This window comes from Marmota monax, unplaced genomic scaffold (assembly GCF_021218885.2).
Source record: "Marmota monax isolate L192 unplaced genomic scaffold, Marmota_monax_Labrador192_F-V1.1 WCK01_AAM20220418_F8-fsc00029, whole genome shotgun sequence".
NCBI classification, from domain to species: domain Eukaryota; kingdom Metazoa; phylum Chordata; class Mammalia; order Rodentia; family Sciuridae; genus Marmota; species Marmota monax.
In genome coordinates this window covers 16107172-16683887 of record NW_026693024.1, presented here as the reverse complement: position 1 = coordinate 16683887, position 576716 = coordinate 16107172, and the positions used below count along the sequence as shown (strand labels likewise).

General features: G+C 44.6%; 2 protein-coding genes, 4 long non-coding RNA genes and 1 other non-coding gene across 21 annotated transcripts; 1 reads left to right on the top strand and 6 right to left on the bottom strand.

The window, feature by feature from the left end:
• Nucleotides 1-111764: 111764 nt before the first annotated feature.
• On the bottom strand, nucleotides 111765-113764 carry LOC124098618 (uncharacterized). The gene is made up of 2 exons (XR_006853633.2): nucleotides 112378-113764; nucleotides 111765-112211 (listed from the first exon to the last, which is right to left on the bottom strand). It is a non-coding gene; the product is annotated as an uncharacterized LOC124098618 (long non-coding RNA).
• Nucleotides 113765-122965: 9201 nt separating this feature from the next.
• LOC131424510 (uncharacterized) lies at nucleotides 122966-123690 on the bottom strand. Its single transcript, XR_009227672.1, has 2 exons — nucleotides 123509-123690; nucleotides 122966-123192 (listed from the first exon to the last, which is right to left on the bottom strand). It is a non-coding gene; the product is annotated as an uncharacterized LOC131424510 (long non-coding RNA).
• Nucleotides 123691-123828: 138 nt separating this feature from the next.
• Nucleotides 123829-132176, bottom strand: LOC124098698 (uncharacterized). Its single transcript, XR_006853667.2, has 3 exons — nucleotides 131889-132176; nucleotides 128246-131424; nucleotides 123829-126725 (listed from the first exon to the last, which is right to left on the bottom strand). It is a non-coding gene; the product is annotated as an uncharacterized LOC124098698 (long non-coding RNA).
• Nucleotides 132177-132257: 81 nt separating this feature from the next.
• Nucleotides 132258-519836, top strand: Atxn1 (ataxin 1). 13 transcript variants are annotated; one of them, XM_058582410.1, is made up of 11 exons: nucleotides 132258-132461; nucleotides 140340-140454; nucleotides 210446-210531; nucleotides 212292-212432; nucleotides 214804-214959; nucleotides 226309-226430; nucleotides 278850-278974; nucleotides 332617-332681; nucleotides 368991-369117; nucleotides 496793-498803; nucleotides 512054-519836. In XM_058582410.1, exons 10-11 carry the CDS (start codon nucleotides 496953-496955, stop codon nucleotides 512582-512584), a joined length of 2382 nt encoding a protein of 793 aa, XP_058438393.1. In that variant the 5' UTR covers nucleotides 132258-132461; nucleotides 140340-140454; nucleotides 210446-210531; nucleotides 212292-212432; nucleotides 214804-214959; nucleotides 226309-226430; nucleotides 278850-278974; nucleotides 332617-332681; nucleotides 368991-369117; nucleotides 496793-496952; the 3' UTR covers nucleotides 512585-519836. The 13 variants fall into 13 exon arrangements, with proteins under 13 accessions (XP_058438393.1, XP_046309336.1, XP_058438389.1 ...); XM_046453380.2 differs by lacking the exon at nucleotides 210446-210531; XM_058582406.1 differs by lacking the exons at nucleotides 210446-210531; nucleotides 212292-212432; nucleotides 214804-214959 and adding an exon at nucleotides 337273-337529.
• Trnav-cac (transfer RNA valine (anticodon CAC)) lies at nucleotides 348268-348340 on the bottom strand. Its single transcript has one exon. It is a non-coding gene; the product is annotated as a tRNA-Val (tRNA).
• LOC124098549 (uncharacterized) lies at nucleotides 400659-406895 on the bottom strand. 2 transcript variants are annotated; one of them, XR_006853600.2, is made up of 4 exons: nucleotides 406387-406895; nucleotides 403497-403620; nucleotides 402960-403105; nucleotides 400659-401814 (listed from the first exon to the last, which is right to left on the bottom strand). It is a non-coding gene; the product is annotated as an uncharacterized LOC124098549 (long non-coding RNA). The 2 variants fall into 2 exon arrangements; XR_006853601.2 differs by lacking the exon at nucleotides 403497-403620 and having other exon boundaries at nucleotides 406387-406881.
• Nucleotides 519837-522398: 2562 nt separating the features above from the next.
• On the bottom strand, nucleotides 522399-562169 carry Gmpr (guanosine monophosphate reductase). 2 transcript variants are annotated; one of them, XM_046453387.2, is made up of 10 exons: nucleotides 561948-562169; nucleotides 555257-555376; nucleotides 551348-551431; nucleotides 548265-548438; nucleotides 539128-539209; nucleotides 536643-536749; nucleotides 528952-528994; nucleotides 525664-525823; nucleotides 525464-525542; nucleotides 522733-522869 (listed from the first exon to the last, which is right to left on the bottom strand). In XM_046453387.2, exons 1-9 carry the CDS (start codon nucleotides 562032-562034, stop codon nucleotides 525491-525493), a joined length of 909 nt encoding a protein of 302 aa, XP_046309343.1. In that variant the 5' UTR covers nucleotides 562035-562169; the 3' UTR covers nucleotides 522733-522869; nucleotides 525464-525490. The 2 variants fall into 2 exon arrangements, with proteins under 2 accessions (XP_046309342.1, XP_046309343.1); XM_046453386.2 differs by lacking the exon at nucleotides 525464-525542 and having other exon boundaries at nucleotides 522399-522869; nucleotides 561948-562165.
• Nucleotides 562170-576716: the final 14547 nt, after the last annotated feature.

Here is a 576716-nt window from a genome sequence, read left to right as displayed (position 1 = left end):
AATTCTGTGGCGAGCTATCCTTTCCCTTTCTGAGGTCTGCCAATATAAGTTTTCAGTTTTCAAATCCTCACCTATGAACACATGAATCAGAGTATACCTTCTTTATTGTTCAAACTTGCAGGTCACAGGGGCATTCGCAGTTACTGTATCGAGAAGAAATTATTTTGGTTCATCTTTTGCCTCACTCAGATTATTTATTATATAACAAATGAATGACTTGGTTACAAATTTAGGAATTTTTAAGCCCCTAAGCAAACTTCCACAGAAATCCTCCCTGTCCCTTGCAATGTAAGATTACCACTGTGGTAATTTTTCTGATGAAAGGGGAAACCAGGGGCAACTTCTTTCTTGAGCTTTGTGTTTTCTCTAAGCAGAAGTATCAGAGCCCGTTAACCCTCACTGGGCTGAGCAAACTATAAATACAGCATCTGCCTCGTCTGTGGTTTATAGAGTCCAGCAGAAGTGGATTTCACGTGTAGCATTAGGTGGAGACAGAGAGTTCTAACAATTCTCTGGATCTGTTCCTTGTTGAAATACTTCCAAGTAGTTATAGCTATTGGCAAATTGTATGGTGGCAGTGACTTCCCTCAATAGGAGAGCTTATTTCTACTTCACTTAACAGTCCAATAAGGATTCTTTTCCTAGAAGTGGGAAGATTTTCTCCAGGGGTGATTCAGGGACACAGGCTCCTTTCATATCCTGCCTCTTCCATCTGGTAGGGTGTCAGAGTCCTCGGGAACCAGCAAGTGATGGGAGAAGAGCAGGCAGAGTGTCACAGGAGAAGTTCTAGTTGACCCGGCCTGCTCAGACGTCATCATGGAGAACGCAGCCACATGGCTGCATCCACATCCAAGGAGGCTGGAAAACGTGGGCCTTGGTTGGGCAGCCACAATTATACACAGAAAAGAACACAAGCGTTTGTGTGAGCAGGTAACTGACTCGGCCACAGGAAGTGTGGGAGGGAGGATGTCATCCCAACTAGAACTCTCCTGTGACATGGAGTGAGAGGAGAGGCAGGAATTAAATCCAAAACTATGAATAGGAGGTAACTTCAGCAACTTGTCCTTCACTGTGGACCAGGTCTGGGTAGTGTTAACTCTCATTGGAAGGGAAAGCCCACGTTTTTCTCCTTCCAAGGTGTAGAAGGTCTATACTGATGGTCACCAACTTACAATGGTTCATCTTAACGAATTTTTTTGCTTTACTGTGGTGCAAAAGTTTTATATATATATATATATATATATATATATATATATATATATATTTTTTTTTTTTTTTTTTTTCCAGTAGAATCTGTACTTCAAAATTTGAACTTGGGTCTTTCCCTGAGCTAGTGATACGCAATCTAATCCTTTCTCTTGATGCTCTGCTGTGGCGGCAAGCTGTAGCTCCTGTCAGTCAGCCATGGGGTCATAAAGAGCAAACACCTGGAATTTGGCCACAGAGGATTTAATTGTATGGTGTGCTGCCTTGCTAAATTGTGATGTTCAGTAAGCCAGGTGCACCGGGTGCATTTTTTTAAACTTAAAATGCTTTAGATTTATAATGTGTTTATTGGGATGTAACCCATCATAAATCAAGGAGTATCTGCACTGTACACTGTTGGGGTTTTACAGCCCCATACTTCCTTCCTAAAGAGCTGTTGATCCCCCCCTCCCATCTGGTATAGTCTGAGGATACAGAGACTTCCAAGTAGTAAGGGACCCCACGTCTTGTTTCTTCCACTCCTGGCCCCACTTGAATGGAACAGGGTTAACCAATCAGATACTCTCTCACAAGAATTAGGAACTGAGATTCAAAGGTACTTAGTTGGTCTACATTTAATGCCTAACCTCCGAGGCAAGACAAAGATGGAACTGTCTATTTGTGCTTCAGCCTGTGTTCAGATGCTCAGAAAGTTGTTCTGGGAATGAGGGTGGAGACTATCTGGGCATAAAGACTCAGACTCAGAGAGAGTCTGTGTCCTGACAGTCTAACTCTGATCTTCCAAGGGGCTCAGCCATTTCATGAGCCACTTTATGCCTTTCTGGGAGACATCATTCTGAGCTGGAGCTGGTTTGGGTGAGTTAGTAATTTGTAACCAACTAGTCCCTAAAATGAGTTTCTACTTGTTGTGGAGTTCTACCTCTCAGAGGACAGCAATGACAATGATGGAATCTACATGTAAAGTGAAGCTCACTTGTGGCACTTATTACTAAAGAAATAGAACCATTTTCTTTCTTTCTTTCTTTCTTTCTTTCATTTTTCTTTCTTTCTTTTTTGTATGTGCAGGCACTTTTATTGTATTTAAATGACATTCTGAGCAAATCAAGGCTTCTTTTAAAAAAATTCATTGAAGTACAATTGATAACGCACAATGACGTATCAAATGTGTACAGTCGGACAGATTTTGACACATACATACAGTCTCAAGAAACCATCACCACAACCAAGACCATGAAATATCCTTCACCTTCAAAAGTGTCATTGGGCCCCATTGTCATTTCTCTCTCCCCTTTCACCCTGGGCAACCATGAATTTGGTTTCATTACACATTAGACTGCATTTGCTAAAATTTTATATACATAATATATACTCCATTTTCTTTGCCTGGCTCATTTCACCCCAATACAATTATTTTATTTTTATATCTATTTATTTATCAGTTCTAATTAGTTATACGCGACAGTAGAGAGCTCTTCAATTCATTGTACACAAATGGAGCAGAATTTTTCACTTTTCTGGTTGTGCATGAAGTAGAGTCACACCATTCGTGCAATCATACCTGTACCTAGGTGAATGATGTCCATCTCATCCCATTGTTTTTACTTAAAATTAATTTCTTGGGTATAACATGTAGTTGGGTCTCACTTTGTGTTCTAGTTTGACAACATCTTCCTTTTAATTAGAGTGTTTAAACCATTTAGATTTGATGAAATTTTTGTATTATTGGTTTAAATCTATTATCTTGCTATGCATTTTCTGTCCCATATGTTTTGGGTTACTTTTTTTCTTTTTCCTGCCTTATTTTGAATCAAATATTTTTCAGGAATCCATCTTATCTCTACAATTGCTACCCTCCTTGCTTTGTTTATAGTGCTTACTCCAAAGTGTATATGTTTTTAACTTATCACACTATATTTTCAAAAAATATACCCCTTCATGTATAATTTCAAAGTCCCACAATAGTGTATTTCATTTCATTTCTCCTGTCCATAATACTAAAATAGTCAGACATTGGACTTGTTCACATATATTAATTTTGCTTTAAAAATCATCTTCTAGAGAGACTTTAAAATGATACAATGTTGTCATTTATACTCACCCACACATTTATTATTTCTGGCTTTTTTCATTCCTTCATTTTTTGTATAAGATCCAAATTTCCATCTTATTTTCCTTTTTTCCTAAATTACTTTCTTTAAAAATCTTACAGTGAAGTTCTCCTGGCAATGAAATCTCTTATCTTTTGTTTTTCTTCAAAAAATCTTTATTTTGCCCTCATTTCTGAAAGCTATTTTGCAGAGTGCAGAATTCTGAGTTGGCAGTTTTTCTTTATTCCTTAAAAGATGGTGCTCCTGTCTCCTCCACCTTGCATTATTATCCACCTTGAATCTGCTGTCATCTTTATTCTTCTCTCTGGATTGGGTCTTTTCTTCTTCTGGCCGCTTTTAGGGTTTTCTTTCTATGACTGGTTTGAAGCTTCGTTCACCTGGGTGCAGTTTGCTTCATCTTTCCTCTACTTGAACTTTTGTGATCCGTGAGTTTAACTTTTCATCTAGTTTGGAAAAATTTTGGCTAACATTTCTTAAAATACAGAGAGTCCCCAGTTTATGGTGGTTTGACTTATGATTTTTCAGCTTACAATGGGGCAAAAGCAATAGGCATTTGGCAGAAACTACAAATTTTAACTTTAGACCTTCTTTCAGGCCAGTGATAGGCAATATGAACCCTTATTGTGATGCTGGACAGCAGGAGCAGAGCTCGCAGTCAGCAGTGAGTCCCCAAGGAGAAGCCCCTGGTGCTCCGTGTGCTGTGCAGAGAAGCTATGGTGTTCAGGAGGTTGGGTGGATTACATGCATTTTTGACTTATGACATTTTCATCTTACAATGGTGTTTATTGTGATGTAACCTCCCCCTAAATCAAGGACGACCTATGTTCTCCTATTCCTTCTTTCATTTCCCTCCTCTGAGACTTAATTACACATATACCAAATTTTCAAAATTTCCTACAGGTTATTGATGCTTTTACTTTTTCAGATTTATATTTAAAAACAAAACAAAACAACAAACAAACAAAACCTTTGAGGTGTTTCCCTTACTGGTGGGTTTCCAGATTTACTGCAATGTCCAATGTGCTAAAAAATCCTGTATATTATATTTTTCAAATGTGTTTTTTTTTTTCCGTTTCTAAACGTTTCATTTAGTTATTTCTAATCCTTCATTTATGTCTCTCCTCATAATGTCCTTAAGCCCCTTGACCTTATTTGTAAGATTTATAGTACCTCCTTGAAAGTCTCTTTCTGCTAATTCCAACATCTCTGTTATTCCTTGGTTTATTTCTATTGTGTATTTTTTTTTCAGTTCATGGGCATGTTTCCCTGCAACATTTCATGTTTCTTGGTATTTTTATTGGGTACTGGGCATGGTGAACTTTACATTGTATTGCACTCATTCACTGCGGGGCTTGGTTCTGGCATGCAGTTAAGTAAGTTCAGCTTGGTTCTACCCTTCCAAAGCTTTGCTTTTCACCTGTGCCAGGACAAAGCCAGAGAAGCCATTCACCTAGGACTAATTGAGCCCCACTACTAGTGGAGCCCTTTCTGAGCTCTCTCCCCGATGCCCATTTATTACATCTCTCTCCTCTGACAGGTGAGCATGTGGCCTCTTTCCAGTCTTAGGTGAGCTACAGAGTTTTGTCATTTCCAGTGATTCTTTCCCCAACTTTTTCTGCCAAAATGTTGAGAGAAACTTTCTGCACCTCTCTCTCTCTCTCCAGCATCTGTCCCATAAACCTTAGCTGCCTTATTCTCTGGGAGCTCCAATCTCTGGCTTTCTTGGCTCAACACGATTGCCGGGTTGTGTTTAGGTTTCCCCTGCCTGGGCTGTTGCTAGGAAACCGCCTCCAGGTAATAAGCTTTAGGAGTCACAGGACTCATTTTTTACCTGTCCTAAAGATCACAGTTTTGCACTCCCTGTTGTCCAATGTCTGAAAACTATCGTTTCATGTGTAGTTGGCTCTCCATGATTGCGGGTTCAGTCACCACCGGTTCAACCAGTCACAGTTCAAAAATGTTTTTTAAAAATTACATTGGTACTGAAAGTATTCAGACTCTTGTCTCAAGCCACATGGAATGTCAACCTCTTAAGGAACATTTTCACTGTATTAGGCATTCTAAGTACATTAGAGATTTAAGTGTATGGGAGGATGTGCATAGGTTCTATGGAAACACTGTGCCATTTTATAAAAGGGACTTCAGCATCCTTGCCTCTGGGTATCTGAAGGGGGACTTGGAACCAATCCCCTGTGAATTCCAGTGGATGACTGTATCTATGTGGTTTTCTATTTGTCAAGAGTGGGAGGACAGATTCTGCACCAGTTACTCTTCATGAGAAGCAGCCGAAGCTCTACTACGTTTTGTGTTGTGCTACTTATTTAATTTTGTGATGATGGTTTTTCATTTGCTTGATATCTCTCACTATATTCATGTGTGTAATGAAAGTGGTCTATAATTGCTCTGATCTCACGGTGCTGAAGAGCCGTGGGAGAAAGGGAGGATCAGAGACTAAATTTTAGCCCAAATTGGATGAATCATTCCAGTGCATTAGTATAAATGTTTCTTAAAGTAGCCCAGTCTCTGCCTGAATGAATAAGTAGTATCTAGTCTTTCAGAGTTCTGCCATTCCCTTACAGGTGACCAACTGACACTGGTTTGTCAAAAATATCCCAGTTTTCATACTAAAAATCCTGAATCCGGAGAAACCATTCAGTTCCGGACTAACTGGGAGAGTTGGTCACTGTGTCCCTTCAATTCCTCTGCAAGATGGTGTCTGAGTTTGTGGGCAGTGGTGTATCTTTCCTGTCCCTGTAGCTGCAAAGGAAAGATTGAGTATGAATTAAATAACCCATGGATTCTTCCTGGTTACTCACCAGAGCGAGTGAATGGACTCCAGTATCCTGTTCCTTATTATTCTGCTGGAGCTGAAGTGGTGTGCTTAGGGAGAAATGGTACTCTTCCTGCTGACTGGGCTTGACCCCAGTTCTCTTGGGCCCAAGGAAACCCTGTGTTCTGTGTTCCTACTCTTTCTCCACCCTCAGCCATCTGCATCAAGTAGAGGCAAGCGCACCAAAGCCTGTGTCGAGAGCGCTCATGGCTACCCTTGGCATCTCTCCACAGACCACGCTGGAAATTCTTCATTCTCTCCATAACCTGGGAACACCTGTGGAGCTACACTAAGACTCTTCATCTGCAACCGAGTTTAGTTTCATGTGCCCCCCAACCTTGGCTTGTTTCAGGCACAGTGACTGGTCACCTTTCACAGTCCCAATAGGGAGGTGGACCAAGGTAGCCTACTTTATTGTTTTCCCTAACCCGTCTGACATAGCATCCCACACTGAAAGCTGGGCGTGGACGTAAGAACACACTTCTGACCTGCTATTTCTCCCACCACTGGCTACCTTATTTTCTCACCACTGTGGGGCAGCTGGAGGAGGTGATTTGGGCTTTCACCTCCTCTGTATTGTGGGTTTCTATCGCAGGCCCCACACATGAAGTAAAACTGATCCATCAGGCTTAGTTCTGTTAGGTTTAGGTGTAGAAGGTTTAAAACAAAATCAGAACCCTTTTTCCTGTCAGTGTAGTCTGCTTTCAAGAGTCACAACTCAGAAAGTTAATATGAACTTTTTCTTGGGTGTCATGGATGACATTTCCATCCTTCCTTTAATAAAAAACTATCCTATAGAAAACCATTGGAAAAATGTTGTATTGATATTTAAATTTTTGCACCTATGTTTATGTAGACATGAATACATGAAAGTACCTATTGTGTCTGTGCTAAATATATTCTTCTTCCTTTTCTAACTTTTTCTGACCTTTTTCTACCTTTCTCTACTTAGCCTGAAGGCCCAGACTGACCTCGCTTCCCTTGTCTTTGGAGCCTCAGTAGGAGGCTCAGGAGATGGAGGTAGGAAATGGAGGGTGTGGGGAAGGAAGCCCAGTGAGTCTGTATCCCTGGGTCTCTTCCTGCAGGGCCTCGGTTGGCAGTGCCGAGTCCTTCTCCTGCAGGGAGAAACCTCTTCTACTGCTTTTGGGGTGGCTCCACCTGAGTATAGGTTCCAGAAACCTCTTCCTTCCCTAACCTCTTCAGCCCTAGGAGAGGTCATAGCTACCTGCTGTCACCAACCCCAGCATTCGTGATAACGCAAAACACTGTGCCCAAGTTTTCCCCACAAAACACTGTGCCAAGGTTGCAAGAAACTGTCTTCATTAAACCAGTTAAAGCCACTGAAGTGAGTTGTCGCTTCTCTGATTCACATCACATCCACCCATTTTTTGCCCTCCAACTCAAATTTATATGAGTCTATAAGCAATTTATATGTAATTTTCCAGCTTTAAATTCTTATTAATATCATGAGTGTTTCTTACCAAGCATTTTCTCTATTAGGAAATGTCAATGACATTTTGCATTCCATTTCTTAAAAAGTAACTTATAAATATTATTTAGAATAACTCTCATTTAACTGATTTTAAGAGTCGCTTTTGGTAATTTTATACCAGCATTTCTAAGTTCTTGACTGCTTTGCTTTGGTTAATCACTCCGTTACCTAGAGTAGTTGTCAAAAAGAATATATGAGTTGTATATTTTCTAAGTCATTGCCTAGCCTAAAATATCTTTCTGTTCCCTTCTCAGAACAATGATTTGGCTTGATATAGAATGCATGAATCACCGTCCTCTCAAAATCCTGTGGAAGTTGCTTCCAATATCTACTATATTTTAAGATTATGAAGCAGCAATCTGGGGCCGACCCAATTTTTCTTCAGGCCCAGTATGGCCATCCCGCTTCTCACTGCCGTCAGCCAACATTCAGGGAAGAGTTTCTGTGTTTCAGAAAACTTTCCTTCACACACACACACACACACACACACACACACACTTTCGAGACCATAAAAAATATGAGATTTAGCATGCTGTATGTGTCTTGCCTGCTTTGATTGTTGCCACGATGCTTACAAAATGACTATTTTCCAATGTTTGCCCGTTGGCCTCTAGCTCTCGACTCTAAGCAAGAGCCCTCTCCTCCCCTTGAATTATTTATGTACATATTTATTGTCAGCGTGGATGCACAATTTCCTGTTTCTTTGGTGGTTTACAACTCATGACTGTGCTTAACTGTTTTCGTGTAGATTTTCCCAGGTCTGGCCAGTGGGAGTCCCTCTAACCTGACACACTTCTTTGGACACTCAGCTGCTCATTTCCCATTGGATGAAGATGCAGGGAATCTGACACCTATGCTTGAGTCACCAGCCTGACCTCTGACCTACACCATTTTCTCGCTATACATTCTTCAGAGCCATAATTGTTATTAGACCTCCACGTGTAGCGTTCTTTCCATGTTTCTTTAAGCCTCTCCTGATGACATATGGCTGCAGGCTTCTGTATACACTCACATGTGTCTAAATTAAAGACATCTATAGATAAACTGAAAAAAAAATTAGGTTACCATAAAGCAAAGTCTGATGTATTGTACGTAAGTTCAAATGTGTTTATGCAAAAATCTACCTTAATTTCTGAACTCCATGGCTGCACAGTGTGTCTATATGTGTGTCCACTACCACTGGAAAACATCCAGGAAAATAGGTGGTCCTTTACTAAAAACTACAGGGAAGGTGGCATTGGGCGCTGGCTACCGAAGCTAGGCGAAGCCTGAGACCTGCAGGTAGTTGGTTCTGGGAGGGAAGGAAGCTGAAGCCCATCCGTGGAAGAAACTTGATGTCTGGTACCAAGTAGAAGATTCTGACCTCCAGTCCAGTAGGAACCTGGGAAGCAGCGACCCAGTGCTCGGGATAGCTCCTGAGTGTACCAGCTTCACTAGGCAAAGTGAGCCTCAGTATCTTCAGAACGCGGATTTGATTTCGTGCTGTCTGCAACTCTGAGTACTAAAAGCTTTCTCTCCCTCATTTCCCCACTCTCCTCTATCCAATCATGGAACCCTTTCCATCCTCTTAAAAGCTTTTGCAACGTTTGCATTGAGTGGGAGGGGTTCTCAAAGAGCATTCGGATCTCTGGAAGGGTCTACCAAGCCCAGGGTAAGGACTCTGGGACAAAACGTCAAACCAGGAGAAAGAAATGAATGCACGTCCCTCCTTGCCTCTGTGTCTGTGGCCTCTTGGAATGCCCGGGGGCTGTGTGTGCCACACCTGAAGGCCTCGGAGGACTCTGTGCAGACACACACGTGTTTAGCCCTCTCCTGCCATTCAGTGACACATGCTCGTCAGAGACAGCATCCAGAGCGCCACGGCTCTGCCTTCCCCACAAGGCTGCCACATGTCACCGAGAGCTGCAGTTCTCTCTCGCACATTTTGCATAATCAGTTTCTATTCTGTCGTGTTCTCTCACACATGGCACTCTGAGACTATTCTGGAAAATAGAGAATATTTTTCAGTTCAGATGAGTAGCATAATTTTACGTTGTGCTCCGCCTGTTTGGTAAATGAAGTCAATTACTCATATATCTGTCAGGGGAAGAGAAAGACACGGGCAGGCATGTAACCTGTTCTTAGATCCAGAGACCACCCCTTTGCTTCCATCATGAGGAGAATAGCAATGATTCACATCACGGCCCTCGGAGCTGATATTTGCATTTAGATTTCTAACTTAAAAAAAAAAAAGCAAAAAAAAAAAAAAAACCACTGCATGGGTTTCTGCAATAGCATCAAAATGTTCCCCTCCTTTGAAGACATTCTATATTCAACCAACCGTTCCTCAAACTTCTAAAAGCATCACTTTCTGGCTACTTAGTTAGAGACCTAGTTTTATCAATGACTGGCTGCCCAGACTAGCAAAATCACACCCTCTCTGAGCTTCAACTACCTAAAAAAGTAGCGATTTTATAGTAACGGTAATGTCCTGTCTTCCTGAGAGGATTGTCAGGAATCTGCTTGGAAAGATTGTCAATTACAAATTTTTTGCAGATGTTTATGATTTCTTACAATCTTTCTATGACCTCTCCCTACTTAAACTCTACCCTGTCTTTAAACAACTGTTAGACCCAAATCCACCCAAACACATTTAGGGGGCGTTTATCTTGCTTTCCTTCTTATTACTCCTCCGTGTGGAGTCTTTTCCAGTCAAATACGGGAATCTGCCTGCTCCCTGGGGGTGACTGATGTGGAATAATAAAATCCAGAAAAGGTCAAGACAATGAGGAAATGGGGCAGGAAAGTGGAAAAAACTTAGATTTCAAGAAATATTTTAGATGTAGGTCTTTCACCCAACTCAATGGTCAGGTGCATCTGCTCAGCACCAATATCTTGGGAAAAAATGACCAGGTTTTGATTTTCCAGATATGTGATCTTCCAAGATGACTAATAATGTCCTCCTTGTCAAAAAGTTTGAACCTGCAAGGTGTTGTAGTGCACGCCTGTAATCCCAGTGACTAGGGAGGCTGAGGCAGGAGGATGGCAAGTTCAAGGCCAGCCTCAGCAACTTAGCAAGGTCCTAAGCAACTGAGCGAGACCCTGTCTCAAAAAAATTTGAAAGTGCTAGGGATGTGGCTGAGTGGTTAAGTGCCCCTGGCTTCAATCCTCAGCCCCCCTCTCCAAAAAAAAAAAAAGAAAAAGAAAAAAGTTTGAAACTTACTAGACAGTTGGGAAAAATTGATGTGGCAAAGTATTTACTGATTTTTTTTTCAAAATGTTAAAGCACTGTTCATCTGAACTAAGCAATGTTAGTTTGCATTATTGGGTCAGGGTGAGGACTAGTGGACTTATACTGCTCAGAAACCCTGCACGCATACATCCCCTGTCCCCAAATTCTTACATGATCAACATGGGAGATGATTCCAGTAGTGCCTCAATTGGTCTCTTCTCAAATTGCATATGCAGTGCCATCCTACGAGTAGAGCAGAAGTCAACAATCTAAAAATACTTCCCATTAATTTTCCCTCACTTTGGAGAAACAGATATTGTCTGTGGAAGCAAAGCACTGGGATGGCTCACACCCCGGGGTGTCTCCAGCCACCTTGGGATCACACAGAGTCTGTTTAGTTGGTCAGGAGCTCCGCTGCCCTTCCCCTTCTCCATCACCCCACGGGCCATTAGCACACCACCCTGTGGGAGGATCAGGAGAGAAGACATTGATCAGCTCAGATCGGTCACTGTGGGCACTGAACAACGCAGACTGGTGAGAAGGCAGGCCAAGTGGAACGTGGCCGGCGAGCACCGCGTCCCTCACCCACAGCCATCCTTCACAGCCACGAATAACTTACCTGAGAGGGGAACTGTGTTGGGTGAACTCAGCTTTCTTGGCAAAGAGCCACAGAGCGGTTTTGATGCACAGGTTTCTTTTTTTCCTTTCAACAACAGTCCTGCCTTATGCCATTTCACCTCCTGTGGTTTCAGTTAACCTTGGTCAATCATGGCCTGAAATTATTAAATGGAAAATTCCACAAAGAAACAGCTCATAGTTGTTACAGTATTTTTTGTTACAGTGTATGCCCTCAATTGTTTCATTTTATTCTCATTGTTATTGATCTCTTACTGTGCCTGACCCACAAACTGAACTTTCCCACGGTATAGGAGAAAACAAGGGGTGCGTAGGGGACAGGGTGTAGGTGGCTTCAGGCATCCCCTAGGGTCTTGGAACATATGCCTGTAGATGGGGGGACTGCTGAGCACATAATGGTCTCATGCTCATCCCATCAGAATTGCTCTTGGGACCTTGAGGACATGCAGGCCAGGGAGCCGCACTGCCAAGGGTGCGGCTGCTCGGGAGCAGTGGCCTTCCTAGCCAAGGCAGCCAGGTGGGGGGAGAAGGGGACCTAGTCCGTGGCTTCCTGATGGAGACGGCCGATCTTCACCTGAGTTGCGTTCAGCAGGCGTATTTCCAGGGCACTTCCGCTCCCCTGAAGACAAGCTGCCCAAACATCTGTGGGGGGACAAAGGGAAACATGGGGAAGGAACCCGGAGATGAATATTTCAGCAGGAACGTGGGAAGAGTACAGTGCAACTCGCAAACAGCCTTCTGCACGGCATGCCATAAATTAACACAATATAAATTTATACATATTTACACCACATAGTCTCCAACTATATAAATCCTCAATACTCAGACTTGTGGAGTAGGTGTAAGAGAAAAGTCCATATGTTTATTCATTTATTCTATGGTGCTCTAGGGAACTGGGAGCTTTTACACACACTCTCTCTCTCTCTCTCTCTCTCTCTCTCTCTCTCTCTCTCTCTATATATATATATATATATATATATATATATATATATATATATAAAGTTAAAGTTGATTCTAAATGTTTAAATCAAATTAATGCCTAAAGGCAAACTCTATTTTAGAAAGTGTTGCCATTTTTTTTCTCCAGGATCTTTACAGCCAAAAAGAATTTTAATTCTGTTCAACTGAGCATTTACCTAGTTGCCTTCTGCATTCCCAAACCTCAGGAGCTATGGATCTATACATAAAGATTGTGTTGAGTAAACTTTTTATCGATGGAAAAGACAATGGAAAGGGCGATTCCCTGGGGTCTCTCGTCCCTGTGAAAGAAAGAATTAAAATGCCAGGTTTCCCCATTGCAGCTTGGAGGCTTCCTTGCTGGGAATGGGCGTCGTGACTTGCTGGGGTGGACGGCTGAGCGTCATAGTAATCAGATTCTGTTCCTGGATCTGCCATTTACTTATTCCCATTGTGAAAGTCCCTTGACCTCTGGGAGCATAGGGAGGGTAGCAATATCTGCTCTGAGTACCTAAAACAATGGCAGGAATCAGTGGCGTAGAGTGGATGTGGAAGTCCTTGGCAACTGTAATGTCTTCATATGCACTTTCAGTCATTGTTATGGTTTCTTTCATAATCTGCTAAGCAAACAGAATGCATTCAGCCTCTTTTACAGCTTTCTTGGGAGAAAGCTACAGCTGGGTTGCTGCTGACACTCTTTGTTTCTGAAGAATGCCGTCCGCGATGGTCGGAGAAGAGTGTCACAGCAGCACTTGCCAATTCGCCTTGGCACACACATGTGTGTGGGCCGCCATCACCAATGGGTCTTGGGCATTGTCCAGCGCTCAGTGGGCATTTATTAAACATGGAATAACAATAAGACTTTTGGGGGGATGCTGTCTTCTGCAATCAAGACAGTAGTTTCTCCCCATGTTGCTACTTAAAGCAGCCCAGGGTGTGAAGTTAGCAGGGACTGTCTTTGTAGGCATCCAAGAGTCACAGTAAAACAAGGTCACACTTATTATGGCCAAGATCACAATACTAAGTGATAAGACTCAAAGCTTCACCTCCACTTCATTTTACATTGACAGCCAAGAGAATCTTCTTCATACAATGACTTGTCTCTAGATCAGTGAGACTTTGTGCATGAGAGGACATTTGTAATAGCTCATTTGAGGGCTAGAGAGGAGACCCTTGTTCTTCTGACCACATTGTGAGAGCCATAGAAAAAGACTACACATCGCAGAGACATCCTTAAACTCCAGGGGTTAAGACACAACTCAGGATCACATGCATGAGTCCATAGGGACGATTCTGTTCACACTACCACCATCACCGGTGCCACCGTGTTCATACAGCAGTGATGGTACAGACAAATCACCAGCCCCAGGCTCAGTAAAATCACAGGTACCATGGCTCCCTTTTAAGGGCTAGGCGTGGCATATACAGCAAACAAGAGCAGCACTAAAGGACACAGGAGCGCCATTTTACAGCAGCCTCCCCCAGCCTCCTCCTTAGGTTTGGGGGAAGGACCACTTATGAAGGACTGAGTACTTTAAACACTCTCCTCGAACTTTTTCTTCTACCCCACCCACAGCTTGGGAATGCCCAATTGAGACTAACAGCTCCAATTTTGAGTCATACATGACTTTGCTGTTCTCATGAAATCTATGGATTCTTGTCCAGAAAAAAAAACTGTATATGATACTAATTGTAAATACAATTTTATAAGACTGGTTTCCATTCTAAACCAATTTAAGAGATTTTCTCTCAAGAATCAAAGACATCAAGGAGCAAGTATTATGCTTGATCTTTCTATAGGGTTGAAATGGGGAAGGAGTATGTTTGAGTTTCCTATTGCTTCTGCAGCAAGTTATGGCAAATACCTTATGGTTTTGAAAGTCAGAAGCCTAAAATGATTCAGTAGGGCTGTCTTGCTACTGGAAGCTCTAGGGGAGGATTGCTTCTTTGCTTATTCTAGCTTCTAGAACCTTTTTAATTTTCTGAAATCACAGACCTACACTATTCCAACCTCTTCTTTCATCATTATGTTTTTTTCTCTCTTATCCCCTCATTTCCCTCTCATAGGGACCCTTGGGATTGTATTTGACCCATCTGGATAATGCAAGATGTAAGGTGTTTAATGCAAGGTGTAAAGGTATAGGATGTAGACATCTTTGGGATCATTATTTAGCCTACCACAGGGTGCTCAAGATTTTAATTTGAGGAATACTATTAGAGAATAGATACGAGTTTAGGGCAGAATAACCAGCCAGAAATTGAAAGTGGGTACTTGATTGGCATGTCTTCCAAGCTTCGATATCCTCAGGAAGGGTACAGAATGCTGGCCCAGTCTGGGCAATGGGAAGAAATTATATCTATAACTCTTTAACCCTCAACTCCAGGGGAAAGTTCTCTGGGCTCACTATAACTTGAATGGAAGTGGGAAAACAGTATAATTGATAACTTTTAATGATAACAGCACAAGAAGAAAAAAAAGAGTACAGGATATGCTTAAGCAAATTGAGGCTGTGTCAAAATAATTGAGACTACTAGTCAAAATAATCTACATCATTCCTCAAGTTTCTGGATACATAAAAGTCATACATTTTTTTTAAATTTTGAAATTACCTAGATAGTCTCTTCATCTATCCTGTTTAAGAAAATGTCCAAGTTACAATATGAATTTATAGAAAAAGAAATGAACATGTTCAGACTTTACAGTTACCTGGTATAACTTGGGCAGATTTCATGTAACCCGAAGAGGTGCTATCCTTAACCAAATTCACACTTGGTACGCTTGGTTTCAATATGAACTCAATATTTGAGGAGAAGGAAAATTAAATCAGCACTCGAGTTTGTTGTTTTCTTTTATGATCCACACCAGACTGGTGTGTCTGGATCCTGCAATCAAGATAGAATGTTATTATCCTGGGTTTTGTCTGTGACCTGTCAGAGCGGACGATTGGGTTTGAACTGAAAGGCAGCCATATGCCTCTGAGATGCTTAATTGTGGCAACACAGAAACATTGAATCAGCTTCATGTTTCAAATGTTGTCAGTTCTCTTCCTCAGCCCTTCAGTGTTTAAACTGGGCAAAAAATAGATGGTCGAGCCAAGGCTGTTGTTTCCCCGATGTTCTGAGAAGCCGGTTCTCGTTCTTGGCTTAGCCTTACTGCTGAGTTTGAACTGAAGCTGGTGAGCAGATGAATACCACACATCTCCCACAAAGAAAATCAATTGTAGGCTTCACATCTTTCTGGAGCATTGCACCAGGGTACTGTTGATCTGCTTTTGCTTTTCTTTTTTCCTTTTCTTTAAATGGAAAACCCTCCAGGGGAGTTTTGTGTACTCTAAACAAGATCTCTGTAGGATCAGATAATAGGGTCTGTGTGAATGTAATACAAAATAGAAAGAGAGAGAGGGGCGAGCATGCTAATGCTGACGAGAAATTATTCAGCTGAGACTTTCATTTACTAAGAAACACAATAAAAAAAAAATGCCACTATCTTGACTGCCATTTTCTTGTGATTTCTCCAAAGATTTGAGGAAGATTATTTTTAAAACAGAACTGGTTTTATTCGCAAGAAGTCAGGTTTAGGAACAAAGTATGTGTTTTCCACAAACACTCATCTCTACTATCTATATTTTTAAAATTTATCATGCTTGAAAGTAACACTTGGAATAAAGAACAGTGAATGATTGTCACTGATTTTATTTGGCTATTGAAGGAAAAGTTGATTTGAAAGAGGTTCTTTTTAGAAAGAATAGAAAACACTTAAATATCCCAATTTAATGAGTCAAAGGACAAATGCCGTACACATAGACGATGCACACAGTCACTGTGCTACTTTGGTGCTGCTGTGTCTTGAAATCCCATTCACGCCTGCATTGTTAATTCTGTGGGTTCCTTCCTATATAGCTCAGGGTTCCCCAGAGAAACAGTGCCATCAGGACATCTTGCTTCTGTTTTGCTGGTAGACACATTTAAAGAAACTTATTATAAGAAATTGACCCAAGCAATTATGGAGGCTAATAAATCCCAAGGTCAACTGTGAGCCAGAGGGACACCAGGGAGAGTGGACCCAAAGGCCTGAGAGGCAGGAGAGCCAGTCGGGCAGCTCCAGTCTGAAGGCTGGAAGGCTCAGGTCCCCAGGAAGAGGTCATGTTTCCATTTGAGTCCAGAATGATGTCTCAGCTTGAAAACTATAGGGCCAGAGGAGCTCCTCTCACTCACAGGAGGGTTGGGCTTTGTGTTCTGTTCGGGCCTTCACGGACTGAATGACGCCTGGCCACAGTAAGAGGGCAATCTGCTCTCCTCAGTCCACTGAAGCCCTCACGACCCATCCAGAATATTTGAGAAAATTTCTGAGCACAGATAGGTTAACACTTGAAATAAACCCCCTCTCATCCACACATCCATTTGTTCATTTACGTTATTAGTGGCTGCTCTGTGCCAAATTCTGGGCTAAGTGTCAAGGACATCAAGGTGAATGAAGTGGGTTCCACCTGTGGCATGAAAGCCTGGGGACCTCTGCAGAACCACTACCCAGTTCAACTGGTTAAACCTAATTTTAGAAACAAATCAACCGTGTAAAGTATCCATGCTAATTCATAAGGCGGGGGGTGGGGAGGGTACCAAGCTAGGAAAGAATAGAAGTACTTTGGATTAGACAAAGGGGAATAAGGGAAGGGAGGGGGATGAAAATTGGAAAGATAGGACAATGAATTGGGCATTACTATCTTATGTGCATAGATGATGACAAGACCAATATAATTCTACATCATGTACAACCAGAAGAATGAGAAGTCATACTCCGTATATGTATAATATGTCAAATTACATTCTACTGTCATGTATAACAAATTAGAACAAATTTTTTTAAAAGAAATAAAAAAGGAAATGTGATTCAGGGGAAAAAATATATGCCCTTAAAAGAAAACTGCTTTATGGTCATTTTAATGGGGTTTCAGAAAATAGTGATAATAAATGTGTGTGTTAAATCTGCAAAATAAATAAACAAACAAATAAATACATAAAGTCTCCAGAGATGCTTCTAAGGGAACAGAGAAAAGAAAGAAGCATTTAGGAAAAGCTACTAAAACTGAATAAGAACCATAAATCTGTGGTATCAAGACAATATCCACTGGCCCCCTTCTCCCATCCAACCTCAGGGACATGGAAACCATGCTCCAAACAAGTACAGTCAGGAACTCAGGGTGCCCTCCCCTCCCAGCTGACATTGCTCACCATGTCTCCACCTACCTGTTGTTGAGGCTGACATGGGTTTAGTGCAGCCAAGAGACCCCCACTTCTACTCAGCCCACACTCGTGGGATGCAGGCTGTCTGTTAGGTCCAGTGCTGCTTGTTAGACGGGGCCCTTGTCACTCTTGCTCCAGCTCACACAGTGATAGGTCTACGACAGGATCGTCAAATGGAAGACCTTAGGCTCAGTCCTCTGTTCACAACACGCTTAGCTCTCTTCTAAGAGATCCCTCAGAAAGAAGAACACCATTGTCCCCACTTCTAGCCCCAGATCTTCATTTCAGATATTTTGGCCAAATAGAGAAGCAGGCTATAAAGTAGAGAGCTCCAAATATCTGCCTAAAGAACTGACTTTATTAACATGAGAATGAAGTCCAAAAGGTAACTGGGGGAGCCCTTGAAGTCTACTCAAAATTTTAGGTGTTTAATAGTGGAGTATAGTTAGGGAAAAAGATAGTCAAAGATAGCCTGGCTACTCTGCCAAAACCACAGTCATCTCAGAGTAACTGCAGGCCTAGACAAAGCTGTCCTCCATGAAAAACATCACCAGAAGCTTGACTTTAGGAGATAAAACTAGAATTCACTAAAATGACACAACCATCACCAAACAAATAAGCAATAACAGGCCTAGGCAGATGGGAGAGCAATATCAAGTCTTGCTACAATGTATTATCTAAAATGTCCAGTTTCCCAATGAAAAATTATGACACATTCAAAGAAACAAGAAAATATGAAGCATGCATCGGGGGGAAAAGAGCAGGTAACAAAATGCCTTTGAGAACAACAGTATGTTGCATTTAACAAAGACTTTAAAGTAGCCATTATAAAATAAGTCAGTAAAGCTATAAAAAAGAACCAAACAGAAATTATGGAGCTGGAAAGAATAACACTGAGATAAAAAATTCACTAGAGAGGCTTCATGGTAGATTTGAACTGTCAGAAGGAAGAATTAATTTCAATCAAAATTGAAAATAGATTGGCAGATCTATAGAAAATAGATTTCAAAAGATTGATGCAATTCAAAGAATAGAGAGGGGGTAAAATGAAGTAAAATGGATAGAACCTTGAAGAAATAAGGGAAATCACAAAATATACCAACATGGGCATAATGGGAAGGATCTGAATAAATAATGGCCTCAAATTTCCAAAATGTAGTGGGAAACATTTTCATACACACTCAGGAAACTCAATGAACTCTTTGCAAACTCTTTGTAAAAATGCAGAAAACCTAAGATGGGGGGAAATCTTGAAAGCTTCAGAGAAAAGTGATTTATCAATTACAAAGAACATCAATCAGTAAGATCAATGACAGACTGAATTTATCATAAACTATAAAAATAGAAAGTGTGAGATAATAGCTTCAAAGAAACCAAAGAAAAAGCTTGTGAACCAAGAATACTACATTCAGGAAAAAAGTTCCCCTTCAAAAATGAATGTGAAATAAAGAAATTGCTGGAAAAACAAACACTGAGAGAATTGTTTGTCAGAAGACAAGAGATTCAAGGAAGTTTCGCATTTAACACAAAAGAAAAATAATAAAGGAGATTCTTCAAGCTAAAAGCCTGTGACCCCAGATGATAATCTGAATCCATACAAAGAGGAAGCACCAGTAAAGTCAATGATGTAATTATAAAAACAGTATAAATGCAAATTTCCTCTCCTCTCTTCTCTGCGCTGATTTTAAAAGCAATTTTATAAAACAGTATGTAGATAATATATTGTTGGTCCTACAACTTATAGAAATGTAATATCTTTGCCAATAACAGAAAAATAAGAAAGAGATGTGAGTGGGAGCAAGGCTACAACTGGGCTGAGGAAGTGACTCCAGATGGCAACTTGAGTCTATAGAACAAAGGGAGAGAATCAGAAATCAGAAATCAGAAGGCTAATATTTAAAAATGCATAACTACATAATTATTAACTTTTATTTTCTTCTTTAAAGTGTATAGAATCATGTAAAGCAATCGTTATAACAAATGCGTTATTGGAATTGTAACATTTATAGAGGCAATACATGCAATTATAATACCACAAGGGTGGGGAAAGGAAATAGAGCTAAATAGGAGTAATATTTCTATATCCCACTGGAATTTAGTTAACATGTATCTGAAGCTTAGTTTGATAAGTGAAGGGGTATATAGTAAGCCTAAGAGCAATCCCAAGGAAATAACTCATGGAGTGAGAAAACCATCAGTGAAGTCAAAATGCTACCCTGGAAAATATTCACTTAAGACAAAAGGAAGCAGTAAAGAGGAGTAGAGAAACAAAAATGATATGAGAAGTAAAGAAAGCAAAAAGTTAAAGGGTACACAATAATAATTAATGTGGGTGAATTAAGGAATTCAATTCAAAGGCAGAGATTGTCACACAGGATTGAATTACAGGATCCAACTTCATGCGGTGTACGGAAAACACATTTTAAGTTAAAAAAATACAAATAGATTGAAAGTGAAGGGTAGGAAAAAACATTCTGTGTAAATAGTAACCAAAAGAGAATTGAGCTGGCTATACTATTATATCAGAAAAAAAAATAGATTCTAAGTCAAAAACTATTATAAGAGATAAAGAAGGGGGATATGTATTGGCAAAGAGTCAATCTATCAACAAGATAAAATACTTATGTACCTCACAACAGATCCCCAAACATAGAGCAAAGATTTAGAGAATTTAAGAAAAATACATACAATTCTACAATATCTGGAAATCCCAATAATGGACTTGCAATATGGATATAATAAAAGCAAAAGATTAATAAGCAAATGCAAGATTTGGTCACGCTATAAACCAACCAGACCTAACACATACACAGAATGTTCCACGCCCCAAACAGCAGAATATATATTTTTCTCAAGTGCATGTGGAACAATGTAAAATATAAACCACATATTAGACCACAAAACATCAGTTCAATCACAAGGAAATGAAATGAGAATTCAGTAACAGAAAGAAAACATTCCCAAATATGTGAAAATTAAGAAACACAGTCCTTCATAATAAATGGGTCAAAGAAAAACTCAAAAGGTGAATTAAAATGTACCTCGAGACAAATGAAAATGAAGCACAAAGTATTAAACTTGAGGTTACAATAATACAACTATAACTATAAATGCTTACAATAATTAGAAACACATCAATACTCCAACCTCCCACCTTAAGACACTAGAAAAACCAAAGAGAAAAATTAAACCTCGAGCAAGCAGAAAGAAGGAAGTAATACAGATTAAAGCAGAAACTGATAAAACAGAAAATAGAAAAACTATAGAGAAAATCAATAAAAACAAAAGCACAGTCTTGGAAAGGGAAATAGGATTGAAGAATCTATAATTAGATTGAATAAGAAGAAAGAGAGAAGACAAATTGCCAGAATCAGAAGTTATCTATTTATCTATCTATCTACACACACACACACACACACACATACACACACACACACACACACACCAATGCTAAAGAATGAAAAGATTATAAAGGATTGCTATGAGCAATTGTGTGATGATAAATTATACAACTTCACCAAATGGACAAATTCCTAGAAAGATTATATAAATTGAATCAAGGAAAAAATAATCTACCCACAAAGAAAAGCCCAGACCCAGATATTTTCACTGATACATTCTACAAATATTTAAAGAAGAATTAATACCAATTCAGCATGAATACTTCCAAAAAAAAGAAGAGGGAATAGGTCTCAACTCATTCTATGAGGATAGCATTACCCAAACCAGACAAAGACATCACAAGAAAAGAAAACTGCAGACCAGTATATCTTAGGAGTATAGGCTCAACCAAATACTGGAAAACCAAATCCAACAGCATATGAAAAGAGTTACGCACCATAGCTAAGCAAGATTCATCCCAGGAATGCAAGGTTGGTTTTTATATCCAAAAACCAACTAAGGTAATGTTCCACATTAAGAAACCAAAAACCACATGATTGTCTGGATAAATTGAAAAAAAGGAAAGAAAAATTTCACAAAATGCAACATCTTTTCATGATAAAAATGCTCAAAAGAACTGCTTTCTAGTCCAGCATTGAAGTCATCTCTGTGTCCTAAAAACAAGCCAAATGTTCAACAAACTGAAAAATCAGCAATCCTCCCCAGACCTGGCAGAAGGGAGGTCACAGGGAGAGGTACTGGAGAGAGAGACAGGTGGATTCAGAGAATCAAAACATACTGGGGCAGAAACCTACAAGTAGAAATTCCACGGGAACCAGTACTGAGTTAGAAAAAACTAAACAATCTTCTAGAGGCTCCGTTTTAAAAGAATTTCCTCCAGGGAGCTCAGTTAAAAGGAAAGCCCCGCATCTGGGTTGTGAATTTTACCTTCAAAAGCTCTACCAGGTTCTTGCAGTGCATGTTGGAGAAAATCCTCTTATGCTTCCAGCAGACAGAGGTGAAAATAATCATTTAATCATTTCGGAACGCGACAGAGAATCTGTTCTTCTTAACAAGGTCTACCTTCAAGACAATCCATTTTACCAGCGCCAACTTGTTTGGATTTTATCAGAACCTAACTGAGCTGCAGGGAGAGAAAACTGAACTCCAGCTGTACATCTTAGGGAAAGGAAATACCCAATTCTAATCACCCAGTGTCATCCGAGGGCATGGGGACAGCTGAGTAGCGCTTCTGAAGTTACAGGCTTGGGGCACAGGCTAGTCAAAACTTTGAGACCTGATCACAGGACTATCATGTGCTTCCCATTCTCTCAGCATCTCACCACACAATTAAAGGCCTACTTACCAGAGTTCCTGTCACCTAGCAGACATGTTTGACTTTCAATAAAAAGTTACAAGGCCATATAAAAAGGGAAAAAATAATGTAAGAAACTGGAGAAAGCATCAGATCCAGATCTTGGTATGGCAGGGATGCTGGATGATCAGTGTGAGAATTAAAAACAACTATGGTTAATATGCTAAAGGCTCCAATGGAAAAACTAAACAACATGCAGGAGCTAAGTGGGTAAGAAGAGAGACGGGTATTACAAGGGAGGATCAAAAACACTAGAGATCAAAGATACTCTAACAGACCTGAAGATGCTATTAGATCTTGCATTATTAGACAGTGCACAGCTGAGGAAAGATTCTCTGAGCTCAAGGATATGTCAATAGAAACTTCCCAAACTGGAAAGCAAAGAGAAAAAAGATGCATGAAAGAACAAAACAGAACATCCAAGAACTGCGGCACTACTACAAAAGGTCCAACCAATGCATAATAGGAATCTTAGAAAGAAAAGGCAGAGAGAGAGGGGAATGGAAAAAAATACTTGAAGCAATCGTAACTGAGAATTTCTTCCAAATTAATGTCAGACACCAAACAGCAGACCCAGAAAGGTCAGGACAGATGCCAAAAATATGATAGCTAGAAATATCACTGTCAGACTATAGAGAGTCAAAGAGAGAAAAAATCTTAAATGAAACCAGAAGAGAAAAAAATATCCATAGTGTAGCAAATATGAGAATTAGATCTTATGGGCCCCAAGAAACCATGCAAGCAAGAAGAAAGTAAAGTGAAATAAAGTATTTGAGAGAAAACTCCTACAAACCTAGAAATATGCATCCTACAAATGATTCTTCAAAAGTGAAGAAGAAATACTTTGACAAACAGATTTGAGGGAGTTATGTCTTGACAGCAATCTTCAAAGACGTTCTCCTTTGGGAGAAGGGAAATTATAAGTCAGAAACTCAGGTCTACACCAAGAAGGAATAATGTTAGAAAAGGAAAAAGAGTAAAATCAAAACTTTGCTTTTTCTCAATTGGTCCAAGAGGTGACAGTTTGTTCAAAATAATAATAGCAGTATTGTATTTAAAGATTATGGCTTATGTATAAATGAAAGGAAGGTCAAGGGATAGGAGGGAGGAAGTATTTTGCTATGACGAGGTACTAGGTCTACCTCTGAGCTGGCAGAGTGTTATTCAAAAGCAGACTTAGGTTGGTTGTAAATATATTGTGAATCCTAGGTCAAGCATTTCAAATTTTTGAAAAGTATAATTGATAATGAAGAAAAACCAAAAAAGATAAAACAGAACCATATAAAATACTCAACTATAGTCACACACACAAAAAAAAAAACAGAAAAAGAGTAGAAGAATACGAAAAGAAAAAAGTACAACAAATAGAAAACTAACACATATGGCAGATATTAATCCAACTAAGTCAATGATCACTTTAAAAAGAGTCATCTAAACGCACCAATTAAAACACAAAAATGATCAGATTGAATGAAAAAACCCAAATGCAAGAAATCCACTCGAAATATGATACAGTTCAATTAGAAGTAAAGAGATAGAAAAAGATACATAATTCTAACACTAATCATAACAAAGTTAGAGTAGCTATATCAACTTCAGACAGATAAGACTTCAAAGGAAAGAAAATTAGCAGGGTTAGAGGAGAGGAATTTGCAATAATAAAGAAGTCAATTTTTCAAAAAGACATAAAATTTCTTAATTTATTTTGTATTTAACAGAGAGTCAAAATATATAAGGCAAAAACTAATAGGATTGTGGGGAAAGTAAGTGAATCCACTATTAGAAGAGAAGACTTCAACACCCATCTATGAGAAATGGACAGATCCATTAGTCAGGCCACAACAGCACCAACAACCAACTGGTTATAATAGAAACACTTATAGATTACTTCATCCAACAAGAGCAGAGGGCACATTCTTCTTAAGCTCATGTGGATCTGAATATCTTGGTCTATCACCAAGCTAGACCAAATTCTGGGTCATAAAACACACCTCAATAAATTTAAAAGAAATCATCCAATGTATATAACAAAGTTGGAAAAATAATCACAAAGTTGGAAAACTCACAGTTCCTGATTTCAAACATACTGCAAAGCAACAGTAATCAAGAGTATGGTGCTGGTGAAAGAGAGGACCAGGTAGCATAGAATTAAAAGTAGAGTCAAATTCTCATGCTTGTGGTCACCTGGTTTTCAACAAGGATATCAGGACAATTCAAGGAGGAAAATATAGTTTTTCAGTAAATGGTGCTGGTACAATTGGATATTCATATAAAAAATAAAATAAAAAAGTCAGACTCCCTACTTCACACCATATATAAAAATTAACTAAAAATAGAAAAAGATACTTAATGTAAGAACTAAAACTAAAACTCTTAGAAGAATACATGGTGGTAAGTGTTGGCATTGGGTTCTTAGATGTGGTACCAACAGCAAAGGAACAAAAGAAAAAAATAGATAAATTGTATTTCAAAAAAATTCAAAACTTTCACACTTCATAAGACAGTATCAAGAAAGTGAAAAGACAACACACACTGTGGGAGAAAATATTTGCAAATCATGTAACTCATAACGAACTGTTATATTGAATTTTTAAAAGAACTCTTACAACTCAATAATAAAAGTCAACTCAATTAAAAGTGGGCAACTTATCTGGACAGATGTTTTCCTAAAGAAGATATACAAAAAGCTCATGAAAAGATGCTTGATATCATTAGTCATGAGAGAAAGGCAAATCAAGATCAGAAAGAGATGCCCCTCCATTATGATGGCTAGCATCCAAAAGTTAGATGGTAAAAAGTGGTAAGAAGAATATGGAGAAACTACTACTCCTGATGGTCCAGCCACTTTGGAAAAGAGTCTGATGGTTCTCCAGTAGTCACACGTAGACTTACTGTAAGATCCAGCAACTCCTCTCCTTTGTATAAACCCAACAGAACTGAAAGTGTACGTCAACACAAAAAACCTATACAAGAATATATATGGCAACATTATATATAACATCCCAAAAGTTAAAACTTTTGAATGGATAAACAGAACATGGTATATCCATACAATGGAATATTATTGAGCAATAAAAAAGAATGAAATACTGATAGATATTATAAGATAGATGAATCTTGGAAAATATTGTTAAGTGAAAGACTGTTCACAACATATTTTACTGTGTTATATGAAATGTTCAGAGCAGGCAAATGTTATAGAGACAGGAAGTAGAGTAGAGCTGGAGGGATGGAATTGGAGTAGAAGGAGAATGATAGTTAAAGGGTAAGTAGCTTCCTTGTAAGGTGATGAAAATGGCCTAAAATTGACAGTGGTGGGGATTGCTCATATCCATAAATATCTTGGATACTTGCTATGTTAAAAATGGGCACAGAATGCTCTGGGAGTTGATGAGGGATTGGGAAAAGCTTTGTAGAAAAGATGATGCTTGAGCTAGATCTTAAAATATCCGTAGAAATTGGCATGTTGCAGAGGAAGAGAAATGATAGGAATGTAAAGGGACAAGAAGGAGAAAGGCTGTCAACCCCAGAGAGGACACATGGGGAATAATTAGGGGGAGAGTAGTAGCAATGAAAGCCTGGTCTTCTGAGTCAGGTGTGAGTCTGAGCCCAAGAGTAGGGAGATTTGAGAGGCCAGTAAGACTGCAATCAGAGCCTCATGTGAATGTGGATTTCACTATAGATTAGCAGCACACTGGGTGCTATGATTTAGATATGAGATGTCTCCCAAAGGCTCATGTGTGAAACAATACAGGAATGCTCAAAGGTGAACTGATGCAATTAGGAGAGTTATAACCTGATCAGCCGACTAATCTCCCTGACTGGATTAACTGGGTGGTAACTGTGGGCAGGGAGGCTGTAACTGGGGGCCTGCCATCTATCAGAAATGGACAGATCCATTGTCCCTGTGTCCTCTCTATCTCTATCTGCTTCCTGGCTGCGGTAAGCCCAGAACACTCTTGGGCCATGCCCTTCTGCCATGATGTGCTGCCTCTCCTTGGGCCCAGAGCAATGGAGTCATTCAGCTATGGACTGAACCTCTCAAACCATGAGACAAGTCGCTCTTGTCTCATCTGCTGGTCACTGTGAAGCAAAGCCGACTAACACACTAGAATGTCACAAACAGTGCCACGTGCGGGATCCTTATTTAAACTAAAAAATACAGCTTTGTAGGGATGCCTGCTAGAGAAATGCAGAACTGGGCAGGTCATGCGATTGGCTAGAACCTTTACAGAATTAGCTACAATTTTTTTTTTTAATTACATGTTTCCTAAATCATACAAAACTTTCCCCAGAATTCTCTAGAAGGTTCTGACCAGTCAGAAAACGATCCTTTTCAAATAAGAATTATAGTGGAGCAACATTCAAAGAGAAGTGGAATAACTGGATAAGTTTTTAGATGTTGCAAGACATAATTATTCTGCTGCTGTGGCTGCGTAGCGATGATTGATGGCTGGTTTTAAGTTTTTCAAGTTCTTTAAATGTGCTTCCAAAAAGTAGTATTTTAAATTGAGCTTTGAAAGACATAAAAGCTGAGAATACTGCTTCCGCTTATGGGGTTTATTAGGGTAATTAATGTTAACTGCAGCAACACACAAATCCCCCTATCTCAGAGACTGAATATCATAAAGGCTCATTGCTTACAGAAAATATGATGCAATTTCCTCTTGAAGCTCCATCATCTGGAGCACAGATCTTCCAGTGAAAGCATGTGGTAGAAGACCCCCCGAGCCCCCAGCAACCTTCTTCCACAAGTTCCACCTCCCACTTTCATTTCCAGGCCTTTGCTCAGAACAAGCTGTGTGGCCCCGATCTGGGTAACACAGGAGAAGCACCTGGAATATTCACCGTCTCACTGTCTCTCTACGTGTGTACAGTGAGGGCCACGAGTGTTGGCCACGAATTGAGTTAGTGAGACTCGGCCGAGATAGAAGACCCAGGGCTGATAAAAGGAGAAGGCTAAGCTAAATAAATTGATAAGTTCACAAATAAATACCAAGACAGATGGTTGACAATGTCAGCGCTAAATCCCCAACTCAGGGATTACATAAGCCCTTGCATTTCTCTCTTTTCACCTCTAGTCACCTCTTTGAGTCTACCCATGAGTGGGTTTAGTAAGGTAAGGAGGTAAAAATAATGCCAGGGTGGAGACATCTTCGGTTTGCCAAAGGCCCCATAGAGGAGATGAAATATCTTACAAAATGAAGGTGGAATCCACTTACCCAGACATCTCCTGGCTCTTGCTCTTGCAAAGAAACTGAAGGAACAAACATCCTATATTCGGCTGCATGCGCCTCCCTTTGCCCCCGTGGCCCACTGGGGTTGTCCAGCTGCTTGTCCTTCAAGGAGAGAATGTAAGCCAGAGAGAGAGGCCTCTATATAGACTGAGTATAAAGGAGTGTGGGATACCCACTGAGACATTGAGTGCAGGTTCAAGATGCCTCTACAGAGGGACCAGAACTTCCCAGCCCCTTAGGGCTCCCCAGGGTTCTCTTCCCATCTGAGCTCCCTCCTCTCTCCTTCAGAAAGCACAATACATCAAAACTGGCAATGATCACAGCGCTGCAGAGCCAGGCTGGGAAAGGAGAAGTGAAAGGCTGCCATCGCCAATTCTGCCTCCCTTCAGAGCCCAGGCCCCTCGCATAATTCAGCAGGACCAGAAACGTCCTTAGCCATCCCCTCTGCCCAGCCAGAGGCTGAGGCCTCCTAGCAGCCAACAGCCTGTTTCCTGTGACTTCAAACCCACGTCGGGAGTTTCTCTTCCTGGCTAGAAACCAATAGAGATCACATTCAGTGGCAATGCCCTCTTCCACCAACTTAACTGAAATTTTAGAGTTTGGGGCTTTTTTTGTTTTGTCTTGTTTTCTTGAAAGCTTTAAAACAATACTTCTGTGATGTGAGATCATTACCTAGAATTCACAGCAATTCCCTTCAGGACTAGGTGAGAGTCATCAGGAGCCGCCAGTGGATGCCTGGCGCCCACTGGTGGCTCTTAACCACTGGAGGCTCTTAACCACTGGAGGCTCTTATCCACTGGCACATATTCTACTTCTGGAGCTGTCCCTTCCACAGTCACCTGTCTCTGCCACGGGGCTGCATGTCTCAAGAATGACTCTCGTATTCACTTTGCATCTGCAGCATGTGTCCCTGGTGGCAGTACCGCGGGGCGTGGGGCAGAGCAGACTGCGCCTCTGGTCCTGTGCCATCAGGGACACAGCACATTTTGCTAAATGGATGAATGAATGATGTCGGATCAGAAGGCTAAGACGCCTAAGTCCCCGTGCAACAGGGGGTAAGATACTGTCAGTGAGGCAGACTGCCGTGCAAATAATAAAACCAACAAAGGAGGGTATGATTATGTGCCTCATCATTCATTAAACATTCAAAGATATAAGAGAAATTCAGAAGAGGGAGCAATCGCTGTGGGCTGCAGTGATTGGAGAGAGTTGTACAGAAGCCATGAAATTTAACTAGAGCCCGTGAAGCACCTGGTGAAAAAGAAGGGCACACACCAGGTGAAGGGATGGAGAAACGGAGCGATGGAGAGGGAGTTGGTCATTCACAGGAGCAAGGGAGGGAGGAAGATTGAGGGAGTAAAGTTGCTGCGTCAAGGCACGGAAGTCGCTCCGTGGAGTCTGCTACAGGAAAGAGGAACCTCTTGAAAGATGGCTGGGCGTGCAGCTCAGTGCTGGATGCCTCGCCCAGCAAGAGTGCTTGCCCTCAGCACCGGAAAAAAAAAAAAAAAAGAAAGAAAAGAAAAGTGAGAGATAACAGAGACCAGAGACCGCCATGGGAAGGGACGAGAAGGGCCACCTGCAAGGCAAGGAGGGATCCCTGGAAAGACTCTTCCTGTTGATGCTTGGAGAAGAAACCACCCGCCATGCTTTGATCTTGAACTTTCAACCTCTGATATGAAGCAAATAAACTTCCATGTGTGAAAAAAGAAAAAGGAAAGAGAGGAGGAACTTCCCAAGCCTTATAAAATATGGAAATTATGAAACTGAAAAGTTCTTGAGGAATGAAGGAGCAAAGTTTGGCTCCTTCCTTTACCTCTGGACCACTATTAACGACCACCCCACACTCCACCCTTGCTATCCAGGTTGGTAATTCTCTGCCCATGTGGTGCTGTCTCCCATCTCCATGTCATCACTAAGTTCCCCTCTACACACACGTGAGCCCACAATTCCCCATTTTCCTCTCTACATATCCGTTAAGACCTTGCTCATTCATCCTATCAACAATTTCATTCAATCAATAATTGTTTACTGACTGTCTGCAGGGCATGAGATACTCTATTAGGAACAGGGATGCAGCGTTGAACTAAGTGGGCAAGGCCTCCATCTAAATATCACTGACTTTCTGGTGGAGAAAGCCAATGCAACAAGAAAGGAAGTCAACAGACAAGGTGATGGCAGCTCTGGGACCAGTGTCATGAAAGCACTCAGTAGGAAGAAGTGATGTCGATGAGCAGGGCAGGGTGGGTGGAAGAGCTCAAACAAATCCACTAGCAGGTCCTCAAAGGTCCCCTTCCTCTTCTTCCACATGGCTAGACCACATCTCCCGGTGTCCTTTTGCATCCCCGTATGTCCACCCCAGCCATTGGACTGTGAGTGGGAGGGGTGGCTTAGGGGTCTTCACACATGGCCGTGGTCCCTCCTTTCTGCTGCTGGGTGTAGGCAGCAGTGAAACCCAAGGGGTTGGCAAAGCCATAGATGGGGACTTGAACCCTGGTGTCAAGACAGCCATTCACCATACAGGAACAGCCACCCCAGACTGCCCCATGAGTGACAAACAGGCCTCATTGCACTTAAGCCATGGTGCACTATGGCTTCACGTGCCCTAACAGTCACAGGGTGAGGGCGGGAAAGACTGTCCAGGCAGGCTAACTGAGCAGGGTCAGGGTGAGACGAAGCCAGGGGAGCCCCAGCAAGGCCCTCCCGGCAGAGGGGACCAGAGTAGGGCCCTGAGCCAGGCAAGAACACGCCATGAGAAAGAGCAAGGTGCCTGAGCCCAGTGACCAAGGCACTAGTGAAAGGAGATGGCCCTGAAGAAATGGCCAGGAGTCAGATCGTTCTCAGCCACCATCTCCTCTGGGAAGCCACATCTCAGTGCACCTGCCGTGATGACTGCCAGCTCGGCCTGCAGCCGTCTCTGGAGTTCCACAATAACCTGGGTCTCCATCCGTTACTACCCTTTCTATTATCTAGTTACGCTTGGGTTACCCTCGACCCAACGCACTTTCTGAAAAGAAAAATTCACCCAGAGTCTTTAGTGTACGTGCCAATGTATAAATGTCTCTGGTGTAAATGAAGGAAATAAATAGTGGCTTTGCTGCTCTCCATGTGACAGTGACCAGGACTGGCAGGATGACACTTGTCAGGTAGCAAAGAAGGATTCTAAGAGACAACTCATCTCCATGAACACTGGGATTTTGTTTTTTGCCAGTGAGATGTGACCTCCTTTCACGTGGTCCTCCCTCCACACCCCACCCACCTTCAGGTTCTTTCTGAGGATGGCCCATTTCTAACTGAGACATCTTCCAGACAGCAGGTTGTGGGGAGCCCTCAAAAAGGAGGTAAGTTATTTCTTCAATGAAAATGATGGGAAACTGAAAAGACAGTTTGGAGCTGAAGGCCCCCTGCCAATACAGTGACCCAGTTAAGGACCAAAACAAAGAACAGATAAATCAGGGGAATCCGAGTCTCCCCATCACCCCTCCTCTGTCTTCTACTCACTGCAGTGTTTTCTATGAAGTTTTAAATATGACAAGATAATTCCATCAACCAGAATTGGAAAATGTCAGCCTCCACCTGAAAGGATCTTCCCGGAGAAATGAACATGTAATTTTATTCCTTCTAATGATGTGAATTCTGATTCTTAGCATTCACCATCCTTTCATTGTCTCTTATGTCTCTTTTCCATTCTTCTTGGGGTCAAAAATTGAAACAACTTAGCAATGATTCTCTCCTTGTTAATTTGGGGATGAGTTAGGTCTTGGAAGCTATAACAGAGTGGCCAAATAGTTGAGAAAAGGAAATTACATTTTTTAGGGAAGTGGCTTTAAAAATATTTCTTCTGAATTATCCTATAATGACAAAGAGGAATGAAATATTACTTTGTTAGTTTTCTGTTACTAGGACAAAATACCTGAGGTGATGATTAGTTTAAAAGGTGTAAAGAATTTTTGGGCTCGTGGTTTCAGAGATTTCAGTCTTGGTTGCTTGACCCCATTGCCTTGGGCCTGTGGCAGCACAGTACATCATGGTAAAGTGCCTGCAGAAGAGGCCTGATCACCTCGTAGCAGCTGAGAAGGAGCAAAGTCCCAATATCCTCCTCTCTAAAGGCACAGCCTCAATGACCTATCTTCCTTCCACTAGGCTCACCTCCTAAGGGTTTCCCCCTCTTCCAATAGAGACACATGCTGGCGACAAAACCCACAGGACTTTCAACCCTTAGGCCTTTGGGGGACATTTAAGATCCTAACTCTAGCAAATACCTCTTGAGGTCTGAGGTCAGAGCTTGAGGCAAGCATGAAATTTTTTGAAGTTTCTTAAAAACTGTTGCAAAACTTTTATCACAGACACACACACACGCACGCATGCACACGCACTCATGCACGCACTCATGCACACACTCTCACATGTTTTGTGTTTGTATTAGAATAAAAATATTCTGTCTGCCAAATGTTTGAGTACCATTGACAAGAAAAACACCATCAGGTTTATCCTAGGCCTCCAGGTACAATAGCTCCTAAAGACCATCAGTACCCTCTGAGAGCATGAGCACCCCTATTTCAGAGGTTTGTTCCCTGAAAATTCTAAGCAGGCATGTTTGGGGCCGAGGGGACCTGCCTTGAGTTTGGATGAGTCAGCAGAAGAGCAGATTCCCAAACACCTGTGTTTCAATGTGACCTTGACTGAGCATCTTTAGAAGGCTGTCAGAGACACTGGAGAGAGGTGAGGAAGGAGGCCACCATAATGCCATGTGTATGGCCGTCGAGGCTGAAGCAAACATTTGCAGAAATGCTGTGATTGATTTCCTTATGACCAGTAGGTGGGTAAGAGATGGAGGCAGAGCGTCTGAGGTTGTCCACAGTGGCGCCCACATCACTGAGCTCCAGTTTCCTGGGGCCCCGTTCATTTCCTCCACCCAACTGCCTTACTCATTTCCTCCTCCTTGCCCTCAGCACTCCTGAGTTGGAGCTGACTAGTCACCCTTACCTCTTTTGAAATTTCTGGGTTTGATAGACCATAAGTAATTGTAGCTTTGTATAATATTTTTTTTCCATCTAAAACATGGTTTTGTTTTACTATTGCACTAGCAAATTGTCGTTTTATTGCAAAAAAAATTATGTGTGTGTGTGTGTGTATATATATATATATATATATACATATATATATAAATAAAATATTCTGCTGTCTTTCTGGTGCATTTAGCAAATGAAAACCTGGTGGCACAGTAGTCTGGACAGCACACTACAGAAAGCAATGGAGGCAGGGCAAATAGAGCCCATCATTTCGTTCCCTCTGTTTTGGACATAATGAGGCAGAGGAAGGGAGAGGGGCATAATGATAAGAGAACAGAAGAGGAGATACTTTAAGGGGGAGGATGGGAAATCTGAGTCAGGGAGCATGTGCACTGAGAGGGTAGGGTGCTGGAATCGACTGGCATCCATGCCCTGTGGGGCATGAAATCCTTAACAGATTACAGAACTGAGGATGGCTGACCTCCATGTGGGAAGAGTGAAATTGACTCAAAGACCTTCCTCACTCCCTCTAAATCTCTTTTCCTAGTGGTGAAGTCAAGGGTTGGGATAGTTTCTGTCCTCCATCCGGGACCTTTACAGCCAGTGGACAGTTCTCACGGTGCTTTCCATCTATTAAAGCAATATCTCTCCACGGGTAAATCCAGTATTTTAATATTTCCTTTTTTCTTTTGACTTGGTTTTCCTTCCAGAATTTCTACCTTAAGTTCTGCCAGCCTGTCCACTCTCAGTCCTGAGTTACAGGATCTTTCTTTTCCAGAAAGCACCAGGAAGGGTTTCTCCATTCCACGTGGTCACAAGTGCTGAGGATAATGCTCCTGCAGAAGAAATACATTCTTTTGGGTCATTAAAGAACAGCAGAAGTGCTTTTTCTTTCTCAGTAGGATCACGTCAATTTTATGCTGAGATCTCCACTCAACAACTCTCTACTCTGTTCCCACTTTAAATATGGAAAGACGGAAGCTCCCACAGGTTATAGACTTTCGGTGAGCCAAATAACACAATGATCAGTCCAATGTCTTATTCACTGGAAAGGTTTCCAGAATGCCTGACGGAACACCAATGCTCCAAGAAAGACTGCTTTATTTTAAAACCTTTTGCTTTGAAACTCCTTAACAATAGTATCCACTTCTGGTTTATCTTTATGTCTTTGTAGCAGAAGGTGGAGAGTCTAACACACTCTGGTCATATAATGTACTTCTGATGAATTAAAAAAAAAAAAACATGAGCTTTGTCATTACTGTCACAAAATGATACTCAATGTCCTCTCTTAATTAAAGAAATTGTGAGAAAAAAAGATGACTCTCTACTTTTAAACTCAAAGGCTCAGATGGTCCTTAAAATATTCTATAGTTTCTTAGTAACATAGTGTAATTTTGTCTTCAATGAATCAAGCTAAGTATTTTAAAACCGTATTTTGTGTTTGAATAAAGCTGTTTCTGTAAACTTGGCCTTCCCCGTGCAATCCTGGCCCCGGTCAAGATGGCTTTCCGTCAGACTGCAGGTAGGGTTTGTCGCTGAGTTATGGCGGATCCTCAGAAGTGATTTCTGCTTTGAGAGAAAGGCTTTATGAAAAATATTTGAAAAAGAGTTTCTCAGTGCACGAGGATCAGAAGAAAAAATAAAGAAAAGGAAGAGGAAGAAGAAAAGGGGCAGAGGGGGGGGGAGGGGAGGCACCAGGAGCCACTTACCAGACTCTCCAAACGCAGCTCTCAGAACCTTGTCCTGCGTTCTACAGAGGACCTAGTTCTTAAAAGTAGCAGGTGATGTCAGCATGGCTACAAAGGCACTCATTAGGGACCTTGCTCTGAGGGAGATGGCCAGTGACTCCGATGGTGGACAGTGATCTCCAGTGAGCCCGTGATAGGGGATTATGGAAAGCAAGAAGGCAGGCTGAGCTTCTCGAGCATTTTCTTAGCCCTGGGCACTTTCTGGATGTTTTATATATGCTACCAAGTGAGCACAGCCATCCCTCAGTATTCAGGAACACTCTGACGAGCACCAAAATCCCAGGGTGCTCCATTTTTATAAAATGGTGTACTGTAGGCATATGGATGGCATGGACCCTCCTGTAGACTTTCAAGCATCTTTGGATTCCTTATGATACCTAATGCAATGTCAAAGCTAGGTAAACAGTTTGTTTTACTGCATTGTTTAGGAAATAATAACATGAAAATAGTCTGTACATGTTCAGTACAAAAGAAAAATTTTTCAAATATTTTCAATGGATGATTGGATCCACAGATGCAGAATTCACGGATGTGGCCCAAGGAGGGCCAACTGTACTCACCATGGCATGAGGTGTCCTTCCCAATTTATTGGTATGGAAATTGGAGCTGAAAGAAGAGAAATAATTTGCCCCAAATCATGGAGTGGGTAAAGAATTCAAATATAAATCTGTTTAATTTCAAAGTTTGCATTCTTCCTCCCAAATCTGGCTTTGTCCCATGGGCAATCTTTGATGTGGCCAGAAGAGGCAAGAACTATGAGCATCTCTCCATCGGGAAGCTGCCCAGGCCTCCTGGTCAGAACCATTACTCATGGGAGAGTCTCTACGCAGTCCTTAGCGACTGTAGAAGCCCTCTGGGAACTGGCTAAGGACACTCTGGCACTCAGAGTCCTCACAGCCCAAGGCATCCTTTGGGGATGCAGGGAGATGAAGCCAGTGTCCACAGTCTCCTTGTCTGCTTATCATCTATAGAGAAGGCACAAAGCAGAGAGGTTAGGAATTTGTCTCCAGAAAGCCCATAGCAAAGATCTAGAAGCCCTCATTTTAAGCTGAAGCCAATTGTAAGGTCACAAAAGTTCCTCAGCCCTCAGATTCTCACGGAGAAAAAAGTTAAAATTCCTTTCTGTTTATCCTGCACTCTCCTATTTTGGGCTTCAAGAGTTGTTTTTAAGGGAAAAAAGGCAAACAACTTGTCTGTGTTTACTTCCTCCATGTCTATCACATTTCTCCCCGGACTTCGTTGATTCAGACCAAGAAATCCGAACGTCTTAGCCAGGTCCCGAGCACATCCATCGGGACTAGTCTACTCAGTCAGCACCACTCTCTTGACCATCCGTCGGGTGAGCTGTGCTGGTCGAGTAGAGCTAACTCAGATTGGAATCCACAGCAGCAGGATCCATATCTCCATGTTCTATTGCTGGTGTCAAGGACAATGGCTCTCCCCAGTACTGTTGAGTTGGATCGTTCATGAGATTGTAGAGCTGGAGAGAACGCACACATGATGTCATTCAAACCCCAAAGAGGCCAGGTGGATTTCCCAGGGACAGTCAGGTAGTAAGTCGCAGAGCTGGAAACCAAGTGTGGTCCACCCCTCTAGGCCACACTGCCTCAAAACTGCAGTGAGTTCAATATTATTAGACTAAGTCTCTCTTAATGACTTGGTCCTGTGTTTAGAATGGTCTGTGATCAGATGTGATGAGTAGACTGGCTTGCTAATGATGATATGGTCCCCACGTGTTGAACTTCACAATCGTTAGGGTACTATAGCAGATAAGCTGCTTTAGATTGCAAGTGACAGAGAATCTAAGTCAACTGGCTTAAACAATAGAGAAGTTTATTGTTCACATAAATGGAAGTCTAGGGCCAGGTCAGGTATTACACATAACTTCCTTTAGCTCCTACTCTGTCTCCTTGTGATCCCCTGGCTCTATTCTCTTCCAAGTACTTCATTCTCCAGCTGACAGAGAAATGCTACAATGTTACCAGTCCTACCATCTGCACTCCACAAGGTCCATAGAGGGGAAGAATGAGCCCCTGTGCTAAGGGCAAGGAAACTTACCTGCATCCTTAACAAGTTCCCTTATTTTAACATTTATTCTTTAGTTATAGGTGGACACAATATCTTTATTTTTATGTGGTGCTGAGGATCGAATCCGGTGCCTCACACCTGCACAGGAGAGCGCTCTATCTCTGAGCCACAACCCCAGCCCCAACAAGTTCCCTTTTATGTTATTGGTTGAACTGGATCATGAAACCATTCCTGATCAATGACCCCATCAGGTAAATAGAATGCATTGATTGACCTAAGTCTGGGTCCACAATCCACACTGGTGATTAGAGTGGATTTACCATGATTAGCTTAGATGGATCAGGGTTCAGCCCTGGAGGTGCAGTTCAGTATGCCAAACAATGGCAGAGGCATCGTATGAATACTGAAGAAACTATCTCAAAAGCCACCGTACATACACAGGGAGAATATTTACCTTATCAGAAGAGTGGCCCTCAGCATGGCATGAATGTTCATGGAGCAAGAATACAGTGCATTCAAACACAGGAGGTCAGAATTGGAAAGAACTTCAGAGATCCAACTCCCACATAATGTAGGGCGCCCTGTTGCCATCCACCCAGGGTGAACGGCCACCCACCGAGAAGAGAGGCTTTGTTATACCTGAGGAAGTCTAGTGCATGAACAGTTGCCTTGACCTGATCACTCTGAATTCCTCCTCCTGTCATAGCCCTGTTCTCCACCCCCTTCCACCTCACCCCCAGGCACTGCCCCATCTTCACTCTCCAAGGACAATCACTGCTTGGGCGGAGAGACTTAAATCTTCTGGCTAACAGCCTGGTGTTTAGCATCACATCACCTTTGCAATTTGTTTCTGTTTTTATAGCCAGTTTTCTCCCTTGATTCTAGCTCCACCTTCTTATTGTGATGGGGGATTGGCTCCAGGATCTCCACTTCATAGCAAACCCCAAGAATGTTCAAGTCTTATATAAAGAGACATAGTGTTTGCATGTAACCTATGTGCACTTTAGTCATCTCTAGATGACTTGTAATATCTAATGCAATGTAGATTCTATGTGAATGGTTGTTAAACCATACCGTTGAGGAATAATTACAAGAAAAAGATGTCAGTACCTCTTCTGTACAGATACATTTTTTCCCCAAAGTTTCTTAATCCACAGTTGGTTGAATCCTCAGATTTGGAACTGGTGGATATGGAGGGTCTACTGCATTTGACCCAGAATTATGGCTCTTTGCTTCTTCCTTTCCTTAAGGCAATAGCCATGGCCATGAACCTCATCCCAGAGTGAGTCTAAAAGCCTATTTATTTTTAATGAGCCCTCTTACGGTTTGAATATGAGGTGTTCCCCCAAAGCTGCTGGGTTTCTGCAGAAATATTCAGAGGTGACATGACAGGATTGTACAAGCTGTAACCTAGTTAGTCCATCCTAGTTTGAATGGACTGGAGGGTCACTGTAGGCAGATGGAGTGTGGCTGGAGGACATGGGTCATTTTCAGGGTGTCCCCTGAAAGAGTTGTACTTCCTGCAGCAGCCCCTTCCCCCTCCTCCCTTTCCTGACACCACCATGAGCAGCGTAGCTTTCCTGCTTAGACCCATCTCCCACGATGTGCTACTTCATCTTGGGCCCAGAGCAATGGAGTCTTCCATCTATGAACTGAGACCTCTGAACCCAGGAGCCTCACATAAATGTTTCCTCTTCAAAGTTGTTCTGGTCAGAAATCTTGGTTACCGCCATGAAAAATCTGGTTAAAACATATTTCCTCCCACATCAACTGTGTCTCCTCTGCTCTATTCATCTGCCTCTCCTGCTCTGAATTCTGCACCCCAAGCTAACCCACACGGGGGTGCTTTGCCATCTTGGACTCCTTGCTCCCAAGGACTTCTCACCTTGATGGTAAGCCACAGTTCCCAGCTCGACTCCCTGACCTACCTTGGAAAACCAGTGCTAGTTCTTCTGAACCTTATTTCTGAAGACACACCCTAGTCAGAAAGAGCAAAAGCACCTTCTTATTGGGACAAGGTGTTTGTAGAATCTCTGAGCTCGGGAAGACCTCACGAGACAGATCAGGTAAGACTTCTAAACTTCCATGGTGGTTAGTTTCTGTTTTCTGTTTTTGAATACCTCTATTCTCCTTCTGATAGTCTAGTGACTCCAAGTTCAAAGAGAATTGGAGCTCTAGGATGTGTATCCTCCATTCAGAACACATCTTGAACATATCAATAAATGTTGAACCAAATGAACCAAATGAACAGCTTCAAGTCCAGGGTCAACTGACATCCAGCTAGTCAAAGACAGGGAAGGAAATGGAATTCCTGTTTTCCTTGAGTTTTCTGCATTATAAAAGAAAAATATATATATATAACATTTATCTGAAAATAGTTATTTTATCTCCTACCATACTTCAAGTAGATCAAAAGATTTTGCAAGTGACTTCGACTTTATCATTCACAATTCAGTGGGGAATAAAGGCACAGCTGGCCCTCCACATCCACAGGTTCTATTCTCACAGACTCAACCACCTGTGGCTGGGAAATATTTGGGGGAAAAAAATTGAACTAAAAGGTACAGACTTTTTTTTCCTTCTTATTATTCCCTAAACAATACAGTAGGGCGACTACTTACATAGTATCTACATGGTATTACATATTATAAGTCATCTGGAGATTTTTTTAAGGTACAGGGAGGGGGCGGGGGATGTGGCTCAAGCGGTAGCGCGCTCGCCTGGCATGCGTGCGGCCCGGGTTCGATCCTCAGCACCACATACAAACAAAGATGTTGTGTCCGCCGAAAACTAAAAAATAAATATTAAGAATTCTCTCTCTCTCTCGACTCTCTCTCTTTAAAAAAAAAAAAAAAAGGTACAGGGAGGGTGGTCATACACCAATTCCACATTATTTTATAAGCCACTGGAACATCCTCAGTGAGTCCTGGAATCCGATATTGAAAGATGACTTTTATTGAAGGATGACTGAGATAAAAATAAAATAACAACAACAACAAAAACCTAGCAAAGTCACTTCATCCACGGCCACACTAGTTTCCTACTCCTCTCCTAAGCTTTCCAGACCCAGCAGGTATATTTCTCAACTCTCACTCCCAGGCTAAGAAAATGCCGCTAGCTTTGTCAATAGCAAAGAAAACATGGGTAACTACTTTGCAGGCAGTTCATGTGTTCATCTCTCAGCATCTATTATGAATCTATTATGAATCAAGCTATACTTGGCATATCTGTGAAAGAGTGTGTGAAGCTTTCTTGCAGAACAAAAAAACAATAACACCCATATTCATGGATGGTGATATTCTGGGATAACCATATGTGACTAGTGTGTCTTCAAAATATTTTATTCTGTTGATACATAGAAGGTTTGAAAATGTTGTTTTCTCGGCCTCTGATGTTCAAGGAGGCTAAAGAGCTGGCAGTCTAGATTGTTTTTCTTTTCTTATTCATATGCAAAAGTTATGTCAGAGACACCCTTCCAACAGAACATGTTAATTGCACCTTCAAGAGCAAAAAAATGTGTGCCCTGATTTTTTTTTAGGGCCACAGAAGGTCTTGTTCTCTAACAAAAAGTGGCTGCTAATAAATTATAAACCTAACAGAGCCTTACTGGTGCCCAGCTAGGGAATGTTTTTAATAGTTCCATGTAACTGATTGGGTTCTTTTGCCTCTGGACTGGGTCCAGCATTCTAACAGAAGGGTGTGGTGCATCCCAGAGGGATAGTGTGCAGTTAATTTGTTAATTAATGTCCCATCCAGTTATAGAAAGGATTTAAGGCAGTTTATGTAGAGACTTACATTGTAAGAAGAAGAAAGGCAAAACAGGTGACATAAAATAAATGAAAGCAGTATCTAAAGTTTACATGGAACTCAAGATGAAAACAACATTTCAAGCCAGTGCTAGGATTTTTCTATGAAATCTGCATGGGTGTATCATACTGTTGGAGAATCAAACATGCACAAATATGATCTTTTAAGTCAGAGAACTTATGAAGCTAATATTGTCATTTCAGAAGTATTTTTTAGTTTACTAAACAGTTCATCACTACATTCCTTTAAATGATTGGACTTTTGCTTTTAACATACATTCACATAAACATGGACAAAATTTCAGATTCTCCACCTATGGCCCTTTAAGTCCTCTGTGCCATCAGACAGGCATAAGTAAATAATTTTTATTGTATAAGATCTGTACTCATGAAGGCAACTAGAAAATGTCAGTGACACGGTCTTCTCCAATTAGCCCAGGATCCATGCGCCTGATTACCTTCAGAGGTGCAGGCTGGCTCAGCAGGGAGCAGTCACACCTGTGCGTCCTCATCCCAGCTCCTTCCTCATTATCCTCGTCCTCTAGAACATTCTCCTTCTGACCGTCACCTCCCCAATGGTAGGCCTCAGTCAGGGGGATCACCTCACGCAGCACCTTGAATACAGTGAGCACCCAAGATGTTTCCCAAATTTTGCTTGGGAAAGGAACAAACCAATTCCTTGTTGACTTCAGAATCCATAGTTTATACAGGTGTGAGCAACATGCAGAATCTTTCCTACCTTTAAACCCAGCAATAAGGTTGTGGCAGAGGCCTGCCCCTACGCTGCCAGACTGAGACCCTGGGCCATTCAGCAGGGACCTAAGATGACAGAAGTCAAGTTGAGAGGTGGGGATTTGGGGCAAGAGGAAGAGGCAGTTACTGAGACACAGAGGGGACACAGCTGTCTCCAAAATCAGAAAGACACGAAGGTCAGTTACACACAGAAAGCCACAGCCATGCCACAGCCGGGGATGGGCTCCAGGCAAACAGGAAGTCTGCCCTTTGACCTTTCCAAATCTATCTCTCAAGCTGCAAAAGTGTGGGCGTTTTTCCCCTCTTGAAGACTTCCTTGACATTCACTTGATCATAAATGTGAGGGTTGTTGCCCAAGAATGATTGATCAACCTCTCGCTCCGAGATCACAGGGTATCTCAAACCTTGACCTTCTAGGGGATCCTGACTGACATTCATCTTTGGCTATTTTTTACCATAGGATTTTTCCAGTTATTCCTTTGACTGTGTGTGTGTGTGTGTGTGTGTGTGTGTGTGTGTGTGTGTAAGAACCTCTTACTTCAACTAGAAGAAAGCTTCCACTTCGCATTTTTAGAAAACCAAAATAAATTCTGAATTTGAGGGTCATAGCTTTAAAACTGCTCTGGCTAGCCTTCAGAGGTAGTTTTTTTATGATAGATTGAAAATAATGTGATCAGGCTAAAAGGAAAGCACTAAAGTTTTGCTTTAAAAATAACCAGCATGGAATCAATATGTTTCTTACTTTTCATATAAAATTTTTAGACAGCTAAATCCAAAGGAATCTGTGCCTTTAAATTTTTTTTTCCTATTTAAAGTTTGTTTTTTTGGTAGTTTATTTTTGCATTTATTGTTGGATAATGATGTACTACGGAAACATATAAAACACAAGCTGTCTCTTATTTTGTTGGGTGATAAATTGCTCAATTAAAAACAGGTTATGTTGCATGCCCTTGGCACCCTAAGCTGATATCGTATTGTTCAGAACAGTACATGTCACCCTAAAAAATTTCACATGCATCTGTTAGATTAGTAGGTGCTAATTAAACATGCACATTGTGAAATGACTTTACATAAGATCATTTTGCAGTTTCCTGAATTATTTATGTAACATTTAGGGATCTGTGGGTCACAAATCCCACTATAAACTTTTCTTCCTAAAATTATTAATGGAAAGTGAAGGTTCTCTCTAACAGTGTTTTTCCCAATATGCTTAGAAAAATATTCTAGTCTAAATTTAAAGACAAAAAAGCAAAAATGTATTAGTAATATACACTGTGTCATGCATTTCCCAGAAGATTGATAAAGCAACAGAAGTGCTCATTATTAACGTTCTTGTTTAACTGGTGGACCACACACTCCCACTGAAAATTTACTCAGTCCATGAGCATGAGTCAATAGGAAGATGGCGGATAGTGCTTCTCTGCGGGCTAAAGGCCTTGGCCTTGCCCAAGAGCTGTGTGTGGCCCAATAGGAGACACGTACCAATCCAGCCTGGTCTGTGTTCACCTCCTTCACATGATCCCCGTGCCTCATTGTCAGACCTCAAATCTGCAGCATCAATTGCTTTAGGCCACCATTCTTTCCTCTATTTTCTAAGCACTACCATGCCACCATGGTGGTCCATCATTCAGTGAAATAATTCTCTCTTTTAGTCTTGTGTTCTTTTCTGGGGAAAAAAAAATCAGCCTTTATCAGAACACTGCATCTAGGAAATGAAAAAAAGAAAAAAAGGTTTTAGTGATATAAGCTGATGACTCTCTTGATTCTTAATGCATAGTAGTGTATTAAAGTCCCTAAGAAGTCCAGCTTAACTTGCTGTCCCCAAATTTTTTGATCTCAGAACTTTTCTCCTGGTAATATGTTATTATCCCTTAGAATTAGTGGGGAAATGTTTTGAGAACTCTACAATAGATAATCTTCAAAAGACCTTTCTCACTCCAATGGACACTGATTCTCTCCTGTTAGTCTTCTCTTCTTACAAAGGTTTTGAACATCTAGGTCTCAGATCAGTTAAATTATTCCATGTAGTCAATAGTTTAAAAAACAAAAACAAAAACTCCTTGAAAAAACTCCTGGGTGATTTATCTGCCCACAGGGTACAGAGTTCATGGCATTTAACACACTCACACACCAGAGTACAGTAAGCTGAAGCTTTTAGACAGTGACTAATACTCACTGCGATAGGACAGACGCTTGGGGTTTCAGCCAAATCTTGTAAATTTAGCAAAGAATATCAGAGCAACTCCTTCTGTTACCCTAAATGTCAGGGATTCTTACATTTTCATGAAGAACATGCAGGTCTTGGTTTTTAAAGGTCTTACATGAGCACTTTCATTGACAGTCATAGGTTTGTCTGCACTGAGAAGTGCGAGGGGTAGCCACGTGGGAAAAGCTGACCTGGAAGTCCCGGCAGGCCCTGGGTTCCTAGGAGTGGGCTGGGTCAAGCCCCAGCACTCCAGGGGAGCTCCAGGTGCCATACCTCAGGACCAAGATGACCACTTCTCCCCAAAATCAATTTTCCAAACACAATATTTCATGTATTTTCTTGCTATACTCTCTGAAGTTGAGCCATGCACACTATGCACTATGCGAGACCCCTGTAAGCATGTTGAGCATGAAGGCTAGCCCTAATTTTTGCCTCATGCACTTTACTGTGTTGTGATCTAGTCACAGTTGTCCCTGGATACACGTGGGAAATTGATCACAGAGCCCTGTCACGATCCACAGATGTTGCAGCCCTAACTACAGCATAGTGTTTGCATCTAACCTAGGCCTCCCTTCCTGCGTCCTTCCAACCATCCAGAGATATAATAACCAACACAAGGTAATGCTGTACAAACAGGCACTATACTGTATTGTTTAGAGAATAAGGACAAGGAAAAATTTCTGTACATGTTCAGTATGGACACAATATTTCTTTCCCAAGCATTTACCGTCGGTGGTTGGTGGAATCCATGGATGCAGAATCCATAGGCACAGGGGGCCCACTGAGATTCCTCTCCATGGTGGTTCATTCACTCCCAGTCTTGCCCATAGAGTTCCTCCTTGGTTCTAGTCTGGTATGAAGTCCATAAATAAGCTGCGGGAGGAGGCGACTCTGTTTTGAAGTGACCCCAGGCCCAGCATGTCGTGTCTATGTGATTGCTGATGTCCTGAGCAAACTACTTCCACTTTACATGCCAAGTTTTATCTCCTCATCTTTGTTCAGATTTCTGACTTTTTGGTGCTCCTGACAGCTCAACTGTTTCCAGTAAAGCTCCTTGTTAACATTCCCATTAAGGGTCCTACCTTGCCAACTAGATCTGACTTCGCATTTGAATCCAACTATAATTCTAGCACAATACTATACAAATGCATCCATTTAGGTCCCCTGAGCACAGATGAGCAACAAAACTGTCGAGGACATACATGGAAACTAAGCAGGTGTCTGAGTCACTCTGCAACTGCACTGTCACATTTGGGTACGACTTGTGTACACGCCACTCAGGCATAGTCTCAGGGCCTTGCCTTCTGTGTTAGTCAGTTTTTCATTGCTGCAACAAAATACCTGACATCAACAACTTAAAAGAAGGAAATATTTATTTTGGCTCCTAGTTTCAGAGGTTCCAGAGCATGGTCCATTGTTGTGGCACTGTAGAAAGGCAGAATATCGTGGAAGGGAGGGCACGGCGGAGCAAGATGCTCACCTCATGGAGGCCAGGAAGGAGGGGGGGGGGGGAGAGAGAAGGAGGAGGAGGAGGAGGAGGAGGAGGAGGAGGAGGAGGAGGAGAGAGATTGGAAGAGGAGGCCAGGAACAAATTATGACCTCTAATAGCCTCATTGAGAGAAGAAAATAAATCCCACTTCCTAAAATTTCCACCACCTTCTAATAATCCATTATGCTATGAAGCCATAAACGGATTAATCCATTCATAAGGCCAGAGCCCTTAGGATCCAATCACCTCCCCAGATCCACCTCTGAACACTGCTGCTTTGGAGACCAATCCTTCAACACAACAGCTTTCAGAAGATTCTGTGGTTCCAAAGAGCAACACCTTCTGTATTACTCTAGCCACCAAGACTTGCTCAACCCACTTCTCGTTTTTGAGCAGGCTTTTCTCACTAAGCCTAAAAGTCTCTTTTTCTGGACGTATGTAGCTCCTGAGGTCTGCACCAAGTGCCAGACATCTACCACATCTGGCATTGCATTGTGTGGCTATCCTGTGGGCTCCATTTTGACACGACCACCATCTTCCTAACGAGATGACAACCACATCTAATAAATTTTTAAATCTCTCACAATGCATAGGATAAAATAACAAGGAGGTACTTTCATAGATTAGATCAACTCAGTGTGATTTGTGACAATTTGGGAACATCTATTTGAGTGAGCCGGGAATTGAGATGGGGCATAACTGTTGAACAAGGATCAATGGGAAGAGAGAAGTTTAGAGGCATGATGAAGAAGATGAACAAGGGAATTCCACCTACTGCCATAAGAACACAGAATTACCACCCTCGCTACATAATTAGCTACACTATTACTTAGGTGATGAATTAAACAAGAGTCTTCCAAGAATTCCCCACTCCCCACAAAACAATCTCAACAAAGGTCCCAGGAATGAAGACTTGACCCTCTCCTTGTGAGTCTCATTGCCCTCTGGCAGCTCATGATAATGTTCAACTAAGGTGAGAAGAAAACTCTGCAAAAAAATTTCTGTCCTCACTCTCCTAAATCAACATTAACCTCAACAGTCTTTGTGAGACTGGGACTCATATTACAGAAAGCACAGTGGCCTGTGAACAGTGATTTTAAATTCAAAGACATAAGTTTTAACTATCACAAAGAGGATTTTGTTTTTTCCTTCAAGTTGTTTACGTGAATATTCAAAGAGTTATCCCTCTTTACATATTCACAACTTTTTATTTAACCTATTATATGTGGCTATATCTTTACTGGTTTAAAAAACAACTTTAAAAGGGTAAGTAGTGGTTTCTTAATAAAACTCGATGAATCCCAATAAATGATTCAGCAAATTGTTTGCTTTTAAAGATATAAACATAGTGAGGGGGAGTTTTCTTCCCAAAATAATAGTGCCCGGGTGACTTGGTAAGCCAGAGCATTCCTAACCATTTGGACCCACCCTCCACTTTGGGCTCTGACTCCAGACAATAGAGAATCCTGTCAGCTTTGTGTAGCTGAGACTTAAATACTTGAGAAGAACAGCTTAAAGGAGGACAAGTTCATTCTGGATCGTGGTTTCAGAGGTTTGGTCCATGGTGGGCTGATTCCATTGCTCCGCGCCCAAGGTAGAACATCATGGAGGAAGGGTATGGTGGAGGGAAGCTGCTCACTCATGGCACAGGAAGTTGAGAGTAAAAGGGGAAAGTACTGTAGAGAAGTTGAACTCTTCCAGGACACACCCCCAGTACCCACCTTCTCCAGCCACACCCCATCTGCCTTCAGTTACCAGCTAGTCCATTCCAACAAGGGTGGACTAGTTAGGTTACAGCTCTCACAATCTGATCATTGCAACTTTGGATATTCCTGCATTGACACAGGAACTTTTTGGGGGGGCACCCCATATTCAAACCATAACAAACTCATCATCTTACTTTTAGACTGACAGCCATGAGTTTTCTAATGAGTAGTTGCAAATGTCCGACCTCTCAGAGCCCTGGACAATATTGTTCAGTGTGTAATTTTAAACAGGGGCAAATGAATGTCCATTTAGTATGATTTTGCAAGTGAGTTAACAATAATTAGTAATATGGGGCTGGGGTTGTGGCTCAGCGGTAGAGCGCTTGCCTAGCATGTGTGAGGCACTGGGTACGATCCTCAGCACCACATAAAAAATAATAAATAAACAAAATAAAGATATTGTGTCCATGTATAACTAAACACATTAAAAAAATAATTAGTAATATGATGAACTCGACCTCAAAAACATAGCAGATAGGTAGTGTTATGGTTTCCATATGAGGTGTGCCCCAAAAGCTCATGGGTGAAACAATGCAAGAAAGTATAGAGGTGAAGTGATTGGATTATGAGAGCCTTAACCTACTCAGTGCATTAACCCACTTCTGGGATCAATTGGGTGGTAACTATAGGCAGGTAGATATGGCTGGAGGAGGTGGGTCATTGGGTACATATTTTGCCTCTGGAGAGTGGATTCTCTCTCTGCTTCCTGGTGTCATGTCCTGAACCACGTTCCTCTACCATACGCTTACCTCAGACCCTGAGGAATGGAGTCAGCCATCTATGGACTAGACTCTCTGGAAGAATCAGACCCCAAATAAACTTTCATTGTTAAAATTGTTCTTTCAGGTCTTTTGGTCTCAGCAGTGAGAAAGAGGTCTAAAACAGGTGGGTATATACGTGAATCAATGGGGAGATCCATGAAGCCTTGCAATTATCTAAATTATAGAAATCAGGGAAAGAAAAAAGGGATTATAGAGTATGCCAGGGTGGTAAACTGCATTGAGCTATGATACCTATCCATCTGCTATCTGTGTACGATTACACAAGTCTTCTGTCTCCTAACGAAAGAAGGAAAATATGAATATCTCTCTGGGTCCCACGTTCCTCTTCTGAAAAAACAAGGACATGAGTTCTTTCCTTGTCCAATCAAAAAGTGGGCTTCTGCCCACTCCTTCATTCCACTAGCTGTGTGTCAACCAGAATCCGCCTCAGACTTTGCTTCTGATGAGGTCTTTGGCTGTTCCTCCACCTCCTCATTCAACAAGATCTTTTCCAGATGACTCTGGAGCTCCCCAACATGGTCTTCATCCAGAAAGCAGTGCTCCGTTCCTTTTGTGATTCCTACCCAGGAGTCCTGTTCCCTGTGCCCAACTCCTTCTAGAACTGTTTCTGAGACTGAGACATAGCCTCAGGCTTAAGCTTGCTTGGAAGGAATTTAGGGCAAGGATGTGAAGATTCTGTAAACTATAAAATTCTGTTCTGCTGTTAAGCGCCCACTGCAAAGGTCATCTTAGTCAATTACCCATCTGGTCCTTACCCTTGATGACTTGTGCAGTAATGAGGCATTCTCTGAACTTCCTGAGGCTACCCGTTGCTTCTCTGGAGAGCTATGATGCTTGAGCTGGAATCCAGGTCTCTGTCAGTCCTGCAATCCAGGTCCTTTTCCCAGTGTGGTTCAAGGGCTACTCGTTGTATTCATTCAGAAGTATAATCACCCTTTTCATAGAATGATTATGTACATATTTATTTAAATAAAACTTTTTTCTGGAAAAAAGAATCTATTTTTATTGTTTCTCATAGATGTAGTATCTAATTAATTCTTCATTTCCCATTTTTTTTCTCTCTAACATCCCTAGTTAATAACTGATAATAAGGCCTATTAAGTTGTCCACTTCTCTACAAGAGTGGTTTTGTGATATTGTTAATGGAGGTCAAAATATAGACTAAAATATGAGGTCCAGGAGTCTGGCTTATTTTCTTGTCTATAAGCTTGGTTACATTGTCACTAAAAAGACACCAATGGCATTTGACATGACTTGTTTTTAGTGAACCACTGCCTTGTATTTTTTATTGTGCATATTAATTACACAGAATGATGGGTAACCCTGTGGTATTTCATACATGCATGTTATAAAGCACATATCTATGAGTCTGACTTATTAACATGATATTTTCTAATTTCATCCATTTTCCAGCAAATGACTTAATTTCATGCTTCTTTATGGCTGAATAAAACTCCATTGTGTGCATGTACCACATTTTCTTTATCCATTCATCTGTTGATGGATACCTAGGCTGGTTCCCTAACTTGGCTATTGTGAATTGTGCTGTGATAAATATGGGAATGCTTGTCTCTCGAAAGTATGCTGACCTTGATTTTTTCAAATAAATACAGAGGAGTGGTATAGCTGGGTCATATGAAATGTTCAACACCTCTAGCCATCAGGAAAATGCAAATCAAAACTACATTGAGATTCTATTTCTCCCCAGTCAGAATGGAAATCATCAAGAATACAAATAATAGTCAATGCTGGCAAGAATAGGGGTGGGGAGGATTCTTATGCACTGTTTTTTGTGAATGTAAATTGGTACATTTTACAATTACACTGTGGAAATCAATATGGAGCATCCTCAAAACACTGCCTCTTCTTTTAAATAATCCTTTTTAACATCATGGCCAGAATTCACTTTTATTCCCTTTCAGAAAATCAGAAAGACACCTATTTTTGAAACTTCCTTGTTCTCGATAACTCTACAGATTAATAACAATGACTCAGCAATCTCCTTAAAAACATTTCTCATTTTTATCTCTTGAGAAGAGATGAAACACTTGGGTCAAAGAACAAATGCATCTCACTGTGTCTGGTGTGAACACTATTCTGTGTGTAAACCTGCCACTGCTGAGGTCCCAAAGTGCTATTTAGAAGAATGCTGGTGGTTGAGACGACAGCCTGTATCGTCTTGAAAAGCCAGAATCCCCAGCCCTCTTGGGGTCCAAAAGATCCAGAATTGTTTCCTGGTAGAGACCAGCTCTCCAGAGCATGTGCAGAAAAGAAAACTCAGAATCTGCACCAGGAGGGACAGACAGATGAATGAGGAAAGAAACCGATGGCCATTGGAACCTGCTTTAATCCTTCACAGGGTACATCGACCCTAGGAAAGAGAGAGAGCTCTATTTACTTTCTCCATGTCGCCTTGGCATAATCAGCAGATCTCTCCTCTGAGGGGGACGACAAGTGTCTGCTGGTCTGGATTAAGACACATTAACAGGGAAGCATATGGTCATTTACACAGCGCCTGCTCCCACACTGAGCCAAGGGTAACAGATTAATGAAGAGGAAACGTGCGGCGAAATGTTGAGCCTTATTAAACATGAGATCATCGCCCGCAGCTATCTTTATTTTACAAGAGTCTAAATGAGAGAAATTCAAACCCCCCTCCCATGTGTACGCGCCGAAAATCATTCTTAGCATAGCTCATCCCATTTTGGAAGACAAACAGCGGCAGGGGTTCGCTGTACGATGATGAGGACAGATTCTGTTCTGGAAGAGTTTTATTGAGATGATATGGGAAGAAACAGCATTATTTATTTAAGGACAGCATTGCATGCTCCTTTGTTCTTTCAACAGGTTAGTAATTACAGGAGTAGTAATTAGCCTTGACAGAGAGTACACAAAACGATAAATGGATACTGTGTGCACGGAAGGGCCTCTGTGATGCCAAGCTTATTATTTGCAGTCGGAGCTAATTATCCTTATTATAGTGTGTGACTCTTTTTTCTTGAATTATGAGTGGAAAAGTGCTGAATAGAATTTTTTTTTTTCAAAGTGCCCTGAACCATGGAGGGAAATGAAAAATCACAAACAATGAAGAGCTTGCTAGACAATGAGAGTGATCATCTATAAAGGGATTCTGAAGGAACTTCCCTTTTCCTGAGCTATAGAAATGTAAAGTGCTTCTCAGAAAAAAAAAATGATCTGGGGTTTTGTTTTGTTTTGGGGGGGGGGGGTTTGCACAGGGATGAGGAGAGCAAGAGAGCTCCTCTGAGCTCAGTCTCCAAGCTGTGTCAAAGCAGCAGGAAGGAAGATACAAAGTCTGGAAGGTTTGCAGAGAGCCAGTGAATACAGGAGGCGGGAGTGCAGACTGCATTTGGACCCAGAGCCCAGGAATTCAGTTACTGATCAAATCCCCCACTGGAAAGACCCTTCAGCGTGAGGATACTTGGGTTCCTGCCTGGTCCCAATGCCACCGGCAAACTGATCTGGGGGTGACTTCAGTTTGAAATCCAGTTACTACGCAAATCTTTTCCTCCTTTCTCCCTTCCCCGTCGCCACCCCCACCCCCCTTATAGTGATGCATCTGAGCAAAATCCACAGATGGTACATGCTTTTATGAGCTCAGTCCTGAAATTTGGTTTGAAATTCCCCCAGTGTCCTCCTCTGTGCTTCTCTCTCTCTGCAACAGATGCACTTAAATGTTAGCAATGTATTTGTGGCCTATGCTCCAACCAGAGCTGAAGAGGGGAGAGACAGGGCTGTCGTACAAAGAGGGGCCAAGCTACCCGCTCAGCAGGACCACCCCCTACCAGGGCTGCAGTGGACAGGCTCCGCGGGCACAGCCAGTCAGCTAAGTATGACTTCACCTCCCCCTCCTGCCCAATCCAGTTCCATCATGCTTCCTTCCTATCCCCACAGAGCAGCCTCTGGGTTTAATCATTACCTTTTAGCAGGTTTCTAGATTTCAGAGGGACAGGATGTAGAAGTTCACAGGAGTTCAAGAAGGGGCAGATTCTTTTTAAGGACACCGGAGCTCTGTAAGGTGACACCATCTAAGAATACAGCATTGGTTCCAGGGTAAGGAGTGAGTCAACCCTTTTATTTAGTATGTCAACAGTCATATTCATTTACTTGGATGGAACTATTCTGGAACACAAAGCTATGAGCTCTCTGTATGGGTTTGGAGATGTCAGCTCAGGTAAGCAGGTAATTAATGACTATGCAATATTAGCTTCCTCTCACCCACCACCAGGCGTGAGATGGGGGGGGGGGCGGGGACATACACTTTTCCAAATGGGGATGTGCACTAGTAAAATATAATTAAGGCAGGAAGCACACACTGGAGAAGCAATTACAGTTGCTCAGCTAGGATAAAGTCCCATACGCTTGTGGGATTGTTAACATGAGTCACATACACCTCTAGCCAAATTATCCAGACCCTGCCACCAATCCAACAGTGTCGGAAAATTCATTATTTTACTCTGTGCTTCACACTCGCCCATCCTCGACGGAAGCTCATCTTGTAAGTCTTGTTAGTAGTTGGATTCACCTTTTCCACAAGTTTCTTTTCATTAAGATGAAGCTATTCCAAAATCGCAAAGTCTTTTATTATCATTACTCCTCAGTTGAATGCGAAATTCCTTAAACTACTGTATCACAAAATGGCAGATACTCATTTGGCTAGGGACTAAACCGACCCACTATTTCCACATACACACAAACAGTCCTGCTGGGCCCCTGACATGCCTTCTCTAACGGCCTGAGTGATGAGGACAAAGTTTTAGGAAAATAAATCAATCATCCTGGTGAAAATTACTTTCCAACTAATTTGATAGATTTTTGATGTGCTCATTGCTTTTTTCCTTTTGGAAGGAATGGAGGGCATGCAGCAGAAGGGGAGTCTAAACAGTGGTCACCAGTGCTGTAATTTCGACCCTGCCCTTTCTTCCCTATATGACCTAAGCAATTACTTATTTTTTAGTCCTCAGTTTCCTCATCCATAAAGTGGGAGCAGGAGTAGGGGTTTAATTATCTGATTTATAAAAGTTATTTAATTAGAGGTTAAATTTAATTAGGGATTTAATTAGATAATTTTTAAAAAGCTTAAGAGGATTTCTGGCACCCAGTAAACTCAAAATGAATGTTAATTTTTAATTTTTTTTTTTGTTGTTGTGGGGGATACCAGGGATTGAGCTCAGGGGCACTCAACCACTGAGCCACGTCCCCAGCCCTATTTTGTATTTTATTTAGAGACAGGATCTCACTGTGTTGCTTAGTGCCTCACTTTTACTGAGGCTGGCTTTAAACTTGCGATCCTCCGGCCTCAGCCTCCTGAGCCACTGGGATTACAGGCTTGCACCATCACATCCAGCCTCGGTGAATGTGATTTTTTAATTATTATTGTTAGTCGTAGTAGCACTGGTTTGTATGCATCATGATGATGATATGCTCTTATGGAAAATATTAATATTATACTTTTACATTGTAGAAAGACAATAACACATCCAGTTACAGTCATCATTTGCAAAAGGGTAGGTAGCATCAACAGGAAATAACCTCCAAGTTGAGAATGATTTAAAAAATGAAAACCAGATGTGATCATATCACCGCTCTGCTTAACCCCTTCAGTGACATCCATTGCTCTTAGGACAATGCCCAAATCTCACAATGTGACTTTGCAAGGCCCTGGTGGCTGTGCCTGGCTTCCCTGAGTTGCACCAACACTGATCTCTAAGCCTGGGCTTTGCTCTACCTGGAATGTTCTTCTCTCCACCAACTTCCCTCCTAACCAACTCTTATATCCCCTGCAGGATCTGACTTCATACATTTCCCCTGGAAGTCTTCCCGGTTTCTGCACACTGGAATCAGGCATCCTTCTGGTCTGATGCTACAGTATCCTGGTTTGCTTTTTTCTGTCAAAGAATGCTTTAGAATCACCTCTTCTTCCTCACTAGTCTGAGCGCTCCTTGAAGACAGGGATGGGAGTCTTCCTTCCTCACAGCTGCGAGCTGCTGGTAGGAATGCACGATTCATTTACATAACAAATTATAACGAGTCTCCTCACAGGCAATGCTCATCCTCTATTCTGCCTGATGTACACCGCACAGTTCAAAAAGATTCAGAATTTAAAATTAGATTGGGACTCATACTAATAACTGGGATATTTCTCTGTCTGGCTTATCCTACTACAATACGTCATTAGGAAATTCTAGGTGGAGGTCAAGTTCTGGGGCATCTGCCAATTACTTTATGCGATCCGTTTTTCTTCACTGTTCAGCACACCATGTCTTTGTGGGTAGAGCTGAGACTAAGCAATCTGGGGGCGATTTCTCCTAAGGCTCCTCCCACAAAGCCACCGTGGTGCACCACCACCCACCCCCCGGTAGCCTAGGCTGCTGCCAGGGTACTCGTAGCCTCCCAGGTAAGGTGGGGAATCAGCTTCCTGGAAATTCCAGAACACAGGGACAAAGGAATGAGACATCTGTACGTATTTAGCAAAGCAATCCTGGCAGATGGATCCGTTCCCCAATAAACTTCAACACCTGAAATTCAGATTTTTCTGATTAAGGGAATAAGACTTTGTGGTATTTGCTGACAGTTATGAGCTGTAATCAAGTTTAAATCTCCGGGCAAACTGTATCTGTTATGCCCAAATAATTCTGCTTAGGTTTATAGCCTGTTCCTGACACCATTAGATTTTTAAACAGCTGAAATGCAGTGCTTAGGGATTTATGTCCAAAGAAATTTATAGATTTTGTTAACTATATTCCTCAACTATAAAAATGAGAGGGACTGATTTTGTGGATGCTCTTAGTGTATTGTTTGCTTGGCTAAGAGTCAGGTTGCCATCAGCGGAGAGGGTAAAACATGAGTCAATGGCTAAGAAAACTTTAAAAGGCTTAGAAACAGCTGCTTTTAGCTTTCTGAATGGCCAGTGCCCAGTTAAAATAACAGATGCATTAATATCTCCCCAGTGTCACACAAATGTTAAGGCAGTAGGAAGCTGACCTTCTGATGCTCCTGAACGGTTTTAGTTCAATCATGACCCTGCTCGGCAAATGCTAAGATCTGCTGGCGGCTTTTTACTATAATTATTTTGCTACCGTGGTTGAAGCTGGCATGAAATCAGAGAATGGGGAAAGCAGGCTTTCCTGTGCTGGGGCCATGAGGAGCCTGCTCATTTCTCCAATGGGACAGGTTAATTATATTAGTCTGTCAACATGCTAAAAATAAGAGTAAGATGAATGGGAAGGGAGAAATTGTATTTGTCCACGGAACTGTAGAATTGTGCCCGAGGAGAAAGAGGGTTGATGTCTGTGCTTTAGAATTCTTCATCTCCCATCTGTCAGCGGCCATGCTCATTGTGCGGCCGTGAAGCTGCTGCTGATCTTCGGACCTAGACAAGCAGAGGAGGCGTGTGTATCCTGGAAAGCCTCCATCTGGGAGCACCCATGCCGGCGAGGAAGGTCAGGGAGACAGTGTTAAGGTACATGAGCAGGGTGGCAAGGCCCTGCGCATCTCTAGATCCTCCCTGTCCTTTTTCTTACTCTTCCTCCAAGTGCCCCATCTGTGCCCCAGCCTGGGGCTGCCACGCAGGACATTAACATGTGGATGGAACGCTGGCTCTTTGCAGGTAGTAACGCAGAAGCCCTTCCTCTTGCCAAGCAGTGCAGACAAAGGCGGGTGAGCATCTGCATGCTGGAGGAATATGCCACTCACCTCGGGGACCTGCTTCAGGTGACTCTGGCCCTGAAAGGAGACCCCAGAGTGCAGGAAAAGCCTCAGAGCTTGCGCTACCTTCCTTGGACCTCCTACTGTACCTCCACAAAGAGCTGCTTCCTATTGGCTCACTTTCTTCTCTTTCTGACATTTTGGTTATTTGTTCTGCTTTTGTCTTCCTTATGACTCAACAGCAATCTTAAAACCACAGACCAAGAGAGAGGGTTACAAACCCTCTCTCAGCAGTGCCAGAGGAACTTGAGGGTTTGGGCTTCGAGTGACAGCAGGGGACCAGGGACGCTTGCAAGCACACAGGTTGTCCCAGGCCCGTGGCTACGCCAGGACTGACCTTGGGCTCCATCCCTGGTACCAAGAAAAAAAAAAAACACGAGGTTGTCCATGGAATGATGAAAGCCAGATGCCCACACAAGGCTGAATCTCTAAACTGCCCTCCTGTGTTGACCACCGGGGAGCCCAGAGACGGATCTGAGGGTGGGTGGAACCCAAGCTTCTTCCAAGCCAAGCAGAACGCTGGTCCTATTCCTTGGGGACTTCATGATTCATTTGCATATTCTGGGAAAATAAAAGGACTTATTTTTGTTTGCTTGTTTTGCTTTGTTTTAATCGAGCAATCGTCTTTTACATGAAGTTCCAGATTTTCATGCAGATTTTGGCATTAAATAAAATAAAACCACATAAGGTTTTAGTGTTCTTAAAAAATTTAAATTTATTTTAACCTATACATGAAAACATTAAAAATTGTATATATTAGCAGGGTACCATGCATGTGATGTTTCAATACATGGGGACATTGTGTAAGGTTTAAGACAAATTAGGCATAGAGATTTTTGTTTTTTCATATATTTCTCCATATATATATATATATATATATATATATATATATATTTCTTTTTTTTTTTGCCATGGTCAACAGCCTCAGTTATTTTTTACTTTTGTCTTATGTGTGTGTAGTATAGCAGGTAGGAGGGTTTTTTTTTTTACTTTTACTCTTTATGGATCTCACTAAAATCACAATGAACAAACTATAAGTTGAGTGATCGACATTTTAACCCATAATACTCTGAAAGCTAAAAAATCATTTATAAAAATAAATGGTACAAAAATCAGCTTACCTTTAAAAAGTGTATTTTTTTCTAGAACCTGGGTAAAATGTTGACCACTACAAGACAGAACCCATTGAAGAAATTGATTAAGTAAATGGAATGCTGCTTTTCTTACAATAAGACCAACATAGAACTTAGGCATATTTTAAAGTGCTGAGTAAAATAGTCGCATCGTCCGTGATCTTCAGAGAATCCGTGGAGTCCTGGGGGGAAAGTTCTTGTGATTTCCTTCCCCACTTGGTGCATTCCTGGACATTAGCCTGGAAGGCATCTGGAAAGGCACTTAGCACTAATTAGCACTTTCTGCAAGATCTTCATCTGTGGAATTAGTTATAAGACAGTTGGGCATCTCTGAAGAGGGTGCTGTGTATCCTTCAGTGGCTCACAGAGAAACTTCAGCTGCCTTTTTCAGAGACATTTCATAAAAAAGAAAACCAGTAGGGATATTTACAAAATTTTCTAAGTGGAATTCCAGAAAACTCATTTTGTAAACTCATTAATAACCAGAGACCTTCGCTCTGGTCTTTTTCCACCAGGAACCCTTTGGGACCCCAGAGGGCCCCATCTCAGCTTTTTTAAGCCTCACTTTCTTTTACCTGGAGAAGAAGATCTTCCTTCCTCACCTGGTCCCTGCAAGGATGAGAAATGAAACAAAGCACTTGGAAAAGCTGAAATCACTAAATAAATGCCACAGAAATAATCCAGATTACTAAATAAATGCCACAGAAATAATCCAGATTCTGAAGTGTGTGAGGTCACTGAGAAATAAATATTTGAATATTTATAAAAATAATTTATCTGAAAAGGTCAGGTAATAGGTTCAGTGGCGGTAATGCTCTTTTTAAAATACAGATTTTTCCCTTTATGACCTCTTGAAGAACAGACTTACAAGTAAGAACTTACAAGAAGAACTTGACTTACAACTGCTATACATTTCAGCAGATTAGTATTCTGGGGTTAACTTTAGTCAATTCCTAAGCTTTCGGGGAGATAATCACATAGGGCTAAACATTGAAATACACCCTCTTTCAACTTCATGGTACACTTTTCATCCTAGAATGGGTTTCTTGTCTTTTTTTTTTCTTTTTTTCCCTCCCTTTGAAATTGCTTCAGCAACATGTGATTATTTTAGAAACTTGAAAAACAGAGGAAAGCAGAGAAAAACAACAAAAAAATTACCCGTCATTCATCTCATTCTTTTTTAAAACGTCAAACCAAGGAGTAAGAGACCCTTCTTCGTGCCACTGGTCCTAATTCCCAGAGGCCATCGCTGTTTTCCGGGGAACATGTATGTATCCCTTCTGACTTATCCAAACTCTGCCAGCTCAACAGAACACCACATAGGAACGATAATTAAATTCAATTGCTTGATAGTCTTCCAACTTTCAATCACATAAAAACCATAGCTTTACACACATTTTTTTTCTATTTTATCCTTCTGAAGCTATAGTTTAGTCAACAACTTATTAACTTGACTTACAACTGCTATCCATTTCAGCAGATGGTAGGTGGCCTGCATTTGTTCTCTGGACCTGGCTCCACTCCATCAGGGGCAGCTCTGGGTCAGGGCCAGGGCGCCTGCCCCAGTGTGTGCAGCCCAGAATCTGTCAGCCCAAATTTTATGGCCCACCCCAGGCCCTCCCTGGAGATACAGGGGTGGGGTAGGGGCAGGGATGGAAGACTCAAGAAGTAGGAGAGAAAGACATGGGACAGACATTTGACCCTTGTCCTCATCTTACTACACTGATCACCAAAACTCTTCTGCTCATCTGCCCCCGCCCTCCAAACCAGGCACTTTCAAAGCATTGCCTGGGCCATGGTCCAGGTCCAGAATGGGCACCCAACAGGCCCCTGTGGAAGGGACATGAAGAGCAAACCAGCAAATGACGGCCAGATGAGTGTGCCGTGGCCCTCAGCTGCAAATACAGAATGCTCAAGGATCTCCTAAACTGACCACCTTGAAAGCAGACCTTACCTTTTCCATAATGAATGAGGCGACATGGCCACCTTATTTCAGATGCAAATCTTCCAGTGTATCAAGGAAAATACCAATGTCCTCAGCAGTCAGTCAAGGAACATTTTTCACCCTAAATATGGCCACCAACATGGACTGCTCGAGTGGACGTCATAACCTACTTTTTAAAAGAAATATACCTTGCATATAGATAAAAAATACTTTTGACACCGTGGACACACAGTAATCCCCTCTTACCCATGTGAGATGCTTTCCAAACCCCCAATGGATGTGTGAAATACACAAATAGTACCAATCCCTATATACACTGTGTTTTTTTGCTATACATACAAACCCATGATAAAGGATTAACAATAACTAGTAATAAAATAGAACAATTACAATAATTTACTACAATAAAAATTATTTGCATGTAGTCTCTCTTCTGTCTTAAAATGTCTTATTGTACTGTACTCACATATGATATTTTTCTTTCCTTATTAAATGAAGAACTCAGTTTTCACATAATGGAAGCACTTTACAGCTTCTGTTTGGCATATCCAAATTGCCAATGTCACCACTGTGGGTTTGGGGGCCATCATTAGGTAAAATAAGGGTTACTTGCATACAAGAACTGTGATACTGTGACAGCTTATCTTGATAATCAAGAAGACTACTGCTTTTCTACCAAGCAGGCAGTATATACAGGGTAGATACACTGGATGTACCATGCAGGATGAAGCAGGATGATACATGGTTTCATCAGGCTACTCAGAACAATGTACAATTTAAAACTTACAAATTCTTTATTTCTGGAATTTTCCATTTAATATTTTAGGACTGCAGATGACCAGGAGTAACTGAAACTATAGAAACAAAACCATAAAATAAGAGGGGAATGCTGCGTTATCAAACTCACTCTTAAGTCTGATCATAGATCAGCACAAATTGAAATGTTGACCCTGAAGTAATAAAATAATAAGGAATTGAAAGGCAACAAATTCAAGGCAAGTAAGGTTCTGTTTGTGTATTTCAAAGACAGGCAGATCTAGTTGTATTAGCCACTTTTGAAGTTTGTCAGGGTTGAAAAAATGGTGGCCAAAATCCAGGAAGACTTTCTACTTCCAGACCCAGAGCAGTTAATATTTTTATCTCTAGGATCAAGGTTCACATAATATAATAGTTTCCCTAAAACAGAAACACAAGCATCACTGACGTAGACAGATGCATTTCTCATCTTGCCTGCTTTGTAACTTCACTATCTGCCATACTGCTGGGCTTGGATATCCATACCTCTCATCTGGCAGTTTCATTTCTAGGAACTCGTCCTAGGGAAATAATCAGCAAGATTCACAAATATTTATCTACAAAGATGCTCATCATGCTTTTTTTTTTGTATTAGTGAAACACTGAAAACAATCCTAATGTCCTACTGTAGGAGACTGAATAAATAAAGTGTGGTGTAGCCATAGGACAATACATTATAAAGCCATTAAAAATCACAGCATAGAAGGACATCCAATTGTGTGGGGAAATAATCACAGCATATTTCACAGCATATTGTTAAATGAAAAGGACCGTTTGCAAAACAGTTCACAATCATTCCTGGTAACCACAGGAGACTGATTCCAAGACCCCTGAAGATACAAAAGCCATGGATGTGCAAGTTCTCTATGTGAAATGGCATAGTACACGCACAGAGGCCATGCACATGTCTCCTGTGCTTTAAACTGTCTCTAGATTGCTCTGCCTAACAGAGTGTAAAGGCTTATGCAAATACTTTTTATACTATATTGTTGAGGGAATAATGACAAGAAAAAAAACCTGAACATGCTCAGTACCAACACAATTTTCCCCCCAACTTTTTTTTGTTTGTTTCTTATTTTTTTGGTAGTGCTGGGATTGAACCCAGGGCCTTGTGGCTGTGAGGTAAGCACTCTAACAACTGAGTTATATCCCCAGCCCCTACCCTCATTTTTGATCTGAGGTTACAGATACAGAAAGATGACTGTGAACTGGTGTTCTGCTGTTGATTTTAAATACCTAGGGATGCATAGAAAATGTTCTGGAATGATACAGAGCAATGTTTTAACAGTGGATATCACTAGTGACATTAGGGATGACTTTTATTTTCATCTCTGAGCCCTTCTCTATTGTATACATTTCCTACAATGAACATGTGGTTTTTTTTTTTTTTTAATTATGCTATTCTAAAAGCAGTTACCTGGTATGGGTACTCTGATCCGGAACATGGTGCACATGGTACACACTCGGTTCCCCCTCTGCAGAGACCCCTCCCCCAGTGTCCTCTAATCCCTGCTGGACCATGTGATGTCTGTTTGCTGTACCCCCTGACACAAACATGCTCCACCGATGGCTGTCTGGGTCTTGTTTATATTCATAGCTCCAACAATAAAAAGTCATGAAGCAACCCTAAACTTTCTCAAAGATCCAGAAAACAGTAACCCAGACAAATCCTGAAGTCTATGCCCACACAAAACACTTCCCTCCCTTCTCTCATCTGGTCTAGTGCACAAAGTAGTCACCGAGGTTCAAACATCATAGCTTACTCAACGTGAAGGCTCCAACTACAGCTGTCTTAATTGACAGTGCATTTAGTATTTTACTATCCGCCCTACAAGCATGCTGCCCAGACTTAAATGAACAGTCGATTAAACGTGGTAACAGTAATTGTTTCAATAAAGCGCTGTCCATTGTGGACCCATTGTTCGGAACATACTTTGGATCATCACACCATCTCAAAGGGAAAAATCAACTCAGTTTTCTATCTTCCTCCAGGAAAGTGTTTCTCTTGATTCATGAAGGAACTGCCCTCATCCCTGGGATTCCCGTTTTCCTTTACAGGGGAGCAGGGGGAAAGAGAGGGTGATGCTGACCTCCACCTGAGCACTTGATAGGCTTGGGATGTGAAGTCGCCATCGACACACACCTTGGGAGATGCGTGTGATCTAACTGGAGTCCTGGCAACCAAGATCTTCCCTGCAACGCCTGCACATAACCCCCTCTGGCACATCACTAGGGACGGTGCAACTTACTCTAGACTTGGGATTTTTCTGGTTCCAGTATGTCCAGCCAATCGATAGGCATTAATCATTCCACGCTTATTGTTAACATGATTCAGCCTCATGAGTCATTGGCATCACACATGGGGAAGTCTGTTGTGACTGGAGATGGGCAAAAGAGTTAAAGGAATCAAGAAACGAGCTTTGCGCGAAGGTGCAGAACGTTCCAGCGATGGGCCCTAAGAACACGGTGGTGAGGCAGAGAACAGACGCCACCTTGCGAGCCACGGGTGGACGGCGCCTTCCCCCATCGTCTGCCTGGCTCATTTAGCATTCAGCACATGTTGCTTTAAATTGCAATTATTTTTCCAGAATAGATGCCTTATCTTTCCCAACTTTGGCATAAACTGCAGAAGGGCAGGGTTGCTTTGGCTTGGGTCTCCGGCACCTGACTCCCAGCGGCAGAGAGTTAGCCAGTCGGGAGTGAGAATGAGTGGGATGATTTATTGTCTTCCTGATGATTGTTTTGGTGCTTCTAGCAACATCTGCCCCGCGGACCAAATCAAGGTAAAACTTTGAGAGGTGCCGTCAAGCTCGACGGCCCAGCGAAACTTCCTTGGCCTGCTCATCACTGCAAAACAGCCTCTCTCACTCTTACGAGGTTCCCCCTCCTTCCTGTTCTCAGCTAGAAATACCATGAGAACAGACTGTCTCACAGTGTTTTCAGATTTCCACTTCTAGTCCCTGCCAAAAGCAGGAAGTGCAGAAGTGGGCGATAATTCTTTTATTTTTTTTTCTTTTTAGAACACTTTATTAAAGAGTTTGGGTTGTTACTTGTTTTTCCCCCTGAACCTCATTAGAATTAATTTGAGCAATACTTTGAATTTACATAATGATTTTCTTACAAGGCACATAAAGAGCTTTATTTATCAACGTCATTTCCCTGTAAGATAAGGGAGGAAAAGGTACGGAGGTACTGAACCTTAGAGACTGGGGGCCCCCCAGGGAGTTTCCACTCTAGCATTTTTTTTTTTAACAGATAAGAAAATTGCTGCAGGAGCTATCTGACAGGCTATTCCTTGCTCTGTACTAGCACTTTCCCTTAGCCCTGGTGCAACAGAGTCTAGCCCTTGTCCTACACCGAGGTGACCCTTCCCTCCTACCAACACCCCTCCCCGATCTATTCTGCCCTCTCTGCTTTCGGTTCCTTGTCCATAAGGAACCTTTCATTCTGCGAAGATCTAAAGCAGTTAAGCGTCATTAAAAGACCAGGACCCACCGCATCTGACTGTACCATTGCAACTGGAGGGAGACAGCAAAACATGAATGAGCAGGAGCAAGAAGCTGAAGGAAGTGAATCTGTCTTGGGCAGAGCGACTCATTTCCCTGCGATGTACCTGCCACTCAGCACCAGGCAGCTCGGGGCTTTTCTGTGGTTCCACTTCCTTGAGGTAATTATTGTGCCCTATCTGGCTCTAAAACGATCCCCGTGTGTTCGTCCATTTTCTGTGATTATAATAAAATACCTGAGACTGGGTAATTTATAAAGAGTAGAAGTTTATTTGCTCATAGGCCTGGAGGCTGTTAAATTCAAGAGCAGGGTGCCAGCATCTGCTCAGCATCTGGTGAGGGCCTTCTGGCTGCTTCTTAACATAAGGGAGGGTGTCATCTGCCGAGACAGAGCAAGTGTGCTTGCTGGGTCTCTCTTTCTCTTATAAATCCAGGAAAGCCATCCTGGGGTCTCACCCACGGAGACCTCAGCTGATCCTAACCACCTCTCACAGCTCCACCTCCAAATATTGTCAACATAAAAGTCTGAAGATTAAAATTCCAAGGCATGAAATTTGGGGAAAACATTCAAACCACAGCACCCTGTATCCTCCAAGAGTGCCTGAGGGGGTGGGGCCCGGATGAACCGGTGCAGAAGTCAATCCTAGGCCTTCTAGTGTCTGTGAACTGAAGTGTGGTGCCCCCCACCCCAAATTCATACACAGAAACCCTGAGCCCAGTGAAGCTGCATTTGGAGACAGGGTTGTTAGGAAGTAGTTAAGGTTAAATGAGGTCATAAGGATAGGTAGGACCCTAATCCAATAGGGCAGGTGGCATTAAAAGAAAAGGGAGAGAGAGATCATGCTCCCTTTGTGCACCCAGAAGAAAGATGGCAAGCTTCCATAGGCCAGGGGACCCCCAGACACCGCATGGGCCAGCATCTTGGCCTTGAACTTGCCTGCTTCAGAAACTCTGAGAAATAAATGATGTTCTTTAAGCTACCCAGACTGTGATATTGAGTGACAGCAGATCTGGCAGACCAATGCACAGACCTCTGATAAAAGCCAGACCTGGGGTCTTCCCTATGGCCTGCTACAGCTTCGTGGCCATCCACGAAGCCCAGATGCACCTTGTGGGTCTAATGGTTTCTTACATCTGTCAGCCTGCACCTCCAGCAGCAGATCTAAGCTGAATTGTCATAGGACTGAAACTGGGTGGCAGCACAGTTCAAGGTCACGGGATAGGCAGATTGCCACTCATTAGGATTCACTCAGGATCATGTTCACTTCCTCTGACAAAGGTAGATTTACTCCAAAGCTTAAGTTTAGGCTTCAGAGGACTACTCATGCAGGGCCTCTTGCTAAGCCCTGCATCTAACTTTGCACTCAATTTGCAGTAAACATTTCAAATAGAGGCCCTGCAGAATTCCTTGTGCCTCTCACCCCTGCATCCAACAAGTATCTATTGTTGCACGTCTTATGCCAGCCACTGAGCAGGCGGCGGGGAGATGGGCATCTCAGCACAGGTAATTGAGGGTCAGAGTAAGCAGATGTGCAGAATTTAAGTAAAAACAACCCAAACATATCGTAGTGGGGGCGAGAGGAGAGGAGTTTGTCATCTCGCAAGGCCTTAGGAGACACAGCATGATCCAGTTTGCCCCTTCATGCCCCCAAAGGCTCTGACAACAGACATTTTCAACTGAGGGAACAACTGCTAGATTTCCGGTAAAGTACTCTGCAGTTTGCACGCGCATCTCTTACAGCATCCAGGTGGCAGGAGCATTATCTCCTTTTAATGAGAATACAGAAGCTCAAAGAAGTTCAATAATGTGCTCAAGGTGGAGCTATGCTGACATCCAAAACCACCAAGTGCAAAGCCCGGGAAGCTTGTAGTTTGCCAGACCTTCTGCCCATGAGCCCTGGCTGAGCTGGGCTGGGAGTGAGGAAGGAGGGGTGGAGAGGGGGTGGGGACAGGGACGCTCAGCCTCCTGAATGATGACACTGCAATGGCTTAAATGGCATTCTTGCCTGGCTGCTACCTAGGACCCAATTTCAAAGGTACCACGGTACATGGTGGCAGAGTGTGTGCAGGGCTGTGGACTCACCCCACTCTGAGTGCTGTGTCCTCTGGCTCTCAAAGGGCTTTGAGTACCTGAATCCCACCCCCGACACCCCCAGCTATCGGTTCCTCTTTGGACTTCTAATGCTATGAGGAAAAGAAATCATTCACATTTTGAAAATTTTGGAACTGAGTTAATTATACTCGGCTACCAAATCTTCACCCTGCATAGCCCTTATGTAAGTTCCTCATGGAGCTTTTCTTATTCAGGGAAAGGAGTAGACGTATTTATGTGTGTGTGTGTACATACACGTATGTGTGTGTACATATATATGTCACAGCGCTCCCTCTCCTTTGGCTACGAGGGTAACAAGGAGCATAGTATGACATACTGTTTTTTCTCCTTTTATCTTCTGAAAAGACCAACCAGAAATCCAATGTTAAAAAAGCTAATGTGATACTAAGTTTGCAAATTTAAACTAGGAGTTCTACAGTCAGACATGCAAAAGTTTCCATAGCAACATTAGCTCTCATCTTTAGGATTTTCAGTCCTATTAAAGCCATTAAAATCGTACTTTTATATATACCAGCGTACATGCCGTGTGGTTGAATTCTGGGTTGAGGCTTACTTTTCACATTTTAATTATAAACGGTGCCTATTATGGGTCCGTCCGTGTGTTTCATGAGAGCACCTTTGCTAAGTGGATGGTATTAGGCAGCAGGTGGATTTCTTTTGTTCTTCCCTCAGTCTTGGCCTCATTTATGTTCCATTTCCTCAGCACTCTGGATGCTAAAGGTGGCAAGAACACTGATGTTGGGCTGACATGAACTACACAAGGATCCCACCTTGCTAGGATTACGGTGCCACCCCCAGGTAGACTACAAACCAGTTTCACCTGAGGGGCGAGCTCAGGAGGGCGGGGCAGAGACGAAGCAAACGTTCTCCCAGAGTCTCCATCCACCAACACATTTACCTGGGGACCACCGCCCCCCACCTCCAGTGGGTATCCTAACACTGTTACACCTCCAAAGGAAACTACTGGCTTTGACAGTGGCCACAGACAGAGGCAGCTACAGGAAGTGTGTGTGTGTGTGTGTGTGTGTGTGTGTTTCCTCAATTAAGTCCTAGTGGAGGACCTAGTAAAATCCTGGGTCAGCTGAAAAGGGTAGCTGTACTCAATATTTTTCGAGTCCTCCGTGCACCCCCCAATCAACAATTCATGGGTGGGGGTGCTAATAACTAGATTCTCGCTAGCTATGTGGATGAAGTCTTTTTTTTTTTTCTTCCCAAAAAAGGGTGAAGCAGATGGGGACAGCAAGAATGCTGGAAGATTTTGGAGAGTCCCCCCCATGTGCCAAGGTGTTGGACATTTGTGGATATCTGGAGCCAGCCCGGGGGGAGGGGAAAGAAATATTTCTTGAACGTGCTGCTCTGCTCGTCTGAAATAGCATCTCGGTGCCCTAGACATGCAGAAACCCTGAATGAAACACACGAGTGGAAGTGGCAGAAGGCTTAAAGTAAAGCCAGCCTGCAGTGATCAGAGCTATTTTTAGGTTTCTAATGAAGAAAGCAGCTGTATTCAGAAAGGCTGTCACCCACTGCCTGTGAGACCAATTTGCTCTGTTCCAGGGTTCCAGCGTTCATCCGCTGTAAACACCTCCTCTGGGACCCTCGGAAAGGGACCCCAAACAGTAATTACTGTGGGTTTGGGGTGATCTATATTATTTATTTATTTTTTAGGAGTTTAGAGAAGGATCTTGGTTAACAGACCTACTAGAATCAGGAAATAATATGCTAAATAATAAGCCATTCGGGAACCAGCCTGGTCCCCTACAAAGCAGCTGTGTGATCCTGGAGGAGCTCACGACCAACTCCAGCCTGCTCTTGCTGTGACCTTCGAGGCTGTCTCGGGGTCTCTTTTATTCTCTTTCAGCCAAACCGCGAAGCAAGAATATAGAAGCCCGAAGACGACATTCCCCGGGAACAGAAAGGCAAGCACAGAAGTGTGACCCACTTTTAGAAACAAGAGCGAGTGAAAGAGGATGATTCACTGTTGTGTGCAGAGGCACCGAAAAGTCTAGGTGTGTGAGCGAGAAAGCTGTCACCCTCTCCTGACAAAAGGAGCTTCGGCGGCCCGGCCCCCTCCCGGGGCTCGCATTCCCTGTCCTCGCATGTCACCACGCGATGACGCTGACACCCCAACCACACACAGGTTTTGTCAAACACAGCGGAACCCGGACACGACCTCCCCGAAGCTGCTCTGACTGTTGAGTCGAGCAGGCCCTCCCATCTCCAAATGTTAACTCGTCGTCCTCCATGTCCCCAGAACTCGTGACAGTGGGAGAGCTCTGCAAATGTGGGTCACCGATCACACCCAGAGCTGTCTCAGAAAAATGCAAAGGAGGATGGCCAACGGGGAATTGAAGAGACGGCGGCAAGTGGCAATCAAGGTGGGGGCCTGCGCACCCAGAGGCACCTCACGGTGCAAAGGCACCTGGGTGGGGCCACGGGGGACCTCAGTGTGGGCTCCCAAGTTCAGCCCACCTAAAAGGAGTTTGGAAATCTCTTCTAGGTTGAAAAAAGAAAGGGGGAGGGGGAAGCTTGAGGAAGTAAACAAGAAGCAACAATATCATCCATCTGTCCCAAGACGTGGCACCCAAGGCTGGCCCTCCCCTCCTGGAAAACTTGCCTTCTTCTTAAACTTGGACTCCAGAGATTAGATAAGACCTTCCTAAAGCTGCCATGTTCCTGAGCAAGCACTCTCGCTTGGAAATTCTTCCCCTGGCCCATGATGGTCCTCAGCCCTGCACTCCAGACTCCGCCGGGAGCTTTGTGATAATACTGATGGCCAGGTCCAAGCTCAGCCCAAGTCAGACGTCTGAGGGGTAAGACTGCAGCTGCACTATTTTTCTCCAGCTGTCTTCAGCAGCCCAACTTGAATTCCTCCTTGTTTCCTCCTCACAGGGGCTCAGAGCAGTCACTTAGGCCCTTCACATCCCAGGGCTCCGCCTCCCTGCCCTTCACAGGGGCTCCCAGCCACAGGTGACGGCTGAGGCCTGGACATGTGTACGTCCAAATGGAAATGCACAGAAGGCAGAACATGTTCACAGGGCACCTAAGATTTAGTACAGACCTAAATAAAAAAAAAAAAAAAAAGAGGAAAAGAAGGTAAAGTAGAGCACCTACAGAATGGGAGCAAAGTTTTACCACATGTACTTCAGATAGAACATTAATCTCTAGGATCTATAAAGAACTCAAAAAACTTAACACCAAGAAAAACCAAATAATGCGATCAATAAATGGGCCAAGGAACTGAACAGACACTTCTCAGAAGGTGATATGCAATCAACCAACAAATATATGAAAAAATGTTCACCATCTCTAGCAATTAGAGAAATGCAAATCAAAACTACTCTAAGATTCCATCTCACTCCAGTCAGAATGGCAGCTATTATGAAGACAAAACAGAAATGTTGGCGAGGATGTGGGGGGAAAGGCACACTCATACATTGCTGGTGGGACTGCAAATTGGTGCAGCCAATATAGAAAGCAGTATGGAGATTCCTTGGAAATCTGAGAATGGAACCACCGTTCGACCCAGCTATCCCGCTCCTTGGTCTATACCCAAAGGACTTAAAACCAGCACACTACAGGGACACAGCCACATCAATGTTTTTAGCAGCACAATTCACAACAGCTAAACTGTGGAACCAACCTAGCTGCCCTTCATTAGATGAAGGGATAGGGAAACCTTGGTATATATACACAATGGAATATTATTCAGCATTAAAGAGAATAAAATCATGGCCTTTGCAAGTAAATGGATGGAGTTGGAGAATATAATGCTAAGTAAACCAATCCCAAAAAACCAAATGCCTAATGTTTTCTTTGATATGAGGATGCTGACTCATAATGGCGAAGGTGGGGGACATGGGAGGAATGGAGGAACTTTAGATAGGGCAAAGGGAAGGGAGGGGGTATGGGGGTAGGAAAGGCAGTGGAATGAGATGGACATCATTACCTTGAGTACATGTAGGAAGATATGAATGCTGTGACTCTATGTTGTGTACGAGGGATATGAAAAAATCGTGCTCTATGTGTATAATATGAATTGAAATCCATTCTGCTGTCATATATAACGAATTAGAATAAATTTAAAAAAATCAGAGATGTTGTACTAAATAAGTTGTATTATTAAAATTAATTTCACCCATTTCTTTCTGCTTTGCTCACTGTGGCTTCTAGAAAACTTAAAGTGCATGCAGCTCACATTTTATTTCTTTAGACAGCTGCTGCACCATACATACTTTAAACCATTATTAATCTTCCCTGACAATCTCTATCCACCCAGAGGAGTTCCATTTAGTTTAACTTTTTCTCCTCAATTATTTTTCCAAGACTGAGGTCTAGTATCATTGCTCTTTTCTGAACCTCTTTCATGGTGCTGCTTAGAGTAGGTGGAACACATGTGGACTTAGAATTTGCTAACCTCGTGCTGAAGTTGGGATCCTAAGTGTCTCTTGGAGGTCATATGCCATGTGCTTAGGCCCCGGGGTGGTGATATTGGAAGGTGGTGGGGCAAAGTGGAAGGTCTTTAGATCTTTGAGGGCATGCCCTGGAAAAGGATGTGGGACTCTGGTCCCCTTTTCTTTTACTTCCTAGCTATAAAGTAAGTGGCTTTGCTCTACCATGTATTCTCTCTGCCTTGTCACAGGCCCAGAGTCGTGGGGACCAGCCAATCATGGACTTCCAAAACTGTGAGGGAAAATAGACCCTTTTGCTTCATAAGTTGATTATCTCTGGTAGTTGTTATAGTCACAGAAAACTGACTAATACATCTCCTATCCAAGTGGTAGTGCTACTAGGTGGGGTATTAGAAATACTAGAAAACCTCCTAAGCTCAGAAGTCCCTCTCTAACTACTTATCAGGACCTTAGAAACATTTTCCTGGAATAAGGTATTTGCTCCAAAAAGCCTTGACATATGTTGCAATCAGTGCTTGATCACTGACATCACATGTGCAAAGAGCAGCGATCTGAGACAGTGGGGTACAGAACAGGAAACGTTTTTTGTTTGTTTGTTTTTGGTCTGTGTGAGTTGTACAGATCACAAAAGGCCTATTGTGAGGAGAGGATGGGCAGGGGAGAGACATGGTTGAGAACCCATGGTTAGGTGTTCATCCAGGAGCTCAGAAGGATTGAGTATTCTTTGAGAAAATAAGAGCAAAGTGAGACATTCAAGAAAGATTCTGGATTTTATGCATGAATAATATTGCTGAAAGATTGAACCCACCAAAATTTTACTTAATAACATCAGCAATGTACAGCGAAGGGCCTCATGCCCCAGAATGGGACTGCGCTGTCAGGACTGCGGGAGGATTGTTTGTAGGTCGCTCCCATCTCTGCACAGGTGTGCACGCCTCTGGGAATTCGACTCTGTTTTCCAGGAGTCAGTGACCCTGGCCCTTGGTGGCCTTGACTCCCAGAAGTGTTTGAGCGGCTGGTTCTTCCCTCCGTCTTGGGTACTTGGAATTCCTTCCAGAGCGATCCCGTAAAGGGCTGGATTTTGTTTCTAACATCCCCTCTAACTGACCAGGCCACTTTTCATGCCAGTGCCCTCTTCTGAGATGCCCAGGGTCACCCTGAGGGTCATCTCAGCTTGGCCAACCTCGGGGTTCCTGGGGCTTCCTCTGTTTTCTCAATCCAGGGGCCTCAGAAAATGGGCAGCACCCAAACAGGCCTAAGGATGGAGCCCCCAGTGGGGATGGGGTGCTCTGCGGAGTCACAGGGAACGCAGCCCTCCACTGCTGGGCTCCCTGGCTAGAGAACCTCCCATGTCACCTGTTGTCCCCTCTCCAGCTCTGTGGATGAGCCACTTGACCTCGGGGTCCCTCCACTCTTCTCACTCACTATCTGAAACCCCTGCACCTACTTGAATCCTGTGTTATTTGAACCCCTTCCAACAAGTGGAGTCTCAGTGCCCTGCCCGGCACCTGCTAGGAGAGAATAACCTTTGCCCTCTTGTATTTTTGATCATCCAATCTATCAATCAGTGTTGTGTGGCCAGGCAGCAATGAATAGAAGAAGCCTGTTCGTCCGAGTCCCAGGGAAACGGGGCTGGAGGAGCTCAGAGTTGAATCCACTCCCATCCTGACACCATTTCCCCACATCTGGCCCCCGATTCTGTTTTTGCATCTGTCTCATGGAACTGGGATTTGCCGCAGTCCGGCTGCAGCAAAATAACCGGGGGGGGGGTGGGTGTGACGAGGAACTTGCGTAGATTGATACAGCAGGAGTGGGAGCCGTTTATTGTAGGACAAGAGCGGTATTTATACATTCCACACAGCTTATCTAATTAACATAAACTAGATACAGCAGTCAACCAATCAGGAATCTCCACACTTAATGGCTCGATGGCATTACTTCACAAACCACTCCCTCTGGCAAAATGCCAGGCGCCATCCTGACTTGTTTACAGACCCTAACAGGGATTTTTATTACAAGCCCTGCTACACCTTGAGGGAAGGACACGGGTGACATTCATCACTTTATCTTTAAACCTCGCATAGCGGTAGTTACATATCAGGTGCTCGGTAGATGTTTGCTGAATGAATGAGGTGTATGAGTCAGCTCTGCTCCTAAATGAAGTGGGAAAAGACGCCTCTCAGGCCAAATCTGAAATCTAGCTAGTGAACCAGAAGGACTGTGGTTATTGGAAGAGAAATAGGTTTCTTAGGCTGGTCCCCCTGGGGACCAAGGGGAAAGGAAGCCAGAACGCCTCACACCTGGCCGGCAAATGATTTCAACAACTGGTGCAGGGGAAGAAGCAGCAATGAAGCCGTGCAGAGGTCGAGACAGGCCTCCCTGCCCCTTGCAGACCCAGCCATGGGGACCCCAGCGAAGGCAGGCGTCGGCTGGATTTGGTCAGAATGGCACACAGCCCAGGGAAAGGTTTTGAGGATCAGACAGACCCCAGCTTGGGATACTCAGTGACTCAGAGGTCATAGCATGGCAGAGCCCAAGGTCAAGAGGGGAAGATGAAGGGTGGTACTAAGACCCAAGGCCAAGAGGAAGAGGCCAAGAAGGACTGAGAACCCTACTTGTCAGCACTCCTCCTTCCTCAACTCATGGGAAAGCGTGAGGTTCTCAACACTGGCCACTGGCCACTAACCAGGGAATGGTGGCAGCACTTTGAAGTGGGCCAGGCTCTCTTGTTGGCTATCTCACCCTTCCAGAAAGGTGTCTCCCACCACCTGGGTTCTCATGGACCACCACATGAGAGCATCAGATCCCCGTGACTGGGACACAGACTCTTTGGCGCCACCCAGGCCTGCTGCATGTGAAACTCTGGGGAGCCCCGAAGTCTGTCTCCCTCACTCCCCCGGGGACGCCATGTGGATGTGTGGCTGGAGCAAGAGGCCTCGGAGGGTTTGCTCCCACGGCTCTGAATGGCTGGTCCCCAGATGGTCCTAGTCTGCAGCCGTGACCCAGGCCACTGGCTCAGGATTTCTTCCAGTTTGTGTGACCTGAAGCCGGTTTCTCCTTGTCTGGACTCTCGTTCCTTCTTCTGCAAAATGGAGATGAAACCAACCACCTCCTTCACTCCACGCAAAGAACTGAGTGAGATGTTTTCTCCAGGGCACCTCAGCTGCAGAGGGAACGATCCCTTGTTGCTTGAAGAGAGAGAGAGAGAGAGAGAGAGAGAGAGAGAGAGAGGAAGCCTAGTGGGAAAAGAGCAGGAGAGACTGGCATGAAGAGCAACCAGAGGCCACTCTGCGAGATGGAGTGGCGTCCAGAGGTGGCCGGGGAATAAACTTAGCGAGTACACGAGACATTGCAGCACTCGGGTCTCTCCCCAGTGACGGGAACACATTTCCCAGGATCCCCTCAGAGGGGATCAAAGGACCAATTCAAACACTTTTGTTTCAAAGAAGACCCCAGCTGTCGGCAGGCTCCAAGAGGAAGCTCGTGAGGAGTCAGGACCAGCGTGGGATGAGGAGGACCAGATGGGACAGGCCCAGGTTTGGGGGGAGTTAACCTCAGTGCTCCCTCTTCTTGCCCCTTGCCCCCTTCTCTACCTTCTAAGTGGGGGGAATTCTAGGCGCTCCCTCCCTGTTTCCACCCAGACCTGGGAAGAGGGGAAACCCTGGCTTCTGCAGGCAGCGGTGGGGTTGGAAGTAAAAGCATAAGAATAAGCCCCTGGGTGGCCCAGGAAGCAGAGTCACAGCTGGGAACTGGGGCGGCACTGAGAAGTCACTAGACACCACCGGGAGCAGAGCAGGTTGCCATGTTCCAACTTTAGAATGGGGCAAGCCTAGTGGAAGAGTGGGATGGGTGGGTGAAATTTCAGAACTGGACTGTGACATAGTTGGATATAGAATGGCTACCAAAAGGCCCAGTGGATAGGGAGGGAAGACACAGATAGAAGGTTCAATGCCAAGGAAAACAATGTCAGTTGTTAGGTCCATAGGCACGCATTATAAGAATGGTGCCCTTGGAGTTGTGCAGTGCTCAAACTGAACAACCTCACATGGGAGCCCTGTATACCAGGTATGATACCAGAAGATATAATGGTGGGGTGGCCCAAATATTTCTTTTAAATAATGTTTTTTTCCTTTGGTTGTTCTGGGACTGATTAAAATGCCTAATAACTTAAAAACACTGCCTACAGGACATAGATTAAATTTACCTTATAATTCTTTTCCCCTCCTCTTCTCTTTTCTTATCTTCCTGTTCCTTTGTTTCTTTTCTTTGCAAAGACTGACAGGATACCTGGGATCAGAAACAGGGCTACACATTTGCAAAAAGCTGTTTGAGATTTAAAGTAGATAACCCTTTCAAAAATATGTTAACTTTGAATCCATTTGGCACAAATTTAAACTAGAAAACTTGAATCTTTTCTACCTGTTAATTCCATTATTTTGAGCCAAAAAAAAAAAAGAGAGAGAGAGAGAGAGAGGAAAAAGGAAAGCAGATGACAAGATTATGATGTTCTGCGAACCGTTGTGCCAAGAGGCTATACATGAGCCTCGAAGTATGTCCCAAATAAATTTCTTGGGGAAATTGAAATCTATACTTTTAACATGAATGCTACTAACGAGCTCAGAGAAAATAAATTCATTTTATGAAGGAGAGAAACAGGAACAAAAGGGTGGTTTGGAATGTGTGTTGGCATGGGATGGCCAAGATGGGAAGAAAAGAAAAAATATACCTGGCACAGTCCCTCCCTAGAGCAGAACTTCGTTTTACGGGAGACATAATTATCTCCTAGCTGCTCCAGCGCGGGCTGTCTAGCTAATTCTATAGAGACAGGCTATTTAAATGCTCCCGAATCCACGGGGAGCGCTGCACATGAAGACGGAGGCCTCCCCAGCTCTCGCAGAGCCGTGAGCGCCGCTGTGCAGAACTGTACGGAGTGAAGAGCTTGTCAGGCCTGAAGCTGCTCCCTGGGCTTCCTGTCACCCGTGTGTGGCTTAGGGACTGTGTGCTCTTCTGATGGTTCTGTCAAGGTGACACCAGGAACATCGGCTGAAAGGAGGAAAAGTTCCTAGGAACCTCGCTGTGGGCATTTGCAGTCCAGGGCCTCGGGTCAAGGGGTGGTGGGTGCAGATACCCACGTGTAGAGATGGCACTGGGAGCTTTGGCAGGGTAAACCCCCAGGACAGGCAAAGGCCCTGTGGGTGCTTCTCGTTTCCTCATCTACCAGCGGAACGTCTCATTTTCCAATTGCTCCTGCTCAGGGGAGGCCCAGGAAAGATCCTCAGGCATAAGCAACTCTGCCCAGAGTGTGGTCAGCTAAGGGGACGTTCACTGGAAAGATCGAGTGACCTGGAGTTTGTCTCTGGGAAGAGGCGTACCTTCTCTGCATGCTTCCCCTTCCCTTCTGGGATGCAGGAGCTACCCGGGTATGATTCTTGCGGTCCTAGTGTTAGGACCACGTTCTTAGAACTCATTGGGGTGATGGGGGATGGATATTCGGGGGTGGGAGGGAGGAACTTGGGTGTCAGAAGCAAAGGAAGAGTGCACTGTGAGGGGCTTGAGAATCCCCAGTGAAGTCACTCAGGAGTCACTATAAAGAGGGGCATCTACTTCCTCGTTATTTCCTCTTTTTGATGAAATCAATAGATGATTTTTTTTTTCGTCCATTGAGTTTCAAAGCATCTTGCGCTGATTGACATCAGCAGAGCTGTTAGACACATTCACATCTGAGAAGCACTTTAATTACAGGGAGGCTTGGGGTGAGGGCTGCCTCTCCACCCCTCTCAGTCAGCAGTCTGAGAACGCAGGAGGGAGATTCGTCCTCCGAGGCTTTCTCAGGGTTAGATGTAGACCCAGCAGGCACGAGGCCATCTCTGCCTGGCATGGACTTTCCTCCGGTTTTCTCATCTGCTGGGGCACAGCCCCACCCCCCTGCCACCTATTCAAATCTAGAGGAGTGGAGAGGAGGATGTGCAGGTGGCCAGGGCTGCCAGCCGGGCACCTGGCTGGGTCCGTTACCAGGCCTCAGCTGCAGAATGGGGCTAACAGGAGCTGGGGTCGGAGCTCAGTGGTAGAGCATGTGCTTAGCATGTGACAGGCCCTGGGTTCGATCCCCAGTACCCAGAGTAAATGAATTAATTAAATAATGTGGTACAATGGGGTTATTGTTATAATAACACTCACTGCACATGCTATTGTGAGAAGTACCAGAATTAATGCACGGGCAGTGGTTGCTAACACTGGGTAAATGTTGCTATTACTTCATTAAAGAACCATCGTGGTTGACCCGTTTGGGAATGAATAGGTGGTCTATCTGAAAGAAAGATTTCCACATTTAAAAACATCAGTTGGATCCCAGGACAGGGGCTGTCCAACTTTTTCTGTGAAGGGACCAGATATTTTAGACTTTGGAGACCGTATGATCTCTGGAGCGATTACCCAGCTCCGCTGCCAGAGGTAATAAGGAAATGGATGAGTGTGGCCGTGCTCCAATTAAACTTTATTGACAAAAACAGGGAGCAGCTAGATTTGGCAGCAGCTAGATTTGGTCCATGGCTACAGACTGCTATCCCCTGTCCTAGATCCCTGGGGATGTAGCTCCGTGAAAGAGAGACCAAACCCGTCATCTCGCGTAAAGCACCAGGTTGGTCCCCACATTATAATTATTTTTATAATTATTTTTAAATAAATGAAAAAAAAAAACTCAAGAGGGACAGGTCTCTTAACATTGGCCTTGGCATGCCTGTTCAGACACAGTCCCAAGCCCTGTCCACAAAAGAGGTCCTGGGAATGAGAAACCATGTCCATCCAAGACTCCAGGCAGCCTGGGCAAACACGTGTCACGTCCCAAACAAAACAAAGATTAAAAACTAAAAGCAGTGACAGAGACTCCAAGAGTCCACAGAGATGACATTTGTACAGCTTTATCTGATTGCCCGTCATGAACTCAGTTGTGTAAAAAAGTGATAGGGCAGCTGGGCTTGGTGGTGTCCACTTGTGATCCCAGCAACTTGGAAAACTGAGGCAGGAGGATTGCAATTTGGGGACTAGCCTGGGCAGCTTAGCAAGACCCTCTCTCAAAATTTGAAAAAAAATTATAAAGGTTGGGATGTAGATCAGTAGTAGAGCACCCCTGGGTTCCACCCCCAGTACCACAAAAAGGAGAAAGAGAGAGAGAGATGGGAGAAGGAGGGAAGGAAGACTAGCTGGGGACCTCAGGTACCTGACTGAGGAATGAGACTCTTGGATCCTTGGCCACATTGCTCCGGGCCCTTGGAGAGATAATTCATGCACTGGCCGTGAGCTGGGAGAGGAACATGGGCCATGTGAGCTGCAGCGGGGGATTTTTCCCTCTTTCTGCTTTGTGTTCTTTCTCTACCAGTTGTGCAGAGTGACATCAGGGACCCCAGGGTGGACGTGAGGAGGAGCTGTTGCCCGTTTCACAAGCACCCGGCAAGGCTTGGCTGCGTTCCTTCTAGACCAGTAGTAGCTCCCGTTGAAATGGTGCTGCTGAGCAGCTGTGGTGAAGCAGTGAAGCAGGATGCCATGCTGTGGGAATGGAAGGTTCCAGAAGGAGGTGCTTCCTGCTTCCTCCCACCTCCATCTCCCTTTCTTCTCTTGCTCCTCTCCTACCTGGTGGATTCCATGTCTGCAGCAGGTGGCAGGTTCTGAATACTTTGGAAGCAGGGCATCTTCTGGAGGCTGGCGATTAAACCCTCTGGGCACACAGGAGCCGGCAGTTACCACCAGGAGGAGAGCGGCCCTGTCAGAATTCCCTTCCCAGCTGACCACAAGTAGCTGCAGAGGCACAAGCCAACCAGGTCCTCCCTGGGCCCCGCTCTCCTCATTTGAGAGCAGGCAATAATCACGTTAGGGCTGTGGAGGGTGTAATTCAAATGAGGGCTCAAGTGCTTGGCAGAAATAAAACATAATTGATGTAGGGTGGCATCGCTTAATAGGTATGATTATACAGATAGCAGAATGACTGGATCTGCCACCAGAGGTCTAAAATAGCTGTAGGAACAGCTCTGCCCAGAGGCTAAATGACCTCAAAACACCTTCTAACTCTCCGACTCTCCACCACTACAGCACAGTCTCATCAATTTCAGAATGATGGCCTCAGAGCCGGGGGTAGGACCCATCTGAATTAGTAAAGAGCCAGACTTTGTTACATCAGTCCACCAGATCCAGCCCTTTAAGATGCAAAGAGTAGACCTAAAATGGCCCAATGCTTCTGTGACATATTGGCTTGGAAACAGATAAAAATGATCTGCAGTTGCATCTACCTGAGTAGATGTGGGTGGAGTCCCGGGGTCCTCGTGAAAACGCTGTGTTCTCCTAATTAATGCACACATCCATCTATAATCTCTGGTTCCCAGTCTTGGGGGTATTGTTTTGTTTTGAGCTGGATACACAAAGAAGACAGAAATTCCTTTAATTGGCTCAGCAAACCCGATCTCCATAGATATTGCAAATATAAACTTCAGTCCTGTCTAAATCACCACCATTTTTATTTCAGCTTATGCAACCTGCACTGCTAAGGGCTGTGGGACCCTGAACGGCAAAGTTCACGGGCACGCTCTGGGCTGTGGCCTCTGGAGGCACCAGGGTTGGTGAGCACTCAGTGACCTCTCACAGCTACCCTCCACCCTGTCCATGGGGCAGTTGGCATCTCAGCCATGAGGGAGGACCCATGATCAAACTGGCCGGGAGGAAAAACAAATAAAGTAGAATGACCTACTGGCCTGTCTATGGATCCAGCCTCTGGGAACTTTAGTCGAGGTCCAGACCTTTCGTTCCTGGGGTTCCTGGGTTGACAGCCAGTGGGCTGTGAGCATGTGTACATAGCTTGTTGATTAGAGTTGCCCTTAGATAACCCGTGTGCTGACATCACTGGAGATTGTAGGGTGCAAGCTCAGGGCAGAGGTTCAAACTCCACCCTGCCCAGGGGTGTGCGGTGGAGAAGAAAGGACACAGCTCCATGACTCAGGCCCCACCAACACCTCACTCACCGTCTTCATTCTGTGTCTTTAGTGCCAAACTCAGGACCTGGCACATAGTAGACCCTCAATAAAACGAGTGAATGACTGAATGAGTATTTGTTTCTGGGTTTAATGAATGGAAGTTTCCAGGCCACACAAAGGCAGGTGTTGAAAAGTCTGGGGCCAAGGACATTTACAAGGGTACAGCAACTAGGAAGTGTGTGTTCTGTCTGAAACAGCTTGTTTAGGAGCCAAGCCCAAGTGCCAAACATCCAGGGTCTATCCTCTGTTCAAAGGAGAGCCCACCACATTGTGCCTCCAGGGAGTCTGTGACATTGATTAGGTCACTCATCTCGTAAGTGGAAATAATCATTTTTTTTTAAGTTAAACGGGGAGCAGCTGAGGTTTGCTGAGAGCCTTCCACTTCACAGGATCAGCCACATCCAAAGGAGCCTGTATCCAGCAGGTGGCACTTGGAGAGCAAAGGCTCCTGGATTCCTTGTGGAGCTTGATGGTGCCTTTCAGTTCATCCAAACTTCTAAAAGCAGCAGCTAGCAGCCAGCTCAGGCGGGCACACGGTGGTGGATGATCAGTATTTGGCTATAAATAACAGCATCTCTCCCAAGGCCCCCGATTGCAGTCGGAGAGGAGTGAGGGTGTCCTCTTCAGGGAGAGGACGATTTTCCTGTGAAAATCGACGGCACACCAGAGCATCCTGTGTCCTCGAGAGTCCTGGAAGAAATAAGGTCACAGGGCCTCCCCCAGCACCAGGATGCCTGCCTCCCCTGGTTCCTTTCCCTCCTATTAAGCTGCCATCTGGAAGGGAACGTACCATCTGGAAGGACTCTAACTGGGTTCCAGATGGATCTCCCTTTGGTCCAACCGATATGGACAGGAGAACACCAAGAACAAACTCCCTCCCAGATTCCAAATCGGCTGCTAGAACAGGGATATTTCAGAACTCGGGCTCCCACCAAGCGCTGCACGAGTAGGTTAGGAGCAGCTTTTCCAGAAAGCGCAAACCACAAGGAAGAGAAAGACGCACAGAGAAGGCCCGGCAGACGCGGAGGGCACCCCACGTGCTGACAACCTGACAGCTGGCTGCCTTGGACGACCGCGTCATCACTTTACCTTTTACTTTGTTTTAACAGAAAAGGTCACAGTCTGCTTTTATTGTCTGGCACGTTCGAGAAGAGTAGGGGAAAAAAGTTAAGTTAAAGATTAGCTCGACTTTTTCACCCCGTGGCTGTACCAAGCGCCAGGCGCACAGAGCCACAGGGTAGAGGAGACCGAGGCGGGTGCAAAGGTGCCTGATGTTTCTTCACAGCAGCCTCCGCAGCCCAGGAGCCGAGATCGTGGGCTGGGGTGGGATCCCCAGGCTTCAGGAAGGCAGGAAAGACCTGAAATGGCTGAGCCAGAGCACCATCTTTACATGTGAATAACAGTACAAAATCCAAGGGGGGTTGGATCCACCAGGGATCCCCAACCCATCAATGCCCAAGTCCCTTATGAAGATGGTGTGATATTTCAGGTGATCTATGCACAGCCACCTGGATTCCATAGGTCGTTCCTGGATCACAACACCTAATACTACGCAGGGGCTATGGACACAGTACTTACTGTTTGGAGATTAATAGCAAGAAAGAGCATCCATCTGGACCTGTTCACTATAGATACAATATTTTTAAGAATTTTTAATCTGCGATTAGGGGAATCTGCTGCCACAGACATGGACAGCCTAGTGTGCTAGCAGGTACTGTGAGGAGGCAGGAGTCGAGTCATCAAAGCCCTTAGTGCAGTGGCTGGCACTTAACAGGTGTTCGATAAAGTGAGCCTTGTTTGTTTTAGTTTTAGAAGTACTTTCCCTGTCATGGTGTACAGAGTGCCTTTGTAACATGCATGCTCATGGAATTGAAATAACCCAACATCAGTCATTGGAAAATGAAGGAATCCCTTTGATGCAACTTCGTTTTCTTCTGTTTTTGGGGGTGGGGGGTTTGTTTGTTTGTTTGTTTGTTTGTTTTTGGTACTGGGGATTGAACCCAGGTGTGCTTAACCACTGCACCTTATCCACAGCCCTTCTAAGTTTTTATTTTGATACAGGGTCTCACTAAATTGCTGAGGCTGGCCTTGAACTTGAGATCCTCCTGCCTCAGTCTCCCAAGCTGCTGGGATTAAAGGTGTGTACCACCACGCCCTGTGACACAAGTTTCTGCTTCGAAGGGTCCCTCCTCTGCCAACTGCACACCCTTTTATACAACTTGAGAGCTTTCCCTTCCTTACTTTTTCCCCTTGGATTTTCTGCAATCCTGCATCTTTGTGCCTAGAACAGTGGTAAAAATATTGATGAAAAAGATTGGTAGTCTTTCCAGGATGCCTCACTTATGAATATAACATATATTTTTATATAAGTTATATGTAATTATTGATTATAAATTATATTATATATAAATTGATTATATATAATGTGTTATATATATAATTACTGAGTATGCCCTTTGGATTATTTGAAGATAAGGTTATCCATGTGCAAACAGAAGGTTTCTACTGAGCTAAAATAGTGATGGTTGAAGAGACATTTAGCCTTGATGTTATTTATATTCGTATTCATCGCTGTGATTCTGTGCTACACATAACATACCACACATTTGTAAAACTGCATATAAAATAAAAATACTTACAATGCTTATCGTAGATAGATAATGGTGACCTCTAATCCAAACCAGAAGTAACGAAAGAAAACCCCCTAAAGAGCAAAGGGACCCCTTCATTTTCCAATGACTGATGTTGGGTTACATGGTTCTAACTTCACTACAGGCTTCTGGAAATCCACCTCATTGAGCTATGTTTAGGAAGGGCTAAAAAAATTTTTTTTAAAAGTGAACCCTGTTTGGAGGAGAATTTTCTGCAGTCTGACTTTTGGTGGCCATCCTCCCGTCAAATGTCACTGTTGGAACAAACCTGAATACTTCATCCCCAGATATTTATTCTGTCTAATAAAAACACGGTGGAATTTGCAGGGCATTTTAATACCCGGGAGGTTCCCATTTATTTATTCATTCGTTCATTCGCTCGCTCATTCATTCATTGACTCTATTTTGGAAAAAACAACATAAAAGAAAAAAACCACAGAAAATGGCACCAGAGAATCGTGCGTTAAATGATTTTTATCTAGTGGTCTTTAGTCCATGTGCTGAGATTCAAACCTGCCCAGTCTCTCTTGGCATGAGACATACCACAAGCTCTTTTTCAAAGTTGCGAGACTCCCAGATCTGTGTTTCCTGGTAGGAAAAATATGACTTGGCTACTATAGCTTTTCCTTCCCTGGGAGTAGTGGTTTAATTAATGATGCTGGAAAACTAAGTTTAACACAGATACTACAGCCACAGGGGGGGCAGAAGGGCCCAGCCTGGGGTTTCAGGCCTCTGGCCAATGGGAATTCTGGAGAAAATTGTATCATCTGCCCAGTTCCCTCTGGGAATGCTACGGCCAGGTGACTCACTGTGGGCTGCTTGTGTTCCTCCTTCTCTTGAGAGTCAAAATTGGTGACCTGTGCTTCTCAGCCTGTCACAGCACAGTAGAGGGGACACCCGTACAAGGACTGTGGGAAGCCTGGAGGCCGAGCTGAGAGACTGGTTCAAAGCACCCAGTTTTCTCCTGCTCCATTCACAGCCAGGGAGACTTGTATTCTTGGGACACCTGCAACCCATTCCTAATATGCTAGAAAGCCACTTCAAATGTGGGTCCGTGGAAGGGAAAAGAAGCAGCAGAATGTATAAATTTCTCATTAAAATTCATTAATTAGAAGCAAATCCTTTTATTATCATTTTGAATAATTCCTTTTAACTTGGAGTACTAACCTAGAGCTGAAGTTTAGGAAAAGAGACCAAAGCTAACTACCGCCTACTCGGTTGGTGGCAGTGTCCTGCAGCCATCAAGACTTTGCAAGGTCTGGTCTTCAAGTTTGTAGGTCCAGACATTTGCTTTCTTCCAGTGTATTCAGAATTAGAAGATCTGGGGCTGGGGATGTGGCTCAAGAGGTAGCGCGCTCGCCTGGCATGCGTGCGGCCCGGGTTCGATCCTCAGCACCACATACAAACAAAGATGTTGTGTCCGCCAAAAACTAAAAAATAAATATTAAAAAAAATTCTCTCTGTCTCTCTCTCAAAAAAAAAAGAAATAAAGAAAAAGAATTAGAAGATCTGCTTGACATTAACCAACCTCAAAAGAAACTGATGCCCATGAGCATAATGTCAAGGTCATAGCTGGTATTTGGAGCCGTTTCTTTTTTTGTAGCAGAAAACTTAAATCTTATCATCGATGCACCCCCTTCTTAATATCAGAAAAGCCCATCTGGAACCAAAAGGTTGTCTGGGAAGCAAAGAATCAGAACAGGAAGGCGTAGCTGGATGGCCTTTTGACATCTTTTCTACTTCAAGAGCCAATCCTGCACTACCACAAAGTGCAATGTTCTAGTGACCGTGCCACACATGAATCTCAGATCAAGTGTCCCCACCCTTGAATAATACAAGGATAGACACAAACACTCTCAAATTTCCACTTTTAATGACATCCCTTTTGGTATAATACAATCTATCCACTTGGTGAAATTGTGTTCCGGTCACATGCCGGTGACATGATAGCCATGGTCTTCATGGTTTTCCCGATTTCCTGAGGTGCTTATGCGTGAGTGGACTTCAACCCAGCCTCATGCAGTTGGCCTACTGTTGGCCTCATCAATCTGTGTGGCTTCTCATGGCGATTGAGCGGATAGTTCCAAGCTCAGGAGACACCTTCCTCCAACCTCCTGGGTTACCAGAACGAGATCCATTTTCATCTGAATATCTACGGGCCAGAGTATTCCAGCAGAAGTTAGCAACAGCAGCCACAAATTCACGAGGGATAGAGCTCCTGAGTGCAGCTACCTGGGAGAAGGACTGAACGGGCCGAGGTTGTAATCACAGCTTTTATTTTCTGAAGCTCGGATTTAATGAAAAGTGTTCTTAATTGGAAGATCTTCATTCTGTTTTCTTCTTCCGCTCTTTTTGGCCAAGACCATTAACCTCTATAGGTCTCAGTTTCCTCATCTGTAAAATGAGAGAACGGAGCCAGCGGCCCCTAGAGGCCCTTCAACTCAGCGTTTACTTTCTTTAATGGGTCTATCTATAGCCTCCCTGGAAAGAATTGCCATTTATAGGCCATAAGAGCACCTTGTGGCAGCTAGATGGCTTCGCCCTGACAAAACACGATTTCCAATCCCCCAAACTGCCAGAAGTATATAACATGACGACAGCAAGAACAACAAACATTAAATTCCAAAATTAGTTCAGCGATTACCTTCAAGAAGACACAGCATCTCCAACCCGGCTCCTGTTTTCAAAGCACTAGTCGAGTTCACACTCTTTACGTGGGTTTGGAGGAGGATGAAGGGGAGTCAGGAAGATGAGGGTGGTGTCCCTGGTCCTCAGGGCCCAGACCCTGCAGGAGACACAGACACAAACTGCTGCTTTGTAACCTGATGATGAAGGGTTACCTGACATGAATCCCACCAAGAAAGGGAAGAAGATGGTGCCTAGAATGGACCAGTGGAAGTAGGCTTCCCAGGGGAAGTGACGTCAGGACGGGCCTCGGAGGAGGAAGTAGTCATGATGGAGGGCCTGGAGATGGGCAGCGTGGTCTGGGAAGGCAATGCCCCAAGATGAGACTGGAAATGTGAACGGGGAAGCGAATGGGTCTTGGATGATGCTGTGAAGCAAAACTCGAAATAAACCATAACTTGAAATTTGGGATTCATCTTTGATCCTGTGACTTCCATGATAAGATTCGTATTCCCACAAGGCCAAAGTATTGTGGGGAGAGTTTTGATTAGGGAAATCCTCAAGGCCAGTGGGGACTTTCACAGCAGACCAGCAGCAAATGACCATGGCCTGTGTCAGGCAGCAGGAGGGATGGGTTGAGGAAATTTCCCAGAGGCAGAAAACCCCACAGGTTTTGGCAACTAATTAGACGTGGGATCCATGAAAACAGACTGGGATGTTTTTAGTGAGAACCAGTAAGACCCAGTGGATGGGAGGCTTCTCAATGTTTCTGACCACTGATGACCAAAAAGCAGTGCTTATGAGTGAGTGGACTTCAACCGAGCCTCCTGCAGTACAGCGGCCCGATAAATAAAAACTACCAACAAAAGGAATTTTAGAATCTATAGACTTTACACAGCAGTGAGAAGTTGATGACATAAGAAAGTTAAAGTCACCCAAAGAAACCATGAACCGTTGAGAAGTGGCTTTAAGAATTTAAAGTTATCGCTTATATTGAGATTTGTTTGATTTGTACGTGTGTTTTTTGTTTGGGGTTTTGCGGTGTTTTTTTTTTTTGTTTTTTTTTTGAGTTTAGCTTAATTTTTTTCATGTTTATTAGTCACATGAGAGTGGAATGATTGAACAGTAGCACAGGGTGAGTTTGATCTCTGGGTTAGCCTCTCAACTGCCAAAGTCTGGGAAGCTTTTCCCACCCCACTATTTATGAGTCCCAGCAGAAAGCAGGAACCCTCAGGTCTCTGACATCTTCTGCTTAGCAAACCTTCAGGACTGAGTTTTTCCAAAGACAGAATATATGGCCCAATTACTACTGCAGTTAGTGTCGCTATTATCCTTATATCGTAAAATGAGAAGTAACCAATGCTGACAAGTCAGCTTTGTACACAAATTTCATCCCCCTGTCCCCAAGAAAATCACCACAGAACAGATGCACAGCTGTAGAATTCAAGAGTTTGTGATTTTATACCCAAGCACAATTCACAATGACATTATTTTAAAATTAATTTTGCCAACTTAATGTAATAAATGAGTGAATAAGTGTTTGCCCTGTGTGCTTTCTTAATTTTTAATTTCCTTCTTAATCCTTAAAACAATGAAACATTGAGTGTCCTTACTTAACAGACAAGGAAACTGAGCCATAGAGAAGTTAAAGGAGAAGCCCTAGTTCAGATAGCTGGTAAGTAAAAGAGCAGGGTTGAGTCAGAGAGTCCACTTCCAGACTCCCTGCCTTAATTACTACCTACAATTAAATGAGCAAAATAAATAACTACATGTGCACATGACCAAATATTTTACACTATTTTCAATTAATAAATGATTATTGTAAGAACTTTTGCTGGCATGGAGAAGTATATGACACTTTTTGTGGATGAATAAGATAGGTCTCAGTTAGCACAATTCTATTAGATTAAAATGATTTCATACATAGTGTACATGCATATACATTCAGACATAGAAAAAATATGGACCCACAGTTTAACAGGGATTATTTCTTGGTAGAGGAATGTCTGGTGGTTTCTATTTCTCACCTTAATAATTTAATGAAATTTTCAGATTTTCTAAGATAGATTTTAAAAGCTATATTTGGACTCCCAATCTCAGTGCAACCTGTGAAGGATTTGAAAGTCTTCATTCCTGTCCTCAGGAGAGAGAAAAGCTGAATATGCTAAAAACAAAACAAAACCACAACAAAAAAGAAACACCTCAGGCCTCACACACACTATTTAAGGAGATTCTAGAAAAAAAAATGATGACAATGGAGGAGTCAAAAACAAAGAAACCAGAAGACACTGTAGCTTCTCATGCTGCAGGTGCAGCAAAGAGCAGATGCAGCCTCATCCCAGCCAGATGAACAGAGACCCTTGCACCAAAGGCTTCACTGTCTTGATTCCTTTTATTCATCATGCTTCTCTTTCAGCCAAGACAAGGCAAGCATTAGAACCAGACTCTGATATGACACAGATTTATAAGGATCAGACTAGAAGTTGAAGAATAACCCTGATTAATATGCTAAGTGTCCATATGGAAAAAGTAGACCAGGGAAGAAGATCATGCAAACAGAGAAATGGAAACTTTAAAAGTGAAGCAAAAGGAAAGGCTAGAAATCAAAAACACCCTAACAGAAATGAAGAATGCCTTTGACAGACACACTGGCCAAGGGGACATGGCTGTGGGAAGATAGTCAGCTTGGAGATACATCAGTAAATATCTCCAAAGCTGAAAGGCAAAGAGAAGGGGAAAAAATGAAGCAGAACAGAATACTCAAGAACTGCAGAACGGTATAATATATGTACATGTGAAGGGAACGCTGGACAGAAGAAAGGCACACATGAAATGCCTGTAGTCAGCAATAATGGCTGAGAATTTGCCAAAATCCATAACAGACAACACACCACAGGCCCAGGAGTTACAGAAAACACCAAGCAAGACACACACTGACAAATCTACACATGGACACATCCCGTTGAAACTTCAGAACACCAAAGACAAAGAGAAGACCTTGAAAGAAGCCAAAGGAAAAGCTATTATCTACAGAGGAACAAGGACAAGAATGACTTGTTCTTTTCTTTAGAAGCCAGGGAAGCACAAAGTGACATTAACTGCCGAGTGTATGTCCCGCCAACCCAGAGTGCTTCATGCAGTGAAGTGATCCTTCAAAAATGAGGAGGAAATCAGACTTTCACAGATGAACAAAAATTGAGGAAATCTGTCCTAAGTAGACCTGCCTTGAAAGAAATGTTGAAAGAAATTTTTCAGAAAGAAGACAAAATGATAAAGATGAGAAACTCAGATTGACATTAAAAAGAAGAAGAAGAAGAAGAAGAAGAAGAAGAAGAAGAAGAAGAAGAAGTATTAGAGAAGAATAAATGAAGTGAGCCAAGGACATAGTCACTCTGAAGATGCAGGAGACCAGGAGCCCAACGTCACCACCCTCACCACGGCCAGTACTGCAGGCAGAGCTCTGTGGGGGAGGGCACACTGAGGGACCACAGTTATTGGATCTTCCTGGCTGAGAAAGAACCCAGACCTTCTGGAAGTGCATCAGAAGCAGGACCAAACATGGCTTGTGCCTTCAGTCCCTCATCAGTCTCCCCCACACAGCCAGAAGAGTCGGCTCTCTCAGCATCACGGCACCATCCTACCCGACTAAAGCGTCCATGAAGCAGAATTGGTGACAGCATGCACCTGCCCCAGAGCACTCAGCTATTCCAGTCCAGCTGAAGGGGGACATCCCCTGACCTTCTTCCTCAAAGAAAAAGTACGAAATCCCACCTGTCACCATTTCACACCTGGGAGGGGTTCATTCTGCTTCCTACCCAGCCACAACCCCACCTGGAGCACACGACTGTAATCCCAGTGGCTCAGGAGGCTGAGGCAGGAGGATCACAAGTTCAAAGCCAGACTCAGAAACTTAGCAAGATCCTAAGCAACGCAGCGAGACCCTATCTCAAAATAAAAATTAAAAAAGAAAAAAAAAGGGGGGGGGTGGGTGGGCTGGGGTTGCGGCTCAGAAGGAATTACTTCTTCCTGGGGCTTCTGAGGGAGTATGACCCCGCCAAGGCCTTGGTTTCTGATTCCTTACTCCAGAACTGTGAAAGAATCGATTTCTGGTGTTTGAAGCCAAAAGAGAGTTTATCTGTTTTGTTCTTTTTTTTCTTGTGAACTAATATTACTATTTTATTTATTTATTTATTTTTCACATACATGACAATAGTGTATAATTATTATCCATTTACAGCACAATTTTCGTAACTCTGTATATAAAGTATGTTCACGCCAAATTATGCCATTATACATGTGCTCTCTTTTTTTTTTTTTTGCATTACAATTCTTACTACACATTTATACCACAATTTATCATATCTCTGTTTGTACATAAGGCATGTTGACACCAAATTCACATCTTCATACATGTATCTTGTATCATGATGACCGTCCACCATCCTTGCTATTCCCCTTCCTTCTCCCTTTCCCTCCCACCCCTCTTCCAGTCTGTATAGGGGAGCAGCTGGGTTTCTGTCTGCTGAGAAACACAAGGTGCTGCTAAAAGTCAGAAGACGTTGTCCACGGCTGACCATCTCCTCCGGCATCTGCAGCAGTATCTCAGCTGTACCAATGGTGACATCCCCATTTGACCTCACAGTAGGAGCTGGGATGTGGTAGGGCCACCTAATGTGATAGAACAGGACTTGGTATCAATTTGTTCTTCAAATATGCTTTTAATTTCCAGCTGAATGCCTAGAAATTTGGATGGAAATATTCCAGGGGAGTTTGGGATTATTTCATTCTCTTTGTGTTTGTCTGGAAAACTTTTCTCTCCCTTTTGAGCCCATCGAATTCTAATGGGGATCTGCCAGGGTCCCACAAACGACCAAAGGACAGATGACGTTTAAATGGAGAAAACAGACTTCAGGAAGGTGCATGTGACAGGTGGGAGCCGCGCACAGGGAGAACCCCACCCCTACCTGGACTTCGGAAGCAATGGGGACTCCAAAGGAGGCCCAGTGAGGCCCACACTCAGCCCCTGGAGGAGACAGAGGAGGCACTTGGACTGGGAGGGGCCAAATCCTGCCCAGCTTGTCAGGGTTGGGGTATTTGGTACTCCAAGGAAAACTCCCAGCAGGGTTTTAATGGAATGCCAAGATCTGCCTGCGTCTCAAGGAAAAAGACTCTTAGACAAAGGCTGGTTTTGCTCATTTTCTGATCCTGTGTGGTGCCTTACACAGAACTGATGACTGACATATTTGTTGTTCTGGACTCTGAGAGAAGTATGTAGGAAGTTGTGTTTAGTAGTGGAAACTGCGGGAGGGGGCGTGGAATCGAACTTGAAATGGAGCGAAGGTTGTTTGTCCCTCTGGAAGTCTGTTTTCTCCAATTACCATATGTCAGGGTCACATGAAATAAAAAAGATGCAATTGCTTCAAACAGCACAGCATCAACATTGAGAACAGATTATTTCTTATGTGTACTGGTTAAAACCGTGAACTATGAATTCACCCTGTCTAAAATTTGCACCTATTTCTACTTTCTAGCTGTGTGTCCCCAGGCAAGTTCTTTAGCCCCTCTGTGTCTCCCTTTTCTTATCTGTAAAAGGAGAGTACAATAATAACACCTAATTCATCTCTGTGTTGTGAAGATTAAATGTGAGTACACGAAAAGCGTGTCAAAGACTGCCTGGTACAGAGTTAAATGCTTGGTAAATGTCACCTATTATTTAATTGCGTACAAATTTCATGGTGCATATAAAAAATTTTCCCTAAGTTTAAAATAATTTGCTCTTGAAAGCATTCCCATTCCTGACTCCTAACAGGGGCTGCTGTTTATGTGCTCATAATAATTATGTAATGGCAACATGACTTTTACAGAAATGTTTAATGCATCAGTTTTTGGTTGGGCTTATTACACAAAGCAATCAGAGTCTGCCTGCCTAATATTAAATTGTTTTCTGATACATTCTGGATAATGCACTTTGGAGAACATTTAAAGCTACCAACACATAAGCCGTGGCATGTAATTTTCCTTGATTTTTCAGGTCATTAGAGGCGTGACTAAATGTGTGCTGCTCATACACAGGCTTGTTTTTTTTTTTTCCCCTCTTCTTGCCCATTCCTCAGAATTTACAAAGAGCCTGTCTTTTTATAGTTTTCTCCCCTACCCTCCCTCATGTGCCCATAAATGAAATTGCCCATTAGCTCATGAACATTCCCACCAATATATCACTGAAGCTCATGGCCGCTCAGAGTCAGGTCTCAGCTCAGTAGGCAAAATATCTATTCTGTTTTGTGGTTTTTTTTTTTTCCCCAGCAGCAAAACAAGATCCTGATCTGCTCCTTTCATCCATCATTCTCCAAGTAGCCCATGACACAGACAAAAATCAAAGCACAAGTTAGCACTGAACCCGCTGCAGATTAGAGATCAGCGACAGCAGGTCCCATTGTTTCTTCCTATAAAGTGTCCCCGGAACGGGCAGGCAGGCTGCTGTGCATGGCAGCACTCCCCTGCTTGTTGACAGAATTATTTTTAGAAAGTAATGCTTTCCCATTTATGAAACCCAGAGAGAGGCGGCAGGGTGTGTGGGCGGTAGTTCCCAGGCCTGGCTGCCGATCAAAATCACCTGTGGAGCTTTTAACAATCTGCAGATGCTGTGACCTCACTCTGGACCAATGGTTTGGAGCCTGGGATGCACGTGTGAATTGCCTGGGGTTGGGGTCGGAGGGCAGGTGAAAACTGGAAGCCTGGGAAGCAGCCCCACCCGAGCTGGCAGGAGGCAGGGCTGGGGCAGAGGCCTGGCTTCACGGCCTGCAAAGGGGATTCCAACACCCAGCCCGGCCAAGAAGCTGCTCCCGGTCAACCCAATTCATTTATTCATTTAGGGAAATATTTACGGACAGCTATACAGGAAGGCATTGCTGGCACAACTGCACTGGATGTAATAAGCGCATCCTCATGTCTGGGAGCTTAGAAATCGGAACCCAAATCTTCAGGGGCAAGGCCCAGCCAGGCTTTTGCAAATGTAAAAAGCTGAACAGCCGAGATTGGGAGTCAGGGGTTAGTAGAAAGAGCGGGGATCAGAGAGCCGTTCTTCAATCTTGTTTCCTCTGCTATTGGCTGTTTGGTTTGGGGTGAATTATGTAACTGTTCTAAGCCTCTGTTTCTTTATCTCTAAAATGGTGGAAAGCAAATCTTCCTCTGTAGAGCTGTTATGAGTTTTAAATGAAAAAAGGAAAAATCAATAGAAGGCTTGGTGCAGTAGCTCATACCTACCTGCTAGGCACTCAATAAATGTTCACTTTTCTTCCTTCCCCCCTCCCCTTCGTTTCCCCCCATCATCCTTAAAGCAATAGGTCGGGCTAAGTACTTGGGCTGTACTCTTGAAGTACCAGCTTTCCAGGATTTATGGTGCAGCAAACAATTAGAGACTGGCCACATCGTACAGAAGCTATTCCTAGGTGTGTGATATCTCGGTTACTTTTATTGCTGCAGGGGTTCTGGCTGGAGAGAGATAATCCCTGAGAATCAGGAGCCAGGGAAGGTTTCCTGAAGAGGAAGAATTTAAGAGGAGTCAGCCAAGGTGAGTAGGTTCTGCCAGAAGAGGAGAGAGAGGGCCTCAGAGGCTGAAAGGAACCGTAACCCAAACGTGACTTCCAAGTGATACCTGAAGGTACTAATGTTGAAAGACAATCTGTACTTTGCAAGCACTTATGTGACATGTGTCTTTGCATGTCCTTGATCAAGAGAGTGTGGAGTTTCCTTTTTTATTGGAATATGTGTGAGTCATGTGAGTTTAGGAGATGTGTTTTTAGAGATCCCTGCCATTCGTTTTACATGCACATTCCCCACTGTATTATTTGGGACAAATCTGCATGCAGCTCTGTGTTTGGACTTGCGTTCTCCTGGGGAGAGGGTACCAGCATGGCTTCTTAGAGAAACACCGCACGCCTCATAAATCACAATGAATTCTCTGAACACAGAGACCAAAAAGCTGAATAAAGATGACATCATCCTTCTGAGAGGCGAATTTTTCATTCATCGTTTGAGTCCTGTGGGAGTCTTGTCCAGGACAGCACGCCCCCTGGCCAATTGTCAGTAGCAGAGGATCTGCTTAGGTGGGTCTGAGGAGGGCAGGGGCAGGTAGCCAGGCAGCCCCTGCACTACGGTTCTTCCCCTGCAAGTTCTGGGCGCCTCCCAGGCTCAGTTAACTGGTGCTGACAGCCTGTCTGTCCTCTGCTGAGATGACTTAGAATGACCTACTTTGAAAATGGCATGAACGTGGCGGAGTGCCAAGGAGTTGGGGTACAGACAGGCCCGCCCAGAGGGCTCCCGGCAGAAGGGAGCAGGCTCTCTCAGGGGTCCCTGCCAAAGCTGTGTGCGTGGTCTTGTTTGGGTGTTGGTTGCTCATTTTTTTTTCTTCACGTCCCCCCCATACACACACACACCCAGGGCCCTGGCTGTTACAATTCATCTTTATGCTCTCGGAGTAAAGGCTATTGATTTGCTGGGCCGGCTGTTAAGTCAGAGGAAGGCAGCCAATCTGAGAGCACTCGGCCAGCTCCCGGCTGCATCCGGCTGAGGTAGTAATGAGCAGAGGTTGCAGGCTGAGTCTCAGCTGCAGGTCAGGGCAAAGAAGAGCGGGAAGACTTTGAGCTGACCCCCAGAGCCGCCGCCTCCTCCTCCTGAGGCCTGTCCCCTGGCTTCCAGTGCCACCTCATCTAAGCCTGGCCCCCATCCGTGCCTTGGCTTTAAAAGCCCAAGAGGGAAGAGAGGAGGAGGGGAGGGGCAGAAATTATGGGAATGACATGATCCCGCTCTGTTAGCCATGAACCTAGGTAATTTCTTCCTCCTTCCTTCAGGACTGTGCATTTAAAAAGTGTGCCATCTTCAAATGCAGGGACAGTATCTGAATGTAAACGTGATATCTTCCCAAACCAGCAGCTCTGAATCTAGAATAAGCAAATTTCCAGCATTTACCATCTTGGTAAGACTCTTCCTAAGGGGAAGAAGGATCTGTTTGTCCAGGCAGGTAAAGAGTAGGAGATGATTTATCAGCTTTTATTTCAGGATATTTGCAGTGCGGTAATTTGCTGATTGGTTTGGGTGATTATCAAGTGGGAAAGAAGAGGGAGACTTGAATTCATATTTGAACGTAAAATGGAATATTCAATATTTATTGGAAAGATCCATTTAGATGATAGACATATAACATCTTGAGCTACTGCTCTACGTGCCTCTCTTCTTGTTAATTTGGATTTTTCAAAGCTGTAAGGATGTTTTGTTCCCATGCATTTTCCCAACCTGAGGAGTTCTCTGCATTGCTCAAGGTTTCTGTGCAATCCGCCACTGGCATAACTACCCCAGCCTTCTGGCCTCCTTCGGGCCTTGGCCTGTAGAGTATCATCCATCCACTGAGGGCTAGAGACACTTTCCTGAAAGACCTAACAAGATGTTAAATGTGGAATCACCGTCCTGAAATGCTGTGCATGATTTTTCACACAAATTCAGTTGGTAGCACATCGGTAAACGTCGGCAGAAATGTGCTTTAAGATCCGGGAATACGAGCAAATTTTTTTCACTTTCTGGGAAGGGTATAGCATCTCCTGTGTGCCATACGCAGTGTTGCTGGCTGCTGACCCTCTCCCGCTGCTGGCTTGGTGGAAGGATTGCCTGGGGGAAATGAGAAGAGCGCTGGATGCGGTAGAATTAGATCATGAGTTCAACACACAGCGGTTCCAGGACGCTCCACATGGGCCAGCCCGGATCCTCACGTCATCTTTGGCAAACCACCCTCCCTTTCTTCAGTCCAGCTCCTTGCAGATGCCTGGCTCGCAGATGTAAGAACAGAGGCCGCAGAGGAGCCGGTCATTTGCATCCGCAGATCATTCACGGGAGCCTCCCCCTGGCAGCAGGTTTTCATTTAAAAAGCTGAATGAAGGCTTTTGTGTCCAAGACTTAAAGCCACCAGGCAAAAAAGACCCAGCCTCCTCCGGGGGCCAAGAGATGAGGGAGAAGACCAAGTTCTAGGATGAGAAGGGGCTTTTGGAGGAAGGAGTAAAGTTCTGAGAAACCAGCTAACTTATTCAAGAGACAAGAGCCCCCCATGGAGGACAGAGAGGGGCCACAGACAGGGCTCCTCAGGAAGCTGAGCCAGAGAGGACGGAGAAGGTAGTATGGTTGGGTAGAAGTGCTCATGTTTTTTCCCCACAAGAATCAAGGTGCCTTCTCTTTTAATTTTACAAGCCAAGGGAACTGTGGCTGGCTTTGGGAAGTTGCCTCTCATCATTCATGAACTTCCTGAACATCAGGAGAATGTCATGCTGTGCAGTGTGTCACTCAAAAAGAGTGGGGGATGCTCTTCAACAGATGAATGGACAATGAAAATGTGGTGCATATGCACAGTGGAATATTACTCAGACATAAAGAAGAATTAAATTATGGCATTTATGGATAAATGGATGGAACTGGAGACCATCGTTGCTAAGTGAAATAAGCCAATCCTCAAAAAACCAAAGATCAAATGTTCTCTCTGATATGTGGATGCTGACTCACAATAAGGGAGGTGGAGAGAAGAATAGACGTTCATTGGATTAGACAAAGGGGAATGAAGGGAAGGGATCAGGGATGGGAATAAGGAAGACAGTGGAATGAATCAGACATAACTTTCCTACGTTCTTATGAATACCCGACCTGTGTAACTCCACATCACGTACAACCACAAGAGGGGAAAGTTACACTCCATGCAGGTATACTGTGTCAAAATACCTTCTACTGTCATGTATAACCAAAAAGAGCAAATAAAGTTTTTTTAAAAAATAACAAAAAGAGTGGGGCAGCCCTAAAGGAGGACATCAAAGCAAAGAGGAAGAAGCCTCTTTCCGCCATTCACGGGGCGCCATGTCTTCCCTCTCCCTTCCACCCTGAAGCTTGGGTTTCTGTTGAGCAGAGCTGGGCTGAGCTTTCCCTAGCTTAACCACAAGAGGGATGAATGCAAAGAGAAAGGGAAGAAGGGGGGAGCTGAAAGTTTGGACCCCTGCACAAGCGAGAGCCTGTGAGCATGTGTCACATCATGCACTTGCGCGCTCCCTGATGAAGACGCCACCCGCTGCTGCTGCTAAAACTCTACCTTCCCTCGGTCTGGAAGTTTTTCAAAATGTTGAGCAACAGGCTGGAGGTTTGCAAGGGACCTGCTGTAGCCTTCTGTTGCCCAGGTAAGGTGACACGTTCAGTTACCCCAGGTCCCCAGTCCCCATCCCTCTCTGTCCTCCACTCCCTCTATTTAAAGAACCGCACTGAATGAGGTGGTAGCAAGAGCAATAGAATAAAGACAGATGTGGGGTCTCAGTGGGAGAGCACTTGCCTAGCACCTGTGAGGCACTGGGTTCCATCCTCAGCACCACATAAAATAAATAAATAAAATAAAGACAGACATGGAACAAAAATAATGATAATAATTGCCATCAGAGATTGAAGTGATTGGACAAGAACAGGATCCAGAAAGGAACGTGACATCAACTCTATTGGTATACTTCCATTCAAATAGAAGTCTGTGATCAGGACGAAAATGATTCTAGTCTAATATCTGGTGTGCACATTTCATGAAACCTTCTGAAGAAATAGAACACACTTGGAACATATTTGGGGACAAGGTTGTGCTTGGATTTGGCTTTCTGGTCTCCTACACAGGGAAGTTTGTGAGGAAGCAGATCATATAGTTTTATCAACTATTTACGGATGCAAATAAGAATAACATCTCAGAACACCTCACTCTGGGGCATTTGCATTTAATGAAAAACATGTCAACATTTTAGGTCTCATTCACCAAGAGAGGCTGGGAACAGGGCAGAAATATCAATTAATGTGCAGTATGAACTTCATATTTGCTGGGAATACAGCATGATTTTGCAGAGAATTATCTCTTTTTACTTTCATGATTGCTATGTGCTGAGATCTACTCTGCATCTTTGTGGGCAGGGATGCTCATTTCATCTGGAGAGAATTCAAATCAGCTGGAGCTTGGTCACCAGATAGCAGAGCTGCAGGATGGTGATTTCCTCCTTTAGATTCTGTGCCGGGTTCTGCTGGCGCCCGGCATTAACATGAAATTAACAACACGCTACTCACATGGAACTTTGCATCTAAAAAAAGCCCACATTATGCTTTAAGCCTTTTATTCCAAAATAATAGAAGTCATGAGGTTAAAGTTTGCTCATACAGTTTTCTCTGGAACAGCTGTACAATTTTATATGGGGGATGAAAGTGGATTCCATGTGGATCTTTGTCAATTGAAATGCGGTGAAAGAACCAGTGCCTAAGCCTCACTCCCCTGCCCCACCCCAAGCACATATTTATGATTTCCTCCTTGCAAGCACTCCAGAAATTTCTTTGGAAATAAGAAATGCTCCTGATGTTCACATTCATTGTCCTTATTATTTGCTGTGTATCAACAGTATGACTCATCTCAGCTACAAGGAGAATAGAGGAGAATTTATTAAACGTCATTTAATAAATTACCATTGTACATTTACAATGTTTGGCAGGACAAGACCGGAGTTTCTAAAGAGTGTGTGACTTGGTATGCTATGTAAGGCAGAAATGCAAAGAAGTACAAATTGGGGCCAAGTAGGGTAAGTGTCTTAGAAAAGTGGGTAAGAATGTGGTGCAGTGGGTGGATCCCCATTTGAGAAACTCTGCAGAGGTCTCACAGAGAAGATGGTAAAAGGAACACAGGTGTGGTGGCTGGGCTGCCCCCCCCCCCCATGAGACCCAGGTAAACCTGGCCTGAACTCCTACACTTGGAAAAGACAATGCCCTCCTGCTATGGTCTGGATACAATGTGAGTGTCCCTAGAGATGATGTGTTGGGAGCTCTGTCCGTAGAATGGCTGCGCAGAGAGGTGTCCGTAGAATGGCTGCGCACCTTTAAGAGGTGGGGCCTAATGGGAGGAAAATAGGTCATTAGGGAAACTGCTCTTGGAAGAGATTAAAGAGGCCCCTGGGTGTTACCTGAGCGCATTTGATGTGCCTGACCCCTGAGTTATCCTTTGGCTTCCTATTGGCAGATGTGATCTCTCGGTCTCACATGCAGTCCCACCATGATGCCATCTACTGTTAGGCCTTCACCAGAGGCCAAATCAATGGGGCCACCCAGTCTGAAACTTGCGGCCTGCAAAACCATGAGCAAAATAAATCTCTTTTCTTTATAAAGTTAACCTGTCTCTGATACTTTGCTACAGTAATGAGAAGTTGACAAATACGTCTCCTCTACTCCCCCCTGCATCTTTCACTTTTTGTTTATTCCTTTCACTGAGACCTCACCTCTTTTCTTAATTTTCACTAAAAACCACACAGACTGAGATGCAGTTATGAGTGAAGGTGGTGGAGAGAGAGGTTACAGCTAGTGATGTGCATGTCCTAAAATTGAACTTGAGCCATTGCTGTTTTAAAAAATCCTCTGAGCATCCCACCATGTTACTTAGTCGATCCCCTGGGGATTGAATCCAGGGGTGCTTAAGCACTAAGCCACATCCCCAGCCCTTTTTTTATATCTTATTTAGAGACAGGGTCTCGCTGAGTTGCTTAAGGCCTTGCTAAGTTGCTAAGGCTGGCTTTGAACTCATAATCTTCCTGCCTCAGTCTCCCCAGCTGCTGGGATTACAGGCATGTGCCACCACACCTGGCTTAGATCTCCATTTCTAATGCTGTGCCTCTTCTGCTTCTCTTCTTGGGGAGAGGACCAAAATGAGGGTTGATATCTAATCCTCCTCATTTTCTTAAACACATATATTCCTCTAATTTTTTATGCTGCATTCTTCCTTTATTCTGTAGATCAGAGCCTATTTTCCCACCAAAATGATTCAAATATTATTTTCTTAAATGAAGAGTTTTGGGCCCCTTTCAGGATGAATTATGATCAATAACCTTTTATTTTATTTTTTAAATATTTATTTATTTATTTTTAGGTGGACACAATATCTTTACATTTATGTGATGCTGAGAATCGAACCCAGTGCCTCACACATGCTAGGCGAGCGCGCTACCACTTGAGCCACATCCCCAGCCCAATAACCTTTTATTCTTAACTTGCTACAGTTACGGTTTTGCGAGGCCACACTGGAAGATAAGCTCTTTCCATAACGTCACAAATTATAAGACCTGGAAGAAATCCAGATTCTTATGTTATTTGGCAAATAATAAAACTGGGGCTCGACCTACTCAAGCGTTCGTATCTGAGGTGGTGGAGACGCCAGTTGAGGGTGTCTTCCTTCTGATGGTAGCACTGCAGGGAGGGCAATTGGACACCAAGATGGACGGCAGCAGGTGTAGTTAGGAGGGGCAGCGACTGTCCACTCCCTTCACCAAGGTGTGCAAAGTGAAGGAAGCTCTTTATTGTTTGTAAGTGACCTCTCAGTCACCTTTGCCATCCACTGGGCCAGAGGGACAGCCTAGACTTCTCAGCTCACAAGGCCCCTCCTTCTGGTGATGTCCCTGGGTGTCCAAACACTGTGGGTTCAAGGTTCAACTCCCTTCCCGCGTGGACTGCCTCAGCCTACGGGTGAGCAGTCGGTCGTGTGGAGGGTGTAGGGGTCTCATGGCGAAGAGAAAAGTCTCTCAGGACGTGGATGGACCTCTTCTGGGACTGAACCGGTAAAACTGGGCCACTCCAGAATCCACACAATAGCCACACTATGGAACCAGAGCAGGCATCATCAACAGATGAATGGATCCAGAAAATGTGGTGCATCCACACATTGGAGTCTCGCTCGGCCTAAGGAAGAATGAGATTATGGCATTTGCTGGTGAATGGGTGGAGCTAGAGACCACCATGCAGAGTGAAATAAAACTCAGAAAATCAAAGGTCGGATATTTTCTCTCCTGTGGAAGCTAGAGCAAAAAAAAGGTGGGGGGAGGGGAAGGTGAGGGATCAGATATCCTAGAGCTACAGGGGCGATCAGTGAAGGAGAAGGAGATGGAGAAAGGGAGGAAGAGCAGGAAAGGGGAGGAAATGCAGGGTGAAACTAACAAAATCATGCTCTGTGCAGTGAATTCCGCCTTTATGTATATGTATCTATTATCAATCAAAAATAGATAAACAAGTACAAAGGAGATCAGTAGAGGAAGGAGGATGGGGTGAGGGAGGAGAGGAGGAAAAGGGGTAACCAGGGACTGAAATGAAGGAAATCAACCCCATGCAGGTAGGATTTTGTCCATGTGTCCACCTACTGTGTGTAAGTCTAACACTTGAATAACAATGACTGGGCTGCCCTGCACATCTGTGCTCTGTGAGGCTGCAGGGCGTCCCATCGGGCCATTTGGAGTATATTTGGGCTTGGAGTATATTTGTCCTCAGTCTTGAAAGCTCTCGCCAGGAGGGCCTCTTCCTCCCACACCTGGGGCACTTAGAGACATCAGATAGCATCGGGACTACAGACAGTCTTTAAAAGAACCTGGTCCTTGGGCTCCGTGGTCATCCTCTTTGGACAGCTTGGAATTGGTGGAGAAACCATAATGGATAAACCCCAAGTCTGCAGGCATCTTAGCATATGCTGGGCTTATCTACCTACCACCTAAGCTTTGCTTTTAAATTGAACTTTTTTTGACTCTGAGGAAATTGTAGATTCACAGGCAAGAGTGAGAAACACCACCGAGAGCCCCATGTGCCCCTTTCCTGCTCTTCCTCCCTTTCTCCATCTCCTTCTCCTTCACTGATCATCCCTGTATCTTTAGGATATCTGATCCCTCACTATTCAAAACAATAGTACACTAACTGTCACACCTAGGAGATCGACCTTGTTACCCTCAGGATAGACAATATCTTCATCACTGCAAGGATCCCTTGTGGTGGGCTTTGCTGGCCACATCGACTTCTTGCCCACCTCCAACCCCCACTTTCTGTAGCAAACGCCAATCTGTTCTCATTTCTATGATTTTAAATATGCTTTATGAATGAAATCTTATACGGTGTCACCTTTTGAGTGTAGCTTTTTAACTTCAGCGTAGCTCTCCAAACTCCTGTCTGAAGTGGTGCCTCTTCAGGACAAGCATCCCTATCTGCAATGCCTGGGTCCAGATGTGTCTCAGATTTTGGATTTGAGAATATTTGCACAACCATAATAAGATATCTTGGGGATGGGACCCAAGTCTAAACATGAAATTCATTTGTGTTTTATGCACAACGTATAAATGTAGACTAAAAGGTAATGTTACACACTATTTTAAATAACTTTCTTCAAGAAATAAGGTTTCATGGTGTGGAATTTGCTCCATGTGGTGTCATGTCGACACTCGACAAGTTTTGGATTTTGGAGCATGTCAGATTTTAGTTTTTTGGAGCAGGAATGCTCAACCTGTAGGTTTTTTGTTATTATTGCTGATAGTATTCCATGGTAAGAATGTGCCACAGTTCATTTAAACTCATTTGTTAAAAGACAACTAGGCTATGTCACTGTAGGATGCTGATTTTAAGTCCTTTGGGTATAAAACGAGGAGTGGAGTGGGATGGCTGTGTCAAATGGTGGTTCCATTCCAAGTTCTCTGAGGAATCTCCATACTGCTTTCCATAGTGGTTGCACCAATTTGCAGTCCCACCAGCAGTGTATGAGTGTGCCTTTTCCCCACATCCTCGTGAACACGTATTATTGCTTATATTCTTGATAATTGCCCTTCTGATTGGAGTGAGATGAAATCTTGGAGTAGTTTCAATTTGCATTTCTCTAATTGCTTGAGATGCTGAACATTTTTTCATATGTTTGTTGATCAGTTGTATTTCTTCTTTTGTGAAGTGTCTGTTCAGTTCTTTAGCCCATTTATTAATTGGGTTATTTTTTGGGGGGGGTTAAGTTTCTTTGAATTCCTTATATACCCTGGAGATTTCTGCTCTATCTAAGGAATATATTGTTAGAGTCTGTAAACAAGTCAGGATGGTGCCTGGCATTTTGCCAGAGGGAGTGGTTTGTGAAGTAACCCCAATGAGCCATTAAGTGTGGAGATTCCTTATTGGTTGACTGCTGTATTGAGTTTATGTTAATTAGATAAGCTGTGTGGAATGTTTAAATACCTCTGTTGTCCTACAATAAACGGCTCCCACTCCTGCTGTATCAATCTACACAAGTTGCTCGTCACCGCCCCCCCCCCACCCCCCCACCCCCCCGGTTATTTTGCCCAGCCAGCCGGGCTGCAGCAATATATGGTAAAGATTTTCTCCCATTCTGTAGGCTCTCTCTTCACATTATTGTTTCCTTTGCTGAGAAGAAGCGTTTTTAGTTTAAATACATCCCATTTATTGATTCTTGATTTTATTTCTTGTGCTTTAGGAGTCTTGTTAAAAGTCAGGCCTTAGCTGACATGATGAAGATTTGGGCCTAAGTTTTACTTATATTAGGTGCAGGGTCTCTGTTCTAGTGCCTAACTCTTTGACCCACTTTGAGTTAATTTTTTCTGCAAGGTGAGACATAGAGGTTTAATTTCATTTTGCTACATATGGATTTCCAGTTTTCCCAGCACCATTTGTTGAATAGGCTATCTTTTCTCCAATGTGTATTTTTGGTGCCTCTGTCAAGTATGAGATAACCACATTTACGTGGATTTGTCTCTTTGTCTTCTATTCTGTACCATTGGTCTACATGTTACAGCAGCTCAACTCACAATAGCTAAACTATGGAACCAACCTAGATGCCCTTCAATACACGAATGGATAAAGAAAATGTGGTACCTAGACACAATGGAATATTACTCAGCCCTAAAGAAGAATGAAATTGTGGCATTTGCAGGTAAATGGATGGAGCTGGAGAATATCATGGTAAGCAAAATAAGCCAAACCCCAAAACCAAAGGCCAAATATTTTCTCTGATAAGCAGATGCTTATAATACGGGGAAGGTAGGGAAGAATGAAGGAACTTTGGATTGTGCAGAACGGCGTGAGGAGAGGGGATGGGGAGCAGGGATGGGAAGGACAGTGGAAAGAGATGAACATTATTACCCTATGTACACTATGGGTGTGACCCAGCACCATGTACAGCCAGAGAAAGGAGAAGTTGTGTTCTATTTATGTACAATGTGTCAAAATGCATTCTACTGTAACCTATACCTAATGGGAACAAATTAAAAATAACAAAGTGAAATATCAGAAAAAGATTTAAAGAGAGGACAACTAGGTTATTTTCAGTTTGGGGATACTACAAAGAAAGTACTATAAACATTCAGGTGCCAATTTTTGTGTGAACACGAATTTCTATTTCTCTGGAATGAATGTTCAAGAGTGTAACATCAGGGTAGCTGTGTAATTTTTTTAAGCGACTACAAACTCTTTTCTAGAGGGGCAGTACCATTTGGGCTTATGTTCTTACCAGCATTTTACGTGATCCAGTTTCTCTATATCCTGGGCAGCATTTGGTGTTACCACTGTCCTTACCTGAGTCTGGTCTTTCTGGTAGGTATGTGTATTGTGCCACTTCGAGATTTTAGTTCGCATCCCCCTGATGGCTAATAATGCTGAACGTATACTTTGCCATCTGTGTATTCTCTATGGTAAAATGTCTCCTCGTGTCTTTTGTCCATTTTCTAAGTGTGTTCAGTTTGCAGAATTCTTTATATGTTCTAGGTCCTTTGCTGGATAGGCGGTTTGCACATATTTTGTCATGCTCTGTAGTTTGTTTTTACATATTCCCAATAGGATCTTTCACAGGCAAAATTTTAAATTTTTGACCAAAGTCCAATTTATCCATTCATCCTCTAATGAATTATGCATTTGGTATCAAGTCCAGGTGTTTTTTTTTAATAAACCTAGCCAGTCTTAGATTCAAAAATCTATTGCTTTCCTAAAAGGCATATATTTATATTTAAGTCTGTGATCCATTTTGAGTTCACGGTTGCAAGATGTTAAGGGTCAAATTTTCTAGCTGTAAATGTCCTGTTCTCCAGCACTATTTGGTGAAAAGCTGTCTTTTCCTCCATCAGGTCACCTTTGCACTGTTGGCAAAAATCAATCAAGCACATTTAGGTGGTTTCTTTAGGCTCTCTGACCTGTTAACAAGGTGGGTCACATTGATTGATTTTCAAATACTGAAGTAGGCTTCCATTCCTGGCCCTAACCTCACTTAGTCGAGCTGCACAATTCATTTTATACAGTGCTGAGTTTGATTGATAGTGTTCTGTTAAATATTTTGCATCTATATTCACACAGAATATTGGTCTCTGATTTTCTTATTTAATGTTGCCTTTGTACTGGTAGGGAGAAAAATGCTAGCTTCATCAAGGAATTGGGAAGTGACTTTTCCTCTTCTGTTTTCTGTAAGAAATCGTGTCGAATTTTTCTTAATTCTTCTTTAAATTTTTGGTGGAATATTCCAGTGAAATCATCTGGGCCAGGAGATTTCTTTGTGGGGATTCTGAAATTAGAAATTCAATTTCCTTAAAGGTAATAGGGCTAAATCATATTATGTGATTTGTATTGAGTCAGTTGTGGTAGCTCCTGTTTTTGAGGAATAGATCCATTTCATCTCCATTGTCTAATTTATGTGGGTACAGTTTTCCATAGTGTTACCATGCTATTTTTTGACGTCAGCAGGGTATATAGTGACATCTTCTATTTCATTTCTGATATTGGTCATCTGTGTCTTCTCTCCTTTTTCCTTTATTAGTAATGCTAAAAGTTTGTCGGTTTCATTGATTTTAATGATCCTTTTGAAGAACTACGTTTGCATATTGATTTTCTCTATTCTGTCCCTGTTTTCAGTTTCACTGAAAAGGTTTTTGTTCTTATTTTCATTATTTCCATCTTCCTGTTTGCTCTGGATTTATTTTGCTCTTCCTTGTCTGCTAAGTCCAGACGGGCTCTTAGGTGATTGATTGAGGACTTTCTCCTTGTCTCAGTGCATTTTATGTGATGAAACACCTCAGTGGAGTAATTTGTGAAGAAATGGAAACTTTTTTGACTTATGGTTCTGGAGGTTCAAAAGCCCAAGAGCTTGGCACCAGCATCTGCTCAGCATCTGGCAAGGGACCTCTTTCTGCCTCATCTCATGCCATATCCCACAGCAAGTCAGAGCCAGCTGCTTGCTTGCTTCTTTCTTCTCTTCTCATACAGACAGTATGCCATCATGGGGATCCTACCCTCATAACCCCATTCACTCCTAACTACTACCTCTACAAGGCTCCACTTCCAAATACACCATCATCCAAATTTGGGAAATAAGGTTCCAAAACAGGAATTCTGTAGGGATACATTGCAACCATAGCATCACCTTTTCTAATTGTGCATTTAGTACTATAACTGTACCTCTGGGTACTGCTTTATCTTCATCCCATCATTTTGCTGTTGTATTTCTAACTTTCATTCAGTTCAATGTATTAATTTCTTTTGAGATCTCCTCTCTGATCCCAGAATTACTTAGGACTGAGGTTTTAAGAACTGGGGTTTAAGTCAGTCCATCTTTTTTGTTTTGCTTACCCCCATCATTTTCTTTATTTCTTGTTTTCTGTTTCCTGCCTTCCTAATAGTCACTGAACACTCTTTTAGAATTCCATTTTCATTCACTGATAGTGGTCTGGAAAATATCACTATGCATAGCTTTTATAGTGTATGCTCTAAGTTCTACTATCTTATCACAAGCTATTTTTGCACTGGTTTTACCAGTTCAGTTACAATAGATGGTAAATCTCCCTTTATATCTCCTTAATTTCCCACTGAAAAAATATCATTGTTATTTCCTCTATGTATATTTAGATCCATATCAGACAGTGTTCATTTTTTGCTTTTGTGGTGAAATGTAGTCTAGAAAACACAAGAGGAGAAGGAATCTCCTCTATACTTAAATCCATATTTTTGCTTACCAGGCTCTGTCTTCCTTCTGATGTTCAGAGAACTCCCTTTAGCTAATTTTTAGGGTTTGTCTGATGGTGAGAATTTCTTTTCATTTTCTTTCATCTGAGAACATCTTGATTTTGCCCTCATGCCTGAGAGATACTTCCCTTAGATACAAAATTCTCATTTTTTCCAACACTTTAACAAATATTGTGCTACAGCGTTCCTCATTAGAAATCCACCGTCGTACAAATTGTTTTTCCCCTATAGGTTAGGTGTCATTTCTCTTTCATTGCCTTCAAGAATTTTTTTTCTATCTTGAGTTATCAACTTTTGACTGTCACACGCCTTGAGTGAAATCTCTTTGAGTTTATCTGCTTGAGTTTGCTCAGCTTCCTTAGACTATGGGCTTATATTTTTTTTGCCAAATTTGGGAAGTTTTCAGCCATTAATTTTTCAAGAATTTTTTTTAGCCTTGCCCCCTTTCTCCTCCAGAGACATTCTGACAACATGAATGTTAGATCTTCGGTTACAGTCCCTCACGTCCCTAAGACTCTGTCTTGATTTGTTTTCCGGTGTATTTTCTGTCTGTTGTTTAGATGGGTAAGCTGATTTCCAGTTTACAAAGGTTCTTCCCTCGGTACCCTCTACTCTACTCTTTAGCTCATCCATGGAGCTTTTTACTTTGGTTATGGTGTCTTTATATTTTATTCTCTCTGTATCTTCTTATTCTCTGCTGAGATTTTCTATTTTTCAAGCATTTTTAAAAATAAGTTTGAAGTGGGTTTTTTTTTCATGCTTTAAAATCTTTGCCAAGTAATTCCAACATCTCTGTCATCCACCTACTGCCATTTCTTAAGATTGTCTTCCTTTATTCAGATATTCTTAGATCATGATAGTCTATGGGTTGCATAGTGTCACTGAATAATTCAACTGGACACTCGCGCGAACCTTAGCTCCTCAATCGCCTATTCTTCCCGGGATCAAATAGATCTCTGTATCCTTTATTCTGGTTTCATTGGGTCTTGGTCAGCGTGGACTAGCATAGCAAAGTACCATGTACGAGATGTCTGAAACAATGAGAATTTATTCTCTCACAATCTGGACAATAGAAGTGCAAGATCAAGGTGCCAGAAGGTTGGTTTCTGGTAAGGGTTCTCTTCCTGGCGTGTAGATAGCCACCTTCTTGCCATGTCCTTGTATGTCGAGAGGGATGAAGAGGTAAGCTCCCTGGTGTTTCTTCTCCCCTCATGAGGGTCATATCCTTGTGACCTCATCAAAATAAAATATATGTTGATACTTTGCCAGATGATCTCTTTGCCTATTATCCCTATCAAAACATTATCCATACTACGGCTAGATGGAGATAAACGAGGTATGAATCAGGTCTTGTTGTTCTCTTGTGAAAGAGACTTCAGCTATTCCTGATTGATTTCAAGTCAATTGCATATTGCATATTCTGATTGACTATATTAAGTCTGTGTGCCCCAAGACATCATCAAACTCCCTTCACATTTGGACCCCTGCTTGTCTCTCTGGCCCAGTCTCTCTTCCCTCCCCTTGGTACACTCAGTAGTACTTCCATAGTTTAGCACATAGAATTTGGTGAACAGAAATTGCCTGATACTTGTTCTTCATTCTCAGGGCTCCACTGAGACATGGCCTCCTCTGACAAGTCTTCTAGGGCTTTAAGACTGGACCAGGTGTCTTTTCTGAATGTCTCCACGTTCACATCTATCACATCACTTAGTCCACCCTGGTGACATTGGTTTTCCTTGTCTCCCCCACTTAGCCATAAACTCCTCAAAGGCAGCAGCTGGTCCTAGCTCCTCACTCTATTCCACGTAAACAGTGCAGGGCTGAGCACTGATATACACCTCATGTTTGTGTACTAGGTGAAGGTGATCCGCTGCAGCTTCTCCATTATCAGTGAGAAAACTAACAATTGAGAACATGAGCCGTCACTCAAAGGCAAGCCATCAACAAGCCTAGAAACCAGACAGGGCCACCAGCAATGAGATGTGCCTCTGTTTCCAGTTCTATTATTGGCTCTGCTGGGAAAAATAAAAATAAAAAAGGTGATCTTAATAAAATTATTGAGCTGCTCTGGGTCATCATCTATAAAGTCAAAGGATTGGACTGCATCACCTCCAAAGTTTTCTTGTGATGCTAGGGTTGTATAATTCCATGTAAGGAAAGCATAAATGTCTGTTGGGAATTTCTCAGAAGTCACAAAATTTAGTTAGTTCGTAGTCTAACAGAAAAAGAATTGAGTGTAGTGTAGGTTTATAAACAGCCTAGATAATAAGCATTTCTCTTCACTGCCCATTCATTTGTTTATTTATCAAACATTTATTACCTAATGTATACCAAGCATATGATTCTTTTCATTTTAGCTAGTTCATAAGTGCTGATGAACAGTGCATTTAAACAATTCTCTGGAAGGACAATTTGACCCACAATTTCCCAAAGTTCAGTGATTCTGTAGAGGGAAAATATAGAGAAGGCACTAAGAAGGGGACGATTCAGCTACATTTAAGAATGGTTATGTAACTCTTCCATTGAACAAGTGTGACTCAGCGGATGCAATCCATCATAAAGCAACACTTCAAATGTATTCTATGGACTTCACTCTTGCTCTGCTCTTAAATGAAATTTACAGCAAATTTCATCCTTCTGGTCACTTCTAGCTAATAAGATCTCCAAACAAAAATGGCAGAAACTGAAATGGCTAGCTTTCTGTAACAGTAAAGTTTGGTATTGAAGCTCCACCTCCTGCATTGGGTAGAGGGAGCAGCCTGTGGGGTCTTCTCTTTCCCTCCACTTTCTGAAGGTCACATCACATGTCCCTGGGACACTGGAAAATCCAGGATAGGGGAGTAGGACCAATCCTATGCCTGGCACTCCTGTGAAGATCTAGCGTAACTGGCATTCAAACTGGCCTCTCATCATGTTGTATGAGTTCTTTGGAGACTCCTGGGGACAGGACATCTTTCGCCTGCATTTCCCTTTGGAGGGACAAATACACCTTCATGTGGCTGATGCTCCTTCCTCAGCCTCCAAGAATCTGGCATCACCTCCAGCTTCTCTCTGTTAAGTTCCATTCACTCACTTCAGATGGCCCACGTCTGATCCAAAGACACCCCTTACCCTCTCTTTGCTCCAAATACCCTCTAGAAGTGGGTGGAGAAATACCCAACACTTATTGCCCCATACAGTAACCCTCTCCTCTTATCTCCAGTTTCCATGTTTGAATGTGTTTTTTATTTCTGTAAGGGGGTTAAATAATAACAACTTCCCTGTTTCTCACCAATCCCTGTCCTCTGTTTCTTTTAATTCTTTCCTCCACTGATCTCCCTTCAGTTTTCTTGAAGTCCCCACCCCCTTTCTTTTCTTTTTTTCCTCTCTAGTTTCCACATATAGAGAAAACATATGACTCTTGACCTTGTGAGCTTGGTTATGTCACTTAACATAATGGTTTCTAGAACCATCCATTTTCCTGCAAATGCCACAATTTCATTTTTATTTATGACTGAATAAAACTCCATTGTATATATTTATATATTCCACATTTTTCTTTATCCGTTCATCTGTTGATGGACACCCAGGTTGGTCCCCTAGTTTGGCTCTCATGAATTGTGCTGCTGTCAACAGGGGCAGACTTGTATCACTGTAGTATGCTGACTTTCATTTTTCAGGCTAAATACCGACGAGTGGTACAACTGGGTCATAAGGCATTTCCATGACTGGTCTTTTGAGGAACCCCCACATTGACTTCCATAGTGGTTGTACTAACTTTCTGTCCCACCAACAGTGTAAAAGTGTTCCTTTTTCTCCACACCCTCTCCATACTGTTTGTATTCTTGATGGCTGCCATTCTGACTGGAGTCAGATTAAATCTCAGTGTAGTTTTGATTTGCATTTCCCTAATTGTTAATGATGTTGAACATTTTTTAGTATATTTGTTGGCCATTGGTATTTTTTCTTTTGATAAGTGTATGTTTAGTTAATTTGTATGTTTAGTCAATTTATTAATCGGGGTATTCACTTTTTTTGAGTGTTAAGTTTATTGAGTAGTTCATATACTCTAGATCTTCTTCTTCTTTTTAGTTGTAGTTGAACATAGTATCTATTTTATGTGGTGCTGAGGATTTAACCCAGCACCTCACACGTGCTAGGCGAGCGTTTGGTCTCTACTTGCTGAGCCACAGCCCCAGGCCTATATTCTAGATCTTAATCTTTTGTCAGAAGAGTAGCTCTCATTCTGTAGGTTCTCTCTTCACATTCTTATTGCTTCCTTTGCTGTGCAGAAGCCTTTTAAATTGATGCCATCCCATTTATTAACCCTTAGCATTATTTCCTGAGCTTTAGGAAAGCTTTAGAGAAAGTTGTTGCCTGGGCCTAAAAGCTGGAGAGTTGACCCTCATTTTCTTCTAGGAGTTTGCACAGTTTCTGGTTTAATACCAGAGTCTTTGATCTACTTTGAGCTGATTTTTGTGCAGGGTAAGGGTAAGGGTGTTGTTTCATTTTTCAACACGTGGATAACCAGTTGTCCCAGCACAATTGTTTTCTCCAATGTATGTTTTTGTCACCTTATCAAGGATCAAAGACTCTAGATACGTGTGTGTTTGTCCCCGTGTCTTCTGTTCTGTACCATGTGTCTACATGTCTGTTTTTACGCCAGTACCGTGCAGCGTTTGTTACTCTAGATTTGCAGTATAATTTGAAGTCAGGTTTTGTGAGGCCTCCAGCATGGCTTCGTTGACTTATAATTGCTTTTGCTCTCCTGTGTCTTTTATTTTTCCAAATGTATTTCAAGACTGTTTCTTTAAGTTCTGTGAAGAAGTCATTGGTGTTTTGATGGGGATTGCATTGAATCAGTAAATTGCTTTGGTAGTGTGGCCATTTCAACAATATCAACTCTGCCTATCCATGAAGTGTTTACTTTTATGGTGTACCTCTCTGGTGGTGCTAGAATGACCCACTGATCATTACAGCTTTGGTATACACTTTGCCATGTCACTATGACAAGTATGTCACAACTTCTCAAGGTTCAAGATCTCAGGAAAACTAATGTGAAGTCTCTATGCAATTTAAAGTACCTTTTTCCCCCCAAAAATCTGTATATTGGGCAATGTATTAGTTTCCTAGGGCTGCTATAACAAAATACCACAAACTAGAAGGCTTAAGACAACAGATTATTATTCTCTCAAGTTCTGGAGACCAGGGGTCTGAAATCAAGGAGTTGGCAGGACTACACCCACTCCAGAGCTCTGAGGTAGAATCTGTCCCCAGCTGCCTTAGTGAGGTAGCGCTGCTGTAACAACACTATAGACTGGATGGCTTAAACCACACATATTTATTTCTTATATTCTGAAGGTTGGGAAGTCTGAGGTCAAAGCTCTGGAAAATCCAGTATTTGATGAGGGCCCTCTTTCTGTTTTGCAGATAGCCATTATCTTGTATCCTGACATGACCAGCTCTCCTGGGTCTCTCCTTAGAAGGGCACAACTCCTATTCACAAGAGCTCCAGTCTCACAACCAAATCATCTCCAAAGGCCCCTTCTCCTAATGCCATCACTTTGGGGACTGGGCATTAGAATTTCAACAATTAACTTGGGGAGGAGGACACAAAAACTTCAGTCCATGACATGAGGCTCTCTCCTAGCTTTTGGCAGCTGCTGGATATCCTTGAATTCCTTGGCTTGAAGCTATATCACTCTGATTTCTGACCCTGTCTTCTCGTGGCCGGCTTCTCCATGTGCCTTTGTCTCTACATGGCCTTGGAAGGATGTGGGATTTTGGAGTTAGGTCTCACCCTAATCCAGTATGACCTCATCTTGCCTTGATTACATCATCTACAAAGTCCCTATTTCCAAATAAGGTCATATTCACAGGTTTCAATTGGGCATGATTCTTTGGGTGGCAGGGAAAGTAGGAGAGTATTAAATCCTCTACAGATAACAGTAATTTTGGTAGAAAGGTTCACTATCAAGGCAAATATGATGTTGCATGCCCTTCTCCCCAAGAAACAATGTTTTAAAAGATAGAGGGATGACTTTAGTTTTGGAAAGGTCTATGGCAGTGGTTGCATCTGGGTTTCATTGGGGAGCACGGATAGCAATAGTCACTTGTGGAGAACTATGACAAAGGAAAGGTACAAATGGTTGAATAAGCAGCTTGTGAGAGCTACCCTAGCGATGAGGGAGCCAGTTCTTTTCTCAAAGCTGAGTCCTCAGAGGGGTTGTCTCCTACTTGATTTTGCCACATGGCTTGTGAAACAAAAGAGACACAAAAGAGACAGATGACACAATTTTGAGTGGCTAGACTAGAACTACTGCATACATTAATGTTGTACTAGCCTCCATAGGACACAAAATCCTATAGAATTATCCATCTTTAAGCTTCTAAAGTACTTTTGCAAATTCTCCTGGGAGACTCTCATGACTCCCTCCCTGCATTGGGATTATTTTGTTTGTTTGTTTTTCTTCCAAAAGTTGGAGTGGCTGGTTGGAGGCCTGCTCAAATGATGACATAACAGCAGACATAAAACTGAAAGCAACTTAAGGAGAACCTTCATGATATCTCTCAAAAACTGGGCCTTTTACACAAACTTCTAATGCAGCTTCTTCATAATTTATCAACTGAAGTCAATCTTGAGAAAATTTGGACCTGAGGAAAGATGCACTATAAAAGTGAGGCATGAATAGTTAATGATAATACATGTTGTATTTCCTCTCCATTTATTCCTTCTAGTCTTGAGTACTTCTTCCTGGGAATCTTTGATTTTGCTCACCACAGAGTACCTTTTGGAAATATACATATATGTGAATAATAAACATATATATTCATCTCTACTAATCCAATGAGATTATCATGCAATGTTAAATAATAGAGTGACTTCATTAAATAGCATGTATTTCCCATTCAAGTGATTTTACACTTATTTTTGTTATCATCTTTTACCTTCATCGTGCATACGACAGTCCTTCTTCAGTGTCTGCAGGAGATTGATGCCAAGATCTCTACTGATACCAAATCCAAAGATGCTCAAGTGTCTTAAATAAAATGATGTACTATTTGCATATAACCCATGCACATCCTCCCAAACACCTTAAATCATCTCTGGATTACCTGTAACACTTAATACAACATAAATGCTATGCAAATAGTTGTTTTACTGTATTGTTGAAGGAATGATGACAAGAAAATACATCTGTGCCTGTTCAGTACAGATACAATTAAAAAAAATTTAGCTATAGATGAACACAATACTTTTATTTTGTTTTATGCAGTGCTGGGGATCGAACTCGGGGCCTCACTCGTGTTAGGCCAGCACTCTACCACTGAGCTACAACCCCAGCCCCCACAATTGATTTTTTCCTGAATTTTTCCATCCACAGTTGGTTGCATCCATGAATGTGGATCCCACAGATGCAGAGGCCAGCTGTACTTCTTTTCTGAATGTGGCGGATGCTGCCCTGTGCAAATTGAGTCAATGGATATATTTATCCATTCTTTCTAAACGATTTATGCCAGATTTGAATTTTCCTTTAGGTAATTGTTTTCTTCATATCATACTGTGTTACCGCATCTTTATTGCAATTCGCATTGTATGTTCTTTAGTAAGACGTTTGGATTCTTGTGGAAAGTGTTATGTATGTAAATAATGGAAGCAACACCCGCACCATTACTTCACCACTGGGGTGCTGCCACACTACTGTTTTCTTTCTCCTCTTCCCCCCCACCCCAAATCATCATAAGAAAAGTTCTTAGGAATAGAAATGACACAAGTGTCTTAAAGAGTGCTTTATTACTAATTAATGGGGAGTAATAGTCATTTAAAAATTGGCCTCCCTAGCTGACAGCCAACCTGGTTGAACTTCATGACATTTGGTGCTGGCTTAAAACACAGGAGCAGATGTGCCACCCTCCGTATAATTTATGAACTACCATAAATGGAGCATGGCAGGAGGTAAAGTACCAACAGTCTAAGTGAAGTGGTTGTATGTAACCAGAGAAATTATTGAGCTTCTATGCAGAATGGCCTATTATGGCGAAATAAATCAGGCAACAGAAAGTTTTTCTCTTCTTTGGAAAAAGAAACCCAAGAAGTAAGCAGTTATGCAGAACCATTCAGCCTGTTTGTACCATGTAGGATTCTGGACTGTCTTCTTTCTGAAGAGCTCTAAGTCCAGTCTTTGTGATTTCAAGGTCACACAGAAAGAGGCTCTGGAATCCCTGGAGTTGAGAAAGCAGAGGAACAGTGGCCGGCTTTCCCTGGCCTCTGCTGGCCTCTCCCTCTCGGGTAGGAGACATTTTGGGTACAGAGCAGCTGGGACCAGTGCAACTCAGGCTAGTGGGACAGGGGAGGAAGCCAATATGCAGTGGGACAGGAGGGACAAACCTGTCTGCAGAAGCTGGCCGTCCCCCTGAGGCAACCAGGCAGGCCAGTGAGCGGCGGCTGAAAGGCACGACCCACTGGGATCCATCCAGGCGATCGGGATATCTGCATGAGTCCAGTCCACCAGCAGAGCACAGTCCGGGCAGAAGTCCAGGAGAGCCCTCAGAATCAGGCCTCCTTCCAAGCAGTCAGTCCGGTGGCAGCAGGCCCCTTGCCAGGAGCTGCGAAGGAGGAGGAAATCACATCCTGCCTTCCAAGGGAAGGGGGGCAGCTCAAGAGTTTGACAGAGAATCAGGACCCAAGCCAAGGGAGGTGGGGTCTAGGGCAAGGATCCAATCCCTGCAGAGAACTGAAATGCTCCGCAGAGAAACTGAGGCAGCCTGGGAATCACAAGGCTTTGGCTAAAGCATTAAGAGAACACTGAAACTCGGAGTCAATCTGGAGCAATCAGATTTCCAGGTCTCTAGGCAACCAAACCAGTTCTCTCTATTAATAGGGCCAAGGCTGATGACACTGAGCAAGTCTGGCTCAGACTGCTGGGGGCCACTAAGAGCCTGGCCTGCTGCAACATGCTTGTAAAGTGTCTGAGGTCTTGTTCAAATGCAGATTCTGATGGGGAGGACTGAGCTGAGGTCCAGACTCTGAATTCCTAACAGGATCCCTGAGGGTGCAGATGTTTCTGGTTTCTGGAGTAGCTGACTCAAAGAATCACCACTTGCCATGGTTGGCTTGGCCCACCCCATCCCACCTGTCCAACCACACCATTGTCATATTTGACCGTCTTATTTTCTTTTCCTCCTCCTCCATCCCGTTTGTCCTCTTGCACTTATTCTGCAGGATGACCAACAAGAAAGAGCTTATGTTCAGAGAGTAGATGGGGTAAGAAAGCAAAACCCCAAAACATTCCCCCATTGACAGTTGACTTTGCCTGTTTTCTGTTGCCATCACAGAATACCACAGACTGGGTAACTGATAAAGAAGTGAGGTGTGTTTAGCTCACGGTTCTGGAGGCTAGGAAGTCCAAAAGCATGGTGCTGCATCTAGGGAGAGCCTCCCACTGCATCAGAACACGGTGGAAGAAACAGAACAAGTGTACTGGGTGAGATCTTCCTTCTTTTAAAGCCACTGATGCCAACATAGAAACCCTTTTCTCCTGACTTCCCCTAACCCTAATCACTTTCCAAAGATCCCATCTCCAAATACCATGACTGTATGAGTCTGGGAATTAAGTCTTCAAGACATGAATTTTGGGGGACACATTCAAACCATATCATCAACACACAAGAAAATGCTTTTCTGTTTGATAGACACAGTTACTCCAGAGGAGTGTGTCTGTTGTTACCTCATAAAGGGTGTTACAAACGTCTGACTTTTTATCTATCCTTCTTAACAGACTCCAGTGGTTCAGAAATATCTACTGAGGATAAGTCAGAATGGACACACACACACACACACACACACACACATTTGTTCCAGAAATTGAACCCAGGGGCACTTAACTACTGAGCCACATACCCAGCCCTTTTTAACTTATCTTTTGTTTGTTTTGAGACAGTCTCGCAAAGTTGCTTAGGGCCTCACTAAGTTGTTGAGGCTGGTTTTGAACTTGTGGTCCTCTGCCTCCCCTCTGGAGCCCCTGGGATTACAGGTGCGTGCAGTGGCACATATTGATTTAATATCCCTCGTACCTTAAAAGTACGTCTGTGGGTAGAGCTCCCTCTATGCATTTCCCTTTCCAGAATCTAAGGGGCCACAATCCTGGCTAACACTGAAAACTAAGGTAGGACCGGTTACTTAATCTTTCTCGGACAGGTTTGCAATCTACAGAATGACCTGTCCTGGTCCGTTTTGCATTGCCAGGAGAGAATACTGGAAATGGGGTGATTTTTAAGGAAATGTATTTCTTAAAGTTCTAAAGGCTGAGAAGTCCAAGGTCAAGACACAGAGTCTGGTGAAAACCTTCATGAAAGCCGTGTCTTATCATGGGGGAGGGTGTCACATGGGGAGACAGTGGGAGCCTGTCGGCTTAGGTCCCTCTTCCTCTTCTTATAGCACCACCAATACAATGACGGAGACCCTATCACGATGACCTCATCTAGTCTGAATTATTGCCCAAATATTGCCTAAGTATTGCCCCCAGATACCACCAACAAATGAATTTGGGGATTAAGTTTCCAACATGTGAACCTTGGGGGACATATTCAAGCCATGGTGACAGAAACATCCTATCATTATATCCGATGACTTATTGTTAGGAGATATGTGAAGCTGTTTAATGGAATGTCAACTACACTATGAATTCAAACTGCTATTATTTTTTTTTTTAATTTTTATAGGGTGCTAAGGATCAAACCCAGTGTCCCACACATGCTAGCCAGGCGCTCTGCCACCAAACTGCTATTATTAGCCACTGTTGGAAACAGTGCCATTGTGCATTTTTAAATTTTGCACCAAGCCACGTGGGAACATCTGGGCTACCAGAAGCCATTGTGCTCTCCAGATCAAGGGGCTGGGATAATGGTTTCAATCCCCTCCACCAAGCCTCGTCTCACTTTCTAGTCTTCATTCTTCCACCCAATATATGTACTGAGTGGCACATGCCCTGGTGTCTGGAAAGACAGTAGAGACAGGCCCAGGCCTCACGGACCCAGGCCTCCCTGCCCAGAGCTCACAGAGGAGGAGAGCATTTGTGGAAAGGACACTAGTTGGCCTCAGAACAGGGTGACCGTGCTGCGCTGGGTGAAGAAGCAGGTGTCCTGAGCTCTTGTGGGGTCACCATGTAGGCTTGGTTGCTCAGAGAAGGGGACAGGAAGGGTTTTCCAGGCAGAGGGAAGCACCCTGCTGCCAACTCAGAGGCAAGAAAAAGTATTGGAATTACTGTGGGGTTTAAAAAATAATCCCCAGATCAGTGTGAAGATCTGCTTCCTGGTACTGGCTGGGTCAGCTCGGCTTGAGCTTGGCAGGGCATGGGTGCAGTCAGTTTTAGGCTGATCTCCTCCCTGGCCTCAACCCGCCCCCCCCAACCCGGCCACACCCTGCTGACCTTTTGCCCGTCTGTCTGGCCTTTCCTTGTGAAAATAGAGCACTCTGAAGAGATGAAAAGTGTTTTCTTTCTTTCTTTCTCTCTTTTTTCCTTTTGAAGCAGCCGCATTATTAACAGAGAAGGGAAAGTCTCCCATGAGCTACGGCAAAATCCTGTAGATTGGTTTATGAATCAATGTAGCTTAGACTAAAGCAACCTAATTTCCTGAAAGCCACTCCAAGGCTTTAGGCTTCCAGAGAGGCATAAAGCTTGTATGATATTTACTTTTAGTTAAAATTAAATCAAAATGGAAAAAAAAAAACACCAAAGAGGGAGTCTTCTGGGAAGATATATCATTAAGAAAAAATTAAAAAATTAAAGAGGACCACAAAGCAATGTGGACAGAATAAGTAGACGGCATTAAAGAAGGTTGGCAGTTATACACACACCAATGCGTTCAAATCACTCTCTCTCAGGAATTAGGTTTCATGTGATTTTTTTTATATTCTTTTTGTTGTGAAATATACTTTTGGGAAAGTGCATGACATAGAAAGTACAAGTTAACACATCGTAATAAAGTGAACATTCACATAAACAAGAGAGGAAATGCAGCCTGGCCCAGAACCAACACCCCTTCCCACCCACAGCCACACTCGTCTCACGAGGTCACCACTGCCCTCTTATGCTAACCTTTCCTTTGTAGTTTTTCCACCCAAGAATGTATTGATCGGTATTTTATTTTTCTTGCTTTCTAAACTTTCATGGGAGCATGTAGTTTTGGGTCCTTCCTCCTAACTGTGACCATAAGGCTTCTGAGATTGGTCCATGCGGCCGAGAGAACTGTGGCCCTTGCATGCCCAGTGCTGTATGGTGTTCCAAGGCTGGATGCGTGACACTTTATTTATCTACTCTACTTTTGATGGACATTTTGTTATTCTCAGATCGGGGCTATTAGGAACAGAGTGCTATTCTTCGGGTGCTCACAGCATACATTTCTATCGGCGATTGGATGTACATATGTATGTTGGACTTGAGTAGATAGAGCAGTTAACCATGACCAGCAATGGGAGTGCACAGTCCCTGTCACGAACAGGACAGTGTCTGTGGCCCTGCTAGGGGATCTCATGTCATTTTTTTTTTTACTTGAGTTTCTTTGAATTTTGCATTTTTTCTGTACAATAAATATCCATTGGCTTTGATAGGGCAAAATGCTATTTTAACCTTTAAAAAAAAATCATCTCGCCTATTAGGGGCATTGTTTTTAAACTTCCTAATTGAAGTGAATCATTCCTGCAGAAAAGTTGCCCACCACAAGGAGAAGGCGTCCCATATTATCACATAGTGAACACCACTGTGACCACCACCCAGGTCAAGATAGAACTTTCTAGCACCCTAGAAGCCTTTCAATCACAATCCTCTCTCCCTTCCTCAGAGGAAAACTGTTGCACTCATTGGTAGCATGATCATTTGGTATGCTTTTGAATTTCGTACCAATGCAATAATGCAGCATTGTGCTATGGTTGTCTCCTTTGTGCTACCCTACATGGTGGGATTCATCCAAGCTGTTGTGGATACAGTAATGTGTTCATCTCTTTCTCTTGTCACAAGGAAGAAACACTGGCTTCAGGGAACTGAGCCACTCCACACTTCTTTAACTCCTGGAATGCACTGTTCCTCTGTGTAGCCATTTGTATCTTTTCGTCCCCAGCCTAACACGTGGATACTGTGTGCAGAGGTCAGAGTGGCTGTGGAGAGCACATGCGTGCAGCATCCCCAGGCTGCCCTCTGACTTCCTGTATGGTGGCTCCACTTGGAGTCGTCTCCCAGTGATAATGAATTTTCTCTCTCTCCTTGTCTACCTAAAATGCCGAACAGTATCACCCTCAGGTGCCACACAGGTATGTAAAACAGAGTCAACATTGCACTTCACTGGGAAGCTGTTTTGTTTCTGAGCTCATGGGAATCTAAGGGTACAACTGGCATCTGGCCACAGGAAGAGCCCTTGGCTAGAAGCAGGAATGGCTTCAACTGTGTTGGCACAGAATGAAACAGCACATCATGAGCAAGAATCATGGCAGGTCCTTGTGGGAGAGAAGATCCTAAAATCATCCTCCAGAAGGAAAATAAATTCAGTCTTTTGCTTTTTACTCTTCCAGATAAGCAATGTTCAGCCCTTCTACACAAAACAACTGTGTATATCTCACTTTTGTTTCCATTTCAAACAGACTGTCAACTGAATTTGAACTCTTAAAATGGAATCTTGATATCAATCTACATTTTTTTAAAGCAGCCAAACAGGCTCTCAGATGGTCACTCTGAAGGACTGTGTGTGACTATGGGGCAAACATAATTTCTTCCTTTCTTTTTTTTCCCCAAGGCCTTGAGCTGTAATTATTAAAGCTTCAATTGTCCCCAGTGATATTAGCTAGATAATCAAATTTGGATCACAGGAATGAGATAAGCTAAAGTGTGCCTTCATCACTGCTTTGCTGAAAATAACTCACTAAGATCATTCCCCCCAAATCTGCAACAAGACCATGGCAATAGCCAAGACATTTACCAAGAGCATTCAGAATGATCAAATTGATTCTCAAAACAAATAATGTCATGCGGAACCACAGAGGTAAACTTTTCCACTGCAGAAGCAAAAGAAAAATATTGTGGACGTCATGTGCAAAAAATGACACATCACAATTCACAATGCTTAATAGAATTACAAAATTTAGCAGACCTTATTGCTAAACTAGCTATGAGGAGCTTAATGATTAACTTTCTAGAAACCGGGAGAGAAGAACATTTTCAAAATAGCTGGTTGAGAAGAGTTTTATTAATGAGATACATGGGTACCCATTGGGAAAATGGTCTATGAATGTGTAAGTCACTTTGAACAAGAAACATTTCATCTTGTAGAAACTTAAATTTTTTTTTTAGTTGTTGATAGACACAATACCTTTAATCACTTTTTTATATTTATGTGGTGCTGAGAATAGAACCCAGTGCCTCACGTGTACTAAGCGAGTGCTCTACCACTGAGCCACAACCCCAGCCCTCATCTTGTAGACACTTTAACCTTGTGAAATCAAGATTCCATCAATAGAGCAGAATAGAGTGTTTTTGTTATTCTTTTACTAAAAAGACATCATTGCCTTTTCTTCCCACCTACCCTTACTTTCAAAAGAGGCCAGGAGAAGTTTCTAGACCAGGAGGCCCTGGGTGGGAAGAAATGATGTCAGGTTCCTGGTTCTCTTCTGTCAGTGTCTTTCCATTCCAAATGACCAATCTTCAGCTATTTCATGAAATGAGGACCTAACTGTGCCAAATAGCATAGCACCAATATAAATCCCAGACACAACTCACAGGAGTTTAGGACAGACATTAACAAATACAATTTATCTTGCAACCTAACCTATAAAGAATGTCAACCAATTTCCCAGACAGCCCCAGGCCAGCCAGAGACTCCATCATCTGTGTTATATGAGCCCAGGTACAAGGGCGGCCATGACCAAGGTTGCCTCCAATTGGAGTTGGGGTATCACATCAGTGTTCACCACCCATGATGCTGGAGAACAAACACAGAATGGAGAGATGTCTTGGGTTCCAGGAACTGAATTTGCCACTAACTAATTGCTTGATCTTTGCCAATTTCTTGCAACTCTTTATCCCAGATTCTTGTCTAAGAGAAATTGAAATAGACTTTCTAAGGATGCTTCTGGCTCTAATAATACAGGACGGTAAAAGTTGTATTTCCAAACTGTGAGTAAGTAGCAGGCCTCTGTCACTTCGATATTCTGTATCCAATGAGAATTGTCAACGCTTTTCCCCTTTTCTTGATGTAGTGGGAGGTGGCATTGTGAAGGGGAGCCTAACACATTCCTGGTAACAGTCTCCGGTCACCTACCTAATCCAATAGAGTCAATTAGTGCTGCGTGCATCCTACTTCTGAAAGCTCCTTGCTGAGCAGTCTGTGATCATATTTGCTCCTTTTTCTGCTGTTGGAATTCCTACAATATTCTCTGGGAACATTTTTACCCAAACTTAAATTCTGAGGAAGAGTCCATAAGTTTTGGGCTGCCACCTGTGTTTTGTGATGATCCCCAGGGGACTAGGGACTCTGAAATAAATGGACATGAGTCCCTTTGACCTTTAGAGTTCTCATAGAGATAGTGTCGACATTTAATAATTGTCACTGGAGCTTGGAGGACAATTTCCAAAAGTCTGTTTCAAAACATCACCAGTGACACCTGACACGAGAGAATTTCCCTGCACCCAGACTGCTAGCAGCTGGCACCCAGAGTCGCCACAGCCCGGGAGCAGATCCAGTCCATCCTACTATGAACCCTTCCTGTTTTGTCAGCGAGCATGATTTCCTCAATCTCAAATTGCAGCAGAACTGTTCTGCAATTCCATTGCTAGCTATTTCGGGAGCCTCACACAGCAGGACAAATGTGCCCAAGTCCACACAGTATGACAGAAGAATTAAAAATGTATTTACCATCTGTTGGTAGTTTCCTTGCGGGGCTCTTTTCTTTTCCTCTCCTGTAGCCACAAATAGGGTCTTCTCACTTCCTTCCAACTTCAGAGAGCTCGGTTCTCTTCACATCTCTGGGAATGTAGGGCTTGCTTTTTTTTTTCTCTCCCCCACCTACAAATTTCCCAAACTGTTGAACTCTGGAGCTATTTCAGCCCTAGGATCATTTTCCCTTACATATATGGAGGAGTCTGCGAAAAGCTTCTAGGGTTTTGGACTTTGATGTGGCCAGATGACTTTTTAGGTCCTATATTTGGGTTCTAGTACCAGAAGACTCAGGAAGTTTGGGGATGAGACAAGAAGAAGAAAGACAGAAGAAGAGCAAAGCCTAATGAAAAGGAATTAAGTCCTTAAATTAGTCTTTGGAATTCACGTTGGCCCTTTATAATCTGCTAGTCCTTATTACAGGGGGACGTTCCAGAGGAGAGGCCATTTTTCTACTCGGGAAGAGTCTTAGAAAGCCAGGTGTGGTGATGAGCCTGGATTCCCAGGGACTCAGGAGGCTGCAGCAGGAGGATCACAAGTTCAAGGTCAGCCTTGGCATCTGAAGGAGACCCTCAGCAACTTAAAAGACCCTGTCCTGAAATGAAAATAAAAAGATCTGGGATGTAGCTAGCTTGGCTAAAGATCATAACCTGGAACACAGTTTTGTTATTTGGGAAACCACTTAGGTGGATCTGGAGGAATATTTAATCCTCAGTGAGAACTGCTTTAATTTTTGAGATACATGTATTATTCACTTGAAAATGGAACCTAAAATACAGAGATTGATAGACTAAAAATGGTCCTTGGGGTTAGGACCCTCACTGTCCTAGTTCATTCAGGCAATGACTTGTTAAAACTTCTAGGCTGTTAAACTATTTCTGGGTGACTTTGAACCTTGAGCAGGGCTCTTCACTACAAGTCTCGGTTTCATCCACTAAGAAATGGGAATCATGACGTCTACCTCCCTGTATCATTGGGTTACACCACTGCAAAGTGGTGAAATGACAGCTGCAAATATTGTACCACAATGCAGGGCACAGAATCAGGGCTTGGTGAGTAGTAGCTGTTACAAACTATCATTCTTAGAAACTAAAGTTGAGCTACTTTCTGTTTTTCTCAAAACTTACTGTGAGCCTCATATACTGTCTTGGATTCTGGTTTTGAATTTTGCTTTTTAAAAAGGCCCTTATAAATTTGAGCCTTGATGTGAGACCTCACTCATTCTTAGCTTTAAGAGTCATATCCAATATGATTAGGTCAAAGAACAAGTGAATAGGATATGTGTCAAGGCTTGGACAAGGTGGATTTGCTTTGAATCAGCTTCTAGTGAGCTGATCATTGTGTGCAGGCTGATCAGGCTTTGCACATAGTAGGCCCTAGAAAAATCTTACTGACATTCATTGATTCATTTCATAGTCAATGGCTAGTTAGCGAGTGTCTATCATGTGCTAAGAACTTTCCTAGATGATTGATGCTGACAAAAATCCTTCCTGACAAGAAACAACCAACCACAAAAAAGGTACATGGCATTGAATATTACAAGGTAGTACATTTCTGGAATAAATGAGCAGGGCAAGGTGGATCAGCAGAGTCAGAGGGTACAGTTTTAAGTAAGTGGTCACAGCAGGTCTCACTGAGAGTTTACTGCTTAGAAGAAAGACTGGGAACAGTGAAGGAGAGACCCATGTGGATGTCTAAGGGAAAAACATTCCTAGAAGAAGAAACAGGAGAAAGGTCCTGAAGCAAGAGAGCACCTGGCTTGTTTAACACCAGCAAAGGGCACAGTGAGGCCGGAGGTGTGGGAGCCCCAGAGAGTTCCTAAGGCTGAAAGGTGTGCTGGCCATGTGAGGCATGGTGGACCAGAGAAGGGCTTTGACTCAACTGCAAGTACAACCTGGGGGAAGGTTCTGAGCAGGGCTGTCCATCACTTGATGCATACAATAGACAGGTGAGGGTGACCACAGAGAGACAGTTTAAGAGGTCATGGCCACAATCCCTATGGAGGACGGTGGTGAGGAATGGCCAGAACCCAGATGTACTTTAAAGACGGAACCGACTGGATTGTTGGGCAGACTGGATGTGGGGTCTGAGGGAGAGGAGTCGTGATGGCCCCAAGGAGTTTTGGCCTGAACACTTGGAAGGACAGAGTTGACCTTCATGAGATGTGTATGGGAAAGCTCTGGGGAGCGCCTCATGGAGACTCCAACAGAAGGGATCCGTGGGGATTCTGGGCTTGAGTGGAAGGCCGCCTTCTGCCCGCTGGGGAGAACCTCTGAGACAAGCGAGCTTGCAGTTGTTTTTTGAAACACAAGAATCAGACAAGACCCTGGTTTTCCTGAGCACAAAGGTGAAAACCCGCCCTTGGCCAGATCTGGAGAAATCAAAGGGCTGAATGTCTTTTAAATTCCTCTATCCTGAATGCACGAATGAGATCTGCTCAAATGAATACACACACACACACACACACACACACACACACACACACATATATATATATATATATATATATATATATATATTTTTTTTTTTTTTTTTTTTTTAGGCAGACAGTTTCTTGGTTGCACTTGCTGGGCGCCAAACAGCCTCTTCCCCTTGACTCCACACACTGCCACAGGGCTTCTGAGGGGGAGAGCTGCTGTGCGTCCTGGCGCCCAGCAGAGGGAGCTGCAGAGGCCCACCGGAGACCTTTGAGCTGAGGCCTGGCCTGCTGCCCGCCCAGAAGCCTACTTGAGCTCTCTCAGACCTCTTCCAACAGCCTCTGTGTCTGGGGCCAGAGCCAGACGTTGTTTCTGGAATGATGGGGACGCAACTCTAGAACTCTCCACATAGCTCTCCTATTCCAGTGGGTCTTTTGTTTCCTGATATTGTCATGGGGGCAAGACCAAATCCACACTCAGAACAGATGACCTATGCGTATCCAAAGAGCCAAGAGGTAGGGCTCCCTAGGTAAGTAGAGAAGAAAGAAAAATTGCAGCAGATCTACAATCATGGGTCTCATTAGGAGAGTATTTTCATTTTCTAGGGCCATTATAACAAATGTTCACAAGCAGGGTGACTTAAAGAAAAAGAAATTTACTCTCGCCTTGTTCTGGAGGTCAGAAGTCTGAAATTGAGGTGTCATTAGGGTCTCTCTCTCTGAAGGACCCAGGGAAGAAGTCTTCCTTCCTCTCCCAGCTTCTGGTATCTGTTGGCCATGTAACTACAGTAACTTCACGTGGCCCCTTGCCTGTGCCTCCTCTGTTTTGGTGTCTCCTTACAAAGACATACTAGATTTAGGATCCACCTGAAAACAAGAAGATCTCTCTTAATAAAGTTAAATCTACAAAAACCACACTCCCAAATAAAGTCGCGTTCCCAAATACTGGGGATAGGACTTCCATGCACCTACTTGGCAGACTCAATTCAACTCGCCTGCTGGCATTGTAAGCCAAGGTCGAATGGGTTTGGGAGTAACGGGAAGTATTCAGATAAGAGACGCTCACTCAGGAGACTCTCTCCATCTGTGCTTATGGCCCTCAGTTTTTTTTTTTTCAGTGAGAGGTTTTAAAAAAATATTGTATAAATAAAAAGAATAAGAAAATAGCACTTCTCTGACTCACACATTGGGCAGAACCACAGACTCTTGTGATCATCAAGAAAGACTTCACAGAAGTGTTGGTGCCTGAGCCGGATCTAAAGTCTGAGGGTAAAATCTCCATGTAAAGACCGGGTGAGGGAGAGAAGAAAAAGACAGGGCTTTCCAAGTGTAGAGAAAGAAGGACATGCAAAGCTGGGGGGTGGGGCGGCGGGGTGGGGGGGGGGGGACAACCTTTACCTCTTTAAGGAGGGCATCAAGTCTTTAAGGCCCACACTTTCCACTGAATCTGCATGGCTCAGATGTCCTATTAGAAAATGAAGAGGCAAAAATATCTCTGGTTTAATAAGTGCACAAATAAGCGCCCAATCACTCCAGGAGCGTATATCTGGAGGAGTTAATTATTGGACACATTTGCCAAAGCACAAATATGGAAACCCCACCCTCGGCCAGTTCTGGAGAAATCAAAGGGCTGAATGTGGTATAAATTCCTCTGCCCTGATTGCATACGGAGATCTGCCAACATTTTTTTCTCTGATATATTCCTTTCTGCACAAAGGGCCAAACTGGGTTCTTAAAAACCTGATCATGAACTGAGATATGCAATTCTGAATCATCACCATGATCTAGGAAAATTAACTCCTTGCTGATCTGCCCAGAGAAGCACCCAAGCCTGTTGCCTCCGAGCCTGCACCAGGGTCTGGCGAGGCTTCTGTCACAGAACAACTCCCTTTTTTTTTTTGGCATAAGAACCTACAGGATGCCAGCAGAGTTCAGGCTGGGTCATCTCAGTCTCTTTAAAGGCATGGTGATTCATTGCTGGGGTGGGGGAGAGGGTAGCGGAGGAGAAAGGAAGTGCTGAGCAGAGGGGCGGAGCCATGCAGTTATGAAATTGACTGCAGGAAAAGCTGCCCCTGGGAGTCATGGGGTCACATGCTCCTACTATTGGTATTTAAGCTCCAGCTTTTAAGCCAGAGCTGGGGTAGGGGTGGGAAACAGATCGCTTGATCTGATTGCCTGTCAGAGTCCACACATCCATGCCTTGTGTATTTATTACAATGACAGTGTACTAATTTCTCTTAATATCTGACCAATAAGGAAAACTCTCCCGTGACAGTACAGTTTGCAGAATAAAAATTTGGCTGGAGTGGCGTGAGGGAGTGATTTGTCTTCTTCTACTTGATTTACTGGCATTCTAGCTGACAGGGTCCTCCATTCTGTGCATTCATTTTGTACTTAAAAAGGGGTCGTTTGTCATTTACAGTTTAAGTGTGAGTACTATTATTCTGCTCTGGCAGAAGGCATCTGTGGCAGTAGCTAGCGTTTCATGTCTGTGCTGCAAAAGCAAAGCAAAATCAGTATCTTTGGTCCTCAGCCGTGAAGCTTCCCAATCCTCCCTGCAGTTAAACTTTGTGGAGACCTGATGGGAAGGTTCTGCAAATACCAGACTGCCTGTGGCTCCGCCCTGAAATCCTAACATGGGCACTTTCCTGGGAACTCTAGTTATTCATGTCAAAAAGGCAAAGTTTACCCAGGCATTTTTCTCCAACTCTTCCTCTTTGGGGCAAACTTAGTAAATTCCTCGTAAAATGATGTTCTTAAACTCTGACCTTCATTTGGATTAGCTTCTCATGGCTAATATTTACTTAAGAAAAATAAAGTAGCAAAGAGAGCTTACAGCCCTCTATTTCCACGTCATGAAGTTAGAAACATGTAGAATGTTGCTTCCCGCCTTGAATGAAGATTTAGTGTTTATTTCTGTACTCTGTTGTTGCCCATGATTCTCTCTTGGAGGCGCCCAACACTTAGTGCATATACAGCCCATCAACCACCACTACCTTAAGTTCAAACAATGGTGGCTTTTGGCTTTGATTTTAATTTACGAAATGTATTTCTTTTGAGGAAACAAAATGCCAAGTTGTTAATGAAATGCTTTATATAGATTTTCAAATGCTCCCGGCCAGTAGCAAAATTCAACTCTCCCATTCTAAAGCTTAAAGTGTGGTTGGTTTTCGTGTAGGAAGAACTGTATTCTTTAGATGATTAAGGTCATAAATTATGATATTTTATAGGCCACGGCCTGATATTCAGTCTTGGTTAGAGATTCATGATGAAAATTTATCTAGATCTTGCTTGCAAAATAAATAATGGTAAAAAATCAACTCATTTCCTTTCAAAGAATCCCATTGTACTAAATAAATTATACATTTTTTTTTAAAAAAAAAGGGAAAATAAAATAGATTTCCTTTTAATGGCCTGGATGCATTTTCTAGTTAAGCAGCGAATTATATAATTTTCTTTTTTTTTTTTTTAAAGAGAGAGTGAGAGAGATAGAGGTAGAGAGAGAGAGAATTTTTTAATATTTATTTTTTTAGTACTTGGCGGACACAACATCTTTGTTTGTATGTGGTGCTGAGGATCGAACCCGGGCCGCACGCATGCCAGGTGAGCGCGCTACCGCTTGAGCCACATCCCAGCCCCGAATTATATAATTTTCATTATCAATGTCCAAAGCCATCTGTCACTAGAAGGTATCAGCCCCAAACCATTTAGCCACAAGCAGCCAAGCCAGCTATAATGCTAGAATGCTTGGGCTTCCTAAAACAGATAGGTTTTGCATCTGCCTCCCAGGGGTTCAAAGTACCTGAGCCCTCTCATAAAGACTGAGCCACAGATGAGCTTGAAAATTTTTGTTCTATTTTTATGAGCCCATCTCCCATCCCCCAATGGATAGATTGTGCATTTACCCACAGTGAACCTTCAGTGATTGTTATAAGGGGAGATAAGCACCACATTACACAGGTTATTGGTGCACAGAAAAGTAGAAAAAATAACTAAGTTATCTATGCACTACTGCAGAGAGCCATGCTAGGATTCTAAAGTCTTCAACTATGGATATTTAGAGCTAATTCCTGTGTCTCCTCAGACCCATTATCTATACCAGTGCTGTCCGTTAGAATTATACATGAACATACCACAATGAATTCCACTTTTATATATAATTATAAGGCACTGATTAAAAAAATAATAGCAGAAGGGAAATCAGTAGAGCAGAAGAATGGGACGAGATTGATCAAATTATGTACATGTATGAATATGGCACAATGAATCTCATGATTATGCATAATTATAATGCACCAATAAAAACGTAAGAAAAGAAATATATACAGGGACTCATGGTATAGCTCAGTGGTAGAGTATTTGCCTAGAATCCATGAGGCCCTGGGTTTGATCCCCAGCACCTGAAAAGAAAAAAAAAATACACAATTATTCCGTATGCATGGTGTTAAATTTTATAGGAGCCACATTCATAAAGGTTCAAAGAAACAGGTAAGATGAATTTTAACAATATGTTTTATTAATTCTAACATATGCTGAATAGTTTCATTTCAACAATCAATATAAAAATTGAGATATTATGTGTATATATACACGTATGTGTCTCTGTGTCTCTCCAAGTCTTTAAAATTTGAGGCATATTTCATATTTACAGTGCATCTCAATTTGGACTAACCATATTTCAGGTGTTCAAGGGCCACACTGGACCATTGGACAGTGCAGATGTAGATTGAACTACCTGTTTCTGTTTTACATTGCTGACAGGGTGTTGTCTGAAACAGCTGAATGTGTGTACTGTTAAATCAAAATAAGCTGTTGGCAGATGCTGGAATGCAAAGACTTTCTTTCCACTCTTGACTATTGGTGATGTCATTTTTATGACCAGGAAGCCCTTCTTCTACAGTTTGGTCGAGGGTCAAGAAAGATGATTCAGAAACATGCATGAGACAGTATTGGGCCTGGATGTGTGTGGAGCCCAGGGACTTGAGCCTGGGTGTGGCCAGCTGAGCTCAGAGTCTATTGTGTGAATGGTTTTTCACTTTTCTTTTTAGTTTGTTTTACTTTTCTGGTCTCCCTAGGTTTATTGGAAGTGCAGTCTAAGGAAAGAGTATTTGTTTTGCAAGCACACTATGGTTTGCTCAGGTTTTTAAATGACACACATTAGATTACACCCTCCTTCTAATAGAAGAGTGAAAGTTCTGCCAGTCTTTCCACTAAAAATTCAAACTTTCTGGGATTCATTACACTGCCATAACAAATTGCTCCAGGCAGAAACTTGGCAAATGGATCCCAAAGTGTGGGAGGAAATTCGTTTTAACAATTTTTAAATGATAAAAATAAATAAATGTTTGCCACTGTAATTTATGTGATTTGTTTTTTGATAGAGGGGGCATTCAGATAAAAATGCACATTTTTATCTTCACATTTTGTTTGTCTTACAAATTTGAAATATTAGCATTAGCTTGTAAGTCAAGTCTTGCTCAAGAGTTAGACCATTGCCTGCTGCCTCCCAAATTTTTGATGATGCTAGTATTTAATTCTCGTATTTGGAACTCTGTTTGATCCGATCCTGAAAAGCAATACATCAATCAACTTTGATTTTTGTGTTTCACCATGGTAAAAATTAACGTTTTTTTAAAAGATTAGATTTTTTTTTCTTCTTTGTACTCCTTGCAAGTTAAGATATCTTATTTAATGTTGTGATCTCAGGCCTACTTACTGTTGATATGCAATAAGTAACTGATGATAAAGGAATGATAAATACATAAAAAAGCAATTTAAGACATCATTTATATTCTTAATCTCATTGAAATAGTTATTAAATATCTACTATATAGGAACTTTTAAAGCATGTTAGAGGCTAAAGATCCCCTAATATGCTTTGTCAATGGTAAAAAGATGAAACATGTTGGGGAATCTTTACCCTTTATGATTCCCTCCACTTGCAAACACCTTGGGATTATTGGAACAACTCAATGACTCCATGTTAGGAAAGTAGAATCTGAACCCATACTTTTTTTGAGGCCTGGATTGTAATATGTGTCTTCTCCACCTCCATGAAGTTTTAAAGATGCAATAAGGAAGAGCTGTAAAAAGTGTAAAATGCTACATAAATACAATTGAAACATAAATTCTCACTACTGTAAGCATTAAGAACAAATGCCCTAAAGTTTGTAAAAAGTGCACAAACTTTCACCCCCATGTTTGGCTTCTGTTTAATTTATCTAATGCAGTGTTGGGGGGACTGACTCCATTTCCAGATACACTCTTCTTAGAGTTGCCTTATTTTTAATTTTTGACTAGAGAAAAGCCAAGGTATCTTTTCTAAACATGACTTTTGAAGTCCTTTTAAGAATTCAAGCCTAAAACTCTTAATATCTTTATTTTATTTAACTTACAATCTGTTCGATTATTTAGTTGTTATAAACTGGTAAGCTATTTGAATTTGCTTGTTTGTTTTGTTTTATTTTGCTTTGTTTTGAACTATATAACATGCTACCTTCCATGAAAACATACACAACAATTTAAAATCTGTAGCGATTTGAAAAGGGCCTGGTTTCATTGAGAACTCTTGTGCTCCCTCTGCTGCTGTGAAAAAAAATGTTCCTGTTCAAGACCCCAGCAAGCTACTTGGCAGTTTCCTTTGGCAATGATGATGTGTACATGTGCATGAATCAGGGCCCTTTTGGAATACCGTCCTATTTCTACAAAGCATATATAGTCATCCCTTGGCTGGGAGGATGGGTTCCAGGACCCCTCTTCAATTCCTGAATTCTGGGATGTTCAAGTTTCTTATATAAAATCACACAGTATTTATATGCAACCTTAGCATGTCCTTCTATGACTACAGATCATCTCTGGATTATTTATAATATTGGACACAATGTCAATGCAATGTAATAATGGTTACACTGTCTTGTTCAGGGATTAATGACAAGGAAAAAAAAAGTCTGAACCTGTTCAGTACATTTTTTTTTCTTTCACCCCCAGTTGGTTGAGACTGAGGTTGCAATGATTTGACTAATGTGATTTTTTTTAAAAATAAGAAAACTTAATTTTAAAAATTAATTAATAAAAAAGGGGAAAAATAGATGTAGTAAGTTATGCATCTATGGCCAAATTAATCTAGACAGAGCCCTGTAGTATAAGCCAATGTTCTTCTCAGAATTCCCTTGGGAGGCTGGCTGAAAGGTAGATTCTGATTTCACAGGCCTGGTGGGGGGAACCCTTAATTCTGAAAATCTAAAAAATCTTTCAGATATTGGTGCCCCAGCTGCTAATCTGAGTACTGCCTGTTAAAAAGTAAGTGTGTAACATAAAATAATATATTCTAATACATACTTGTTGGCCCCTTTTAAACCTTCAAAAGTAGATATTCACAAAATAGATAAAAGGGATTAAAATTATTTTCCATGTTGTTTAAGCCATCTAAAACACAGGGAGGAGGAAGGCCCCAAAGACCTCATCCCCCAATTTCCTTTCCTTTCAAAGGCTGGTTTATCCTAGTATGTACTTAAGGTCAGGTTTCTGAGAAGACTGTCTTACTACATGGTAAGATAATCTTTCTTCTCACAGTAAGAAATAGTTATAGATTTTAATGACAGTTTATGGCTTTAATCTTAATGGCTAAGAAAGCAAATGTCATAATTCTTATTAATTGTTGTTACTGTTTGGGTAATATACATATTTGGCTTCCTTGAGGGAACATTTAAATTAATTGACTAACTCTAATCTGAATTATGTGTTTTAATATGTTTAAGGTTGTTAAAATAACATAAATTAACTGCGTGTGCCAATGTAATAATTACAATATTAGCTTTTATTCCCCTGAAAATTCTCTAAATGTAAGATGTCTAAAAATAGAGTGGAGGTGGATTGGACAGTTTGCAGATTATGAGTTGGAATAAAAACATCTCAGAGAAGCCAAAAACATGGCAACCAATATTTTCTGTTATAAAAATATTTTAGATGAATTTGAGGGTTTTTTTTTTATGAAAGCTGTCTGAAACTCAAACGAATAGCAGAAGCTCTGTTTATTCACAGGCCGGCAATAATAATAATACCTGCCGCACAACCCATACCTCTTCTATGCTGAGTCAACAAGCTTCTATTCCTTTCAGAAGTGGCAAAGCCCAAGGAGGGGGGTGGTGGTGTATTACCCGGTTTTGTTCTGAACTATTAACCTTCACCTTGATAAAGCAAGTCAACGAAAACAAAACCAGGCAGAGCCTTTACGGGAAACTGATGTTAACCGTCCACTAGAGGCTGTAATGAGACCAACAATGTCATTTTAGCAGAACCCGAGGTTTAAACCTAACAATCACTGATTTTTTTTAAAATTAAAAAAAGAAAGTTGTAGAAACGAGGGAGAGCGAGCAGTAGTAGTTCTATTGAAGTAGCCATGTATATGTGCATGGCGTTCCAAAATGTGAGAAGCAACATTTCCGGGGTTCTACACCTTCCTCATTAGTATGCTTATTTTTATTTCTGAAGCGCATTGGCTCATAACACTACAGAGTTGTTTAAAAGCTGACACATTTCTCTTACTGATTCTGTATCCTGCTTCAGTTGGTGACTAACTGTTAGGTCATAAGCAGACTCAGCCAAAAGGTCTCTCCAATACAGCTTACAGTCAATAGTGGCGGCTTCCCGAGAGAAACGGAGGGATCAGGTTTCTAGACGCTTGGTTCTAAGCACCTGAAGGAGGTCAAATGCTGCCCTGACACCTACTGGCCTTCCAGAACTATCTGCAGCAGAGAGAATGCCACACTGAGCGACCCTAGTAGGGATGTGTCCTCTTTTCCTCCAGGTGCCACACCTGTTGGCAAGGTGCATTCCAAAGAGGATTGCAGCTCACGCCTAGGCGGTTGGACTGACACAGGGGGCGGGGTGGAGGGGGAGTTATGGACCACATTTAGCAATTGAGGCCAGAGAAGTTCTGCGTGGATTCACGAAAACTGCCATTTAATGCTCGGTTTACTTTCTCTATCTCTTACACGGGTTACCTCACTTCCGATTAAATTAATGATCCCGAATTAGCTGCTAGAGGAGCGCGCGAGTCGTCAAGCCCACTAGTTCAATGCCCAAAGCAGATTTTCGGACCTGCAGAAAGAAAGAAGGAGAGTCGGGAGGTCACCAGCTTTCACAGGCAGGAGAGGTGAGGATGCGTGTGCAATCGGGGGTGGGGGACCCTTAAAAGTTTCCCGAGTTGCACTCTAAAGCAATCACCGCGGACCCGAGGTCTGGATTCCCCAAAGCCGAAGCCACGCCGGTTTGAGGGTTAACTTCCAGCTGACGATCAGAGTAAGCCCGCTTAGACGCTTCTGAGAACGCCCGGGAGCGAGGGCGCGTTGGGATTAGAATTAGCCGTCTTCCCCTCCCCCTTGGGTATTTCACTGGCTCGGAGCTGAAGGCTGACACCCATTGGGGGAGTCCCCCAGTTTGCCTGAGTTGCACCCGCTGTCACTTGGTCCCCTCCAACTAGGTGCAGGCACCTGGGAGGCGCGTGAGCACCGGTCACCGCTCAAATTACCTCATCTCCCCAGTTCCCCGCCCCTTTCTCAAACCTGGAAGGAACGTCTCCTCGGGTCGGGTCTCCCCTCCCGCTCCCGGCTCCCCAGCGGCTCTGGAACCGGCGCCGGCCTCCCCGGGGTCCGCCTCCCGGGGCCGCGCGCAGCGAAGGGTTAAGGGCGCGGGCCGGCCGCCGCGCCGTGCGCTCGCCGTGCTCTGTGCGGCTCGCCGGGCCGCCTGCCAGAGGGTGCCCCCACCCCCCCATGAAGTCGGATCCTTGAGCTGCGGCGGCGGCAGCCAACTGCTCCATATTTGGCTTCTATTACACATTTACATACTGGAGCGAGCGAGCAAGCGAGCGCGAGAGAGCGCGAGGGAGGGAGGGCGGGCGCAGGGAGGAGGGAGGGGAGGGGAGCGGGAGGAGGGGGAGGAGGAGGAGGAGAGAGCAGAGTATACCGCAGACATCATTTCTACTACAGTGGCGGAGCCGTACAGGACCTGTTTCACTGCAGGGGGATCCAAAACAAGCCCCGTGGAGCAGCCGCCAGAGCGACAGCAGCCGCAAGACATTGTTTCTCTCCCTCTGTCCCCCCTTCCCCACGCAACCCCAGATCTATTTACACTTTACAGTAAGTGGCTATTTTTTTTTCCTCCTCTGATTCTTTCTCTACCCCTCCCCCTCTCCCCTTATTTAGATTAAAATCACCCCCCACCCCGCTCTCCCGAGAGGGGCAAAAGCAACAACCAGCAAACAAACCCCAAATCCCAATCGGCTGCACGGAAAACAGCTGGAAGAGGAGCGAAGGAAACCGACGCGTCGTGTTGTGTGTGTGTGTGTGTGTGTGTGTGTACATACAACAGTCCCCGGCTTCAGCCTCCCGGGCCGATGCCCCACTCTGGGAGCAGGGACGGCCAGCAGGGGGGCTGCCAAGGCCCGGGTGGGCGCCCGTCGGGCGAGGGGGCGCGCCCGGGCGGGGGGCGCGGACAGGAGAGCAGCGGCGGCGCCCCTCTCCGGCGACTGCCGGTCCGGCCGCGAGCGCGGAGAGCCATGTCCTCCTCCCTCCCGGTGGCGCAGGGGGAGGAGGCGGCGGCCGGGGGTCGCCCTGTCCCCTTCGCGTTCCCCCTCCCCGGTGGGGGCGGTGAGAGCCACTGGGACTCGGGGAGGGCTGGACTTCCCTGCGGGTGGTCACCTGGCCCCGGCGCCCCGGGCCGGGGTCTTTGCGCGGAGGCCGGCCTCCCCGGGTTTTCGGCAGCCGAGGGGACTGAGCCGGCAATCCGACCGGGACTTTGCGCTCGGTGATGCCAGGCTTGGGACACAGAGGGGCAGCCGCGCGGGGGGAAGGGGTGTGCGAGTGCCGGAGCGCGGCAGGAGGGGCAGTGGCGGCCCTGGCTGCCGCCGCCACCGCCGCCCTGTTGGTGCTGCCGCTTCCTGATCATGTGCAGCCGCCGCCGCCGCCCGGAGCTGGGAGCCCGCGAGCGCCCCAGCCCGGGCGGGCGCCCCCGCCAGCGCCCGAGGCAGGAGCAGAGGAGCCGCGGCAGGCGCTGGCCTCACCGGGAGTGAACGGCTGCGCGGCAACTGGAAGGGTGAATGAAGCCAGGAGGAGGGGAAGGAGGAGGCGGCGGCGGAGGAGGAGGCGCTGCGGGGATTGGGATGCGCCCTGGAGCCCCGCTGCTCCTTCTCTCCGGGCCAGCCGGAGACTCCGCCACTCCCGCCGCCGCCGCCGCCTCCTACGTGGTTCCAGCCGAGCGCGCAGGCCGGTCCCGCAGGGGGCAGGGACCCGGGCCGGACGGGCGGAGCGAGAGGTGAGGCGGTGTCTGAGCGCGGCGTGAGTGTGTGAGTGAGTGCGCGTGTGTGTGCTCGCGTGTGTGTGTGTGTGCGCGCGCGCGCGCCGGGGCGGGGGGCGAGGGCCATCGCGACGTGGAGGGGTCCCTCGGTGGCCACTTGGACAGTGCAGCGCCTCGATCTCCTCTTTAGCCCCCCCGCCCTCAGGCCGCCTTCTTAAACTCTGTGGCTTGTGCTTTCATTTTATTGCAGACCACGTAGGGGGCTGACTGGAAGCGATGAAACAATTCAGGTTTTCTAGGGTGGTTGAGCAAGAACCTTAATGGGGGGTGGAAGGAGGGTGGGGATCAAGACTGCCAGAAAAACAACAAAACAAAACAGAAAATCAGTTTCTAAGACCGTGGGGTTCGGTTCGATCCCGTGGCTGCTGTTTTGTTTTGCTTTCTCGGTATATAATCCTACAGATAAGAGGGTAATATAAATACTTGGGAAGATTGGGAAATTACTGAAGAGTAGTAAGGGCGGAGGGGGTAAAAAAAAAAAGCCAGTCGGAAGCCGGTTATATAATGCGCGATGTGGCTAACAAGAACGGCAAGCTATTTTTATTTTGTTTACCGTATGTTGTGCAGTAGGGACTCCTCCAAACTGGTTCTGTCCCCGAAGAGATTCTTAGCTTCCCTGAGAGATCCACAGGATACAATTAGCAAAATTAGAAGACCCTATTACACCCACAGAATAAAAACTAATGCTTTAGAGTGGCATTCTCCGTTCACATCCTGTCGTGCATGCATGGGAATGTGTGTATGCAAATAAGTTCTCCCTTGGCAATCTAGTAGTCACATCTCAATGACATTTGTGTTTTATAATGCAGTCTGTTCTTAATATTTAAACATCATCGTTATATATTGCACACAGCAGTGGGTAGTTACTTGCTGGCTATTTTTAGGCAGAATGGGTTACTTTTTCAACAATGTTAGCTAAGTCACTTGTGTTTGGGTTTCTGAAAGGACTTGCAGTTCTTAGAAGACCCTGTTAAACCCACCCTCTGGTTTATTTGAGGGTAAAGGGAGTTTTATACCTAAGTTTTTTTTTGTTTGTTTGTTTGTTTTTTTTTTGGAATGAAGCTATGGGGAAGCCAAGGGAGAGGTGGAAGAGAAAATCCAACACAGGAACTCTTGGAAAGGGATTGCACATTACTGCTAATGCAGTGGCATTTAATCTCCTCTGACTGTCCTCTAACTGTGCATGCATCAGTCAATATTTTAGCAGCTCTGCAAATAAATGGGCTTGAATGCCACCTTCCACATAAAGCAGAGGTGGAAGGGCTCCCCTGAACCTCCTGCCTGCCTTACTCATCATGCATGTAGGTGTCAGTGGTGTAGGTTTTCCCTGCACTTACTCCAGCCCTGATCACTCATGTAATTAGATCAGGCTGCCATGGCAACAGACAGTGTTCCTCGTCCATTCAGGTGGGTTTGCCTGAACTACTCCAAGTGTTTTATGCACAGCATTTATGCTGCCCAAGCCAGATGAGAGACTTCACTATTTCAATGGCATCTTCTTTCAGTCATTCGGACGGCAGACACTGAATGAGGCTTCTACTCAACTTTTATGAAGGATACCAACAAGCTGTTCTTACTGGGTACAGTATGTAAATGCATCTCCCCAGACAGTGAAAGGAGCCTGACAATCCTGCTGGTGTTTATTGTGAACAGATCAACAAGTATTTGGTACTTGTTAGAAACCTTTCAGAGCTTACTAAAGCAACATTTCTTTTGCAGTCTAGTGCCTTGGGCCTTCCAGGCCCTTAACCCTTTCAAGTGTGAAGAACACCCATCCTTTGGAACCCAGATGCCTATAGTGCTGGCTGGCTTTCTAAAGGTTTTATTTGGGGGATGTAACATATTTGGAATAAGTATATCCCTCTTGTTACATCTTAAAATTTTATAGCCATTATTAAAAAAGTGGTACTGACAGTAAGCAGGCAGGCTGAATGTATTCATTCTTCCTTTGGATTTGTTGGCTGTGAACCTTAATAGTAATTTAAAAATAATTATTTTCTCAGTTGAGAGAAAGACAATAGAAGCCTACAGCCGGTTGACTGACAATGTGTGGTGCTTTTACACATAAACAACTTGCACTCTATTTTTGGATATAATTTAATGAGCAGAATTCTGGTCTTTGCATTAGGTCACCCCCTTTTAAAGACTGCTAAACCAAGAAAAATAATAATATGGAAAAAAAAAGAAAAGTGGCATTAGTTGTTGAAGCTCTGTGCTGTTCAGGCAGCCCAAATAAGGAGGAATATTTTAATAACCGTAATATTTGAAAGAAACAATAATTGAGAATAATAGTGTGATGATTTAATGGTGACTCTGCTAGTCCATTTACAGTTTTATGGCTGCCTAGCTAAAGTGGTAAATCATACCCTCCCGCCCTTCTCCCAGGACTGAGAGCTACTCAACTCTCCTCACAGGGGGTTTATGAGTTTCTACTGGTTAATGAGTTTACGTGGCTGGTAAATTCACTATGACTGGTCAGATGAAGCTCTGCTGTGGTTAAAATGAGCTATTATTTCTGGGAGGTAAATACAGGAGAAGTGAGGATACAAAATAAGGCACAGTTTAAGTGTTACACAATGCCTTAGAGGTCCTGGATTCTATTTCACAGCATGCAGAAAATTGCTCTACTTGCCATAAAACGTGTACTTGTCGTTTTTCAGTACACAAACAAATTCATGCTAAAAAATATGAGAAATGTTTGCTTTCGATTGAGAACTGGGTAAGACCATATGTTTCTCTCTAGATTTCGTTTTAAAGGGGTTTGGTAAACAGAAATAGCAGTTTTTTAGAAATGTTATCACTAGGCATCAGGCCTCTAAATTGCCTTTTAGAGAAAGATTAAAGAAAATCTCTTTAGCTCGTAGGTTATATGTCAAATGTCTGAGGATAGCCATAAGTTTCAACATACCTTAAGTTGTCTGGGAGTCCTGGGAAAGGCCAGCTTTAAGAGATTATTAAAAAATTAGTAAACATTTCTATGGCTCCTGTTTCTGTTGTCATTATAGAGTTCAAGGACTCACATTCTTTCTGAGTAATGTGGTGCCTTTCTTTCTTTTTTTTCCCATTCTGAAATGTCAAGTGGATTTTGCTTCTGCACATACCTTGAATGACAGTTTCTGATGACTAACACATTGTTAACAGCCGGCTCACTTTGTTTCCCATTAGAAGTTAGTCAATAACTGTGTTTTACTAAAACCCTGAAACTCATGGAAGTAGGTGAATGCAGGAGTGGTTGTGAATTCTTTAAGCCATAGTTATCTGAAAGAAAATGTAGTTTAGACTCTGAAAAGCTTAACTGTCTGCTTAGGTAAAGCGACACAGTGCAGCAAGACAGACTATCTTTTTTAGGGAAAAAGAGATTATTTGATGCGCATTGCTTTACATTTTCAAAGTAATGTAATAGTTTGGCTTCTGTGAAACATTTAGATCAGTGTAGCTAAAATACTTTGAAGTATGACCAGAATGAAGATTTCATTCTGGTCATACTTCCAAGGTAAGTCAGAATCAGTCCCTTCTTATTTTTAAAAATGCATTGAAAACAATAAGTTGTAGAAATGCCAAGAGAAGTAGTGATTTCTGTTCCGGGACTTACATGTCACACTTCTTTTGTTTTTAAGATATGACTCTTCGAGTCATCAAGGACCCTGTTCACATTTTAGTTTCACTTAATTTAGTTTAATAGAAAATATTTATTCTTGAATTTTCTTTAAAAAGCTATAATATAATTATGAATATATAGGGTGCTAGTTTTATAATTTTTTAAAATGTTGGCTGAAAGCTGTAATTAGATTGAGGTTTTTAAAAATATCAATGCTTAAAATTTACAGAAGGAAAAGAGTATTGTGTAAGGTAAACCATATGTTTTTGTAGAAACTTTTAATTTTTTTCCTTCTTTAATAATTATATTCATATTATATAATTCTATTTGGTCTTTATCAGTTAGCAACATATTTAATAATCCTCATAAATCTGAATCTTTCAGACTGATGTACTATAAATATTTATACTGCACATTACCACTATCCCACATGTACTAAAACATGTTTCAAACTATTACAAACAAAAAAGCAACAAGCATTATATTTTATTGGATATATTTGATGTTAACAGAAATGTTTCATTGATTTTTCTATCACTTTTAATTCGTCCCATTTGTGAAGTAATAAAAACAACACTAATTGCCATAAAATAAGCAAAAATTGTATCCTACCTAAAAACTCCTCTTCAGAATACTCATTGTAGTGTAATCAGAGTTTGTGACTGCACAGGGCAGGGATCCCCCTGACTGTTTTGGTGTAAGCTAAGATGAACTCCTTTGTCAAAGGTGCTCTTTATGGAGGGAGTTAGGAAGCAGAAGTTTTGAGTGACAACTGCCATATTGGCTAAACCTCTAAGCTCTTATGCTCTGACCTTCAAAGAGAATGTGCATTTCTGTCACTGTGTAAAACAAAGTTACCTTTATTGTGCCCTTAGCTTGGGCCCTGTCTCCCACATTATCTCCTGGTCTGTATAGCCCACCATGTCTGTATTATTGGGGCCACCTTTCTTGGTCATCTTCCACTATGAATAGTGTTGTATTTTATGCTCCACTGTGCTTTTGCAATAGTAAATATTCCACTTTTATTGCGTATCATCATATAAAACATCCTCTAGGTTATTGTTTCTTGTATACTGTTAGTGTGATTTGGCAACGAATTCACCCTGTGTTTATTCCTGTTTCTTCCCTCTGATGGACTATAACAAGTTACATCAGCTCTCTGTGTTACCCCAACTCTTGTAGCAACACAGATCCTTTTGAAATAAGCAGGTGGACCAATGTGAGAGTAAATTAATATTTTACGGCATTTGCATCACATTTGACTGTTCTCTGCATTTCAGCAGAATGGGAGGGGACTGTAATTTGGACTCCATAAAATCTTATCTGCCAGGTGATAGGTAAATAGAATTGTGTGCACACACACGTAGATAGACGAGCAAACACTCTCCCAACTGTGAGCTCACCCAGCACTCCCCACTCCCTGCAAATCCATGGCACCTACAGCTTGTTGCAAAATGATTACCAAAGTCTTGTGAAGCACGTTTTAGATGTTACCAGGTAAAATCAAGACTTCCCTCTCCGCTTTCAGGAAGCACTAAGATTCAAGAGAGTTTTGTGAACTTCTGTTTGACTTGGCCACTGTTTGTAACTCCACAGACTTCTTGGTGGAGGGACTGTGGCTTCCAAGGATTTAAAGGACACTAGAGTCGACATCAACTTTTCCTCCTTCTTTATACACAGATTTCACATGGTGAAGCCACAGGCTACAAAAGTTCTTTTGCATGGCAGTCCCAGGCATACAATAGATGCTTAAATAAATGCTTGGTGAATGGATTAGTTAGAAGGAAGAATACTTTGGCTACTATTCATTGCTTTGAAAAGTGCTGGAAAGAAATAGAAGTTATTTTCCTTTCCAGCTGGGCTGTGCTCTTAAAAATAGCGAGTGTGTAAGGATGAAAATAATCATGACTACTGAGATGTGTTGCCATGTACCCAAGGATAATTGGCTCACTTACCTGTTTACAGATTATTCACATTAGAGATCAAATTCATAGCTCCAGAATAGTTTCTTTCTGACACCCAGTGTAATTCTGGGCCTTCTCCTTCCTACTGTTCCCTGGCGTGAGCTTAGGAAACCCAAACTAAATTTAAAATCAGCCTAAACAAATGTGCGGATCAGCTCCAGCAATCAAAGACTGTAAATCAGCTCAGGGTTTCCTAGTTTGGGGATTATTTTATCAAGCTGGGCTACTGGTTCTTTGTCTCTAATGTGGATAATTGGGTATCACCAGTATTTAAAAATATAATTTTAATGGGTAGGGATAAATTGTTAATAGATCAAGCCCTCAACTTCTTCCATTTTTACGCATAGGTCTTTACTTCCCAAAAACTACTACAGGCACCAAGCTCCCTGAGGGAAAGGTATATGGAACATCCATTTCTTCTCTCATCCACCCATTCACACCATTCACTCTTGCATCATATAGTGGTAATTTTTACCTGACCGTGTGTGAGGTATTGTGGCAAAGTGAAAATGACATAGACATACATTCAATCATTAAGTGATTTGGGGTGGAAAGTCTAGTGGGGAACGTGTGCACATGTTAAAATGCTCTTCTTCATCTTCTACTTTTCTGTAACCCACTGGACTCGTATGCTACCAGCTAAGTTCTTCCATGATCCTTTCTCAAGTTGCCTGTTGACAGATAATATGTGCCACATTAAAATTAGGCTTTGGCTCGATTACTATTTAGTCCATGTTCATTTCCACCTGATAGTCCTCGTGGGTATCAGCATGTGTTTATCAGATGTTTGTCTAGAATCGTTGAAGAAAACAGTGACAGTGGACGGCTCGACTGGGGAGACCATGCTTCTAATTCGACTGAAGTGATGACCTTTCTGTGTGTTGGCTTCCCTCTGAGCCTTGGGGTATGAAACCAGATCTGCTTTTTGAGCCGGCTGGTGTCTGTGTAATGGTCGTAAAACAAATTGCAAAATCCGATGTTCTTAAAATTCATATTTCAGTGCGTAGACCCCTAAGATGGACTTCTTTTTAAAAGCAGTTTATTCTGGTTTTTTTTTTTCATTTTGGATCTTCTCTCCTGTGCTTCCTGGACCCTTGCAGGAGCATCGTGCACCTAGTCACCAGGGTGGTCCATTCAAGCTGCAGATCCGTCTGTCCTCCTTACACAGCAATCTCGTTCCCCACTGCCACCACAGGGAAGTGCATCGCATGTCAGGTGAGAGTTGTGCGAAGCTCCTTGTTTTCCATCGGAGGGTAGAATGTTGAATGTCATTTTCTTTGCAACCTATACTGTGTGGGAAATTGAGAAATCGCTCTGATTTTTTTTTATATATACATTTGGATTAAGGCTTCCGTTTGGTTTAAATTATTTGGTTCCTGAAGAAGTCTGTATTTGACTTTGTGACAATAGATTGCTGCCGTTCGGGACTTGAGCCTGACCGTTTTAATCGTCACTTTTCCTGAAGACAATTAAGCATGTTATGCTATCAGATATCTTCAGTGTCAGTTTTCACATTTTAGGTTTTGCTTGTATTAGAATCCGGACGTAGGGGAGAACCAGAACTGGTTGCTTGATCATTGGCAACTAGTATTTTTTTGCATCTTGAATTTCTTTGTGTCTGTTCGGATTTTACAACTTCCTGCTTTCCTCACATACGGTAAATTCTTTTGGCTTGGAGGTTCATGTAGCACAGGGTGTTATGTGAGGGCTGATGACTCATGGTTCTCGTTAAGGAGAAAACTAGAGGGTATGGCCATGAATGAAATCCAGAGCTAGCTGGGACATGGGGTAACAGGAGATGGCCAACAGAGGTGTACGCAACCCAGAGAGACTGTGAAATAGAAAATAGGAGATCAATTTCTATTTGCCTTGGGAGCAGTCCTGTTGGAATCTGTGGAAATAGGCTAGATCAGAGGTTCCCAAGCCTGGGTAGGCAGCAGAATCACCTAGGGAGAAGTTGAGGCTCCACCCTGGAACTCCCGACTCAAAATGTTCCCTGCTGGTTCCCTGAACTCATTACTCTTCCAGGTGTTGATGCTGCATGGGTTTGGGAACGGTCTGTTTCCTTAGTTGGTGAGAAGCACTGTCTTCTTTTACCAAACCTCACATTTGCCCAGAGGTGGGTATTTGCTTTTCAAGAATGTTCATTTTGAGAACGATTCACCCCATTTCTCCTTCTCTACACTTAAAATCAGTTAAGTTACTTATGAATTCCATGGCCTCTCAGAGCCCAGAGCTCTGAAAGTAGCCCATCTGGGCTTAAAAGTGGGAGGCACTTCTCTGACCTCGACCAGTCCTGCATCCTTCCCATACCTCAGTTTCCTTGTGAGTAAGATGCAGACGGCACACAGGGCTGTCAGGAGGATGGAGGAAATGATGGATGTACTGTGGGTGGAGTGGTGCTTGGCCAGTGGCTCGGGACTGTTAACATCAGCCTCCACTGTGAGCAAGTAACTTGTTTCTGGGCAGGGTGCTTGTACTGGGCTTGTTTTTTCAGGCCATACATGACTAGGAACAGGTAAATATACCTAGACCTTGGTCTTTGGACCAACCCTGTCGACATTTGCAACTCTGCAAAGCCAGTGTGCCTTCTATTTTTTTTCTAAATTGTAAATTCTGGATTTCACCACTCCCTTACTGCGGTAGGATGTATGTGCATGTTTTTGCTTTTTTTTTTAATTACGATTTTTTTTTTTGTTATAAGATGAACTGATGAATTGTGGGCATAAATGGTTATTTGTGGTCTGAGTGAAAACAAAGCCCTGAGTGACATAAGCACTAAGCCTCAAAAAGGGGAGCTGGCAGAGTCCTCTGGGGGACAAGAGGGAGGGGAGAGGGAGCTGTCACCAACATTGTATTCTTGTGAATTATGGAACTAGGTTTATTATGTTTTATGGGCTGTGGATTAGAGAGGTGCTCTTTAAATGGAAAGAGAATAATGTAGAGTAACTGCAAGGATAAGCTTCTTAAGGGCTACAGGTGTCAGCTAATGGGAAGGGTGGGTGCCTTCCTGTTGATTTCTTGCTCCGTGGGGTCCCCATTTAGCAGTTAGATGCCAGGAGGAAAATCCTCACATTGCAGTTTTGGGGGAATCTGGCTCAGTTGCATATAGGGTGTATAAATATGCAATGATTTTTTTAACCTGTGGTATTTATAAAGAGAGTCGCTGGTCATAAAAAAGTATCTCAAGAATTTTATTGTGAAGAAACCAGCAAGAATTCCTACCTTTGGGTCACGTGCAGCTCTTGGAGAAGAGACTCACGTGTTTCTAGTCTAATAAGCAAGTCCGTCTTATGAATACTCATATTGTATTGCTGACAAAATAGTGCAAAGTCACCTTGAATTTTTAGCAGCTGACATTTTCTGTGATTGCATTTAAAGGAAGCTTATACGCATTATCTAAACATTTGGCATAAATAATGGCCTCATTACAGTCCTCGTGACAGATGACTAAATGTGGGCAGGGGAACGGTATCATTCATGTTGTACTCAGTTATGTTCATTAAGTTTTTTCTTTTTTTTAAATGAAAGCCTGGATTACAATTATTTCTGGTTCTAGTCATTTTATAAATATGATATAGCTATAGCAAGTTATGACCTAACTAGTTCACAGTTACTATCTATGTAAAGAAATGATTCATTCATTTATTCATATTGTGTGTGTGTGTGTTTTTTAAATGACTTCACGGTGCTGTAGAAATGGAAATGAGTAAGAGCTGCCGGAAGGAGGTTATCATCTTCATGGTCAGGCAGGGGAAAGAAGGAATGTTCTGAAATATCGAACACAAGGCAGAAGCCGGTGGCTTGCACTTTCTGGGGAGGAATTCAGAAGAGGGACCAGGGAGGGCTGCAGAGGAGGGCCACTGGAGCCGATCTCTGGGGGCTGGATTGCATTGGTGTGGGAGGTGATGGATGGAGCCCAAGGACAGCCATGTAAGTGGCTGGGATGTCATCAGCAAGTGCTCAGTATGTTACTGACCAGGCCACCCTGGTGGAAACACAGGTGCTGGCCTCTATCTATTCTGGAGTCAGGCAGACGGTAGGGAGGGTGGGAATAAAATGGTTGCAGTCAATTTGGAGGAGTCATTGGCATAAAAGTGATCTTGGAAATTGGGCTTTGAGTTCCTGTGTCTGGCAAAGAGCTAGACCCAAGGCGGGAGAGGACTGCATTTCAGGGCTGACAGATGGTGGCCTAGGATTCGTGGAGGGAAGGGTGGCTGGCTGGGAAATTGGAGGGCACAGCCTACCTGAGCCTCCTCTTCAGGACCTGGGGTGAAGAGGGTGAGGTGGAGGAACCCGGATGCTGTGTGGGTGCATAATGGGGATTCCCTCCCTCCCCCCAAAGCTTGGGCACCTTGGAAACCAAGAGCTGAACTGCCACTCAATGAAATCTCAGCAAGACCTTTATTCCTGTAAATTACATCCAGTTCCTATTCAAAAAAATAGGAACTGGATGTAATTTCAGCTGCGTCTAATATGTGAGTGTGTGAAAATGCGCGCAGCTTTTGAAATTCAGCACACGCGGGAGTTTTCATTTAAACAAATGATTCTTCTATTTCCCCCTAAACAATTTCATGAAGAAGATTTTCAGTGGTGCCCTGTACGTAGAGACAACAGTCCCAGGGTTTCCTTTGATCTTCTGCACTGTGGGTTCACTCATCTCCTGTGATGTGCTTAAATGACATTGTGCTGTCTGCTTGACTCCGTAGCAATTGTTCGTTTGTGGCAATTCGTTTACGGTACTTTGATAAATCCCATTAATATGGGTATGTTTTGGAACATTAGAGGGCTTACCAGAGGCTTTCTGCAGACTTTAAAAAAAAGTGTATATATATATATATATATATATATATATATATATACACACACACACACACACACACACACACATATTATAAAGAGGGGAGGGAGGTAGAGACACCAAACTTCTAGACATGGCTCTTTGAACAGTGTGTGGCTTTTAATTTATATTTTGTAGAAGGTAAGGAAATACAGAATGGGTGAGCCTTAGTTCTGGGGAGAAAGCTAGTCTAAGATTTCATGGCTCATAGGGGAGGGGAAGGATCTGGTTCCATGGGTGCTAGGGAGCAGTCTGTGTTCGTGTAGTTAGGGCCAACTTGAGGGTTAGCTAAGATTTTTTTTTTTTGGCCTGAGTTATTAAGGTGGGTTTCTGTACTATCTGCTGATGCTTAGAGTCAAGGCAGTGATTTACCTAACTTTCTTCAGAGAGGAGGATTAGGACAGAAGTGAGAGGGATGGGGAAAACAGTTTTACTGTGTGAGACAGGATACACCAGGAAGGCATGAAAGAGAATGCAGAGATGATCAGTTGTTCACGATTATCACTCTGAATAGTAACCCACAGAATTGTCACTGTGGCCCTTTCTTATAGGCACTCTGGTAATCCTCATTTCATAGATGAGAAAACTAGCACAGAGAGGGTAAGTAACTTGCCCATGTTGGCCCAGGAGTTAAGTGATTATGGTCATGCTCGGATCCCAGTTTCCCTCTTGATTTTGGCTATAGATTATCTCCCAAGCTCTGAGCCTGTCTATAAGAAGCTTACGGGCAGATACACAAGGCAGGGCATGCCAGGAGTAAGATTTAGAGAAGCGTAACCCAGGTCTAGTGTGCTCTCAGAGGTGAGGCTCGGCGAAGGGTTCCTGGGCCAGGAGCTTCCCACTTCTAGGCCTGCCTGCCTGTCCACCCAGAGTCACCCACAGGCTTTCGGATACAGGCTGTCTTGTAGAGTCTCCTCCATTTCTTTCCCTCTGCCTCATTCCTCCCTGAGATTCCTACGCACTTCCAGTAATTATTAATTGGAGAAAACGATGACACAGGCAATATGCTTATCTGTTTCAGAGGATTGGCTTAAGTTGGCTCCAGATGTTGCTTGGCATCCAGAGTCCCAGGGAGACGATGAACTTTTGACTTTTAAAAGAGCTTCTCTGGGTCACCGCTCAGCGCGCAAGATTTGGCAGACACGATCTCTTTCTCTCCCCGTGTGCCGTGCTGGGTGGTGGTGTGGCCCTCACTGCAGGCTCCCAGTGGAGGGAGCTCAGGCTGCAGTGGGGTGGCCGCGGGAAGCTCAGATCGCCCATCCCCCCTGCCTGCCTCGGCGAGTGCCTCATTTTCTCCCCTTCCCTGGACCAGTGAAGGGATCTTAGCCAATTCATGTCCGGAGGAAGAAAGGTCACGTTCCTCAACCAGCTCAAGGAACCCCGGATTGACTTTCTGATGTCAATTTCGCTGTTGTTGTTGCTTTTCGGGTTTTTTCTTTTTCTTTTTTTTTTTCATATTTACCTGCAGAGCCTCTCCCTTCACAGACACTGGGAATTGAAGAGGCCTTGAGATTCGCTCCCGTGCGATTGCCTGGCAGCTCCAGTCGACATCACAGCTGTAATCATATGTGATGAATTTTTATTTACAGATTAGTAGACTCTGACTCTGACATATGACTAGCCGGGAAGCTCCTCCCTACAACAGTTGTGTGTCATCTGCTTCAGAGAACTAATTGCTTGGCAATTCCCCCTTGGTAATTCCCTCTTTATTTTCTGATGAGTTACTTAACAGTGATGGGCTTGTTGAGCCGAGGATGGAGTTTACCGTGGGCTCCAGAAACACCACCGTCGGCCTGGGGGACGAGTTTCTGGAATTCTGTTGAAGCTTTCCCAAAGAAACACTGGGACCATTATGTGGCCTGTTAATATTTCACTCAGTACTGGGTTCAACACAGAGCAGTGTACAGTTTTCCAAGGGGAATCAAAAGCAGGCCTCTTTCCAGACATGTACCCCCGTGCATTGGAAAATTATTAAAAAGGAATTTAATCTTTCGAGAATATTTAATGCTCTTTTAAAAATATGATTCGAAATGGAGTAGCTCTCCACTCTGGTGCCGAGAGAGTGTGGTTGAGAAGAAAGCAGTTGACGACAGTTTACAGCCCAGGTTACTTGGGCTGCCCACTCTGACCTTGCTGAGCCTCAGTTTCCCATCTGCAGAAAATACGGAGGTTGCAAGAAAGAATCTCTCAGGCTCCTTCTGCCTGTGACATTTTACAGTTCCTTGAATAGATTTTTATTGTGATTTTTCCTCTCCGCTCCCCCCAAGACCTTGGCTTCTGTCAAACATCTTTTGCTCTTGTTTGACTTTGTGAGGTTTTGTAGTTAATTAGACTTTATACTTTAGCTCTTATTGTGTCATTATTTAGAGAGTAAGTCGTAAGTGGTGCCTAAAATCGTTTATCAGCTCATCTCTATTAGTTTCATACCTAAATACTTCCTATGCCTCTTCTTACTCTTCTCTCTGCCCTGCCCCAAACAACAGCTATTTTTGGAGGTGGAATGCGTCCTAACTGGAAAGAATCTTTCAGCTAATTGTGGAATTATTTTTTTGCAAGAGCCGTGCAGAAGCTCAGTTCTTCCATGCAGTAGTATCAAGGGCCATATTCTGCTTTTAATTTGTAAGTAGAAATCCTTTCGATGTCATTTGGTTTTACCTGCAGGTGCAGGTTTTTGTCTCTGGGTAATACCTTTTCTCTTCTGCATCAACTTTTCCAATTAGTGTGTGCAGTGTTATCTGTCTTTTTGGTTAATTTATAAGCAGCTTTACTGATGCCTCTTGATTCATTGTAATTATTAATAGTTTCTTCAGGCAGCTAGTGCAAACAGAAGAGGTGACATTTGAGAGTTCTTTTGTCTTGTGTTGTTTGGTCGTCTTACTTTGTTTCATAGGTAGAGAAGGGGCATAGCCAGTATTTAATGGTGAGGAAAAGTGAAGGGTTTGAAATCAGAGGGACTGGGGCTTGAAATCCAGCTCTGGTCATGTTTGGAATTGGCCTTGGTCATGTTTCTGGAATCTGCGGTCCTCAGTTTCCTCATCTGTTAAAGGAGGGTGATGACACCTGTCTTACAGGATGGTTGGAATGATGACATGTGTGCTCAGTGTGGGTGTCACAGAGGGTGGGACCTCTCTAACAATGAAAACAAGTGCACTTACAGGATGCAAGGAGAAGCCGCAGCATTTGAGGGCTGGGAGGAAACCCAGCAAAAACAAAGGATGGAGCCCTGTTGGTAGCATGAGAGTAGCTGCTCATGGCGCCAGGGTTTGGATCCCAGATGCACCTTTCAGCTCTGGAAAGGATCAGGATATGACGGCCTCCGCAAGTCCATCTACTTCACAGAAAAGGGTGCTTCCCACCCTGGGATTGATAGAAATACTAATGTCTAACATTTATTCCCCAAACTTTATAATGACCAAGGGAAGCCAACCAGAACGAAAGTTCCCTTTGAGTCCTCCAATCCGGTCCATAAGTCTTGCTCACCTTACTTGGTTGTCTTATAGTTCTTGACAATTTGAAACATATCTTTTTTTTTCTTTTATCTTTCAGTTTTGCTTTTTTCCCACTTCCCATAAACATTTTCATTTGCCACCTAAACTAATATGTTTGACATTCAAACGATCTCTTCAAAGATTCTATCAAGTTGTTCTGCCTTCAGTTCCATGTTGTTTTGGCATTTGATTTACTGCTTACTGTTCCAAGACTGCGGGTGGGTTTGCCCAGGTGTTATGTAGGGTGAGCTGACAGCAGAATGCTGTATTCCTGAGTTAGAGGAGTTTGCTCTGAATTGCTTTCTGAAAGGACTCCACCAATTTACATTGTTACTAATGATATAGAAACGTGTCTTGCTTCAACCTGATTAATTGTAGGATTTATCTTTTTTTTTTTTTGGTGTGGCTAATTTAATACACTCCTTGGTTTTGACATTTGCATTCCTTTGATCCCTTTCAGAGATAGAATATTTGCATCTCTGTTTATTTACTAATTGTCCTCTTCACAATTAGCAAATGAGAGTCTTGATGTTTTCTAATCTATGTATATTGAGCTCTTTGTGTGTTCTAGATATTAATCTTTTTGTAAAGTTGTATTTGCTGCTGCTATTTTTGTGGTCCGTTTTTCTTTTTTTTTTTTTCTTTTTTAAGTTTCAATAAAACTTTTTGTTGGATGAAAGTTCAGGTTTTTAGGTGAGGGATCTCTCTTTTCTTGTGATTGTATGCTGGGCCAACCTGGAAGGAAGGAGTAGAAGGACATCTCCAGGTTCTTTACCAGGTGGCCTAGCAGGTTGGCTTTGCTGAGAACAGATCTCCTGGGAATCCTTCTGTCTCTATTCCCAAGGGCCCCCTTTTCCTTCTCCTCCCACCTGCTCTTCACTCTTTGACCCTTACCCCCCTGAGCCAGCTCCCTGGCTGTCACATCTCCTCTGTCCAGCGCTGGGGTTCTCTGCCCTCTACTATGGGTCCCTGTATCCTAGGGAGTCCTGCCCAGGGAACAGTGTATGGCAGCCTCCTGCACCTGGGAGAAGTCTGTAATGTTGGGCGTGAATTTCAAAGCCTTGATGTCAGCCTTCACTCCAAGGACCCTGGGTGGGAGACTTCACTTCTTCACACAGTCCCGCTCCCCACAGGGGGGCCCTGCGGAGGGACAAGCTGCTTGGCTTTGATTTCCATCCATGTTGGATCAAAGAGGGTGATGCAGGGTGATACAACCCCACTCCCCACCCTGGTGCAGCTCATCCCTGGAGAGGGCTATTGGGCAGGAGGTTGGGAGCCCTTTCCTGGGCATCAAGTTTGGGGGAAGTCTGGCTTCAAAGTCTTAACTTGGGCTAGTGGCTGAGCCAGGCAGGGTGGCTTGGCATGTGCGGTACCTGCCTCTTCCATGGTCTCTCTGTAGGTAGCCCTGTCCTGGTTCAACCCCTTCCCCTCTCTGAAGCCAGAATGAACATTTCTGAATATCAGAAATACGTTTCCACCTGGGTCCTCCCTACTTCCTGTCCTGGTGTTTTATGGCCCAGACCTTAACCTGGTTCCCTGTTGTGGGGGACTTTGCTAATCACTCCAGCCCTGTCATGTGCATTGCCCTATATCCACTCCACCTCCGTCATTATTTCTTCTGTGAAGTGCCCTATTCTCTTGTGTCCAGCTTTTAGATGTGCCATGTCCCCTTCCTCTTCTTGGTTCTTAAGTCTCAGCTTAGAGTCCCCTCCTTGGGCTCTCTTACTTGCAGTCAGTTCCAGACTCCCATGGTCCCCATTGTCCCCTCCCGTAACTTCTTTATGAAGCCTTTTCCCAGCTCAGTGATAGGAGGGTCTCTTCCCCGTTGCTGCTCTTGTCAGCGTTTGGTTTACAGTCACACTGCAATAAATATGGGCATTTCCCTTGCATGCAAAATCTCGGCTTACAGATTCTATGGGAGCCCCTCTAATGCTATTGCCTATGACTTACGCAGTTGTGGCCTGAGATCCCTGTGGGGTCTAGTGGACCACCATGGAGGAATGAGAAATGACATGTGTGTTGGACTGGCTTCATGCACCATGACAGTGTGTGATAAAAGTGATGGAAATGTTGAAAGAGCTGGGCTCAGGTAAAGAGAGGCCCAGGGATGAATTCTGTGGAACAAAGGGTCTCTGCAATGGAATGCTGCATTTGCTCGGTTTAGAGCTTTATCGTACTACACACATGACCACGGAGACACTGCTGTTGTTGAAATTCAATGCAGGGAAAAAATGCCTTGGTTTTTGATGGTCTAAAACTATCTTCGTATTGAAAAAAATTCCTGTTGAATTTCGGTTGTGTGATGATTCTTAGAAGCCCAGCTTACCATGTTGGATGAGTGCATGAATTTGAGGTTTTCATTTCTAAAATCTGTTCTCTGACCTTGAGCCGTCTCCTGAAGTTCTCCCGAGACCCTACTCTTCCACTCAGGAGAAAGTTCCTGGGGAGATAATTATACCATAAGGTCACGTTGTCTGGAAGAAAGGAAGGGTTCTGAACCAGGCTGCTGAGGTGTGGGTGAAGTACCACATGGGAAAGGGGACCCTAGGAAAGGGGTAGGGGACCCAAACCTCTGCTCTGCATGACACTGCCCATAGGGAATGGGACTGACCAGCCGCCTCTCTGTCTGGTGTGGGTTTGTGTGGGGGTTTTCCCATTGGAGGACACCTTGGGCAGGTAAGGGGTGTCCAGTTGTGGTGGCTCGTGTGAGGGACCATAAGTCGGACCCTGTTGGAGGTTCAGCAGGTGTGGAAACGGGAGTGGGACATGAAGAAACCGAGGCCCTGTTCCCTCCTTGGCTGCAGCATCCAGGGGGAAGTCCCCGACGGTCCTCTCTACCTCCCTGTGCTCTGGAAGGTTCCAAGTGGCAGGATGAAAGGAGGTGGCGTGAATTTTGTTTGGATTTCTCTTCCCCTTTCCCAGGCTCCATCTCTGCCTCACCCCTGTAGTCTCCTGGGTCCCTACAACCCCACCCTGGAACTCCTGGGGAGAAACCCTTTACATGGGACATGGGAACGAGCGTTTCCCTTGGATGCTGCCTCCCGGTGCCTGGTCTGATACTTTCCAGAAGATAGCAGTTTAGTTTGGCTTCTTTTTTCTGTTTCTGAATCGTCATAGGTATATGAGACAAGTCTATGACTATATGACACTGGCAAAGATGTTCTGTTTGTTTATTTAAAATCCTCCTTCCCTAAAACCTGGCTTTCCATTGCGTTTGAAGGACATATGGTGATAGCCTCTAAGCCCAAATTTTGGTGTTTTAATTTGTCTTCCCTGTTCTATTTAAGTCTCTCTAACCCTTTGTACCTTTCTCTACTCTTCAGAAAGAACAAGTTGTATTTTTTTTCCCATCTCGGCATCATCCACGAACAGTACTATTTTAACAGTCTGAATAAACAGATATAAAAGGAGGAAGATTCGGGTTTTTTTTTTTCCCTCCCAGAAACTGTAGATCTATTTCAATCATCCTAGAGATTAGCATAGGCACACATGAGCAATAAGCAATACTGAAAGGAAGAAAAATAGGTTTCTGCACGTAACCTTGAATCAGGGTCTTACCAGTAGTTTCAGGGCCCTCCCTGGACAAGACTCTGGAATTCACACTTCACATGTCTTTGAACCCTGGAGAGAGGGCCATTAATCTATGGAAATGAACAAACACTGGCTGTTTGCTATCCTGCTGGGCAGAGAACATTTGGTGACCTGACTAATCTCAAAGTTTCTTTCTCTAAGTGGTGCACTGAAGTCAACTCTTGGCCCTGAAGTCTCAGGAAATGATTCTGTTAAAAAAAAAAAAAAAAAAGAAAAAGAAAAGAAAAAAAAAATTTTTTTTAACTTTCCCATTTTAAATGTCCAGGGTCTTCAAAGACTCCACTGGGATGAAAGCCCTCTGTTTCCTGTTTCTCTTAGAGGACTAGTCAAAACTACCCTTGTCTCGTGATTGCGTTTTGCAGCCTGAGCCTCTGATTTAGTAACTACAGCCTTAAACACCACAGTCATCTAGACCATGTGCAGCGACTAGTGTGCCATGGGCCCGCCTCTACTGATAATAGCACCTCTCAGAATTCAAGTGCCTGCCAGATCTTTTCAGTGGATAGTCATGGAGACTCTGTGAGTAGGGCGTAGCCCTAAGAGAAAATAGAACCTAGGAGTTCTGAGACTGAGTTACTAGGTCCCAGTGGCTAGATCATCAGTACTGTCACCCTGGCTTTCTGACTGGTCATTTATCGCTCTTTCCCATCTCCTGGACAGTCCACATACTCCAGGAATGTCTCCAGCGGATATCTCTGGATTCATAAAGAGAAAACAAACAAAAACCTTGTCTTTGTTTTTTTTCAAATTGGCTCAAAAGGGCAATTTTCATCTTGGCCTGGAAAGATGAAGAAATACAAGGGGTCCAGCCCCTTGGTGTAAGCCATTCATGGTTACCCTGGACACATTTCATTATAAGTTTGGATGTTAGATGGGTTTGGAGTGCTTACAACTAAATGTGAAGGGTGGGTGGAGAGTGAGTCTCCTTTCGCAGCCACTGTACCTTTAAGGTTGCACTCCTTAGAGCTTTATTTCCTTTAATGCACCCATGTCAGCAAGGTCAGAAATGTCAGGGAACTAAATTGATCTTGCATATGGAATCTTGAAATCAGATGCCATCTTCTCGGAGAAGTCCTTGCCAGTTGAGGGTGGGAAGATAGTCAGGTCAGTTCCCTGTCTGTCCGTCCTCCCTGCCTTCCTGCTGGACGTTAGGGAAGTGGTGGGCAGAGGAAGCTCAAGCTGGGAGCCAGCCTTCCAACCTCTGGGCAGCAGGGGAGCAGCGCAGAGCATTCACATCTGCAGAGAACACGAATGGCTGCCCTGATAGTTAAGTATCTACTGCTCTTCCACATTGAGTGGTTCATCTTGGGAAAACACTGTTCAGCCCTTGATACCAGAGTCTAGAACTGTTGAGAAGCCTCTTCCTTCTTTGCAGAAGTAATCGGCTGCCTGGTGACCATGCTGTTAGTTGCAGAAATAGTTGGCCTCTGATTCACTTTTGGTGTTGACCGAAGAAGCCAGGCTTACCTGAAATCCTCATGAGCAATGTTGCAAAGGAGACCAAGGCAATCTCTCTGTCTCCCTCTCTCTCTCTCTTAGGCATTCCCTCTCCATCTCTTATAGCTTGCTCCCAGCCATCAAGGACAGTCAGCCCAGCGGGGAGTTTTGTTTGGCAATGGAGTAGCTAAGGATGTTTCTCTCTAACAGGTCCCAGACCGAAAGTGCTGGTGGACATCTCTTCTTGCCCCAAGATCTTCGTTGGAAGCCCTTTGGATTTGGTGTCTTTGCTGTTCCAAGTCTTAATGAATTTTCCAGGAGGCAAACTGTATCACCATTTATTCTGGGCTACCCTAGTGGATGACACTCAGCTTCCGAGACCTCCTTTTGGACCTCGTCCCTGAGAGCCAGTGCTTTAGCTGTCTCCTGGTCAGAAGCCTGTTTTGGACCGGTTCTGTGCTGGTGCAGGCTTAGTCATTAATGGCCAGGAAGCTGCTGTTACATGTGCTGCTTGATCAGCTTACAGCCACCCTGCGCTTGCCACCGGCAGAGCATGCTTCCTTCTTGAGCTCTTGGGGAGTCTCTGCACCAGTCCACTAGAAACAAGGCATCCATCCATTCTTTCCATCTTGGGGGTTACCCAGGGCCATATCCTGAGGTGACCTGCAGTAGAGGGAGTGGAGGATAAATTCACCTTGCACAGGCTTGTTCCTGCTAGTTCCAGCCTGTCTCTCCCCACAGATCAAGCTTTTAAATATGCCAGTGATTGGTTTTGTGTAGGAATGTGTGGATTGTTGGATTGGAAGCATTCTCTCCCCGGATTTCTCGTGTTTACATAAGCAGACATTTAAAAAAAAAAAGTGTTCTATTGCTGATTTAAATAGCAGGGCTTATTTTAAAAAGTTATGGGTGCTTAAAGGTGGTACAGAATAAAAAATGCAAAGTTTTGTTTTCCTTCATTGCAAGTTGTAAGACAACCAAAAGGTGTATATATATTCATGTTTTGTCAGGAAAGGGTCAAAACAGAAAATTTGCAACAGAGACAAACTAGAATAGAACAAGTAGAAACAGAAGCTGACAAATCTATGCCCCTTGTTGGGAGTGCAGCCGTGGAATGTTATGTAGGACCAAAAGGAATGGAGGAGATATTTCAGTAACATTTTGTTCTCTGTCAAAAACCTTCTGAAATATAAATCTGCTGTGTATTGGAGAAAGGAGACAGCAATTGATTCAAGTTGAATGGCTTTCATTTAACTAGAGGAGTCCACAGAAAGCAACCCTTGTTCTGACAACCATATTTTTGAATTTTTGGACTTAAAGAAAATTGAATTCCTGTTTACATATCTTCTAGGATTGTTTTATTGACAAAGACACAGGTCAGATCCCATTACGGTGGCAAGTGTTACAGCAAATAGAAACATTTCTAAATGAAATATAAACATTTCTAAGCCATGGCCAGAGCCTGCAGTAATACCAGGTGGGGAATATGAAGCCATTTGCAGCTATAAATACTGGGAGTTGTAGATGTGCTTTTTAAAAAACGAGTTCTTTAAAAAAATATTCTAGTCTTTTGCCAACACACACCCATACACATAATTCACCTATTTGCATAATAGAAGAGGAAAAAATTATATATCCATATATATATCCATATATACATGATATATATTCAACTTTATTTTGGTCTCTCTGGAACAGATTATCTTTTTTCTTCTTCTCACGATGGCTTCTAGAATTTCAATTACTGAAATTTCTTAATTATCCACAAATATGAATGTCCTTCTAAGGGTCTTGCCATGTCAACCAACCCAGCCAAGAGCCAGTGGCCAGTGTTCATGGTTCAAGGAGCTGAACTTCAGAATTAAGGCCCCCTGCAAGGGGTATTGTGATTCGGTTCTCCATTCTGAACCTCTGGAAGAAAAAATAGGTGCTTTTTTTTTTTTTTTGCGTGTTTTAAATCTCCCAAATCATCCTGGCACTGATCCTGGACTCATAGCAAGTGTCATATTTAGCATTGACTATTACTCCTGAAATTTTGGCTCTCGGTGGCCTGTGGTTCTGTAGACTCTGAGTTCCCCAAATGCCATTAAGGACTTAAATGCAGAATATCTTAACATTCTACGGTTGCCAATCAAGAGAAAGCTTCTCTGGGAATAAAGGTCTGCTAGGTTGTATCGCTGTTCTGCCTTCAAGCTTCTGTGTGCCTGTGTTTCATTTCCTTTCTTGTTTATAATAATTCATGACTTGAGTTTATTGTTTTCTTACTTGGAAACTACTTAAAAATAAGGGTTCCCAGCTCATAAAAATGTAGGAAGGTTCCATTCTGCTCATTCTTCTTACCTCTCAGGGCTGGGCCATCGTTTCTCTCTCTGTCCTCCTTCTGGGATTTCATCTTGCTCAGCAATTCCAGCGTGTGACTCTGAAGCTATGGTTTGAGTTTCCTGACCAACTTCTCCTTGCATCCGAGTCCATTTCCTGTGCTGAAGCTGCTGGCATCCATTCACCGTGGCTCCTGCTCAAAACTGAAACTCCTGGTGCTGGGACCAGTCTTGACCACACTATTGATTTCTTCCTCCACCTCTCCTTCCATTGTTATTTCCCGAGGAGGAAAATCTAGTTGTCATGAAGAACTTCATTTCGACCTCGCAGTAATTACTAAACCTCTGTTGGGTTTTTCTGTTCCCCTGCTCCACTGTACAACTTCCAACTGTAACAGTGACCAGTGGGTCTTTGACAAATGAGTTGTTCCTACACATACTCTATAATATTACACTAGCTGTTTAAAAATAATTAAGCTTCTCTCTGTGTTCTTCGCTCTGGGTCAGGAACCTTGCTTGCTTAGCCCTCCAACACAGAAGTTAATCACAAACGGGTCCTCTGAACCAAATCATTAAAAATAGAGGGAATTTTCTGAACCCGGCGGTTGGCAGAGAAGTCCGTACATCCATCTGTGCCTGGTTAGGAAAATATCTCATGATGTTTAAATAGCATCAGGCTTGCTCTCTTGTGTGAGGAGGTCTGTGTGTCTGCGTGTAATTCATGGCTCTGAAGATTTGACTGTTAGCTACTCTTATTTTTAAATAGTCTCTGGCCAGGAAACAGGAAGGCATCTCCAGGTGTTTTGTGTATTCTTTATTTGCCAGTTTCTGTAAGGAGCAACGATTTTGCTCTTGCTGTTGTCATGAGCTGGAAGTTTTCCTCTTGGCCTGTGTTTCATTAGAAAATAAAAGAGACATGATGTGATGTTGAAGTCTTTCTGTCTTTTGATTCTGCACTTACAACTTCCCTTTGCTAATGGCTTTCAGGAGCTGTTCTTAATAGACACGGAATACTGATAAATCTTTCCAACTTGGAATGTGGCAGGTTCGGAGTTTCTGCTCCCTGGAGAGGGGATTTATGCCTAGAATATACATCAGATTCAGATTGTGAGTCACTGGTTGGAGAGGAATTCTATTCTTCAACTTGGATTTTTTTTTTCTTAGCAGTGATCAGTATCTCATAAAATCTATTCACTTTGGCCAGTTTTACAGTTGGGATATGACTTTAAAATATGTTTTTTGTTTTATAAGATTCAAATTGTTATGTGATAGAAAGATTATGCCTTCTGGTATTTTCTCTGTTACAGTGATCTCTTCTTATCCTTGGAAAATGCTTATTTTAGGTTGGTTTCTCTCTCCCAGGAGAACCGTTCTATTAAATAATAACTAATGCCCAATAAATACACTGAAGAGAGATTAGGAATTATTAATGGGGGTGGAGGGGAGGCAGGGAAGGAAAAAGAAATGTCTTACTTTGATTCCTCTGGCTCTGAAATGTATCTGTTTCTCCGGGTTGTCAGTTTCTTTATGTTTCCTGAGATTTAGAGGGTAGGCCTATTCTTAATGCTCTAATAATAGAATTAAGCACTGAAATCAAGAGCTGTAGATTGACCATGCTCACATTCATGGAAATTAAGGAAGGAGGAATGGCTTCAATCAATTTCATTGTTAATGTCTCAGGGAATTCCTGAGTGTAGCTATTACTGTTAGCTTGGTTAGCTAGGCGGTTTGTCATTCATGAAATTTAAAATCAGGAGGGCCCCAAACATCTCTGGGTCCAACTTCCTCCTCTTACACGCAGCCCTATTCATTTCTTGTAAGCCTGCCATGTGGGAGGAGGCTAGTGTGCTAGAGGGAACCAGAGAGTTGAATAACTTGTGGCTCATGGCTTCAAACAAACTCATCTGCGACTTCCTTTCCTGTGTTATTTGAAGGACACATTTTAACAAGAGATAAGTGCTCATTGTTACTCTCTGTCAGTGGATGATGTTAGGAGTTAATGTATATTCTGTGAGCTCTGGATCACATAAGAGTAGATGATACATGTTTTTGTTTAGGTTACTGCTGGATGGTGTTTGCCATCCATCCCAAGACAGAATTCTGCTCTTAGACAAATTCTGTCTTTTCCAAGACAAGCTGACATTACCTGTATCAATGTGATTCCCCAGAAAGGACACTTGAGGGCTCAAGTTCTTCACATTTTCCCGTGGAACTGTTAGATTTCCCAAAGAACATAGTTCTCATGGAACTCTTCTATCCATTCGAGCATCTTCTAGACATTGACTTCTGGTGTTTCCCTTAAAAAAATAAGCAGAATTTAATGGTTGATGTTTTTGTGAATAGATCATTGCCAATAAGTATTTACTTACCCGATTTGTGGTTGAAAACACAAGGTATACAGCATACATGCTTAAGAAAGGTCATAGTGCCTAGAACTGTACTCTCAGTAATGATGGTGGCTGGCTTGCTGAGGATTTAAGATGTGTGGGTCATTGTACTAATCACTTAATCCTCACAGTAAGCTGAGATCGCTGGTCATTATCTCCACTTCACAGATAAGGTAACTGGGTTAGCAGTTTGCCCAAGGTCACGGAGCCAGGAAGGGCTGGGCCTATGACTCATCTTGACATTTTAACCTCAGCCCCCAGGCTCTTTATGAACTGACCGCCTGGTGTCATTGTAAGACTTACCCTATTGTTTTCAAAAACTGTTTTTACTAAATATTGAATTAAAAAACATTGAGTATGTATACAAAAGCAGACTCACAAAATAAATGTGAGTTATGGAGAATAAAGATTCAGTGAACATTTCCTTAATTCTCCACCCAGAGTTTTGAATGACCACAAACTGAATGTCCCTGTGTAGCCCTCCCTTGATCTTTCACTCTTCTTTTCACCTTAGAACCCCAGGGCCACAGGAGGAGGCTGAGGCCGAAGATCACAGGTTCTAGGCCAGCCTGGTCAGCTTATGGACCTTGTCTCAAAATAAAATCAAATAAAAAGGGCTGGGCATGTAGCTTAATGGTAAAGCACCCCTGGGTTCAATTCCCAATACCACGTACATGGGCGTATGTGCGCATAACCACTAGAAAAATTATATATAAGAACATCTTTAACAAAAGTGCATGCTAACCAGATCAATATATACATTCCCTTTCTTTTTCTCCTCTCTTCTCCCTATTTTGTCATCTTTCTGACCTCTTCGCTGTTTTTTGTCACCAAGGGTTGGGGGGGGGCGGGGAGGTGGAGGAGATACAAAGAAGGTATGCTTTTAAAAGATACTGGGTGTGGTGGCACAGGCCTGTAATCCCAGAAGCTTGGGAGGCTGAGACAGGAAGATTGCAAGTTCAAAGCCAGCTTCAGCAACTAAGCAAGGCCCTAAACAACTTAGTGAGACCCTGTCTCTAAATTCAAAATAAAAAGGGCTGGGGATGTGGCTTGGTGGTTAAGGTGCTGTGAGGCTGCTGGTGCAGGGAGTTCTTGGTGAGGCCACAGGGATTTTGCCTCACTCAAGGGGACAGACACATCCTGTTTCAAATAAAATATGATTTTCTGTTATGGTGCTGATAGACCTCTCACAAGCTTGGCAGGTCATGATCCACCAGAATTAGTTCTGTAGACACAGTTTTAAGTAGTGTGACTTAAGGACACAGTGTAGTCTCATAACCAATGCGACAGCATTGGGTAACACAATCGAACGCCACTGAATGGAACCTGTTAAGATGATATAACCTTGTTGTCCTTAATATTTTAATGCAGTCTTTCAGCAAGTAGTAATACCTGGCGGTGTGTGTGAAAATCAAAAAGCATTCTGGCCTGGCAGGAATAATAGCATTCTTTCATGGGTTGGAAAATATATTCAAATAATTCACTGCTTTTTAAATTTTCTAATAAGTAAAGAGGCTTTTTTTTTTTTTTTGGTTTGTTTTGGTTGCAAATTGTACTGTTGTATGAAAGTCTTTCCAAGGACCACATTAGTCTGTAGTAGAAGGAGGCAATTTAATAGTCTTAGCTATTTGGAAGTTAGGACTATTTTATATTACTTCCACATAATTATGAAAATATATATGGATTGTAAAAGATGGAGGAGAGCCGGCTCTATTTAAACATAAAAGCACTTAAAGTCTTATGTGTATGAATATATGTGGAGTCATTTAAACATCCACATTCACACGTGTGTGCCTTGGTTGCTAGTATTTTCTAGTGCTGTATGCATTCCTATGTGCAAATATAGCCCGTGCCCTTCCTAGAGCCGGTGTTGGGGGACCCTTTGGTGAGCTGGCTCTGTGATCTGGAGTTTATCAAATGCAGTGATGTTTTTGTGATTTGGGCCTGTAATAGTAAGTAGTATCACAGAGAGGTTGAAGTGTGAGTATGTGTCTATTTTTATCTTCTGCCTCTTGTCTTTCTGCTTAGAGAGGAATTGATGTGGAAGCAGTGTGCCTATTAAGCTTCCAGCAGGGAATAAAAAGAGCTGCATATGACACTTTGTTGCGGTTTGTCCGTTGTCTCAAAAACATGCCATAAAAATATGGAAACTAGGAAAACCTTGGCAAATGTAGCCCCAAGAGTGTTGCTGATTTAAAACCTGCATTTGAGAATTCTGAGTGCTGTTCTGTGACAGCTATTGCTATAGGAATTGGCGCCAGCTACGAAAATTTACAGTTTAATACTTTAGAGCAAATAATTGCTTAGGATGCTTTAAATAGCACAGGAAATGTGTCGAGTGTTTACTTGACATTTGGTATATTGAACACTAATACCGAAACAGATTCTTTGACCACAGAGAATATGCCAGTGTAGGTGGGGTGGAGGGTAGATGGGAGACAGAGGCAGAGAAGAAAACAGCCAACACGATTTCATGATACGGAGATACCAGAAAAATAAATGTCCCTTGGTTTAACCAGGTAGTCTTTGAGTGTGGGACAGAAAGCAAAGTACAGAGGACGCTGGGATTAGGTTTCTCCTGCTGTCTTCGCCAGGCCCTCAAAGCTCTGCAACACTTGGCTGTTCTGGGTGGTTTTTCAAGGTCCTCCTGAAAGCAAGAGGAATGACCTCTGTTTTTATAAGAAAGAAAGAAAGAAAAAATCCCTCTTGTTATCTGTCTAATCTGCACATGCTTGTGAATTTTTTTTTTTTAAACAATTCTGGCGCCCTCATTTCTCAGTGGAGCTCAGCACTTCTGGTGTTCTTTACCCCGAATGCTTCTTGAACTGGTCCTCTTTTCACCTCCCCTGACACTGTTCATGTGGGTCTTAGAATGGGGTCTAGGGCAGTTCTGTGCAGCTGGGCCACGCAGAACGTTTCTTTTGGCACAAACTGCTTACTATGCATTGTGATTCAGTTGCACTTAATAGGAAAAAAATAAGATGTAGTGTGGGCTACTGAACCCCTTTCCATTCATAGGTGTCTGAGTCAGGCATCCAGTTGCCTTTAAGGGAACTTTAAATGCATATGTTAAAAACTAATTGGCACCTGTGCTACGTCCAGGAATGTGGAATTGTGCAGTGTTAATAAAAATTGGTTAAAAACGTCTTCCCTCTGTCTTGTCCACATGAGTTGTTTTTAAATACCCCAGGAAAAATTTGAAAACAACAATCAAAAGTCAAAACTTGGCCCTGCAGGTTGGCCCGGCATCCAGAACACTGAGAGGAGGCACGGCTGTATTTATGGCTTTTCCAGTGACTCCAGATTTGACCTTGAATAAATCATGTTTAACTTCTCTATGCTTCAATTAGCTTTTGAAAGATATGTGAGGTTGTGTACAGCCAGTGGGAAGGCAGTGACTGAAGTTCACAACAAAGGGAGAACTTGAAGGAAAGTTTTATTAGGAAGGAGCTGTGGCTGAGAATGCCTTTCTCATGTGCTCATGGGAGGAGCTGATGGTGACGGGTCCTGGCACCCATGGCTCCTAAGGCAGGCGTGATCTCACTGCGGTTTGTAGAATTTAAATATATATAAGTATTCATATGTGCATAAATATTATATTATATTACATTTATATAATATAAAAATTTACATTATGTTTATAGTATAAATGTTTATATTATATCTTTTCTATATATTCATTGATTTACTTTTTAACTTTAGACAATGTGTGTTCATACATTTTCTAGAAATTCTACCTGTAAAGGGATTTTTATTTATAATTTCACAATTTAAATTATAATCAAGCACTAACAAATTACATTCCATATGCAGACACTGAATTTCATTTTGCAAAAGGAATTCTAAGTTACTCATTGAAAAAGTATCTTTTTAGCCTTGTTCAGTCTTTGAGATGATCCAAGGGGTTTTTCACTCATTGGGGAGGATGGGAGGAAGTTCAACAATATTTATGCCATTGCTACCGTGTGCCAGATAGATACCCTGTGTGATTTATGTTCAAAGCTCTTTTTCCTTCTCGAATATGTCAGGGCTCAGTTGGGAGGGCCAGAATCCATAGGAGAAGATGAAATGTGCCCATTGCTTCTGATAGTTGAAAGGAGGAACTTTTTGGTTAGTGGTAGTCAAACTCCACACCAACAGTGTGGGGCTGTGAGGTCTTGATAAACCAGTTGCTGGTAGGTCCCCCCACGCTGAGACCTCCCTGAGGGTTAGCTAGGTTGCAACATGGGGCTAAACCACTTCTCTCTGGTTAAGTCATTTCACTTATTGCCTCATTTCAATTGCATTGTTGTCAAAAGGACCTACATAGGTACTGCACATTGATTGCAGTGCTTAAAATTTGAGCAAAAGAATACAGGCTTTGAATGGTATTTGGAGCTTGGCTCCAGAGTCCCAGCTGCAGTAAATACAAAGCCAACAACTCTGAGTTTAGATTAGAAAAAATTTCAAAGAAAGCCAGAGAAAGCTTATATATTTAACGCAATATCTATGACTCACTTTCTCTTTGCTTTCTCAATCCAGCCGTTATTCATTCACTGCTAGGCCCACAGGAGGCTCCTTTGGAAGTTTCCATTTGGCTGCTTTGCAAGACACATAAATATATACCTTGGGAGAATAGGGCACGAGAGAGAAAAGACAGAGGTCACAATTTTGAATCCTGGTGCTGCTGATAACAAACTATGTGACCAGATACTTTGTACAGAAAGGAGGATGTTTTTAATATCCATTCTTAGCTGCCAGAGAGGCTGTTATCACACGGTGGCCGGGTTTGTCCCAGGATTTCTCAGCAGTCCCTGGTATTGGGATCACCCGGTTCTCAAAGAACCCTCCTTGTGGGTCAGCTCTTTTGGAAGCTGCCCTGGGGTTGGGACAGCACCTTAAGAATCCTCAGCAGTTATATGATGAGAAAAGACCTCTGTATTCCATAAATATGTAAAATAACCATGTCAATTAAAAATTTTAAAAAACAAAATTTAAAAAGGATCCTTAACAGCCTTTAGGATTACATAGTCAAAAGAACTGAAAATTGTCAAAACGGGGTAGTGGGAAAGAGGGTGCCATGCTGTTCTGAAGGTGCTGCTGGTGTCTGGGGTTTGCACTGTGTCTGCCCTGGCAGAGTGTACCAGGGCTGTGGTTCAAGGCCCAGCCCCACCACCTGCTGCTTGGCCAAGTCCCCTTGTACCAGGGCTGTGGTTCAAGACCCAGCCCCACCACTTGTGCATGCCAGTGCCTTCCTCCCGGAGGAGATGGCAACCAACATAAGGACTAAATAGGTCAACCTCTATAAGACTCTTAGAAGGGTGCAGGCACACAGTAAGTGCTTTTGACACTCTACCTACTATTATTGTGGTATTAATCTCCATTGGCATTTTCCAGTGTATGGAAAGTATTTAGGGCAAGATTCCAGGCATATGGGTGCTGGCAGTTGTGGGTGGGTAAGAAGGGAGATCTAGGATTGGGGAAGTTATCTCTGTTTGTGGGACTGGGGTGTGGCTCAATAGGAGAGTGTGTGCTTAACATGTACAATGCCCCGGGATTGATGCCTTGCATGCATTATATTATGTATAACATATTGATATAGAATTATCTAATATATAATTATATAAGCTCTCCTAGTCTATCCATTAAGTAATTTATTGATCATTTTCAAAATGTTCTGTAAGTAATTAAGAGATTTAAAACTCAATTTATTAAAATGTGATTTATAATTGCTTCTTATATTAGATTTCTTGTTTGAACCCTGTTTACTGAGTGTGTGTGTGTTTGTGTGTGTGTGTGTAAAATATTAAGAAAATTGAAAGAGATAGTGGATGGTATTTTGAGCATGAAATGCCAATTTGGAATTATTTTGTGTTTATTCCTTTCCCCTAATAACTATATATAAATCCCCCAATAATTGCTCTTTTATCACATTTAATGCATCTCATTGTATTGTATTTACTTATAGTTGAAAATTTTTTTTAAATTATGAAAGGTTTTGAATTTACTGATTTAATTTACTTAATTACCTTAATTTCTTGGGGGACAGAAAATAGATCTGGCCACTTATTTAGGTTTACACCATTTTTGAACATACTATACCCTCAGAGCCGAGAATTCATTGAGAAGGATTTTTTGGTAATAGTCACTATTTTTTTTTCAGTTATTACTTTCTAGAAAAAAAATTGCTTTTATAATACTTGTCTAGTTCAAGGAGGGAGCATGTTCCGTGTCTAATTTCGCTGTATGTGGCTTGAACTCATGGGAGACCCACCTGCGGTAGGACCTGTTAAGAAGTTATTCTGTATCATACATAATCAGGTTCAGGAGGTCTCACTGATTTGCATTTAAAGATGATAATTGGCATCATCCTCAAGGAGGGCTTGGACCTAAGTGTTTTAGCTTACCAGTCCACGAAGGTTTGTATTAGAATCGCCTCACCTTAGTGGGCAGAGCTGGGAACCCCCTAACTATTTAACATTCCCAGATGAAGGAAGCTCTTTCGCAGGGTTTCATCTTAATATGGTGATCGAATTCTGTTTCATTTGAAGGAAAATATATGTGGGTTACTATAGGAAAGGGAACTTCAGCTGCTTCTGTTTAGCAAGTGTTTACCTATCATTCCGGTACATGCAGGTGCTTCTTGTGTCCTTGACTCTGAACCAGTTAAAAAGATCTGTACTTACTGAGAGTCTTCTTTTATAAATGGTTAGACTTACTTAATGCCTCCCCCGTTTTTAAATGATGCAGGAAATGTTGGAATAAATGTAGTCACCCTGTTTGAGGCTGATTCCCTTATCCGAGCATAAATACCATCTGAGAAGAGAATGGAGAAGTAGGTACTGGCCAGATAAGCACATGGGTACCAGTAATGCTTGACCTTGCAGGTTCCAGAAAGGGAGAGTTAAAAACTATTTCAAAGAAGATGATTTTCAAAATTTGGTTTCTGATGTGAAAATTGGATTGACTGTTTTGTTTTTTTTTTTCCGTTCCTCTGAACACATTCACCCTAACTTGAATGGGAGAGTGTTCCTTAAGCCTCCATCTCTTCAGCAGTGAGTCATTTCCATGTTGTTGAGGCATTTTCTAGCCTTTATTGCTGTGTGTAGTTCAAGCTTCTCCCTGGATGTTTTGACTCCTTAGGAAACTCGCAATAACAAATTAACAATCACACTCCCTGGAATGAAAACATGCAGGAGTGGGGTAGTAAATAGCAGCTTGGCAGCCTGAATAAACAGAAAACTCAGCTCTCATACTTAAGAAGGCTCTAGAGGAGTCCCGTGTCCAGCAGATCCAAGGGAGAGGTGCCCTTTAAAGAACAAAGAAATGAATGTTTGTGTCCCCCGCCCCAAGGTAATTTCCCAAGGGATCTTTTTGTCCAAGTGTTCAGCCACCTTCATTCTTCAAAACCTGATTAACAGCTATTGGTAGTCAGCTAACCTGCCTGTCCTTACATGGACCACAATTTCATCAACAGGTTTGACATGAAAATAAGATGTAGTATTTCTTTGGAAGACACACGTTGGTCTGGACTTCTCTGCTTCCTGTCTTTCTCTGGTGAAACTGAGGACAGGGACTGTGACCAGGCCATGGAATGGTCTGGTTAGAATTTTCAGATCAGAGCAAGATTGTATATAGTCGGCACCCTCTTCGTGGGCTGCTTTCTCTGTTTGTGTATTTAGATCCTGGGGTGGATGGTGTAGTGCATCTCCCAGGGACAAACACTGGAATGAATTCCTTCCTTGCTGAACATGCTAGAAAAGAACCCGACGTCTGAAGCCTTGGCTTTGGAATTCCTACTAATCAAAAAGACATCCAGAGTACTGTCTCTGAGATTTCACGAATTTTCTCTGGGTTCCTATTGAGGAATTGGGGCTGGGAATTTCTTCCTCCTCCTCGCCTGTTTTAGTTTCTCATGGGGTTTGTCCATGTTTGACAGACTGCCCCACTGCAGGCGAAGGCCGTGTGCTCTGCCTAGGACAATGGAGGACTCGCTTCACCTGGCTGGAAGACCTGATGGGGCAGAACTTTAGTCTGAGGCTTGTGTGTCAGACAGAGGCAAAGATTTAAGTGTTATTAACATGAGAAAGATCTTTTGAACATGAAGTCATCATGCTTGAGGTTACTTTGAACTTTCCTCCCAGGCTCTTTTATGATTTGTACTAGAATCAACATGCTTTAAGCTTTCTGCTGAAACACAGTGGAGTAAAAATGGACCTGAACGTGAAATTGCAGGAGAGCCAGAAACTTTCAGAATGCAGCAATGTTATACTGTGATAAATATTTAGTGAAGCTACTTGGCTCATGGGTTATATTTCTTTTCCATGGCTATTTTTGAATGGCTTTGGGGTTCAGGAATTTTGAAAAGTCAAATTCTTTGTAATTTAAATTTCCTTCTAAGCAAGGAAGTACACTGTGTTATTAATTTTAAAAATATATATACTTAGAAGTTCAAATTGTGTAATTATCTTAATGCTCCAGAGCCTCTTCTGTGACTAAACATTGGAACTTACTCTGTTGAATGTAGGGAATTTGTCCAGAAAAGCTTAAAGAAATTTAGCCTACGCAGGAAGATTTGCTAGATTCATAAATAAAAGGTTTAACTAAAGGGGTGATGCATAGCACGATTTTATTTTCTCTGTGGAAGATTGTACTTGAGTTTTATCTCTTTGTCCTCTTTTTAGGATTACATTCTAATTATAGCTTATTTTTTGTAGTTGATTTATAGTAAGTTCCATGCAAACTGATGATGGGTAATTGTATTTATTTCAATTGTACAAGGATAGGTTATTTTTAAGAGATCACAAAAATTATTTTTCAAATAAGATATAAATGTCCCCAGAAGTGGTATACCCAGCCTCTTAAAGATAACATAGTATGGCACTGTATCTTGGAAGGAACAATTTCCCCCACTGAAAAATAAAAGAATTCAAACTTTAGAATTTTTAGTTGAGATAATTTGTAAATCGTGATAGTGGCTTTTAATCCTTAGCAGAATTCTCTCTTTTTTCTTTCTTTTTTAATTCTCTCTTCTTTCTAAGAAGTCTGCATAAATGTTTATAAGAACATAGCCTTCAGTATTTTCAGTGTAGCATACCAACAGAAAAGACTGTTTTTTGCAGGATAAGAAAGTTTTTAGGTAAAAATGCCTTGTACCTTTTGGGGGATAAAATTCTTATATAGTTTGTGTGTGTGTGTGTGTATGTGTGTGTGTGTGTGTGAGACACAGATGCATGTCTGTCTGCCTGCCTGTCTTAAAATAACATATTTTGGACCACAGTTGCTAACGCTGTGTGTTCAGGGTGAGAAGAGCAGCCAATCATGTTTCACCTCTACCAAGTTAGATGCATAAACTTACTAAAGAACTGAGTAATAAAAACCTGAGTTTTTATCACAGGAAATATGAGTAGTGTTTGGTAAAGCTGATAGAGAGTCAGGTTTGGTTACTGTCATGACTCGGGTTTTATAGATTGACATATTTTCCTTCTATGCTTTCAAATTCTTCCCATTATTTTAGAGTTTTTAAATAATTTACTATGGGTTCAGCACTACCATACACATAGCCAACAAAAGCAATAGTTAGGTGGTTTCATGTACAGAATCCATTTTATTGAACAAAAAGAGAAAAATTCCTCCTTTGTAATTAGACTATTATCAGTAAGCCCTTTTCATTGACTTTCATCTATTTAAATATATTTTTTCTTTGTAACTACACACACACCAAGCATACCAATGCATTTTGAATTTCAGACAACAGGACATTTTAGTAAAACTATAAACATTTCATTTTCTTGTACAATTTGGAATCATTCCCATTTGCTGAAATTTGGGCTCTTCCTCAGAGTTGGGAGTCAGGCTAATAAACATACCTCCTATTGCTGGTGTTCAGCCACCCCCTGCGAGACAGGGTGGGAGGAGGAAGGCCCAGGGGTGCTGCCCAGTGAGTGAGGAAGCCCAGTGCCCCTCCTCTCCGTGTGGGCTGGGGGAGGAGCCTATGGGGAGTGGGCTCTTGGGCCAATGCTCTTAGAAGGTGGTTGGGAATTCCTTTTGGGTCACTGAACTTTTCCAGAATGTCCCAAGGCTCCCTAGCATGATACTCTATGCATAGACATTTCTTCTGTGGAGAAGGCTGTTGACTAATGTCAGAACCTCAAAGAATTCTGTGTCTCTCAAGCAGTCTAAGAATCACTAACTTAGCATCCAGAGATGGGGACATCTGAGAAAACCCAATCAGAGATGATATTAATGAAAGCTAAGTTACAGAAAATGAGCCATTAGCTCCCCCTCTTAATCAATTAAAATGACCACACTGTGGCCACATTATAAATGATAAGTGGACATTGCAGACATACCTGGTCCATGTTTAAAACACAGTTCCTGTTGGGTGCAGTGGCACATACCTGTAATCCCAGCAGCTCCGGAGGCTGAGAGAGGAGAACCATGAGTTCAGGGACAGCCTGAGCAACTCAGCAAGACCTCCTGTCTAAATAAAATATAAAAAAAAGGGTTGGGGATATGGCTCAGTGGTTCAGCACCCCTGGGTTCAATTCTCAGTACAAAAACAAAACAAAACAATAAGACCCCAACATAGTTTATTTACTTTGGAATAATGAAAAAATAATGTCTGAAGGCTTGTAGCATCCATGTTTTGAGGTAAGTAGTTGCTGTTACCTTGCAGGTAGCAGCTCCTGAGTTTTATCTGTATTAGAAATTGCTCAGCAGGAGAGCAGTGAGGAGCATTTGGGAAAATGTGAATGATTGAGTGAAGGCTAATGGCTTCTTCAGAGAGGTGAGTTCCAGTTTGCATTTAAATGAAGAGACTTGCAGAGCAGGGGTTGTGTAGAAGTGAGGAGGTGTTCATCCTCAAATCTCCCATCCTTATACACCTGCACAACATTCACAGTTTGCAAAATGTGTTTGATAAGGACATCTTGACTGGGCTGTTTGTCATTGTGCTCGCTATATCTCTGTGAAGAACTATTTTGTTGGAAAAGTTACTACCATTTGCATGTATGGAGCTTTGGATCAATGGATGCATGAACTTGAGTGTTGTCAATCTATGATGGTTACAAAGTCACAGGACTGGACACCCTCTTCTATGAGAGAGGGAGAGTGGCCAGAGGATAGTTCTGGGGTTTCCATGGGGTGAAGACCGTGATCAGTCCTCCATTAGGAAGAAGCACACTGAGCGGATGTCCACCAGTTTGAATTGCACTCCTATGTCGTGATATTGACGTCAGGCCCTGAAAAAAGAGAGGACTGGTGGAATGCAGGCCACCAGGAGTGCCTAACTCAGCAATCAGGGGCTGTCATGAGGGCCATTGTGTGGTTCATTTTTATTTCATTATCATTATTGGCTTCTTTTTAATCTTTCATTCTAAACCCGACAGGCCTGATTGGCAGATTCACTGTCTGATTTTTCTAGTTTTAGATTATATGTCTTTTTTCAAGCCGTTTTCATTTATTAACCTACATTCATTTTTAATTTTTATGCACCAATCAATAATTATTTCACTTGACAGTTTTTGACAGTCTGCTGCCACGTTTAGCTGTTTAGCATGAGTTTCAAAGGTGATCTATCAATTTGTACAAATGAAGTAAAGTTGCTCTTTTTTCCCTTGCTTTGAGAGGATAGAAAAACATGTGTGTTGCCAAGCGTGGCAATACATGCCTGTGATCCTAGCTACTTGGAAAACCGAGGCAGGAAGATTGCAAGATTGAGGCCAGCCTGGGAAACCTAGACCTTGTCTCAAAATAAGATAAAAAAAAAAGGTTTGGGATATAGCTCAGTGGTAGAGCAACCCCGGGTTCAAACAAAACAAAACAAAAAAGAGGTGCATACACTCTGCTTTGGAAAATTTTTGGTGTAGAAATAAATAGTTTTCTTTCTATACCAGAAGATAGAGACCTATAGAAGATTAAACTTTGTTATATAGTATTTTGCCTGTTATAAATCACTTGCAAGGCCCGATTTCTTTTAATTGGGATTGATACTGTGAAGATCAGTTGTTTAACAAATGTTTATTGAAATGTTTATTGTATGCACAGTGTTGTGCTAATATTATGAGAAACAAATTCAGAGTCCTCCCAAAAGTCCAGTAGAGATACAAAGACACCCCGAAATTATGGTGGGTAAAAAGCACTTGAAAATGACAATTTTGTCATGTTATATATTTTCACTTAGTGATAATCTTGTGTAGAAATTCCAAATGAAAAAACCTGTAGGAAGTATGTGATCCTCTTTGCTCACATCTGTGAGCATATCACAGTCAAGGATGAACCTAGCTGAGGACTTCACAGCAAGGAAAGATGTTCTCACTAAAATCACAGTGTTAGCATTCTTGGCAGTTCAATGGTCTCCGCTGTAGCTGTTGGTTTACATTTTGATAATTTACCAAAGAGCATATCATATTTAATATCTAGCTGGATTGTGCAACTGAACACAATATTTCCAGTGAAATGCATTGCCATCGTGAAAGTAGGCCTTCTCTCTGGGAACCAGTGGCTCATTTCTCGCCCAGTTCTTCTGTGGGTCTGAGCGTGACCCGTAGGTTAGAAGTTCTGGAAACCAGGGAGAGAGACACATCAGGTCACTGTTAACGGGAAAAGAGGTGCTTCGTATTCTTGTTCCTTTGTGGTCAGTCTTGTTTTCCTTTCTTGGTCTGGGGGTGTTTGGTCTTGCAAATCCTGGCATGGCTTAGAGAAGCAGGCACTGACCTTCGGATGCACTCTTATTTTACCCCAAGCATATTATTAATAGGCACCATTCATTGCCCTGTTTTTGTGGCTAAAAGTTTTCTGACTTCTATACTGAGCCGTTGTGTTTCAGTTCAATAGTGCAAAAGGGCTGGCATTTTTTGGGGGGGAGGCAAGGGGGAACACCATTGACCCTTCACTATGATTCAGTTTTTTTTTTTAATATCAAAACCATTTACTGCAGTTTGTGATGGCAACTCTACCAGTCCCTAATTGGTACTATGGGTATTGGCTCTTATTTACTTTGCTCTGGTTTGGGGATTACTCAATTAAATCTGGTGCCAGTTTCCCTCCCATACATGCACAAGGAGGCAAACAAACATTGTCCTGAAGCCTCGAGCTCCTGGCTTCAATGTCCTAAGGCAATGTGGAAATCAGCCCAGGCTAGAAGAGATAGGTCATGCCATCCGGGAGGATTGGCTGCATGCACACACGTCTGTCACCCGCAGCCCTTGCTTTGGAGACCGGAGATGGCTTCAGGTCTGTGCTCAGGGCTGGCCGTGCTGACTCAGAGAGCTGTGTGAGATAGTTGACACTATCATGCCTGCCTGTTAATTCATAGTGGAAAACATCGCTAACAGAGCCTCAGGACCACGTGATGAGCACATACGTGCTCCCCCTCTGTGCTAAGCTACATGGGAATGGAAATCTTAATTGGAAGCTACTTTATTGATTTGCTTTGAGTAATTGCAGCTCTTTGGCTGAAGGTTTTAATAATAGTGGCAGGGCCCGTGTTCTGTGAGCATACCTATGTGGAGTCAGGTGGTCGCTTGGTGAGTAAAGAATCAAACCCAGGGAGGGGGAGAATCGACTGCTCGGTAGCACCACACTGACGTGGGCTGCTGCTCTGCTCTCAGGAGAGGGATGGTTTTTCCAGCAGGAAGAGGAATAACTATTTCAGTCATTGGTTATAACCCCCTGCAGTCATCTCGCCGGAGTGGTCTTTCCAGGTAAACCACCCTCTTCCCCTCAGTAGCCTGGTTTTAGTGTCTCTTGTGTAGGTCCCTGGCTGAGCCATCCCAGGCCTCCTTTTGAGGATAAAGTCCTTTCTTAAATATAGGAATGTATTTCATCTGCTGCTATAAATAAAGGTTATTTTGTTGTTGTTGTTCTTGTTGTTTTTTGGGGGGTGGTACTAGGGATTGAATTTAGGGGCACTTGACCACTGAGCCACCCAGCCCTATTTCACATTTTATTTAGAGACAGGGTCTCACTGAATTGCTTAGCACCTTCCCGTTGCTAAGGCTGACTTTGAACTTGTGATCCCTTCTGCTTCAGCCTCCCGAGCCACTGGGATTACAGGTATGTGCACCACCGTGCCCAGCTGTAAATAAAGTTTTATTGGAACATAGCCACACTCATCTGTCCAGTGTCCATAGTTGCTCTCACATCACAGTGGTAGAATTGATTTGAGTAGTTGTGAAACAGTCCATAGGCCAACAAAGCCCAGGTTGTTTACCGTGTGGTCCTTTGTCAGCCTCATCTTAACCTTTGCAAGCTGTGGGATTGCAGCAGGGAGCCATCAGAAGTCCTCTACCTGCCCTGACTGAGTCAACAAATGTGACTTGCCCAAAGTCACAGGGCTGGTGAGTGGCAAAGCTAGGACCTAAGCTCAGATCTTGCAATTCCTTAAGTATCTGTCTCCTACTCTTGGCTGAGGAATATGTGGGTGCTCTGGATCACAGATGAGCAGCCGTGATACCATACTGAAACAAAGCTTCTTATAGTGGCAGGAGCTGTTTTCCAAACCGACTTCCCCAGGTCAGATCACTAGCCAGCTTGGCATTGATACGCATTTATTAATCTCACAGACGGCATGTACTGCATATTGGGAATGGGGATAAAGGTCAGGGATGTGACGAACAAGCTCTGCCCTTGCTCTCAGGAAATGAGGATGAGAGGAGTCTGCAGATCTGCACATTCTCTTACTGGCAACATGTTTGATGTCCTCCTAGAGCCACATGTAAGGGGCCGTGATCACGTGAAAGAAGTGGGTGTGGGGAAGAATGTCCCCCACAGAGTTGGAGATGTTGAGCTCTGTCTCTGGGGTAGAGTTTTTCAGGTAGAGCGAGCAGGCAGCAGAGGTAGCTGAGGCCCTCTAGTTGTGAGTGGGCATGGTGCCTCATCGTTTGGGAATATTTGTCTACCCCAACTAGCAGTAGGGCACAGGGTATGTGGTGAGGGGATGACAGGAAGTACAGTTGGAGAAGTGGTTTGGAGCCAGATTGTGAAGTGCGTGCTATTTCCTGTGAAGAAGTATGGACCTTAGCTTACATTCTGTAGATTCCAGAGTTAGTTCTTATGAGAGAAGACCCAAATGTCCACGTGCACACTGAGCTTTGTCTCCAGATCTAGTCATCAATTCCAATAACAGCAATAGGATTTTTCCTATTCAAATGCATTTTTTCATTCAAATGCACGTATGTGGCCAGATACATGTATTTGATGTCATCCATCAACCCCAAATCCATTTAAAGCATTACAAAATTAACAGTATCTTTTTGATCATTTTCTATCTTCCTGATCAACAGATATGAAGGATAAAACATTGAAAGTCTACAACATTTTTCATTTCAAATAAAAATGTTAGGAACTGTTACTGTGGATGGCAGTAGTCATGAGATTTTTTCCCCCCGAGTTAACAAATGTTATAGGTCCCAGAGTCAAGCTGCTTCCAAATTCTACTAGCTGTGTGAATTTGAGCAAGTTATTTAAGGTCTCTAAGCATAAGAGTCTTTATCTCTAATAGTAAAAGAATTGCATTTTCCTCTTAAGATTGTTGCAAAAAGACAACAGTTTATGACGAACATGTAGCACGGGAGCTTAGGGTCTCAGTAATACAAGCCAATTTTACCACGTTTTCTGGGAGTGGTACATGCAGATGCATCTTTGAGCTGGCCCAGTGAGGAAAATGAATTCAAAAGGGAGAGCTGTGCAGCTTGTTGTTGTCCAGATAATGGTGATGGGGTCTGGATGAGGGTGGAGAGAAAGAGAGGGGATTTTAGGTAATGATCTTGTAAACGACAGAATCCACCTTCTGCTCCTGCTCAAAGTATCAGACAAGGCAGCATGTAGGGTTTAGTGGAACCTGCTTCTGTGCTTCTGTGACTTTCTGGCACTGAGTTCATGAATTATCTAACAAATTCCATGGTTTGTAATTCCTCAAATTAATCTAGATAAAATGCACCCAGGGTACATTTTTAAAAAATTAATATAATGAATTAATAATCCCTCTGAAATGGGTGAAGATGAGTTACCACCTAAATATGATATAATTCTTTCATTATGGTATAGCATAGCTCTGAGGTTTAGCTCACACCCGTAATAGAGCTTTCAGAGAATTATATACAAGACAATGTGACATATCCCAAATTTTTAAAAATTATGTAATATGTGCATCTTATTAAATATTCATGTATCTGTGCATTGAAAAAGACAGGATAAATGGTAAGTGTAAGCTAGGATATTTCCGTTTCCTTTTTTATTATTTCTGTATTTTTAAAAATGAATGTATACACACACACACACACACACACACACACACACATATATATACACACACACATTATATATATGTACATATATATATTTTGCAGTCCTGGGGATCAAACCCAGGACCTTGCACTTGCCAGGCAAGCAGTCTACCACTGAGCTACACCCTCAGCTCCTGTCTATTTTTAAACAGTGTTAACACTAAGGAAAACAACTGCAGAAGGGAGTGGGTTGGAAAAGCTTCAGGGGATTCTCCCTCCTCACCTGTTAGGGGAGCTGCTGTGCAAACACTGGTGGTAGTGTTGCTCCCCAGCCCTGTTTTCTTTTGGTCAGCAGGTGCCCTTCTGAATCTGATGACAGGGGGCTGGCTCACCAGGGTGGGTGGAGTGAGGAACGAGAGTAGCCCTCCTTCATGTTGATGGGGGCTGGTCAAGAGCCATTGCATATTATTAAATTTTTCAATGTTAAATTAGAGTCTGGGCTAAAGCTGTGACATATCCCTCCACTGATTTTCACCCAGGTGGGTGTGCGCCTGGGCAGATGATGCAGAAGTGATGGGCTCTCACCTGGAGGCAGCAAGAACATCCTTCCTGAAATCAGGATGTGGGGGTCTGCTCTCAGGCACATTACTGGGTTTGTAGTTGATGCGATGCAGTTCCTTTGGAAATCCATCCTGGACGGGTTATACAACATGGTCCTGGCACAGCTGTTTTTAAGGCTGTCTCCACTCCTGTGCTTATGGTCAAGTGGTACAAGCTCTCTGGACCCCAGTTCTGGGAAACCAAGGCAACTGAATGGTAATTCTTTGTCCACCCCATGCACCTGAGACATACGGTATTCTGAAACATCCTGAGCATGTGGCAGAGTCACTTGGAGGACTTGTCCTTGGCATCTGTGACTTAATAGGTCTGGGTGGGGCCTGAGAATATCCATTTCTAGCAGATTCCTCCAGGATACTGATTTTGCCGGGGCCGGGGACCACCCTGGAAGGATGGGTAGCAGGCAGGTGGAAGAACTCCGTAGGATGAACAAGCATGCAGTTGAACTTTACACACACACACAAACACACCACTGAATAGATGTTCCCTGACATCCTTTCCCTCTCCTGCATGTTTGGTTCCCTCTTCGCACCTGGGCCAGGAGGAACAAGATGTGACTCTCAATTGAGCAGCTCACACAGAAGCAGCCTGTGGATGCTGAAGAGTGGTTATCACACAGCATCAGCGTGTGCACACGCATCTGTGCACCAGAGACCAATGGTGCTCCTCCTTGCCTCTGTTCGCCTTTTTAAAAATGCAGTGAGTAAGCTCATTTTATAGGAATGTCTTGGAGAGCTATTCCTGTAAACCCGACGTTTGTAAATTGAAATAGGGAAGCAGCACTGATGAGTGCAATCCGACCGAAACTCAAGGAGCAGTTGCTCTCCAGACTCGGTTTGGACAGGAACCCTCCTCTTCCCTCGCTGCTCCATTGTGTGGTCAAGTTTAATTTGCTCTCGTGGTATCTGTTCCTCCTAGCTGGGTTAATGCTGCTGTGTGATTTTCTTTCACTGGAGGGGATGATTAAGGGAGGGAGGGTTGGCATTAATTGCTTTATCACTGTACGTGTGAGTCATCTTCTGCCTGTCTCAGTAATTCAGCTGGAGGGAGGAGAGAGTTCTCTGGCTCCTGAGGCCAGATTGGGTTTCAGTGAACTAGGATGCTCCCTCACAGTGACTTGTGACCAGAGACTTTCCTTCACGTACTAAGGGAATGAATAACTGTGCATTCTCCTGGCATGTGTGTATATAAACATATAAATGGCAAATTGCAATTTCTTTCTGATTTTATTGGTGATGTTTATTGGTGATGTTTATTGCCACAGGCAGGACATTAGTTCCAGAAGGGCGCTGGATTGAAGGTGGTTGATTAAAAGCACAAAATCTAAGGGATGTGTTTGGCATCACACCATCACTGAATTCCCCTCTCCTTGTTTACAATTTGATTAACAGGGGTGTTGAGGCAAAGGACATTTTCCAAATAAAACTGCCTTTGAATCTTTTGGGGGTGAAACATGTTAGATTATTTGCAAACATGATTTTAGGTCTGTTGTTTTCTATTTCCTAACGCTCATGTCTTCCTGCATGTCTTGTACCTTTCTGACTCAGTCTTCTCTGTTTCTCTTCTCGCTGTTCCAGGTTACCATTCTCCTCTACCTAGGGCTTTTCTCTCATGCCTTCTCCCTTACCTAGCCTTTTTTCATTCAAGCGTGTTAACTGTTGCTTTGCACAGAGTAGAATTTATTTTCAGGCAGAACCTACAGGTTTCTGTCCATGAATACATTCATTTCTCTCCAGGGAGAAATTGCATACTGTGAATGTATGTAAGGCTTCAGTTCAGTGAGTTTTGATAAGTACATACCTAGTGTACAGCCAGCACCTAATCCAGATATAGTGCATGTCCATCACCCCAAAGGGAATCTTTGGGTCTGATTCCTGTACAGTTCCTGCCTCCCCATGATTAACCACAGCCCTGATTTCTTTCACCATAGATGAGCTTTGTCTTCAAAGATGAATTCTTGAATTTCATGCAAATGGAATTATTTGTTAGGTACTTTTTTTTTTTGGTACTGGGATGCTTTATCACTTAGCTACAACCCCAGCCTGCCTGCCTGCCCTCCCTCCCTTTCTTTTTTAATGTTGAATCAGGGTCTCCATACGTTGCTGAGGCTGACCTCAAACTTGTGATCCTGGAATGATAGGTGCACGGCACTGTACCCAGCATGTTGTGTAAGTGTTTGTACCTGCTTCTTTGGCTTAACACATTTTCAAGATTCATCCCCATTGTTTCATGTATCCACAGTTCATTGCTTTTTAAGAAATATGCTAGCCAGCATTCCATGGGGTGTATAGACTCTAGATGTTTGCACACACTTGGGTTATTTTCCATGTTTTGACTGTTGTGAAGAAAGCAGCTATATGCTCTAGTGTTTTGGGTGGACATTTATTTTTATTTTTACTTTGGAATGGAACTGCTGGGCCACAGGGTAAGTATGTATCTTTGTAAGAAATTGCCAGTTTCTAAAGTGTAGCATTTTGTGTCCTCACTATGTATGTATGCAAGTTTCAGTTATTCCATATCCTCACCCATGTTTGTTGTTATTCTTTTTTTCTTTTGTACCAGGGATTGGATTCAGGGGTGCTAAACCACTGAGTCACATCCCTAGTCTTTTTTATCTATTTCTCTATCTGGGAGGGACAGGGGATTGAACTCAGGGGCACTCGACCACTGAACCACCTCCCCAGCCCTATTTTGTATTTTATTTAGAGACAGAGTCTCACTGAGTTGCTGAGGCTGGCTTTGAACTTTTGATTTTCCTGCCTCGGCCTCCCCAGTTGCTGGGATTACAGGCGGTGTCACCGTGCCTGGCTTTAAATAATTTTATGGCACCTCTTGATATCAGATAGAGTGAGTTTTCTAACTTCTTTTTTTTTTTTTTTCCCTAAGATTGTTTATGTGTTCTAGTTTCTTTGGAATTCCATATAAATTTAGAATTTTTTTTAAAGCCTATTAGAAGTTTGTTGGGATTGCATTGAATTATAAAAAAAGTTGGTGAATTAATGATATTGAGATTTCCAATCCAAAATATGTGCTCTCTCTCTCTTCGTTTCTCTCTTTTAATGCAGAGGACTTACATATCTTTTGTAAAATTTGGTTGTTTTGTGTTTTTTTAATACTGTAATAAATATTTTCTTTTAAGATTCTCATTTTTAGCTTATTTAATGTTTGTATAAAGGAATACAATTGCTTTTAATGTATTGACCTGGTATCTTGTAGGCTGATACATTAACATATCAGCTTGGGTATTTTTGATTAATTCCTTATAGTTTTTTTATAAATAAGAAATCATGTTGTCTATGACATTTTTACTTATTCCAGTCCAAACTTTATGCTATTTTGTTTTCTTTCCTTACCGCACCTTCAGTAAAATGTTGAAGAGAGGTTTTGGGTTTGCTTTCATCAGAAGTGGGTGTAAAATTTTGTGTAGTCTTTTTTACTATGTGATGTCGTATGATTTTTCTCCTTCATGTGGTGAGTTACAGTGATTGATTTTAAATATTAAACCAATCTTGAGTTCCTAGGGTAACCTCACACTGATTAGGATGGCCATTGTTAGAAACCAGAACAGAACAAGTGTTAGCAAAGATGCAGAGAAACTGGAATACTCAAGCACTCTTGGTAGGAATGTAAGTGGTACAGCCGCTGTGGAAATCAGTATGGCAGTTCCTCAAAACCTTAAAAACAGCATGACCCTGTGAGTCAGAAATTCTGCTTCTGAGAATATTCCCTAAAGAAGTGAAAGCAAGGTCTTAAAGAAATATTTCTACACTTGTGTTCCGACAGTGTTGTTTGTAGTAGCTAAAACATTCAACAACACAATTGTCTATCACGGGATGGAAAAACAAGCAGATGTGATATGCACATACAATGGAATTTTAGTCATCTCTAAAAAGGAATGATATTCTAATAGGTTGTAGCATGGATGGACCTTGAGGATGTCATTGCTGAGACAAATGCTTTATGATTCCACTTCTAGGAGGTAGTGAAAATCCCAGATACAGAAGGTAGAATTGGTATTTGCCCTAGGTTGGGGTGAGTGGGGATGGGGAGTTGTGATTTAATGGAGGTACAGAGTTTCAGTTTTGCTCTGGAGATGGATGGTGGTGCTGGCTGCAGAACATTATGAGCATATTTAATCCCACTGAACTGCACCCTAAAAACGGTTACGATGGTAAATTTTGTTGTGTACATTTTACCATAGTAGAAATCATGAATTAAAAAAAGAGAACAGATTATTGATATCTTTTTTTAACCTGTTGATGACATTGATTTGCTAACATTTTGTTAAATATTTCCATGACTATGTCCACTGAGAATATTTGATGAAGTTTTCTTAAATAGTATCTTCTAGGTTTTGGTGTTGGTGTTATACTGGTTTTATAAAATCTGTGGATGGAGTATTTCTGTTTTCACTGTTTCCTGAATAAATTTGTGTAAAATTGGTCTCATTTTTCTTTTAAAAATAATTAGGGATGGGGATGTAGTTCCGTAGTAGAGTGCATGTATACTGTGCCCAAATAACAGAGTTTAATCCCCAGCAGTGCCAAGAAAGAAAAAGGAGGACGGGAGGAAAGAAGAAAGAAAGGAAAGAAATCCAACGGTGAAGCCACTTGGGCCTAGAATTTTCTTTGTGCGAAGATTCTAAGAGTATTTCCAGTTTAATTTTCTAGAACTTATCACATGGTACAGTATCCTTCTGGTGTACAGGTCTGGGTTTAACCCATATCCAGAATTGCATAACTACCACTATAATCAAGATACAAACCATTGTATCACCCCTGGGCCAAGGATTTAGATAATGAATTCAATTACTTAATAGATAGCAGATTATCTACACCTTTTGTTTATTCTCGGTTGTGTTTTAGTCAGTCATAATGTTTTCAAGAAAAATGTCATTTCACCTACATTGTTGAATTTATTGTCATAAGAGTGTGTATAACATTTCCTTAGTATCTGTCAAGTGTCTGTAGGGTCTCTAGTGATGACCCCTTCGCATCTCTGAGGTTGGTAATTTACTCCATGTCTGACGTTTCTGTTTGATCTTGCTAGGTGTGAACCCATTTTCTTGAGATTTTCAGTAGATTGACTGTTGGTTTCTGTTTCATTGATTTCTATTCTTATCTTTATTATTTCCTTCCTTGCTCTTACTTGAAGCTTAGTCTGTTCTCCTTTTTTTAGATTATTAATTTGAAAATTTTCTTCTTTTCTGTTATTAAGTCCGTACACATTTAAGACTGAGGGATCTTCCTGATGAATGCACCCTTTAATGCTTATGAAATGGTCCTTAACCTCTCTTTGTCTGCAAGTTCCCTGATTTTGACATGGCTACAACAGCCTTGCCTTGTTCAAAGTTTAGCTATGGTCTTGCAGCAAACCCTCATGCTTTAGAAGAAGCATGGCACAAATTTTGATTTATAACACTTGTATTGTTTCTTAACTCAGCATTTTGTAATTCTCATTTCATTTCCTTGAGGAGTTGTTTTGTAGTCAATGTTTTAATTCCCAGACATATGGAGAATTTTTTAAGCTTTCCTTTTTTTTCCTTGATTGCTAATTACATTTTTGATTTATCTGATTTTTCTCTGCAATTGCTGCTTTAAATGTTTTTAGGCCATTTGGTTAGGTGCATATATTTATGATTATAAAATCTTCTTTCCTGATTGCTGCTTTTGCCAGTGTGGAATGTCCCTCCCTCATGGTCATTTATAATACGTTTTACCTCACATTTCTTTTTTTCCCTCTTAATTTTCACTGTGCTATCCTGTCTCTTGTTTTTTTTTTAATTTTATTTTCATGTATGTCTTCCTTCTTCGATCTCTTATCTTCAATGTCATTGTATACTTTTTCTACCACATATTGCATATAGCTGTTTTTTTTTTTTTTTTTTTTTTTGAGGGGGGTAACAGGGATTGAACTCAGGGGCACTCAACCACTGAGCCACATCCCCAGCCCTATTTTGTATTTTATTTAGAGACAGGGTCTCACCGAGTTGCTTAGTGCCTCAGTTTTGCTGAGGCTGGTTTTGAACTCATGAATCCTCGTCATGCCTCAGCCTCCTGAGTTGCTGAGATTATAGGCAAGTGCCACCATGCCTGGCTATATAAAGTTTTGATTTATGACTAGTTTGTTATTTAGTCATAACTTGATACCCACTTATACTATTAAAACTATTTTTATTAAAACATTTCAGCCTTATTAATATTTTCTGTTTGCTACTTCTCTTTGCTGTTTTTAATCCTTTCCTTCCTTCCTTTGCATAGACTACATTTTCCTTGGCTGGCCTTAAAAACACTCTTAATTTTTTTCCGTGTATCATCATAACATAAACTTAGATATGAGCCTGGCTTCCTCTTCTGTGTCTAGGACTTATCCATGAGTCTGTGGTTCTCTGCCCTCTCCTGCTGCAGTCTCTTCTCCCCCGGCAGAAGCTTAACCTCCTTCTTCCCTTGGAGCTCCTTCCCAGGAGGCCTGCGGGAGTTCAGGGGCTTTGCTGAGCTGTGGCCACCTCCAGCAGTGAGCCTTCCCCGCCTTGTTTGGGAATTGGATGCGACTTGTACTTTTATAAAGTTCATTCTTCAGGCAGCGTGGAAGCCAGGCTTGGTTGGGGTGACACTGGAGACAGAGAGACCACCTAGGGGTCTGTTGCCAGATTACAGGTGACTTTAGGAAGGTCCAAGTAGAAACAGTGGCAGTAGGAGCCGAGGGACTGATGGGATGATGAGCCAGCTTCAGCGTTTGAATTTGAGGAGTCTGAGAGAAGGACATCGACGGCACTAAGCATGAACAGCAGATATATAACGTATAGGTTTCCCTTTTTTTTTTTTAACTTTCTTTTTTAACCTATTCTCTTTCTGTCCAAATCCCAGTTAAATGACTTCTCTTCAGGGTTTTGTTGGCAAGACTAAATAAAACAAAACATGAAAAAACACATAGCATAGAACCAGTAATTTTGAGAAGTTGGATACTAACTTCCACATTTCTGTTTCAGGTGACCGATTGGGGGTGGGGATGCTACCTGTAGGGGGCCTGGGAGAAAGAATCCCATGTGTGTGACTGGATGGGGTGGGGGTGGGGGTGGGGGTGGAGCAGAAAAGACCTAATTATTTCACTTCTTGTCATCTTGAATTACAGTCACGTAGAACATCTAGATGACAGAGAATTGAATGTAGGAGCCTAGGGCTGGAAGGGGATGGAGACTGGAGAGGTTAGTGAGGCCATAGGCACTCTGCCAGCAGAAGCCATCAGCTGAGAAGAAAGAGGACCTGGAGAGGCATTTACAACCTGGATTAGAGGAAGAGGACCCATTGGAGGAACTTAGGCGGTCTCAGGTCTTGCCTCAGTTCTGGCACTAACAGGTTTATTCAATCTTGAATACAATTCATAATCCTTTTGATCCATTTCTTTGTTCTTCATTAGTTCAACAGAGATCTCTTGAATATCTAGTGTATACCAAATTCTGCTCTCAGGACTGAGGATGAAGTGCTGGCGGGATCTGGTCATCTCTAGCAGTAGGAACAGCAACTGATTCAACTGGTTTCTCTCTTAGGACACAAGCATGTTATGGAACCACAGGGATGGGGCATCTCCATCAGACTGACCGTGGAGAAGGGGCATCAGGAAAACCTTTCAGAATGCATGTCCTTCCAACTAAGCTTTGCAGAAAGAGGAGGAGTTCAGACAAGCATGTGCAAAGTCATCCAGACTGTGTGCAAAAATGACATTAAAAAGCACAGGGTGGCACGTGAACAGGTTGAGGGACCAAGTCTGGTCAGGTACCACTGCAGTGGGGCAGATCCTATGGGCCCTCCTGTGGCAAACCAAGTGACTGGATTTTATCTGACATTCAGTGCGGACCCACGGAAGGATTTTAAACAGACGTGTGAAAATTGAGGTGTGTGTTTCTGAAATCTCATTTTTCTAGTGCTTTGCATTTGGTGGGACAAGGGACCAGGTGTTGGACAGGAGACCAGAGAGGAAATGGCTCTAGAAATCCAGGTGACAGAGGATTGTGTATTCAGCAGCCACGGAGCACCTGCTGCATGCCAGCCTCGTGCTTCAGTGCTGGCAGGGCCCTTGCTCTCAGAGCTTGCAGTGGCACTGGGAGTGACAGAATCAAAAAGACTGGAGAGGTGTCAGCAGGAAGGATCTAGAGGACTCCATAGTAATTACACATTGGAAGTGAAGGAGAGGGAAGGGTTTCTGCCTTGGTCAACTGATTGGACAGCTGGCACTAGCCACTGTGGTGGGGATCCCAGAGAGCACCGAGCAGGCCTCCAGGGGCAGGTGACAGTGTGTACCTCTACCGAGCCATCTGGATCTCAGGAGAGGCCACTGCAGCTTTCTTGTCCAGTGGAAGGATTAGGCCAGCTGTTTCGGTGACTCGATTTTACTCTGCTCTGTGGCTCAGTTTTGGTCTATGCCTGTTGAGTTAGCTCACTGAGGACCTGGCCTCCTTGAATATCTTTCTTTAGAGGATAGTGTGGGAAACCAGGAAGGCTATTATTAATTGCCATAGGTAGATCGGAACCCAGCGCCACTGATTTCAATACTCGACCTCTGGGACCTGCCTCCCCTTGACTCCCTGGTCTCAGCATGGCTCACCGCCTCTGTCTGGGCTGCATCATGGCTTGCAGACAGTCACACCATGATCTATCACAGAACCAAGAATGAGCCAGCTAGAAGGGACCTTAGGACTGCTGTGCCTGGTCTCTATATATCCAGATGACAGAGGTGAGGCCCGGGAGTTTAGGTGGCTTACAAATTGCCAATAGGGCTGAGATGAACTCTCTTGATTTTCTGCACGGTCTCCCTCCCCCTCACCGAGTTCACTGGAGTGCTTCGATTGCAGGGCAGAGAAGTTCTTAGGTATATATTTGTGCAGCAGTTTGGATATGACTAAGCCTCTGTGTGTGTGTGTGTGTGTGTGTGTGTGTGTGTGTGTAGCTTTGAGATTTCTTGTAAAGGTTGTCAAGAAAAATTTGATTACCTTGGCCGTGATGCGGGGATTACAGTACCCTTGGGTGCAGCCTCGCATTCAGGCAGCCCCTGACTGGGGCGTCCTCCGAAGCGTTGCTGTAAGGAATCATTTCACCCCAGGTGTGGAATTGCATTGCGACTTCAAAGGAAAAGTAAAAAGTGCAGAAATTGCCTCACAGAGTGTGGGAAGTACCTCTTGTGGGTAAGAGTTTCAAGTGCTAGAGAGGAGACGTGTTGAAAGGACATTTCCTTTCATCAGCTCAGAGCATCTCCTTTTTATTCTTTAAAAAGAAGCAACACCTCAAATTACTGCAGTCCCTAGGCAGGTAAGCATTTGTGATTTTGATCTGTACCGATTCATAGAGGGAGCACTGCACCGCAGCTCTTAGGAGGGATTTGTAGCACTTGATGACTCTGGAGAATGACAGCCAGTTTTTGTGGGGAAGGGAAGAGAGAGGTAAGGGCTGGTTCAGGAACTGTGGGGTGAAACAGCACGTCGCCACTCCTCCTGGGCCCGGGCGATGTGGAAACTCTAATCAGTGGACTCTGGAGACCAAATTAAAGTAGATCGGAAATGAAAAGTAAATTCCGTGTTTTTTATTTTTAACTCAGTGCCCACCTCCAGAACATTCGTACAGCGTGTTCTCCGTGACAGTTTTTTTCCCCTCTTTTATATAGATTTTTTTTTTTATGGTGGTAAATTGCCATTCGTAACCATTTTTGAGAGTGCATTTCAGTGACGTTAAAAAGGCATTGACAACATTGAACAGCTGCCATTTCCACCCCACAGGTAGACTGGTCATCGTAGGTACAGTTTCCCAAACTGAATAAGAAAAGGGAGTATTACTTTTGACCCCACAGCCCAGCATGGCCAGTGTTACAATTAAGATCTTAGTTTCTATGTCTTTTATCCTGTTTATATGATTTTGTTCAAACCTAGTTAAATACTATTCAAAGAGTCATGCGGACAGTTTTAGAGTTGAAGGGGAATTTATAGATGGGTCATTCCACCCTAACCCTCCTCTCCTTTAGATGAAGGAACCAATGGCCAAAAGGGACCGGGGCCTGCTTGGCTGGACAGTGGCCAATGTCCGGGCGCTCCATCTCCTGAGCCCCACTCCCTGGGCCCCTCTGTAGTGAGTTTCAAAATGCATTATAAAAAATTCATCCATGGTTTATTTTTAGGATAATCTTTTTTTCTTTGTGTGGTTTCTGTGTCTGGATTTTTTTTTTTTTTTTTTTTTTTTAGTGGCCTCTTCAAATAGGAATTTGTTTTCAACAAGAAAATCACAACACACGTGGCCTTCCTGGAGCGCATCCCTTGTGACCCTGAGGCTGACGTTCCCACCAAGCCTTGCCTCTGTTTGGCCATCCCCATAGCCGGGGTGTTGCTGTTTCTGTCCCTCCCCCACCCCACCCGTTGGCTTGGCTGATGGTAGTCAGACCAAAGTTGAAAGGTGGTAGTCGTTTTCCCAAGCTGAGGTTCTGGCCAAGTTCTTTTCCTCCTTAAGATGGGTTTCTACTTGGAAATGAGGTGAAAACTCCCAACCTCAAAAACAGCTTGTCCTCTGCACTGTCCCGGCCGGCTGGCTGGTCTGCCTCTCAGCTCCCCTCCTGTCCTCTGCCAGCTCCTGAATTCCCATCACAGAGCCTTTCCCACTCCTCCTGACCATTGGAGATCTGTGGTGGCTGGGATGCTAGGGCCTGCGGGGGGGTCGGGGGGTGCTGGGGTATGTTGTTTGTGTCGGGGCCGTCAACTGCGGTGGTCAGAGGAGCAGGACTAGGTGGGGGCTGCTCTGGAAGAGGCCAGAATTTAGCTGTGATCCCAGGACTTCTGTGACCTCCTGGTCAGGTTATTAAACTCAATCCTTCCCTCAATGCTGCTGTCACCCACAAGTAGGAATGGACAAAGGGAGGGGGCCAGAGCCCAGCCAGAGGTGCCCTCAGGGGGAACAGGACAACCTTGCGGGACAAGGGGTGCATTCTTGTCTCTCCTGCACCCTGGACCCAGAAAACCACCCCAGTCTCTGCCAGCAGCTTCTTCAAGGGTTTGAGCATCATGCCCCAAAGAACCCCCAAAGTGCCAGTGTGACCAGCAAGGAGCGATAGCGGGGGCAAACCCTGGAAGACCCCAGAATTTGGTGTGAGGGAAGCATTATTTGAGGGTTTTTTTTTTCTTTTTTCTTTCTGCTTTTGAAAAGCATGAACTGCCTACCACATGTGTTTCATAAAAATGTCATTGAAAAGGAGAGTGAGAATACAGAGGAAGCTTCTGTGGCTTAATAATAGTTTATTTTGTGACTCGGAATAGCTTTGCTTTTCATTCAGCAGATCATTCGAGGTGTCATTCCGGTTATTTTAAGTAGTGTGTTTCATCCTGAGCGGATTAAGAATTTTTATTTTTTTTTAAACTCTGTACCGTGTTGTTTCCTGTAGGGAAATGCATATAGTTTTTTGGGGGGGTGAAATCTCTTTGGTTCAGGACAGTGGCCCATCACTAGCACTGAATTTTGAATGTTTTTCTTCTAAGGGACAAAGTGATTCTTATTCCAAATCATGAGTCTTGACATTTCATTTGGGGAAGTCTGAGGAAGCCGGGGCGGTCCTGTGCTGCTAGAAACAAGCGCCTCTTTTTCTTCTTATCACCCTCCTGTATCTGCCCTGCTGTCTCCTGCCCTGTGGTCTGGCTTCCTTCTCTCTGGGAGTCGCATTGTGCTGCTGAGCTCTTTTACTATGACCCACAAACAGTGTTCAGGCCTCCCTGATGAGTCAAAGGTAAAACCAGGAAGGAGCACGTGGGGTACAGCAGCTCCTGACTTTAGCTGTCCCTGAAACTGGCTGGGGATCTGCCTCTGACTTGACACAGCAGTGTGGTTCCTCCTTCCCTACCGCGCCTGCGCTCCCTGTGTGCCCTGCTCCTCTTCTGTTTTTATTTTGGTCATTTCAATAGTAAACGACAGGGAGAGAGTTACTCGATGTGTACAGCACCCAGTGGATGCGGTCACAGATGCTGGGACGCGCCTGAAGTTTTCAACTGTTTCAGAGGAGGACAGCGAGGTTGTGCTGGCTTCTTCCTGAGCTGTTATTTGTTGGTTTTCAAAATGAGGTTTAATCGTAACAGAGAAGCTCATTTCTGCTGTAGAGTGGCTGAACCCTGGAGCACGACACATCAGCAAATACACAAGAACTTCTCCTCCGAGCACAGAAGATCTCTTGTCTAGTGGCAAGTTGAACATCGAACAACAAAAAACAAAAAAACAAAAAAACAAAAAACAGGACTTTTTCTGGAAGTGAAAGAGCAGCTGTTAACTTTGGGACAAAGTTTGTGATCTACATGTTAAATGTTAAAAATTATTTTCTGAATATAAAAATTTAAAACGTGCTTTCTTGTTATATTAAAGATTTTCTTTTTTAAAAATCATCTTGGCTGAAAAAGCAGGCAGTATTGCACACAATTTATTTTTTTTTTTTAATTAGAAGGATGGTCAGGAATTTTATAGCTTAGAGGGCCTTAATCTATCCTAATATTCTAATTTTACAGATGAGAAATCTGGGCACAGGGAAGCCTAGTGACCAACCCTACAACACACAGCTTGTTTGATGGCTGATGTTAAGAGCCAGCTTTCCAGACTCCTGATTTAATGCTTTTTCTTCATTGGATACATTTTTTTTTTTAGTTTCAATTAGCAACCTTTTCACTGTTGAGATTATTTTAAAAATCAGTTTGCCTTGTCAGTTTAGTATTTCAGTTTACTCATTCTGATGCCTCAAGAACAAAAACTTCCTAAATTTTACCATAGGACGTGGAAAGTGTCTCTTTAGCTATATGGATGTGTCTACCCACACACATCAACACATACCTGTGTTGAAGCGTGTTTATTGATTGTGGTGCTCCCATAGCTATCTGGGTGCTTTTTTGTTTTTGTTTTTGTTTTATACCAAGGATTGAGCCCAGGGACATTTTACCACTGAACCACATACCCAGGCCTTTTTATTTATTTATTTTTTATTTTGAAACAGGGTCTCACTGAGTTGCTTAGGGCCTTGCTAAATTGCTGAGGCTGGCTTTGAACTTGCAATCCTCCCGCCTCAGCCTCCTGAGTCGCTGGGATTACGGGCGTGTACCACGGCACCCAACTATTTGGGCATTTTAATCCACTTGGCAAAAAGCCTTATTTGTTGAAGAAAAGTCCACTGTCCTGTTCAGGGTAAGCTTGGAACCAGGAAGAAGTACCTGGCAGGTAGTGGGAGTAAGAGCAGAGGGTTGGGGGTGGCTGATGTGGGCAGCTCAAGGAGAATTCCCTCCACCTCCCCTCCTGCTGGCAAGGTCATGCCAGTGGAGTCCTTCAGCAGCAGTCACCAGTGACAGAGCGATGTGTTTAGACTCCAGGGGGCTTCGGCATACGCAGCACTGCTGATTTGCAATGCAGATGAAAAGTCAGCCACCGAGTGGTGGAACTAGTTGCTACTCTTTTTCTTTTTCTTTCTTTTCTGTCCTGTTTTCTCAGGGGTATGGACTCTTGCTGGGCCTCTGGAAGGGGTGAGTGGAGTGGGCCCATAGTAGCTCCCGGTGCTCCCAGCCCTGGAGAAGCATTGTGAGTGACAGATGTGGAGAAGGGCATCTCAGTGCAGCTCCAGGAAGGGACCTCACTCTGCTCCTTGGTTGAGGCTTCCCTGTGCTTGAGGCAGGCCTTGTGGGGGGGTGGGGGTGAGGGTGGGGGATGGGGGGTGGGGTCTCTTCCTAGGAAGGGACAGAGGGTGGTGTGGCTATTTATGGGTGAGAACAGTATCCATATACATATGGGTTACCCAGACTTGGTTATTTATTTGTATTTAGATGTTGCAAAGAGACTTATTTAACGTTGCTTAATCTGTGTTTGCCTTTGTTGGAAGAAGTGTTTATGCTGTTTGGAAGAAAGGAAATGCTTGGTCCTTTGGGAAGCTGGGTTGGCCCTTTAGCTACAGAGAACAGCGTCAAGTGAGAAGACGTTTGAGGGCGAACCCAGAGAGTGTTTTCCCTTTTCTGTGAGATTTGGGGGGAGGGAATAAACCATGGGGACAATAAACACAGAAAAAAAGAATTTCAGTGAAAGGGAAAAAAATCAGCCTTAGCTCGAAATAGAAATTAAGTAGAAAGATGCTAAGAAAAACTCTGAAGAACTTTTTAGACAAAAGACAAACAAAGTAACAAATAAGAAAGGAATGGAAGAGGGCTGTTTTGAGAAGGGTTCTAAGTGGCAGCCCCATGACCAGGATCTGAAGGGAGGGAAGGCCCCCAGGAGCTTAGACAAGTCCAAGGGCAAAAGAGTGAACAGATATTTTAAAAGTGCAGGCTGCTGAGGATGCACTTCCTTGTACTTAGAATTTTTGAGTCCTTAATACTTGATAGTATGCTCCGTAAGAATGTTGATCATGTGCTCAGGAATGTCACCCATTCACAGCCCAGAGAAGACGTAAGTGATGCCTGGGGTGTCACTGAAAGCCACCAAGCATGCACCGGTGGGTGTCTGGTCCCACCAACACCACGCTGCCTGCTCCACTGTGGTGCCTCCATCTCAGTGTAGTGGTGCTAGGGCTGCTCTAGGGGGAGTGTGTTGTTTTAAGAGAGTGGGCAGGTCTTAGCAGAACTTCCTGAAAACTCTTACCATTCTTCGGGTGCCTGTAGCCAGGACATAGTGAGACAGAGAGAGAGAGAGAGAGAGAAAAAAAAGAGGTAAAACACTGTATGAAACACATCCCAGTCTTTTCTTAGCTTCTAGGGTCAGAAGCGCTTTTCACTCCCCATTCTTGGAAAGGAATCCTCTCAGCCCCCCCCACCCCCCAAAGTTGGGGTCTCTATGACAGCAGGACCCCTGCCCAATGGGTCAGAGAGTCAGGAATGTCTTGCTTTCATCTGTCCCTCTCCACAAAAGGGAATGAAACACCACGGTGCTTGAGAGTTCCTCGTCGCCGGTTCACATTTGGTCTCACTTCCATATTTCTCTAGTAAAGATTTCAATATGTAATTTCGAATTCTCTTGGGGTCAGCTGCTTTCAGATAGCGTCTTTTCTCATATTGAAATGCATCAAGTGCTGACCTGGTTAACAGGGAAAAAAAAATCACTGAACATTTTTGGGGCAGAAACCATTGTACAAAGTGGCATAAAGTTTCCACCTCCCTAATGGAGCCAGCGGAGTGACCTGCTGTCACCAGGAAGTAGTGACTCTGACGTGGAGGAGTCACGGTGCTTCAGAAGCCGGTGATTCTTGGCCTCCTTGTGCCCACTCTTCTTGGTTGCGCATCTTGTAGCCCTTTTTACATTCGCCTGTCTCTGTAAACCGAAGGGGAGCTCGCTCCGTCGTCAAGTAGATGCAGTGGGGAGGCGGAGTTCTGTCCATCAGCTGGGATCCCTGCTCTCCTTACCTGCCCACTTGGCCTGAGGCATCATGGCCCTGTTGTGAGTGGTGGGGGCTGAGGGGAAGATGGGAATAGAGAGGGTGAGGGCCGTCAGTATGCACGACATGTTTAAATTTAGCAGCCCAAATGGGCATTGTTAGGATAATGAAAATAAATACAGTCACTTTTCTGATTAAACCATGCACAACGAATCAGTGTTTACCACAGTAGGAGGGAAGGTCTCCACTTGTTAGGTGGAGCCCAGGTGAGAAGCCATCTCAGTCCCGGGCTGGGCCCAGGGCTCTGGAGTTGATCCCCGTGCCTCGCAGGCTTATGTGGTACTTAAGTGGTGCCTGGGAGATAGAGGCCTGCAACCTAGAGAAATCGGTGGCATTGCTCCTCCTCTCCTGTTATTCCAGGAAGCAGAGGAGAGGTGGTTATCTGGACAGCGTGGGTTTGCTCCACTCCGCCACCTTTGCTTCCTTCCTTGGAGGGAGAAGGAGCTGGGGAATTATCATGCACACACCCAAACACTTGCCTGGCTTATAAGTCTGAGAAAAAGACAGTGACAAATTCTACCTTAATTTTTATGAAAAATACTTTCCCCCCAAAGTAGAGACAGTGGTTTATAATAGGCCTGACCTTTGAAACTCAGAATATATTTCTCACAGAAAGAAGATATATCATAGTAGGTCCCAAGAAAGCCTAGTTTCCGTCGTCTCCACCACGGCCCTGGGACCATGACCACTATAGTCTTCATTCAGCCATCAGCCCCGCCTTCGGCCAGTGGGAGGTGGTTATGAAGATCAGTCGTCGTGTTTTCTAGAAGAACAGTGAAAACTGTGGGTAGAAGCAGGTTGTAATGTAATCAGGTGAATGTGACCAGCCCAGAGCTTAATGGGATATGAAATCCCTTACTGATGTGGGGTCCAGAGAGCCCAACGCAGAGCCAAGAGCAGACGGGAGGCTCATAGGAAGACTTCGCTTGGGGAAGAATGTTCTAGCAATCAGGACCAACTGAAATCAGAAAAGCTGATGGATTTGCTGATGGAACTTCCATCACTCAAGATGGTCAAGCGGGGGCCCAGGACCTCTTGCTGGGAATTCTCCAGGGGGTGGCTGGGAATTGAAGAGAAGATTCTAATTGATGATAGAGATCCTTTTTCTCCTAAATCTAGGACTCAAATTTTTTTTCCTGATTTTTAATTGGAAAAAAGATTATTCAAGAGCACTGAAATAATTTAAACAAAGATAAATAGCCGTACTTTGGCAACCCTAACACAGGATAGCCTTTTATTTTATATAATATGTTCCTCTCTACCATATACATACTGTCTCTAAAACAAGGAGCAGAAATTACTTAATAAACAAAGCCTAACTTTTTCACTCTGAAGGACATAATATGAACTTACTCTTCTGTTTTTATACTTTTAAAGTGTTGATAATAAGAGAGTATGTGATGTGTTTATGTTCATCAAATTTTTAAATTCATTATCAGCAAAAGTGTATTTGAACCGTATATGATTTTACACAGTTTAAATTTTTCAATGTTTCTGACTTTCAGCTTTCTCAATATTTCTGCCTATTAGTGGTCTTTTTTTTAATTGGTTGTTCAAAACATTATAAAGCTCTTGACATATCATATTTCATACATTAGATTCAAGTTGGTTATGAACTCCCAATTTTACCCCAAATACAGATTGCAGAATCACATCGGTTACACATCCACATTTTTACATAATGCCCTATTAGTAACTGTTGTATTCTGCTACCTTTCCTATCCTCTACCATCCCCCCTCCCTCCCCTCCCATCTTCTCTCTCTACCCCATCCACTGTAATTCATATCTCTCCTTGTTTATTTTCCCATTCCCCTCACAACCTCTTATATGTAATTTTGTATAACAATGAGGGTCTCCCTCCATTACCATGCAATTTCCCTTTTCTCTCCCTTTCCATCCCACCTCATGTATCTGTTTAATGTTAATCTTTTCTTCCTGCTCTTCCTCCCTGCTCTGTTCTTAGTTGCTCTCATTATATCAAAGAAGACATTTGGTATTTGTTTTTTAGGGATTGGCTAGCTTCACTAAGCATAATCTGCTCTAGTGCCATCCATTTCCCTGCAAATTCTATGATTTTGTCATTTTTTAGTGCTGCGTAATACTCCATGGTGTATAAATGCCACATTTTTTTTATCCATTCATCTATTGAAGGGCATCTGGGTTGGTTCCACAGTCTAGAAATTGTGAATTGTGCTGCTATGAACATCGATGTAGCAGTATCCCTGTAGTACGCTCTTTTAAGGTCTTCAGGGAAAAGTCCAAGAAGGGCAATAGCTGGGTCAAATGGTGGTTCCATTCCCAGCTATTAGTGGTCTTTAAAGATTATACTGGGCAGAATTCTATGACTTGTATAATTTGCGAGTTGGAGTCCTGGGTCTCCTACCCTAGGGTGGGCTGTATTTTTTACTGTTGACTAACAAAGGTCACCGAGGATGGGACAGTAAGGAAAGACTTCTGGCCTGTCACTCAGTCCCTGCTTTTCCTAGGTCACACTTTTTCAAAGACTGAGTATAATTAAATACTTTCCACCATAAACTAGACTAAACATAATTTAATCTTCCCCTGAAGGCACTGGAGAGTCTTGGAGTGCCGTAGGGTCATGATGAGCATCAATTACCTGCTCACCGCGGGTGTGCAGGAGGAGGTGGTTAATGGAGTTCCATTTGGTAGAGTCCTGGGTGACCAGACATTGGTTCTGTTATTACGGGGAGTTCAGTGAGGGCTCTGGGACTGATGCCCAAGGTTAAAGTCTCAGGTGGGAGAGAGTGAGCCAAGGTCACCTCCGTAGTTTGCAAAGGCTGGGGGTGGGTGATGGTAATTCACATGTTCATGGTGGTACTTGGCACTTTTTAGTCTGGGAAGTACCCCCCACATATCTAGTCTCCTGTTATTTGTTTCTTATGATGGTCCTGGGGAGGGGGAAGGCAGTGGGTGTCCCATTTGTGCAAATGAAGAAAACAGAGCTCAGGAAGCTTGGGTCACTTGTCCTGAAATCATGGTGTATACATGGCAAAGCCACTGGGCTGTGATTTCAGTGTTCTTACAGTGTTCTGAAGGATGCTCAGCACTGAGTCATGTCCACTGTGTTCTCTGTGCCTTATCCATAATGGACTTGTTTAATCCTTGCAGTGGCCCTGTGAATGGGCAGTCACCCCTTCTTTGGGTACTTTCACAATTTTATCTTTAGACCCGAGGACACTGAAGGGAGAAGAGGTGAGTGATGGGGTGTGGCTCTAAGCCCAGGTGCTCAGGATGCAAAGCCAGTGCTCCCCCGCAAGAGGCCCCAGGGCTTAGGGCCACTCAGTGTACACTCTGTGGAAGCTGAGCTGCTAGATAGTGGGCTTTCTAGGAAGCCCTCTGCTTGTCCGAGAGGCCCACAGTCATGCTGACTGAGGTTTCAAGCCCGTATCTGCCACGTTGAGGTGTCAGGGTCATTTCTTATCCCCTGAACTTAAGTGTCCTCGTCTCTAAAATGAAAATATAGAACATCTAATGTTCTCATAAGATGAGCCATATGTGAAGTACCTAACACACTGCTTTTCCATAACCTTCGGCCTTTAAAATAGCTTCTATTATTATTATTATTATTGCTATTCTTACTATGCATTTACAATGGCCAAAACCATAATAAATTTTTTTTTCAACAGCTAGGCATTTGTACCTATTGTATGAGTGTACCTATATTAATAGATGTAATTATTTTTCTTGAATCTTTAAAATAGGAAAATCTCATAATTACATCTGTTAATATTATTATCCCTACCTGTACTCAACTTATAAATTTATTTCATTAGGCAGCTAGCGAATTATCTAAGAACCCAAAGCAGTCGTCCAAAGTATTAGCCATAAAATTAATTTGTGACTGTTACGTAGGTGCTAAAATAGAGGTTTGAATTGAAAAGTGCAAGGAGGAATGCTGATTTCAGTGGATATAAACAGACCAGTCATAAACCACAGTCATAAACTACATAGACCTCATGGAGGCTATACAGTCTCAGTCCGTTAAGCTGCTGGGTAGCTTTAAAAATGCAATTGACTTCTCCCCATTCTGTAGGCTGGCAGTCTAAGATCAAGGCACTGGCTCATCTGGTGTCTGGTGAGGACTCACTCTGCGGTTCATTGATAGTACCTTCTCACTATGTCCTTACATGGGGCGGGGGGGGGGGAGCCGTGCTCCGGGGACATTTACATGGGCACTAATCGCATTTATGAGGGCTTCACCCTTGTGATCTAATTACCTTCCTAAAACCCTACCTTTTGAGTTAGGATTATTATTATTTTTTTCCTTTTTTGCCTTATAGAAAAATGATAACACTGCAAATTTACTTGTAAACTATATGTACTGCTTCTTCATTCCTTGTAGGAGTTGTTATTTAGTCTTTCAGTAAAATCTATTTAGGCCAGGCGTGGTGGTACACACCTGTAATCTCAGTGGCACGGGAGGCTGAGGCAGGAGGATCATGAGTTCAAAGCCAGCCTCAGCAACAGTGAGGCGCTAATCAACTCAGTGAGACCCTGTCTCTAAATAAAATACAAAAATAGGGCTGGGGATGTGGCTCGGTGGTTGAGTGTGCCTGAGTTCAATTTCCAGTACCCCCTCCCTAAAAAAAAAAAAAAAGAAGAAGAAGAAGAAGAAGAAGAAAAAACAACTTAGTTTGTTCCATGTATTCTTTTAGATTTGGGGAATGTAGTAGTGAGTAAAACAAAGTTCCTGATCTTGGGGAGCTTTGCTACTGGCTGCTGAGTGATAGAGGGATAAAGGAATAGGCACTGACCAGGGTCCTGGTCCCAAAGGGACTTTTCCGTGACGCCAGCATGAAATCTGATCAGAAAACCATCCTGTTCATACAGACTGCGTGTGCCACTGCGTTATTCCACTGCACACTGAAGTGCCACGTAGAGGTCCGGGTGGAGCTCAGTGATGCAGCTTTTGCCTGGCACGTGTGGCACCACAAAATAAACCCACATGTAAATAGAAGGAAAGTCCCACGCATGTGCACAGACCCTGCAAGATGTGGCTATTGACGCCCTCCTGACCTCGCTCTTTTCTCCCCCTTTCCCCTGTCTCATGCGCAGTTTTCAGAACTTAGTCACATGTCCCAGGCCTTTCCTGAAATGTGCTCAGGTGGTCCAGGGACAGAGGTGCAGTTGGGTTTGATGGGCACCAGCCCCTTCTGAAGGGGCCGCCCGAGAATGTCCCCCGCTGGGTGGTCAGGGCATGCCCCCGGCGGCACTGGCTGGGTTTATGCCGTCAGGAGCCCCCTGGCTGTCGCTCTCCCCCCTATCTGCAGGTTCTCATTATTAGTAGAAGTTGAAATAGTGTGACTTTCTAAGGTCCCTGCCAACACGACAGCTCTGTGATTCATATGTTCCTGAAAACTTGAGTGTATTTTCACAATAAATGGAAATGATTTTTCCAGTGAGCCTGGGAATAGATTTTCCATTTACCTTTCGCCTTGGTTTGCTACATCAGTGTGTTGGGGTCTGCTGTTGCTCTAAGCCCACCAAGAGGTCAGCCACCTGCCAGGAAGGAGGACCTACACCAGGGGAGCAGTACAGCCTTCGGGAGACCCTTGAGGTCAGACCCTTGGTAATGGGAATTCAGAGCCCACGTGAGCTCAGTTTCTAAGTGGAGAAAGAAGAACATTGGGCCGGAGAGAAAGAGGAAGTCCAGCTGCTGGTGGCTGAGTGCTGAAGGGCCTGTCCGGCTCCTGTCACCCCTCCTGCCTGCTGAAGTCACCCAGAGCACAACAGCACCCAAAGATGCAAACACTGGATTCCTCAGTGTTCCCTTAGGAATTCTGAAAAGTTCCATTTTTTTTGTTTGTTTCTTTATTTCATCTGCTTCTCCTGTGGTGGATAAAAGCTCCCAATAAAGAAACAAATGAGGAATTTATCAAAAAATATTCATTGTCACGCTAGGCCTGTTGACACACGTCTGTAATCATGGCTCAGGAGTCTGAGGCAAGAGGATCTCAAGTTCAAAGTCAGCCTCAGCAAAAGCGAGGCACTAAGCAACTCAGTGAAACCCTGTCTCTAAATAAAATACAAAATAGGGCTGGGGATGTGGCTCAGTGGCCAAGTGTCCCTGAGTTCAATCCCTGGTATACCCTCCCCCCCAAAAAAAAAATTGCCAACAAAATCCATCTTCAACTGTGTTCAAAAGGAACACAGTTACAGTTACAAGGAGTAAGTTTTCAAGATCTATTGCATAGTGTGATTAGCATTGTTATTAACCATGGTTTATAAAAATGTACTTATGTTTCAAAATTACTAAGAAAATAACCTTTAAATGTTCTCACTATAAAAAATAAGTATGTAGGTGATGGATAAGTTAATTAGCTGGTATAATCATTTCATAGTACATACATATATCAAGATGTCACATGAGAGCCCATAAATACACACAGCTGAATCACCAGCTCTGTCCTAAAGAGTAAGTATTGTCTTGCTGTGGGACATGCCAGATAGGAAATTCCAGCTATGTGTAGGAAAGGTGGTATATTGGAGTACACACATGCACACACAGTGCACACGTGGACACATTCAATGTACACATAAACACACGGATAACACACACATAATGCACATACATATACACAATATGCACATGCATACACACACAAAATATGCAGTACACACATACATACACTTACAGACACTTCTCTCCAAGGACATCTGTCTCCCTTCTTCCTTCCTATGGAACCACCTGGACAAAGGACAGGGATGTCTAACCAGCTCTCAGTGGTTGGCAGGGATATCAGACGTGGGACTCTCAAGATATTAAACTTGATTTTGCAAAAGAGTATATTGGTGATTTTTGAATGGCATTGCTTTGTAGATAGACACACTTAAAAAAAAATAAAGGCAGGAAGAAAATAGACTGGATATCATCAGCCTGTTCTGTGGTGAGTGGGACACGTGAAGAGTCCCCTCTATCCGCTGTTACCCTTGTACTCTGGGTTTGCCGTGCTCCTCTGCACCAGGCTGCCCACAGTCCACCCACAGGATGTTACAACTCATGCGAGATCCTCCAGCCTGCAGAGCCAGCAGGCGCCAGCTTAGCCATTCCTGAATGTCGTCGGTGCTCTGTGCAGAGGGCCGAGGTGGGGAGTCGGGCGCCATGGGGACAGAGACCCTCAGCTGGGGAGCCTTGCACTGTTTAATCCAGCTGGGATTGTGGTACAGCTGGGTTCTGGAGTTGAGTTTTAGACCCTCTCTCTATTTTTTTTTTCTTTCTGTGACCTCAGAGCTATTTCAAGAATTCTTTCTTTCTTTACTTTGTGTGTTTTCTCAAATCAGAGGGAGAAATGGACCCCAGACAGACATTGCATTAGTCCTTTTCTGTGTGATTAGCTGGAGGTTTCAAGGAAAGCTGGCAGAGGCCAGGGCCAGCAGTCATGGAGAGCCACCAACGTTGTTGTCATTTCTGCCTGCTGTCTGCTTCGTTTTCACTTCAGGTAACCACTATGACACGGTACACCCCAATGCCTGCAGCTTGAAAATAAACTACAGAGCTCATGTCAGTAGTCACTTCTCAACTCTTGGCTACAGAGGAACTCAGTGGCGAGGTCATCGCGAGGTCTCCTGAAGAACTCAGTTTTCCTGGGTTTGCCCCAGAACCTTTGAGTGCTGCAGAGACTTGATGGTGTTGAGGGGCCCTGGGGAAGCACGGTTCCTCCAGGCCTGATAGTTCATTTGGTGAGGATTTATGGTGGGGAGACACACACACACACATAGAGACAGGAAGAGGGAGAGAGAGTGAGTGTGTGTGTGTGTTTGATCTTGGTTGCTAGGGCAACAGTTATGCTCTTACAGAGCTCTGGGGACCTCTGTAAGTACCAAATGAAGTTAAGTATGATAAAGGCATGATAAGATTTTGGAAGCCATGTGTGGTCTAAAGACAATTATATAGATTCAATTTGTATCACATTTTTGTCTTCATTCCTTGTGGTATTTGTGGTGTGTGTGTGTGTGTGTGTGTGTGTGTTGCTGCTTTTATTTCAGGCTGCTTGTAGAAAAACGCTGATTCATAGTGTCATTGTCTTTTGTTTTCCCAGGGAAATTCTGAGACTGTTTCAGAGTTCATTTTTCTATAACAACCTTGAATTTAATCTCTCTAGATAAATCTTTATTTTTTTCCTCTTATACACACAAGCAAACTTGCTTTGTTTCATGCTATAAATGTCAGACTAGCCCTAAAGAATTAAAAGAAATGCCAGTAATTTCACAGGGCTCTTGAGCATGATTTTTTATCCTAATTTCGAATATACTTTTCAGAGTTAAGTTTTAGATGCGTGTAGGTGGGTATTTGAAGATCTCAAACCTTTACTGGCAGCATACAACTGATCACCTGATCAATATATCAATGAGATAGATCCTTGTGGACATTTTCTCAATCATAAAAGTAGGAGATTTTGGAGAGGAGGAGCTTTTTCAGGTATATTAAGCAAGTTTGCCATGATAAGTTGAGATGGGGTATTTGACTGAACATTTCTCATCTGTTAGCTGGTAGACAGCTGGGCTTCCTGGTTGTAATTACATGCCAGTGGCTTGGTGCTTATTATTCTAGAGGTTAAGTTCATCTTAGAGTCTCCCAGCATAGGGAGTAGTGAGTTCTGATTGTTCACATTAAGACTGTAATTCCACCCAAGGTGTGTAGTGTCATCGTAGAAACTGGATGGAATTACAGCCCCATGTCCATTTTGAAAGACGACATTATTTATTGAAATACTTTACAAAGTTAAATAATTTTGTAAATATGCTGAAAGTTCGTGGGACTTGGAAACATAATCTGGGTCAGATAGGAAGTTTCTCATTTACTTGACTGACTTCAATTGTATCTTTAAATATTGTGTTTTCAAAAAAGATCTGGAGAGGTTGTATTTAAGTTTGGGAGGACTTAACAATAACAACAACAACGAACACCTTGCCTTGAATTGCTCTCATGATTTCCTGTTTACTATTAGTGGAAAAATTGGCTTCTCATATGTATATATTATTTAATCTTTTCTGATTCTAGCCTGGAGTCTAATATTGAGTGGGTATAGCAGCCATAGAGTTTTATTTCAGGGAAGTCTATGTGTCCTAAGTAATTCTTTCTGTATAGATATCTTTTTTTTCCTGTAATCCTAGCAACTCAGGAGGATAAGGCAGGAGGATTGCAAGTTTGGGGCCAGCCTCAGTGACTTAGCCAGACTATGTCTCAAAAGAAATAATAATAATAATAATAATAATAATAATAATGGAGCTGGTAAAACACAACTCGATGATATAGAACCCCTGACTTCAATCCTATTCAATCAATATCTCTTAAAGCCATAATCCTTGTGAAGTCTGTGTATTGCTTGTTTTACCCCACAAGGTAAATAATTACACAACCAGAAATTTTGGTTGTGGGTTGGAATATAACATGGATGCCTTTTTATTGGTCTTAATTAGGAGATCTACTGCTAGGAGAATTCACTAAATCAGTGCATGACCAGATTTGAAATGGCTATCTTTTCAAACTCTGCAGATGTGACCTCAGTATCTTTCTCTATTGGAGTTGAAAGCTCAGAGAGATACATTGTATGTCTCAGAGTCTGATGGTTTCTAAGTTTTAGACTGTACTGTATGGTTTTTGATGATTACAGATAATCAGTGTAACAAAGTATCACTGAAAATGGTATTGCCTGTGCCATCCTGCCCTGTAAGATACAGTATCAAAAACAAAAAATCAATGTCAATTGAGTAGTTGTTTTTCTTAATTTGTATATTTGTGAATTTACATCCATGTATGGAGGAGTGTTTTCAAAAGTTCAGAAATTTCAGTGGAGGAAATTCTGAAGTAAGACATTCTTTTAATTATCAGGAATATGTTTTTAAAATGTATACAGTCACATTAATCACATATTAAAATATTTGGTCCCTGGAAATAGTCCAGTTTTAAGAGTTGGTTTGTACAACAGAGATTTAAAAATAAATATTCTGGTAGAGCTAAAGTCAATACTTCCTGTTTTTTAAAGAATTTATCAAAATATAAAATATCTTTACTTTTTGAAATTGTATTTTAAGAACTTGGAAATACTGAAGAGACTGTTTTTCAGCTTCTACATTTAAAGATTTGAGTAAGGACTGGTTCCTCTATTCCCTATTTACAGTGTAGATTTTTACCTTATTTTATTATTACCTGTAAACATTTTATGTTAGCTGTATATATTAGATTTAATCTACTAGTGCTCCCTGATATGCCATGTTGGTTAGAAAAAATAGTAGATAGTATTCTGTTCAGATTCCAACAGGGAGTCTTGCTGGATTTTTATATAAGAAGCACATTGTGTGTGGTTGTGTGTGTGTGTGTGTGTGTGTGTGTGTGAGAGAGAGAGAGAGAGGGCGGGCGCGTGATGGGTGCTATAGCAATATCGTGTGTTCTTTCAAAATGTGCAAGGTGCCTCCTGTTCTGTGGGTGGGGGAACCCCTTAAGGTGCCCTCACTAGTTAGTCATTCCCTTGTTCCTCACCAGAAAGGGAAAACCCATTGTCCCACCTCCCACTCATTCTGAACAACGGGGGCGGCGGTGGGGGTGGGAGTGGGGTGGAGAGTCAGGGTAATTTTGTTTAGCAAGTTGCAGTTTCCTTACTTTACTATCAGTCTGCATTATAAGCTACTATATACGCTGCATATATATGCATATGTAATATATATGCATTATAAGCTAATTAATATACGAGGCACCAGTGATCAAATGGGGTGCAATTCTTGGAAAAACTTTATAGAGTACAGATTTGCCTAGCATAACAACCAGATGTTTAGGGGTATTTGTGTGTGCACATGTGCACTAGTTGTAGAAATTAACAAATATGTTATATCATTGACCATTTCCTTGGATTTTTGAAGGAAAATGTCATTCAATGAGCTTCTAACTTGAGTCCCATTATGTCTCTTTCACTTTTAGACTCTTAAGGTGAATTAATAAAGAATCACTGATTCTTTAAAAAAAAAAAGCACTCCTAATTTAAGAAAGGAGGCATTTAACTTGCTAATAAGATCCTTAAAATTTACAGGTTACATAATACATTCAAGGAAATTAAGTTATATATTCATTAAGAATATATTATCTCTATTAGCAGAGGCTAAGTGATTAGGGTTTTACCAAATGTTAGATGGTCTAGGTAAAGAGTGTCCCTGGTCTGACGCACTGAGAACTGTCGAAGTTTCAGGCTTGCCATTAACTGTTGGGTAGCCTTTGGTAAACAGCCTAACTTCTTTGGGTCTTAGGAAAATGAGGAATTTGGGTTCTCTTGGTGGTTTTCTAATGTGACTTCAGAAACCCCTGGAGGCTCTTGGTCTCCCAACAGGCTTCTACTGTGTTAGCCAGGGTGGAGATGAGAACTGGCATGTGCACAACTTGAGCATCCCTAAAATCAGAAATCTGAAATGCACCAAAATCTGAAACTTCAGAAGCATTGACATGACACCACTCCACACATGAGTGCACTAAAAATATTGTATAAAATGATCTTAGGGCTATGTGTATAAGGTGTATGTGAAGCATAAATGAATTGTATGTTTAGACTTGGGTCTCCCACACAAGGTATCTCCTTATGTATGTGCAAATATATCAAAATCTCAAAAAAAAAAAATTAAAATCTAAACCACTTCTTCATGTCAAGCATTTTGGATAAAGGATACTCATCCTGCATTGTGATGGCTGTTTGGCAGTTTCATTTCACAGGCCCACGGAATCAGACAGTTTTGAAGATCACTTCTGGCTCTCAAGTTTCAAGAAATCTCTAGAAAATGTAGTCCTTCACCAGCAAGAAGCAATCCAGAGAGAAATGGGTTATCCCATAAGAAACCCAATGAGGAAAAGTTTAAAACGAGAGCAGACTTTTGGGTTTGATCATCTCCTAGGGCTGCTGCTTGCTCCGGGTCAGACAAGTCTAAGGTCTTTCCTGAGGAATAGGGATGAGAGTCGCCAAATGTCATTCCTCTCTCCTAGGTCCCCTTTGAAGAAGCCAGGGAGGTAAGCATGGCAGTCCCTGCGATGTGGGGGATGACAGAGGTTCCTGCACTTTCACGCTGTGGTCCTTGGCTGGATGGGTCAGTCCTGGGGCCTGTCTCTGAACACCAGGGAAAGGATGAAAAAGTGGCCATTTTCTGTTGTCCTGCCAGACCAGAGGAGGGGCTAGGAGGAGAACCCTGAGCCCTGTGCCATGCCACCATGGAGGTGCTGACAGCTCCCTGGCACTCACAGGCACAGCCTCCGTCCCTGCAGCTTGGGCACAGATAGCATCTGGGGAAAGGAGACAGGAGCAGAAGAGGACAGGAAAGTCTCAGGGATCCTGAAGTGGTAATATCCATGGTGGCAGCTGAGCTGTTTGCCAAGAAGAAAACTCTGGTCAGCCCTCTGGCTCCGGTTGCCAAGCATGTTTGCACTAGAATAGGGTTCAGAAATTCAGACAGAACACTGTCTGTCTTTAAGGACTCGTGTGAAAGGTTTGTTTGTGCCCAGCCTAAATCCAAGCATCTGTCAAAAACACCCTGAGATACCTTCAGACCCCTTGAATGTAATCTACACAATGTAGAAGACAAAGGACCCAGGTCTTCAGCTCTCTGATGAGAAACAAGAAACTTTTCTTCTGCACACCTCCGCCTTAGGATGATGAAGGAGGATCCGTGCCAAAGGTTCCCGCAGCGTAGTTAACAGAGGTGGGAAGTTGAGATTACCTGACAGGCACCAGAGCTGAGAAGCTGCCCTCTTTATCCGCACAGCCACAATTAGTTTTGGAAGACTGTCAGTGGAGAAGCTGAGGGCTGTTCATTTAGAAAGCAGATGTGTGGGATGGCTCCGTGTGCAGGTCCACCGGGCACCATCTCTCTCTTCCAAACCTTGTCCTAGCCCCAGGGGAGCAAAGCTGCATCTTGCTTTAAGCCAGTCTGACATGCGGACCACTCGGGTTTGCACTCTGAATACATGAAGGAAGTGGTTGGTTGTATTACAAAAGAAGTCCTCTTTGGCAAAGGATCCTTTCTTTTTCTTTTTTTTTCTCGAAATGGCCAGATGGAAGAAAGCGAAAGCTCCCTTTTCATGAGTATTTGGAAACCTGGATCTCATCAACTTTCTGGTTGGTTTTGGCTGTCAAGGCTTTTTGTGCCAGAGCAACTGTGAGCCAGGTTTCTGAGGTTCCTCTGACCATGTTGGCAGCCTCTTAAAAATAACTGTCATTTCAAGTTCAGCTAAAATATATAACTCCACAAATAAATACATATCAAGCATATGAATAGAAGTAAGGAAGTGAGGATTAACAGACCGAAAAGCGACACTCGTGCCATGAAAAATACTATAAAGCACTTGTAAGGAGGTTTTTGCTTATGTTATTGCTTGGACAGTAACTGTGGAGACTTTGATCCCTTCCTCGTGGTCCCTCATTTCTCATTTCCCTGCCGGGAGGTTTTGAGAAGCTGACTCCTTGCAAAGTTTCTTGGAAAAACCTCCGCTTGGCTGTCATCGGTTTGTCACGGACAGTGTGTGTGAACGGGTCTCTGGGTCTCAGGGTCTCGAAGAAGGAAACCATGCCGCGTTCACACCTTCCTTTCTTTTTTCCTCTATTGATGTTTTTTTACTATTTTGGATAGGAGATCCTCAAATTGTGTGGTTTTTCTGGTCCGGGGAGATGAAAAATGAGAAGAACAGAAAGGAGAAGGGAAATTATTCATGTCAGACTGTGTTCAGATGCAGATGTGGACAGGAATGGGGGCGTTCTGGAAGAGAACAGCTGCTAACCAAGACCGAGTGAGACTTCAGTTCTGACTCTTTACCTTTGATTGCTGCCTCATATCAAGGCTCTTGCAGAAATTACAGTGAAGGCAAGAGGCGACATCTGGAGCATGGGGCGTTATTTGTTGCACAGGGTAACTTTCCTTTACAGGGGCTGTCCTCTATCTGGAGGAGTAGATGCTGGTACTTTCATCGTGCATCTTCCCCCACCAACGTCTGTGTCTGCATATATTTCCCTTGGCATTTAAATGCACGGGTTCTTAAAAATGCTGACAAATAATCTCCATTGCACATTTTGCTGGCACCATGGCCTCACTGTAAATGCTCTCTGTATGTTCTTGGGACGTTGCGTAATTGCAGCTACTCTAGTTTACTGTGCAGTATGCTCGGTGACTAATGGTCTAATCAGGACTTGAAAAATACATAAACAGTTCAACAGAAGCGATTGATTCACTGAGCTCTTTTCATCCAGACAAGGGTGAGCTAATGGGAATAAAAAAGACGGAGGTGTGCAGCAGCGTCTTTGATGTGTCAAAGCTAGTGTTCCCACAAATCCCGAGCGCTCTTGCTCATTGATGGCGAATCCCTTTTTCATATGCATGAGGCAGGAGAGCCAAGCTGTCGTCCTAATTGGCTCCTCCCCGGTATTCCCTAATGTGCATGTTACCACTTGTTACCACTTCTTTCCTTTCCTCTAAATACGGACTGTGACCGTTTGGAGAGGTGGCCCTCACGTGACACTGTGGCGTCACCCTATACTGCAGGCTTCTTCGAGGCTGTGGTCCTGCGTCCTGGTTTCTTGGGGATAGGTTTTCAGTGGAGTCCGAGGCAGACTGCCTGGCTGACTTCAGAGGTATTGTTGATTGACACAGATTCTTGTTTTATCCTCGGTGGCACCAATCCTTCCACAGTGTCCACCTGAGAGGCACAGAGGCCGAATGTGATGAGAGATGAAGCATAACAGAAACGGACCCGTGTGTCTGGGGCACACTGTCCAGTGAGGAGAAACTGGGTCCCCACTGTCATGTCTCCTTTCCTTGGGAATTTGTTAGCTCGCCCCTGAATTCTCCAGCCCTCCCACACAGACTTTGCTTTGACACAATTGTCCATCTCTCAGCTCAGCCATAATTTAATTTTTTTGATGAAACCGCCCAATCTCTGGAAGCTAGCTTCTCGCTCGTGTAATAACTCCAACCATTCCTAAAAATAAGACAAATGATGGAATGTTGTGCTTTCTAAACTAACGACATGGGTTGTTTCTTTAGGCACATGCTGGTTCAGTAGTAAAGGGGGGGAAGTCCTTGGGCACATTCCATGTCCCACATTCATGGTAATACTTAGGCTTCTGTCTGGCTATTTAAGAATTGCATGGCCAACAGGCTTCCTTATGAATAATGGTGAATGGCCTCCATCCATTTCAGCCATTTCACTTTAAGTTTTAAACCACTGGAGTGCAGGATGGTCATCGGCTTTCCGAGTGTTTTGGAACTTGTCCCTCATTCCCTGTCTCTGGTGGCACCTCCCTTCCCCCCTCCAGCCCAACCCCGGAGCTGCCCTGGGTCCTACTTTCCTGGAAGGATCTGATGAATGAACTGCTCATGGTCAAGTCTGTGCTACTTAGTTTCTTATTCCTCCAAGAGGCTTGCAGGATTCAGCAGAAGAAGCTGAACAAACAATGGATAAGAATTTATTTTGGAACCCAGAACTTCATGGATTAGGGAGGGAAACCAACAAAAGGCAGGAGCAGAAGGACAGGTTCAGGGCCAGATGTTCTGGGGGCCCCTGGAAGCATTAGGTGCTTCCTAGGTAATCAGCTATGACCCTCCCCTGGTCCGGTTGTGGTCCACTCTCACTGGAAAGGCCAGGATCCAGAGCCACCAACAGGGCGGTGGCCTCCTCATACTTCCTTAAATTTTACAGATTCGGATATTTATTGTCCAAATTGGATGTGGGAGACAAGGGGCAAAGTACTCCAAACCTAGGATAACTAAGAAAAGGGTGGCCTTGGAAATTTTTTGATGTTTATTTGCTGTACTTTTTTTTTTTTAAGACAGATAATACAGCAACTAGATTAAATGTTTCTTTTTAAATGTTTTCTTTTTCAAAGGAAATATTTTAAAAGTTACTCGTAGTCACTACAACATTATAATTCAAGACGGGTGCTATAATCCTTGAATTATATTATTTGGTAAATTAATGTTTTAAAGAAGCTTTAATGTTGGGGTGGGGGTTACAGCTTGAGGGTAGAGCACTTGTCTGGCATGCATGAGGCCCCAGGTTCAAGCCCTAGCACTTAAAAATCAAAAAGAGAGAGAAGCTGAGCGTTCGTTACCATGGAACTGCAACAAACAACAAAATCCCTTGCCAGATGCACTTTGCCATTCTTTATCGAATCCTCCTGTTTCCCTGGGGTTCCGGGGCTTCACTTAATGGAGAAATGGTACATTTACATGTGGGCGCCCACTGAGTCCTTCCCAGTAGTCTAGCTTAGTGGTTCTCAGACTTCACTGTACCTGAGGGTTGCTGTAAAGAGCTCTGTACACAGAATCATGTTACAGCATTTTATGAGCAAATCAAAGGAATTTTCCAAGTGAATTTGGACAGTATTTGACTTTTGTCAAGCTTCTGAACTTAAGCTCCCACATAATAACTGACTCTTCAGTGTTTCCCCCTCTCTCCTCTTTTCTTTTCCTGCTTTCCATCCATCCATCCATCCACCTTCCTTCCCTTCCTTTTCTTTCCTCTTCTCCTTTTCTTTTGGTAGCATAACATCCTCATTTTTTGTGTGTGTATGAAATTAAAGCAGTGGTACCTACCTATATTCAAATCAGAAAATGACTAGTGTGTTAAAATTCAGATCTCTTAGAAAAATTAATTCATAAGAAGTGTTCAAAGTGTTCTAGAAAGATCTATCTGAATTTCCCACCCCAGGCTTCCACTCAATTTTCTGTCTTTGGTTTCCCATTTTTAGCTGGGAAAGTGCACCCGCCAAAGCAGCCAGGTTCCCCCGTAAGCACGGTGCATCCAGCCATCTGTAAAGAAGAAAGTAGCATTTTGGCTTCAAAAACCAATAAAAGATAGAGTGAAAATGAAAACGAAAATGATTGGCATAGTAGAGTGTATGGCATTGTAGTCAGAATTTGAAATAAGATTCACCTAAATAACCAGAGATATTCAGTATTTGGTTAGGACTTCAATATTGATAGAGACATGTATGTTTTCTTGAAATCAAAAGAAATTAAACTAGATGCCCAAGAGATTATGAACAAATGAGAATGTTAGCAAAAATCCTGAAAGTAATTTAAATGTTGGCATTGTGCCCATTTTGTTTGTGTCTCTGCCATAGTACTATAAACCAACTTGCTTTGGAACCCATGGTATGGATCCATCAACTTGACTTCTCCCACTCCTGATTGGCAAAAGTAAAATAATTCAGTTCAATATGAAAAAATTTGTTTCCTATTAACATTAAGTGATCAAAGAGCTGCATCTGAAATGATCACACCTGAATGAAGGAAAAGCTCTTTGGCTGGAGCAGCAGGTCTGCGTAGGCAGACAGCCACTGAAAAACTTGCAAGGAAACAATCTCATTCAAGTGCACCCTGCACTTTTCAGACAACCTCATCATTTTAAAAAATTTCACAGGCAATTTAAAGTGCACCGTCAATACAGAAAATAGGGTGTGGTGACCAACATAAGCCGAATGAATTAAGAGCAGTCACAGAAAGTTGTGAACAATTGTATCTGAATCTGATCAACGGTCTTTTGCTTACATTCAGAATTAGTCACCTAGTGAAAAACAAATGCAGGTGAACGTTTAGCCGCCTTGAAAGGAGATAGTTTCTTGAAAGGACCAGTGTTCATATGTGACTCACAAAAGAAGAGTGGCCTTTGGCAGACTCTAACACAAATGGATCAGCCCTTCACGGCTGTGAGTGAAACGAGGCCCAAGTGGAATGGGTAAAATACATAGGATTTGCAAACAACTCTTCGTGCACACAGGTTTTTGCATTCCTATTCTTTGTGGGAGAAACTACTAAAAATCAACCCAGACCTAAGGATGAACACAGAAAATAATCGGGGTGGAAAAAATAAACTTTCATCCGTGTATTAAAAATATAACATAGTGGCATATTTGGCCTTAAAGGATAAGGTGGCCATGATTTTATTCTCTTTTAATGCTTAGTAATATTCCATTGTGTATATATACCACAGTTTCTTCATCCATTCATCTATTGAAGGGCATCTGGTTGCTTTCACAGTTTAGCTATTGCGAATGGAGCTGCTATGTACATTGATGTGGCTGCGTTACTACAGTATGCTGATTTTAAGTCATTTGGATACAGACCGAGGAGTAGGATAGCTGGGTAAAATGGTGGTTCCATGCCAAGATTTTTGCAGGTAAATCGATGGAATTGGAGAATATCATGCAAAGCAAAGAAAACCAATCCCCCCAAACCAAAGGCCAAATGTTCTCTCTGATAAGTAGATGCTGATCCATAATGGGAAGGGGAGAGGCATAGGAAAAATGGAGGAACTTTGATGGGGCAAAGGGGAAGGAGGGGAGGGAGGGTGCATGGGGGCAGGAAAGATGGTGGAATGAGATGGACATCATTACGCTAAGCACATGTATGACTGCACATAGGGTGTGACACTACATCGTGTACAACCAGAGAAACGTAAATTTGTGGTGCAGTTGCGTACAATGAATCAAAAGGCATTCTGCTGTCATATTTACATAATTTAAATTAATTAATTGTAAAGTGGCTGAGCTTTAGGTGCCTCCCTGTGTGCTGATCCAGGTGGGATTTTCAGTAACTCTCATTCTGGGGTGGGGAATGTAAAACTAGAAGACGCCCCTCCCGCAGCACACATAATTGAGGCCTGTGTGCAGCTCAGAGCGCTCCGGCTGCTGGGGCTCCTGGCTTGTCAGGCTCAGCCCTCCCCTACATTCCCCTGGATTCACACCATGTTGTTTACACGTTTTTCTCCCTGATAAGGTTGGAAAGATCCTTGAAGGGCAAGGACAACCTCTTGTTCCTTTTTTTACATCTCCTGTGGTCCTTTGCTTACTGTGGCCACTCAGACATTATTCATTGTTATATTTTTTTTTCAATGGTAACTAGGAAGTGAAAATGAAATAGCAAATTGAGATAAACACTCAGATCTAAAAGGATACAAAATATTGTGGAGGATGCAGAGAATGTGGGAGAAAATGAGCATGAAGATATGTCTAATCTGTGGGACAGGAGGAAATCGGTGATTGCTGTTGGCGTTGAACTTCCTCTCCGAGCTGAACATTCCAGAGACGAGACCAGTTTTGTAGTTGGTAGAGAGACGTTTCCAGCCAAAAACAATCATACCGAGATTGACTCACCACGACCACAAATATACTTTTTGAGTTTGGAAACGAGATTTGAAACCCAATTGTATGTTCTTTTTATAGAAAAAAAATCTCTTTTCTGCTTCTCCTATGGTTTCCCTCTTTTATGGCCCAGGCACGCGCCTATCTATCTATTCTACCTACCTCTAGATGCAGAGTGCAGGAACCATATTTTATTCACATGCAATCCTCTGGGCCTAGCATAAAATAGGTACCTGGCAAACGCAAATGAAGAAATAAAATGTTTCAATTTCTCTGTCAGCTACAAGGGCTTACAAAATTAGTGTGAAAAGCAGCAAGAGTTGGTTTTCAAATGCTGGCAGTTATGGATTTTGAAGTAAGGTGCTACTTAGTACATTATTTGAATACGTGGTTTTATGTGTATTCTATAAGTATGTTGTATACCTGAGCTAACTGTCCAGGTGAAATGTTGTAGATAGAAGATATTCAAAGCCACATCCTCAGCCCTTTTAAACCTCTAGTCAGTGCATTTAGGGGCATTGCATGACTCTTTGCAACCAGTTGTATAAAGGGGGCAATGAAAGTTGGTAAAACATCTTTTAGAAATTCTCACCAAAGTGTAGACTCACCCACACTTACTTGTAGAATGCCAGGACATCACTCTGGTGAGGAATGAGGCCAGGTTGGAGACACAGGCTTCAAGGTGTCACTGCTTTGACACTGTCATTCAGAATGTAACACTTGAGTTTGCAGGTGTTTTTGCAGGTAGTAGACATGTAATGATGTCCCTGTTTCTTTCTCTCCACTCTCTCCCCTACCATCTTCTCCCTGGCAATGCCTTATGTGCCAGTTTTAAATATATATAAGATTCATCCCTACCTCTCCCTGAAAAAGTTTCTTTCTTTTTTTTTATTTTTGGTACCACAGATTGAACCCAGGGGCACTTTACCACTGGGCCACATCCTTGGCCCTTTTTATTTTTATTTTGAGATAGGGTCTCATGAAGTTGCTTTAGAGCCCCACTAAATTGCTGAAGCTGGCCTCAGCCTCATGATCCTCCTGCCTCAGCCTCCTCCTCAGTACTGTATGTTGACTGCCATAAGGTCAATATCACTCCATAAAAGCTCCATCTTCTCTCATTGTCATTGTAGAATGTCTGAAGGAAGGAAAGAGAGAAGTCCTGATGAGCTTGTTGGGTTGGGGACCTTGGCCCTTAGTGCTTCAGAGTCATGTGGTATTCTTTTCAAATTTTATGAAATTAGGGTGCAATTGGAGAAGGGCCTTTGAGAGAAAATGCACTTGGAGTCTCAGCACTGATTCATATGGCTGTGGTTGCCTGAGGGTTAATCTCTAAAGGTCACAGTGAAGTTCTGTTAGAAAGCCATTGGTTTCCAGAGTTGCCAGGATGTCTATGCTAACATTCCTGGAAGCACATTCTGCAGAGTCACCAGCACCTCCATCCAGAGACAGCAGAGCACCTTGGGACTGGAGCCTTCCGCTGGACCCACTGTGCGCCTGCGAGCTTAGCCTCCCACCTTGGAAACTGTCATTGGTTGAAGACTTCAGTAAAAACAGGAGGCAACATTTCCATATGACTGCTTTCCTGCTTTGTCATTTTGAAATTGAAATTGAAAGTCTGAGCAAAATTCAGAACTACCCCAAACAGGATCTTTTAACATCTTTAAGTCATTTTCTTGGAGAGAACTGGTGGAGGAAATTATCTGTTTCTTCAGCCACGCTGATTTCCAGGACAGTGGCCATTTCTCAGGATCTGATTCCAAAACATCTGTTCTGTCACCAGAGCCAGGCTTCCAGTCAGTCATCGGGCTGCTTGGTCTGCACTGCACTGAACCTTCTGACTGAAGGATTTTTATTAACAACATCCAGGTAATGGAATTGCAAGAGAGCTGAAGAGGGCTCTGGATAACAGTCACATAGCAGGCACTGGCCTCTGGGCTCCTTGACAGGGTGGTCCCAGGGCCACTGTGGAGCAGTCATGGTTGCCTGTGGCTGGGAATAAGTGTAGTGGGCCAGTAAAAAATGGCTGTGTCTGCATCTGACTTAGAGCTGTTTTGAAATGCCAAACAGACGAATTCTTGGGAAACTCATTTGCATGAAGCCAGCTGCAACTTACAGAGAGAGAGAGAGAGAGAGAGAGAGAGAGAGAGAGAGAGAGAGAGAGAGAGAATGTGTGTGTGTATTTTTATTTGTGTGTATATATATATATATATATATATTTTTTTTTTTTTTTTGAGCATCTCTCATCCAAATATCTGTAATGCTCCCAAGTTGGACACTTTTGGAGCACCAACATACCTCCACAGGTGAAAAATTCCACACCACAAAACTTTGTTTCATGAAGAAAATTATTAAAACGGTTGTGCAAAACAAACTTCAGGTGATGACCTGTGAAAGGTGTGAATGAAACCTACTTGAGTTTTGTCTTTAGACTTGGGTTTCACTCCCCCCACCCACAATATCTTGTTATTTATGCACAAATATTCCAAAAATCTGAAAAACTTGGATGTCTGAAACTCTTGTGGTCCCAAGCACTCCAGGTAAGGGGTACTCAGCCTTCTGTGGGATGGGACTGGTGGAGAGACTGTCCAGTGAACTGGTAGATGCCTTATACCAGTGGATCTCAGCCAGATCCATTTTGCCCGTGGTACACCCCCACCCCCAGGACATTTTGCAAAGCCCAGGGGAATTTTTGGTTGAGACAACTGAGAGGCCTCTAATGAGTAGAGGCCAGAACTGTGGCAAAATCCCCTTCAGTGCCCAGGACAGTCCTCCAAAACCAAGAATGATCTGCCTCCAAGTGTCAGTAGTGCTGAAGTTGAGAAACCCGTCCGTCAGCCTGCCCCTTTTTCTCATTTCCAAGATGATAAACCTTGGTGGAAGGTGGAAGATAAACTGTAGGACCCCTTAGGGAGAACAGGATAGAAAAGAGATGCAGAAGAGGTGGCAGAGTGGCTTGAAAACGAACTGTTTGGGCCATATCCTGTTTGTAGTGTGTGGGTTGCTGGGTCATAGCCTTTGTGTTACAGGTGACCTGAGTAGCTTATTTTCTTCGAAGCACCTGCATCACAAACTTGGTGGCTTAAAATAGGACAACGCGTCGTCTCTTGGTTCTGCAGGTCAGGAAGCCAACAGAGATCTCAGCACCTGAAGTCAAGGTCCCAGCAGAGCTCTGGGGCTCTGGGGAAGGGTCCCTGTCCTTGCCTTCCCAGGTTCCTGAAGGCCACTTGTACTCCTTAGCTCCTGGCCCTTCCTCCAGCTTCGAAGCCAGCAATGGCCTCTTCCTCGGTGCCTGTCCTCCATTGTCAGTCTCCCTCTGACACTTTGCAGCACCCTCGTGGTTACAGAATATTCCAGAATGACCTCTCCATTGCAAGGTCTTTGATGCAGTCACGTCTGTGAAATCCCTCCTGCCAGGGAAGCCATTTGTAGGTTCTGGGGATTCAGATGTGGACCTTTTAGGGGTACCTGAGTCTGCCCACCACAGACCCTAGGCCCTCAGAGCCCCCTTGTGCTGCCTTGAGCTAGATGTAGAAAAGGGAGGGGGGCTATAAAAATGGATTGAAAACCAGCTTCCTTCCCGTGGAATCATTTCAGTGTTTGAGACGCAGCATTTTTTTTTTTTCTAGTTAACATAGTGTGACGCAGAAAACATTTGGAGGATGTTGAAATGTAATTGTTCAAGTTGGCGAAGACCCATTTCGGAAAGAGAGAATCCAGAGGGAAGCAAGTGGAGAGAAACACTAGACCCGGGGCTTTAAAACTTGAAGGTGCAGCTGAGTCCTTCTCTGGGGGTGAACGGGCTGCGGGTTGAACATCCAGATTTCTGGGCCCCAAGAGCCTGAGTACGCAGCTTGGGGTGGGGCTGGGGCCTGATCCCAGGCTTTCAGGCTTTGCCCAGGTTAAACCCCTGCTCTACCTCTGAGCCACGCCCCCAGACTCTGGGAGCTCCTTCTTCATGAGCAGCCTCCTGCCATGCAGCTAACACAGAAGGTTCCTGAAGCACATTTGAGCGTGTTGCTGTAGAAAGGCGAATAATTATTTTAAAACAAAGCTGCATTTTAGTAGTTTGGTTTTAAAATGAAATCACATTGTGTCATACTGATGTCAGAGGTCAAATGAATACATACTTAAGTTCTTGACCTTCTTGTTTTAGTTGCATTGTAATATATATATATATATATATATATATATATATATATATATATATATATATCAATCTATATTTATATATATATACATATCAATCACTTATATTCAGCCATATTCATATTCCAAATATATAATGATGTTGACCCTTGTGTATTCTTATTAAGAGTGCCATCTTCTCTGTGTGATTAACTCTTATGTTGATATAAACAGGATTTGTGCTTACTAATGTTCAGCAGGAACTAATGACTCTAGGGAATGTTAATATATGCTCTGGTTTCCTTTTTGATCAGTTATAACCAGGCTATCATTACAGGTTTGTTTGGAAGCTTAGTGATACCATTTATGAATTTTACAATAGAGTAGTTACTCAATAAATGTTAATTCTAGAAACAAATGGATTGATTTCATTTTAGGAGTAGAAACTCAAGAGTTCAGAACTCCCATCCACCTAGTCCCTAGGGCCTCCTTTCTGTATAGAACTTTCTAGATACTCTTTCCTTCAGAACATGATTTCCTCTACTGAAGTTCCACAGCTTTGGAAGTACCTCTCTTATACTGCATTACCAGGAAATTGTGCCATTTGTGTATAAATTCTCTTCCTGGATGCAGTGTGAACTTCTCGAGGGCATGATCCATACTGGATTCTTCTTACTGCTGACAAGTGCCTAGATTTACAAAGCCTGTATTCCCAAGTGAGTTGGTGACCTGACATGCAGACCACTGTGTCATCAGAAAGGTATAACTTAGCAGCGAATTTTATAGAAGCCAATTTGAAAATAGTTATTCACTAAGCTTTTTTTCATCTTAATGATGTCATGCTATCAAAAATTAGCCAGAGTAAATTTACTTTAATGAGGATGGTTTGTAATCTAGATTACATGTTCCACATGTAACTTCAAAATGAAATACAAAATTGAGTTGTTGGCATGTGGTTGTGATGAGCAGAAGCAGTTATTACACATTACTCCATGAAATTCATATTCATATCTTGTCAGTTTACAGTGAGGCAGAGCTTAAAAATAACATTTGTTTCTGTTTTTGTAACTGCCTCAGAGATATCCCAAATCATTTCATTTTCTTTAGCTTGACTTTTAGTAGTGTTTTAAATATGTGGCCTTTCAAGAAGTAATGAAATATATCAATACCACTTGGCAGCACCTAGCAGGACATGCTTCTAGGATCATTTGTAATGATTAAAAGTCAAAATGAGTTTTTTAAAAAACTGACCCAAGCTGGGTGTGGTGGTACATGCCTGTAATCCCAGCAGCTTGGGAGCCCGAGGCAGGAGTATCGCAAGTTCAAGGCCGGCCTCAGCAACTTAGCAAGGCCCTAAGCAACTTAGTGAGACCCTGTCTCAAAATAAAAAATAAAAAGTGCTGGGAATGTGGTTCAATCTTAGGTGCCAAAATAAAAAGATAAAAAACTGACCCAAAAAAGAAATCTGAATGGCATGTTGGCTCTTGGTCCTTTCTTCCTATACTCTCGTCTGTTATAATTATCCAGAGCTCTTATTTCTTGTCCATTGGCAACAGGAAGGGAGGGGGTAGAGAGATCAAAAACTAGTTGATGAACAGACTTTTCACATAATCCCTTCCTCGTCAGTGGCAGTTAAATAGCCTACCGTTTGCTACCTGTGGTTTTCAGTTTGGGGAATGCAGCAGGCCCCCTTATCTGCAGGGAATGCTGCCCGAGATCCCCAGGGGATGCCTGGAATTGTGGGTAATACCAAATCCCATATAGCCTATGCTTTTTTCCATCGGCATCAATGCCTGTGATAGAGTTTAATTTAAAAAATCAAGCACAATAAGATATTACCAGTAATAACTACCAGTAAAATAGAACAGTTATAATAATATGTTATAATCAAAGTTCTGCAGGCATGGTCTCTGAGGATCGTCTCCCTGTACCGTAGACCGTAGCAAGCTCAGTGTAGGATTTCTTTTCTTTCCTTGCTGGAGTTGAGAACTTCCACGCATTTGCTGCTTCCAGGTTCCTCCCTGGCATTTCCGGATTGCCAGCGTCTCTTTGCACGGAGTGCGACAGCACGAGATCTCATCCCACTGCTCAGAACGGCATGCCATTCAAACCTTAGGAATTGTTTGTTTCTGGAATTTTCCACACAATCTTTTAGGATCCCAGATGAGTGTGAGTAACTGAAACCATGGAAAGGACACCAGAGGGGAGGGGAAACAATTCATGAGGGATTGTGTCTGTGTTTTCCAGCACCCACTCTGGGGCATTCTGGAGAGCTGATTGGCAGACCATGTGAGCAGCTGGACTTCTGGGTGGGAGGCAAGGGGCAGGGCAAGCCAAGCCAGGAGCGCCAGCAGGCAGACAGGAGGCAAGCTCTGGGTGGTGGAGCTGGGAAGTAGAACTGATGGGTTTAGGTACCGGTTCACCTGGCAGAATAGAGAGAAGGTTGATCCTGGTGTTGCCAGAGTTGAATAGCTAGCGATGTCCCAATACCAAGAGCAGACCTAGTGGACTGAGACCCAGGAACCCATCTCACCCCTGCCATTGCTTCACTAATTTTAGCAGACCCCTTTTTGGTTAAGGATCATAACCAGTGGCACCCTAGGTTTGGCTGGTCTGGCCTGGGGTGTCAGGTGCTTGAAATAAGCATGGGGTGGGGACATATTGCATTGCTGTAGACATGAAGGGAGGCAGAGGGACAGTGTTATGGTTCAGACAAAAGGTGTCTCCCCCTAGTTCCTGTGTTAATGCACAAATGTTCAGAAGTGAAATGACTGGATTGGGAGAGTCACAGGTAACCAGTCCTTCTAGTTTGAATGGACTGCATGGTGACTATAGGCAGGTGGGGCGTGCTGGAGAAGGCGGTCACTGGGGACATCTTCCCTATGGCCCCTCCCTCCCAGATTCCCCCGTCTCTCCCTCATTCTCTGCTTCCTGACACTGCCTTGAGAGAGCAACTCTCCTCCTCTGGTCCTTTCCCCCCACGATGTTCTACCTCACCTCGGGCCCCAAGCAATGGAGTCAGCCCTCTGTGGGCTAAGACCTCTGAAACCACGAGCCTCAAATAAACCCGACCTCCTCTAGGTTATTCTTGTTGGATATTTTGGTCACATTGATGCAAGGCTGACCAAAACAGTGCAAGCCTCGAGCCGAAGCAAGTGTGTAATGTGGAAGGCAATTTAGTTAAGTTTTGCTGACTTAAGATGGCTCCCTTTGGATTTCCAGAGCAATGGGAAGAGTTTGGTGTTTCACCAAATAAGTACATCAGCCCTCTGCAGATCGGTGACGGTGATTCAGAAAACTCTCTGTGGTACAGCACTCGGAGGGGTCTACGGAGATGGAAAAAGAGAAGAGTGTTTCACAAACTATAATTACTTAAATGTTGCCATAAGTAAATATTTTAAATACACTAAAATGGCAACTTCAGGAAATATGACTAAGAAGTCAAAAGTATGCCACGCCCTTTCCCCCACCTTTGTGGTGGTTGAAAATTTCCACCAAGAATGATGTATGCAAAAAAAATAAAAAAATAAAAAGGCAGGGGGTAAGTTCAGGATGTTAGGTTTTAAAAGAAGGCAGAAATTTGGCATGAGTGTGTCAATCCAGGGAAGGAGCTTCCACATGGAATCCACCATTCCAGTTAGCGTTGGTGATGGTCATGGCATCGTGAGCCTTTAGAGTGGTCTCCTTAACCCGCACAGAGGTGTGATGAGAGTAGATGGATGGGCCTACCCCCAGTCTATCCTTTGTTGCCACAAGTTCATAAGCTGTCCCTCTCTCTTCTCACATCAGTTCACATTAGGACAGAACTAAGTCCCCTCCCTGAGGATGTCAGAAACAGCCCCGCGTGGAACTTCTCCGTAGACGCCTTTGGCTTTGCTATGGAGACTGCGCTTCTCTTTAGTAATATCTGAAGCCTCTGGATGAGTTACACTGCTAATCGTGCTTAATTAGGGCTGAAGGGAAAGATGTATAAAAATAAAGTCGACATAAAAAAAAAAAACATGCATATGTTCCTCTCCTCCTCCTCCTCCTCCTCCTCCTCCTCCTCCTCCTCCTCCTCTTCCTCCTCCTCCTCCTTCCCTGGGGTGGAACCCAGGGCCTTGTACATGGTAAGCGTGTGCTCCACCCGAGCCACACTCACCCCCACGCTATGTTCTGTTGTCCTCAACCATTTAGAGGAAGACGGGAGCCTGCGTGACATTTTGTGTTCATCGCTGCGTGAAGTGCTGTGAGGGATCCTCTGGAAGGTCTTAAGAACCATCGAGAGACAGAGGACTCTCACAAAGGAGGCAACACAACACCCAGGCAGAGGGTGTGCAGGAGAGCCTGTGTGGATAGGGTGAGAGAGGTGGGGGAGAGATGGAGTAGTCCGGGAAGGACCCATGTCTGGAGCCTGGCACTGAACAATGATTAAGAATAATCTAGAAAGTACTTGGTATGTCTTATTGGCTCTGGGCTAGCAGAAGGAAAGCTGTCTGAGATGAGAGAAATGATGGGCAAGGCATGGAGGAGCGAAAGGTTAGAAAGCACTGTTTTAGTCAGCCTGGCATCAAAGGGGCTGGGAGTATAACTCGGTAGAAACACTGGGTGCGGTGACTCATGCCTGTAATCCCAGCGGCTGGGGAGGCTGAGATAGGAGGATCACGAGTTCAAAGCCAGCCTCAGCAACAGTGAGGTGGTTAGCAACTCAGTGAGACCCTGTTTCTAAATAAAATACAAAATAGGGCTGCGGATGAGGCTCAGTGGTGGAGTCCCCCTGAGTTCAATCCCTGGTACCAAAAAAAAAAAAAAAAAAAAAAAAAAACCACTTGGAAAGGGTAATGCCACCTCCTGCCTTCCCGTAGTGCCTTAGGGGTGACTGGCATTTTTGTTGGTCTTGTTTCATAAATATGCCTTCCCGGGGAGCAATGGGAGACGCAGGCTGAGGGTGCCTTGAGTTGTGGTTACCGAGCGTCGTTATCAGTGTTCTAGCCCAGTGACCTGTTAAGAAGCAAAAGGTTGAACCTCACAGCATCGGGCACACGTGGCTTTTGAAGGAGATTGCTCTTTCCATGGATAACCAGTCTGCTCAGAGGAGGTGAGGGAACTTTCTGCTCTCTGCATATCTGAGGATGGGCTCTGGGCCGATTCATGAAGCAGCTCCTCTCTTTGAAACAAGAAAATGAAGAAGATAGTTCAGGGTCTTGGAATAACGGCCAGAGGAAGATTCCAGATGACTGAAGTTTAGGAACTATTAATTGAGAAGGATGTAACAGTGAGGCCTGAGAGAATGCTTGGTGTCATGTCCTTGATCTGTCACTTTTTTATCTAGCTCATTGACTTTGCATTGTTTAGTGCCTTCATTTCTTAATTTATCAAAAAGTGGGAATAAAATGCCCACCACCTAGGAGAGTTGGTAAGTCTAAAAGGATGTAATATATTTTGAGGATGTCACGCTCGAGGCCTGGCTATGACTATTATTGCATGTGTACATGACACCCCAAAATACTCGGTTTTGTTGAGTAGTTCTCTGGGTAACTTGTTAATAAATAGACAGTGGCTTCTAATTACGATGTTACTTCAGGGATTGATCTCTTGGAAAAGTTCTTTCTGAGTCTCTTGCAGAGGACTTAAGAAGTTGACTATTTTCCAATACAACAAATCCTTGCTGGATTGTTAAGGTCTAGGTTGGGATAAAGCGTTTGCTAGAGAAAAGAGGAGCATGTCTCATAGGTTATCACCTGGTGGGATCCTATCATGGCTGATGCTTTCCTCCTGCCCCCTCTTGCAAGACCCCAACTATTTTTATAATAATACTAAGACAGACATTATTTATCTGCTTCATTGTCATGAAGCTGAGATTTTTCAGAGGCTCTATGAGGTGTGATGACATCATATAATGAAATGTTTTAATTTTGGGAAAACCCATGTAGTTCAGTAAACTACTTATTTCCAAATGACTAGTGAATTATGTTGCAAAATCATGCACGATCATAGATCCATTCAAAGTACAAGATAGACCAAGGAGTTTTCATATAAAACACTTCAAAGAATTTATTGGTGTGTTTCAGTTTCCAGGTTATCAATTCCACCTTGAGTCTGATACACAAGAAGAGTGTCCACAATTCATGAAAATGGAGGCCAGGTTTTCTTTGCATTCTTCAACCAAACAACATAACCACAGTAAAGTGAATTCAGAGGCACACATGAGAATTTAACCGTTTTCTGTTAAGGCCAATGTTAAAGATATTTGCCAAAACTTCATCCAGTGTCACTGTTCTCACTGATTTTTTTGTTCTGAAAATAGTTATTTTTCCATAAAGACATCATTTTATGTAACGTTCAATGGACATGTTAATTTTGGGGTTAAATGTATTATCAGGGGCTGGGAGTAGAACTCGGTGGTAGGGTATATGCTTAGCATGCCTGAGAGACTTGGACTTGATACCCATCGCACACACCCACAAACAAAAAATTTACAAATGTTTTTAAATTCTCAGTTGTAATGACTCATGCAATAAATATTGTTAAATTTAATCTAGCTAATTTAAAGCTCTTTGGGGTGCCCAATTAGTTTTAGGAGTATAAGGAGGACTTGAGATATTGAGGAGGACTTGAGGACCCCTGGTTAAGGCATTCCCTATTAAGGTTTTTTTCTGGTCAACAACTATCGATGGCCTTCTGGAAAAAGTGTCCTGTGGTCAAATATATTTTGGGCCAAGATGCCTGCTTTCTCTCCTTTTAGAGATTTACAGTATATATGAATGTATTAAAGTCCCTCAAAGAATGTTCCCCAAATTTATTCCCATCCTGAAACCCTCCTTTTATTTTCTATGTAGCATAATGTTTCACAGTGGAATATGACATCCCGCTGAACGCTCTGGCTAGTTTACAGACATATGCTTTCTCCCCATTTTTAAAAAATAAAGCAAGATTTATCAGGTACTTTCCTGTGTAAGTCCATACTTTCTTTAGAGGATGACCCGTGGAAGTTTGCCAGTTGATTTATTTGATTGCCTGTGCTAAAAAAAAAAAAAAAAAAGAAGCCCTGGTGCACCATCATATTATACTGTTTTGCTTATACTCTTTGAAGCTGTTTCTACTTGTGTTTTCAAACTCATATGTTTTTAAAACTCTGTTTTAGACATTTTTGTGTGTTAATTAGTAGCATCTGCTCCTTATGTCATAAGACAAAGTAATTTCATCCTTACACGAATTGTCCAAATTGTAGGTTAAGTGGTAGCAGTCCGCTTGTTGAGCTTCTACCACTGTTTGGTGTTTTAAAATGAGCAGAAGTACATTTGGTGATGCATCACGTGCTTCTATAAAACAGTTGCTTTTGGCAACTAAGGTTATAAATGGCTGTAGGTTTTTTTTTTTTTTTCATGATTCTTTTTTTTCCCCAGTTTCCTAGTTTCCACTGACTGTGGATACGATGCTAACAGTTAAAACATAAGAGAAGTACATTCTTTCCTCAGTATCTGTGGGGGATTGGTTCCAGGACCCCCGAGGACACTAAAATCTTAGATGCTTCAGTCCGTTTTATAAAATGGAGCTACTCAGATACCTAAGACAACGTAAAGCCTTTGTACTTAGGTGTTACACTGGGTTGTTTAGGAAGAAAAGACGGGGAAAAAAGTATGTACATGTTCAATACAGGTGCAGTTTTTCCCCTGAATATTTTTGATCCTTGGTTGGTTGAATCCCAGGTGTAGGACCCTTGGACGCCCAAGTTGAGTTCCACCAGTGTGGATCAAAAGCATGTTCCCAGCTGTTGCACGTGGACATGACCGTGCTAAGAATAAGAATAATAATGTAATAAGAATAATACTGTCGTCAACCAGTGCCAGTTTCCTTGTGACAAATGCCATTCTAAATTTGTGTTGAGGCAGAAGTGCAGAGATAATGTCTTCTACTCTCTGCATCTCATGTCTGTGTCAGAAAAAGAACAGAAACATGTTAACTTGTTGTAATAATTAAATGGACAAGAGTCACTGTGTTTTACATAATTCAAAGGCTTTGGTTTTTGTTTGTTTTTCTGTGTTTTTGTTATTTTGGTCTTGCCAGTTCCTTACGGAAACACTGAATATTATCTGCTGTCTTAGCCACTTTCTGTCACCAGCCCTCAGTTGATTTCCCCTCATTATTCTAAAAAATCCACATGCAAATTATTGTGACCATCTTATTAAGTGTCTTGTTCTTTTCCTTACCATTGAGCATGGTAGTCCCTGCGTCTCCACGACTTTGCTTCCCACAGTTTTAGTTACTCTGTCAACAAACATTCCAAAAATAAATAATTCACAAACTTAAATAACTTCTATTCTAGACTACTGTTATAATTGTTCTACTTTATTATTTTTTATATACACACCTATGTAAGTTATATGTACATATAAATTAAACTTTACCATAGGTATATATGTATAAGAAGAAGTGAAGTATACATATGGCTCCAAGACTATGCACAGTTTGGGGCAAACACTGTAGTTCTTGAAATGTATCCCCTGCAGATAAGGGGAGAATACTACAGTGTTGTTGTTGTTGTTGCTTATACAGTGGCTTGCTAAATTGCTGAGACTGGCCTCAAACGTGCAATCCCCCTGCCTCAGCCTCTGAAATCACTGGGATTATAGGTGTGCACCACCATGTCTGGCTATAATACTGTGGTTTAAGGAATAACTTTTGCATGCAAAGAAGGACATTTAATCTGTAGAGCATGTTCCGACTGTGTTGGACATTTTCTAATAGTTAACCCGATTAAACAGACTGAGTAAGGTTATCCTAACTAAAGCAAGAGGCTGCCTTTCTGTCTCCTTTGGCAATTAAGTCTGAATGACGGTGGGTTTGGATGTCCGGGGTAGAAGAGCTGTGTTGATATGTGAACTGTATTGATATGGAGGGGCAGATGGTCCACTGCTAGGGTGACCTGTGATGTCAGCTCCCTGCAGGGGAGAGACAGGCTCTAGTGTACACATCCTAGTTGGAGGGACATTCCCCAGGGGAGTGGTGGTCCCTGGTGACTAAGAGCCAAGGCTCTGGAGTTGGGTGGCTGAGTCTGATCCCCACCTCCCTGCAAGTGTGTGGTGCTGGGAAGGTGGTTTAACTTGCTTGTGACTCAGTTCTCCAACCACAAATGCTGCCTGAGAGTGGCCTTCCCCTCGCAACTCTACTAGTTATCTACTGACATGTAACAAGTTACTCCAGAACTTAGTGGCTTGAAACAGCAAATATTTATTCTCTCTCAGCTTCTGAGAGTGGGAGTCGGCCACACACCTCAGCCGGCTGTCTCTGGCTGCCAGCCTTATGTGACATGGTAGTAAGCTGTGAGCCTGCAGCCTGGGCGGGGCGCTTCCAGGCTCAGTCACACAGGTGTCACAGGCTGCAGCTGCAGGTCACCCGGGCCCCTCCACAGGTCTCCCATGCAACCTAGTGGTCGGCCTCCCTGGGTAAGCGATTCAGGAGAGAAGCACCAAGGTGGAACCCGCAGGCCTCTTGCCACCCGGTCCTGGAAGTGGCGCTCCATTAGTCTCACCCACTCTTCCCTGGAAGTGTGTCCGAGTTCAGTCCACTGTCGATGGGAGAGGGCTTCACAAAGACATAACACCAAGGTGGGATGGTTGGGGACCCTCTGGAGGCTCCCTGTGATGGAAACTTGGGCTGTCATTATATCCTCTACCTATTTGTGGCCACAGGTTCCAAATTTATCCATTCACCTGTCTCTTGGACACCTGCTTCTCCAGCCCTTTCCATCTTTCTGAGTGGCAGCTCTGTTCTTAGACATGATGGAGTCAGAGCCTGGAGGGTTCCTTGGCTCCTTTCTTCCTCTTGGGCAGCTTGTCGACTTGGTCTTCAAGTTTCCTTTAGGTTCTCACCAGTTCCCACCATTTAAATTTTTTTTAAAAAAATTATTTACTTATATGCAGTGCTGAGACTCGTACCCAATGCCTCACACATGCTAGGTGAGTGCTCTACCACTGAGCTACCACCCCAGTCCCCAGTTCCAAAAATGACTTGACCGCCAGGTTCACCATATTTGCCTGTGGGCAGGGTCTCTCACTTGGATTTCTGCGGTACATCACCTGGCTCTGTTTTTGACTTTGCCCACTTAGAGTCTATTCTTCACACCACAGACCAAATGGTCCTGAAAATATAAGTCAGGTCATGATACCACGCCATTCAAAATAATTCTCTGTGTCTTCTTGCTTTAAAGTAACCATCAACATCTTGAAAAAAGCCTGCCTACAAGGCCTTTTTATGCTTATCAAATTTATTTTATGGTGTAAAATATATATGTGTAATATATGCAAGTGAATTATATTGTATGTATGTATTCTAAGTAAGTGTATATAAATGTATATTATAATGTATGTATATAAATATATTTGTATTTTTAGTTATAGATCTAGAATATATTTTCTAAATGGTGTAAAGTAGGGATCTAGTTTTAAAGGAAGAGCTGATTTTTCCAGCAGCATTTACTGGATAGAATGCCCTTTCCCAAAGAGGGGATATTTTACCATGAACTGATTGTCTTTTCCTATGAAGTCTGTATCAGATTGTTGGATTTAGCATACAGAGCAAATAAAAAAATGTTTGTGTTTGTAGAGATCTGATTTGGCTTTTAAATATCTGCTATGTGTAAAAACAACTTGAAGTATAAATTGGGAATTAATTATAAAAAATATTTCCTTAAGTCCATTTATTTGATAAATTAGGAATTAATTCTACTTAGGATGCTGTGACCTAAGTTGAAAAATTCAGTTATCTGCCAAAGTAAGAGTGAAAAATACATCTCGCGGCTCCTGGGGCTACTGTTTTTGGCTTATTTGGGTGTATTTTGATTTGCTGCTCATAAATGTCTAGGAAATTAGCACCTCAATGCTTATTGAATCTGAAACCACTGTCAGGATACCCTCCAGAATGAAATCCTTGTTTATATGGCCAATTTTCCTATGAGCTCTCCTCTCTCTGGGTGTTCAAGACCCCGGGCTTTCTTTTTCTCTTTTCTGGATTTCTGGTCTCATCTCTATCATCAGCTGGCATGAAGGAATGGGGAGGTGATGAGTATACACTCCCTTTAGTCGGTTGTGCCGGTCAGCAGCAGCACTGGTAGAGTTTGCTGAAGGAAAGATGCATATGGAAGTCCTTTTCTTGTAGGTCTGGCGTGCAGCTCAGTGGTGGACAGCTTGCCTGGCATGTGCAAGGCTCTGGGTCCAATTCCCAGCACCGAAGAGAAAAATCTTATTCCTAGGGTGGGGGTTGTTGGGGTTTGAACCCAAGCTCCAAGCTATCAGCACCCACTCAACCCCTGGGCCACACTCCTAGGGCTGCCATATTGAAATTCTTGCTTAACAGGAGGGGGTGTAGAATTTTCAGTGGTTTTCTTTGGATATAAGTCATCTCCTACTTGTGTTATGTGTAATTGAGGGTCTGCTGTAAGTCGCAAAATGAATCACTTCTGATGCTGTATCTAGAGAGATAAGTAAAAATGTAAATTATTGTCACTTGGAAGACTCCTTCTTTTTCTTCTCTATGAACAGTAGAAGCCCTGCACTGGCTATTAAAGCCTGGAGGTAACAATGGAACAATTCTGTGCCTCCCAGATAGAGTTTACTCCAAGACAGGTGATGGGAATGTAATCCAGAATTGAATTTCTTTCTTGAGGGCAGAAACAAAACAGAAAAAGAGACTACCATAAAGAAGCATTTGGCTACTGGTGAACTTTCTGTTTTAAAGCCATATTATATCATGTTAGATGGTTTCGTGGCTACTAAGTCAAAATGAGCCTGAATGATTGACCCAGAGCCTTGTACCTTTTACCTTGCTGTGATTTTAAGAGCTAGATGGCCATCAGATTCATTTGCAGAGGTTTAATTAGATGGCAAAGACCCCTCCCAAGATAGAAAGTTGGTGACACATATGGAACGCAACAAGCTATTTTTAGTTAAAAAAGTAAAAAAGATTGATACCAGCCAATAACTTGCAATGAGCTTATTACTAAAATCCTCCTCTTCCTTCCAAATTCTGTTTTTACCAAGCCGGTAAGCTAAAGACAGTTTGTCATACTTTGAACTTCCTGGCTTATGTTGATCTGAATCAATATGTTACTGTTACACATTTGAGTGGGAGCTGAGTTACACTTCATGAAAACTGTTCAGAAAACTAATAAAATCCGCACAACCCCACTTTCGGCGAGTATTGATAGCATCAGGAAAATAAAAAAAAGACTCTGCCATTTCCAGGCAGTTGCTCCTCCAGCTAGACTGAAATTTCTGTGACATTGAACTTAATCCCCTTGTTTAAACATTAACCAAGAGGCAGAGGCAGTCTTCTCCAAAGATTTAAGTGTCCACGTCAATTTAACCAGAGGTACGTGACTACCCCAGAGTCCTTGGAAGAATCATTGACTGTTCCCTAAAGTAAGAGCTTCAGAAGGCTCTGGAAAAGTCAGTTGTCCACACAGCAACCTAGTGAGACAGGCCAGCACAGCCTCCCTCGTAAAGTGGGTCACTTGATGTGATCTATGGTGATGGCCCCAGGACCTTCGGAGCATTTTACAGAGTTCCGAGTTGCAAGTATAATGTGGCCACCAGATCCTGGTCGCTGGGTGACAGCCTTCCACTGGGCTTTTTAAAAGAAAATGGGGGAAGAGCTTATAAAAGGCTAAGAAGGGATACAGGCATCTTTGGAAGACTGTTTCCAGCCTCTCAAATGGCCATTGTCAAAAAACAAACAGTAGGGTGGATTTGACTGAGCATTGGAAGACACTGGAACCACAGACTGTGACCAGTGAGCCTTGAAAGCTGCCAAAGCAGAAAGGACCTTTTCAGAGTGACCCTGTCACCCGCAGATCTGATGTGTAGGCTTCCTCAGCTGCTTGAGTGGGGCGGGAGGCATGCATATCTTACCCTTCATTTCACGCTCAATGTGCCAGGGAGCAGCTATTTCCCGCCTGGAGAAGGTCTTCCCCAAGTTCATCAAGAGGCAGACTAAGAGAAGCCCATCCGTGACCTCTTTGTAGTGCAAAATGGAAATGTCCTCTGTCTCCTACTCTTGTTGATTGGATCCTGGCAGCCCTTTATTTTAAAAATATTTGCTCAGCCAGTCTGAGTCTCTGATGAGCAGAATCAGATGAATTTTCACTTCAAACAAAACTTTCTCTACTCTGCTCTTGAAACCTACACATCAGCGCCTTAAATCATTTAAACGTCATGAATCCTTTATTTCCTTCCTTCAGTCTGTAGATCTGCAGTTTGGCAGCCCTTTCCCGCTGGTGGGGCTCCTCGTTTGAGGAGCCACCATCTCCCTCAGCGTGGGGCTGTGCTTTCCTTCCTTCTTCCTCCCTGACCCCGCACCTCCAGTATTTTAGGGCACTGTATGTAGATAAGATGTGCGAAAGCTTCGTTCTGGTCGTTAGCATGCTGTTTGAGGTCAGGAGATAGACATTTGAGAAAGGCCAGGGATTTCCCCTGACTATCCACTAACTGCTTGAAGTGGCATTTTCATTCTGACTCCATGTTTTGTTTTGTTTCACTGCAGCGTCCTGGGGCATAAGGAAAGAAATTGTCTGGAAGACCCAAAAGTAGTGCTGCTGCGGATCACGGGCAAGACAGAGCGGGCTTCAGTCTGCACAAAGAATCTGGAAACACGCATGGTTTTCGGTGAGTTGTCAGGAGGGCTTGATGTTTATTAGCTTTAAATTTCACCTGGCTGTGTTTTTTTTGGTGTGCAAGACATCTTCTTCAAGGGCCTAGCTGTCTTTGTAGCACCCCAGTAATGAGCCATTTGAGATGATGTTGTTCTAGTCACTGAAAGTCAAGAGCAACCGAATAAATCTAGTGTGCTTGTTTCTGAAATCCACTTGATGTTTGAACTGAGGAGAATACATTTGTGTTTTAAAAAAAAAGACAAAAAATTAAAAATAAAAAAAAATCCAAACAACAACAACAGACCAGCTACATCTTACATATATTCTATTGTAACTGAGAGCATAAGGGATTGACTAATCTTTCACCGAAGAGGAAATAGATTCCATCTGATGATGGAATCAAGTTAGCCTGTAATCAAGTTTTGGGATGGGCAAGGTGGGAGTCATTGGGAGTTTCCAGGTCTTGTTCAACAAATGCTTATTGAGTAATGTTTTTTTAATGGGCTGCAGAGTGATAATTCAGTACTTGTATATACGTGTAATGATCAAATCAGGTAATTAGCATTTCCATCTGCTTAACCATTTATCATTTCTTTGTCTTCTCTAGTTCTTTATAAGATATATAATAAATTGTTGCCAACTGTAGCCCTGCTGCTGTGCTGTAGAACACACCGGGCCCATTCCTACTATCTGTTTATTGAGGAACTCGTTGCTAAATGTGATCCCCTGAATGATAATATTGGTCTGGGTTTGAAGCTCAAATACTCCAAACTATAAGTAAATGATTAAAAGAATTCCAAACTATCCACCCAAATAATGCGGACTTCCAAGGATCTTGTATCAGCTTCATCCACGATGCTTCTTGGCATCTGAGTCCTCAAATGGAAGTCCAGTTTATCCTCACCTAACCTGGAGACCCAGGGGAGCTCACTCTTGGCCTCGGAATGACTCACCGGTAAAAGTGCTACAGTGTGTCTCATTGAGCTCCAAAATCTTGCAAATTTAAAATTCAGTGCCCTCTAGTGTAATCAATTAAATAATTATATCCTTTGATTCTTGCCCAACTGTATTTCCCGAGGGCCTCTGGCAAGTCAGCATCTGCAGGAGGCATGCAGTACCAGCCAGTGTGGCAGCTGGGGGGTGTCCCTTCTCCCCCCTGGCACCCATTTTGAGAGTCATTCTTTCGGTGAAGCAGGACTTTGCAGAACGTGTGGTTAATAATGTATTGCCTTGCAGCCTTAAAGAAAATGTGACACCATCTTTCGCGACGACTCCATGCCAATACAGATCTGCGTATGGGCGCCTTTCGAATCAGTGTCTTTTCTTTTTCCACAGAGGACCTAACCCCCTCCTCCTCTGTGCTTGCTGCCACAGGTCACTGATCCTTATCTGCCAGTGCTTTCGCCCTGGGAGCCCCAAATATTTCTCACATGGAACGGAATTTAGTATTTTTCTTTCTTACCAAGAAGCGGAGCTGTGAATACCACTTTCAGTGATGTTCAGCTGTCACTCTTGTTAGCAGCTGGCTGTCTGCCTCAGAGTGGTGCATTATTTGGGTTTCGTAACAGCGTTTTTTCCCCCCCTCTCTTACAAATGTTAAATTATGAAGTGCAAGAAACCACATGAATGCAGTAGAGTGAAAATGCAAACGCAGTGTTATCTGGAAATGCCAGTTTTAAGAGCCTCCTGGTGAGAGCACCCTTCCTATCATGGTCACATGAAGCCCCTGTTGGACCTGTTGGCTGGTGATTCCCCAGCCAGGTCTTCACCCCTAGTTACACCGCACACTGTGGCCACCTTCTCACGGTGATTCAGGAGGTTGGGTTAGCACGATTGCTCGGGCTCTCTGTATCCATGTCCTGCCACCAGGAAACCCGGCTCTCATTCCCAGGTCTCCCCCAAGTCCTCAGCACTTCGCTGATTCCTCTTTGGGCACATCCATAACGTTTAGAAGCTGCATTGTACAAAAAAGCTTTGTCACACCTTGGCTTTGGGGGGGTTTGCCATCTCCTTGTCTGGGCTGCACCATGGCTCCAGAACAAGAACCCGGTCACAGACCAGTGTTTCTCAAGAGGGTGGCGGATCTAGGGTCAGGATCTCCTGTATCTGAAGCAGCTGGATGTGGTCATAAAAGCTGCAGACTCAGCTACACCAGATTTGGTGAATCACACTTTTGGGGGATGGAGAACCCAGAAACTCAGCCCAAGTAACTCTTGCAAGCTGAGGTTTGAGACAACTGAGACTCATTCTGCATCTTCTTCTTGGCCCTCCTCACCCACAGCAAAGGGTCCAGGGCTGGGCACATGGAAATAATTGCTTGCTGATTTAAGCAGCATCAAACCAAGAGGGTGGCATTTACTCTTTGGTTCCCTAACCTTTTAGGGGTGGGAAGTCATCATGTTCTTTGAACTTTTAGAAACCTGGTTTTGTCGAAATGTGTAAAGCATTCTCCAAGAGGTCAGGGGCTCTTTGAGAAACTTTGCAACCACTGACTCTGTTCCTTATCATGACAGTAGCATGTGACCAGATCTGGTAGAGGTGGAAAATCTCTCTAGGGAGCTGGACGGGAGCCACAGGATGCCAGAAAGATCTGAGGAAGGGAACAGCACTCTGGTAAACTAGAAGCTTCTTGCTTGGCTCCAAAGCCACACCTGCCGCCCTTGGCCGCTTATTCTGAATGGCATTACTTTCAGCTGTGAGGACTCGCAGGTTGTCAGTTTTGGAGGCAGGAGAGCAATCCTGTTGTTGAGGGGATGAAATTAAGCGGCAGTGGACAGCACATCAAAGCGCCCACAAAGGCGTGATCGGTTCAGGATTTGCATTCAATGTTAAGAGACCGCACTGGTGACTGGAGCCCCTCGTCCCTCCTCCTTCTGTCTCTGCAAGGACAAGCCTGGCCTTGGATGACCCAGAAGAGAATTGCAGGGTGGGGCTGCTTCTGGTGCAACTCCTAAATGCCCTTGCTGGTGGTTCATCCCAGGGGGATCTGACAGTAAGTTCAAGTGGAAAACCAAACAGAATGATCTTCAGAGGCCTCTCCAGCCTTTCAAGGAACAAGGGAGGTCATCAGGATACATATCACCCTCTACAGTAACCGACTGAGTCGATCTAGTAAAAAAACAAACTCAATTGCTGCTGCTATCTCACAACATAGAACACTTCTGTAAGCACATGTTTGGGGATTCTCCTCTACCAACTCATGCACGCACACACACACACACACACACACATGCGTGTGCACACACACGCACACACATGCACGCACACACGCACGCACACACGCACGCACACGCGCGCACACACACACACACACCCCAAGCAAAGCAAACCATTCTCCTCTGGACCCCAGATGTGCATCCTCTAATTCCATCCAGTTATGACACTGTCCACCTGGGGATCATGTCAGGTACCCCAGGTACAGGGCTCAGTCCTATAACCCTGCCCTCCACTTCCAATGCCAGTTGCAAGCCCAAGCTTGTTGGCTTGTGATTCTGACTGACTACTTACATATTGGCGTTCCTACAACCTCCTCCCTGGCTCTGAGTTAATTTGAGAGCGGCTCATGGAATTCAGGGAAACACTTCACATACGTTTGCTGATGCATTATGAAGAATATTATAAAGAATATATAAAGGACACAGATAAACAGACGAAGAGATGTGTAGGGTGAGGGAGAAGGGCAAGGAATGGAGTTCTGCACCTTCTCCAGGAGGGTTACCCTTTGGGACCCTTTTCTTGTTCAGCTCTCCAAAAGTTCTCCAAGCTACTCTTTTGGGTATTTATGGAGGCTCCATTAGGTAGGCATAAATGATGAAATCTTTTGTCACTGTTGACCAGCTCAATCTTCAGCCCCTCCACCTCCCAGGAGGCTGTGGGGGATGGAATAAAGCCCCCAACCTTCTAATCCTACTGCCTTTGTCTCTCCAGGGACCACCCCCTATCTTGAAGTTATGGAGGGAACAGCCAGCTGTCAACTGACAGTCAACCAGCGTTCAAAACTCACTTTGGCGATTCCAAGGGTTTTAAGAGTTGTGTGCCAGGAAATGGTGATAGAGACCAAATTCATATTTCATAATATCACAACTGACAAGTGCATTAACATTTTTTTACAACCTTCTTTTTTTTTCTTTGAGTATTACTTAGTTACAGTTTTACTCGGAGAAATTGTGTTGATCCTGGGTTTAGTTTGTGTGAAAAGGCATGTTCCAACACAGTGTCAAAGTTTCTTGTCCCAGATCTCTATTCAGTTTCTTTTTTCTTTTGGTGGTGGGGATGAACCCAGGGCTTTGCACGTTTTACACAAGCGCTCTACCGCTGAGCTACACCCCCCAGGGTGTTTTGACTTGAGGAGTTTGGGAAGTGGAAAGGTATAACTTGGGTAGATTCTTCTCATATTCTCAGTTAAGTGAAGGGAAAAAAGAGCATGTATTCCCAAAAGCAGTGCTAAGTACTGGGGCCTTTTAATATTAGCCGCACAGAGACCCTCATGGGATTTTCTTCCTGTGTAGCTTCTTTTTTCTAGTGGGTGGGGTTGGCAGTTGTTTTTGTGGCAGAAGGGAATCACACAGGTTGTCAGCTACAGAAGACAAATGTACAGTTGTCTGCAGAAGTGTCTTTGAGCCTCTGTTGAAGCCTCAGTTGGAGGAATAATCAAGGACAAAAATTAAAGAAATATAATGTTCAGGATTTTAGCTAAATGCCAGATGTTGGCATTTCTGATCTGGAGGTCTATAGCGATGCATGGGATTTTTTTTTTTTTTTATAAGAAACCGTATTTCCTTGTGGGTGGGAAAAGAGAAAAAATTGGTTCTACAAGAACATTTGTCTGGTTAGAAAAGATGCATCATTTTCCAGGAGGTAGCCTTGAGATCTGCAGGATTTCCAAACTGCCACCTAAGTCCAGGGCACTGCTGTAAGAGGGCTGAGGCAAGCAGGAAAGGAGCCAGGCCACTCAGGAGCTGCACGGCAGACCGTGTCTAGAAAGCTCCTGCAGTCCTCTGCCTTAGTTTGGTTCCCTGTGTACCTAAGCCAATGTTCTGTACAGCAGTACCCAAAATGCCTTCTGTTCAATGTGTTAGAACTCGCTCTTCTAGCTGATGCTATCACAGGCTAATAATCGCACGAGTCCTTCAGAGAAGCAGTGCGGTTTGGTGGAGCTGAGTCAAACCACACCCGGTCAGGAAATGCAATGGATTTCTGACAGCAGGCACCATGGGAACCAATGCTGATTTACTTGGTAGGTCCTCTTCCTTAGTGACTGTCTGAGGGCTTTGACGGGAGGTCTTTCCTGTGCAGCAAAAGAAATGAGGATTAAACTGCCACATTGGCACACTGGGAGACCACAGGGGAAGCGGTGTCCTGGGGCTGTTACTCTGCACGCTCCTCCTGGAGGCCTCCTGACCTTGAGTGGTCCTGGTCCCTGCTCTCCACGGATCCTGCCCTCTTGACTAACTGCCTCTGCAGAGTCCAAACCCGGTTACTTCCAGCTTCCTCCCGGATGGCTCCGATGGGGAGTGGGAATCCAAACCTAAACTTGAAATGACCTTGTTTCCCTTTATGGGCTCCTTGTTTACCGAATGAGGATACCAACCCGCGCGGTCCTGGAGGCTGGACACTGTCCTCTTGGCAGGCTTCATCCCTTGAATGTGCCAGAGCTGTTCCTCTTGGCCCCTCCCAGGCAGCCTGCTCCTCTGTGCTCTTGCCCTTGTGCTTTTGGGGCCTCAGCATCACCAACCTGGACCATGGCTGCAGCTTCCCAAGGGATGTTCTTGACCTCCGTCTTTTCTTCCAACAGTCCACTTCTTCTATATCGAGAATTATCTTTTCAAAGAAAGCGTCTGATTCAGTCTCTCACACTTAGAAACCTTCCTGGCTTCAGTGGTGAATTGCCCCAAGGTTAAATCCCCAGTACTAAAATAAATAAATACATACATACACACGTACATTGAAAAAAATCCCTTGGTAGCACACGGAAGCATGGAAAAATGTTTGTCATAGAATGTTAAATGTAAAATGTTTATAGAATCATGATAAAGCATATGCCCAGCCACAAAGACTAGAAATAAGTAAAACAGAAATGAAGGTATTTTTTTTAGTATTACAGTGGCTTGTACTTTTCCAAAAAATACTTCTTTGGTATTTCCCGTAGTGATGAAGCCATATGATGAGGTGAAAGGAAAAATTAAAAGGATTTGTTAGCTTTCCATCCCCTATAAGGTAAAACCTGGACTTCAAACATACTGTGTCATTTAAGGACCGTGAATTTCTCCATGTTTTTATTTCAACCTGGGAACTCCTACTGAGGCCTCATTGAACTCCCCCCATTTTGGTATTATCAGTATGCTACTGCAGTGCTTTTTTATGTAGCTATCTCTGTGGATTGTTTACCAGGACAGAGATTGGGTTTATTTTAGACCTTGTATTTCACATATTAAGTCCATTCCCACACATATTCTGGCTTAATAAATATTTACAGAAAGTAAGAAGAAATCTGTAAATTTCTTAATACCTTTCAAGGTAAGGTACTCAATTTTTTTTTTTTTCCGGAAAACTTCAGTACTAATTACTGTTTCAGAGAGACAGTGTTTATGAAGTTAGTTAGATACAGCATCATCTCATTTAAACTAAGCTATCCAAGTAAATCTTGGGCGGTAGAGAATTTTAACATCAAAAGGAGGTATTTTGGCTTCTTTGCAGCCCTATTTGTGAAGTTGCTAGAAATTGCTTTTTCAGCTGTTTTGTGCCATGTGTAATCATGTACGTCAAATCAGAAATACAAATTAATGACACACGCAGGGCTAGTGATGTTATGTGAAGACGTGGGTTTTTTTTTTTTTCCTTTTTTTTTTTCTAAGAGAAATTTAAAAAGTCAAGACTGGATAACATTAAAGGATTGATGTAACATTTTCAGTTCTGAAAGGCTATTCTGCTCTAGGAATATGCTTGTTACTATTTTTTCATTTCTAAGAATTCTATTTGGCTAAAATACCAAAAAAGAAAGAAAGAAACTTGGCTTAAATAAATGAAAAATCCTCTCCAAAACTGATTTTGGTTCTTCAAAAGTTCCTTTTCAAAAGGAAGAATAGGACGTTTTCTAATATCACATGTCAAAAACGCCTTTAAAAAAATTATCCTCACACTTGTAAATAAGAACAGATAATATTTTGGTATTAGGGGCAGGTTGTTTAATGGCATATATTATTTGTAGTATACAATGTAAACATGTGTACATATATAACATACTTTTTTTCTATTCATTCTTTAACTTGCATCAGTAAGTTGAAATAGAGAATTTTAGTTCGAGATTTGCCACTTTTTTTTTTTTTTTGCATGATACCATTACCCAATCTTGAGGGTTTTTTTTTTTTTTTGCATATAAACTCCTGACAAAAGTTGAAGAGTCATTGGATAATTTAAGACAGTAGTCAACAACATGTATTGATTGTGACTTAGAAAGATTTAAAAAACACATCACTCTATAAGTTGACCCTTGCCTGTTTTGCACAGTGAAGAACCTTAATGGAATTTCTTGCTTTCCTGTCCTGAGCCTTGGGTTCCATTAAAAGTCCACCCCTCCAGCTGGTAGATGAGTGGGGAAGCTCACAGTGGCCGAGGCTGAGGTGAAAGTGCAGACTCCAGTTTACCTGTAGTTTTCCCTGGTGCCTGCTCCGTGGGCTGCACGCTGGTCCAGCTACCACTGCTGATCATCGCCAGGAGGCTCTACATGTCGTCTTGCATTCATGAGAGATGGTACTCGGAAGCATCCTAAATGCCTAGTGACAAAACCTCAGGAAGGAAACAGATACTGCAGTTTTCATTACAGCTTCAGTGTTTCCCAGTATAGAAGGTGCTTATCTTGAAGTGCCCTCTGCAGACTGACTCCACAGTTGGTGTGGTGATGCTGTGGCTGGAGCCTATCTGAGAGTGTTTGTTGGTTAGAACAGGCAGAAGTGTCTGTGCGCAGCAGTTGTAGCCCATGCCCAGTATGTGCAAGGCCCTGAGTTCCATCTCAGCACCCAAATCATAATAACAACAATAAAATAAAGGGATTCATGAGCAAGAGTAGCTTCGATTAGGAAAACGAGTAGGCTGCTTTTTCCAATTGCAATTGCCTACGTACAGAACACAGTACCATAACGGATCCCAGACTTAAAATTTTCAGTTTTATTGAGGTATAATGGACAAATAAAATTGTGTACACTTAAAGTGTACAAGGTGGCCTGCATGCACACATGCATATTTGTGTTGTGAAATGTTTATTGCAATCAATTAACACATTCATTACCTCACAGTTAGCTTTTTGTATTGTTGGTAGTGAGAACAATTAAGATTGTCTGGTAGTAACTCAAGTGTGTAATACATTGTTATTAACTTAGTTACCATGTGTATGTTCAATCCCCAAAGTTTTAAAATACAGTCCTGATTATAACCAGTGCAGATTTTTTTAAAAACACATTTTTTAAAAAACAGCCATTATGCTGTTGGGTAGCAATTTAATGTCAAGTTTAAAAGCATGGGTTATTTTTTGGGGGAGTTGGGGTTGGGGAGTTGAACCCAACAACTGAGCCGCATCCCCAGACCTATTTTGTATTTATTTAGAGACAAAGAGTTTCAGTGAGTTGCTTAGCACCTTGCTTTTGCTGAGGCTGGCTTTGAACTCGGGATCCTCCTGCCTCAGCCTCCTGAGCTGCTGGGATTACAGGAATAGCAAAGGTTCCTGAGGCCAACTTCCTGAGTTTGAATAGAAATCTACCACCAAATAGCTGTGTAATGCCGACCAAATTGTTTAACCTCCTTGGGTCTCAGGTTACCCACCCTGGAAACAGGAAAAAATAAGACAGTACCTGCCAGAGTTGGAGAAAGTACCTGAGTTAGTTCACATAAGACTTTCCAACAAGGAGAGCCATTATCATCAACACCATTTTCAAGGTGTTCAGTTCATTACTTGGGAGAAATTTTCCAGCATTTGTTTTATTCCTAGGGCCTTCCTTAAACTCAGCTGATGAATTCATACTCAGTCAGGGAAGGTGAAACGTGTCAGTGAGCTCAGTGAGGAAGACCAGCAGAGCCGTAGGAACACGAAGAGGGGGCTCTGTGGTCAGATGAAGGAGGGCGCAGGTCTTGTTGGAGCACAGCTGGACCCTGAAGAGTGGCCAGGGTCCATCTGGACAGAGAAGCAAGGCCTTCTAAATAGGAGGGTGCAGGCTGTGACACGTGGAGAGGGGAGAGGGGAGGGTGTGTTTGAAGAAAGCTGTGGACCAGTTTGGGGCCTGTGCAAAGTGGAGGTGGAATAATGAGAAATGTGGAGGAAAGATAGGTCTATTCAATATTGCAGTTGTCCTTCGTATCCTGGGTGACTTGGTTCCTGAAACACGAGTTCCCCCTGGACCCCAAAATCTGCAGGTGCATCCTGTTTGCATTTAATCTGTGTATCCTCCTGTATACCTTAAGTGTCTCTAGGTTACTTATAATACCTAACACAATGCAAAGAGTTGATATACTGCATTTTTTAAAGAGTATGGTGACAAGAAAATATGGTGTTCATGTTCAGAACAGATAAGTTTCTCTGTCTATACACCACACACACACACACACACACACACACACACATTTTTGTACCAGGAATTGAACCCAGAGGCATTTAGCCACTGAGCCACATCCTCAGTCCTTTTTGTTTTCATTTGAGACAGGGTCTCACTAAGTTGCTTGGTACCTTGCTAAGTTGCTGAGGCTGGCTTTGAACTTGCGATCTTCTTGCCTCAGCTTCCTGAGTTTTTGGGATTATTGGTGTGCACCGCCACACCTGGCTGTCTACCAATATGTTTTGATTCATGATTGAGGGAAACTGTAGACACAGAACCCACAGATATGCAGGGCCTACTGAAATGAGAATGATTAATGCAAGCCATTAATTGAGTGACTTCTATGCACCAGATTCTGTAGCTGGTACCTTACATAAATTTACTCAATCACAGTCCTCTGTAATATAGCTGTCCCTATGTTGCAGAAAAGCAATTGAGTTAATTCTGTAGCAAGGGTTGGGATTTTTTTTTTTTTAGATGGTAGAAAGCCTGCACAGGTTTTGGTATGGGAGAAGATTATGATCAGGAAGGGTGATTGATTTCCCTGCTTGGTGTAAGTTCCCTGGAGTTAGAGATACATTCTGCTCTCCTCTGGGTTCTCCTAAGACCATCCTCTGGTCTGTGGGCATGGTGGATACTTCATAAATCCTGGTGGAGTCAGATTTCAAAGCTTCTTCAACATAACTTTGGAAACACTCTTGTACATTTTCCTTTTTAAAAGGGAAATTAACCAATTAATTTATTAAGAAACTCTTTTTAGCTTCTACCTGTTTCATCTCCTTTGTCCTCACAAGGCATCTTAAAGTGTAACTTTTACCTTTAAATTGTGTTATTATAATGGAACAGATGATTGGGATTGATGAATATGACCTAGCAAGGATTCCATCCCCGACCTCTGGGTTGGGGGCATGGCTTGGTGGTAGAGTTATTTTCTAGCATGCATGAGGTCATGGGTTCCATCCCCAACACTGAAGAAGAGGAGGAGGAGGAGGAGGAGGAGGAGGAAGAGGAGGAGGAGGAGGAGGAAGAGGAGGAGGAGGAGGAGGAGGAGGAGGAACAGGAACATCTGGCCCCTAGCGTGTACTCTGCCATCCCCACACCTCTACTGAAGCACTGCTGTTTCCCAGTCTCCGCGGGTTGTTCCTTCCGCTGACTCAAGTCCACTTTGCTAAGCAAGCACCCTGTTGCTTTCAAGGAAACTAAAGCCCCACAAGGACCTAATCTACTGTGCAGAGGTTGATGGGAAAGAAATCATTTTCAGCTGTCCCCAGGACCAGCATTCTGCTAAATGACTCTGCTGGCAGGTGGCCATTTGGAGAAGCCCATCACATTAGCCACTCCTTGGAGCCCAGCATCCTGAGGTGGGCGGGCCTGCAAAGTGAACTTGCCCTTCACAGTAAATAGAATTGGAGAGTGAGTCCATAAGCAGGAGCCCTAGGTATTTAAGGCAAGCACTTCGCTTCGGATTGAGCCCAAGTTTATTATAGTACTAAAAGGCACCTAGCAACAGCCAAACAGCGTTTGCTTCCGAGGGCTGCCTGGAATTTGGAATGACATTTCATGAAAGGGGAAGTTCAATTCCAGCTATCAAAGGTCATGGCCAGTGAGGCCACTGACATGCATTATGTAAATTCTTCCCAAATCTGTATTTATTAACTTGACAAATTTTGGAGTAGTTAATCTGCCCTGTGACATTGATCTGCTGTAAGATTCTCTAAACTATCAAATCCACTTACTGCATGTGAGTCAGGAGTGGGAAATATTTGGCCCCCTTGCTGGTGTCAATTTTCAGAGGCTTTGCTCACCTGCAGCTGTGCCAGCTCTGCAGGTATGGACATGGGGAATGGCCACATTAGTGTCATCCCTGGCCTTGCCTGGTATTGCTTTCATCCTTTTGGGAGGGTCAATGAACCAAAAGCACTCAGTCTCAGGGACCCAGCAGTCAGACACCCCATTTGGAAAATGTCCTTAATACAGACCTTCAAAATATATATTTATAAGTCAAACTGGGGTAAATATATAGTTGTCCCTTGGTATCTGTGGGACATTGGTTCCAGGACCCCTCCAAGGAAATCGTAATTCCTTCAATTTCAAGTCCCTTACATAAAATGGTGTCCAATTTATGTCACCTCTAGCTCAGGGCTAGTGCCTAATACAATGCCAACCCTGCGTAAATAGTTGTTATCCATATTGTTTAGGGAATACTGGTTAAAAAAAAAACTTGGTACATGTGCACATTTTTTTTCAGTACAGGTGCACATTTTTCTCCCATATGTTCTATCTGCTGTGGATGGACGGTGTAGACGTAGAACCTGTGGATGCGGAGGGCCAACTGTATGCCTGTGTGTGTATACATTTCATGATAGACGTATGAGCAATTCAGTGGCATTATTTACATTCGTATAGTTGTGCATCCATTACCTACTATCCACTTCTAGAACTTTCTCATCATCCCCAAGAGAAGCTCAGTACCCATTGGATATTAACCCCTTATTCCTCCCTCCCAGCCCTTTCTCTCTGAGTTTGTCTATTTTATATATTGCTCAGAGTCACAGAATATTTGTCTTTTTGTATTTGGTTCTTAGTTTTTGATGCAGCATTTCAAATGTGTAATCGTTTGTCATCAATACTTTATTGTATTGACAATTACTGATAAGGTATAATTCTCATTCTAATTTAAGAAACTGTATTCTGTTAGAATATAGATAAAGAGAAGACCGGTTTTTTTTCCTCGTTAATAAAATAACAAGACAAAATAATATTTGTCAAACAAGAGATCAAACTACATCTGATAGCCTTCATGTTCCTCTCTGGGCGTAATTTGGTCTGAATTTTTTTTTGCAGAATTTCCTCCAGCAGCCTCTCATTTCTGTAACACCCGCCAGGAAGACTTCAGAATTTTGCAGATACCATCTTTGGAATGATGTAAATTTACTCTTCTTCCTGTTCATTTTAAAATTGATCCTTCTGTCTACCTGCTTCTGCCCAACAACAGGCGGTGGCATGCAGTGCCTATTGTTGGAAAATGAGAGAATCCTAGCCCTGCACTTGGGATGTTACTCAAAGCAGAAGTCTTCCCTTCTGCACAGAAGCAGAAGCATTGTAATTTTACCACAGCCAAAGAACTGTAGTAGAGGTGAACATAATTCCTCTTCTATTTACATCTTTAATGAGTCACAATTAAAAGTAGTGAGTTGGCGTGTCAGAGTGAATGTGTTATTTTGAGATTTCTATGATAGCAAGGGCTGCTGATGGTTGAAACGGCACTTCACAGGAACCCAGAGCTCCAAAACCCCCAAGAAAGCAAGCTCAGGAGGTCTGAGCTACTTCCTGAGCGCTAATGGGTCAGTCATGGCTTTTCACAGTCTTAAGGCCTCAGATTCTCCCATCTTCTTGAACACACATCATTTTCTTCTGGCAGAAGATAGAAGGGATTGTTTTGAATTTGAGGTGCGTGGAGTTTTTCTTTCTTCTCCTTTCCGGAGTCCCAGTGAAGATGTCCTGGGCACTCTCCCCACGTGGGATTCACTGTATGGGGTGCAGGCGCAGGACGCCCTGTTGGAGAGGGCCTGTCCCTTCACTTTGACAGGTTTCGGGGTGCCGTTCCCTCACCGCTGCTTCTGCATTTCGTTGCAGCCTCTGACTTCAGTTGCACCGTGATGCTGATCTGGAGTCTTCTCTCAGGAACCCGCAGATGGGTTTCCACAAACTATGCATGGCTGCCAAGTTCATGACAGTGGCCCACAGGTTTTTCTGGCAAGGTGATAAAGCCACGTCCTAGAATTCCTGTCACAGCTCATCTGAAAAATAATATGTAAAGATTTCTATTTAAACTCAGCTAACCTGAGTACTAATGGGCTCCTAATATGTTGTTGGTGAAGAAAACAGGAATGAAATGTCCAGGTCTGGCCATGTACAGGCGTCAATGCAGGACTGTGGACACATCATGGACCAGGCAGGCTGATCTTGAAGCTGGTGCTGTCTGAAGAGCTTCAGACCCTGTGCCTAATTTTCTGTTGCTAATTTTGTGAATTGTTTTTTTTTTTTTTTAATTTCCCCCAACTCATTCCTCTACCCAGATCAAGCCCGAGGACCCGTAGACTGAACCCACTATGAACGATGCACGTGTATAAGCTGTGCCTAGGCCCATGTTAATCAAATACATTAATTCTCTCCTACTAGTACTTGAAACTTCACAAAACGGCCAGTCTACAGGATAGTAAAGAGTCGGGTGCAACTTCCCTCTGCAAATTGCATACAAGGAAATGTATATCTTGGACGTTTAGCAAATAATAATATCCTGATAGTGAGTGTGTCCTAAATTTTCCAAACCGATGACTCACAGTTGTGATTCACATATTCCTGGGAATCCCCCCACCTGCCTTGCCATTTCCCTGGAGTATATCCGACTCACTTAAGAGTTTAGTAAAAATGAATGAACTATGTAGCTTGTCTTGTCTCATGCCACCTCAAGAAAAAGTATCTTAATGGCTATTTTGTGAGACTTTTTTTTTTCCTAGCCCAACATGCTTATTTTCAGGTAATTTTCCCTGCTAAGAACCCACTTGTTACCAGTAACTGATTTGAGAACAGCTGTTGATTTTTAGTGTGCCAAATGGGTCTCTTTCTTTCTTTGTCAAAGAGTTCCTTTATTGTTCCTAGTCTGTTGTTTGGTGTAAAAGCTAATTTAGTTCAGGTTATTTTTTTTTAAAACGCACCTGGTGTTAAAGCCATAGCGCCTCCCTCACAAACAGCATCGTTATGACCTGGGAAGAAAAGACCCTGGGGAAAATATAACTCATTTTCAGAAAGGAATCAGGTAGTGTCTATGGAACAAGGTTCTGAATTAATTCCTGATACCATTGATGAAGCATTTAAATTCCACGTTAATCAATAAACCAAGGAGGTGTGATGTCACAGACGGAAGGAGGATGAGCTTGTTCCTTCCTTGTGTGGGCAGAAGGTCCCTGTGCGTGATGCAGGTGACTGCAGAGTGCAGAGTGGCCATGTATTTTGTCCCACCGGGCATCCTGTCCTTACTGACTTATTGACTTAGCAGCCACATGAAGGGCCAGGAGGAAAGGGAGATGGGCAGGGTGGTGCAGAATTGGAGGCTAGATTGCTTTGGAAGGAAGCGGGTGCTCACACAGTCTAGGTTTCATTCCCTGCTGGGCCAGGGATTTTGTGACCTTGGGAAGGTTACTGATCTCTGGACTCTCAGTCTCCTCCCTTGCAAGAGGAAGACAGTACTCTAGATAATCCTTGGAGGTTTTCTGTAAGCAATGACATTCTGTGCGTCTGAGGAACAAGGGACATCAGACTAACGTTGGACAGGAAAACAGGAAGAGGGACACACAGCCTGTGGCAGGCAGTAAAGCAGATGGTGGTCAGGAACACAAGGTGGAGATGCCCCCAGGGTACATTCAGGTGTCAGGCTCAGTGGCCAAGGGACTTTTATGGGAGAGGCAAAGTAGAGCTCTGGGAAAACTGACCGGACCTTGGAAATGTCCTGCAAGGAGCTGTATTTCCTTTGCGTGGACTATGCCTCCCCAGCACCGTGAACTTGGCTTTGCTGGCTCTCCCACCTTCCCACCCCCTGCTGCTCACCCTTCCTCTCATTTCATCTTCAAGATGTTTCTGGAGGCCCCCAGGCACGGTAGATTTTTCTTTCTCCTTCTGAAGCCCCGTTGAAATGATCTCTCTGCAGATTCAGACATATTTACTTATCTTGTCACTGTTCTGCCTAAAGAATCAGATACAGTTGTGTTCTGCTCTTGCCTGATTTCATACTGCACGCGGGAGCTTTTGTAATCAGCAATCAGCAGCAGAGTTTCAGCGCGCACTGTCTGAACCCTTGCCAAGTTGCTACTTAGTTGTTTAGTCAGCGCCATTGAACCTCTGTCAAACCCTTAGTTTCTGGGCAGTGTATAAGAATAGCCCCACGTCTCAAGAGTTTAATAATCCCATGGCGGAGCCTAATGCAAATGTAAACACAAGTGACGAGATAATAATATTAATACCAATGGCAATGAAAGCAATAGGCATTTTCTGAGTGCTTGCTGTGTACCCAACTACCATGCTGAGCACTTCGTTTGCTCTGAATGACACACACACACACACACACACACACACACACAGTGTTCAGTTCTCATGTCAACTCTGTGAGACAGGCTTCTCATTAACCCCTTGTATGAGTGAGGAAACTGAGGCCCAGAAAGCTGTGATCTGTCCGAGATTACCCATGAGGATCAACTTTTCTGCTTTGGAGAAATTCGCATGAGCACCAGGTAAGTGCTAAATCTGTCTGATGCCAGGACTGGTAAATTTGGATGGGATTAAGGGAGAAAGTGGTTTAAACTGTTTAGTAATAAGAGAGAATCATAACTGTGTGAAGAAGACAAAAGAGCCCTTCAGGCAGGAGATAATCGCTTGCGAGGATTGAGCATAAAGAAGCCCAGCGGCTCCTGGCCCCTAGGTGTGTTCTGCTGTGCGCCTCTGGCTGCGGCACCAGGTGACCAGAATGAAATGCAGGAGGGGCTGTTTTGTTAGCAGCGGAGCCAGCGTTGCTGTAATTAGTAGCAGGTCAACACCTTATGAAATCTCACCGGAGTGTAAAGTCATATTTCTAACAGAAATGTGTTAGTCTGCAAAGCGAATGAGGCGCGGGCATCCACGTCCTGCCCCGCGGAGCCTGCTCCCTGGGTTGCCTCACCAAGTGACGCAAGCTTCGCACCCTTGCTTGGAGCTGTCGCCGCCTCCGCTCCACTTCCTGTTAATTAGCTCTGAGTCTCGGGTCTGTCATCACTTGAAGCTACTCAGGACATATTTTGCTCCAATCTCCCAGACAGCTTGGGGGTTCGCCTGTTCCCTACATCTGCTTGCCCCGCGGCCACACCCAGCACTCTGGCGAGGCAGGTGCCTGGGGAAGAGGGGCGGCAGGGTCTGCTGGCAGACAGTCATGGGCGCCCCAGGCTGCAGATGACTTGACCGCGGTCTAGAACTAGGAGCAAACTGGGGAGACCTGGAATTGGGGGTGCTTGGTGAGAAAGAGTCAGATGTGGAAATTGAGCGAGTAATGCGATCCCGTTCATTTCAAGGGCTTTTCCTTTCCAAACTGGAAAAGAAAAGCAAAACAACAACACAAAGCGTTGGGAGTGATTTCTCCAGGCCTGTCAATGGCTGGATTGTTTGTCTAATTAATTAATTAACTAATGAATTACTTTGTCTATAACCTCTTTGTTTGGAAGAGTTTCATGGCAGTGCACCCACCAGGAGAATCTTAGGAAGTAAACAAGTTAGCCTGTTTCTTTAAAAAAAAATTAATAACAAAATGCTTATCAATAACATATTCTAAAAGCAAGGACTAAATGTGTTTACACATTTAAGTGTTTTTCACATTTAAACAAAAATGTGCTTTTACTTTAAGCTTCACCTTGTCTAGCAATTTCTCCTTTTCCAGTTTCTGCAGAGGCTGGTGTTTGAGAAACTCCAGGGCTGGCATGGTAACTCTTGTTTTTTGGCATTTGCCTTCTTAAAGCTCCTCCTGCCTTTTGGAGCCCTGTGAACCTGCGGGGACCTCTGGCCGGGGGCAACCCTTGGCCCCTCCCCCACCCCACCAAGGCCCTTCACTCTCGGTCCCACGTGCTGGATTGCAGGGCTCCCGAGGGGCAAGAGTGGTTCTGGGTCATGGCACTCACAACACTGGAACGCAAAGATTCAGTATTTGCCTTTTGCCAACCAACCCCATGGAAATTCTAGTTACTTAGCACAGACCTATCTCATCAGGTTACTGCCCACGCTATCGTCGTGATCCTCACGGTGGCTCTGAGTGGGGTGACCCATCAGTGAACGTGCAAGGTCACCTCCTACGGTGGCCAGACTGACTCAGTGCCTTCCCCACTGGGAAATAAAGTGGGGGACCTGAGACAAAATGATTACGGATCAGACATTCTAGTGAGGTCCTGTGGTTAAGGGGACAGTCTTGCCTTCACCTGGGGATTTCAGAACACTAATTTCAACCATGAAGAACTGAAGAAGGGGGAGTCCTTTAGAAGTGAGGGTCATGAAACCAAGGACCTGGAGGAGAGGTGGCAAAGTGGGTCCCCAATTGACTTCAGAGCTGAAGGGAGTGTTCAGTGTGACTTCCAGTTGGAGTTGGGACAGATGGGACCTCTACTAGGATGATTTAATGTTTGAAGGTTACAAAATCTGAACTTGTGATGCCTGTGTGATTTTACTACCTTGCACCATATCAAGTGCTGACCAGAGTATGACACTAATGTCCAAGGAACTTGGGGCAAATAGGAGTGTCATTGAATGCAGGCAGATAGGGAAGTTTGTGAACACGGTGACTGGAAGTGTCCATTTTTCCTAGACCATTTCTAAGATCACCATTCACCTGAAGCATTGTATTTAGGACACCACACGGTTTGGCCCACCATGTCTATGCTGCAGTGGGAAAGGGCATGGCTTGGAGTCAGAGAGACATGAGTTGAATCCTGCCTCCGTCACCTGTGATGGGTGAGACCTGAGCAGGTTGATCTAAGCCTCTGCTCTCTCAGTGTCATCCTTCCAAGCCCCAGTGGTGGAAAGTGACCACCACAGTGCCTGACACACAGAAGTGCCTGATGAGCTGTTCCTGTCGCCCACCAGGAGCATAGGTGGTCCTGGGGATCATGATTGTAAAAGCTGTGGTACACCCATGAAAGAGTCCCTCCTAATCCAGCGAGAGACATCCTTGAGTTTTCTGCTACAGCAGAAATGCAAATTATTACTGGGTACATTTCTGGCAGACATATGAGCCATTTACATAATGAAACCTCTCTAAGATTATTTCTATTAATAGCCACCCTTCTAAGTATGAATCTGACCATTTTGTATTTGGAATCATTCTCTCTGTGAGCAGATTCCTTTTATTGTCATGTCTTCTTAATACCTTCTGACAAGTGTCATCGTCTCTTCCCTTCATATCCCAGTGTTTATGGTTTTATGAGTTCTTAACATGTTTGTTTACTCCCTAAGAACCTCTTTTTTAAATAATGCATCACTTCAGAGTTGGCACCGGGAGGAGAGGTCGTTGCCTGTTTTGTGGGCTGCAGATTCACACTGAGCAGATGTCGCCCTGGTCAGCCTGGTACTTGAGAACCAGGCTCTCTAACTGGTGGGCACTGCTCTTTCCATTGGCATAGGAGTGGTTGCTTCTCGTGGCTTCTCCACAATGGACCCCTTGCTGATGAACCCACCAAGTGCTTCAGCACCTGTGTGTACATGCATTTGGGCCACGTGGGCGTGCACTCGCTCAGGCCCTTGAGTCTCTGTGGGGATGTGAGATACAGCATCACGTGGTAGGGCTGACTCTGTGTTGGACCTCGCAACAGCATAGCAACAGGGCTTGTGTTCTCTTCCAGGACTGGTTCCCCTTGTGCACAGGTGGGGATCTTTCCTGCTTACCTTGGACCTGTAGCAGGAGCATCACCAAGCACAGAGGTGCCAACTGCTTGACGAATGTGCATGAGGGGCACCTGAGGAGATGACTCCTGGGGGGAGGATTCTAAGACTACTTCTAGCTCGTGATTCTGTCCACACAGACATGGCTTAGATGACAGGAAGGATATGGCAGACACAGTCACATCTTAGCCTTCAGGATATCTAATAAGTGGTCAGGGTCTTTTTAAACTGCTCTATCCTTGAAAAGGTTGTAGAGATTCTTAAGTGGGCAATATTGACAAATTTATGATAATAACAATAATAATAATAGTAATAGTAATAATGGAGCAAAACAATAAGTAAGCAAATGTAGGTTTTTATTTTTTTAAGAATTTATTGCATTTCTCTTTTTAGGTATGATTTTACTCATTAGTACTCTTTTTTGGTGGGTGGAGTTACTGAGTGGGGACACTCGGCCACTGAGCCACATCCCCAACCCTATTTTGTATTTTTGTTTAGAGACGGTCTCACTGAATTGCTTTGCACCTCACTTTTGCTGAGGCTGGCTTTGAACTCACAATCCTCCTGCCTCAGCCTCCCGAGCCACTGGATTACAGGTGCACATCCCCACGCCTGGCCTCATTAGTACTCTTTTTATTGCCAGTAAGGGAAACCTACTAGAGGCAGCTTCTAAGAAATAGAGATTCTGATAAGGGCAAAAAAAGAAGACTATGGGTTTTAGAGAAGGGTACAATTGAGCATTAGGTTATGGATAACAAAATCTAAACCAAAGGCCACAGTATGTTGGGATTTTGGGTCATATTTTCATCAGCTTTCCATCACTATAACAAATAACCTGAGATGATCAAGTTATAAAGAGAGAAGGTTTATTTGGGCTCACAGTTTTGGAGTTTTTCATCCATGGTTGTTTGGCTCCACTGCTTCTGGGTCTGTGGTAAGGCAGCGCATCATGGCAGAACTGTGGCAGAGCAAAACTGCTCACCTCATGGTCAGAGAACAAAAGAGGGAAGAGGACCGGGCTGGGGTCTCCCTCTAGGACACATCCCCAATGACCAGGAAACCTCCCTCTCAGGCTATACCTCTTAAAGGTTCTACAGCCTCTCAAAAGGACCATCTGGGGAACAAGACCCTTCTCAGACGTTGGGGGACAGTCCAGATACAAATCATAGCAAGTTGCTTCCAGCCATGGGAAGAGCCAGTTCCCACTCATGGATGCTAAGTAGACGTCCAGTGCATAGCGCATAGAGTTTGCACCAAGGGTGTGCAATTGTTTCCTTATCTTTACTTGTGCTGCTATTGATGATCTTGTAGTCATTAGCACTAATGTTGCTGGAGAAAAAAATTAATTAAGGTGTCTGTTGTTCTGTTGCGGTGATTTCTACTTGCAGGGCTCATTAACGTCTTGGCTCAGGAGAAACTGCTCTTTTCTGGGAAGATGCTAGAATCACACAGAGGGTAGAACCATTCTTCAGATAGTTCTTGTTTGTTCTTCTCCTGCCTTTGACTTGGGGCCCACCAGGTGGCCTCTCCCCGTGCTGGGGTGGTTCAGCCGAACTGAGGGGCAGCAGGCGTGCAGTGGTGGGAGATGTGTAGAGGAGGGCTCTGTCCCTGATGTGACGGTAGGAGATGTCATGGGATGGCTGCAGAGGCAGGGGAAGTACTCCGGAGCCTCCTGTAGTGACTATAGTTAAGGAAAGGCAGAGAGTTCCCCTGCCACACATGTCACCTCTGTCATGTACTACAAGGCCACACTGAGGTCACTGCATAAAATTATACAGTTCCAGGGGCCGGGCTTGTGGCTCAGCAGTAGAGCACTTGCCTTGGACGCATGAGGCCCTGGGTTCGATCCTCAGCACCACATAAAAATAAATAAACAAGATATTGTGTCCATCTCCAACTAAAACAATATTTTTAAAAAATTATAGTTCTAGGTTACCTGAGACTTGGAACTGCTGTGATCCAAACTTTTATATTTAAAGGAGGAAAGAGAACCAGAGAAGTAAAAAATGGCTGGACCAAGAGCTCAGACTGGAACCGGAAGACAGATGGGCTCCTCATGGCTACCCGGCTCCCTTTCTGCTCTCAACCATGTCTTTCTAAGAGGATCATTTATTACGGGGCCAGCTCAGTCCTTAGTGAGGACTTGCGGCCAGCGTCAGTTTGCTAGGGCTGCCCTAACAAGGTACCACAGACGGAGGGGCTTCAATGGGAAAAAATTGTTTTCCTAGGATTCTGGAGGTGAGAAGTCTGAGATGGAGAATTGGAAGGATTGGTTTCTTCTGAGGTCTTTCTCCTGGGCTTGAAGGCCATCTTCTCCTTGGGTCCTGACCTGGTCTTTCCTGGGTGTCTGTGTTCTAGTCTCCTCTTTGTGTCAGGACACCAGTCATGTTGGATCCTCACTACCAAGTGACATCTGGCGGGGGTCTGATTCCAGCTCTGGTCGGCCCTCCGTATCTCAGATTCTGCAGATTCAACCCTCTGAGGATCAAAAACCTTTGGGAAGAGCACATCTGCACTCAGTACATACAGGCCTTTCATTTTCCTCGCCATTCTTCTCCAAACAATAGGCACAACAGCAGCGTACAGAGCACTTACGTTGTGTTAGGCATTCTAAGGAGTCTGGAGATGACGTAAAGCCTACAGGAGGGTTAAATGCAAATTCTGTCATTTCATAACAAAGAGGTGCACATCTGTAGATTTTAGTGTCCACAGGGGCAGGGTTGGAACCAGTCCCCCTGCAGATACAAAGGGGACGACTGTACAGTCACATTCTGAGGGACTGAGAATTAGGCTGTCCACATATGAATTTGGAGATGGGGCACTATTCAGCTCAGAACAATATCTGTAAACTGACTTGATTCATTGATTATGGATGGTTACTGGTGACCCAGTCTGTATGTGACCACTTCTTTCAGTAAGGTTTCAGCTGTTAATTTTGCTAGAAATGCAGCCAGCAAGTTCACAACTCTACTGCCATGAATGTTTTAAATTCTCACTGTCTGCCCGGCTCTGTGCTAGGCACTGGGGAAATGTCCGAGATTCTCAGTTCTGGCCTGTTGTAGGTCGCAGGCTCGCAGGGAGGGCAGGTATTGTAAAAGGGGTTCATGAGGACCCTGTGGAAGGGGAGTGGCAGCATCATCTTGGTGGGCCGCTCAGCCTGTGTCCAGATGTTCACAAGGGCTCCTTAGAGTTATGACAGCTGGTCTTTGCCTCTCGGGGGATAGTGCCACACTTATGTATCTGGGATGCTCCGTAACTGGAGTTCGGAAGGCACAGCATCAGAAGATAACACTATGCTCATTCCAAATAGGTTCTTTCATTGCCAGAATGCTCGCTCAGTAACTGGATTACTTATGTGTATTATTATTATTATTATTTTTGGAGAGGGGACATCTGCTATTTTTGCCATCTAGTAGTGTTCTGATGACTCCCTGATAACATGGTTACTATACAGAGCCCCGTCTGTTTCCCTCCTGGGACCTTATCTAAGTCACATTTTTGTCCCCAATGTCTGGCTTCATGCCTGACGTTTAGTAGGTCTTCAGTAAATATTTGCTGAATTAGGTGTGCTGGTGGAAAAATTGCCCACCCTGACTAGCTCTCTGTGCGTGGTCAACACCTCGCCCGCCCAGAAAAGATCATAAGCCTCTGAACAGGAACACCATGAGTCACACGTGGCACTGGCGACTCAGTGCCTTGTGAACATGAGGTATGCCATCCCGAAGGCCAAGTCCCTGCAGAGTGGCCTGTGTTCCCCACATCATGGACCATCAAAGATTCTTGGAGCCCAGCAAGGAGGAGCACGCACAGGTTAATGTGGAGACATTCGCTGCAAATGCAGTCCCCCGGCTGACCTCCTCTGGATGGCTGCATGTACATGACACCCATCCCTGGCACACGGGGCAGGGAGTACTTGCTGTTTCGCGTCTGCTGCAGCCACAGCTGCCTTCCTTCCAGAGGCACAGAGAAGTGAATTGAGGTGAGCTCCATAAGGAGGGAGAGATGTGGTTGATGGACGTGAGAGTGGGTGTGTTGTTCCAGGTATAAAGATGTCACCAGAGAGGCTGGGCTGTGTTTCCATTTCCAGTATTCGTTGACAGTTTTTATTGTTTAATGTTTTAAAAAATGTCCTCTGAACCCGAGGCTGTTCAAAAACAAGCATTTCATGGTAGAGATAATGTCAAATGATAAGAGATGCATTATGTGATCCCTGGCAGACGCAGAGGTGGAGGCTATAGTGTGATGAGAATCTAAACCTACAGAAGTCAAAAAATTCAGGAGTTAGAGTGAAATGGCAAATGTGACTCAGTCCCCTCGGGCATATGGTAGTAGCATTTTGTGAATCGTGGCATATTCTGTTAAATTTAAGCCCTGTTTTTGCAGAGTCGTTGTGTCAAGGTTGCCGTGTGAGCAGTAACTTTAGACTTTCACGACTTTTTATATTCTCACCCACAGTATGCTGTGATCGCATTTGTGCCCTGAAATTCAGTACTGCTTATAAAAATAAAATAAGTGGTACACTGCTTGGTCTATGCTGCAGAAATCTATGTGACCTTATGAAGAGAGGGCTGTTTGCTTGAACGTGACTTAATACTGAAACAAAGTACAGCTACTTCTACTTTTGGGTAAAACACAAATACCATAAATGTTACCATCTTACGCATTTTTAAATGTACAGTTCAGTGGGATGGAGTACATTCACCTCCATCTCCAGAAATCTTTGCATTTTGCAAAATTGAAAACCTACCCACTAAGTAACAACTCTTGAAGCTGGGCATGATGGCACTTGCCTGTAATCCCAGTGGTTCCGGAGGCTGAGGCAGGAGGATTGCGAGTTCAAAGCCAGCCTCAGCAAAAGTGAGGAGCTAAGCAACTCAGTGAGACCCTGTCTCTAAGAAAAACAAAACAAAACAAAAAACAAAGCAAAACAAAACAGGGCTGGGAATGTGGCTCAGTGGTTGAGTGCTCCTGAGTTCAATCCCTAGTACAAAAAAAAAAAAAAAAAAAAACCCTCTGAACTCTACCTTCCCCCAATCCCTGGCAGCCACCATTCCACTTCCTGTCTCTGTGCCATTAACTACTCATATCAGGTGAATCAAATGGTATTTGTCATTTTGTGACTGGCGTAGTTCACTTAGCTGCTCTATTTTTAGTAATTGCCTTATTGGGATGTAACTTAAAAACTGTAAAATTCAATGGCTTTTGTTATATTTCCAATGGATACATTTTTGAATAAAGAGTAAATTTGATACCTTTTGCTTTGTTCTCAAAAATGCACACATTCTCCGTGCCTGGCAAGTCGAGTTATAAAAATGCCATGAAATCAATGAGAACAAAAGGTTAGAGGGAATGTCTAGATAGTGCTTAGTTTGATTCAGATTAATTCAGATAGCCAAAATGTTTTCATTAGCATGTTTGTTTAAATAAAGTATCTTCGTTTTGCTTCCTGGAGCCAGCAATATGCAAGGATTTACTGTTGTTCTCATGATGGCGTTGTTGGCTTTCAAAGTTAGTTATAAGGTGCATGAGTCAGAAGTTCAGCACAACTGAAATTTCTTAAAGCCAGGTTTTTTTCAAAGACCATTTTTGAATGGAATGTAGATGGAAGCGGTCCCTTGACTTATTGGAGATCTGGATTCCCAGTGGCAAAGAGAATATTTAGATCTCAGTTAGAAAAATGGCATTTTTGTGTTTATATACTTCTGGCAAGAACACTCATTGGTACAACCACTTAGGAAAACAGGCATGTCCAGTATGGAGGAGTGGACATGCGCTATAACTCGGCATTTCCATGGGAAAACTGTGACGGTGTGTACCAGGAATCTTGTAGGCTGTCCACCACAGCTTTACTTATATTAATAATGCTTTAAACAGTTAAACCCACACCACCTGACTGTTCATGAAAGTGGTGATAAACAAATTGATAAACAAATCATGATACAATCGAATAATCGACTATTATATAATTATGAAATTGAGTGCTCCGAAACTATGTAGCACAATGCAGTCAAATTTCAACAACCTGATATTAAGCTAAAAAACTGGGTAGGAATGATTCTGTTTTACAATTTTTACCATCGTGTACATTCTAAACAACTAAAGTAGAACATCACCTTGAGATAATTAGGAAAAGGCTGCAGGCCCAGAAGGACATTGATTAAAACCCTTATCCCTCTCTTCCAAGAATATATGTAGAAGTGAAAGCTACTGGCTATTTCTGCCATTCTAATGCTCAGGTGAAATTTCCAGGTACCCCACATTGTGAGTCTTTAAGATGCCACATACACACTACTGGCAGACTCCAAGCCAACCGCGAGGTGGCTAAGGTAAGAAAGAAATCATGCAAGCGGAACATCTTGATTTTAAAAAATTTACATTCCTGAAATAGAATCTTTTTGGAGAGAAGCTTTTCTTGAATGATGGTAGATTGAAGGCTGTAACTAAAAATAGGGCTGCAAGTTTTAATAAATGAAAATTAGTCAAGAGCCTAGTCGGTCCTTCCTGTATTCACTTCTCATTTTGGCACTTCGTTGCTTCAGTCGGTGTGGGCTGTGCCTGTCTCATGCCTGTGACTCTCTTGGCTTGTGGAGTTGACTTGATGAGACCACCATGGCCATCACTGTCGTTGCCAGGAGCACCTACCTGTCTGAGCTCTGAGAGAAGATCTTTATGAATAGCCCATTTAATGCAAGCGTGTTCCTGACTCGGGAACCTCAGGGTCTTTGCATGACTCCTGAAGAGCATCTCCATCAATTTTCGTCCCCTTCACCTGGTTAGATTTTCCTCTTGCATTTCTTGATCTCTCCCCTCTCACCAATTGGAGAGTCGTTTGCAGTCCACGTGAGTGGAGGCCGTGCCTGCGCCCCTCCCTCGTGTGTCTTCCGTGTTTGAAACTGGGCTGTCACACGCAGGAGCTCAAGAGTGATGCATCAAGTGACTGAAAGGCTGAATTAGCCCATTAACCCTTTGAGATACAGAACGCTGTTACAGTTCTACAGATTTTTAGACATGGAGGCTCAGCGGGTTGCGTGGTTGCCTAGGTTCCTCCAGGTGGTAGGGGTGGGAGCTGGCATCACAGCCAGTGTGCCCCCCCCCTGGAACCCATTGTCCTCCCTGCTCCAATTTGCTGCCTCTCACCTGCTGCTCATCTGATGTGGGCTTTGTTTTGTGGCTTGTTTGCACCTTCCTTCTTTACCATCTATCAAATCGCCGTGACTTCCACTCTTTGAATGTCCCTGTCTAACAGATCATTACGTTTCTGCTTTGCAATGCAAGGACTTGCCCACGTTTCAGATTTAGTTCATTTGAGCCTTGGGCAGCTCACACCCACACCCGGTTAGTGCCATTGTCTGGGCTGGGAGGCCGTGGCCAGGCAGGGAGAGCCGCCGCTGAGGCTTCAATGGGAAGGATTCACAGGTAACCCGCGGAGCGCCTTATCTCCTAAATGCATGTGGCCTCATGCTGCTTCTAATGGCATCTAATGACCTTGGGTTCTGTACAGGTGCCACCCTGTCGCCTGGCTCATTTGTCACTTTGTACGGTGCCAGGTAGACTGAAATAACATGGATGGGGAAAGCAAAATACCTCTCCTGGGTGCCTGGAAAGCGTTTGTCCATTTATAAAGCAGTTATTCTTGTTAATTCTCTTTTGTTTGTTTTGGGATACAAGAGCCAGCTTGGAAGTTAAAAATAAAAAAAATAAATAAAACCCATGGTAGAAGCTGAGGTCACCACCCTTTAAAAGAAAACCTCAGGTCTGGACAGGGCCGATGCAGGCCTCATTGTGTCACTGAGAGTACTGCAGGAGCACATTGGGCGTGGTCCGTGGGCTGGGTGCACATCCTGGAACTGGGTGTCCCAACCCCCTTTAGGGCTCCTTTGACAGCTCAGTGGTGTCTCCCCCCTCCCGCCCCCGATGTACTATAGGATCTAAACCATAGAGGATGAAGCCTCTCCTTCTCTTAGGTTGTTGGCGTCTCTATCAAAGCCATTTCTTTTGGACATGGATTGACCACTGACGGAACTCAGAGGATCTCATCGAGTCTGCATGCTCACTGTCGCCCACACTTCTCGGACTCCTAGGAGCCTAAGGATCTTCCTCTATGGGGGTGTGTGTGTGGGGGTCAGGGAATGGTGCAGAGGAGGGGCGAGACTGACCCAGCACCTCACATCTTTCATCCACAGCCTCTGGAGACTTCTACTTTTCCTCTAGCAAAGAAATAAGCCCCGAGTTTCTTCTACTAGGAAAGTTTGGTGGAAGGGGTCACTGTAGGAGATCTAACTAATACCACTATGTGTATGCACATCACTAATGCAGTCATTTAAGTAAGTCCTCCCGGAAGAGGGGACTTAATCCTCCCACTGCAGACCCTTTGACCCTCTTGGTAGCTTCTTCTCGATCCTAGATCACTGAGACAGGGGATCTTCTGCTGCCCCAAACTGACACCCAGGAGGAGACTAGAAATCCTCAGGTAGTTCCCCAGCTTCTTCCAGGAACAGCCAGAGAGAGAGAGAGAGAGAGCGCCATCACAAGATCAGGGCAAAAATTAATGGTCAGATTTAATGGGCTCTTATTATGATCTAGACCCTGCACCAAGTGCTTTACCTCCTTTGTCAAGTTCAGTCACCACAGCCTTCCCACAACATAGTTACTGACATTGGCTCCATTTGGCAGATGAGCAAGTTGAGGCTCAGAGAAGTTACGCAATTTACCCCATGTGGCAGAGCTTCAAGTAACAGACCTCTGATTTGGAAGTATGCAGTCTCTGGAGCCTCGGCCACCTGTTGCTTCTTGCTTTTCTCGTCACAGAGGTGGTATATATTCATTTAGAAGAACCGGGAATACAAAAAGGAACAAAGGGCAGACCACACAAGACAGCCTGAGCACTTTTTTTTTGCATCCTGTAGATTTTTCAGCTGGGCTGGTGCTGACGGCTGGGTCCGTGAACTGCCTTTTCTCAGTGACCCGAACGCTGGGAACACATTGCCCTGCTGTTCCCAGCCCACAGTGCACGATCTTATGGCTCATAAAGTTTTACATCTCTTGTGGATATTTATGCTTATAATTTTCATACACAAAGATCTTATTTTATGATTTACATAATTTACACGAGCAATCAATTCATCCAGCATTGAATTCTCCAGATGTGTCACTAATGTTAGCAGTGCCCTGCTGGACTTCCCGGACCATCTATCTGTCTCCTTTGAATATCTCTGGTTGTTTCCTTTGGATAAATTTCTAGAATGGGAACCCCTGGCTGGAACAGTGAGGGCCTCCTCAGGACTCCTGATGCACGTTATTCAATTACTCTACTTAAGTACTCACCGGCCCTGAGAAGAACGTCCCTGTGTCTGCCTGCTGGACAGTGAGGAGCACTGAGCTTATGAAACAGAAACTAACACCAGCCTTGCCAATTTATTGACTTAAAAATCATATCTTGTTCTCATTTGCTTTTATGGTGTGGTTTTGAGGGAGGTTGGCTATTTCCCTTATGTTTCTTCATTTTTAAAAAAATAATCTATTCATGCTGTTTGCTTATTTTGTTAGGTATATTTTTATGCATAATTATATGTACTTATTTTGTATTAAGAATATTAACTGTCAGTGGTGTTACAGATATTTTTCCTGCTTTGATATTTTCCTCTGAATTTTTTTCATGATGACTTTGACATACAAATATTCAAAATGTTTGTGTAGACAAATACATTAGTGATTTTTTTTTTGCTTTTATACCCAGAGAAGCCTTCTGTTCACTACATTCAAATGAATATTTATCTCTAATTTTTAGTATCTTTATTATTTCCTAGTTTATATTTAGAACTGATTTTGATATCTGATCTCAGATATGAGAATCCAGTACTTTTGCCAAAAGTCTAATCAGTTATTCTCACATCTTTACGTTGATACTCTTTCCCCTCTGATTGGAGATACTACTGTTTTTATAAAGTTGGGTATATATCTAAGCTTCACATTCTTTATATTCTACTTTAGTTTCGATTTTTCAGTTTCAATGATTTTTAACACAGTCAAATTTTCACATGTAATTTACATTTTCCAAAATTTCTTAGCTATTCATTTATTCTTTCATGTATACGAAATGGAAGACTAACTTGTTCGGATTTAAAAGCATCTCTTCAAAATAATTTTCCATTGTAATTGATCACATATCAATTTGGAGAGAATCGAAGCCTTTGAATACACAATTGCAACTTTTGATCCCTTTACACTGTCTCACTTCCAGTAAAGTATGGTTTGTGCTTACAGGATTTGAGCAGTTCTTGTTAATTTTTCCTTAGAGATTTTGCACTGTTGGTTATAATTGTGAACTCAATGTTTATTTCCCTTATATTTTTTCACCAATTATTGCTGAGTTTTAGGGGAACTATTAATATGCATATTTTAAGTGTGTGCATACATACATATCTTCTAATAACTAGCCATTTTATTAATCTCATTAAATTCTGGAGCCTTTAACCTAATTCCCCAAAAGATTCTCAATAGGCAATAGTAGCATTTTTAATAATGATAATATTTTCTCCTACATTTTAACAGTTTTTACTTTTATTTCTTCTACACCCCAATGATGTATCAAATGATAATGGTAGAGCAGGTGCAGTTGACTTTATTTCTGAATTTATTTTTCACTTCTTTATTTTTGTAGTGCTGGGGATCAAAGCCAGGGCTGTGCACATGCTAGGCAAGTGCTCTAGTGCTGAACCACACACCCACCCCTGAATTTAATTTTTGATTCAACCCCCTTTTGACTCTTTAACTTTTAGTAAGATATTGGCTATTGATTTATGGTAAATGTCTTATTGTGGCAAACATTCTATTCCAATTTTCAATATACATTCCCACAGAATCTTTTAAAAATGTCTTTGCATCATCTTTGCGAGTGATTATTTTTCTGTTATATCAAATAATAATATGAATTATATAATATAATTTATTGTCATGGAAATGATGCAATTCTGGAGGCTTTTAAATTACTTGACCCCCAAATTATTGGACTTTGGTCTTTTTTTTCTTTGATTTTTTTCGTTATGAAATCCCTTCCCTCTGAAATTTTTTTTTGTATTTTTGTTTTCTGATCAGAGTTTTTACTTCCTAAATTGATATGAAAACATTTGTTTTTTTTCTAGAAAACCTGCCATTTTTATATTTTAAATTTTGTTAATATGCAATCGATATTACATTCCTTAAAATCAAAAATACCTTTAACATTTCTAGTTTTTATCTCATTTCTCATTTTTAATTTGGTTTATTTGTTCCTTGGAACACTCGGTGAGCTAGAGGAAAATATAGTTTATTTTGTATGTATTTAAGGACTACCTTTTGAAATCCTTTTAATTTAAAATTTCTATTTATTTTTGTATTTTTGTATTTACTTGCCTTTTGTGATTTCCTGTTTATTCTATTTTTTAATATTGATTGATTGATTGATTGTGTGTGTGTGCTTCCTACAGTGCTGGGGGTGGAACCTTGGGCCTCATTCATGCTAGGCAAGTGATGTACCACTGAGCCACATTATTTGGAGACAGGATCTCTGTTTCCCCAAGTTGCCCAGCATGTCCCTGAACTTGTGGACCTCCTGCCTCAGTCTGCTGAGTAGCTGGGATTACAGGCATGTGTCATTGCTCCCCTACCCCTTTTCTAATTTCTTGAGTTGATTTTTTTTTTCTTTTAAAAGTTTTCTTGATGAAACTATTTAAGGCACTTGTCCCTGACAACAGGTTACCTACATTTGATAATGTTCTCATTATCTTGATCATCTCAGTCTGCAATTGTATAATTCATTATCTTTTAAGACCTTACAACTATTTAGAAGAACGTTTTTTTAAATGCACAAGTTGATTTGAATTGTTTATGCATCTGCTTATTAATAAGCTTTCTTGCATTGGAATCACAGGATACTGAGATACAGTGAAATTTCCTTAATGTTCCAATACATGATTAGTTCTTGTTAATGTTCAATGAGCCCCTGTACAGAAGATGGCATGGTCTAGTTATCTGGTTTTTCTAGACATCAGATCAGTGACATTTATTATTTTATCTTACTTCTCTGGGTTCTTATTCAATTTTCATCTGATTACTTTTCAAGTATTAAAAGCAGTAGGGTAGGTTTTAACAAGACTATTTCATGTCTGTAAATCTTTACTTATTTTCCTTTATATATTCCCATGCTATACCTTCCTGGAACTTTTAACTTTCTTTGGAATGTAATCCTTGTCATTAAAAAGTTCACCCATTTAATGCTTTAGATATTTAATTCTGATTTTATATTAACTTTGTATTCGCCACTTTCAAATGTGCATTTAGTTTCCTGATATTCCTTTGCCCTGATTTTTTTTTCCTTTTTATTTTTATGGGTTTCATGCAGGTAGCATGAGGTCATTCTTAATTTATGATTCCATCTGAGATTTTTTTTTTTACTTCTTAAAAGAGAATTAATGCCTGTCTTCAATGTGGATGTACTTGTTCTAGATCTTGTCGTCTTTTTATTCTTTTTGCTTTTATGATTCCTTGATATTTCCTTCATTTTCTGTTTTGTGTCAGATGTTTTATTCTTTAGTACTAGTCGCATTATACATTATGTTTCATCTTCTAGTTGTCTTCTTCAGCTTGATGAAAAATGACCTGTGTTTCTGAATAACCAAGGTCAGGAAGTGTATTGGCCATGCCTCCTCCCTGTGTGAGATGACATTCACACATTTTGATTCTCCTTTGGAATTCTTCTTTCTATAAAGGCAAATGTACACCTACAGGTATTTTGATCGAGTTAATGATTTTTTAAAAATACTATATAACTTTTCTTATAAGAATTATCTAGATAACCTGAGTTATAACTATGTTCAATTACTTCTTACTTATATGGTTCGATGTGTATTGATTTTTCCCTTCCTCAGTGGATACTCATAATTTTCTTTCTTTGACCTCAAAATTCAAAAGTTTCCCCAGGAGGCAAATAGACGGCTGCCTTCATTAATTGATTAACTTTTATATGTATATATATGTGGATGTCCATTTTTATTAATTTTTTTCTTGGACAGATTGAGCTTTTTTTTTGTTTTCCTTTTTGTTGTGGGGTCCAGTTATTTCTTCAGCTCAGAAGTTTTCTTCCATTGTATCTTTAATAGTTTTCCTTCTTTGTATGTGTTCCAATCACTTCATGAACCACTCATGTCCGTACGTGGGCTTTCTATTTGTCCCCATATCCATTGTCATCTAGCTAATTATTTTACCTTTTTTCATTTTTTCTTTTGCATTTGGGTATCATTTTCTAAGTTTACTCTTTACATTGCTGATTTGATTTTCTAGGTGTTCGTCTTTCCCCCCCCATTGGTTTTAATGTAGTTTTAAATTATACTTTTGATAATTAATCATTGAAAAAAAATACAAATGTTTTTCTGTAATGTAGCCAGGTTGTTTTTATTTTCATTCCTTGTCATTCATCTCTGAGTTCTGACTTTCTTCTTCTCCTTTTTCTTTAAAGTACTAATCACATCTTGTCTGAAGCTCATTTCTGTTTTCAGGAGTATCTCTTTTGAAATGATCTCCCTCCTTTGTTTCTGGAACTCTCTATGTTGCCCTGACACCAAGTCCTCACTGTCCAGCATTGCCTGTTTGGGGGTTCATTCATCATTGAGTGACAGGAGGGTTTGCCTGGCCTGGAATTAGTTCTCTGTCACTCCCTGTGTGCCCAGGCAAAGATTGTACTCCTTCTGTCAGTCTTAAGTTGTAGGCTTGGTTCTTAAAAATCACAAAGCCAGATGTGTATGCCTGCTGATCCACAAACTGGGAGGGAGCTGGAGCCTTAGGCACTCTCTGTAGGGGCTCTTCTCTGGTTGGCTTCTGCTTGGCAGTGGGTGAAACCATTTTTCAAGAGAAGATGCCCTAATCCTGAATTTCTCCCTGACCCTAGCTTCTCTGCAAGCCCCCTGTGTAGCCATAAATGACTCCCACTGTCAAAGCCCTGCTTCATAAAGAGACTGCCCACATTGCACCCGTAGCCACGGCATGGCCGCGGTTGTACTTGGTTCTCCTGCTCAGTGCCTGCTGAACGCGGGTGATCTAGAGCCCAGACACTGTCCTGCTCCCGAGCCTGTCCTCACCTGCAGCACTCACCCCTCCAGGTTGAAGCTGTGACCTTCCCTCTGTACTCTGTCGGAAGTTTTTCTTCATAATGCAGTACCACTTTTTCTAGGAGGAGAATCACAAATCACATTTCTGGTTCATCCCTTTCTGTAATGCTCTCCGTGGCCTATCTAGAAAATGCCTTCATGTTAGAAGTGCCTGATGCCTTCCTCTATTTTCTAGATTTGGGATAGACTTCCCACTCTCTTTTTATTATTTTGATACTGATGTGCACATTAATGATTTTCCCTAAAGAAGAGAGAGAAATTTATAAAGCACCAGTGGAGAGTTCTCTGAAATAATGAACTCCCCCAGGGCACCGTGCACATAATGTAGCTTATGAAAGTTTGGTTTACACATAGATAGTCAGACGCACAGCTTTTGTATACTGTAAGCTACACCTGTATCCTTGTAATGGTCCCCAGGAGTGTTGTGCCGCGTGGTCCAATTAGGTACAGAACACGCGGCCAGCCGCCAATCACTCTCCTGCAATAATGTTTATGATTCAAAGTGATGCCCGCTTCACCCTTTGCACTTTTCCGGTGGCATTTGCAGCTGGGTTCTGGTTATTCAGCAGATAATTGCTTCACCCTAGAAGCCTCAGCAATCTGTGCAGGCCCTCTCTTTATAGGGAGAGCAAGAACGCCAACATATTTTAAGGAAACAAAGAACAATAGTATCACATGTCTTTGAATAAAAGTTAAGGGGAAAAAAAAAACAGTTCTCTTCACATCCAAACACAATGTGGTCAGAAACAACAAAATAGAAGTCAAGTGTGCACAGGCAGAGGGTAGGTCCTGGGCTTAGTGAACCCAGAGGAGCTTTATTTATTTATTTATATTTTCTCCTTTCTCACCTGTCCAGCTGCAGTTACTGTCAACAAAGGGAATTCAGAAAAGAGAGAGAGAGAGAGAGAATGTGTGTGCATGTGTGTGTGTGTGTGTGTGTGTGTGTGTGTGAGAGAGAGAGAGAGAGAGAGAGAGAGAGAGAGCGCTGATTTGCTTGCTTGCTGGAACATCCAGGGCACAGATGCTTCTAGAACAAGGGCAACACTGATCGGCCTGTGTGGAACAGACCTGGACTAATGTTGGACTTTCAGGTAGAGTTAGTGGCTCCTGCTGGAAGGTCATTCTGGACAGTGGTTTCAGCAGGAGGTCTGTTTGTTGCATGATATGGAAATTCATCTTTTCTTTCCTGTAGGACTTTCATTTTTCTTTTCACTGACTAATTATACTAAGGAGGAGGTGTGATCAGAAGACAGATGTGGAACCTGTTGGCTCATCACAGTCGAGGGGCCTCGGTCTACACACTGGTCCCTTCTTTCTCCTGAGAGACCTTGGGCATGTCAGACTGGCTCATGGTGGCCAGAAGGACAGTCTGTGAGCGGCTGTCTTGTGGATGACCATGAAAAATAAGCCAAGAGCCATCATTAGGGACCAGGAAGGAGTGGTTTGAGAATACCCTTGACCTAAAATGTCTTTGCCTTCTACCAGCTTATTCCAGTGGAAAGCAGGAGGTGGCTTCCAGCAATTGACCATGGTTGCCTGTGGCAGATGGGCACATTTTCGTGTGTTGACACTTCAGGTAGAAACAGGCCTGGCTCTGACAAGTTCCACTTAGACTTTCCAAGGGAATCAGACATGAAGACAACCATGATGCATCGGGATGTGCTTTCCAATGTTACCCATGTGGCAACCGGAAGCACCTTTCACCATCCAGGAACCCGTCGTGTGTGCTCCAAGGGGAGGCTTCCTTAGAGGCACAGGGGAAGGAGACGAGTAAAGAAATGACAGTCTTGCTTAAATATTGGGTATTGACTCAACTATGTGCTGTGCAGGGTGTTCTTCATATGTAACTTCATCTAATCCCACAACTCTTTGAATAAGTATCACCAACCTGGCCATTTATTATGGTTAAAGGAACATGGGATTGAAAAACTGCTACTCCTTGTCCCAGGCCACGTAGCTAGCCATATTGGGCTCATCCTGGGGTCTTTGGCTGATTAACGTACATTTTTTGGTTTTCAGCTGTATCACATTAATTATCCTACCGATTCTATTCCTTCCTTCCTTCCTTTCCAAAAGGTACTTAACCTAGAGCTCTAGCATCTCTATCCTTGAGTGTACCCCTCTCCCCAGCATCTTGCCTATTTCACCTTCTCTTTGAAAAACTCTGAATTGTGAGCAAATGTTCTTGCAAAATGAGGGATAGGGGATTGTGTGAGCTCACAGTACCTTCAAAATAGTGCTGGAGCAACACAGGGATCTTGGGCTCCCTGTTAGATGTCCAGCCTTGGCATAAACTATTTTTTTTTTGTGGCTATGGAAAAGTCAACCCTTTTGATTTCTACACCTGTGGCAGGAAATGGTTAGAGTATGCAATCTCCTAAGGGTCAGTCTAGCTCCCAAGTTCCTCAATGATACGCATCACAAAACGGGAAGCCTGAACATACAGACAGAACTTAGTCTTGTCATAAACTGTAACTTACATAAATGAGTTTACTTGGACACAGAGTTCATGATACACTTAGTTGATGACATGCTGTCTGGTAATTGAGCTTCAGTGGGAGCACTTCATGTAACTGACTATAATTTGTTTGACTTTTACACAAATAACATACATTTTGTTTCTTGCTCCTTGACTCCCCCCCCCAGGCTTGTATCTTGTCTGTTTTTTTTAAACACTTTCTCCTCATATTATATGTAATGTATTATGCACATCTGGAATGTAGCCCACACGTGTAATATATACATGTCCCAGGTCCCACCTCTAACAGCTGGGCTTCCCTCTCTGCCCCTTTCCACATTCAGGTGCACGTAATTTTCTTTATTCCTCCATTACCTCTTTCTTTATTGTTTCGCACTTATGGTTCTGGAAATGGAACCCAGGGCCTTGCACATGCTAAGCATAAGCTCAGAGCCTGGGCCACCCCAGTCCTCATCTGGGTTTCTTAAGAAGTGCTGGTATCTACCACCATTGTCCCTCTCTGTGTTCACACCTGGGGAAAGACCTGTCTCAAGGTCCCTTACAAGGTGATATCCCATGAGAAAACAAAGAGACCCTCCATCTGTTCAGTCAGCTTCCATGGCCCATCCCACCAGGTCCCCACTCCCACAGAGGAGATCATGTCCCCTGAGGCAGACTTGGAAATTCCTGATAGAGTCCCAGGAACTGATGGGATTTAGCCCCTGACCCTCATGCCATCCCTGGGGACATAGAGGCCCCTCCTAGGTCTGTGCAATGCCTTTGGTGAACTGGCCCCTAGGTACCCCACCCCATCCTTCCCTACCTGGTAGTCTCTTGACCTTTGTCTGGCAGTTCCTGCACTGTCTGTGCCCCACTTCACCTGCGGAGCCTCATCCCCTGCCTTCGGCCTGACCCAGGGGAACTTTCTGGTTCTGTTCCTCTGGTGATTCCCTTATTTACCTCCGTGAGCCTCTCTCTTGCCTCTTGAAACCTTGGCCAGTATGTTTGGTTTTTAAAATTCATCTCAGACCTTGGGATGAATCCTGAGTCAAGACTAGCTTTGGGGGAACTGATTTCATTTATGGGCCTGGAGGGAGTGGTGCCCCTCCACCCCATATTGGTCACCTGCTCATCGTAAAACGTGTCTTTTCTTAGGGGAATTTCTTTTCTATGAGGTTCTGACCACTGGGGGTCAAGGCAGTGTAAATTCAGCTGTAGGACTCTTGGAGGTTTCTGTATGACAGGATGGAGGGTATGGGAAGGGGAGATGGTCTAGGGACAATGGTGCTGTATCCCCAGAAGTGGGGCATCCTGGAGCATGGGTCAGGGAGGATTGGGAAGGGCTGTGCTCTCAGGCAAGAGTGGATCCTGGGAAAGGGCTAACCTCAGGCCTGCCTGTAGGGGGCGCTTGGCTCCAGGACCCAAGACTGCAAGATCTCAGCCACTGCTAAGCATCAGGCTCTGCCAGTTCCCAGAGATTTGATTCTGGGTCACTGGCCCATAGCAGAGGTGGCCTGGTCCACCTTGAGGCCACCCTGTCCCCCTCCACTTAGAAACCACTGTGTTCTGAGAGTGTCTTTAACGTTACTGTGTGCCTATGATCATTATCTTGCAAAGCTCACGTCATGTTATTTCACATTAGGCTCATTTCTATTTTATAGATAGATGCATAGCTGAGGCTCAGTTACGTACTCAGCCCGTGGTCATCGTGGAATATGAACCCAGGCTGTGATTTCAAAGCCGTTCTGTCTTTCTGGCAGGCCTTGACATGAAGCAAAATAAGCTTTTAAAAGTAGGGAGAGTTAGTTTCCTTATCCTGTTTCCCCGGTCGGAATGTTGGCTGCTGGTTGGTGCTAGAATTAAAGGAAAGTAAATCTTTTGATTCTTTTGTTTTAAAAATTAAAAGGTTTTGGGCTGGGGATATAGCTCAGTTGGCAGAGTGCGTGCCTTGCATGCACAAGGCCCTGGGTTTGATCCCCAGCACCAAAATAAAATAAAAGATTTAAAGTACAGATTGGGGGGAGGACAATGAGTGAAGTGTACTTGTATTGAACTGATGTACTGGTCTTAATGTTGGCAGGCAAGGGGTGCAGAGAATTAAGGAGCAACCCCCCTGGGGCCTAAGGGGAGCAGCACCTTAGGGGAAGAAAGCAGAAGGGTCCTGTGGATAAATTTCACCAACTCTGAGTCTGCTGATGACAGCCCTCTGAACCCTCCACAAGGACCAGAGAAGTAGCTGTGGGAGGGGGCAGATGCTTTGCTGGTACTTAGCCCACAGGCATAGCTTAGTAGGAGGCAATACCAAAAGCCTCGAGTCCTTTGGCATGGATTTTGAAAATTGTAAGATTTACAATTTGAAACCCTGAAATGCATGAGAATTTTCTACTTGCCAAATAGATCCCACTTGTAAAAAATCTTCTTCTTGTGTTTCTCCTCCGGGTTGAAACAAATAGATTTTAAGTGTCTGCCTGGCTCTCATTTTGCATCCTGTTCAAAGGTCGGGGGGCGGGGGGAAAGATGGTATTACTGTGTTATTGGAAGAATAAACTCAAAGCACCCCCTCCCCCATCTTACACCCGGCCTGCCTCTTCCCCAGTGTCCTGCGGGCACCTTTTTTTTGTTATTGGTGCAACAGCGATTCTAGCGTGAGTAATTTGCTCCATGTGCCTCATTAGAGTAAAGCTGTTAACATCCGTAAATACCAAGGGTTTCATTTTCAAGGTCTGCCGTTGGATGGGAGGGGTTTTCTTTTTTCTCTTTTGACTACCCCTGTAACGTCAGGAACAAGCCTGGCTTTGTTGTTCTTCCTGCCTCTTACCTCACCTGGCCTGGACCTCAGGCGATCCAGATCATCTTGGGAGTGCACAGGAAGGCAGCTGCCACCCGCAACAGGCTGTCACAGCTGGGTCATTTTCTAAGAACCAAAGGACGTGACTCCAGTTTCCAGGCCTGGCTGTGGCTCACTCAGGGAGCATTGACATTTAGCTCGCCGTGACCTGTGCACTTGGGGATGATTGAAGTCACTGCCTGATTCATAAACTTATAGGTGATTAAACTTGTAAAGTATTTTGAGGTTATTGCTTTCATTCATTTATTCCAAACAAACATTTGTTGTTGAATGAATAGTGACTTTGATTTTAAAACACTACACAGGCATAAAACACTGGCAGCTTGTAGATAGCAATTTTTTTTTATTTGCTCTCCTAAAGGAATTTCATTACCAAATCCTCATGAATCTTGAACCTCAGGAAGAATAATCCTTTCCTTTGATGGAGTTTTAAATTTAGAATAATCAGACAATAGTAGTGCATTCTGTTCAAAGCATTCCTTTTAGGCTACCCATTTATTATACACTGCTCTTAAGAGGAGATGAATTTGATTAGCGTTCAACATCCAGTGTTTCTGAATAGCTAATACCAGGAAGAAATTTCCAGAAAGTTGGGCTTGCTGTTCAATGTTATTATATAGTTGGCTTTTAATTATCTGTGTTAATGGTGTGTAATCAATGATGTACATACTCCAAAATCATTTCCGTTGGCATTAGGGAGCACTGTATGATACTTTTATTAAAGTATTAAAATTGTACTGCATTCTTTGGGCTCCTAGCTCATCATAACAAGAAAGAAAGGGATGCCCCAAAAGTATACCAGAGAGATGGGTGGGGAAGGTCAGCTAGAATTTTAAAACTTATTACAGATAATCAGCACGAATGATCCCAAGACTATTATCTTGATTATTTAAATAGAAAATAATCTTCATTGTTTAAATAGATCATGCACTGCAGCTGATAAAAAAAAGAAGCGAGACTATCACATTGAAGATTTCCACATATGATGTGTGTTTCTGTTCCCCAGCTCTGCATTTTGAGGTTTTCTAAAAGTGAGTAAAAGCTGTCAGGCTAGTTATGCCCAATACCTGTCCAGCCCATCACTGGGGCTCCAGGTACCTGGTATCTGGACATGTTTTTGTTTCTAAATAATCTTCCCTGTAGTTGTGATGGAAATTACTATTTGTTATTTAAAAATAGCCCTCTTCACATTCATTCAGCTCTTTATTATTATTTTTTTAAAAACAGTGAACGCTTTTATTTATTTATTTATTTTTTAGAGCTTTGTAGTTGTTCACCGTGGTTGGGTTCATCCCGGCAAACCCACACATACACGGCTGTGGGTTTGCAAGTTCAGTTCATCTCCTCCCGCCTTTTCCCCTCCTGTCTTCCCTCCCCTCTCCCTTTCTCCTTCCTCTACTCTATTAGGTTTCCTTTTGCTCGTCTATTAATTTATATTTTAATGGTTCTTTATGTTATCCTACTTTCCCTTATTTTACTCTAGCTTCCACATATGAGAGAAAACATTCGACCTTTGAGTTTCTGAATTTGGTTAATTTCACTTAGCATGATAATCTCCAGTTCCATTCATTTACTGGCAAATTTCATTCTTCTGTATGGCTGAGTAGAACTTCATTGTGTGTGTGTGTGTGTGTGTGTGTGTGTACATATCTCAATTTCTTAATCCATTCCTCTATTGACGGGCATCTCGATTGATTCCATAATTTAGCTATTGTGAATTGTGCTGCTATAAACATTGATGTGGCTGTGTCGTTGTAATATGCTGATTTTAGATCTTTAAAAACTTTTTTTTTTAGTTGTAGATGGACACAGTATCTTTATTTTATTTATTTTTATGTGGTGCTAAGGATGGAACCCAGTGCCTCACGTATATGAGGCAATGCTCTGCCACTGAGCTGCAACCCCAGCTTCTGGTTTTAGATCTTTTGGGAAAATACCCAGGAGTGGGATAGCTGGGTCATGTAGTATTTCCATTTCTCGTTTTTTTTGAGGAATCTCCTTGCTGGATCCCAGAGTGGTTGCATTCATCTGCAGTCCCACCAACAATGTAAGAGTGTTCTTTCCCCTCCAGTAACCTCGCCAGTATGTACTGTAGTTCACACTTGATAATCGCCATCCTGACTGGAGTGAAATGAGATCTTAGTGTAGTTCTCATTTGCATTTCCCTGATTGCAAGAGATGTTGAACATTTTTTTTCACATATTTATAGGCCTTTTGTGTTTCTTCTTTTGAGAAGTTTCTCTTTAGTTCTTTGGACCATTTATAGATTGGTTTATTTGGTTTTTTGTGGGTTTTTTTTTTTTTTTGGTGTTAAGTTCCTTGGATATCTGGATATTAATCCCCTATCAGAGGACTAAGTGGCCAAGATTTTCTCCCATACTGCAGGTTCTCTCTTCATGCTCTTAATCATTGGCTTTGCTGTGCAGAAGCTGTTTTAATGCGATGGCATCGCACTTATTGATTCTCGGTTTTATTTCTTGTGCTTTGGGGGTCTTGTTAAGGAAGTGGGTGCCAGCACCTATATGATGGAGTGCTGACCCTATGGTTTCTTTTAGCAGTTGTAATGTTTCATTCAGTTGGTTTTTAATGGGCAGCAATGACAGAAAGAATTTTTGCAGAGTTTATTTTCTGAGTAGGGGGCTTCTGGATTTCTTATGTCTTCTTAGTGTAAAAATGTATTTCTGCATCACCTGCTGTTGGCCCCTCCCCTCCTACCATATTTGGCCCTGTCTGTGGCCCATTTGCCTGAGTGATGAGATTGCTTGGTTCGTGCCTTGCGGGGCAGTGATGGTCAGTTTTTCAGAGTGAGATGAGTGGAGTGGAGCTAGTGCGGCAGAAAAGAACTCCAGTCTTTGGCCACATGGTTGCCTATGGGACTGTTCTTGGTAAGGCGGCATGAAGGTCTCTGTCACTGCATTCTGTCTGGGCACCAGCAAGATACAAGCAGCATTGATTGCTTCTGCCGGCTTGCCCACCTGTCGCCAGGCTGGGAGACCTTTGCCTGCTTCCCCTCCCTCACAAGTGCCTCTGTAGTACAGCTATGTGGATGCACCTGGACCCCAAGCTCCCCAGCTGGACACCAAGCAAGGGGAGCCTGGGAGGAGGGTCATGTGGCTCCTTGGTGGAGGCCACTTTCTATGTTTTTAGTCTTACAGGTCAACGATGCACATAAATATCCTCCTGTAGCGTCCGTGTGTGCTGCGACAGGGCTGACCGCACCACCGTGTGTGGGACAGACTGTGCCGTGGGGCTCAGGTGCTCTTTGTTCCTCTGCCAGATCAGACACCTGCTGCCAGATCACAGTCTGCCCTGCAGACACGGAGGGAAGACCACTGTCCACCGGACTGCTGCGGGTGTGGCCTGTCACTGAACTTTAGCTTTGTACCAGCCTTCTGAGGTGGGTGTCGGTGTCTCACTTGATAGCTGTTGAACTTGAGGATCACGCCAATAAATAATCCTCTTCTCAAAAAACATACTTATGTTGGATATCTGGATGTCCATTTCCAAAGTAGCATATTGTTCTGAAATTGAGAGGATAGAGAGAAAGAGAGAGAGAGAGAGAGAGAGAGAGAGAGAGAGAGAGAGAGAATCTTTAAACAAAATCAAAACATTTAATTGGGAGGTTTTGGTAACAGCAAGTTGTGAAACTCATGTTAAAACCATGCCACACTGATAACCAGCTCCTATAGCGGGTGACAAGCTCCCTTCATGCATTAAACTTTTTTTTTTCTTTTTAAATTTTTTGTTCTGGGATTGAACCCAGGGTTGCTTAACCATTGAGCCATGTTCTCAGCCCTTATTATTTTTTATTTAGAGTTCCAGTCTCTCTGAATTGCTTAGGCTGGCTTTGAACTCACATGCTCCTGTCTCGGCCTCCAGAGCTGCAGGAACCATCATTCTTCATGGTTAACTCAGCTTCTTTTATTTAATCCAGGACTGCTCTCGTCTGCTCTCAGCCCATTAAGAAAGCAGCCACTACTTGTCACCATCCCTGGCCAAAGAAAGAGGGGCCTGCGCTCCTAGTTAAAGCTGAACCCTTCTGGGAACCTTCTAACCTTTCTCAACACCGTCTTTAGCAATTAGGAATATGGTTCCCCTGAAGTCGTAAAGAGCACCCTGCGGCTTGTCGAGGACCCAGGGTGCTCTCAAACATGGGAGGCATTCTTTGAACATGTGAGGCAACATTTTCCTGGACGGGCCTCCCTGCCATAATTGTGAACAGAAAAAGGCGCGGTCTGCACACGCTTGGCAGGGCTGAGGGGCAAGGGTGAGCGTGTAAGTACGTCTTAGGCCTTGGAGACACTTGCTGCTGACGAAGAAGTTCCCTTATAAAGCCCAGAGGAATTTCCTTCCTTCCCCTGGAGGTGTTGATAACCTCTAATTTGCGCACCTTTGCATCTAGTAGGAAGGCGCAGGAGTTCAGGCTGCCACTGAGCTGCTTCGGGCTGGCGTCCCAGAGTGGTGGCGCTGCTGTCTGGGTGCTGGGACTCAGTGGGATGGCGTGGGAGCAGGGAGCTGTCTGCCCTGCACCCTGCAGGTGAGTGCAATAGCCACGGACAGCCAATCAGGGGGCAGGCAGGCTTTCCCCGTGGCGGTAAGGGAAGGAAAGAGGCTAAGATGAATATGTGGGTGGGTGGTCCAGCTCCTTCCAACAGCTCTTCTGCAAGATCCTACAATAAATGTCTGGCTTGTTTGTGCAGCGAGCCGGCCAGTGGACGACAGAGCCCTTGAAGATTCCTTCAAGGACCTGTCCTGCCCTTGCAGGGGGCTCCCCTTTGACAAACACTGCTGCGGTGTTGGATGCGACCTCCGCGAGGTGCTCTGGGTAGGAAGTGTGTTCTGACCTCATTTCCCACCGGAGTTTAAAGGGGGAGGGAGGGGGCCTAATTAGTCCCTCATTAAGCACTTAGAATGAAATACCACAATTCTCCTGAAAAGAGAGTCTAGTCGCTGCATAAAAAGCCAGACACATTTTTAACATCACATCAGAATACAAAGTCATTTTTAAATAAAAGATTTCTGTAGTTGTGGGAAATGACTGTATTTTAATCGGATCTTTACATATCAGCGTTACAAAGGGCTCCTTTAAAATGCAGTGATTTTAATAATTCTGCCTGTCTCGAAAGCTGCCTGGTAATCCGGAGCTTCACCTGAGGTCATCCTTCCCCATCGTATGTGCAGGCGGCCCCGCACCGGACACTAGATATCCACCTAGGGTGGCCTTTTAAAGCCACGCTTTTAATAGAAAATAAATGAAGGTCTTAAAGCCTTCTTCCTGCCCAAGAGGAAAGGCGCGCTCCCTTCACACTGCCTGGCTGGGTTCCAGCTCACTAGCCTAAGAAGTGTGATTAAAACAAGGCCCTGTTTAATTAAAATAGTGTGAGAATGTAATCAGAGGTGACTTCACTGAAAGTCACTGAAAGATCTCAAATAGGCAACTCCACAGCCGCTGAAGGCACCACTTGCCCGTTTTACTTCCTATCAACGTCCAGTTTGTCATCCACCTCTGAAGGGCCAGAAAATGCCTTGCAGGGTCCCTTTACCCGTCACGTCCTGCCTTCCAGCCATTCCCCACCTGTGAGGCTGAGCAGTCAGGGAGAGACCAGGAGGCAGAAGGAACGGAAGACAGGGTGCCGAGCATTTCACCTTCAGTAGAGCTGATGCCAGAGAAGAGACCAGAGGACCAAAGGACAGCATGGCCCCGACACCTGTGCAGTTCACAGTCCTGGTCTCTGCACGTGTTAGTTAGAGAGGGTAGAACAGCCCACGCCCGGAGCAGCCTGCGCGTCAGCTAGGGTGCACAGCTAGGGCGCTGTGTTGGGTGGGTGCTCTGCATTCTCGTTTTCGTTTCTGCTTCTCCCGGCCCGTTATTCGCCAGCTCTGCACTCAGGTCCGGCCAAGTCTGAAGGTACATGTGGAGGAGCGTGCTGTTCTGGAGCTCACACCTGAAGCCAGGAGCAGAGGTCCAAGAACCTTAGGCTCTGAGCTTGGTCTGGTGGAGAGGGGACAGCCTGTCCCACTGAGCCTGGACCTGGAAAGCTAATTACAAAGGTTCTTAATTCTGCGGTTCTAAAATAAAAGCTGAGACTTTCTCTCATCTGTTTCAGCTCTCTGTTCTGTTTCTTGCTACTATTAAAGGAAACAAAGAAATCTCTCAATTTTCCATAGTTCAGGGTTGCTTCAAAATCGTGCATGACTTCTTGTTCTAAGTGGGCATTTGGGCTCTTGGGAACCTCCTGTGTCCTGGGACATTCTTTGTCACCTATGATAGCTGCCTTAAGAATTGAATGACTGAGAAATAAAACCATGTGGAGCCTTCCGATTATTTACCCTCAATCCAACCCAAGTCATTATGAATGTCACATCTGAAGGTGATAAAATAACCCTGTCTTTGGAACTAATTCATTTGTTACTTTTAGTGAAGACCAAAGCATGAACTCACCAGTAGGGGAGAGAGAGGTACAGAGTGTTTATTTCTTTATGGGAATACATGACTTTAGCCTATAAAATAAAAACCCCAGATGTAGCTCAAATAGGTCTTCTTGATTCTAAAATGATTGATCAGTTTTAAAAAATTATGGGGTTCACTGCCAATAGGAGTGTGGATGGATGAAGTCATTTTGGAAAATGGTTGAGGAAAATGGTATAACCGTGAATATTCATATGCCCATTCCTAGCAGAACCCCAGGGAAACTTGTGGTTATGTGTATTTTTTTTCTAATGGACACAGCATGTTTCTAACAGGGAAGGAAAAAAAAACCCTGGAAGCTGAAAATTTTTTGAAGTCCATCAATAGAGGGAAATATATGTATTCACACTGTGAAACTGTGAAAAGAAAAACCGAGATGAGTTAAATTTAACAAAGTGTACTTGAGCAAGAAAAAGGTTCTAGAACTGGGCAGCATTCCAGAACAAAGATGGTTTGGAATGCTCAGCTCCAACACAGATCCAGGTTACATTTATAGCCAGGGAAGAGGAAGCAGCCAACAGAAACCACCCGATTGGCTGCAGTGCACTGGCCTCCCGTGGAGTGGTCTGATCATTTGGTACCCTGCAATTGGCCAAAGCTCAACTGTTGTGATTGGCTGAGACTTAGTTGCTTGGTTACAAGAGTTTGTACCTCTTAGATATTAAGTTGTAATTTATTTACACATCAAATTAGGGTACAGTTCATTATGTACAGGGGCTGCTTTGGGGCAAACTTTACCACTACAGTACAGAGACAGATTTAGGACAAAATATACCAAACACAATGGAATATTATATAGTAGTAAAAATGAACAAGCTATAGCCGCCTAAAATAACATTGTTCAATTTGAGGAACTATATTGTGTGTGTGTTTGTGTGTGTGTGTGTGTGTGTGTGTGTAGGGGGGAACTAGTTACAAGAGACTACATATGATAGAATTATTTGTAAAGTTTTAAATCAAGCAAAATGAACATATTTTAGGAAGTAGTAAATGCAAAATTCAGGATAGCAGTTACCTTGGGAGAGGAAGCAGGGGGGATATTTTAGTAATGCATAGTTCTTAAAAAGGATAATAGGCTTAAGGATATTAGTTTCAGTCTTATGCTTCGTGGATTATATGTATGCTGCCCGCATTCTTTCACAGGTATCCAATTTTGTACTGTGCAGTTCTTGTGAAAGTGAGAGCATAGATGGGAATCTCCCCTTCATGCTCCAGTTCTCTACCTGTTACGTGTCATAGTCCCCTTTCCAAGTCCTTAATATCTGGCCATCACACAGTGAAATCCGTCAGAGAGCTGGGTGACTGCTTACAGATTGAGGCTGCCAAGTGACCTCGATAAACAGGATGGGAGATACAGTTCTTCCCACCCAAAGCCTAGAAAATCTTGGATGAAAGAAAATCTGTAAAACGAGGCTTGGTGACCTCTTGGAAAACCTGCATTTATTGCCCCAGCAGTGACTGATACTTCTGAATGTGGACCATCCTCCTGGGTTGGTTTATTATGAGAACCTCGTTCTTTCTGCTTCTTGCTGTTTTTCTCTCAGTGACCTGTGTCCTTTGGAGTGAGGTAGGTGTTGGCACGTTTGTGATGACGTCATGGGTACGCAGCCAGGCAGGTGGTCACAGGCTCAAGGGTTCCATCTTGAAAAAATCCAAGGCAGCTGTGTGAGAACTCGGTCCACGTGGGAAGAAGTATTACAATAAAAGCGGGAAATGGAAGCAGGACTGGGGTCCTGCTGGGCCCTGGCCTTCTCCGCTGCAATTAATTGTCCTCTGTAATGAGGGGGTCAGTGTTGGCGGGAGGGCGAGCCTCGGGCCTGAGCGTGTGCATAGGAGCAGGTGGGGCGTGCTCGGGTCCACAGGCAGCATCTTGCTCTAGCTCTCCGTGCAGTGAGTGTGTGGAATCCTTACCCAACTGAACCTTTGTCTTGAGAGCGCTCAGAGGCCCCTGCAGAACCGGGTATTTTCAGACAAATTCTCAGACAGGAAAATGTGCTGCCTGTCTGTTTTCTAAAATAGTTTCAACATCTTTTATGTAATGCTGATGCATCTAGAAGTGAAAATGCTAAGTTTCATTTCACTAAAAAACTGGAAAAATGTTTTTTTTACACTTGAACCTTTAGCTTTAAAATCGCAATTAGTGGCCTTTTTGCCACAGTCTCCCAAGCATGGATGCACCGTGTTCACTGACAGATGGAAACATATTGACTGAGAACGTAGCGTGTGCAAAGAGCTGTACAGAATGATGGGGGCAAAAATGCAGAGACCGGTTCAGGGCCCTCCGGAGCTCACATTCTAGAGAGGGAGAGAGATTATGGCACGATCAAGAAAATACAGTGCGTGGAACCTGTCAGGAGGGAAGGGACTCCTGACCAGAATCCAAAAAGAAGAGTCACTCAAATAAGTGAGAAGGATGGAGAGCCCTGCATAAAGAATTGTGCCTTGTCTTACTAAAATGTCACCCGATTTTATGACACACATAAAGGCATCATGACAATGAAATCAAGTGAGTTCAAATAGAATTGTCTCATGCAGGACTGTTAGGGGCTAACTTTGTCTCTTCTGCCTTCTTTAATTATGTTGCAAAGAAGCAATAGGTTTACATTCTGTGAAACTGTTTCATAGTTGTGACCAGTGAAGAGGATTATGATTTAGTTTAAAAGTAGTTTAGTATTCTTTTGGTAAAATTAGAAGTTAGAAACTTAGCATTTTTATAACATTTTCTGGTATAACTCTGGTATCTCTGAAAAAGGAGTCGAACCCCAATCAGAAACCTGACTTGCACTGAGTGTGGTGGTGCCCACCTGGAATCCCAGTGGCTCAGGAGGCTGAGTCCAGAGGATCGCAAGTTCAAGGCGAGCCTTGGCAACTTAGCGAGGCTTTAAGCAACTTGGTGAGATCCTGTCTCTAAATAAAATATAAAAAAGGCCGGGGATGTGGTTAAGAACCCCTGGGTTCAATCCCTGGTACCAAAACAAAACAAACAAACAAAAAAAAACCCAAAACACCTTGCTTACTCTGGATGTCATCATTTATCACAGACATCTCAAAGTGTAATAATGATAGTACCTTATATGTCAAATAGCACATGGTTTATAAAATCCTTTACTATACTCCATTTAAACTTGGTCAGTTTGCAAGCGAAAGAGCGATTCATGGCAATATTGTAACTTTGCCTCCTAGAATACAGGATGACTCACTCACTTGTTCTCAACTACTGTATGTACTGGTAGCATTTGCAAACAATCCGCTCTTACATTATTTGTTTTCCCCAAACACTATTGCCAATTGATCTTGCCTGTTTTTCTTTTTTCTCTCTGAGTAGTCTATTTCACTAAATTTCAGCAATTCTAAATCAGAGTAGTGTCTAATAGACCACAAATGAATGTGTTTGCTATCAATTCAAACATTTTATGGATAATCATGAGACCAATTCTTAATATTTATTGATAAAGTCACATTATGCTGTCTAATAATTAAAAGAAATGTATGCATATGTCTCCTGCTTTTTTAGCTAAAGAAATAATTCACAGTAAATATTTGTAATTATTACAGGCAAATGTTTACAGCTCTTAAATGGCAAACTTTATTATTTCTATCACTTTGATTTTATAGATGACTTTTGTGCAGAAATACTTCTTTTCTGTCAATGCCTTTGTCCCTTCACACACATATTGCACATTATGGACACAGTAATTTGTCCTTCGGCCGCAGTGAAGTAGACCATCCTTTATCCTTGGTTAGCTGAGTGCCTCTCTAGCCGTTTTTATGGCCGTACAGAGATGCTAATGCTAATTAATGTTTTAGCGGAAAAAAGCTGGCAAATAAAACTGATAAATTTGAAGCATGAATTATAATTTCAGCATGATTGCCCTGGCTATAATGATAATGATTACACAGATAATGTTTATAAAGTGATTTCAGCATGCTACACACTCTGCACTACATACTTTACTCATATAACTTATTTAATTCTCCTGTCTATGCTGTGAAGTACGTATTAATATGCCCAATTTGCAGATGAATTTATAACTATGATGCTTCACAACAGTAAAGTCTTTATTAACTCTATAAAAATATAACTATATATTATCTTTATAACTATATATAGTTATACATATTAACTATACATAGTTATACATGTTAAATATATATATATATATATATATATATATTTTATATATATATATATTTAAGTTGTCAAAAATATTGGCAAGTAAAATTTATTTTTGCATCATAAGGAAACATTTAGTGGTGAGACGGTGAGACATTTATAATTTTTTTGTGGTACTGGGAATTGAACCCAGGACCTCACACATGCTAGGTGAGCACTGAACTACATCTTCAATCAACCCTTTTTGTCTTATATTGAGACAGGGTCTTTCTAAGTTGCCCAGGCTGGCCTTGAACTTGAGATCCTCCCTCTGCCTCCTGGGTAGCTGGGATTACAAGCAGTGCAATTACAAGTGAGTACATGAGTGTGAGGATATATATACACATCACATAGTGGTGTTTAGATCAGCAGTCGGCCACATATGCAGAGAGTCCTGTAAAATTATATATAATATACCTTGTCTATATTTAGACATATTTAGTTGCACAAATGCCATTATGTCACAGTTTCCTACAGCCTTCAGTACGGTAACATGCTGTACAGATTTGCAGCCTAGGAGCCATAGCCTAGACCCCAGAGCCCAGGTGTGTACCAGGCTAGACCATCCAGGTTTATGTGAGTGTGCTCCATGGCGTTCACAGGATGGAATCGTCTCATGGTGGTGTCTCAGAACCTCTCCCTGTGGTTAAGTGGTACCTGACTCTGTAGATCATTTCTGTTCTTGTTCACTCAACAAATGCTGACTTAGTGACAATTTACATGCCTGGCTGCTGTGGGCACCTCTGGGGACACTGTGATGCAGGGTGCCTCCCTTGCCTTGAAGGAACTTCCCAGGTAGTGGGAGAGATGGAGCTGCTTAAAAGAGGAGTACAGGAAACTGTGACAATCGCTGTAACAGCGACAGGTACAAAGTCTTGTAGAAACCCAGAGAAGAGGCCTTGGCTTCCCAGAAGGCAACCGGGCTCTTTCCCAGCCCTGAGAGTAGGGGAATGAGCAAGTGTGTGAATGAAGAGGAGTGTGGAGGGGATGGAGGAGACAGGATGTATAGACGGGCATGAGGAGCGGGGATGGTTCAGGGATGTGTCCCTGCCTCTGCAGGAGGCCCAGCTGGCCAGGGTTGGATCACAAGGAGCCTCACCTGCCACTCAACGGAATGAGCAGGTCCTCTGTGCGCTGCAAGGTCCTCAGCACGTTCATCCAGGGAACTCTAATGAAATGATCCTGAATAGGGACGCCCTTCCTTTCCCCAGCTTCTTCCTTCCCTCCTTCCTCTTTTCCTCTGTTCATTCGGGAGACTCTGTGGAGAGTCACACCCTGCAAAGCCTCGTGTTGAATGCAGCAGAGAGTGAGCAGGAGCATGCATGGTGCTGATTCATGGGAATAGGCGTCAATGGAGGAATCAGGTAGAAAATGAAGTTACAAAGGTGATGCATAGCAAGGGAGAGTGACCCCAGACGCAGGAAGGAGGAGGGAGGTCGGGATGGGAGAAGAGGACCCAGCTGAATGCGCACAGAGAAAAGAATACAGGGCAGTTGGTGACAGGAGGAAGTCACCTGAGAAGACCCCGAGGCCTGCAAGACCAAGGTGCTTTTAATGAATTGCAGTAAGGCAGAAAATCTGTAGGGAGACCAGAATGTGGCTGAGTGCCCCTGAGGGCAGTCCTCTACACACAAATGCAAAAGGGGACTCATTGTGGGACCTGTATTAGTCCAGTTTCAATTACTATCATGAAATATGTGAGGCTGGATTCTTTATGAGGAAAAAAGGCTTATTGAGTTCACAGTTTTGGAGTGTGAAAGTCCAGGCAGCATGGCCCTGACCCTGGTGAGGGCCCACCTGGCTGTGCCACATCATGGTGGATGGCTCCAGGATGGAGCTCAGATGAGAGGGAGAGAGAGATCACATGGCCAGACAGGAAGCCAGAGAGAGGGAGGGGCTGGTCTTGCTTTTTTTTTTTTTTTTTTTTAAATGACAGCCCTCTCTCAAGAACCAACTCAGGGTCCCAGGAGAATCTTGATCCCCTTTCAGGTCAGTGACCTCAGTGACCAAGGTCCCACTACCTCTTAATGGTGCCACACTGGGAGCCAAGCTTCTAAATGGGATCCCTTGTGGGACAAGGTGCATCCCAACCATTGCAGGATGCATAAAGGATTCTGTTGATTCCTTGATAGTCTCCTGTGTTTCATGTTGTGATGAATCTAAGACCTATGGTATGTTAACTTTGTAAATAGGTAAACATGTTGGGGTATTTTTAAACTCAGGGATCTATTATGCTTAGAAATCCCTGCCTTTATTTTTATCTTTATTTAGGGTTTCACAGATGGCTTTTTATTTCATCACCTGTCTTCTTTCTAATGAAACTTAACCACTCAGATAAGACTTGGATTTTAGGATTTCATTTCATCTTTTGGCATCTAGATTTGGAATTGCTTGAGATTATTTTTTCATTTGCTAAAATACTCCATTCACTGTCAATAGCAATCTAAACATATTGAGTTCAATTGAGCTTGAAAATCGAAACCAAAGGACAGTCACATCCAAAAAGAGTGATATTAGGACTTGGGTGACATATCAACTTTGGGGGGAAAAATGCAGTGATATAGTATGATATTGAACTTTGTTATAATAAGGACAGAAATGTGGACAGTGAGATCAGTTGTGTAGGGATGGGGTGGTGCTGAACTTGTGAGCCAGGGCTCTGTGCACCTCGCCGGCCTGCACACTGGCTTTGACCTCCATGAGCTGTCCCAGGCTTAGCTTTCCCGTTGACTGCAGAGGTAGGAGCATGACTAGCCCTTACAGGGTGTAAGGCCCTTCGCATACACAGGAACACAGAGGTGTCTCGTGAGCGTTGGTGACGACTCTGGTTATCACGGATGGCGGTCCTTACCAGGGTTATCAGAGGAGGCACTGGGGATTGTAAAGTAAAAGGCAAAAAGTGAAAGACCAGGTGGTGGTGAACACGTGTTCCAAAATGGCCTCACTTTGGGGCTAGAAAGAATCTGAGCCTGTTCCTGACACTGTATGAAGAACTAGGCCCTCTTTATTTCTCTGAACTCTTGGAATTGTGGGATGGGGAGGAGGGGGGAAACAGGATCATTTTGCTGCTGATGTCCCTAAAGTTGGGGGATGGGGTAGGAAACAACCCTGGGCCAGAACTTGCTACCCTGGGGAAGGGGAATAGTTGTGCCTCTGCTTGCTGAGTTGTTTTGTTTTATTGGACCCGTGTGCACGTGTTGAGTGTGTGTGTGTGTGTGTGTGTGTGTGATGGGGCGATCACAGAGCGTAGTGTTGCTCTTTTCTGTGACTTTGGCTAATGCTGACTGTGGCCACAGGAGCTTCTAACTCAACCAGAATGTTGCATGTGATTTCAGGTCCAGGCCTCTTACCTCGAGTCTCTACTGCCACCTTTTCTACTCAAGCAAAATCTGTGTGAAGAGATCTGCTGGGAGGAGCCGGGGCGCATGGTCCTGCATTGTGATGAAAGCACCTAGTGCAGGTAAGCACCCTGTGCCATCAGCCTGAGCCACAGGTCTCCAGAGAGCCGTGGGTGTGGCAGTGTCGCCACACACACCAGAAAGACTTCCGCATGTCTACGTTCTCTCCCTCTGTTGACTCTTTGATAAAAGAGACTTATCAAAATAGAAGGGTTACTTTCTTAGTGGGAAAGAAAACAATTTCTACGTATTTTTGAGATGGCTGGTCAGGCAGGATGGCAAGATACTGCTAAGAAAGGGATGATTCTGAAGGCAGCGTTCATATATTCAGCCCGAGAGGCACCATCAGATAGTGGGAGGGAATAGTGCATTGTGGACCGTCAACTAATCTTTGTTCCTGTTAACAACCAACATCTTTTCATAGCAATATGTTTTGTGATTCTATAAAGTATTTTATAGTATTTCAAAATAGAAAATATTTTAAAGTATTATAATTATGTCATATACATCGAACAAATAAAATTCATCCAGTTGCTCCCTTCTAGGTGAATATAGTCTTTTTTTATAAAAAAGAAATATATATGTATATATATATATATATATATATATTATATGTGTGTATATATGTACACACACATATAAAGAAAGATACATATGCATATACATACAGGTACATATATATTTTTGTTTGCTTTTAGACTACCAAAAATGCTCTCATGGCTCTGTATTAGTTCCTATTATTAATGACTTCCTTAGGGTAATTGCCGATCACTAAACTGCTGAATTGAAGAGTTTTCAGGTTTTAAGACTTCTGATACTTGTTGCCAAATTACTTTCCAATAAAACCGCACCGTTTCTATTTCCAGAGGAAATGGATGAGAATATCTGTATTCACAGAATTTTCCAATGCTGCGAATTCCAAAAATGAAAACAGTTTGCCAGTCATGAGGAGTGGTATGCTTGTGTGTCCGTGTGTGTGGGTGTGTGTGCATGTGTGTAGATGTGCACGTTTGTGTAGGAGGGCATTTATATGTAAATTGTACTGTTTTAAGGAACCTTTCCCTTGTAGACAGTAGCATACTTGAAACTTACCAGATTTTGACATTCGAGAAATAATACTAAATCAAGAAGGAGTGGAAGAACCCCAGGGAATTTTAAGTTCTTTTTTTGGCCAAGTATTTTTAGACAATTGTGAAATCACTGGATAGCAATAATTTTCTGGTGGAATATAAAGTTTTTTCAATTCTTTTTTTTTTAAAGAGAGAGTGAGAGAGGGAGAGAGAGACAGAGAGAGAATTTTTTAATATTTATTTTTTAGTTTTCAGCGGACACAACATCTTTGTTTGTATGTGGTGCTGAGGATCGAACCCGGGCTGCACGCATGCCAGGCGAGCGCGCTACCGCTTGAGCCACATCCCCAGCCCAATTTTTTCAATTCTTAAAAGGAATCAAAAGATATTTACTGAAAAGCCTTCATAAATGTGTATCCAAGGTTATAGTGCTCATTGGTTAAAAAATACTTGTAGGATTTTGTATGTACGTGCATGTGGCTAAATGCAACTATGGGATGGGACCAAATGTAACTTTGGCAGCCCTTGAGGACGCAGAGGCTGGAGATCCCAGTAGGTCTCGGGCTGTAGGTCCAGACTGCCTGGTCTCAAATTCTAGCTCTGCGTTTCTTCTCAATGTGTGATATTAGGCAAGTCTACATTTGTAAAATTTAGATAAGAATAGTCCCCATCTCATGGGGTGTTGTTTCAAGTAAATACACGTGACATGTTTAAAAATCATTAAAAATCTTAAATCAAAAGAACATTAATGATATGAGTCAGTGATCAAGATGGTCATCACCAAATGCAAAATATGACACTAACTGAAGTATAATCCTGGGTTTGTAAAGTTATCCTTCCCTTCTTCCTCCTCCTTTTAACCCTCTTTGGGAGTCCAGGAAAATGTTTAATGTACTTGTGAGTGAAGTAGATTTACATCAGTAGAGTAATCCCAGTCCTGGAGAAACTGCCTGATCAAAGTGTTTCAGGTTTGGTCAGGGTTCTGAAATCACTGGTTTCCCTGTCCCCTGGCCAGGGACTCCCTAGGATCAGCCCACGTGAGAGCAGTACCTCCCTCCCTGAGGGCTGTGTCATCCCTGTGGTTCAGCAAGTGCCCAGGGACAGGTGGCTCCTGGCCTCCTGTGAGCCTCTTAGCGAGAGCCTAGTCTTCCGGCACCATATGTGACCTACCCTACGTGGCTCATCCTTTCCTTCATTACTAAGTAAGCTCCATGTCACTAATAAATGACAGAGAAGGTAGATTCCAAGACCTCCAGCTCTTGGGCAATGGATGCTTTATGATTTTTGAAACACACAAAAGAAAACTGAGGCGTTCTGAGTCCCTTAACCCCTTGGCTGAATCCTACATGAAAGGTGGAAGGAAAAAGGGCCAAAGAATTATATGACACTAAGGGGACGAATATGGGGTGGCTTGAATGGCCTCAGCCATTGCCTTTCACTCATTCGACTGCAACTAGATATAGATGCTGCCTTGATTCGGGCCTCATTGTTTTTCTAACTTGAAAATCTCTGTATTTCTCAGTTAAAGAGGATCATCTGAATCCTGAACCGGAGACATTTTAGCTTAAGGATTCTCTTTAATGGTTCAGAAATTGTTCTCCTTTAAGTGATTATGAGGATGAATAAGAGAATAAATTTGTATTTATGCACACATGTGTATTAATTCGACACAATTAATAAGTTATACAGGAAGCAAGAAGACAACAAATTGGTCAGCAAATATAGGTCAGGAAAAAAGTTCCTCGTGTTCTGCCAGACACGGATGAGGCACCTCGCGAATGTAGGTAGGAAGGCGGTGTGCTGCCTGGGGAGCATGGATTCGCAGGGCCATATGGAGCATGTGGTATTTGGATAGCACTTAGCTTCCTCTTCAACTACAGAATCAATAGAGACTCAAACAGAGAGGGAGAAACGATTCTCTAGCTGCGGGTTGCTGGCTGCTGTGCAGAAACACAGACGCGTTGATTCTCAAAGCCTTACCGGAATCAGTTTCTCTAGGGAGGCTGGGTGGGCAATCTCACCCTGCCGCGGCATCGGATCTGGGGACCAGCAGACTTGGGCATATTGTGTGAGCAATGGTTTCAGCCATGTAGAAGAGCCCCCTGCAAGACCAAGGCCAGGAGAAATCTTTCCTGAGAACTGAATTCCATGGGGTTCCTGGGGACTTTTGGGTGCCCTGGGATGTTGCTGAGAGAGGGTTAAAGCATAACTGCGGGTTGTGAGAAATGGAGAGAGCATCTTTACATTTTGATCTCACTCGCATTCTTCACATGGCAGATTCTTCTTGCTGAGAATGACGCATGGCATTTTTGCCAGACGGGAGTGGTTGAGAGGTGACGCCAGCAAGCCATTGAGATGATAATGGTTATGTTAAGTTGTATATTAGACCCCTGCTGTCCGCTTCCGCTTGCTACTTTGGGGATTCGCTGAGAGTTCCCATTGGTTGGGGAAGTGCGGGAGGAGGGATTTCCGGAGGAGGGATTTCCGGTTGGGGTGGTGTGTCCCGGGAGAAGGCCGCCTGGGTGGCGTTCCTGGGAGTTCGGAAATAAAGTTTGTTCCTGCTTCAGTGGCTCCTGATTTGTGCCCAGCCAGATTGCGGCACTTCCGTAGGGGCCACTTTGTCTGTGGCAGAGGTAGGCAGCGAGATTCAGAGGGGAGTAAGGGAGACACACGGTCTGCCTAGTGGCTTTAGATACCATCAAACCTATCAAACATACTTTGGGTGAACAAGGCAGCTGAGCTTCTCCATTCTCCCATTCTGAGAGGAAACATGGGGTTGATCTAAAATGAGAAACTGGAGAAACCCATGGAGAAAGACCTGTGGATGTGGAAGGCATGGAGCAGAAGACGCAGAGAAGGGTCAGGGCCTGACAGCCAGATTGTGATTGTTGAGAGCAGCGCCATATTGGGAAGTGAAGAAGGCAGGGAGAGGAACCACTGGAAAATGTCCCTTGAGTACACAACTGCGGGGCCAGTAAATGCTGTCCAGCCATGGATCCCTCATCACATTGACAAGGCATATCTCTAAGAACACGGGACGTGGACCTGTTTGACTTTCCATGACTATGCAAACATGCCAGAAAAGCAGATGTCACCTGCCTGTATCATAGTATATGGTAATAAAGTAGTCCCCCCTCACCTGGGGGCATGTGTTCCAAGGTGGACACCTGAAAATGTAATTAGTTCTGAATATATACAATATTCTTTCTATACATGTATGCCTATGGTAAAATTTAATTTACAAATTAGGCACAGTAAAAGATTAAGAGCAATAACAATAAAACTTATAACAATATATTATAATAAAACGTGTGCTTTGGTATTATTACTGAATAAAATAAGGATCTGAACACAAACACTTTGATACTATGAAAATGGGTCTGGTAATCAAGATGACTACTAAGTGACTAATGGGCAGGTACCATATACAATGTGGATACACTAGATGAAGGTATAACTCATGTCTTGGATGAGAAAGAGTGAGATGGCAAGAGATTTCATCATGCTCCTCCGAGCTTATGAATCCTTTAATTCTGGAATTTTTAAGCTTATAAATTGTTTAAGCATTTAAAGTTATAAATTTAAAACTTATGGATCCATATTTCTAGAATTTTCCATTTAATATTTTCAAATTTCATTTAACTGTGTGTAGCTGAAACTACAGGAAGCAAAGTTGCAGATAATGGGGGACTGCTGTGCTTTCTTTCTTTAACTATCTCCCAAATAAATTGAGGTGACGGTTTGGCCAGAATGCATTTACATTATTTTCTTATGATATCTCTTTTCTTACTTTATCCACTATAATTTACCTTAGAGTAAGATTAATTACATAATTAGTTCTATCATTTGTACCCAAGGATAATTAATTTTAATCAACTTTAAAGAGATTCAGGGTTCCAGATGGAGATGTTCTCTGTAGTGTCCACATCACGGTTGCTTTAGTAATTGGTACCTTTCCTCTCCGCATTATTTGTGGGATTGGGGTTCTTCCCTTCTTCCATCCATCTCTGGGTGCTTGTGGTGGTCTTTGAACCCATTAAGTTCCAAATTTTCAGTTCTACAAATATCTCAATGTAATTAACACAGGTGCATTGAAATTGGTTGAAAATCATAATCTAGAGGTTTTTAAATATAATTTATTATCATTAATGATGTTAACAAATATGATCACTAACCAGTCACCTATTACTTTTATCAAAAGACTAGAACTCTACACAAATATTTATTTCAAAGTTACTCTAAGTGGTCTGTCTGCCTCTCAGTTTAAGTGTTTTAGGTGTTCCTAAATGGGACGAAGGGGACATAATGAGTTAATAACAGTATCTGCTCGGAGGCTTCTTTTCTCTGCTTTGTGTTCTGCATGGCTTTGGTAAATGCGACATTTCTGGTTTGGGTTTCCTATCCTTGATGGGCCCTTTTTCTCTCTTCTCTGTCAATTGCTCTCTTCTGGGGCTAAAACATCTACCATAGGAAAACCAGAATTTTTCCTTTCTTTGACAAGCCCATTTTAATTGTGAATCCCAGTCCTGAACCCACCTGCCGCCGAACATGCATGCACGCGCGCGCGCACACGTGCACACACTCACACACACACACACAGTGCATTCTGGAACATAGGGCAGCCTTTACCCATTGAGGGATTTGGAGTGCGCTTTTCTTTCAAGATGGTTAAGAAAACCATCTTGAGATCCTTTAAACATTTAAAAGATATCTCCCTTAAATCTATTTTTTTCAGCATAACTATGTTCTTTCCTTTTCCTCTATAATTTCTTCAATCTAGAGGTAGCGTCCATCCTCAGCTAACTTGGGGGAAGGCATTTTAAGACACTTGATGATATTTCTATCATGAAAGGAAAATTGTGGGGCCCAAGACTGAAGAGTGCCTAGGGTTTTAGATGTAGGCATACCTCTTCTAAACTATCTCGGAGTACATTCGTATTTCTAAAATAATACACCGGCCTTCGTTATGAGGTATTTTATTCTTTAAAAGTTTGATAAGTAATATGATCTATGGTGTCAGTGTGGAAGATTCACATAGTCGTAGTAACCTTCATGAGATAAAGTAGAATGTTTTGTTATCTGATCGAGTAAAACACATTAGGAAATGATCTTATCAAAGCCTACCATTTTGTCTCTCCATATTGGAACCCTCGAGCGGAACCCCATGGACACCTCCTGCCTCAGTATTCAGTTGTTCTTTACCCTTGGCAATCAGCACTGTTCAGAGTGTGAACAGGATGAAAGGAAGGTGAAACATCACTCTGATACCCCTTCATCAGAATGACAGTGTTCTTTTCAAATCACTCTCTTTTTTTTCCCTTAACATTCACAAAATGAACTGAGACATTTAAACACATGTTCCAAGTTCTGGGATCTTTGCTATTATAGTATTGAGCGGTGGACATGAAGATCCTGTGGTCCATTTTCTCCCTAACTCAAGACCCATCACCCCAATAGCACGGGTTTCATTTAGTCCGTGTTCAAAGAGGGACCATTCATTGATTATTGAAACAACCATTGTGTTGTCAGATTTGGATCTAATACACAGAATATCTTGGGAGGCTTTTTCCCCCCTTTCTTTTTGAATTAGCAAGAACACATATTATCTGCCTAGCAGTGTTGAGAAGGATCCTCCTGCCCTTAGTTTCAATGAGAAGCACATCATTGATACTGATTTAGGTTTTCACTGGATGTTTTTGTCCAATTTGGGAAGATAATTTCTATGACCTGGCAGTTATAATCTGTCCCCTTGGTTTCTTCCTCAGGGATAGCTCTTCCTTCTGGATCCCTCATTTTTCTTTTCTTTAAAATGGGGGGCAGGCAGTCCACCATGGGAATTAGGAACCCTTAGATCTTGGCCTGGCCTGGCATGTGGTTAATGCCCTGTAAACACTGGCTGCTGTTATTTCTACTGTGTCCTTTTCTCCTTCCACTCAGCACTCTGAGGTTCGTGTGTGTGTGTGTGTGTGTGTGTGTATGTTAATTCTCTTATGTATCCAAAGCAAATAAATACAACCAAATGAGAAACGCAGTGCTTGGTATCCTGTGCCTTAGAAGCTGGACTGCATTCCTCCTCCCTGGCAGAGACATTATCCTCTGAGTGTGTCTGCAGAGAAGCCCAAGTTCAAGTGGAATGTCCTTGGCCTTGAGGACCAGGAGGGCTTTGAATGAGGGGCTCTGTGACACTGTGCCTCCAAGTTCCCCATCTGGAACAGGAGCAGGCTGCTCTCCAAGGCTTCTGCCTCTTCTAAAAATTGCCATCTCCCATCCTTGATGTTGGAAGGCTTGGAAGCCCCGGCAGAGAAGAATCTGTGACAAGCCACAATCTCTGTTTCTGTTTTCCCTGTGCGTTGAGGTGCACGGGCACTTAGTGGCATTTTGGTTTGTGTTCTCCTTCGTGCTCAGGTGGAACTAATGACCTGCTCTCCCAGTGATGATGATTTTATTTTTTTAAAAAATCATAAAACAAAACAAAAGACTTCTTTCAGGGACAAAGGCAACCCCCTTCCAGATGCTTAACCCCTTAAACTAGTCTCCGGGTGGTGGGGAGGGATCATCTTTCCACTTGGCACCGAGACACAGCCATCTCTGGAGTGAAATCTGGCAGCTGTGTAATAGTCAAGCTGCAGCACTTATATGACAGTTTGGGGAAAAGGAGTGAGACAGAAATAGCAGATTTCAAAATAATCCAATTAAAACAGCAGGGAGAGTGGAGTTGGGCAACACGAAGGGAAGACGATCCGCCCCGGAGTCTGACTCGCTCCCCTGTTCAGACACTGTGGACTTGAGCCCCTCGAGCTCCAGTCCATGCTGCTGCTTGGAGAGAGTGACCCTTGTCCAGAATCTCCTGCACACACCCCCAAGAGGGTACTTGCCCGATGTCCCATTCAGTGATCGTCTCATGATCTTCTCCCTCTCTCTCCTTCCCCGTGGTCTAGATTATCAGCCTGGTTGGTGCATAACTGGATCGGTTGTTTTAAAGTCACCCCTTCCTATTGCACCGAACAATATCCTAGCTAAGTATTTTTGACATCAGACTGAACTAAAATGAAAGGAGTGTGGAAAAACACCTTTTGACAGACTCTGCAAGGAGGAGCTGACAGACCAAAGAGGGAAACCCTTCTGTTGAGTTCAGGAATCCTGGTGATCATAGTGTTAGGGAAGGAAGATTGAAGAACGCATCTCGGAGCTGGTGATGCTTGCCTAACTTGTGCAAGGGCCTGGGCTCCATCTCTAGCATAGAAAAAGAAAAAAAAGAGAGAGAGAGAAAACAGAAATGTACCTTGCAGATAACTACAGTTGAATAAATCGAGGTTTTTTTTTTTTTTAGCTATTCTGTAATGGATGTGATAAACATTAGAATAAGTGCATATGGAGGTTGTGTTGAATAACGGAAAAGAATCAAAGAACCAAGCCACTGGTGCACGACAATAAAAAAAAATTTAAAAAGCAAAGGGAAGATTTATGAACATGGTTACAAATGATCAGATCATCCCAGAATAGGACAAAAGATCTCTCAAAGGGAGATTCCTGGGAATAAAAGCAGCAGATGATAAAACAGCATGAGCATTTTTAGTTTCACCAGAAAAGAGAACTTTAGAAAGAAATTTAGGGATTAAAGAGTTGGTTTCATTTAGAAGCACATAAAATCTTTAGATAACAAGCAGAGTTCATATAGGCTAACTATTATAAAATGGAACCAAAAACGAATTCAAGAAAAATTAAATAAAACTCATGGAGTAAAATAAAAAAAAGAGAGAGAGAGATTTGGTATCAGAAGTTCTTGCTTTGAGTTTCAGATCTGCAATTTTAGATTAGCAGTGTGACCTTAGAGAAATCATTTAAAATCTGAGGGTTTTTTTTCTCCTGATCTATAAAATAGCAATAATTATATATGTATCTCACAGTGATGTTTCAACAATCAAGTGAGATAATGCATTGAAGAATGTTTTGTGAATTGAAGACTCCTGTATTATTCTTTTGTGTAGCTGCCATTTGTCATAGCATGGAGTAAGCTTTTAGGGACAGTGATCACCTATCAGAATAACTTAAGTGACAGTTCACGTAGTGGAAAAATCTATTGTGTAGAAATTTTAAAAATACAATGAGTTATTTTCTTTTTTTGCACCTCATTATTCTGGCCCATAAGTTCTTCTATGTTATACAGTTTTTCTGAAAATTTTCTGGCGAGCTCTGTAACAGAGCCGTGCCCTCTCCGTGGAGCACTAACTACATAATTTTATAGTAAATATTGTTTGTGAGTAAATCTTCAATGACAGATTAAAGAAACGGAATGCTGTCTTGCTTCATCTCATAGCCCTCATTTAGGGAGATCTGAGCAGAGAGGGGCTCCCTGGAGGCTGGAACAAGAGGAGCCTAAGCAAAATGCTGAAGGATGGAGACTTGGGGGGGGGGAGGGGAAGCCTTTACCAAGTGTGGGCTGGTGCCCCCAAGTTCCCTTTATGCATTCGCCCATCTGTCTCATTAGCTTCTGTCTCTTAATCACAGACTCCATAAAGTGTCTCCTCGTCTTTTTTTTTTTCTTAGCTTTTTATCTTCTTAATCTCCTAGAAAAGTTAACGAAAGGAAATCAACTGGATTATGTGCAGTTTGTGTGTGCTCGCTACATGCCAGGGATGGGAGGGGCGGTATTTATAAAAGGAGGCTAACCCACAGAGGAATCTGTATGCATCTGAGCATATTTGTGAGTGCATTCATGTGAGTGTGTGTGCATGGGAGTGGGCGCCCCCAGACACAACACATATGTGCATGTGTTGTGTACTCTCAAACATGGAAAAGGCACGTTGACATTAATTAGAAAGGGTGATATAAAACAGCGAGAGGAAAATTCCTTTTGGCGTTTGCCATGATAATTAAAGTGTGTGATGTAACGTGTGTGCGCAGGAGAGGGTTTGCTTATTCATGGTTTGGAACAATAGTAGGAGTTAAATATTAACAGGTTGAAGTGTCAATAAGTGTCTGAATACAGATTCTCTATTGTGTGAAGTTCTTGAGAGGAGACAGTCTGTTTTCGCTGTCTCTGCCTGCTTTTCACCAAGAAGGTTGCAGAGTGTAATTTGTGGCAGAAAGTGGGCCCCCATTGTCTGTTTCTTATTCCTGAGGTCTACAGCAGGGCTGAACTATCACTATAGAAAAGAACAGCTTTGTTTGGAAAATACAGTAGGAACAGTACAAGAAAATTGAATTAAGTCAAGAAATGGAGAGAGCCATCTTTGATTGATGAGGCTTCTTATTTCCTCTTCAATATTCCCTGTGAAGAAATAAAACATATGAAATTGGATTTAAAAACTGGGTTAAGACAAGTGGCTTCTCAGAGTCTTTTTAATCTTAGCTGTTTCCAATTTTCTTAGAGAAGCACATAGTCACAACATAAAGGGTCTGTGTTTGTGACAGTAAATCTTCCTAGAATGTGTGCCCTTCAGATTTGATTGTAGGAGTTGGTTTATAAGACTCGGGGGCTGCCTGTGCCTGGATGGTATTTGTCTCTAAATATTTTATGGATTTTATTAATGAATTTTTGTTTCTAGGAGTTTTGTATGCCCACTTATTTTGTACAGTTAGGAGGGGCATGGACTACTATTTGGTCTCAAGAAAGTCTTTCTTACCTTAACATCCTACTCCCTTTTCTCCAAAGTACTATCTGAATACTTGGAGAAGAGAGAGACTTGTACACAACCCAGGAACATCCACGGACTAGGGTGCTCCCACCCTAGAGGAGGCATTGCTTTATCAGTTGTTATAATTCTAGCACGTAAGACGAGGTCCTAAAGGTAATTTCTTTATTGAACAAATAGGGGAGTGACTCCAGCTCCCACTGTGTGCCTGTTGTTGTCTTGGATACGAGGAACAACAAACAAGAAAAAGAAGACAAACCAGATGTGGTGGTAGGCACCTGTAATCCCAGCAACCTGGGAGGCTGAGGCAGGAGGATCACCAACGAGTTCAAAGCCAGCCTCAGCAGATTAGTGAGGCACTTAGCAACTCAGCGAGACCCTGCCTCTAAATAAATAATAATAATTTTTAAAAAGGTACAGTGGTTTAGCATCCCTGGGTTCAATCCCTGGTTTAAAAAAAAAAAAGAAAAAAGAAAGAAAGAAAAAAAGAAAAATAAGATGAGTCTCTTCTCCTCGGAAGTGGTATAAAATCTAGCTAAGTCTTAGAACAACTAGTAATGAAATAAATATTGCATGATACCCCAAAGAATAAAGTAAATATCCATAAAATCCATACTGCTTTAAATTTAAAAATCAAGTAAATGATTAAATGGGAGAAAGGGGACAACTCTTTCTTACAGAAAAATTTCAATTAATGGAACTGGAAATGCATCACCAGACTCTACAGTAGTAATTCCACAGGGAAGTAAATTCTCCTGGTCGAGGAATTCTGGGGGCACAAGTGGATTCAGTGGGTGAGAACTGCAGGGCAAAAGTTTAGCAGAAATGGGATATTTGCAGAGCTTTGAAGCATCTCTCCCCAAATAATGTAGTAGCTACACAGAGGAAAACCGTGACCCTGCAGTAGAGAGTCCTGGCTGACCCCAGCTTCACTGATGAACCAGGTTAAGTTCACATCACCAGGGACATACACTGAAATTGCCTGTCCCCTTGACACCAAGGGCATCTCATAATGCAGACTCTCACTCCAACCAAGAGAAAATACCAGACCATCCCGTCTGGGAGGACATTGCAGAAAATAACCAACCATTCTTCTTCAAGAGTGCCATCCTGAAAGACCAGAAAGGATTGGAGAGGGTCCCGTATTTGGCGAAGACAAAAGAAACATGACGACAGATTCCCCGTGACATTCTCCATGGTTGGCTCCTGCAACAGGAAACAAAACCGTGTTGAGTGGAAACACTGGGGAAATCCTAATAAATTCAGTAGTTGAGTTAGCAATCTTGACGGAGGCTGATTTTCTCATTTTGCTCTTTGTCCGAGGGTGAGGTCGGATGCTAACAAAGAGGAGTCTGGGGGAAGGGGAGAAGGGGGAGCTATTATTTGGCAGTTCAGTGTAAATCCAAGTTATCTTTAAAAACATCAAGGATCTAACAACCACTGCATAAGAAGCAGTTGCGACAGTATATGACTGAGAGTTTGTGGTGGGTGGCCAACTATAGGAGCAGTGGGCAAAGCGGGTATTGAGAGGTAATCAGGGCAAGGTTCCTACAGAAGCAAACCCTGACAGGCCCTGAGAGGAGGTGGAGCCAACTGAGGGGTCACTCCAGGTGTAGTAACCAAGGCAAGAGGAAGGGCAGATGACCTGCGGGGGACATACTGCAGGGGCCAGTGGGCTGAGGCAGGTGTTTCACTGAGGGTCAGCAGGAAAGCAGGTTGGACTACTCTAGGGAAGGCAGGGCTGAAGGATCACTAGGACCCAGCAGAGGAGTCTGAGCAGGTGACACTGTGCTACAGATTCTCATTCAGCGAAGGACCAAGTGAGATGGTGTATACAGATGCTCCTGGACTTAGGGTACCACTACATCCCAACAAGGGCATCATTAAGTTGAAGATACTGAAAGCCACAACTAACCTATAGGACATCCTGTCTCAGCAGCACAGAACGCAGCAGTCACAGGCTCCCCATGGACATGGCGCAGCTGCCTGGGGCCTGCCACTGGCCGCTGGAGCTGGGAGAGAGTTGGGGTGGCTGAATTGGGAGTTAGTGATCACTAGAGCCCACTCCCTTGGGGAGGGAGGCAGGAAAGAAAGAGGAGAGGACACATTCCAAAGCATTTAAAGCAGTAGAATCATAGATTGGAGTGACGGATGGATTTGGAAGATGAAGAGGGAGGAGTAGAAGATGATTTCTGGGTCATGCTTATGAGACGGGTGACATTGGTGTCTGCAATGGAAATAATTTCTTCTGCTGATATTTTAAGTGCCTACATGGAAGAATAATGTATTACAGGGGATTCTGGAGAATTAAAAAGCGGGTACACGCAGTGTCTGCCACATACAGTGTGGATGGGGAAGCCCGTGGATTGGGCTGGACTGAATGGATAGATGGGTGGTCAGGTGAAGCCCACCCACAGGCTCCTGCCCTCCACATTAAAATAAGTAGGGCATTTCTCGGCTCGATTCCCAGCAGCAGCCTGGAAGTGTTAGATTATCTTTCAAGTTGATGCTTCCGTTCTCTTGATGAAGGTGTCAAGCCTACCCGGACTCTGCTCACACACACAGAGAGCAAAAACAAAGATTAAAACCCCGTGAAATCACCATTATGCATTGGAAAAACCCACACGTCCTCCCTTACCTTTGCCCAGATGGCCATCCCAGGGTCCCAGAGGTACCAAACAGGAAGTTAAAGTGCCATAAAGAGAATGGCGTAGAAGAAGAAATACAAGAAACAGTCCACGTGCTAAAGCACCAAGCTCCTGATCGTCAGGCGCCAGGTCTTCTCCTCTTGTTTTACGTAATATTTCCCGTCGAGCAAACCCCTCAATCATGCTCTTCCAGGTCGGTTGGGCTGGTTATTCTCCTATTCTCTTGGGCTTGTCCTTACCTCGGTTCTATTTAGGAAAGGTTTCTATAGATTTTTATTCCCTTGTTTTCATCAGTTATTTTACAGATTTCCACATAGAGTTCAAATCTAACAATATTTCTCTTGAATCTCTGAAACAGGTTGGAAACCTCTCCTTCAGCTGTTCTACCCTGTTGTGCCATCAGTTGTAGTTGCCCTTGGGACAGATGGGTTTGCAGCCCAGCTATCCAGGCAGGGCCCGGACTGCGGGTGTATTTGTCTTAGAAGACTTAGAGGCATCCATTTGGAGAGGTGACAATAATCAGAGTCAGGTTTGGAAGGTCTTTGAAGATCTCCATCCCTCTCTCGGCCAACATTAGAACTATAGTTTCTTGAAAAGGGGGTTCTTATACCTTCTTTGGTATCCATCAGTCATTAACCTAAATAAGCATTTTATGGACAGTAGACAACTGGATATAAAGTTAACCTCTTCTCTAGTTAAATGTTCTAATTATCAGGAAGTTGCCTGATAATTATCAAATATGAAATTATAGAAGTTCAGATTCTGCCCAGGAATGGAGCATTGACCATAACCTTGGCTACATGTGAACTTAAACTTCAAATGCCTTTTGAATGATGAGAAGTTTCCACGAACGATGAATTGGCCATGGTGCATTTAAAACGTGGGTTACACAGCATTGTGCAGTACAATGTGAATTGATGTTTTGTGTGGACGGTAAAAAGGAATCGCATCTTTTGTGGAGTGGACATTGGCAATGGCAGCAAACCCCACGGAATGGCCCCGAGGCTTCCTTTATGGGCCTCCCGTGGAAGCACCTGCATCAACACTGGCAGGATAAAAACTCTTTTATGTACTTTTTTTTAGAACTAATGTATTGACTTTGGTATTTTTTTTCATAGGGAACATTTTTCAGAATTGTAATGGGAGTCTGTGGTCCTATGTAAAAGTTCTCTATAAAAATACTTTCTTCTTCCCACAGACCCATACTTACCCACCACTTTCCCTCCTGATTCAGAGCACCTGGCGAGTGCAGTACATCCACTGCAGGGAGCATCTTGTCTGGCTTTGGGGTGGTTGGTATTATTCTTACTGTTATTTTGGTGGCAGAAGCGAAATCACACCTTGAGCTCAGGGGACCCTTTTGAACTTGTTCTCATAGAGATTGGCAGTTAAAGACAGGCAGATTCCTTAGGATGTACCCATCCACCTAGCCCCATAAGAATGGAGAAACCTCTCAGGCCATCGTTTGTCCAAGAGATGGTTGGTGGACATCAGAGAGGTCAGTTCTATTTTCTCACAGGATGCCGCATGGAAAACACTCATCGTTTTACCTAGTGGACTTTGCTGGAGACGCAGGCATGCGATGAGAGAGGAGAGAAAATGGTCATAGCGGGAGTGAGGAGTTTTTGAGAGCAGGCATGACCTTAGGGAGAGCAGAGTGAGGATATACCCAAGATCTGGGTGCAGAACACAGGGGAAGAGACATCACAAATTAGGCTAAAGCCTGAATTGGGCTTTTTCATTGTACTTGTGTAACAAGTCAGTAATGAAATGAAGGCTGTGACAGATGGTTTCTTCTTTCTCCCCTTCACTCTCTTCTTTCCTTCTTGCGTCTCTCTTTCCCTCTCCTGTTAAAAGTAAGTGGAAGGGATGAATGGTAGATGAATGAACCAGCAAGCTACTGTCAACCAACTTGCAAGTGTTGTCACTAGTGTGGATTTAGTCATCAAAATGATATGATCCTAGTTTTCTTATCCAGAACACATATTTATGTGACTCTAATTTACTTCTGCAATATAAAAAAAAGCCCTCTGAGGATGGAGAAAATTGACCAATGAAGAAATCCTATGTTTTATTCCATAAGTGTGGCCCTGAGGTCCCCAGATCCCAGTGACGCAGAAAGACATTCAAAGTAAGGTTAATGAATGCCGTCTAATTCTCTAGTTTCTAAATAGATTAAAAAGAATGAGAGGGGTTTCTAGTGTTAAATATGTCAACCACAGTGAAAGGAGAAAAATCTATAAAAAGTAGAAGCAGTAAGACCGTAAAATGTGGCAGTAGTTTGGAGATAATAGGCCAAGTGGGCTTTTCAGAGTAGGTGAACACGAGGCCCCGTTTCTGAGCTGCAGTAACACTCAGGCTGCAAGGCAGTGAAAGTTTCCTTTTGATCATGTGACAGTTGAATAGGGGTATTCTACCACCAGGCAGTGGGTGCATCTAGGTAATAGTGATTTCCAGACCTAGGACCCTTTCAGTGACAGCTAAATCCTTCCCTAGGTTGTTGGGAGACCTGAAAATCCTCTGCCTCTGGCCAGCTGTTAGGGGAACAGAGAGCCAATGGTCTCATGGAGGTTAGTTGATGGAATTGGCAGAACTGAGTCTCAGGGACATAGCTGACTGGATTTACTAGGAAGTGTCAGCCCTGATGTCACGTAGGACACACAGGGAAGCTGGTTTGCTGGAAACTCACCAGCCTCTGCCAGGAGTGGATCCTTCCTGACCTGACCTCATCCTTCATCCTGCTTTTGGCCTTGAGGACTCCAATATGGGTTGCATATCACACCTATGTCCTAGGCACAGCCCGAACCCACTGGGTTGATGTATCAAGACTCTTCGCCTCTCAAACCATCTGGATCCTGAGGTTATCTTCAGGGGCAGAAGAGCAAGTAGTCCTGAGTGGCTTCACATGAAAAGGCAAGAGCCTACCAAATACTGCCACTGACAGAAGCCACGCCGCCATCATCCTGGGCTGGGATGGAGAACCTGCCTTCTATCTATACCCCTTGGTCAGGAACCTGCTTCTACTTTTTCTGACTGTACTTTCCAAGAACTGGGTCCTGATCCTGTTGACCATTACTTGTCCCAAGGGAATCCTGACCTTATCCCAGTCTTCATTATTTGTGATGTTTCTTCACCTGAGTTCTGCACTCAGCGCTTGGATATATGCTCACCCCACTCTCCCTGCTGTCGAAACTCTGAAACAAGCCTTTGCTGTATCGAACCCTTGATCATCTTTGATTGCTAGATGACTGTACTCGGGAAGCAGTGTTTGGGAGAGGAGTTGAAGGTTAATTGTACACCACGATTTTGGTGCCCTTTTTATGGACTGAGATGAAACGTTTAGACAGAGGGAGAAGCATAGGAAGAGAAGCAAGCAGGTGTCAGAGAAAACTTTGGAAGTTTCTGAGTAAGAAGGAAAAACCTTCTCACCCTTCTACTCCTCATTTTCTTACCTGCCCAGCATTGCGACAACTTGTTTGAGAGCTATAGGTGGCAGGTTCGATAGATCTTGTTTGCTTTCCTGCAAAACTAAACACTGTTTATAACATGGTTCCTCTGAGAAAATGAGTTTGGAGTTCCAAATAACTGATTTACAAATGAACTTTCTGTGCACAACTCATTCATAACTTGAGGACGGCTTGTCCTGGGCATGTAACCCAGAGATAACATTTATCTGTGCTTTATCAATATGGCTTGTCAAGTTGACTTATGTGTACTTTTTCTGCCTTCATTTTGATGATAGCCTTGCTCTTAAAATTTAATACTCTCTTTCTGTTTGGAGAAACATTCCCTTGGAGCTGCTTCAAATACTCTCATGAATCGGAATAGTGATTTTATTTTATCTCCCAATTTATCTTTAGTAGGATGCACAGCTAAGAACATCTTTTGCACAGGCAAAAGAAAAAAAAATGTAGAAAAACAGAACTATTTAAAGGAAGTGGGGGAGGGAATTCTTTTCTAGTATTGTCGTCAGATATCTTGCCATATAATTACTGTGTTGGTTTGTAAAGGTTAAAGAACTCTGAAGTTTTTAATTGTTGTGTGTGTGTTTTCCACACATAAAAGGGAAAAAAAAACTAACACGTCAACACAAAATAGCTTGTTAACATAAAAGATATGGTTTGTCAACACAGACATAATTCATGGATTTTCTGTTTGCTTTTACACATATCTGATGAATCAGTTGTTTGGTCCATGAAGCCAGATTGTGGATTACAAACCTTGTTTATTTCTAATCACTCTCTGTGTGTAATATGTGTGCAGAAATACTCTTGCCCACTTCAGATCATAAAGTGAAAACATGGAACCCTGGTGGTGGAGATGTTCCTATTCATGGAACTCACTCTCCATGTACAAGTAAAAATCCCCCTTTGTTGCCAGAGAAGCTGACAATGTGATCACAAATGTTGCTGGTGCTGGTTCTGTGTGGAGGTAGAAATAGCGTGCCAGGGGCCGTGCAAGCTTGTCAGAGTGAGATTGTCACAACGAGGTGCCTCCATATTAAGAAGAATACTTTGTTCCTCCCCCTCCTCACACAAGCACCCGTACCGCAGTGGGAAAATTGATGTCAGCTGCTGTTCTGAATTGTAGCTGCAGATTCCAACTCCGATGCCCGTGCAGTTAAAACCTCGTGGAGAGCAGTCGTGTTTCATGGTCTTTCCCTTTCTGTTTTTCGAATAATACTGCAGCCCATGCAAGAAATGTTTTCTTCTAATTTTGCTGTATGTTTTGACGTTGTTTGTTTTTGCTCTCAGAATTATTCAGAATAATTTCGTGTCATGATCTTTCTACCATCCCACGTCAGCCGTCATTTCCCCCCAGATTGGCTTTATGGATTCCAAATCACTTTTATGTTTAATGTTCATTCGTTAACAAAAGCCTTTGGAAGGGGCTTGCAGAAGTTGAACCACAAAGCTTCTACTGACTGTGAAAAAAAGAAAAGCACTTTATGAGCTGTAGAGTACTATGTGAAAGGGAGGCATGATAATGAAAGTCTCTTAGGTGATTACTGAGCATTAACTGCCAAAAATATAAAAGACAACTTGTATTTTCCGTAACTGCCCTGCGTTATGAAAGTAGCTAGAAGTTTCTTGGATGCCACAAGGGTGTGTTTGGGGGATCCAGAATTGTAAATGCCAGCAAAAAGCATTAATTAGCTACCCTTTGAAGACCCTATGAAAAAACATGCTGTTGTCTGTATTTTTTAACCCCATCATAGCACAAAATAGAGCATTGTATTCCCTGTGTCTGGGTGCAAAATCACGAATGTTAAGAGTGGAATATAAATCATTAAGTTTAATGGATTCCTGTTTTATGACCCACTAGGGCTTAAATACATAAATGCTTTATTCCTGTTGTTCACCTTCAGTCTTATGGGATTCCATTCTTCACTGCCAATGTCATGAAACCCCCCCCCTCTCTTATTTTAGAGGACCTTCTTTCCTCTGCTGTCCAGAGTCACACCCATCTCAGTTCTGGTAGTGCCCAGATGCATTTGTAGATTATACACCCCAAATGACGTTGACACTTCTCGTGGATACTGCCCGCAGGGGTTCCTTGACAGTTCCTTGGCCTCAGTGGGAGTTTTTTGCATAATTTATAATTATTTTATAGCCGACACTCCATTGCCCACATTTGCCCACGATAAAACATGATGTTTTTATCATTTGTTTTGGGTCTTCGGTGCTGAACGTTTATGAAGAGACTCTAACATTGAAGGAGTCTTTATTAACCCTGTGTATGAAGATTCTTTACGGGAAATTCTTGGAGAAATGTTTTCATATTTAATGCCTGGAATGTTCGGTAGCAAAGGCGGGTTTTTGTTTTGTTGTTTTGTTTTGTGTGGTCAGCTAACAGCAATATTCTGGTTCATGGTGGAAATTATTGCTACTGGGATTATTATTATTACAATCATTATTACTATCCTTGTGTTTATAATTATTTTTGCATTGACTGGATTGGCATGTTGATATTGTTAGTGTCAATGTTCCCTTAAAAACACTGCTGATTTTTATGAAGAAGGTTCACTTCCTGGAACCAGTAATGATGTTAGAGGTTGTTTTTTAAGCAGTTATTGGCATGTTGATCAGATAAATCAAACATCCGGTGGAGCGTGGAGAATGACCTTTCAATACTCTCTCCTTCCAGTTTGCTCCCCAAAGGCAAGGACATTTCCCATTAGGTGGGCAGCTTAGAGGAGCCTTGCTTTCGGGGATCCTGCCCTCCCAGTTCCCCAGAGCTGCCCCTCACGGGCTTTCCTAAACTTTAAACCAGGGAGGAGAGACCTGTCCACTTTAGAGCTTTGGCTTCTGAAGGTCAGAGATCAGATTTTACCTGCTACGGTCATGAAGAAGCAGGTTGAAGTAGCTAAGAGTCAAAGAAGCATCTGAAAAGAAGGGATCTGGCTGGGAGTCCCCCTGAGAATGTTTGAAGAGGACAAGGACTGTGTCTCCTGATACTCAGGGCTAAAGGAGCCTGCTGGAATCCCACAGTTCTTAGACTCACCATCAAGACCTCTCACCCAGGTAGAGGAATGTTCTGGGCTCAGGGGATGGAAAGCAGGAAGCATTGAGAACCTTTGAAGGCGGTGTTTTTCAGAATTGTGTGACTGTCCCAGTGAATTTTAGAATGTTTTCATCATCCCTAAAGGAGATCCTATGTCCATTAGCAGTCTCTTCTCATTTTTCTCCAGATCCTCTGCTTTCTGCTCCTGGCAACTATGAATCTGCCACCTCTCTTGGTAGATCTGCTTATTCTAGACGTTTCATATAAAAAGAACCACGCACCATGTGGACTTTTGTGACTGACATCCTATTACGGTGGCATAGGGTTTCCAGGGTTCATCCACGTTATGGCAGATCAGTACTTCAATCCTTGATGTGATTAATAGGATTCCATCACAGGCACATGCCACCTTCTGTCTCTACCCCTTCATCAGCTGATAGACATTTGAGTTGTTTCTACTCTTCGACTATCATACTAGGAAATTTCCTGTCCAAGTTTCATTTCTCTGCATAGCCTACTTTTAAGCAGTTATAAATTAAAATCATAAATGCTTTCTCCTTCCATTTTACACATTTGTTGCTTCAAGACTTTTTTTTCCTTCTTCTTGACTTTCTCACACTCCTTAAAAAAATTTTAATTGAAAATGTGGAAGAGTGACAATGTCATCTAACTTTTACTGAGCACCAGATACTCCCATCAGCCATTGCGTGTGCCGTAGCGAGCCCTCTGCAGATGCTGTGGCTGAAGCTGAGTGGGGCTGGTGCAGCCTGAGGTCACTGGCTGGGAGGGGCTGGGATCTGGACCACATTCCTCCCCCTTGCCTCCCTTGCAGTATTGTTACCTCAAGCCACGCATCTGTTCACCTCTCGGAGAATTCTCTTCCTACTCATGAGATCCCCACCCCCCCGTTTGCTCACCAAAACTCAGGAACACAGGGCAGAGATGCTCCATCCTAGGAGATGGAGACTCCATCCTAATGGAGACTGTCCATCTTCTTCATGTCCTTGGTCTTGGGGCCGGCATCTGTGTTCCCTCTTGATAAAAACGATGCTGGAATGTGGTGCTCTGAGTGAGGGGGCCTCATGCAACCCTGGTGCTGACCGGTGCTCTGTTTAACTGACTTCTCTCTGCCCAACCATTGCTCGGTTTCCTCACCAGAGGGCTCATCTCTCCTTCACCTCAGCCACCAAATTACAGCCACACCCTGGAGCCTGTGTGTGAACTGGAACCAACATCCCTCGGACCTTCCCAGATCTTACAGTCTCGAAATCTGCAGTTCTACTTCTTTGGGTCACAGCTCCCCACTATTTTCCTCTTTTTCATTAATAATTCTACAAGTTGATGGAGTACAGTGTGATAATGCAGTATGTATATGCAGGGTGGAATGTTCAAATCAGTGTAGTAACATTTCTGTCTCCTTAAACTTTTCTGAGATAGTTGACTAATACATAACAACTGTACACACTTAGAGGGTACCGTGTGATATTTCAACATATATGTATGAGCTGTGCTGGTTAAATAAGGAAATTAGTGTTTCCACCTCCTTATCATGACTTTGTGTTTGGAGCCTTCAAGTTGTTGCCCTCTAGTTAGTCATAAAATACAAAGTCGGCTTCCTGGGAGCCTGCTGGTCACCCTCTCCATGAGCTCTGCTCCTTGGTGATGCTGTTGGCCTCCTTCAGGTACCTTGTCCCCTGACCAGCTGTCTCACGGCTGTTAAGTTTTACTGTGTTTCCTAGTAGTTCAGTGTCCTGCAATCCTTCCAACCCCTGTGCACAGCCACTCAGAGATCCTGATGCAAATCCCTGCTCTCTGGTTAGAGATGGGTCCTCTTTGCTTCCCAACACTTCTATTTCTTCTGTAGGAGACTCAGGACCACACTTCCCATGGGATTTATTTCAGACTTTTCCAACCTCTTCAAGACTTCCCAGGTTTGGTGGGGGCAGAGCTCAGAGGTAGAGTACTTGCCTGCCCTGTGCAAGAATCTGGGTTCAGTTACGAGCTGTCCATAGGCTGTGTGTGTGGACTATTGCACATAGTAGCCAAATGAGGGGATAGGCCTGGCATGGCAGGCTTGCTATCCGGGAGTGATCGCCTCCCCCTCTCACTCTGCCTAAGATCCCACACAGCACCTGAGATGGGTGTGACTTGACAAGATGTCAGTCAATCTGCTGACCAGGAGACATCAGGAAGCAAGACTCTGCCCTTGAAACCTTATCCCTGCCTCTGATGTCCCCACTATAAAATAAAGGGATTCCGGGCTCACACTCTCTTTTCCAGTGCTTTCTCCGGTGTGGAAACTGATCCTTAAGGTCGCAGCACCGTCCCGCCCTCTATCTGAAAAACTTATGTCTGTGTGGTGTGATGTTTTTGCTGCTTTCTTAGTTTAATGTTGAAGCCATCTCTTTTAAACCCAGTTCATCTCATCTGCGCAGGTCATGGGCAAGAGGGTTCCGTCCCCAGAGCTGAGCAAGAAGGCAGGCAGCAAAAATAACAAAAACGAACACCTCACCTGCACCTCCCTGAAGTGGAGGCCTCCTTCCTTCTGCAGATCTTGAGGAGCCAGGAGCAACTCTTCCGCTCTCCTCTTCTCTCAATACTTGCATCCACTGCCCTTGTCTCCACGGCTTGGACGCCACACTTGTCCCACCCTGTGATCACTGACCTGCGAGGAGCCAGGATGCCTCCCCTCTGCGGGGCCAGGGGCCTGGTGCTCTTGACCTTCCCTGTGCAGCCTCCTCTGCAGCTCCGTTGCCATGGTACCTTCCCCTCTGCCTCTTGACTTTTCATTTTGTTCCTCTCAACCCCAACATTTTTTCTTCAGTCTATAAATGTGTGCTCCTCTCCATTCTTTTAAAAAAGAATGGATGCCTTCCTTTGATCTGGTTACCCTCAAACCATTTCCACTTCTCAATTCTTTATTTAACCTCAAAATGCTTTGCAAACGTCATCTAGCTTCTCTCCCTCCAGATAGTCCCTACCACTGAAGTCTTGACCGCTAAATGCCCAGTGTTACCCAAGCCCTGCAAACTTTCCTCCCCAGTGTCTCTACTGGCCACTGAGTGGGCCAAACCAGCAGCTTCCTGAGCAGTGTCACTCCTGAACTCTGAGCTGCTTTCTGTCCCGTGGTGCAGCTGACCATCCATCTCTTCAAACTTGTCACCCTTTCCCTCCATCTCCAAGTCTTCCATTGCACTTTCCTACTTACCCTTAAAAACAGGGTCTGCCTCGTTCACAGAAGGCCACAGTATCCAACACTCGGTTGGAGTGTGTGTATAACTACGCTGTCTAGCAAACTAATTTTTACAAGTTTTTGTTCTGAACCTCAAATTATGTAATTAATAATTTGCCTATTTACTTATGACCTGATTGTGATTCTTTGTTGTAAAAGCAAATGGAAGATCTTTTATCAAGCTAATGACTAGATCTACATTTAATTTTCCTGTAGGGTAGGAGGACGTTTGGCACCAGAGTACTGAAAGATAGGGAGTATTTCATTGTTAAATCTGTCCTCCAAAAGGGATACGGTTTAGGATGTCATCATTTCAACGTGAATCGTGTAAATGTTGATAATATGCTCTTTATTATACATTTAGTATTTCAAGAGATTCCCTTAATTGCATTTTTTCTCACACATACATATTATGTAGTCTATTTGCAATTTTTTAAAAAATGACACTAAAAGAATAGTTATGTATAGAAACAAACAAAAGATCAGAAAAACAGCCAACAGGTTCTGCCTATGTGTTCATGCCCACTTCTCTTATTCATTTGTAGTTTCTGGGTGCTGAGGGAGTGTTGTGATTTGGTTACAATCTACCTTTCGGACTTTGCTCATTATTGCCCATGCTTCAGCAACATGGAACTGCATGCTAATTCTGCTCCCTGAAGGTCGTCTGGCCACGTTGGAGGGGTGTGTGCTTTGGTGGGGTGTTCTTACTAAAACCCCCAGTATGAGATGTTTATGCATCCAGTCTCTAGGGAGGTCAATTTTGATGGCTTAAAGAAAATCTGTTATTTTTTTCCTTAAATGTATTAAAAATAACAGTTATCCAAATTAGAACATACACTATACTTAATTCATATTTCAAGGTCTTTGCTGTGTTTTTATTTTTTGCTTTTTAATCTTTTAAAAACATGAATATAATTTTTAATCACTTAAAGGACAAAGTACAAGGGACTTACAAGGAAAAATAAATTCTCTTATTTCTGTTCCTAAGTCCCCCAAAATCTCATGTAAAGGCAAGCACCTTTATTATTTTCTTGTGGGTATGTTTAGGGATATTTTATAGTTATATTTAACAAAAAATAGTGACACAGCCACATCGATGTTTATAGCAGCTGAATTCACAATAGCTGGACTATGGAACCAATCTAAGTGTCCTTCAGCAGATGAATGGATAAAGAAAATATGATATATATATATATACACACACACACACACACATATACACACACAGTGGACTATTACTAAGCTTTAAAGAAGAGTGGAGTTATGGCATTTGCAGGTAAATGGATGGAGTTGGAGAATATCATGCTAAGAGAAACAAGCCAATCCCTCAAAACCAAAGGCTGAAAGTTTTCTCTACTGTGTGGATGCTAATTCACAATAAGGTTGGGGGGCACTGGGGAAGAATAGCGTAACCTTAGATTAGGCAGAGGGAAGTGAAGGGAGGGGAGGAGAGGGGATGTGGGGATAGGAAAGATAGTAGAGTGAAACAGACGTTATTGCTGTATGTATATATGTGACTACATGACCAATATGATTCTGTAACATGTACACTCAGAAAATGAGAAATTATATCCCATCTATGTATGATCTATCAAAGTGCATACATGCATTCTACTGTCATGTATAATTAATTAAAACAAATAAAAACATAAAAAACTTTCTTGTCAGAACATAGAGAACACTTTTGCTCTTTTGGGCATCTAAATAGTATTCCAAAGTATGATCTTGCCATAACATATTTGGTGTCACATTAATGGTTTTTTTTTTTTTTTGGTTATTTCTGATCATTTGTGACTGTGAATAATGCTTCAGTGAATCACTAACTATAAATAGCACTTTGTGTGTCAGCAAGGATCTCCGGAGGGGAAACCACTGAAGGGGAGTTGTTGGATCCAGGAGTGTGCAGTTTTAATGGTGGTAATCGGTGCCAAGTTGCCCTCCAGTTTGGCTCCGGGACTGCCAGACAGCCAGTGCTGCTTGTGCCTGTTCTCTGCAGAGACGTTATCAAACCTTGCCATCTTTGCCAGTGTGCGAGGTGAGAACTACTGTCTTCTAGCAGTTTTATTAAGGGTTCCTTTGATTGTAGCAATGGTTGGATATATTTTCATATGCCTGAGAGCCATTCCGATCTTCTAAGAAATGTGTATTATTCATATTCATCACACATTTTTCTATCAGGTTCTGGTCTTTACTCCCAGTTGACTTTTAGGAGCACATAGTAGCTCAAGAAAATTAGTACTTTTATCTTAGGTTTAAACATGTTTTTCCACTGGAATTTTTGTTTCCTTTATGCAGGACTTTAAAAAAATTATATTGTCAGACATTTTTATTTATTTTTGGTCTTTTGAATTTTTGATGTACTTCTCTCCTCGATAATTACATTTTTAAAATTGTCTTATATTTTATTAATACTATTTAAATAATAGACTTTTTGAGATATATTTACAAACCATAAATTCATCCTTATAGTGCGTACAGTATAGTGTTTTTTTTTTAAGTATATTCAGGGATGTATGAGCATCACCACAGTCTAACTGCACAACATTTTATCACCCAAGAGGAAACCCTGTACCCACTAGGCATTCCCATTTCCTCCATCTTCTACCTTTCCTCTCCTCTTCTCTGCTTTCCTTCTCTCTGGGCTCACCTGTTCTGGATATTTCATATAAATATTCAGAACCAAGCAATATGTGGTCTTCCATGATTCTGCTTCACCTGATATGATGATTTCAAGGCTCCTTTTTCTATTTTAAACTTTTATTTATTCATTTATTTATCTATCTATCTATTTATTTATTGTGGTGCTGGGGATTGAACCCAGGGCCTTGTGCATGCTCAGCCCACATTACCACTCAGCTATGTCCCAGAACCCTCTTCCTTGTACCTTTGTGTTTTACTTTGGTCACTCTGGAAATTATTTTAGTGAAGGATATGAACTAGCATTCTGACTGTATTTCTTCCCTATGGCCTTCCTGGGTTTGAAGGTCCCCTTTCTCCCCCTGACACGCCATGCCAGAATCCTCATGTACCGCAGAGCAGTATACTTTTGAAACCACTTCTGCTCTGTGGCTCTTGCCAGCTACTCCTGTGTGCATGTGTTCTGTTTTACTTTCTGGAACTCGATAATATTTTTAGATGTCTACGGTGCCGTTCTTTCCTTATTTCTTTTTATATCATTGTTATGGCTGCCCCGTCCTTTTTAATTCTTTCATGTGATCTTCAGAATTACCTTCCTAAAGGTACTTTTTGGCACTGTATCAAGTTTACAGAATAATTTAGGAAGAGTTATTCTTTTGATTTGGACTTCCTTCTCAAGGACAAGAGAGACCTTGGATAGAACAATGGTTTACATCTTCTCTATCAATAGTGTAGACGTTTTCTTGGCATAGGTCTTACCTATTTCTTCTTAAGTTGATGGCTAAGTATTTTATTTCATTTTGTTTTTGTTGTTGCTATTTAAAAAAAAAGGTGGGGATGTCTCCTTAGTGGCTGTCATAAGAAGGCTCTTGATTTTTGTGTATAATTTTGTTTGATGACCCCATGGAAGTGTCTATTAGTGGCCAACTGGACTTGCACAGATCTGTAGTCAGAGTACCAATGAGCAATGATAATTTTATTGCCTCTTTCTTCAATTTTTATGTCCCTATTTCTTTCTCTTACATAATTAAATTGGCTAACTCCACCAGAACAGTGTTAAGTAAGAGTGTTCATGCTAGACATCTTTGTGTGGGTCCTGACTCTAAAGGAATCTTCTCATGTTCCCCCATTAACAGTGAGGCTGCTTTGGGGTTCAGCATGTTGAATGTCCACGTGGCTTTGATAGTGCTTTATAATGCATGGAGAGCATTTGGGAACTGCTGGGTATGGCAGCATCATTTGCAGAGAGGTAAAGCCTGCCATGCAGTTCTCCTGTAGTGATAAAATAGTAGTCTGATTTTTCTTCCCGCATTGACAGGAGTTTCTGAGTGGGAAGTCCATGCTATAAAAGAAGCAGGCAGCAATTGCATTTTAATCTCTGCTATTTTTCTTTTGCCAATCAAGTGAAAAGACTAAGTAACTATAAGAATAAGTAGTACCAAGAGATTAAGTAAAAGGAAAAAAAGAAAGAAGGAGAATGAGATTGAAAAAAAGAGATAAAAACATACATCACTCTCCCCACCCTCTCCCCAAATCGAGAGCCATGCGATAAGCCAAATATTTGTAGCCCTTTCCCTTTATAATATCATTTCCAAAAATAGCACAAAACACTAATTGTCAGTAAATATGATAAAGTGTCTCAGAAAAAGCTAAGAAAAAAAATAGTGAAAATATTCTACCAGTTGGAAGCAAAAGAGACTATTAAAGAGTTCCAAATATTGAGAAATCACTGGAGGGAGAAAGAATGGCTATTGAAACATGTTTACATGTTGATTCTTTTTGATGTTGCCATTAAAAAAAATGTTTTGATCTCTTGCAAAGAAAGCTAAACTGGAGAGGTATTTTATGTGCTAACCCACAACCTGACATTACTCTAATAATCATTACCAGGACCGGCTGTCCCTTGCATTAGCAGAACTAGAAAACAAAACAAAAGAGAGTAACAATTGAGGTTTTGATGCTTGTTGGAAACATCTACCATACAGAGTTGGTGCGTTGTAGCTGAGAACAAAAGGAGTTTCGGCTGACTCCATAAATCACAGGAACTAATGGGTCGGGTTTGGGACACACTAACAGTCATCTGAATGGCAGGCAAGAATGAGAAGAAAGCTCTGGAAGCCAACAGATCGCACGGGTATGGCCACCCTGTTGAGGTCAGACACCCACACCTCTGGTCCTCCAGCTGGTCTCAAAACTTTCTTGAATATTACTTCCAAATTTCAGGAGTCCCTGAGCTCCGGATGGTATCTCAGGCAAATTTTCTTTAGGGTTGAGTTCCATGTGTGGCAGTGGGTGGTGGGGTGGTGTGTTGAGGAGGAACAAGCAGGGACGTTGGAGCCAGAAGGTGGCTCTGCCTCTTGGGCTGTGTGACCTTGATCAAGTGAATGAACTATTCTGAACTTCTGAGTTTCTCCTCTGGAAGTGATGCCTGTGATTTATGATCTTCATACACACATTTATGAAAGTTGTTATGCACAAGTCACCTGGTACCAGCAAGGGGCCTCTTAGGGAGCAAGTAAGTGATCAGAGATGCACCAGAGGAAGCCAGGGCAGAGGGAAGGAAGGACGAGTGGCACAGTGTTGTGGGAATGGAGCATCCCCTCAGCCCCGAGGACCGGGGAGTGCTCATGGGGACCTCGGAGCGATGGTGCGTGAGACAGGTTATGGTCAGTGAGCATGTTCTTGGAACCTGCTTTGAAGCAGAGATGAGCAGCGTTTTCGAAGGGGCAGGCTTGAAAGAGCCTGTCAGACCCTAGGAACTGTGACGGATGACATGCAGCAGTGTCCCTGGTCAGGAGGAGTTTCAGTCCTGGGGCCAGGAGCACTCCCCAGCATGGGATTGAGCCGGACCTGGGTTTCCTGTGAGACTCTGGTCACTGTGGCGGAGAGCCCCTAGAAGCTGCACACGCAGGGGGCACGGTGGCATTCACACTTTGGAAATGCAGCAGTGCTGTCTACAGGACGGGCTTAGGCACTGGTGGGGAGATGAGCCTGAACCAGGGCGATGATCTCTTCCACATTCTCCACAAATCCCAGCGCAGAGCTGAGCGCATCGCCAATTCCCAGGGAAAAGGCTGACCGACTTGAATGGAAGCTGGCGTTTGGCCAGGACCATCTTCACAAGTCCCCCGTGTCACCATTAAGTAGAATTTTCTTATGTGGAGTTGATCGTTTCCCTCCAAAATCTGTTAGAACAGAATCTTCTCCCTCACAATGTACCAGCCTCCCACATCACCAACACAGGCTCCCGAGGATGCCCAGCCCCCAGAGATGGCCTGTGGGCAGAGGGGCAGCTCTTCCCAGGCCTGACGCCCTGCTGTGGCTTTGCCCATGCTCCCCTTTAAAGTTTTCCCTGTTAAAGGTTTTTTTTTTAAACCTCCTGGATCTCTGGAAGGAGAAAGGTTGTAAGAGCTTTTGGCTTCTCATGGAGCAGGGAAGGCTTACTGCCTCGGATAGGAATGGCGACTCATTCCTGGTTAGGATGGCCACCGGCAGCAGCTGAGGCCACGGCTACCAAGGGCCACCTGGAGTCTTCAGTCTGAGTGAGCGCCACGTGGGGTAAGAGACAGTCGTCCTGTGGGGAACCCGATGAGCGAACAGCGGTTATTCAGAACCAGACATTCTATTTTCAATCAATTTGTGGACTAATACTTTTGAGAGCCTACTGTGTGCCAAGGAGTGTGCTAGGTACTGAAGATAGTAGGTGGACGAGATGGAAATGTCCCTCCGCCCGAGGGGCTGCATCGCAGTGACTAGTGTCCAAGAGATCGAGCTTGACTGGCCAGTTCCAAAGCATTGGGATCGGCAGGGTGAGGGGGACATAAAGATGGTGGTGGGAGCTTCCCAAGGGACACCAGTCTGTCACCTGGGAAGCAGGGCAGGACTGCCATGCAGATCCAGATTTCCTGAACAAGAACAGCAGAAGGTTGTACCTGGGGGGTGAAATAATGCTGTGAAAGAGAGTTTGTAGCCTCGAAGGAAAAAACTGGAGCTTTATAAAACTTCAGTCAGTCGTCAAAATAGCCCTGGAGTCATACACTGTGAGGATCGTATGCTTGGCTGTCAACGATCTTGTCAGATCCAAACCATCCTTCTCTTTACTGTGTGTCTTGGTGCTACGAGTGGCCCAGAGTTGTTCATCCTAGAGGTCCGTGGGCTGAAAGAAAGTGAAATCTGAATGGTATCTCTGCAGGGACCTGAACGTCATGACATCCGTGTTGTCATCCGCCGACGGTCCTCAGGAGGCCAGGCCATTTGGCTCCCCGTTGTTGTAATGCTTTAATATCCTGTCATCTGGAGTTCACAGAGCAGCCACATCTGTAGACGGAGGAGCCAGGCCACGTTCTTGATTAGAATTCAGTATGAGCCCAAGGGGAATTTGGACAGATGTGGGAGCTTAGAGTGCCGTTGACCATCCAGCAGGTAACCAGGGTTCACAAAAGGTGACACCTCCCATACGACAAAGTCAAGCCCAGCTCCTCCATTGAAGGCTGTATGGGGGCAGAGATTGGTTTTGTCAAAGCCAAGGTGAATGTTGGAAGTGGGCGCATGGGGGTAGTTTTGTAAAAAGTGTTATCTTTTAAAAATTCAGGGAGTGGAAGGGTGACCACCTATATATACCGTTTTGCTGCTGCAAGCTATCTTGGTCCTTTTTGTTGTTGTTGTTACTATAACAAAATACCTACAGCTGGGAACTTACGAAGAAAAGAAGTTCATTTTGCCCACAGTTTTAGATGTGAAACTGATTCTGGCAAGGGCTCCTTTGGATTATGTACCTATTGCAGATGGCAGGAGCCCATGCAAGAGGGAGGGATCCCATCATAAGACAGGAAGCCTGAGGGCAGGAAGAGGCCAATCTCACCATCTCTCCCTAGGCCCCTTCTCTTAAAGGTCCCACGGCCTTCACTGGGGACATGAACCCAGAAGGAACAAACCACAAACAAACCACAGCAGCAGCTATGTCCAGGAAAGAGGTGTTTCCCTACCTGTTAAGCACACCCAGGGTGCTGCTCTGTTGCCTCTGCTAACATAAGGATTTTCACCATGTGCTTCCTTTTGAAGAAACAGAGGACAAATAAGTTTAATAGCAAAGCACATTACCGCTGCTGCAGGGTATCTTGAGGTTCTTCTTCTCCTGTCTTTGGGATGAGATATGTAGCCCCACGGTGTAGCCCATGGAGGGGAAGCAGTCATGCTTGTTAGAGTTCAGGTGAGTGGGTCAGAGGGACGAACTTGAGCTATTGGGAGCCCAGAGGCACGGAAGGCATAACATGTTTAGCAGCTGAGGATTCTTGTTCTGCACTGGAAGTGTTCCGGAGCTAGGCTCTCCAGGTGCAGAGAGCAGCTATGATGGCAGGAAAGCCATTCTGGCTCGTCATTGAGACCGTGTTTCCCTGGGGAATGCTTCAGCAGCACCCTCAGGATCCACCCCCACCTCATGCACGTGCAGTGTCTTACATACACGCACAGAGGCCTTGGTTGGCTGAAGACCCCAGGCATAACCAGAGAGAAATGACTCACATCAATTCGTTTCTTTCAAAGACATGGCTCTTTTGGCTCTCCCTCTTCAACATGACTTCTCAGTTCCTTGTTTATTTTTAGTCTCCCCAAGAGAAATGTCAGATTTTCACACTGGTAACTGTTGCTTGAGTCACAGGCCATGAGATCTGGAAGGGACTGGAGAGGTGTACCATGCCCTGTTGGAAGTGGCGCAGCAGGGCGACCGTGTCGACAGGCCCAGCAGGCATCTGAAAAACAGACGATCTTGGAGAGGGAGGTCAGAGCTGGACTTGTGGATCTCAGATCAGCAGACAAAGAACACGTGTGACAGGGTCATTCCCTGCCCAGACCTTGAGGATCACTTGATTTTTAAGAATCAAGTTAAATGACTCAGCCAGGCCTTTGACACCCTCCGTAACTGGGCTGCCGCTTCCTTTCCCACAGCCACCCCCACCCACGCCCCTCCAATCAGGGTAGTCTTCTGACCTCGTTGGGGTGCACGTGCTCGTCACCCCTCTCCTCTCAAGCTGTGTATTCTTCTAGAATTAGCTCAGATTCCACTCCCTTCCAGAAGTCTTCTTTCATGAACGTGGGATGTGAAAGCCCGGAAGGAGTGTTGGGGCCTGGAATGAACTAGAAAATATATTTTCTGACTCCGCCAGTCACAAGTCTTGTGGCCCTTGGTGGGAATAGCCCTCTCTGTGTGTTCTAGAGGATGCTCCAGGCCATCTGGATTGGCCTCCCTCGTTTTGAGGGCTCCGTTCTGCACCAGCCATGGCAGATGCATATTATGTGACTTTCTATCTCTATTTACATATCACCATGGAGGTTGGTTGAATCATTCTCTCTGAAAAGCGCTGGGTTTTGAATTAAGGTGCAGTGATTCTTAGGCTATCTCCACTGTCACCTCACTCGTTTATTTAGACAAGTTGCATCACCTCCGCTGTCATTTATCATCTGTAAAATGGGGCTAAGAATAACTCACCTGGTTTTTATGTGAATAAATAAACCTAAACCTAAGACATTTTGAAAAATATTTTTTAAATGTGGAACTTAAGGCTTTATCACTACTATCATATTGGTTATAGTCAGGAAAAAACTTTCAACTATTCTTAATAATCTAATATAGATTGTGTCATAGAGTGTGTTGTAAAAAAATGTAGACCTTGAAGAGATGGTTCATACTTTGGTCCTAACTAACGAGCTCTTTGCCTCCTATAAATGATCCAGAATGATGTTGCTGTCTATTAGGGTGGCGGAATATTCTTCAACTTTAATGCTTGAAAAGCACTTTTGAAACTTCCAAAGAGCATATTCCACAATAACCATCATGGTTTCTCTCGTGTACTGATGATGACGCCAGCCGCAGAAATAGGTCAAGATGCAGTTTGATTCCCTTTTCCAAGCTGTCTCTTCGCTTGCCCCAAATTGATGAGGGATAAAGGAAAGAAGAGCAAAGACTTGCCGAGTATGCGGAGGTGGACGTAAAATTGGCAGAAGCCTGTGGAGGGCAGGAACCCTTGACTTGTCTCTTATGGTGCATGTGGACACGTGGCCCAAGCTGAGCGTGGGCAGGTACGTGAGGGAAGCAGCCTAAATGGGCCCTGATACCATGAGAGAGCCAAGTGATGTTTGCAAGGATGTGTCCATAAGTGTGTCCTGCCTCTTCTTGAGTGTCCCTCTGTGCGGTGGTAGACAACCTAGGGCAGTGGTGCCTTATTTTCTGGGACAGAAGATACTTCCGTGGGAGCTGGCTTTGCTCTCCCTGGTGACCATTCCTGAATTAGGTGAGGATGAGGTCATGTTGTGCATCAAATTGTGTCCCCTAAAAATAAACTGACGTCCTAACCCCTAGGACCTGTGAATGAACCTTATTGGGAAATAGAGTTTTTGCAGATGGTCAAGTTAAGAAGAGGTCATTGGAGTGGGTTCCGACCCAGTGTGACTGACCTCCTCATAAAAGGGGAAATTTGGACACAGTTAGAGGTGCAGGCAGGAAGCTATGCGAGGGTTGGAATCAGGCTGCTATGGGTCAAGGAGGATCAAAGATGAGCAGAGGGACTCAGCAGAGGCTGGGGAGAGGCCTGGAACTGATTCTGCTCCCAGTCCTCAGGGGGGACCAGCCCTGCCAGCACCTCCTCATGGACTTCCAGTCTCCAGAACAGCAAAGTGATGACCTTCTGCTGTCGAAGCCACACAGTCTGTTTGTGGTGCTTCGATAGGCAGCCCCAGAGACTGGCACAGGGGCAGGCCATTCCCCCACACCCAGTGCGCCTCTGCCACTTGGCCCTTGGTGCGGGTTTATGGTGAGGTTACACATGGCTTGCTGTTGGCAGCGTGTACTAAAAATGACAATGTGGTTTGGCTTTTGAAGGTAAGTTCATGTACAGCCTCGTGTTCAGTTGGGTTTGATTGAGGCTGAGGCTTCTTAAGTGTCTTCATTCCCTAGCTCTCATCCTTGCCCCTAATACTGACGGGAACGTTCCTTCTTCTCACCTTCCTTGGGTTTCTGTGGACGAGGCCTGAGCTTCCCCCCCCCCCCAGGAAGGGCCTGTCTCCCTCCTCTTTGAGAAATGTTAATTTATATTATATGAAATATTTTTGAATAGAAACTTCCATTTCAGCCTGTTAAAATAGTTGATTCTAATTTATGTGTGAAAAACAAACTTATCCTGGAAATGTTCTGAGGGAACCGTTACGTAATACTCACGTGTGTCCCCAACAACTAACGTAGGAGACCTCACCCCACAGAAGCATCTAATTTTCTAAGCTTTATGGCTTCTAACAACTTTTCCGAAACTCCATGAAAACACATTAAAAGTGACCGTTAGAAGTTGAAAGTCAACGGTTTTTACAACTACTATGACGTAAGTTGTTGTATCTTGGAGTTGGCCATTTCATATCCCTACTTCAAAGTTGGGACAATAAAAGTTCAGGGGGAAAAAAAAAAAGACAAAACCGAGATTGAAAGTCAAAACTTCCTGATTTCCAACCAATGTAACAGAAAATTTCTGTTCTAATATTGCAACTCAGGGTTCAGCTCAAAACATAGAGAGGTGGTCAGGGCAAGAGAGATGGGGCTTAGCAGAGAACACACTGGCCCCCAAGTAAGAGGACCAGGGGTCAAAGCCCTGTTTCCATCGCTGTCTGCCAGCAGTGTATTTGCCTTCTCAAACCTCAGGACAATGAGGCAGCTTAAAAATCCCAGGCCTCATACCAAAATGTGCAGGGATTGCATGAAGACCCATGACTAGCCATGGGTTGATAATGGTTGATGCTGAACTGTGACTACCTGGTGTTCTCTTGTGAGTCTTTAGCCCATGTTTGAAATTTTCCATTAAAAAAAAAAAGGATGCTTCTAGATGGGTAGTGTGATTCCTCCCATCTCCTCCCCTCCCAGACGCTATTGTTTAGCTTACACAGTGCTCACCAGCAGCAGCAAGCTCATGCCTCTGAAAGACAGCACACCCTTCCCTTCAGGCTGATCCTAATATATATATACTATTAGAGACTTTCCAACGCCTTCCCATTTTTTTTTATTTCTTCACAGATAATACGATGGATGTGCTTTCATAATAAATTCAAAAGCCGCTCTCTGTTCCTTACCAGTTTGAGTTGCAGAAAAGAGTACAAAAGATTAGAGTACTTTAAAATAAATCTCGGCTAATTATACATACAACTGCATTCACTCAATGTGAATATTTTCAGGGCTTTCTTTGCTACCCAGTGCCACCTGCTCACAATTTAAATGGTTACGGATTTAGTTCCATTAAACAAAACACGACGACTCTTCTCCTGCGACGCAAACTCCTCTCGGTCCTATTTTGGAATTGGGAAAGTGATGCTAGTGTTCCTGTTAGCTCCGGGCCTGTGTCGACCACGCCACAAGGCTGCTGGCTTGGAGGGTTTGCAATCTTGCTTTAAAAGCCAACAGGCAGATAGGTTGGTGGAGAAGTGGTTTGTGATTTTATGAGGGTCCTTATGGACTAGATGGCATTTGAACTTGTGGTTCCAGCCATTACCAGGCCCCTGAGTTGAAGAATACATGCTTTGCTTGGCTTCTTTAGATCATTAAGGAAACTTTTTTTTTTTTTAACTATCTATTACCAAAAGGAAAAAAAAAAGAAAGAAAACAAAACAAAAAAAGAAATCCTCCCTCAAAACATTATGTTCTGAGACCACAGGACATTCTACCCAGAGACTGCTAGATGGAAATCTGCACTGGCTGTGTTCATGTAGGAAGGTCATTGAGGAGGAATCCATTCATTCCCCATTCATCTGGAATGTTCGTGATCTCTTGAGTCCAGAGAGAGTGTTTCTTTAAGGACTATGAAAACCAGGACTGCATTCAAATCAAACAGGAATGACCAGACTCTTTTGCAACAGGGCTTTTGTGTGAGGCCCTGCTGTGTTTCAAGGATGGACACTGGAAAATCCCACCATGTGGAGTGCACATCGACCAAGCTCGTAGAAAAGTCATTTCCTTCCGTCCAGGGCTCCTTTGTCTCTAGGTATCTGGACCTGGAGGCCTTGGCGTGGCTTTCTAAGTCAGGAAGTCCAGCTGTGGTCATCTCTCAGGAAAGGAGCCGGAAGCTGCTGGTGGGTCCTGAAGTCTTCATTTTTCCTGATCTTCTCTCCTCCTTCCACGCCCCCCCACCCCCAACCACACGCACCCTTGCCCTACATTCCTTTCCATTTTGTCCTTTCAGAAACTCCTCCCTCCCTGAGAAAAGCTAAAAATAATGGCAATGCTTTCCAGTGCTCCGCCCATATTAGGCTGTCTGAGGCAAGCTGCAGGGGAGAGGAGCCCTCCTGTGCTGGCTGCTCAGAGCCTTGGGTGTGCAAGTCCTGGCTCACCGGCCTCCTGATCCTGCCTCCATTCAGATTCAGTTGTTCTCCTCTCCATGTATCCTAACAGCCTGCATGCTTGGGAGAACCTCCCCAGAGCTCCGTGCGCAGATTCAGGGAATTGCAGCCTTCTGGAACCTTCTAGCTCACGAAGGGGAGTCCCGGATGCTCCTGGCTGTCCCCCCAGATCTTAAGCCCCCAGAAGTAAGTTAGGAAGCCTCCCAGGCTCATCCTCATGTGCTGACCTGCAGACGAAGGTCCAGGGAGCGGTGAGGCCGGAGCTGGGTGTGAGTCCACTTGTGTGTGATCCTGTGCCACCACTTGGCCAGCTGGCCTGGACAGCTGGCTCTGGTCACTGTGGGAACAATGCAAGGAAGGCCGTTGTCAAATTCCTCAGGGGTCAAAGGCACAGGCTTCCTCATGCTCGCTCCCTCTCACAGGCCCTGCTGGTAAACGGCAGGACGAGGAACAAGGAAGGAGCTGGCAGAGGGCAAGGGCCTGAGCCACCCGGTAACGCCATTCCTTTGCTGTCCTAGAAACTGAGGCCTGACCAGTTCTGTGACTCGCTCAGGGTGGCACCTCCAGGACTGGAATCTTTAAACTCATCCTTTAACATCTTAATGTGGCCCTAGTCATCGTGAATATCTCAGACTGGTAGTAGAAAGGGACTGTTGGGTCCTTAAGGTCAGAGATAACAGAGGGGACAAGGCCTTTCAGCATTTCCAGGAGAAGTCCCACTGCAAACAGCATCTTTAGTGACTTGATGGAAAGCCACTGGCTCCGAGCCCCAAACCCAGAGGTTGGAGTTAATGTTGAAGTGCCCATCTTAAACTTGAGCTCAAAGCTCTGAAAGCATGAGATAGTGATCCTTGAAGACATCTGCGTTCCTCCAAGTTCTGACCATGTTTGGACTTTTAAATTTTTTTCAAAGAAAATAGCTGAAACGGTGATGGTTAGAACGTGTGGAAACAGAACTACTAGATAAAGCACGTTTAGGAGATGAGTATACAGGTAATTCATTCTTTTTCTCTTAGCTTGCTTTCCTCTGAAGTCTCATGGGAACTTCCTGATAAAGGACTTTCATTTAAAATTTTTACTATTATGAAAATGAATACCAAGAGGGGAAAAAAACTTGTCATGCCTCAATGAAAAGAATTCAAAAGAGCGCGTTTGTCTGTAAGCCTCTAGGTAATGATATCCATTTTCCTTCTTGGGAAGAGGTGCCACAAGTTATTTTTCATCAAGAAAAGTGGTTCTGGGCCACCTGGTGCCTCCCCTATGGAACAGGGTGGTGGTGTGAGAGGCCTGACCAGTTCTGTGACTCGCTTAGGCAGGGTGAGCAGATGTGGCCAGTACCCCATTCTGTGCCCTTCTCTTCTCCCTTACCTTCTGGTCTCCTGTCCCATCGTGCCCAAAGGCCATTTGTGGACACCCTGTATTTATGACTTTGCTCTTTGCAAAGGAACATGTCCAGTTCCCAGTGTGCTTTCCCAGGTTCACAATTTGAAGGTCAGATGTACAATGTGGCATTTTTAGTAGCTTTCTTGTACTTGAGAGTTGTATCCAGCAGCTGTGTTCACACTGGGGCTCACCTGGACCAGGACTTAGGAGTGGCTCCCGTGGATGTCGTGGGTGTTAACAGCTCCCACGGGTCCCTCTAGAGAGAGCCTGAGGTGAGAAACTGCAGACAGTAGCGCAATTTCTGAGTCCTGGGACGAGCCAGTGAAGCTCAGTGAGGCATGAGAGTGAAGACTGTCAAGACCGAGTGACAGGGTGGAGACGAGATGGAAATGCGGCACGTCTTTCAACGTGATCATTTCTCTTTCCCTTACTGAAGCACAGTGCTCTCTGCTATTTGAAGAGAGCAATTTAGATTTATATTAAGGGATGAATAAATAGGCTGTGGGATGCAGTCTCATCTGGAGTGCATGCAGATCATGTATGCTAATGACTGTGTGCAGAGGCAGAGCCCCACTGAGGTCCGGGCGCTTCTCGTGACTCCCCTGTTCACCTGCTGGTTGTCTGAGAGCAGCTCAGTCAGTGGGGAAAAGGTTACCCTTCTTTTAATGCCTCTCACTCTTGCACCTTGCCTTTTCCACCCTTAAAGCACTTGACAAGCCTTCAAGTAATTCCAGGTGATGGATTTTCCCCCCAGAGGGTCTTAAGAGGTGGCTTTACATAGATGCACATATGAATTCAGTCACAACCTGAGCATTTCACTGTCTTGCATCGTTTGACATCCCCAGAACGTCGTCCTCTGGTTCTTTCTTGAAGTTCACATCCTCATTTCTCTCGTTAGAGTGTTGGATGCTCAGAGGCAGGATGTCAGAAACCCTTAGCGTCACCCATGCCACCGTGTAGCTTTGAGCCAGGCATTTCATGTGAATGGGACGCAGTTTCCCGATTTAAACAAGGAGGCTGGGCTGATGGCTCTGGGAGATCCCCCGACTCTGATGTTCTGTGACACCCAGGGCTTTCTGTCTGCGTTGCTGCCATCCAGAAGGGTGCTCCTTGGTAGAGCACCGGAGTTAACCAACGCTGCCCAGATCTAGGGACCTGCATGGGAAGCCCCTGAGCACATCTGACTTCTGCCCCGGCTGATGATGAAAACCGAGGTCACAGAGGTTGTCTCATTTCCAGGGATCAGTAGGGAAAATCCTTAGGGCTGGAAAAGGAGAAAACACAGAAAAGCTCCAAAGAAAGAAACAGAAAGAGATGCATGGGCAGCTTACCTTCCTTCAACTTTGGGTGAGGCTCCGCTCTGCTTCCGCTCATTGGCTTTGTGTCTGGTGTCCTGGAGATATTGTGTGGGGCTGTTGCAGGCCTCCAATTGAGTTCTCAGAGCCCCACGGGCTCCCCCCACAAACCCTAGGGCTGTGTGCTGCCCTCTGTCTCTCAATCAGAGCAGCTGCTCCTGGAACTCTGTAAAAGCCAGGTGCAGTGTGGTGCACACCTGTAATCAATCCCAGCAGCTCTGGAGGTTGAGGCAGGAGGAAGGTGAATTCAAAGCCAGCCTCAGCCACAGCAAGGTGCTGAGCAACTCAGTGAGACCTTGTCTCTTAATAAAATCAAAATAAGGCCGGGGAGGTGTCTCAGTGGTCAAGTGCCCCTGAGTTCAATCCCCAGTACTTGGAAAAGAAAAAAAGTTATGTAAAAGATTTTGTTTCTCTAAAATTTACAATTTTGAAAAACTCTGGTTAAGTGGAAGAGCTCATATTCAAAGCAGTATGACCTTAGACACGTCATGTGACTTCCTGGTTCTTCATCTTCCTTATTTGCAAATAAGCTTCATCATATGTTCCCAGTCTGGCTCATAGAGTGATTTGAGGGTGAATTGGAGTCAGCCATTCATATACCTGGGTTCCATGCACATGTGTTGAACACTCTCCATGGAGGCTTCTGTCAGGACAGAATTCATGAGTAAATATGTGGAATGGTTATTCCAAGAAGACAGATAAAGCCTGTGAAAATGTTGGGTAAACTGCAAAACACTACATGAATGTAGCATGGTGTGTCCTCGTTGCTGTTGATGATTGGACAGGATCATATCATGAATCTAGAGCCCAGCTCTTGGGTTTGAATCTCAACTCCAACTACTCCCTGGTGTGACTCCAGGCACCTTGCTGAACCTCAGTGTCCCCATCTGTACAGTGGGCATTAAAAATTGCACCTGTGCCACGGGAGGGTTGGGAAGACTGAATCAGTGTGGTGATTGACAGCGTAAGCCTGCTCTAATGTGCATTTCTTGTTACTGATCATTTCCCCTGTGCGTTGTGAAATCAGTGCTGCAGGGCAAGTTCTTAAACAGTGGTCCTGTTTCTTGGCTTTGGGATGGCAGTCCCTTGTCATTGTACTTCCAGGCGAGTCCCCAAGACATGCGAGGGATGCAGAGAGCAGCTGTTTCTGTCGCGTGGGTTCTCCGTCTCCCTCTTTCCTAACCCCCTTTTTCCAGGTTGGCCCGTCACTCCTCTGGAACTGAACAAAGGCTTTGCTTAGCAGAAAGAATCCTGTCTTCCACGTGTCATCTGCCTTTAAGGGTGTAATTTGTTTCTGATGTGTGCCGGGAGCTCCCTGGAGGAGGCTTTGTTGATGTCTTGCTGAGGCCCCTATTGATCCGTGATAGACTGAGCTAGAGCCGGTGAGTGAGGTAATTCTCATCACGTTACTGAGCCGGTGACCTTGAGGCCGATCAGATGACAAAGCCACCTAGGTGGATCCCTGGCTACAGAATGCCCTTGTTCAGAGGTAAATCAACGTGAGGGTGACTAATGGTTTTAAAGAAATGACTGCAGGCAAGTTGCATCCCCTGGGTGACAGGCGGGCTATGTGAATAAGCTTGGAGGCTCCCCTAGGTCTTGGGGAGACTTTGGGGCTGATTTTTAAGAGTTCCTTGATCTGTGCTCCTCTGTTATCTTTCCTCATTAGATTCCAATTCTCCGTGAAACTGCCGTGACCGTGTATAATATTGTCAGTGTGAAGTTCAGAGCAACATGCATGGGCCTCAGAGCTACTGAGCTGGCTTCCTGCTGGTTTGTCTTTCTATTTTGCCTTCTTTCTTTCCTCCTTTTGTTTTTAATTCAGCAGTGAGGTGGGGAAGAGTGAAGATGAAAAGATTTCTAATGCAAGAGAGGAAATAAGAATGGTGATAAAATCCGCATGCAAACCCCCCTGTTAGAAAGGAGAAGTGGAATGTACAGTTGGCTGTACATTTGATCTGCGAGGACACCTTAGTGTAGGGGATGAGTTTCTTAACTCTGTCACCATCCCTGCTGTTGCTGGCCTGGCCTGGCCTCCTCCACACTGGGAGAGGTAGGAGTCCAGTGAACAGACTTTGTGTGGGTGGCAGGTGAAGGGCAGTGTGGGAAAGGAATTAGAATGGTTATGTTGGGTACCAATCAGCCGTTTGGGTGCCTGCCAATAATAGCAGATACTCACATGGGTGTAATCTCAGCTACTCAGGAGGCTGAGGCAGGAGGATCACAAGTTTGTAGCTTAGCCTTTATAATTTAGCAAGTCCCTATCTCGAAGAGAGAGAAATCCAGGTGTGGTGGTACACGCCTATAATCCCAGCCGATTTGGGAAGCTGGGGGCAGGAGGATTGCAAGTTCAAGGCCAGCCTCAGCAACTTTAGCAAGGTGCTAATCAACTTAGTGAAACCCTGTCTCAAAATAAAAAACATAAAAAGGACTAGGGATGTGGCTCAGCAGTTAAGCACTGCTGGCTTAAATCCCCACTACCCAAAACCAAACAGACAGACAAAAAAGAGACTGGGGGGAAGCATACCTCTCATTCAGTCCCCAGAACCATAAAGTCAATCAATAGCAAATATTTAAAAATGATTTATATCGTGTGCTTTTTAGAAGATTAACCCTTTAACTCTCATGACCATGACTGGTTTTTAAGGTGTCCAAGGTCATCGGAACCCAGGTGTTGGCTCTGGAGTTGGTGCCCTTTCCAGTGATAGCCTCTCACTGTTGTGGGGGAGCCAAGGTCTTAAGGGCAAAGGGAATTCCTGTCCCCAGCAGGCAGGTAGGAGAAATTTAATTTCACAAGATGGAGTCACCTGATGAGCTGCCCTCCAGCTGTCCGTGGTGGGGCCAAGACTTCCTGGTAAGAGTCCACACCACCATATGTCAATCCCAAGATGTGAGATTCTTTCCCCCAAAGTCCGGAGTCTGATTTTGGCTTGTGTTGTGGTCGTGTTGATGAGAGAATCCCGTCTAGTGTCCACCTCCTTGTGCGCTGGAGCCTGTCCCTGAGGGTCAGCCAGGTGGCTCTTGTCCTTGGTGGCATCCCGTTGGCAGAAGGCACATGTTTACCCGGTGGCACTTGGTGTGGCCATTGATCTGCCTGGCAGAAGAGCAGCAAAGGGCTGGAGACGGGTTGAACATGGGGCTCATGAATTTGTCAGGCATCTAAATCCAGGGACGGTGCACACTTCAAATGCTCTGGAACAGATTTTTAACTTTTATAAAAGACATAAAAGGTGATAACAAAATCTGATATTTGAATCAGAAGAGGCATATTTGCCCTGAATGACTGAATTAGCTCCTATCTCAAAGGAAAAAAAAAAAAGAACTGTGTGTTCTCAGTAAATAAATCCTAAAATAGCTAGATCCAAGTAAGAACTGAAGGTAGAGTAAATCACGAAGTTCGTGGGAAGTATACAAGAAATAGATGTATCATAAATGTTCTGGATAACTAGATGTGTATTGACTGCCACATCTGTGATGTGTTTTTGATCGTGGTAAGTACAAGTGTTGAAATCCATCCAAGCCACAAAAATGTTTGGAGGTTCCATGTGGAATATAACCCTATGCAGAGTCTAGAGCTCACATCCTATATGGTATATGGCTGTTTGCTGATTAATAAACACGGGCCTCCTGTTGTGAAAGGCTGAGAGGAAAGAATCAGGAGCCTATATATTTGTAAATGAAATAAATAAAACCATAAATTACATATATATTTGGGTCAAATAAATAAATCTTTAAACCCTTCAGTGATGACCCTACAAACTTAATCATGAGACATCTTTTCCCTGACATTTTAAAAACATTTTTTACATATTTTTTTAGTTGTAGATGGACACAATATCTTTATTTTATTTATTTTTTTTTGTGTGTGTGGTGTTGAGCTTCGAACCCAGTGCCTCACACTTGCTAGACAAGCGCTCTGCCACTGACCCACACAGCCCCTCCCTGACATTTTTAATATGAAAAATTTCAAACACACTAAGAAGTTGAAAAAGGTGTACAGGGAACACTCACAGACTCACCACCTACACTGTACAATTAATGTTTTACTCTATTTTTGGGATAAGTACAAATGTATCTAGCCCTATGTCTATCTTATTCATTTGATGCATTTCATGGCAAGTTAATGTGTACCATTAATCCATAAAGAGCTTGAATATGTCTACTCCAAAATTTGAAATGCTCCAAATCAGAAACTTTTGAGCACCAGCCTGAAGCCACAAGTGGAAAATTCCCCACCTGCCCATGTGACTGGTCACAGCCAAATTTAGGTGCAATTTAGTCTCTGTGCATGAGGTGTATAGGAAACAAATGAAATCTGGGTTTAGATGTGGGTTTCATCCCCAAGATATCTCATTATGTATACACATATTCCTAACTCTGAAAAAAAATGTGAAATCTGAAACTTTTGGGATTCTAGACACTTTGGATGGGGAATATTCAACCTGTATTTGTTTTTTAGCTTATGTCCTTAGTTAAATTTATGTACAACAAACTATACACACTTTAATCCATTATGATAGATTGCTCAGAAAATCCCCTCCTGCCCCTTCCCAGTCAGGTCCTATCCCTAACTCAATGACCTCAGAAGCCACTAAGATGAGAGACTTTTTATAATCCTCAAAGTATATGAAAATGACTGGCAGAGGAGAAAAGAAAAATATTAGCTGTTACTGATTAGCTTAATGGAAAGTACAATTTAGGGGACGCCTGTGACCTTTGCAGCCAGGTGCTCTGAACTCAAATCATGGCCCCACCCCTAGCTGTGCATCCCTGGGTAAATCCTTCAGCTTCTCTGTGCCTCAGTTTCTTCTCCTGCAAAGTGTTAATAGCAGTTCTCTTTGCAGGGTTTTGAGGATGAGTTAACACCACTAAAGCCTTGAGAACAATTCAACATAAGTTTCAACTTGAATTCACCAATTATAAACCCCATTATCTTAGGCAAAGTAGTTATGTATTTTCTTGCCTCATTGTACTTGTCTGTAAAACAGGAACGAAACCGTTTGAAAGTATTGTGGGGATTAAGCAAAATAATATATGCAAATTGCTTCCCTGAGTACCAGGCAGAAAATTTCACACTTATTAACTAAAGTCCATATTTGCTCAGATTTTTTTTTTAGGTTTTACTTGATGTCCTTTTTCTATTCTGGGATCCCATCCAGGGGACCACGTTACACTAACTTGTCACGTCTTCTTCGGCTTCTCTAGAATGTGACAGTTTCTCACGCATGTGTTTGGTGATGTTGACAGTTTTGAGTACAGATCAGTTGTTTTGGGGAATGTCCTACCATTTGGGTTTCCCTGATGTTTTTCTGATGCTTAGAAAAACATAAACCAAGAGCCGTTCCACAGAGTGATGTGTCTGTTCCCCTGAACTTGTTAAGTTGCCTTTTTTATCATGTCACACATATCAAGGATCCAGGCTGCCCGTGTGACCTGCCCCTTGATGGTGAGCTGACCACCCAGATGAGTAGTGTCAGTCAGAGTCATCAGAGTTAAAGGGAGTTTATCTGTGTGTGTGAACACGTCTTTTCACATGTGTTCACACACACACACACACACACACACACCTTTCCTGCAAAGTGCTATACTGGTGCTAGGAGGCCAGTCACTGGGCACAGCCCACATTTAGGGACTGGGAGCTGGGAAGGCAGCGTTGGCATGGGGGACTGGGAATCTCTCTACAAAGGTTTGGGACCTTTTCAATATTTATACAGTCAGTAACAGACATTGGGATGAACTCCTGAGTCTTTATTCTGCACTCAGTACTGTTAATATTTATTGAGTTGCCCCAGTTCCTGTTTTGGCCATGGGCAATTCTCTCAGGAATATCAGGAACATTCTCTCTGATGCCCTTTTATGTGGCCCACGACTGTGGGGTACTGATTATTGAGCCTCCCTTACCTTCTGGCACTACAAGCTGCTCCTGCTGATCATGAATATTCTCTAACTCCCATCCTGAACTCTGCCACTGCTCCAAGGACCTCTGGTTCCTTTTATTGGGAATGGTGTAGAAACCAAGTTCTGGGTGAGCTCCCTCAGAACACTGGACCGGTCACTCATCTCAGGCCAGCTCAGGCTCAGGGCTGTGCTCCGAGCTCTGGTGATGTGCCCTGTCCTCCTGGAGCCAGCCCTGCCCTCTGTAACCAACGGGCTGTGGATACTCAGGGCATATAGAGGCTAGGGTGACCAACGGGCACGTGAGAAAGGCTTCACAATGAGATTGGCCCTAACAAATTTATTGCAGATGAGGAATCTAGAAGGAGAGATGGAGAAGTATCTTTAGTTATCTGTAGATAAGAAGGGGCCAGAATAATGAAGGAGTTTAGTTTCTCCAGTTTATTTTAGTATGAAATAGGGTTTTCTGGCTTTGATGGGCTCCAGTCAGTATTGCTGTGCAGCCTGTTTACACCTGCTCTCATGAGCAATTTGTTTAAATTTTCAGAAATTTTAGGAGCAGGTTGGCATCATGTTGCTAGCTTGAAATGGACCATAGTGGGAGAGTTTATGCTATGAAAATCGGCAAGTGCTATAAATCAGTGCACTTCTCTCATCTCTGGCTGTTACAAAACATGTCCCTGCACACCACTGGCTATGGGAGTCAGCTCTCCATTACTGTAACAAAATACCAGAGATAATCAACTTAAAAGAGAAAAGGTTTATCTTGGCTACATTTTGGAAGTTCAGGTTCATGATCGAGTGGCCCTGTTGCTTTGGGCCTGTGGCAGTGCAGCACATCATGGTGGGGATATGTGGTGGAGCAAAGCCCACTTACCTCATGGCCAGAAGCAAAGAGAGCGAGGAAAAGGCATGGATCCCACAATCCTCTTCAAGGGCATGTTCCCAATGTCCTAAAGACCTGCCATGAGGCCACACGAGTTGGAGACTCAAGAATCCAGATCACTAGATGATGACCCAGGCTCCCACCTTGTTTTGTCAGCATGGGAAAACCCGTTGTCACCTGGAGGTAACTGACCATGACATGTGCACATGGCTGCAGGACTTCCCTCCTTCCTTAAGGTGGGCTGGCTTAGAAGGAACTTCTGGTCCTTTCAAGAGTATGGGAGGAAAATGGTATCCGTTTCCTCGAGCAGAGGAATCACGTGTTAGCACCCTTCTGCTTGCCGTCGTATCAGCATGACTGTTGTGATGTGATACCAGAGTCAGCCACAAACTGGGACACTGGGGTCACCTCTGGTGATGGTGTGTGGTGTTAAGTGTTACAAGGAACTAGACTCAGAGAAGCTTATGTTTCCAGGGAGTCAACTAAAAGTGGTGACACGCACACATGAGAACAAGAGGGTCCTTCCTACCCCTAACTGGAAATGTGTTTGCCCTGAACTCCTGAAGTAAAGATGGCTGGGCTTTAACAGAGGTTTCTTCTACCTGGCTTGGTTTTTCCTATGTTCCTCCACAGATACAGTGATTTTTCCTAACTTTTATTCCTGTCATTGACTATCCTCCTAATCCACTGTCAAACTGAAGCTCTGTTATTGTAAGACTCAGAAGAGAACGGTTGAGGGGTACTTTTTCTATTCTGACTCAATCACAGATCCTATGGGTGGATTCACTCTGAATTGTAGGAGGCTTCATATTCTCTCTATCTCTCTCTCTCTCTCTTTTTTTTTTTGGTCCACATAATTCCTACATGTGGAATCTCTCAGATTTCAGCTGATGTTCTGGAACATTTGAACTAATGTGCAGTTCCCCAGCTGCCTCCCATAAACCTATCCTCTCAGGAAAGATGAACTTGAAACTTGTTGAATTGTGGAAATCTTCCCTCCAGGCAAAGTGATCACAGGGGTACTTTTTTCTCTTCCTCCTTTTGGTCAAATGGACATAAAATAAAAGTTCTGTTTTTACCACTTTCAAGAGTAAAGTTCAGGGGTGGCACATGCCTGTAATCCCAGTGGGAAGCTGAAGCAGGAGGATCGAAAGTTCAAAGCCAGCCTCAGCCTCAGCAATTTAGCAAGGCCTGAAGCAACTCAGCAAGACCCTGTCTCTAAGTATTAAAAAAAAAAAAAAGGCTGGGGATGTGACTCAGTGATTAAGTACCTCTGGATTCCATTCCCAGTACCAAAAAGAGAGAAAATAAAGTTCATTAAATACATTGACATGGTAGCAGAACCATCAGCACCTCCATCTCCAGGACTTTTTTCATCTTTACAAATCGAGACTCCATGCCCATTAAGTGGTAGTTCCAATTCTCTGCTTCCCTTGGCCTTGGGCAACCCCATTCCACATTCTGTTTCCATGAATTTGACTATTCTGGGTACCTCATGTCAGAGGGCTCATACACTATTTGTCTATTTTTGACTGGCTTATTTCACTTAGAGAAATGTGCCCGAGGTCCATCCATGTTGTAGCCTGTGTTAGACTTTCCTTCTTTAAGACAGAAAGAGTAATATTCCATTGTATGTATATATCACATTTCTTTTATCCCTCTATTGAGGGTCACTTTCTTCCATGGTTTGGTTACTGTGAATGTGTCATTAAAATAACTCAAGTCCCTGTTTGCAGTGGTTTTGAGGATATATATCCAGAAGTGGAATTGCTGAATCATCTGGTAATTGTGTAATTTTTTGAAGAACTGTTGTGGTATTTTCCACAGCGTGAGTACCATTTTGCCTTTCTACCTACAATGCACACAAGTTCCAATTTCTCCACATCCTCATCAACAACACTTGTTTTTGTTTTTTTATTTGTTTCTTATGAGTCCACCTAACAGATGTGGTATCTCATGGGAGTGTCGATTTGCATTTGCCTGATGACTAGTGATATGGAGCATCTTTCTGTGTGCTCATTGGCCATCCATAAGTCTTTGGTGGAGAAACCTTGATTCTAATCCACTGCATAGTTTGTAAGTTGGGTTGTCTGTGCTTTGTTCTTGGACATGTTCTTACTCTCCTAGGTGATACCCTACTTCAGGATGCTGCTGAGCACTTACCTGGAGCTCTCTGGGGCAGCCTGCTGCCTCTGCACATGTGTGATGTAATGCAGAGATGAACACACAGTGGCTCCCTGCTCAGGAAGCCTCTGCCTGGCATTTTAGGAGTTCCCCATGTCTGCTTATTAAAGGGCTGAGCCGTGGGCTGCTGTTGGATACTGTGATGTTGTCATCTGACTTTTCACTAAGTAAAACTGTGACCTCCACTGGGGGAAGGGAGGACGCTAAGAGTCCATCTTTTCTCCCTGGTGTGAGATCTTCTCCACCAGGGGTTGACCAACTCTAGACAGTGGACCCCATCCCATCCCTGTGTGTTTTTGTAAATGCAGATTTATTGGCACACCACCATGACCAGTTGGACGGATATCATCTCCTGTAGCTGCTTCTGATCTGCAGTGGCCGATTCAGTCGCTGGGGAAGAAACTCTGGCTCACAAAACCTAGAACGTTTGCTATCTGTCTCTTCACAGAACAGGTTCCCCAAGCCATGGCTGTTGCAGACACTTAAGGACCATGCTTAAGACTCCCTGTCTAAAGTGGCCTTGGCACTGACTGCCCTTGATCACTTAGAAAGCTAACACGCCCAGATATTTGTAAGATACACTGTTTTCAAATATAGGCTGAACTCCAACTTTGTATGCCAATAGGACGTGTTAACTTTGTAGCCATTCCCCACCAGAGAAGGCAAGTTGAACTCTCATTATTTTTTTTTTTCATTTTTCTGCAATATAATGATGCATTTCTCTTCCAGAGCTGGTTTTACGGCCTATAGTGGTTTTTAATTACTTTCCTGGAAAAAAAAAAAGCTTCCACAATTCTCTCTCCCACTTAAAATACAGGCTGTAATGTTAAAAACAGCTCTACCAAAAGCCCTTTGAAAGTGATTTTCTTCGGTCAATATGAGACCAATTGTTCCTTATTTTTATTTTTATATGCTTGTATTCCCTCAGAGCAGATCTCTGCTCAATTTCCTGGTATATAATTACAATCCTTTTTTCAATTTTGGACAAGTTTGGGAATTCGGATATTGCCCTGTGACAGGCAGGTGACACCTTGAGGTTAGCCATGGACTTAGCCTTAGTGGTCTTGCCTCTTCTGATCCCATGAAAATGCATCTGCTTCTGCATATCTTGAATGTAGAGATAAACCATATAAAACCTATGCTACCAATGCTGGGGCACCAGTTAGCAGGGGAGATGAGGACCCACAAAATTTGCCATGGAGTATGGAAAGGGCTCCTTGTAGATGTGTGTACCTCAGTCTAGGGAGCTTGTGTGCTTGCTTATCTCTTAACTGATTGTAAATTCCTTGTGCTGTAGACACATCTATGAGATGAGAAACACATAAATAATATTTACTTACTCCAAGGTAGTAAAAGAAAAAAGTTCAGCAACATAGAATCCATCTGTTACAACCCGTGGCCCCCAGTAAGGCTCGGGGTCGGGTGCCTTTTTACATTCCTGCCCATTCTTTGTGTTCGGGTTATTAACGTTGCGTTTAGGTCAGATGAGATTGTGTTCAATCCTCCGCGCTTTGATAGCTGAAGTGAAATGCTGATGGGGATGGTTTGGGATCGTCTCTGCCGCTGATTGCATGCTTGTGGCTCATAATCAGAATGCTGCAAAGTGATTGTCAGACCCGCGTGCCAAGGCTGCATCTCCTGTTGCTGCGACCGTCAGCACTTTGGGGCTGCAGTTCTGCCTGAGAGTGCTTGCCGGCAACTGCTGGGTAGCTAACCCCGACTCTCCCCTGAGAGCCGTGGGTGACTGTTGTTCTAGAATCCCCACTGGCTCCGCCCTGTCCCCCAAATTACCTGAGAAAGGAATACCTGCCTATTGAGTGAGAGCAGGTGCTTGCTTTCTGTGTGTTTTACAGAATGCCTGGAGGCTTGGCAGCGGAAACCCGTGAGCATGTTGCTGGGGAGCTCATCTCTTTGGCCATGACCCTGACGGCCCCAGTCCCTTGCTGCTCATGTGACATGGATGGGGCACTTTTCTTGAGCCACATTTTCCCCCTCTATACAATAGGGCTAATAGAATCTGTTTTACAGAGGTTCTGTTAGAATTGGAGATAATGGATAAAAATTCGTCAGCAGAAATCGGCACTCAGTAAGGGGTAGTCATTAAGAGATCAGAAGCCTAATCAAGAGGATATAACAATAGTGCATCAGTCAGGTTGCCGTCACTGTAACAAACACCTGAAAGGACTAACTTGAAAAGAGAAAAGGTTTATTCTGGCTCACAATTTTGGAATTTCCAGTCCATGATCTCTTTACCCATTAGGTTTTGGGAATCTATGGCAAGGCAGCCCTTCCTGGCAGGAGTGCGTGGTGGTGCAGAAGTGCTCATCTCATGGCCAGGGAACAAAAAAGAAAGGGCTGGGGTCCCATAGGCCCCTCCAAGGACACATGCTCAATGACCTAAGACCACCTCTTTGGGGCATTTCCAGATCCATACGATAGCAGATGTCAGGAGAAAATTTCCAAAAGTCAGTAATCTGAAAACACACATGACTGTGGGACAGGTAGTGTCAGCACCATTTTCCTGGATATGCTGTATTTACCAGAGACACATAATTGGGTGGAGCTGTCAGAATCTAAACTCCAGCTCTTCATGGGTGTGCTTGCCCTGCAGGAGTGTCATGGGCTGTCCCTTGCCAAACTTGAAAGCTTATGAATACCATGTGCACCTTTGAAAGCAAATTTGAGGGTGTGTACACTTTAGCTTCGACTGCATAAAAGGGATGCTGTATAGCACACCACATAGACCGACTCCCTGCTGCTTACTCCTGGAGAAAGCAGTGACCACAAGAGAATTGGCAAAGCAAAAACTCCATCCCTCTATGCTTCCTGTTTGATCTAGAGACATCTCTCTGGCTCCTGGATTGTGTGATCCAATGAGATTTGTTGAAAAATAGCTCAGATCGTATTCCATGATAGAGTGAGTCTCTGGTTGTGAGTTGCCAGATAGAGGCTCTGTCAGACTCTGTACAGGGCTAGAATGTAAGGTCTTTTGTCCTTTCTCCTAAAGTTGATCCTTCTTAGTGTTGTCAAAACAAACAAAATGAGCCCTCCACAAATTGTTGCTCCCCCTCAAAATTGCAATAAGCTGGGCCAGGGAAGAAACACCAAGTTTCCTTCCCTAGGGAACATTGGTTGTAAGGGAGCATGTCACCTGCCATTTCCTAGGGCTTCTGGCTTCACAAATCAGACGTTCTCTCCTTGTGGCCGCTGGGATTTCCCAGTGGGTATCTGACTTGGTATTTCCTGCTGCCTCTGTGTGTCCTGGCTTGCTCCAGCTGCTGTTCCCTGCCATCCCTCCCCCTCTTGCCTGTGGCAGGAACAGCGTGGGGATCCCCAGGAAAGGTTTACTGTGCCTGTAGGTGGAGGAGGAATTGTGTCCCTCTGACAGCTGTGGGGACACACTCCCTCCCACAGCCTCCCTCCAAAGTGGTGGCTTTCCTGAAATGCCACTGATCACCATTGGTGTCGCAGCCTATTTTCTTAACTGAGGGCATGGACATTCCATGACTCATGCAAACCCCATCCCCTGTGCCTATACTCAACCTACTGTTTTCTTTGAGAAGGAAATTCACCTAGAAATACTGACATTTCACAAACATTCCAACTTTTTATATCTTCTATGTATGGTAATTTAAACCACATTATTTGAAGTTTTTTTTTTTTTTTTAATGTCTGGGGCCACTGACCACTCTAGAATGTTCAGCTTGCCCTTCTGTGTATGTATCATCAAGTAACTCCTCCGTGAATGGGGTGGAAACAAGAATGCTTGATCAGCTTGAGACCTCAGATTTCCTACTTGGCATGGGCTTCCGTGTCTACTGTTATCTCTGATCTTTAAATCCTGTCCCTTTTCAATATCTTGGATGCCCACTGAGTGCTGTGTTTTTAATTTTACTCCCTTTGCTATATATGTTGGCTTGTATTCTTTTAAGGTACTCCCACTCAAACCAAAACAATTTTTGGCTGTTAAGACTTATTATATATAGGCAATCTGTCTTTTTTTTTTTAATCTTGAAGAAAATGTAGAAAAAAAGAGAACAACATGCTACTGGAGTGGGCCGTCATTTCCCATAAATATGGGTATTTTATAGATTCTGTAAACTCAACCAGTAAATATTTATTGGTTCATTCTTTCATAGTAATACTCTTGTGGTCCCTAAAGATTATGATGTGGATAGATTCATTAGGTTAAAAGATGGTTTCAACACGTCAGGTAAAAAGTTATTAGGCAACAAAATAATATAAATACTCTCATAGTATGTTATAAATAAATTGTGAATAAATTTATTTCTGTCTGTGTTCACTGTCCGTCTGGGTCCTTGGTCATAGGGGAGAACCTGGAGCCACATAAGTGAAAATGTCTGTCAAGGTTGTCAGTAGTACTTTGGCTGATCTGGGTTATTTGGGTTTTTCCTAACTCTATTTCCTAATTGTTCATCAGGGAACAGTTTTCTTTTGCTTGCCCTCGTCTCGTTTAGTTGAGGAGTGGGGGTTGGAAGGACCGAGAGGACAGTGTGGGCACTCCCAGTGGATGAATGATCAGGTGATGAGACTCTCTGGAGTCTCCTCCATCTTTACAGATGTGCACGATGGTGCCCAGTGGTCAGCCTCTCCTACCTACCAAGTGCTGATGTAAGAACGAAGCCCATCTTTGAAGCCGGGGTCATCCCTGCCCCCATGCATACGCGGAAAGCACTCAGAGTTTGAGTCCAGGGCACTGCGCAGCCAGGTGAAGGGCTGAGGTGCTAATGCAGGGCCTGACCGCACTCAGCTTTTGTGGTCCTTGGTCATTCTTTTGGGGACCCCTTGTCTGCCACCCGGATGAAAAGTCTCCCTGGTGTGAGTGGACATTTAAGCCCCCATCTTCTCAGGAGCGGGAGCCACATCTTCCTAGTGGACCTCGTCTGTCCCAGGCCAGTGGAGAACAGGACCGTGGGGGTTGCCTGAACACTGGCACTTCTCCCTGGGACTTTGAGACATGTCTTTCAGGTTCTGAGGAACTGAGTCTGAGACTCAGCCTCCAGGCCAGTGGGACACCTGAGGAGGACACGCTCCATGTTACCTTCATGGCTGCGCCATCTTCTTCCTCTTGGGAAAAAGGCAGGTGGGGGAACAGCAGGCGCAGAGGCCGTGGGATCCTGTCACAGGGGAACCTCGGGAGCAGAGCAGCTTCACCTCACTCCCATCCCTCCAGCCTGCAGAGGTGTCTTTACGGCAGTCTCTGGAAACCTTTCAACCTTAACTCTTGAGCCGAGTCCCTCGTGTGGCGTAGCTGGGACAGCCTTTGGTCTCAGTCCTTACCTGCCCATCTTTCAGCCTCCTCCATCTCACATGAACAATGTCTCGGTTCTTTCCGACGTGGTTTGGCCAGTCAGTCTCCCAGACATCGTGGCTGCCTCCCAGGGCAAGTCATTTGGGCTGATACGTGACCTCCGTGCTTGTCTGCCAACTCCACCTTCACACAGGATCCTAATTACAGACCGTCATGGGGAGTGGACTTATGGGCATGCCACTGGGGGAAGAACAAAGTGTAACAAGTGGGGTCCTCCGGTTCTTTATTAAGACCTCCTCAGTCAGCCCCTTGGTGAGCACGCAGGGCCAGAGATTTGAAAAGAGACCCCCTAAAAGATTATTTCCCGGGCACCACAAAATGCACTCCTTGGGATAAAGGTCACACTCCCTGTGGTAAATGAATCATGCACATGATTGTTTTCGGCACATCCACTGATTTAAAGCTCTGTTTTAAGATTGACACAGTTAGCCAAGCAAACATACACCAGAGGTTCACTGTGCACCTAGCGAGTGCCACAGCACTGGGTGCTAGAATTTCTTGCGCTCTGTCTGTTGGCCTGCACCAACTTAGCAAATGGACTAAATGTCATTGTCTTAAATCCTTTTTTTCTCTTCCAGTTTTCCAAAGAAACTAGACCAAAATATACCTTGGTGAAAAGAAACCAACCTGCTGTTTCCATAGGGTGAGTGATCCTGTAAATCGACCATAGTCTTTTTTTTTAACTCACATCAAATTTTTACCCAATGCTGCCAGGCCCCAAGGAGAAGTGTTTGATAGCATTCCTTTTCCAGAAGTTTTCTCCAACTGGGAACCGAGATGGACGCTCTGTTCACCTCTTCTTATCACGGGGCCCTTAGAAAGGGGGGTTTCCCCTGTACACGCAACTTTGTTTTGCTGTCGCCATGCTTTGCCCCTGATGCGTCATCAGTTAATGTGGTTGCTGTTACCTTGTCTGGCTCACAGGGATGAAGGGTCTCTCCTTCATAAAGGTGCAGAGATATGGCCATGAGTGGGGGCGGGGGGGGGAACTGTCCATTTTGTTCAGAGGACTGAGCTGTCTCATAAATACTGTAACAAAGAATAGGACGTGAGCAAGTAGATGGGATCTCAGGGTCATCTGGCAGAGGCCCTGTGTACAGAAGAGGCCTCCGCGGGCCATAGAGCGTCCAGTCACTTGTTCATGGCTTTGCAGACAGTAGCCGAGTCCGACTAGGAGAGAGGTGTTGACTTCAGGCTGCGAGTCTGCAGGGTCTTCAGTCTGTTGTTGAATCCACGGCTTCCTTCTGAGGACATAGATTTACATGGGTAGTTCCACTTAATGTAGTACCAATAAACTAACGGTAACGTTCTGTTGCCCTAAGGCAAAGGTCAGGAGTTGTTTTAGTCAACCTTTTCGTCCACTGTGACCAAAGGACCAAAAGATCTGACAAGAGCAATGGGGAGGAGGAGAAATGTATTTGGGGCTCACAGTTTCAGGGGTCTCGGTCCATGGATGGCTGACTCCATTGCTCGGGCCTGAGGGAGACAGCACATCATGGCGGAAGGGTAGGCAGAGGACAGCAGCTCAGGACATGGACATCAGGAAGCCAAGACAGTCCTGTTCACCAGGGACAGCTTATAAACCCCATGGGCATGCTCCCAGTGACCCATCTCCTCCAGCCACACCCTACCTGTAGCCTACAGTTATAATTATGTCATAATTATGGACCTTCCTGTGTCTCCTTGTTAGCCTGGTTTCCACCAATGTCCTGATGTGCTGAGTGGAAATTAGAACATGGTGACTCACTGAGGGCTCACCTGCTTATCACCCAGTCAATCCATATCAGTGACTAACGCACTGATGAGGCTAAGGCTCTCATAACCCAATCATTTCGCTGCCGTACTTTCTTGCATTGTCTCACACATGAGCTTTTGGGGGACACCTCACATCTAAACCATAACAGGAGTGGTGCTGTTTCACTGTTTGACTTCCTGGTAATACTGTCTCCCTACTACCAAGAGGGAAGGGCAGAGCGAGTGCACCTAGAACATGTCTGTTATAGACCTCATCGGAGCGGGAATACTTTCCTTTGCATCCTTTCCACAGGACGGCAGTTGCAACACCACATGGTCCTGAGCTGAGAGCCAGGGTACAGCTGCAGGTGTGTGTGGGCCAGCTGCTGACCTGTGCACCACTACTCGGGGTTGTCTATAGCTGCGGAATAATGGGTAGTGGGGTTGTTGTAGCATGGTACAAATTTGGCCCTCAGTCAATGATAAATGTTTCTTCCTTAAGAAAAGAAAGAAAGTCATGTTGATTTTGACACAAGAGCCCAGACATGCAGTAAAATGGAGAGAAGTGTCAGGATGTGATTCTCCAGTTGGATATGGGAAAGATGCTTTCCAGGAATCCTGGGCCAGATCTGGCTCTGAATCTGGCCATTTAAGTTGGTGTGCAATGTGTACCTATTTGCAAAACATTTCATCTCACCAAAGAATTGATCCAAACCTGGTGTTAGGAGCCCATGTCCATTACTTCATCACATTTGTTGGCTTCATCACTTCCTTTACAAACATGGGCCTTTCTTCTGCACTAACTGGAGTCATAATTATGGACCTTCATGTGTCTCCTTGTCCACATACAGAGATAGCCTGGTTTCCACCAATGTCCCAATGTGCTGAATGGATTTAGAGCATGGGACTCACTGAGGGTTCACCTGCTTATCATCTTCATATTGATCTCTTCTGTTTCAGATGCTGCAGCCACAAGAATGGGCTTTTGTTAGAAGTGCACACTTGAGGGCTTCCATTTCCCCTTCTGTCCAAGAAAAGCCCAAAAGATGTATCCCTAGAGTGGAGCACAGCATAAGAGGGGACAGTGAGATCTGCTGCTCTCAGGAGAACCTAGACAGCCATCTAGAATCAAGAGATGAATAAGAAGTGAGGGGCGGGTAAGGTCAGGGCCAGAAGACAGAGGGGGAATGCCACATTCCTTGCCCATGTCACACTGTTCTATTAGCAAAGAATGAAGGGTAGAGGGTAGCCTGAAGCACGGACATGGTGAGGGGACAAGAGAAGGACCTACGGGACTCACAGGGACCACTTGGGGCAGCTTTGCTATCTTACTGGGGTCATGAGTAGTTTGCTGTTGATACTCAGGCAGATCAAACTATAACTGAAAATATTACAGAGCATTTGCTTTTTACCAAACAAGGGGAAACTAAGCATGAACTGAAGCCCTGAGTTGTTTTCCCCTAAAAAGAAGCTCAGAGGCTGGTCCCCACATGCATCTATACCTTGTAAAATGTGAGTCACTGGGTTCTGTTGCCTGGCGTGCCGTGGGGCTGTGTCCTGGGAACAATGCCGCTCTTGTTTCTAAGCTCACCATCAATGGTATCCCTTTAAGGGGAAGCTAGCGGAAGGCCCTTGCCAACGCTGCGGTTTTATTTGCTAGAGGCCAAGTGGCAATGGCATGTATTGGTTCCATAGCAACATGTCTGTGCAGTGAGAAGAAATAGAATGCCGGTGGCAACCCGTGTATCCTGAGCAGGACGAGCACAGCCCCGGTACCCTTTCATTTTCCAGCTTGTCCTCCTCTGCCTTTCCCCTCGCAGGGCCTGGGATAGTTCAGGGAATGTGCACTTTGTCTTCGTTGCTATCTATCCCTGCTATTAACACTTCCCTGGGTCCCCAGCCAGCTTGCAGCTTGAGGAGGGAGAAGGCAGTGCCCGTGTGAGTGCTGCAGGCTCTCCCTGCCTTTGCAATCACAAGTAGGTGGGAGGCTGTGCTTTGCCTGTCCCCCTAGCAGGGAGAGCATTTCCTGTGTGCTGTGGTCAGCAGCTCCTGGCTGGAAGGTGGGCCTTGACCCAGGAGGCAGAGTGCTCATCTCATAGGCTGCAGGCTTAAGGCACTCGGGACACAGACTAACCTAGGGTATACTGCCAGGTACAGAAGGGCTGCACAGAGGAACACAGTGCTCATTTCTTTTCTTCCAGGAGTTTCTACCAGAAATAGAGTTGCTAACTGCAGTTTCCCGCTGGTGTGGGCTTGGAGCTTTAACATGTGTCTGTGCTTTCCATCCACCAAGTGCTTCGTGAAACCGTTGTAGGTGCTCTTATTTCAGCGGATGTGTTTTCCTCTGTACTCTGGAAACATTGGAAAAAATCTTGGCCATCCACTGGACTCTCGTCCCGTATTTCCTCTTCTGTTCCATGTTGCTCTCTGAGAAGCTTTAATAAGTAGAGGAGGGGGAAGCCCTTGGCTATCAGGAACCCTGATATCTTCTTTTACATCTTTTTGTAATTTCTCTCATGCTCAGAACTGAGCCCCGTGGAGAGTAATCCCGCCATAATATCTGTTCTCGATAATGTCATCATATTCTCACTCCATCTCCCAAGGAAATCGTGACGCAAGTGGAAAAGATGGATTCAAGAAATTCTTTCTCTAGCATGTTTTTCTCGTGTAGATAGAAAGTCACGTGGTAAGACTATCTGAGCTTGACGTTTCCGCATCTTCCTCTTTGTGGCCACCGACCACGAACCACCGATGAATTTTGTGCTGGACTGAGATGGTCCTTTTCCCTCGCCACCCCAGTGTTTGCTGTTAGTGACTTTGCCTTGGGAGACAGACTCTCAGTCTAGCAGTGCCTTTGGAGCTATTAAGGAAGAGATTTGAAGGAGTTTTCATTGAGGTGACAGGTTTGATAGATTCGGATAGTGATTCCTAATTTAGTTTTGAGGTCTGTTGGGGGAGGAAAGGTTTTTAATCTTATAAAAACTTTTATCTTAAAAGAGTTCTCCTCCCTTCCCAAGTTCTGCACCAACTGAGAAATAAGGCAGAAATTACCAGATAGGTGGAAGCCAAGATGTCCCTGTGTGACTGGTCCAAGCTACAGCAAGGTTGAGAGCCAAAGGAGCCAGCCACCTCCCAAGGCCTCAGGTATCCAGGAAAATTCCGAGTCCTGGGCTCTGACTGTGTGAAGAAGAAAGGAGAAGGAGGCCATGTTCTTTGTAACTCTACCCAGTAGAGTCACTTACCTCTACCAGGGGAAGGCGTGGGCCATTTGGGCTTTAGCCCCAACCACTTCACACCTGCAAGAAGCAGGAGGGTTGAGGAAAACCTTCCCCTTAGAAGACAGGGGTGCAGAGTGGTGTTCCTGCCCTGTCTCTGCCCTCTGTGCCCCGTCCACCAGAACCTTCCAGCTCGCTCTCGCCATCTTGCCCACCCTGTTTTCTTCATAGTTCTTGGGTTTATGTGTCCACCTACTGGCTAAGTGTTCATCTCTCTCATCACAGGGTGAGCTCAGGGAGAGTGGAAGCCTCGTCATTCTCCTTTACCACTGCACCCAGGTGTTTAAAACCGTGCCAAGCGCAGAGGAGGCATTGGATACATATTTGTTGAATGAGTAAACGGATAAGTGCTGTTTGAAGCTCCGGCTCCTTAATTGCCTGGACCTCTCTTGTGCCCCGACTCACCTGGCAAGCAAGCACGTCTACCTATTGTAAGACGGCGTCAGCTCTTGCCGACCTCCAGGTGCAAGGAGCACTTCTTGGTACCACTCGCAAGTTACTACTAGTTGCATGCGCACACGAGTGTGCTCTTGTGAGTGTGTAGATGTGGGTGTGGATTTATGTGTATATGAAATTGCATATTCTTTTTTTTTGTAGTTGTAGGTGGACAGAATGCCTTTATTTTATTTGCTTATTTTTATGCGGCGCTGAGGATCAAGCCCCGTGCCTCCCACATGCTACGCAAGCGCTCTGCCACTGAGCTACAGCCCCAGCCTGCAGTTATACATTCTGTCTACTTCTGTGGCTCTGGAACACTTCAGTTCACTCACTGGTTTACACACGTGTCACCCTTGCTCAGCTATAAGCTCCTTGGGAACTGAGCACCTGTTCTTCATTCTTGGTTCTCTAATATCTGCCGTATGGTAGATGCTCAAGAAATATTGCTAGATTCTTGTCACAACGTGCCAAGTCCCGCTGGATCTCCGTATCTAAAATACCTTTCTAGTATCTTCCATATATTGATTTGTGTAATTCTCACAACGACTCTGAAAGATACATTTGGAACTCTCATTTTACAGGCAGGGGAACTGGGGACATAAAGACATGAAGTGGCCCGTGGTCTCACCGCTGGTTTGATGCCCTAGCTTTTACTCTCTGAGAGACTGACTGTGTGAATGAGCAAATGATTGAATGAAAACCCTGGCAGCACAGACCGAAACATTAAATAGGCCCAAAGACATTGGGATCAACATATGTAAGACAGACATGATCCCAAAGCTGGCCTATGATTAATCCTGATTGTAGCCGTTGCGTTGAATTCTTCAAACCCATACCTACATATTAATGTTTGGGTTATGAAAATAAGTAAACCTCTATATGTTGGAAATGATTTCCTAGGGGAAAAATATCAATTCATCAGCTGTGAGTTAAACAGTCACTACAAACAAGGCTCAGTACTGAATTTGGGGAGAATTTAGAGGAAAGAAGGAAATGAGATGAGTTGAAGAGGAAAATCAAAGTCAAGGTTAGTGTCTTGGAGAAGCAGGTAACATTAAGAAATTAAAAGAAATAGGCCAAGGGCAGTGGTGCACATCTGTAATCCCAGTGACTTGGGAGGCCAAGGCAGGAGGATCACAAGTTCAAAGCCAGCCTCAGTGACTTAGCAAGACCCTGTCTCTAAATAAAAAATAAAAAGGCTGGGGATGTGGTTCAGTGATTAAGTGCCTCTAGGTTCAATCCACAACACCAAAAATAAAAATTTAAATTAAAAAAAAGAAATAATGGGCAGGAAATATAAGAGCTATCATAAGGTATTATTATACACCAATTCATTGCCTAACAGTGATAATAGAGAAAATGAAAGCTATTGTGTTAGTCAGGATAGGATAAGGTTTTTTTTTTTTTTGTGGCAGAAATAATAAACCCTCAACTCACAGTGGTTTAGCAAAATAGAAGTTTATTTCTCTCTCATACCTCGTCTGCTGTGAATGCAGTGTCTCTCCGGGACTTTTGTCCTGTGTGCATAACTCCATGATGCAGGCGGCTTTGATCTTCTTATCCAGCCGTCTAGAGGCCTCCTTCATGATCACAGGGGAAGAAAGGAAAACTGGAGATTGCACCAGCAATCAAATGCTTCAAAGCTTTGGCCCGGAAGGGACATTTGCCACCCGCTGCGTTCGAAGCCTTGCATCTAGCCTTTCATATAGCTTACCCTGTGCTGCATCCTAGCACACAGTAGGTGCTCAGTGAATAGGTGTGGGCTGAAAGATTGTGCAAGCCCATGCATGAGTGCACTGCCACTCACCCTGAGAGAGTCATGGCAGCTAGGTACATGGCAGCCTCTGAAGCCTGGACCTGGAAAAATGAGGCCCAGCTCGAAAATATTCACTAAAATGAAAAGAGAATTAATAAAAATAACAACATAGCTAGCATCGGTTAGCCATGGTGGATGGAAAATGGTAAGGTGACCCTGTCCAGGATGCTCCCATGCTCCCATCCCTCACTGCAGCCTGTTCTTCCTGCATCAAGCCAACTCACAATTGCACCTGTTGCCTCACCTTCTGGGGACCTGGTGGGTGGGCAACACCCAGTGCCAGATCAGCAGAGAGGGCATTCCAGAGGGGACCACGCGTATGCTGAGCAAGGCACCGCAGCTGGAGGTGTGGAATAAGTGGGGAGTCCATAGAGAGAAAGGGGGACACTATATTGGATAGAGAGGTGGGGGATCCTGCCACATGTGTCGGACCACGCACTGAGGACCTCCCAACCAACTCTTGCTGTGTGTTATTTGCTGAAGAGAAACCTGAGTGCAAGGAGGACCCATGGTCTCAGCCACAAACGCATTTCATGAAACACAGATTTGGTCTTCTGTTCCCAGCATGCAACCTTTGGAACCTCCAAAGCAATGCATCTATTGTATGCTAATGAGCTGAGTGGTGGCTGGCAGCTCCTAGGTAGCTTCAGGATGAGGGCTGATCACCAGGCAGGATGAGTAGGTAAGGACTTTGGCCCCACTCACCAACCTCCAGGGATGGTATAGGGCTGAAGGTTGAGTTGACCACCAGTAGCCATTACTGAATTGCTCATGCCTACGTAATTCAGCATCTATCAAAACCCAAAAGGACAGACTTCAGATCAGCTTCTAGAGAGGTGAACAAACACAGGGAGTTCCCCTAATGCTGGTGCTCCTGGAGAAGCCCTGTCCCCTCTGGCAGACCTTACCCTGTGCCACCTTTTCATCTGCGTCACCTTTATAAAGGTCTGCAAACCATTCTAGTGAATTAATAATGAAACTCCAGGTGACCTTACTGCACCTGTGCTCCTAAAGAATCTCCCCTTCTGAGAGAGAAGGAGACCCTTGGGACCACAGCTCCCAACTTTATCTTGGACTTTATGGGCCCTGACAAGAGTTAGTCCCAGTAATCCTTCTTTCTTGACGCATTTCCCCAATGAGTCCGGCAATTCGCTCCTTTCATTTCCACTGCTCAGTCTGGGTACCAGTGTTTTCCCTCAGGTTATCTGCCACCAGTTATTTACTCATCTGCCCTGGAAGTAGTTTAAAGAAGACTCTAAAAGTAAGTTAAAGAAAACTTTAAAAGTAACTTAAAGTAAACTGCACCTCGCTGTGCATTCCACTCTCATTGCTAACTACCACCTGCCAAGCCTCTCTCTAGGCTGACTGTGTTGGAACTGACTTACATTAGAGGGTGCTCAGCAGTGTTGGGGCAGAATCGATTGCTGGCTTGGTGTATGGGGAAATGCTTCTGCCCACTCACTCAGAGAAACTTCCTGAGCATGTAGGAGGAACTGAGGTAGGTCCCCCCCCCATCTTCAGACTAGGAAGTGGAGTTTGTTCCTGGTGGTAGAGGGAACAATGAACTGCTTTGCCCGTCACTGTCTGAAGAGGATGGGGTGGTGCTGTCAGGAGGGTCCTGGATGGAGGTTGGCAGTCCCTGGAGATTCTTAGCACATTAGCTTTACAACTGTGTCCTGACCCGTGAGGTAGAAGAGAAGCCAAGACAGGGCCCCTGCCCAGGAGGCTGCTGCAGGTATCAGGAGATCCATAAGGTATTGAAACTACCTGAAGGGGCAGGTGTGGAAGATACCTCTGAGCAGGAGTTGACCAACACGGGTGAACGTTAACATATAGGAAACATAGGGAGAGAAGGAGTGGGATATAACTGGATTCCAGAGCCTGTGTGGCCGTTGAGAGGTGCTGTGTGGTATTTTGTGAAATAATAACAGCATCATTTTGACCTCAGATTTCTCTGGAAGATTCTGGGGACACCCTTGGGGGGGCAGAAATCCCCTCTCTGGAGCAGCTGTGCCTTACCCCAACCTCTTCCTCTGTCTTTCCCTCAAGCTCTCTGCCTCCCAACGTTTAAGATCAAATCTTCAAATAGCAGCAAAACTGTCAGGCTGAAACTTCCTCTCCGTCCTGGCCCTCTAGTGGAGATAAAATGGTTTAAATGTGGGCGTGAAAGTGGAGCCAGAGTGTGGTTGCTGGGTTCAGCTGCTGATAAGAGGGCTCACTGCCATCCCCGGGGGCGCCCCCATCAGAAGCAATGCCCCATGGCTCTGGAAATGAGTGGCCTTCTCTTGCTGGTTGGTAAAATTCTTGGCAGTTGACCCCTTTTTTATTTTTTCTTAGTTCTCTGAGGCCACTTCACACCTTACAGGGTCTTTTGGGTTTGACAAAAGGGAAGCAGCTTTGACTTGAGAGAAAGAAAAGATGCCATCTGATGGGACAGAAGAAGAGCACACTGCTTTCCTAGTTTGCTTTCTGGGGCGGGCTGGTCGTGTGACCTCATAGATGCCTGTCTGTAGTGGCAGAAGAGAGTCTAAGGAGAGAAGTTAAAGTTGGATGCAGCTCACAGGCAAGGCGGCTCCTTAACTTGAAGGGATCGGAATGAGTTCTGGGTTCTCTGGAATAAAAGAGTCATCAGCCCCCAATCTCTGTACCCTGCATGTAGGTAGAGCTGGGAGATGCTACGAGGGAGAGCTGAACTCCTACATACCACCTCTCTTTGCTGTCTGTGTGGATCTGTGAAGCAGGAACCCCTGGGCACGAGGGCAGAGGTTCAGGAAGTGGGACAGGAGAGCCTTGAAGTCCCATCTCGCACCCTCCAGTGCCCTGGCTGCCCTTCTTGGCTGGACCCTCATTCCTACCCTCAGTGATATTCTGAGCTTCTGCTCTCCATGAAGTCTCTGTTCCTTCTTCAAAACCAGCAAGGCATGCGCCCTTCTTGGAGTGGAAGATGTATGGCTTTCTTGGTTATATCAGTCTCTGTCACATGCCCTAAACCCAGTACCATTCATTAGATTGATTTGTGCATATGATTTCCTTTTAAACAGCAAGATGATGGGAGGCCCCTCTCTTTTCTGGAGGAGGTGTATTTTTAAACAGGTAGGCTATTTTTAGGTCGTTAGGTATTGTATTGCACAGGGGGTGTGGAAGTCGACTTTTAATGTTCTGTACCCCCTTTTCTATATCCAAGTGTAGTTTCTCCCGGTGCTAGAGACGTTAAACATTTCGAATCTCCAGTTACATCAATATCGTTTGATGTACTTTGTGTAGCAACTAAAGCAGGAACAGGCTTCAGAGTAAGCTAACCAAAGAATCTTGGGGCTTTTGATCATTTTCCATTAGCATGAACAGTCGTCTCTGTCCTGTCAGATTTTGTTTGAAAGGATGTTTGCCGTTTAACGATGATAAACATGTTTCCCGGTATTTAATATGTCTTCTCAACTCAGGAGCTGAAAAATTCACTGGTGAGATTAGTTGTGTTGGCATAGAAGGGGCTTCTGCGTGCCCCAGACACCCCCGAGCCGTTGAGATGTGGTTGCATTAAAAGAACACACACGTGCAGATATTTTGCTGACAAAGCTGTCTGTTTCAATGGTGAGTCCCAGGGGCCTCTCAGCCACATATTGCTGTGTAGTATTTGGTCAGAAGAAACCCCAAGTGCAAGAAGAACATGTGATCACAGCTACGCCCAGATTCCTAGAAAGCACCACTTGCTTCTGGTTAGGTGGTGGGGGTGACAGAGAGAGGGTCTTAGCCGTGCTCCTGGTCTTCCTTTGCCTGCATATTCTGCTGTACTGTTGCTGTTGCTGGCATTGGCTCTCACCCTGACTTGCAGGAGGGAAGGAATGACTGTTTATTGCTGTTGGTGTTTGAAAAATCTGTGGGTAGAGCTCTTTGAGAAAGCAGATCACAGGGCCAGCTATCTACTTTGCTTAGCCCTTTCTATTTCTTTTTGCTTTTTTGACATATTGGAAGGGAGAGGGAAAAAAAAGGCTTCCATTCTAAAATTGTCTGGATCTTCAAAGAGAGTGCCTTTTAAATGTTTAGAACTTGGAACTGCCAGGCTTTTTCATTTAGTGTTTGAAAAACTAGCCCGCTGACATCGTCCTTGGAGTCCAGGTTCCTAATTGGGAGGAACAGTAAAGAAGGCAAGGAGTTTGTCTGTGATTTGAAATGTACCATCTTTCTCCCAGGCGATGTGCCTGTTTTCACATTTACCTGTTCCCTGGTTCTGCGATCATGATCGATTCCATAGCTCCGTAATGTGAGAGAAGATTGCGTCTTCTTCCAGAATTCTTTACGGACACTTCCTCAGAAAGCAATGGTGCTTTCTGAGGAAGGAGCTCTGGGCACAAAAATCCATGTGTAAGACCTTTCCCATCAGCCCTGGTGGCAGAACTTCTGAGGAACTGGCTTCCAGTCCTACTGATCTCCTCCTCTCAGGGAGGCTAAGGGGAGGGAGGCCCTGTGTGTTCTGCTGCCAGTTGGCACCTGGCGGCCTCAGGGCGTCCTGCCTGTAATTAAACCCAGGAGTGTGTCCAAAGATTCGGGAGCTGGGTAAGAAGAATGCGGGGGGGGGGGGGGGGGGGAGCGAGGTCAGAGTCTCACCATTATCAGCTTAGGTAAAGAAAGAAACCAAGCTACCTGGCAAGTCACCTGGTTGCCAAGGCAACCGCTAAGGGGGTGAGGTGGCCAGGGATTGACCATCAATCACTTGCCGCTGATTCTGCTCGGAATCCAGAGGCCATTATCCTCGGTTCTCCCCATCCTGACTTCTGTTTATCCTGCTTCCTGAGGGAAATATGCTTTTTGTAGTGCACACCTTCTCAGTTTGAATTTCCGTGAACTTTAGCATGCATTCTAGAGAAGGTCTCAGAAGTTTCATACTTCTGTGGCTGGAGGATGGTGGAAAGCTGTAGACATGCGAACAGTGGACATGGAACACTGAAGGAGATGTCCTGTGTCCATCCTCCATACGCTGCAGCTCAGGTCTGTTCCCCAGAATGTCCACTGTGTTAGCATACAAAAGAGTTCAGGTAGAATTCCAAACAACTCTCTGCCCATGTATGAAGAGGGTGGGGGACTGAGGCAGTTGCTACGTGTCTCTTGTTTCAATTGTCAAGTCAGGATCATGTTATTCACAAGTTTAGCGCCCTCTAGTGGCCATCACGGTGCTCTTGAGAAGCACTTCCCACGACTTCCACTTCTGGTCCCTAACTTGGTTAAACACCTGCTTTACCATAAAGTGTGTCCATCTCAAGTCCACATTTACTTACCCCACAGGAAAGAATACAAACCTTTATTACAAAGAAAGAAGTGCTCTGGCCGCATCAGATGAGAATCAATCCTTTTGTATAAATTTACTAAATATGAGAGAAAACTTTTGTTTTTGTATTTCTTGGTGCTTAGGATGGAACCCAGGGCCTCACACATGCTAGACAAGTGTTCTATCACTGAGCTGCAGCCCAGCCCCAACAAAAGACATCAGTATAAAATTTGCACAGCCAACTGACTCATAAGGTCAGAGAATGGTACCATTGGCAATAGTTAGCAGGTCATCTGCTGATTCCCACCCATAAATAAACTTTAGAAAGAGATTAAAACCTTCTCTAATACATGGTTGGCCAAGGTAACATTTGTCTTCCTTATCCAGAAGGTTGATGAAGTTAACATTCTTCTGTTTAAACAGCTTTATTATAGTTTTACACGGTGAAAGCATTGATACTCTTGTTTTCCAATCACTCAGCTAATCACATGTTCAATAAGAGGCTACCAGGAGCTTGGTCAAGTACATAGGATCCCATGGAGATCTTGTTAAAATGCAGGTTTTGACTCTGCAGGAGTGCAGTAGGGCCTGACATGTTGCTGGTCCAAGGACCACACTTTGGATAACTAGGTACTTGGTGATGCCAAGGATAGAAACCACATTCTGTGTCCTCAAGAGCTGGATGATCTAGAAAGGGGCCTGAAATGATATATAAATAATTATGGCATAAGTCAGAAGATGATAAAATGTACAATCAGTAAAAACATATTTTAGGGGTTAAAGATAGAGGTGGTCACATCTGATTGCAAAAATGGAAACTATTTCCACAGACAAGGTGATTTTGGAATTGAGCTTTAGTTTGCATCTCTTTGGGATGGGGAGGTGCACTGAGGGCCAATAAGATAAACGGCACAGATGCTGGAAAGCAAGAACTATGTTCAGGGAAAAAGGCGCTGCACCTTTGCCTGTGGTGGAGAAAATTGGGAGATAGCATTGGCAAGATGAGTAGGAGCGCTCTGTGGCCTCAGATGGTCCAGGATGGAAACCCTGGAGTTAATTCAGGAAGCACTGAGGCATGAGTAACAAGAGTTTTTGAAGAGAAAATAGGTTGATTGAAACTGCAGTTTAAGAAGATTAATCTGGCAGGTGTTTATATGAGAGACTGGAGTGGGGAGCATCGTCATATTCCAAATGGAGAAGTAATAGGACAGATGACATGATTAATACTAGCAGTGGGGAAATTAGTGAATGAAATGATATGGAGAGAGGAGGATAGGAAGGCCTCCAGGGGGACATCAGGGTTTCAGTCCTGGAAGGCTGGTGGCATGCTAACACAATTACCACACGTAGGGAAGTTAGAATGAGCTGTGGAACCTTTTTGAGAAGAAGAGGAATGACATTTGCATATTCATCCAGGTCACTTTTCTGCTTTCGATTGGATGGACAGTAGCATTACCAGCCACCTTATCCTGCCTCACCATTTTCATGACACATTTTACTACCCAACACGATGATTTTTAAGTTATTTGTCCCAAGCATAGAAGTCATTGCCCAAGTGGAGCTTGGGAAGTCCAGTGGAGGAGACAGCAAACCCATACATCAACAGACAAATGTAATGAGAAACAAAGGGAGAGAGAGGAGAGGGTCAGCTTTAGAAGGGACCAGGAAAGCCCCTCTTGGCAGATGGCATGGAGTGTGAGGAGGGGCACAGCAGGTGGGGTGGACAGAACAGCCAGGCAGAGGAGCAGCCTGTTCAAAGGCCAATGAACCACCTGGTACATTCCAAGCCCTTGAACCTGTGTGGCTGGAGGGAGGAGATGAGCGGGATGTAAGTCAGAGGACCAGCAGAGAGTGCCCCGCTATGAATTTAACAAAGAGGCTCCGTGTTTTCCTAAGTTCCTTGGCAATCATGTAAAGCATCTAAACATGACACTGGGTGACTGGGGGGCACTGGAGGATGGCATGAAAAGCAAGGGAGCCAGTGGGGAGACATGTGCTTGACCAGTGGTTTGGACTTGAATGGTGGCATTTTACAGCAGAGAGAAGCAGATGGTTTCAGATACAGTCTTATTCTACGGATAGACTTTTGACGTGGATGAAGAAGAGAGAAGTGATAACCAGGGTAATTCCCGTGTTCCTGGCTTGAGCTGTCAAGTCTATTGCTCCATATACAGAGGTGGGGAGGACAGTGCTGTCACAGGATGTCGGGATTGTTCAGTTTCAAAGATGCACACCAGAATTTTTTTGAATAGAGGTAAAAATATGCACCAAAAAAAAAAAAGCCATCTTAACCGCTTTTAGGTGTGGAGTTTAGTATTAAGTTCATTCATATTGTTGTGCATCCAGTCCCAACTGTTTGCATCTTGCAAAACTGAAACTCCTCACCCATTAAACAATAACTGACCATTCTTCCCTCCCCCCTGTCCCTGGCAACCACCGTCCTACATTCTGTATCAATAAATTTGACTAATTCTGGGCACCTCACACGAGAGGAATGTCCTCCAATTTCACCAGTGTTGTATTAATTTTTAATTTTTTGAGGGGCTACCATCTTGTTTATCCATGGTGACTGCACCCTTTTACATTTCCACTAAGAATGCACAAGGGCTCCCGCCTCTCCACATCTCAACAACACTTGTTATTTTCTGGTTTTATCCTAGTAGCTGGCCTGGTGGGTACAAGATGGTGAGGACATTTTTTTGGTGGGTATTTCAGGTAGGCAGTTGAGTCTTCCAGTCTACAGTTCAAGAAGAAGACTGGGTCTGGGACACACAGGTTCAAATTTAAGGCATCTCACGTCCTTTCAATGAGTTCTTTGGGGAGTTTCACTTTTTGAGTTTGTGTGTTTGTGTCAAACTGACTGTAAGCATTTACATGATTGCAGACTTAGATTAAGCATTTTGCTACTTAAAATAACCTCACATACATGTTTGAAACCATATATAAATCAATTTAGAAATATTTTTCTACTTTAATATATATTATATATTATATAATATATATAATTAGGTAAATTAGTTTTCTTCTTTTTAAAAAAAGTGCAACCAGATGACTTTATAAACATGCAAAATTAGCATTGATCAAGATAGTCTTCAGATAATATACCTTCTGTAAGGAGTACTTTGTTGATCAAAATAAAATACTTAGGATACCAACAAATAATATGATAAACTCTATAAACACTCAGAAATTAAGGAGACACAGCCTTTTCTGAAGCTTGCATTGGGGGGAACAAAAAGTTCCTTCTGTTACCTTACCTTTTATTCAGGCATGCACTAGTCAATTATAAACTTGCCATAAGAGACTTAAGTATAAGGAAAAGCTATGCAGGGGTCTGGGGAATATAGCTGAGATGGTAGAATGCTGGCCTCACATGCACAAGGTTCAATCCCCAGCACCAAAAAAAAAAAAAAAACAAACAAACAAACAAACAAACAAAAAAACCTAAACTAAAAGCTATGAAGTTAAAGTTCTTAAGCACAAAAGCAGTGACCAAGCCCTTAGCTCATGCATCTTTAGTAAGAAAAATACTTCTCTGACATGTTTGAAATTCAGACTCTCCTAGGCATAAGGAACCTTTCAAGGTTCCTTCTGACCTTCTGATACTATATGAGTGATGCCTCTTCTCCATCTGTTTATCTGTTAATTAATTAATTAATTTTAATCCCTTTCTATAGTACAGAGAATTTCTTTTTTCTTTTCTTTTTGGTGGTACTGGGGATTGAACCCAGGGCCTTATGCATGTGAGGCAAGCACTCTACCAACTGAGCTATATCCCCAGCCCAAATATATATATATATATATATATATATATATATATATATATATATATATATATATTTTTTTTTTTTTTTTTAGTTATGTCTCTATTTTCCTTTATGTGGTGCTGAGGATCGAACCCAGTGCCTCTAGGCGTACACTCTACCTCTGAGCCACAACCTCAGCCCAGAGAATTTCTTAAAATTATATCATAGAAGATATGTTTATCTGTTTGGGCAACAAAAGTAAGAAGAGCAACAAATATTATATCATTACTTCAAAAATTAGACAAATCCATGTCAAAAATACCTAACCCAATTTGATTCAGTAATTGAAATCCATTATATTCTAGGACTCAAAGCAGGATGATCTGTTTCTGCAGTGGTCTTTGGTGTGAAGGACAGAGTTCTGAAAAAGTAGACTTGATAGCCTTGCAGGGTCCACATGGAGGAGTGTGTGTATTTGGTTTCTGGCTGGCCATTTGTCCATCCATCCATCGGCCATCCAGGCATGCATGCATCCATCCATCCATCTGTTCATCCACCTTTGGTCTATTTTCATCTGTATCAGTTTACAGTGTGGTGTTGAATGATGTTATCCACAATCATGGACATGCCCTTTACTTAGCATATAAGAAAATTAGGTAAAAGGAATACTGCTACAACCAAATCACCATCATCATCATAATAATAAGGTTCCTCTTACTCCAAAGTTATGAGCTTTTGAGTTCTAATTAGGCTCAATGGACCATAGTTCTTCAATGTCCCATTACTGAAATAGAGACTGATAATATTAATTTCACATCTTGGACCTGGGAATTGCAAAGTGATTTACCAACATTAATTCATCAATGTTCCTAATTCTTCTGAACAAGATATTAATATTTTTTAACTCATGGTCTAAATGTTTTCTAGAGAATTTAATGTCTTAGCTACCATCAAATGTAAAGTAAGGAGAACTAAAGCCCAAATCATCTATTTTTTAACTATTGTTTGGTGGCCTGATCTACATAAGGATGTCTTATTTGGGGGAAATTTTTTTTGGGGTGGGGATACCAGGGATTGAACTCAGTGACACTCAATCACTGAGCCACATCCCCAGCCCTATTTTTTATTTGATTTAGAGACAGGGTCTCACTGACTTACTTAGTGCCTCACTTTCGCTGAGGCTGACTTTGAACTTGCTATCCTCCTGTCTCAGATTCCTGAGCCACTGGGATCACAGGCCTGAGCAGCCATGCCTGGCTTATTTTGAGGAAATTTTTAAAGGGGTCTGTCAGAAGGGTCATCAGCTTTGCTTATGCAAAAGTATTTAATGAAATCCTGCTAGGGCTAAATCATTAGAACCCCCAGATGACCACTTTCCTTTAAAATTTCTTTCTTCATTTGTTCCAGTGCTTAATGAAATGATGAACTTAAAATGATGTGCCTGCTGGGTGTCCCTCAAATGATCTGTCACAGCATGTGAACAACTAAAAACAAAGTTCCAGCAAGCAGGTCTGACTTCTGTGCCACCCTAGAAATAGTTCTCACTCTCCAGGGCTCCACTGATCTTCCAATCCTGTGCAACTCGGTGGAGAGAAATCCTGACACCGAGTTATCGTAGGTCCCAGCCAGAACTATGATGCTCTCAGCCTGTGGGAGAGGCACTGTCCTCCAGGTGAAGCGAAAAAAGAATCATTTCTGAACAAGGATTATTCCTTCTGGGGAAAAAAGGGCCATGTGCTGCTCATGGTACCCTGGTTTGCCATTCCTTGAGTTTGTGGAGGCTTTTAGGAGAAAGTAGAGGTTTTTACAACTTATTGAGTCTGGCACGTGAAGCAGCATGATAGTTACTTACAGTTTTAAGAACTGGAAGCCTTGTAGCTCATTTTCTTCATCATCATATGATTGAGACCCTAATTTGGTTTCTTTCAACTTGGTTCCTGCAAGCATGTTTTTGGGATAGGACCTCCTAACGATGTCCATGGGTCAGGTCTAGTATTTCTGGAAATGTAGGTACTTGTAAATCATCAAAATTACAGTTTTGTTAGAGACAGAGTCTGCATTTTTAGCACGTCTGGCTTGTGTTGCTATCAAATCCCCCCTCTCCAAATTGCAAGGGGGAAATGTCTAACTTTTTGTCTCAGGAGGCTTCCAGTGCATCTAATTTCCCAAATAAAGCCTGTGTGCTTTCTTTCCCTTCTTAACTCTTTAAGGTTTGGCCTGTCAACCTGACCTAAAGATAGAATATGCAAAAACACCGCTGAGAGCAGGACTCCCCACCCATTCCATGGGGACACTTCAGGTTGTTTACTTATTTCTTGGTAAAAGTGAGCCTGGGCATATGGTGCTGCTGGTTGGATCTGAAATGTGACTAGAGGACTGATCTGTCAAGAAGGTCGATGTTTGGGCTACTGACACGTTGGCTCTTATGGGTAAGAACTGAGGTTTTTCTTCATGGGTGTCTGGGGATGTGGCTGACCAGAGCTGGGAGCCAGAACTTTAGATTGACTTAGGCTGACTTTGGCCCCTTGCTCGGAGGCCCAGGTTCCTCAGAGGGTGTAATTAGCTGCTGTGAAGCATAAAGTGCTAGTAAAGGTCCCAGGTAGAAGGTGGACCAAGAGCTGAGGCTGCACAGTGGAAGCCCAGGAGCTGAGCGCAGGACGAGGTGGGCTCTTCCTACCCAGAGCCGGAAGCAGCCAAGCAAAGCCGAGTAGCAGGTGTTTGGACTCTTGCTCAGGGAGCATTCTTGGGCCTCAGAAGAAGATCAGAGTCTGTTAAATGTTGGTGCAGGAAGGAAGAGAGTAGTCCGACCTGGCTTTATTTTCATTTATCATGTCAAATTTTACACATGGGAATGTGAGACTGAGGACAGTGGAGACAGGTTTTGGGGAGCAGTTTACATCAGATCCAGGCCCGAGGTTCAGCCCATCTGCCACCTGCCTCTTTCTCTTCACCAGTCACTTGCCACTGTTTCAGGTCCTTTTCCTCCTTTGCTTTGTATTCTTCTAAGATTGAAAATGTGATCATTAGATGAAAAGATTTTAAGTTAAAAACTCTTCCGTACATATGTGATCTACGTCCCAGCTCTCTCTGATGTTTCTGGGGCCTCTGATGATGTCACAATAGAGTTTATGTTTCGTTTCCTAGGGAGAAAAAAGGACTGTCACCACTCATTTATGGACTCATCCTATATAAAACTCATTTCAGGGCCTGAAATGTTAAAATATCAAATGACATGGATATCACATATGGGCTCTATCAGAATTATAGATGGACCGTTGTACATACAGCCTCTGCCCTTCTTGCTTTCCAAGCAGTCCCAGGAGTGAGAGCTGACCCCTAATGGTCCCTGGGAATTGGAATCAATTGGGGTTTAGAAAGATAATCCAGGAAACTCATTATGAGCCACCAAAATGACTAGCCAGTAGCTAAGCTAGTAGGCAGGAGTTTCACTGACCACATGCCTCAACCACATTGACCATAGCACTCGCTGAAGAACATGCTCTTGGGTGAAAAGTATGGAATATGCAGCAGGTGTGGCGGGGGGAGTGAGGAACCTGGGAATCCACACCCCAGATCATTAAACTACCTCATTAAGAATGTATTTTTTTTAAATATTGTATGTGCATATGTTCAGGAGTTTTTGTTTGGACAAATGAAGAGTTCTGGAGATGGCTGCGGTGATAGTGGCACAACAGTGTGAATGTGTTTTGTGCCACTGAACTACACACTTAAAAGTGATTCCCATGAGTGAGCCCAGTGGTGCACACCTGTGGTGCCAGCAACTCGGAAGGCAGAGACTAGAAGATGACAGTTCAAGGCCAGTCTTGGCAACTTGGCGAGGCCCTGTCTCCAAATAATGAACAGGCTGGGATAAGACTCAGTGGAAAACACTCTTGGGTTCAATATCCAGTCTGGGAAAAAAAATTATCAAGGAGTAAGATGATAAATTTTGTTACGTGTGTTTTACCACAATTTTTTTAAATTAGGTAACATCAGCTTACATAAAGGATTTCCACTGGTTAAATGAAAATATGTAAATCATATCACCTGCCAATCCATCTATCTTCATTCATTCAGAAAACATTCATGAAGCCCCTGTTTTGTGCTACAGATAGTATTCTAAGTACCAAAACCTGGAATACAGCCATAAAAACAATATGCCCACTGTCCTGGGGCATAGGTTAGTTTAGGTGAAAGTCTTAGGAACAATGATGACCACCCCATGTGATGGGCAAATGTGAATGTAGATTGGAACTAAGCCCGCACCCATCTGTGCAGGGGGACTGTGTCTTGGCACTCAGGGAGAAGGTGTAAAGGGACTGCTGTTGAGGGGCAGCGTGGACCAAGCCCTGGGGAGCAGCAGCCTGTGCCAGGAACAGTTGGCACTCTGTTATTGCTGATGTATCATGGTTGTGCTGGGGTGGTAAGCTTGTAGGCTTGTGAAATAAAGGAGCCAGTCAAAGCAGGTCCCATACATCACGTTAAGGAATGTAGACTCCTCAGATCTGTGGAGGTCAGACTGCATTCTGCACTAGTCTTGGAATTTTTCAGCGGCCCCCAGTGCCACGGGGCTGCCCTCAGAAGTGCTAGACGTGATGTGGGGGAGGTGGGGGAACCAACAGGTTAGCTGGTGTAAATAGCTTCTGTTTACTGGTTTGATGGATTTGATTTCTGTATGAGATTTTTATTTAAAGTCTGGGTTCTAGCTTTAAAAAAAAATTGCAAATCACCGTTTTGGTGATGAGGAACCATCCAAAATTATAAGAGTTGGTGACAAGTGCATATATTAAATATCAATATTCTGCATTCAAAGAGATAAGCACATTCTGTCCACCTCTGGATCTCACCTAGATAAGCATTCAATGAAAGGTTCAGTTGGAATTATTATACATATATGATATGTAAAATTAGCAATAGGGATATTAAGCAATTAGGGATATTTTAGCAAGCTGTTGTCATAGAGGTCAATTCAATAGCATATTGGCCAGTAACTTGAAAGAAATCTGTAGAAATATAAATCATTAAAACTTTCCTCTTATTCTTTTTTTTCCTTATGTAGAATTGGACCACAATACTATTTTTTCTTTTTTCTTAGTTTCCTGTTTTTGAGACTTTAATTTTTATAATTTGATGTCTTGGACCTGGTTGACAACTCCAATTCTTATATGTAGGATTGAAACTTTGTAGAAAATAATAGTTAATTGTACTTTCTTAATGTTTGAAATGATATTCTGTGCAAGTTTTGTTTCCGTATGGACTACAGCCAGAACCCTACTGTTTTTCAATTTGTTTAAATGCAACAGCTTAGACAACATATGTACATGTTCAGTTGAAGATAAAGGGTATCATTATTTTTAGCCTATTACAAAGAAAAGCACATTTTCTCTTAAATGTCTTGATATGAAGTAATTTGAACACAATTTCTGCACAAATCATTTTCAAGAGATTGGCTGTCAAGTGTATTTTTTTAAAGTAGCACTTTCGTAAGAACCAATGAGACTTTGCAAATTTAGATATATTCTGAGCCTGAAATGTGGTTGAAGATGTCAGGTTTTAAACAGCTCTTTGAGAAGCAGTTAACTTAAAAGTATAGCAATTGAGAACACACCAAGAAGGATTTTGAAGAGTAAAGTCTTGATGTACTAGAAAAAAAAAAAGTTGACAGATTCACTACAGTTAGGAGACAAGCAGGTACAACTCCCACTTGCAAAAACTTTTCTTATCTAACCAACTTCTGACACTGGCTTAGGGAAGCCTCCAGCAAACCCTTATCTCCTGCCAGCTGCTGAGGCTACTGTGCCTTCTTACGGTTTTGCTGTATAGTAAAACTGGAAGTGATGACATCACCACCTTCCTCTCTGGTCGCAGAAAAAAAGAAGTTAGACCTAGGAAAAATGGCAAGCTGAGAGGTGCTTTACCCTGAAGCCTGGAGTGTGTGCGTGTGTGCATGGTGTGTGTGTGTACACAGATGCATGTACGCACATATATATGTGCAAAACTACACATTTGAGTTCGCCAGTTTGAAAGAGGAAAAAGCAACTTAACTCTGCTTCCTGACATCTCCACCATTACTGGTTTGTTTTGTCAATTCTTTATATATATATATATACTTTTTAGTTGTGAATGGACCTTTATTTTATTTATTTGGATGCAGTGTTGAGAATTGAACCCAGTTCCTCACACTTGCTAGACAAGCACTCTACCACTGAGCCACAACCCCAGCACTTTTTTTTTGTCAATTCTGACTCTATTCTACTGTTGCTTAAAGAAGTGTGCCCTCTGCTTTGGCAGACGGGATGGTATTGGTGGAAGTGGTGCCTTCTCTATTACGAGTCCTGAGTAGTCAAGTATTGGGGACTTTTGCTTCATTTCCTTTGATCTTATACCATTTTCTGCTGATTGAGCTTTTGTAATCCTCTCGAGGCACCAGAGTGATTCAAAAATAAATGGGTCCTTGGCATTTGTTAATTTTATACCACAATAAAGATATCTTATGACCTCCTGCTGGTCTTATCACAGACTAGAAGGAGTTACTGCTTCCTGCCCGTCTCTGAAAACTTGACGCAGGTACGTTCCGGGAGTCATGCCCTGTTTTCCCAAATTCAGATAAATGCTTAAAAGTCCACTTCCCTTGTGTTCACTCAGACACACACACACACACACACCAGAGAGAAAGAAAAGCAAATGTCGAGGGTGGTGCCCACTATTCTCTTCCAGGACTATATACCTGTTCTCCAAATTGGAGGTTCCACGTAGGATATTTGGACTTCACAATGTCGCCATGGTGTTGCACATTCCATAGGAAACATCCCTGGCCCTGTGAATTGAGATCTTCTCCTAGGCTAGCAGCATGCACTTCCACCTCCTTCTCGATGCTGGGTACTGCTGTGAGCACAGCCTCATCCACCCCACTCTGCAGTGTGCCACGTTGCTGAGCTAGGAGGGGTTGGGGTCGTTAGATGCTTTTTGACATATTTTTGTACTTGTTTGACAGTGGTGGTATAGGGACATGACCCCACCATAAGCTGAGGAGCATCTGTTTGCCCCTAGGCCCCATTCCACAAGATGCCCCCTGGAAGATGGGGAGTGGCTGCTCTCTTTGTAGGTCTTGGCACCAAGTTGTATGACCCTGCTGAGAAGGTTTGACCTTTTTGAAATTATGGAAAGAAACCACAGAAATGATACAGGCTTTGGAGTTGGAAGAGTTTTACTCAATCCGTTTTCTGCCAGTTTCAAGTTTTGTGATCTGGTGCTCTTGCTTAATCAGTCTCTCAGAGTTTGTTACCTCATCTGTCATGGGGGAATAATAAACCTAGTTTCACAGGGCTGTTGGGCAAGTGAAATGAGAAGCGATACAGGAAATGCAAGTTTTGTTGGTTTTAATCTGAAATTATAAGACTTTTAAAAGCCAAAGAATGTACATCTCTAACTGCCTTCTAGTGGTGTTAGGTGACAAGAAAGTGATGCTTTTGTGAAAGGGAGAAGCCACAGCCTCTGATGACTGACATTAAGACAGCTACTCCACGCCGTGGAGGCACATTAGCTCCTCTGGGGAGCTTCCAAAATCCCATTGCCTGGGCTGCACCCCAGACCAATTAAGTGAGGATCTCTGTGGGTGGAACCCAAGCACCAGGATTTTATAAAGATCCCCAGGGAATCACAGTGTGCAGCCAAGTTTGAGAACCGATGCTTTAGGGGAATTTGAACATCTCCAGTCCTTGTTCTGGCTAAACAGACAAAACCTGGGCCTCTACAGCCAATATTTCATTCTTTCTCACTTAAACAGAGACTTAACCATCATACTAAAAGCGTATTATTTCTGTTGATCATAAGTGAGATAATTAAGTCCTCTCAGTCGAGCCAATATTAATGGGTGTGTGCACGGCTGATAAAGAAGGCAGAAGTCTGTGGATTCTGAGGACAGGGGCAGTTCATTAGAGGGGAACACACACAGGGAAGCAAAAGGAACTTTAAGAATAGAAAATCCAGTAATTTCAAGCTCCTGTGTCTGGCAGTTAGTCCTCACAGCAGCACCATCCAACTGTTGGTTGGCTTCTGTGAAAAGCTCAGGATTATGGTTCTGACGGGTCATGGTTCTTGAAAACCTGCTACATCTTCCAAATGTGGGATAAGGAAAAAGCCTTTAGATAGTTACTCTTTGCTGAATAGAGTCAGTCATGCTACAACCAGAAGCTAACTAGTTGAAGTTAATTTGTCATGTATACATAACAAATATATAGAAATTAATTTGTTATGTACACACCTATATATACATACACATGCTTATTAATATTTAAAGTATTCATTAATATTTTAAAGAATTAATGTGTTCATTCTTTAAAGAGAAAGGACTAAAATCACTCCATATTCAAAATCTCTCTTATCTCTTCTCAACAAATTATATTGGAGCAACTGGAAAAGATAACACAGTATATATGCAAAAAGAAAGTTAGACCCATGCTGAAATGTAGCTCAGTGGTAGAATGCTTGCCTAGCATTCATGAGGCCTGAGTTCAATCCCCAGTAACCACCACCCCCAACGCCAAAAAAAAAAAAAGAAAGTTAGACCCTTACTTCACACCACATGCAAAAAATTAAAACATATCAATAAACTAACTGAAAGACCTAAAATTATAAAATCTCTTAGAAGAAAATTTTGGAGTAATATTCACGACCTTGGATTTGGCAATGGATTCTTAGATATGGACACCAGAAGTATAAGCAGCAAAAGAAAAAAAAAATAGATAAATTGGACTTCCAAAAACATGAATCAAAAAACACTATTTAGGAAGTCAGAAGACAACCCCCCAAATGGGAGAAAATATTTACAAATCATGTATCTGAAAAGGGTTCAGAATACATGAAGAACTTCTACTCAATACAAAAACATGAAAAACTCAATTGAACAATGGGAAAAAGGCCTTGAATAGACATTTCTGCAAAGAAGACACAGAGATGGCCAAGAGGTTCATGAAAAGATGCTCAACGTCATTAATGTCTAGGGAAATGCAATTCAGAACCACAGTGAGTGGACTCATACCCATTACAAGGCCATCGTAAGAGAAAGGAGGGATAGAAAGCAGCAAGGGCAGGCAAGGATTTGGAAAAATGGGAATATTCCCACCTTGTTGGTGGGAATGTGATGTCACACAGCCACCATGGAAAACAGTTTGGCAGTTACTCAAATGGTTAAATGTGGAAGTGCCAGTGATCCGGCCATTGCACTCTTAGGTATGGATCCAAAAGAACTGAACACAGCTTCCAAACAAAAACCTGCATATGAATGTTCATAGCAGCATTATTCATAATGGCCAAAAAGTAGAACCAACCCAATGTCTGTCAACTAATGAATGAGGAATAGCACGTGGCATGCACACACAGTGGAGTATTACTTAGCCAAAATAGGAAGGAGATGCCAGGACATGCAGCAGTATGTGAGCCTTGAAAACATAATGCCAAGAGAAAGAAACCAGTTACAGAATCCAGATGGTGCATGATTCTGTCTGTATGGAGTATGAGAATAACCAAATCTATAGCAACAGAGAGCAGATCGGTCATCGCCAGGGTCTGGGAGGAGAGGGAGTAGAGAGTGACTGTTGAGTGGGTTTGGCGTTCTTGGGGGCATGATGCAGACCTTGGGGAATTAGATAATGGTGATGGTTGCCCAGCATTGTGGCTGAGTGGTACACTGGAAAACTGGCTAAGTGTCATCTGAATTTTACCTCCACTTCAAAAATACCTCTGATCCTCCATCTCTTCTCTAATGCTACACGTGTGGCCTTAGGTCAGTCATTTAGCCACAGTGAGAGCATCTTGCAGCCTCAGCTGCCCTTTGCAATTCCACCTCCCTTGTGCACCACTGTTTTCCTTACGAAATCAAACTTTTGCACAGGGCCATCGACACTGGTCCTCGCTTCCTTACCAGCACTTCCATTCTCACCCATTTCCACACCTGATCTGGAAAGTTCTGTTTGCCCAAACACCAGCTCAGGAGCTTCCCACTCACCAGAGGGCTTTCCAGTTATTGAAACTAGACGCTGGGTTTCCAGGGTGGCTCTTCCACCCATTGGGCTCCCCCATGGCGCAATCACCAGGAATGTTGAGTCTTTGAAACAGATGGAGGACTTGCACACCACATCCCAGCAGGCACAGGCAACTCGGGCACACGGAGGGAAGTCACAGGTTCTGGTGCCAGAAGACGACTTAAACACTGTTACTAGCAGTGTTGGAGCGCCTTGCACTCTGGGTAATGGGTAGTCACCTCTGATCCCCATGAAGGTGGATCTTGGAGGCCACAGAGTGGTGGAAGGGCAGCAGGAAGCTGGATCCATCATTCTTCTGATTTCTACTTTCCTCTTTCTTCTGTTTTTTTTTCCGCTTTTCTTTTTCTGCCGGGGTCAGCAGGAATGGGAATCTCTTTTCTTCCTTTCTTTCTTTTTAGATCCGTCTTATTATGATTATGATTATACTGAAAGACCTGCATGAGAGGAATGCTGCAATCTGAATTAAAAATAGCATTTTCTGTCCTCCCACACACAACACTTGAGTGCTCTGAACGCCTTTTATAAATGCACACTTTCTGCCTGGCTGGATAAAAGAAGCTGTCACTTAATTTCCATAACGAAGTCATTCCCGGGAGAATTCCATTGTTTTAGCAATAGAATTTTTGTAAAAGGCCTCTTATTTTGCCTGAAAAAGGTAACAAAAATGAACTTTTGAGAGCTTATTCGACAAAACAATTAAGGAGCAAAAGATTTTCTCCCTTTTTGATGTGTTAGGAGTTGTAAATGTGAGAATCCCCTTAGCAGTGATTTAGGATAAGCCCCTAAATCCGGAAGGTGGAGGAGGGGGACCCTCATGGTTCTTTTTCCTAATACAAACTGGGTGTGCTGTAAATTGAGAATATGTGTGCTCTAGAGCTGGGTGGCAAACAGATGTTTTATTAAACTCTTATTTTAAAGAGTTTAATGCACATTTTTTTTCAAAGAATTGTAGGAAACCTGTAGAATGCTCGGTGCATTAAAAAAAAAATCCCTTGGTTTTTTAACAAAATGTGATTATCACATATTTTAACTGAGTTTCTGGACTGTGAAGACAAACTGAAGCTGCATCTTGCAGGGTCCTATACACAGAAACTTCGACTTGATCTTTCTTTTTATTTGAGCTTAAAACATTGTAGCAAGTGGCACAACCCCCTCCAACGCAGGGCCCTCCCCTATCTGTCCCCCCAGACCTCCACACAGTAGATATTTGCTCTAAATATGCTATCAGATCTTCCACTCCACTTGGTAGAAAGAAAGGATAATTGCATTTCTTAACACTTACCCGGCACCAAATAACCCACATCAAAGAATACCTGCCTTTGGTGTTTCAACAGGTAATCCCCAGATTTCATGCCAAGTGGCATTCCTGTTACTTGGTTTTCATAGCAGACACCATGGAGGTCTTGGTTTTAAAGCTAGATTCATTTTCTTAAGCCCCCTCCAAAAGGAGAGAAGTTTTGAATAGTGCCTTTGTCTGGCAATACTCTTGTATGCATCACCTCAGAAAAGCTGTAATATTTAAGCCAGGAGGAAGCTACCTAGAATGGATGGACAAGGAGGTTAACTCGTGGAATGGTGGATACGTTGGCTTTTAAGAAAACAGGTAGACAAAAAAAAAAAGATTATAAACAGGTGACAATATTGTTCTGGAAAGTCCTAAAGGCCAAAACATTATGCAAAAGTTGGATAGTTAAAACTACCAATGATTTCTAGTTTTAGAGAAGGATTTTGTTAGTTTCCAATCTTTGAATGACCTTTCGTCAGGTGACAGTGCTGTAACTTTGAAAGCATGATTTGAGATCTTCCTCGCAGCCAGCCTCTTGCACAGTAATATTATATAGAAAGAAGGAAGTTGTGGCTTCCACAGGGTAGTTCCAATGTGGTGTTTTTCATGCCTTCGGTACATTATTACTTATGTCTGTTCAAAAGCACAGAGGGAGGGGCCTGTGTGGATTCTCTCTTGCCATTTTCTCCTGATTCCCTAGTTGGTACTTGGTGAAGTCGGGCCCGATAGTAACTCCTGACATCAGGGCCAAATAAAATACTCCTAACATTAGGGCAAAAAGTGAATGAGAGGGAAATATTTCAGTATCTTTTTTCATAAAATTCTTACTACTTTCGCTATGTAAAAAAAAAATAAACAAAATAAACACACACACACACACAAAAAAAAAAAAACACGAAAAGAGAGCAGAAAATGAAAGACACTCATGGGCAAGGAGTCCAGTCCTTACAGACCTTACACCGCCGACGCCTTAGAAACGCTTGAGAAATTACCAAAGCTGGAAACACAGGCGCTGTCCTGTCTTCCCCATTTCTACCAAGCATGTCTGCAGTCGTCACACTCGACGTTGACCTTTCCACGCAGATGTGTGTGATGATTCATGGCGACCAGAAAGGGTATCTGTGGCTACAGTGTGTCCCCAGGCTTCTGGATCAGATTTCTTCAATTTCTGGGCCACACTGTGGGGTTTTAGCGATCCCTGTGGGCCCAGGGAGAGTTAAACCAACAAGGCCAGGAATCCCTTGTCAGCACGTCCTTCTTGTCCTTAAGATACTTCCCCGGAGACGTCATCTGTCAAGTATTCAGTGCAGGTTAGCTATCCCACACCTGTCTATGCAACTTGCATGTTATTCTTGATATGCAGATATGCTTCTCTCTGGGTGTTTAATCATATTTTATAGCAAACCTTGAGCTAGACCAATAAGGAGACAGACCCTGCGTACAGATACGCCGCACACCTGCAGAGTGTGGGTCTGCGTGGATAAAGCCTCACCTTTATGTAATAAGCAGTGCTAATAATAGGAAGCTGTGGCATGGATCAACATGAATTAAAATTTTCTAAACTTTATTTTACTTGGGTATATAGGACAGCAGAATGCGTTTTGATTCATTGTACACAACTGCAGCTCAACTTTTCATTTCTCGGATTGTACAAAATGTAGCATCGCACCATATGTGCAGTCATACATGTACCTAGGGTGATGATGCCCGTCTCATTCCACTATGTTTCCTGCCCCCATGCCCCCTTTCCCACCCCTCCCTCCCCTTTGCCCCATCAAAGTTCCTCCATTTTTCCCCAAGTCCCCCTCCCCAATATGGATCAGCATCCACTTATCAGAGAGAACATTCACCCTTTGGTTTTGGGGGATTGGCTAACTTCACTTAGCATGATATTCTCCACTCCATCCATTTACCTTCAAATGCCATGATTTTATTCTCTTTTAATGCTGAGTTATATTCCATTGTCTCACATGCACAAGGCCCTGGGTTCAATCCCCAGCACCACAAAAAAAAAAAAAAAAAAAAAAAAAGAATGAACGATTTGGGGGTATAACAGAGATGAGGCTATTCACTTCTGAAGTAAAATTTTTTTTTAAAAATGTTTGATCATAGGAATTTTCTCAACATATTTATCTCTCTGATTATGTGATTATGTGTTCTTTGGGCAGATATTAATTGTAGTTTTTTATTTCCTGAACACAAACCAGTTAATGTGTCCCAAGTATATCCTAGATATCCACAAATTGCCAGTTTGGAAGAAGTTTGACCACCATGGATAATTCACCTGGGTTGTTGGCTGTTGATTGAATGGGGAGCACCTGAGCTGGTGAATAAACCTGATTGTTCAGAAGACACTTAGTTGTTGGCCTTCCTCCTGCCCTTGACCTCCCTCCATTTCTTCCTGAGATCTGACTTGACTCTGAACTCTCTGCACTGCAAAATGTCTTTCCCAGGACAGAAGAGCTTCTGGCCCAGTGGCACAACCACTGATGTTCCTCTGTGAGCAGGGTGGGGGACAGCAGCCTGCACCCTGCTGGGCTGAGTGCTCCCCCCAGGAAGCCTTCAGAACTCTGCAGTTTCCCTCAGCCAGGCTGCTTCCCTTTCTTCATCAGAAAGAAAATACCCAGAGTCAGCTTTCATCCTGAGTTAGAGCAAGAGGCTCCTCCAGAACATTTCCTTGATTGACTGAGCAAGTTCCTTATCGGCTTATGTAATGACTTTTCTTCAAGTCACCAAAAAGGGAATTCATACATTTGATAACCATGGGGCGGGGCGGGGTGGGGGGGGACTAAGGACATGTCAAAGCAAAAGTAAAATTCCACAACCAGGAACTGATCAGGGGGTTACCGGTTGCAAAAGCACTTGGAGACGCCCACTCACCCACACAAGACAGCCATACATTCTGCCTTCATGGAATTTACTAGAGTTTGCATGGGGAGATGACACCTACCTCCAAGAGAAGGAGCAAGATGATGAACTCCCTTTGGAAAAGGAATGAAAACTCTGGGGATTCACATGCAAAAGAAGCATCATGGTAGAGGCAGTGGTAGCCTAGGAAAGAGTCATGGGAAAGTGGGAGTCGAGCATCTTGGGAGAGATGGCTTGAATTGTGACATTTTAGAAATGTGGGCTCTCAGAGGAAGTGAGAAGGGCTGTGTGGTTGGCTCAGCCTGCATGAGGGGAGAAGGAGGAAATACAGTTGGACCAGCATGTTGGGGCCAGATCCAAAGGCCTCAAACATCAGATATGGAGTTTGGAAGATTTCCAGTGAGCCGTAGGAAACAATGAAGAGAGGACACGGAGCAGTTGTTATTATATAATCTTTACTTTAGGAAGTTTGAAACCAACAGGGATGACTCAAATGGCTTGGAGAGAGAATACTGAAGGCAGGAAGACCAATTTGCAGGCTGCTGTGAGGGGAATGGAGTCGGAACTAGCATGGCGGCCGTGAGAACAGAGTGGGCGCAGAATTAATAGCACTTGACAGCTGACGGACTGTGGGAGAAAGAGGAGACAGCCATGCTATTAGCAGGAGTTGGAAATTAACAAGGAACTGGTTTTGATGGAAAAAAGATGGGAAGTTTTGAAACACACATAATGAATTTACACTGCGTAAATCCAACAGCCTTTTGGAGGAGATGTCAAGATGCAGGATACGGATTTAAGAACTATATACTGTAGAAGGAAATCAGTATAGAAAGAGAAGGGAGCCATGCCTGTAGCTGGGGGGTGGGGGGGTGGGGGGGTGGGGGGGTGGGGAGATATATACCTTAGGGCAAAAGCCTGAGGAAGAGGAGCAGCAGTCAGATGTAAAGCGCTCTGGAATGCCAGCAGCTAAGAGAAATTAAAAGCGTTAGTGTATTTTGGTTGCAAATGACAGATGAAACTTAAAGTGATTCAAACAAAACAAAAAAAGATTGGAATGTATCGTAATACGTTCGTATAAAGTTTCCATTGCTACATAAATAGTGACTTAAAACGACACCCATTTATTATGTCACGGTTTCAGCTTAGTTGGTTTCTCTGTTCTGGGTTTCGTAGGCCTGAAACTGTAGTGTTGTCTGGGCTGCATGCTCATCTGGAACTCGCGGGCCTTTTGTGAGCTCACGTGGTTCTTTGTAGAATTCAATCATCTGTCGTTGCTGGGTAGAGGCCTGGTTTTGCTACTGGCTGGAGCTAGGGGTTGTATTTCAGCTTCTGGAGTCCACCTTAGTTCCTTGCCCTGTGGCTTACCCAACTCCCAGCATGGCCTCTCACATTCAGTCTCATCTCAGGTAGCGATTAGACCTGGCCCACCAAGCCACGTTCCCGTCTTTTAAGATCGATTGCTTTGGAATCTTAATGATTCTCTGCGAAACCCCTTCCCAGCAACAGCACCTAGATTGGTGTCCTATTGAATAACTGAGAGGAGATGTGTGTCTTAGGAGACAGGATGGTCTTGGGGACTGCCTGAGAACTCGTCTGTCACACCGTTAACTAAAATTCCCAGGCATAAGCCTAACTTTTGGCATGACTGGGTGTAATGGAGCTCGCTGTCATCGGGACTCTGACTGTCTGTCTCCAGCCTTGCTCTCTTGGGGAGATTTACTCTCAAGCTGGTTTTCTTTACGAGGAGGAAAAGGAGCTTAGAGGTGTCCTGCTCCCCTCCTCACTGTTCTGAAAGTGCCAGCCTCGGAGAGAAGCCTCTGGTTGGCCTGCCTCGGGCGCAGGCCTGTTCCTACAGCCAGATGTTGTGGCCAGAAGGATGCTGTGCATTGATTGGCTCAACCTGGCTCCGTGCTCATGCTCATTTTTGGAGCTGGGGATGAGGTCGTCCATCCAAGCCCAAGTACCAAAGAAAACGGGGAGCAGTCATTTCAGAAAGATGCTTCTCAGGGGAAAATGCTAATCTGCAAAACTGCAGAAAAAAAGAAAATGGAAGGAGCTTTGGGTGAACTGTATGGAATATTCTAAGAAGTTGGTTAGGATGAGGACTCAGGAAAAGTCCCCGCATTTAGACAGCAGGAAGCTGCGCTGTTGACCTTTGAAAGAGAATGTAGCTTGCTTAAAAAATAAATAAAAATTATAAATAAATATATAAATAAAGCGATAGGAGGGACATTGAATTTATACTGCACTTTCACCTGCTGGTGAGTGGCAGACAAGTGACAGCTCTTTGGGAACCTACCAGGGAATGGAGAAGGTCTTTCAGGGACAGCAGTGACTCAGTGTGTGTGTATGTGGGCTGAGAAGCCTCTAGTAGAAAGGAAAAAAGAAGGGGAGACGGAGAGCAGAGTTGACCCCAACAGGACCCGGAGCAGCAGGGGAAGAGTGAATAAAAAGTCCAGTTGGAAGGATCACAGGACATTTTCCAGGTTCTGTGTGTTTATCTATAGTGTGTGTGGGTGGTGGTGGTGGGGGGTGTTTTGGCCACTTGTCACCTCTTTGGAATAAACAGATATCATTTCTATCAATAGAACCATTTTACAATCATGAAATGTATACGAAAGATCCACTGGCACTGTCCGGCTGGGCAGCTGACATGGAGACCCTTAGAAGGTGTTTCCCAAAGGGTGGTCCTGGATCAGCAGCTCCGGCCCCACCTGGGAACTTGTTAGCAGTGCTAGGTCTCTGGCCTCACCCCAGGCTCTTTGAATTAGAAATTCTAGGGATGGGTCCCAGTAGTCCACGGTTTTAACAGGACTTCAGCTGTTTCTGATGCTGATTTTGAGAACATTGGCCCCCGAGGCCCCCATCCCTCCTCCACGTGGGGGTGGGGTTGCTCTAATAGCGGGCTTTGAAAAAGCCAAGAGATCCAGGCTACATATATGCCTGATGACAGGAAGCACAGGGGGCATAGAAACCTTGAAAGATGAGGGCAACTGTTCAGAAGCCACCAATGACAAAATGGAATGGGTGGGAAGTACGGAGAAGAGGTACGTGACGTTGCAATGGGGTTGTTTTCAAGTTGGCGGAGAGCTTTCATTTGGACCAGAGGTGCCATGAGGATTCCGAGTCCTCGGGAAACCAAGGAAGATGAGAAGGTCTTTGATTGTGGCAATAGAGGAGGGGATCCTTCACGGGAAGGGTTAAGTCCTGGAACAGGCTTTAGGTGTGGAGGGTATGATTTAAATTCAGGCTCTTCCACCAGACACGTAGCTTGTGGAAGAAGGACATGGCGAGGTTTCTCTCATCAAGGAGCTTATAAACTTTTTGAGCCTTCAAGACTTAAATAAATCCACTGGAGTATAAAAAGACAGTAGGACAGAGCGCTGAATTGAAAGGACCTTGGGTCACAGTATGCGGTGGAGACTGTAAGTGCCGTGGGCAGTCGAGGGACGGAGAAGCTGGCTTTGTGTCATTCCTCCTCCTCACCGAGGATGAAACTGTCAGCCTGGCATCCTCTCCCAGGTCTGATGGCAAGGTATCAGACAACTTGGCTGCAAGAAGAGCTTTTCTTGCTCTCTCCTGAGTTTGCTAAGGTTTGTCGAGACTAGCTAGGTCAAAGTGAAGCTGTGAATTCTTAGACTTGGTGCGCTTGGAGGAGTATTAAGATTTTTGTTTGCATGAGAAACTTGGAGGAGAAATTACACTTTACCCTGGGCAGCTTAAACGGAAAAAGACTCAAGGTTTGGAGTATTTGTTTCGGGCTGACTCCATGCACGGGGAGGACGTGAATGAGCCTGCCTGGGGTGCCTCGGTTTTGTAGGATGAAGAATGCAAATTACTGATTTTTTTTTTTTTTCGTTGGTGGAGGACTTGAGCCAGATGGGGAATGCGCAGAGACAAGAAAACCCTGCAGATGAACACAGCCTTTCCATTGCTTTTTCTCTCTTTGCATCGTGCTGCTTTCTCACTTGGGTACATAATCAGGGTACTAAATCAAGAGACACTGTTACAGATGGGTATAAATGCCATTTAAGTGCAAGGGAGAAATAATAAAAATATCCTGATAGCCAAGGAGAAGCCAGAACTTTGGAACCTAAAGCAAGGTACTAAGTTGACATGTGATGTTTTTAGTCCCTGTTTGATTGGCTTTTCTACCACAAGCTGTGGTCTGCAGGTGTCAGGAGAGTTCCCTTCCTTTCTCCGTGATGGGGTGACTTGGTGTATTAGGGGACAGGATTCTTCTTTCCCATTAGATCAAGTTCAGGCCTTGAATGGTGTTTTCCCTGAAGAGATGGCCTGTGTTTGCTGGTCTGAGGGCCCAGCAGTCAGAAGGAAGGATTGTCTCTTGCTTCAGGGTACTGAAGACGGCTCTGCTTATTGACAGAGACCCAGTTGAAATGACCCCCCACCCAAAGTGGAACAGCAAACTAATCGACATCTCCATGTTAGACCCAGTATGCACAGGCTGTTTCCTCTACCTGGAGACTCGATATCTGGCTACCTTCCACCCATCTGACTTCCTGGCTTTACTCTTACTTTTCTAAGAGGCTTCCTGGGCACCTCTTCCAAAGCGAAGCGCCCCATTAAGATTGTCAGTCATGATTATTTTTCCTTCATTGTTTGTTTTTTATGCTACAGGTGATTGAACCCAGGGACACTCTACCCCTGAGCTATATCCCCAGCCCTTTTTATTTTGGAATAGGGCCTAAGTTGCCAGCTGGTCTCACACTTTCAATCTGCTGCCTCAGCCTCCCGAGTTGCTGGGGTCACAGGTGTGCACCACCGCACTCCACCCTGTTCTCTGTATTTCATGCATACTGTAAAAACTATATGCTTTAACTCTTTAAGGTCTGTATCTCTTGTCACAAGGAGACCCAAAGGGCAGGGTCCTTATCTATTTTGTTCATTATTATTGCCCCCCAGACAAACATAGAACTGGTAGACATCATAGCACTATTAGTAAGAGTTTGCCCAGCCAATGAGTTAATTCATAAGCAAGAACATGGTATTTGGATTCACTAGAAAAGTGATGATTAATTATACAAACAGCTGACCCCTGCTTCATCCCTTCTGTCCCAAATTTTGTCTTTTTTTTTTTTTGAGATATACTTGACAATGTTTTACTAATTCCAAATTTAAGATTGGATATTATTCACTTTTGTGTATATGATCTGTTTTTTTTCCCCCTCCTGGAAATATGGCTTCTTGTACCCATGATGCTAAATGGCATCTCCCACCTGTGTTCAATACACATTCATGACTTTGAAAGGAAAAACCTGACTGGTGCTTGTGGGTGATTTATACAGAAGCAGACAGATCCTAGTGTAACACTTAAATTCTGTGTTTTTCATCACTCCCTGAAGCTACTAATGTAAATTCCTGTCCCTCAACTATGCTTCTCAAGGGTACATAAGTCAAAATAGCTTGATACTGGCCTGGGAGCAGCTGTTCCTGAGTCCGCCTCAAAGAGGGGTGGCGGGGCAAGGACTCCAGGTGCAGAAAATATATTCATGATTAGCCTAGGAATAGGTCTTTCCATTAAAAGCCACAAACCTTGCACAGTTCCTTTTCCAGACGGGCCTTGGTGTACCACCTCTGTGTGTGACTGTCATCCTAGGGCAGGGGTGGGAAGGCAGACAGACGGCCAACTGGAAAATTTCAGAGCCCCGAAAACATTCAGTGTGTGAAACACTGCAAATCTGTGGTCTGTACCAAATAAGTGTGCCCCACGCCCCCTGCCCCCCCATGCTCTCATCCCCTGAGCTTCCTGTCCCATGCCTGTCCTTTCTCTTCTGCCTGGCACCCAGCACATTTGGGTGCTTCAGGGAGGGCTGACTGTTGGTGCCTGGCCAGAGCTGGCTATTACAGTCTGGCTCCAAGCTCCCTAACAGGCTTGTGACCACTAATAACACTTGGCACTCCCTTCGTGCCCGTCTCCTCAGGAACTGTGAGTGCTTTGCAAAAGTGATCTTATTGTTCGTCCCCCAAACCCAACGAGGTATGGAAATGGTAAAAGGGGATAGTCCTCGCTCCCGTTTGCAGAGAGCAAAATCAGGTGACTTATTTTGGGGTTTTGATTGTCGTTATTTTTGCAGGGCTGGGGATGGAACCCAGGGCCTTCCCTGTGCATCTAGGCAAGCCCTCTACCACGGAGCTACACCCCAGCCCTAAGGGGTTTATTTTGATGACGTTTTGCAAGTTTGCATCTCATCCAGGATTGCAGGATTGTGTGTGAAGTCTCCCAAAATTGCCTCCAATTTTATGGAACAGGGTGGGGAAGGGAAAAAAAAAAGATGGCTGTGCCTTCTTGTGTCTCCTGGGGCAAGCACAAAAATACTGGTTTTTTTGGTTTTGATTTTAGGAATACTGGAAAAGGGTTGTTGGTGAATGCCCATTTAGTCTAATGGATCAGTGAACCTCATTTGTTGAGATAAGGTGTGATTTGATGATGAATTTACCTGTTTCTCTTTGGTCTGTTCCATGCCAGGTGTCTCTCACCCCTCTGTGAACACAAGGAAGACCGCGTCGGAGCTTGGAGACCTCCAGCTTCCCTGGGGAGGCTCCATGCTGGAGAACAGGCCAAGGCTCCCTGGGAACAGTGCGCAGTGAATGTTGTAAGTTAATAAGGACAGCAGCCTCTGCAGGGGCCTGCCTGCGGAGGATTTGTGAATCACCACTGCAGCTGAGCCAGAGTGATGAAGGGGTATTAGCAGGAGGCTAGGTGATCATCCAATTAATTCCTTTGCTGACTTTTTTTTTTTTTTAGGAGGTTCTGTTTGTATTTGTCGTGAACTTGCCTTTCTCTCGGTTTCTGTGTAGCTCTGCTCATTATCTCCTTCTAGAATAAAAGTAGAATACAATGATTCTTTCATTGTGGGAACGCCCTGCCTACTGGTACAGCCAGATAGGATCAAAGTCGCCTCCTTAGACGGAGCTATGGCAGTTCTTTTAGGTTGATGAATAGGCCGAGGCTTAGCAGCAACCAGGATTTCCAACCAACCATAATTCTAGGTTTCATATGAAGTTTTGGCCTGAAGAGGTGTTTTTTTTTTTTTTTTTCTTTTCCTTCTGGCTTTGAACATCTTGAGGTGTGCGAAGATGAGCAGTTCTGTTGGGTGCTTCTCTTATTCATAATTAGTTGATTTCCTGGATTTCATCAAGTTACTGGGTTTCAGATTTTGAGATTAGTAAATAAGTACTGTGTGACAGATGATGGCTCATGACAAGTTTTAATATTAAGTAATGCTGAGATGACCCAGGAGGAACTTCAAGGGGCTCACTTGCTACTTTTTGGAGATTTCAACTCATTGTGAGACTGTGTTGTTAAAAAAAAAAAAAAAATGTTTAGCAGAGTGTTGAGCAGGAAAGAATACCACTGCAGGAAACCCAGGATGGTCAGTGAACACCCTGACAGAGAGGAAATTATATTACCTTAAAATTTTAGAAGATGAAGGGCCAATTTCAACTTGGTTTCGGTGTGTTTGTATGCATACTTTTGTAATCTGTGTATTTTTAATATTATGTGCATATGTTTTTAATTTCTTAATGTAACCAGAATATCTTTTCAGTTCATCACCTATTGTTCAGTTGCCTAAAAGAGCTGGATGCAGCACGTATCAGGAAGTAAAAGTATGGTCATTGAGAAGTTCCCACTAGATGTTTTTATTTCATGGGTTTTTAAATATTAGTATTAAAATATGTATATGTATCCATATTTCCTCAGGGTTAAATAGCAATATGAAAATGAGGTTACTAAATTTTCCCTACGCCTCATAGTTGACATGCTGAAGTTTTAGTGTACGTCTGTTTCATGAGATGATCACCTTGGTTCCAAGGGGCAGATGGTCATCCTGCCATCAGTGACCTTGGGCAAGAAGTCGCTAACCCCCCAGCAGTGGTGTTCTGTGAGTCTGTAGGTTGCTGTGTACTCCTGTTCATTTAGCAGCCACCATCTTGGCCTGCAGTCCCATCAGGGGCAGAACTTCTTTACTTACCAGAAAAATCTCTCTCTGCAACGGTTTCTATCCCTATCAAAAAATAATTTGTACTCCTATTGGATTGGGGTGTTAGGGTGTTTTACCAGAAATTCTTTGCAATCAGGTAATTGTTAGAATGGTGATTCATTTATTTATTTATTTAAAAGGTGTCATTTTCCTGGAAAGCAAATATCTTGTGGAATAGTGCTCTAGGTTTCAGGTTCTGTTTTTCATATATTGATCTACCCATTTCACACATATATACTGAGGATTGAACTCAGGGATGTTCTATCACTGAGCTACATCCTCAGCTCTTAATTTTTTTTATTTTGAGACAGGGTTTTGCTAAATTGCCCATTCTAGCCTCAAACTTGTGATCCTCCTGCCTCAGCCTCCCAAGTAGTGGAATTGCAGGCGTGCACCACCCCAGCCTGCTCAGGCTCCATTTAAATGAGCAGTGCAGTTACTATAGTCAAGATAGTTTGTTTCAAATAGTGTGTGTGTGTGTGTGTGTATGTGTGTTTAAACCATTACTATGAAGCATTGATGCCAGACCTCAGACACTGAGGTTTTTAAAGCTCTGAAGTGTAAACTTTAGGATGCCACATGGCCGACTTGGTCATTTTAAAATCCTTCTGCAAGTGGAGTGTGTTGAGAGAGAGGAAAAAAATTCTAAGTCCTTACACTTGACTTTCTCTTCAAAACTGCATTGCTCGTGTTGAGAAGGAGGTTCCCAGTTTTCTTAGCAAATCTTGGTCCATTTTTACAACACTGTTTCTGTTTCACACTGGTTTTGGTGTCCCAGGTCCCCTGAGGCCTGTGCCGTGGAGTGGACTTATGATAGGGAAGGCAGGTGATTTTCAAAGAACCTGTGTTTACACGTGGACCGGGCATGGGTATATGAGTGTCATTCTCACAGCAGCTGTTGCAACGAGCGGCTCCATCCTGGTGTCCCTGCGGGTCACCACGGCTCATGCATTACCCTTACTCTGCCTAATTACCCAGCTCAAGAGGCTGTGTCTTATATGAGAGTGGCTGTGAGAACTGGAGTCAGAACGCCTGGGTTTCACGCATGACGCTGTAGTTTAGCTTAGAACCTTGGTCTCACTGTGGCCCCGGGGACCCATTCTATGCTGGGCAACATGAGGAAACTGAGGCCTGTCCCCATCTGCATAAAGTGACAGTCTCTGAGGCACCCTGCACCCTCATGTTGACATCTGTGACTCCTAAAAAATAACTTCATTTACAACTGCTGTTAATGTATTGACTACAGCCAGCCTTATAGAAATATATATGTGTGTGTGTGTGTATATGTGTATATATATATGTGTGTGTGTGTGTGTGTATATATATATATATATATATATATAAATAAAATTATTAGATCTATGTCCATCAAAGTCTTTCTACAAGACCCTCAGGTACCATATGACCATTCAGAGGAATTCACCTGAGAGCTTTTGAAGAATCTACTTTAGGCTGTTGCAATTGAGGATCTTCCCTCATTAGTTAATTTGAAAACTGAACCACTTGTGTATGTATGTGTGTATGTGTGCATGTGTGTATGTATGCGCATGTGCGTGCACGCTAGGGATGGAACCCAGGGCCTCACATGTGCTGGCCAGGTGCTCTGCCGCTGCCAGTCTTCCCCTGCCCAGGAGGTACTCTGGAACATAACTTTTCTAAATTGGCCTCTACCTTTGGTATATTTAGTGTATGACCAAGGAGACTGTGGTCTATGTTTATTGCCTAAGAGTCTGTTTCCCGAAGTAGGACTTCTAAGGTCACCTTCCTGGCCTATGTAAAGTGGCCTTTACCCCAGCCCTCCCCCTTCCTCTGGCCTGGTCTTTTTTTCCTCTTAAGCACTTTACATATCATATAGCCATGTGAGTCACCAGTCTCCCGAACTAGCAGGCTCTGTAAAAGCAAGGGTGTGTTTTGGGGTTTTGTTATTTTTTTAATTCCCTGGTAAGTCTTTGGCCCCTGAGGACCTGCTCTGCCTTCAGTAAATATTTGTTGCGTGATTGTCTAAGGATGGAGTTATTGTGTCCCTAGGCTTCTCCTGGGTAGCCCCAGCCATGAGGAAAAGGATCATAAACCCCTTTCTGAGCAGCACTAGTTGAATCTGGTAGCAGCTTAAGGATAGAAGTAGGCAGGGAGAGGCCAGTCTACTTTCTTTTCCTGTGAATTAGATGCTAAATTTCGGTCATGTGTGTAAGGAAATGTGGGGGAGGAAGCCATTTGCTTAAAAAAGAAAAAAAGTTTTATGGAACTATCAATAGAGTTTGGGGATTTTCTGGTACCTTTTTAAAAGCCCTGCACTGGGTGTATTTCCTGCCCGTTTCCACCTGAGTGGTTCGTGGTCTCTTGTTTGCGTGCGGCCTGCCCTGGTGTTCTGTGGACAGTGGCACGTCTGTCCCTTAGGATGGTAGCAGTGCATCACTGTTTATAGTCCCGTTTATTCCTAAAGTGGGGCTGAGCCCCAAGTGCTGCATGGACCCAGGAACTGAGACCCTAGAGAAAGTGTCAGGATGACGTGCCAGTCCACTCCAGGGCACAACTTGGGATGAGCAAATAGCACTCAAGTGCAAATGACGCCTGAGTCTGGTGGTGTGTGAGGGGACATTGACAAATTCTTCTCGGTGAGGCAGAATCCCACGTTACTTTTGAGGACAGTGAGCATAAAGGTGTCTGGAATTTTGTGTGTTTGGGGATCCCCCACCCACACTTCAGAATGATTGACCCTGTGTGCAGGAGGCAGATGGTCCTGGGGAGACGGGCAGAGACGGCCTGGAGAATAGCCCAGGCCACCCTTCCCCTCCGCCTCCCCTTCCCCAGCCTCCCAGCCTCCCAGGAGTAGAAGGAAAATGCTCAGAATGGCCAAAAGTTGTGGAAGGGAAAGTTCGTGGCATTCCTGACCCATTTGTGTTCTGTGGGCACAAAAATGAGCTGCACCCTGGGGCAGCTGAGTAGCTCTCAGCACACGGTCCCTGTGTCCCCCTGAAGTTTAGAGTTCACCTCGTAAGTAAGTAACGTTTATTAAAGACCCTGTGCCTGGCATGCTCCATGCCACTGGGGATACAGTGGCGGGTCATCTGCGTGTCCTGTCCCGGGGTTGAACCCTAGGAGCGCTGCAGGGGGTTGTGCCCTGCGGTGGGTGGGGTCTGGAGTACTGCAGGGGTGATGGGTGAGATTCCTCAGAGGCAGGTTTTCAGGGATGATTTCAAAGCCTGCTGAGCTCAGAAATCGGGCCTCCTGCAGAGATGGGATTTCAACCCACTCCGCAGGCGGAAAACTGTCTTTGATTTGACTGCTGCTGTGTCTGGGTACATGAGACCTCGAACCGGAAATTTCTTTCCTTCAGAAGTTCTGTGGTTTTACCACTGACAGACACACATGGGGATTTGTAGGACAGGGCCTCTGTTTTCTTTAGGATTACTTTCTATCCTCTTGTACTTGTGTGTGTGGTACTGGGGATTGAACCTAGTGATTCTCTACCATTGAATGATATCCTCAGCTCTTTAGTTTCCATTTTCTTTTTTTTTTTAATTTTATTTTTGTGACACCGAGAATTAAACCAGATTTTTTTTTCCAGTACTGGGGAAACGAACTAAGAGGGGTCCTCTACCAGTGAGCTACAGCAGCCTTTTTAATTTTTTATTTTGACACAGGGTCTTGTGAAGTTGCCCAGCTGGCCTGGACCTTGTGACCCTCCTGCCTCAGCCTCCTGAGTAGCTGGGATGACAGGCATGTGCCCCTGGACCTAATTTATGATTGTTTTATTTCTTCATGTGTAAAAGTTGAAGCCCAAACCGGGACCCTTTAATGAAAAGGCTGCACTTCTCTAGTGGAGCATCAGGAACTGGACCCTCCCAAGAAGGAAGGGCAGGAATGGTGGCGGGTGGTGGGTGGTGGGTGGCGGGTGGTGGTTCTTCCTGGAATGGAAGTGTGAAGCCCTCAAGGGAGAGGGCCGCTAATTCCTGTGCTGGGGTCAGCTCACGGGTGCCTCTGTTCTGTGTCATAGGGTCACGAGGGCAGACATTTGCATCTAGTGCACCAGAGCACATCAGGAAGGTTCATCATCCCTCTAAAAGTTGTTTGTTCCTCCTCTGCTGACTTCGCAGGAAAGATCAGGCACAAATAGGAACTAAACATTGTTTAGCCATAGAGACGGAACCCATTGGTTCTCACAGGAAATAAATTCTCAGGACTAGTGCAAAGAGACAAATAGAAAATTTTGTGTTTTTAAAAACTATCCAGACTTTTTTGCCAGGCACAGTGGTGCACACCTGTAATCCCAGCGGCTCAGGAGGCTGAGACAGGAGGATCATGAGCTCAAAGCCAACCTCGGCAACAGTGAGGCACTAAGCAACTCAGTGAGACTCTGTCTCTAAATAAAATACAAAAAAATAGGGCTGGGGATGTGGCTCAGTGGTTGAGTGTCCCTGGTTCAACCCCCAGTATGCTCCCTGCCAAACTATCCAGATTTTTAATTTTTTTAAATGATCAATTTTTATACCAAATATCACTCAGTCACTCCCTCAACCTATATTTATTTTAAATTTCCAGTGGTACCATGTGACAGATTGCTACACAGTGGAGTCTCTGCTTAAAAGAATTAATGCATCTTCCCTCAGTCCTGAGGATTACGTTGACCTTTTGCAGACACCTGAATGAGTATATTACATAATTTAGCAAAAGTAATTTCTAACAAGTACAAAACACTTTATAGGTGAGGTAGCAAAATCAGCTATTTGAAAACTATTTTGGCGAAAGCTAGTTTTTCTAAACCATTCTTTTTCCCTACCTGAAACAATTCACTTCAGTAGCATTGCCCAGAACAGAAATGTAAATGAGACATAAATGGCAGTCTGTTTCCAGAATCTTTCATTTTGGAAACTCGGGCAAATTCTTGTGCTCATGCTGTTTGGACTCTTAACTCATTTCTACTTAAATTCCACTTCTTTCCCAGTACGTTTATACACACGCTCTCAAGAAATGTCTTCCTTCTAGTCTGGAGTGGCTGGCACTGGGATGGGATTTGCTGGCAGTGCTGACAGGATCTGCTCCTGGACCCCCAACACTGGTACTAGGCTGTGGGTATTACCTATTTCCATCCAAACCTCAGCCAGTTTCCAACACCGGCACCCCTTACCTTGCACATCTAGAAATAAAAATGCCCTTGCTGAAAGAACTTCTAAAACGCTCTCGAGGTTGGCTTCCCATTTCATCTTGCTGCTTTTCTTCTTAAGCCTTTGTAACTTGCATAGAATTAAAAAAAAAAAAAAAAAAAAAAAATTTCTCCAGGGCTCAAATCCAGCACTGGGTTAGGTTGTCTTAATGCCTGGGGCTCCTGTGAGTTGCTGCCTGTTGTAAGTGTAGTGAACTTACCCTGCAGCACAGAGAGAACCGGGTGCCAAGATTATGATTGTTCTACCACGGCAGGCCCTAGTTTTCCGGACTCTTTCACCTTTTCTTTGTTCCCCAAGAAATGGGGCTATAGGAGCAGGGTGCCACTGTTGGAAAGGGGGCAGCTATTGCTTGTGCAAATGGATGTTTTGTCCTTTAGCAATCTCAGGTGCTGCTCTACCTGTTTCTGGCTGTCACAGTTCTGCTTATGGAAAAGCTCCCCCTCCCCCTCACCTGCTCCCTCCCCCTCCTAGACTAATAAACTGTGTGTCCATTGGCTGCTGCTTATCTGTGGGCTCACGTGATTTTGTAGAGTCACTCAGCCTCTGTCTTAAGCTAGTTTGTGGCCCCTTCTCTGTCACCAACACCACATCTAGCCCTGGATACTATATCAGAGCCACCCCCTGGGTAACATTACTCTGTCACTCCCTTTCAGGGACAGATTCACTGCCAACTGGTGTCTCATTGCTGTCACTGGAGTTTGCAATTCAGGTTCCCAGCTCTGCTGACGATCTATTTCTGGGCCTCAGCCGCGATGCCAGTTGTCCTAGCAACCCGACGGCTGGCACTTCCCAAAAGGCGAATGAGGGAGTGGCAGTGGGTGGCCTTGAGAGGGTCACGGGGAGAGGGCAGTCTCCTTGCTCAAAGAGGATTTTCCATCTCCCTCATCTGGGCAGGCTCCAGGGAGAGGCTGTCCCTGAGGATCACGGGCCACCTGGTCTGGACCAGAGAGCATCCCACAGAGAATGACAGATTCCCCAGGGGATGGTCACCACGGGATGTGGGGACGCCTGGCCGGGCTGCTGGGTGCTCTCAGAACATTCGATGCTGTCGTGTTTTTCTTGTGAATCGGGTTGACGTTCTGGCTTATCACCACTGGCATTCAGAGCTGGGGGTGCGAGTCGACGTTGGGGAGGTCTCGGAGGTCAGGAGAAGGCAGGTGAAGGGGAGCGCCCTGGCAGCTGGTCTTGGCTCCTCTTCCTGGCTCCAGGTCTGACCTGAAAGCAGCCGGTGTATCCAGAGCGCTCTTGCTGGGCTCTGTCATCGATCCCTGCGCCCAGCATGGATCCCTGCTCACCTTGTGCTGCTTTTTAAAAGCTCTCCTTCTGCCCAGATGCCACCCTGAATTGGCACTGAATTGGCACTGAATGACTGATTCCACCACTTTTTTGGTTTAGATCCAAAAGAGCATAGAAGTATTGAGGAATGCATCTTAATGTCCCCAGCCTAGGTGGCCCTGTCTAGGTCTAGTCTAAAATGGGGCAGTCCAGTCAGGTGACATGGAATGTCTCTGGGGGTTTATCCCATAACCACTTCCTTGTGGAAGTCCCCAGGCAATGGAGCCGGCTGACATTCCCCCACAGGGATGCGTCTGTGTTGGCGGGGAGATGTCAAGGCGTTTTTCACAAAGAGACCCAAAGTGGATCTTTGCAAGAGATGAGGAACAAGGAACCTTTGGCAGGGAAGTCCCCAGAGCATTGGAGACCCACAGATGATGTGGAATACATATCGCCTTTCCCTTCATTAATAAGTTTTGTGGTCTCAGTATTTGTTATTTTCCCCACTGAATGACCGGACTTGGCCACGTGCAAGTGAAAGTGTGGGTGGGGGTATGGAGCGGAGGGGCACGGCGGGGGGGGGGGGGCGGGCAGCGGGATGTTCTGAGCATCTGCAGCACCTATATGTACTTGATCAATTCTCGCCACCACCACCCCCAATAGCAGAAATGGGGCCAGTTCATGAGACCTCAGCCTCCTGAACTGCTGTCAGTTCAGCACCACTGTGCCTAGCTTTATGGTTCCTCCTTAAGGAAATTGGGTAGAGTGGGTGGTCACCCAGTTAGGTCTCATGAACTTCAGGCTTTTCACAATCTGGGTTTATCAATATCCAATAGTTGGGAGCACACCTGCAGCAGAGGGAACCTGTTCCCTCTCCTCCCTGAGTTAGTTATTGTAGATGTCTGGGTGAGAGATGAATCAAAATATTAATAACCAAGCAGGCTGGGCGTGGTGGCACACACCTGAAATCCCAGTGGCTCTGGAGGCTGAGGCAGGAGGATCACAAGTTCAAAGCCAACCTCAACAAAAATGAGGTGCTGAGCAACTCGGTGAGACCCTGTCTCTAAATAAAATACAAAATAGAGCCGGGATGTGACTCAGTGGTCATGTGCCCCCAAGTTCAATCCCTGGTACCCATAAAAGAAAACAACTAAGCGGAAGATGGGGACACCTTGGGCTTTGTCCACAGCACAGACACCGGGCTAAGAATGGAAACCAAGGCTCTCTTCCCAACCCTACCCTATGAGACCAAGAGAAAGCTACTTTCTTCCTCGCTGGCTCTATTTCCTTGTCTTCCAAAGGAAGATAATTTTCCCACCACTTTACAGCCTCAGATGTAAAGATATTAATCCAAATAAGCAGCTTTTGGAATAACATCTAGATTAAAATTCTAGACCTGCTGCTCATTAGCTGTGTGCTGTTGGAAAAATTGTCCAACTTCTCTGAGCCTTATTTACCTTATCTGTAAAATAGTGGTGAACAATCTGCCCTGAAAGATTGTTGAGAGAATGAAGTGAGATGTGGGTACTTATCCCAGAGATTGCTCCCTGGTAGCTGTGGCAGCTAGGATGCTGTTATGATGCTAAATTCCTCAAAAACAAAATGCACCGTGATGTGTTGCTGCAGCGAACTGTTGAAGCTGGCTGGTGTCGGCCGTGGAGACGTTTCCTGTGTAATAGGCTTCCAGGAACTGTCATTGACATTACGCTGTCAGTGAATGTGGTTCTGCGTCGAGGCCTTCTGCTTCTTCAACATACGCAACCATCCTGATAGCGAAGGTGATGATGCGTTTCAGTATATCCACACGTGCACGATGAGGACCTTGGAATTTTAGGTGAATTTTTAAATATTAGTCAAACTGAAAGGCACAGTGAATTTGGAAGATATGGTCTCATCTATAAAAAGCATAGGGAGATTCCCACTGGCTATTACTATGAGTTGCACTCTCCAAAAAAAAAAAAAAAAAGCATTACAGTCTATGTTGGGTAGTGACTCTGTCTAGGTGGAGACAGGTAAAAAGTATCTGGTCTGATTCTTTGAAGTTGAATAAAGAAAAGCCCAAAGATGGATATCTGCATCCTTCTGTCTTCTTTGAGCAGATATTTACAGAGCGTGGATGGCAGGCCAGGCGTCCACAACAGCTGAAGGAACTTCCCAGCCCTGGGCAGAGAGATGGGAAGATAGACAACTCCTTTACTCACGGCCAGTCTTCTGCCAGTGGTACCCACAGGATGCCATGGATACAAACCAGTGTGTGGCATCTTCTGGAATCAGGGCGGCCTTTGTCCTCAGACCTGAAGAATGAGTCGGTGCTAAGTAGAAAACCGGAAGTTCGTATCAGTTAGCATATACTGTGTAACAAGCCAATCCAATGTTTAGCAGTTTAAAACAATGAGCAGATTTCCTAGGATTCCTTGGGTCACCTGGGCTGTTGTGGTCTGGGCCAGCTTGCCTGGGCCTGGCTAATCTAGGATGGCCTCACTCACAGCTGTTGGAAGGATGGTTGGCCCAAGAGATGGGGAAGCTTCTGTTGGGATGATTATGTAACTGTCTGCTGACCGTCTCCTGCCCTCTGGTCAGCCAGTGTGAGCTTCATCACCCTGTTGTCTCAGGGCCCCCGAGAGCACGAAGAGGGCAGACCCCTGGGCACAGTGATTTTTCAGCTCTCTGCTTGCAAGACAGTTGCTGATTTCTCTTTGGCCACAGCCAATTGCCTAATGGACCTAATTCGAGGGGGCGGGGAATCTCCAGGTCCCGTCAATTGAAGGACAACCTGTGCAGAGCTCAGAGGGGAGAGGACGTGGCTCGTTGAAAAACTAGAAGTAGTTCAGGATGGCTGGAATAGAGCTTGGGATGAATGTCAAGAGAAGGGGCGGGTCACCAAGTGTCCTTTCAGTCAGCTCTCCTGAGGAGTTTGGAGTCCATCTGCAAGACAGGAGAGAAGTTGCTGAAAGATTTTAAGCAGGGTGTTGTCATGACCAATAAGACACAGAAATGTGGTGACACAGAAATGTGTTAGGCAAAAGCCTAACAGCACTTGTGAGCCTTGATCTTTTAGGGAAGCTTCCAGAGAGATGTCCCAGGGATGGCCAGGAGCAGACAGAGATGCTAGGACCGGGGGGCGGTTCAGAGCTGAGTGCTTTCCAAATAGCCTAACCAGATAAGAGAGAGGTCAGAGGCCCTCAAAGGTCCAGTAGAAGACTTGAAGGTGAGGTCATGAGCCTGTCCTATTGGAATCTGGGGGAGAACTTGGAGCAGGTTAGGGGGGCTCGGCCACGGCTGTCCGTGTTCATGACATTACCTTCCCGTGGATCCTGCCAGACTCCTGGGCGTTGTGGATTCCAACCAATGCTGCCAAGGGCTGGTTCAAGGCCACTCTCGAAAACAAAGTCCCCTTGGAAATAGGCAGAGTCACCAACAGGAGGCTCCTCCTCCTTCCAATGTGTCTTTCCTCTTGACCTCAAAACAGGTGGTGTCCCCTGGGGCCCTGACCGGTGCTCACCCATAAACTTCCAGTTTTGACCTTTCAAAGTCTCACTCTTTAAAAGAAAAAAACTAAAATAGTTTCAATTCACAAAATTAGTGTGACCGAGAGTGAGATCTGTGGTTTTCACCAGTTCAGTTGGGGACCAGTTTGTTGTGCCTGAAACTGCATGATGTTGGTGGGAATATCAGGGTACTTTCAGCCCTGGGCTATAAATCACCTGCGGCAAGGGCTGTCTCTAGAGAGAGAAAAAAGGAAGGGGTGTCAAAATGTGCATTAAGAAGATGATAACTGGCCATGTTTTCTTGCTGATTTTTTTTTTTTAATTAAAAAAAAAGGAGAAGGCCAGCTGTAGTGGCCCATGCCTGTAACCCCAGCGGCTCAGGAGGCTGAGGCAGGAGGATCATAAGTTCAAAGCCAGCCTCGGCAACAGCAAGGTACTAAGCAACTTGGTGAGACCCTGTCTCCAAATAAAATACAAAATAGGACTGGGCATGTGGCTCAGTGGTCGAGTATCCCCGAGTTCAATCCCCAGTTAGGGGAAAAAAAAAAAAAAAAACAAACCAACAGAGTCCAGACAGGCTGGCACAGGTTGCTGGGGAGGGCATCCAATTCCTGCACTTTGTCTGGAAGAACAACTTCCCTAGGTCTAAGAGGGTAAGGAGACAAGAAAGGAGGCTAAGAATCCAGACAATCTTCTGGGGGCAGATGGGCCACTTGAGGAGCTTGCATTCCCACATCTTCTCCACTTAGACTTTGAACAGCCTTTTCTAAAACCAAACTCCCTTGAGAGAGACACATGGCCGTATCGGCTCTTCATCTTGCAGGCTCTGATGGGAGCGTCTGTTAAACTTGGGCAGAGGAACTGCTCTATAGGTTTGGGGCTGGTGGCTCAGCCCTCTGCCTACAGTGTGGTCACCAGGCCCTGCTAATTGAATGGGGTGTATCCTGGAGGACAGGAGAGGGTTTGGAAACTCCAGGGCATGGCCAGAGCTGACAGACCTTTGTTTGATGCTGAGAAACATTTTAGACATTTTTTTATCAGAGCTTTGGTTAGACAATTATGTGGAGGCCTGATGAAGAAATGTGCGGTAGGGGACCTCATAATTCCAAGTGCCCAAATTTGGCAAGCTCCATACTCATGTGAGATGGAAATGAAAACACGGCGTGTTTTGGAATTCCTGATTCTGCTTATTTGCTTTAATAGCGGATCTTTGCATAAACATTGAGTCATTGCATTCTATACTGCGAGGGAGATATGGTTTGCTGAGCTCAATCTGGTCTGGCTTCCAGAAGAGAGTATGGAACAAGTCCCAGATGAAGGAATGAGCTCAGCATCAGAGGTGATTAGAGACGTCCCTAATGCCATGTCTTCCCTCACCCACAACAGACACATGACCTTATGTGACGTGGCATATCAAGCATTAACAGAAGTAATACTTTTAAAATATGGAGCCTATCTGTTCTAGAGTATGTGGAGTATAGAGGAGAAAAATAGTTTTCTTATTTTAGGAAGCAGGGTGGGGACGCAGGTGCCCGGACTCTGCCACCTGCAGAAGACTCCCTTCCCCGAGTCTTGCCAGCTGCTCTTACTCACCTGCGCTCTGCGGTCCCTGAAGCCCTGCACCCACACGAAGCCCCAAGAGACGCGGCTGTAGAACTAAAGTCATGTCTGGATCAGAACTACCTCCTGTTGTTGACCTTTTTAGAAACTTTAATACACTTAAGTCTGGAAGAGTGGGACTTTTTTCTCCGCCCCCCCCCCCAGCTATGTTTGATCACCTCCTTGGTTGGGACAGCCATATCCTAGGGTGTGACAGACGGCATGGAGGCTGATGAAGTAGTCACTGTTTAGTGCTCTGAGTACCTTCCAAAGGAAGATAGCCTTCCCCATTCAGATTAGGGTCTCTGTCTCACCCTTTTGTGCAAATTACCTGGCTCTAACACCACAGTCTGTCTCCTTTGCTCACTCGTGTGTGGCTCTTTGGAGCATGGAAGAGTGATCTCTGCATTGAGCGTACACCCCTGATGTGTTCTACCAAAGACTGTCCAGCCACAGGGAGGCGGTCAGCTCCAGTGACCACAGTATTGCAGTCAGCTGGCCGTCCAGTCCCCTCTGATATGGGCAAAAAGTCATGGTTGTGGGCTATGGTTTATCTGGACATTAAAGCCCTTCTGATCCAATCCGTCTGTCCTATGTTACATCTTTGGTGCGTCTAGATTCTTCCAACCTACTGACTCACTACAGCAAACTCAGACGTGCGGAGCTAAGCTCTAAGGCATCTATGTTTATTTATTCCATCTCGGTCTTAAATTATTCACATATTTCAGCTCATGAAACTGAAAATTCAAAATTTGTTTCTGTGATGAAATTACACCACCGTGGTTGGAAATTATTTAGTGGGAAACGTGTTCATCTTCTGATAAAAATCCTTTTCAAGCTTTGAGTCGTGACTGGTTTTAATGGCTAGGAGTCTTATCGTTAAAAGGGAGAGTGTTGGGATGAGAAAGCAGAGCAGGGCTTGTATCAAAGGTCATCTGTGGGGTGGGAGAAGTTCACAGCAGGCAGTTTGATTTCAGCCATTCCCGCCCGTCCCTCTAGTGACCAGTCGCCCTCTTCTCCCTGTCTGCTTGAATCTTTCTCTTACAAATGCCCCACACCACTATGTGTGTTGGATTGGCCTAGGGAGAAAAACATAGCCTTATGGAAAGACCCTAACATTAATAAGGTTAGCTGCATTTTGCAAGAGCTGGGGGAATGGAATTGAAATTTAAGTGACAAAATTTCAGTTGTCCTGGGGGAGATCTTTCTTCCAACATATTAGGCAAGGTCCCTATCTATCCTATCAAGGCATGCTGTCCATCTGGCTTCTGAATAGTCACTTTCCATGTCAAAAAACTAAATAGTGTCAAGCCAAGTAACTTTGATTTGAGTTTTGAAGTTACGGCATAGTTCACCAACTATATTTTGACTAATTTGTTCCCAATAAATTTTGTTATGTGTATTTTACTTATGTCCATCGTGGGTTTTTTTGTTTTGTTCTAGGGATTGAGCATAGGTGCTTAACCACCGAGCCACATCCCAGCCCCCTTTTTCTTTTATATTTTATTTTGAGATGAGGCCTCACTAAATTGCTGAGGGTGGCTTTGAACTCGGGATCTTTCTGCCTCAGCCTCCCGAGCCACTGGGATAACAGGCATCTGCCACTGCACCTGGCTGTCTGTTGTTTTAAGCATACAGCTTAGAATATTAGTCGCACTCGCGATGTCGGATTGCCCTTCATCTGTCTACCTGCAGACCTCCGTTCTTCCTGCAAAACAGTCGAGACTCGTGAACACCTCCCCCTCCTGCCCTTGCCAGCCCCTGGTGACCTCCTTTCTACTTTGCCTGCCTGTGTAATTTTGACTATTCTACACACCTCCCAGGAGTGGGATCACACAGTCCTTGTCTTTAGGTGACTGTCCTATTTCACTTAGCGCAATGTTCTCAAGTCTCATCTGTGTTGCGGCACATATCGGAATAGCCTTTCTTTTTAAGGTTGAGTAATATTCCGTGGTATGGATAGACCACATTTTGCTTGTCCATTTGTCTATAATGGCCATATGGGTGGCATCCACCTTTGGGTTATGTTGAATAATACTGCTGTGAACATGGGTGTGCAGACCTCTCACTGGGTCCCTCTGCCAACTTTCTTTTTTGTCTTTGCTAGGTGCAGATGCTGGAAGGAGTCGTACACCTGACTTATCTGACCCCTTTTTAATGTTGCGACTCTAGGTAGCCTCCTGGTGTTATCTGAAGTAACTTCCCTGCCAACCTCTTCCTGATGTCTGAGAAATGCTACCGGTAGCAGTTCTCCTACAGCAACCCAAAGCAGCAGCTTGATTTCTATTAAAATGCAAATACGCCCTGGACAGAGGCCACCGCTGTTAGCACCCTGTCTTCCAGGCTGGCTCTGCTCCTGGTCCTTCCCTGCTTGCTCCCTGTTAAGATTGTCCCTTGTTGACAGTCTTGAATTTTTATTTCGAACATCACACTGTTTTGAATTGATTCACATATATTTTTTTCTGCTGCTGGAACAGAAGCTTCTTAAGGGCAGGGCCCTGCTGTCATTTGTGTGGGTTTTTCAGGCTCTGATGAAAGTCCGCACGCAGACAACTGGAACCGTTCATCCGTGAGATGTTCATCAGGTGCTTCCATTGAGAAGAAAAAGCCTCGTCCGTTTATGTTCTTTTCAAAAGAAAGATGACAATTCAATGAACGTTCTCAACCCAGCATTGAAAACTCGGGTTCCTCTAAATCTCCGTGTTTCTGTTACCAGGCGCAGATATTTTATAGATGTGTGCATTTACTTCACACGTCGTTAACAGAGTGACATGTGCCTCTCTTGGTTAACCTGCTTGGTGTTGATTTATGACTGTGTACCTCGGTGTGCACTAGCAGCTAGTAGCCCAGGGACAGCATCACTTGCTTACTGGGGTTGGTGACCGTTCACTAATCTCGCAGCGGTGCCCCTGGAAACAGCAGTCGGTCTGATAACAATTTGACAACATTTCCCTTTCTAAGGTACAAACCAGTCCTAAACTGAATTAGTACTTGAGGCTCTAACCTGAATTCGTAGTGATGTTGCTATTAAGGCTCATAGGAGACAAATTATTTGATTTTTTTTTATTATTGTTATCACCGGTTATTCCTGTAGATAAAAAATATTATAAAACATTCACTGGTCACTTGATGCAAACAGCCTGTCTTTACTAAGAGCCCATTCGTGTTTTATACAAAACAGAAACAAAGCGACTCTCTGGACAGTCTCTTCATCTTTTTAGGTGGTGTTCAGCTGCATCCCCTGCCCAATGTTTGGAGAGCGTTGTTAACTGATGATCAACTTTAAAGCTCCCTGTTCTAAGTCATTCTTTGTGTCTTTCTCATACTCCTACCTCAGTGCGATAGCATTAAACGCTGTAGGGTTTTGCTGTTGAGCATCTGCCTGGACAAAGAGCCACAGTGAATTTATGCCAATAGAAAGGAAGATTCAGAAACAGATGGCTTTTGATTAAAGTTACCTTCCTGAAACAGATTGCAAGGTGAGATGGTTAGTTTAGGGAAGATGATAGTCATTAAAACGCTGCTTCTGGGATTTGTTTTCCTAATACTGCCCCTGCCCACCCCCAAGGACCACCACCTCACCCTCCTCCTCTATACGTAGAGCAACAGTGGATAAATAATGATCCAAACCTTAAAAGCTGACAGTGGGGGTTGGATCAGGCCTCTCTCTGGTTTGTTGAAGGAAAATACATCTCAGTTGTAGAGTAACTATGATTCATGCTAATTCTTGGTCATGCTGCTACATTATCTTCATAAATAATCTGCATCACGGGTATTTCTGCATATCTATGCATTCTGATGATATTTTTAGCTAACATTTTTCTAAATAACCATTTTTAGAATAGACTAATCAAGAAACCTCCTCCCGAGGGAAGGAGCGAGCTGGTGCCAGCCACGCGAGGGGGTCGGCTGCTCCTGCCCGAGGCGGGCATTTCGCCACTGTCTCTTCCTGCTCCTGCCATTACTTTTTGTGGCTTTAGATTTTATGAGTTTCTCTTCCTTTTTTTCCCCATTAGGAAGCAGGCTGTGGCTGCTGAAGCCATTTCTGCAGGGAGCGACTGTTCCACGCTAATCCAAGGCAGGCATGGGCTCCCCCTGGCACTGGCCAGGTCTGTCCTCAACATTAGTGGGAACTTGGATTATGAGATGGAAGAAGCATTAATTCTTTCATTGAAAAAATAAGTTAGTTTTTTTATGTGGAGAAGGAAACGGGGAAATACTAGCTAGAAATTGGAACAATCCACCAGGTCATTGTTACCCATCATGTCACCACCATGCACATGAGAGCAGACTCTTTTTTTTTTTTTTTTTTTTTTTTTTTTGTACCAGGGATTGAACCCAGGGGTGCTTAACCACTGAGCCACATCCCCAGCCCTTTTATAAATTATTTTATTGAGAGATAGGTTCTCATTGAGTTTCTCAGGGCTTCACTAAGTTGCTGAGGCTGACTTCAAACTCGTGATCCTCCTGCCTCAGCCTCCCGAGCCACTGGGATTACAGGCATGTGCCACTGCACCTGGCTTCCAGAATATTTTCCATGTACATATACACAAATTCATGTAACTTACAAACATATGCTTTCTTAAACCCTCTGTTCTCATATAAAAATGTGTGTCAACACCTTCCATGTTGATAAATAAAGGCCTCTAAATGTTTCTGTGGCTTCTGGCTTTTCCCCTGCTAGGCTGTTAAGAGTGGAGGCGCTTTGGCTTTGCCACTTGTACCCACCCTGTGGCCCCCGTGCCTTTCCTCTCTGTTCTGCCGGTCTCCATTGTACTGACGTCCTGCTCTGTCCTGAACAGGGTCGGGTGAGAAGAAACCCAGGGACCCTCTTTAATAGACAGTTGGCCTCTTCGGTTCTCTCCTCACACTTGGGACATTTGAGAAGTGACCCTGCTCCTGACTTTCCTAGTTCACCCTGTCCTTTCCTGGAATGGGACTTCCCCAGAGCGCGCCTGGGGCCTTCTGTTCACCAACTCTCAATGCCAGCGACCGGGACCTGCCTGTCTCCGTGTCTCAGCAGGGTTTGGACACTTCCCTTCCACTCATCTGGATTCTTCCGTGGTCTGGAGTGACCTCGCATCTTGAACCCCTCCCCAGGGCCTCTCTCTGACACACCCGCGTTTACCTTAAGCTGCACCTTGTGCTCTTGGTCTTTCCAACACGGTGCTTGGCAGAGCACCTTCCCAAAGCACCCAGCTGTGCCCTTGTCCCTGTGGGAACCACCGTGTCCCCCAGAGCTTGGCCCATAAAACAATTCCCCGCCTTGTCCTTCAACCCTGGCTGGGAGTCGTCTTTAGGGTGTGTACCCTGATTAGGTCCATGTGGCTCTAACCAATGTCTGGCAGGACGTGGGGGGAGAGGGGCAGAACCCCAAACAGCTGACAACTTTGCAGTTTTTGTTTTTAATTAATGGACTTTATTTTTTTTTTAACAGTGGTTTTAAATTTACAAAAAAATTTACTGGGAAGTACAGAGAATTCCCCCATTCTCCCTATTCTCTTAACTCACAGCGTCACCTCTCGTTAACATCTTGCATGGTACATTTATTACAACTGCTGAACTAATATTGATATGCTATTGTTAACGGAAGTCCACAGTTTACTTGGAAGTTAATACTATAGTGACCTGTGTCTGCCATTACTGTATCATACAGAATAGTTTCACCACCCTAAAATACCTCTCTGCCTACTCGTCCTTCCCTATCAATCCTTAAACCCCTGATATTTTTACTGACTCCATAGATTTTTCTTTTCCAGAATGTCACAAAGTTAGAATCTATAGTGTACATAATTTTCAGACGGGCATCCTTCATGTGGCAAGCAGTGTGCACGTAAGGTTCCTCCATGTCTTTTCATGGCTTGATGGCTCAGTTCTTTTTAGGGCTAAATAGTATTCCATTGTATGGATGTACCAGAGTGTCCAGTGTATGGACATACCCATTCACCAGGTTTTGGCAATTATGGGTAAAGTGCAGGATCTTTTGCAGACATTAGATTTCCCCAAAGAGCATGGTTTCTGGATCGTGCGGTAAGGGTATGCTTGGTTTGTTGTAAACTGCCTGAGTTCTCCAGTATGGCTGTGTTCTTCTCTTCATCCTGCTAGTGATGAGAGAGTTCCTGCTGCTCCCACTTTCACGGGCATTTGGTGTTGGCAGTGTTTTGGATTGAGGCCATTTCAATAGGTGTATAGTACTGTCCTGTTTTAAACTGACAGTGCCTGGGTGACTTTCAATGCATGGTCTCTGTTCCAGCTGCTTATTGGCCATCCTATGCCCCCAGAGGTGAAGCAGGTGTTTACGTTCTGTTCATTTTTGGTGCTGCTGTACTTTGCTCCACGCCGTGGGTCCTTCCACTTGGTCTGATGATGTTCCCCTTGTGGGTCTGATGATGATCTCCTTCTTGGCAACTCCCTGTTTTCTAGAGTGTTCTCCATACCCCGTATGCTTAGTGAGCACCTTCTTCGCACCAGTGGCCACACATGCCCATGACTGTGGGCTCTGGTACCCTCTCCCACTCCCTCTGCCTGCCACTCTCCAGTCAGAAGCCCTCTGAATACTCTACGACCCATTTCTGAATCTGCCCTGGTGGTCTGCAGCCCCCCTTCTCCATGGGAGACATGTTCCCAGATGCCCAGAAGGGACAGGGAACCATGGAGAGTCCCAAGTCCTGGGATCCACTCTTCCTATACACGCACACCTACCATCAAGTTGTTTTATACATTAGGTATAGTAGGAGATTAACTACAATAATAATGCAACAGAGACCAATTACAACACGATGCTATAAAAAGTCATAAAACTCACGAATTCTTTATATCTAGAATTGCCACTCAATGTTTTTGGACCATGATTGAATCCTGGGAACTGCAATCTCAGAAAGTGAAACCATGGAAAAAGAGGAAACTTCTATAAAATTAAGAAGTTACTTGGTCCTTTTCTTTTAATTACTAAGTTTTGCTGGTATTTTACAGTTAAACAGCATATTTTTAACGTGTTACTTATGATGCCTGTTTAGTTTTACCTGCTGACTACAAAGGTTGGTTTAACCTCCTCTTGCTGACCTGCTAAAAGCACTGAATTTATGGCCATAAGAGATGGAAGGGCTATCCAAATTACACACGTTACCATGTATGCGATAGTAAATAACATGGAAGAAAATGGATTTCTGAATCTGGGGAAGTTTCTAAATCGTTAGCTACTCCATAGATAAAGCAGAGCTTCCCACACCAGTATATTGCAGATGCATCTAGGTATTGATGGCCTCAGCCTTGGAGCAGTGGTGGCCCCTGAGGCTATGGAGACCCTGCAGGGGACTGGATCATTTATGCTGGTGTGGTGCTGCCTAGGTATTATTTTCTGTGTCACATGTGCCTTAGACCACACAGCAGCCCAGGGAACACACTGGCATAATGTGGAATGGGGAAAGTGATTTGAAATTCAAAAGAATCCCATTCATTGTCAACTGTCTGACAGCGAGATGTCTGCTTAGCTCTCTGTTCTCTGCCTACAGTGCATGTCCCTGGCACATAATAAGTGTTCAATAAATATTTATTGACTTAATTCCCGAAACATAAAATTGAGCATGTTACTTAACCCCCCGTCAGTTTTTCCAGACTTGGAAATCGTTTATTGCTGTACATCAGGCATAAATTTATATGTAGACAATGGAGTTGTTGTGACCTAAAAGTGACATTCGCACCGTCTGTGGACAGTGCCAGTTATGGAGTTGGGGATCCATGTAGGTGCTTTCTTATTCTTTCTCATTCAAACCATTTTTAAGTACAGATGACAATGATGATAAAAGTGGTATGTTTTGCATACCATTTATAAAATTCACTGCCTTACACTGATGTCATCCTCACAGCCATTCTTAGACAATTATTTCTTTTTACCCTCTCTTCATAAATAATGAAACCGATGCTGAGAAAAATTCAAAGCCCTTTTAAGATTACATAAGTGTTGTGTGCCATGACCAGAATTTGAACCTAGATATTTTGAGTTTTCTGGCTTTACCACTCCAGGACTTTCATCCACACCAAACACGAGAGATTGGCTTTAAAGACTATATGGCTTCAATTAGCAGGTGGTTTGGTTGCAAAGGATGGTGATAACTAAATTTAAGGATGCCTCAATGAGGTCAACATTCCTAAACTCTTATTTTAAGATAGCTCAAGCCTGCTTTTAGCTGGCTAAGTCCTGCCAGAATCTTTAAATTCTAAACCTTGAACTTCTGAATCAGTAATGGAGTTTTAATGTGAATTAATCATCTAACATTTTTGAAGGATGAAATCACAAAAGTGTAAACCTGTCCCCTGTTGTAACACTTGGTGTGTGTAGCAAGAGGAGACCACAATGATGACCACGAGGACAAGGGGGATCTGAAAAGGGAGGTTTCTGTAGATCTTTAAATACATTTGACACCATCCTTTTTGGGGGGAGAGAATTATCTCCAAAGTCTCAGACCTGTTAAAAGAGGAAAAACAGCAATGTCCCCTTTTGTGAGCCTTTCATTTGAATTAAGTTAAATTGCTTGGTCTGCTCTGGTTTCAATTCCCAAATGAGTTTATAAGAACGACATCCTGCTGGGTTTTTTTGTTGTTTTTTTTCTGGTGCTGGGGCTCAAACCCAGGGTCTCATGCATGCTAGGCAAGTGTTCTAGTGTTCTACCACTGAGCTACATCCCTAGCCCTTTTTTTTTTAGGGGGAGGGGCTTAATTTCTCCTCTGATACATATATAACCTTGGGACGTAAAATGGGCACTCCTAAATATCCTCATGTTGCCAACTAAATTTAATCATATGCTCTCTGTAAAACCCAGAAAGGTTTACTTTCTCCTAAGGGGTGCTTCACTGGGAGTTACAGATTCTGAGCTGTATTGGTAATCCCAACATCATCTATTCACCCCTGCACTTGCTGACTCGTCTCTGAGTATTTACTGAGTGCCTGCCGCCCATCCTGCACCAGGAGGAGGGAGCATGATCCCTGCCTTCCGGAGGCTCCTGGTCTTAACACTGGGGCTTAATTGACTGACCAGGCTCTTGCTGCTTTTCCGTGGAGTTCCAGAACCTCTCTCTGTGGCCACAATTAACTGCTGCCTGCATCCCCCGCTCCTTGCTGGAGTCCACACCCATTCTGCTCACGAGCCACATTACAACCTGGCGAGTTGGAGAAAGGGAAAGGGAATCCAGGAGTGGCTGACACTGGTCCCCAAAGGCACTGCCCAAAGATGCTGAGAGACAGACCGTGCCCAGGAGGACGGCACAGAGGAAACATAGCATCGGCATCTTAGACAAAGAGACTAAAGATAGAACGTGGGGATGACAACCTTTTAACCTTTTAAACAACCATGTTGCAGCTCAGCCTGTTCCTGTTCGCCTTGGGAAGGGGAAAGAAGAGAACTCTAATTACAAACTTCATGTTTCCTTCAACTAGACTATTTTCAATCCTATATAATTTGTACAGCTGAAGGGTAAATGCCTTCTTTTTCAATGTGAAGAGAAGGTGCCCCCATTTAACGATTAAAAAAGATTGACTTTAATTTAAACAAAAGGAAATTTCTTGAGGGCCCAAGGATTCATGATTTAAATTCCCAGGACCATTTTTTGCTGTCCGTTGGGTTGACCCTCGGAGGCATCCGCCTTTATCTTTGCCCTTGTTCTCTTACCATTTGATCCTTTGGAGTCAGAGGAGTTCACAGATGAACCTAAAGTGGGGCTCACAGAGGATGGGGACAAATGACTGGATTTCTGGAAAGTCGTCCTGAGAATGCTCAGGAGGAGGCTGGCTGTATCCCTCACCTGGAAAAACCATTCCCAAGATTGAAATTGGTCCCTATTGCTAGAGCAGCCTGGTAGGCATTTTTCTTGCAAAAATCTCAAGAAGGAAAGAAGCTACATATCGAGCACTTAATATGGTGCCAGGTGAGTTTTATGGGTTTTGTTTGCTCATTTTTAATGAGATACTAAGGGATCTCAACAAACTTGGCGTCTCCCTGTTGCAGATAAAGAAGCTCCCAGGAATGGACATGAGTCAGCTTAGAGTCACCTGTTAGGCCCAAAGCCTTCATGTTTACTACTAAGTCTCTCTGAATAATAAACTCGGGCCTCTCTGCCACAGCACCTTTCTGCCCTGAGGGGCAGGGAAATGGGAGGGGCTGTGCTATCACTGCAGATGAAGCTGTTTCTACCCCATCCTTCCATGCCACCAGAACATATCCACCTCTGTGAGCACGTGTCGCCTCAATGAAGGGTCCAGCCTTTGCCCACTGACCCCCAAATGTTGAGTGGTGGGGATGGTTAAGGAAGTCATCAGTAGTATCCAAACATTTGCTGTCAGGCGAAGGAAAGTTCTCAGGGACTGAGTTTGTTTCTGGCTTTCCTGTATTTAGACATAATGTGGCCGCAGCAATGAGCACCCACAGACGTCGATGTGATTCACTGCCTTTGCGTGGTGGTTTACAGATTTTTAGTATCAACTCCTTTTTCAAACACAATCTTATATGAAACGCTGATGTATAAAACTAATAAAGGAAAACTTTGTTAGCATGATGTTACATGTCAGTGTAGAATTCTGACTTCTAACATTTACAACTTAAACAAGAACAATGATGCTTTGTGATGAGCACATAAATTTGAGGTCAGTGTTATGGGTGACAGCTGTAGTCTTGTTTCATACATACATACATATTTCCTTTTTTCATGTTTTTGCACAGCATTGAGAAAAATCCTGGTTTCCTGCAATAAAAAGTTGCAAATAATAATAAGGTATCTTATTTTTTAAAAAATAGTTACCTTGTAGTTTTGAGGGTTTTTTCCCCCCACTTAAATTGATCCATTTAAAACTTACTCACTTAAAACAAAGGAGTAGAAATGGCTTACTTCAAAGTCGAAATCATTAACACGCAAGAATTTGCAGTTTTTAAATTGGTGAGCCTGTAATTTGGGGAGCCAATGATAGTTTCCTCTAGTCTAAATCTTCCATTAGAGACAAAAACACTTCTCAAATTATAACATTAATGAGATGCTCACGGGTGTCCTTAAAGAAAGAAACTCAAGTCTAAGGACCCGCCTCCTCCTCCTCTTCAATTTCAGAAGGAAAAAAATCTGTGTGGTGAGTCTGATCACGGACTCTGTATTTCTTTGCTGATGTGCAGCTACATGAGCAAGGTACCTTTGACGGTTCTCTGCAAGGCCTTCCATTTTGTCACTCCATTTTATGCCATACATCAAGCTGTTAACTATCCATATCCATGGGTGACGGGAACTGAGGCTGCCTGCCTTAGGCAGTAATTGAAAGTGGTCTGATGTAGCCACGTGACACCAGGCTGCTCACCTGTGCGACAGCAAGTGAGTGCACTGTGGAGACCTAAAGTGATGTGGTGACAATGAGTAGAGGGCAGGATAGTTGCCCTGTCTAGTGAAGGGTCATCAAGTAGGGGCAGCCAGGGTGGCAGGGGAGACGTGGACTTCTACGCCCACCTGGCAGTACGGCCTACCCGTAGTCCACCGTGTCGGGGCAGAAGGTAGCATTTCGGTAACAGATGACCTTGAATCTAATTTCTGAAGAACTCAACTAATCTTCACAACAAAGCACACAAAAAAATAATGAAGAGTAAAGAGATTTTACTATTGAATGGAATTAATATAAGCATTTGTGTTGCCTTTTTGTTGCTGTGACCAACATAACCCTGCGAGAACACCCTAAGGGAGGGAAAGTTTCTTGGGGCTCCTGGTTTCAGAGGTTGAGTCCATGGGGAGTGGACTCCATGGCTGTGGGCCCACGGTGAGCAGCTCAGTGTTTGGAGCTGCTGCTTGCATGGTGAGTCTGATCACCAAAAGCAGAAAGAAAAGGGGAGGGGCTACAGGGAGGATGCGCCTTCCAGAGCACACCCCCACTGACCCACCTGCTCCAGCCATGGTCATGTCCATTCGAACTAGGATGGACAGACCAGGTTTCCGTGCTCCTGACCTAATCGCTGAACCTCTGCATATTCCTGCACTGACCCAGGAGCTTGGGGGGATACTTCGTATCCAAGCCATAACCCTTCATACAAGCAGAAGTACTAACGTTTGACTTTCTGTCCCCTAGGGCCATGGAAGGCTCTGTGACTTGGATACCCTGGTGAATATCTGGGGTAGGCTTCCCTCCTCTGGCTTTGTCCAGCTCAGTGGCTTTCAAACTTCAACGTCTATGCTAATTATTGCATGGGGTAGTGTGAACCCAAACCTTGTCCACTGACCTTGGTGGGCCATGTCAGAAACACTTTTCTTTCAGCGAATGCTTGAGTATTTTCTATGTGCCAGGACATTCTAGGTGCTGGAGTTGGAGCAAGGAACCCAATCCTGCCTTCAGGCAGCTGCATCCTAGTGGAGAAGGCTAGGTGTTCACTCCAAGTCTCCCTTGCTTTCTCCACTAGAGCAAGCTCCGGATAGTGCCCTGTCGGGGCTGATGCGTGCTTTGAAGACAGTGTTCTGTTAAAGATGAGTCGGGGGCAAGGGAGGCTGGATTGCTCTTTGAGATAAGGTGGCCAGGAGGGGCGTCTCTGAGCAGGGACCTGGCTGAAGGGGGTATGTTTCTCTGTGATTGACTGGAAGAGAAGCATCCTAGGTGGGAACAGAGCTGTGCCTGGATGGGGAAAGATCCTGGAGGTCAGCACGCCAGACAGCAGAGGAGGGAGGTGAGTGGGAGTAATAGATGGGGTCGGATCACGTCCATGGCCCAAGCCTTGACAAGAACCCGGGCTTCGGTTTTGCTTTAAGTGTGTGGTAGGATTTGCTGAAGGGTTTGAGTGGGAAAGTATTAGGATCTGATTTCTTTTTTTTTTTTTTTTTTTCTGTACTAGGGATTGAACCCAGGGGCACTTAACCACTGAGCCATATCCCCAGCTATTTTTATCTTTTGAACAGGGTCTCGCTAAGTTGCTTAGAGCCTTACTAAATTGCTGAGGCTGGACTCAACTTGTGATCCTCCTGCCACAGCCTCCTGAGTCACTGGGATTATAGACATGTGCCACCATGCCTGGCTAGGATCTGATTTTACCTTACAAAGATAATATTCACCCCATACCCTGCAGCACATGGGAAATTTAGACCCCAACTCCTCCATTAAGTGATATCCTACTATATGAACATTAAGGGCTTTTAAAAAATACAGTTAATAGTGAGAAATCCAATTTAAAAATAAAATGCAGATGCTCCAAATCTTCTGGGGGTTTTTAAACAAGTATAAAAGCTACATGCTTCAATAAAGATTAAATTAGAAATCCTATATAAAGCTTCTAAGACTGTAACTAGAATCTTAGTAAAGCTCATTACTAAGCGCTGGTTTCTTCCTCTCGGTTCCCTGTACCTTATCAGCGCCTTTGCTGTTGATGACTGTTTCTTGACTGTTCTTCATCCTGGAAGTTATATTAAAACCAGAGAAACTGAGTCATTGCACAGGCTCACAGTGGCTCTTGGCATCCTCGAGGACAGCAGTGGGTTTCTGTTAGGGATAAGATGACCTCCTTTGGAAAAGTGCCTGTAATTCTAGGAATAGTTATTGCACTGATGTTATAGAAGGGCTTGGGATCATGCTTTGTTTAAGATTTTGCTTATCTTCTCTGTGACTGAGCTTGGTTCCCACATAAGAGGCACACTTCTGTACCTTCATCCAGGAAACGTGAGGCTGGTACAGGTACCTAGCAAGCTTTACAGGGTCTGATCCCCTACTCCCACGAGTTTAGGACCATTCACACATAGATGTGTGATGCTTACAGGATCTGTTTTATCAAAATGAAGCTATAGCACACGCAGGATGTTTTAGGTTATTCTAGCTTTCTTCTCACAGGAAAAACAAATTTTAGCTTTGATTGCTCAAAACCTTTTGAGAATGGGAATAATTTATTTCATGCAAATAAAACTAAGTCGAATGTAGAACAGACCCACCTGCAGAGTATATTTACAGTGCCGTGTTTTCGGCTCTGTTCCCAGGAATTCTGATTCAGAAGTCTGGGTTGGGCAGACATTTAATTTTAAGAACCCCAAGTAGACTGACGTGGGGAATATGAATTTTAATAAGTACCTCAAATGACAGCTGTAGGGAATTGTTTGAGAAATACTGCTGAATTCTCAAAGGAACTTTAGCTTTTTGTTACAGAAAATACCAAACACATCCAAGTAGATGGTCAAACGAACCCCCTATCCTTCCAGCATCTAATAATAACATGGTTCTTTTATCCACCCCCTGAAACCAGACTATTTTGAAGCAAATTTCAAACAGCATACCTATAAGTGTTTTAGAATGAAAGTACATGATTTGGATTCTTACACAAAACCACAATCTCATCATCACACCAAAGAAACCCAAAATAACAATACTTGCTTAGTATCATCAATTCTTCTATCACTGTTCATATTTTCCTATGGTTTATAACTTTTTCTATGTTGGATTTTTTTCCTATAGTTTATTTGAATCAGGATCTCTCTTATTCCTTACACTATTCAAACCACCTCCATCTTTTTTATACTGCCATTTTTTTTTTTATGTTGAGAAATTTGCTCATTTGGTAGAATTTCCCACCATCTGGATTTCAACGATTGCACCCATGTGATGTTGGTTAGCTGCTCCCATGGCCCTGCATTTCTTGGAAATTGCTGGGGAATTTGGGAAGCATTGCAGACTTTGCCCATCCTGTCCACCCACCTCATAGTTGGTATTGTGTTGTATATTTCCTTCAGGAGATAGTGGGGATATTTCCTTGTGCAGTGAGATTTCTGTCTAAATTCATAAATTTGTTAGGGGTTGCAAAATGGTAATACTGTACGTCTATTATCCTTTATCCATTTACTAGGAAGAATCATTTATTTGAGGAGGAACACTACAATTTGTTTCATCAATGTATTCGGTTCTGTGCAAAGAGTAGAGAAAATTTTTTATTCTTTCCCTTTAACCTATCAGTTCTCTGGCTCCTAGAATCCTTGAGTGAATGTTTTAAAACATATGTCTGAACTTGAGTGGAAGCATATCTCATGTCTTTCCATCCCTGACAGTAGTTAGCCCTTCTGATGCTCAGAGGGTCCCCACTCTGGCCCTAGCAGCCTATTCGGCTGGGTTCCTGGATGTGGAATGCTGACTGTCTGCAACAGCCCCCTTGCTTGCTCCAGACCTCGTCTTGTGCATTTCCTGCCCCAGCACCGAGATCTGCTCCTTACCAAAGAGACAAGATCGCTTTTAGCAAGAAGTGGTGTTGGAGACCACAGGCTGGCCAGGGGTGACTCATTTCATCTGGGTCGCCATCATTTCTCAGCATTTTCACAGTGAACTCAGCAAAGCTCGGAAGTGTGTCTTAGTCTTTCCAGATGCAGATGAGAGTGGTGTGTGTGTGTGTGTGTGTGTGTGTGTATTTTAAGATAAAAGGCCTCCTGAATTTACACTCATGGAGAGAGCTTTATTTTTCTCTACCTTGTTTGTCTTCTATCAGTGTTTCTTGTCTCTGAAACTGAAAATAGCACTTCTCAGTCACACCAGCACAATTCACTCATTTACTTTATCCACACTTCACAATTTCCAAATTAAAAAAAAAAACAAAAAACCCAACCTATACTAACTGAAAACTTTTGAAGTTATTTGTTTAGATTTAGATTTGTATTGTTTTTTTAGTTCACTGAGCTGAAGATAAACAGATATATTGCAATTCAGATATCAGTTTCTCTTTGTTTATTACAGTAACTAGAATTTTTTTTTTTTTTTTTTTTTTGGTGAGGGTATCAAACCCAGGGCCTAGCGCCTGCTAAATGCATGCGCTGCCAGTGAGCTACAACCCCCAGTACTGGGTTTACATTTAAATTTTAGTTTGAGACTTTTAGAGGAAGCTTTGAAAAATTATTCTTGTTCAATAATTTTGTAAAAATACATATTCCTAAAATCAAACCCAAGAAATAAGGAAGTCACTGAATTCTTTAACCCTGCCTCATCCATTCTTCTTTCTCTTTGTGTAACCATTTTTATGCATGTCCTTTTTTCAGTATAAGCAATGATGTTATTTGGGTAGGCTGCTGTATTTTTTGCTCTACATGATACATGTATTGTATTTCCTTAACGTACTGCGGAGCACCCCATCTGTCCTGAGCTATTGTTTATTGGCTGGGCAGTATTGAAGTTCTAGAAATGCTCTCCTTTCCTCCTCTCTCCGTCATCTGATTCAAAGTGGTGTCCTTTATTCCCACCCTCTCCTCACAGTGTTCATCCCCGCACGTCGTCAGACTGTGTGGCCCCTGCAGACGGCACTGCCCCCGTTACACTCATCTCTGAGTCCTAGGTCTACCGTGGTTATGTGTTCACTTCTCACCCCCATCTTTCAGTTAGGCCCACCCTAAAGTGCTGGTGGCCTGGACCCTCTCCCTAGGCTATTGGGGACCATCTTCCCTGGGCCTTGCAAATCCATAACAGACTGTCCTTGACTTGAAGGTCAGTTTGGCTGGATATAAAATCCTGGGTCTAGTTACCTTTCCTAGGAGTCACTCTGTTGACTTCTCATGGAAAACCTGGCTCTCGAAAGGTCTGATGACTCTAAATTTCTGTCCCTTACAAGTGACTTGGTCATTGACCCTCATAAGTGACTGGACTCCCAAATGATCTTCATTTTTTTCTTTTTTCCAGATGACTTTTTTTTAGGTGTATGGTGTGTCTGTTTGACATATAGTTTCAATATATATAAATTACTTCTATAAAGCATGCTTGAGTTAAGGTGTTAAGATTTTGTTGTGTTGTTTCTTTTTTGTGCGTGTGATGGGGTGGGGTGGTACTAGGGAACCCAGGACGTCATACATGCTAGGCAAGAGACCTCTCCAATGAGCTACACCACCTGCCTTATGTATTTAGAAACGGGGTCTCACTCAGTTTCCCAGGTGGGCCTCAAGCTTGCGATCCTCCTGCCTCAGCCGCTTGAGGAGCTGGGATTTCGGGAGTGCACTACCGCACCCAGCGGAGGCTCCTGTTCAACGTCGTGTTCAATTTCCTCTGCTCGTCTTCTCTGAGACTTGTCTTGAACATTTCTTTCTTTCTTCATTTTCTTGGACATTTCAAACTCCCCTCCCGTCGTTTTCCGGTGCCCCTTGGGTGATGTTGGTCGCAGACATTCCCTTGCCTTCATTCTTTAGTCTCCGTTTCTAAAATGGGTTTGGTTTCCTTCAAATTCTGTTCTCCGCCCCCCTCCCGTCTCTTTCCCTACCCAAATGTGGCTTTTCTCAGTCCCAGCTCTTCTGAGTGTCCCCATCCTGGTGTGTTTCTTTCTACCCTCTGTTTTCTCTTGGCTCTTTTGAAGTCTTCAAGTTCCCCTCGCTCTGCGGCCTGTCTCTGTGGTGAGAAAGCTGGGCTGATTGTGTTTCTCATAATAACTGCGCCCTCCATTTGACCACAGTCTGTTTGGTTACTCATTCTGAAGTGAAATGAGTTTTCCTGTATTTTCGGGGGCAAAGGGGCGGCCAGAAAATCCTCTCCAGCTTCCGAGCTCTGGAACTCCTTCCCTCCCACTCCCACAGAATGGCAAAGCAAGGCCCATGATTTCTTCTCGGCCTTCCCCCCCCAGTGCTCACCCTCCCCTCCCTTTGATCTCATTATCACCATCGTGTTCCACTTGGACTCTAGAGTTCCTCCTCGGAGCCTCCTTGTGGAAGGAGGCTTGGTTTCATTGGTTTGGAGGTTGATTGGCTCCAAACCACTTGCTGTGGTTGGAGAGGAAGGAGGGACCTTCAGGGATGAGGCCTTTGACTCTAGTGGTCCCAGATTCCAGAAATGTCAGAAATAAATCTCTTCTTTATAAGTCGCCCAGTCTCGGGCATTCTGTGAGAGCGCCCCAAAAGACTAGGTCACCACCCAGGCATTTCCCTCTGGTCCTTTGTCCCCACCCTGTGAGTTCTGATGTTGTCCGTGGGTGTTCGGTTGTAGGGTTCTCATTTCTCTATTCTTGTTATTGTCATCCCCGTTATTCTTATGGACAGGGAAGGAGGAGGCAAGGATTCCATGAGGTTGACAGACCACGGCACCTTTGACTCCGCCACCATCATTGTCCCTGAATTCCCACTTCAATTTTTTAATAGTGTTGGGGAAGATGTTTATCTGAAATAATATCCTCTCCTTCCAATCCTTCCAAGCTAAAATACTCCCAGATGTTAAAAAAAAAAAAAATGGTTTCAATCACACACACACACACACACACACACTCACACACGTATTGATTCTTTTTAGTTACAGATGACAATAGGTTCCACTCTGATATAATTAAACAAGCATGGATTACATCCTATTCTAATAAGACCCCCATCTCGTGGATGTACACACTGATAGGATTCACTGTGGTGTTTTCATACATGTACATAGATCATATATTGTTAGTAAATATTTTATTACAGGAAAAGTAGTGCCTTTCAAAACGAAATGCATAGGACCACTAGCCACTGCTTGCTTCTTTAAACAGTAGCAAAAGCCACGCTTGATGGTACATTCCTGGAGCCCCTGCGCTTGGAGGCTGAGGCAAGAGGATGACTCGAACCCAGGACTTTGACACCAGCCTGGGCAACCTAGGCACCATCTCAAAAAAAAAAAAAAAAAAAAACCAAAACCAAAAACAACAACAAAAAACCCAAGTAAACAACAAAGAAAAGTTTAATTGCTCGTTTCAAGTGAATGTGTAGGTAATGAAGTCCTTACATTAATGCAGTATGAAACCAACAGCTGAGAATTCATCAAAAGCCACAGGGTGGATCAAACTTAGGCTGGGTTAGGACCGTGGACTCTGAGGAAATGGTAGCCCTGAGGTGAGGCCCCCTGGTCTTTCTGGTGTGTGTTCTGATGGTCTGAACAAAGGGTGTCCCTAGTCTTACCTGCACACCCTTGTCACCCCCAACCCCAGGTCAGTCTCTAGCTCTGGGAATTCAACTGGTATTAGTTAAAATGAGTTGTCAAATTCTCATTGACAATCACACATTTTTCTCCTTTGTTAATAGCGAGTGGCACACAAAAGGAACTCTGTGTTGTTTTTTTTTATTGATCCTTTTTGAATTCAAGACCCTTGATACCAAAGGAGACAGGCTAAGCAGACGGCCCTCTTATAGAAATGTGTTACCTTTAGTGCCTTGAGGCAAAGGGTCCTGTTTCCTGTGGAGTTTAAATTTAGATCCACTGAGCCTCTGAGAAATTTGGTCATAAAGGGGGGACTTGGGAGTTTCTCTCTTGGAAGCTTTCTGTATTAAATTCTGTTAATGATGATGTTAGACTTGTTTGCAGTCTTACAAGAGAGTCTCCAGAATGACAGCTGAATTGCTTCGTCCTTCCTCTTCCAGACCTTTCCCTTTATTCAGTACCACCTGGGCACCCTCCATGTACCAGGCTGAAGGGGCTCACGTACCAAAACACCCACCTTTTTATTCTTTCAACCCTGTTATTTTATGAGTGCCTTGATAGTCCACCTACCCAAGAAGATCTATCATTAAATTTCAGTCTATTTCATAAGTGCTCTTCTGAGATCCCCCTTGCTGGGTGTTTAAGTGTAAACTCGTCTTGGATAAACTATACGATGTAGGCCAATGAGCGGATCTTCACGTGGCTGTGCTCCAACAAGGACACAGTCCTGATATCTTTCAGTGGAGTCACAGGAAGGACTTCCCGTTCCTAATTCAGATGGACAGTCTTCAGGGAGACGAGCTGAACATCACCTTTACTTTCCTCTTCACAACCATGAAACCTGACTCGGCAGCTGGCACCACCTGTGTCATGCTCGGGTCTGTGCCCTATTGTGTCACACCTGTAATGGTAAAAAGGAGAACGTAAAACTTTTGTTTCTGCTCGCTCACTCTCAACAGAATCCGTTTCCCTCCCTCACGTTGTGGGTGTCAGACATTAGTCTCTGGTCCTCTGAGGAGGCCTTGGCCAAGGGGCCACCTCTTCGTCTAGCAAGAAGTTAGCGTCCTTAGTAGCGTGACTACAGTTACATAGCGTCCTCCTCTCCAGGCAGTGCTAAAGGGACAGGGAATTTCAAAATAGAGAAGCTTGTCTTACACCATCGGCCATCTAGCTTTATTTGTTATGGCAAAATCCTGCTCCATGAAGAGGCAATTTATGTATTTAGGGGGAAAAAAAAACAAAAAACAGAAATCCTACCCTTCTAGGGGCTGGAACCAAAGAGAACTCGGGAGGCACCCCTAGCCATGGCTTGCCTTCTGCTGTCTTCATTACCCATGGTTGGCCACAATCCAAAAATATGGACATTTGTCTTGACTCCCTCAAGAGAGACCACATTCACATAACTTTTGTTGCAGTATATTACAATTACTCTATATTAGTTATTGTTAATTTCTTACTGTGCCTAATTTATAAATTGAAATTTATCGTAGGTATGTATGTATAGCAAAATATAAGCACATTAGGGTTTGGTCCTATCCATGGTTTCAGGCACCCACTGAGGGTCTGGTCATGGATAAAGGGGGATGACTGCGCCCAAAGTCTCACCTACGTAGGGTGCAAGCTGTGTGGGAGCCAGGGACAGCCCGATCGCCTAACTCAACCTCTCAGCTCCCAGCAGCTCAGGGCTCTGGCGTGTATTACGGACTTCACAAGCATTTGCTTTGTCAAATGAAAAAAAATAAGTGAGATGTATCAGATGACAGGCTAAGAACGAGAGAGGATAAAAAAAATCACTCGGAAGCAGACAGAAAGTTGTGTGGTGCAGCCCTGTAATGAATGGTCATTGATAAGACTCCCCAGCCAACAAAGAAAGGTTAAAATGTAGTATTCTTAATTTTTAAAGGAAGGTCCATAAAATGTAGAACTAAATAAACAGACCTTAGAAAAATTTCCATTCAATAAGCAAAGTTGTAGAAGGGGAAGAGATGAAAGTAGTTTATGCAAATACATCATTTCCCAGTAATGCACATAAACATTCACACCCACCTGTGAGTACAAAGATGACTCGACCTCGTGAATCAATGCTGGTGCAGGCTGAGGTAGCACGGATAATTGAAGTGAGAGTGAGGAAAAGAATGGATTGATTTCCATGCCGGCCCCTCTCCCTGATCATGGAGGAATCGCCAGGGAGACTAAAAATGGGCAGCAGGAAAAGAAACAGTAAGAATCTTGGATAGTCTTCCTCTGGATCATTACGACTTCACTGGGTCTATTTTGATGTGTGCACATGTTTTTTTGTACATGGAAAAGGATGAACCCCACAAACATCATAAATGCCAATTTTTGAAGGCTTTTGGAAAATGTAACCCGTAGCATATGGTCTCCAATTAATTTGGGGTTTCACTTGTCTCAATCTGATGTGGGCACATTGAATTATGAGATAATAGTTTGGCGTTCGTGTTTACTGGGTGCTTTTTGTAAGCTGCTCAGTTTCCCAAAAATTCTCTAAAGTTCAAGGTCATGTGATGACCCTTGTTTGAAGCAGCTGGAGAAACAAAGGCACAGAGCTAGGGAGTGGCTCACCTGGACTCTGGCAATAGCTCCTCAGGAGAGCCCAGGCCGGCTCCGGCACCACCGTCGCCTTTGACCCTTCTCCTGTGTTTGCTCTGCCTTTTGTCACTTCATGCAGGTCATTTCCCCCTGGTCGCTTCACAGACAGAGGGAGGAATTTAAGACCGGATGGATGGAGTTTGGCAGAAATGAGCTGTATAGCTGGATTCCGTCCCAACATAACCGTGCCTGTGGCCCCAACAGGATTCAAAACCTTCAAATGATGCTTTACCCCAGCTTCACCCCTTCCTCATGTGGCAAGGAGGGGCCTCACCTGGAGGGAATGCCCTCTTGGTAGCAGAAGGTTTCAGTTTTTTAATCCACCTCCAAAATCTCCTAAGAGCATTCAGTTTTGCTTTTTTTCCTTAAAGCCAACAACTCTAATTAATTGAGCAGCTGTTCTCTGCAGTCCAGGTGAAATTTGGTGCATCTACTAATTGTGCTGAAGTTCCCAGCAAAGAAGTATGCAGGTGTGGATCACCAGTCACCTCTGGCACAGCTGTTTAATTAATGTTTAATAGCAGTAGATGCTCTGTACAGTAGCTGAATGAAATGGTAAACTTTCTGCACTTCCATAAAGTTGTCTGTAAGGTATCGTCTACTACCGAGATGCTTAATATTTTAAATAATTTGTTAAAATATTAAAAGAATGCATTTAAATATTTAATTTAAATATAAATTTTATAATTTAAATATTATTTCTTTAAACTCGCTCTTCTTACCCAGTTCCAAAATCTATGCACAAAGGGAAATGATTTGGTACAAAACTTATCATATGTTTATTGTATAGATTCTGTAGATGAATGAGCTTCGCAGTAAAGGACTTTCTTTGCATTTCTTTTGAGCAAAATATTATTGCTGTGTATCCACTCTGAACTGTGAGGTAAAGACAGAACTGTGTGGTGCCTCTGAAAATACCAGAAGTGTCTTAAAACATTACTTCTGAGAGGGTGAAGTGTAGAGAATCACAGAATGTTTCAATATCAGCCTAAGGGTTGGCAGCCTTCCATTCAGATTTCATTGTGAGTAAAATGTGTACCCAGTGACTAGGTTCAAGCCCTTCCTCGCTCATAAGAAAATCTCTCTGCTCTTTCTAGATTGTTGCCAAAAAAAAAAAATTAAAAATAAAAGAAATAGGTTAAGCAAATTTTGCGGCGCTGCTTATGTGTGCTCAGACGTGCACGGGTTCTCCGCATCTTCCCAACATGGAAGGCGTATTTTAACAGCACAAGTGAATCTACATGTCTGATCTACACTGGAGCTGCTTTTTTTTCCTCTTCCTCATGTGCTTTTTAATTCTACAATTTAAGCATTTTAACTATTAAATCTGTTTGTTTTCCAGGCTGTAAACATCACAGGAAGCTAATAAGCTTTAGGAAAGAAAAGGAAATTGACATTTAGTGTAGAGGTTCTACAAAACCAATGAAACTCTATGCAAATGAGCCGTGGAGCAGACGGATTTGCATATCCTTGTTGGTTTCATGATGACATTCTCAGCGTGAGCCTGGTGACTCGCCTTTTTACCTCTTGAGATGATGCACGGACTGGCGGCAGAGCCCTGCAGGGTCAATTTAACAAGGGTAACATTGTGATTTTCCATGTGGTTTCTCAGAACCACTGGGCAAAGCGAGGCAGTAAATAGTGACAGAGGAAATCGATTTTTGAAGTGAGCACTTTGGGAGGAGAGGAGGAGGAGAGGGACAGTCTGTTTATATTTAGTGTTGCCAAAGTAGGTGGAGCAAGTTTAGGTGTAGTGTGGCATTTCTAAATAAATACAGAGGGCTGGGTGGATGACTCGGTGGTGGAGCACTTTCTAGCATGTGCAAGGTCCTGGGTTGCATGCCCAGCATCAAAATCATGATTGAGATATAATATTTTATATATAATAATATTTTATGATGTATAATATCATAGTGCATAGGTAACATCTATTATAACAATTATTATATGCACCAATTCTGCCACCCGTGATAACTTGGGGCCCACCACTGAAACTCAAACCCACAGAACTGGTCCCCTTTTGCAGGCCACCTTTGACTGCTCCGAGGTCTCACACAAGAAATGCAATCTAAGGAATTCACCTCTGCCCCATCCCGTTAGAATAATAGTAGCCCCAATAGCTAAATTATATGTTTGTTTCATCAATTGTTTGTATCATTAGTGTGTGAGGTTCCAGACATTGGAAAGCCCAGTTGCAGGGCAGCTAAGAATTTTAATATCATCAAGATGGGAATTTGAACTCCACTCTGACAGTGCCCCCTAGCTTAGTTCCTTACCCATAAATGAGGGTACGTACGTGTGGTGATTAAGCCAGAGAGAATATGCAAATTCTCATACTGCCTGGCTTGCAGTGAATCACTAAGAGGCGGTATCCTTATTTCACCCGCTTTCAAAATCATAACCAAGCTTCCCCTTTGTAAAATCAAGGTAGCCTTCAGGAGGCAAAGGAGATGAAATTCACCCCTGACCTATACTTGGAGAGTTCTGGAGGGTCTTTCCCAAGTTGTCACTTAAAGCGCTTCTGAAAAAAAAAAAAATTTGCCCGTTTCTGCCCACACCAATCCCATAACATTCCAGGAATAAAATCTGCACTTGGTTTTAAAAATAAAACGGGTGGAACAAACTGAATTAGAAGTCTTTGGCAGACATCTCCCCCCAAGCAGAATGTTCTCTCAATTGGTGAAATCGCAATAAAAGAGATGTATATTTTTTCTTTGCCCTTCCTCCATGTGCCCATCAGCCAGTTGTATTTCTCCATTCTAGACGCCCAGCGAGCAGGAGTTCATCTCTCCACCCCTCCAGTGTCTGTGCTCCCACCCGCTCTTCCCCAGACATCCACCAGCCCTCCTCCGAGCGCTCATACCGTATATGTGCATGCTGCTCAGGGCCCAGGGCAGGTCGTGGAAACGGGAGAGGGCCGGGCTGCTTTCAGTTGTGAAGACTGCCAAGTCAGAAACCAAAAAATCTTCACTGTGTTCTCATTTCTCCTGCCTCTTTTTTCCTTCTGTAAATATTCAAACCCTCTTTAGAGAGCCTTCAGATAATGTGTTATCCCAGCAAATACCAGCGACCTCGGGTGTCCTCGCCACTCCGCCGTCTCATAGGAATGACTCAGGAAGGAGCTAGATCAAATGTGGTGAGCAACATGGGGCAGAGGATCCCGTCACTCCACATGTGCGTGTCCACCCTCGGGCACGCCTGCCCACCGGCCATCCCGCCCTGTCGTCTCCATAGAAATGATGTAAAGACCAGACGTGCCCGCCCTTACACAGGCACTTGCAACTTTCCCAAAAATGGAAGTGAAAAGCTTTCTTTGGCTGAGCCATATGCAAAAAATTATGGAACATCTGTGTAAGTAACAACATACAACAAGAAAAATTATTGGTGGTAAAAGGCAAAGCCCTTGTTTCAAAAACACGTCTGGAGATGGTGTACATACAGAACCTTGCTCCGTGCTAAGTACAGAGTAGCTGTCAGCTTCCTGCACCACCCCGGCAGGGCTGTGAGAGCCAGTGGACAGGACCCGTGTTTTCCTTCTTTTTCTTTCTTTTTTATTTTTCCCATCCTCCTTTCTTTTTGACTGTTGAACAGATCATCTAGCTTTATTCCAGTGTTGCTGAGATCTGCAAGACCAAATCAGAAGTGTGGCAGATCTGGTGACTTGCAGCGTGAAGTGTCCCAGTGGACAGGTGCCCCTCCCCACCCCTGATCTGTTTTGCTCTAGTACTTGGTCTGGAGGACCGGGACTGTTGGGTCCTGGTGATTTACCTGGAAGCTTCAGGAGTTTTTTTTCCTTTCTCATGTTCAATGCTGTTCTCAGTCTCAACAGCCATCACAGAAAATAACGTCACTCGAGGCAAATTTAGTCTTACTTATTCTGAGACGTGATTTTGTCTGCGTGGCAAACTTGGGAGGTATGAGTACTCAAAACTGTGAAATGCTAGAATTGGCCTCCAGCTAGGAATTCACAGACCTGAGTGTGGCCCCAGGTCCCACACTCTCCCCAGTTGCTCTTGAGAAAAGGATCTGCGTGGCCTGTCTCTCCATCTGCCCAATGCCTGCGTGCAGTTCATCTGCAGAGCAAAGGAGGTTCTAATCTGTGGAAGCACCACATCCTGTTATAAGAGAAATTCCAGAGCTAGCTTTGCTTTTATTTTTTATTTTATTTATCTTTGCTGAATGAGCTATAAACATGTTGTTAAATACTTTGATTTCTTTGTATATTCTGCAGTACCAGTGAGAAGTGTAGGGTCGCCACAGTCAAAGTAAAGAAAATATGAAAGAACTGAGGGATGTCTCCTTAAGGGCAAGAAACAGTAGGGCAAAGAGTTTAAATCCAAAGTTCTTAGGCAGAGACCACGCCATAGCTCAGCCTGTGTGTCTCCTCAGAATGTCCTTGGCCCTCAGCACCTGGAACAAGTATAGCAACAGGTAGCCAGGTATCCTGGGCCAGCTTCTGTTGCTATAATAAAACACCTGAGACCAGCTAATTGATAAAGAACAGAAATTGATTTGGCTTACGGTTTTGGAGGCCAGGAAGTCCAAGAGCCTGGCACTAGCCTTTGCTTGGCACCTGGTAAGGGCACCTTTATCGTCACCTGATGGAGGCATCGTGAAGCCAGACAGCTGTTGGCTAGCTCAGGTCTCTCTTCCTAGAGAGCCACTGGAGCCATCTTGGGGGTTCTACTCTCATGACCTCATGTGATCCTAATTACTTCCCCAAGTTCATCTCCAGATACCACTTACAAATGAACTTAGGTATTAAATCTCCAACACCTGGACTTTGGGGACCCATCTGGTGACCTCTGCCAGCACCCCTAGCCTCTCCTCCACCTACTCTCTGGGTTGAATGCCCTCATTCTAGTCAAACCCAATTCCATTGTAATTCCAGCAGTCCCTGTGATTCAGACCCACATTCTCTTCCACCTGGCCCATCCTGTCAGAATTCTCCCCATCTTTCAGGGGCCAGCTTACTCCTCCTCTTTTCTGGAACCTTCAACCACAGAGCCACTAACCACTTTCTCCTTTGAACTCCCCAATTGCCTTATTACTGATATTTCTTCATGACTTACAGCACAGTTTGCCTGATGCTGTAGTTGATTGTGCAAATGTGTGAGCAGAGGACAGGGTGGCCCTGAGTGGTCCAGTGTTAACTGGAAGGAGTTTACTTAGGAGCAAATCTCCCTCTGCCATGACAGGCACTGGAAGTGGGATCAAGTCCTTGACCTCTGTGTCTGCTGCTCTCATCTGCACACTTGGCTTAAGAATAATCATGACCTCATGCAGTTGTGAGTATTAAATTAATGTAAAGATGTTACCATGATGTAAGCACTTAAGAAATATTAGCCATTTAATAGTCCTGGTGTTCCAGACAGAGCCATGTCTTGTTCCTGCTTTTATCCCTTGCAACTTTATTATTCATATAGAAAAGGCCCCTCTGTAAACATTAAAGACTGTATCATGCATTTGTCAATGTAAAAATTTGTTTGAGTCAAATAATGTAGAACTCGGCAATGTGCCCCCCGCCCCCCCCCACACACACAGCCTCATCGACCTAGAGTCATTGAAAATCTGTAAGGAATTTTCCAAGTGTGTCAGAACCAGAGTATTTGAAAACAACCTCAGAGCCCTGTGGAATACACTTCAATCATCTTTCTGCATCTGCTTTCTCTTTTGGGGACAAACAGTTAGCAGAGCCCAATTATAAGGCACGCATCTGTACACAGTATTGTTTTGTAGGAGCTGAATGGAGAAATGGGAGTTCTATCCTGCCTGACTGCTTCCATCCTGACTTGTAGGGCTGACGGCCCTTTGAGACACTGGAGTCATGGCAGATCACTGTGAGGGGGGCCTTTGACATTCTGCTCAAACTTCCGATGTGTTTACAACAAACCCTGTGCATGAGAGTATGAAAATTCAGAAATGTGGACCGCCTTTCTTAGGGTTTCTGAAATCATGTGTATACACAAGTGAGAGGGAGACGGTGGGCGTGTGTGTGCATGTGGTTGACCTTTTGTGCAAGGAGTTGGAGGGCAGTTTTCCAGTTGCCACCAGCTAACCTCTGGTAAGTCTACCTGGCTTTATGTCGGTGCTTCTGATTTTGACCCCCGCCCCGGGTGTCTGGCTGTTTCTGGAGATTTTCCTTGTTAGACTGGGAGGTTCCCTGGCCTCTGGAGAGCATTCCTCACTGCCTAGTTCAGCCCCTGTCAAAAAATTACCATAGCACCAAGGTCAAGAACGCCAGTTCGCCCTTCTGTAAAAAGAGCCCTGAGAATTCCGGGGAAGATGGCTGTCACCCTTTGCTGCGGAGAGCTGTGGCCCTGTGGAGTGCCACCTCTCCAGGACAGGCCCTTCCACGGGAATTCCTCCCCCGTAACATCCAGTGCAGGAGAATCCACATGCTAGGGAGAGGACTTGAGGGGTGGGGGTTAGAATGGCTTCCTCTGGGTTGGTCCTCTGTCAGTGGTGACTTTGTGTCACTTTTAGCTCCGTCTTGCCTTATACTTAATTTTTTTCTAGTTTCTTAATTTTATGGGTCTGGGAGACAAATTGCATCTAGGAGGTAGGGAAACCTAGGTCTGGGTTTCATGGATCTCGAGTTTTCAGTCTTGGTTTTGCTCCCAGTGTCTTCCTAGCCTGTGCGCGCGCACGCGCGTGCACACACACACACACACACACACCCCACCCCACACCACACCACACATCCCACGCACACGCCTCACCACACACCCCACGCACACGCCTCACCACCACACGCAGGCCAGGTGGCTCCTGCTTACATACATGGCTTGGCACTTTTACTCTCTGGCTAAGACCATTTCACACATGAACAACACAACCTCCTCCTAGAGACTTGTCCTCCATCTGCTTGCACAAGAGCTGTCTGTTTCCCTCCGAAAACTGGTCCAATCACCATTTTCCTTGGCCAGAGTAGCTCCCCAGCAGCCCTTCCATAAGGTCTCTGATTGCAATTTCTCGTTCTCCTGTGCCTGGCTGGCTTCAACCTTCTGTCCTCTCCCCCAGCCTCCCCACAAGCCCCTCCCCTCAGCCTTCTCCTCCTTTCCCACTAAGGAGCCCTGTCAAAATGAATGACAGAATCAACTTCCTTCTCCCCAAATGGCTCCCTACTTGTAACTTTAAAGCAACATAGCCTTCTGTCCTCAAAAGATTTGCAGATTTCCCTCCTCCCCAAATGATCTCCCTCCCAGAGGGAAGCTGTGGGAGAATGCCTGGCCTGGCGCTCACTCCAGGCTCTGTCTGCAGCAGGATTGAGGACAAATGTGCCACAGAGGCCCTCCTTGTGATCTACTCCATTCTGCCTTGTGCCGTATGCTTGCCCCAGACAGGGGTTGATATCAGCTCACTTGGAGTTGGATCCTAACGTCCTTGTGCCCATGCGGTGCACCCTTTCTGTCTGTGCCAGAATAGAACCATCTGTTACAGGAGGTAGAATGGTGACCAGTGGTACCACCATGCTTGTGGTCGAGAGGGACAGCGTGATGGGCAACTGACCTTGAAAATAAAGTTAAATATATTATTGAGTCCTCAAAAAAGTTGTGTTACAAAGTAAAAAGTAAAACAAAATGTGCCTTAATATCTATAACATGGTTTCAGTGGTGTGTACTTCTGCGTTGGTAGCAGGGTGAACTCATTAAGGCTGGAAAAAAAAAAAAGGTACAAAAAAATCTGCAGGATCAGGGGAATAGATGGTAGTTTTCTGTGGTTTGGTGCTGGACAGCCTAGACTCCCTAGACTCATAACTAGGACTTCTGTGTTCCAGAGCAACGTGTGATTCAAATTCTATGCATTTTTTTTAAATTCATTAGCTATTGATGGACCTTTGTTTACTTATTTATATTTGATTCTGAGAATCAAACCCAGTGCCTTGCACATGCTAGGCAAGCACTCTACCACTCGGCCCCAGCCCCTCAAGGTGGCATTTTAATCCAATGCATCTGGGTTGAGGAGCGCAAGTGCAGGGTGGGCCACACCAAGCCACAGCTTGGTGCAGTGAGATGAGGTAGGACCCCTTTCCCTGAATGTGAACTTGGGGGGTATAGAGGGGTCTTGAATGAGAGAGCATTTGTTGCTTTTGCTCTATCCCATAGAACTCTGAAACCAAGCACCTGTATGCTTCAAAATAGAAAAGAACTAGGAGACCTAGTACTTGGTGGCACTTTAGATGGGGAATGCCAAGAGCTAGGACATCACTCTGTCTTTAGTTGACTGAGTTTATGTGACTGAGTTTATGGGCATGTTATGGAAGTCTTTTGGGATATCCAAAGTCAGCCATGAGAGGCCCTGGGTGCAGGATGCAGTAAAGTCACCAGCCCAGACCCTCAGCCAGCAGATGGTGTTGGAAGGGCATCAGGAGATGCGACTCTAGCAGGGGCTGCTTCCAGCACTGTTGAGACTCCTGAAGGTGCACAGCAGCTCACCTCAGGGACTCCAGAGACCCATGGAACACTCGCACTCCCTTTGCCCCCAAACCCTTCTCCCTCCTCCTCACCCTGATTCCTCATCCATTCAGAAGTCCTCGCTGATCCTCTTCTTCTTCAAAGATGTGACCAGCAAGATCTTCTAGAAGCCTCCTCAAGCCGCCTTTCCACCACCATTCTGAATGGGAGGGTAGATGGGGACAAGATGGAGGATTCTTGTCTGCTTCCAGTAATGTGGCTGCTGTGTCATGGGGCAGGGCTGCTCTGGGTGTGCCTGGCAGTGTGTATATTGGGCATAACCTGGAAGTAAGCCGATTAAATGCTAATTATAAAATGCCCAGGTTTTGCCAATGCAGCCCAGGACAACCAGAGGCCACATCAGGCTCCCAAGAGGTTTCCCCAGGAAAATCTGTCTTTCCCCATGATTCTCCAGGTGAGAGGTGTGGAGCGTTCAAGTTGCTGAGCCCTTAGACTCGTGGTCTCTACTCTGTACATGAGCACGCAAACTGTCCAAGGCCTTCCTCCCTTTGTTCGAACCCCTGGCTCTGATGCCACTTGTCATGCATGGTAGCATAATAACAGTGACAAGAAAAAACCTGAAAACCAAAAGACTGAGTCCCAGGCCCCACTCTGCCACCTGCTTTCCGTCAACCTCAGACAAACCACGTAACCTCTGTGCGTCTCGATTTCTCCCTGCGTGGCCACCCCTGCTCATCCTGTCTCACAGGACTGCCTGCAGGATGCTGCGGGGCCAAGGATGTAAAAGTACTTTGCGGAGTCACAAGGACTTTCTATAATGGAGTCTTACGAAGAGCCATCGGCACGAGCAGCTCAGATGCACCCTGTTAACAGAAAGGACTCCTAAAAACACTATTGTTTGTTATGGTCACTGAGTGTCCTTGAATGGACTTGCCTGAAGGTGCGTGACACCAGAGGCCAGCCTAGTTGAGAAGCTCTCTACTTACTCAGAAACCTCCTGATTTAACTTCTGTCCCTCTTAGAATGTCTCCTGTCTCCTCTCCTGCCCCATCCTACCAGGCCAACCCTTGCAAACTTGTGGACTAGGTTAGGCCCTGCTCGCCCTAAATGCCCACCCCCACCACACACACACACACACCTACCTCACTGATGAGCAGCCCTGCAGCCAGCATTACAGCAGGTGGCTGCAGATTCCCTCACGTGCCAAGGGAGCACTGCAAACCCCAAGTCTCTGACAAATAGAGGAAATGGTTGCTGGTCACATATCACATTTTAGAATCTCCGAGCCTGTGGTACCCAGGATGTTGGAAACTAGAATTCCTTGTTGTCGAGTCATTGGTATGTCACAGGATTCAGTTTCGGGAGATTGGTTGGTTGGTTGATTGAAGAGCATCTGAGTGATTAAGGAGACTTTGCTACAGAGGAGTGGCTGAAGGGGAAAGAGGATGCCCCTTCCTATCCTTTGCCTCTTTAGAATAATGAGCTGATAGATGAGATCTTAGTAAAAGACAGGACAGGGCAAACCAAAGCTGTGAAAAATAGCTTGAAGCAAAATGACAAGAATTTCCAGCCTGACAGTTGAGAGTTTGACAGTAACAGATCAGAGGCAGAACTGTGGTTTTCAGACTGGTCTGTTAACTAGTCAAATACAGCTTTCAGATTGGCCTGTGATTAGGAAGATTTTCCCTCCACCCAGCCCTCTCCCACTGGCTATCCCTTTGTTCATAATGAATTTTAGGCCAAGAGCGCACACATGTAATCCCAGTGGCTCAGGAGGCTGAGGCAGCAGGATCACAAGTTCAAAGCCAGCCTCAGCAACTTAGCAAGACTCTCTCAAAATTTAAAAAAGGCGGGGGGGGGGGGGGGACTGGAGAGGTGGCTCAGTGGTTAAATGCCCCTGGGTTCAGTACCTAGATGGATAGATTGATTGATTAATTTTTTTTTTAACTTCCATCTCCAGAATCCTTTACCTGACTCAAATCAATTATCTCATGATAATACTATATTTTAAAGCACCTTACTGAAAATGGTTTTCAGTTGTAAACCTTTCACATTCCTGATTTCCCCTCACTTGTGAAAATGTGAAAGGGCTAAAATTAGACCACATTGGCCTAGGTCAGAAGAATGCAGGCGGCAGAGATAACACAGCTGAAGGGCACATCTGTCTGAGCAGCAGAGCCCCTGGGTGCTGGGTCTCTTTTGGGTAGTTTTCCACACCTGGGGAGACCGTCCTGGAGGGCAGGATTCACCCCTAGGCCTTTCGGGTGGATTCCAGTTGCTTGGCGCCTGGTGGAACCTCTTTCCATGGTCACTACTTCACTGCAGAGGTAGAATGGACTTCTGTCCCTGCATTTCCATGGTTAGGAGACTCAGAACCCCTCTCTAAGTCACTCCAAAAAAGGGCCAACTTGCCAAGTGCAAGGGCGCAGAGCTTGCTTGAAGGGATCCCAGGTGTCTCTGGAGTGGCCGTCCACTGAAGGCTAAGGTTTCAGAAGTTAAAGGGGGGGGGGGAGTGAAGACGGGTGCTGTTGTGGCCCCATGGTAGATGGAGAAGACAGAGCAGGCCATGTTGGGGGTAAACAGTGTCACATACCACGATGACTGTGCAGCTCCTGCCCGCCCACATGAGCCCATGAAACTCTGTGCTGGCAAGAGCATTTGTGCAATGTGTCGCCAGAGTACTTGAGCGTCTGATGTTTCTCAGTGCAGAGTCGACCCACCTGTCTCCAGGAGCTCAAAATGTGTGGCCTTCTCGAGGATAAGAGTTGGCAGTTACCCAGGGCTGCTCTGCTCCGACTGGGAATGAAAAGGAACCTGGGTTAGCCATCCTCTTCAGCACACAAAGGCAAAGGCCCACCCTGATACACTTCCCAAGGGGACATCCTACTTAGGGCTTCCTCTGCAACTGGGATTAGCATGTGAGAGGCAGCCCGGGCTTGAAGGTCAAGCTTGGCTCAACCATTGTTTTCCGTTTTTATTTCCACAGAAAATCCTCAGTTTGGGACTTGACTGTGGTTGATTTTCATTTGTCAGAGCGGCAGTTGTCTTGATTACTACCCTCTTGGTATGCAGGAACACGTGCGTGTGCGTGCTCAGCCGCCCCTGCGTGTGTGTGCATGCAGGAACAGCCCCACACCCATGTGTACATGACACCACCATGCCTCTGCATGCTTCCCCAAGCCTGTACATGCGTTTGTATGTATGCTCCTTTAGCATGTATGTAAGCCTCAGCGCACATTTAAGAGCACAGTCACCCCTGCACACATATGCGCTCATGCCCTGTATGTGTGTGCACACCTCCGAGTGTTTGTATATGTGTATATGCTTACCCTATCCTTGTGCATATGTGTGCATACTCCCCTATGCACACGTGTCTACTCATCTTTGCCATCACTCTTGAGCCTCTATGTGACCTCAGGAAGTCAGAGGCAGCCCAGTGTCCAATCTATAGCTTTTACATTCAGAATATTTTTGAAAAATGCCCATCCAGAGCAGCAGGAAAGACTCAAACCCTAAAGGCTGAGCACTGATACATTGCTTTCTACCTCCTCATCTGGAGCTATGGCAATCTATTATCTAAAAGTTCCATAGTTCAGTCATTGTTTATCAGGGTGGGAGACAATACAGGGTTGGTGCAGTAAGTGATTTTGCTGCTTTGTTTTCTCCTGTGTCTTGCTAATGGTTTTTTGTTTGTTTGTACTAGGGATTAAACAAAGGGGCGCCTTACCACTGAACCACATCCCCGGTCCTTTTGCATTTTTTTGTTTTGAGAAAGGGTCTCACTAAGTTGCTTAAGGCCTCACTAAGTAGCTGAGGCTGGCTTTGAATTTGAGATCCTCCTGCCTCAGCCTCCCAGGTCACTGGGTTTACCCGTGTGCACCACCACTCCTGACCTAGCTACCATTAAAGCAAAGCCACTGATTGACATGTGGGGTTAGTTTCACTTTGAGTGCTCTCAATCTCAGATGCATGTGAACTTGTGCCTTCTCACATGATATTAGATAAAAGTCTCAAATAGGAAGGCCAACTGTTTTTAAATGCTACCCTGGCAACTTGAGTTGCATGAACCTGATAAATCCAAAACTGTCCCTTCGTTCTAATGTACTTTTGCTCAATGTGCTTCAAGCACATTATGGATTCATGTACAAATGAAAAGGAACACCGAGAGCCAGCAGCAGTGTGTGTTATGCCATAAACGAGTAAATGTGCATATGCCACATGCAAATCGGGGTCAGGTGGGGTTAAAATCAGCTACACAACACAGGAATTATACAAAACTAGATGGATTTGTGTGCACATTCTCAAGTCTTTTCTCTTAGCAATTTAAATTTTTAAATCTTCGAAATAGAAAGTTGATAATAGAATTTATATGTGCGGTCATAAGGTAATAGTTCTCCAAAGTTATTTTATAGGTCATTCTGTCTAGTGACAACTTGGAGTATAAAGTTATCTCCCCACAGTCCTGTTTTCTCACTTTCTAATAATTACTTCGAATCTGACTGTAAAGCCCCATCACAGTGAATACAAATGAGAGGCGGCTTTAGAGAGTACAAGGAAATGTGGATTGTTGGGCTTTAAATTTTATCCCTTAGGCTAAGTAACATGGTCATTGTGGATGTTATTCCCTGCAGTTTGCACAGACAATCTCAAAATACCAGCATAACTTTTATGACCACCTTCCTAATACTCTCTATTGTGCAGTAACAGAGTGATACAGGTAGTAAATGCATTTCAGCATTTACTTTGGAAGTTGTCATCTTAGGACTGGCTGTTCATTTGATCTGCAGAGACAGTGAGGGCCTTTCCACCATGTCTCAAGCTGCCTTCATACTGTAGGAGTAACAGGTAGCAGATAGCACAGCAGCTCACATTACAGACAAGGTTGGAGCTTGTGATTTCCATTCCGCTCAGATCATTTAGTGAGGATGGATTGACATACTTGCATTCGGGTGTGACTTTCTAGCATTTAAAGAGTGCATTGACATTGCATCTGAATATTTGAGAGCTGACTCCTCCACAGCACCAAAATGGTGTGTGTTACATGTGTTGGGTATAAAATTACTGTCTGTCCCCTGGCCGCCCCCACCCCCAGTTGAGCTGTCCATGGTCCCAATGTCTCTGCACCACAGTAAAATCCCCTTGGATCATGGCCTACTAGGCCAAATAATGAGGATTTACCAGTTCAAAGCTCCACAGACAGCAGCAAGAACTGGTCCTTGTCTGCCTCCTCAGGCTGGCCTGCTCCTGCTGGCTGCCACCGGGAACCAGTGTGGTTTGTTTGGGCTAGAGGGATGCACTCTGCCAAAGGATGGCAGAGAGTTTAACTAGAGTGTTCTACTGAACATATGCTTGCTCATGTAGTTCAGGTTAACTTATTTAGTTGGTGCACAGAGTACCATTGTATGGAACAGCAAAATCCTTTCTGTATGAGACATTAGTAATTTATGGTTAGTCTTTTGGGGTACAGAGTCCTGGATTCCTCCTTCAAGACTAAATGGCATCAATTGTTTGATAGCTAGGTGTAATATTCATACACTATAAAACATTAGCTCATAAGCAAAAATTGACTCCCTTTCTCTACCTGTTGAAATAAACATGTAATAAAATTCTTCTGCCTTCCATTGAGAGCTGTGGCTTAGAATTATTTGGAGTGTTTGCCTGGCCTCTGTGATCAACAATCTTCAAAAAGTCCCAGAAATGTTCTCTCTGGTATCTATAATTATCTATTGATATGTTATATGACCTATTCATGTGTTATGTGAATGGGACCCTAGTATGGATCATTCACTTATTAGTAACAACTCAATCAAGATGAGCATTTAATAGTTTTTCTTTGAAGTATATTTTAGAAAATTAATTTGGAACTTGTGAAAGGAACATTGATTGTTCATTTCAGGGAAAGTTGACAAGAGATTGAAGCTTTATGGAGTGGGGGTGGGGGTATAACTCAGTGGTGGAGTGCTTGCATAGTGTGTGGGAGGCCCTGAGTTTGATCCCAAGCACTACAGAACAGAGATCAATGCATTGGTAAGATAGGCACATGTTGGGCCCCAGGATTTATTCCATCCTATTTATTTATTCCCTTGTATATCCATTTATTCATTCAACAAATGCTTATTAAAAGCCCACATCATGCAAGTTGTCAGCCATCATCTACTGGGCATGCAGTAATAAACAGAATTTCTGCTTTCCAGAAACTTAAGGTCTGCCAGAGGAATCGGGATGTGTGCACGCATAGCTAGACTACAAGGAGGAAGAGATGGGAACTACAGAGAGCATGCAATGAAATGGGGTGAGATCCAGAGGGGTCAGCAGATGTACTGAAATTTTTTAAAATAGGGGAGCACAGGCCCTCGAGATTTCTGCAGGGAACATCTTCCTATTCACAGGTGATGTACTAAGAGGGCCAGTGATTCCAGTTGACATTTGTGGAGGCTAACATGCACAAGGTGCTATATTGAGTGCTTTCCCTGCATTTTCTCATTAGATTCCATAACAACCCTATAAACCATGTTATTGATCTTATGTTTTATTCTATATTTTGTAGCCTGCCCTATCATATGCTTCATGGTTATAGCAAAAGCTTTGTCTATAAAAGGTCAGAGGGCTAGGGGGGAAATTAGAATGTTCTGCAGTGTTATTGACCTAGTAAAACCTCTCTAATTTGGACTTTTTTTGGATGAAGTCATTTTATATGAATTCTAAATTATGGGGTCCTTCTAAGAAAATGAGTTGTATTATCTTCAAGTCCTGATGGACATACATTATTGACTAAATTTATTTTTTTTCAATCCATAAGCACCACTTTACAGAAACTAGATAGCCACCATTTGTTATTGGTACCCTGGAGCCAGATGGATGGTGAAGGAAGCCGAGAGATGTATTGTGAATAAATGAGTTTTCTTATGATCCTGTTTATGTTGTTTACTTAAGTACTGGCCTAGTTTCTCCTTCCCTTGGATAGTTCTCCCCACTTGCTTTGAAGGGAGAGAAAAAAAAGAGATTATATATTTTTCCTCCATTTTCCTGCCTTGAGACAATTTTATTATTGGTGGGGAGGGGTCTCTCAGAACCATATTCTGCTCCATCCTTGGAGCAGAAGTGTCCAGATAATAGTAGAACAGATGAGATTTGAGAATGGCATGGCATTTCATGGGTCCTCACCAAGCAGGCAGAGGGTACATTAAAGTTGCCACAGGTACTGTCTCAGCTCTTTCCCAAGACTGGCCTAGTGGGACCCAAGACCTGGGCAAGACTCTCTGCTGTTTGTTTCCTGTTATCGATGAAGCACTGTTTCCCATCTTCCCAGGGTAAACTAGGACTAGATGTTAAAATAATCAACTTTAGATCACTGCTTGACATTTAATTAACTGGCCATCTTTTTATTTAACCCCTTTTGTCTTAAAATTATTGCATCTCGTGGAGGATCCAAGGTATAAGGTAATGTGTATGACATCATAGCTAGGAAAATGGATGCCTCAGAGAATTGTTATATAAATGAAGGGAAATGATGTTCTGGGCCCCAGTGTGATGTCTGAGATGTGACATTCCTCAGTACCCTCAGGGCAGGACCACCCTCAGACCAAAATCTGGTGGCACTCAAGTGAGGGAGGGATATACTGTGTGTATATACTACACACATTCTCCCATGTATTTAAATCTTCTCTAAATTACTTATAATACCTAGAATAGTGTCTACACATCACTTCATTTTTGTGGATTCAGCATAGTACTTGGTATGCAGCAAATTCAAGTATTTCTTTGTCTTTTGAAAGTTCTGGAATTTTTTTCCCTCAGGATATTTTTGAATTGGGTGACTCCAAGAATGCTGAACCTGTAGATGCAGAACCTGTGGATACAAGAGCGCCTAGTGTATACACTCGGCTAATTATGGCTGACATGTGCTCTAGAAGCACTCAGCAATACTTTGAGGCCATTGTGCTGAACCCAGATCCAGAGTTCTTTAAATTGTACAGCCTTATTCATTTTAAAGAGCTGGATAGACTCAGGTGGAAATATTCCAGTCGACTAATATATTGAATAGAAGGAAGGGCAAGGGCCACCTTCTCTTTCAGATGGTATCAGCTTATGAAGGCATTCCCAGGTTTGGACAGGTAAACTCAGACCAAGCCAGAATTCCCATGCTCTTGGGGCTGCTGCCATCCGGTTGTGCACGTGTGTGTCTAGGCCAGTTGCCGGACGCTGCCTGGCTGATGAACTTGGAGTCCAAGTTTGCACTACGAGGAACGGGCTCGAATGAGTCTAGACGTTTGGTTATCTTCTGTCTAGCGTTCGTTTGTGTCGTGGGCAGTACGCTCTGGGGATTAGAGTTTCATTATGCAGATGCTGTTTTATCTTTAGCTTCCCTGTAATGGCTGGAAATGAATTTTGAGTGGAGAGAGTGAGGGCCAGGCGGTCTAGCTGCGGGGACCAAGCCAAGACGCATGGGGCCGGTCTTGATGGTGAGCAGAGTGACCTCGCTCTAGGGTAGTTCAGTCAGTGGAATGCTGCTTCATGGCCCAGGCTAGGGCGTGGGAAGTGGGGACTGGACTGGGGTCCCTGCACGGGGAGTGCTGGGGGGAGGGCAGAAATCCATTTCAGTACCAAGCGTCTGACACTTAATGTGAGAGCTGGTGTGAGCCCCGTGCTGTGGAAGAGGAAGGGGCCGTCGGAGGCCTCTAAGTATATAATCGCTGCCTCCTCACTTTTTAATTAGCTGCTTTAGGCTAGAGAAAGAGATTCTCCCAAATTAGGCATCTCTTCTGCAAACAATCAGGGTTTCATTTTCAAAACTCAAAGTGGAACAATGTATGATTTCTCCTAACCCACTCTGAGACTGTTTAATTTTTCAGAAATATGTTATAGGAATGTAAAGTAACTTTGATTTGCCCAAATAACCACCTTTTCTGCATTTGGTCCCCTAAACTGGGTCCTTCCAAAGGGAGTTTTAGCTCTAGTTCAGTTCTGAGCTAGTGGAAATCGGCATTGTTTGGTGGGCGGCTGGCTGGCGGTGGGAAGGCCAGACCACCACCACACCTGAAGGCTTTTTCTCCAAACACCCAACCACCACGTCACATAGTTCAAACACAGCCCTTACCATGCACCCTTTCTTAAGGCTGGCATTGCCAGTCCAGTGTGGGGGTGTGGTTTACACATGTATTAAAGACTTGGTCCCCAGAATGGCACTGTTGGAAGGTGGGGCCTCATGGAAAGGCCCTTAGGTCATTGTGTGGGTGTCCTTTAAGGGCACCGGGTGATCCTTTTCCTCTCTGCTTCCTGGCTCTTGATGTAAATGGCTTTCTCCACCACATGATCCCCCCATGATGTGTTTTCCAAAATAATGAGGCCACTTGATCTTGGACTAAGTCCTTCAGCCAAAATAAACCTCTCTTTATAAGTTCATTAATTGCCTCAGATACTTTATCATAGTGACAGAAAAAGGCCAACATTGCTGGTTCAGGGCCTGTGTGGGTTATGTCAGTCTTAACTTTCATTCATTTGTTATAGCTAAAGCTTCGTCCCGGGGTTTCATAAACTGACTTCCAGACCACTCACGTATAATCGAATCAAGCCTTTATTGAAGCACACCGGTGGCGACTGACCAGAACATAAAGCTGTTCCCCTGATCAATCCCAAACAATTGCACGGGCGCTCCTTATAAGCCTGAAAACTGCAAAAGGGATGTTCAGGGGTCCAGCCAATGCAAGCCAGCCAGGTTACAGAAGCGGGAGAGTGCAGTCAAGTGGCGGGCAGCCTAACCAATCACAGGTAGCCCAATCACCCCAGTTACAGAAACAGAGCCCCGTTACCCTAGTTACAGAAACAAAGCCCCATGAGATAGTTCCGTGTTCTTAAAGGTTTCTATAGCAAAAGGAAAAGAACATCTTGCCCCAGTCATGACCCTTCTCCTTGGCATGGTTGTTTACAGGATGAAGTCATAAAACAAAATGGAGTCACATTTGCTTTTACTATCACAATTCATATACTGTTCTTTCATGCATTGATTCACCTTCATTCCTCCATCATTGAACATTTCCTACCTGCAGGGTCACTGTGAGATGGGCTTCTGGAAATTGTGTTCCATGTTACAGGAACCCACTGTACCAGAGGGTCAAACTAAGAGTAAGATGTCTGTTATAACTGGGCATGGTGGTACGAGCCTATAATCCCAGCTACTTAGGAGGCTGAGGCTGGAGGATTGCCAAGTTTGAGATCTGCCTCAACAACTTAGTGAGACTCTGTTTCAATATAAGATGAAATTAAAAAGCACTGGGGATTTAGCTTAGAGCAGCATCTGCCTAGCATGCATGAAGCCCTGGGTTCAATCCCCAGTATCTCAGACACACAAAAAGATGTATGTGACAGCCCAAGTCCATAACAAAAAGGGCGGGTCTGAGCCACGCATGGTGTCCCATGCTAGTAATAACTGGAATAGTGAAGCCTGAAGAGCACAAGTTCTGGGTCAGCCTGAGCAATCTAGCAAGACCTTGTCAAAATACAACTAGAAGGACTGGGGACAGGCTCTGTGGTAGAGTGCTTGCCTGCCTGGCCTTGAACTTTTGATTCAATTCCCAGTGAGTGCATGGGTGCGTGCGCGCACACACACACACACACCATGGTTTTGGCACTCCATCTTCTAGAAAATGGACAAATTATACTTGTGCCTATCTCCACGCCTTCCGCAAAAAAAGAAAAAAAAAATCTCCTTTTGGAAAGCACTACAGCATGTGGTAAGAACATGCATGTAAGAACCAGACAGGTCTGGGTTTGAATCCTGCATCCATAATGTACTTACTGCCATTTCAAGAAGTCTTTTTGGAGCTTCAATTTGCCTTTAAATGAAGTAATCATTTCTGCTTTGTAGGGTGGTAGGAAGATTAAATATAAAACACGCAACATAACGATTGGCACATTTTTTTTTAAAAGTACTCAGCAAGAGCTGTTTCTCTTCCTGCCTCTGTAGGGGCGACTCCCCATTGTCATGGGCGGAAGCCCCATTACCCTGAGAGTGGAGGACCACGGGGCTTTCCTACCCTGACAGTCCCCAGGGCCAGCACCGTGATGCCAGAATGTGTGGCTCAGGGCCTCCCAGCACCTGGTAGCAGGTATTTAGCTTAGAGCATCTGCCTAGCATGCATTCTTCCCGCCTCCCCAGAGGGTGGGGTTCCTGCGACTGCCACCTTCATCCACTTTGATGACACCTACAGCTCTGGAGAGAGACAGTAGCCCCAGGCGTACATGACTGAGAGGACATGCTCTGTCCCCAGGTGCACACTTTGGGATTGCCTTGTTTTATTGCCAAACTTATGACCTTTGGGGAATTGGAAATTTACTACTCTGTAGGGGATGGAGGAGGAAGGGGAGACAAAGAACTCAAGATCAGGCTTTTTATCTGTAAAGGGCTTTTATTGTGATGGTACTGAATTGGATTTGGGTTTTGTGGACCCTTCAGATTTCTTAGGTTGTGGGCGAGGGGGTCCTAGGAGGTTTCATTGGTTCCTTGAGTGGCACTGATGAAGTCTGTGACATTGAGGTCCAGTTTCCTTTCATGGTCAATGTGGAAGACCCTGGAAGCTGCCTGAGACTGCTCTTGTGGCTAGAACTGTGTAGATATTTGGATGTAGTTTTGCTCCTTAGTGGATTTTTGTTTGTTGTTTTTATTTTTCAGGAAAGGGAAATATTTAGTATAAGTCCTAGCGGAGGGAGCCTTCTAGTTACGTGCCTTTATGAACTTCTGAGACAAAGCAGAACAGGTTGTGGTTTGGTGGTCACCCCTGAAGACATGTAGCGGAGGCAGCCAAAAGCACTGCATCCATCTTAATAGCCTCTCCCTGGGAAGACCCCACTTATTCCAAACTGAATTTCTTACGTTTGAGCTTTGGGGTGCAAACTAGGGACTGGCTGCTTGGGGTACGCACAGCAAAGGGAAAGCTTTTTGTTTCTCCGCTGTTGGCAGGGCTCGTATACACATTCACAATTCAGGGAATCGACATTTGTATTAATCTGGTTGCTAGTTAATCTTATACCATCTCCGAATTTGTCCACAAGATCCAACAGCGTTTTTCCTGCCTTGCCCTAGCAAACCTATATTCCATGTACTCAATAAATATTTCTTGAGTGGCTTCCCTGAGCGAGATAGGGGTAGAGATGGCGAGGTAGGGATAAAGATGAGGAAATGAGTTGGAACATTCAAGTTAACCTCAAGAAGTGACAGTGTTCTGAGGGAGATAAGACATACGTGTGGACAGCCTAGACACAGGGAAAAATTATGGTGTCATATCTTATGAATCAAGTGACTTGGGGACTTCAGGGGGTAGAAAAACTACTTCCTCCTGAGGCAGTCTTGGGAAAGCTGCGATTATAGCTCAACAGGACATTGAATGACTGGAAACTCGGGTCCCCTCCCCACACTGAGCCAGCAGCAGTCACATTACAGTGTCAGTAGAGAAACTCTGGTTTGCAGCATCATCAAGCCCAAGATGGGAAGAGCTCACTGAGCAGTACCTGTGTATAGGGCCCACCTTTTTCCATGCAGTACATACTAATATATTACGGCTGTATCGCTGGATTTAATTCAGTAACATGGTAATAGTAATAGTGATGGTCACATCTAAGGGTCAGTAAGACATGGAAATTAGTTATATTATTCATAATCAACAGTGATATTTATCAGTTTCTTCAAGAAGGCAGACTAACAGCTTCAGCAAGCATCCTTTAAGCCTTTATTTTCCAAGTGTGTTACCTCTTTAGCATTGGCCTTTCTCATTCTAAAGCGGCAATGCTGATAAACGTCATTTGATTCCACTTTGCTCCACAGACGTTCTTTATGACCTGAATTTATGTGATTCTAATATGCCTGGTTCATTGGAGGTTCACAGTTTAAAGGAAGAGTATGATGAAAACTTTAGAAAATAGTAATTTACTAAAGCAAATCACTGAACTATTTTACCTATTTGGATTTTTCTGTATTAACTATGTATAAAGTAAGAAATGATAGATCAGAAAACATCCTTGGACAGGTTTAGACAAATCACTGGTTGAATCACCAGAGAAAGTCTGGTGGAGGGAATGAGGTAAGCGTTGGTCAGAAATCCCAGTGCCAGCCCTGGAGAGGAAAGTCCCGCTTCTCACCTCTGTAGATCAGGTCAAATCTTCAAAGGTAACTGACGCTTCTCCTCCTCCAGAAAGGACTTTTCAGCACCTGTTTTGTTCTCTAATTGGCTTGTGGTAGTAGGTCTTGTGTCATCAGCCAAATTGTAAATTCCTTCCAGGATGATACATCAATGAAATGCATGGTAGACTCACAGTAGTTTAAAATTGGAGGCAATAATAAGGGGTGCCGAAGGCGGCTAGCGGCTGCAACTTGCCCAGGGTCACAGAAATTCAGAGGCTGAGGTAGTGCTAGCACCCAGGTCTCCTTACCCTGCCTTCAGGCGCCACTCACTTCCAGAGGGCATTCAGGCCCAGTCTTGAAGGGTTCATTTTAAGTACCAAGGGCGTGCTTTAGAGCAAATTAAATCCTTGCTTTTCCTTCTCATTCAGCATCCTGCTTGGCAGCCCAGACAACTCCCACCAAAGGCCAGCAGGGGGCGTAAAATTTCATGAGACTTCTGAAAACTAGTACAGAGTTGCTTGAAAACCAGGGACCACCGTATGTGAGGTGGAGAAGCAAAGAGGAGCCTGGATTCTGCATCTCTGGGAAATTTATTTTTCTATTGAGAGCTTTTAAAATCACCCGAAACAACCTTAGACCTGTATAAACCAGCTTTTTAAATCACATGAACTGCAAGTCAGTCTTGCATTTGAAACCTAGGTGCTTATAACTAGAACTCCCATGTTTTTTAATTTTTTTTTTATTACTGTGCTTTGCATGAAGAGAACAAAAACAAAGGTAATTCTGCAATGCATGGTGACCTTTTTCTGGGTAAACATAGTGTGCTGATTAGTAAATGCCGGTGCAAAGCAGAGTTAGTTTTGGAAAATAAATGTCAAACAAGTCAGGGTATTTTTCTTCTTAGCAGCAAATATCCATCTTCTGTCATTGTTTGATTATGATTGTTTCTACTACATGAGGTGATTGGGTTATGGTTAACCAGTTTAGGTTAGGGGTGAAGCTAAGCGCATGCACGATTTGATTGACTACACCTGTATGTTGTATTTGCCAGTTTATTCATTTGGCACTAGCATTTATTAAGCACCAACTGTGTGTCACTCTGAGTGCCAGGGCAGATGATTTTAGAATTTGACATGGCTTGGTTCAAGTTCTGCTTCAGCTGCCTACTGTGAGAATTTGAACAAGCTATTTAACCACATGATCCTTATTTCCCTTAAGATTTAAAGCCATAGGATTATTATGAAAATTAAATGACAAAATACGTGCCCTAAACTCGGTGGCTGACCTACGATGGTGACGCCACTGTTTAAAGACGCATGGCAGGTTTGAAAGGGGCCCTCGGTAACTTGGATTTCTCAAGCCCACTCTGGGAGGTCACATCAGTTCTGTTTCTGTCCTGTTATGACCTGAGGGCTGCTGATTGGCCGATCCTTTACCCCCAAGTACAACAGGGAAATGCGTTCCCTCCACTCCTGAGTGCACGGGTTCTCTGAGCAGCTCCCGTTCTTTGTGACCCTCCTCCCCCTTCCCAAGGTGCTGGGTTGGTAGGTATTCCCAGGTGGTATTCCTGTCTACTTCTCTGTCCCACATTTGGCAGCCCCGACAGTTGCCCTTGACCCCTGTGCTCAGGGTCAGCAAGTGAAGAAGGTTAAAGAATTCGGAACTTCAGGTACTGCGTGGCAGTCCTCGGAGGCTTCCGGTCAGCAGCTGTTTCTCTTTCTCCCATGAGGCCTATCACAGGGGCCTCCACGCCACTCAAACCCGTACCTGTCTAACTCACGGGCCACTCAGACTTGCCCAGGTGAGACCTGATATGCAGGGACTCACCAGATGTGTGCAGCTCTGTCCTTCCAGATGGGCTGCTAGCTCTGCTGAGTCCTCCCAGGGGAGGCCACTGCCTGGGAAGGCAGAGTACATTCTGTAGCAATGACAGTGTTTCAGTCAGTCATGAGCCACCTGTAAGAAGTGGTCCCGTAAGAGTATGTGGTGATGTCATAGCTGCTTGGTTTGGGTACCTAACACTCTATGAGGTTCACAAGGTGATGAACTCTGCTAAAGTATCCCTGTCATGAAATGATGCATTGACTGAGTTTCAAGCCGAACTCTTCCACTCACGGCATTGTGCCCTGGGGCGTTTCAGTCAGGTCTGTGTTCCAGCTTCTTCTACTGAAGTATGGTTTTCAACCAGCACCCTTCCACACCTAAGTGTTGGTCGGTTTCTGTTACTGTTAACAAAATACCTGGGATAATCAACAGGAAAAGAAGAGGTTTTTTTTTTTTTTTTTGGCTCTTGGTTTTATCCCATGATTGGCCCCATTGCCTTTGGACGTGTAGGGGGGGGGGGGGAACAAACTGCTCACCTCACAGTTGCCAGGAGGCAAAAAAGAGAGGGAAAAGGAGGAGCCAGGGATCCCAGTGTCCTGTCAAGGGCACACCCATGACCTCACTTCCTCCCGGTAGGCCCGCCTCTTGAAGTTTCCACCTGCCCGATAGCACCAGGCTGGGAACTGAGCTGATGTTCCTTAGGGCAGACTTGCCAACAGAGGGTCGTTGGTTAGTGATCTGTGTGCCACTGGGAGAAGAGCCTCCACTGTCCAGCGTCCACCAGGCCTTGGTTCCACAGCCACATTCCACTCCATCCCTTCCTTCCATGTTATTTTGAGTCATAAAGGCCTGGCCTTAGGGGAGGATGGTTTTTTAAAAAGCACTTTAATAATGCACTTGGTTTACTACTCTGCAGTTGAGGTTTTAGGATGAGAGTGGTGTTCACAATGTGGCCCCTTAAAAGGGAGCCGGGTAACTGTCACCACTGCTTCCTCTTTAACTCCAGCACCTCTTTATCTCTGAGCCAAGCTTCCTCAGAGATGATCTCTCCCCCCCCTCTTCTGTGTGAACTTCTGCAAATCTGATTCCATGTCGCAGACTCTAAGGAGGCAGCGACTCGTAAATCCTAGCGCAGCCGTGAATGTAGAACGCGTGTTGGGTCGAGCCACTGAGCTCCGCGCTACCTTCAAGAGGACTGTTATTGGTTGACTGTCAGTCGATCAAAATAGAGGTTATAAAAGTTCACTTCAGATTCCTGAAAAGAACATTTATATCTTGTGTTCTCTTTGGTTGAATGAAGAAGGAAAGTATCTAGAAAATTCTGTTTACCTCCTCATTCCTTCAAATGTTGAGCTTTTTCCATCTCTTGTTTTTGTTTGAAGGAAAGTTGTAGGGAGAGAAAAGAAGCAGAAAGAAGACCAGATGTTAAGAAGATAGGTTGTGGGCTGGGGATGTGACTTAAGCGGTAGCGCGCTAGCCTGGCATGCGTGCGGCCCAGGTTCGATCCTCAGCACCACATACAAACAAAGATGTTGTGTCCGCCGAAAACTAAAAAATAAATATTAAAAAAATTCTCTCTCTCTCTTAAAAAAAAAAAAAAAAAAGTTGTTCCATACCCTCATGTTGAACAACCAACTGAGTCAGCAAAAAAAGAGAACCTGTCCCAAACACGTTGGCATCTTTCCATTCTGAAAACCAACCCATGGGAAAAGCTCCTTCCCATGTGACAGTTATGGTCATTTGTGAAGTGGTGGGGGGCAGAGTGAAAGCCCCATGAACACCAAAGCACAGATCCCCTTCCAGTCCCTGTCCAGCACCTGTGCCCGTTGCCCCTCTCTTCTTTCACCTCCCATTAAATTTAATTTCTTCATCTGCACACTGACCACCTGAGTGTTCCATTAAGGACATTAGCTGGTCTTTGCACATGACACACACTAACATCAGCCAAGACCAGAGGTCCGTGTGCTGCCAATCATCCGTGATAAGAATAGAGGACAGGTGTTGTCATGGAGGATGCCATGGTACACCATGGCCACCAGACACCTGGGTGGCTTCTCTGCCAAAGAGCACCTGAATAGTTCATTTCCCAGGTCTTTTTCCTCCCAGCACCAGCGTTTGTATGAACCTTGTGCTTTCACACCGATTGTTTGATGGCTTCCTGCACCACCAGTCTGTATTCTTTCTGTGCCTGGCTCCCTGAGAGCATTTTGAATTATAACATAGATCATGACCATGACCAAGGCACGTGACCTCATAGTAGACATGAGGGCAGCCATTGAGTGGAACTGAAGGGAGACAGGCTGGAAAGCTGAAGTAAAGGGGATCCAGGATAAAATACTAAATACAGAATCGTTCCTAACCCTCACCCTGTAGTGGATTGCCGCAGCCCGGCTGGCTGGGCAAAATAACCGGGGGTGACGAACAACTTGTGTAGATTGATACAGCAGGAGTAGGAGCCGTTTATTGCAGGACAGGAGCAGTATTTATACATTCCACACAGCTTATCTAATTAGCATAAACTAGATACATCAGTCAACCAATCAGGAATCTCCACACTTAATGGCTCGCTTTTGTTACTTCTCAAACCACTCCCTCTGGCATTTTGCCAGGCACCATCCAGACTTGTTTACAGACTCTAACAGTGGATTATAGCACACAGCTAGGATTTTGGACTTCTTAATATGGCATGAGCGGACCACTTCATAAGGTAGTGATGTCTCTCATCAAAAGTTGCCTACACTATTTTTTGTGCCCACGCTGTAGTTATTAATCCAAAGCAGATCTATAGTCTTCTGTGTATACTGAGGAGCATTGATCAAAAAACACTTAAACATTTGTGTCGGACTCTTTTGCAGAACAAGGCGAGACACTGAACTGTGGACACTTGTTGATAGATCATGTGACATTCTGAGAGTGCCACGCGAAGCAGGCTTGTCTCTGAGATGTTGCCAAACACCAGGACACCGTCCAGGTCATGTTTGGTGCCTTCAGGGTTTTAGGTGCTAAGTGAATATTGCTGAATGAAAGAAGAAGGTTTCATAGGTTAGAAACAGGTGACCAGGGATGTGATTATTAATACAAATTCAGGCTCGAGGTGTCAGGGGGACACTCTTGCCAGCCGGCACCTGCAGCCCCTCCCTCTCAGTCAGACCCCTGGAGCAGAAGGACAGTCTGGAAAAGGAACCCTGGCCGACCACAGGAAGTGCCTGCTTGGAGAGTGCTTCTATGTGTGCGGGTTGGGGACTGGGGACACGGCATGAACATGACACGAGAATGCTAACCTAAAGGGTCTGTGCTGCTCCAGTGACCTTGTCCTTTAAAGGGGAGCAGGAGGTGGAGGGTGGCAGAATCCCTAGTAGTGTCAAAATGTCCCCTTACCCATCTCTCAAAGGCCATCAGGTCAGAGCTAGTGCCTGGTTAGAATCTGGACTTGTTGACAGATGTGAGCCGGGTCCCCTCTTATCACAGGGGGCTGGGGGAGGAGAGGTGAGGTGCAATGGCAGATTCCTCCCAAAGGACAAAGCACCTTTATGTGGAAAATGCAAATAAAAGGTGCCCAGTTGAGCAAGACTTGCTTAGGTCTGTCCTCCTTTGGGTATGTTTCTATCTCTTTAAATCCTTCTGCTTAAAAGAACTCTGCAGGAAGAGGCTTCCAGGCTGTACCTTTTTTTTGTTGTTGTTGGGGAGGGGCACTTAACCACTGAACCGCATCCCCAGCCCTTTTTATATATTTTATTTAGAAACAGGGTCTCCATTAATTGCTTAGGGCCTCACGAAGTTGCTGAGGCTGGCTTTGAACTCACAATGCTCCTGCCTCAGCCTCCTGAGCTGCTGGGATTACAGACATGTGCCATGGGGCGCCCGGCTAGGGCTATACTTGTATGAGGTCATGTGGGAGCTGCAGATGACTAGAGTCTTAATTTAAGGATGGTGTATCTGCCCCCACCCTCGCCCGACATGCACACACTTGCATTGATATCATTAATCATCTGCTGTTCTGCATCAGTATTAAAGATGAAACACTGACCAGGAAAAGCCAGAATTCACCACATTATCCCCCCAAACAGTTAACTTTTATTCCATTTTAGAGTAAATCATTTCAGCATTTTTTCCCCTAGTGCTGGGTGTTTAGAGCTCCCTCCAGTGTCTCTAGGTTGCTATAGTTATTTTAAGCTTTTTGAAAGATGATCACAGAAATGCCTTTAGCCACAGCAGGGAGAAGAGTATGTAATTTTCTTTACACTTGCTTCAAAAACTGTATGTGAAGCCCAGAAATGTCATGTGTGGCACTATATCCTAGGGACCAGCCATTCCTAAAGTCTGCACTGCTTCTAGGACCTGAGAGTTTGCGGGGTGGCAGAGATGGCATGGTGAATGTGGCTCGGAAATCACTCAGCTCAGGGTGCTCCACAGCTCCTGCTGCTCGGGAAATGGAAGGAGCCTGGTATATTTCTGCTGGGGAGCCAGGTCCTGGGACGCGCCTCTTCCTGCTGCCATACAGGGCAGCACTGAAGGCCTATACGTGGTTCTTGGGTGAATGCTATGGTGCAGGTCCAAAGCTACTTGTTCTGCTACCTTTGGGAATTAACAGAGTTCTGGTTTATGCCAAAGTCCCATCTTCCTGGCTGTATATGTGTGTACACATTGTATACATTGTGTGCATAATACTTATATATTTATAGTACGTATATGCACACTATAGATGCATGTGTACACTCTGACCCTCCATATCTGAAGGCTGTGTATCTATGGGTCTCCCATCCATGAATTCAAGAAAACCACCTATTGAAATGTAATTATTTTAAATCGCATCTTCTCTGAATATGGACAGACTTTTTTCTCGTTATTCTCTGAACAAATCAGTTCGGAAAATACTTACACAGCATTCACATGAGGATTTGAAGTGTGGTTTATGTGTAGATGCTATACCATTTTATATAAGGGTCTTGAGCATCTATGGATTTCGGTTTCTGAGGCAGGGGGTAGGTCCTTAAAGCATCCTTCCTGGATGCTGAGGACTGCCTACATATAATCCAAAGTGTTGTTTTAAAAAAAAAAAAAAAACAAACAGGTTTTTTTTTTAATTGTACAAGTTTGAATTTGGATTGGATGAAAACTACCTCCCTCGTTTGGGTGGCCAGAGGAAGTCTGTTGGGGTCTATGAAACTTTCCTGTAAGGTAACCTTTGGTGTGGGGGCACAGAGACAGTGTCAAGGTTGGCACCACTAGGGTGCGTCTTCCACATGGCCTTGCCCTCAGGGACCACAGTCGGGAGCCCAGCAGGGCTGTCCTGCCATCAAATGACCTGACCTATGCTCCTGCTTAATGTCAGTGAGAGCAGGAAGCCGAGAAACCAGATCCAGAGCGTCCAGGCCAAGGAAGCGATTCTCCTTGCAGGGAAGCAGCCTGGGTGGTGTGCTGCCGCGCAGCCTCGCAGGCCTGAGGACCTGATCCGCAGCGGGGGAGCAGGGGAAGGAGCTCATAAGTAATGTCTCATGTACTCTCCATCCTGTCTGTTGTTCTTGGCTCATGGGCCGTGTGCGTTTTGTTAACCAGAAAATTGCTATAAGCCAGTTGTCTTTAATTTTTTCAAACAAGTTAGAAAAACCATATAATTGTGCTGGCTGACATACACCCTCTCTGCTTTGTGAAAGTCAGCTTCAGGGTGAATGAGAAGAGAAGGAGCAACCAGTGCCATTGAGTGTGCTGTATTCTGAGGCTCAGGGGATCGAGTGACCAGCAAGTGTTAGAGTGAGGAGCGAAAACCCGGCAACGTGGCAGAGTCTAACTTTCTTCAACCACTTGGGTCAGCTGGGATTTGGGAATACGTTACAGCCTGAGAGCAGAGAGTCGGAGATTCCTGGGGTACAGCTGTTGGCCCCAAAGAGGGGAAAATACTCAGTTCCACTCAGGTTGGGAACTGGACCGTGGAATCGATTATTTTCCTCTTGAATGTGAGACTCAAAATATTCTCACCAGGGGAGGCATCCTCCCCGGTTGAGGCAAAATCCACAAGATAATTTTTGTTGTTCAAACTTTAGACCATCTGACTTGCTGCATGTGCAGTGAACGGTCCCCTTTTCAGGACTTGGTGACAATATCAATGCTGTACCCTAGAAGCAAACGTGCCATTGCTGCCGGCATGCTCAGTGTGAAACTCTTGGCAGGGTACCGGAGCGTCCTCAGCACCTGCTTGACTTGGGGAAGTAACCACTGTCCAAAGAATGATGACACGTTTCACACGCGTGGTAAAGAGAAATGTTGCCCCCGTGCACAGAAGTACCTGTAGCTTCCTGGGTAACCGATAGATACATTGTCTGGAGGGCTGCCTTAGCAGTTAATTTCAGGTCCTCTTTACCCCCAGATCGAACACTTTTATGAGAAGATAGAGCTCAGATATCCTGAGCAACCTTTGGGCTTCGGCAGAGAATTTTTCTTTCTGTACAAAATTGACCTTTTTTCTTCGATTCCCAGAGGATTTGGGGAATATCTTTCAAATCTTAATTTGAGTTAGAAAATCAGATTTCTAGAATGAACTTGTTTATTCAGAAGGAAAGTGTATCTGTTCGTGGGCCCAGCATACATGTAGATACAGACAAATGTGGATGTTGAGTGCCTGGACTTTTGAAGACATTTTTGTAAATTATCTTTTTGTTTCTGTGATTTCGTTTAAATTTTTACTGGTAATTCTGTTCTCTTTTTCTACAAGTGGCATGCCACTGGAGTACTGGGATTTGCATACAGGCCGAGATAAGGCTGGATTCTGTTTTGGACATTTCAGGGCTTTGGAGACAGAAGAGGCGTAATGTGAGAGGTGGATAATGTGCTTCTGGGGGATAGTGACATGGGAGCCTGCAGGACTGCCGAGTGCAGAGGCCACCCAAAAAGACCAGGCATGATACACGTTGGAGCAGGGGGAAACCACAAGGAGCCATTGAGACAGGGGTCAGTGAGCTAGAGGATCCAATATAGTCTCTCTGCAAAGAGCAAGGAAACCAGGCACCCAGGCTGAGCTAAGGGGCTCCTTGGGCCCTTCCACACTAAGGTCTTCACCACACACAGCCTCCTCTGCCACCCTGGCCCACGCTCACACTCCCGCCACCTCCCCAACATGGAGACACCCTAACAGGAGAAAGGAGAAAGATAAACCCAAGGCCTAGCCCACCTGGGGTAAGCTCTCTTCCTGAGGCCAAGAGCAGGACTTGCCTAAACCCCCACTATGGGGCCTTACTGGGGGAAGGAGCCCTCTCTTTCCAAGGCAGCCCCAAATTTGCACCAGCCAAGGGGCAGGAGCATTCCAAAGGGAAGGCAAACCTCAAAAAAAAATGCTAGAAAAAAATAGCATGGGTTTCAAGGGCTTTTCTTCCCCCTAGGGCTGTTAACCCCTTGACTTGTCACATTGAAACTTCAGCCACTGCCCCCAAGGTCCTAAGCACTATTTTCTCTAGAAAAGAGGCCGAAGACCTCTTTATGAACCCTGTATGGATGGACAGTTTCTCAAATTTTATTTGACAGCAGTACCTGAGGGGTGGCTTGGGTGCACTTAAGGGCTCTCATGGTGTTGACCAGTGGTCCTCATATTTACTAAGAACAGTTGGTGATATCCCTATCTTATTTGAGGAGCAGGCAAAAGTGCCTTCAAAGAAAGTCTAATTTGCCTCCATTACAATCAGATCATCTCTGTCCCATGCAGGTTCCTCTTACGTACACTAGGAGAGCCAATACCACATTTCAAAGACAACTTTAAAAATAAAAAAACATAAAATTATTGGGGAACTGACATATATGTGTACACTCTTTACACTCTTTCAAGTGTAAGGACACTTGAAAATAACTTTTCCAATCCTCTGAAAAAGGAAAGGCCATTTAATTACCATCCTCAAAGTGAGATTAATAGACTCTCAAAATCAATTGGAGACATTTAATGTTATGGCAGACTTACTATGTTGTCTTTATTTTTCTTTGTTTCCATGGATGGGGGCCCCAGTTCGCAGAGCAGCATGTGGGAACTACTGGGTTAGATTGCTGGCCAACAAAAATGGCCAAAAAATAGACCGTGACCTTCTTTGAGCCTTTCTCTGGCTCTTAATTCCTGAAGTTCCTTCTACTGCCAAAATAAAGAGTCTCCCCTCCCTCTTCTAGACACTAAGCTCTTTGAGAACAAGGATAATACTGCATTCTTCTGAATGTCTTGAGCACAGAGTTGGGCATTGAAAGGGACCCGCCATAGATGATTGACAAGTGAATGAAGGCCCTGCAGCAGGAGAAGCTGCTTGGTGCTGATGTGAAGCAGGTTAAGGAACCAGGAATCCCCGTGAGAGACATCCAGCCCCATGGCCACTGAAGAGTCCCAGGGTTGAGGTGACGGCAGGTAGGAACGCCATGGCACAGATTCCCAGGATGTCCATAAAGACGGAAAAGGGCTTGGAAACTGGTACCTTGAAGCAACCAATAGAAGAAGCACATGATGATGTGGTCTGGGCATGGCCATATGGTGAGAGGAGACAAGAGGAAGCAGCCGTGGAGCCCTGGCCAGGGGTGTGGGGATGAGCTGCCTGCGGGACAAGGACAGAGCCTTCATGAGACAGAACGTTTTGAGAACAGGTCTTGTACTGGATCTGCATAATGAGAGGGCAGTGTGCAAAGAGTGAATGCAGAGTATGCAGGGGGGGACAGACCCGAGGAGGAGGACCCAAGGAAGGGAGTGGCCCTGTGCTCCTGAAGCCTGACAGTGCCTGGGCTCCTGGGACATGCACCTTCTGATGCTGCTGGTCGAGGTGGGACCCAGGGTTCTGCATCACTCACGAGCTCCCTGTGATGGGAGGGACCGCTTCAAGGCCAGTGTGTAGGTCATGGAAGAGAAGGGTGTTGAGGACGTCCTCCAGGAAGCCTGGGAGACAACTAGAATGTCACGGGAATATTCTGCTGCAGCCAACCATTGCTGTCTCCCTTGAAAGCAGGGAATGTCAGAAATGGCATACCAACATGTGGAGGCACTCAACTCTTTTTTTGAGCATGGGGAGGACCATTCTGTGCAATGTGGGGTGTTTAGCAACATCCCTCATCTGTACCCACCAACTAGATGCTGGTGACACCTTGAAGTTGTGACAGCCCAGAATGTGTCCAGACATTACCAAGTGTCCCTTAGGGAAGGGCATTTCTCCCAGTCTAGCAATCCATTGGTTAGAAGGATGAGTAAGTGAATGCCCATAGTGCCCCCTCAACCTTGAGTCTTCTAGAACCGTGAGGCAAAACTGCCTTTAAAATGTACCATGCATTTCGCTATTGGTCTTTAGAAATGCTGAGAGTGTGTTTGCTGTTGATATGACAGCCTAATTGCTCTCAGGTGTCCTTGCTCTGACCAGAACTTGCATCACTTACATTTCATACAGTTTTAATGGCGCAGCAGGGAGGATTCCTTTCCAAGAACATTGTTGGTGGAGGAACCTAGCATGGTTTTAAGTTGTCACCGCACACTCACCCCAATTCTGAGATGAAATGAAACTCTGTACTCTATAATCTTGGGAAACAGTATTAGAAATTCACTTGTGACCTCTAAGAATGTCTGCACGTCCCTTCCGTGCCATATTTAGCTTTGGTTACGGAGCCTCCAGAAATCTTTCCAACTGTAAGATCAGCCAGTTGACAGTCTCGCAGCTCCTGAGAGGGGGATGGCACGTTTACTTTCTGCCCGTTGTTAGTTATTTCTGCTTCATGTGTTCAGAAAACACCTCCAGGTTTGCACCCTGGCTGCGGTCTTGGGACTGCGGCCTGTTTCACAGAATAGCACTTCGTTTGTCCTCTCCTGATGGACACCCGCCAGAGGGCCTGGGGGGCCCACAACTTACAGTTGGTTAAACTTTCTCTTCCAGCCAAAGAAAACTTCTATCCAAACAGGATTTAGTCTCGAGCTAGAACAAAAATGTACCTCATGTTGAAAAGACGTCTCCAAGTGCCACAGTTCACGAGCAGTGTTGTGTTTTTACTGGAAAAGTGCGCATCTGGCCAAGCATTCTTCACATTTTTCCCAGGATTTAGTCATAAAATCATTGTAGACATATTGCAAGGGTAAAATGTGTACATATCTGATAAAGGGCGATGTTTTTCTCTTGCTGTATAATTTCTTGAGGGAAAACAAACTAGACAGACATGCAATGTGTGTGTTTGTGTGTACGAGTTTGCATATGTGTGTATGTATATAGCTTGTTTTCCCCCTCATGAACTATGTGTGTATAAAACTATGCTTACATGCACACAGATACACACATACACACACACACACACACACATACACATATGCACACCCCTACCTTCATCCCTCTGCATGTGTGTGCTGGGTTGGATCCAGGACCCCTTCCCCTGTAGATACCAAAATCCTTTCATGCTCAATCCCTTTCGTAAAGTAGCCTGATTTTTGCATATAACCTATGCACATCCTCCTGTGTACTTTAAATCATCTCTAGATAACTTAAAATACCTAATATAATGTAAATTATTACTGCACCATATTGTTTAGGGAACAATGAAAGTCCGTACATATTCAGTACAGGTGCAGATTTTGTTTTTTCAAGTATTTTATCATCCTAAGGAGTCGATTCTGTGGTTGGTTGGAATCTGCTGATAGCAGAATCTACGCACGTGGGATCCAGGGATGTGAAGGGCCCACTCTATATCTGTTTTCACTGCTAAGTGCAAGAACCTAGCTGTTACTTCTAAGTCAATTACATACCTTAGGTCTTTCTCTTAGGTTTGAAAAATTTAAAAACTTCCTAAACCTGTCCATGTGCCTATAGTTGCTGGAAGCGTATTAGGGTCTGATTTGTCTAACACATCGCACCAGTGTAGAGGCAATTTCTGCATTGGACAGGAAGGGAGCAAGCAGGGGAGAGCAGGTTGGTCTCTAAATGTAGATGTAGGTTCATCCAAGTTGCCTACTAACTGAAGGAAGGAGATAAGTGAAACCAGATGTTAATCTTTTGAAAATAATTCACAAATTCAATTCAAAACAGATTGCATGAAAAGCAATAATCTCTGGCGGGAGTTATTGAAGCACTCCGGACTTGGACATCTGGGTTTAAGTCCTGGTTCTGCAGTCTGTAGGTATGTGGCCTCGGATAGATCGCCTGCCTTTTCAGCCCCCATCTGTTGGATGGGACTAATGAATCTCAAGGTAATGGTGATCACAGGAGCTCAATCACATGCTCCATCAGGTCTGTGGATGTGGTACTCTACAAATGCCAAGTGGTACTTTTTTCTTGAAGATGCTGTTTTCGCCTGAGTTCTTGCCAACACACACAACTACATCTGAGTCAGACTAATCTTAGTAGCAGATAATGGAGATGGCAGATCAGCAGCAGATTAAGTGGAAACTCCAGGCAGTCAGGATTTGGTGCTATGTGGTTTGGTGATATGGATGTGCCTGCACATGTAGTCACAGGGGCTTGACGCCCTCGCATTCTCCCCTAGTGCTATTCTCCTTAAGAAAAGCTGGAATGGACCCAGCAGTGTACTGATCAAAGTTTAGCTATTGGCTCAGGGATAGTGGACGTTCTGATTTATAGCATTTCCTGATTTCTATGATGTGAATACACTCACTGTGACCAGTTCCAAATAATCTGTGATGTTACCAGGGGTTGGAAAGACGTACAGGTAGCCTACGGTGTTGTATTCCCACTGCACAAAAAGACCTGGGTGCCTAATAGTCAAACAATCAGGAAGTGACAAGTTTTTAACATTAATTTTAAATTTGTATAATTCGACATTTAATAATGGGTATGTTGGCCATTTGGCTTGCGGATTTAACAGTCAGTTCTCACGGAGCAGTACAAGCTGGCTCCGGAATGCGCTGTTTCTCTTGAAAGGCACAAAATCATCCCATGAATCAGCAAGTTCATGACCATTCTGAAGAACCAGCATGAGAAATGCAGTCATAAATGCATTTTCCTTTCTGGGGATTTTGGATGCCCCACGTACTCTTGGTTTCACCTTCGTCCCTGTGTTTCCCTTTGGCTGACAAAGTAATTATTGAATACTAGTTTTTGAGCCTAATTATTGGTGTGAGTATTTGAAATAAATTTCAACTTTTTAAGATCATGGGGAGCTAAACAGACCTGAATTTCACTGAATCTTTTATTCTCTTTGTTGGTCATGAAGCGAACACTCTAGAAAATATTCCTAAGAAGAGAAGACTATTTTTTTATTTTAGCTCTCCTGAAAGTCCAGGACAGAATGGATGTGGGAGAACAAAGGATTGAATTTTTAGCCCATTCATGATGCTTGGAAAAAGGACTTACAGGGACCTGTGGTCCCTTCTAATAATCACAGGGCATCTGAGGGGTGACTGATGTCTGGTCAACCACATTGTGACTAGGGAATTTGAGAAGCCTACTTAAAAACAGAGACAAAAAAATTAATAATTCTTAAAGTAGCCTTTATAGTCAAGACCTTCAAAGGGTCTAAAAGCCAAAGGCACTTGGTAGTTTAGAATGGTTAACTTACTCCTAGATATGATCCGGCCTTTATTGCAAGTGTCTGAAGAGACCCAGGGACAGAGACCCATGATGTGTGGGCCTAGCGCAATTTGAAAGGGGGACAGGAACAAAGAATAGGAAAAAGGAATGTCTCCGTGTTAGAATCCCACCTTGAAAATGCATGACACTTTGTTGTAAATTAATTGTTAAAAAAAAGAGACTATTTTATAATTCAGTCACATATGCAAACAGAACAGTGCAGTTTACTTTACTGAATAGGACTTCAAATACCAGTGTCATAAGTTCTTATATTCTAGTCAGAGATTACGAATTTGGTGGACATATCTGTAGGCAGACAGTATGGTAGTAAAGTCATCCATCTAAAAATGTAATAACCCCCCATGATTTTGCTCTCAGATCACTTCTAAATAATATGCTGTGTAGTTTTGGGAAACAGGTGACTTATTACTAGTTCTAAGAAAATAGTCATGAAGCAAAACACAATAACATTGACTTATGAATGCAGTCAGTTAAAATGATTTTGAAAGTTTTGAAGGTTTTGGTGGGGGGGGGGGAGTACTTGTTTCTTTTTGGTGTGTTTATGTTAAGGGGACCATGTGATATTTTGCCATAGTGACTCACATTCGGAGCATATTGACATCACCCAGAGGCCTTCACACCCAAATAGGGGGCCTCAGTAGGTCTGGAGCAGGGCCTGAGCATCTGTTTTCATAACCCACTTCCTACTGACGGCAATGTGGCTGGCCCCAGGACCACGCTTTGACAACCACCGACTTGTGATTTTAGAAACCAAAACTGGTTTGGGGAAAAAAAAAAAAATCCTGACCAATCAGTAATTACAAAATGACCTTGAATAGCACACGAGGTATTCAGGAGTCTAAGGAAGACGGGAGAAGATGAGGCTGTTTAGCAGCAGGTTATGACTGGCAGTTAGCTGATACGCAGAGGCTGCTTTGCTCAGGTCTCGAGGATTTGCAAGACAGCCCTGTTCTGTATCCACAGGCTTCATCTGGGGAGAATGGGCTCATGGTGCTCTTAGGAGCCTTCCCTATGTGACACGTCTCTGATGGTGACTTTGGAATTTCCCCCAAATTGAACAACCCGTAGTAGCCATCGGGAAAGACGGGTACAAGGTTTTTGCTAGTGGCTGGCTACTGCTGCTTCTACTGCCCACCTAGCAAACAATCCTTCCAGCATGTTCTTGATCACCTCAGGGAAGAATCTCCTTTTTTCTTTATGGGATTTGAGTTTTCTGCCCCCAGCTCGGCTTCTGTGCCTCCCAATTCCCCCGCTGGAGTCGCTGCGTGTCGTCAGTGGTCCCTGTCACCTGGTGGCTGGGCTTTCATCCTAGGAGGCTCTTCCTGGAGTGCTGGGTAGAGGACATGCTTGACACCGGAGGCAGAGGGAGGAAGCATCAGGCTGCCTCAAATGGCACTGACTTCTGTAGCTAGCTGGGCCTGAAGGGCAGAGGGAGGAGAGGCCTGGGGCCACAGTAGAGCTGTGGAGTTGCTCTGTCTTTTCAGAACCTCCCAGTGCCTTCCAAAGCCAGCTTGCTTCCTGAAAACCCTCTCAGTGAAGTTGTCAGACTCCAGAGTCGGTGTTTAAAAACCAGCAGAGAAACTGATGTCTTCTGTAGAGGGAACAAATAACAAATTTATGAATCATACTTGTCCTTTAATTTTTTCAGGCAAGAGAAACTTATTTTGTGTGTGTGTATGTGTGTGTGTGTGTGTGTATATATATATATATATATATATATATATAAATGTTGGTTGTAGGGAGACACAAGACCTTTATCTGTTTTTATTTTTGTGTGGTGTGCCAGGGATCAAACTCAGTGCCTCACGCATGCTAGGCAAGCGCTTCACCATTGAACTACAACCCCGGCCCTAAGAAACTTACTGTTTTTCTAAAGCAGTTCCCAAACTCAATTGATCGGAATCCTCTGGGAGATTTTTTTTTTATATACCATTTTCTATTCACTGACCCAGAAAATTCAGGTTCCATAGGACATTGGGGATGGGTCAGAATATGTGTTTCCTCAAAGGCACAGTGGTAATTCTGATGGGCAGTCACTCCCAGGAACTCTGCCCAATTGCAGTAGTGCTGTGGCCACTGATACATCATCAGTAATTCACACAGAAGCATCTTTCTAAAGGCAGTAATCTATAACTATGATAACTTTATTCTGATGGTGTTCTTTTATTTTTGAGAGACAGTTATCCCTTATTCCGCTCAATCTTCATGGAAGGTGAGTGACAGAACATCTGTTATTGGCACCATTTTATATCTGGATGCAGCTGTGGAGTAGGGTTAGACCTAGAATCTATTCTTTTTTTTTTTTAATTTTTTATTGTGGGTTGTTCAAAGCATTACAAATTTCTTGACATATCATATTCCACACTTTGATTCAAGTGGGTTATGAACTCCCACCTTCACCCCATACACAGATTGCAGAATCACATCAGTTACACATCCATTGATTTACAAATTGCCATACTAGTGTCTGTTGTGCTCCGCTGCTTTCCCATCCTCCACCCTCCCCCCTCACCACCTCTCCCCTCCCCTCCCCTCCTCTCTCTCTACCCCCTCCACTGTATAACCCTGAGGGTCTCCTTCCATTATCGTGCAATTTACCTTCTCTCTCCCTTTCCCTCCCCCCTCTCATCCCTGTTAAATGTTAATCTTCTTCTCCTGCTCTTCATCCCTACTCTGTTCTTAGTTACTTTCCTTATATCAAAGAAGACATTTGGCATTTGTTTTTTAGGGATTGGCTAGCTTCACTTAGCATAATCTGCTCTAATGCCATCCATTTCCCTGTAAATTCTATGATTTTGTCATTTTTTAATGCAGAGTAATACTCCATTGTGTATAAATGCCACATTTTTTTAATCCATTCATCTATTGAAGGGCATCTAGGTTGGTTCCACAGTCTTGCTATTGTGAACTGTGCTGCTATGAACATCGATGTAGCAGTGTCCCTGTAGCATGCTCTTTTTAGGTCTTTAGGGAATAGACCAAGAAGGGGAATAGCTGGGTCAAATGGTGGCTCCATTCCCAGCTTTCCAAGAAATCTCCATACTGCTTTCCAAATTGGCTGCACCAATCTGCAGTCCCACCAGCAATGTACAAGTGTACCCTTTTCCCCACATCCTCGCCAGCACTTGTTGTTGTTTGACTTCATAATGGCTGCCAATCTTACTGGAGTGAGATGGTATCTTAGGGTGGTTTTGATTTGCATTTCTCTGACAGCTAGAGATGGTGAGCATTTTTTCATGTACTTGTTGATTGACTGTATGTCCTCCTCTGAGAAGTGTCTGTTCAGGTCCTTGGCCCATTTGTTGATTGGGTTGTTTGTTCTCTTATTGTCTAATTTTTTGAGTTCTTTGTATACTCTGGATATTAGGGCTCTATCTGAAGTGTGAGGAGTAAAGATTTGTTCCCAGGGTGCAGGCTCCCTATTTACCTCTCTTATTGTTTCTTTTGCTGAGAAAAAACTTTTTAGTTTGAGTAAGTCCCATTTGTTGATTCTAGTTATTAACTTTTGTGCTATGGGTGTCCTATTGAGGAATTTGGAGCCCGACCCCACCGACTGTAGATCGTAGCCAACTTTTTCTTCTATCAGACGGCGCGTCTCTGATTTGATATCAAGCTCCTTGATCCATTTTGAATTCACTTTTGTGCATGGCGAGAGAAAGGGATTCAGTTTCATTTTGTTGCATATGGATTTCCAGTTTTCCCAGCACCATTTGTTGAAGATGCTATCCTTCCTCCATTGCATGCTTTTAGCCCCTTTATCAAATATAAGATAGTTGTAGTTTTGTGGATTGGTTTCTGTGTCCTCTATTCTGTACCATTGGTCCACCCGCCTGTTTTGGTACCAGTACCATGCTGTTTTTGTTACTATTGCTCTGTAGTATAGTTTGAAGTCTGGTATCGATATACTGCCTGATTCACACTTCTTGCTTAGCATTGTTTTTGCTATTCTGGGTCTTTTATTTTTCCATATGAATTTCATGATTGCTTTCTCTATTTCTACAAGAAATGCCGTTGGGATTTTGATTGGCATTGCATTAAACCTATAGAGAACTTTTGGTAATATCGCCATTTTGATGATGTTAGTTCTGCCTATCCATGAACAGGGTATATTTTTCCATCTTCTAAGATCTTCTTCTATTTCTCTCTTTAGGGTTCTGTAGTTTTCATTGTATAAGTCTTTCACCTCTTTTGTTAGGTTGATTCCCAAGTATTTTATTTTTTTTGAAGATATTTTGAATGGAGTGGTTGTCCTCATTTCCATTTCAGAGGATTTGTCGCTGATATACAGGAATGCCTTTGATTTATGCGTGTTGATTTTAAATCCTACCACTTTGCTGAATTCATTTATTAGCTCTAATAGTTTCTTTGTAGAGCCTTTTGGGTCTGCTAGGTATAGAATCATATCATCTGCAAATAGTGATAATTTAAGTTCTTCTTTTCCTATTTTTATGCCTTTAATTTCTTTCGTCTGTCTAATTGCTCTGGCCAGTGTTTCGAGAACTATGTTGAAGAGAAGAGGAGAGAGAGGGCATCCCTGTCTTGTTCCAGATTTTAGAGGGAATGCCTTCAGTTTTCTCCATAGAATCTATTCTTGAGTTGGTTGGTTTTTCATTACTGTGAAAAATTACCTGAGAAAAAGCAATGTAAAAAGAGGAAAGGTTTATTTGGGCTCATGGTGTAAGAGGTTGCTTAGCCTTGTTGCGTTGGGCCTGTGGTGTCAGAGTGCATCATGGTAGGAGAATGTGGCTAAGGAGGCTTGTTGGCCTCATGAAAACTGGTAAGCACAGGGAAGGATGGGGCCAGGGGCCCACCAAGGTACACCCTCAAGGGCAAGCCCCAGTGACCGACCTTCCTTCCACTAGACCCCATTTCCTAAAGGTCTCACCATCTCCCAACAACCACAGGATGTTGACCAAGTCCATAGCGTGTGAATCTTTGGGGGACATTCAGGATCCAAATTCGCACCTCTCTGCTTCCTGTCTACTGCACCTCCCACCAGTTCATCATCGTATTTGCTTGTGTGTCTGTGTGTCTCATTCCCTGAGTCCATATCATCTTGCTTTTCATGATTGGATGACCACTGCTACTGCTGTAGATAAAAAAGGTAGAAATGGAGGCAGAGAAACCAAAACTGAAAACAGATACCAAGAGACAAATCCAAGTTCTAACCTACAGAAAAGGCCAGAGTGCCTCTAGTTCATGGATGGGCAGTGAGAGGTAAGGCATGAAATCCTAAGGCATCCATAAAGCTCAGTCCATGAAGAAAGCAATTTCCATGTGTACTACGAGCAGAGGTCCCAGTAGAGTCCCACGATCAAGGAGGGCACAAAGGGGAATAGTGGTTGTTTGTGTTTTAGTCAGCTGTTTAGTTGCTGTGATTAAAAGGTCTGGAAAGAACCATTGTAGAGGACGAAATGTTTATTTGGGGGCTCACAGTTTCAGAAGTCTCAGTCCATAGACGGCCAGCTCCATTCCTTGAGGATCCAGATGACGCAGAACAGTATGGTGGAGGGAAGCTGCTCAGGTGATGATTAGAAAGCAGAGAGAGAGAGAGAGAGACTTACCAGGTACAAAATGTATATCCCAAAGGCACACCTCCAGGGACCCACGGCCTACAGCCACATCCTACCCACCTTCAGTTACCACCCAGCTAATCCTATCAGAGGACTGATTCACTGATTGGGTTAGGGCTCTCATAACCCAATTATTTCTCCTCTAAACCTTCTTGCATTGTCTCACACATGAGCTTTTGGGGACACCTCACATCCAAAGTATAGCACTTAGGAAGGTGATAGGGTGACAGATATTGAAGAAAGAGAAATGAGTACACCAGACTTCTGAGAAGTATTCCCGTTGCCAGAAGTTCTGAAAAATAAAAGGAGTTTTGGCTCTGGGTGAAGTCTTATGATGAGAGCCCTAGATGAGAATGGTCTTAAGCTGCAGGTGGGGAGCTAAGCTGCTGATTTAAGGCCTGAGAAGCCCACATTAGGCAGACACATACGTTCTTCATTGCCTGGAGCAAGCTTCAGCGCCCTTATCTGTGAAATGAGGAGTAGGCAAATTAATAATCTGTATGCACGCCTTGCAGGAAGGAAATCTATTTTTGGCAAACGAACAGCAAGAACATGGCTTTGCACCGTGAGTCGATGAGAGGGTTTGCAAAAGGTGAGCACACACAGGTCTCTTTAGCACCGAGCCTGGTTTAGTCATGTTGCTACAAGTGACACCTGCTCTTGGAAGGAACAGATTGAGCAGTTAGGTGCAGCACACACCACCAACTGCGAGCCCCGTGGGCCAGTGGCACTCATTTGAAACAGTAATGCGCTGCCCACGCGAGTCATCGGACTCCTGAATGTTCAGTTAATGCCTCCCATTGATCCTCTTCTCTTGGCTTCTTTGTTTTCTGTCACTCCAGAAGGAAAACGCACAGAAGGTGTGTCACTCGCTAGCTTATCGTCTGCCGTGGTGTTCTCGTAGTGAGAGGGTTGCCAGTCAGTGCAGAAACCGAGACTACTGCTGCCTCCCTTCATCCATTCAAGAGTTTTGCAGCCTAATGGAGACGAGAGAATTAGAGGCTCTCAAGGAAGAAGGGAGCCAAATGAAATTGGGAAATGGGTCTACAGTAAATGCAGCATGTGATGCCTGCTATTTAGAGTTCTCCATAGTTGCTTCTGGAACAGCATCACTGCGGAGACTTGGCACATATTTGTTACCAAAGGATGCTATTGTCTTTTTTAATGTATGCATGCAGTGCTCAGGAAAAGAAAAGGATTATGGGTGGTTAAGTAAGACAATAGAGTGCCATTGGTCTGGCAGGCAGGAAGAATAAAAGCAGGATAAAAATTCACTAGTTCTGTTTGTTAAAAACAATCATGATGCTAATACATTTTTTTTTACAATTGTATATCCAAGACCTGACTTGAATATACAGCAATTATTTCACTCAAGTTTGCAATAAGCCCTATAAAGTAGCTATAGATCCCATGGAATACAGCAAATCTCAAAATAGAAGTTTAGTGGTTCACAGAGCTGTAGAATGTTCAAGCGAATTAGTGAAGGTCATGCAGCATCCCACTAGCTAGGCCATAGTTAAATTCATGACTTCTAGGGGGTCTCAGCCTGCTGAAACCTTTATTGTATGGTCTATAATAAGCTCACAAAAAAACTGCTTGTGAGATTCCCAGTGGTGATGTGCAACTAACTTTCTTTAAATGATGTATACGAAACTCGAACTAACTAATTGAAATAGCAGAATTTCTCTGGCATCCATAGTTTTAAAAGCAGGACCCTTTGGTCCCTTTGGGTGATGGGAGAGTCCATACATCTATGGAAGGAGACACGGTTGTTGCTACACAACGGAACTGCCATGCACAACTTGAGGGTTTCTAGCAACTTTATGTGAAGCACTATTCTCAGGAACATTCTCTATTAGTAGCAGAGATCCTGGCAAGGAGGCTGTCAGTACACTTCACGAGCTCGCCACTGTTGCTGCTCATGGAATTCTCCCCAGGTCTGCAGCAGACAGCATTGCACGGGGACCTACAGCCACCTTCTCCTTGTCTGCAGGCTCTTTGGTTAGAGGGCTCCACTGGCGGTCCAGGCTCTGCCCCAACTCCTTGAGATCTTCATGCTTCCTTGTGCATACCTGGCTTTGGGTGTTGCCCATTATAAAAATCAGGATCATTATTTCATGATTCTCTCTATGGACTTGGGGGTCAGAGAAGCCCAGGTTCACATCTCAGTGAGCTCTTCCACTTAATAGCAGGTTTCTTGGATAAGTTGCTTTCTCCTCTCTGAGTTTACTCATGTGAGAGTTAAAGATAGTGCCTACTAAATTTGTCATGATGGCGGCTGGGGTTTAATTCTGTATTGGATTATGTGATCTGGTGTATAGGGAGTGCTCGATAAATTTTGGCTATTAAGTTATTGCAGATATCCTCGGAAGACTCTTGACAGGATGTCTGATATCTTGATTAGCTGCTTTATATGCAGAAAAGGATTAAATACAAGAGGACCTAGGACAGTGCCATCTGTTCTAGAAAGTGTTTCCTGACACTTGCAGCATTCTGTTGATGAGGCAGGCTCTGCACACTCTGTTGTGCTTCACACACGACACCATTGGCACTCTTGGCCTGACTCCACCACTCGCTCTAGAAGTATTTCCAAGTTACTGTAACAATCCAGAGTGGCCCCACTCCTTTCAAGATGGCCCTGGGAGGGTAATGCTCACCTTGGTTGAGAGTGACTGGCAAGCATCACATGAACTTGACTTCTGAACCTAAGTAGCGGGACACCATCCCCACCTCAGTGGCCAGTCGGGAGGTCATACTCCCTGAGTCTACAGGAAAGAGGCTCCTGTCCCTCAGCCTCGTCTGCTTTACTCAGCACACAGGCTCCTGTGGTGCTGCCGCAGGGGCTCTAGCCCTGCTTTCTGATGGTCCCACAGAGAGCAGTGGCAGCTTAATGAGGTGGGGAGAAAGATCTGCTTGACCTTGCTTCTGCTTCATCTTTATGTTCGTGCTCCAAGCAGAGTTCTCCTGGTTAGTTTAGAGCCCTGGTCCGTGACCACCATTGGCTCTTTTTAGTTTGTTTTTTTTTTTTTTTAAACTTGGTATTAAACTACTCTCCACTGAGCTGCATCCCCAGCCCTTTCAATTTTTTTATTTTGCAATAGGTTCTTGCTAAGTTGCTGAAGCTGGCCTTGAACGTGGAATCATCCTGCCTCAGCCTCCCCAGTCACTGGGGTTACAGATGTGTGCCAAACAAACTGGCTGCCATAGATTTCTTAGTCTTTCTAATCTGTGATTCAGGGATTTGCTTTATCCCTGCTCCAGATGCATTTGTTTAACAAACATTTATTAAACATTTGCTATTAGACACCTCATACATGATGACTAAGGCATAGTTCTCATCTTCAAATACAGAGTAGCCCAACAGATTATCTGTACAAGTGATATAAGGGAGTGTATTCAAATCATATTTAGAGGCATTTAGATTATCAATCTAAGTTGTACTAATTGCTTTCTGTGCATTTTTTAATCTTAAAATGCATTTCTTTTATTTTTGTTCCCATCATACTTTTTTTTTCGGCGGGCGGGGTGGGCGGGGGAGACAGGGATTGAACCCAGGGGCAGTCAACCTCTGAGCCACACCCTAAGCCCTATTTTGTGTTTTATTTAGAGAGAGGGTCTCACTGAGTTGCTTAGCACCTCACTGTTGCTGAGGCTGGCATTGAACTCACCCTCCTGCCTCGGCCTCCCGAGCTTTGGGGATTACAGGCGTGCGCCATTGTGCCTGACCCCATCCTACTCTTAAAAAAAGGCCTGTCTCCCTCACCAGGAGTCTGTCCTCTGTGCCAGCCCAGTGGACCGGTGCAGTGGTCAGAATGGCCAAGGGAGTCCTCACATTGGTTCTCTTCACTCTCTAGGGGAGCACAGTCTCCCCACTATGTCATTTTATCATAAATGTCTCCTTAGGTCTTTTAGTATAAAAGTTTTGGGTTGAGAACTTAAACATTCTCTGAGTGGGAATGTTTAAGTTCTCAACCCAGAGCTTTGCTGACAGTCTAGCACCTTTGCAAGTGTCTTAAAACGTTCTCAGCCCCCTCTGATCCCGGCGCTTCCCAGCGACCCCTATAGCAGCCCCAAGTGTAGTGTGGAGACGTGGATATAGAGAGGACTAGATGGCGTCCCTAGCAGGTGGCATGTCATCTCAGGAAGGGCAAAACAACAAGGAGTATAAATGGAAACCTGGTGGAGCAACCTTTGCTTAATTACTTTTGCATAAATTCTAAATTGTGGCTTCTTTGCCACACACACACACACACACACACACACACACACACACACACACTAACCAGTAACACAGAATGCAGACCACTGTCATGGTGACTAGAATGTGCTGCTATGTAAGAAGGTCACCATTGTGCTTTCAGAGCCCAGGCCTCCGTCTCCACCTGGAAGTTCTTCATCTTGTTGGAGATAAATAGTTTTAAGGGTGAAGAAGAGGACAGGGGAATGACTGGTGATAATCAGATAAATCCCACAGCCCTGAACCGGGACAGAAAATGTGTGTGAGATTAGCACTTTATCAGAAAGATGTTTGCACTTGATCTTTGAATAAGTTACAAGAAGTTTCTCTTCCTTCTCAGAGGCAGAGTGGAGCCAAACCTGTAATCGGAACAGGTCAATGTGTTCTCAGATAGAAGAAGTTGTTTTTGTGCCACTAAGTGGCCATGTCAACTAGCCTGTATCTGGTACCTGCTGGGTGCAGGGGGCTGCAGACAGACCCTGTGTCATGGCAGAGGTTTTCAGCTTTGTCCTAGAATCACAGTGAGAAAGGACAGTCCTGAGTTTCATGGTATTTCTTCCACAGTCTTCATGCAAATGGTGCAGCCCAGTCCTGCTCCTCCATGAGCCCAGCCTTTCTGTGGCCAGCATACTGACTCTTCCCATGTGATAGCCACAGGCATTGCACGATTCTTTCTGCTTATAGTATTTGGTTCCTTCCTATCCGTCCCCCAGTCTGTGACCAGGGTGGCCTTTTCAATATACAGATGTCTTGCTTCACCCTTCAGAGATGCTCCATGACCTTCAAGAGATGTCTTGGGTGGAAGGAGCACTCCTCACCTCTTTTCTCCCCTCCTGGCACGCACCGTGTTTGTACTTCCCCGAATGTGGCAGATTCCTTTGTGACTGCATGTGCCTTTGCACAAGTGCCCACCTCTCTCTACAGCTGGGCTCTCCCTGGTTTTACATAGCAGTTCCTGTGTGTTTTTCTGAACTCCACCTTACTGTCACCTCCAAGAAGCCCACCAGGACTTTCTCCTCCAGGTCTCACTGGGCCACGATGTCTGTCCCACTCATGAACTGTGGCATGTAGGGTTTTTAACTCTGTTCTCTTGACAGTCTCTGCACACTGGAAACTGACCTGAGAACAGGATTGATGGAATGATGTCTTTTGGAGCAAATCGTGGGCAGAACACAAGTGGGAATGTGTTATGGTCTGAATAGGAGGTGTCCCCCAATAGCTCATGTGTGAGATGATGCAAAAGAGTTAAGAAGTGAAATGATTGGGTTATGAGAGCCTTAACCTAATCAGTGTGTTAATCCACTGATAGCATTAATTAGGTGATTGCTATAGGCAGGTAGGTGTGGCTGGAAGAGGTGGGTCACTGGGGGTGTGCCTTTGGGGTATATATTTTGTACCTGGTGAGTGGAGTGTCTCTCTGCTTCCTGATCATCATGTGAGCCACTTCCTTCTGCCACACTCTTCTGCCATGATGTTTAGCCTCACCTGGAGCCCTAAGGAATGGAGCTGGTTGTCCTTGAACTAAGATTTCTGAAACCATGAGCCCCCGAGTAAACTTTTTCTCCTCTAAAATTGTTCTTTTCAGGTCTTTTGGTTGCAGCAATGAAAAAAGCAGACTTGAACAGAATGGATGGGAAGAGATGCACACGCCCGTATTCCATGTCATTTGTGCCATTTGTTCCAGGGCATATTTCATGGTCATGCCACTTCAAGGAAGGCCAAATATTATTTTTAGAGAATGTTCTGAGGACTCATCCCATGTTCTGTTTTTAAATCACAATTCTCTATTTTTTCATTGGTCCATGTCCTGAATGATCAAAGGGAGAATGTTTTTGAAAGCCTTGCCTAGGATGGCCACATGGAGACAGTCAGAAAGGGGCAGGTGTATTGAAAGAGGCAGAGATGCAGCTTTCTGATAACAGAAGGGTTTGAATTCTGCCATTTAAGAGGTATCAAAGTGTCACTAAATACATTGCAGTAGGTGCCTGGGACCTTTGACTTGCCTGGATGTGCAAAATAGGATTTAAGATGGGCACAGAGAGAACACAGTCACATACCCTGTGTAACCTTGGCACGACAATTTGGCCATTACTGGCTGGAATGCATGTTGCTACTTTTCTATTCACAGACTAAAAAGGTTGTTCAAGATTTTTCTCTTTAAATGGATAACTCTTTTATTGGCCAAAGTTTCTGATTTTAAAGTGAAGTGCCCCACCTAATACTGCATTCATAACTTTGTCAATGGCAAGTTAATTTGTTCTATATGTGATAGCTACTGGCTGTTACTTCACCAGCCAAAGGAGTGCCCCATGTCAGACTAAATTCTGTCTCCATCCATCATCCATCATCCATCTGGCAGGAAGAACAGCACCCATCTTTGCGGGTTACTACCTCAGTGCCTGGTGTTTAGATGTTAAGGGAATAAATAGTCTAGGCAAAGCTATTAGCAGAATGATCTAATGACAATAAACAGAAAAGTGTGTGTGGGCAACTTGTATAATAAGAATTACGTTTTAATAAGTGGTAAATTATTTGAGTGCAAATCCAATATTAATTATCATCAGTAATGGAGGAAATATATGGAGCATTTGTCAGGAGCACCATGTACTACTGCCTCTCCCATTATGTGAAAAACTAAGTATTGTAATTTGAAAAGAAAAAGGAAGGAAATATGACTGTTTGCTCATAAAGGTCTCAAGGAGAAGAAAGCTGGAATGATCAAGTATTCCCAAGTTCAAGTCCTTCTGGCTCTGTTTGCATTCATAGGGAATGGGCCATGGAAAAAAACAAATCATAAACATTTGCGGCTCCCTCGGGGAGGATAGTTCTGTGCTTGTTTGGCCTGCTATTTTGGAAAGTCAGAAAGGTAAATTATTAAACAGAAGTTAGACCAAATTGCCCTTCAAGAGAAATATGGTGGTCACTGCGGAAGGACCTGAGAGGAACAGCGGGAGTGGAGGCCTGCACTGGAGGAGAGGGTGAGGTGCAAGCCCCATGTGAAGTGGGCAGTGGGGGAGGGGAGGAACAAGGACTCGGGGAGTCTTGGTGTATTACCATATGTGACCTTAGACCCCTGCCACTTCTATGATGATATGTCTGCACACCCGCCCGCCCCCTCCTTGCACTCACCCACCCGGAAACCTTTTACTGAGAACTGCACACTTCTCTTCCTGTTTCCCCGTTATATGTTTTTTCTCGTGACACATGGATCATGGGAGAGCAGCCTCGACTTATACACAGGGCATGGTGAAACCCAGTCAGCACTGTCATTGTCATAGAGCAAGGGAAATGAGAAACCTGCCTAAAAACAGTCCTGACTTTTAAACATTGTTTCAGTCTTCTCAACCTGCTGTAACCTTAACCTCTTCACATTATTATTGTGTTTTTTAAGTTAATCCTGTTTCTTAAAAATGCAAAAACTTCCAAGGGGATTCTTAGTTCCTTATTGGATCAAGTTACTAATAATTAGCGGAGCCTGAATTGGGGTTGTTTTGATCTGTTTTGGAGAAACCTCCATTCTGTGTCACCCCATGTTTTAGATCTCCATGTGCAGACACGTGTCAGTGTAGAATGACTGTGGGCCTCAGGTCCCACATTTTCATACTCTGAGTGTCCACTGTGGACCTCTCAAGTGGGCAGGAGGTTGTCACATACCTGAGCGTGCGGTCATGCTCACCAGGAAGAACCCGATGGAGTGAAGCCGTGCGGCTCGCTGCCCAATGCCGTCTTGACCTCGCCGTGGGAGTTCTGTGGTGTGGTTGAGTGCGCACAGTACATGCCAAGAGAAACCGAGTGCTGTTGATACCTGTTAGTCGGCTTTTTGTCTCTGTGACCCGGGGAAATCGACTTACAAGGAGGGGAGATTGATTTTGGCTGGTGGTTTCAGAGTCCATGGTGGCCTGGCGCCACGATTCGGGGCCCGTGGTGAGGTAGAGCACAGTGGCAGAGAGCACATGGGGTGGGGGCAAGGCTGCTCACCTCCTGGTGGCCACAGAGCAGAGACAGCTCTTATGACAAAACATATGCCCCCAACCCATTAAGTTATGAATTCATAAGTGGATTGGTGAGGTCAGATCCCTCAGGATTCAGTCACCTCCCAAGGACCCACCTCTGAACACTGCGGTCTGCACAGGGGACCAAGCCTTCAACACAAGAGCTTGGAGGGAGCATTGAAGACAGAAACCATGACAATATCATTGCATTGTAACTGAATTTCATTAAATGAAGCCATTCCTTCACACAAAAGTGGCATTACATGCCTCTAAGTTTGCCACATCAAATATCACAAACTCAGTGACTTAAACCGCAGAAGCTTAGTGTCTTACGATTCTGAAGCTGAAATGAGAGACCAGGTGTTGCAGGTCCAGGCCTCCTCTGAGGTTGTTGTGCAAGGGTCTCTTGCAGTCCTCTCTCCTAACTCCTGGTAGTTCCTTGGTTTGTAGCAGCCCAGCTCCGGCTGACATGATGTACGTTGACACATCTGAGTTCAAATTTCTCCACTTTTTTTTTTTTTTTTTGGTACCAGGGATTGAACTCGGGGCACTTGACCACTGAGCCACAACCCCAGCCCTATTTTGTATTTAGAGACATGGTATCATTGAGTGGCTTAGCGCCTCGCTGTTGCTGAGGCTGGCTTTGAACTCGCCATCCTCCTGCCTCAGCCTCCAAAGTTGCTGGGATTACAAGCATACACCACTGCATCCAGTTAATTTCTCCATTTCACAAGGACACCAACCACAGAGGATTAGGGGCCCATGGTGATCCAGGATGACTTTTTCTTAACTAATTATATCTGCAACAACCCTATTTCCAAATAGGGTCCCATTCATCAGTCCAAGGGGTTAATATGAGCACATAAATTTGGAGGGACACATTCAACCCATAACAATACCCCAGAAGGGATCATTTGGGACTGGGGGGGTCAAAATGAGTCTAACAGCTGTGCTTTCAGCCGTGCCCTTTGGAAGGCGGAAGCATCAAGCCTGCACTGATTTTAGGTAACGGGCCCTCTGAGGATGTGATGTAATCTCACACTCCCTTAAGAGCTATTTATGGCCCAGGAGCCTGTGAACATTTGAATGTGTGTGTGTGGGAAAGACAATGAGCCAGACAGCCTGCTCCACCCACCCAGGAACGCTCACAGGGATCCGTCACCGCCGGGCCCCACAGTAGGTTTGACATCTGAAGCTGTCTGGCATTTCAGGTAGAGAAGCCTTTTGAAAACATCATGTGGATGTCAGCTCCTTACTATCTCCCCAAATGAGCCCAAACAGAAATCCAGACATGGGGTCCCACAGGGATATTAGATCCTAAATCACCAAGCCTCTGAAGGGGCCTGAAGCTAGGGCAAAGTGTCTGCAGTATCGTGATATTTAATGACTATTAAACTTAATATTCGTGCTGTGAGTCCATGTGGCGTGTAAGACACTCGAGTGTTTCTGAACAGATGACAAGTGGAGTCCGCTCCCTGGGCACGGATCTTAAAGGATCCTGCGTTCAGCCCCCTCTCCTGGCTCTAAGAAGAGGGAGCCAATTATGTTGTTTCTGGTGTATCGTCGACGCTGTGTGCTATCTGGGCAGATCACAGGTGCTTAAGAGGCAGCAGTGAATACCTGGCTGGCATCCTGAACCATGTAACAGACTTGCCCACCCCAGCATCTTATTTTTGGTAGCAGGGATTGAAGACAGGTGCACTCAACTCTTGAGCCACATCCCTAGCCCTTTTTAATTTCTTTGTTTTGAAACAGGGTCTTGCTAAGTTACTTAGGGCCTCACTAAGTTGCTGAAGCTGGCTTTGAACTTGCAATATGCCTGCCTCAGCCTCCCGAGCTGCTGGGATTATAGGTGTGTGCCGCTGTGCCTGGCCGCCCCAGCGTCTTGAGAAACTCCTTTGAAGAAAATCCTACAGCCAAACCAATGCACATCCACAGGAAGCAGAAATTCTTTGTGTTAATCAACTTTTGTTGTTTTGACCAAAATACCTGACAAGAACAACACAGAAAAGGGAGAGTTTATTTTGAGCTCACAGTTTCAGAGGGTCAGCCCATGGTCGAGCGACTCCATTGCTCTGGGCCCAAGGAGAGGCCGATCGTCGTGGTGGAAAGACTTGGTAGAGGAGTGCTGCTGTGTTCATGGCAACCAGGAAGCAGAGCAAGCAAGGGGAAAGGACCTCTGGAAGACGAACCCTTCCAGGGCACACGCCCAGGGACCCCCTCCTCCTGCGTACAGTCATCACCCAATTTGCTCATGCTAGGATGGACTGATGAGCTTACAGCCCCTAATCCAATCACTTTACCTCTGAATGTTCCTGCACTGACAAGGAGTGCTGGGGCTGCCCATATCCAAATTGGAACATACTTCATGCCTCATGAAGCAGAAATGCACTCTCCACGCAGGCTCACCTGATTTCCCCATTTTATTCCTCCTTTTCTTGTTTTTACTTCCTTCCTCTTTATTGAATTTATCCTCTCAAGACTCATCTCAAAGATATATTCAAAGACAGCCCATCGGGAGGCATCCTCTGTACTTGCAACCTTCTCTTTGCTTCTAGCATCTTGTGGATATTTTTGTACCCTGCATTATAATGGCCGCCTTTCTCCTAGAAAGACATGAAGTTTCCACTGAACTTGACTCATCTCCGTTTCCCCAGTATCTAGCCCACTGCCTAGCTGGCACTTACCTGGCATTCAGTGTATGGTTGTTGACTCACTGAATGAAGGAGCCCCTACTCTGTGCTTGCATAGCACAATTATGAAATGTCGTGAAGGGCACTAAGACAGAATTGACATGGTAAGTCAGTGTTCCATGTAGCTTGCATTTCTTTTTCAAAATAATTGGCTTCGTAATAATTAGGGAGGACAATGCTCCTGGGGTATAATGGAAAGAGCCCATTTCATGACTCAGTAGATTGGCTTCCAATCCAAGCTTTACAGGTTACATGCTCTGTGGTCTTGGGAACTTCTCTTAACTGATCTGAGCTTCCATTGCTGACCTGAAAAGGGTGTCCTCTTTAAGAATTATGAGGGGCAATGTTGAAGGGAACGATGGTTGGGAAATGCTTTGTGAATGAAAAGATGATACATAAACCTCAGTTCTGTTGTTGTGAGGATAGAAAGCAGCTCTTAAATAGGACAGGCCTGCAGGGTGGAACGGGCAGTTGGGGTTCTGAGTGTTAGATAGGAGTGGGCAAACACAATGTGCACAGTAATTAGAACTTGACCCAAGGTTTGAAGAATGAGGTTTTCCTGGGTAGGCAGAGGGAGAAAGGTGGCTGAGCCACTCACAGGAGTGCAGAGTAGCATGAGAGGCACAGAGGGAGCCCCATGGCTGCTGTGGAGGGCTGGCAGCGCCCAAGATTGCTCCACCATCATGGAGGAGGTAGGAGGTGCTTAGAGGTTAAACTTCCCAAATGGAGTTCAGTCGCTCCCCAGGTCCTGCGTGCAGGCTGTAGTGTCCGATGACGGTGTTGTTCAAACACAGCAGCAATTGATGGAGCCACAGGCAGCCTCTCGCTATTCCCTGCACATACTGCGAGCTCTCGGGCTGCTGCTGTTTTGCACACCTCTCATGCTTAGCAGAAAGCCGTCCTGTCTTCTGTGGCTGCTGCTCTTTGAAGACTCGGTTCACACCTGATCTCTGTGCTGTAGTGCTCCTGGCCACACCCCCCTCTCTGCACACTCATGTGCACACACCAGCATACGGATAGGGTTTTTGTCCTCTGTGCTCTCGGATCTCTGCTCTGCCACCTCTCCGGGGTTGCTTTTTCACTGTCCTGGGGACGGAAGCCAGGGCCTCACTCAAGTGTGCTAGACAAAGGCTCTTCCACCGAGCTGCTGCCTGAGCCCTTTTAAATACGTATTCATTCATTCATTCGTTTGTCTTTGGTCTCACTAAGTTGCCCAGGCTGGCCTCAAGCTTGCCATCCCCATGGGAGCATTTCCCCATCATGCTATGGGGACTCTTTGGTGTCCCTGGAAACCATGCTCAGAGCCCCTGCTCAGCCCTCACTCTCCAGAAGAGACTCCTGTGATCTGACCTAGGTAGCTGCTCAGTAATCAGAGAGCAAAAAGGGGGAGCCTCTTCTCAAGTTTTGTATGTTCTTGACACAGGAAAGCAGGTCCTTCTGTTGACCAGTCAGAAGAGCAGCACCCTGGGGTACCCTCTGGAATTGCACTGGAAGGGTGAGAACTGTAGGGGCCACGTGCCCCCCCTGCCCAGCGGACTTATTCTCCAGACCTGTTAGAGAATGGCCTTGGTCAGTCCAGTGGAACAGTTTCAAACTTACCTTCCTTCAGTTTATGCATACTTTTGGCTTCAGAGTGCCTTAACCCATTCAAGATGCTAAAACAAAATATTACAGATCAGGTAGTTTATAACCAATAGAAAATTATTTCTCATGGAGGTCCAAGATCACAGAACTGGAAGACCTGGTGTCTGGTGAGGGCCCATTTCCTGGTTCATAGAGGGCACCTACTGGTGACCTTGCATGGTGGAGGGGTGAGGATGCTCTGGGGGCCTCTGCACATCCATGAGGGCTCTGCCCTGTGAAATAATCTCCTCCCAGAAGACCCTGCCTTCTAACTCTGCCACCTTGAGGACTAGGATTCCAACACAAGAACTTTGGAGCATATTTTAGTCACCTTTTTATCCCTGAGACCAAAATACCTGAAAGAGGAGCTAAATTGTATTTGGAGCTCATTGTTCAGAGGTCTCAGTCCAAAGGCAGCTGAGCCCATTTTGGGGGAGCAAGGTGAGGCAGGACATCATGGCTAAAGGGTGTGGCAGAGGGAAGTGGCTTCTCTCATGACATCCAGGAAGCAGAGAAAAAGGGAACGGAACGGGGCCACAGGACAGATGCATCCTTCCAGGGCAAGCCCCAGGGACCCGCCTCCTCCAGCCACACCCCACCTGCCTAGAGTTACCACCCGTCAGTCCATTCAAACTAGGTTGGGCTGATGAGGTTTACCTCTGCTAATCGAAGAGCCATTTCACCTCTGAATATTCCCATGTTAACACAGGAGATTTGGGGGGACACCTCACATCCAGACCATCACAGAAGGGGATAACAAACCTACAGACCATAGCAGGCAGAAATAAGGCTTTGTTACCCTTTGTTGGTAATGATGATAAATACATTTTGTTTTGATTTTATTCCATTAAATCTGCAGGTCTTTTTTGGTAGAATTCTTAAGGATACTGGAAATTGATGGAAGCACTCATGTCAATGAATTACTAAACTAATTAAATAGTTCTGAAACTAGATTGCTAGGACCCGGCAGGTGTTGGGCACTCCTTACCCTTCAAGAATGGCAACAGGTGTGTCTCTATAGAAACTTCCTTGAACGAATATGACCACGAAGTGACAGTGCTCTTATGCTGAACAATTCTAAGGATGAGTTGAGACCAAAAAGTATTATTGGAGTCAACATTCAATGTATTTTTAAAGGGAATTCTGTTTGTCAACTATTCAAATGTCATAAAAAAAGGTTAATTATGTGTTTCAGACACTCCTTTTTGTGTTCTTAAGAAGGGAAACTATGCCTTGAAAAGCTGTCGTCTTAAAGTTGAAAGGAAACTGTAGAGCTGACATGATCTGCTGTTGCCTATAAGAAGCTCAGTGTGTCTGTGGCCCCTCTGCAGTCTCCTCCTCTCTTCTGGCACCTTCTGGTCTCCACACTCCACGTCATCTGTTTCCCCTGTACCGTTGCAATGTTTGGGAGTGACTGTTGCTTTAAGGTACCATCCATCCAAATTCATAAAAACACTAAACTGATGGATAATAAGTTCTGCCAGATTAGGCGTGATTCTGCAGGTACACAGACCAGTCCAGATGCAATCCCCACAGATGCTAAAAAAGTGTTTCTTCTCATTTCAGATATGCCCTTGGCCCTAAGAAAGATTTAGTCCAAAGTGCTGTGGGGTTTTGGCTCAGTGCAGAGTGTAATTTTCTCCTCTTTGGCCTGTAGCCATTTCTGTAACATTACTGAAAGGACTTTTTTCCTAATGAAGCATGAAAATTGATTGTATCTTGCCAGGAGGGTTCGTCCTAGGTTTTGAGATATTAAAGATTTCATGAGAACCCCATGAAGAATATCTTCTTGAATCATTTACATTTTCCTCTTTTGTGGGCTTATGTAACCATGCACAAAATCTAATAAGTGTGCTATTACTGCACTGTGTGGCTCCTGCAGGCAGCTGTACTATGGGGCGGGAAACACCAGGGGCCAGGGTTGTAGCATGCAAGGACACAGTTTCTGCAGGAAGGCCCTGTTGGAAAATCTATAGCTGATTGAACACAGTCAGTTTCTATCAGGCTCCCCTCCCAACCCTTTCCCCATTCAGTCTTGTCTCTTATTATAGCAAACGGCAATACAGAGCTGTGCCCTTTCTTTAATATGGAGTAGATCTTCCAAACCTAATAGCTCAGACTATTCTGATTCTCAAAGCCACTTTGGTGGGTGCGGACAGCCAATTGAGGGTAGAGAGAACCCTTAAATTAATTTCACAGGAAGGCAACAGGAAATGCAAAGACATAGGCATTATCGTGAGATGGAATTGACCCAGCTCACATTTGCCAATGGCCAGGAGTTGGTACTGCCCAGCTTTCTCCTGGTTCCAGAATATTCTCTCCAAGTATCCAGAAACTACTGTGATCATCAGGGAAGAGAGAAAAGACTGAAGAGCCTTTTTAATTCCCTGATTTTTGTCATCTGGTGTAAAGGGACATTTGGTGGCCTCCGGATGTGTGGTGGCATCCGTGGGTGATAAGCCATTGCAGAGTTCACAGCTGGTTCCTCAGAGAAGATTTTTCTGAAGATGTTTGCTTTGCACTCCAAATAGCAAGGAGGCCATGGTTCCCTAAGTTTAACTACTTGGATTTGAAGAGTTTTCTGTTTAAAGGGCAGCACAGTCGTGGAAATGGGCAAAGTCAAGACTGGGCAATAATCCATTTCCTTCCTGATAATCTCAGAGCTTTGGTTCCTCCTCCTCCCATCTGCTCTTCCTCTACTGTGCTGTTGGGGCCTGGGCACCTTTAGATTCTGTTTGCAGGGTGAGGGGAGACTGTGTTGTCTTACCCAGCCCTTGCCTTCCTCCTCCTGTTCCCCATGGTGGCAGAGTATGTGTGTGTACACGCATCCCTTCTCCACCAGTGCGAGCCCAGTTCTTCTGAAGGGAAGTTAACAGGGCTAGCCGCTGCTGCAAAGCCTGTCAGGCTGGTTCTGTCTTGCACCACTGCACAATGAGCCATTTTCAGGGACTCGGTTAAGACCATGCCCTCCTCTTGTTGTTGGAGAACTATCACTGGGCTCGCAGGTATCATATGTTACTTAGATCTATTACTCTTCTTTGAGTGGTGCTGCTTCGGTAGTATTCCCATAATATTTACATGCTGGCATATTCTCCTTTCGTGCTAGGCCCCAGCTGAGCTGCATGACAGGCAGAGGTGAGAGCCTCTGATCTGGAGGGTATCCCTGCCAGGCAAATCTCCCCAGCCTGCAGGTGTCCTCTCACCACCGTGGTCCCAGAGTGCTTGCCATTGATGAGACACCACCATTTATACTTTCTGAGACATTTGCTCTTTAACTGATGCTCACTTGGACCTGAGATATTTCATTAAGGTCCAGAGGTGCTCATTAAAATGAACATTGGATTGTGTGGTAGATGCAGTTCATCATTATGAATCCAAGCAAGGGCTCTGTGGAACTTGTTATGTAAGGCATTTATAGATTGTTAAATTAAAGGATTAGTGTTGTGCTGAACCATTTTCAGGTTAATCAGTTGTGGGAAACCAGATTTGATGTTTAAGCAGGCTTGAACTATGGTTTTATGGTAAGAAAAGTTGTTAAGCCACTTTTATTTCTAATAAACCATCTAGCCTGCTAATTGAGCGTACTCTGCAATTTTGCACTTAACTGAATATGGTCTTGTTCCCTCGTTTTGTTATGTGTGAGACATTTTCCCCCCCTACTGGTCTAAGATCTTGTTCAGCAGGGGCAAGGTTTTTTTTTTTTTATTATTGCTGCCTCTCCAGTAAGCGTCTGATATAATTCTAAGCATTAACAGGTGCTAAAAATTTGCTTATTGAGTGGCTGCTACATTTTAGAAAGTCATTACAATGGATCACCACAAGGTTTCCACCCTGGCCTTCTGTAACCCTATTTTCAACAATTGATTGATATAACATGTTGAGCTATAGCCAGGTTGTTACTGACAATTGAAATTGTGGCAGGAGAGTATAAGCAGGTCAAACCTGGGTGTGACACCGTCATCTGACAAAGACACAGCAGCCAAACTGCCCCCTGGAGTGGCCTCAATTCCCTTACCAAGAACTGGAGGTGGACGGATCAAAAGGTCTATTTGCTGTTCATCTCTCATGTGGTAACTGCCATGAATTGTCTGTTGACCCCACACATTACCCTCTCTGTGAAGCAGATGGGAAGTTACGTAAGCAAAAGGATGTGCATGAAGAAACTAAGGCAAATAAGAAATTTTCAATTATTTGTCAAGCCCTAAAAGATGTAAACATACAATTCATTAATTGCAGACTTCCAAGAATAGAATGAGCCTTGAACAGAGAGGCACTGGGGCAACACAGACCAGGACACGCCATCAACACTGAAGTGTGAGGTAGCTGAGCCCCACGTGCGCGGCCCTGCGTGCCCCCACGTGCGCGGCCCTGCGTGCCCCCACGTGCGCGGCCCTGCGTGCCCCCACGTGCGCGGCCCTGCGTGCCCCCACGTGCGCGGCCCTGCGTGCCCCCACGTGCGCGGCCCTGCGTGCCCCCACGTGCGCGGCCCTGCGTGCCCCCACGTGCGCGGCCCTGCGTGCCCCCACGTGCGCGGCCCTGCGTGCCCCCACGTGCGCGGCCCTGCGTGCCCCCACGTGCGCGGCCCTGCGTGCCCCCACGTGCGCGGCCCTGCGTGCCCCCACGTGCGCGGCCCTGCGTGCCCCCACGTGCGCCTCTTGGTGTACCCTCCCCTACCCCACCACAGTGTCCCCTATCTGCCCGTCAAAGCTCCTGTTCTGACATGCCCTATCATGGCCACGTTTTAAAGCATCCGAGCTACCAGTGCTGCCATAAAGAAGTGGATTGATTGCCTGCAGGGGCCCCCAGCGTTTCACAAATGGCCGTGCTTGCCAGCCTTTAGCACAGGAGTCCATCTGTGGAACAAAATGGAGTCGTGCTGCATTTCTGTGTTGGAAAATTAACTCGGCTTGTGATTTCTTCTTGGCTACATTACCTATCACACCTGTGATCACCTCTCCCGTTCTGTCTCAACTTCTTTTTCATTTTCTTTCTCCATCTCCTGCTGCTTCTAATAAGACTGTTCCTTCCTTCCCATTGGCCTGGCTCTGGGTCCAGCAAGGCCAGGGGCATGGGAGGGGACAGGCATCATGCCAACCTTTTTTTCCCCAGGAACAGTCACTTTGCAGTTCATTGAAATACTCAACTTCCTTTTTTTTTTTTTCCAGTGTTCCTTCTAATTTTATTTAAAATAAAAATAATAGATTTGGAAAAAACAAACAAACATGTATCAGCAATATTATATAAGCAAACTGGCCTGTTGACTCTTCTCCACCCTGGATTTAATCAGTTAGTAATTATATTACAGAACTTTTACAATATCACAAGGCCCAATAGGTAAAGAAGTCAAAGAAATATGCAAATTTTTGTGTTTCCTTAGACAATTGGGATTAAATTAAGACATTAAAATTCAGCTCAAATATTGGTTTTATTTTTTTAAAGAGCAAATTGGCCTCCTATAAATCTTTTGCCATTGTGTGTCTTCTTACCTGGCCAGCTGAAGTGGGACTAGTATTAATTAGAAATATTAACATCTGAGAAGGTCATAAGGTGTTAATAAATCTTCACTTCTTCACACATTGGGGAAAGTTCAGTCTGGTTAAAGAAAAGCACAAAAGAAATGTAACTTCATCATTTGCATCTCATAAATGTGCTCATATTTAATACATATAGGTATCTGAACAGATACTCGTTTTTAATAAAATATTTGCCTCTAATTGGGTATTTTTAGAGCAATTAGAACATTCCTTCCTTTAAGTAAATTAAATGCTATTCTTAGAGTATGGTACACACCATTCATTTGCTTTTCAATAAACCATTCTTTCTAATTGGTGTAAAAGCAAATTCAGCTTGCCTTCTCTGAAGTTTTTTACATTTCCAAATTTCTGAAATTGAAGGATGTAGTCCCAGCAGCAAGGACACTGACTGGCAGGGCACCATACCCCAAGCCCTGGCTGCTACTATTTTAGCTGTTTGAGATTCAATCAGCTTTTGCTAACTGATTGATTGAGCTCCATCAACTTTTATGCCAAAATCATTTCCCACTTGCCAAATGCTTTCGGAATTGACAGAAACTGGAGTGTACATTCTTTACTGTTTTATTTTATGCTTCTTTTAAATAGCCTAAAAACAGTTGATTCGCTGTCCTATAAATCTAATTATAATAAATGTTAAGAAATTAGAACGCAAAATTTCATATTCAAAATTATTATGATTTTGCAGTTACATATGTGAACTTTAAAAATATGTATATTTACATATATTTTATATCACATTTATATTTGCATTAGTTGTATTTTATATATCAGAATCAGAAAATAAAGTGCTACTGTTGTGGCTTAGCACATGTGAGGCACTAATTTTGATCCTTAGCACCACATAAAAACAATATGATAAAGGTATTGTGTCCATCTACAACTAAGAAATACTTTTAAAAATCAGAAAATAAAACATAAATAGTAGATGTGACAGGTTTCTGTGGTATAAATAAAAGCAAATAAAAATTAATACAAATTAATGAAGTAAATCTAACTATAACAGCTATGGGGTATGTTCTCTGGGATTTTGATCAGCTTTATGTTTAAATTTCCAGTATTTCCAAATATAAGCACATTTTCATTTTTAATTTATGAGACAGAAAATATCAAGTCATAGCTTCAATCCTGGTGGAATGAAATGGAAGGGAAGTTTCTCTTTAAAGTATAAACTACAATTAAGCAGGTGTGGGATATTACCAGAGGTACTTCCGAGGGGGCAGGGACTGTTGAAGATGTAGGCTGTTTTGCCTATCTCTGAACATCTCAAAGTGTTCACCCGGAGCCAAGAGTGAAGGAGTGGCTGTGTGCAAAGCTAGAGGTCAGCACTGTTTGTGGACATTCACCAAATAGGTTAAAAACTGACCACAGAGTGTAAGGCTATGACTCTGTTGCTCTGTACCTCATCCTGTGTATTTGACAGAGAGCCCATTGCCCTTCCAAACTTTGGCGCCATAACTGGGGGAGAGAAAGAATCTTGGGTCGGACATTGGGTTTATCCTATAGGTGGAAAGAGGTATTACTAAGGGGGAAGGAACGGGGAAAACTACATGCTGCCCTTCTCTATTATTTTCCCGTTGAGCATTAGGAAGCAACATTAGTTTTTAGAAGATGTCGTAGGTAACTTCAAGATACTGTGTTAGTCGGTGTTCCATCACTATGTCAAACTACCTGAGAAAATCAACTTTAAAAGAGGAAAGATTTATTTTGGTTTACACTTTCAATATTTTCTTTCTATGGTTGCTTGGCTCTGTGGTTTTGGGCCTGTGGCAAGACAGAACATCATGGTGGGGAGCACATGTTGGAGTAAAGTTTCTCACCTCATGGTGGCCAGGAAACAAAGAGAGGGAGAAGGGCTGGGGCCCCAATATCCCCTTCAAGGCATGCCCCTCAATGATCTAACTTCCTCCAACTACACCCCCCTCCCTAAGGGTTCCACCACCTCCCAGTGTCATAGGGCTCGAGCCCTAAGGGGGCCATGACAGTCATTTCTCACCAATTCTTGAGATCATCCCTCCAGAAAGATCTCAGATATGTCACTCAGTTTCAGATGTGAATTTATTAGAAGGAAAAGGAAAAAGGAGATCATCTCAAGGGAAAGAATGGATCCTCTCCGAGAGGAAAAGGGTGGTGTACCCCTCCTGTCCTCCTGTTTAACCTAGGTTCTAGGGAAGTTTTCAGAGTCCCATTCAGGTCCACCTTTTGCCTTTTGACAGCACAGGAGCGACATGGACCTCCTCCAAGACAGCGTGGTGTGGGGCTCACGGAGCTAAGCTTTTAAGGCAACTGAGTCCCATTTTCCTTTGATTAGCCCTCAGCAGGCTTTCTTTGTGAGGGCCTGGATGTTTAGAATGCAGGAGTGATTGGGGGTCATTACATAGTTTGGGTGATAAGGGAGGATGCAGGTCCCCAGTAGGGTGTGACCTGATCTTGGAACAACAGTTTTCTTAAGGGAGCATCCCTCATTAAGGCTGGGGGAGGTCTTGACATACCAGGCCCCCATTTTCCAGGGGCCTATCAGGTAAGGCTCCCTGTGGCTCTCAGTCTCCCTTTCCTGCTCACCCATCGTGGCTGATGAGCTCCTTGACACCAGCAGAGCCTCTGGCTGGGGACTAAGCTTCCACCCATGGCCTCTTGCAGACAGTCCAGATCCAGACCCTAGCACTGTGGATAGAGGAGGCCAGTTTCCTCCATGTCTAAGGACCAGGAGTGATTGGTGGGAGTGAATTCATGGGAGGGGGCAGATGTGGCACCAGAAAGAGACAGTTCATTTATTTGTCCTCATTAATTAGATTTAATAGTAAGTTTTGTCAGTTTCATAATATCCATTAGTCTCAAAGGGTGCTTCAGTATTCTGTAAAAGCACCTACGGGTGTTTTATGGCGACAGCCTATTGATTATTTTGCACACATGCTGAAGCGAAGATACCTTTTAACATTCCAGATACTGACTCATTGCCCAAATTTGAAAATCTCCACTTAGCACTTTCTAAAGCCTCAGTGAAAATTAATATAGTTTTATAGATTTCTGTACTAAGAGGCCGTTGAAGACATGTGGAAGCTAATGAACGGAGCAGGAAAGAAAATTTTGTCAAGTCTATTCATTACATTTTTTATTGTCTAATAGCTGATTCCTCGAATATGTGTGACTTGGGATTAGATGTGCCGATTGAAGACCTCAGAGGCTCAGAGATTCACAGACATGTGAAATATAAAGCCAAATTCATTTAGCAGATACTGAGAGGCATGTAAAATAGAACCTCCATCATCTATCTTTAGAAGCAGAAGATTAAACAGAAGTGTAATTAATTTGCCAACCCTGCTTCCCCGATGGAGACATTTATCAAAGTTGACCTTTAATCATCAGTGTCCTTGTCTGTAAAAAGAAGTGTGGGTGACCTCTAAGGTCTGTGAGTAGGTTCACTTCTGTGTTGAATGAATGAATGCTAAAATAGACATTTATTTTCCTTAACATAAGAGGTTGAAAGGCAGACCAGGATGGTAGTGGCAGCTCAGGGGACCTGATTGGCAATCTTTTTGTTCTGCTATTCTTGGTGTATTTCTCATTTTATAATGTGGCTGCTTAAGTGCCAGCCTTTACATCAGCTTCCCAGAAAGGAAATAGGAAGAAGGACCTAGCCATCTTTTGAAGGATACTTAAAAGATGTAACATACCACATTTTTGTTTGCTTTCAGTCAGCCTGAATTTAGTGTCAGGACACCTGACTGCAAGAGAGGACAGATGTTTAGGCTTTTCAGTTGTAGCTAGATCAAAGTCAAAGTTTCTACTTCCAAGAAAAAGTAGAGTGTGTATGAGGGAAATTAAGGATTATCCACAGATTTTTGAGATCAAAAAGCCAAGATCCTGTATTTCTGGGAAAGTTTGTTCTATGCAATCAACCTTGGATTTATGCTGAGTTTGAACAAATCGACGTACTCAGATTCTAGCCTCCACCAAGTCTGCTTGTTGTGTAGGCCTGTGGTTGGATGTTCAGGCCTCGGTTAGAATCCTCAGACTGGTTTTGTGTGTATGTCAAAAAACAGAATCTTGCCTCAGGGAGCAGTGAATAGAAACACAGTTACTCCGTCATTTACAGCTGGCCTGTCCCTCCCACGGTCAGCCTGACGGTCACCCCATGGTACGAGTATAGATGCACCAGTTACACACCTGTTAAGGTTACGCAAGGTCACAAAGACTACTAATAGCTGCAACATGATTGTATTGTACTTCATGGCTCTGTTAGGACAGGCAGGGGAGTCAAGTTCCCTCAGGATACTGAAGGGAGAAAATCACAAATCTTTGGGGTCCTCTTTTGAATGACAAAGGGAAAAAAAACTAATTTCTTTAAATTCCTCATTTTAGTAGCTAATTGAAACTAGACTTTTCTATTGTGGGCCAAAATCTCTGAGGGATGTTTGTGAATGTGTTGCATGTGGGTTGACTGGAGGATTTAGACTGTTTTATTTTATGCACATACATTTTTAAGTGTTTCTGAGATTCTTGATCCAAGAATCCAAAATCCAAAGGTCCCTTTTATTACATTTTCAATTCATTTCTGCTCCTGAGGGTAGCAAAGGGGTCAGCTGGTGGATGCAATCAACTGTGGATGGCGAAGCGAGGACTTAGCCAGGAGGTGCATTCTGAATTAGTGTGGTATTCTGTGTGCTTTGGTGGCATCCCTGGGAAGCTGCCCAACACCTGACCAACCTATAGGAGGACAAGGGTCAGGAAGGGGGAGATGGCATCATGCTGCCCAGGCAGGCATGCCCCGAAAAGTTGTCTTTGAGGTCCCTTTTCTATTTATCAGCAAGGCTTCCGAGGTAATAAAAGGTAGCCATTCGGGACGGTTTCTTTAAATATTGGTATTGGTCTGACCAAGATTTAGCCACAAAAATAAATATGGTCCCTGAGAAGAGGTCAGAGAAAGTGAAAACACAAGAGAACAAAGAAATAAGCACAAAAGAAAATGTTTTTCATGTTAGTAAGCCTAGGGATCCTGCACCTGGGAGGCTCTGAATAGACCCATCCCAGGCAGGCGTGGAGGTAGGTATGAGTAACATGCAGATGGAGATGGAGCAGTTCTCTGCAGATGCAGAGCGCAGCAGGGGGTTCCTGTAGCTGGGAAGAGAAGGAAAAGGTCATGCTGAACACAGGGCCATTACCGATCCTCTGGGCCCAGATGGAGAGATGGATTCCCATTGTCTTCTCACACACTGTGTGTAAACACTTGGCAACGCTGAATGTGTTCTTTGTCGTCTGTGCTATAAATGACTAAAATTGTAAAGCAAATGAGAGCCCCAGCCTGGTGGAAATTTCCTGGGATCCCAGCCCCTTGGGAAGCTGAGGCAGGAGGTTCGCTTGAGCACGTGTGTTCCTGGCTGACGTGGGCAGCAGAGATGCCCTGTCTCAAAAAAAAAAAAAAAAAAAAGTATTTGGTAATATTGTACTTTTTTTTCCCCCACTGAAATGGGGCCAAGCCTGGAGATGCTCCATCCACAGACATCATTAAGATGTTTCCATAGTTTAAAGCAGAAGGAAGAGGAAACCCTTTGAAAACCAGAAGTTCCATTGTAGTTCTTGCTCTATGATAGTTTAAAACATTGGGGCCAATTCAGGTGACCCACCTGAATTGGCCCCAATGTTTTGCACCGTCTGTGCGTGTTGCTAGCTTTGCCCCTTCGTGCTGCGAAAACAGGTACAACCATGTTCCAGCTGGACCTGCACTCTGTGCTTGACCCCCAGGTGAAGGGGACAAGACAGAAGGGCACGTCATACCTCATACCCTGAGACCATAATGTGCATGGCACCTGAGACATTTGTTGAATAATAGGAATGAATGAGTTATTTTTTAGTTTGCTAAGGTTTAATCTACTTAACAAACTACGCATGTGGATTTCCTGCTTACGCCTACACCTCTCTATAGAGCTAAAAAACAAAACCCCGAGTCCCTGGCAAGGGAGAGAGAGAGATGTCCTTGGCAGTAGGGAAACCACATCTTAGTTTTACAACTGCAAAATATCTAGACGTTCTTCACGAAACCCATTAAAAAGTAGCACACCCCACACTTGGTCAGGTTCAGGCAATTCAACCTGGGGATTATTCTTTGTAAATGCAGGGATGTGGGTGGGAGCTCTGACTTCGGTTTTATCGGTTTTATCGTCTTCCCAAGGGCCAGCGTTTCCTGTATCTGGAATGTCCTGGGGTCTTCAGGCATCCTTTGGGGTTGCCTTTCTTTCACACCAGCCCATGAACTCAAAGATCCTGACACTTCTGCATGCTGAGCTCAGCAGGTGCAAGCCAGCCCCTGGTGCCCTGAGGCCTTGTGTTAGCCTCTGAATTGTGTCTCCAGCCACTGACTGTGGATTCCCAGCGGGTGGCAGTTTAAGGTTAAGATGTCATGTCCGAGTCACTTGAGGAGAAGATTTCACCAGGGTCCTGGCCCCGGTGTGTAGCAAGTGATCCTGGGTCAGGTATTCATCTCAGCACCCCAGCTGGTGCGTCCTGTTTACCCCCAGGTGAAGTGAAAGGCTTACAGACGCACCTCTAACCCCATGTCATTCCAGCAAGCAAATCCAGACTGGGGAGAAGCTGGATGAGAGGAGGGAAGTGGGTGACAACAGAACACACCGGAAGCCAGCTGGCTCTAAAGGGTGAGGGTGGGACAGCCCTGCAGTACTGGCCCACTCCAGCACTCCCCGAAGAGATTCATCAGTGCTTCAAAGAAAGCCCTGCTCTCCCCTGCGGTTGGACCACGGCAAAGGGATCGATTTGTGTCAAAAAGCATCAGCCTTTGTTTACTTAGACCACAGCTCAAATTCCGCCTCACACTTTATTTACTCTTTGCCGAACCTTGGATCGATCTGTGATTTTGTTTTGTGCCCTTCTGGAGAAGAGTGACCAGAAAAACCCAGTCAGCAGATCCTGAGTGCTTGGCCCTCCTATCACAAGATGCTCTTAGCACACCCTGGAGCCAATTCCTGGGGCAAACGTTTAGCGCACACTGTCAAGTGTGCCCTAGGTACTGTGCCAAGGCCTCAGGATTGGGAAGAAAGGGACCTTGTCCTTGCACTCGAGGGCGTAGAGTCCAGAGATTCAGAGATCTTGCTTTCTGTGTGTCTCTACTTGTATTCCTGAACTTGTGAAGAGCCAGCCCATGCCTAGGAACCATGCATAGAAAAACTGTGTAAAGGGTGAGATAACAGAGTGAGATGATCCAAAAAGCAGGTAGGGGAGGGATGGGGATGAAAGAGATAGTTACAGAGGAGCTACCTGTGTATATCTTACAAAGCTGTGTATCTGTGTATCATCTCATTTAATCAGATTCTACAATAACAATGACAGTAGTGCTAACATTAAGTGATGCTGCATATGTTGAAGGCTTTGTCCTCAGCTTGGTGTTAACCAGAAGTGGGAGAACCTCTTAGAAGGTGTTGAGGGAATATTAGGGTCCCAGCCCTTTCTCTCTTTCACATCCAGCCACGATGAGCAGGCTTCTTCTGCCACATGCTTTCCCACACGCCCAAAAGCAAAGAGGCTAAGCACCCATGGCCTGGAACCCCATAACTGTGAGCCAAAATCAACCTTCAATTACCTCAGGTATTTTGTTACAGTAATGCAAAGCTGACTAATACACATGAGCTGTTCATATGAAGAAGGGGCACACAGTAAGAGCTTTATAGATATCGGTTCTTATTCTGTTACTTGTAATCAGTCATAATAAAGGCAGTCAATAAAGGTTTGGAAACGAGCAGATGGAAAATTACATTAATGTAATTCCATTCAATTAAAATTACTTAAGTGCTATAATTTAAGCCTGTGCCAGTTTTCATGTCCACATGAATAGAGAACCTTCTATAGTGTAAGAGCAAGACTTCCACATGGCCTTCCGAAAAGAAAATGAGCTTCAAGCCCAGCTTCACCTCATAGGCTTCAAAAGTGTTTCTCTAACCAACTCCATGTTGTGTTTAAAACAAACACGGCACCTCCACGGGGCCACTGGCAGGACGAGCCACACTACTGTGGCTCCCTGGCGTCTTTCTGAGGGACAGGTGATACAGGACAGGGACTGGAAGGCCTTGCAGGGATTCTGGTGGAGGGGAGAGGGAGCGTGGGGTCCAGGAGGGCACTGGGACAGCATGAAGATGGTGCTGTCACGAGGCACCAGGTGACTTCCCTGGACCCTCCCTATCTGAAATGGATAACTGCCTCTTTTTTCAAAATTACAAATGTAGAATGAGCTTCTTATTTGGGGGGTGGAAAGCTCTAGATTTTTACAGGCAGATCCTCAGAGCTGGGCCTTCAGTCTCCCACCTTCTCGGGAGGACCAGATGCCCTGTTTGTCCATCATCACGAGCAATTGCTGCAGGGGAGGCAGAAATAGTGCCTGTGATCATGGATTTCTGTCCTCGTGTGGAACAGCCCTCAGGAGTGACACGGGGCACCAGCTGTGGAACATCTGCGTGAGGAGGCACCCTGGGGCTGTCCTGGCTGGCTTGTCCAGCACACTAAGGCCATCTACAGGCAGATCCAGCAAAGGGACCCAGGGACTTTCCTAGACCACTGTATGGAAGACGGGAAGTCTTCCAAACTCATCCGATCATGATGCAGCGTGTCTTCGTGTAGCATATTGCCCAAGACCACAGAAACATTGGCCCTTTAGACTCACGAGACCCTCACACAGGGTTGGCCTTGCAGAAAAATCAAATGGAATGATTCACATCAGACATTCAACCAGACCACTGAGTTATGAGTCTAATAACTGGGGGGACACCAGAGGAGGAGTCGGCAAGAGAGGATAGTTTAATCTATGGAACTAAGATCTATTACTGGACATTAAAAGAATCTGCACATTAAGATGAGAGACATTTTGTTTATACCCGAAATGCTGCAATGTCCTTTGCTTTGTGTACACAAGTCTTGGGGGCAAGTTACATTTTTAGCACATAACCTACATTTACTCCCAGCATGCTGCCCCAAAGACAATCCATCAGATATTTCCTCAAGGCCCTCAAAAGGGGGATAAAAGGCATATTTTAAAAGGTGGGTGTATATGCGCAAAGCATGTTTGTTTTAAAAAGATCTGTAATACTGTAGAAATAATTAGCCATGTGCACGAACCAAAATAATGAATACCAAATGGAACAATATCCTTCCTGAAGCCTGCCTCAAAACAGAATGGGAATGTGCTGGGAGCCATTAGCCAAGTAGGTATGACAATTTCCTTGCCAGCGTACCCCATGTTGCTGACATGTTGCAGTGACATTGAATGTAGGTGACCTTGCTCAAGGACCAAGGCAGATTAGGGTGTTCCCGGTTTTAAGATAATCGTGTTTAGGGCGTTCCCAGTTTAGGTTCCAGGTTTAAGGTTTAAGATTATTCCTGCTGGGAATAGGGCGTATCCTGCTGCCTGAGTTCCCCTTGGGAATGAAACATTCGGTTCTATCATTATTCCATTTTTTGCCCCTGTAACTCCTGATTTCATGATAATCACTATTACCCTCTTGGTGTGAATTTAATATCCCTATATAAAGTCATCCACCTCAGATCATTCAGACCTTTCCAGGGCTTCATGTCTTTGACTTTATGCTACTTGCTTCCCACTGGGTCCTGGAAATGTTAACTCTTGAGCGTTCCATTAACTAAAATAGATGAGGTGCATGTTTAAAGGTGCAACAACATTGAAAAGCTGCTCATGCCACCGCATCCCTGGGAGTAGTTGTTCCAGAATAGGTCAAGGTCTCACTTGCCCCCTTCACACTTCTTCCCTTATTATTCTTCCTTCATAAATGGATGGGATTCTCCTGGAATGCCAGTTTTGAATTTAGAGGAGGACTCGGGTTTGATGGAGACAGGGCTAGAAGTCAGGTGTGTGTGTGCTTCCCTGAATCACCTCAAATAGAAGATTCCTGGATCACATTGCTTTCACACCATGTTATCTGTGGGGAGTTGGTTCCAAAGCCCCACAAAGATAACCAGAATCTGAAGGTATTCAAGCCCCTTACAAAAATTGCATAGTCTTTGCATAGAACCCATGCACATCTTCCCATATACTTTACATCATCTCTAGATGGCTTTGTAAATACCGTGTGAGCAGTTTTCATACTGTATGATTTAGAGAATAATGAGAAAAGATCCCGTCCATGCTCAGTAGAGACACAATTTTTTTAAAAAATGTATTTTCAATCCATAGTTGATTGAATCCGAGGATGCGCAACCCGTGGATAGGGAAGGCAGCCTGTGCTAATGATAGCTTGCTTTACCTTATAGGGTTTCCTTCCTCACCATCAGAGCAGTCAAGATTGGCTAAAGGACTTTTCACATGAGCCCTGGTCTTAAAAAGCAGTTGAGGAGCAAGCAAACAGGATGTACTGTGTTTTCCAAAAGGTTTAATTCTCTAAAATTGCAACACACTCCTGTTCCCTGGCTCTCGGGGACGTTGCACAAAGCTCATATGTTTGTTCAAACACTAGCTTGCTGATGTGGGAGGCTCCCCAGGCATAATCCCAGGCATGAGGTTTTCAGATGCTGAACGTGTAATGCAAGCACATTATTTCCCGTCGACATATGTAAATGTAAGATAATCAGTAGTGCAAATGGATACACATCAGAAAATGGGCTGGAAAACACATTTAAGATGTCACATACTGCGTCAGTTTCCTCTCATTGAAATGAGGACTGTGGAACTGCTCTCTTTGAAGCCATCTGTGGCCAGACAGTTTAAGCCAGTGGTCATCAACCCTGATGCTGGGCTAGAGTCTTTCACAAGCTCTGCAGCGCTTGTGATGACCAGTAGAGATTGAGAACCACTGGTCTACTCTGGTGTCCATTCTTAGTTCTGTTCTTGCTCAGATTCCCTGCTGTATTTAACAGAGCCGACGTCTTTGTTTTCTTCCCCTTTGACTACTTTTCCTCTGCCATCCAAAGTCCTCTTGGTGGTGTAGAAATCTTCCCTCCAGTGGCCTTAGCCTAACCCAGCTCGATCCTGTGGTTCCCCAAGCCATGCCACCTCTCTGTACCTCTCCTCTGTGCTTACCGTCATCGTTACCTGAGTCTAGGGTGGATTCGTCTGCAGCCTCCCTCAGCTCGGGAAAGCCTGGCGAACTCAGAGGTAGGTGGAATTCTAGACCGGAGTATGCATTTAACGAAGATGCTTCCAAGCTTATACCTCGGTGATACCCATCATCTCTCTGGGCCCCTGTTTCACCACCTATAAAATAAGCTGCAATTTATAAATGGAATAACTATAAATAGAGATGTAGGATTTGCATAAATTCCATACAGATTTGGGTTTCTTGGCCTTAGGCTGAAGCTAGCATCAAAGAATGCTGGTAAAAAGGATAAAAAAAAAAAAAAAGATGGTACCCAGATATCATGTTCCATATTGCATTTGTGTTACCATCCCCCACAGATCTGTCTATACAGCTTTATCCCATGTTCCCTGTTCAAATCTAGACCATTGAGAATCTTTTGTTATTTTTAAAACTTTGCTCAAGGGCTGGGGTTGTGGCTCAGCGGTAGAGTGCTCACCTAGCACGTGCAAGACCCTGGGTTCCATCCTCAGCAGCACATAAAAATAATAAAATAAAGGTATTGTGTCCAACCAACTACAGCTAAAAAATAAATAGTAAAAAAAAAACAAAACAAAACAAAAAAAAAACCTCTGCTCAAGATTCATCTTGCCAAAAATGTTGGACAAATGCCTAATATGAAAATTGGCTTGCCATCTTAGAGCTACCATTAGGAGAGAAATTTGGTCCCAAAGAATTCTGTAAGTGGTCAGTATGCTGGGATTAAAAAAAAAAAAAGAAAAAGAAAAAGAAATCAGATAACGCTGGGTGGTCTGGGTTAGTTGTACGCTTTCCCCTAAAGAATTTCAAACAGTTTTCCTGGTATCATCCCACTTGTCCTTAGGGTTCTTTAGTTTCTGGACAGTTTATATTTTCCTTGGCAGCTTGCAACGTGAGAAACTGAGGTACTGCCATTTAATCGACTTCTCTTCCAAGGAAAATTGAAAAACTCTGTGGGGAAAATACTAACAATTATTTGGGCCCTGACTGTGGATTCTGAAAAATTTATTCATGGAAGGGCAGAATACGTTACTATTTCCAGAACATTGCCAACAGCAAAGAGATTATGCCCGGAATTAAGTACAGCCCTGTCTCCTTTCTCCTGTGCTTTGAAACTCAGTGTGAGAAAGCAATGGAATCTTCCCCCACTTCAGGCCAAATTAGGTCAGAAAACTTTTACTGTAAGCCTTTAAGTCATAGAATGCACTGGACAGGAGTAAAAAAAACCTATGATCTGTGCAGTTACTTGGTCGGTTTTTGAGTGAGGAGCACAGGGCGTATCTTGCACACTGTGGCAGGGCATAGAAGAGAAGAGAACCCTTCTTGGAGGTTGCCTTATGTGTCCTGAGATAGGAATTCTAGGGCTTTGCTTGATTTGCTAGGCTCAGAGCTCAGTGGAGGAGAGCAAGGTCAACAGCACGCCCACAGTCAGCCCTTCCTCTGCTGTTTTCATGAGGTGGTGGTTGGGGCCAGGGGTGTTGGTGGTCATAGGAGACAGCAAGGGGGGGCCGCTCAAGCTGCTAGGCCTAGCCGGGAGAAGAGAATGCAGAGGGGAAGAGTCTCCCCTCCCCAGCAGCGAGGCTTCTCCTCCCTGAGGGGGCTTGTCTGTCAGGGGCAACACTGCTCTTTTTGAGTGTCTTAACTTAGAAGAGTCTGCTGGAAAAGTGGCAGATGAGTCACCTGTCACTAGAGGAGTTGTTCTCGGCACGGAGGAAAACAAAGGCAGCAGTGAATTATGGCTGCAGCTTCCTGCACTTGGATTGCCATTGCTGAGCACCCCTGATTTCAGGCACTCGGTGTGGGAGACGGCGTGCAAGTCCGGGAGCATTGTGGCCTGGGTTCTGCCCTCTGCAAACGGAGGCCAGACTGGTGGGGGCATCCAAGGGAAATGGCTGGGGAGCTTCCTTCTGAGTTCAAGGCCTTCAAGTGCTCCGGAGTTACATTTCTACTAGACATACCAGATATCTTCACAATAAAAATCCCTCTTCACCCAGAGAAGAAGGAAAAGGAAAGAAGTCTGTGCTATAGGATCTGGAAACTTGGGTCCCCTAATTTCAAATGTGCTAGGGGACCCAGTGATGTGGCTGATGGGGCCAGTGCCCAGCTATGTCTGTGCTCCTAGCAGCTGGCCACTGAGTGACACCCCTCTGCTCTGTACTATGGAGATTCCTATTTGCTCACATCAGAAATTCAGGGAATAGCCCACAGGACATCAGATGCCTCTTGGTCTTCTTGATTTACATGCAGCCTCTGAGTCACTTGGGGCTCTTTACAGAGCTCTGACCCCTGGGGGCGGGAAGATTTTTTTTTTTTTTTTTCAAAAAAAAACCAAAAACCAAAAAACCAAGTTTATCATTCATATATATATATATATATATATATATATATATATATATATATATATATATATATATATAATGAAATTAAATATCCTCTAAACAAGTTAAGAAAAAGAAAAGATGAACTTGTCTTTTCTGGGAAACCATGGTTTAATGAATACAAATTTTCTGTGAGCCACAAATAAAATTTGAAGCACAGTGCATTGGAAGCTCGGCCTGGAATTCGGTGCAGAAATCCTTGGTTTTGCTTCCTGTGGTTTTAGTTACCCACAGTCGACCATGGTCTAGAAATATTATGTGGAAAGCTCCAGAAATAATTCATAAATTTTAAATAACTTTTTACAGTGTTTTTATAATAATAATTGATCTGTTATTAGCAGTTAATCTTTTACTGCCCCTGATTTATAAACTGCACTTTACCATAGGTACATATGTTTAGGAAAAGGCACTATGTGCATATAAGGTTTGGTCTTATCCATGGTTTCAAGTATCCATGGAACATCTTAGAACATATCTCCTGTAAATAAGGTGCAGGGGGTGAGTATTTCTTTGGGGCTTTTCTACAGTCAGAACTTTTTAGGCTTTTAAAATCAAGTGCACCTGGCTTTATCATAGAAGTCCTACTGAGAGGCTAGCCAGACCCTGCTCTTGAGTTCCAGGAAGAAGGGGAGTACACATGAATGGGTTCCTCCCTCAAGGAATGTAGGAACTTAAGGTCTGCCATGGTGACTCTGAGCCACAGCTGCCCACTCCCTGCCTAGAGATTGAGTTCATTTGTGTGAGTTCATTCAATTTAAAAATGGGGATCTTTAAAAATCTCCCTAATATCCTGCCAAGGTTAAGATGCACAGGTCTAGTGTAGCAGCAGCTGCCAATCAGAATTACCAAAGGAGTTTTTAGAAATATAGGTTCCTGGGTCCTAGCCCACACTTAGAGAATCTTGGAAGACTACAGGAAAGTTGTGTCTTTACAGTGTCACACGTATTTCTAATAGTCCACCCAGTAGATCGTCACTCCAATCTCTGGTTGTGCAGTTGTGATCTTGAACAAAGTTTATCATCATAGTTTCCAATTACTCATTTTTATAGACAAAGATATTTTTACTGTTTCAAGCTTCATGGCCAAGCATGCTCATACAAGTCGAGCATCCCTAATCTGGAAATCCAAAATTTGAAATGCTGCAAACTCTTGAAACTTTCTAGTGCTAACTTAACACCATAAGTAGAAAATCCCCTAGCTGCTTTCATGTGATGGGTCTCAGACAAAATGCAGGTACACTAAAAATATTATATAAGATGACCTTCAGGCAATGTATGTAAGATACATATGAAACCTAAATGAATATCACTTTTAGACTTGGGTCCCATCCCCAGTCCCCATAATATCATATTATATATGTGTACATATTCCAAAATCAAAATATTTCTGGTCCCAACATTTTGGATAAAGGATCCTCAATCTATAGTCACTTCTAATAAAAATTTTACTGACTTCTAAAGCCACCAACCACCCAGCACTGTTCCCCATCCTGTTTTTCCTTCCACGTTCCTGCCACTTTCTGTCTAGAACTTGATATCTGCCTGGAGATACCCCCATCGGCATGGATCATTTCCTTAGATGCCCACACTAGACTTGCCTACATCTGGCTGTAACCGCCCTCACACTTGTGTTGGGCCACAGAGTGGGCCCATGGGTGCTCCTGGCTATGTTCAGTTCCATTCCATGCCTTAAAGACCTCTAGCCAGCCAGAGACTTGTTGGCCACAAAGCACAGCCCTGTGAGGTGCTACATGACTGTGATTCTGGCATTTAGTGTAAGAGAACTTATAAATCCGTGATTTAATTCAAACATTATCTTCCACGCTGTCCTTGAGCAAAATTTCAGCTCAGCTGTGAAATAGAGAAAATCCACCCATCTTCAGCATCTCCTTCCAGGCTTGTGCAAGCCTCCTGGGCTGATCCCAGGGGTACCTCCCATTGAGAGCATTGTGTTATTGGGAGCTGTGTATTTTACTGGATGTGGTTGGTAGGGGTTTGTTTTATCATCTGCATTGGAAATGTTACCAGCTGATTCAGTTCCTGCCTTATGGCTACTCTTTATCACCCACCCACCATCCATGGCCCAGCCAGAGCCAAATGGAGGCAAACTGTGGATGGTGCAAACCATCAAAGAGAGAAAGACCCTGATTTGGGAAACACGTCCTTATGAAAAGATGAGAGCGTAACAGACAAAATACCTCAATTTTGAAAGGGTACTTCTATCTACTTACCATCCAGATGTTTGTCTAATGGACACCTTCTTTTTCTTATATTTTAGGAAAAAAAAATAACCTGTTTTAAGAAATTATCCCCTATAGGAATCAAGCTCCCATTTCCCAGTCCTAAATAAACTCTGTTAAATACCAGGAACACAGTAGCCTGAACTGGTACCCTGCTTATAGCTTGCTTCCTGGAGTTGGGGGATGCTAGCAGAGGTGAGCCCAAGCACAGAGCCTCATTTGCCTTCTCACGCTTGTGATCGCATTATAAGGAAAAATTATTGATCCTACATAATCAAGAATGAAGCAAGACTTAAAAAAAAAAATCAATCGGGTAAAAATAAATGGTTTCTTAGCAAAAGAATACTAGCAAAACCAAAATGGAAATACTTGGCAGCAAAACACGAAGCCTGAAAATGTTGACAGAATGCTTATGGAATATTCTGACCATTTCCTTCACCTTCCCATAATTACAAAAGAAAAAGAAATGAACATTTATATAATTCCTACTGAAAGAGAAACATTTTTAGCCACCATCTGTGGGATACATGTTCTGTGCTAAGTTACTGTCCTAAGTGCTTAATATACATTACCTTAGAGCTTCATCCTGACCCTGCAGGGTAGCTGCTGTGATCCCATTTTAACCTGATGACACTGAGGCTTGGGCTAAGTAGCCTGCTGTGACTCAAGGTCCCTCATTCCCCAAATAAAGACACTCCAAAAGTGAGAGCAAAGGCCAGACCTCACCGTGAGGAAAGCCAAATTCTTTGCTACACCAGCTGGAGAAAAGGAACTGACTGGAGACCTTGTTCCAATAGTTTGAAACTTTCTGAAGAAAGACCAACAGACTAGTGGAATATCGGCGTAAAAACTCAAGTGATAGGGCAGAATTTAAAATGGCGCTCTGGCTGTAGGCCTGGGGAAATGGGGCAGACTGCTGGCATACACAGGGACCAGACTGGGTGCTGTTCTGAGGGATGATTAGGGGACATTGAAGCATCCAAGTGGGAATTCCTGACAGGCAATTGGGCCTTGTGACTGAAGTCCTGGAAAGAGAACATGTTGGGATTTGTTTTGTGCTAGACGTGCTCTCTGGTAGATGACCTCTCATTCCACCTCAGGGATTTCTTGAAAAATGTGTTATTGTCCTTCACGTGTTACCAGTGAGGAACCTGAGGCCCAGAGAGGTGAACTGCTGCCCTGTTCTGCAGCCCAGGGTTGTGTGTTGTAGGTTTGTTGCCAGGGTCGTGCTTTTGGGAAATGATGTGGGCCTTTAAGAGGTGGAGCCTAGTGGGAGGACCTTAGGTCCTGGAGGGCCCTGCCCTCAGGAGTGCTGCTCTCCTGGGATGAGGTGTTATAAAAGCCTGAGCTGACCTCTGGATCCCTCCAGCTTCCTGCTTGGGATGGAATCCCTTCTTGCCATAGGCATTCCCACCATGGTGGCACTGTTGCCATAAGGCTCACACCTGACCAATGGGGCTGCCTAATTATCTTGAACTTCTAGCCTCCAAAGCTATGAGCGAAATGAAGCTCCCTTCTTCAACAGTAGTCTGCCCTGGGTATTTTGTTGTAGTAACACAACGCTAGGGCATGTATCTTCCACGGCCACAGTGCTTAGAAATAAAGTTGACCTCCTTCTGAACAGGCACTAACATACTTTTTTGCTTTTCCACTTATCTATTAAACATTTTATTGACTATTTAGGTCATAGCCATTTGATGTTTACAGCAGCATTATTTGATGTCTTTCATTTGTTATTAGAGCCATATATAAAATGGCTGGCCCATCTTTAGTGTTTTTTATGGTGGTGTAGAGATTTGAGTTAGGTCATTGGTATTCAGTTTCCTCTAAAGAGGAAAGGGATTGCTTTAATTTGTAATGAGTGTGTCTAAGCAGTATACAGTGTCCTCTTGTGTTAAATAAGTTCAAAAGTCTCTATTTATACCATATGAATAAACAACAAATGAAACAAATTTAAAACATAAGCACATTTAAATTTTATCTTTGACTATAGATGTAATTGATCATTTGTTCTGCAGACAAAACTTTAGTCCAGTTTAGGAGGAAAAAAAATACACCAGTGTACTCACATGGAGGATCTTCTAGAAGACAATTGGAAGAAGAAAGTAAACTTTCTGAACTGCCCAGATTTGAGAGGACTCATTAAGGGAGTGAGGCAGGGAACCTTCTAATTAGAGAGGGTCTCATCCAGTATCTTTACTGGAGCTAACTGGTGCGAGGGATGTGGGAACTTACTACAAGCCTATTGGGTTTGTGCAGGTGTTATTCCCACTTTAGAGACCAGGAAACTGAGGCACAGAATCATTAACTTGCATGGGAATATGTAAAGGCACCAGGATTCCAACTCATGCAGCTTAGACCCTGCCCTCTGCCCTCTGCCCTCACCATGACAGTAATGGGGAGACCAGTAGTTAGATGCCAGAAGCAGCCTTGGTTTCCATGCCACTGCCTATGAGCTGGACACTATCCCACACAATTCCCATAACCCCCCTGCCCCCCCCCCCCAGGAGCTGGGACTTCCTGTGATCTCTGTTTTCTTGGAGAGGAAATCAAAGCTTTGAAAGTTGAATATCTTTTTCCTAAAGTCATCAATTGCCAGATGCCGGAAGCCAAAGCCCTGCCCCAGAGCCTGCATGACCCCAGAGTCAGCCACCTTCTGGATGTGCGGCAGCAGGCTCCAGAGCACCCAGTGCATTTAAGTGTCTTAAATGCAGAGATGAGGTAGAGCTGGTGTTTGACTGGCTTATTAGAACTTCCCTTTCATTGCGTGACCAAGAAGTATCTCATAGTGGGGATTGCCTTCTTCCCAGGACCTAAATTCAAATGTAAAGAATATAAATCAGCCTGCCATCTCCTGCTGGATACAGTTGATCAGACGGTGTGCCTGGTTCAGACTGTTACCGTTCATCCAGGGAGAGTGTAGGCTTGTTGTTGTTGAATGAAGACCTGCTTAAGCCTGAGGCTCAGCCAGGGTGAAGAGGAGCAGCCTGGCAGGCAGGGTACAGGGCTGCTGGCGGCTCCTTCAATGCCCTTCCTGTTCTGCCAGCTTCGTGCTGGGCAGCATGTGAGCCCTGGGAGAGGCCGAGGTCATGACTTGGTTTTCCAACGGAAAGCAGCTGCAGGTAGGGCAGTATCCCACTGCCCATCTTAGGGGTGACTGGAAACAATCGGGGCATCCTGGACTCCACTGCATAGTTTTGCTTCAAAATAAATGGAGGTAGAAAGTGGGTTCTGCGTTCACAGGCTTTTCAAAATGAACCATTCATCTTCTGAGGGTCAGAACTCGGCCATCCATTCATGGAGCATGAGTCATACCCCGAATTTTAAAACAAACATTTATTTCAGGGAGAATTCTTATCCTGGTTGACTTTTATGGCTGGTCTCCCTGTCCTTTCTGGACTCGGCTTAGGTTGGTCTCAATATAACTTTTGTCTTTGGATTTACTGGAAGGAGTATATATTTACAAAGGTTAAAAAGCAATTCCTTGAGATGGAGGGCAAGAGTGTTGGATGGCTGGAAGTGAATTTTCAGAGACCTTCCCTGGTAGCACACATCTTCAGGGCCACCTCACACGGTGATACAGGAAGTCTGGGGGTTAATAATGTCCCGTGCAAGTGCGTTAGAAATGGCATCTCCACGTGCAGATTCTTTGCAAATGCACAGTATTTTGTGTCCTTCTATTGCGAGTTCAGTGTTTGTTCAGCATCTATCCTCACGTTCACAATCTAGAAAACAATCCACAAACGCTTTGCTTTTCGAGTCCAGCTTCTGAGGAAGACAAAATACGATGGATACAGGATAAGAACAGCGTGCCCAGAAAGAAGGGACAGCACCCCTGGAGTCCCAGGGAAATGTGACCTTCAGTCGAGACCCATAGTCAGGGAGTTGACAGTATAATGAGGACACATGGAAACAAGGACAGAGTGGTTTCCACAGCTTGGTTGTGAGTTTTAGGAGGAAGTGCCGTCAGGGGACCTGGCCTAGGCACAGGCATGGAGTAGCTGGGACCTGAGAATGTAGCAGAGGCCACAGTTACAAGAAGATAAAGAAGAGTGCCAGGAAGGGCATGGGGTGTGGGGCAACGGGGAGAACCTCAGGTAAATGACATCCCGAGGGATAGATAGAACGGGCTTCTAAGGGTGGTCCCCAGGGCAGCAGTAGGAGCAGCCTCAGGAATCTCCAGACAACTGATGCATGCACAAGTTTAAGTACCACCCAAGAAAACGGGTAGCCACCCAGGTGCAGTGGATGGAAAGAGCCCTGATAGGCTGGAGGGAAAACAAAGGCTCTGCAGGAGCGAGGCCAGGGCTGGGCAGGCACCGCCCATCTGTTCTGGTGGCAGAGTCGGGTAGCTTGACAAAGGTCCCCAAAGCCAAAAGTATCACTAGGTGGGCTTTGCCACAATCTGCTGTCCTGATTTGGAGGGTGGATATGACATCACCTGTTGATAGAATCAAGGAAGAAGAGGGAGACAGGGCCATCAAGTTTGGGGGTTTCGTTAAATTCATGCTGCTTTTCCTTTTTATTACTCTTGGTACTGGGATTGAACCCAGGGGGCTTGACCACTGAGCCACACTCCCAGCCCTTGTTATTTTATATTTTGAGAAAGGGTCTCACTCAGTTGCTTAGAGCCTCGCTGAGTTGCCAAAGTGACCCTCCAGTCATGTGCCGCCGCTCCTGGATGACTTCTTAACCTTCGATGACTCACAGTCCCCTTTGTGAATTTCATGAAGATCATACAGTTTTAAATCCCCAAAGTCCAGCCATGGGCTGGAGACTAATTCTGGCAGGTCTTCCAGGGATCTGGGGAGTTCCTCATGGAACTGAGCGGGAACGAGGTCCTGTGAAAGTTAAAAAAAAAAAAAAATGCAATTTGTTTTCAAACTTTTTAAATCACAACATGGAATTTAATCTTTGTGATAAAATATACATCCCTAAAATTTATCATTTTAACCACTTTTAAGTATACAGTTCAGTGACATTCGTACAATATGGTATTTTGTCGTTGGTGTGCAAACATCACTAACCATCCGTCTCCAAAACTCATCCCGCATGCCAAGCTGAGCCTGTGTACCCATTAACTTCCAGAGCCTCCTCCCCAGCCCCTGGCTGCTTCTGCTCTACTCTATGAATTGGACCAGCCCAGGCACCTCATCCAAGTGGAATCAGATGGTGATGTGCTTTGTGTCTGCCATCTTGGACTCCTCGGCATAATGTTTCAATGTCCGTCTACGTTGCAGCCTGTAGCAGAATTCCCAACCTTTGCAAGGAAAGGGAGTTGAATTGCAGTGTATGATTGCACCGCACTTTGCTTATCTCCTCCTGTCTTGATGGACACATCATCTGTCTTGAATGATGCTGCTGCACAGTGCTATGTAGTGTCATTTGAGTCCCCACTGTCAATTCTTCAGGGTATTACCTAGAAGTGGAATGGCTGGGTCACACAGTAATTCCATGCCAAACGGTTTTCCACAGTGGTGACATCCTGAATCCTCAGCAGTGCACGAGGGTTCCAATGTCTTCACATTCTCACTGATGCTTGCTATTTTCCATTTCTGCTTTTGGAACACAGTGGCCACCCCGATGGGTGTGAAGTTGGTGTCTCTGTGCCGACATGTAATTCATTTTTAAAGTGCAGTTCAAGGCGGTGAAAACACTATTTTTGTGCTGGCAGGGGTAAGGGAAAGGATCAGAGGCAGGATTTTAAATCTCTGAGGCTGCTGCTCAGGAGTGAGGGAGCTGAAAGGGCAGTTCAAGATCGTTCACCCCAGCAGCCGGGATTCTCACCTCTGACTGCACATCAGAATCCCCTGGTGAATTTTTTCTCAACCAGTGGAGGTCCCCACCTCCAGGGATTCTGACTCAGCTGGTCTGAGTGGGTCTGACGGGCAGCCGGCCTGGATTCCTCATTCTGCAGGTGAGGAACATGTGGCCCTAATACTAAGGCTCCAGGGCTTCTTGTCTCAGCCCAGAACTGTGCCCTTTATTTATCGAAACCAGGAATTTCCCAAGTACATATTCATCTTCCTCTGTGTTCCTGGGAAGAATGTCCTCAAAGGTTGGGAGAGCCAAGGGGGTTGGAGCCGTGTCCTCCATTGGACCTGCTGGGAGGGTCAGTGTCCAGCAACCATGGCAGATTTCCAGTGTAGTTGGTCCTGAAGCTCAGTGGACCGCCACTGTGAAGGTGGTGGCAAGTTCCCTGGTGGGTTGCCCTCGTTGCTTCAATGCTTTGAGTGCTGTACCCAGAAAACTGATCCGCCCAGCACTTCTAACACATTAAGCACTTGGCACAGAGTGGCTTCTCTGGGGCTTGGCCGCAGCCTCATTGCCCTGAGTGACGTGAACTCCTGACTGTTTCTGTTCCGCTCTTGTACCTGTTCACTGGCCACTGTGGGGGGGGGGGGTGCGCAGATGTAGAGAAATCCTTGGTTCATGCTACATTCTTATCCCAGAACCTCATGGACCTTATTTATTCTGTTTATTGTATTGTCTGACATATTTGTAAGTTTATGATCAGCATCAGCTATAAGGAGGAGTTCATGGGAAGACTACAAACTTGGGACAGTTCCACAAGACCCCTCTCATTTCTGACAACATCACAAGTTCAGGGTATTCCCCAAACCACCCTCAAGCTCTGCAATTCACTAAGAAACTCAGTGATGGAGTTATGGACAGCATTGCCCCCTCCCGCCATGATGTGTAGCCATGTGCACAGAACATAGCCCACGGGGTGCCCACCCGTGCCTCTGAGTCCAGCATTTTTCTTGAAGCTTGAGTGCCCTCTGTCCTCATGACTGACCTTTAGGCCCTAGCCCCTCCCTGATATCAGGAAAATTCCATTAATCCTTAGTTCCTCAGAAGTTGGAACTGATGCTTTGGTGACGCAAACCCCCATCATTAGAGGTCCAGTGACCAAAGCCCCCTGGCAAAGAAACATGTGTCTATGAGTCAAGAGACCTAGCAATCACTTCCCTGTAGCAGAGGACAAAGGCCAGACCTCTGTTTGGGTCAGGGTAAATTCTTCCCTAATACATTTGCAATCCCAGTGCACAAGCCAAACAACTGAAACTCAGGATTTTATTGGAGAGGAGCCAAGATTTTTATTTTATTTCTGCCATTTTATTTCTGCCATTCATTAACCATGTAATATTTGGCAAGTGATTTACACTCTGAGCCTCGGGATTCTTGCCTTTACAATAGGATGGGCATGCCCTGGCCATTGTATGTAAAGCATTGCTATAGTTAAAATGAACATGGGTGACTTTTCCTGCCTGCAGGCCATGAGAAGGCTGGTCACAGCAGGTCTTGTGGCCTTTGCAATGAAGAAGATGGTTAAGCTATTTAATGTCACAGTGTCTTAATCCATTCTGTGCTGCTATAACAAAATAGAGACTAGGTAATTTAAAAACAATAGAAGACCATTTGGCTCACGGTTCTGGAGGCCGGGAAGTTCAAGATGGAGAGGCTGTGGGAGCTAAAGGGACTTCTTGTTGTGCCACCTCCGTAGTCAGAGGTGGAATGGCCAGACAGCATGCTCCTGCAGGAGAGGGGAATGGGGCCAGCTTGTGCTCCACGGCCAGCCCACCCCTGGGGTAGCAGCATGAACCCACTCATGCGGGGGAGCCCCATGTCCTAACCACCTCCTGAAGGTGCTGCTTCTCACCTTCACATGGGAGTTAAATTTCCAGCACTTGAACTTTGGGACACACATTCAGATCATAGCAGCCAGAGACCACGAAACCACAGTGGACGGGAAGCCAAGGGACAAGGGCCCTGGAGGAGTGGCATGTTGGTTTATGATTCACCGGAAGGCTTCAGAGACTGTGAATCCTTTCAACGACTCGCTGGATGCCTCAGTTCCAGAAGGCAGTTTCTGACCTGGGGGAGATTTTTCAGGATCTCTGTTGGTAAACTTGGTGCATTTAGTGTCTCAGAAATGCCACCCGCCAGTGACCAGTAGAAGGTCCTTGAGCTGGTGCAGGTGGTTGGCTTTGGGGGGTGTGGGAAAGCCTGGAGGCGTGTGAGCAGTGGGCTGGAAGCCTTCCTTGTGGACGTGGAGAGGAGAGTCTGCACCTCCCCACTGGGCCTTTTGAGAATCACTCATCTAAACAGTATTGTAGAAAAGTAGGCAGAGGAGAACACGGAGCCTGGCACTTAACCCTTTCCAAGATAAGCCGCGTTGGAGCTGAGCCGCTGGCTTCTCTGAGTATTTTCTTTGAGGAATTGCTTTTCATGCTTCATGGTGTGAAAGGGGACCTGTGTTGGGCACTGTCACAAATACAGTCTGTAAGGCAAAGAAAGAAAGAAAATAATTTCTCAAACATCCATTGTTCTCTTTTTCATAAATCACAGAGATTTGAGAAAATGGATGGTTTGAAGGTGGTGTGTTGATGTCGTCATGGAACTAGGAGAGAGGGGCAGCAGATAAGGGTGGGTGATGGCCAGGAAGCCAGGAGGTGGACTGGTGGAATGTAATGACGTTGGCCACCGTTTATTGAGTGTGCACAGTATTTCCAGATGTTGTATGTGTTAATTCTTCCCCATTTAATAGGCAGAGATGTGAATTCCAAGATTCTGCATTGTTGAAATACTCGCCCCCTTAAACTGGGGCACATGTAATTTTGAGTAAAATAAAAAGTATATTAAAAGGAAAAAGAGAAACAATTACATATGTAGATCGCAGTAAAGCCTGCATTTGAACCTGCCCTCTACCTAACACCATAGCCTACCCTTGTTTGCTTTTTGTGGTGTCAGGGCATCATGCATATGAGGCAAGCACCTACCACTGAGCTACATCCCCAGCCCAATAAAGTTCATAGCCTGCCCTTTGAACAACTCTGCAGGTTCATTCTCTTCTTTTCTCTCCCCCCACCATTCATTCATTCATTCATTCATTTATTTATTTATTTTAAGCTGCTTAGGGCCTTGCTAAATTGCTGAGGCTGACCTTGAACTTGTGATCCTCCTGTCATAGCCTCCAGAGCTGCTGGGATTACAGATGTGTGACACCACACCAGACGTGGGTCCTTGTTGCAAATGGTAGTAATAATATTATATTTTACATTGATATTCTAACTGTACCACTGGCTACAAAGAAATGGCTTTATAAATTCTGCAATGAATTTGTCACTGTAGGGATAAGGACTTTATATCAAAAGTGCCAGGTCCTCACCCTCCCAACTCTGATTTCAACTATGCCACTGTGGCCAGTTCTCATCTTGTCACAGAAGGCTGAGGGCTGAGGCCACAACAGGGGCCACCTTCCCTGTCCTTAAACAGTTTACTCTGGACCAAGGTGAGAATCTCAAAGTGCAGGAGTAGTAGGCCCCTCCCTCTCCCCGGACCTGTTCCCAGTCTTCATCCAGAGTGGTGCAGGAGCCGTCATTTGGGTGCCCTCAGGAAGCTCTTCTGGCGGGAGCATGACTTGAGAGCACAGAGGTATCTGCTCATGTGCGGAGCCAGCAGAGGTCTTGACAGACGGGCATTTCCAGCTTTTCTTACAAACTCCAACTCAACCTCTGCTCGACAGTGCCCTTGGGACCAGTCTGGATCCAGATGGTTATTTTTCTGTCTTGAGCCTTTCCAGGAATTCCACCGTGGGCAGGCCGCCAGAGGACACTGGCGACGCAGATGCTGCAGCCACGTCTCCCTGTGAGCTAGGATCACACAGCCCCTGGGCCTCGCCCTCCTCCCTGCTGGCCCAAGCTGATCCTCCTGCATTCATGTAGGAGTGCCGCGAAGCCATGCATTGGACTCTGCCCACAGGACAGCTGTCCCCCTGTACTGAAGGTGGCAAAATCCACTACGAACACCCCCAGTGCCATCCTCTTGTGGACTGGGAACAGTAATGGCAGAAGCTCAGGAAAGTTGGCCCCAGGCTTGATAAAGGCCACCTCCCATTACACCGAGAGGTAGCAGCAGACCACAGAGCCCCAGGTAGGGATGGGGGAGGAGGCCGTTCAGCCTCCCCAGCAGAGGGGTCCAGTGGACACGCACAGCCAGTGCACCAAGTGTCCCGAGGAATCCCCTCCAGCCTCTTCTTCAAGGCCTTGACCAGAGGGACAGCTCTGCCCCAGAGGCAAAGGGACCCTGAGCCAGTGTGCATCCAAATAAGACTGTTATTTGGGAAGGATTTAAAATTTTTGATCATTGCATTGAATTTCACTGCCAAACAATTCTACAAATATACAGGCCAAAAAAAAACTCTTCACCGTGCCCACAATGTCGGCAGTGAGGTCTCTTCTCCTGCCTTGCCCTGACCCGCTGAATTCCTAGCTGATGCTGGTAGCACTGGCCCAGCAAGACCTTCCCTGCACTGTGAGGTCCCCGTGGTGGGCACCACTGCCACCCACTGTGGGGAGCCTGGGCGGGTGCAGACTTGAACTTTCTGTCACTCTGGAGCAGGGGAGCCTGTTTAGAAGGAGCTTGGCTCTCACAGTTCTCAGCTCCCCACTGTGCAGGAGGCGCCCCCTCCAGGCCCCTGCACAGCTGAGACTTGGATTGCAATTTGGTGAGTGGCATGGAGCTTGGTGGCTGGTCCTGGGGTCCCCAATTTGCTTGCCTGGGAAATTCAAAGAGCCAGTTCTCTCTTCCTGAGTCCCCCCAGCCTGTGTGATTCTCTGTTAGTCTCTATATGACACAGTTCCTTTGGACATTTTTCTCCCACTTATGAATTCCATTCCTTTTCTAACACCCCCCCCAAAATTATTTGCCACTAAGCTGTCCTCACCATAGTGCACCCCCACATACTAGTAGTCCCTGCATCAGTATTGTGGAGGGCAAGAAAATGGCCCATGCTAGTTCTACCTCTGATTCTGTCCTTGAACAAGCCTCAGTGTCCCCAACTAGAGGAGTAAGTGGCATGTTGAGGGTTACGGCCATATAGTAGTTTATCAGTTAATAGAAGCCATTTGTATTAGTTTCTTCAAGCTGCTACAGAGGGTTAAGATAACAGAAGTTTATTCTCTTGTTTTCTCTTATGCTTCTGGAAGTCCAAGATGTTGACAAGGCTGTGTTCCCTCCAAGAGCTCCAAGGGAAATGCCTTCCTTGCCTCTTGCAGTTTGATGGCTCTGGATGTCCTTAGCTTGGGACAGGACTGCGTAATTCCAGTCCCTGCCTCTGTCTTCACAAGGACATTTCTTCTGCATGACTCAGATCTTTCTCTGCCCTTCTAAGGAGGCTTGTGGTTGAATTTAGGACCCATCTGGATAATCCAGAATGATGTCATCTCAAGATCCTTAGTTACATCTGCAAAGACCCTTTTAAAGTCACCTTCCTAGGTTCCAGGTGGCCATGACTTTGGTGGGGGAGCCGTCTCAATCAATCCGCTACTATTAATGATGAAATGAAGATATATTCAGTATTTCTCTCTTCTTTATGTCCCTGGGCACTTGGGTGGCCGTTCTCCAGCATGGATTCCAAGGTGCATGTCCTTTCTTGCTTTTTCTCTTCTCACTTACCGTGATTTTGGGTGAGCAAGACCTCAGGGGTACAGTCAGGGTGGAAAACCAAGCGTGCTGTGGGGAGGCTTGCAGACAGCCTGCTGTGCCAGCTCATGCAGCCTCCTATCCACACCCCCGCTGGTTTCTGGCCCCAAGTGTACCTGGATGGGACCTTTCTCCCTTTCAGTGTCCCTCCTGGACATGGGCTTGCCCAGGGAGGCTCCAGGTCAGACACAGAAGATAAAACCAATAAGCCATTTCCATTGAGGACACAGAAGAAAATGTGAAAGTAGGCCATTCTCCCAAGAAAGCCATCTGGAGACAGGATGGAATCCATGGAGTCTCAAAATATTTGTAATGGGGAAAAAATGTAGAATAAATCGTTCAAACACCCAACCAGGGAAGGATCCCCCCATTCCTCCCGACAATCTATACCCATCTTCCGCATGGCACAGGGACGTGCCTCACTGGGCAGCCTGCCCGTTTTTAACAGCTCTGACTCTTTCTAATGGTGCCACGCTCTCTGTACTTAGACTCCCTGCAGTCTCAGCTGTCAGCAGGCTGCTTTGCCTCCAGACCCTTCGCCAACCTGCCACTCCACCCTGGACACGCCCCATTGTCCAGTGTCCATGGTCAGCAGTTCATTAGTGAGGATGTGACCAGAGCCATCTATGATCACAGTGTTGCAGTGTTTATTCATTAGTTCTGAACATTATGTGTTTTATGTCTTTTTTTTTTTTTGATACAAGGGATTGAACTCAGGGGTACTCAACCACTGAGCCACCTCCCCAGCTCTATTTTGTATTTGATTTAGAGACAGGGTCTCACTGAGTTGCTTAGCACCTTGCTTTTGCTAAGGCTGGCTTTGAACCCGTGGTCTCAACCTCCCCATCTTCTGGGATTACAGGCATGAACCTCTGCGCCCTGCACATTGTGTTTTTTAAATGAAACTTATAATTACTTCAGCCATTTAAGAATCCTGCCAAAAGTGCTAGTTGCTATTGAGTGTATTGTGGAATAGAAAATTCCTGAGATTTTTCATTTGAACCATCCCTAAACCAGATCGCTCCACCCCTACTACCAGACTAATTGCGCTATTGAAACCAAGAGTAGGCACTTGTATGTATTCTCATTAATCTTAATTTTCTTGGTTCTGTGCCATTGCTTCCAGCTTCTGAGGATATATTTGAATATTAACCGCAACACATTAAGCATGCCTTCCAGCCTTCTGTTACCTCTAAATATGATAACCAAAACACTTATAAAATGTTGAATAGAACACAACTAAAAATAGAGTTGCAGCCTGCCATTTGCTTCATGCTGACATAAAACAATTAAGGTCCGCTGTACCTCCTAGAAACCCAGCATTTGATGAAGGAATGTGTGATCCACTTCCTTTGGGGCATGCTCTGCCAGTCAACAATAAGGTGTCTAATTATGGCTGTCATCTAGCCTACCTTTGTCCACCCTGGATACTCCAAGGATGCCAGGGTTGGGCTTATTTTCAATGATTAACCAAATGAGGTGCCTTCTGCCAAGGTGCTACATACATCTTCCCCTTTGGTGAGATGATGAAACTGGAAGGAGATTGGTGAATTAGGACTTCAAGAGCCCTTGCCCTGTCCTGGTGACCTCTGGCATTATGTTCAGGTGTTCTGCCTCTCAAGGGTCATACACATTTTCCAGTACAAGTATCCCTTACCCAAAATGCTTGGGACCAAAAGTTTTCCAGGTTCTGGATTTTTTTTGGAATGTTTGCACACATATAATGAAATACCCTGGTGGTGGAGCCAAGTCGAAACATGAAATTTGTTTCACCTACACCTTACACACATCTCCTGAAGGTCATTTTATATGACATTATTAGTGGCACCTGCACTCCGACTGCAGCCTGTCACGTGAGGTCAGGTGTGGAATTCTCTGCAGGTGGCGTCCTGACAGTCCTCCGAAAGCTGCAGACTTTGTAGCATTTCAGAGTCCAGATTTCCAGATCAGGAAGGCATGAGGGCATCTGCTTTTCCTCCTAATTGTGCAGGGATGGACCTGCAAGCAGCCATGGGTTCACTTCAACTGAGAAACCCAGGGTTGGGTTCGTAGGCAGGACCACTCTGTGGATTCCGCAGCCGTGGAGTGCCTAGTTGGGGCTTTAGGCATCAGAGCCTAGGGGTTCTTCTCTTCTGAGCAGTTGTTTACAAGGCTGGGAGTCAGCGGGCACAGGGCCTCACTTCTGTAGCACAGTAGTTTCTCATTTTCCTTTCCCTTCTCCGTCTGGATCCATGATAGAAGCGAAAACATCTTTGAATTGGAATGATGGCAAAGATATAAGTATGGGCTTTCCTTGTTAAACAATTCCATTTTTCTTCCTGGAGTTGATTGAGTCCATAAAATGCATCATAGTCTTTGAAAAACACGTCTCTCTCTAGTTTTTTAAGGAACCAGGAGAAAAGGGGCAGTTATTAGGTAGACTTGTGTTGGGTTTGATGATCCCAAGGTCAAGAGCCTGGGAGGCTCCGTCAGCCCCAGGGTACGCATGGCACCTAGTGTGGCCCCCTGTGCCTGCTCCATTCGAAAGGGGACAGCAGTGTTTAATTGCTTAACAATTCAGAATTACAAAATGTATGGCGCATGCCTGTCATCCCAGTGGCTTGGAAGGCTGGGGCAGGAGGATCGAGAGTTGAAAGCCAGCCTCAGCAAAAGTGAGGCCCTAAGCAACTCAGTGAGACCCTGTCTCTAAATAAAATACAAAATAGGGCTGGGAATGTGGCTCAGTGGTCAAGTGCTCCTGAGTTCAGTATCAAAAAAAAAAAAAGAAGTAGAAAATGTACTCTTGAGTTTCTTTTTACTGTCCCTCTGAATCTCCTGGAGATCTTGTTAACGTGAAGGTTCTGGTTGGGGCCATAATTTTTGCCTTTCTAAAGAGCTCCAGGATGCTGGTGTTGCTGATCTGAGGATAAGACTTTGACTAGCAAGGCAAATTACCACCGAGCTAAATTTAAAAAGTACTGATAATGAAAAAAAGCACCGGGCTAAATTTAAAAATACTGATAATGAAATAAATATAAATGTAGAAGCTACATTTAAAAATCCACAAGTGCTTGAGATGAATGTATTCAGAACACTGATTGCCAGGCAAACCATAGGTAGTAAGCTCTAAATAAATTGGTCTTGGTTCATCTATTAATTTCCCTTCTGCTTTCCGTTTTCTGATGGTGTTTAAGCAGTGTGATTCGCATGTGGTTTGGTAACTTAGCGTCCATGGCGCTGGCTATGTTTCAAAGAAATGTTCCCGTTGTTGGCAGGTGCACTCAGAGATTAGCTCCAGGACCCCTGAGAGTTCAGGACTCAGAGGCCTTTTGTCTGCTACTAGAAAGAGACCCTAAAGTGAACATCCCATTCTCCTTTTTTCTTTCTCTTTCTCTCCCTCTCCTCCCCTCCCCATCCCCCCACCATCTTTCCCTCTCCCCCCTCCCTCACTACTCTACTTTTTCACATTCATAAATTACCTCTTCTTTCATCCCAATACAGTAATGCCGTGGTGGTGTACTATGGCGCCCTCTGGTGGTTCGTTGGAAATACAGAAAGATCCAGTTCCTACCTTCAGGTTTCCCTTTCAATGGAAGATGTACACAGTACAGCTCAGAGTGCACAGAGAAGTGACACATAACCTAGAATTAGAGAGCTCTTGCTCCTCAATGCTGCACTGGCCAACAGTTCTAAACTTAGGAGAAGGCCAGGTACAGTGGTGCACACTTGTAGTCCCAGCTACTTGGGAGGCTGAGACAGGAAGATCACTTGAGCCCAGGAGTTTCAGACCAGATCAGTGAGACCCTATATCTTTTTTTGAAAAATACTTTAGATTAGTAAATTTAGGAGGAGATGAGTTGAGATTTATATAGTTCAACCTGGGTCACTCTAACTTCTTTTTAAATATATCCTTGACTTATCATTGGCAATCTCTAGAAAAGATACTGTTTATTAATGGGTAATGTTTAAGAAGAAGAAATCTGAATTTGTGTGTCAAAGCTGATATGTCTTCATGGTCCATTGGCAGAAGTCCAGCCCAGTTAGCATTTAGGACCCATGAAACCAGCCTCTCAAAAAAAAAAAAAACAAAAACTATATATATATAAAATCCTGTGTTTCTGAGAAGCAAGTCAGCATTCTTTCCCCAATTTATGAAATCTGGGTTCTTAAAAGTACTTTTCAAGGGGTTTTCTAGTTTGGTATGTTGTGCATTCCTTGTACTGACATTTTACATTTCCATTGCTAATGGGCCTCTTCCTGAATGTGTTTGACATTTTACTTGGCTCTGAAAGGACTTTTATGCTGCTGTTTTTTCTTCCCCAGAGCTGCCTTGAGCTAATTAACCTATTCCCTTACTGGCTGGGCCTACTATATGCAAATGTTCTCATTTCAGATTCTGACATATCACTCTTGCATGAACGTTTCTAATGAAATCCTGTGGGTTTTTTTTTTTGTTTTTTTTTGGATCTGTTCTCCTGTGGAACCAGCAGGGGGCGCCCAGAACAGTTCTCTGAGTAGTTCTCAGAAATGAGTGTTCCTTGCTAATAGACATGAGAAAGGGAGGGGGGGGGGGGTGTGTGCTTATACAGTCCCCTTTCTTAAGAGTGGCTCTTTGAGTCACTATTAAAAGGTCATTATCAATACTTTTCAAGGGGGCAACTTTCTTGATACTTTCATAGTTTAATTTTATTGTGTCCTCGTAATTGATTTGTAAGCACTGGGTATAGATTATATGCTGTGCTCTTCCTAAGAGAGGCTGTACGGAATGAAGTTATTTAGGATCTGCAGGTTGGGAGGGTAAACTCCTTGGATACCAGGATGGTTCTTCACTTCCTGAGCATTAATATTTCAAGTCTTTTTAGTTTTTGTTGTGTAGTCTTTAAGTGCCTCTCTTGTCGTGTGAAATATCCTTTGATGTTGTGACATCAAGTTCCTAAAATTCCTTCTTCCTCTATTGCTCAAAGTCATCAAGGAGAGGAGCTTTCTGTCATGTCATTTGTCATTTTATCTTGGTGTCTGTTGCTATCGAAGCACAACCAGCAAGAGTCATTAAACCATTGCCCCCCAGAATTGCAAGTTAGGGTGGAGGATTGAACACCAGACAGGAGAGATTGGGGATTCAGGTGGTGTACGGAGGGGCTGAAAGAGTGCTGCCTGCCGTAGGTTGGGATCTCACTGTTGCTTCAGCCTGGCTAAGGTTGAAAGCTGAAGGCCGTGGCCTTGTTGCATTTTTTAAAAATCTGATCATAGGGCTGGGGATGTGGCTCAAGTGGTAGCGCGCTCGCCTGGCATGCGTGTGGCCCGGGTTCGATCCTCAGCACCACATACAAACAAAGATGTTGTGTCTGCCAAAAACTAAAAAAAAAAATAAATATTAAAAAAAAAAATCTGATCATAGAAAAGAAGGTCTGGAGAACCCAAAGGCGTGCGCTTCTCAAAGTCCAGCTCCATAGCTCTTGGGATGTCAGCACAGGCTGTTGCTTACCTCTACAGCCTCCCATGGCACCTTCTCCTTGTCATTGTGTCATATTGGTTCCAAAGATGCACCAGGCCAAGTGGGCACTGGTTTATACACACAGTAGTGGCAACTGGAGTCCAGTGTTACCAAGAGACTGAGACATGTGTGTGTCAATAAGAACAGACTCCAGGGCCACTGTTTGTGTGGCCAGGTTCGAACATAGGAGTCAGATTTGTTGGAAAGACGTCTCATTTCTAGTGTTACTAGTGAGTTGCCCTTTCCAAGGAGAAAGGGAGGGGGTGGCATGAGGAGAATATTCAAAGACGGCTTAGAAGGGGAGAGAGCACCGAGGATGAAGCGAGTACGTAACCCTCATTAAGAAAACTTTCAATGCCTCAGCCCTATTATTGTATTTGGTTTTTTTTGAAACTCTAATCAAATGCATTTTTTTTTTTGCCTGCCTCACAGATTTCTTTTGGCTTTCTGTTACCATGAGTGGCTGTACAGGGAATTCTTTTCAAAGTTATAGAGAACAGAACTATTTTGGGCTGCTTCTGCTGAGCCAGTGGGTGTATATGTTAGGGATGGCATAGATCCTGTCTGGACCTAGAGCCAGGTGAATTCTTGAGAGTACTGGCGCTGGCAAGTGAGAATTCAGAAATAACCAGGAAAGACCACTTAGCACTTTAACCTGCTCTTCCCGGAACCTGGCTTCGGGGGATCGGGGGCCAGCTGACCACCTGGTGGGTCCTTCCTATGGGCTTCATTTGCTGTATCACCCAGGGAAAGAAATGCATAGTCTGTCTGCCCTTGAAGAAAAGGGAGGAGAAGGGGGTATTGAAAATGACTTAGGGGAGTTGTTAACTCCATAAAAAGTATGTGCTTTTAAGTTTCTACCAGCTCAGTATGTTAACGGGCCTCATCTAGAACATTCTGACCAACGTGGCTAGTGTCTTACCTGCTGCAAGCCTGTGATCAGGTTTTTGGAATTCATGTGGAGTCCAGGGGCTTAGTCTTAATCTTGCTGGGACGTTTCTTTCCCAAGGCTGATATTTTTGCTTCCTTCCCCTCCCTCCCTTCCTCTCTCTCTCTCCTTTTCCCCCCTGGCTGCCCTCTTCCTCTTCTCAGAATCCGGAACTGCTGTTGGCCGAGTGTACCCAGGGGGAGATGATTCCTCATGAAGAGCCTGGATCCCCTACAGAAATCAAATGTGACTTTCCGTTTATCAGACTAAAATCAGAGCCAGCCAGACAGTGAAACGGTCACCGTGGAGGGGGGACGGCGAAAAATGAAATCCAACCAAGAGCGGAGCAACGAATGCCTGCCTCCCAAGAAGCGCGAGATCCCCGCCACCAGCCGGCCCTCCGAGGACAAGGCCACCACCGCCCTGCCCAGCTACAACCACCGGGCAGAGGGCGTGGCATGGCTCCCCAGCAACTCTGGTGGCCGAGGCCATGGGGGCGGGAGGCACGGGCCCACAGGGACTTCTGTGGAGCTTGGTTTACAACAGGGAATAGGTTTACACAAAGCATTGTCCACCGGGCTGGACTACTCCCCACCCAGCGCTCCCAGGTCGGTCCCCGCAGCCACCACGCTGCCCACGGCGTACCCTCCCCCGCAGTCAGGGACTCCCGTGTCTCCAGTTCAGTACGCCCACCTTCCGCACACCTTCCAGTTCATCGGCTCCTCCCAGTACAGCGGGCCCTATGCCGGCTTCATCCCTTCGCAGCTGATCTCCCCATCGGCCAACCCTGTCACCAGTGCAGTGGCCTCCGCTGCGGGGGCCACCACTCCATCCCAGCGCTCCCAGCTGGAGGCCTATTCCACCCTGCTGGCCAGCATGGGCAGTCTGAGCCAGGCACCACCGGGACACAAGGTTGAGCCGCCGCCTCCGCAGCACCTCGGCCGGGCTCCGGGGCTCGTCACCCCGGGGTCCCCCCCACCCACCCAGCAGAACCAGTACGTCCACATTTCCAGCTCTCCGCAGAGCAGCGGGCGCGCGGCCTCTCCTTCGGCCATCCCCGTGCACCTCCACCCGCATCAGACGATGATCCCGCACACGCTCACCCTGGGGCCCCCCTCGCAGGTGGTGGTGCAGTACACCGACTCCGGCGGCCACTTCGTTCCCCGGGAGTCCACCAAGAAAGCCGAGAGCAGCAGGCTGCAGCAGGCCATGCAGGCCAAGGAGGTCCTGAACGGGGAGATGGAGAAGAGTCGGCGGTACGGGGCTCCGTCCTCGGCAGAGCTGGGCCTGGGCAAGGCGGGCAGCAAGGCCGTCCCTCACCCGTACGAGTCCAGGCACGTGGTGGTCCACCCGAGCCCTGGCGACTACAGCAGTCGAGATCCCTCGGGGGTCCGGGCCTCGGTGATGGTCCTGCCCAACAGCAGCACGCCCGCAGCTGATCTGGAGGTGCAGCAGGCCACGCACCGCGAGGCCTCCCCGTCCACCCTCAACGACAAAAGCGGCCTGCACTTAGGGAAGCCCGGCCACCGGTCCTATGCGCTGTCACCCCACACGGTCATCCAGACGACGCACAGTGCTTCAGAGCCTCTCCCTGTTGGGCTGCCCGCCACCGCCTTCTACGCGGGGACTCAACCCCCGGTCATCGGCTACCTGAGCGGCCAGCAGCAAGCAATCACCTACGCCGGCAGCCTGCCCCAGCACCTGGTGATCCCCGGCTCCCAGCCCCTGCTCATCCCCGTGGGCAGCGCTGACATGGAGGCGTCCGGGGCAGCCTCTGCCATAGTCACGTCGTCGCCCCAGTTCGCTGCAGTGCCTCACACGTTCGTCACCACCGCCCTGGCCAAGAACGAGAACTTCAACCCCGAGGCCCTGGCCACCCAGGCCGCCTACCCAGCCATGGTGCAGGCCCAGATCCACCTGCCCGTGGTGCAGTCAGTGGCCTCGCCCGCCGCAGCGCCTCCCACGCTGCCGCCCTACTTCATGAAAGGCTCCATCATCCAGTTGGCCAACGGAGAGCTCAAGAAGGTGGAGGACTTGAAAACGGAAGACTTCATCCAGAGCGCAGAGATCAGCAACGACCTCAAGATCGACTCCAGCACGGTGGAGCGCATCGAGGAGAGCCACAGCCCAGGCGTCGCGGTGATACAGTTCGCCGTCGGGGAGCACCGAGCACAGGTAAGGCTCGCCGGGGTTCCGCAGGTAGAGGGACCCCTGCCACACTGCCGGCATCACCCCGCCAGCCGAATTGCTTCTGCGAAGCAGGATTAAGGGGTCTCCCCAGTTCCTAGACCTTAGATGTGGCCTATCCCCACTGTGTTAAGACAATTTAAGCCCTAATTTTCCATGAGAGGTCCTTTTTGTAACAAACTAATCTCCATGCATCTAGAATGGGACTAGTTATACGCTGTCCTTGGGACAATTAAGAAGATCGCCACTCCATCTCACACTACAGTTATGTGAGACATTGCGGCTGAGGGAAACTGGGCTAAGAGGATATGGTCTCTCTGCATTGTTTTTGGAATTTCATGTGAATCTACACTTATCTCAAAAATCAAAGTTGATTTTAAAAGATTCGATAGGTATAAAATAGCTATTTTTAAATTAAAAAGAAGAAAAAAAATTACCACTCCACTTTTTTCTGTGATTGGAATGAGGAACCCAGATTGAGAAAGACTGAATGGCTCAGGTTCTGGTGATAATCATCAAAAAAGACAGGCTGATCTGGGGGGAAGAGGACATTGAAGGCTAAAGTCACTACCTACCATTCCAGCATCCAGGTTTTACAATATAGATTTTAATATTATATAGGTATGGCAAGGCTGGCAGACCAGGAGATGACTTGTTGAAAATGTCGTTTTGTTAGCACTCCCAGATACTAACTAAGAAAGGGAACACACCACATCCATGGAGATGGGGCAGGGGTTGTCTAGAGGCACCTGTGTCTCCAGGCAAAGAGAGCAAGGGGAGAACATGGTCAAGAGCCTTGATTGTGACTCCCATGGGAAGGCATGGGCGAGGCAGGGTGAACAGGCTTAGGGTGGGTTGGTGTGAATAATTTTGGTGGATTCTGGCATAGGATCTGTCCTGGTTATCTGGGAGCCAGCCTTGTGGTGACTATTGAAGGCAGACAGGGGCCTTGAACCAACATAGGAGGTGATGGGAGTGTGGGCTTTGCATTGATTGGTATGCCTAAGAAAGGTATGCTCTCAGGTGAGTTGTTTTCCATCTCTAGGAATTAGCTAGTCCTAGGAGAGATAGATCCTCCCAGCAAGACCCTAAGATGTCAAAGCATCAGAAAGTGAAAGGGTTCGTTAATATAGTCTGAGAAGTCAGGACTGTCCCCGGTGCCCTCCTGGGCTTGTGGTAAAGTCAGGTGCAGCCTAATCCAAGGCATGTCAAACACTGGGGGTGTGATTAACTCTGAATTTCCAAGGGCTCCTTCACTCTGCCCTTTCCAGGGTGCATTTGTTCCACAGCCTACTGTTTATATGAGCAGCAGGTTCAAGCCCAAGTTCACAGGCTTGTCCTCAGCTGGGTGCTTCCCTGGCTGTGGGGCCCACCCTTTCTGGATATGTTCTCTAAGGACTTAAAAACACTCAAATGTGGCAGAGCCCACTCCAGGTGTAAGATGAAAATGGCCACAAAATAACTGATAGATTGATTTGTTTTTTATTTTCTTTGAATATCCCAACTAATAGTTTGAATTGCTCAGAGTACCTTTAAAAGATCAAATAAAGATCGTTTCCCATAATGTTTTCAGAACTGCTCATGAATGACCAGGGGCCCTGAGATACTTTTTTATGCTGAGATGTCACTGTAGGTTGACAGTCTTTGGTGAAGCCCAAGAAAGATTTCTCAAAAGTTCTGATTTAAAAAAAAAAAAAAGCCAAATATCAAGATTGTTTTACAATGACATAATTATTCAGAACTCACTAACCATCTGTAGTTGCTGCTCAGAACTTTGCAAAATTAATGCTTGTATGATTTAAAAAACAAAACTACCTTCCATGTAAAGTCGAAGCTCTGCTTTCTTTTCTTTCCCATGACCTGATCACTGAGTCTCTTTGCTGACAGCCAAGGTGCAAATCAGCAGGTAGGCTTGTCAGGGATCATCCACAGTCTGCAGGGCAGCCCCCATGCTGCTGTGCTACATGCCAGAGAGGGATTCTGGAAAGCAAGGCAAGAGAACTGTGGTCTGCTAAAGAGGAGGCTTGGCTTCAGGCCTTGGGAAAAAAAAGTGCAAGGCCCAGGCACTGCCAGCCCAGCCCTGTGTCATCTTCTCCAGCAGCCTATCAGAGACGGGCTGACGTCATCGGAGCTCAAACACTCCACCAGCTGTGTTTGCCATGAGGAGCAGGTTCAGCTTCAGAGTTAGAGACAGGGAAAGGCGAGAAGGGAAGGGACAGGGAACTGATGTCCCACGTCCTGGAACTTCCCAGGGCTACAGGCTGCATCTCCCCAAGGGCTTTTCTCCCTGGCCTGAGGGATGTCCAGGTCTTCTCAACTTGGCTCACACACCCCCAGGGAAATGCAGATGTGCACATTGAATGTCAGGAAGCTGTGGAAGAAGACGTTGTTTTCTACAGGACACGTGGCTTTGTGATCCAAGCCACAAGCATTAATGGAAAGTCGAAAAGATGCCCAGCTCTGAAAACCAGGATCCTTCCCAGAGAGAGCTTGTGGCGTGGCGAGGCAGGCAGAGCACCAGGAGTGAGGCGGGGGGTTTGTGTGGACCCTGCTGCTTCACCTCTCCCAGCGGCACCTGCTCTCATCTCTACAAAAGGAAAGTGATTCCTTACTAAGATGATCTCTTGGGGCCAGGACTAGTGGCACATGACGAGTGGCTATTTTTTTTTTTGGTACTGGGGATTGATCCCAGGGGTGCTTAACCCCTGAGCCATATCCCCAGGCCTCTTTTATATTTTATTTGGAGACAGCGTCTCCCTGAGTTACTTAGGGCCTCTCCAAATTGTTGAGGCTGGCTTTGAACTCATGATCCTCCTGCCTCAGCCTCTCGAGCCTCTGGGATTACAAGCATGTGCCACCGTGCCCAGCTTGGCTATTACTTTTAAGGAACTGAATTCCTAATTGCTCCGGTGGAAAGTTGTCTCTGGCATAATCTCTGGCTGATGCTCTAACAAGGCAGCAAAGGAGAACCATGTTTTCACATACCTGTCGCTGGTACCTGTGACTTCACCGTACCTAGCACACTACTGCCATGCACAGACAAGGCATCTTTGTGTTTACAGTCCCTCTGGCCTGATGCTATGGAAGAAGTAAAGGAGCTTCGGGTGTTCTTTGTCACTGTGTGTACTCAGTGAGCCTCCATCAGCTGGGAGACAGGTGACACATGCCACCACAGGTGGGACAGAGTTGCTCCACCTGCCATCCCTTGGTTATACTTGAAAGCCCTATGGGACAACGGATTGCTTCCCTTGGGCCTCACTCCCAAATATCACCTGCTCAGTATTCTCCAAATGTGAGGACCTGTCTGTGGCGAGTCCCAGATGGACACCCAGGCTGTAGCATCCGCGAGGGCACTACAACATGTTCTTAGGTAGGAAGCAAGTTAGCTGCTGAGAAAATATGCAGAGCTGTCTCCACTAGGACTCACTACAACATGAGTTTCCCTTTCCTGCTTCAACTCAGGGACTGTTGGCCCTGAATAGAGAGTTTTGCTTGTGAGAAATAAATATAAAACCTTGTGCTCTGAATAGAGTTCATGGAAGGAGAGACAATCTCTGAAAGCCTAGTAAGATGTCTGAACTTTGCCAGCAAATACCTTAAGGTACTTTTCCCTGCCTGAATCCTCTTAGTGCCTTCCATGCATGACCAAGGTGACCTGGAATTCCCGTTTCTGCCAGGCCTGCTGAAGGACTGCCTGCCATCCTGTATGAGCATACAGGATGTGCTTTCCTGAGCATGATTTGGATGTCAGGGATGGATCCGTAAGAGCACTGCACAGATATAAGGGGCTTGCCAGTTCCATTTTTGCAGAGATTGTTAGCCATGTGCCCACTGGGAGAGCCCCTGCCCAGGACAGCCCCAGCCGGCAAACAAAGTTCCATCTTATGAACACCCTGCCCGCTCTGTCTCATGCTCCCTGGGTTCTGCTTTCTGAAGAGTACCCGGGATTTGCTCCATGGACTTGTAGTAAAATTGATTGGTAAAGCACTCTGGGCTGACACTTCTCTTTGGCCGATGATTTCCTAAACGCCGAGCTCCATGTGTCATTAGAGCTGTCTCTCACTTCCTGGATCCTGCTGGGGTGACTGCTTCCCTTGCCTCCTTGGTGGCTGCTTAATATTCAGTGCCATTTTCTTGCCCTGCCTGTCCTGGTGTGGGCGTGTGTGCCCGCTCCTGCAGTGTGTTATAATGATGTGCTTACCCCACGTCTACCGGTGGCTTTGCTTTCATTCCACTATTTTTTAGTTTGACTGCTGGGGCTCTGAGTCATGGTGGCAGCGTTATGCATTGAATGGATTAGCTGCAGCCTAAAAATAGCAAGGCACTCATGCGAGCAGCAAATAAGCCCAGAGAGTCCTCTCTCAGCAGCCAAGGCAACCTCCTTGCCAACATTTATCATGCAGGGCTTGGCGGAAACAAATCCTAATATATCAAAAAATAGATATTTGGTCACTGCCCTGAATGCTGGGCCTATGCCCCAATCTTAGTCATAAAAGGTCATAAAAGTCCTATCAGTTCTAATATTGTAAAGAGAATCTCTCTCTCTCTCTCTCTCTCTCTCTCTCTCTCTCTCTCACACACACACACACACACACACACACACACACACACGTTAGGCATATCAGCATGCACCTACAGTCCCAGCTACTCTGGAGGCTGAGGCAGGAGGATCCCTTGAGCCCAAGGGTTTGAGACCAGCCCGGGCAATCAATGTAGCAAGATTCCAACTCAGAAAAAGGAAAAGGAAGGAGAAAAATGCTCTTCTTTAATCTTTGTGTAACATAAGTGCCCCCAGATGGGTGATCTTTTATGTATTATTGAGGCATGTGGCCACAGACCGTTATGGTTTATAGCTTTCTAAAAAAATTAAGACTTTATTGTTTTAAGCTGCTTTAGGTGTATGAAACATTGCACAGAAAGTAGAGTTCCCCCAATGCAGTGTCTTCTATTATTAAAATCCTGCACGTCTGTTACGATTGATGAACCTGTATCGATACATTATCATTAACTAAATCCCACAGTTTCCACTAGGGTGTGTCTGTTGAGCATTCTGTGATTTTGTAGCCAGCGTTACGATATTATTCAGAGTAGTATCACCAACCTAAAAACCCTCAAAGCTTTAAGTGTTCTCCCCCTTTCTGACTCTTTGCCTCAAACCCCTGGCAGCCACCAATCTTTTTTACCTTTTTCTGGAGTATCATAGGGCTTCAGCATTTTTGGATGCAGTGTTTTGGGACTGGCTTCTTGCACTTAGCAATATGCATTTCTGGTTCTTTGTCTTTTTGTGGCTTAGACAGTGTGCATCTTTTTTTGGCTGAGTATTTTGTCACCATTCTTTAAGGCACACAGTTTAAGACCCTAAGAGACGAGTGTTTGCAGGAAGGAATGTGCAATCCATGCAGAGCCTCATGCCACCATGCCAGAGCTGACGTGGTTGCTGGGTAGATAATGTCCTTCCTGGCCAGCCCTGAACTGAGCCTCTTAACGGGATCTTCCCACTGGAAAGTTCTGCAAGCCAGGCAACAGTGTGAGAAGACCCCAGCTTGAAGTTGGGAACTTGTGTTTGGAGGCGTCTCTGTGCTGGGGGGGCAGGGGGTGGGTTTCCTGAGCAACCCTGCAATGCTCCATTGAAGGCTGAGTCAGGCTCGGCGTTAATATGATGGAATGTTTTAAATAGAATACTCACAGATATTCTTACACTGAACTGAAGAGTTTTGACTATTTTATTAATGATTTTTAAACATTGAAGTAAATGGTCTCTTGCTTTCCCCTCTAGTCATCGCTAAGAGGTTTTTCTGTTTCCCTCATGTTGAGAACAGAGTCATGCAAACTGTTCAAGAAAAAAAGCACATTGGCTTCTCTCTACAGGTAACACAGGATCCAGAATCTCACTTGTAGACAAAGTTAAGGATTTCCAATCTAGTAATTTCGCAAAAAAAGCAAAACATATTCATTAAAACCCAGCATCTGAGAGATTGCATTGTTCCCAGCTCCAGGCAGAGTTTATATGTTTGGGATGGTGGCAAAAAAAAAAAAAATGTTTTTTTAAAGCAGATGCCCTTCTCGGTTGTGAAAACAGGGATTCTTGCGAAGGAAGAGGAGACTCATCTAAACAACAGACGTCTTGTTTTCCTTTATCCTGTTTTTGGTGAAATGTACATATGTGTATATAGACAGAGCACCCATCTAAGTAAAATACACCCAAACAGCGTAAATATGTGCATACGCATATAGTGCTTAGATGCAGTAATTGACTAAGTAGTTAAGGGAATTATATTGAGCTTTCACATAGAAGAACTGAAAACAATCTTAAAAGCCTGTCATTAGCCAGGGTAGGAAGATGTCGAATATATCATTGTCAGCCTCTCTATCTAGAGGTGGTCATTTTAGTGGAGCAGATGAGGGGAGAAGGGGGACAGGTGTCTCAGAGCGTGGTGAGGGGTCCCAACAGGGCCAGGAGGGTGGGAAAGGGCGGAGCTGGATGGCAGGAGATCTGCCCCTAACAATGAGAGGTGGTAGCCACAAGGTGTCCAGAGACGAAAGGCGGGGGAGTTTCGAGCTGACAAAGGACAAAGGCTCTACCCGCTCACGTTTGATCTTGCAGATGAGTGTTTGGATGTATTTATGGAATGAAAAGATGCTCTGTGGCGACTGCCAGGGGTCCCCTAATAGGTTCTGAGCCCATTGATTTATTTTCCTTGGCGTTTAATCAGAGGCCATCCTGGAAAACGTTTGGCACCCTGATGAGAACATAAAATGAACTAATGATGATCAGCTGAAGGAGCTGGAGTGGACAGGAAGTAACTGGAGTTTGATTTTGTGAAATCAGGAGTGCAGCAGCATCTGGCAGAAAAACGCTAAGCCAGACAGCTGTGGCTCAACCCTGGGTGAGCCAGTCCTTCCCGTTCCTCTGGAGGGCACTAGCCCTTTCCTTAGGGAGGGCCTTAAGGCTGGGGTGTTGGCTGGTTTTTTTAAAAAGGGGAAGAAAAAACGGGGGGGGGGGGGCAGAGCCTCTTGGTTGACTCAACATTGCCCTCTGCTGGCCAGTTGTGCCATTGCAGTGATTTTCTATCCGGAAGGCAAACTTGAATGGTATCCTGATTCTGGGGATAGAACAGTGGATCTAGGGGAAGAGGGAAACAGACGTGTGAGTAAGTACAAACACGAGGCATCAAAAGTTCTATTGAAAAAATAAAGTATCATGAAAAATATAAGGAAACTAAGGTTGGAGGGAAGGTTGTTCCATGATGTGGGCCGCCAGGGAAGGAGCTCTACCTGGGAAGAAGGGGGGGGGGGGGGGGCGGGGGGCAATGACTTAGGGGGCCGAAAGGATCCCTGGAAGAGGGCACGGACTTGAAGGCGCATGTTTCTTGGCAGTTGAAGGACCAGCAAGGAGAGACCAGTTTACTACAACATGTGAGGACGGGCTTGTTCTGGAAATTTTTTTACCAAGTCCTATGCAGGCCTGAGCAGGAGAGTGGCGGTAGGTCGTGACAAATGGTGTATTTGGAAGAGAAACCGATAGGATTGGCCAATGATTTGGATGCATGTGGTATGATAGAGCAGAAGATACTGAACAATTTGAAAAATTAGTAGAGATGGGGAAGAACCCTCCAGGGCATGTTGGGAGGTCTGCTTCCTCAGGTCAAGTTAGAACTGCTGAGTAGACATCCAAGTGGACCTCATGAGATGACAGCCAATACCCAAGTACACCCTTGTGAAGTTGCTGGGTATTTTGCAGTACTGGGGATTGAACCCAGAGCCTCACACATGCGAGGCAAATGCTCTGCCACTGAGCTACCTCCCCAGCCTTATGAAGTTACTTGTTTTGCATGTATAGATCTGTCTCCTCATGGAAGGTAAGAAATTGTGTCCTAAATAGTAGTGGGATTTCTTCATTAACTGTTAATGATCCCCACCTCACCAGATACCCTGGCATTGAAAGCAGACTGCCAATTAAGCTTTAAGAATGCTTATGTCTAGCCAGGCACAGTGGTGCACACCTGTAATCCCAGCGGCTCCGGAGGCTGAGGCAATTTAGCAAGGTGCCAAGCAACTCGGTGAGACCCCATCTCTAAATAAAATACAAAATAGGGCTGGGGGTGTGCCTCAGTGGTTGAGTGCTCCTGAGTTGAATCCCCAGTACCAAAAAAAAAAATACTTATGTCTATATGACAAACTAATTACAAAATAAGATTTGTTGTAAGTTCTTATTTGAGCTAGGTGCCACCAGATTTTTTAAAACTTTCACCAACGATGGGGGGAATACTTTTTACAATTCACAAAGATTCAGACAAAAAAGGTCACATTATTTAGATAGTTCAGACTAGCTAGGAGAAAAACAGTGTTTTCCTGAGCCATCCAATCAAACTGCCTTCGATGATCAAGTCATTGGAATAATCCTGCTCTGCTCTTGATGTGCACACACCCCACTGAACTCATCTGCTGATAACCTCTGATATCTTTCCCAGGATAACACAGGAGGCAAAGCCAGAATTTAAGCAGAAGGGACCAGAGACGAGCTCAACATGACAAAGGTTAAAATAAATTCCATTAATATCGACTCCTTTTAGAATTCATTTCAAATATTGCTCCCTCCCCCCGCCTATTATGTTTCCTTCATGAATTTTTCAGTAGACTGTTCTAGTTGTGGGCCACACTGCAGAGTTTAATTTTAAGTCCTGTCTTTGGAGTTTTGATGAGGAGGGAATAAGAAAAACTTCTGAAATTCCCCCAAAATATTATAATATCTTTCATGGTAAACATACACATCAATATCATAGCTTTTAAGCCAGTCAATTATGGAGCCTGTTGTAAAAGCCCTGGAGACATTTCCTCTAAGTCTATAGATATTTTGGTAACAAGTGAAACATATAGATTTATCTGTGTGTCTACAGTAGATGTCATTGTTAGAAAATGAGCACTGGCTGCTCCAAGAAGCATATATAAGCCGGTGTACACACTTAAGGACCTGCGCATCAGTAGGTGTCTGGTTGTCTGCCAGCAAAGAGGCAGTGTGTCCAAGAACCAGGAAGCAATAGTTAGTGGTGCAGGGCCAAAAAGAGGCATCCGTGTTTGGAAATAGGACCTCTGGCATCAAAATATCCCATTGCCTCCAACTGACATTAGGTAGAAGTGAGCAGACGGTAAGTCTGATAGATTCTTAGGAGACACTGACACCCGAGAACTTTGTTTTGGAAATGCAGCTAAATAATCCCCATTTGAAATAGGATTTTGTTCCTTCTACACATGTTATTAGTGGCTCTAAGAAGTTAGGGAGAGGATATTTGGAGTCCCCTCCAGCATTATCTTCCCACTTTGAACTCAGTGGAAAGTTTTGACACTGTAACTGGTAACTGTGTTTCACATGTACATATGCAAATACAGGATGAATGTCTGTAATGTGATAATTGAAATTTTGGGACCACCAGACATTTTGGTTAAGAGCTAATCAACCAGTTTGTGTACATGTGCAATATGAATGTGGTTTTGAAACTGAACATCAGCCTTGTCAGACACACACATAGGATGACTTGAATTGTAGCTATAAGCCTGTGAGCTTACATCATTGAATTCTACTTATTTCAAGTCAGATTCACTGCTGTTGGGGGTAATGAAAATGTTAAGTCATCCCTTTGGTATTCTGAAATGTCTTTATTTACAGGGTATAGAAGTCAGGAGGCATAGGAAAAAGAAGGTTGGTTTGGGGGCCAAAGGACTGGGATTAAATCCCATTCCATCAGCTAATAGCTATGACATTAGGCAAGTTATTTAATGTCTCTGAAACTATTAATAAAATTGGAATAACAATACCTATCTCACTAATAAATTATGAGCAGTAAACAAAATACTTTTTTAAAAAAGTTTGTCCCCTGATTGTTTGGCAAAGTGTAGACATTAGAAAGAAACTATCTTTACAAGATTAAAAGGGCCCAGAATAATGCATTTCCCTCCCAAATAACATGCACATGTGTATGGGCTCCTGTTAATAGTAGAAGGACTTCCATGGAAATTCACCACAGTTGTCTCTTCTAGAAACACAGCTGTAGACCTAATAGCCTGTCATTCAAAGAGTTTATCTAGGAGGATATAACTCAGTGGTAGAGCCTGTGCTTAGCATGCACAAGGTCCGGGGTTCTATCCCAGAGCCACATACACACTTAAAAAACAAACAAAAAAAAAAAAAACACAAATAGTGTATGTATCTATAACTACCTTTGATTGAGTTATCAAGGACGATTAAGAAGATTAAGTTCTACTTTTCTAAAGCCACAGTCCATATACATTATATGGAAATTGACTACTTTTAAGAGAGTTTTTTAAATTTCAATTATTTGTTTCTGTGTGTATGCATGTATATAAAATTCAATAGAAAGTTTGTATTCATTTTGATTTACCCACACACCTACCATTTACTTTGTCCTTCATTCTTCCCCAAATCTACAAATTTTTATCCAGATTCAGGGTTTTTTCCTACCTAAAGAATACTCTTTAGTATTTTCTGTAGTATAGACTCATTGGCAGTGAATTATTTTAGTTTGCCAAAAAAAAAAAAAATAGTGTATTTATATTTCTTCGATTTTTGAAGGATTTGTTCTCTCCTTGTAGAATTTCTAATTGGCAATTTTTCTTTAGTACTTTAAAGGTATTTTGTAGTCTTCTGGATAACATTTTTGTTGAGACATAAACTGAGTTTAATTGTTGCTTATTTGGAAGTAACGTTTATTTTGTTCTGGAGACTTTGGAGATGATGTATCTTTAGTTTAATGACAGCCTACCTAGGTGAGGATTTCTTTTTATTTTTCTTTCTTTGAGGTCAATCCTTCTTGAATCCTTGACCTATTGTTTCTCATTTGCTTCTGGAAATTCTTAATCATCATCTCAGGTATTACATCTGTCCCATTCTTTCTCTCCCCTACTCCTAGGATTCAAGTTATTATTAGACTTTCTCGAATCTCTCTTTTCTGTATTAACCATCTTTTTGTCTCTGCATTTTATTCTAGGTGGGTTTTTTAATTTATTTTTTAGTTGGACACAATGCCTTTATTTTATTTATTTTTTTATGTGGTGCTGAGGATCAAACCCAAGGCCTTGCATGTGCTAGGTGAGCACTCTACCCCGCTGAGCCACAACCCCAGCCGTTTTATTCTCCATAGTTTCTTCTAAAGCTCTTACTAGAATCCAGTTCCCTAATCTTCTCTTCAGCTGACTATTTCATTTTAAAATGCATTGCATTCTTAAGGAGAGGGGATGTTGTTTGAATTCTAGAATGTCCATGGATCTTATAAAAATAGATTCTAATTCTCCACCCTCAATCTCACCTTTAATCTTAAATATTGTAAGCATAGTCATTTTTAAAGTCTATATCTGATGACTCTATTTCAGAAGCTCCTATGAGTCTGATTTTTTTTATTGTCTGCTCTCCTTATTGGTTTTCATGTTATCTGATCTTGCTGCCCCCCATCCCCTACTTTTTACAAAATTTGTCAAATCACTTGCAGAAATAATCTAAGACCTTAATCTAATTTTAGGTACCGAAATGATTCAGATCTGAGCTTTAGGACTTGAAAGGCCTGTCTGCTTCTTGGTCATCATTCTTTCTAAGGTGTGATGCTCTGTGGCCACAACCCAGTAGTGGGTTTACCAAGAGCCCTCTCCTTGAGGTACCCTGAAGTCCTTTCCCTGCCACTCTTCTTTTGAGATTATCAGAAGCCCACTTGGTTTCACAAGTGCTCTGCCCTGCACTGTATAAAACAGGCCCCCAAACAGGGTTCTGGGCTGTCAGTATTTCTTGATCTGACTCAGTAATTCTTTACTCTCATTTTCTGTCCAGTGCCATATTTAAAAAATGGCTTTTGGGGGCGGGGTGGTTATTGTGTGTGTATGCATGTGCGTGCAATTTTTTTTTTCAAACTTTGTCTTTAGCAGGAAGGTTGATTCAAACCATCTATCTAGTCTTCTCCATCCATAAGGACCATTGAAAATTTGCTTTTTAAACTATTTCATTTTATCTCCTTTTGAAAATAAAGTTGAAGACATAAAATGCCCAGGAGAATTAAATTGTTAAAAATCTGAAGTGCATCTCATTCTAACGCAGTGACAACAGTGAGACTGTGGATGGTTCACTGTCCCCTGCACACCCCTTATGTCCTTTGTACACAGAGCCCTACTCCAAGGTCTCTCTCCTTCACTGCCACGTCTCTACCCTCACTGTTTTGTAAACCTCAGCCCAGCATCTTCTCATCCAGTGAAACTTCCTTAGGCGCCACTTCTCCTAGACTGGTGTGTATCTTTCTCCTTTCAGTGACTCCACACTCTACAGAGCTCTGTCACCCCCCCCCCCACCACCACGCTGATTGGCAGTTATTGATCATGTGTTTCTTGGGCCCACTTGGTTGTGATCTCCTTTGGGACTGGAACTGTCTTCCTGCGGTCTCCTTAGCATGGTGGCTGACACAATGGCACAGAGACGGGGCACCTGTGGATGGGATACTGGGCTTCTGTTATTTGCTTCTCAAACCAACACAGACTGGTCTGGTCTAGGTGCCTAGGGCGTGAACTGAAGGACGGACTGTGCCCTTGGGTGTCCTTCCAAACCCTGACCAACCTTCGGATCCTGGGAAACCCTTCCCTAGTCATTCAAGCCCTTACTGACAATTCTGAAATTTCTAGAGCACACACTCATTTACCCAGTAAATATTTGTTTTGTTCCAGCCACATGCAAAGTCCCCTTCAAGGGGCTGGGGTACAGTGATAAACACAGTGCCTTCTTCACAGAGCCTGCAGTCGCTCGGATCTGTATGCGGCCCTGTTGCACATGTTGGTAACCTGTGTCCAGTGAGCTGGTAACGTTCCGGACCCTATAGCTCAGGCTCCTGAGTTACCAGAGCCCAGCTCATCTCGGGGCATACATAGGGTGTTTTCTGTCACGGGGGGGTCGATGCCTTGTTTGAGGAGAGCCTGTAGTAAAACATTTCAAATGCCAAATGGACTTTTTACACTGGACATGTCTCTCACTGGCCTCTGCCCAGCATCTATATGGGGTAAGTTAGCATCTTTATGGGTTGAAAGGAAGGTCAGGAGGCTCATTTGTAGTGTGTTTCTGGGGAGAAGATCGTTTATAAACTAAGTCTTTTTTTTTCTTTTCAGCCTGTGAGTGCACATGTGTTAACCAAAACGGCAAATCATTCTCATGATTCCTTCCTCTCCCCTCTCTCTGTCTCTCCCTGTCTCTGCAGGTCAGCGTTGAGGTTTTGGTAGAGTACCCTTTTTTTGTGTTTGGACAGGGCTGGTCATCCTGCTGCCCAGAGAGAACCAGCCAGCTCTTTGATTTGCCGTGTTCCAAACTCTCTGTTGGGGATGTCTGCATCTCGCTGACCCTCAAGAACCTGAAGAACGGCTCTGTTAAAAAGGGCCAGCCCGTGGATCCTGCCAGCGTCCTGCTGAAGCACTCAAAGACGGACAGCCTGGCGGGCAGTAGACACAGGTATGCTGAGCAGGAGAATGGAATCAATCAGGGAAGTGCCCAGATGCTCTCTGAGAATGGTGAACTGAAGTTTCCAGAAAAAATAGGATTGCCTGCAGCGCCCTTCCTCACCAAAATAGAACCCAGCAAGCCCACGGCCACGAGGAAGAGGAGGTGGTCAGCTCCGGAGACCCGCAAACTGGAGAAGCCAGAAGAGGAGCCACCTTTGACTCTTCCCAAGCCCTCTCTCATCCCTCAGGAGGTTAAGATCTGCATCGAGGGCCGGTCTAACCTGGGCAAGTAGAGGCCGATTGGGGAAGGAAATGTCTCTCCCTAACCATCCGTATCCAGATTACTGTACTGTAGGCTAAGAACACAGTATTTACATGTTATCCTCTTACTTTAGGTTTCTGTTCTAACCTTGTCATTCTAGAGTTACAGCAGGTGTGTCACGGGAGACTGGTGCATTTGCTTTGTCTGAGAGTGTCTGTCGGGGAGCAGGCGGGTGGAGGGGGGGTCAGAGCAGTGACAATCCAGGCTCCAGGCATCCTGGGTGGAAACGAATGTGGCTTCACCAGCGTCCGCCTTCTCCAGCGGCACGGAGGCATCCAATGGGCACGATTCCCTCTCGTTTCAAGAGAGAGTTCCACGGGAAGGGACCTGCCAGGGTGCAGGGTGCGTGCCTGTGGGGGTGCACGCCTGTAGGGGTGCACGGGTGCGGCAGTGGAGAGTGGGCGTCTCTTTTTCTCTGCCTCCCTCTGCCTCTCACTGTCAGCATGGGAATGGGGGTCCCCAGCAGTGTCCTCCTGGGGTTCCCTGTGTGCAAAATCATCATCAGGAACCCAGCTTCAGGGTATCTTAGGGAGACATCAGATGGCAGATAGAAAGCTGACAGTTTCAAAGAACATTTTTCTCTCCAACCTATTTTACAATAAAAGCAACTTTTAATCATATAGATATATATTTCCCCCTATGGGGCCTGACTGCACTGATATATATAAAAATATATATATTTTGTTTTTAAAAGAGCAACTGCCACACGTGGGATTTCATTTCTGCTTTACAAGTGCAGTGATGTCACCAGGGTGTCACCATGAGCAGGGAAGCCCCTGCTCAGGTCGCTCCATCGGGGTGGGTGGGAGCTGGTTTCTGAGCAGTGTTAGGACAACCAATCAGGTTATTGCATTGACTTAGCTCCCAAGAGGTGGCTGCAAACTGCCCTCCAGCGAGAGCAACGATGCTCTCCCAGTTGAGTTTGCAAAATCTTTTGTCTTTTAACTCTAGTACTGTTTATAGTTCATCACTATGGACAACCCGGGTGCCACTTTTTTCAGATTCCAGTGGGGTACGAGGAATGAGATTTGGAAGATGAGCAAATATTACTATCTCTAAGCACTTAAAATGCTGTTCACACTTTACTACCAAGCATCTTGGTCTGTCATTTAATGAGTACTGTATCTCACTTAAAACTCTTTGGGAAGAGAAAAAAAAAAAAGGAAAAAACTAAGTTGCTTTCTTTCTTTTCTTTTTTCCCCCCCCCAACACTGTAACTGCATTTCAACTCTGCAGAGTTGCTCACGAGCAAGATACTGAAAGTTTCAATGTGGTTTAAAGGGATGAATGTGAATTATGAACTAGTATGTGACCATAAATGACCACCAAGTACTACCTGACAGGAGGCACTTGCCACTTTGATGTTGGAGAAGGAATTCAAGGCATATGCAGATTTGGCAGAGAAACAGAGAGAGAAGGGATGGAGAAAAGAATACTCATTTTTGTCCAGTGTTTTTAAGATGAACTTTTAAAGAACCTTGCGATTTGCACATCTTGAGTTTATAATTTGTGTGATATTCCTGCAGTTTTTATCCAATAACATTGTGGGAAAGGTTTGGGGGACAGAACGAGCATAAATAAATGTAGCAAAATTACTTTCTAACCTGCCTAAACTCTAGGCCATTTTATAAGTTTATGTTCCTTTCAAAAAATTCATTTTGGTCTTTCTACCACATCTGTCATGAAAAGCCAGGTCTTAGCAGGACAACTCTGAGAATTTTCTTCAGATTCATTGAGAGAGTTTTCCATAAAGACATTTATATATGTGAGCAAGTTTTTTTTTAAAAAAAAATTACTTTATTATTATTATTAATGTTATTTTCAGAATGACTTTTTTTTTCTATTTGAAATCAAATCAAGATTTAATGTTTGGTACAAACCCAGAAAGGGTATTTCATAAAGTTTAAACCTTTCATTCCCAGAGATCTGAATCATCATTTGTGGGTTTCAAGTGCATCCTAACGTGCTTTACAAAACAACAACAACAAAATGTTTTATAAGTAGGGAGAAGTTTTTCAGTGTTCTTACTTGGATGGCTGCAGCTAAACAAATACTTATTAGATTTTTCTTTTTCCAGTGAAAGTAGTACTTCTTCCATTTCACAAATTTAATAGAAAAAAAAAAATCCTAACATCAACCCACAGGTTAGCTGTCTAGTATTCATTTACATTTAACTCTCAGCAGGACTAATGATTTTTATAAACCAGTTTCTGGGGTGTACCAAAAACATTTAAATAGGTTTAGAAATAGCTAAACTCCTTCCTTGACTTGTCTTGAACTTCATTACCCTCTCAGCATGCTAGCGAAGCTGGGTGGGCTCCCCGCGGGCCTCCTGCTTAGTTAGTGCTGTTCTTCTTAAACGTTTCTGTTCAGAGAACTTGCTTAATCTTCCATATATTCTGCTCAGGGCACTTGCAATTATTAGGTTTGGGTTTTCTTTTTTTTTTTTTTTAACCTTGAATGGTGAGAGGAACACGGGGCTGCCCCATGGACTTTGTTCTCATTCATACCACTATTTACAACAGCTCACGTGGGCTCAGAAAAACACACCCCACCTTCCGGGCCCGCTTTGCGAATGGAACTGACCGCATCCACTCAACCAACACTAAAACGGGAAAAAACACATTTGGTTCGAAGCAATAGGAGCACCATCGCGATTCCGTGGTCCTCCCCTGGGTTGCCATCGCATTCTCTTGCTCTCTTAGCATGTGCAATACTTTCTGTGCCAACAGAGTCTGACCTGTGTGCTTTCTAGTTAAAGCGCATTTCCTTTTGGCTTTTTTTTCCCCTGTGTGGTTGGTGGATCTTCCCCATTCTGGCCAGAGAAGGGCTGGAGGGAAGGAACCAGAACGGGGAGCCCTCCCACCTTCCCCCTGCTGTGGGTGCTGAGTGCTTGGGCGGGCGTGGAGCCTGCAGGAGCCCCTCGTGTCTGTCACCATGTCACACAGAGAGCCAGCCAAGGAGGTCTGGGGGAAGAGCTTCAGTCCCCCCATCACCCCGTGAAATAGTGAATGGAATGGAGGAAGGAGGCAGATCACGTCCAAGACGCACCCTGGAGCCATGCAGGCTGGAATCACCCATTTTCCATGGCCATTTCTGCCAACAGGCAGGCCCCTCCTGGGGGGTCTGTGTCCTTGAGACCTGGAGCCCTGGCTCTGAGCGTGGGCAGCAAACGTGGTGGCCCTTGGTGCACCGTGCATGCCATCCGAGCGTGCCGGCCAGTGGCTGTGGAGGGGACCACCTGCCAACCTGGTCACTGCGCTCTTGTGGCAGCTCTCCTCTTCAAGTAGGAAGAACGCGCAGAAGACGGGAGCCTCCTCTGGTTTGCAGACAGGCGAGTCCGGAGCAGCCTGTCACCGCTTCTGTGTAGCAAACCTAACAATGACAGGGGTAGAAACTCTTCGGTGCCGGTCAGTGTACGAGGATCAGCCGCGTGCCTCTGTACTGTCCTCTTGGCAATATTTACCAACAGCCGTCTTTCGTTCCTCTTTCTTTCCCGTTTTCCATTTTTTTAAACTAAATAACAGCAGGCCTTTTACGTTTACAACTGAACACAATCACCAAGAAATTAGTCAGGGCGAAAAGAAAAAAAAATAATAATAATACTATTAATAAGAAACCAACAAACAAGAACCTCTCTTTATAGGGAATTTCTCAATATATAAAAATGACTGTTCCTTTAGAATGTTGAACTTGGGAATTATTTCAGTTTGTCTGGGCCACATGGCGGGCAGAGGGGGAGGGAGGGATACAGAGACGGCCACCACTTACCTCAAACCTTTAAAAAAAAGTAGAAATACAAACTGCATTTCATTGGGACTTTGGGGATGGTTTTTGACGTCGGTCAAGTTTTTGTTCTCCCCGGTTCACCTGGTCTGGTCTGGGATGATATGATTCCCCCCCCCACCCTGTGGCAGTGATGGTGGCTGATCCCATTCAGTGAACTGTGACCCTGTGTGTTTTCTGTTCGGTGAGTGTGTCGGGTCCCCCCCTCCCTCTCCCCTAAAGGAACTCTGCGGAACTTTCACACCTCTTACTCAGGGACGGGGCTGGTGTGTGTGGAACACTGAGGTCCAGCAGCGGCACTTTGCTGCTCTGGAGTAGGGCTGTGCAACTTCCAGGAACGTTTGGGTTTCCTGCATCGTGTGATCACTCCTTAGATCCCGCATAGACTGCAATAGAATGCTGCATGTTCAAGACGAACAGTGGCTCCTGGTATTCATAAAAATCCACTCTTTGCACATAGTTTGAAACCTTACTGAAATAAGTTGCCAAAATTTATTTTTTGTTGTCGTAGCTTTGGATTCACTTTTTGTTTTTGTTTTTTTAAGGAAACAATTGACAATACCCTTTTAACATCTGTGACTACTAAGGAAACCTATTTCTTTCATAGAGAGAAACAAAAAAAAAATCTGAGATGCTTTTGAAGACACTAATGCTATGCTATTTCAGACATGGGTGAGGAAGCAGAGCTCGGGGGACAGAAAACCGGGCTTCTTGAGCCGCGCTGGTTGTCATGGATACTGTTTCCTGAATCACGAGCCGCTCAACGAACTGGCCCGGTCTCTCCTGAAACCCTTGGCATTTCCGATTTCCTAGTCACCCTCGATAAATCCAGGTGAAAACAGGGCCGGAGGTCTCCCTGGCCCAATCCAGTTTCTTCAGTGAATGAAAGAGAATTACACTTTTTGGTTGTTTTTAAAGTGGAGTGGAGGCTGTTGCTTCTACATTTTGTGTTTTTAACCCAGAATTTCTGAAATAGAGAATTTAAGAACACATCAAGTAATAAAAATACAGAGAACATACTTTTTATAAAGCACACGCGTATGGTGTATTGTGATGGGTTGGTTTCCTCTCTTTTCCACGGACAGTGTTGTATTTCTGTTCATAAGGAAACTCCAAACAACTTGCACACCTCTACTCCGGAGCTGAGATTTCTTTTACATAAATGACCTCGCTTCAAATATGTTACCTTACTGATAGGATCTTTTCTTGTAGCACTATACCTTGTGGGAATTTTTTTTTTCCTTTAATGTACACCTAATTTGAGAAGCTGAAGAAAAATAAAAATTTAAGCACTCACTTTGAGGAGTACAGGTAATGTTTTTAATAAAATTGCACAAAAGAAAAATGAATGTCGAGATGATTCATTCAGTGTTTGAAAGATGTGATCTGTTGAAACAGTGAGTTTCATACTTGTTTGTAAAAACGGAGAAGAAAAAGTGGAGAAAGGTTGAAAGTTACATGTTTGGACTTTTTTTTTTGTATATAGAAATTTGTCATGTCTAAATGATCAGATTTGTATGGTTGTGGCCTGAAAGAATTACTACGTCATAGGCTCTTAAACGACACCTATGCTTCCTGTGATGTGTTTGTTACATAGCCCTCGGCCGAGGGAGAGAAACTCTGCGTACCGCTATTTGAGAATACTGTTCATTCCTGGCTGAAAGTACTTCTCAGAGCTCCCTTTTTAGTCTAAACTCTTTTAAGCCACTTGCAACTACTTTTTCTTCAGAGATGATGTTTTTGACATGTTCAGCACTTCCTGTTCCTATAAACCCAAAGAATATATTCCTGAACATGAAGTGTTTCTAAAAGGGATCCTAGCTACCAATAAAACAGGACTCATTCTGAGGACAAAATATATAAAAAGGTTAGCCTTCTTGCCCCTTACACACACACACACATACATTTAAATGGAGGGTAAAATATGAATTTTAATATTTATGCCTCATTTTACTTTTAGTTTCATTTTGATTTTTCTTTAATAGAGGCCAAAAACAAATGTAGAGGGATTTCTCAGAATTCATATTTCTGTCCCCAAATCAGGCTAGACAGCTGTGGGGATATTAAATGTACCCAGCTATAGTTCTTAAATTTCAGAATCCCAGCCCGTCCCTGATAATTCAGTGCAACTGTCTGCACAGCTGACATTCACATGTACAGGGTGGGAGGGACCCACAGCTTCCCTTTCTCATGTCCCCACGGCTTGCATTACAAACGGTTCAGCTGTATTAAAAATTAAGTGCATTTGGCCAATAGGTGGTATCTCTACAGTAACAGTCTCTAAGAATTCCCATAACTTTTCTTATCTGAAAGGACTCCAGTCTTCCACTGCAGATAAATTGGAGACTTCACCAACCCACATTTTCTTTCTCTTTAGTTTGTCTGTCTGTGTGCTGTTTGGATGGTCGGTGACCTGTCTCCTTAACCGTGGCCAATCTGAAGGCCTGCGTGGGAAGAGTTGTTTACAGTAATTCTTAGCAAGATGACAAACATAGTGTCCTCCAGAACACCAGGTCCAGGTGACACTGGCTTAGAGCTGTTGTCTTTAAAGATCCCTGAGAGGGTGGGTGCATAGATTTTTCTCTGGTTCTCACACAAACCCCCTACTCTCTAAGTTATTCTCTGGCTCAGGAGTGGGGTAAATTATTGAGTCAGTGAATCTTAAACTTGATACCTGTGCATCCAGGTGTGTGAATATTGCTCTTGTGGCCAGGATTCTTCCTCCCACTCTGCACTGCTCAACTGTAAACCCAATTAGTGTCAACAGAAAGGTTTTCATAGAGTCCTGTGTTTGCGGTGGCCTTTGGATAAGACAGAGTCCTCATTTCTAGCCAGTGGGGTGCTGACCCCAGAGCCATCTCTGAGATTAGTACCACTGGATGTTTAAACATTGGATTCGTACCCACCAAACTTCCAATTGTATGCCTCCCACAGGCCAAGGGAAAACAGACACCAAAACTTGGGTCGAGGGCATGACCAGAAAGAGCCAGCCAGTATGGAGAAGAACTAGGGAAGGAATGATGTTTTGCACCTTACTGAAAAGAAAATTTTAAGTGCATACATAGTTAAGAGCTTTTATTGTGACAGGAGAACTTTTTCCATATGCGTGCATACTCTCTGTAATTCCAGTGTAAAATATTGTACTTGCACTAGCTTTTTTAAAACAAATATTAAAAAAATGGAAGAATTCATATTCTATTTTCTAATCGTGGTGTGTCTATTTGTAGGATACACTCGAGTCTGTTTATTGAATTTTATGGTCCCTTTCTTTGATGGTGCTTGCAGGTTTTCTAGGTAGAAATTATTTCATTATTATAATAAAACAATGTTTGATTCAAAATTTGAACAAAATTGTTTTAAATAAATTGTCTGTATACCAGTACAAGTTTATTGTTTCAGTATACTCGTACTAATAAAATAACAGTGCCAATTGCAAATGAGTCTTTGCCTTCTGTGGGTAGTTCTTCCTTCTGCCACCAAGTGTCCCATGACTTCCCCACCGGCGGAGTTGGGGAGGTGTTGCTGAGTAGCCTGAGACTTGGTTTCCCTACTCATTTTGGGGAAGGAGGCCCTTGAGATGAGGTTCTCAGATAAGAGGTTGGCATCCACTCATGATGTCCTGGTTGGTTCAGATCCTGCTTGTGTCTGAATCCTGTTGTTCACAGGTTTTGTTGGTAAACATCTGGCAGCTTCCTGGGCTCGCATGGCATAATCAATATGTTCTCTGCGGTTTTGCTGTAGCCCAGTTAGTGGTCTAAAGGTGGAAAGATCATCTGTGTTTCCTGCAGCTCCACAATGATTGCTGAGAAGCCCAGTGGGGAGGGGTCTCTGGGTACGAGGAGCTGCCCCATGTCTGTCTCAAGTTTGCACGGGGTTGTCTGGGGAGGATGTGGCCTAAAGTCGTTTCTCAAGGACCTGAGACTTTCAGGGGGGGGTGGATTGGGGAGGGGTCCTCACCCTACCTGTGGACACAGCTATGACAGGTGTCCAGCCTTGTGGTTCCATGTTGCAGAAGAGAACTTGAGAGAAACCCAGGAGTCCTGGTGTGGTCCGGGAGGAATGGGACCCTCCTTCCTCTGTCACCTCTGCTGGGTTTGCTGGGGGGCATCAGCTATCCTCTTAGGACTTGAGTCGAGGGCCTGACACTGTCATAGTGGGAAAGAACTGGCATGGAGCAAGCGGTGATGGGGGAGCCGGAGGCCAGGCCGGGCGGCCCTTCAGTGGGGCCGCTGTCCGGGCAGCTGGAGCTGGCTGACCGCTACCTTGCCTGCTTCACTTTTCTTTGCTGCTAAGGGTCCTCAGAGGTCTGGAGTCCGATGGCTGTGATATCCCCAGGGGTTCAAAGCACAGCTTCAAGGGCTGCCGTGGGTCAGGCCCTGAAACCATTTGAATCATGGTCCAGCCCAAGGTGAGTGCCAGGCTCACAGACTGTGCCCCAGGTGGCCACAGTACTGCACACTATGCCTCCATCCACATCCTAACTGATGCCTGGTCTCTGGGGCGCTCAGGTGGTGGGGCTCCTCCAGGAACAGAGATGAACTTGCTAAGGGGGATGGGATGCCAGTTCTTTTTATGGTGCCTCCTTCAATATGACCCTTTGCAATGACTGTCTTTACTTCCCTAGAAGCTGGATTGCAAGCCCCTGCCTTTGGTTGTGAGGATGAAGAACACGTCTTTCCACAAGATGGTAAAGCAGCGTGGATCGGGGCCATCCCGCTCCAGGGAACCAGTGTACTCTGAGAGCCGAACTTGAGAAAGGAGACACTGGGTCACAATAGCAGGAGTTTGGAGAGGGTCACAGTCCTAGAGGAAGTCCCTGTACTATGGCAGGAACTTTTAGTGGATTTGGATTTCCTTTTCTTCACTTCTCTCCCTTATCTTGCAAGAGTCTCATTAAAACAAAGTTCCGGACTTGAGTGTGAAATGCTCCTCCCACAGGGACAGCCGGAGGCTGACACTTCACCCAGACAGGCGGGAAGGGGGAGTGGGGGGCCATCGAGCCCCACCTTTTGCTCAACAGGAAACATCCTCTTGACCCTCAAACATTCTCCAAAACTGAGCCCCTCGTGTTTCCACAGGTAAAGAGCAGCTCTGTGGACTTCAGGGTGGGGACAGGGTAAGTTACTCTGGTATTGGAAACGTGCCTTGAAAAACAAACGGGGCCTCTATTCTCCCAGTGTGACAGTGTGGCTGGCCTGGGACGCTTGATGGGCTCATCCTTATTCAGCAGCACAGAGTGCCCCTCTCTACTCCAGGGACCTCAGGGAGGTGGTTGCCTTTTCAAAGAAACTCTTCTCCTGCCTCATTAACACAAGGAAGTGTCACATCCTGGAGTGTATAAACTGCCGATCCTCAGGAGCCCCTGGGCCCTTCTGTCCAGACAAGACCACTGTCACCAGCCAGCCAAACCCTCTATGGCAGAACCACGTGGTCCTTCCTCATTGGGTATTAATTGCTACGGCAAGGGAAGGGCTCAGTCTCTCATCTTAGAACAATGCCTTTGAGGATGCTACTGAGCCAGTTGCTCTTCCAACAGGACTCCACCCGCTAATCTCTTTGAAGCTGGACCAGATGTTAAAGGTTATGTGCAGAGTAATTTATAACCTCTTTGAGAAGGTCCAGCCTGACAAGTTGGGACTGAGATGGGGAGGAAAAAGGATGGAGAAAAGGAAGAAGAAACCTCTGTTCAGGCCAGCTGCCAGGCAGCAGCTCCAACAGGTAGCCAGAGATGCCCCTTGGAAGGCCAGTATGAAGGAGGTGTCGAGACACCGCCAAGCCCGTGAGCCCCGGCAGGGGACCAGACCTCATGTTCTTCTCCAGCAGCCAAGAGCTGGAGAGTGGGGTACTGGTTACTCTGACTCCAGCTCTGCTCTGCCCACCCCTCCCAAGGTAACTGGTATGGGCATAGCCAAGCGTGCCACTCACTAGGCTGGGTAGGCAGCCCCCAAATCTCCAAGGACCCCTGTGTGGCTCCTGCAAATGCAAACCCCAGCACTCAATCAAGTCTCAACAGCATTGTATTAAAATGATTTTTTTTTTCCAAAAAAGGTGCAAGTTATTGGATTGAACAATAAGGCTGTGCGCCCTGGGCAGCTGGGATCTGACTGCTGGCCCAGCGGTGCCCTGCTTCTGGGCCCCAAGGCATGAGGGAGAGCCCCAAAGCCTCCAGGCAGGAGGGGGAGGAAGGACGCAGCACACCACCATTCGGAGCAGCCAGAAGCCGGGAGAGGTGGGAGAAGCAGGTGGCACGGGGGCTTCCTTTCCAGTGGGATGTCACTCCATCTCTGCATTAACCGAACACGGTGTTGTGCTGTTGGGTCACCCGGATGAACGTCGCTCTCCTGCTGAGCTCTTTGAGTTTGGCGGCCCCCACGTAGGTGCAGGTCGACCTCAGTCCCCCAAGAATATCCAGAATAGTGTTTTCCACACCCCCTTTGTAAGGCACTTCCACCGTCTTGCCTTCAGAGGCTCTGGAAGAGAAAGGAGACGTTTCTTTTTCCTGGAGAGCCCATGCAGAACTGTTCCCAGCTGCAGCACTTTCAGCAGCCCTCCCCCCCCCCCCACTGCATCACTGCCAAGCAGACCAGGACGGCACTGCCAGGGGGATGCAGCCCTCCCCCACAAGGGCACCAGGAAGAAGTCTTGGTTGACATCACTTGGCACTGCAGACTCCCCGGTTCCACTTGGCGATGTTCTCAGCAGCCTGCACTCTGCCCCACAGAAACCAACACCACCTCTCCATATGCACCAGCTTCCAAATGACCAAGTGCCCACATGCCCACGGGGGAAAGACCTGGCGGGTTACCTCTTGGAACAGCCTCCTGCACCAACCCAGGGCTTTGCTCTACCAAGCACCAACTCTATGGTTGGACAGCCAGGAAGAGGAGATGGAGACGGACAAGGCAGGCCCTCCTAGGTCACATGGAAAGCCCCACCCATGCCAGAGCCCAGCCTGACAGCCCGTCTCCAGGGCAGCCAGCCACCAGCTCAGCTTCCTGTGCTCTTACAAGTCAGCACACCTACTGCCAGGGCACGGCGGGTCCCAGCTAAGAACCAGCCTAGTGAGGTGGCTTCAGAGCTTTGGCCCCCACAGCTGACGTTTTCAGAGGAGTATTCAGAAGCAAGTCTGGCAAGTGGCACCAGCAGTGAGCAACACCTAACTGTCCCAGAACCCTTGTCCCTGCCTTCCTGAGGTCACCACCTAACTCAGCTTGATTTCACAAGGCAGAATGGTGACAACAGTCCACCACACTTGCAGGGGCATCTTGAGAAGGAAGTCTCACTCCTTCTCTGGCCCTCCTCTGAGGCCAGGCAGATTCTAACCTGCATTCTAGAACTTTCCATGGTGGTTATTATGGAAGAAATATTCTCCCTGGAGAAACAGCATGTCTTGATCAGAAACTTGTTATGCAGAATTTCCAAAGGATATTTGATTATTGGCCGAACGTGCCAGACTCTCCTGGGGTGACACCCAGCTACCGAAACCATGGGCTGGATGAAGGGCGGGCCTAGGGACTGGCCTAGGTCACCAAACCAGGAAACCAGAGTCACCCATGCCACAGCTCCAGTCTGATAGCCCACGTGATCTAGGAGGGTGGTTCAGGTCTCAGCAATCACGTCCCTGCAGTGATTGCCCCTGTCTTCAGACACTTCCCGGACCTTTCAGAATTGGCTGGAAATTATTCAGATTCTCGTTCCTGCCTCTATACTAACTGGTAATGTCACATTTTACAAGTCATTCATGGTTGATGCTGGGGTCTGCTCATCTATAAAATGAAGGTGCCCTGCCTCCTGGGGACAGTGTGAGGATGGGATGGTTAATAACTGGGAAAGAACAGCAAAGCGTCCATTAACAGCAGTGCTATAATCAAATACGACATCAAAGTCAGAATCACTCCGTGACAAGATTGTGGTCACCAGACTGCAAAGGGACGGAGGCAGGTTCAACTACAGAACTCAGGCTTCCTGTGGGGTAAGATTTAATTCCTTCAGCACCTTCTTTCTTGTCAAAGATTTCACTCTTCTTCCTGGTGTTTCTGTGATGTGTGCTCCCTGCTGAAATTCCAAGCAGAGGTTTTTCTCCTGGCTCCTGGGCTTGCACATAGCCAATGCTAGCCTTCCCTATCCACGGCGTATGGCGTGTCTGGGGCCCCAAAACAGCTGCAACTGCTCAGCCACACGGCTGCACTTCATGTGGGCAAAGGGCAGACACCGCACAGGCCTAGGCTGGTGGCCACAGCTGCTGGTTGAGCAGTAAGCTTCTTGGCTGTAGGGCCAGGTTCATACAGAGACCCAACTGTGCAACCTCCTCCCCCAGCTCCCATGAGAAGCTAGGGGCCCCCAGAGGCCACCCCGGAAGGAGGGTGCCCCCGTTCCTCCTCTTGGCCCACCTGCCTTCCCCTACTAATAGAGTCCCCAGCCCCGTAAGAGGAAAATGCTTGGGAGGAGGAGATTGAAGTCAGTCCACCAGAACCCTACAAAGAACAGAACTCTGGTAGAACAGGCCCCAGAACCTGGAGGAGTTCTTCAGTTCCACCTCTAGTTGGGCAGAACCTTACAGGACGCATCTGAATCTCCTGCCCACCACATGGGCCGCAGGGAACGAAGCCTGGGCTTCCTGGAGAAAGGCCGTCCGCCTGTTCACAGCTGATGCCTCCCCAGGCCTCGAGACCACTGGCCCATCACTTGTCACTGGCTCTGGCTGGGTCAGGTGGGAGGGTGAGGCAGTTTATTGGGCAGTTGGGGTCTTAACGCACAGTTAAGAAGGAAGCGAGATGAAAGGCCAGGGGGCCTTGGGGGTCCTGGGTTTAAAAATATCAGCAGACAAGAGCAAGCTGGCTGCCTGGTGACACAGCCAAAGGGCCTGTGCCCGCCCAAGAGCTGCTGAGTGTGGTGGCATTCTTCAGGTGCGGCCTGGCCCCCACCCGTCTCCCCGGCAGCCAGAGATCTGCCAGCCCCATTCCTGCAGCCTCAACCGGTCTCGGCAGCGATGGCCGCGAGCAGCACAGTGAAGGCACTGTTGGAAAGCCAAGGCAGCCTCCCCTCCAGGCTGCTCCTTGCTCACCCTTGCCCCCCAAAATCCAGCCTGGCCTCAGGTGCTTCTGTTCTGCACTGCAAATGCCAGCTGGATAGGAGTTGGGGCTCTGTAAAAAAAAAAAAATGCCAGAGGTGCCTTCTAGGCCCTGCCCAGAGTCCCCCCACACAGATCTGCTGGCCAGGAGGCGAGGCAGGAGGCCTGGCCAGAGGCGCCAGGGCTGGACCCACCTGTATTCGGCGACACCCCCAGCGTGCTTCTTCATGGCCGTCTCGGAACTCATCCCGTAGAAGAGCTTGAGTTTCTGCCCGTTCCTCTCTATCACTTCCCCTGCACACTCGGTGTGGCCAGAGAACATCCCTCCCAGCATGACAAAATCTGCTCCAGCTCCTACACGCAGAGGTGGGGAAGAAGCGGGGGGGGTCAGAGAGGGTGAACTCTGCAAAGAGCCGGCTGCCCCCTAGCACTGGCCACATGCTCACCAAGCGCTCTGCCACTGAGCTACGGCCCCAGCCCTGACTCTAGAACGGTCCAAGTTCCTCCCCAGTGCACCTTCTCCCCACCTCCCCTGCTGCCCTGCAGGGGCACAGACACTGGGAGAAACAAACAGAGCCTGCAGAAGGTTTGTAGCCAATGTACTGGAACATGACTGATGGTTATTAATGACTGACACCTTCCAAACAGAGAAGGTGTTCTGTTAGATGCAAATAGACATCAAGAATCATGCACCATCTTAGAAAGCATGTCATCTAATCTCAATAAGGTAACTCCTCTACAATGACCCCAACAGGCACCTGGTGTCCTGAAGTTTTCTGTGCTTAGAGATGGGGAGCGGCCCTCAAAGCAGATTGTACCCCTCCACTGAAGACTGGGCATAGAGGAGAGAAACCCCCTGCATGAGTCCATAAAACTCTACCTGTCCCTCTATTGGATGAGCATTAGCCTTCGAGTTGATAATATGACACATGCGTCACCAAATGACATGAAATTTCCGGGGCAGCCACAGAGGAGACAGAGCTATTGAGGTTGGCTCTGTTTACCCCAGTGTGTGGCACAGGGGAGACACAAAATGACTAGCTATCAAGAAAATACAAGTTAGAATGAACCACATGGAAGATATAAAAATAGTTCCATTCCTCATCCTGTTCCTGGGTGACTATGCAAAGGACCCTTCATTAAATGTTCAGTGCCAGGGCTTGACAGTGTCCCCCGAAAGTTCATGTGTCGGCAACAAGCTCCAATTTCATCTGTTGAGGTATTCAGAGGTGGGACCTTTAGGGAGGGCATTAGGATTACATGAGGTCATGAGGGTGGGTCCCCTTTATGATATCTATGGCTTTACAAGAAGAGAGGCCTGAGCTAGCAGCTTACTTGCTCTCACCATGTGATGCCCCTTGCTATTACCAAGAAGGTGCTCCCTGTAAAGCAAGAAGCACATTCTTGGACATCCAGGCCTCCGGAACCATGAGCCAAATAAACTCCTATCCTTATAAACTACTCAGCCTTGGGTATTTTGTTACAGTAACAGGAAATGGACTAAAATATTAAACTGTACAACTTCTCCTGGGAGTAAGTCCTACTGAGGTTCGCATTGAGAACAGGACAAGACAACAGCAGGGTACAGATGTATTAAATAAGAAGGAAGCAAAACCCTCAGCAGGAGAAAAGAAAGAAAGCCTGAAAAGTGGCCCTGCCATCTTCCATCGAGTCATTTAAGAGGACCCTGGAGGGTGCATGGTTTCAGTCCCACTTGGCATTATTACAGAATGGCCTGCTCTCAGGGCTGGCCCTAGGCCTGGCACTCAGCCAGCAAGACACACATGGTCTACACAGCAGGTGGTTGTGCAGATCTCCCCAGGGCCCCAACCCCAAGGCCGGCTCCCCAGTCCTGCCAGGATTTCAACAGGACAGAGGGTAACGGGTATGGCCAGACCTCGTGATGGCTTCACCCCAGGAGTCTACAGAAGGAACACAGCAGACCCACTTGAAGCCCTGCTCGAAGCAGGCCCCAGTTATTTTCTAAACCCTGATAGCTTTTCCCACCCAGCATGTTCCCAGCGAGGCCCTGGAGTTCCACGGGCTACACAGTTTCTGCACAGGCAGCCACGCTCCTGGAAGGAAGGGGGAGGGAAAGACATGGGAAGGAACTGAGCAGAGGGCGAGGCGAAGGGCTGGGGCTGGTATCTACAAGGCACCTTTGTGACCAACAGTCACCTCGAGGTCTGTGCAGCTCGGGCTCTGCAGAGAGCACATGGCGGGCTGCGAAGGGAGCCCGAGATGGAACGCCCATCGGTACTAAGAATGTCCTTGGCTGGTGATCCTTACAGCAAGGCCCGAGGGCCATAGTCGGTGAAGGGCCCAGTCTGCCCTGCCCTGGTCATTCACCTCGGGGCTCTATATAGTCCTCCTGCAGCTGAGAGCTGTGATGAGAAAGGGACTAAGTTCTACTTTTGTGACATTCTTTGGGTTGCTACAAAATTGCTATGAAGACCACAAACCCTGCTTTGTTGTCACAAGCTAGTAGGGTTTTTGTTTAAAAAACAAAACAGAGCCAGGTGCCGTGGTGCACACCTGTAATCCCAGCTGCTTGGGAGGCGGAAGCAGGAGGACTGCAAGTTCAACCCAGCCTCAGCAACTCAGTGAGGCCCTGAACAACTCAGACTCCGTCTCTAAAAAAGGTTGGAGATGTGGCTCAGTGGTTAAACATCCTGGGTTCAATCCCAGGTAGCCCAAAAAACAAATTCCTAAGACCTTTCCTGATTTACACACACACACACACACACACATATATTTTGGGGGGGCTGTCATCAGAAAGGAGTGGCCGTGTGGGAGCCCTGCTTCTGCCTCCTGCTGGTACCCACAGCTCCCACTTGAGTTGGAGCCACCCCTCTGTGCAGTCAGCTCTGACTTCTGAATGCATTTGGCACAGATTAAGTAGTCAGCATCAGCACAGGGCTCCGCGGCCCTGTTTCACTGCCTTTCAGGGTGCTCAACCTCTTAGAGCTTTCTCAGGAAAAACCCAGGACACAGCCAGAGCCCTGCAGCATCATCCCTTCAATTGCAATGGACACTGCTGCCCCCTAGCGGGGAGCAGACGCTTTGGCCTCCAGGGAGAAGGTGCACTTGGGACTGTCCCTTCCCAGGGAATTCAGGTGGAGTGAAGAGAGCACGCCTGGGGCTTGGAGTGTGGTCAGTGGTAGAGTGCGTGCCTGACGTGGGTTCCATCCTCAGCGCCACAGAAAAGAAAAAGAGCCCAGGTTCCCAGAGTATTCTCAATCAAGAGCCCAAGGCGTCACTCACTCCTGGCTTGCAGAACGTCACTGCTAGATGCATTTCCTGAGCACCTGGCTTCCTCTGCCACAGACCAGAACCAGACCCGGGCCAGGACTTAGGCCAACTGGGAAAGGAACGCAGGGAGTGGAAACACTGGCAGGCACAGAACTTCCCCTCGGCCTCCTCATCCCAGTTCCCCCCTGCCGCACGGAGCACCTCCCTCCTCCCCACCAGGCCATCCTTACCAAAGGCTTTGGCGACGTCTCCTGGACAGGTGCAGCCTCCGTCCTTCACAGAGGAAAGAACAGGAGAGGACATGAGTATCAGTGGGAGCTGGCCCCTCCCCGGGATGATGAGGAGCTCACACCCCCGGGCTCAGCCAGGCACCTGGACCAACAACTCAAACTGTTGCTTTCTGGCCTAGCTGACTCCCCAAAACATCACATCTCCCGTTCCCCCAGCTGCCAAATACCCATGCGTTCCCCCCCCAGGCTCAGGTGCCCCTGGCTAGCCCTTTAGGTAGCACCCCAGCCACCCCTTCAGCCCCCATCACTGTCCGTCGGGAGCCACTGTTCTCTCCGTGCCTGGTGTGAGGCGAGATTTACTTAGTTCAAGGACTGCATTATTTTAAGAGCTATGGAAAGAACATGGAGTTCGTTCCTTTATCTCGGCAGCCACCTCATGCCTCTCATGTCCTTCCGGTACCAATCCCAGTTACCTGAAAATTCAACATCCACTCTCCACACCCACTCTGCCCGAACAGAGCACAGGTGTGGGGCTGGTTAGTCCCAGAGGGACACGGTTACCTTGGGCTCTGGGGGTTGTCTCCAGCCCAACCACATGGTACAAAATCCCCAGCATGCAGCAGAGCTCACTGTGTTTCCTTACAAACAAAGAAGACCCCAAAGGCCCAGGCTGCTGCCTGCTCCTCCCGGTGTGGCCTGGGTGAGTCTGGGGAGGAGAAGGGGACAGCAGTACCCTGGAGTGGCAGCCAGCCAGGCAGGAGGGGAGAAACAGCACACCAGTGACACAGTCCAAAGTCAGGGCGGGCTAGGAGAAACACCGAGGCCCCTGAGGGGCCACCTGTTCCCAAGAACACAGAGCACAGGCCACTTGGTGCTGCCCTGGGTGACAATCTGCAGGAGTGTGGCACCAGGATCAATGAAGAACTGGGATGGACCACTTTGCAAGGAGCATCTGGATCTGAGGACACAGGCCTCGGGGACTCTGGCTCTGCTATGGCTTATTAGGCCTGCCACTCAGAGAGCTGGAGTGCGACTCCATGTGTCACTGCCCCACAGTCCTGACCTGATGGGAGGGAGGTGTGAGGGTGCCACCAACTCTTCCCTCAACTCTTTTCCCTGTGTAGCCTCCCTGACCCCAGAGGGCCACAGGGCACAGAGGCACCACCAGTTCAGAGGCAGTCTCTGCACTCAAGGTGTCCGGCCCCAGCCCTCCCTGGGAGGCAGGGGCTGTGGTTCCAGACACCTGTCACCGCTTCCAGGGCCACAGGTACAACCTTAACCTGCCTGCCATTCATCCGTCAGTTCACTTTCTAGAGCTTTCTCAAAACCAGCTCTGCACCACCGGGTTTCAAACCACAGCCTCAAATGAACAAAATAAACTCATGCTCCCATTAGAACAGGTCTTGGAAATTCTGACTCGGAAACAGGGTATCTCTTGGGGCTCCTGAAAACCCCCAGCTGTGGTCAGTGATGAGGCCTGATGCAGATGTCCCGCATTACTGGGAGCATAAAAACCAGCCCCTCTCCCCAGGATGAGCCAAGAAGACTACAGTCAACTTGGCTGCATACTGTGCCGCAGAGAGGAAACCGGTTATGGCGTCACCTGCCCCCATTATGTGTATGCATCTATAAGATGCCCCCAAATGAGCCAGTCTGCAGTTAATCACATGCAATCCATCTCGACATGAAGCCTTAAGACAAAGCAGCCTGTGCCCCTCTGCCAAGCAAAGCATCCTTTCATGTTCCCAGGGAATGGGGCAGCAGGGCACCCTCTGAAATCTAAGACACACATTTACCTTCACAGAGGTGCGACTGCTGGAGAGTTTTTAAAAAGGGGGAGCAAGCTGGGTATGGCGGAGCATGTCTATAATCCTAGCAGCTGGGGAGGCTGAGGCAGGAAGATTGCAAATTCAAGACCAGACTCAGCAACTGAGCAAGGCTCTAAAGCAACTTAGTGAGACTCTGTCACAAAATATATATATATATAAAAAACAGAAGGACGGAAGGACGGGCTGGGGCTGGGGCTGGGGCTGGGGCTCAGTGGCTCAGCACTTCTGGGTTCAATCCCCAGAAACTGAAGTCTGCATTTTCTAAGTGAGGGCAAATCTGAGACTCAGAAAGACTGAGTGACTTTCCTAAGGCCACATAGCTATAAAAATGGAAACATAAGATTAGAACCAGCAGCTGTCTTATGACCGCATTTCTGATATATTTTTTTTTGGGGGGGGGGGGGGGGGTTCTGATCCTTATTTTTTAACGTTTATTTACATTTCTAGCTTTTCCTAGATTGAGCACGTTGGGGGGGACTTTTCAAGGCCTTAAAAAAGGATTTAATGACGTTGAGTAGGTCTTTCTAAATCACAGTGTGACAAGAAGAGATGAACTGTTCATTCCTGAATCTTTGCCTGCATGGGCGCGTCTTGAATTTTCCCACACTCTGGCCCCTGAAGCCTACGCGGGCCATAGTAAATAGAAACCCAGCTCCAGCCCCACCTGTTGGCCCCCTCTGGTGGGGCTTCCTGGGAACTGCAACAGCACAGATGTGCTCATTCAGCAATGAATGTGCGAAAGGAGACAGCTGGAAGGACACTGGACACAGTGACAGGATCCAAACATCTGCTGGGTTCGCTGCAGGTTCCAGACTCTTGGCAAATGGGAGAAGCCATCCTGCGAGGCTGCGTGATAGCAGGCAGGTGGGAGCAGCAGCTGCTGTGAGCCTGGTTGTGTGCAGCTGGTGGCAACTGGGAGCCAGTGCCGGGTCCACTCCTGGTCTTCTGGCTACAAACTGCACTCCTAACCCCATCGAGGAACTCTCCCACCAATTCTGGAAAAATGAATACCTTGGAAGCACTCAGGTAGGCTCCTAAGGGTCACCTTCCCACTGCAGGAGGCCCGCAGGCCTGGGCCATCAGCGCCCCCTACTGACATCAGCACATGAAAGCTGGCCCTAGAATCCGGCCAGCAAGGCCGAGTTTCCCCTAAGTAAGCCAAACCTCAGGACACACCAGAATGACCCAGAGGGCTTGTTCACACAGATGCTTGGGCCTCACTGCCTGACTCAGTAGGTCAGGCCTAGAGGGGGACCCAAGAAATCTGACGAGCCGTTAGTTGATGCCAACGCTGCTGGTCTGGGCATCACACTCAGAACTGAAGCAAGTTACCCACTAGGTCATGCTGTGCAGAGAAGCTCAAGTGATTTCCACGGGAGTCGGCTGGGGTACCCACAGAGCCTGCAGGACTCCCCACCCCAACCTGCTCAAGCTGTCCTGTGAACTGAGCAAGTCTGAAGTTTCCGGAAAGACATTAATCGTGGTGTCTCAGAAGAAGCTCAGCGTCAGACTTCATCCACTGGACTTCCACTCTTGGAAATGGTGGTCATTCGAGGAATACATGACATGGGGCCCAGGTTCTGATTAAGACTCTTGAAGGTGAGCATGATTACATAATAGGGACTTGCAACTCACAACACATGAGGCTCTGGGGTCCAAGACTAAAGAGCCTAATTCTCTGGGATGGGGTCCAGCGACGTCCTTATAAAAGTTCTCTGGTGGTCTTCATGCAGCCAGCCCCAGATGACACTGAAGCAAGCATCTGAGACCCACTGGCAGACTGGAGCATGGGAGTGCTGCTTGGTGGCTTCCATGACAAGTGCCCTGACTCAGCAGATATAGACTTGGGGTCTACATCAATCTTTTCCACACCAGATGTTCAATAAATGAGTTCTATATCTTCCCTGGGGAAAAATATGAGTGGAAAGCCTTAGAACTCTGTATTCACCAATAAAATGTTGGTCATTTATTCCAGTTTCTAGCACCCAGTAGGTGCTCAATAAATACTCACTGGATGAATGGGTGGAGAGATGAAGAAACTGGATGAGGAAGTAGAAGGAGCCCAGGCAACCCACACTACACTGAGAGCCCAGGGCCTGGAGCCTAGCGTGCATCTTAGCTGAGAGTCACGTGGTATGAGGCGGGGCCGGCAGGGTTCATGAGCTGTGATAAGTCTCAAATGAGACCCAAGCACAGAGGGGTTCTGACAGAGTAATACCACCTTGAGACCAGGATGAAAAGCCAGACCTAGACCTCAGCAAGCACTGAGACTAAGACAAAATCAATGAGGTAGCCTTCCACAGAGATGACCACATAATTTCTCATTTTTAAAAAATCACCTATCATGGGACTGCAAATTGGGGCAACCACTATGGAAAGCAGTTTGGAGATACCTCAGAAAACTTGGAATGGATCCACCATTTGACCCAGCTATCCCACTCCTCCGTCTACAGTCAAAGGACCTAAAATCAGCATACTATAGTAATGCAGCCACATCAATGTTCATAGCAGCTCAAGTCACAATAGTTAAACTGTGGAACCAACCTAGGTGCCCTTCAACAGATGAATGGACAAAGAAACTGTGGTGCATATACACAATGGAGTATTAGTTAGCCTTAAAGAAGAATGAAATTATGGCATTTGCAGGTAAATTGATGGGACTAGAGAATATCATGCAAAGTGAAATAAGCCAATCCTCAAAAAAACAAAAACTGAATTTTTTCTCTGATAAGTGGATGCTGATCCATAGTGGGGTGAGAGGATAAGGAAAGAATGAAGGAACTTTGGTTTGTGTAGAGGGGAGTGAGGGGGGGTGGGGTTCTGGGGATGGGAAAGACAGTAGAAAGAGACAGACATTATTATTACCCTACATACATGTATGATTACACTACTGGAGTAACTCTGAACCATGTATAGCCAGAGGAATAAGAAGTTGTACTCCGTTTGTGTACTATATGTCAAAAATGCATTCTACTTTAAAATAAATAATAAAAGAAAAAAATCACTTATCCATGATTTAATGTGGGAGGTTGGCCTTGCAACAGTAGAAGTGAAAGGTCTGAAGGTTTAATTTACTCGACATAAGTCAGCACTGTAATAGAAACACCAAAAACAGACCACACTTCCAATCTATAAGATATGTATGTGTATGCACAGGCACATAACATATACAGCCTGCCTTCCATATCTGTGAGTTCCATACTGTTGGATTTCACCAAACCCAGATGAAAAATATTTTTTAAAAACTGCATCTGTACTGACTGTGCAGATTTTTTTTTGGCATTAGTTCATAAACAATACAACTATTCATATTGTATTTACCTGTACCAGGTACTACAGTCATCCAGAGGTGGTTGATAGCCTATGGTGGGGTGTGTGAAGGTTATATGCAAATACTACACAATTCGACACAGGGACTTGGGCATCCATGGGCTGTGGCTTCCACAGGGGTGAGACCAATCCCCACAGACAGCAAGAGACGATCACGCACACCTGAGTACACGCCAAACACCCGAAGAGTGAAAGCCACAGCTCTGTCGGCACCCACCAGACCTCACACCCTGGCCTGCTCCGAGCATCTCATCTCACAAAACTACCTGCAGGGGGCTGAATGGTCGTCACTTGTGAAGGTGGACGAGGTACCCGAGAGTCAAAGGCAGGCTGTAAATCACACTTATTCCTTAGCCACCTTTAGGGGCACCATCCCTCCAGAAGCTTCTGATGGAATACTGCCTGCCTGTCCCCAACTCCCTCCTTCCCACATGTGCACTGAAGTCTGCTCTCGCCTGTCCCAGGGGGGCCACTGGCAGCATCCTGCGGAGGCACCCTCCCCAGGGCTCTGTGGTCCAGCCTCACTGGTCTGGGTCTGCTCCTCAGTCCCTTCCCAGGCTCCTGAGGGCAAGCTTGGGCTTCACCTCTCACTCCCACATGCTTCCACTCCCGGGGCTCCCGCGATGTAGGAGCTATTGGCTCTGATCAGCTGAGATGGGGTCTCCAACCATGAACCCAACCCTTAATGGATCTCCTCCCTGACGCCCCTTGAGCACTTTGAAACCTACATTCCAAAGTGAACCCTAGACCAACCCCAACCACTTCCCTTGAGTACTCAGGTGTGTGTAATCGTCAGTACTTATCCCAAGGAGCAGCTGGCCCCTCCTCTACCAGCTGCCAAGCGGCTGCTCCATTGCCAAGGCTTATTTAATTCTCCCCTGAACATCCCTTGGTTCTGCGGAGGGCTCCCAAGCCCCACTACTACCCTAGTGGAAGGCACATCAAATCCTGCCTGAAGCACACTGTCCCTTCTTCTTGGCTTGTTCCTTTCCCATCCTTCCCAGGCAACCCGTTGGATGTTTCTGCAAGACACATGGATCCACTGGGCACTCTCCTGTTCAGACCTCTTCAATAGCTCCCCAGCGCCCTTGGGAGAAGTCCCAATCCTTAACAGGCCACAGCATTCACAGCGGCCCTGAGGCTCATCTCCTGCCCCCCTGTCCTGCCCACTTCCAGCTCCCTCCTCTGATGGAGTGACTTTGAGGTCTTTCAGTCAGTCCCTACACTCTTCAGTGCCCTCCCCTCCCCTTCATCTGAAGCCTGCCCTCGGCACTTCCTACCACGCACTCTCGGAAGCCCACACCATGCATGCTGTAGCCTGTTGGGAGTCAAACTGCGTCCCCTTCAAGAGTCACGTTGCCATCCTAACCCCTAGAATGTGACCTTATTTGGGAACCGGGTCACTGAAGAGCAGTTAGTGAAGTCAAGGTCATCTTGGAGCAGGGTGGTCCCTAGGCCAAAAGGATCAGTCTCCTGATAAGAAGGAGGAATGGGCAGAGGCACCCAGGGAAAAGACCACATGGACACCGGAGCTGGGCTGCCAGAAGCCAAGGATAGCCAAGGACGTGGAGTGACAGTCAACAGTGGTCCACCTGGCGCCTTGAATACGGCCCTGCTGCTCTGCACTCAGGCCCATTTTTCTGCTTTCTATCCCCCCTCCCTAACCTGGGGGCAGAACAGGATTATCTTATTCCCAACCTAGGCAGAGCCATCCTCTTGGAGCACCCGCCACCACAGGAATCCAGTAAGGCAGACTTCAGGGGTGGCACCAGAAGATCAAATTAACAAGTGAATCACAACCAGGGAACAGCTGGTATGAATCACTCAGAGAGGTGCACACCTGGAATCCCAGCAGCTCGGGAGTCTGAGGCAGGAGGATCCTGAGTTCAAAGCCAACCTCAGCAAAAGCAGGCCCTAAGCAACTCAGTGAGACCCTGTCTCTAAATAAAATACAAAACAGGGCTGAGGAGGTGGCTCAGTGGTCGAGTGGCCCTGGGTTCAATCCCCAGCCCCTCTGTTCTCCCTGATGGGCAGAAGCACAGCCTCTGGGACAGCAGAACCCTGTGGTTCTCCTTTGCTGCAAAGCAACAAATCTTCTTTTTCCTCTTCCTCAAAACTGCATCCTCATTATTAAATGGGCATCCGGGATGAGGACCGAGCTTTGAGTGCTCAGTCCACACCTTGATCTGGGGAACTTCTGGCCTCTAGAACTGGGAGACATGCAATGTCATTGTTTGAGTCTGTGACACTTTGTTAAAAAACGTCCCTAGCAAAGGACCACACGCCCCTGCGTCCTCCAGGCTGCCTGCAGATCCCCATCTCACCCCCCACCCCCCCCCCCCGCCACCTCCTTAGTGACTGCAGGCTGGTGGCCACTGCAGAATACGCGGGCAGCCAGGTCTGTCTCTGCTGAACGTCACTCATGTAACCACAGGGCCCGTAAGGCAGCCAGCTCCCTCAGGGTCAGGGTCAGGGTCCTCCCTGCAGTCCCAACATGCTTCAGCCCCAACCCCAGCCTCGCCAGAGACTCACAGAGATGATGTGCCCCTTGAGGCCGTGGGCGGAGTCCGCACACTCGATCACTGCACTCAGCTGTGGGTAGCCCACCCCGGTCTTGGTGCGGGTGGTGCACACGGAACCTGCCGAGGAAGGGGGGACCCCAAGGAGACGTTACACGTGAGAGCACATGAGCGAAACGCGGCCCCTCACCTTCCCGCTGCCCTGCCCCAGTGACCGGTGGACTCTCCTCTGCAGGGGGTGCATGCTTGGGAGGGACGGGCTGACTGACCAGTGCAACAGAGGTGGCCATGCACCACCCCACCTGCCCATGCAGGCCCTGTGGCCCTTGTCACTGTCACCACCGATGTCCAGGATGTCGCCCTCCCCTCGATCTCCCGTGTGGCTGAGCACCAACCTCCCCCAGCCCACTCCCCCTCCTACCCCTTCCTGTCTCAAAGGACTTCCCAGAGTCCTCCCACAGCCTCTGCACCCTGAACCCCAAACCTCTGTCAACCTCCTAACCTCCCCAAGCCTCAAAAGTCCCTGCGCACCTGTGACAGAAACATAAAAGCACACGCCTTGCAGGTTGGGACCTGGGTCAGATGGCACAAGTTAAAAACGGCTTGGCCTGGATCTGACCTGCAGGGGACCCCTGAGGAAGGGGGGCCAGGACAGTGGTACCCCTCACTCCTCCTCAGCTCTGCCTCCATGAGACCCCTTGCCATCTCGCCGTCCACCTCCCACCTGAGCTGCACTGCCCCGAGTCCCCAACCAGCCTCCACCCTAAGTCAGCTTCCGTCTGGTGCCTACATCAGCTCTGCTGCCCACCTTCCTCCCCGACCTCTCCTACCATCAAGCCCCGTCCAGGCTGTGATCTCTGTCAGGTCTGGGAAACAGGTGTCCTTTCCCTATGTCCCTCCCAACAAGTGAGCACCCCTTCACGCTGTACCCAGATCAGCTAGATCAAGATCCACCTGCGACCCTCCTGGCTCACCTCATCTCTAGCTGCTACTTACCCCAGACTCAGTCCCTCTGACGGAGGGGGCAAGTTTCTCCCCCCCTTAGGGATTCTCTGTACACGCTGTTCTCTATACAGCCCCCTCCGCACCACCCCCTCTCCAGGCAAGCCTTTCTCATCTTCAGGCTTCATCTTAAATGTCAGTGCCCCAGGGAACTTGTTCACTGCAGGATTTCTTCCAAGCAGCAGCATTTAAATAATTATTTGTGCAAGCGTGTTGAGGATCTGTTTTTCCTCTGCCGGGTGGTAAACTCAGTGGATATTCACACTGCTGTCTATCCCACGCTGAGAAGAGAGCCTGGTACATAATAAGGGCACTATAAATAGCCACTGAGAGGATGCACAGGCCAGGAATGAGTGTGTCACCCACGTCCCCGTCTCCACTGCTCCGCCACCCACGCAGCTGCTCCTGGATGTCCATCTGGGGTGCTCTGGGGCCAGCGTAATGGCAGACCAGAGATACCATTCCTCCTGCTCAGAGCGTTGACTGCCCCCCGTGACGGCAACCACACTCTGAGACACTGGAATAGTCAAACTGAAGACCTCCCTGTGAGGTCTAAGGCCGGGTGTTTTATGGGTCCACAGGGCTGTTGTTCCTCTTTTCCTCCATGTCCTGGTCCCTCGAACACTCCCCTCTGCACCAGGCCAAGTCAAAACCCACCGGGGTCCTGGCCTCCAGCCGTACCCTCCACAGACTCCTCTCGTTGGCTTATGGTCCACTTCCTTTTATCATGGTGTCTTTTGGGTGGGAGGTGCTTTTAAACATCTTTGCTGTTTTTGTAGTCCCAATATGAAAATGTATGTCTTCTCTCCTGCTCTCTAATGTTAGCATCTGATTCATACAGACATACAGGGAAGACGTCACCAACACAGCAGCGGACTCAGCCTCCAGTATGGCACTCAGGAGGGCAGACACCAGTGGACCCAAGAAACCACGGCGCCACCCAGCATAAGGACCGAAGGCCTCCACCTCTCTCCTCCGTTCAAGATGCCAAAGGGTGGTCCTAGCAGAGAAGGCCTGAAGGGGAAATGGGCAAAATCTTGCCTGCCGGCTGCCAGGTGAGGAGCCAACCGTGACATGTGCCTGGTCACAGGTGACGTTCAAATGTGGATTCACAGCCACACGCCGATTTGCAACGTTCAAACATTCCTACTCATGAGCCATCCTTGTCCATTAACTGTCCTCTCCGTCCTCCCTTCCTCTTCAGAGCACTCAGCTTGTTAATGAACTCTGCGATCTTCTCTTCCACATGGATGCTCTGAAGCCAGGACACCATATTCCAACTTCATCTCTGCTCCTCTCAACGCCGTCTGGAGGCGTCACAATGAACTCAAGGACCTCTCTTCTCAGGAGCTCTGTCTGGAAGCTCAATGATGCTTCCAGAAGAGATGGGCTTTGAACCCATGGGTGAGTTCTTCCTGTGTTCCCATCTGGTCATTCCCAGGGCCCCCAAGCCCGTTCCTCCCCACAGACACCCTCCAGGGGCTTCAAGGTCTTACCTGGCCCAACTCCCACTTTAATGATATCTGCTCCCGAGAGAATGAGCTCCTCCACCATCTCTCCTGTCACCACGTTCCCTGCCTGGGACAGAAGGAACACAGCTCACAACAGTGAGGACTCCCGGCGGAAGGTGAATGAGGAGCCCCACACCTGAGCACGGGGTGGCCCGTGATCACCAGGCCACTGGGAGACAAAAGGAAAAAGAAAACACTAGCCCTGGATCCTGAGTCTGTTTAAGTCTGAAATTGGGGAGCCGGGGTCTTCCTTTGGTTCCTTTCATTACCTGGAAAAAGGTTTCCCGTATTCATTACCTGGAAACCACTCCTGAAGAAGCGTCCAGGGATCACTGATGCAGGAGGAGGACCTGAACTAGATTATTCAGAACCAGAAGAGATTGGAGGGTGCCTGGGTCAGGAATATTCTAAACACGTCAGCAATAAACAAAGCAAAAACTTCCAAACACATAAAATAAGCCACGAAACACATTCAAACTGACTGAAATTCTTATTGTGGTGCCTAGAATACTTCAGAGAAGCCGTGTGTAGAGGTGTACGCCTATGATCCCAGCAACTCTGGAGGCTGAGGCAGGAGGATCGCAAGTCGGAGACCAACCTGAGCTGAGTGAGACCCTGTCTCAAAATAAACTTTAAAAAAAGAGTTGGGACTGAAGCTCAGTAGTTTGACTTGCATGGATGAGGTCCTGGGTTCCAGGTGGGGAGACTAGGGGTGGGGGGGGGGGGGAGACAATGCTTCAGAGTTTACCAAATCTCTGAAGAATCTCCATGAACTCCAGAGAGCCAGGACTGCAAAATTCCCCATCTTCTCATAGTTGAGAAATTCCCTGAGTGTCCTTGCCCTAGGGTTGGGGTTCCCCTCTGGATATGGAAGGACAGATCAGTCCTTATGGATCACATAGCATTGGCATGTGCTCTGTTTACTGAGCACGAAGCTTTGGCCCTCAGAATAAACACACAAGCCAGGAAGTAGCAGAATCTATCAACCAGGAGGATGCATCTGGTTTGGAAACAGTTCAAGTTCTTTCGCTGCAGGAGTCTGGGAGCACAAAAATAGCCCTTTATATTACAACTCCTTGCCCTGTGGATCCTTCAGCTGGCACACAGGACCCTGGGCAAGATGCCCAGCTGAGTTTTTACGACTGCACAAAGGCCTATTTCACAAAGTGCATCCCTGTCCCCTCTGCTCACATGGACACCGAAGGGTCTCTTCACTGAATTGATTCTCCGGGGGGGGGGGGATTTTATTTTTTAACCTAGACAAAGTGACTAGCACTTCCTAGAAAAGGTTGCTAGAAGAAGGTGGTGAGGTGGGCACAAAGCTACTTAACTACAAACAGCAGCTGACAACGGAGGGTGACAGGAGGACTAGAAGGGGGTCAGAGTTGAAGGGCAGCTGCAAAGAACCCTTGAGTACCTGCAAAACGTCAAAGAAAAAACAAAAAGCTGCCCGTGTAGAAGTGAAATGCACACATGCAACAGCTCCAGCAACCAACACCAACCGGGCACAGAAAAATACACTATCCCGTCGAAGGGGCACCGTCCCCAACATAACAAGAGGAGAAAGGCTAACACCTCACAAGTACCAAAGGACGAGAACGAACTAATAGGAATTTTTTAAAAGTGGCTAACAAAACCTGGGGAAATGTTCAACTCCGCTAATCATCAAAGTGAAAATGCCGACGTGGTCCTACTTTTCACGTCGGTCCTCGGCAGTTGTGAGCATGAATGCTCAAGTCAACGCATCAGTAGATCTGCTGGAGGAAAGTCTGTTTGGGTCCAAGTTTTCCTCAAAAGCAATTTGTCCATAGAGAAGAAACGGGACGATGCACACATCTTTTGATCTAGTAATTCTCCTTTTAAGATCCTCTCCCAAGGAAATCATCAATGAGGACAGAGGTTTAACTGTAAAGACTATCATGTGTCACAGTGCAAAACTGCAAATACAGTCCCCAAAATGGGAACGGTTCAACAATTAGTGGCCCACTCACGTGATGGTTGAGACTTCTTTGTTTTGGGGCACAGAGCTGGAGATCCCATCCGGGCCTCTTGTTCATGCTAGGCAGGCGCTGTCCCACTGAGTCACACCCCAGCCCCGTGGGATGCTTTTAAGAACAGTTTAATGGCATGAGGAATGCTTAAATAGTGTAGGGGAATGCAAGATCTCAACTTTGTTTATATTTTTCAGATGTACGTGTATATGAAAAAAACAAAACAAAACACCAAGGTGCTCAACCACCTGGGTGAAGAGACTGTCTGAATTCTATGAATTCTCTCCTGCTAAACTTGTCTGGATTTTATACTAGAAGCGCATATTTTTTTAACGGGGAGTTGGGGGTGGGGTTGAACTGTTTTCTGTAGCACAAGGAAAAGCCTGAACTCTGGTGATCAGGAGCCTGACAAGAGTGCAGCTCCTGTTCTTCCTCGCTGGGCGACTCACTAGGACAACACCTCCAGGAAGCAACTCCAACGGCCGCCATTGTGTTTTCAACGTGGATTTGTTCCCCCCCCCCCCCCCCGGGGTACCACCTGCAGACCATTTTATTTCCTTCTTCAGACAAAATAACTCAGCTCGCAATAGACGGACCCGGTCCCACCAGGTAAGGGCAGTGAGTTTACCCAGGTGAGGAAGGCCGGCCCTGGTTCTGTAACCAAGAGCTCCCGCAGTGTCGTCCCCTCTGCTCAGCCACCACGTGGCTCTGTGGTCAGGACACAGTCACTGAGGCCAAGTGGAAAACCCCAAAGTGACCATGAAGTGCCTCTAGTGTGAGCCACAACATAACAGTCGAACACCGGGGACCAGGGGGGGACCAGGGGGTTGTACGGACAGACGGGCAAAGCCGTCTACTCAAGTTTGAAACCAAGAAGAGCAAAACCGGGGAACAGAGGACAAGACCAGAGCAGAAATGAGAATGGTGTCACAGCAGTTGGGCTCTGGTGACGTCCCTGGCCTCTGGTCTGGGCATGGTGTGAGGCAGCGGAGCGGGGAGGGGCTGGCCAGGGAGATTGAGGAGCTGGCCTTAACTTGGCAGGGACACTTCCTGGCACGGCGGACACAGGCCGTCAGCACTCAGGGTGCCGGGGTCTGCCCGCAGCTGCACGGCAGGCCGCTCCTCTCCTGGCAGCCAGGACGGAAGATGCACTGTGGGGCTCCTCGCAGCAGGCACAGGGGCTCTGCCAGGTCCCCCTCGCCCAGGGAGGTCAGGCAGTGCCCGGGCTCCCCCCCACTCTGGATGGAGCAGCCACTCCTCTGCGTCAGAGATGTGTGAGGACCAGGGGAAAGACACGGGGTGACAAGGCTTGCCGCGGTCTGAGAGTTTGTCTCTCTCCAGACTTCACGTGTTGAAACCCTCCCCCCAAGTGGGGGTGCGAAGGCAAGGCCTTGAGGGCCATCAGGTTACGGGGAAGACCCTCTGGGATGAAGCCATGCAGGTAGATACACGACAAGAGAGCCCAGGAGTCCTCACCCCTCCACTACACGAAGACACAGTGACGAGACCACGCCTGTCAACCAGGCTCCTGCCAGGCACAAATCGGCCTCCGGAACTGTGCGGAATAGACTTACGACATCCATGAGCTACCAGTTCGTGGTATCTCGTTCGAGTGACCCAAAGAGACCAAAATCCTCTGTGCAAAAACAAAACTCAAAAACTGCTCGCTCCCATTTTTCCAGCTTCCTTTTAGACCCACACCCATGGCAAACACAATCCAAAAAGACCCCCAGGTACAACACCAGATCTCCCTTTTCCTGGGTAGTTTGGAGCAAGTTCCTTTAACTCTGAGTCTCGGTCGATCCTGCTATAGAACGGGGCCCGGTGTCCCCACATGCGGTTATTACAAGGTTCACAAAGAAGCCTGTCCGATTCTCAGCACAGCGCCCAGCAATGCCCCGTAAATGTCAGTCCCTCCCTGTGACAGTGATTTCTGTTGTTACTCTTCTCACAACTTTTGAGGTTTGAGTGAGTGATATCTGTGATCACATTCACCATTTTCAATATATGGCCAGTATTAAATCCATTCACACTGTAACGCAACCGTTGTTCATCTCCAGAAGTTTCCACCACCCAAATTCATCATTGTCCACCCTGGGCACTGGCTCGCCCTGTGCCAAGAGAAGTCCTTTCCACGGAATGAGAAAAGGGAGGGGATTGGGCCTACAGGTAGCAGTAGGGCACCCCCAAGGTGAGGCGGGTGAGGACCGCCTCAGGCCCTCTCCCATCCCTGTGCACAGCACCGCTCTGGCTGCCTGTGCAGTCCAGGTGACCGCCGCCCTTGAGAAAACAGAGCTGAGATGATTATGTGTTTCCCAGAGACGCGCACCCCCTGGACCTCTGAGGCCCTTGGTAGCTTTCAGTGGGTTCCAGAAAGAGAATGAAAACAGAAAACCCGTGGGCTGGGCCTGGGGCTCAGCTGTGGAGCACTTGTCTTGCATGTGTGAGGCCCGGGGTTCCATCCTCAGCACCCCATAAAGATGAATAAAATAAAGGCATGGTGTCCATCTATAACTAAATATATATATATATATATATATTAAAACAAACCCAGAAAACCCAGGGAGCACGGCCTGAGAGGTGCTGTCAGCTGTAACACACTGACTGGCAAAGCCACTGGGTCCATGCAAGGAAGTGTCCCCCTCTCTGGGTAGAGGTGTGGGGCATGTGGCTTGAGCCCTGTCTCATGATGATAGGTGGAGAGAGAAGGCAGCTGACTGAGCCAGGCTCCTGTGTAGAAATGCCCAGGCTGGGCCGGCCTCTGGTCTAACAGGAACGGGAGTGGCCTTAGGTCTCCCAGGCCACAACAAGCCATCTGCACTGAAGCCCTCCCCAGAGCCCACAGCGGTACCTCCATGTTTGGCTGTGATCTGGCATAACTGCAAGATCGCAGGTCACCTGGCCCTGAAAGCCAGGCCCACCTTTCATAGAACCCCTGGCTTCTGTGAGACTAGGTTTCACATCAATAGAAGTGAGTGGCATCATGCCCACTCTAAGAGGTGGTATTAAAATAGAAATGGGCTGGGCTGGGGCTCAGGGGTGAAGCACCGGCTTAGCAGGAGTGAGGCCCCATGTTCAATCCCCAGCACCAACAACTAACCCAAACCCAAATAATGAAAATACAAAAGAAGTGCCTGATCCAGTTACTGCCGCTTCCCACAGTACCTAGAACGCACCCAAGAAAACGGGGTTCTTTGTCCTGTCTGAAAGCCACAGGCCCATGCCTTAACACTGCTACAGTCTCCCAACAGCCAGCCCCTACACAGGGACTCTTTTCTGCCAAAGATGCTGCTGAAAAGTCCCCACCTCTGGCAAGGCTCACCTGAGGGGCACGGCAAGAAAAACCCGGGCAGTGAGACCATCCCAGGTCATGACACAGAGGCGTGGCCAGCTCTGGCCAGACTGCTCCTGAGCTCGCCTTCTACTGGGCCTGGTATTAACGCTCAGGACCCCACCCAGCACTTTTCAGCTCCAAAACCCTGGGGAATGTGAATGCGCGCTCAGTCCTCACAGTGCCTCCAAAAGCCGCAGGGAAATCACGTGTGCAAAACCACAAGAGCCAGGGGCAAGAGTGCTGGGGCCTCTGAGTGATTCAAAGATTTCAGGGGTCAGCGGAGGTGAAGAATGGCTCAGCAACCAACACCTACCTCTGCCAATGTTCCTGTCCATTGCTGAGGAAACCAACAAGGGCAAGCAGAACACCTCCAGGGCCAGCCAACAGGTGCTGGATGGAGAGGCCCCCAGGTAGGAGGCCACCCAGAGGGCTGTGGGAACTCTGCGTCCACCCTGCACCACCCCCTTAGCAACCCCAGACCCTGCACTGGCCACAGTACCCTTTCCCTGCCCCGCCTGGCCACGCTCCTTCCTGCTGGTCCCGTTGCTCCTGGTCTCTGTCCCTGAAGGGTGGCACACAGGCCCGCTGGACTATGCAGCGGTCACCTACCTCCCTTCTCAGCAAGGCCAGCTCTTGGAGCAGCAGGAGCGAGGTCTGGGGAGCCACCATGCAGAGAAGCGAGGCTCACGTCCCCACCCTTCTCAACACAATCCCCAGCCTCTCCCGGCCAGAGGTGATCCTCAGAGCACATGCCCTGGGTAGACTCCCTGCTGACAAGCACCTGCTGGGAAATGCCGCTCTGCCTACAAACAGCATCCCCTGGGGGACCCCAGCATCCTCCAGCCACCAGCACCCTCACACGAGAGGATAGAGAGATCTGGACACACACAATGCCCCCAGGCCACTCGGCTCCTGTGCCTACCCTGACTGCAGAAGTGCTGCCTCTGAACGTCTGTGTCCTCCCCAACTTCATCTCTTGACACCTAGTCCCCATATTGGGAAGTGGCACCTTTGAGAGGCGACCAGGTCATAAGGGCACAGTGGCCCAAATGGACTAAGGGGAGCCAATAAGTAATTTTAATGGTGTTGAAACCAGCTACAAAGGATAGAGACAGGAAAAGAGCAAGGGAGGCAGCTGGGCAAGAGTATTAAGCTCAGCCCCAGAAACCATGGAGTACTATGCAGCTGAGAAAACACCCTGGGAAATCTCAAATGCACCATCGAGGAAAAGCAGATTCAAAAGATATAGAGATGAACACTTAAGTTTCAAAACCAGGCAAAATCTAAGTGTCATTTAGGACTGCAGAAGTAAGTGGCAAACCACAAAGAAGGAAGAGAGGACCACAGTCGAGATGGGTGTTTCACTTGAGGCGGGAAGTCAAGGGCTCCTGCGTACAGGTGAGCTGACGTGTGCTTATTTTATGATTATTTATTAAACCTCCATGTTTTATATGCTCTTCTGAATCTCATATTTCAATTTATAAAGTTACTGAAGACATAAAGAGGAGCTACTAAATCACCTGTGTAATTTCTGATTAGTGCTTCAAAACCAACCTGGGGCCCTGATGTCAGGAGATGGAGAGAGTGGCTTCCCGTGTCCTAATGAATCCCTGCGTCTCCAGAGCAACTAAGAGGAGAGGCCAGGGAGCAGAGTGGACCCAGAGCCTCAGACAAGTCGGTCAATAGCAGCCCCCTCTCCTCCTCTCAGGAAGGAATAAACAGGAGGCCTCCTCCACAAAGACCTGTGGGGTCTGTGGCCAGCCTGGGCAGGGCTTAGAGAACTAAGTTCCATAATGAATGCCGTTTATGGGCCACCAGGTCCAGGCAAGGCTGGGGCTCCTGTTGTTCTGGAAGTCAACTTCCAGTTCCTTCTTTAAAATGTCCCAGGAAAAAGCTACCACAGGGGGGTGTAGACAGAGAAACCCAGTGGGACCTCACGACCAGGGGCAGGAGCGATGCCTTCCACTGCCAGCCCAGAGGTCAACCTGTGTGACCTGGGGACCAGGAGGCTGGGAACTGTCCTGGGGAAGGTTAAGGAGGACAAGGGCATGTCCAGCACACCTCAACGGGCAGCTGGCATGGCCTTCAGACTTATGTTGATGTGTTTTCTGAAAATTCTCAAAACCAAGAACAAATCAGAGTTTAAGATTCCTGATCTGCAGTACATGTGGGATGACCCTTTCTGTCTTTGCAGAGATCTTACAAAGACGACAGGAGATTGACATGAACCTCCTGAAACCAGCAGGTACTTATAAAGAAAAAAACACACACACAAACACGCACCTTTTTCTTACTCCTCATATTTGACACAGTAGAGAACACTTCAGGGAACCGTCCCCCACACACACCAAGCAACTGTCCCACCAGGCACCCTACCATTCAACTCGGTTCTGACCTCAGGTGCCAGTCACAAGGAGGTTACCCACAAATCCTGTACCAACTGGCAGCTCCCATGATCCCCTTCCCAAGGCCTCTGCTGGAGCTGCTCAGACCCATGGAAACTTTGGACAAGGAAGCTCAGACTTACTGGTTTAGGATATTGGTCATGGCTACCGTAAAGGCTGCGATGAAGAGACACCCAGGGGAGGTCCTAGGATCTCAGGTCCAAGACCAAATCTTACAACAAAAGAGTCTCCAGGCCCCTCACCTAGAGGACTGCTGAGGAGTTCCGTCTCAGAAGCAGACTCCTCATTATTTCACAGAATTGAACCCACTTCACTATTTTAAAAGTGAGCTGTGCTGTCACGCAGGGTAAGAAGAGTTTTGCCACTTCCTGCCCACGCCTCCCTGGCCCAGCTGCCAGCCTCAGCTCAGTTCTTACCTCTTTCTCCTGGTGAGCTGGAAGAGCATAAAAAGACTTAAGGATCCTCAGAAGTCCCTTCACAGAAGACTAAACTCCATTAACCAATAATTTGGGCCCCCCAACTTCCTTGCCCTGATGAAATGTGCGGAGAAATCAGGCTCCGAACCCAACAAAGCTGAGGGCAGGTGAAACACCCAGCAGACGACCTGTAATCACTGCGGAAATTGAGACCAAGGAAGAATAACTATGACACAGATTTTCCCAAAGGCCCAACTCTAGAGATTTCAACTTCCTGTTTTCTGCAAATCCACCATTCCCAGAAGTCACAAATACGCATTCTAACTAGTGAGGGTGCTAGTGATGGGGACAGTCAGGAAATGGGTCCCATGTGATGAAACAACACGCCCATCGGCCGGCCACGATTGTTGCACGAGGTTCCCGTTGTGGAGTCCAGTGCTCACGGCAGAGTCGGGGTGCAGTGCGGAGGACACAACCCTGCTGAGCTGAAACCCTGTTATGTGTTTCCTACTTTAACACATGCTCTTTGCTGAAGGTGGCAAGACCCTTTTTCAAAGGCCTCATCTGGTAAGAAACACAGAATGATATTTAGCAAAAATAAGAAAGTGGGGTTTTATTTTTATAGTGGAAAGTGAGTTTCCAGATCTTCCAAGGTGGCTACCTTTCCTTTATGGGGGCTTGGAGGCAGAGGTGTGCAGAGGGGTGGCAGTATTACCACTGCCCACATCCTCAGCCCTTTGTATTTATTTGGAGACAGGGCCTCACTAAGTCACTGAGGCTGGCCTTGAACTTGTGATCCTCCTGCTCAGCCTCTCGAGTTGCTGGGATTATAGGTGTGCACCACCACACCCAGCTGCCTCTCCTTTTCCTAATGATTCCAAACTAGTCTTTTAATAAGAGGCTATGACAAGAACGCAGGTCCCCCCCACACTGAATCCCTCTGCCTCCTCACCTTGAAATATCCCACTGTACTTACCATGATGGTGTGCTCGGGAAACCTGGCCCGGACCAGTTTCACGAACTCCACAAAGTGTTCGGAATAGCCGTTGGCCACATCCAGGCAGATGAACTTCACCTGCGGCACGGCTTCCAGGATGCTGCTCATCTTTTCCAGATCATTCTGTCCACTGCCCGAACTCACAGCCATGTGCTGTACCAAGATGAAGCAAGAATGTCGGCATGAGCAGGAGCATTCCCGGCAGACCCCCCTGCCTCCTCCCAGGTGGCTTCTCTGGGGACAAAAAGGCATCCCTGGCAGGTTCCACCTAATCGAATCACAGCAGGTCTGCTCAGGAGACAGAGGAGAGCTGTGCCCCTAGATGAGCTCAACTTCGATCATCATCTTTTCTACCTTGGCATTGCACATATCCTCAAACCTGGGCCTCAGCCACTAAAACTTTCCAGTAAACAGATTCTTAAATATGCAGGAGATATTGTCCTTGGCTTTCATTGCATTTTCTCAAGATTCCTGTGTGGAACTATAAACAGTGGAGCCACCCGTACAAACATATCATGGCACAGAAACTCGACAGGTAAGAGGGAGGAACTTTCCAGCAAGAACAAAGTGGGGACACTCAACCTGGAAGAGGGACTTAGAGATGCTGCCTCTGCTAACCGCAGTGACTTCACTTGGGCCTGCAGATGTCCTATGGGAAACAGAAATAGGACAAAGCTTGGCGACTCTGCCTCCATTTTGTGACCTGTCCTCTTTATTAGCTTCGACCCCCGGTCAGGCCCCTGCCCAGCTCTGCGCACAGACATGTTAATCACTGCGGCAGTGCTCACCTAAAAACCAGTACTAGGAGGTTTCCTAGCCTCACATTTACCTGGCCTATCTCATCCCCCTCCAAGACTGAGTTTCAGGGACATTTGACTGTCAGCCTCTACAGCATCCAACTCCTGGAGTGGCACCTAGAACTTCTCATTGTCCTACAACTTCCAAGAGCTCACCCCATAGGACTGTTCCCCTGAAGGCAGGGACAATCACCTCATGGGAACTAAACTGCCCCCTTCAGGATCACAGTGTGATGGACAAACACCCTGAATGACAAGTGGAAATTGCCCCTCAAGCCACAAGGCCTTCCTGGGAGCCACCTTGCAGAACCAGAAGTAGAGACGGATCAACCTGACACCTGGATGGAGACCACCCCATGCGCAGACCTCACGCCTCCCTAATGAAACCCGAAGCTGCAGGCAGCACCGACCCCAGGCTGAGATGCTGGGTCTCACTGTGCCTTCCCAAGGTGGCCCAGTTGAGGGGAGTGCTTTGCCTGCTCTCCCTTTTACTTTTCTGGTTTTGCTTTTTGGGGAAAGTGACCATGCTCGGTTTGCTGGGACCTCTGGAGTCAAGCCTCTGGCCTAGGGCTCCAGTCTCTGAAAACATACAGGTAACAACTGTCTACAGAGCATGAACACTGTATCAGGCATGCCATCTAGAGATGGGTTAATGGTGCAAGCAGGTCTGCGGCCACAGCCCGAGCACATCTGGTCTCATCTCAAGTGTGCAGGAGGATGTGCCTAGTTTATATGCAAATATACGGAAGTACTTGAGCATTCGAGAAGTTTGGTGTCTGCGGAGTGGTCCTAGAACCAGTCCCCCACACACAGCCAGGGACAATGGTTTAATTCATTTGAATACAGTTCAGCAAAAAAATGAAGGACTTGCTGTTGATCAAAATGATTTCCTCTCCAAAACCACCTTCTCAATAATGAAGCCCACCCCTAACTAAAGGAGGGTGGGAGCAGCAGCAGAAAGAGAGACCCCCCCCCCACCAGGCAGTTAATGTCCCAAATCCTCAAATCACAAATCACAAGTGAGCTGACTGTGGGGAGGGAGAACTGTCACCCTAGGAGACCTCCCTGCTGAATCTGAGTCAAACCACCTGTAGGTTCAGGAAGGACAGGAGTGCTACCCTAGGGATTTCTACTGTTGTTTTAAAATTATCCTTTTTTTTCCTGGACACTTTTCTGAGATGGGACATACCCAGACTGCACAATTCCATGACTTTTGGCAAACTCAGAGTTGTGTGTTGACCACAACCAATTATTTTTTACTTTATTTTTTTTTTAGTTATAGATGAACACAATTATTTTATTATTTTTATGTAGTGCTGAGGATCGAACCCAGGGCCTCACACATGCCAGGCAAGTACTCACCACTGACCTGCAACCCCAGCCTCATGGCAACCAATTTTAAAACATTTTCATGATTCCCAAAAAGAAACTCCCACACTTCTTAACCATCACCCCTCTTTGCCTCCCACTTCCTCTAATCCATTTTATGTTTACAGATTTCCCATTCTGGACAATTCATGCTAACAGAATCACTTTGCATCTGGCTTTTTGACTTAGCAAAACATTCAAGCTTCATCCACAGGGCCACATGAACCAGCCCATTATTCCTTCTTGTGGCTGAATAATACCATCTGCTATCACGTGGCTACATCCTAATTTGTTTACCCCTCCAGCTACTGATGGATATTTGGGCTCTTTCTGCTTTGAAGCTACTAGAAATAATGCTCCTATGAAAACACATCAACAAGTTTCTGTGTGTGTGTGTGTCTTCACGTGTGCTAGATCCACACCTAGAAACAACTGCCAGGTCCTGCAGTAACTCTTAAGTTTCACCTTTTGAGAATCTGCCAGACTGTTTTCCAAAGCATCTCGCGTTCCTGCCAGCGCCATAGGGTTCCAACTTTTCCCTGACCTCAATGGCACTTCTTATCTGATGAGAGCTGTTCCAGCAGGCATACTGCTCACTGAACTCCAAAACGACTTGCTGCAATAGAGGGTTTTACACGGGCTGGGTCTACCCTGAAACACCTGGCCGGAAGCACAGGTCTCCCTGGGCACTGGTGAGAAAACACTTCACCTCTCCAGGGAGAGCAGATAAACCCTAGTACTGGCATAAGGTGCCACAGAGCAGGTGGAATCAGCAAGCCCTTGGAGTGACACAGAGCCGGGAATCACCACCTCAGTGCATCTGACTGCTGATTCACAGGCTTCTGACAACTCTCTCTTCCCAGAGGTACTTGGAGACAAACCCTAGCAGAGTCTTACCTGAAGACATTCCGGGTGCTTTGAGGCAAAAACCTTCCACTCTTCCAGGGTGTAATGCTTATGAACCGCTGTAAACATGGAGTGCTAGGAAACAAGATGGTGACAATGACATTAGGATGAGCAGCCACAGGAGCCCTCTCCCCTGGAGCAGCACCTAGATGTCTCCAGCCATTTGCCTGTGCCTTCCTGGAACAGCAGGCTCTGCAGGAAATCAGCCAGATGAGTCTCCCCCCACCCCCACCCCAAGCAGGAGCAATGGTCTCATGAGAACCAAGTGCCTCCTTCCAGGACTGCGGGTCTGATGGATGAACATCCTGCAGAGTGGAGGCTGCCCCCCATCAAGCAATAAGGGCCTCCCAAAACCAGAACCAAGAATGACCAACCAGACCTCAGGCTCTCCCAGACTGCCTCATGACACTGCCCTCTTACCCGGATCCCTTCCTCACTTAAACCTCAGGCCTCTGTCAACACCCCTAGACAGGCTGACATTGGACCTATTTTGCTTTCTCAATACGGCCATATAGATGAAAAGTTCATTTCCTGCTTTTCACCATGACTTTTTATGTTTGTTTTTTGGGGTGAGTGGCCAGACCTGATTTTGGGGGGTCCTCAGAGTAGGCCCTCTGATGTGGGACTCCAGTAACAGCTTTTTCTTGTGTTCACTCTTTGCTAACTGCTTCTTGTTAAAAGCTACACCCATCGGACAGTTGACATGCTTAAGGGAGGGAATTACACAAACTGTATAACCCTAAATCTCTGCCTCTCGACCCAGCCTTTACTATCATGTGCCAGTGCTTGGCAGGCATTATTTCATTTCCTTCTCAGAATAAGTTTGAACAGTATTATTAGCTTCGTGATCTCATTCATGGAGAAACTTTCATGCTGCAAATGGGGAGGACACAGCAAGTTTTTAATGGACTAATAATAATTTGATACGTGAATTAACCAAGAAATTTATTATTCCCTGATTCTCTTCATCTTTCCACTATGTTAGTTAGCTTTCTGTGGCTATGAGAAGACACTTGAGACAGTTAACTTATAAGGAGAAAATGTTTATTTGGGTTGACAGTGTTGGAGGTTCCAGTCCACGAACAATGGGCTCCACTGTTTGGAACTGTGGTGAGGCAGCACCTTATGGTAGGAGCAAAACCACTTACCTCATCACAAGCCAGAGAGCAAAAGGGAATGAGGAAGAGGCTGCATCCCACAATCCCCTTCTTTTTTTTTTTTCATACATTATATTTTTACAAGAATATTTTATTTTATTATTTTTTTTAATTTTTTATTGTGGGTTGTTCAAAATATTACAAATTTCTTGACATATCATATTCCACACTTTGATTCAAGTGGGTTATGAACTCCCACCTTCACCCCATACACAGATTGCAGAATCACATCAGTTACACATCCATTGATTTACATATTGCCATACTAGTGTCTGTTGTGCTCCGCTGCCTTTCCCATCCTCCACCCTCCCCCCTCCCCACCTCTCCCCTCCCCTCCCCTCCTCTCTCTCTACCCCCTCCACTGTATAACCCTGAGGGTCTCCTTCCATTACCATGCAATTTCCCTTCTCTCTCCCTTTCCCTCCCACCTCTCATCCCTGTTAAATGTTAATCTTCTTCTCCTGCTCTTCGTCCCTACTCTGATCTTAGTTACTCTCCTTATATCAAAGAAGACATTTGGCATTTGTTTTTTAGGGATTGGCTAGCTTCACTTAGCATAATCTGCTCTAATGCCATCCATTTCCCTGCAAATTCTATGATTTTGTCATTTTTTAATGCAGAGTAATACTCCATTGTGTATAAATGCCACATTTTTTTTATCCATTCGTCTATTGAAGGGCATCTAGGTTGGTTCCACAGTCTTGCTATTGTGAACTGTACTGCTATGAACATTGATGTAGCAGTGTCCCTGTAGCATGCTCTTTTTAGGTCTTTAGGGAATAGACCAAGAAGGGGAATAGCTGGGTCAAATGGTGGCTCCATTCCCAGCTTTCCAAGAAATCTCCATACTGCTTTCCAAATTGGCTGCACCAATTTGCAGTCCCACCAGCAATGTACAAGTGTACCCTTTTCCCCACATCCTCGCCAGCACTTGTTGTTGTTTGACTTCATAATGGCTGCCAATCTTACTGGAGTGAGATGGTATCTTAGGGTGGTTTTGATTTGCATTTCTCTGACAGCTAGAGATGGTGAGCATTTTTTCATGTACTTGTTGATTGACTGTATGTCCTCCTCTGAGAAGTGTCTGTTCAGGTCCTTGGCCCATTTGTTGATTGGGTTGTTTGTTCTCTTATTGTCTAATTTTTTGAGTTCTTTGTATACTCTGGATATTAGGGCTCTATCTGAAGTGTGAGGAGTAAAGATTTGTTCCCAGGGTGTAGGCTCCCTATTTACCTCTCTTATTGTTTCTTTTGCTGAGAAAAAACTTTTTAGTTTGAGTAAGTCCCATTTGTTGATTCTAGTTATTAACTTTTGTGCTATGGGTGTCCTATTGAGGAATTTGGAGCCCGACCCCACAGTATGTAGATCGTAGCCAACTTTTTCTTCTATCAGACGGCGTGTCTCTGATTTGATATCAAGCTCCTTGATCCATTTTGAATTCACTTTTGTGCATGGCGAGAGAAAGGGATTCAGTTTCATTTTGTTGCATATGGATTTCCAGTTTTCCCAGCACCATTTGTTGAAGATGCTATCCTTCCTCCATTGCATGCTTTTAGCCCCTTTATCAAATATAAGATAGTTGTAGTTTTGTGGATTGGTTTCTGTGTCCTCTATTCTGTACCATCCACAATCCCCTTCTAAGGCAAGCCCCCAAGGACATACTGACCTCCACCTAGGGCCCCCTCCCACCCCCTATAAAGGCTCCAACATCATCTAGTAAAGCACGTCTTTGGGGGCCACTTATCCAAACCATAGCATACACTAATAGGTTGTTCATTAATAGCAGTGACTAATGACAGCAGAGAAGGGAAGGATGGAGAGAAAAAAAATGCCACATCCTTGTAGCAATTAATTTATTAGCCTCTGGCCCAAAGCTCCCTGGGGACTGAGAACTGACAGAGGATACAACAGGTCATACAGTCAGATGGACAACCCCCTGCTCTGTTTTTTGAGCTCATAATTTGTTTGAGAATCCTTTCACTCTAATCACTGCCTAATCATGAGTCCCCGGCGCCTCCTGCTGCTAGACTTGCTGCCCACCGTGAGAAGCTCTGTCGACTAATTGGATTTACCCTTGCACTTGGCAGGCTTGATGGACAGAAACAGACACATCACCCCATACATATCGGCAAACGTCTCCCACCGAGGCCCTGAGAGACTCCTCATGCCAGACACAGCCATGCAAGAGCCAGTCTTGCCTACAAACGGCATTTCCTTTATTTTTCCCAAGGCCAAGAAACTACCAATTCTCCATATTGGCAATTAGATGAGTAGTTGGCCAAAAGGAACCTTGAGATTCTCCTGAGAGCTGTCATTTGAGTGAAAGGCAAACCCCTTGGATTCTAGAGTCAGTTTGGATTAAGTCCTGCCTCTTTCTGCCTGGCTAAAGGCCCCGAAGCAAGCTACCCCTCCTCCCTCCCTCTGCCTAGGTTTTCTCATCATAAACCTGAACTGTGGAGTTGTGAATTAAGAATAATTAAGACACATTATATCCAGTGGTGCTTAATCATTATGTAGCCTAGACTGCAGACCACGTCCCCCGGTCCTAACTTTAAAAGCAATGTCCCTCTTCTATGACACTTATCATGTTCTAACTTATGTGTGAATCTCTAATTTCCAAGTCTATCCCAGGCATTCTCACAGAAGTGGATGTAGCAACAAATAGACTCCAAGCCCAAAGAATGCAAGTCCAGCAACCTCACCATACTGTGAGCCGCAGAGGCGGGAGGACCTTCCATCTCACCTGTGACATCACGACTGCCATCTCAAATGTCCCCACGGTGTCCATGTTGGCCACAATGATGGGAATCCCTTTGTACGTCTGCTTTGAGTTTCGAAATGTAAAGGTACGCTCGAGATCCACCTGTGGGCCAAGAGGGCGACGAGTGAGTGCTCTTTAGGAGAGGTGCAGCATTTCTGTGCTCAGGGAAAGTGAGAAGAACACAAAGGAAGCATCTGACCCTCCGCCCCTGGATTCTCTTTGGGCTCTGACTCCAGATGTTCTGGAGAAAGGAGAATCCAAGTAACATGTTGTATCCAACTGCAAAAGCTCAAAAGGTGCCTGGTCACCCTCAAGCACCAGTACAAGGCACTGGGAAGGCTACCACAAAGCCGAAGCTCCAAATCAGAAGCTTTCGCTCCTCTATCAGCCTCTCCTCCCCGACTGCTGCCCTCTATTCTCCACCTGCTCATCTGGCCCTAAGCATCCACATACATGATATCCTTTCCCAACTTTCAAGCACCAGAAGGACCATTCCGCTTCTGAGAAAATCCATTCCGCCCTCCCCTGCCAATGATGACCTTCCTCCCTCCCTTGATAATCCCCGCAATGCTGACCTTTCACCTGGAACCACACTCGAAATCTACCCTGCAGTGAACTCCCAACCAATAATCTCTTAGCCTCTCAACCTCCACAGCTGTTCTGTAATTAGGAGCATCTTTGAGTGAGCTGGAGGGACATTCACTGCCACCATATGTCCATGCATATAAACACTTGTTCCTTTGACTTGCAAACAGCTGGAGGGAGGCCTCCAAATCCACTGTCACTCTGACTTGTGGGCTTTTAGGACTATCAGCTGTCAGGAACCCAGGAGAGCCGACTAGCAGGGTGGGCTAGCAGCAGCAGTGTGCAAATCAAGGGACTCATACAAAGCTACTGGAGTCAATGACATCTATGACCCAAAGCAGGTCCTGGGCCTGCTCTTATCACAGAAAGGTCACACACTATGGGTTCCATTCTGAGTTTGTTTCTGACCAAGTTTGGCCAGTGGAGGAGCCTGCAGAAAAAACAAAGGATAGTGGTGGAGACGGGGGACACCGGTGGTTCTTCCAGATCCCTTTTCAGCAACTTCTCCAGAATGGCTGGGCGTCCTTCAGGCCCGGGTGCTCCTGGTTCCAACTTTCTCAGAGTGAGCCAATCTTTCCTGCCAACTCTCACCCTAGGGGAGGAACAGCTTCTTACCATTGCCATCTCTGGGGTGCCTGAATATCCCATGTGGCATCTCAGCTGTATCAGGAACCTGCACTAAATTCCCTGCTTGAAATAGCCCACATTTCTGGCTTCCATGGCTGGACCCTGAGAGATTCGGATCACAATGGAGGTGGGTGCTTGCCCGAGCAAACTGGCAGGAGAGACCCAAGTATGAATCTTATGCTTCTAAAATAATTCACACCTACGTGACTCCAGCTTCCTGAGAACCCCACCAATAATCCTTTCCTACCAGTGTTTATCTAGAGCCTTTTATTCTTTTTCATCTGATTTAAGTTTCACTTCACGCAAGCAGCAAGCAGAATCAAGTCAGAAAACCCTGCGGGACATCTCAGACGCTTCCGCTTTTTCATTCCTCCTGCTTCCCACCCAGGGCTCCGTGTCCAGAAGGCTTCCTGGGTGAATGATGTCATCAATATGATTACACTGGCTTTAAACTACAGTCAACAAGGGGAAATGAGACTCTGTAATTGCAGGAACATATGCAGCGTCGGGTCCCTTTATCTACTTCCTTCATGATGACTCTTGGTTCTACACCAGTGAAGCAAGTTTTATTGACATCCTGCAAAATGACTGAGCGAGTCTATTAGCTGCAACCTTCTGTGCTGCTAATGGCTCTGTAACACTTTGGCTCAGGGGCTTAAAACAATCAGAATTCCTTGGCCTCAAATTCTTCTTCTACTCCTCCAAGAGGCATGGGGAGAGCTGTTATACTCTGCATCCGGCTGAGACCACAATGGCTTTTTCTCACACCAAGACCTGTCAGCGGTACAAAAACAAAACAAAACAACCAGCACTTCACAGAGAAGGTTCCCTGGCTTCGACAATGAATGTTTCCCTTCACTTCTAGTCCTCGGTAAGGCAGATGCTTGGGGCTAGGGGTGTAACTCGGTGGTCAGAAGTGCTTGGCATGCATAGACCCTAGGTTCAATCTCTAGAACCCCCTAAAGGCAGACTCTTTATAATATTTCATTCTGAAAATGAGTAATGAAATTATCTCCCCAGCCTTATTCACCCAGACACACACACACACACACACACACACACACCCAAAACAGACCAGTTGTTCGATAAGAGATAAATACTTTAAATATTCCAGCCTCCCAGGAACAAAACTTGGCATTTAATCTGCCACAGCTGGCCCATGTACCAAATATAGCACCTGTAAATTCCCTCTCTGTAAACCCCATCTGAAAGGGAACAGAAAATAACAGATTCCCCCCTTCACCTGAGAAACATGTTTCTACTGCTCTCTAAATACAACTTTATTGAGTTGTTTTGGGGGGCTCAAAAGTACAAATAGAGACCCACAAATCACATTCCAAATAATCCAATGTCATGGGTCAAGCTAACAATTTGCTGCATACAATATGTTTAATCCTCTTACCCTGTCACAATCAGTGACATCTATGGGCCAGGAAGGTCACAGAGAGTGGGCATCCAGCCCACAACTCTGTCCCTTCTCAAGTCTTAATGTGCACGTGTAGACACCTCTGCAGGTGAAGTTTTGTGCACATGCACACATTGTCACTCAGCCACTCTGGGTGGGAGGGACACACCCCTGAAGCAGTTGGTCCTTGGGAAAGCACACCTGGCAGGGGATGGCCCATGCAGGCCTTGGGACGAGCTCATATCATCTGGGGAGGGATACCCAGGAGTCTGAGAACTTGGAGCCTAGCCCCAGAAGAAACCACAGAGCCCACAGGCCCTGCCCAGTGAGGAGAGTCATCAGAGGACAAGTAGGGACCAGGGCAGGAGACACTTTTCCGAAATCTAGGGATGATAGTGAGATAAGCTGTTCTTTCATTATCTAGACTGTTCATTATCTGTCTCACCTGAGCACAGGGAGCTTGCCTTTCATCTTTGTAGGCCTAGTGACCTGACAGACATGAAATAATGAATGTTTCCCTTCACTTCTAGTCTTCTAGAATAGGGTACAGTTCAGGGCTAAGAGTGATGGTGTGGTTCGGCCCCAGCCTTTTGCAAGACAGTACTTGGTGATCCCAGCCCAGTCCTCTGGATGTGAGCCCTCAGGCCTCAGAGACCCTCCCACAGCTGCCACATCACCAGCCAGCACAGGTTCCACAAATAGAAAGGGTATCAGCAGCAACCATGTGCACAGCAGAATCCTTTTAGGATGATTTCTGAGAACATGTCCAGGTCACCCTAAACGTCATAAATCAAAACCTTTGTGTTGGAGACAGTGTGTATATGTTGGGAGTGTCTCCCTAGGTGATTCGGAGGCATTTGTGACTAACAGCAAGTCGTGGAGCCTTCTAATTATATGGAGGATGTTGCAAGCTAAATTGTGTCTCCCCAAAAAGAGGGTGATGTCCTAACCTCCAGTACCTGTATATGTGACCTGACTCAGAGAAAGGGTCTTTGCAACTGGTCAAGTTAGAATGAGGTAACTTAGCGAGGTCCCTAGTCTAGTATGACTGATGTTCTTACAAACAGGGAAATTTGAACCTGGGCACACAACACTTATTGTAGAGATGAGGTGAGGGCAGAGGTTGGCATGATGTATTTGCATGCCAAGAAATGCCCAAAGCTGCCAGTCAAACACACAAGAAAGTGAGAGGACGGAATTCACTCTCCCTCTGAGCCCTTGATTGCCTTGACCTGGGACCTCTAGCCTCCCAAACCAGGAGACAATAAATTTTTGTTTATTTAGTCACCCAGATTGTGGTATTTTGATGCAAAAGCCCCAGGAAACCAATACAAAGGTAATAGGGTCAGAGCTTAGACCAAAACCCTCTCCCAACCTAGTGCCTCTCCACTCGGCCTTGCTCTCATTGCCCTGGGCCAACCAGTAACAGAAGGTGCTTCTCACTGGACTGCTGGTGACACTTACCACTGAGTTTTAAGCAGAATGAATGTCAGTGGTATTTTCTCCACCTTAGGGTAGAGGGGTGATTTTCTGTACAAACTCTCTTCAATGCCACACTTTCAAAGTTAGGGTTGCATTTGATTGTTAAATTTTTTTCTTACTGATCCCCAAGACCAGGGTTGATGTCGAAGCCAGGAATGGGTCCCCAGGAAGAAAATACTCTGGAGTCACAGGATGTGAACTCCCCAGTGTACCAGGAAAGGGCAAAGTCTTGACTTAACAAAGTCATCCTCTTTGAAAAGATTATCCAAAATGCCCCCACATAAACCTGTGGCACTTTCTTCCTCTGAACCAAAGCTGGCTGGTCGACAGATGACTGTCTAGCTGTAGCACCTACATGAAGGCCACCTGTGTCACCTCTACCTGTCCTGTTGCTTCTGAGAGCTGACCCCAAATCATCGTGAGTCTTGGGCTGGAGTACTGAACTTCTATGGGGGAGATCAGGTTCCCTTTCTGCTTCCTGCTCATTCCCTGATGATCCATTTGGGACCTGGTTCTTAGCAAAACTGCCCCAGTGATCAAACTGGATAACTGCCAAAATACTCTTTTCCCAGCCAGATACTGTTACCAGGTAGGTTTTCTCTCCGGGATCCACTCAAACCTGCTCTCTGCTCAAAATCCTTCATCTGCTATTTAGTTTCGAATTTGTATGCAGTATTACTTCCACCAGGGTGCACACATTGTAAGCTTCTGATTGTGCAATTAAAGTTTGTATCTGGCACATGAAACTTCAGGCATCAACAAGCAAATTGAGAATCACTAAGAGGGAATTAGAAAGGCCTAATTAAATCCCTCAACACCACTCAGGCAAGTAAAGTCAGACCATGGGGAATGGCCAGCCACGCAGCAAACTCCTGCCCCGGGAAGCTAAACCATTAGAAGAACCAATCAGAAAGGCAACACCAGTTAACTGCAGCTTCCGGGCAGGTAGCTGGCAAATTCCTACAAAGTTGGAAACGTGGAAAACAGTCCTGAAGGGCACCGAATTCTAACTGTAGGTGCCACTGTATATTAATAGCAGCAATCAGTCCAAATTACAAAACCAAGGGTTGCATGCCATATTGTATTGTTCCCTGGAAGAATTCATTCCATTATGTAAATTTGGAAATGTTTTACCTTCATAAAGTGTTTTTCTGGTTTAGAGAACACATATATCCTTGTTTTGAAGGTATTTTTTCTTAGAAATAGTTTCTCTTCAAAATTAATTTGGAATACTTAAAGAATACTGCAGGTTGCTAAATCATTACTCCTCCCAGAATGCCCACTTTTATCTTGTCTGACCTCAGGTACTGCCTACAGCTCCTACTTCCAGAGGCCCAGGGCTGTCTTCCAAACTTTATTTTTGCTCCAAGAGTTTGCCCAGTTCTTTCGTGCCTTTGAAAAGAACAAGATGAAGGACAGGCACAGGGGCATCTAATCTGGGGTGATAAGGGTCCGTCAGTCCTCCCCCACCTCTTCCTGTCCTGTCCTGGCTCCAGCCGGCCAATGCTGCCACTTGGGGAAAGTGAACTGCGAGAGGCTGTCCAGATCCCAACAAGCCCTCAGCTGGCAGCACCCGACACTGCAGTCAGGCCTGGGCACTGGAGTGGAGTTCTTCTTCTCCGAGGGGATTTATTTATGGTCTTGTTTGCGGAGCTGGTGAAACGAAGCTGGGCACGCTGGCTCAGCGTCCTCCACTTTACCCTTTGGGACCCAGCCTTCCAGACCCTGTGGTTTCCCGTTTCTCAGCTCCCAGAAGACCAGGCAAAGTCAAGGTCCCTGGCTCATAACTACTCCTGTGGACTCTGCCTTCCCCTCAAACTACTTTGTCCTTCAGGGTCTGACCTCCCTTTTCCCCAGTCCCTGGCTATTTCCAGGCCTGACTCCACCTGCTCCTGTAAGCTTTGATCTCATTAAGACAAAACAAGCAAAAGGCTCCAGGCTTCCAGTTCGCCCTACCGCCCTCAGCCCAGCGCTTTCTGCTTCTCGCTGGGGCTGGGCTAGGACTACGGGCTGTCCAGTACCGCGCGGCGCCACCAAGAACCGGTCCCCAAGCTCCGCTCCCGGCAAGACCACCTTAACTCGGAAAGTCAACCGTGAACTTGCTTCCGGGGGCTCCCGGCTTTTCGGCTCTGTTAAAGTCCACCAAGCAGCAGCAGCAGTTCCCGGCACGCGGAGATGCTGCCAAAAATCGCAAGGATCTGCGGTTGTTTTGCTCTGGCTTTCCACCCGGCTCCACCGTTTCCTTTTCCCCGGGAGTGCGCCTCCCTACCCCCATTCTAGGTCTATTGGCCACTTGATCTTTGCTCCTCTGTGGTCCAGTTTCAGTGTAAACTTCCCCTTGCCCATCCAACCGGACTGATTTACAATTTTAGGCCCGAACCGGGCCCCTTTCTCCCTGTCCTTACAGACAGCCCAAGTCCTGGCAGGGCGCCGACTGGCCCTCCTCTTTCCCGGGGGAAAGGTGGGCAGCACCCAGCCTCGGACACAGAAAAGCAGCCACCCCTTCCACTACCTCCCCCGCGGCACCCAGAAAACAAATTCTCAGCCCCGGGTCAGGTTTCAAACTGACCCCACCTCGGATCGGCTCTTGAGGCTGCTCCGCTTAGGTCGGAGCAGGACATCCTTGAAGTCGAGCTTGAGGTCCGCATCTATGCGGGGCATGGTGCTGGCGCGGCAGGGCGGCCGGCTCCTTCCTGCGGCGGAGGTGGCGACAGTGCCACGGCCTGCGAGGGGCAAGGGCGGTGCGGGGCGCGTGCGTGGCACGGCCGCCGGGGCTGCTGTGCCGCGGCCCGGGCTCCCGCGGGCCCGCGCGCCAGCCGGCTCTTCAGTGCGCCCGCCCCGCGCCCCCGGCCGCGCTGGTTCGCCCCGCCCGGCGCCCGGTGGCCACGCCCCCGCACTCCTTGGCTGCGCACCAAGAGCCGGGAGCCGGGTGGAGAGGCGAGGGGGCCGCGGGCGTCTCCCAATCCGCTCGGCGTACAGTCCTGCTCATTGCTACCGCCAAATTGTGCACCTGTGCACCATCTAGGCTATTACCGAGGATCCCCTTAGAGAGGGGACTTGGCGCATTACCGCCTTATCCAAGGGTAAAGGCCAATCCTTGAGAGGTTTGACTTCTCATTACTCCAGTTTCAAGTCCAGCGTGCACCAAGTGCTGGCCTCTCCCATGCCAAAGAGGGAGAGACCCTTGGGAGGCTGGACGGAAATACAGGAAACCAGGCGGGGCCCGTGCAAGCCTAAGGCCCAGGGTTCCATCACTGTGGAGTGGGGTCAGATATCAGTTTAACAGCGCTGGGTGGTTTGGGCCATTTTTGGATACCCTTTAGATTTCAGAGGTTTTTGCTGATTTTTATTTAGAACAACAACAGCGAGGTCTATAGTCAGCGCAGATCCTGGGATTTGAGGGACCTGAATCCTCTCCAGGGTTACTAGTGACATTTTTTAATTTTTGAGAGACAGAGAGAGAGAGAGAGAGAGAGAGAGAGAATTTTAATATATATATATATATATATATATATATACATATATATATATATATATATATATATATATTTTAGTTATCGGCGGACACAACATCTTTGTTTGTATGTGGTGCTGAGGATCGAACCCGGGCCGCACGCATGCCACATCCCCAGCCCCATCAGAGTTCATTTTTAGTCACTTGTTGAGCTTCCTGAACCTCTGCTGCAGCTTGGAATGCGCTTAAGGACTTTTCCTGCACCTGCTTATCCACCCTCAAAACAGCCCATCCACGGGAGCTATTTTGCAGATAAGGAAAGTGAAGTTCATGCAAATGAAATACTTTGTCCAAAGCTCCCCAAAAGTTAAATATAAGTCCTCTCTGTCCTGGAAACTTACGTCAACCTTTTGCCACAGCTGTTTTTTAACCCTAGGGACCTCTTTTCTGTGTGAATGGAAAACCCGGTTCCACCACTTTCTAGCTGGGTCACCTTGAGGGAGTTAATTTCTCTGACTCATTGTCTCATAGGTTAAAGAAGAACTTAAAGCTACCCTCTCCCAGGTTTTTTGTGTGAATTAGATTGTGTGTGTGTGTGTGTGTGTGTGTGTGTGTGTATGCAGAATGTACGTTCCATTGTAGTTGCTCAATAATAATGGTGATTATATTATTTGGGGTCACATGTTAACTTATGTGCATTGGGTTTTATAATCTCAGACTACATTGCTAACTGCACAAAGCCAGGAATCACTTTCATTTTCTTTCACTTCTCAAAAGGCTCTAACTGTTCTCAATGTACCCTGTGGCTGACCATAAAGACATAGCACAATGTTCATTTTAACACAAATGACTGCCAGTGACAAAAGTCTTCAGCCATTCCACTTGGTGACATGATTATCTTTGCCTCACAGGAATTTTGAAAAGTTTCATGGAAGGAAGTGAAAGTTATCAGAGAGCGGGAAGATAACCACAATTAGTCCAGCCAACAAGTTATTTATGACCCACCCTTATCACATCGTTGAAAGCTGGCCAGATGTGACACTTACAAATAGTGGGGAATCTCAGTTCCTTAATTAAAGACTAAATAAAAGTCAAATATTACCATGTCATATAGTAATTACTATATGACATGGTAATTATTCTTCAAAAAGGGAAGAAAAGCCAAGCTTATTAAGCATCTGCTCAGAGTGAAGAAGGGCAGAGGTAGCGGAGGGCTTTATACTCAAGGGCACACACACACTGCCTTATGGGAAGAGCCTCCTTCGCTGGCTCTGGCCTCATACTCCAGGTAGTATCTCTTCTCTTGGTTTACTGCCCACCCCTCCTCTATTGGAAGAGACAGAAGTTCAGTTTACACATTCCATTCCCCCTCCTATTGAAATGTTCCAGCATAACTGTATCTTCAGACACAAAGTCATGTTCCTTGGTGAATCACTAGGAGTCCCTGATTCTCTCACACCAACAGAGACTCTACTATCCTGTGATCTGTGCCCCAAAGGCCCATGTGTTGAAGGCTTGGCACTGATAGGAGCAGGTAGAGCCTAGTCGGAGGAAGTTGTATTATAGGGAGCATGTCCTTGGAGGGACTATTGGGACATTGGTCCCACCCCTTCCTCTTTGTTTCCTAACTACCATGAGGTGGGCATCTACTTCTGCCAGGTACTCCCCACTATGATGTACAACCTCCACCAGAAGCCCAAAGGCAATGGGGTCAAACAACCATCGACTGAAACCTCTGAGTCTGTCAACCAAAACAAACCTTTCCTCCTTATACACTGATTACCCCAGGTATTTTGTTACAGCGATGGGAAGCTGACTAACAGAATCCTTTAGGCAGCCTTTACACTGTGAACAGATTTCAGCTCCTCATATCACAAATAATAACAGTGATAATTTCTATCGAAACAATGATTTTACGAAGAAATTTTGACTAGACGAAGCCATAAGATATATCCAGAATCCAACCTGAGAACATTATCTTAACTAAGGGTAGGGTGACTCCAAAAATTACATGAGAAGATAACCTCTAAAATTATGTGGGATAAATTCCACATGGTGACTGTTCTTTTATATATTCATGGATTCAGTTTGCTAATATTTTGTTAAGGATCTTTACATCTAAACACATGGGGTACATGAGTCTGTAGTTTTTATGTCTTTAGCAGGATTATGATGGCCTCATAAAATGAATTTGGAGTGGGGCATGGTGGGGCACACCTGTAACACCAGCCACTCAGGGGCTGAGGTATGAGGGTCACAATATTGAGGCCAGCCTGAGCAACTTGGCAAGGTCCAAAAGACTTAGTGAGATCCTGTCTCAAATAAAAAGTAAAAAGGGGTGGGTGAAGGGTAAGTGAGAAATGAGAGATGGAGACCAGGCAGAGACACACACAGGTTTACCTGTCAGAGCTGACACATAAAGGCCGTCTCTCTATAGGAGAGAGAGGCAACACAGGCTTGAGTTCTGGAACTTTTATGGGACAGGCTCAGGAATCAGAGCCTGACAGGTCCTAATGCGGGCGGTTAGGGGTTGGGTTGGTATGAGGGAGTGGTGAGCCTTTCTCAGAAAGGCCCTTGGGTGGGAAAGTGAAACTTTTTCCTTAAAATGGCAGCTGTCACTTAAGATGGCCATCCAGATGCTAAGCCCCACCTTATAGTGGGGATGTGACTCAGTGGTCAAGAGCACCTATGTTCAAACCCTTGTACTAAAAATATATAAGAATTGGGAAGTGTTTCTTGATGCTTGGGATTCGTTCTTTAGGTATTTCATAGAATTAATCAGTGATCTATAATTATGAAGGATAAGAAAATTGTTTTTTGATAGACAAATATCTCAAAACCCTAAAATAATTATACTTGAGTAATAATTAAAATCCTTAAAATAATTCAAAATCACAGTATTTAGTATAATGGGAATAAGAAAGATTTTGCTCATATTTAATGTTTTGTGGTATTTTGCATTCTTGAGAAAATTTGTCCCATTAGATTAAGAAAACAATCTTCTAATACCAATTCAAAATGAACGTTTGGGTATACCTGTAATCCTATTTACAGGGGTTCACTTGAGGCTTTGACTGTATTCCTTGTGGCTTTGAAACTTACATATTTTTTTTTCTTTTTCCCAATCTTCTTTTCCCTAAATTCCTCCCTGATCTTCTTTCCCTACACTTCTCCTCCCCGATCTTTTACTGATCTTCTCTTTTCTGATCTCTCCTCCCTAACCTCATTTCTCTGAATCACCCCTATAAACCCCCCCTGTTCCTGCTGATGGGCAGAATCACAGCCTTTGGGACAGGAGTCCCCTGTGTTTCTCCTTTGCTAACAAAGCAATAAACCTTTTTCTCAAGACTTTGTCTTTGTTATTGGATTCACCTCAAGGAACAAGCTTTGGATTATAATCCCAGCAGCTCTAGAGGCTGAGGCAGGAGGATCACAAGTTTAAGGTCAACCTCAGCAATTTAGCCTGGCCTTGTCTCAAAATAATTTTTTTTAAAAAAAAAAAGGTCAGGGGATATGGCTCAGTGATAAAGCACCCCTGGGTTCAATCTCCAGTGATAAAAAATGTTTGAGTAAGTGAGTTGAACATGAGGATAAGGTGAAATGTATTCAGGAACATTTTAAAGAGAACATAAATTTCACTTAAAGAATTTATAAAAGCAAATAAATTATGCTGGAAAGTTCCCCTAGCTGGTGAGTCTGCTGTTTTGTCATGCGTGATGATTGCTGGGAATCTGATGAAAATGCAAATACTGCTTCAGAGGTTCTGGGTGGGGCCCAAGGCTTTTCATTTCTGGCAAGTGTCTGGTTCTGGGGACTGGCACTGAGTAACAGGGAGTTACACTATTAGCATATTTCAAAGGGAAATCTTGTTCCTTGTATTTTTTTAATGCAGCTTAAAATACTTGAAAGTATTTAAGTTTGTAAATGTGACCTTGCATTATCCAAAAGCCTTTTCAAGGCATTTGCTATAATTTACTAAATAGAATTTTTAAGTAAAGAAAATGTCTAAGCGAATAAACAAGTTTTTTTAAAAAAACTTTTTAATTTGTTATATATGAAAGCAGAATGCATTACAATCCATATTCACATATAGAGCACAATTTTCATATCTCTGGTTGTACACAAACTAGAGTCACACCATTTGTGTCTTCATACATGTACTTAGGGTAATATGTCCATCTCATTCTACCTTCTTTTCTACCCTCATGCCCCCTCCCATCTTCTCCCTCCCCTTTGCCATATCTAGGGTTCATCTAATCCTTCCATGCCCCACCACCACCACATTATGAATCAGCATCCTTAAGTCAGAGAAAACATTTGGCATTTGTTTTTTGTTGTTGTTGTTTTTTTTTGGGGGGGGACTGGCTTACTTCACTTAGCATTATATTCTCCAACTCCATTCCTTTACCAGGAAATGCCATGATTTTATTCTCTTTTAATATTGAATAATATTCCATTGTATCTACATACCACAGTTCCTTTATGTACTGAAGAGCATCTAAGTTGGTTCCACTATAAGGTCCTTGCTTAGCATCTGGATGGCCATCTTAAGTGACAGCCACCATTTAAAGGAAAAAGTTTCACTTTTCAGCCCAAGAACCTTTCTGAGAAAGGCTCACCACTCCCTTATACCAACCCAATCCTTAGCCACCCACATTAGGAGCTGCCCAGCTCTGATTTCTGAGCCTGCCCCATAAAAGTTCTGCAACCCAAGCCTGTGTTGCCGCTCTCTCCTGTAGAGAGATGGCCTTTATTTGTGAGCTCTGACAGATAAACTCTCGTGTGTATCTCTGCCTGGTGTCCGTCTTTCGTCTCTTGCTTACTCATCTCTCATTCCTCGCTTTCCCTTCATTTTAATGCCGAAACCCAGGATCGGGTTCCCAGTGTGCCTGCTCCCCTCTTTGAGGGTCACTGAGTGTCCCCAGACCCAGATCCTGATTCAATTGTGGGACCAGGCCCTTCATTCTGCAAATGCCCTCTCTGCACCCACCACTGGACATTTCAGGTAAAACCCCTGTCTCGGCTGATCCCTACTGTCAAATGAGTCTATAGGTGGTCTTTTCTTTGAGTCCTGAGTTTTGAGCTCTCTCTCACCCCAGACTTAACCCCCCCCCCCAAACATATCCACTGTGCAATCATCAGACCTGGCCTCAATACCTTTTGGATAACGACTCTAAATGGCCACTTAATGGCATTCTAGATCCCAATATTATCAGGGATCTTTTCAACTATTGTGAGTGGAAAGAGATATCATAAGTTCAGGCCTTCTCCTCTCTCTAAGCCCTCTCTCTGCCACTCTTGCTGTCCCACACAAGTCCTCTTAGCTCTCACCTCCCCTACCCAAAGGATGAGCCACCACCATACCACAATTTTCTTCCTAATGAAGCTTCTGCAGCAACTGTCCCCTCAGCCCCTCCGCCCTTCTCTCCTCCTGCCACACGTTCATTGTCTGCTGCTGCTCAGCCTGCATCTGTGTCCTCTACTGGAGGTGGCTGGGTAGATGGTGTAATCCGGATTCATGTCCTTTCTTTTTGTCGGAACTTTCACAATAGACAATCGTCTTGGGTCCTATACTTCAAGTCCCACCACATATATCAAAGAATTTCAATATCTGACCCAATCATATGATTTGACCTTCCACGATGTCCATGTGATCTTGTCTAACACCCTCCTTCCCGAGGAGTACAGGCGAGTTTGGGAGCAAGCTAGAAATTATGCTGATGAGGTATATCAGACCTCTCTTGCCCATTGGATTGGCACTGAGGCGGTCCCTGATCAGGACTCCAATTGGAATTATAATTCACCTGGAGGAGTAGAAACCAATTTATGACTTGACTCATGGCAGGACTTAGAAAGGCAGCCCATAATGCTATCAATTATGAAAAGCTCCAGGAAATCTTCCAAGATAAGAATGAAAACTCTTCAGCATTTTATTTTACTAATTGTAATATACTATATTACAATATACTAATCTGGACCCTGAGGCTCCAAATGGAAGACAACTACTAGTGACCTACTTTTCTTCCAGAGTTTCCCTGATATTAAGGCAAACTAAGGCACCTGGAGAGGGGGGTCCCCTCACTCCCCAAGCTGAGGTTCTGGGAGTGGCCTTTAAGGTGTATACTGAGAGAAGGCCTGGAAGGAGAAATAGCATGAGTATCTCAAGTCACTGTTCGGCCTCAGCATCTGTCCCTGGTTCCTCTGGCCCACTGAAGAGTCCATTAGGACTGCCCGAACCCTGTTTTAAATGTGGTCAGATGGGTCACTGCGTTTATACATGACCCAAACCTCGCAAGCCTCCGGGCCCTTGTCCTAATTGCCATCAGGAAGGACACTGGGCTGTTGACTGTCCCCAAGCCCATAGTGGCCCCCTGGCCCTCCAGCCCTTCTTGTTCCCTTTTCCAACTCTTAGGACTGGCTGCAGGGGACTGATGAGGCCCAGGCCTCCATCACCTGACCACTACCATCCCTCCACGGGAGCCCAGGGTAACTCTGCGCACTTCAGTTAGGTCTGTCTCCTTCCTCCTAGTCACTGGGGCTACAAGTTCAGTTCTCAAGGAGTTCTGGGGGCCTATTATTTCTATGACCTCTATTGTCGGGGTAGAGGGTGAACCTTACCAACCATTACAGACACTTAGCCTTGTTTGCACTTTTGGCTCTCTAATTTTTACCCACTCCTTTTGGGTCATTTCATGGTGCCCTGTTCCCCTTATGGGAAGGGACATCCTCACAAAGTTGGGGGCGACGCTTTCTTTCTCCCCTCATTTATGCTTCCATCCAGACTTACCTACCGCTCTGCTGATCCTCACCCTGACCTTAGAACCAACCCCTATACCGTCTGCCAGTGCCTTCCCTTTACCCCCTTTTGGACTCAACTGTCTGGGATGCTTCAAGTCCTTCTATCACCTACACCACGAGCCCATTCATATCCTTCTCAAAGACCCCGCCATTTCATGGCCCAGTCACAACACCTGCTCTCCCTCCTTGCTGCTGCTGTCCCTCTCTTTCTGTGGAGCAGCCTTGATCACATTCTCCCGTCTGCTTTGCTCTCCCCTCCGGGGATTTGAGCTGCTTTGGGACCACACACCTTCTTCAATTCCCCCAGTGCTCTCCTTCTTCATCCACTCACCAGCCTCATTTGGGTAAGTGACTTCCGCCCTTCCCCTCCCCTCCTCGTCCTAGAGACAGCAGGGACAAGTCTCCTCTCTAGAGACAAAAGTTAACTTAGATCTTGGCCCAGCACCAAGATTCTCAATGTTCCCCTCCCTTCCCCTGGCGAGTTCACTCCCGGGTCTTGGTTCTCAGCTCCTCAGCTGAGCTCACAAAAGCCCTGGCCAGGCCACCAAGACTCTCTACCAGCAAAGCCAGAGACTAGGGAAGAAGCGGGTGATGACACCCTTTTCTCAGTCCCAGAAAGGCTCCGGGGCCAGTGAATTGTGTGGTCATGAGCCCCTTTCACTGCTGTCCCCTGTCTCACTCCGGTTTGGCCTAGCACCAGGGGACACCTCCCTCCAGCCACTCCAGCACTCTAACTCGCCGTAGGGAGCTCCCAATTCAGAATCCCATCTGACTCACCTCTCGGCTGCCCTCTTGCCCACTCAGCCCCACTCCGTTTGGATCCTGACTAATTCAACTTTCCACTCAGTCATGGCCCTTCTGTGACTTGGACAATGGCCCCCTAATGGCACATTTGATCCCAATATTTTATGGAATCTTCATGACTTTTGCAAGCACTCGGGAAAATGGAAGGAAATCTCTTATGTGCAGGTTTCTCCTTTCTCTGCTCTAAGCCTTCCTTTGACTCCTCTTGTTCCCTCACCCGGCTTCTACTTGACACTAAAGCTCTGGATTCCTCCAGAGACCCTACTTCTAGAAAAACAAGGGACCCTGAACCCTCCTCCCTATTGGCACAGGACTTTGCAAATCTCTGGGTAGCAATCTCTCTGGCCAAGGACACACTGAAGCTAACATTGAAATACAAAAGACAGCCTCAGCAGGCTTGATAAGAGGCCTAAGACTATAAAAAAAAAAGTGTCAATTTAACTTTTCCCTTAGCTACAACACAGAAGAATGACTTGAAAATTTTCTCTTCATCTCCCTGATCTCACATGCCCATTTCACCTTTCAGTGGCTGGAAAGCAGGGATTTGCTCTGGGGGCTCTTGGACACATGCTGGGGCCAACCTTTGCCCTGTGTCTTATCTATCAAAGGGTCTTGACCCTACTGTTTGGGGATGGGTCCTTGCCTGCCGACGTTGGCTGCAGCCTCTCATTAATGAGTCAAAGAAACTCACCTTTGGGGCCCCACTCAGAATCCTGGCTCCCCATCACCTAAAGGAACTCCTCACCTACCACAGCTTCCGTTCCTTGCCCCCTGTCACCTTTTATCTCGACAGGTTTCCCTGGTGGAAGATCCCAGTCTTACTTTCCACACGAGCTCACCTTTAAACCCTGCTCCTCTCCTCCCGGCTCCTCAGGACCCTTCCACCCCTCCTCCTCTCACCCATTCATGCTCTGAAACTCTGGAGGAGCTTCTTCCACATCTCTCCACATACAGGAAGGCCCCTTGCTCCAGGCAACATGCACATGGTTCACAGTTGACTCCTCCTTCCTTCAGGAGGGATTTCGTGGGCAGGGTACGCGCTAGTCTCTCTAACCTTGGTTGTGGAAACAGCTTCCCTCCCCAGTGATGCATCCAATCAGCAGGCTGAGCTTGGTGCCCTCATCAGAGCCTTCATTTGGCTAAGGGAGCCTACCTCAATGTCTACTATCCCTCGAATTACATTTAGACTGGACTAAATTCCTTCCCTTGGCTTTTCTTAGGTTATGGGTCTTCCCAGAGAAGCCACTCAACATCTCCCCTTTTGAGGTTCTATGTGGATGGCCTATCTCCCTGCCCAGCTCACCACCCTGATTGCTCCTCATCTTTTCTGGCCCCTTCTTGCATACATTAGGAACCTTCTTTGGCAATACAGTGATGGATGCTGTTCTGGCAAAGCCTAGTTCTGCCTCTTCCCCTTCTCTCACTCTGTCTCCTGGTACTTTTAGACCCCCGAAAAGGCCCCCTCCTCCTCTCAATTCTTTGCAAAATGAACTGGACCCTATCAGGTTATTCTTACCACTCCCTTGGTGACCCACCTTGAGGGCTCATAACTCCTATTTAAAAAGTCCTCTCTGTCCTTTTATACAATGAGACCCACAAGCCCTCTCAAGCTGCGTTTCTCCAAGGCCAGAACCCTCAATCTTCCTTCAGTCTCTGAAGGGCACGAGGACATGCAGAAACATGAGTACCACCTTCCCCTTTTCACTTTTGCCCTCCTCCCTCATTCTGCACTCCACTCCCAGGGGTCCTGCTACCAGGGATCATCATTCCGATTTCTAGGAGACTTACTGCAACTTGCTCAAGCCATGCTAACTATACAATCCCAGCTTGATTCTTTAGCTGCTGTGGTTCTGCAGAATCGAAGGGGCCTCGATCTTTTTATGGCTGAAAAAGGTGGACTTTGTCTGTTCCTACAGGAGGAATGTTATTTTTATGTCAATCAATCTGGTATAGTAAAGGACAAGTTAAAACAACTCCAATAGGACCTTGAACATCAGAAACAAAAGATCTTCTCTGCTGGAGGAATACCAATTCCTCACCAAAACTGGGCCACCCAGGAGAGCGTTCCACCACCACTCAACCTCCATCATTGTTTCAATGACATCCCAAACCCCTAATGAGGGATTCAAACGCTGCCCTTTCCCAGAAGGAAGCAGTTATAGAAGACTGACCTACGTCCCTGTTCCTTAAGTGGCCCAATACAAGCAAAAAAGGGGGAAATATAAGGTCCTTGCTTAGCATCTGGATGACCATGTTAAGTGACAGCCACCATTTTAAGAAAAAAGTTTTGCTTTCCTGCCCAAGGGCCTTTCTGAGAAAGGCTCACCACTCCCTCATACCAACCCAACCCTACCTGCCCACATTAGGACCTGCCCGTCTCTGATTCCTGAGTCTCCCCCATAAAAGTCCTGGAACTCAAGCCTGTGTTGCCTCTCTCTGCTATAGAGAGACGGCCTTTAATGTGTCCGCTCTGACAAACTCTCTTGTGTATCTCTGCCTGTCTCCGTCTTTCATTTCTCGCCTACCCATCTCTCATTCCTTGCTTTCCCTTCATCCACAGTTTAGCTATTGTGAATTGTGCTGCTATAAACATTGATGAGGCTGTGTCCCTGTAATATGCTGTTTTTAAGTCCTTTGGGTATAGATCAAGGAATGGGATAGCTGGGTCAAATGGTGGTTCCATTCCCAGTTTTCCAAGAATTCTCCATACTGCTTTCCAGATTGGCTGCACCAATTTGCAGTCCCATCAGCAATGTATGAATGTGCCTTTCCCCCACATCCTTGCAAGAAACAAGTTTTTAAAAGTGAACATTGCCTAAAAGTGAATAGTAATTTAAAAAAACCCACTTGGGATGCCCACATGGATGCTTTTGTGAACCAAAACTTCACCCAGAGACCCCAGAATCTCTTGTTTAACATGACTCTTCTGTGCCACGCTGTGCTAAGTGTTTATGTGTGCTTCCTCGCCTCATCCTCACAGTACAGGATGACAGTCCCTATCACTATGTCATCTGTGCAGGTGAGGAAACTGAGGCTCATCAAATTTTTCCAAGTCATATAATTAACTGGGGTGGATCAGCTCTGGCTTCACCTCCCCCAAACACACTACCCCACCACGTGACGCCACAGCCTGTGCTTCACAGCCAGGTTTTTGATGCTGTGATACCTTCATGAACAACTCTAAGAGGAGATTCAGAGGTCTCCTTCCCTGGTGAGCTGGCTCCACTGGTCTGGAGGTGGGGCAGAGCATCATGGCAGAAGGGTGTGGTGGAGGAAAGCTACTCCCTTTACAGCAACCAGGAAACAGAGAAAGAAAGGGAAGAGGAGACCAGGTACAGTTCCCAAGAACCTGTTCTCAGTGATGGTCTTCCTCCAACTCTGCCTCCCTGCCTACATTTTCCACCACATCCTGATTCCTCCATCAAATATGAATCCCTCTATGTATTAACCCACTGATGAGGTCAGAGCCCTGGATTCCTGTCACTTTCCAAAAGCCCCACCTCTGAACACTGCTGCACTGGGGACCAAACCTTCAACACCTGAGCCTTTGGGGGAACTTCCAGATCCAAGCTGCTGCTGAAAGCTCAGTCCTTGTCCCAGATGCCCATCCAATAATAAAGACACAGTTTTGAGAAAAAGGAAAAAGAAGGTTTATTGCTTTGCTAGCAAAGAAGAAACACGGGACTCCCGAAGGCTGGAAAGAAAGCCCTGTTCCCTCAGTAGACAGTCCCATGTGTGACCCTTCTTTCAGCCCCCACTTACGACTTGTTTTTAAAATATATTTTTTTAGTTGTAGGTGGACACCATACCTTTATTTTTTTTATTTTTATGTGGTGCTGACGATCGAACCAGGGCCTCACACTTGCCATGCAAGTGCTCTGGCACTGAGCCTCAGCCACAGCCCCATCTAAGTCATAAGCAACCTCCAGTCTACACTCTATCCTGTGGATTTCCCTATCCTGGCCATTTCGTGTGGGCAGAATCATACGAATCATACGGTATCTTGTGACTGGCTTCTTTCACTCGTGTAATGTTTTCGAGACTCATCTGTGTCGTGGTGTGAACCCACACCCATTCCTATTTCTGGTTGAATGACAATACCCAAATCTCCTTCAGTTCTACACCCAGATGCCTGGCTCCCTCCCACCAAGCAACTGAAGAGCCTTTTCTCCTCACTCAAGGGAAGAAGGTTCTACCTACAGGGGGATTATACTGTGTGGCGGTCCTGCAGGGTTTCTTGAGCCAAGATTCTGGGTGGGAGTGTAACAGGGGTTCGCTTGATGCTTTAACTAGATCTCTTGTCACTTTGAAACTTAATTTTTTTTCTTCCCCCCCCGCCCCCGCCGAACTTCTTCTCCTCCCTCATCTTCTCCTTCCTGATCTCTCCTCCCTAATCTCATTTTCTCTGAATCACCTCTTTCAACCCCTCCCTGTTCCTGCTGATGGGCAGAGTCACAGCCTTTGGGACTGGAGGCCCCTGTGTTTCTCTTTTACTAGCAAAGCAAGGAATTGTCTTTTTCCTTGTTCTCAAAACCATGTCCTCATAATTGGATTGGCATGGGGACAAGGACCAAGCTTTGGGCCACAGGAGGGTGTGGCCCTTCTGAAGAGCTTTGGAAATTGGTGTCACAACTGTGATCTGGGAGGGGGCGGGGGCAAAGCAGCAGGTAAAAGAGGGGGTCACTGACTCTCACTTACGGGGTCCAGGCATTAGGTCCATCCAACCCTACATTTCCAAATACAATTCATGAGTGTGGCCTCTCAGTGGGTGTGGATTTATAGCCAAGAAGAAATATAGGAGGGGTGAATATAAATTCCAAAGGCTTAGGTATAATGAGAGGAGAATCCTTAGTGTCTGACTGTCTCTCCTCACCCTTATACATCCTATGACCTCCCACATGACACTCTCTCTCTCTCTCTCTCTCTCTCTCTCTCTCACACACACACACACACACACACACACACCAAACACACACAAACACACAAACTACAACACACCTGAACATTCCAATTTGTAAATAATGTTGCATGATGAGCATCTCTAATCTGAAAGTCTAAAAGCCTCCAAAATCTGAAATTCTGGGATCACCAACATGATGCTACATGTGAAAAATTCCACACCTGACCTCATATCACAGGTCACAGTCAAATTCCAGATGAACCAATAAAAAAAATACTGTGTAAAATCACCTCCAGGCTACATGTTGAAGGCACAGAAGAAACACAAGTGAGTTGTATTGTTAGATTTGGGCGGGCATATCCACCTAGAGGAGGGGCCACCCCCCTGAGAGGGGAAGCCTCCCCCCATTTTTTACAGGAGGGGCACCCTTTGAGATGAGAACCTAATTTCTAGTTGAGGGGCACCACTTTTCTTAGAAAGGGGCACCCCCTATATGAGAAATCAGTCCGTAGAGGAGGGGGTCAATCTCTTTAGGGGGACCCACGCCCTAGTGAAGGAACACTCAATCCTTTAGAGGATTTCACGAGACAAGTTTCCAATTGTTACCAGAAGATGCAAGCCCCAATTCTGCATTAGAGGAGCAACCCTCCAGAGAGGGTGAGCATTTCTAAATGAGAGGCACACCCTTCCCTAGAAGAGGGGCACCCCCTTAAACCCCAATCTTCATGGAGGAGCAATGTCCCTATCCCCTAGAGAAGCCACATACTTGAAAAAGTGACACCATCCTTATTGATTGAGAACCCGAACCAGAAGTAAAGGGGCATCACTCAAGAAGGTGACCCAATCTTTTAAGAAGGGGCACCCCATGCCCTAAAAAATGGGCACACCTTAAGAGAAGAAATATATATCTAGAAAGTTGGGACCCATACTTGAGGAGGGTCACCCCATGAGTGGGCTCCACATCCTTCAAAATTTGAGGCAAAACTGTATATAGAAGAGCCACCCCCAAGAAGTTGACACCATCACTCAAGGAGACAGGGTGCGGACCCCCTATCTCTCGAGGTCTGTCAACCCAAGAGGGGGACCACATGCTACAGAGGAGGGGGAGCCCCCACCCTCTAAGTCGCAAGGTGTGTCGGGGCCCATTGCCCCCACAGGAGAGGGGCCTCCCCATCAAGAAGGAGGCTCCTCCCCCTGGGTGGGTAGAAGTGCTGGGACCCATCACCCCCAGGGGTGGGGTGGAAGGGGGCAATTCCCCTGGAGGGGAAGTCCCCCCCAATGCCCCCCTGGGTGACAAGAACTGAGACCATCCCCCCAGGGGTGAGGGGCCTCCCCCCTAGAGGGTGTAGTCCCCTCTTCCCTAGGTGGCTAGCTCCCATTGTACCAG

Coding starts and splice junctions, on each gene's coding strand:
- Atxn1 (XM_046453385.2), top strand. CDS start 496,953: ATGAAATCCAACCAAGAGCGGAGCAACGAATGCCTGCCTCCCAAGAAG. Junction 498,804..512,053: donor TCGGGGAGCACCGAGCACAG/GTAAGGCTCGCC, acceptor CTGTCTCTGCAG/GTCAGCGTTGAGGTTTTGGT.
- Gmpr (XM_046453386.2), bottom strand. CDS start 562,034: ATGCCCCGCATAGATGCGGACCTCAAGCTCGACTTCAAGGATGTCCTG. Junction 539,210..548,264: donor TTCCCGAGCACACCATCATG/GTAAGTACAGTG, acceptor CTTCTGTCCCAG/GCAGGGAACGTGGTGACAGG. Junction 525,824..528,951: donor AGACGTCGCCAAAGCCTTTG/GTAAGGATGGCC, acceptor CTCTGCGTGTAG/GAGCTGGAGCAGATTTTGTC.